The sequence below is a fragment of the Nomascus leucogenys genome, unplaced genomic scaffold (assembly GCF_006542625.1).
Source record: "Nomascus leucogenys isolate Asia unplaced genomic scaffold, Asia_NLE_v1 Super-Scaffold_249, whole genome shotgun sequence".
Lineage (NCBI taxonomy): Eukaryota > Metazoa > Chordata > Mammalia > Primates > Hylobatidae > Nomascus > Nomascus leucogenys.
In genome coordinates, this window is record NW_022095768.1 from 2199054 (window position 1) to 2741021 (window position 541968).

At 41.5% G+C, this 541968-nt stretch overlaps 4 protein-coding genes, 1 long non-coding RNA gene and 1 pseudogene across 10 annotated transcripts; 2 read left to right on the forward strand and 4 right to left on the reverse strand.

The window, feature by feature from the left end:
• Nucleotides 1-20802: 20802 nt before the first annotated feature.
• Nucleotides 20803-398088, forward strand: MYO1D (myosin ID). The gene is made up of 22 exons (XM_003279378.4): nucleotides 20803-21196; nucleotides 115585-115793; nucleotides 117793-117886; nucleotides 120347-120512; nucleotides 123548-123601; nucleotides 125159-125254; nucleotides 128604-128720; nucleotides 131315-131518; nucleotides 135735-135880; nucleotides 135958-136072; nucleotides 140683-140853; nucleotides 147291-147361; nucleotides 151003-151077; nucleotides 157559-157691; nucleotides 174853-175019; nucleotides 183845-184052; nucleotides 232816-233039; nucleotides 237502-237646; nucleotides 238176-238280; nucleotides 252833-252946; nucleotides 287045-287199; nucleotides 395809-398088. The coding sequence occupies exons 1-22, from the start codon at nucleotides 21102-21104 to the stop codon at nucleotides 395963-395965; spliced, it is 3021 nt and encodes a 1006-aa protein (XP_003279426.3). The 5' UTR covers nucleotides 20803-21101; the 3' UTR covers nucleotides 395966-398088.
• A 1354-nt stretch (nucleotides 398089-399442) lies between these two features.
• Nucleotides 399443-404092, reverse strand: CDK5R1 (cyclin dependent kinase 5 regulatory subunit 1). Of its 2 annotated transcripts, none has more exons than XM_030807935.1 (2): nucleotides 403527-404092; nucleotides 399443-403221 (listed from the first exon to the last, which is right to left on the reverse strand). In XM_030807935.1, the coding sequence occupies exon 2, from the start codon at nucleotides 403078-403080 to the stop codon at nucleotides 402157-402159; it is 924 nt and encodes a 307-aa protein (XP_030663795.1). In that variant the 5' UTR covers nucleotides 403081-403221; nucleotides 403527-404092; the 3' UTR covers nucleotides 399443-402156. The 2 variants fall into 2 exon arrangements, with proteins under 2 accessions (XP_030663795.1, XP_030663794.1); XM_030807934.1 differs by having other exon boundaries at nucleotides 399443-403225.
• Nucleotides 404093-407359: 3267 nt separating this feature from the next.
• Nucleotides 407360-447705, reverse strand: PSMD11 (proteasome 26S subunit, non-ATPase 11). The gene is made up of 14 exons (XM_003279377.4): nucleotides 447128-447705; nucleotides 444683-444784; nucleotides 436767-436891; nucleotides 426941-427012; nucleotides 426480-426537; nucleotides 421565-421759; nucleotides 416737-416881; nucleotides 415867-415927; nucleotides 413080-413142; nucleotides 411283-411408; nucleotides 410774-410809; nucleotides 410464-410515; nucleotides 410030-410172; nucleotides 407360-409908 (listed from the first exon to the last, which is right to left on the reverse strand). Exons 1-13 carry the CDS (start codon nucleotides 447216-447218, stop codon nucleotides 410030-410032), a joined length of 1269 nt encoding a protein of 422 aa, XP_003279425.1. The 5' UTR covers nucleotides 447219-447705; the 3' UTR covers nucleotides 407360-409908.
• An 8574-nt stretch (nucleotides 447706-456279) lies between these two features.
• LOC100600130 lies at nucleotides 456280-457202 on the forward strand (annotated as a pseudogene).
• A 10362-nt stretch (nucleotides 457203-467564) lies between these two features.
• On the reverse strand, nucleotides 467565-475569 carry LOC115833551. Its single transcript, XR_004028944.1, has 3 exons — nucleotides 474509-475569; nucleotides 472197-472224; nucleotides 467565-467588 (listed from the first exon to the last, which is right to left on the reverse strand). It is a non-coding gene; the product is annotated as an uncharacterized LOC115833551 (long non-coding RNA).
• Nucleotides 475570-503410: 27841 nt separating this feature from the next.
• ZNF207 (zinc finger protein 207) lies at nucleotides 503411-535201 on the reverse strand. 5 transcript variants are annotated; one of them, XR_004028945.1, is made up of 15 exons: nucleotides 534990-535185; nucleotides 533373-533499; nucleotides 526690-526828; nucleotides 524521-524688; nucleotides 524318-524393; nucleotides 523771-523818; nucleotides 522312-522382; nucleotides 519734-519891; nucleotides 518481-518573; nucleotides 517251-517493; nucleotides 515801-515960; nucleotides 515472-515655; nucleotides 515172-515254; nucleotides 511800-511854; nucleotides 503411-507343 (listed from the first exon to the last, which is right to left on the reverse strand). XR_004028945.1 is itself a non-coding variant. In XM_030807939.1 (13 exons), the coding sequence occupies exons 1-12, from the start codon at nucleotides 535028-535030 to the stop codon at nucleotides 515495-515497; spliced, it is 1485 nt and encodes a 494-aa protein (XP_030663799.1). In that variant the 5' UTR covers nucleotides 535031-535185; the 3' UTR covers nucleotides 511800-511854; nucleotides 515472-515494. The 5 variants fall into 5 exon arrangements, 4 of the variants coding, with proteins under 4 accessions (XP_030663799.1, XP_030663798.1, XP_030663797.1 ...); XM_030807939.1 differs by lacking the exons at nucleotides 503411-507343; nucleotides 515172-515254; XM_030807938.1 differs by lacking the exons at nucleotides 503411-507343; nucleotides 511800-511854 and having other exon boundaries at nucleotides 514805-515254.
• Between the last annotated feature and the right edge of the window lie 6767 nt (nucleotides 535202-541968).

Below are 541968 nucleotides of genomic sequence, written 5' to 3' on the forward strand. Positions count from 1 at the left end.
TTTTGAACCCTCTCACAAGTCTTAGACCTCTGGAGAGAGAAACTGAGACATGTAAGAGGGTGAAACAACTTAGTGGTGATACATTGTGGAGTCTGGCCACAAGCAGCACACATCAACCCACCACGCAGAAAACCCGAGGCCACAGCTCAGTTCCCCCTGTTCAGAAAAAAAGTGAGACATAATCTAAGAATGAGGAGAAAACAAGGAGAATGACCCCCTTTCGAACACTCCGTAGGTTTTATGACACCTCTACTTGCCAGAGTTTATGTAAAATGGAATATGGTCTTTGTACACACTTAATTAGAGAAAAAGAGCCCTAAGGTTGACCTGCAAACTATGTTGTTCCTAAATTCTTTTTTGCTATTTTTCTTTTCTGCCTGCTTTAAATCTGCTGTTATTTTTCTCTTCAGATAAAAACCACTGTTTAGATCCAACATGTTCATTTTGCAAGCTGGTGAATTTATATTTATCTCATGGCTAAAGTTCTGAAGTAAAAACTATAGGGGGTGTGTGTGTGTGTATTTAAAAGGACTTTATAATTTCTATAATTTTATGTTCAAATGACAGTTAAATCCATTTTAATTTCCCTCTAACACAGACTTTTTCTCTCCATAACTTACGATGTAAATTTTGCTATTAGATTTTTACCCGAGTTGTTACCTTTAATATACAAGTTTAAGACTATTTAACTGACAAGTGCCTAAGATAATAAAACAGGTTGTCAAGAATTTGAAAGTCTAAGATAGGAAAAAAAAATTTTTTTATGAATTGATAGGAAGTACTTCTATTGGCATGCCTAATACATCTATGTATTTATGTGTTGTATATATAATATATATATAATATTTCACTACTGAAAATCTATAAAAGAACTCTAATTGGCTTAAGAAAATAAAACACTTGAATCAAATACTTTATCAGGAAAAAAGAAAAGACCAATCAAATGCTCTTTCAAGTTTATATAACAAGTAAAATCTTTAATAAATTACCTTTAACATTATTCGTAAAGTAATATTAGAAATGTCTTAATAATTGCCAGCATACATTGTTGTTTGCATTTATTAATTAAACAATTTCATTCTATCCCTGCCAAATACTATAAAGTTGTCAAAATTTGGTATAGGGGTTACAAAACTATAAACACAGACCAAAAACAGAATGATCTTTGCTTGTGTATTTTTTTTTTTTTTTTTTTGAGATGGAGTCTCGCTCTGTCACCCAGGCTAGAGTGCAGTGGCGAAATCTCGGCTCACTGCAAGCTCCGTCTTCCAGGTTCATGCCATTCTCTTGCCTCAGCCTCTTGAGTAGCTGGGACTACAGGTGCTCACCACCACGCCTGGCTAATTTTTTGAATTTTTAGTAAAGACGGGGTTTCATCCTTGTTATCAAGGATGGTCTCGATCTCCTGACCTTGTGATCCACCTGCCTTGGCTTCCCAAAGTGCTGGGATTACAGGCGTGAGCCACTGTGCCCGGCCAACTTGTGTAATCTTTAATAAGATATTGATATTCATTTAATGAAAAACTACATCTTAAATTTAGTAAGATTACCATAACTCCTAATTTTGTGACTTTAGATGGTCTAGTCTACAGGCAGTAAGGTTTGTTTGGGGAAGGGATTGTTATCGTCTTTGTTTCAGAGCTAAACTATAAATTCCTCCCAAAGTTAGTCCAGCCTACACCCCAAAACGAACAAGGACAACTTGGAGGTTAAAACTGAGATCACTGTCTCAGTTATAATTTTACAGTGATGGTTCCATAACTTTAAATGATGACTATCACAGTTTTCAGAAATAATCTAGGTAAATGACTTCTGTCTAATTTAAAATGTATTTAAAGGTTATGTATAAAACAAGATAAAAGGAACCAAGAAATAAGAAAGATGTGAAGAAAGCTATAAAAGTAAAGAGGTTTTTTTTTGGTAAGAAAGAGTAAAGAGAAATAATTTTATATGAGAAAGAGTCTTGTACGGTAGATGTAGTCCTAAAGTAAAATGACTGATTGTTCAAGAAAGAGGGATTTTCAGGACAAGCCAGAAAATCCAAACATGTCATGAGCAGTCTGTGTAAGTCACAATAAGAAAATTTGTTTTTTAAAAAAGTTTTATATGATCACATTGTCAATTAAAGAGAAAGTATAATGATCTTTCTAGAAATTGGGCTTGATGTTAAAAAAACACTTCTATGCTAAATAATTGGTTAGAACAATGAAATTTTCTTAAGGGATTGACTTACTCTTAATAAATTATAAGAGATTTTAACTTTTTTTAGCCCAAAGTTCAACTTTCATTGCATCTCGCCATTTTCAGTTTTCTTTCTCCTTTTAAAGGGCACAAAACAGTAATGCTCTCCTTCAACTCATTTTCAGCTCATACTTTTAAATACAAGTACTTTTAAAGTACTTGTGACATTGAGTTATAGGACTTTGACTCCTGGGACCAAAAAGGATACCAAGTCCTGCTAAATTTTAAACACTGACAACAATTAAAGCCTCATCTTCAGGCCCAATAGAAGATGCCAATTAAAATAAACTACATTCCTGAGTCACAGGGCCAGAAATTAAAATTATTCAACTCCTCAAGGCCCAGGGACTATCACAGAAGAGGTGAATATGTGAGATTGTAAGGGCCAATTTTGAGAGATAAAATAAGTTCAGTTTCCCTATAAATTAATAATTAATGTCAAAGACACACTGATACAAGACCAATGCATAAGCCCCTATGTCAGATTAACAAGGTTTTTTTTGAAACATTAACTGACTCCTTAATAAAAGTTATGAAAAGTTTATGGAAATTATATCTTATGGTCAAGATTAAAAAAAATTTTTTTTGAGACAGAGTCTCACTCTATCACCCAGGCTGGAGTGCAGTGGCATGATAATGGCTCACTGCAACCTCCACCTCCTGGTTCAAGCAATTCTCCTGCCTCAGCCTCCCGAGTAACTGAGATTATAGGCACATGCCACCATGCCCAGCTAATTTTTGTATTTTTAGTAGAGACAGGGTTTCACCATGTTGGCCAGGCTGGTCTCAAACTCCTGACCTCAGGTGATCCACCCGCCTCAGTCTCCCAAAGTGCTGGGATTACAGGCTTGAGTCACCATGCCCGGCCGAGATTAAAATTTTATAGATTGCTTATAAAATTTTTAAAAACAAGGGCTAGGTGTGTGGCTCACACCTGTAATCCCAGCACTTTGGGAGGCCGAAGCAGGCGGATCATGATGTCAGGAGATCGAGACCATCCTGGCTAACATGGTGAAACCCCATCTCTACTAAAAATACAAAAAATTAGCCAGGTGTGGTGGCAGGCGCCTGTAGTCCCAGCTACTCAGGAGGCTGAGGCAGGAGAATGGCATGAACTCCGGACACAGAGCTTGCAGTGAGCCGAGATCACACCACTGCATTCCATCCTGGGCGACAGAGCAAGACTCCCGTCTCAAAAAAAAAAAAAATTTTAGTTGGCTTCATACTGTTTATTAGGACTTACTGTTTGGAAAATTAAGTGTCCTCTCTCAAAGAATGAAAGTTTTTGCCTTTTTTTGAAATCCTTGAGTTATCACTTTGGTCAAATGAATGACTTGTTTTACAATGACCTGTGTTTTTAACCTTTGATATTTTACAAAATTTCCAAAATCAAATTATAAATTGTGTCTTTTTCTGACCTAATTAATCCTTTAAGATATTAGGTTCCCTAAAGTCAAAATTTAATCCTTTAAGATACTGGGTTTCCCAAAAGTCCTAGTTTGACTTATTTGATATACAAATTATACAGGAAACAAGTCAAATATAAAATGATATTTGACTTTATTTGGGCTGTATTTATATAAATATGTTATTGGTATGTGTTCCAAAATTATGGGAAATTCCTATAATTCTGATATGACTTAGTATACATTATCAGTAATTATAATTGTTATGTTAAATTATTATGTGCCACAGAAGTAACAAATTTCCTTGTCAATTGTATGTCAACTATGACTGACCTAAAACTTTGTCATCCACAGACAATTGTTGTTTGCTTTGATCCTCTTTAGAAGGTGGCTTTATAAACAACTATAAAGCTCTAACAGATACTCTTGAATACAAATTTCTGATAACTTTGGAGACTGTGACATCAGAATAGAAGAAAAATGTTTAAGACTCATGGAAAACGGAAATGTTTATAAATATCAAACAGAATTAACCACATGGAGTGACCTAATAGAAGACTGAAATAATCTTTTCGACTTTTGACTTAAAACTTTATTGCTGATCCTTTGTTTTGTTTTTTCCATAGTCAAGGAAACTTTTCTTTTGAGCTATTGACAACTTTCAACAATTTAGTATATGCCTATGAAACAAACTTTAAAACATATTTGTTTCTCTCTATCTGATTTCTCCAGAATTTGCAAACTATTTATCAGTATTCTTAACTTTTGAAAATACAGTTATTTACATAAGTACAGTAAGAATCTATTTTCATTTATAACAGGACACGACTAGAGAAACTGGTTATTTTACCAAGACTTTGACACCATTGACTGGAATGATGTGCTTTCTTTTAAAGAATCACACTTGACTTATGGAGCCAATAAAAGCCCCTTAGGAAAACTGGCCTCATACCTTGTTGACACAGTCCCTGTATAGGTCTTCAGCCAGGCTGACTTATGGTAAGTAAAGAATGTCACTTTCTGACAGGCCCAGGAGCCCCAAGTTTATCTTGGAACCTCAAGAGAAGAAGAATTCACTCAACTCATAGGTATTTGATGGTACAAATCTATGGCTGGGCTTGGCTTTTAAAAACTCTTATCTAAGTTTCTTTCTATGGAACAAAGTTCCATCAAAGCCAATTTAAAAGCCTATGTTAAAAAATTTTTCTTACTACACTATATACAAATAATCAGGCCAAGTATAATAAAACAAATCAGTCCTACCATGATTTGCCTTTAATAAAAATGGGAAACTAGAGAGAGATAAATTATATTTCAAAAACTATGATACACCTGTTATTAGATTCTAGTCTTGCCTAATGTTGTTCGATTTGTATTATTTTCTACAGTTTAGGCCAAATTCTAATTTTTCTTGGCTACAAGTCTTCAAAATAATGTTTTTAATTTTTTCTTCCCCTCCATCTTTCCCAATTTAGAGTCACTGAAAACTAAGCTGTGCTTTCATAAAGCCCTACGAACTGAAACTAGACAACTTAAACTTCAGAAGAAAATAGTAGCAACCTATTTACATACAGAAGCCACTTTCATACCTGCCTACTAAAGTATGGACTTCAGAGTGATATGGCCTATACCAGTTTTCCAATATTGTTCTTTTGTTTTTGTTTTTCTCCCTTCCTCCCCCTACTTTCTCTTCATAGGACATGAGACTTCACAACTTACTAAAAATGAACTTTCCTAATAACTCAAGACCTACCCATCTAAAAATAAACCATCCTAGCCATGAGAGATCAGACAAAACCTGAGAGCAGATTAATTTTCTCCTAAAATGTTTTCTCCAAAAGATTTTAAAAAAGAAAAGGAGGGATGTGAAATGAAAATGTATCTTGGGACCCCCAAAACCACTAAAGGGAAAAGCCAAACTGAGAACTGCTTAGGACAAACCTGATTCTATTCAAAGTCACCCCTCTAATCACTGAGATATATACATACCTGATTGCCTCATTTGGAGAGGCTAATCAGAAACTCAATAGAATACAACCATTTGTCTCCTATCTACCTATGACCTGGAAGCCCCCTCCCCACTTTGAGTTGTCCCGCCTTCGCCTCAAGTTGTCTCACCTTTCCAGACTGAACCAGTATATATCTTACACATATTGATTGATGTCTCATGTCTCCCTAAAATATATAAAACCACACTGTGCCCCTACCACCTTGGACACATGTCATCAGAACTTCCTGAGACTGTGTCACAGACACACATCCTCAACCTTGACAAAATAAACTTTGTAAGTTAACTGAGACCTATCTCAGATTTTTGGGGTCCACAGTACCTGTCAGCAGTTTCTTGGGATGAGAAAGAAGAGAGGGAGGGGAATTTGGAGCTGGTGAGAAAGATAACCGTTGTTGGATAACACAGACTAATTCCAGTCACTTCAACTTTTGTGACTTGGTTTTTCCTAACAGAAGTGGAGTTAACGTCCAACACCGTCTGAAGATGGAAAACAGTTCAGAATGTGCTTTCCCACTTTATATTTCACATTAAGTAAGCATTTTACTTTAACATTTCTCAATCTTCAGCCTCTCTTTCTTCCTATTACTTCTCTGTGGTCTTCAGCCAGGCTGGAAAACTTGGTCTTCCTCGGATGTGTCCCTGTGTTTTCCAGCCTCCACCCCACTGTTCATCTGTCACTTCTACCTACCATGCTGACACTCGGCTGCACTCTTCAGATCCTATCCGTCCTGTAAGGCTCCTCCCCAAGTGCCAGCTCCCTTATCTGTGTTCCACACATACTTACTAAGTTCCTCCTCCCGCTGAGGACGTTGGCACTCTCTGCTGTCAGGCCCTGTATCACACGTTGCTACATGTCATTAGTGTCCTTGTTTAATGTTAGAGAGACAGCCAGAGTAGTAAAAATAAGCTGTTCTGAGAATCATTTACCCAACACTCTAATCCTAGCTCCGCTTGGACATGAGACATATTGAGCAAGTCATATTTTCACACTGCTCTCAGCTTCTTGTTGCTGTGTGTGTGTGTGTGTGTGTGTGTGTGTGTGTGATAGAGAGAGAGAGGAGAGGGAGGGAAGAAGGGGGAGATAGGGGATGAGAGGGAGAGGGAGGAGAGAGGGAGACTTGAGGTGAGATTCAAAAAGTTTTTCCTGGTTCTAATAATTGAGAAATACTTCCTCCTCAACACTCTCTCCCACCGCAGGATTGTGAGTCCCTTTACAATAAAAGCTGCATCATTTTCATCTGAGTTCCCACAGCAGACAAGGCTTTGCACTTAGACCACTTAGACACTCAATACATTTATCCAACCAGTATCTTGTTTTATCCTTACGGTGCCCTGAGACAGTGACTCCAGCCACAGACCCAAGCCTTGGGAGGTACAAGGTGGCCTGCCAGGCCCACACAGTTAAGAACAAGCCAAAGAAAGACTAATTAGAGGGGAATGTCCAGGGAATGCACGAAGGACTATTTAATGCAAGTACTCCCATAGAGGGTCCTACCAGCCCTACAGGCTCTAGAGCAGGGGTTCTGCACTGGGGGTAATCTTGCCCTCCAGGGGACATTCAGCAATGCCTGAACATTTTTGGTTGTCACAGCTGGGAGGGAGGGTGCAACCGGCATCTAGCAGATAGAGGCCACAGAGGCTGCTTAACATCCTACAATGCACAGAACCCCACAATAAAGAGTTAAGCAGCCCCAACATGTCAACGGGGCTATGGTTGAGAAGCTCTGTTCTATATATCCTCACTACATATCATGCACCTTCTCTCCTCTCCCATCTTCCCTTAATCTCATTTTCTCCTTCTTTTCCCAAGATAAGCAACAGATTCTAGATGATATTACCGGAATATGGGAGCTGTGGTATGACACACGTGAACGCTCAAACTTACTTCCTTGTCATGAAGGCGTAAAATTCAGTCAAGATTTCATAAAACCTCCTTACATCTTTTGAATCTCCCCAGCTTTTGAGGGGGAAGATTTTCCTAATTGTTTTCTACCAATTTTTTATGCCACGGGGTGAAGTTGGGTGGGCAGGAAGAAGGAACAAGGGTGCCTACCCCTCCTAAGTAATATTAGAAATACAGAGCATTATTTGACGAAAACCGATCTATGCCACTCTTCAAAGTTACAGAACAGACTAGGTGGCAAATATCCGCTGTACAAGAAAAGGAGAGGGCGTTTAAGAATCAGTTTAGGCCAGGCGCAGTGGCTCATGTCTATAATTCCAACACTTTGGGAGGCCAACATAGGAGGATTGCTTGAGCCCAGGAGTTCAAGACCAGCCTGGGAAACGTAGTGAGACCCTATCTAAAAAAAATAAAAACCCACTAAAACAAACAAACAAATTAGCTAGGCATGGTGGCGTGGGCTTATAGTCTCATCTACTTGGGAGGTTGAGATGGTAGAATCATTTGAGCCCAGGAGTTGGAGGCTGCAGTGAGCTATGACTGCAACAATGCACTCTAGTCTGGGTGACAGAGCAAGACCCCATCTCAAAAAAAAGAAAAAATAATCAGTTTACAGATTTACAGATTGCCTGTCAACAGATAGGAGAGCGAGAGAGACATTCATTAAGAACTCAGGTATTCAGAGTTGCTGCCAACAGAAAGAAAACAAAGCGAGAGAAGACAGCCGCCATTAGCAGATCCAATTTAGAAAAGCTGTTGGCACTTAACTTTTCAGGAACACAATGTGTGAAGGACTCCTGTATCACAGTAAGTTGAAGTCAAGATGATACCCAGGGCCGCTAACATGATACCTCTCTTGGCCATTCTAAGCTGCTACAAAGAGTGCACCAACTCACTTGCTTTAGGATTTTCTCCATGTAACTAAAATAGGCTTCCTTCCTCCTCTTCTTTCTCCACCTCCTCTTCTTCTCAGTGGCTGAGTTGGCCCACTCATACTTCTTTTTGACTGGGAAATAAAGCTCAGTCTTGTTCTTAGGGAATCTTAGGTCATTTAAGCAAATGAAATATATGTTGAAAGCTCAATCCTTAGGCCACTAGCTCAGAGCACTGGCTATAGGCAAGTGTGTGCTCCAGAAAGGTTTTATAGGGAGGGCTTGAAGTATGCTTTCCTAATTAAATTAGTGATCACACCTGCAGAAGATGAAGGCTCTCAGAATCCTTAATAGATAACAGGTGTAGGCCGGCACAGTGGCTCACACCTGTAATCCCAGCACTTTGGGAGGCCGAGGTGGGAGGATCACTTGACCCCAGGAGTTCGAGACCAGCCTGGGCAACATGGTGAAACCCTGTCTCTACAAAAAAAGAAAAAAATTGTCGGGCATGGTGGTACATGCCTGTGGTCCCAGCTACTTGGGAGGCTGAGGTGGGAGGATCACCTGAGCCCAGGAGATGGAGGCTGCAGTGAGCCGTGATCATGCCACTACACTCCTGCACTCCATTCCGGGTGACAGAGTAAGACTCTGTTTCAAAAAAAAAAAAAAAGATTAGGTGTAGACCCTAAACGAGAGAGGCTACTTTGATGCAATGGCCACAGTCGTTTCAGAAGTTATTCTTTTATTGTACCTAACTCAAGGTGTTTTTATTACATGATTCTTAGCCACTAGGATTTATATTCAAAAGACTGGGACTGAAACCTGGAAGACAGATTTTGCTAAAGCATGCCAGGTGAATCTAATGACCAACCAGATATGGAATTTATTGATCTATGAAAGCTTCCTGAAACAACTACACAAGATTTGGGTTGGAGTGGAGGAGGCATCTATTCACAGACATTGCACTTATGCCTTGTATTTGTATTTGCATCAGGAGAAAAATGCATCCTCTGAAAGGCAAGCACATACCTGGTTATGCAACAGCAGTTAGGAACTCGGGTGACAGTGTGAACAAGAATGCCAGGAAGTCACTGTATCTACAAGACTCAACTTTGAGAAATTGTAGATAGGCCATGAACTTCCTGCAATTAGTATATCAGCTCAGCTAAAAGGAAGTGACCAGCCTGACACGAACGAACAGATAAGAGGACACCAGAGAACCGGGGTGTCAAAGGAGAGAAGAACCAGATCAGAACGGACACTCTTTCCCCTACCACTGGTTATAAGTTGCATCAAGCCTTGGTGAAAAGGACTGGCAGATAATAATAGCGCTGTCAACTTAGGAGCCCTAACTATGTCCCAGACGCCACACTAACATTCCTTATCCCAGTTAATTATCAGAGCAGTGCTGTGAGGTAAGATATTAGCATTACTCCACTTAACAGAGAAGGACACTGAGGTTCAGAGGGCTTAAGTGACTTGCACAGGGTCATATACAGCGTCTGAGTGGCAGAGCCAGCCTTGGAGCCTTTGCTTTCTAACTCGCATTCTATCTCCTTCCAAAACTGAACACCAGAGCCCTACAATGTTTGTAGTTACGCATGTGCTCTACATAATTGCTACATGTATCAATTCATTGCTGGAGAATTTCAAATGTAACTTACCTACAGTGTAGATTGAATTCTTCTGAATTATTTCTTTGATACTCTGCAAAGTCCTGAATTTAAAACCCTGAAAAAACATCTGAATAGTACCTGAGTTAACAACAACGACAACAAAAACTAAACAGAATACCTCTATGTACTGGAAAGGAACAAGTATGAAAGGAAAAGGTAGTTGCTTGTTGCCTGGTTGTCAAAACCATGCCCCCACCCCACCCCCGACTCTTACTCTCAAGTCACCAGTCTCATCTTTTAACTCTCTATTTTAAAATGCCATATATGGCTGGGTGTGGTGGCTCATGCCTGTAATCCCAACACTTTGGGAGGCCAAGGCGGGTGGATCACTTGAGGTCAGGAGTTCAATATCAGCCTGGCCAACATGGTGAAACCCTGCTGTCTCTACTAAAAATACAAAAATTCGTCTGGTGTGGTGGCGGACACCTGTAATCCCAGCTACTCGGGAGGCTGAGGCAGGAGAATTGCTTGAACCTGGGAGGTGGAGGTTGCAGTGAGCCAGGATCACACCACTGCACTCCAGCCTGGGCAACAGAGTGAGACTCTCTCAAAACAAAATAAATAAAATAAAATAAAATAAAATAAAATGCCATATATACACAGAGCATGTATGATAGAGTGAATCAGAAGGTTTTTCGTTTTGTTTTGTTTTTGTTGTTTTTTGTTTGTTTTTGTTGTTTTTTCTCATTATTTTAAACAAATTCAAGTCACACTTTAACACAGAGTGAATCAGAAGTTTTAATGCAAATAAGTAAATAAAAATCGGCAGGTAACAATCAAGGCTCCATGGGATGGCACTCTTCACACGGAACGGGGAAATGGGAAGAGTTGTGCAAGGAGGGACGTAAACCAGGGCTTTCTGTCAGGAGGAGGTTGGAGAGCATTCGGGGAATGGGAAGAAGAATGTGATGTTGCAGTGAGGGTGTAGCACAGAGGGCATTCACTCATTCAAATATATTCAGGAAGGGCCAGGTGCCGTGGCTTATGCCTCTAATCCCAGCATTTTGGGAGGCCAAGGCAGGAGGATTGGTTGAGCCCAACAGTTTGAGACCAGCCTGAGCAACATAGGAGATCCTGTCTCTACAAAAAATTTAAAAAAATAAATAAATAAGCCAAGCATGGTGGCATGTGCCTGTAGTCCTATATAGTCCTAGCTACTCAGGAGGCTAAGGTAGGAGAGTTGTTTGAGCCCAGGAGTTTGAGGCTGCAGTGAGCTGTGATCGCACCACTGCACTCCAGTCTGACAGAGCCAGACTCTGTCTCTTATTTTAAACACACACACACACACACACACACACGCAGAGGAAGTTTTGATCCCTTACTAAGTGCAGGGCCCAGGGCTATACATGTAAATGGTAATAAATCAACAGGAATCATAAAACTCACATAGAGGAAAATCACAGGGTGATCAGAGGCTCACAGGCATCAATTAGAAATCTCAGTCTGCTAAAAAGGACATGCTACAACTTATCTGCTTCTAATAATTCCCTATTCTGAAGATAAAAGAAGCAATTGCACTAATAGCAATGCTAGCTTGTATTTACTGAGTGCTTACTGCCCGCCTTAAATTACATGAAGCACTTTATAGATGTCACCTCACTTCACACTTGGGGGTGGGTTTTTCTCATCTTTATTAAAGGTGAGGAAACTGAGGCTTACGCAGATGAGCTAATTTGTTCAAGGTCATACAGACCTAGGACTTGAACTCCAGTGTATGATACCAAAATTCCCCTCAATATTTCTCCAAGTTTGGTTGGCCCCCTGCCCATCTGCAGCAGAATCTCCTGGGCTGCTTATTAAAGTTCAGATCTCTAAGCCTCTGGTGCAGGTACCTAAAGTTTGGGTACCACTGTGCCACCACTGCCTCCTGAGTATGGGGAGGATGCTACTCTCAACAGAATCCTATTCAGTTCAGGAGAGCTAGTTAGAGACTTGGAAAGGGTGAAAACACTAAGAGAAAGTGACATTGTGAGGAGATAAGCAAAGTCAGACTGAGACATTGGGACGCTGGACCTCAAAAAGATCCGTGAAATAAGAGTTGGAACTTTATGGACAGAAACTCTAAAGACAGGTCAACTTGAGAAAACTAGGAGGCTCCTTCCTACCTGGCCCTGACCTTGGCCCCCCAACTCGATTACAATTCACTTCAAGCTGGTCCTACCTTGGTGGCATATCAGCTCCAAAGGACAAATCAAGCTCATAAATAGGGATAATGAGGAACAAGAAGATGGGACAGTTGGGAGCTGGTTGGCATACCGGGCATGCAGAGAGTCTGGGCAGTGGTTCAGGACTAAGAGTGAGTGAGCTGTTTGTTTGTTTGTTTTGTTTTGAGATAGTCTCTCGCTCTGTCGCCCAGGCTGGAGTGCAGTGGTGCAATCTTGGCTCACTGCAACCTCTGCCTCCCGGGTTCAAGTGATTCTCCTGCCTCAGCCTCCTGAGTAGCTGGGATTACAGGCATGCACCACCATGCCCGGCTAATTTTTGTATTTTTAGCAGAGACGGGGGTCTCACCATGTTGGTCAGGCGGGTCTCGAACTCCTGACCTCGTGATCCATCCACCTCCGCCTCCCAAAGTGCTGGGATTACAGATGAATGAGCTGTTTTTATGTAGATATATCTTCTCAGCATGAGGAAGGCCTAATGAGGCAAATGTCCCAGGTAGGCGCAGACATTGTGGCATATTACAGAGGGGATTCAGGCATTGGATGAGATATTGGGTTACATGACCTCTGGGATCTCCTAGATTGAAACTTTTCTCCTGTGTAATTTCTTCAGGGTTCAGGTTGTCAGATTTGGATATAAGCATGGCTCACATTATTTATACCTCTAGATATTCTGAAGGATTAATCCAGTTGGTTGGAAAAAGTCAGAGGGTCATGCTGTGCATTTTATTTCAGGATCTTAACCCTAGGAGATGGATACTGCTGTAGCTTACCAGTTGAGAAACTGAGAAACTCTGGGTAAAAGGCAGGAGGAAAGCAGTTTGGGGGAGCAGATTATCTATCAAATACGATGTTGCACTCTTTCTGGAATGTCAATTCTGCAGATACTGACCCAATATGAATGCTAGATGAAACTAGTACTAACTAGTACTAGGTATTAGATATTGTACTAGTAGTTGTATCTAGTACTAGTTATTATTATTAGATATTGTACTAGTAGTTGTATCTAGTACTAGTTATTATTATCATATCTTGTACTAGTTACTAGATATTGTTGGGTTTGGAAGAAAACCATTCCAATTCATTTCTTCCCTCCACCTGACAAAGTAGCAAAGTACTTGGAATTGGAACGGTTTTCTTCCAATCCCAACAATATCTCCTCTTTAATCTCTACTCTAAGCTTTTAGGAGAAAAAGGGGACAGAGAAAAGGAAGACATCATCCCAATATTTACAAATGGGAAAGGAACAGAAGTTCTGGAGGTACCCAGAGAAGATCTAGGGTGTTGCTCTCCCTCACTTCTCCTTATCTTACCTCCTGAACTTCGTCTCACCAAGTGCAATCTCTCTCTCTCTCTTTTTAAATTTTTTTATTTTATTTATTTTTTGTTGTCGAGACAGAGTGTCACTCTGTCACCCAGGGTGGAGTGCAGTGGCCCAATCTTGGCTCACCCAGGAACCTCCGCCTCCTGGGTTCAAGCAATTCTCCTGCCCCAGCCTCCCGGCGCAATCTCTTAATTGAATGTCCATGCTGGATAGTGGAAACTACCCATTACACGGCCCAAACCACATATTTTGAGTTCTGGTCTCAGCTCTACCACTGCCTCACTTTGATCTAGTTAGTCAGCCACTCTTCCTGGGACTCGGTTTGTCCGTCTGTAAAGGAGGATGTTTGATACGACCAAACATATCCTCCTTTACAGATATCATCGTACTTAAACATGACGTTCAAGTAACAACATTCTATTCCTTAGAATCTTGCTACCTAAAGTGTGGTCTCAGAACCAGCAGCATCACTTGGGAGCTTATTAGAAAAGCAGAATTTCAGGACCCAGACCTACTAAATCAAATTCTGCATTTTGACAAGATCTCTAAGTGATTTTTCTTTTTCTTTTTTTTTTTTTTTGAGACGGAGTCTTGCTCTGTCACCAGGCTGGAATGGAGTGGCACGATCTCGGCTCGCTGCAACCTCTGCCTCCAGGGTTCAAGCGATTCTCTTGCCTCAGCCTCCCAAGTAGCTGGGACTACAGGCACCCGCCACCATGCCCAGCTAATTTTTGTATTTTTAGTAGAGACGGAGTTTCACCACGTTGGCCAGGATGGTCTCAATCTCTTGACCTTGTGATCCGCCCGCCTCGGCCTCCCAAAGTGCTGGGATTACAGGCGTGAGCCACGGCACCCAGCCCCCTAAGTGATTCTTCTGCACTTTAAAGCTTGAGACATCCTGCCTTAAGACACCATCAATCCATGAATAGATTGTGATATGTCTTTTTGTTTTCCCTCTCATGGATTCCTATCACACTCTCAAACTTTCTAGCTCTAGGACTGCTTTAAATGGCAGAATAGCTTGAGATTTAGTGATTATCTGGTTTGGGGCTTAAGGAAAGACCATATGGCCCTTAAAATGGAACAATACATCTACACACATCCATTTACTAATTAACTTGCTAATTAATTCACCTACTACACTCAAGAAATACCTGTTGGGTACCAGGCACAGCTTGAGGGGTTGTAGATATAAGGATGAGTTAGGCACAGCCCCTGTCCTAGAGAGTTTAGGGATACGCCTGAACAGCCAACTCCAACCCAGCGTGATAAACACTTCTGTAATTCCTAAAGAAGATGCATTCCTTTTAAATGTTTATAGTCAGAAACTACGTCATGGCAAGCAGGAATAATTCTGGAGGCAGTTCCAGGTTGTCCGCCTCCACCCTCTGATTCTATCTTTCCTGTGGCCTTACATCTGTGGCTTGTCTGCCCACACAGGGGGATGAGTTATTGGGACAGTCCCTGTCTGGTGACTCACAGGATACTGACAGTGATGGCTTGCTATAATTCTTCTCCATTCCATAATAATCAGGAATTGTGGTGTGATCTTTCCCTTAGCTCAGAAGTCCTTAACTTGGGGCCCGTAGAAGAGAGGTTACTTCCAGGGGTGGAGCTGAATTGGCGGCCTGTGTGCAAACTGTTCTGTGTATGTGCTTAATATATTTGTCTCAAGAGAAAAAGTCCAGGAGTTAATTTTGTTTGGTTTTGTTTTGAGACAGAGCCTTGCTCTGTTGCCCAGGCTGGAGTGCAGTGGCACGATTTCAGCTCACTGCAACCTCCGCCTCCCGGGTTCAAGCAATTCTCCTGCCTCAGCCTCCCAAGTAACTGGGACTACAGGTGTGTGCCACCATGCCCAGCTAATTTTTGTATTTTTAGTAGAAACGGGGTTTCACTATGTTGGCCAGGCTGCTGTTGAACTCCTGACCTCATGATCCATCTGCCTCAGCCTCCCAAAGTGCTGGGATTACAGGCATGAGCCACTGTGCCTGGCCGGAAGTCCACACGTTTTTATTAAAGGATGATGAAACCTAAAATTGAGAAGCAGTGCCTTGCTACTCTCCTCTTGCTGCTGACACCCTTGTAGTACCAGCTCCTTCCTTCTCTTCCTCCTCTATCTCCTCCCCTCTTCAGCTGACATCTCCCAACTCCCTCTGTGCTTAGCTTGATTAGTTAAAAGGAGCTCTGTCTGTGGTATCACAGTCACTCCTGTCCCCAACTCAACACCATCACAGGTAAGCACAGCTGGACCACAAGAACAATCGAGAAAAGAAGTCTCTAGAACTCAAAGCCAAGTCATTAGCAATTGGCTTGCTAGTCTTCTGTCTTTCAGAGTTAGAGGTGAGATGAACTTTAAAAATCACTTTTTGGACTTTCAGGATGGTTTAGGCTAGTGATCCCTGCCATGAAAACTCCCTTTCCTTTGTCCTGTCAGATGTCTAGAGTGTCAGGTTGGGGGTTAGGGGAGAGAGGGGACTCTACAGGTGGGTAAAAGTCATTAATGACATCAGAGAGGCAACTGTCAGGTCTCTTTATACTTAAAGAATTTTTAGGCTTCAGAAACCATAAAAAGTACATATGTTACTTCTGATGTATCATTCTTAGTTCAAATCCAGGCTCATGCAGTAAAGAGGAGGAGGTATGTTTTGGATATTTTCTGAGGCAGAGTTCCAAATCATTTCTATATGGCTGTAAGTACATAATGAAGTTATTTTGCAACATATGTTTGCCTTTCTACTTCTGCTCTGTTATAATTTGGGATTATAATATAAATGTATAAAATGCCCTTTGAATATGCTGTGTGACTATTGTTGTTGTTGTTGTTGTTGTTTTCCTAGCCGTCCTATTTCTGTCTTGCCAGACTCATGCTGAAAGAGTTGTCTTCCGTGGATGCAAAGCCCCTGGTAAAGGCAGGGAGGGCAGGGCAGCCCAGAAACATTCTGGGAAAGTTGAATGGGAATAAACATTTGTGGTGGAAAAATCAGGGTTGATTTTCGTGGATCATCAAGGGTAGACCCTCTGCAGTGGCTGGTAACTACAGAAGGGTTTTTGGAATAGCAGCTTTTGTTCAGTGTGAACACACAGTGTGCAGGCCTGGCCCCAGGGGAGAAATAAACACAGCCCTGAGATCTGCTTCCGGGGCAGGAGTTGAGACTGAGGTTAATGTTGTACAATGACTAATTTGCAATGCAGAAAACTACCAAGGGGGGTGGATTTACAGTCTCACATTTTATGACCCATAGGTTCACAGACCATTCCATATTCATTTATCAAGCAACAGTTTATTAAGCACTTCATCTCTTAGCACTATGCTAGGAGGTGCCAGAATTACATTTACATCAAAAACCAGAAAAGACAGCTTCCAGCCCTCATGGCCCTTACAAACGAGTGAGAGAGATAGACAGTAGGCTCAAGGGCATTTAGTGCTGTAATGGGGGCAGCACTTCCAGGATGCTGTAGGAGGCACAGAGGAGGAACAGCCAATTCTGACTTAGGAGATTATGGAAGCCTTCTTGGAGGAAGTGATGTTGAGACTGAGAGCGGAGGGACGAGTGGAAGTTAGCTAGGTCAGAGGAGTGAGGGGTGGGGTGGCAGGGAGAACTTCAGGCAGAGAACGGGATGCACCTTCTCAGGGGCATATGGATATATTTGACATCTAATTATTTTTGTTTTTAGAATTACCTGTTCAGTGTTTATAATCTCCTAGCACATCTATGCCAAACAGAGCTAAGAGGTACCCTGGACCAGGGTTTTCAAAAATATCTGCTGGTTCTTCAGTTCTGGAAGGTTTGCAAAATTCTGATGTGACTTTGATTTCTAAGTGTTATTTAATATTTTTAAATTAAAAATTTTTATTTAGCACAGTTTTAGATTGCTATTTAATTTTTAAGTTTAAATTTCAGGCCGAGTGTGGTGGCTCACACCTGTAATCCCAGCACTTTGGGAGGCTGAGGTGGGCAGATCACGAGGTCAGGAGCTTGAGACCAGCCTGACCAACATGGTGAAACTCCGTTTCTACTAAAAATACAAAAATTAGCCGGGCATGGTGGCGTGCACCTGTAGTCCCAGCTACTCGGGAGGCTGAGGCAGGAGACTCGCTTGAACCTGGGAGGCGGAGGTTGCAGTGAGCTGAGATCGCGTCACTGCACTCCAGCCTGGGCGACAGAGCAAGACTCCGTCTCAAAATAAATGAATAAATTTCAAACTAATTTCAAAGTTACAGAAAAGTTGTGAGGATAGTACAAAAGAAAATCCCCTCAAAAGTCCTTTATATTTTTAACAATTTTACCACTTGTTAGTATTTTGCATCATTTGCTTTAATCATTTATATGTCTGCCAATATATATCCATGCCCTCCTTCCACATCCTCATCTCCTTATTATTATTTTTATTATTCTTGCCAAACAGTTCGAGACATCATTTTACTCCTAAATACTTTAGCAGATACCTGCTGGAAACAAGGACATTATCTTGCAGAATCCCAGTAAAATGATCAAGTTCAGAAAAACTAGCATTGATACTATCCTACTATCTAACATCGCGTCTATATTTGAATTTCACCAATTATCCCAATAATGTCCTTTACATTTTTCTGGTTGGAGATCCAGTCCAGAATCACATATTGCCTTTAATAGTGATGTGCCTCAGCCTCTTTGTCTTTCACACCATTGATATTTTTGAAGAATACAGGTCAACTGTTTTGTAGGATGCCCCTTAATGTGAGTTTGTTTGATGCTTCTTCATGATTAGATTCCATTTATGTACTTTTAGCAGGTAAATGATCCATGTCTTTTTCAGGAGACCATATCAGGAGGCTCATGGTGTCTGTGTGTCTCATGATTGGGGATATAAACTTTTATTTGTTTTATTTTTTGTATATTTTAAACTGTAACAAAAACATGCATCTCCAAATATGTTTCTATTCAAATTTTATCACAAAGAACATTCATAATGAGATAGTCTGCCCTAGGTTACCTTGACTGAATGCAGACCTGAGTATTCAGTCTCTCCTGCCGGCTGTGCATATACCTGAACTTTGCTCAAGTGTGTCATTGATTAATAAGGTTGTAACTGCACATTGGTCTAGAAATGCTGAATGTAAAGTTGTATGGGTAACAAATTACTGCTTAGTTATACAAACAAGAATTTGCTTGACACAGTACAATGAAAACAACATACAAAAGGAAACTGGAATCCTGAGGCTAATAGTGAGCCCCATTGAACAGATTTGGGTTCATCACGAGAGTATCAATGCCTAATTTTATACTAATGTGGACTTATACAAGAAATTAATAAAATACCCTTTGCATATGTTGTATATGTGTTTTATATGTTGGGTTCCTATATAAGATGTTGATTAAAATGAGGATCTCTTACTTTGGCCATTTGGAAACCACATTGTATCCCACCATAGCTCCTAACCACTGTACAATTTCTCCAACTCTCTCATCATCTGCAAGCCTTGATGTTTCTTTTCCTGGTACCTGGGATTTTGCCCTAATTTTTAACACCCACAGGGCTCAGGGAACACACATATATAATTTACCAAAAGCTTTTGGGGTGTGGTCCCTGGATGCTCCAAAGTGCACACAGTTTGAGATTTCTTTCTTTCCTTTTTGAAGTTCAGTTCTGCTTATGTTAAAACATGCCAATACAAACATTAGGAATACAGCCATACCCTATGCAATAACCTACTTAGCCACTGACCAACACCTCCACAAAGGACTCAACCATAGGACAGTCCTAACTTATTCCAGAGCTTTTATTCTACAAATGAGGACACTGATGTCGAGACAGGTGGATCTCCTCCTTCTGAAGGACAGCTGCTAACGGTAGTCAGATGCAGCCCAGCTCTGCTGGTGCCTGGGGTTGGGGTGGTTTTCTGATGGCAGAGGCAGTCCCTCAGGAGGTGACAAAGCCACTTCCACTTCCCTTTCTCTTAGCAAGTGTGGGTGGCTGGCAGCTGAAGCAGGCCTTTGGCAAGGTCCTTCAGTCTGGTTTACTCATCTCAAACTCAGCCAGAGTTGAAGCCCAGCCAGATCCTTGGAGGCCTCTAGATTTCCTAGTAGATTTTGTAATAGAAGATGTCCTAACAGAAACACAGGACTGAATAAATGTAGATACCTTAGAAAGTCATTTATTTAAAAAAAATAGCTGGGCATGGTGTCATACACCTGTAGTCCCAGCTGCTCAAGAGGCTGAGGCTGGAGGATTGCTTGAGCCCAGAGTTTGAGGTTGCAGTGAGCTGTGATTGCACCATTGCACTCCAGCCTGGGTGACAGAGGGATAATTTGCCTCTAGAAAGAGAGAAAAAAAAAAAAAGAAAGAAAGAAAGTCATTTGTAGTATATTTTCTTTGGGAAAATATATTCTGAGTTCAAAAAGAATTTTCCAAGCTCAACCAATGTATCAATAAATTGGAGACTACTTACAACTCACTTCATTCCATTGAATCAGTATGGATTTCATATTTATATATGCAAGGTAATACAATAGTTATTTGGTGGATGCAAAAAGAATGGTCCCATGCTCAAGACATCTGCAATAATCCTGGAGAGATGATACAAAGATGTATTAAAAACTTAATAATCATATAAGGTAATGTCTGATGACATGCTCGGATGAGTGGAAGAGAAAATGGGCCACTGGAGAATGGAGGTAGTCGGACATGGTTGAACGCTGCGGCTCCTAAATCAAATGACCTGGGTGAAACCGCAGCTGCTCCACTTCCTAGTCGTATGGCAAGTTTCTTAAAAGTTCTCTAAGGCGCTGAGAACAGCTCTGCCCCCAAAATGTTAGCCATTATTATTACCTCTCAGTCTGTGCTTGAACCACCACTTCGAGAATGGGCAGGGTGTGAGTAGAGAGGCGGGAGTGGGTTTTGGAGCAGGGTGACAGAATCATAATGAATTGTCCTCGCGAAAAGCTCCACGAACTACTTCTCTAACTTTTTTGGCAGCTACCAAGTGTGGGCGGCAGGCGGCCATCCTCTTGGCCGCCTGAGATCCCAGCGCCTGTCCCCAGGGGGCGCTGCCACCCAGCTGCCGCCGCCCGGCCCAGCGCGCGTCCCCGCCGCCCACCCGCGCGTGCGCGCCGCCCAGGTGAAGAGGCGGCGGCCAGGGCCGCGGCTGGGGCGGGTTCCTCAGTGGGCCGGGAGGGGCGGAGCCGGGAGGCCCGGGCGGGGCGGAGCCGGGGCGAGCCCCAGGCTGGAGGCGGGACCAGCCGCCGCCGTCTCCGTCTCGGTGTCCCGGCCCCTACAGCGCTCGGCAGCCGCGGCGGGAGGAGCGGAAACTGTCGGGTGCGTCCCGTTCGGAGTCGCGCCGGCCGAGAAGGCGCCGAGGAGCAGCGGGGCGGCCTCCATCCGGCCCGGACCCGCCGAGCGGCGTGCGCGCCCCCTCCCCGTAGCCTCGCGGCGCGGCCTCGCCCCCGCCCCTCCCGAGCTCATCGCGGGACCCCAGAGCGGCCCCGGCGGCCCGAGCGCGCCCACCTGAGCCCCCGCGCCGGCGCCATGGCGGAGCAGGAGAGCCTGGAATTCGGCAAGGCAGACTTCGTGCTGATGGACACCGTCTCCATGCCCGAGTTCATGGCCAACCTCAGGCTCAGGTGAGGGCGGAGCGGCCGCGCGCAGGGGCGCGAGGCTGCGCTTTCCCGAGAGGGGGCGCCTCGGGGCGCGGCCGGATCCGGGGTGTCGGGGGCGCCCAAGCTCTAGGGATGGAGGCGCGGCCGGCCTGTGGTGTCCGGGGGTCTGCCGAGCTCCGCGGCTGCGCTTTCCCGAGGGCGGACGCCCCTGGGGTGCGGCCGCTTTGGGGTGCGGGGGGCGTGTCGAGCTCAAGGGCCGCGCTTCCCTGAGAGGGGAGCCCTGGGCGCTGTCCGGGGTTTAGGTGCAGGGGGTGTGCCGCGCTGGAGGGCGCGCTTCTCCGCGCCAGGTGAGGGATGTGGGCGGGCCGGTGACCTCATGGAAATTGAAGGGAAATAACTTGAACGAGAGTTGCGGTGGCCCCGAAGGCCATAGGAGGACTGGAGGGTTATTTTGGAGAGAGGCTGGCGTCTCATCCCGGCTTTACACTTGCTTCTTTTCTTTTTTTCTTCGCCCTTTTTTTTTTTGTTGTTGTTGTTGTTTTTCCTCCTGGCGTAGTTCCATGCTGTCATTCAGGATGCTATGGAGTGATCCCTGAGCTGTCTGTTCCGGGACACTGGCTATTTTTTTAGTTACTCTCTAAACGTAATTAGACACGTTTCCAGACTTCGAAGAGACTGCTGTACTTGCCAGTGCCAAGATAAACTGTCTGAATTTGACAAGACGTTCATGGTTTTGGTTTTTTTTCAAGGAGTTAGTGGATGGAGCCCTTGTGTTATTGACATCCTTGAGAACGTAGTCACAACTCAGCGCCCCAAAATGGGCTTCCAAGATGTGGATTTGTTTTAGAAAGCCCTTTACATGCGATTATTTCTCCCTTGATAGAGTAATATGTAAACAGTTTTAAAGTAGTTTGACTTAAACGTTACAGTAAGTGGAGTTTCAAAATAGCTGAGTTTTGGTGTGCATGTGTGTTTCCCTGCAAGCTTTGGCTCCATTTTTTCTAAGGTTTATAGCTAAACATCATTCCTTAAACTTATAAAGTGAAAGTCATAATCTAGGCTTCGGTGCTTAACCCTAGTTTCAGTATTAACTACCTCTGTCAATCCAATTGACAGGGGTCAATCAGATTTATTACATACCAGCATAATGATAGGATGTTACATTTCTGATCAAGGTTTGGATGCACAACTTTTATAGAAATCACCCCAAATATTAATCAAAATGATATACCTCTACATCAGCTATAACCAATACCCATTATCATAGTCATAGTGATTAAGAGTCAGGTTGTTGAGATTCAAATTCTAGTTCTACTACATTCTTGCTGTGATCTTTGAGCAAGTTACTTAACCTCTGTGCCTCAGTTTTCTTGTCTGTAGGATTGGGGTTGTCCTGAGGGTTAAATGAATTATTAATAATATGTGTATACACACTTCAAAGATTAGTGCCTGGCAAATCCGTATTAGTAAAACTGTTTTAGGTTTTCCCAAGGCACATAAAATAGATAAAGGGGTAAGTTAATAGGAATTTCATAGATTAAGGTTGTTTTAAATTATTTAAGAGATTCTACTCCCCTGTCCCCCAGGAAATAAGTTGTGTGCTTTGAGAAATGCCTTTATAATTTTGTCACTCTCAGCTTATAATCATTTCAGTTTTTCAGACATTGGTACATTTATTATGTACATACTGTATACAAGACCCTGTAGTAATAGTTGAATATGAAGCCTTTCATTTTAACCTCCGTCTTTCACCTCCAGCAAATACATGACCTTAGCCAGAGCTTTTGCAGAATTTTCAGAATTTGAAATTGAAGGCATAGAGTCTAACAGGGCTACATTAGTTAGTAGGACTACTCCTCTGTAATAGAATTAAAACTCTTGTGGTTTTTAAAAAGTAAATTGAGGGAAGGCACTTAGAATTTCTGCTTTTTTTTTTTTTTAAAGCATTAAGTCTCTTTAAGTGTGAAGCTTGAATTTCAAGATAGATTCCTAAGGTGAGCCTAACAACTCCTATGTGTGCAGAAGAGAATGCTGCAATTTATTTATATTTATATTTATATTTATATTTTTTAGAGATGGAGTCTTGCTATGTTGACCAGACTGTTCTTGAATTCCTGGCCTCAAGCAGTCCTCCCATCTTGGCCTCCCAAAGCACTAGGATTATAGGCATGAGCCACCACCTCCAGCCGAATGCTGCAATTTAATTCTACTGTGTGCAAGGTACTCTAGGAGATAAGCTAGGAGTATCCAAAGAACTACAAGATGTGCTGCTTACCTCTCAAAGAGGTGACATCTCGATGAAGACATGGAGAAAGGTGGAATTTTGTATTGATTTAAAGAATAGTTCAAGAAAACAACATCAGGAGGCTGAGACAGAAGGATTGCTTGAGCCCAGGAGTTCAAAGCTGCCGTGAGCTATGATCACACCACTGTACTCCAGCCTGTATAATAGAGCACGACCCTGTCTCTTAGAAGAAGAAGAAGAAGGAAAACAGAGAGAGAGACACACACACACTCAGAGAGAGAGAGATAAAGAGGAAGGAAGGAAGGGAAGGAAGGAGAGAAAAGAAAAGATAAAAGAAAAAAGAAAGAAAGGAAAAGAAAGAGAAGATAAAAGCCTTATAAAGCTTAGGTGATTATTTGTCAAGTAATTATAGAAATTGTTCTGGAAGTTCAGAAGAGAGAGAGATACCTTAGGTTGACTACAAAACACCTTATAGAGGAAGAGAGGAGTTGAGCTGAGTTCCAAAGGATGGGTAGGATTTGTAAAGGTGGACTCGTGGCTGGAGAGCATTCTAGGTGGATTAAGCAGCGTGAGCGGGGGTTGGCGGCATGAAAGCTGACTCTGGGTGACAGTGAATAAGCTCAGTTGTTTTGAAGGGAAGGGGTTGGTGTTGTGCAGATGTGGGAGGAATCACCAGCTCTCCACATGGCCATTGGCTAAGGCCTAGGTTTTTATACCCAATCTCCACATCATTCAAAATCCTAGGTGTACAGATGTATATGTATTTGTACGTATCTCATATGTGTGTCCTTCATTACTCTGAGAATTGGCTGTGGTTCTCATTGTACAGATCAGTGATTGTTCATGACTTACTTATAAATTAAAATAGTTGGTTCCCTGTAGCCATAAACACAGTACCAGCAAAGGGTAGCACCCTTACCCTCCTCTCAAACTATAAATTCTGACCTAGACAAAGCAGTCCTCTCTTTCCTTTCACTTTGCAGAGGGTGACCAGAAACCCACCACTGCATAATCCAGGTGCTATTCTGTGATGTTGAAGTGTTTTTGTCTCCTGGAATATTGGTGGTTGGGCACATATTTCTGGTTGTATATAGCTGAAATTGAGCGTGTTTGGTCCATTGGTGGATATGGATGTGTGAGTGAAATTCCCCTGTGTGCTTGTACCTCATGCCCTCCCAAGCTGCAGTTCCTGCTCTTACTCCCCAGTCTGGAATGTCCTGTCCTCCCTTCCCACCTGGCTTTTCTGCAAGGCCTGCTTCCTTCCTTTAAGGCGTGTAGTAGTCGAGCACTCAAGGCTGCAGGTGCTTCATGGGTCTGTGTTTTCTCAACAGCAGCACCTAGCATAATGCTGGGTACAGAGTACATTCCTTCGTGACAACATTTTTTTGTAGAGAGGGAAAAATGCTTCAGTTACTTTAAAAAAAAAAAAAAAAGCTTATGTGGCATTGTCCTTTTAGAATTATCTTCTTGTTTTGCTATTAATCTGGCCTTCTTTTTCCCTCTTGGAGCTAAAGCTTGATTTTTAGACAACTGCCACAATTGACAGAACTTTCTCCTACCATTTTTACTTTTAAAAATTGACCTAGATGTGTGTCTGGATGGGGCAAAAGTAAAAGAGTGATGTGGATTAGTGCGAGTTAGGATATCTGAGAAGGAGCTTCAACTTATATTTCTTGCTTTATAACAAAACCTGCAGCCGGGTGCGGTGGCTCACGCCTGTAATCCCAGCACTTTGGGAGGCCGAGGTGGGCAGATCACAAGGTCCGGAGATCGAGACCATCCTGGCTAACATGGTGAAACCCCATCTCTACTAAAAATACAAAAAAATTAGCCGGGCATGGTAGCGGGTGCCTGTAGTCCCAGCTACTCGGGAGGCTGAGGCAGGAGAATGGCGTGAACCCAGGAGGCGGAGCTTGCGGTGAGCCGAGATCGCGCCATTACACTCCAGCCTGGGTGAGAGCGAGACTCCGTCTCAAAAAAAAAAAAAAAAAAAAAAAAAAAAAAAAAAGATTGACCTAGATCTGTGTCTGGATGGGGCAAAAGTAAAAGAGTGATGTGGATTAGTGCGAGTTCGGATATCTGAGAAGGAGCTTCAACTTATATTTCTTGCATTATAACAAAACCTGCAGCCGGGCGCGGTGGCTCACGCCTGTAATCCCAGCACTTTGGGAGGCCGAGGTGGGCGGATCACGAGGTCAGGAGATCGAGACCATCCTGGCTAACATCGTGAAACTCTGTCTCTACTAAAGATACAAAAAAATTAGCCAGGCATGGTGGCGGGCGCCTGTGGTCCCAGCTACTCAGGAGGCTGAGGCAGGAGAATGGTGTGAACCCAGGAGGCGGAGCTGGCAGTGAGTCGAGATTGCGCCACTGCACTCCAGCCTGGGCGACTGAGCAAGACTGCATCTCAAAATAAATAAATAAATAAATAAGTAAACAAAACCTGCTTGTATTATAGCAAAACCCTGAATATCTGAGAAGGAGCTTCAATTTATATTCCTTGCTTTATAACAAAACCTGCTTGTATTGTGAGGGCTCCTTCTTTCCCTCCCAGAAGTCTCTTGTTGGGGGATATTTCTTTTGCCTTTTTGGTGGAGGTGGAGGTGGTGGTGGTAAGTTCCTCATTCCAATTTCCAAGCATCTCTGCTCAGGAGTAAAACCCCTGTATGAGTCCTGCCTGCTTCCATGGTCAGGAGCAGTTCCTGCCGGCAACCCTAATGACCACTTGAAGCCCTAACCACAGCATCCCTGGCCTACCATGTTCTGCTTTCTCTGTAGCCACTTCCTTTTTGGATGTGGAGCTCATTGGTTCCTTTTCTCCTTGCTTGGGCCATTCCTATACATGAGTTCTTCCAGCATTAACATCAGCTTTGCACCCTCCCTGTAAGAGTCCTGCCAGGGCAAGCTGCTTGCATCTGCTCCTCGGTGTGCTCCTTACTCCGCACACTCCTCACTCTCAGTTAGCCATGTGCGTGAAAGGAAGAATGCAGGCTACTGCTCAGGAGTGGACTTGAGCCACGGTTGGTGTCCTTGAAGAAATGCTTTCCATTTTATAAGACAATGAAATATACGTTAGGCTTCTGGAGGTCCAGTTTCTTAACTTTATTTGTTACTGGTTCCTGTTTTGAGAATAAAGCATCTATTCAGTCTTATATCTTGGCTTCTCAGAAATTTAATTTTTCACCCTCTCTTTTCTTATTGGGTTTTGTCTTCCGTAAAAGCAATCATCTGAAGCACTGTGCGTGCCAAAGCTCCATGCAACTCCTCTTTTTTAATCTAACACAGCGTGTCTTTTGTACCTTTGCTTAGACCTGGGATTTTCAGCCTTGCCACTATTGACATTTTAGACATTTTAGACTTTGTTGTAGGGGCTGTCCTGTGTGTTGTAGGATGTTTAGAAGCATCTCTGGCCTCTACTCACTAGATTTCAACAACTCCACTCCTCTTTCATTTATGACAACCAAAAATGTCTCTAGACATTGCCACAAGTCCCTGGGGGGGTTGTGTGTGGGTGGGTGTGTTCGTGCTCACACACATGCAATATTATCTCTAGCTGAGAGCCACTGGCCCTTGCTGTTTTCACCCCCTGGAATGTCCTCCTTTCCTTATCTCTGCCCTCATTCCCTGCCTGCCATACTCTTACTCATCCTTCAAGACCAGATGTGAGAAATCTTTCCCAATCCCCCAAAACAGGTCAATGTCACATTCTCATGTGCTCTCAGGATACATGGACATGTATTCGTAACAGAGAATTTATCATATTCTTAGGTTGCTTCCTCACCAACCTATGGAATCCTCAAAGGCCGATAGCCTGTTCAGAGGTAGATCCAGGTTTTCTGGTGCTTTGAACCTCATAATGCTTGGGGACAGCCACCTTTAAGAAAAAGAATGTAAATCATGAATGCAGAATTAGATGCGAGGCTTTGGAAGGGGAAGGTGCAAGTGAGTGGCTGTGAAGCAAATCCACCTTTAATCCTTTTGCATTTTCTATGATGCTACAGAATTTGCCCTCCCCCGTGTTTAATACATCTTAAAATGAATTAACTGAGTACTGAAATGTTGGCTGATTGTTCTTCAACCAATGGAATTATTTCTTTTTTTTTTTAGCATACAATCTTCTCAAAATATTGTACTTCAATAGAACTTAACTGTGTGTTGGGGCAGTGAGTTATAGATTAGAAGAAAGGCATGAAACAGACACACACATACTGACCACACCACCCCTGTATTCTTTCTCTGTGGCCGTTTGGTCATTTGGAAAATTTGGTGGGACAAAGGGTTTCTCTTGCTTGCCAGGGGAAAAAAACCCATAGATACCCTGGGTGGTCTTCAAGTAAATGTAAACCTGCCATTGGTTCAGGGCTCTGGTTAGAAATAGCTCTAGTTAGATTTATAGGAGAGGTGAATGGCACACTAAATCTTTTTGGCTTCCATGTGAAATTCTTTGGCAACCTCTTTTGAAGGCCTTTGGAAAAGGACAGTTTGCTCTCTGCCTGTTTTGTACATTGGCTTCATATTGGGACAAAAATGGGAATTTGGGTTTTGGAGCTGCCATTTGGAGTGAATCACCCTGCCGCCTGGTTTCCTTTCCTACTCCGTGACAGATTTCCGAGACTATTTTTATTCAGGGTCATTTCTTGACCCTGGAGACTTCTGCTGAATTTAGTTCCCAAATAGAGCCAGATGTGGGTGGAATCAAGCACTTAGAAGTTGCTACTGGTTCATTTCATTGCAGGTTCTGATGGGATCTACTTTTCTTTTTTCTTTTTTTTTAGACAAGGTCTCACTCTGTCACCCAGGCTGGAGTGCAGTGGCGCAATCATGATTCACTGCAGCCTTGACTTCCCCAGCTCAGGCAACCCTCCTACTTCAGCCTCCTGAGTAGCTGGGACTACAGGCGCACACCACCAAGCCCGGCTAATCTTTTTTTTTTTTTTTTTGGGGGGGGAACTACTTTTACATTAAAAAGATACACTTTGGCTTTTTGCTTAACTTTGAGACAAAAATGTTGAATCTGATATAGCTAGAAATGTGTTTATTTAGTGATCTCCGTGTTAGCTCTATGTGGAGAGCTGTTCGTTGACATTCTCACCTAAGTCTGAGTCAGCTAAGCAAAATGGACACTAGCTCTAGGAGTGGCCTCATTTAATGATAATTCTCTAGTACCCATTTGTGGTGCCGCCACTGGAACTGGTTTGGGTCATTGTATTTGGGTCATTGCCCAGCCACTGCCAAATCGGAGAACTTTACTGTCAGCAGTGGCTCCAGCTCCACTGGATAGATTACCTGTTCATGAGCCTCACCGATATTGCCTATAAAAATGCCAACTATATTCATAAATGGGGTCAGAGGGTAACAGCATTTTAAAAATGCATTGTATGTCTCTCCTTTATCATTTATTAGATGCCTTGATTTAGATGGCAGTTTTATTTCCTGTAGGAAACAGGCTTCTTTCAGTTCAACTACAATGTAATTACTGGCTAGATCTCTTTTTTTTGAGACAGGGCCTCGCTCTGTTGCCCAGGTTGGAGTGCAGTGGTGCGATCTTGGCTCACTGCAACCTCTGCCTCCCAGGTTCAAGTGATTCCTATGCCTCAGTCTCCCTAGTGGCTGGGATTACAGGCGCATACCACCACTCCCAGCTAATTTTTTTTTTTTTTTTGTATTTTTAGTAGAGATGGGGTTTTGCTATGTTGGTCAGGCTGGTCTCAAACTCCTGAGCTCAAGTGATCCGCCTGCCTTGGCCTCCCAAAGTTCTGAGATTACAGGCATGAGCCACTGAACCTGGCCAAGATCTCTTGAATAGAACAATGTTTTCCAAACTTTAGTTTTGAGCATTTATGGGAAAAAGAGAAGCAAAAGCATGCTTCCAATAGGGAATCATGGAAAGAGCACAGGCTCTGAGACTTAAGTGACCAAGTTCAAATCTCAGCTTCAGTTTTACTCCTCTTAACACAGGCTTCCCTAAGCCTCATTTCCTTATATGTAAAATGATCGCCTTTTAGGGTTATTGAGATGAAATCACATGTTCAGCAAGTGCCTGGCATATAATTCTCACTCAACTAATGCTAACTCTCCCTGAATCCTTCCCAAATGGCCTCACCTCCCTACCCTGACCCCATAACTGCTAGAGAGCTAGATATTTTCATCTCTTCCTTGTCATTTCTTCCTCCCTCACTAAGACAAATTTGTTTGTTTTGATTTTGTTTGGGGGGCAAGGATGAAAGTTTGCAATGGCGCAAACTAGGGAATTCAGATTACCTAGCAGAGAGTACAAGAACACTGGAAATAGAGAAATCTGGACCTTAATCTTGTCTTTGTTCATTTACTACCACCTGTGTGACTTTGGACAAGTGACTTAGCTTCTTTGAGCCTCAGTTTTTTCATCTATAAAGATGATGTATTCTTGTGAAAATATAGCACATTTAAAATATGTGTCAAATACCTATGGTGGTGGCTGAAGCATAGTAGATACTCAGTGGGTGCCCCTGTGTCTCTGCTCCATTCCCTGGTCAAGCCCTGTGGACCAAAAATGCCCTTGCTATTCCCAATTCACTCTGTAACTATCACCTTATGCATTCTCATAATCACATTCCCTCCAGGTCTCACTATTTAATTTCTGGAAATTGTTTTAAACTCTTTGGAAAATGAAATCTATTCATATTTAAGAGATTTCTAAATTATTTTATTCTGCATGTCACTGTTCTCAGCCTCCGTGAGGGTTCGTAACATTTAGGCACTATTGCCAGGTAATAGACTTTAAGTCTAGAGTTGTTGTTTTTTTTTTAATCTATAACCAATTTCCTCATTATCTATAGACCCTATCTGTGTTTCATATAATCTCCTGGTATTAAAGCTAGCAACTACTTGAATTCTTTTTTTTTTTTGAGACGGAGTCTTGCTCTGTCACCCAGGCTGGAGTGCAGTGGCATGATCTCGGCTCACTGCAACCTCCATCTCCTGGGTTCAAGCAATTCTCCTACCTCAGCCTCCCGAGTAGCTGGGATTACAGGCGCCCGCCACCATGCCCAGCTGATTTTTGCATTCTTAGTAGAGACAGGGTTTCACCATGTTGGCCAGGCTGGTCTCGAACTCCTGACCTCAGGTGATCTGCCCACTTTGTCCTCCTAAAGTGCTGGGATTACAGGCGTGAGTCACTGTGCCCAGCCAACTACTTGAATTCTTACAGTGTGCTTAGTGCTGGGTTGGGTACTTTGGTGGGGGTTACTTTTAATAAAGTTACTCTTTGAGGGATAGCTTAATTGGGAGTAAGAGATACCTTAATAAATGGATCAATATAAAGTGAGATATGATTGAGCTCAAATGAATAGCACAGACAATTCTGTTTTGTTTTTTTTTTTTTGAGACAGAGTCTCACACTGTCACCTGGGCTGGAATGCAGTGGTGCGATCTCAGCTGACTGCAGCCTCCGCCTCCTGGGTTCAAGCAATTCTCCTGCCTCAGCCTCCCGAGTAGCTGGGATTACAGGCACCCGCCACCACACCCAGCTCATTTTTGTATTTTTAGTAGAGATGGGGTTTCACCATGTTGGCCAGGCTGGTCTCAGGCTCCTGACCTCATGATTCACCCGCCTCGGCCTCCCAAGACAATCCATTCTTTTAAGGGCTTCCTACAGAGAAGGAATCAATATATCATATTTTTAGAAAAGAGAACCGATGACAATATAATTAAGAGCTGTCTATATGTATATACTATATTATGAGGGAATTCAGAAAAAGAAAAAATGGCATTGGGAGTAGGTAAAAAATGCCCTATGGAAGAGGTGGAATGTCAGCAGACCCTTGTTGAAGTAGAGATAGTCTTTCACTTGGAAACAGCCCTTCCTCCTCCTGCCCTATGGCCTGAGCCATCCTGGCCTTCTTTTCTTCTCTCTCCTCTCACTTTAAGCATGCGTGGGCTGGCTGTGCTGCTAGCCAGCTTCCATTGCTCAAAAATATTTCCCCCCACATTGTCTGCACTTCTTTCATTCTTGTCTTATGCTGCCCCAAATTCTCCCAACTAGAGATTGAGTTAGGTTGATAAGAATCCTCTTAGAAAGTCAAATACTTCTAGTGCAGCACAAGCACATTAGTGTAAATCTGCTCAGTCTGGTTAATTTCTTTCTCATGCCTCAGTGGCATCAGTTAGAATGAGGAATAGAGAATTTCATTTTTGAGAAATAACTTTACAGCACGTTATTGTTCAGGAATACGGCAGACCTGGGATAGAGAATTGAACCCTTGTGGGAAGGGATGGGCATCATGTAGTATAAGGTTAGTTCATTCTTGGGGAGGCAGATCCTGATGACAGAGAGGGGAGGGTACCTGACGAAAACTTTGCTCAATTAAAAATTGTGTCTCTGGTTTATCTTTGGGTCTAGAAGAGGAAGAGGATTTTTTTTCTTCTTTTATTTTATGCTCAGTTACAGAACTTCCAAGACACAGCACCCAGTGTGTGTGGTGAATACTGTGGCCCTAACATTTGGGTTAAAGGGACATTACTGAGGAGCCAGGTGCAATAACCCATGCCTGTGGTCCCAGCTATTGGGGAGGCTGAGGCAGGAGGATTGCTCAAGCCCACGGGTTTGACACTATGGTCATGCCTGTGAATAGCCACTGCACTCCAGCCTGGGCAGTATAGTGATACCGTGTCTGTAAAAAAATAAAAAATAAGAAGAGAGACACTAGTGAGCCAGACTATGACTCTAATCGTGGCTTTCACATTCTTATTGAAATAGAATGGTCTGGTTTTGGAAAGTAGATCATTTTTTAAGAGAAGGGTTCCAGTAAGTGACTTCAGTTGATGGAGAAGGGAATCAAGAACATCTGCTAGTTCCTCTTGATATTTTGTCACCTTCCAGGCTCCTCATTGTCCTAGCCTCATTCCTGAAGATATCCCAGTTTGTATTCCAAGCACAGCTGCCCACATGGGACTAGTTACAATTATCCCAGAATGGGATTGCCTTTATTTTCCCACATTTCTGCTCCTTGATACACAATATAGAAATGGATTTCACTTTAATGAGATTAAAGCATTAACTTGAGTAAAGCTATTCTGCTTTAATAAAAAGATTGTTTACTCCTGAACATAGGTTTTTCAGAAAGAGCCACAGGCCAGTTCAGAGTTCTGAAAGAACCTCCTGAAATAGATGGATAAACACACCGAGGAACAAACACAGCTTTCCTTTTATTCCTCCTCTCCTCATATCTCTCACAGTTATATTGTTAAGTCTTGGGAAAAAACCCATTACCACTTACTGTATATTCACAAGGTTCACATATGCAGTAGAAGCAAATGAATTTGTCAAAAAAAAAATGGCTTAATCTAAAACAATGAAGCAAACAAATTTTGCCTCTGACCACAAAGTCGGCTTTGAGTAACTTGTACAATAGAGGATCATCTGTAGCGACGCTGGGTGATTCCAAATGGTTCTATCTCAGACTGTTGCTTTGTGTCCAATATAAAGTCAAGATAAATTTTATAGTCAATTAAAAGTCAAACCCCATGAAAAAAAACCCAACAACGTATTTATTTTGGATAAACCCCATCATTGATCATATATCAGCTTTGGGTTTTACAGATATTTAGGTCATTTTAAGTTTATTATAAGGATAGTCCTTGATAATGAGATTGAGTTAACCTGATTCTGCCATCTTATCCCGTGTTCCCTCTGATTAAGACGAAAACCTACAAACAATTCAAAAATGTCTAGAATAGTTTAAATGTCAGTGAGTACAACTTTTTTTTTTTATTGCATTCAACCTTTCCTATCAGTTTATATTTATGTCCTATCTCTACACTCAAAGTTCTAAGGGCAAGACAAAGTCTTATCTCCCAAGGCTTATTTCCAGGCATTAAGGACAAAATATTTTCACCTCTATCACGGAATAAACAAATAAATGCATAGTACTTCTGCATCTTTGATTCTTGGCTGAACTATGCATTTACTATATTTTATGTATGCTTTTTACTGTATTCTATTTTATGTATTTATATAATCTGATTTTTCTGTAATAACTCCAGTTTTTCGTAATGCAGGAAAAATGAAATTACCATTGCTCTTGGAAAAACCACTAAAATAGATTTTGGGCCTTTGTGAAATGGTAGACATTTCTCTCCTTTTTTTTTTTCATTTGTAGAACTCAGACATGTGAAGCTTGACACCATACAACAAAGCAGGAAACATTAGTGGCGCTGTAATCTTGAGCAGTCTCATGTTGTTGCTTGCCTTAGCCAGTTAACTACATTTTACCATACTACCAAACTTCTCACAGCATTGTGATGCCTTTATATAGCTTTGTGTCATTCGTTGAGTGTTTCTAAGGGACGTGCCTTTACACAGCAAATCTAGGGACTAAGCTTGTTTAGATTGGTGCTTTTAAAAAAATCTGTAATCTGTGGTGTTCTGGGTCATGGAGGTGCCTGAGGAGCAGTCTTGGATTACAGGTAGAGGTGGAGTAGGGCTTCAGGCCCTGGCACTCTAGTGCTTTTAACAGAGCAGCTCTGCTCCTGCATAGTGGGGTTCCAAGGAATATGTCATTTGGGAAAAAATGCTATCACATTGGAAAAACAGCTTGCAAACAACTGTTTTAGATGATTTTTTTTCCAGAAGGCTTTTATCCTTGCAAATACCAAAAAAAAAAAAAAAGAAAAGAAAAAGAAAAGAAAAGGAAGAAATGTTTGTAACCAAAATTATTTTAAAAGTGGCAGTATGGTATAAAATAATGAGCAAAGGAAATATTTCAGTTATTCAAAGTTCAACATGGCTATGGCTACTTTCTACGGTACAACTTAAAAAATCTACTTCAGCTCTCTGAGCCTTTAATGGCCCGGTCTTAAAATGAGACTGATTCCTACACTACAATGTTATTACATCAAATAAGATAATAGCTGGGTTGTTTATTGTTCTTTACACATAGAGGGCACTCAGATGTTCGTGCCTTTTCATTTTTGCTTCCTTAAGCAGAATATAAAGAATGTGATTTAATTCTTTTTCTTAATGACTTAGATCATCATGACTATAGTTATAAAAAGTTGTTTTCATGTCCTTCGTATTTGTCATATTTGTAATGTTTTGTTCCACACTAAGTTGATCTAAATTAACTTTTAAAAATATATGGTTCAGTTTCTATCGTTGCTTTCTGTGTGCCTCCCCGTGAATTCCCTTTCCCCTCTTAATTTACAAAAGTAATCCTCTCTGGGTTTTCGCTGTCAGCCGAGCTCATTAGAAGGGTGTATTAAAAAGGAGTTAATATGTTCTAATGAAGACTGGGGGGTTATCTTGGGTGTATCAGTCACAGGGCAAGAGTTTTAAGATGTCTGTTTTTTATCTTCTCTGCTGAGAGGTATTTTTTATTGCTTTGCTGTGTTTGGCTGGAAAGGCAAGTAGGTCAAGCTGAGTTCTAAGTAGGTAAGGTGCTACTCTAAAACATATTACTGCCCTTGGTATTTGAATTATTTGTGTGGTTGAACAAACCAAACATGATGAGTGGATTTTTCCACACTGTGTGCAATTTATGACTGCTTGTTGACTTGTGGTAGGCAGCTGCTATTGGCAGAATCTGTTACCGTTTGCATCTCTACCTCTCAGTTTCCTATTTTATCTGAAACTCTTACTGAAAAGAAACCTCTTCTTCAACTTCTTGATTTACCCTAGGCTGGGGTTCCCAAATCCAGCTTTGTGTCATGATCACCCAACTTTTAAAATACGCAGATTCCCCGGACTCTGTCTTCTGGAGATGGTGATTTATTAAGCCTCTTTAGTGCCCAGGTGAGTCTCATATGTAGCCAGGCTCGGAGCCACTGTCCTAGGCTAACGTTTTTCACTCCACAGTTGTGTTCTGTTAAAACTGAATGGGCTATGACTGTAATGTGAGCTGACTGACATATTAACAAATGTATTACAACTTATCCAGATAGTCAGTGTTCTTAGTTCTGTTTTGGTTATTAAATCAATTTAATCGTTTGATAATCACACTTTATTATTTATCCTTACAAGTTTTCCATTTTTTCACCCGACGGTTATGGTTGCCCAGTTTTAGCTACTATGTGTGGATTTTTCTGTCCTCAGATTATCCATACAAAACTATGTAATCACACCCTCCTTGTAAATACCTTGATTTATTTCCTTTACAGTCTTTTCTAGACATATAAAAAATGTACATATTCAAAAATTTGGAATCTTCCTGCTTATAAAACATACAGTTTTGTAAACTGTTTTCTCACATAACATAGTATCTTAAATGCTTTTCCATGCCATTAAGATGCCTTTGAAAGTATGATGGCAACCATATTGTCTTTATTCTTTTCTGGATATGCAGGAGCAACCCAGACAGACATGGTTCTTGTTCTCATAGAGCTGATAAACCAGCAAGGGGAACATACGAAACCAGTAAACAAACAAAAGGATAACTACAAATAGTAGTAAGTGCTATGAAGAGAAAGAGCAGAGTTCCCCCGTAGGGGAAATAGAAGTGATGTGTCCAAGTATGTGGGTGTGTCACAGGGAAGACACTTTATGGGGAAGATAGCTTTAAGCAAGATCAGAAGGATGCGGAATATGTGCGTGTTGGGGGAAAGGTGGGGAGCGGGGGAACAATCGATAGGGAAGAGAGAGAAGACAGAGACATAACTTTTATTGATTATTTATTTATTGAGACAAGGTCTGGCTCTATTGCCCAGGCTGGAGTGCAGTGGCACAATCTCAGCTCACTGCAACCTCCACCTCCCGGGCTCAAGCTATTCTCCTATCTCAGCCTCCTGAGTAGCTGGGACTACAGGCGTGTACCACCATGCCCAGCTAATTTTTATATTTTTTGTAGAGACAGGGTTTTGCCATGTTGCCCAGGCTGGTCTCAAACTTGTGAGCTCAAGTGATCCACACCTGCCTTGGCCTCCCAGTGTTGGAATTATAGGTGTGAACCATGGCACCTGGCCGAGACATATTTTTAGATAGACTCTTTCAGTTTCTGAAACTGAAAGGTATCCAGTGAGGCTAGAGTCTTTGGGCAGAGTGGGGCAGGCAAAGTAGGGGCAGGTGAAGATGGAGCACTCATCAGGGACCACACTTTGTGGAAGGGGCTTGGGACATAAAATCCCAAGATTCAAAATTTAAGTACGTTGGGGAGCAATTGAAGGGCTTTACATCAGGGTGACAGCACATTTTTAACTATCTGGGTTTACTTTCATTTAGCTCCTATAATCTCTCTGGTCTGGGAGATGGCTGAATGTTTGTTTTTTGTCACATTCGTGAATTGGGTGCAGATTTGGCAATTGCTTTCTACACATTTCCTCTACTAAGAATAAACACAGGCCAGGTGCGGTGGCTCACGCCTGTAATCCCAGCACTTTGGGAGGCTGAGGTGGGTGGATCACGAGGTCAGGAGATCGAGACCATCCTGGCTAACATGGTGAAACCCCGTCTCTACTAAAAATACAAAAAATTAGCCGGGTGTGGTGGTGGGCGCCTGTAGTCCCAGCTACTCGGGAAGCTGAAGCAGGAGAATGGCGTGAACCTGGGAGGTGGAGCTTGTAGTGAGCCGAGATTGCACCACTGCACTCCAGCCTGGGAACAGAGCGAGACTCTGTCTCATAAAAAAAAAAAAAAAAAAAAAAAAAAAAAGAATAAACATCAATACAGGCCAGACGTGATCTCTATAGTATAACAGTTGTTTCTTGGAGTAGGTAGCCCTAGGGCAGCGTTTTGTTGATTTGAAATAAGTGAATCTTGATAATGACTAATGGGCTAACACTGATTTGGGGGGATTTACTTTTCTTCATTTTATGCTTCAAGCCAGAGAGAAATTCTGAGCCATGAATTCTCTGATGAAATCTCTTGAGTCATAGAATTTTAATGCCAGAAGGGAATCTTGAGGTTCCTCACCGTTGTATAGATGCATGAAGTTAGAAACACAGAAAGTCAGGACTTTTTACTAGTCTAGTGGCACATTTACTATGGGGGCAAAAATCTGTCTCCTAGCTTTGTGTTTATTATTCTGTTTTTGCCCTATTCCTAGCTCTGTTGCTTTGCAATCAAGTAGCAACTCTTCAGTTTCCTTTATTATTCTCACTTAAAAGACCTGAACAAGTTGAAACAATGGAAAAGCTAACAGTGTAAATAATAAGTAAACCTCCAGTTCTCTATCGAAGGGCAGCAATTTAACAATACAAATACAAGATAACATTGTTGTAGGTGTGAGAAAGATGTAGGTCTTAGTAGTCTATGTTATGTGTCACCATTGACTTGGGCTATGTCAGAGGAAATACAGGGACTTGGAAGTTCCCTAGCTTATCACACCTCTCCTGGAGGGGTGTGTGGTTGCTAGCCTCACTCTGTATCAGTCGGAATGCTATTGGGGGCAGCTAAAAAGAAAACCGGACCAAACTGGCTTAAACAGAAAAACATGTTATCTCACACAACAAGAAGGCTAATGATAAGAGAGGCTCTGGCCAGTCCCTAAGGACTCTGCCTCCACTTGTCTGTGATTCCCTTGGTCGTGCCCTTCTGGTTGTGCCGGTTTCATCCTCAGCTGGTGGAAGGTTGTTGCAACAGTTCTGTGCATCTCACCCAGGCACAGTAATGTCCTGAAGAAGGAGAGTGAGCTATCTGCTTGTGTTGTGCTCCTTGCTTAGGAAGCCCCCCAGAAGACTTCCTTACATGTCTCATTAGTTAGCATTTGGTCACATGCCCATTATTAAACCTGCCACTGGTAAGAGGAATGTGGTTATCATGATTGAATAGTGAGGTACTGATGATAGATTTCACATTTCCTGCAGCATATGGCTATATGGAAGGGAGTGGATACCTAAACAAAGTCAGGCTTTTTTAGGAAAGAAGGAATTTTAGGGGCAGAATAGGATATTGGATAAGCAACCAAAAGTGGCACCTCTACACAGTTTTACAAGCTATATAGACAGAATAGGATTTATTCAGAAAAGAATGCTCAATATGATGAGGGTACTTGAAACCATGTCATTTAAGGAATGACTGAAGGAACAAGACAGGACATGAACACCAGCCTCAAATACTTGCGTATGAATTGATCATGTTTATTCTGGGAGACCCCAAAAGACAGAATTCATGCCAGTGGGTAAAAGTGAAGAGATGTAGATATATCATTCTGCTCGTTTTCTTCCTCTTCTTCTCTTCCTCCTGAAGAATTTGGTCCTAAAGCCATTGGGTTGGGGCACAGCAAAGTAGGCATCCATCCCAGGGGAAGGGGAGCCACAGGGGCCCAGATTAGAGTTTGGAGCCAAGTTGAGTAAAGAGGGGGCCAATGCATGAGGACCTGAGTATGGAGAAAGAGCATCCGTGCTGGCCTGGTCTTGGTGACAGCAGTGGGAGATAAGTGATAAACGGGGAGATTGACAAACAAGTAAATGTGTTGAGGATAATGGAGTCAGGTTTCTCATGGTCATAAAAGAGAGCTCCAAATATGGAAAGGGGAAAAGTACAATCAACCCTTTGTAGTTAGATTGGAATCAGAAGTTTTCAATATATAGCTAGACAGAGGAGTAAATATAGATGTGAATGTGTATGCACCTATATCCATACATTATGTATTCCCCATCTCTGTCCATTGTGAGGACCTGGGAGCAGTGATACCTTAATATAATAGCAATGGTCACACCTAGTACCATCCTCCACTGAAAGAAATCAGGGCTCTGTGGAGAAATGGGTAATTCCAGGGTTGTGGCAGAGTAAATATTAATACAAGGTGAGCCGGGGGCATCTTGTGTTTTCAGAAAGCAAGGAAATCCTCAAAGAATGATGAAAAATGTAAAACAGATTCAGAAAGCAGCTTAAGTGAGTACCCACTAGCTAAATCTGGGTCAGTTTAATCATCAAAATGAAATCGGAAACCATGAGTCCATACTTACATAAACTAATAAATAACTTTTGAAGTTTGATGAGGAATGAGATATTTACTTTGTATCTCCCTACAAAATGTTCAATTAATTAATATCAAAGAAAAAAAGATTATTGTTACAGTGGAGAAGCCTGACAGATGCTACCTTAATGAAGTGAGACTCCGTCTCAAAAAAAAAAAAACAAAAACAAACAAACAGAAAAAAATGAAGTGATCAAAATGAACAATGTCAGAAATGGGACAAAGCAGAATCGTGTACCACGTGATCAGGAGCAATGAGAAAAACACAGCATTACTTCCTCTGTGACATTCCCGCTAAAGATGAATAACTGGCATCTAATCAGAGGAAACACCCAGCAAGTTCAAATTGAAGGCCAGTCTTTAAAATAACTAGCCTGTAACCTTAAAAAATGTTAAATTCCAAGAAAGACTGAGGAAGTATTCTAGAAGCAACGAGAATAACAAGACATAACAACTAAAGGTGAAGCATGATGCTGAACGGTGTCCTTTTGCTATGAGGGACATTTATTGGGGCATTTGGTAGAATTTGAATGGGGTTCAATAATTAAATCTTAGCAGTATATCATATGTTAATCTCCTGATATTGATAGTTGTATTTTGGAACTGCTACTTAGACATCAAATGGTTCCCAAAGAAGGTAATGAGCTTCTGGTCATGTGAACTTATTGAAACTGGAGTTAAAGGTTCACTCATTAGATTCTTGTAAAGAGATGTTGTGCATCTGGAATATTGGTCTATGTGGCCTCTAAAGTCATACATTCTAGGATTCCAGTTGTCTAAATGCATATTTTAAAGTAACAGTTGAAAATATTAAATGATGTTATGCTCTCAGTTATTACAAATTAACAACACATTACCAATCAACAGGTATTACTTAAAGCTTTTTGCTAGAAACTGTATACTGAGGACTACATAGAATTCATTCCAAGAATAATGATGTAATTGGAGATAAATGGAATGAAAAGATATGTAACGCCTAAAAGTAGCATATAATAAATGCCTGATGATTAGTAGCAATATTCTACAGTTCACATGTGGAGGAAATTTCTGAGGAGTCTGAGCTTTGGTGGTTAAGGAAGGCCTTTATTGATTAAGGGATTGGGCTGAACGCTGGAGCCCAATCTGAGGAGGATGTGAGCCCAATCTGAGGAGATGTGAAGCGCTGGAATCTGGAGCAGCAGACATGAAGAGGATGAAGGCTCCTGTGCTTTTTGCGGAAATTGTCCATATCTCTCCCTCATACAACAGAAGTCTTAGTGTTCCCCGGCAGTGTGGTCTCACTGACCATAGTATAGCTGCTGTGTGGTCTATACCATTTCAAAAAGAAAAAAAAAATCATCCGAGAATAGTATCTGCATGCACATTCTGATTGATGGCAACTAAGGTACATTTTGTTTAAAGCTGCAAAATTCGATACTGTCATTATAATGCTGTCGTTCTGAAATGCCTTCCTTAAAAATGAGAGTAAAAGAAGAACAAGGGAATAAGAATGAATATATACTCTCAGCCAATGAAAGGTAGTCCTACAGACTATCATAGCATGGATCCATGAGTTAGTGCTTCAGACAACCTCATCCAAAGAGCTCTGTGCTGTGCGTTCCAGAGATGAGTATGTTTCACAGCATGTATTGTTTACTCTGTTGTGACCTCTTCTCCATTTATTTTGGGTTCTACAGACCTATTTTGATCTGTAATAGTTGCCAAAGATTTTTTTAAGTGAATGAATGATATTAGGCATGCAAGAAATAATACTAGACCTGCAGCTTCTGCAGTATAGAAATAAAGGGGGAAAGTACTATGTTAGATGTTAAAATGCAGTAGGAGTAGGAGTCGAAACCTAAGAAAATACACAAGTGTCCATCAACAGTGGGATGGAAAAATAAATTGTATTCATACAATAGAATGCTAGATGACAACAAAAGTGAATGAATTACAGCTACATACATCAGCATGAATTAATCTCACAATCATAACATTGAGCAAAAGAAGCCAGACAGAAAACAATACCTACTCTATGCTTTCATTTATATAGAATTAAAAAACAAGCAACACTAATCTATGGTGTAAGAAGTCAGGATAATGGTTATTTTTGGAGAAGAGAGAGGGGGCAGTAATTAGGAGGAGACTAAAGGAAGGTATCTGGGGGTGCCGGGAACAATTTTCTTCGCACAGGCAGTGGTTACATATACTAAAGATGTGTACTGTCTTATGTATAAATGTTATACTTGAATAAAAGTGTGTTTTTAAAAAAAGGCCACAAGGAGTCCTCAAGGAAATCATGGAGGAAACAGTAAAAAATCAGCAAGCAATTAAGGGTTTGTAGCAATCCTTTGACGTTACACATGGCATCATAAACCTCATTGCAGCCAGTGGGGATAAACCAACAATTTTATTGCTAGTTGAAGGTGTGTCATGACTTCTGTGGATTTGCAGAGACTGCAAGAGTAACTGCCAAATATGGGATGTGTGCGTGAGTGTGTGAGTGAAGCTACACTCACACATGTACACATACACATTTGTATATCATATGTTGGCATCTTCATAGGGACCACAGTACAGCTACTCAATAAAACGTGCAGATTCAGCCAGTGCCCTCATTCCAGGAAACTCTACTTCCAGCTCTCTACTTTCAATTCATGCATTCTGTAGCTATAGTTACGGACTTTATTGTGCCTATTCAACCTTTACCCTGTGTTTATTACTTCTCAAATCACTTTCTAATTTTATTTTGAGTCTCAGATGCCTTTCAAGAATTGCACATTTATGGGACGTTTTTACTTCCATAAATGTTTTTACTGTGTTAACCTGGCCCAGTTGGTCTGTGTACAGGGAGTACAAACTAATTCTGATGTTAGCTTGTCAAATAAAATTAAATCTGTCACCACTGCATAAAGTGTATAATGTATCCCAAAGTGAAGCAAGAATTATTTTTTGATTATTTGTTGTTTGCCATTGGCTTCGCCAATGATTTCTCCCTTTAGCCCAGGAAAAAACTGAAGTTGATTCCTTTAGATGTGCAAGCTTTTCACATTCAGGTTTATTTCAGGTGGAACTTTGCTTTTCTTGGAGGAAGGTGACTCATTCGTGAGGAATTCTGAATGGCTAAGTAAGGAAGAGATCTGTTTTTCAGAGTTTCATAAATTTTTACTAGTCTACTCTGCCAGGATCCATTTTTATTCCTTCATGTAAGCTCTTATGAGTTAGATCTTAATGATGATTCTGATTAATAAGCTAAAATTCCCAAGGGTTACCTATTGCCTATGCTTGCAATTAATGTAAAAGAAACTTTCCATGCAGTGAAAAGGAGATTTTATTTTTCTTCAGTTTGGACTGATTCAAGTATGCTGAAGTTGTTGATATTGCTAGTAAAAAGAGTATTTGAATTTTCATTCTATTTTTAGGAGACTAAGATAATTTTTGCCTATATTTGAAATCAGTAGCTATGAAAGGTGACTTTCAAGTGTATGCCTGAGAAAGAGGAAATAAGAGGTTGGGGGAAGATTCTAATAATTAAGTTTAAAATGTGCATACTTTAAATATCACTGCGAGACAGTTGTTTGAACTTGAAGCAGACACCATGCTTCATAATGTTGAATTTACTATTTGTTTCAATAATTTATTGACAAATTTTTTGGGTAAATTTGCCATCTTGCATATATTGATTCTAGAGCATTGGTTCAGAAGTGTGGAAAAAAAGATCCATAATTTGTTAATCCATCATGTACTTTTTGTTTGTGAGCCAAACCATTCATTTAAGCAATTAGCAGTTAATTATCCGTCAACTGTATGCTAGGTTTTAGAGATACAAAAATGAATAGAATCCTTTCCTTGCCCCTGTGTAATCCAGGCCTATAGGGAAAGACAGACATGGATGTAATTACAGCAGTGTAATCCATGCTGTGATGGAGATATGGATGGCATGCCCCAGGAACTCAGAGGAGGATGCATCCACCTATTTCTGGGAGGTAAAGGGAAGCTCCAAAGGAGATGTTTGAACTAAAGGATGAGCAGGAAGTTGGCAAGTTGGCCATAGAATAAGAATAAATTCATCAAATCCTATGCTAAAGATTTTTTATTTTATTATGTGGTAATGGGGAGCCATTGAAGGATTTTAATTAGGGAAATGACTTGATCAGATTTACATTTTAGAAGACTGTGGTGTTAATGAAGGAGATATATAATCACATGACTGAAGCTGGAAGTAGAGAGAAGATTTAGGAAATTGTTGAAAGAGTCCAAGTGAGACTAGTGAGAAAGTGGGAAGAGAGACACGGAGGCATGGTTTTCATATCTGTTGAGAAGGTAGAATTGATTGGCTTTGGTATTTGATTTCGATGGTGCTGTTTACAAAGAGTAGAGATGCAAGAGGAAAGAAAATTTGGAGTGTGGGTTAGAAGGTAAGATAACAGGCTGAGGCTATTGTTCTTGCGAGTCATCACACAGAATTGTCTAGTAGCCAGATGGAAGTACTGTACTGTACAGTTTTGAAGCATAGTAGAGTGGTGTGTAGTCAGGACATAGGTGTTAGAGTCATGTGTATGTGGTGACATTTGACGCTTTTGAAGTATATGAGATTACCTTATTAGAGAATGTATACAGTGAGAAGTGAAGGTAAATACTATCTTTCACGAAAAGGTCTTTTGGACCTCTGATTTGTTTCTCAAAATTGTTTCTTTTTTTTTTTTTTTTTTTTTTTTTTTGAGACGGAGGCTCGCTCTGTCGCCCAGGCTGGAGTGCAGTGGTGCAATCTCGGCTCACTGCAAGCTCCGCCTCCCGGGTTCACGCCATTCTCCTGCCTCAGCCTCTCCGAGTAGCTGGGACTACAGGCGCCCACCTCCACGCCTGGCCAATTTTTTGTATTTTTAGTAGAGACAGGGGTTTCACCATGTTAGCCAGGATGGTCTCGATCTCCTGACCTCGTGATCCACCCGCCTTGGCCTCCCAAAGTGCTGGGATTACAAGCGTGAGCCACTGCACCCGGCCTGTTTCTTTTTTTATCTAAATTTATAAATACATGATTCTTATAGAAAAATTGAAAAATATAGAAATATATAAAGACAATAAGATAATAATATTCACCCATAATTCAATTCTCATTCCCCAAGAAAGTCACTGTTAGGAAAAAACTATGCATGTATTTGCCACATAGTTGAGATGACACTCTACAGACAATTTTGCCCCCGATTTACCATTAATTCAAGCATAATATCGTATTAGTATTATAAGTAACATTGCATTTAATGTATCTGTATGAGAATTATTTCTCTAAGATCACAATTGTCTTGGTATGGATTCCTAGAAGTAGAATAACTTGGCTACAAGACATAAACAAATGTAAAACTTTACATTTTGGCCAGGCACAGTGGTCACGCCTGTAATCCCAGCACTTTGGGAGGCCGAGGTGGGTGGATCACCTGAGGTCAGGAGTTCGAGACCAGCCTGGTCAACATGGTGAATCCCTGTCTCTACCAAAATATACAAAAACTAGCCGGGTGTGGTAGCATGTGCCCATCGTCCCAGCTACTGGGGAGACTGAGGTGAGAGAATCGCTGGAACCTGGGAGGCAGAGGTTGCAGTGAGCCGAAATCACACCAGCCTGGGTGACAGAGTGAGACCCCGTCTCAAAAAACAACAAAAAAATTTACATTTCATCAAGTGTTTTTCAAAATGGTCATATCAATTTCTACTTCCACTGGCAGACAGTTCTAACATTTGAAGGTTTTAGGGGAAGAAGAGTCAATAAAAGAAATAAACTAGAAAGTAGTGGTACGAGAGAAACTAACAGAGGAGAGCATTTCTAGAAGAAAACAACAGCAGTAGTAAATGCTGTAGATCAGGGGTCCCAATCCCCAGGCCGCTGACCCAGTTGGGAACCGGGCTGGGCTGCACATCAGGAGGTGAGCAGCAAGCCAGCAAGCATTACAGCCTGAGTTCCGCCTCCTGTCAGATCAGCAGCATTAGATTTTCAGACGAGCGCAAACCCTATTGCGAACTGTGCGTGTGCACACTCCTTATGAGTGCACACTCCTTATGAGACTCTAATGCCTGATGATCCGAGGTGGAAAAGTTTCACCCCGAAACCACCCCCCTGGGTCCATGGAAAAATTGTCTTCCACAGAACCTGTCCCTGGTGCCCAAAAGGTTGGGGACCGCTGCTGTAGAGAGATCACAGAAGCAAAGAATGGAGGAGCCCATTGAGTTTGGTGATGGGAAGCCTTGGTAGAATGGTAGGGAGTTAGCCAGGTTGCATTGAGCTGAGGAGTAGATGAGGTGGATATGGACTATTCAGTAGAAGGGCAGCAGAACTGGTGAAAAATATTGTGGTGTTTGTTTTTAAAGGTGAAGAGTCTTAGGCACATTTGTGGGAATTGGAGTTGATCATTGATGGAACAAGATGCTTGATGAAGTGAGAGAGGATGGGTTCCAGAGCTCTGGGGCTCCCTCTTTTTCAGGCTCAGGAAAAAAGGTGGTTAGGATTAGGGTGGATGTAGGTAAAGTGGCAGGAAGTCAGAGTTGCTTCTGTCTATTGGATTTTATTTTGCTTTGTGAAATAGAAGGCAAGATGCTGGCTGAGAGTGGGGAGAATGGTAGAAACATCGACTTCAGGTGAGAGTGAATAGGTTTACCTTCTGATTTGGGAGCTGTTGAAGGACAAGTACAAGGATCACGAGACTATGCCAAAGGTCCTCCTGATGTTGAACTCCATGGATTTATAGAGTTTCCAATTGGTCAGCCTGAGTTTTTGTTGTTATTGTTGTTGTTTGTCATAGTACTTGGCAGCCTAGGTGCAAGGAAGAAATGAAGTAAACAGTTGGTCATCTGAAAAAAAAAAAGTTTTCCTAAGTATTCTTAACTAACTTAAATTTAAAGTAGGTACAGGGAGGTTTATTCTCTCATAAATGAGAAAAAAGAGACAGAGATTGACTCCCATGCTAAGTTGGTGATCAAGCCCAATCCAAGCCTTGATAAGACTCCATTCCCCTCAAATTCACCAATGCTTATAGTTAAATTTTAGAAAACTTGGTATGTCCTTATATGGTGTATCTCAAACAAAAAACGGTACATAAGAGTGAGTTAGGGAGAAGAAAAAAAATCAGGCAGCATTACTCTACTGTGTTATTCCTGTGCAAAATTACTTCATATTACAAAGTGGAGTAGTGTTTAATCAGAGGAATTGTAGAGAAACAATGAAAGAGAGGCAAATAGAGCACTTACAAAAGTCACTTAGTTTTTGTACTGCTCGTTTTTTCCTGAAGAATACTTTTAAAAAATTAATATCAAATACAATTTTATTTCAAAATAAAGTGGCTGCATTCTTTGATAGGATTATTGTACCCATGGTGAAAGTGTAGTGCAATAGTTCAGGTATGAGTGTGTGATGTGTTGGAGGATGGGCAATTGTCCATTTAAATATCAGTGGATAATTATTATTTTAAAAACTTCACATAGTTTGATTCTCTCTCAAAATATTGTAAAGAAATAACTCCTTTATAAAACTTACCATCATTGTTTTCTCTTACATGGTCTTGAGTGACATCAGTTTTAAAGGATGTAAAGAGCCATCTCAAGAACAGTAGCTATTAAACTGGTTTGAAAGTTGCTTGACAATAATGGAAAAAAAAAGTTATTTCCCAAAGGATTGCAGTAAGACTGATGATTTTTATGCCAGTGGAAGGCTAGTTTTTACCACAAAAATTTCCCTGTAACCTTTCATGATTGAAAACATATTACTTGCTATTCAAAAACACAGGCAAATTAGTGAGGAGAGTTTCTAAAAGAAGCTCAACGGTTAGACATATAATTTGTGGATGACATGTCATGATAGTGAAGTGTATTTCCTTCTGTGTTTTGTTTTAAACTGTAGAAGGGACACAAAAGTCCACAATTTGGGCTTCAAACATATTTTTACAGCTGTAAGATGAAAACACTTAATTTTTAAGGGATTTTGTGTTGCAGTTTTACATGTCTTACTACGTGTTTATTCCTAACAATTTATTTCTTCTTATACTTTATAATATATGTTTATGTAACTTTGCATGGGTACATAAGAATGTTAGGGAGCTTGGCATTGTCTATGAAATGGTCATCTAGGAGCCTCTTTATTACAATGTGGCTTATTCTCTTAAAGCATATACTTTAAGGAACAAATATGAGACATGGGACTACTGCACTGAATGAGCCCAGCTACCTACTATGGCAAGAAGGGCGTGGGATGGGGAACTGTGGTTAGGTAGCAATGGCACCAGTAATTCGAGCTGGAAGTCATCAGGAACTGATACCCCACAGAAACAAGAGTGTTTCCACTTTAAGGAGTGAATCCGTTTAAAATCCAGTGTAAGCAACAGAGAGCTAAGGACAGAATATGGCAACTCCTCAAGCCCACTAATGGCCTCTGTAACATCCAAAACATTTAGTCTTCTTGATCATCCTGAGACTTGACTACCACAGAACTACTTGTTTTCATAAGGAACTGTAAAGAATTAATGTTTTGGTAATGTTTTACTTTGACATGATTTAAAATTTCAGAAAAGTTACAGGAACTCCCATGTACCTTTCACCCAGATTCATCAATTGTTTGACATTTGCTTTATCACTCACTTACCAATATTTGAGAGTAAGTTGCAGACATCCTGCCCCTTTCCCCTAATTCTTCGATGTGAATTTCCTAAGAACGAGGAGGGTCTCCTACATAACCACAACATAGTTATGAAAAGCAGGAAATTTTGCATGGGGTAGATAATAATCTTGTACCAAAGTCCATATTTAGATTTTACAATTGCCCTAATCATATGTTTTATAGCATTTTTCCTGGTCCAGGAGTCATATTTTATCTTTAATCTCATTTAATCTAAAATAAATTAACTAACTAGAGTGGAGAGAGGCCCATTTTTCATAGTACACACTGCACACTTTCATTCATGTGTATTCATTTTGTCATCTTCTCTGAAACAGAATGACAGAAGCTCATATATAGCAGGTACCCTGTAGGAAATACTCGTACTTTATGGCTTCTCAGTTAGTGCCTTTTTCAGCAGTGAATTAATTTTTGTATAAACAATCATTGGTTCTTATTCTACTGTATAGGTACTGTTGTGTGCTGAGGACAATATTAAGCTTTCTTTGGTTTGAGCCATGTTTTTAACATGTATTAACAATAACTATTCTGGCTAGACACGGTGGCACATGACTGTAATCTTAGCACTTTGGGAGGCTGAGGCAGGTGGATTGCTTGTGCCCAACAGTTGGAGATCAGCCTGGGCAAAATGGCAAAACCCTGTCTCCACTAAAAACACAAAAATTAGCCAGGCATGGTGGGGCACGCCTGTAATCCCAGCTACTTGGGAGGCTGAGGCACAAGAATCACTTGAACCCAGGAGGCGGAGGTTGCAGTGAGCTGAGATTGCGCCACTGCACTCCAGCCTGGTGACAGAATGAGACTGAGTCTCAAAATAATAGTAATAACTATTCTATCCCATTGGGACATTTTTGTGAGTCCCTGATGAGACAGTTCCAAAGTTCCAAGATATGTCCCGCAGTTTGTCTTTAGCTGAGAAAAAATGGCAAGTGGCCACCATCTTTCTGCTTAGGGCCAGTGATTTAGTTTCTTTTCTCTGGGCTGTAATTATTCTTTGAAGTATGTGAACAAAGCAGCATATATATGCTTGTGATTCCAGAATCACTCGTAACCTTCACCATGTTTGTTCCATTGAAAATTGCATTATAGTTTTTGGTACTGATGTTCCATTCTATAAAAGTTTGGCATCGTTGACATTCTGCATCTAACTCATTCATGCCACGTATGAAGAATTCCCAAATTAGGATTTTTCTTAAAACTCATGGGCTACATGGAATTAAATTACTAAATTCAGGTATAGTTTTTAAATGGTTGTTTTGTTTAATGTTATGATTCTATAAATTCTATAAAGAGGAGAATCGTGCTATCATCTAATCTCCGCATTCTGTCTTATTTACTTGTTTGTTTGAAACAGGGTCTCATTCTGTCCCCCAGGCTGGAGTTCAGTGGTGTGATCATAGCTTACTGCAGCCTCAGTCTCCTGGGCTCAAGCAATCCTCTTACCTCAGCCTCCTGAGTAGCTTGAACTTTAGGCACGGACCACTACACCTGGCTAATTTTTAAATTTTTTATTTAAAAAAATTTAGCTGGGCAGCTATGTTGCCCAGGCTGGTCTCAAAGTCCTGGCCTCAAGCAGTCTTCCTGTCTTGGCCTCCCAAAGTGCTGGGATTACAGGCATCAGCTATCACTCCTGTGCCTGACCTATCTTGATTGTTTAAATTTTTATAAATGTTTGGCTACAAAAGGATTAATGTTCTCCACAAATTCTACCTAGATAATGTGCTTTGTTAATATTTGTATTATCAGTCTGCTTCCCTTTTTATTTAATTATTGTTGTAATTTACTTTTGCAGGAATGTATTTCTATTTCAGATGGTAGATTTCAAAACACAAAGCATAAAATTAGATTTTTTTAACCTCAGAATGTACCTAGATACTCACCTGTACACATATTAGTAAAGCTAATAGAAATACTACACATATTAGTAAAACAGAGTGACGTGCTTGGCCCATATTGTGGAATCTGTTATGCTGATGAGATATAACTATTAATAGTCATGTGTGTGATCACATGATACACATGCACTTTTTGGTTAATGCCTGAGATAATGTTGAAGTAGGTATTCTGTTGTTTGGACCTTCAGAGGCTAAGACCAAAGCCTCAAAAGGTGTTACTCTATCAGCTAACTTTTTGTCTTGTGTGACGAAGCCCAAATTGCATTGCAGGCCTGAACTCTGTGGGACAAAGCCCATTTTGGGTAGGAGTAGATACCAAAATAAAATCTTAGTCCTATTAGAAGGAAGAAGAGAGTGAATAAGTGCTATGTAGGCGACCCTCAGAGTTCACTCTGTCATCCTTCAGGCTTTCCTTGTGCCTTCTCCCACTACTCACCACTCTCTGGCTACCCTAGCCATCTTTGTATTATGAATTCAGCTGTTCTTTTTTTCCTCTACAGTATTTCAGAAGCTCATACCATGTGGAGTAAGATGCTCAAATAATATTTTCCTTTCCTTTAAGAGGGCAAAGCAAGGGTCTAGAAAGCCACCACATGAGTGGAAAATGTCCTTGGAGTGGGAATCACATCAATTCTGTGATGATGGAAATATTCTGTACCATACTATCCAAAGCAGTAGCCACGAGCCACCTGTGGCAATTGAGCCCTTAAAGTGTGGCCAGTGCAACTGAGGAACTGAATTTTTAATTTTATTTCCCTTTAATTTAAGTTTAATAGCCACATGTGGCTTGTGGCTACTGTATTGGACTATGCAGGACAACGCTGTCACTCCCCAATTCAAGAACCTGGATACATCCCTCTACCTCTTCTAACTGAGAGTGCTTGTTTTATAAGGGAGAATTATACTTCCCTGCCTTCTTCATAGACTTGAGAACCAAATATGATTGTAGTTGTAAAACCTCTTTGGAAATCATCAGTTGAAAATGTAAAATGACATTATCAATATTATGGCACTCTATCTTTTTTTCGTAGCAAAGCTGAAACCAACCACTTTTTGTTGATGATCTCAGTCCTATTACTTCTCCTGTTCTACTGCTGATTCTTTAGGCAGGGGTAAACCTAGAGGCTATTGAGTGAATAGGGAGAGGAAGCATAATTAAAGTCAGTATTGTTGAACCTTTTTAGTTCTTAAAAAGGTTTACTAGTGAAAATTGAAGATGAAGTTTTTAAGCGAAAACTTCATTTATAAAAGTAGTATGTGTTCTTAATTTTTTTAAAAAGGGAGTCGAAATAGAAAGTTACAAAGAGGAAGGCAAAAATCACACAAAAATCTCACAACCCAGAATAGCCATCGACAATGTTTTGGTGTAGCCTTCTAGATTTTTTTTTTGGTATGTGTGTAACTTTTTAGAAACATGAATATGTTGCCTTAAGCTGCATTTTTCATTTAAAAAGTGTATTGTTGACATTTTACGTGTCAATAGATATACGTCTACTTTAAAATATCTGTACATTTCTAATTATGAATATAATACAAAGTTATACAAAATTCCTAACTGAAGTGTTTCATAAACACAAAATTTATAAAGAGAAAATCTCCCAGAAGTCATACCCCATTTGACATTATTATTTGGTACATGCACATCAATATTACTTTAAAATTTATTTTTATAAAACTATATTACATTATACATTGGTTTTTAGAGATAGGGTCTTGCCCTGTCATCCGGGCTGGAGTGCAGTGACGTGATCATAGCTCACTGCAGCCTCAAGTTCCTGGGCTCAACCAGTCCTCCTGCCTTAGTAACTCTGTAGTAACTGGGACTACAGGCATGTGCCACCATGCTCAGCTAATTTTTAAAAAATGTTTTATAGAGACATAGTCTTGCTATGTTCTCCAGGCTGGTCTGAACTCCTGGCCTCAAGTGATCCTCCTGTCTCAGCCTCTCAAAGTGCTGGGATTACAGTTATGAGCCACATATTATATATATATACACACATACTATATATATTATATATACACATATAATATATGCATATTATATATACTACATACTATATATAATATATGCATATTATATATACTACATACTATATATAATATATGCATATTATATATACTACATACTATATATAATATATGCATATTATATATACTACATACTATATATAATATATGCATATTATATATACTACATACTATATATAATATATGCATATTATATATACTACATACTATATATAATATATGCATATTATATATACTATATACTATAATATATGCATATTATATAATATATACATATATACTATATGCATATTATATATAATATATACTATATAATATATGCATATTATATATAATATATACTATATAATATATGCATATTATATATAATATATACATATATAATATATACACATATATAATATGTACATATATAATATATACACATATATAATATGTACATATATAATATATACACATATATAATATGTACATATTTAATATATACACATATATAATATGTACATATTATATATTATATATACACATACATACATATTATATATTATATACACATATATAATATATACATATTAAGAACAGCCTAATACTGTTCTAAATTTGCTTTTGTCACTTATCAGTATATGTTTTATACATGTATTTATTTTTTATGTTACTTGTGTCGCATATAATAGAATATTTAATTTACTGGTGAGCTGATACTAGTTTTTTGTTAAGGTTATCATTGTGCTGATAAATATCCTTGTGTGTGTATGTATGTGTGTGTGTGTATATATATATATATGGGTGTGTATATATGTGTGTGTGTGTGTATGTGTATATATAAAATATATTTATCTTTTTTCTTAATATAGATTCCTAGAAGTAAAAGAAGTCAAGAAGTCAAATGTATGCAAATTAACCATTTTTATATTTATTGCTAGATCGCCATATAGAAAAGTGGTGTTATTTCAACAGAGAATAAGAGTTCTCCAGAATGGGTATTGCCACATTCATTTAGAGAGGAAAAAAGCTTTACCATTATTAATAGATTTTCTTCATGTTAGTCCTAGATTGGAATGTGGCTGAATGAGTTTGTGTATATGTCCTTTCGAAATTACAGATCCTACACCTTGCCTGTAGGATCTTGATGAAACCCACTGCCTTTCCTTCCATTCTGTTTCAACTGGATCTGTAAACCATTCTTGCCTCCTTTATTTCCATCTCTTCTATTCTCCTTAAGATAGGAGGAAATAAAGCTTGGTGACTTTGGATTTTCTTAGCATACCAGATAGAAAACATGATGATTTAGTGACTAATAAACATAAGGCTAGTAGTCAGTATTATGCTTTCCATTTGATTCATTTGACATTCCATTACTAATTTGGCAGGTTATTGTGCAGCTTTGAATACATTTTGTATAAGCACACTTCTCTATTTTCTCCTTAGTCATCAGAGTTTGTTCTTTATGGATACTCAGTGTGGTATGTAAGCTTTAGAATAAAAAGATGGTTGTCTACATGTTTGGCTGGCTGTGTACTTTAAGTCAAGAGTCTTTCTTAGGCTCCAACTACACACACACATATTTTGGCTTAAAACTTGAATTTAAGAGGAATTCCTGTCCTTAAAGAGAAATAGAAATAGACTGGGCATGGTGGCTCACGCCTGTAATCCCAGCACTTTGGGAGGCCGAGGCGGGAGGATCACTTGAGGTCAGGAGTTCGAGACCAGCCTGACCGATATGATGAAACCCCCTCTCTACTAAAAATACAAAAATTAGCCAGCCCATGGTGGTGGGTGCCTGTAGTCCCAGCTACTTGGGAGGCTGAGACAGGAGAATTGCTTGAACCCGGGTGGCAGAGGTTGCAGTGTGCTGAGATTGTGCCACTGCACTCCAGCCTGGGCTACAGAGTGAGACTCCATCTCAAAAAAAAAAAAAAAAAAAGAAATAGAAATAAAACAAATGACAGTATAACTATGTTGAATATGAAAAACTTGTGTATTGAAAGAAATAGTGATTTGGGTTAGGTAGAATCTTGGAGACTTTCCTAGAAGAAATTGGATACTTAACTGGATGCTGAAGTTGGTGAGATTTTAAAGTCTGAGCACATAGAATATGGAAGCACATTCTGAATGAGAGTGAGGAGAAGGTATGTAAGACACCTTGAGTGAAAGTTTGGGTGCCAGCAACATCTTGGAAATGGCACACAGCTTTGTCTGGTTGGGGTAGATCACCTTTGCTGAGAAAGAATGCAGGCAGTTTATAGGAACAGATGGGGACTGGGGGAGAGAAAGAGAGAGAAAGAGAGCCCCTTAAAGTGTATAAAGTATCTAAATATAAAGACTTTGAGGAATAACTGCATATTTCTAATCAAGAAAAATATCAGAAACCCCATTAATCCAGTGTGCAGCCAACTTCTAAGAGTCCTAAGTGACCCCTGTCCACCAGGGCCCTGCTGGGATTAACTGTTTCGGAAACCTTGCAGTAACTTAACGCTTCCCATCCCCTGTGTTCTTGGTTATCTCCCAGAATGCCATTCTATTTTATTATTCTCATACTGCTGCTTCTTCCTTCAGACCCACAACTCTCAGTCCAAGCTCCATTGTATCTCTGTCTTCCCAGCCTTAAACTGCCTTGTTCCGCTGACCTTCAGGGACCCTCACCTGGCAAAACCCCAGTCCTGGAACTATCAAATGGTTCATCTTAATTTGTCCATACAGATCCAATATTGGGGCTGCCGAGACTTGCTGGAGAAAATACTACTACTGCACAGATGGGTATAAATAAATGTAAAATTGCTAACCTCACTCAGATCTTCAAATTTATGGACATTACTTCTGTGTTTCCCTAGACTGCTCTCTCTCTCTTATTTTGTGTAATGTCTCTTTCTTAGTCTTTTCACTAATCTTTTATTACTAGCCTACTCCCTGTCTCCTGTATCACCTTCCTGCTTCCCAGAGAAATACCCTGCAGACCTGAACTCCCACTTCCTCTGGCACGTCTAAAGACCACGTCTTTATCCATTCTTTCTTCCTTCCTTCCTGTTGCAATAGGAGATGGGGGCTTATCCTCCTCTATTAGGCTAATCCTGCCTACCCTATCATGAGTCCTATCTTTTTTCACCCTCACAGGGACATTGATCTCTGAAATTATCTCTTTACTCTTTTGAATCTTCATCCTTGTCCTGTCTCCCAGATGCTTGCCTTCAGCATCCAAACTTTGTAGTAGACACCTATTATTTTATCTGAATAGTGCCCTTTTCTCCAATCCAGCCAGATGGTAACTCTGGGAGCTACAATTTAAATGCAGATGTTTCTTGACTTACAAAGGGGTTGTGTCTTTATTTTTATTTATTTATTTATTTATTTTTTGAGACAGGGTCTCACTCTGTCACCCAAACTGGAGTGCAGTGGCACAACCATAGCTCACTGCAGTCTTGACCTCCCCAGGCTCAGGTGATTCTCTCACCTCAGCTTCCTGAGTAGCTGGGACTACAGCATGCAACCGTGCCTGGCTAATTTTTTCTATTTTTTGTGGAGGTGGGATTTTTGCCATGTTGCCCAGGCTGGTCTTGAACTCCTGGGCTCAAGTCATCTGTCTGCCTAGGTCTCCCGAAGCTCTGGGATTATAGCTGTGAACCACTGTGCCTGGCCTGCAATGGGGTTACAGCCTGATAAACCCATCGTAAGTTGAAACTATTATAAGTCAAAAAGGCATTTAATACACCTAACCTACCAAACATCATAGCTCAGCCTAGCCTACCTTGAACATGCTTAGAACATTTGCATTAGCCTACAGTTGGTCAAAATCATCTAACACAAAGCCTATTTTACACTAAAGTGTTAAATATCTCCTGTAATTTATCGAATACCATTCTGAAAATGAATAACAGGATGGTTTTATGGGTACTTGAAGTATGGTCTTTACTGAATGTGTATCACTTTTGCACCATTGTGAAGTCAAAAAAATCAAACCATCATTAAGTTAGGGACCATCTGCACAAGATATTCCTACGTTTTGGTCACTGTTGATTTGTCCAAGGATGGGCATCTGACTCAAGCTGGACCAATCACAGTTCTTCCCCAGGACTTTATATTTGAAATGAAGTCATCTTTCTCTCTGTTTTGGTGGCTGAAACTCAGAATGTGTATGTTTTGGAATTATTGGGAGTCAAGTTCTGAGGATTGAAGAGTAGAAAAGAGTAGAGAAGAATGAGGGGAAAAAAAGACGAGAGAGTAAGAGAGGGAGAGAATAAGAATGAATTATAGCCAAAAGGCAAAAACATTTCCTTAGTTCTTTACAAGCAGTGATTCCTAACCTTTTTTATGTCATGACACACATAGCAGCAAATGGTAATATAAATACTGCCCATTGAAGGAGATGGACAAGGCTGTGCTTATGGCTGGCGGACACACCTGTAATCTGAACACAGGTTAAAAAGCTGTACTCTGCAGTGTTCTGAGAGGTCATACTTGTAAATCACTCCCACGCTGGGAAAAGCTCTGTTCCAAAATCTGGTTCTAGTTATCTTGGTCCTAACCCTTTGGTCCTATGAGATACCTTTGCAACCTTCCTTTATATGCCACTTCCTCCAAGCTGCTTCCTGAACTCCCCAGATCCTCTCCAGTGTGCTCCAGTAACACCCTGGGCCTTTTGTTGTAATTATCTAATTATTTATCTGTATAATCTGTTGTATATAAACGCCGAGAGGATAAGAACTACATCTCTCTTTTCATCTTTATAGCCCTAGTGCCTCCAGTGGGGTAAACATCTCCTGAATGAAGGAATTATGCTCTGCCCACATAAAAAGATGAATAAGAAAATTGTAATTGAAACAAGATCTTTTGTGTAAATATTCTTTCTTTCTAAAAGGAGACAGCTTTGAATGGCAGCCCTGGAAAGGAAAGTGAATGAGAACTATGTCTTTTTGGCATTATCTATCTAGTAGTTTTGTCACACCGTCAGATCTTCAATTTCTTAAATTTTGCCTTGAACTAAATATCTCACTATTCACGTTGCAAAATAAGACTCAACCCATTTTCTGAATAACAAATCCCCTGTGGAAAAAATGCATTAAAAATCCTGAGAGTAAATACAGGCCTAAAAATATGAGCAGTATCTCTGTTTTGTCCACTCACAGAATTATGTGTCCTGTCTTGTTTGTACTGAAGAGGTTGAGGAGGATTAATTTCTTCCTATAGGGTGAGCTTCCTTCCCCATGCTTCCCTTCATCCTCTGCCTTTCTCTGGAATTGCTCCTTACCTTCAACTTGCTGTCCATATTCCAGCTCACAGTGTTTCCAGGTTCACAGCCTCACTGCACTATGGTGTGAGAGAATCCAAACTCAAACTGATTAAAGCCACACGCAATTACTCCTCACTTAGTCTGGCCCAATTTAAAAGCACTTAAATTCTCTGCCAGGGTCTTTCCCACTCCTTTGGTTCTTAGGCCCTGCCACTATAGGTTACAATTATTTTGATAAGGCTCCAGCTTGTTCTGAATTCAGGTTGAAGTTTTTTCTTTATTCACTTCTTGGCTCTTGGAAAAATAAGGTTCTTTCTTCCTTAGGACCAAGGTATACCTCTGCTTAACACCGAATTAACAAATTGTCCATATAGTTCTCTCCAACAGCTTAGTCTACCTTCTTGGCTTAGACTTAGTCCTTTTTGCTTTTGCTTTCCTTTAGTTCTTGACATTTCCTGTACTTTGAGACAAACAATTATGGTGTTCCTACTCTGCTTGTTTTTCTTGTTTTTCGTTTTGCTAACAACTTATGTTATTCTTGCAAAAATATATGATGGAAGGAAACATGGCTGAACAGCAATTGTTTAAAAACCTTAGGGAAAATTATATGTAATCAAGTTGTAAGTCTTCATTTATTAAGCATTTAGTGTACTTCCAAATAAAATCACAATTGGATTGGAGTTGAGTGTATAGGAGGGAAATTGACTAAACAATTTCAAAGTTTATGTGGAAACTAAATATGTGAAAGTAGCATAGAAAAGTTTGAAGAAGAAGAAGAGTATTGAGTCAGTTGTTAATATTCCTCATAGTCCCTTAAGTGGGCTCCTTGACTGTACTCCTGACTTCCTCTAGTAAATTATTTTTATTTTCTTATAGATAAAGTGATCTTTCTAAAATGCCTATCTGAACGCTTTGCCCCCTGATGAAGCCCTTCAGTGACTTACCTTGCTCTCAAGATAAAGTGCAAACTCATTTTTAAGATCTTTAATATCCTGTGTGATCTCGCCCTTAATACTTCTCCAGCCTGAGCTCTTGCCTATACTTTTCCCATCTGTCTGTTTACTTGTCTCCATCTTCTCACTAGCCTGCAAGCACCGTAAAAATAGTGACTAGATATGTCTTGTTCCCTATTTTATCCCTACAATCTAACATGATGCAGGTGCTTAGTGAATATTGGTCAAATGAAATAATTATAAGGCTACAAGAATGGAACAATATGATGATGTTGTAGGACTAGACAGACCAAATCCATGGAACTGAAAAGACAGTCCAGAAGCAGACTATTTCGTGTCTAAAAATTTAACAAATGATAAGATATGCATCATAAATCCGAAGAGGAAAAGATTATTTGATAAATGGTATTGCGAGAGCTGGTTATTAATTTGGAAAAAGATAAGAGTTAGAGATGAGACCAGTATGTTAATAGTATCCCCAAAAAGGTTGCTAAGGCATTAAAGAGTTAATTTTTTTAATTTTAAGAATATAGTTTGATGTGAATATTTATAGGGAAATACTTATATTTATGGGGAATATTGTAGGGAAAAGATGTTTCTAAGCTTGGGTGTGATCACAGATCCGACTACATAAAAATTTGAAAAGCACAAAGAACATTACATCTTGGGAAATGATCGCAGTAAAAATAAAAATAAAAATGTTATAAAGTACTATATGAAAAGAAAAGCACAATACTTTAGTGAATGAGAAGAACTCTAAAAAGCGCTTGATAAATGCATACACAAAATGAAGACCGTTTATGAAAATGAGAATATAAATGACTAAACAAAAAATTTCGATTTTACTGGTAATCACTGAGCTAAACATTAAAACAATGAAATACAAATTTTTTGTCCTATCAGACTGATAAAGAGTAGGGGAAAAGCCAGAGTTGGTGAGGACATGGCGAGTTGGTATTATGATGCATTATTGGGCACCAATATCAACTGATAGAATTTTTCTGAACCAGTTTGGCTCTGTCTGTATCAATACCAAATGGTCATATACATTAATTCAGTAATTCAACTTCTGTGAGTATAGATGAAGGAAACAGTTTAGATACAAATAAAGCTTTAAATTTTGGTTATCAGTGTTTAATTAAAGCAAAAATTAGAAATAGTCTATTTGTGCCCACCTAGGGATGCAAAAAGAAAGAAAGAAAATAATCTAAATGTCCAGCAGTAAGAGAATCATTAAACGGTGGTTAGATCTAATTGAATAATGCATAGCCATTAACAATGAACATGAGCCACAGTCTGGGAAAAGATTTTTATTGTATGAGTCCTATATAATATAAGATTTGACAAAGGATTCATAGCTAGAACATTTAAAGAACTACCAAAAGAAAAAAAAAAAAGACAAACAGCCCAATTAAAAAAAAAAAAAAAAAAAAAAAGCAGGCACTTTGAAAAGAAGATAACCAAATGATCAATAAACATTTAAAAAGTCCACAACATCATTGCACATCAAGAAAATGGGAGCTAAAACTACAATGAGATAATATTACACGCTCATCAGAATGGCTAAAATTTTAAAAACTGACAAAAATCAAATATTGGTGAGGATTCAGAATGAACCACTTTAAAAAAAGGAGAAAAATATTGGTGAGGATATGAAGCAACTGGAACTCTTATACGTTGCTGGGAAACATGTAAATTACTTCAGCCACTTTGGAAAACTGGCAGTATCTCCTCAGGCTAACTCTATACCTATCCTATGACCTAGCGATTTAACTCCTAGGTATATACTCAGGAGAAGAGTTCATGTCTACCAAGAGACTTTAAAAAGTGTAAAAAGAGTAGCTTCATTCAAACTAAACCAAAACTGAAAATAATCCAAATGTTCATAAACAGGAGAATGGCTTAACTGTGGTATAATGTAATGTGATTAATATAATTATATGATGTCATTATGTAACTATAATAGTTAATATAATTAAATTGTGTTATATTCCTATATAGAATACTGTATGGTGATAATGAAATAACAAATTAGTGACGCACACAACAACACGAATGATTCTCACTAACACTATGTTGAACAAAGGAAGATAGACCAAAGAGTACATACTAAATGATTCCACTGATTTGATGGCAGAGTAGGCAAATTGATTGGTGACTGATCATCATAGAAGGCAGAATAGTGGTTATTACCCCTGGGTGGGAGAATTAACTGGGAATGAGCAGAAGAGAACCCTGTGGTGTGATGGAAATATTCTATATATTGATTTCTAAGGGGGTTAGGACTATCCATGTGTCCAAATTCAGCAAACTATGCCCTTTATGTGCTCTTTAACATTCGTTACTGATAAACTGAGGGAAAAGTAACACATGGCCTTGAGCAAGTCACTTAATTTTCCTAAGCTTCAGTATGCTCTTCTCTAAATCACAAATACACTTGCGGGATTGTTGTTAGAATAGCATATGGTTAATGGGTAAAAATGACAGTTACTGTCAGCTACAAATACTTAAAAATATTATATGTTGCAATATGTATAAATTGTGAATATATCATATGGTTGGAGGAGTGTAAAACAAAACCCCCTTTGCATTAAAATACTAATTTACCAAAATATATGAAGTGGTTTAGATGTCTTTGGTTAATGAGATTTGTTTTTCTTCCTATTTTTAGCTTACAAAAATATGAATGAGCATTATACTCATAATGAAAGTAAATAAATCTTATTTAAAACATTTAAAAGTAATTTTCAGTCCATAGTGAGCACAATATGAACCAACAGTTAGTGTAAACCCCCAAATCTTAATTCTCTTTTAGGTTAGATTACTTGAAGGGTTGTGACTACAGCAAAAGAAATAATATTCACTCGGTTTTAGGTGCCACCATTCTAAAGGGATATAAATAATCTAGGATGAGTTCAGAAGAAGCATGACCAGGTGTTAAAGAGATGTGAGCTTGTGATGTGTGACAAAAGCTGAAAGACCTACTCATGCTTGTCTGGGAGAAGAAAGACCCAGAAGGACTTGATGTCTGCTTTCAAATTAGAAGGCATCCATGTGAACAAGAGTAGGTTATGTTCTCTGTGATCTCAAGCAGAACCAGTAACAGCAGGTAGAAGCTATGCCAGGGAATCCATTTCAGGGCCGTGTAAGAAACCTCTTTGTGACAATGCTATTCATTCATTTATTCAAGTTATTTATTGAGTGCATTTCTGTTGTAGGCCCTCTACTAAGCATAGAGTATCCGAAAATAACTAAGTCATGGTCCTTTCAGTAGTGACCAAGGAAGCTATGCAAATGATAACAGATCATGTTTTTCAGTGCTGTGACAGAAGTATAACAAATGTTATAGGAGCTTAGAGGAGGGAAATGTGCTCTTGTATAGGGAATAGGAGAGAGCTTCACAGAAGGGGTAACATTTTAGTTGAGTATTGAATAATGGATTAATGGGTATTTGCCAAGCAGCCAGGCAGGGTATGGTATCTGGCAAAACAAACAAACACAAAATCAAAAAGAAAAACCCCAAAAGAAAGCAAAACCAAAAACCAGAGCTGTGTTTGTACCTGTCAAGGTATGTTTGGGACCAGACTGTGCAAGACCTTGTATATATCCTTTTGTAGGCCATGGGAAGCTCTTGAAGAAATGTGGTTTGTTTGTTTTTGGTTTTGAGGCAGAGTCTCGCCCTGTCACCAGGCTGGAATGCAGTGGCGTGATCTCAGCTCACTGCAACCTCCGCCTCCTGGGTTCAGCGGATTCTCCTGCCCCAGTCTCCCGAGTAGCTGGGACTACAGGGGCACACCACCATGCCTGGCCAATTTTTGTAGTTTTAGTAAAGACGGAGTTTCACCGTGTTGGCCAGGATGGTCTTGATCTCTTGACCTTGTGATCTGCCCGCCTCGGCCTTCCAAAGTGCTGGGATTAAAGGTGTGAGCCACCGCGCCAGGCCAAGAAATGTTTAAGAAAGGGAATAGTGTTTGTTTTGGGGCAGGTAACTCCAGCTAAGGTTGTAAGACAGATTGGAGTAGGAGAGCCTGTGGCGAGATCCTAGTTTGGGGAATGCTGCAGTTCTCAAGTGGCAGATGATGTAGGAGGAGGAATTGAATGATAGTGGAGTTGGAGAGTTGGACTGCATTTGGAACGTTCCTCAGGTAGACTCAAGAGGTCTTGATGACAAATTGGGTAATTGTTTTGGAAGGTGAGGGAGAAGAAAGAATTGAGGATAATTCACATGTTGTTAGCTTGGAGAACTGGGGGCCAGGTGACCTTGGCCTTACGCACAGGCACCGTTTGGTGCTGGTTATGGGGCAGGGGAGTGGACATCTTCACTTTGACTGCAAGCTCCATGAGGACAGGTATCATACCTACTTGTTCATTTCTGTTTTTCCAGTGACTGGAATAATGAATGAATGAGCAATTTGTTATCCCTCCCAAAGCGTTCTACTAATTTGATGACAATTCTGGGACTTCTGTCTGTTGTACTTAATTAATATTGATCAGGCTAAACATATTATCAGGTATTATTAAATTTTGGAGAAGTTCATTTATTCAACAAACATCTGTTGGGCGCCTACAATATGCTGAGCACCATCCTTGTCTTGACAGGTAAAATAGTAAGCAAAAAAGACAAAAATGCATGCCTTCATGGAGTTTTAATTCTAGTGAGGGGGAAACAGACTAAAAATAATGATAAAGAAGCAAAGTATATAGTGCATTAGATGGTGATAAATGCTGTGGAGAAAAAGCACAATGTGTTGGGAGGTGTAGTAGGGGGTCTTATCTAGAACAGCCAGAGAAGGCCTCACTGAGAAGGTGGCATTTGAAGAAAGACTTAAAGGAAGGTGAACCATGCAGACAGCTGGGAGGAGAGACTTCCAGGCAGAGGGAGCAGCAGATGCAGAGACCTGTTGATGGGAGCTTGCCTAGTGTGTTCAGAGGAGCAAGGCATTGGCCAGTAAGGCTGGAGTGAAGTGTGTGTGAAGAGGAGAGCAGAAGGAGATCCAGTCAGAGCTGTGGGCGGATCAGGGTCAGGAAGGCCACTAAGGCCAGGAAGCCTGATCGAAAGACTTGACATTTTTCCTGGGGTGCCCTTGGAGCTGGGGTGCTATTGGAGAATTTGAGCAGAGGAATGGCATGATGTGACTTACATGTTAACAGAATTACTCTGGCTGCTGTTTTAAGAATAAATTGAAAGAGAACGTAGGGGCAGAGGAAGGGAAACCACTGGGCTAAGAAGCTATACAGTAATTCAGGTGGGAGAGGTGATGGTGACTTGGACCCGGATGATGGCAGCAGAGGTGGTGAGAAGTAGTCAGACTCTAGATATGCTTTGAAGAGAGATGGATTCTCGGTATACTTTGAAGACGGGTGGCTTCTGTATGTACTTTGAAGATAAACAGATTCTAGATGTGCTTTGAAGATAGATGGATTCTGGACATGCTTTACTGACAGATGAGACATGGGGTATAGCGAGCAGGAGGAGCAGGTGTGGGACACTATCAGGGGCTCAGTGTTAACAAGCTACATTTGAAGTGGCCACTAGACATCCAAGTAGAAATGCAAAGTAGGCAAGTGGATGTACAATTCTGAGATTTGGGATAGAAGTCCAAGCTGGAAATATAAATTAATTCTGAGGGAACTTGTTACTGTGAGCATAGTTTATGATTTGAGCACCCGAGACTTGGGGGAGTACCATATACAACACTACTTTAAAATAATGTAAAAGTCCCTTGGGAGAAATTTCAGATCGTTTTGTAGGCATAAAAACATTTTATAGATCAGATAAATTAAGCTGCCAACTTGTACCAAAGTTAAAAGTTCTTAGTTCTTTGTGTTTTAAAGAACAGTAGATTCTTAAATCATATATAACTTCTATTCTTTACGTTTACTTTTCATTTAAAAATGAAGCATGCCTTTTTCTCACGTCAATAAAATTGGTGAAATTCGCCATTTTAATGCAGCTACTTTTACTCAGAACACCTAATTTTTTCTTAGCTTGCTCTTCTCATTCATGTGTATTCACAGACTGCAAGTTAATTTTAACAGATGCAAAATACATAATTAAGAGCCGGGCCCGGTGGCTCACGCCTGTAATCCCAGCACTTTGGGAGGCCGAGGCGGGCGGATCACAAGGTCAGGAGATCGAGACCATCCTGGCTAACACAGTGAAACCCTGTGTCTACTAAAAATACAAAAATTAGCCGGGCGTGGTGGCGGGCGCCTGTAGTCCCAGCTACTCGGGAGGCTGAGGCAGGAGAATGGCATGAACCCGGGAGGTGGAGCTTGCAGTGAGCTGAGATTGTGCCACTGCACTTCAGCCTGGGTGACACAGTGAGACTCCATCTCAAAAAAAATACAAAAAAAAAAAAAGAAGAAAGAAAAAAATTAGCCAGGTATGGTGGTGCGTGCTTGTAGTTCCAGCAGTGGAGTCAAGGAAGCTGAGGTGGGAGAGTTACCTGAGCCCAGGGAGGTTGAGGCTGCAGTGAGCCGTGATTGTGCCATTGCCTGGGCAGCAGAGCAAGACCCTGTCTCAAAGAAAAAAAAAAAAGAAAAAAGAAAACCCCCATATTATACATGACAATGTATCACTTCTTGGCCTTTTGGCTAAGATCTAGTATATACATGACACTGCAGAATCCTAGTGAGATGATTACCAAAATTACACAGCTGAGCTGAGATGAGGACCCAAGTGTGTTGGACTCCAAGGTTAGTTTCCTCTGCATTGCCTCACCTAGAAAAGTTAGGAGATGGTAAAAGATGCCTTGCCCTTATGTGTAATGACAACAGCATCCCTGGTTACCTGATCAGGCCATTCAAATTCCAGCAAATGAAAGCAGCATATCGCTGAGAAACTTACCTAAATATTTGTTTAAGAATAATACGTAAACCTAAGTACAAACAGCCCAGCATTTAAGTATGTAGAAAACTAGTCTAATTCTCTGGGGCACAAATTGAGTTATTAAATGCAGTACAGTGTTTTTGCAGCACACAATTCTGGTTATTACTTTGTATTGCATCAACAATTAATTACATTGCTGTTTACCTTGTTTATTTAGATTTGAGCACATGTTACTTTGTAAGTGATCCTAAGCCATCATTCTAAAAACAAATTAGTGGAAGCCCTATGCTCACATTCCTCTTTAAACAGATATTTTAATTGGATTACCAAGGATCTCATTATCTGAAAGCACTTAATGCTCCATCAGCTTGGGGTTTCCTAAGCAATGTTCACAAATTAGTGAGAACAAAAGTGAAATAAATTCATCTGTGAGGACTTACCTGAGTGCTATTAGTAATGGGTACTTTTCATAGGTTTCTTGCAGTAAAAACTCAGTGTGATCTAACACAGCAAAAAATAACAAAAAGCTGTTTCTTTCTCCTCCAAGCGAATATCATGTGCTTCAAAAAATGTTATTCTCTTTCTCAGCAGAATTTTGGAAGCCTTTTCTGATTAGATTAGCACTCTATTAAATTGCTGCTTAGTATTGTGTTGGCTTCTACTTTCTTAAGTCTGACAATATTCTGTTGATCACAAGTCAGTAATATATTTATGAAAACTTAATCTATCCCTGCTTTTTGCACTTATGTCAGTATTTTTTTTTATTCGAGAAAGAGTCTTGCACTGTCCCCTAGGCTGGAGTGCAGTGGCATGATCTCAGCTTGCTGCAACCTCCGCCTCCTGGGTTCAAGCGATTCTCCTTCCTTAGCCTCCCAAGTAGCTGGGACTATAGGTGCGTGCCACCACGCTCAGCTAATTTTTTGTATTTTAAATAGAGACGGGGTTTCACTGTTACACAGGATGGTCTCCCTCTCCTGACTTCGTGATCTGCCCGCCTTGATCTCCCAAAGTGCTGGGATTACAGGCATGAGCCACCGCGCGTGTCAGTATTTTTTAAAAACCCTTTTTGGGTAGAAAAATCAGAAAATGAGTATTAGGAAAAATTTTAAAAACCCAATTATTCCATGTAGTGATAACCATTCTTAATATTTTGTGTTTATCTGCCCAGAGTTTTTTCTGCTTATGTAGGTTAGATAAATGCCTATATGATTTTAAAAAATAAAAATGGGTTCATACCACTAAGCAGTACAACACTGTATCCTTTCATTTACTGTGTTTTTAACATCTTATATCACTAGATAACGTCTCTGCCGCATTCATTTTTATTAGCTTCATGTTCTGCCGTATTTCACAGCCTTCTTTCTGTCTACCCTGCTTGCAGTCATCCCACTTTAATCTAGGGACAGTAGCTCCTAGGGGTACTATGCTGTTACATATTTTTAGTATTTTCTTATATCCAATGATAATTGTGTGATAAATGCTATTTAAAGCATCGTGGCTGGTCTGAAGGTAGCGAATTATCTCAGGTGATTGTTCAGTCACTTGCAGATAAAACTCCTTGTTCTACTGTTTACCCCCTTCTCACTAGTGCACTTGACTATTCAAAAAGGAGCATCCCACATATTTTCATCAGATGGAGAATTTTATTCTAATGCTGAGTATCTTGATTTAGATGTTATCACTTTCTGTGTTTACCTCTGTTATCCAGAGCACAGATAAAGAGAATAAAGTAAAATTTATTTAATGGAAACTAAAATATATATTGTAATCAGTTAACTTTATTCATAAGAAGACTGTCTCATGCCTTTTCTGGGAGCTGTTTTGCTCTCTAGCTTCAGACAGGACTCTAGGGCTAAGCTTCAGTTACCTGGAATATTTGATGATATGTGAATTAAAATAAATTATTCATAGAAGAGATATCTGTTTATTTGATTAGCGGTGAGTGGGTTGGAGAGACCGATTTATGATAGGTCTCATGCTAGGCACTTTTCCTTTCTGCTTCACAAAAATCCCACAAGGCATGTACTCTAGTTTCTGTATCTCTCTCATTTTCTTATTAGTTTAAAAAACAACATGAAGCCGGGCTTGGTGGCCCACACCTGTAATCCCAGCACTTTGGGAGGCCGAGGCGGGCAGATACTTGAGGCCAGGAGTTTGAGATCAGCCTGGCCAACATGGCAAAACCCTGTATCTACTAGAATACAAAAAAATTAGCTGCGCTTGGTGGCACACTTCTGTAGTCCCACCTACTTGGGAGGCTGAGGCATGAGAATCGCTTGAACCCAGGCGGTGGAGGTTGCAGCAAGCTGAGATTGCGCCACTGTGCTCCAGCCTGGGTGACAGAGCAAGACTCTGTCTCCAAAAACAAAAACAGAAAAGAAAAGAACAGTATGAGACTCAATTTCCCTCCCCTAGAAAGTAATTGAACTGGGGTATAACCTCAGGTCTGGCTGCAAAGCCAGAGGTATGTGTATAAATTCAAAGTGCATAAAATAACTTTTAGCCACATCATTTTATCCATCCACTTGAAAATGACTGTGTCTGATGTTCTGATAAATATCTGTCTTAAAAGGTGGGGAGGTAAATGCAAGCACCCTGAGAAGACCTTACTCAAAAATGTCCTTAATCTAAGTATCTAGTTCCCCTGTTCTAATACTTTCTCAGCTCCTCCCTGTTAGATGACTCTTTTTTTGCTACTATTTCAAGATTTCATCTTGAAAGCAAATGTTTTGTAGTTTACTTTGGCACACACCATAGCATATTTTCTTTCTAGCATTTCCATTTTTGTTCCTAACTTATTTTCTCCTGTCTGTGTGGAATTGAGGCGGTGTAGCTCAGTGATTAAGTCCTGAGCATTGGAGTCAGACCCAAGGTCTGCCTTCTGACTGTCACTTACTAATAGTGTGGCTTTAAGCAGGTTTACTTGACTTGTATGCGTGTGCCTCCGTTTCCATAGCAGAAATATAGTAGTATGGCACCAACAGAACTGATAGAACAGAATACAACACCATAGAGTGGCTCTGAAGTTTAAATGAGAAAAATGCATATCTAGCACCACCTTGCCTCTTAGCACGAAGCAGGCATTCAAAATGGGTTAGCTATTCTACCCCTTTTACCTCTTTAAATAATATGAAATAATTGATTTTGCCCACTGGCTTACATAGCATTTTCCCTCCCTCCCTCTCTGCATGTAGTAGCTTACAGAGAACATTTGGAACCTGGCATACTTGCCCAGAGCCTGCTCATTCTCTGCTTGACTCATTCACATACACACCTGTTTCCTGTCTTCTTTCTTTGTTTTTTTTGTTTTTTTTTTTTTTGAGACGAAGTCTCGCTCTGTCATCCAGGCTGGAGTTCAGTGGCATGATCTCCGCTCACTGCAAGCTCTGCCTCCGGGGTTCACGCCATTCTCCTGCCTCAGCCTCCCGAGTAGCTGGGACTACAGGTGCCCACCACCATGCCCGGCTAATTTTTTGTATTTTTAGTAGAGACGGGGTTTCACTGTGTTAGCCAGGGTGGTCTCGGTCTCCTGACCTGGTGATCCGCCCGACTTGGCTTCCCAAAGTGCTGGGATTACAGGCGTGAGCCACCGTGCCCAGCCTCCTGTCTTTTTTCTGATAGCACAGGAGAAAACAAACAGAATCCAATTTACTTACACAGAACAATGACCTCTTACCCAGGACCTTTATGGAAAATAATGCCTGCCATTAGTATCCCTGACTTTCACGTCAGCTTCTTTCACTCATCCTTAACTTGAAGTGTTTTCATTGTGCTTTCAGCCTCTCCCATGCTCAGGGTTTTGGTCTTTGCCCAGTATTTAGCGGTTTGTGATCATGTGCTTTTGCCGTTGGTGTGGTTCTGATTTGGTAAGAGTTATTTCTTAATGCTTTGTAATGTTATCCCTATTTCTTTAGTGAAAACTGTAGTTTATAAGTAATGATAAGCATCATATTTTACTTGTAAATCAGATTTCTGAAAATATTTTTCTGCTTAAGTGAGAGCTGGATTTTTTTTCAAGGTTACTTTTTCCTCATTGCTTTGGCATAAAAGACAATTCCTTGTGTACATAGTCACTGACCATCTGTTTTGTGGGCTGTAGATTCTAGAGTTTGCCTTTAAACTTAATGATGTCTTTTCTTCTACTCTTTCCTTTTTGGGGGGTGTTCATGTCAGTTGAATCGATTGGAGGTTTTAAAAATAGAGAAATAAATACAGACTTATTTTTTACAAAATGCTTATTAATTTTTTTATTGTAGTAAAATATATGTAACATAAAATTTACCATTTTAGCCACTTTTAAGTATACAGTTCAGTATTTCTGTAGCATTAAGTACATTCACATTGTTGTTCAGCTGTCACCACTACCCATTTCCAGAACTTTGTCATCTCAAACTGAAACTCTACCCATTGGACAATAACCCGCATTCCTCCCTCTTCACAACCCTGGTAACCACCATTATACTTTCTGCCTCTATGAATTTTTTCATTCCAGGTACTTCATGTAGATGGAATCATACAATATTTGTCCCTTTGTGACCGACTTAGTCACAACTTATTATATGACTTATTATAATGTTCTCAAGGTTTATCCATGTTATATAGCATGTGTCAGAATGTCTTTCCTTGTTAATCCTGAATAATATTCCATTGTGTGTTCATACCACATTTTGTTTCTCCGTTCATCCATCAGTGGACATCTGGGGTATTTCCACTTTTTGGCTATTATGAATAATGCTGCCATGAACATTAGTGTGCAAATAAATTTCAGGCTTCTGCTTTCAATTCTTTTGGGTGCATACCCAGGAATGGAATGCTAGATCATATGGTAAATCTATTTTTAATATTTTGAGGAACTACCATACTGTCTTTCACATTTGGTGGCACCATTTTTCCTAATATACATTCCCATGTTTTACATTTTACATTCCCATGTTTCCTAATACACTCATATAGCATTTTTTAAAAGTTTAAAATATATATATGTATACGTTTTCAACTATGATTGTATCAGAATTTAGCTGGAAATTATGAAACAGTATGATAAATGCATTACCAAATATTGCACTTCTGAAATATTTTCTCAAGATATTTTTATGTCCATTAAATTAGTTTGCTATTAGTACTAGTTTGTCTTCTATTCAAATAGAAATTTTCTCCTATCACAAGAGTGTGGAAGATCCAGTGTCCACGGTCTTCTATATCAGGGCAGGATTTTTGGTGTGTGGTGTCACCTGTATAAATTACATTGTGCTCAGTTTTATTAAATGTCAAGTTTTATTAGATTTCAGATTTTAGTAACATAGAAATTACTGAAGAGATGCACATTTTTCTACAGATAAATTTTCAAGCCGTGATTTACTCATTTGCAACTAAATATTTAAGCTCCTTTTCTTTTAAAGGTAGTAAGCTGGCTACTGTAAGAAAAGCATCTCTATGTATCTTTTCCACATAGGCCTTAAAAGCATTCATTCATTCATATCAACAAACTTTCGTTGACTTCCTATATGCCAGGCTCTGCTAAATGGGTGGGGATGGAGATGTTGATTGCAGGTAGGTGAACAGGCAAGTCTTTATCAGACTTGTATGGTTAAGTTATGTGAAGATGGAAGTACAGAATGCTTTGAGAGTAGATGGGATGGGGCAAGCTAACCAATAGTTGGAGAGGAAGGGAGAATGTATCATCAAGATCTCTAAAATACCTCAAAATTCTTCAGGAAATGTATTCTCCCTAGAATAGTTAACCCCCAGAATAAAGTAGTAATACACTTTTTTTTTTTTTTTTAAGATGGAGTTTCACTCTATCACCCAGGCTGGAATGCAGTGGCACCATCATAGCTCACTGCAAGCTCAAAATCCTGGGCTGAGGCAGTCTTGCCTCAGCCTCCCAGTAACTGGGACTACAAGCGTGTGCCGCAGCACCTAGCTAATTTTTATCTTATTTTTAAAATTTTTGGTAGAGATGAGATCTTGCTATATTGCCTGGGCTGGTCTTGAACTCCTGGCTCAAGCAGTCTTCCCGCCTGGGTCTTCCAGAGTGCTGGGATTAGAGGCATGAGCTACCACACCTGGCTATGGTAAACATTTTTATAGCCTTTTAATATCATATATCACTTGTGAAATGAGTATTCTGTTAAGGAAGCAGCATTCTACTTCTGTCATGCCCATCAATTAAAACTATCAGTAGTTTTAAAACTCTGTGCATATGAGCATGTGACCTTGCTTAAAGAAAAATTGGGCCGGGTGCAGTGGTGCACACCTGTAATCCCAGCAGTTTGGGAGGCAAAGGTGGATGGATTGCCTGAGCCCAAGAATTTGAGATCAGCCTGGGCAACGTGGTGAAACCCTGCCTTTACAAAAAATACAAAAATTAGCCAGGCGTGGTGGCACACACCTGTAGTCCCGGCTATTCAGGAGACTGAGGTGGGAGAATCATTTGATCCTGGGAGGTTAAGGCTGCAGTGAGCTGTGATCACACCACTGTACTCCAGCCTAGACAATGGAGCAAAACACTGTGTCAAAAAAATAAAATAAAATAAAGAAAAAAGAAAAAGAAAAGAAAAATCATCCTGAAATAAGAAATACCCTGTGTTTATAAAGTAATGTATTATGGAAATTTTTGTTGTAATAGTACTTAATTTCAGTTTGAAAATGTTCTACACCCAAACAAGCTCAACAACTATTTCTAATATCACATTTTCAAAAGGCCACAGTTGAGATAACAAAGATATGCTGCTATTCTTTAATATTTTCGTTACTTTTAATTTAGCTTACTTTTTTATCCTTATTTTTTAATTACTAAAGAAAAACATGCAAGTAACAGTCAAACAATCAGAAGTAAATGAAGTAAAACATGAAATTTCCTCTCTTTCCTCTCCTCCACCAATTCTACTCCACAAAAGTAAACACTGCAGTTTAGTGTGTCTCCTTCCAGAACATGCAAGCATTTGGACAACCAACTAGTATAAGAGGAAGGAGGGAGGAAGAGCGGGAGAAGGCAAGGGAGAGAAATTGTGCATACACATACATACATTCAAATTAAATAATAAAGAGAGTATGCCATAATAATGTTCTGTATATGACTTGTTTTCTATTTACTAGAAATGGAAAGTTAGACCAGAGCACCAGCTCCAAAGAAAGAGGTCCTGGGTCAATTCTGAGCCAACACTTGCTACCTGGGGGACCTCAGATAGTAATGCAGTCTTCTTCAATCCTAATTTTGTCATCTGTCAAATAGGGGTAATTATTTGCTCCTTAACAGGGTTGTGAGGATTAAGTGAGATACTATGTGTAAAGTATTTGGGGGAAGTGCCTGGCACAGAACCCTAAACTCTGGACAAACAGTAAGCTGTTAGTTTTACGGGTACTGTAACTAGGATAGCTGACCCATTATGCTATGCTTTGCTGTGTGAAAGGACAAATGTCTCTTTATTTTTCTTTACTTTGCAAAAATTGAGCTTTAAAGCCAACTTTTCAAGTTCCTAAATGAAAGTTTATTAGTCTATTGAGTGCAGTTGCTTTGAATTTATAAGTTCAATTTTGGGAGAATTAGTACCAGCTTTCAGGGTTGTTTTGTTCCAAATGGATCTCTTGTGTTCAGCATATAATTGATTCTACTTTGTGATCATTCTGAGAGTCTTGCTTTTAATGGTTTTATATGACAATTTATTGACATGACAGATATGGTTGGTCTCAGTTCTGTCTTACTTTATGTAAATTTTCTGCCTTTAGTACTTCTTTTTTTTTTTTTGAGACGGAGTCTTCCTCTGTCACCCAGGCTGGAATGCAGTGGCCTGATCTCGGCTCACCACAAGCTCCACCTCCCGGGTTCACGTCATTCTCCTGCCTCAGCCTCCTGAGTAGCCAGGACTACAGGTGCCTGCCACCACGCCTGGCTAATTTTTTGTATCTTTAGTAGAGACAGGGTTTCACCATGTTAGCCAGGATGGTCTCGATCCCCTGACCTCTTGATCCACCTGCCTCGGCCTCCCAAAGTGCTGGGATTACAGGCATGAGCCACTGCATCCGGCCTAGTACTTCTTAAATAGTTTTTGCATGATGTTCAGTGTTTTTGTTGCCTGGCTTTGTGTTTTCCTTTTGATAATTTGAACATCTAAAATTAGGTTTTCTCCTAGTAGTTACTTTTATAACTATAACTTTACATTCCCTCTCTCCCTTTGATCACTCAATTTTTACTTATATTACTATTATTAGTTTTCCTAGGTGTATTTTGCCAAATTGGGGATATATATGACCAACCTGTGGGCTTACCAAAAACCAGTGGCTTGATTTGCAAAGTTTAACTCAGTTTTAAACACTGTGCGTGTTGTCTAGATTGAAATTCAGACTTAGCCACTTGCTAGTTGTGTAGCCTTAAGCAAGTTACCCAAAGTTCACTATGCCTCAGTTTCCTTCTCTGTAAAATATTTTTTATATATATGTATATAAAATGAATGCTGCAGAGGTTAGTAGTTGGGCTGATCTTGTAGCTGCATAGTGTCATCAGTGCCCTGACCCTGGGTGCCCACTCAGGCTATCCTTGGCTTGTGACTTTTGTGCTCATGCTTGTCTTATGGTCATATCATAGTTACTCCACCTCCAACCTCTCATCAGCATTCTAGACAGGAAGAAAGAAAAAGAGGAAAAGGGGTGCCTATACTGAGGAAGCAAAACTTTACTAGAAACCCTCAGCTTACATCTCATTGACCAGAACTGCGTCACATGATCACCCCTTCCTGAATGTGGGAAATAAAACAAGAATATTTACCATGATAATTTTACCAGACCAAGTTAAAGTCATGGTTAAAACCACTAATTTTATTTATTTATTTTATTATACTTTAAATTTTAGGGTACGTGTGCACAATGTGCAGGTTTGTTACATATGTATACATGTGCCATGTTGGTGTGCTGCACCCATTAACTCGTCATTTACATTAGGTATATCTCCTAATACTATCCCTCCCTCCTCCCCCCACCCCACAGCAGGCCCCAGTGTGTGATGTTCCCCTTCCTGTGTCCAAGTATTCTCATTGTTCAAGTCCCACCTATGAGTGAGAACATATGGTATTTGGTTTTCTGTCCTTGCGATAGTTTGCTGAGAATGATGGTTTCCAGCTTCATCCATGTCCCTACAAAGGACATGAACTCATCATTTTTTATGGCTGCATAGTATTCCATGGTGTATATGTGCCACATTTTCTTAATCCAGTCTATCATTGTTGGACATTTGGGTTGGTTCCAAGTCTTTGCTATTGTGAATAGTGCCACAATAAACATACGTGTGCATGTGTCTTTATAGCAGCATGATTTATAATCCTTTGGGTATATACCCAGTAATGGGATGGCTGGGTCAAATGGTATTTCTAGTTCTAGATCCCTGAGGAATCACCACACTGACTTCCACAATGGTTGAACTTGTTTACAGTCCCACCAACAGTGTAAAAGTGTTCCTATTTCTCCACATCCTCTCCAGCACCTGTTGTTTCCTAAAAACCACTAATTTTAAAATGCTGCCTGTGGTTGGCAGAATTATGCCCCACTATCACCCCCAAAGGATGTCCACAGCCTAATCCCTGCATTCATATTTTGTCTCTTTCTTTCACTTTTTGAACAAAAATCCTATACTTATAAGTAAAGGGAGTTTTTCCCTGAAAAAACTTTTCCCCCCAATCCCTAGTATGGACGAGTTTGAATTTGGTAGTTTGAATTTAGATCTGTCCATGGAAATATAGATCTGTCCAGTTCAAATATAGGACTAGATCTCCCTGGATCCATAGAGAAGTTCCAGTCAAAGGTGTGTGTGTGTGTGTGTGTGTGTGTGTGTGTGTGTGTGTGTGATTTAGTTTTACTTATCTTCAGCTGACAAAGGTTGGCAGTCGTAGGGCACTTGGCCATCTCTTATTTCTCTACAACAAGGATTACTTCATCCTTATTTGTAATTCCTAAAAATAAATTTTATGTACATATGTTTTCATTCCTTTAGTTTGTTGATATAAGAATATTCCCACAAGTTAAACAATGAAAGTGATAGTTATACTAGACATATGAATGACTAATTATTCCTGTCCACCATCTACATCATTTTCCCCCCAGCTTAATGGAGGTTTTATTGACGAACAAAAATTATATATACTTGCAGCCAGTCATAAAAAAGAATGAGATCATGTCCCTTGCAGGGACATGGATGGAGCTGGAGGCCATTATCCTTAGCAGACTAACACAGAAACAGAAAACCAAATACTGCATGCACTTACTTATAAGTGGGAGCTAAATGATGAGAACACATGGACACATAGAGGGGAACACACACTGAGTCCTATCAGAAGGTGGAAGGTGAGAGGAGGGAGAGGATCAGGAAAAATAACTAATGAGTACAAGGCTTAATACCTGGGTGATGAAATAATCTGTACAACATACCTCCAACACACAAGTTTACCTGTGTAACAAACCTGCACATGTACCCCCTTAACTTAAAATAAAAGTTAAAGAAAAAAAAAAACAAGTAGGAAGAATGAACAGAAAAAATATATATACTTAAAGTATACAATGTGATGTTTTGATATAGGTATACATTGTGTAATTATTACCACAGTCAAGCTAATTAACGTAGTCATCACCTTATATAGTTACTCTTTTGTGTGTATATGGTGAGAATATTATTCTATAACTGAAAGTTTCTACCTTTGACCAGTATCTCTCCATGTCCGCCATCCCTTGACCATATGTGACCTGGTCATAATCACAGGAAGTTATGACCTCATAACAACCATTCTTTCTTTTTCCATGAGTTCAACTTTTTAGATACCATATTATAAGTGAAATCATGTAGTATTTGTCTTTCCGTGTCTGGCTTATTTCACTTAGCATAATATCCTCCAGATTCATTCATCATTCATGTCACAAATCGCAGGATTTGCTTTTTAAAACTGAATAGTATTCCATTTTATGTGTATGTGTGTAGATCACATTTTCTTTATCCATCCATTTGTTAACTAACACTTTGATTCTTTCCGTATCTTGAGACTAATGTGAATATGCTGCAGTGACCATGGGAGTGAAGATCTGTCTTCAAGATAGTGATTTTCTTTCCTTTGAGCATATACCCAGAAGTGGGATTGCTGGGTCATATGGTAGCTCTATTTTTAATTTTTTGAGGAACCTACATACTGTTTTCCATAATGGCTGTACCAGTTTTTATTCCCACCAACAATGTGCAAGAGTTCCCATTTCTGTGCATCCTTGTGCTCACTTTTTTAAAGAGAAACTACCCTTCTGTGGCCTTACTGAACAGTGACCATGTTTTGAACCACCTGATTCCTGTCTCCCATCTCTCCCTTCTGCCACATCTGGAATGGGACGTAATCCAATGACCAACCTGTGGGCTTACCAACAACCTGTGGCTTGATTTGCAAAGTTTAACTCAGTCAGTTTTAAGCACTATGCATGTTGTCTAGATTGAAATTTGGACTTAGCCACTTGCTAGTTGTGTAACCTTAAGCAAGTTACCCAAAGTTCACTATGCCTCAGTTTCCTTCTCTGTAAAATATTAGATCTTATATAATGTAGTTTTGAGAATTAAAAATAGTTAAGTCCTTAGAACAATATCTGGCTCATACTCAAAGCTTCATAAATGGTAGCCATTATTATTATTCTGATAGGAGTTTGGAATTAAGAAACTGAGTAACTAAAAGAGTTGCTAGTAGAAACTAAAGGTAGAGTGTCATGAGATAGAACAGTGGTTTTTATTCCTTTTTGGGGTCATTGCTTTCCTGAAGCATCTGATGAAAGTATGGACATTCCCTGCAGAAAAATTCCTAAGTATACATAAACAATAAAATCAAGGTTGGAAGCACCTGATGCAGAGAATGATGCAGGGAGGCCACAGCAAGTCAAAGCCATGTGCAAGTCAGCTGTGAGAAGGAGCAGAAACTGCCACCAAAGCAGAGGGAACGGTTGAGTAAACGGAGGGGAATGGACTGAATGAAAAGGCAGAAACAGAAGCTAGGAGATAGCCCTTCAGTTCCAGTCCGGTGATTTCTACCCCAGAATTCCTGTGAGATCTCTGTTTATCTCCTCACAGCCAATTTCCCTGCTTATAACCAAGCTAGCATAGCCTCCCTTCTTGCAATCACACTATCCAGACCAAAAAAAAAAAAAAAAGATGAAACCAACTTTTACATGATGAAGCATTGTTGCTGTGTCATTTCAGATTTCTTTCAGCCAACATTATGATGTTTTCCTGTGGTGTGATTATATCAACAGCAAATGCTTTCAGAGTAAAGTGAATAACCAGCTGTAGTTACTTTTCAGCGGCTGCCAACTTCCTTTTTTGTAGATAGAACACTTTCCAGGCATATCCTAGTTTTTAACATTCCACTTTAAGGAAAACGCAAGGAAGAGGTAACATCAACCTATCTCTCTAGTAGAATTCTCTTTTATTTCTATTCCTTTTTTAAAGTTTTTAAGCTGAAAATGAGGCAGAACTTCATAAGATTTTGTAGGTGAAAAGGATTTTAAGGAATTTTCCAGGCCCATTACATCCAAAGAAAACTAGACCCCGGTATCCTATTGCATACTTAGTCTCATTTAGTCCTCACAATAACCTTATGTGTTATAATACCCTTCCTTACAGATGAGGAAACAGGCTTAGAGAGATCTGACCCCTTGCCCAAGATTGCTATAGCAAGTGGTAGAACCAGGATTTGAACTCAGGGTTTTCTGACTACAAAGCATATGCTGCAATGCTTCACTGGACTCTAAAACTTAGGCTAGAGAAGAATGAGGCTTTCACTTTATTTCCCCCATTGGTCTGTCTCTCAGCAGCTGTTCTAGAAAAGAAGGCAGGAACTTGCAAGCCCCATTTTTTTGATCCTTGAGCTGAATCGGTCTTGAACGTGTCCATCGAGCATCTGCCTCCATTGCAGTGTCATCTCAAGTGGTGTGGTACCTTCCCACTGGGCTGGAGCTACTGTTGGATACTTAGCCAACCTTCCTTCCATAATGAGGCCTTTACATGGTACCACAGTTCAGCAGTGCTGGGAAGAATGGTCAGAGACTGCAGGGGCAGCAGCGATCCACAGTTTGAACAGAAGCATCACTAAGACTTGTTTACAGAGTATTTGCAGGATAGGGGTGTGGTTAAGAGCACTGGCTCTAGAAGTAGACTGCTTAGGTGAATCCCAACTCTTCCATTCAATACTTGTAGGGCAAGAACCTACTACCTCTTAAAGTCTCCATTTCTTTATCTGTAATGTAAGATATTTCTTTAAAAGTGTGTGCCATACAGGATTGTTGTGAAGATTAAATGTGATAATGCATGTAAACCACTTAGTGCAGTGCCTGGCATGGTAATGCTCGGGAAGTGTTGGCTATTACTATACTACTTGAAAACAGTTTAGAGAAAAAGCAAAGAAGGAGGAACATCAACCTCTCTACTGGATCCTTTTATTTTGGTTAATTTTGAGTTTTTGAAGTGAAAACAAGTCATAAATGTATAGGCTTTTATAGCTGGGAAGGATTACTTTCCTTGAAAATGGTAACTCCTGTGTTTAGCTGACAAAACCAGTTTTTAAACTGCAGTCATTTTATGAGTGTAAAATATTACCTTCAAAAGGCATAGAATGTATATGCATTTTATTACTGTAATTAAGAGAGGTACAAATATGTTCTCGTTCCAAGTTGTTTTGTTGCTAAACCATTAAATAATCTGGTTATTTTTTTCCTCTTTCTCAGCAGCATAAAGAAGCTTCAGTCTTCAGTCTTCATATCTTTTTAGAAATGCATAAAATTTGTAAATTTCTAATGTATTCTTGTAACATTACTGTTAGCCAGGCATGGTGGCTCATGCCTATAATCCTAACACTTTGAGAGGCTGAGGTGGGAGAATCACTTGAGGCCAGGAGTTCAAGACCAACCTGGGCAACATATGACCCTGTATCTACAAAAAAATTAAAAAATCACTGTGAAGTAGTTAGCAGATAACTACTATTTTTATTTTATTTATAGCAATACATCTAGTACCTCATTAAATAGAAATTTGAGGTACAAGTAGTTACTTGTGTAAGTTACATAATTATTCCTCACCAAAAAGTTTTTATTCTGTGGCATCTCTTATCACTTGTCATCTTTTTCTTTAGTTAAAAATGCTAATTTTTTTATTATTTAAAAAAATTCAAAAAGGGACTGTATTATATTAGAAGAAAGACTAAATCCTGTGTTTGGGATGAAAATGGATTAAGGTTTTGATATTGAATTTTAAACTCATGCTACATCCAGGAATTTTTCATAATATCTGCAATTGAGGTGAGTGCATCCATTTATTAGATTTAGACCACTTAATATAAAAACAATGAAGTAACTCAGGATTTACTAATTGTAAATACATAGTATAAATATTTTTAGAGAAAAATTCTATGCAAATGTTTTTTCCCTTGCCTAGAATTTGAAGATATTGTTAAAACATTGCAATCTGTTGCAAACTTGACTGGTTAGAATCAAACAGAATTATTTAAAATTCAGTTTTAATAGTACTACAGCAATCAGGTGGAGAGAAACCAAAATAATTATTAAAATGATTTCAAAGTTTAAGATGAAAAGTAATTAACATTGGACTAAGTTTCCAACCTTTCCCTTGGTCCAGGACATTAACCTTCTCTCTTTAGCTGTCTAACCCTTATGTATCCCTCTGGGCCCTGCATTTGTCTCAGTGAAGCCTTTCCTAACCTGGTCAGGTCTCATGTTTAATACAATGTTAGCACGGTGCCCTCTTCCTATATCTCTCATTTGTCCAGATTGTAATAATATGGTTGTTGATAATTTTTTAAAACTGTGTTCCTCACTTGACTCTAAGTTTGATCAGGGCAGGAACCAAATGTGCCCTTTTCACTCCCAGACGCTTAACGTAGTGTTAAACATCACACTAGACCCACAGACATTCTCAATAAATATTTATTGACTGATAGATGAATGGATTCCTTGTTTAGAATGTTGTAGCTGAGAGATGTTGAGAAGAATCAACTGGCTACTTCCCACTGGTTTTCAGATCAGTTAGTTGCTACTAGGTTACCATGGATAAAGGATTTGTTTATCAGCCCAGAAATTTAATTTTATCATCTTGATTATCAGTTATTGATACTAGTAAACAAACTTACTAGAAACTAATTTGTATGAGAGAATACAACCCCGAAATTTACATAGGAAATGTACCTAAAAACTGGGGCTTGTCTCACTGTGGCTTTGATTTGCATTTCTCTGATGGCCAGTGATGATGAGCATTTCTTCATGTGTTTTTTGGCTGCATAAATGTCTTCTTTTGAGAAGTGTCTGTTCATGTCCTTTGCCCACTTTTTGATGGGGTTGTTTGTATTTTTCTTGTAAATTTGTTTGAGTTCATTGTAGATTCTGGATATTAGCCCTTTGTCAGATGAGTAGGTTGCAAAAATTTTCTCCCATTCTGTAGGTTGCCTGTTCACTCTGATGGTAGTTTCTTTTGCTGTGCAGAAGCTCTTTAGTTTAATTAGATCCCATTTGTCAATTTTGGCTTTTGTTGCCATTGCTTTTGGTGATCTCACACCAGTTAGAATGGCCATCATTAAAAAATCAGGAAACAACAGGTGCTGGAGAGGATGTGGAGAAATAGGAACACTTTTACACTGTTGGTGGGACTGTAAACTAGTTCAACCATTGTGGAAGTCAGTGTGGTGATTCCTCAGGAATCTAGAACTAGAAATACCATTTGACCCAGCCATCCCATTACTGGGTATATACCCAAAGGACTATAAATCATGCTGCTATAAAGACATATGCACACGTATGTTTATTGTGGCACTATTCACAATAGCAAAGAGTTGGAACCAACCCAAATGTCCAACAACGATAGACTGGATTAAGAAAATGTGGCACATATGCACCATGGAATACTATGCAGCCATAAAAGATGATGAGTTCATGTCCTTTGTAGGGACATGGATGAAACTGGAAAACATCATTCTCAGTAAACTATCGCAAGGACAAAAAAACCAAACACTGCATGTTCTCACTCATAGGTGGGAATTGAACAATGGGAACTCATGGACACAGGAAGGGGAACATCACACTCCGGGGACTGTTGTGGGGTTGGGGGAGGGGGGAGGGACAGCATTAGGAGATATACCTAATGCTAAATGAGGAGTTAATGGGTGCAGGAAATCAACATGGCACATGGATACATATGTAACAAACCTGCACATTGTGCACATGTACCCTAAAACCTAAAGTATAATAAAAAAATAAAAAAAAAAGAAACTGGGGCTTGTAGTCTATACAGGTGTGGCAGAGAGGGTAATCACTTACCTTGTCTTTCTCAACATTTCCTACCTAGCTTGCAGTTAGGTGGGGATCATAGGACTAACCTGTGGTATTGGCCAATGAACTCTGCACAGAGCGATGTGTCACTTTGAGGCCAAGGGAATTCAGAGCCAGCATGCTTTCTTGTTTGTTTCTCCTTTGCCAAAGCCTGTGCTCTTTAGGCCTCCTGTTCTCATTGGCAAATCTACAAGAGGTAAGAGGGCTGCCAGACCAGGATTGGACTTAAGCATAATAAAAACTATGCTTTTAAAAAAATTATGAGAATAAGAGCAAACATGAAAATTTAAAATATTTAAGTCATTATCATTGATATTTTTCCATACTTTAGAAATAGTACTCACAATTCTTGAGCCACAAGTTTGGAATGGTTTCTTCTACCCCAGTATTTTTTGTGTCTTCCTGGTAAATAAGGAAAATCCAGGTTGAAATGGGCAACTTCTATAAGTCAAGAGCCAGAAAATCTTTTTTCCTACAGTTTATGTATTTTAGCAGTAGTTTATGTAGCAAAATGGATCTCTTATGAGATAATTTTTTCATTAAGTATTTTTTCAACAGAATTGTATTTGAGCCTTGAGTGCCTATTTTCTTCAAGATACTGTTAAGCTCTGCAAAGGTGAGTAAGTCATATATCTTGTCTTCAGGATTTACCATCCTTAACAGACTGCTAATTATTCACCAGAATGTGTTTCCTGTTCTTTGGGGGCACATCCTCCCTTGCAGTTACGTGTCATGTGACAGAGTACTCACTAGTGGAATTTTTGAGGTCTAGACACTTCTAGGTCTAACTCATAAAAGCCTCCCGCAAGTGATTCTCTATTCTCTGCCCCTTTTGCTGTCTGGCTGTTGATGCGCAAGGTAACTTGAAGTCATGTGTTGAAGATGGAAGCGTTTTTGTCAGACATGTCACTGAACAGTTGCATGGAGCAAAGGCCCACTCCCTCCCCACAGAAACGTTTGTATTGGACTAATATATGGTTAATAAATCAACTTCTTGTGTAAAGCCACTGAAAGTTTGGAGTTTATCTGTAATAGCAATTAGCATTACTCTAGGCAACTTTTAATAGATAATACAGCAATTCCAGTGTGAATATTTAAATTTTCAACAATGATTAATTTATGTCTTATTTGTAATGCATCCTGCTTAGAAGAGACATGTTTTCATTTAAAATAGTCTGCTAATTCTTTGTCTTGCTTTCATTACTCCAAATTACATGTCTCTTAACAGCCAACAAATGGCTACTCTGATTAAGGAGGCCTTTCATTATCCTCCTTCCTCTCACACCGTTTTATAAGGTCATTTATATGGTTTCTGTGCTTACAAATTCATTGTGCGTTTACTCTTATTTATAAATGCAGTAGGAAAAAGAAGGGATAAATTTAGAATGTTAACACAAAAGTGTTTTGTTTTTGTTTTTGTTTTCTTGAGACGGAGTCTTGCTCTGTCGCCAGGCTGGAGTGCAGTGGTGCAATCTCAGCTCACTGCAACCTCCGCTTCCCGGGTTCAAGTGATTCTCCTGCCTCAGCCTTTCAAGTAGCTGGGACTACAGGTGCACGCCACCACACCCAGCTATTTTTTGTAATTTTAGTGGAGACAGGGTTTTACCATGTTGGCCAGGATGGTCTTGATCTCTTGACCTCATGATCCGCCCACCTCGGCCTCCCAGAGTGCTGGGATTACAGGCGTGAGCCACTGCGCCCGGCGAGAAGTGTTTTTTATATGGCTGACCTGAACTCTGGCAGGTCACTTTTCTAAAAAGTGTTGCTGCCTCGAGAAAGTTACCAACATGTGAAAGCTAGTTTGTATTAAACCTTCCACCTAATGCCCATGGCAGAAATCTAGTTATTCTTGATTCATGTCTGTCCTCACCATCTCCACTCCCATCTGGTCAATCACCAGATGAGGTCAATTGAGTCTCCTAAATATCTTTGAGTGTGACTGCCACCATGCTGTAGCATGGGTTTCTATCAAACGTCCCATGGATGCAGCTGTCTCTTAACTGGCCTCCATAGCTCCAGTCTTAAGACTTCCATGCTGTAGTCAAAACTTCTTACCATGACTCGGAAGGCCCTTGTATCATCAACAATTAATTCTCCTCTCTTCTATTTTTCCTTTCCTTTACCGTAACTGTCTTTTCTGTGCCTTGTGCTCCAGGCTTACTGAACTTCTCTCCATCCTTTAAACATGCTTTTTTCTTTCTGAAGCCTCTCAGCCTCTGTTCCTGCTGAGGTCTCCATGTGGCACACTACTCTTTCCCACTCCTCCTCCTCCACCCCATCGCCTCAATAATTTCTACCCATTCTTTAGTTTTCAACTTAGATGTTACTTCTGGGATCGCCTTCTCAGTAACTGCCTTTCATTTGTACTGTAATATATCTCCCTGCATTTCCTCTAATAGCTCCTTTGTGACATTTTCCTTTTACTTGTCTGCATCCCCTACTGGGCTGTCTGGAGGAACACAGGCCATAGTTATGTTGATCACCATTGTGTCTAAGCCCTTGGCATATTGCTTAGCACAAAAAATATTTGTTAGATGAATGAGTAATAGGTTGTGTAAGAACCTAGTCTTTTTTCAGACTTGTCTGTAGAGTGATATTTGAGGATATAATAAAGAAGAGACTGAAGTCAGTGCCAGAATATCTTTTCACATATTGGGAAATCATCAGTGAAGACCGTTTACAGGAGAAATGATTGAATGCTGGATAGTTGTTGAAGATTGAACTAACAAGATTTGCCAATGGATTGGATGATGGGTGTGGATGACTCCATGTGTATAAGTTATATTTGCTAGGCAAAATTGTTCATGAAAAGTTAATGTCGCCATTATGGTTAAGGTGGTTGTGAGAATTAAATGGTATATTATACATACAAAGTCTCTACCTAGCCTAGTGCTTGACATTTTGTAGGTACTCAATAAATATGATTTTCCTATTTGTAAGTGACTTAGTACTTTGTTAAGGCAGGAAAGCTGAATGTGTTATAACATGCTGCTGTTTCTGAGCAAAACTGTGCAGCAGGTGAAGCTGGTGCCCAGTGTCTGCTGGAACTTCTGCAGTCCTCTCCATTGTCCTACCCAGAACCCCACAGGCTATATCTCAAGGTCAGTACTCCTCCCCTTGACCTGGTACTCTACTTGTCTCTCCAGTTCCCTCACTTGGAAGGCTTATTACTCTCGTGTTTCATTCTGACTTCCTCTAACTTAAGCGTAGGTAACACAACATAAAGAGTTAAGAGCATTTACTCTGCTGTCAGACTGCTGGGTTTGAACTGTGGCTCTATCACCCCTGACCTTTGTAACCTTTTGCAAGTTACTAGACCTCTCTTGTCCTCATTTTTTACCATATGTAAAATAGGAAGAGAAACTCTTAGAACTGTGAGAATAAATGAGATAATTCTTGTAGTACATTTGAAATTGTGCCTAGCACATAAAAAACACTGAATAATTGTTTGCCATTTTGAGTCATAATCATACCTGATGACTTCAGCCACTTCTGTGTAGCCCTCAATATCCCTTCTTTACCAATTCTTGAATCTCTGCACTCCTGTCTTCTCATCCATCCTTTGATCTTGTTTCCATTTGGAAAAGTAAACTCAAACTCAGAATTCAAAACTAAACTTATCAACTTGCCTATTAAGGCAAGCTTGTCTCTTTTTGTAGCGGAATGTGTTGGCTACAAGTAGTAATAGAAAAACCCAAATAAAAGTGACTTAAACTACAAGGAAAGTTATTTATCTCCCATAACAAGAAGTGTAGCAGTAGAACGGGTCCTGGGTTGGATAATTCAGTTATCAGTTATGTTTTCAAGGACCCAGGTGCCTTCCATTTCCTCAGCATTTTGACTTGTACTTTTAGACTGGCTCTCCTCATCTCAAGATGAAAACTCAGGCAATATGTGCATATGACAGCTTTCAAAAAGGATTGCCCCACACCTTTACTCAGATCCAAGAAAAGCTTCCTAATCTCATCAATGACAAGAGGACTGGAATTCCCAGCTTTACCTTAGACTAACCAAGATCCATTCTCTTGGAGCTGGGGACAGCATTCCATTTCTGGAGCACATGGCTGGGTGAGGGATGAACACCTGAACAGCATCAGAGCCCTCCTGGCAAAAAAAAAAAAAAGAGAGAGTTGGGAGATAAATGTGGGTAGATGGCATACAGTATCTACTACAAGGTTTGAAATATTTCATGATTAGAAGTAAAATATCTAAAAATAAAGAATTAGTAGTCACATTGAAGTTAGGGAAGCTAGGTAGTAAGTACTGTAGAAAATCAAGTCAGACCAAGGATTGGGGCTGGAGTAGGGGGGATGGATTTGGGAGATGCAGCATGCATCCTCATTGACTGCACATAGGGAGGGGAAGAAAGGCCTCAATTGATTTCCAGTTTCTTTTTGGCTAAGTGGATAGCCATTCATGGAGATGAGGAAGACAATAGGATAAGTAGGTTGGACTGGTAGAGGTTTACTTGAGTTGTGTTGTAAATGCATCGAGTCTGGGATGCTTAGTGAGACATCCTAGTTGAAATATCCTATAGGCAGTTGGAAGAAATGTCTGAACTGGAAATGTAGATGCTCTTTTGAGAGCAGAAACTGCTCCTTCCTCTTTTCTTCATTATTGATGGTATCCTCCAGTCTTCTTCAAGTTTTCCTTATCCTTTGGTGCCTCTCAGGCTGATAGCCTTCTCCCTCTCTTCTTAAGGAATACACGCACTTTTGGTGAAGCTGTTGCTACAATTGCTGTCTGTCTGCCAAGGTTTCAGTGTAATGCCATAAGGCAAATAACCTAAACCCATTAAAATTAATTCAGAATTTAAAAGGCCAAATAATTTAATCTACTTTTTAAAAGACTCATAAATATTACATTACCAAAAAAAAGGCAACTCCTCAAACAGAATACTTTTATCCTAAGCCCAGGAAATTGTGATAAGTGGACAGAGTTATTTAAAGGCATATTAAAAGTTAGACTTCTCACGCCTGTAATCCCAGCACTGTGGGAGGCCGAGGCAGGCAGATCACTTGAGGTCAGGAGTTCGAAACTAGCCTGGCCAACATGGCGAAACCCTGTCTCTACTAAAAATACAAAAATTAACCAGGCGTGGTGGTGGGTGCCTGTAATCCCAGCTACTCAGGAGGCTGAGGCTGGAGAATCACCTGAACCCAGGAGGCGGAGATTGTGGTGAGCCAGGATCATGCCATTGCACTCCAGCCTGGGCAATAGAGCAAGACTCTGTCTCAAAAAAAAAAAAAAAAAAAAAAAGTTAAAGACTTAACCTTATGGTTCCCCAAAAGTATAAACATGAGAAACAGAGATCAGGAATTTTCAATCATGTGCTGTTTAAACCTAAATTGCCAGGGAAAATCCTCCAGCACATTCTGACACAGGACACCCAACCATCTGTACCTTTTCTGAGTCTGTGAACTCTAAACTTAAGGGTCACCCTTAGAACTCTTTGTATCTGCCCTTCTGTTTCTCTTGCCACCTACTCTCCCCTCCCTTTCTCAGCCTCCCTGTCTGCTGTCTGGGTGCTCTTCTCTGCAGCTTCCTCACCCTTCATATATAGTCCCTTGTCACATTGATTCCTAACTCTGGCTACCCACTACTTCCTCCCCTTCACCACTTCTCCCCAGTGTTCACATACACCTTTCAGCCACATCATTCTGGCTGCTTGCTGCTCATGCTTCTCAAGGTCACCTGCACGCCACTGCTTTTGCTTTGTCCTGGCCTTTTCCCTTCACCCTTTACTTAGCCCTTTCCCACTGCCTTTAGGTATAGAGGAAGCATTAATTAGTTTTTGCCTGTCTTTAGAGAAGCAGATCATTGATCATTGTGAATTTGTACTGCAAATACTATATAGATTATTAGCTCACCTGACAATTATAGTTGGACCCCTTCTAATAAGATGATGCAAAAGGCCTGTCCAAGTATTAGCAGTTGCTATTATTGCTGAGCACAGAAACACTGCATGAGTGCCCCTTATTTTAAAAACAGCCCAATGGCTGGGCGCAGTGGTTTTCACCTATAATCCCAGCACTTTGGGAGGCCAAGACAGGCAGATTACTTGAGGCCAAGAGTTTGAGACCAACTTGGCCAACATGGTAAAACCCTGTCTCTACCAAAAATACAAAAATCAGCCAGGCATAGTGGCACATGCCTGTAATCCCAGCTATTTGGGAAGCTGAGGCGTGAGAATCATGTGAACCCAGCAAGTGGAGGTTGCAGTGAGCCAAGAACACGCCACTGCCCTCCAGCCTGGGCAACAGAGCAAGACTCTGTCTCAGAAAAAGAAAAAAAGAAAAAAAAAAAAAAAAGCCTAGGCCGGGTACAGTGGCTCATGTCTGTAATTCGAACACTTTGGAAGGCCAAGTGGGGAAGATTGCTTGAGGCCAGGAGTGCAAGACCTGCCTGGGCAACATAACAAGACCCCCATGCCTACAAAATAAAAAACAAAATAATCTAGTTGGGTGTGGTGACACACGCTTGTAGTCTTAGCAACTCAGGAGGCTGAGGTGGGGTGATTGCTTGAGCTCAGGAATTTGAGGCTGCAGTGAGCTGTGATTGCACAACTGCACTCCGGGATGGGTGACATTTTTTTTTTTTTAATCAAAAATAAAAATGAATAAAAACAGCCCTAGGAGGGTGTGGGAGAGCAGGCATTTTCTTTGAGATACAATTTAGAAATATCTCTCAAATCTACCCCAAATATACATACGCATGTGCATGTGTGTATTTATATGTACATATACATGCACATACGTACATATACATATGGCTAAACATAAAGGCATAAAATTTGCATACAAAATTTCTCAGTGTCTTAGTCTTTCAGGCTGCTCTAACAAAATATCATAAAGTAGGTAGCTTATAAATGGCAGAAATTTATTTCTCACAGTTCTGGAGGCCAGGAAGTCCAATATTAGGGTGCTGACATAGTTGAGTTTTTGTGAGTGACCTCTGCTGGGTTGCAGACTGCCACCGTTTCATTGTATTATTACATGGTAGAAAAAGAGTGTGTTAGCTCTGTGGCCTCTTCCTGTAAGGGCACTAATCTCATTCATGAGGGCTCTACCCTGATGACCTGGTTACCCCCAAAGGCCCCCTCTCCAAATACCATCACATTAGGAGTTAGATTTCAGTGTATGAATTTTGGCGTGGCAGGGAGTGGGACACAAATATTCCATTCACAGTGCTCAGAATACATTAGAAATCGATAGCATTGGTTATAGTTGGATAAAAGCACTGGAAGTTCTGGGATAAGGTGTGAGGGAAACCTTTTTACTTCATTCCTTTTATATCTTTTGATATTTACTTAAATATTTCTTTCAAATTTATTTATTTATTTATTTATTTATTTATTTATTTATTTTAAAGAGACAGGCTCTCATCCAGGCTAGAGTGCAGTGGTATGATCATATCTCACTGCAGCCTCAAACTCCAGGGCTCAAGCAATCCTCCTGCCTCAGCCCCCTGAGTAACTAGGACCACAGGCATGCACCACCATGCCTGGGTAATTTTTAAGTTTTTCTGCGGAGACAAAGTTTTACTATGTTGCCCAGGCTGATCTTGAACTCCTGACCTCAAACAATCCTCCCACCTTGGCCTTCCAAAACATCAAATTTAGTATTCTATGACCCATCAGTTCTCACTTGAAGAAATTTTCCCCCACAGAAATGCTTGTTTGGGTTAGGAAAATTGTGGCTAAGGTGATGTTAATGATAACATTGTTTATAGTAACAATAGCAACCTAAAAGTACATCAGTAGGGGCTGACGTCTCAATTATAACATATCTATGCTGTTATTTAGGAAAATGAGGTATGCAAATATGGTAATGTGAAAGGGTTGCTGATTAAGATAGGATAGGTTATGCTACAATTACAAACAACCCCAAAGTCTCAGTGGCTTTAATGTAAGAAAGGCTTATTTCTCACTCACATAAACTTTTCTGTGAATCCAGGGGACTCTCCAGGCAATCACTGAGCATGCAAGCTGCTTTGATCTTGTGGCTCTGCCATCTCAAACACAGAGGTTCCTCAGTCACCAAAGCATGTGCACACCAGCTTTTCTGTGCTTTGGCCCAGAAGTGTGTGTGTATCCCACAGCCTGTCGGGCAGAGCTAATAGCATGGCCTTGCCTAACGCCTGCGGAAGTGCGGGAGAACAGATGAGATGTTTGGGATATAAGCCTGCTTTACTATTTACTGCTAATGTTACCTTTAGTATTTAAGACATCCTAATTGAGAAAAACATGTAGATCAGGTTATATGATATATATCACATACAGACAAGATATATTAATATAATATGACACATAAGATATAGTGTATATTTTACATATTATATATAATTTTGTTTTAAATATGTATATACATAGGGTATAGGAACATAAAGTTTTATGGAAGAATATATGTTAACAATAGGAACCTCTAGAGAGTGGAACTAAGGTTACCCTGTTTAAATATTTTTACTGTAATTTTTTATATTTTCAACCCAATAATAAAGTGTTTAAACTGCTTTAAACACTATAGTCTTTACCTTTTATTCATACATATTAAAATAGTAGGATTATTGTGTATTAATTTTTTGAGTTTTTTCCAATCTGGTTTAAATTGACTTTGTGAAATCCTCCATGAAAATAAATTCGAGTTTGAGAAATCTGAGTTGTGCAACTGTTATTTCACCTTAAATGAAATTAACTTATAGCCTATTTATGTGTGTATATAATATGTATAGACCAAAGAGAATTGCCAAATTCGCCTACACTTTTATTTATACGTCCTATGTTATTTAGTTAAGGCTTACGTGTTGCCAGTTTTATAAAATAGGAAATGCCATTCACTATTTACTCTGCACCACTCCTTTCCTGAATACGCTGGAACTAAAGGGCAGGCAACGAAATAAGTAATTCATTCATGGTGAACAAGCAAGGAACAGACTAGCAGCGCCTTGGAAAGCCAAACACCCTTGGAGCTATAAAAACATAGTAACAGATGATATAATCCTTACTGGGAAGATTTATTATTAATTTCTTTAGACATTCAAAATGTGGAGGTTTGGCCATTCATGGTGGCTCACACCTGTAATACCTGCACTTTGGGAGGCTGAGGCAGGAGGATTGTTTCAGCTCAGGAGCTCAAGGCCAGTCTGGGTAACATAGTGAGACCTTGTCTCTAGTGAAAAATTTTTAAAAATTTAAAAGATTAGCTGGGCATGATGGCATGCACTTGTAGTCCCCAGCTACTTAGGAGGCTGAGGTGAGAGAATCACTTGAGCCCGGGAAGTTGAGGCTGAAGATTCACTTTTCACAGATTAATGACTATTTCTGCAAAGCTAAACATTCTAATTTACAAATGGGATACATATTAAATATACATTTAAAAAATACATTTAAACTCTAATTGAAAAACAACATAACACCTTAGGTATGGTGCGATAAGGTTACTTTTTTTTGTTTTTGTTTGTTTGTTTTGGACACAGAGTCTCACTCTGTCACCCAGACTGGAGTGCAGCGGTGCAATCTTGGCTCACTGCAACCTCCGCCTGCTGGGTTCGAGTGATTCTCCTGCCTCAGCCTCCCGAGCAGCTGGAACCACAGGCGCATGCCACCACTTCTGGCTAACTTTTTTGTATTTTTAGTAGAGACGGGATTTCACCATGCTAGACAGGATGGTCTCAATCTCCTGACCTTGTGATCCGCCCACCTCGGCCTCCCAAAGTACTGGGATTACAGGCATGAGCCACCGCACCTGGCCATAAGGTTACTTTTATAATCATGAACTTTTACCTCTCATCAAACCCCAGAAGGCAGTTTATTCGTTGAAGTTGCAGATAACCTGAAAATAAAGATGGTGGAAAGCCCTAAAGATGTGGCTTGAGGTCCTATGTCTGTCAGGGAGTAACTCTAGGAAGGAACACATCATCTTTGAAAAAGCTCTTCCAGAAATCAGATCCAAGAGCAGTGCTTCTTTGAACCAGCCCAACCTGAAAGAGCTTCCTTGACCAGGGTTAGACTGTCCTGTAAATGTCAGCTTTTAAAGCTATCATTTTTTTTTCAAAGAATTATTTTGGCCTTGAAGTAATGTTTGTTTTATATATAAATGCTGTCTAATTTTGATGGTTTGATTGCTTCATTAGTCATCTCTGCAAATAACACACTTCTCCATTGGTTTTGGCTTCAAAACCAAACTCAACATGTGAGGAAATCACATCTCTGAGTAGCAGCTAGTACAATCTCTTTTGGTCTTCATTTCTCTGAACCTGTTTCCTTCACCGTAATTTGGTTTGCAATGACTGTACACTCAGAAAATACATGTATTTTGGAGACAAAGGAGTCCGTAAAGCTTATTTTGCAAAGGATTAGGCGTGAAACCAAATTAGGATTAAAAATAAATAATGTACTTTTTATTTCCGTAATGTTTCAGTTTGTTTGGGCTGCTATAACAAAATATCTTAAACTCAGCAACTTATAAGCAACAGAAATGTATTGCTCACAGTTCTGGAATTTGGAAAGTCAAAGATCAAGGTATTGATAGCAGATTTGGTGTCTGTTGGGATCCATTCGTCATAGCTGGTACCTTTTTGCTGTGTCCTTACATGACAGAAGGGGGAAGCAAGCTCCCTAAGCCATTTTTATAAGAGCACTAATTCTATTCATGGGGGTAGAACCCTCATGATCTAATCACCTCCCAAAGGCCCTACCTCTTAATACAATGCAAATAATATTTTGAGTTAAGAGTTTATATAATACCCTTAAATATGACACTTTGTAACATGGTCAGACTGTATGTGACTAATCCAGCTTGTATCACACAGGACCTCATCGTGCAACCTCACCATGTGAGTTTGATAGCATCCAGACTGCTCTATACTTTGTTGAATAAAATGAGTCCACTAATCTTGCTCTTGGCTGCCACTGTAATGTCAAATTGTCATAAAAGTTACTAAACTCTTTATTTCCTTACTTATCACAGACCAAGCAACAGACAGTTTGCAGACTGGAACCCTTGAAATAACACTGTTCTAGGAACTATTAGAGAATATAAACAAATGTAGAAACATTTAAAATACTAGATAGCAGTGAAACGTTTAATTGCTTAAAAGGGTAATAGACGAGATGCCCCAGTGCAACATCCAATTAATTGGCAAATAAATTGCAGAGACCGTAATTGTCCTGAAAGTCCAGTGGAGGGAGAAAGATCACTCCAGGCTAGAGGTGTCAAGAAAAGCCTTATGGAGATGGTGGGTCTTCAAATAGTTCTTAAAGGACAATATTTAAAAATAGAAATTGCATCAGTTTTATTAATAATTTTAGTATATTCCTTTAGTATATTTTATTAATAATTTTAGTATATTCCAAAGTAAACCCTAGTCATACTAGTTAGTGTTAATCATACTATTAGAGCCCTCTATGTGTCCTGCATCTGTGGATTCAACCAACTGCTAATAGAAAATATTTGGAAATCTACATCTGTACTGAACATGTACAGACTTTTTTGGGTCATCATTCCCCCAAAATATAGTATAACAACTGTTTACATCGCATTTGCATAGTATTGGGCATTATAAGTATCTGGAGATGATTTAAAGTATACAGGAGGATGTGCATAGGTTGTATGCAAATACTATGCCATTTTATGTCAGGAACTTGAGCATCCAAGAATTCTGCTATCCACGGGGGTCCTGGAACCAACCCTCCACTGGTGTCAAGGGATGACTGCATATAAATACTAGTATTACTAGATAAATCTTCCATTCAGCCTTTGAATGCAAAGGGAATTTCCTTGCTTGTGTTCTTTTTTAAAACAATTTAAAAAATTTAAAAACAAAAGTCTTTGTTCCCTTGAATCATTACAAATTTCCTGGTAATTACTGTGTTTGGATTAGATTCTTTATAAGTGGGACTACTCTGTAAGATTCCTTTAAAAGCTCTGCTTAGCAGATGTTTTGTAATATGGAATCAATCCTTGCCAGCAAGAGTGTAGTTTCTATTGCATCACTTCCTTTGCAAGAGAATTGACTGCAGGATCCTTGGGGTTAGGGTCATTTTTTTTCATTGTTTTTGCAAAGTGTGTATTGCCTATTTATGGTGTCAGAACTTTCAGATTAGGCATGACCAGAAATTAACTGGGAATGATTATTACACCTGTCAGCTGGTAGTGCGATGTATATAAGCTATAGATGATTTTTTTCCCGAACCAATTTCATAATTTGTAAACATTAGTTTGGTTTTAAAATAGGATAACATCCTTTCAAAATACATATTTCCAGCTTCTCTTGAAAAATTGGAAGTTCTGGGCCGGGCGCGGTGGCTTACACCTGTAATCCCAGCACTTTGGGAGGACGAGGTGGGCAGATCACGAGGTCAGGAGATCGAGACCATCCTGGCTAACACGGTGAAACCCCATCTCTACTAAAAATACAAAAAATTATCCAGGCATGGTGGCGGGCGCCTGTAGTCCCAGCTACTTGGGAGACTGAGGCAGGAGAATGGCGTGAACCTGGGAGGCGGAGCTTGCAGTGAGCCGAGATCGCGCCACTGCACTCTAGCCTGGGCGAAAGAGTAAGACTCTGTCTCAAAAAAAAAAATGAAAGAAAGAAAAATTGGAAATTCTGGCACAACTTGGTTCACATTTCAGAATGGGAACCGTCTGCTGGAGTTAATAGCTGCTTACTTTATACAGGGCTCATGTTCTCACAGCCCTCACCATGACCTGTTTGACTTACTTCTTTTCTGTTCCGCTTATCTTTGCCTGTCTAACTTCCATAGACAGTTTGGCTACTGGTCTAGTGTGTAATAGTGCGATTTGGCCACCAAATCTAAAACCAAGACAAAATGAAACCTCCAGCTTTTTCAGACCAGCAGGTACCTTTCCTAACTTGACGAAGCATCATTTGAAGAACAAAATCGTGTATCATTCTGTGTTTAAAATAAGTTGGTTGATCACAGAAATAGATTATTATAATCTGTATAAACAAGTGAAATAGATCTGTATGTATATATATGTTATAGGTCTACATACACACATACATGTATATGAGAATAAGACAAATTTGAAAACATTAACAATTGGGCATTCATCTGAATGAAATTTAGGAGTTTTTAATGGTCTTCTTACAACTTTTAAGTTTGAAATTGTTTCAATATGAAAATTATTTTTAAAAGTCAAACTAACTCTTAACCACAGATTTTTAACAGTGAAAAATATTTTTCTTCCCTAAGTGATTAATCTTTGTCAGATTAGTCAGATTAGTCAGGATTTGAGAAAGGGAAAATTTAAGACCAACTTAATTGATACCATGTTTTACAAGTTATTTACCAGAAAAAAAATTTTTTCTTTAGCTGATATTAAAAATAAAACTTAGAAAAAATGTTTTTTAATGCATTAGCAATTGAAACAATTTGTCTCTGCATCCAAACTGTTAGTACCTTGACATAATAAAGTACTCAAAGCATAAATAAATGTGTTGCTTCTCTGTGTCCAAAGAGGAAGCTTATTAGCAAAATATATACATATGTGGTGATGCGTAGGCATCTACATATTAGGTACTTTAAACAAATGATCATACTGTCAGAAGAGCACAGATTTGAGCTGTTTGTTCATTTGTGGTGATGAATTTGTGCCAGTTCATTCCCATTGGTCTGATCTCCCTTGTAATCAATGGTATATGTCTCCTAGAAGGCTGGTCAGGGTAAAAGCTGTAGACCACATAGCCAAGACTGAGAACAGATAGTCAACAACTGAATTGATTCTCCTTATTTTCCACAATAAACTATCCCAGATTTGGATAGTGGAGGTCCCTTTCAGCTGGCTGCAGTATCCTTTGGACATGTCTGTCATTCTATGAGAACTTCCTTATTTTGTGGCTCATAAAGATAGTCCAGGTTCATCTTGTATTTTCTGTGTCCCCATTATGGATTCGGCCTTTTCCTTTAGTATAGCATTTAGAAATCAAGAACTGGGTGGTAGATATGATTGTTGCCATTGGTGTGTCATTGCTCTTACACTTTCTAAGCAAACAGAGCTAGGAAGGGGGTTGGGGAATGCACATACACACATACGTATGTCTACATCTATTTCTTTGTCTATTTATTGATAGGTACCATATTGATATTTACCATTTCAATCTAACACCATGGGGTTTATTTTAACCTTCCCTCTTTCATATTTGTAATTTCTTTCTGTGGTAGGAAGAAACCTGGGCTCCCATTATCCTCAACATATGTACTTATTTTCTCAGTCTTCCTGTATGTCACCAATTTCCACTCCCCCTGCCATGCAGGCCACTTCCTAGACCCCTCCCCTGCTGGACAACCCAGCTGCACCAGTGGAATCCTTACCCTGGCCCCACCACCAGCCCAGTGATCCAGCCGAATCCTCAGCCCTGTCCCTGCCAAATATACTGGCCACGCTGGCCAAACCCTTGACTTTTTAAACTTAGACGAATTATAAGCAAAATCTTGAGACAAAGTATTTCCTGGAATTTTAAAATAAGAATATTAGTAGTTTTAGTTATTCAATCACACATTATTTAGTTTCAAATCTTATTCACAGAAGATGTGAGACTTGTTTAAGATTTGCAAATAATAATATTTATAAATAAGCTTAGTTTTTCTTTCACTTTTTTGAAATGTCATATTAATAGACACTTAGAGAAACTGTTTACTGCTTAAATGAGCAAGATTGAACTAGGGGACAGCCACTTTCCTTTTTTCCTTGTTTTAATTTACAAATAATCATATTTATGGGGTACAGTGCGATGTTTGATACATGTATACATTGTGGACTGGTCGAATCAGAGTAATTAGCATATCTGTCACCCCAAATATTTATCATTTCTTCGTGACAAGGACAGTTAAAAATCGTCTCTTTTAGATTAGCTGGTGTTGTGGCACACACCTGTAGTCCTAGCTACTCAGGAGGCTGAGGTGGGAGGATTGCTCAAGCCCAGGAGTTTGAAGCTATAGTGAGCTATGATTATGCCACTGCACTCCAGCCTGGGCAACAGAGTGGGACCCTGTCTCTGGAAAAACAAAAACAAAAACACAAAAGACAAAAACAAATAGCTCCTTTAGCTATTTTGAAATATACAATGCATTGTTATTAACTATAGTCACCCTGCTGTGACTTTTTCCTCCTCTCTAACTGAAACTTTGTACATGTTGACCAGCATTTCCCAGTTCCCCATCCAATCCTCCCCGGTCTCTAGCCTCTGGTAGCCACCATCTACTCTCTACTTCTATTAAGTTCGACTTTTTTAGAATCCACATGTAAGTGTGGTCATGTGGTATTTGTCTCTCTCTGCCTGGCTTATTCTACTTAGCATAATGTCCTCTAGGTTCATCTATGTTATCAAAAATGACAGAATTTCCTATTTTTTAAAATAAAAGCTAAATAGTATTATGATATATATATATATATATATATCGCATTTTAAAAATCTATTCCTCTGTTGATGGAAACTTACATTGTTTCTATATCTTGGCTATTGTGAATAATGGTGCAGTGATTGAGAGTGCAGACTTATCTTTGACATAGTGATTTTAATTCCTTTGGTGGGTATGTATATATCCAGTAGTGGGATTGCTGGATCATAAGGTAATTCTGTTTTCAGTTTTTTGAAGAACTCTGTACTGTCTTCCAAAATGGCTGTATAATTTATAATACCACCTACAGTGTACAAGGGTTCCCTTTTCTCCACATCGTCTCTAACACTTCTTATCTCATTTTTTTGATAATAGCCAGTCTAACAGGTATGAGGTGATATCTCATTATGGTTTTAATTTGCATTTCTCTTATTATTAGAGATGAGCAGTTTTTCCTATGTGTTGATCACTTGTATGTCTTCTTTTGAGAAATATCAAGTCCTTTGCCCGTTTTTAAATAAAGTTTGTTTTCTTATTATTGAGTAGTTCCAGTTTCTTGTATATTATGGATATTAGGCCCTTTCCAAAGAACAATTTGTAGGTATGTTCTCCCGGTCTGTAGGTTGTCTCTTTACTCCGTTAATTGTTTCCTTTGTGATGCAGAAGCTTTTTAGTTTGATGCAATCCCATTTGTCTGGTTTTGCTCTTTTTTTTTTTTTTTTTTTTGGTTTTGCTCTTTGCTTTTAAGGTTATATCCAAGAAATCACTGCCCAGACCAGTGTCATTGAGCTTTTCCCATGTTTTCTTCTAGTAGCTTTATAGGCTCAGGTCTTATGTTTAAGCCTTTAATCCATTTTTAATTGATTCTTCTTTAAGAGGGGAGATAAAGTTATATTTTCATTCTTGTGTATATGGAGATCCAGTTTTCCTAACCCCATTTATTGAAGAGATTGAGGACAGCTATTTTTTTAGAACAATTAAAGATTTTCTTAATGGCTTATGAAGCTCAGAATGCAGTCATGGTTGGGATGATACTTAAAAAATATTATATTATTTGTCTTAAATTGGCAACCAATCTACCTACACAAATTTCTTTCTCAGTTAGATCTAGCAATAAAAGAGATTTAAGTTCTGCTAGAGGGACTAAAAAAATAGGGAAAATTATTTGTTTTTTCCATTTCCTGATGTATTTGATCTGTTTTTAGTTTTTGACTCTTTTCTTTGCCACTGCATTTTTATTCTCTTAGTTCACTTCCTGATGTCTGGTATTCCTGAGTATAGAAAATACTTGGTTATTTTCACAAGTGGAAAAGGACTGACTGGCTAAAGTAAAGTAGTAGATTATCCAAATCATGTTTGTCTTTAGCATGTGTTGATTTGTGTATCTGAATGTGGACCCATTTAATGCTTAGAAATTTTAATAATGAATTTCTTAGTGGTTTCAGTTCCCTCTTACCTTACTAAAAACCTTTTTGAGCCCCAGAGCAGTATACTAGAAATAAGTATAAATAAAAAGAAATTTGGTTCACAGTGTCTTAGGAAACTTGATTACAATCTAGGAAGAAAGCTGTAAAATGCCATATCTCAACCATCATTTAAAGATGAAGACTCTTTGCAGAGTGGCAATAGCTGATGTCTTTCACCAGGTCTTCTTTACACCCTTCCAAATTCAGCTCCCTTTCCCTTACCACAATCACTCTATCCCAAAATGAACAGACATTATTGACGGCCCCAGTGAGCAGCTTTTGATATTTCACTTGGGGATGCCATCTCACATTCTTAGCTTCCATTCAGGGGCTGTTGGCATCAAAAGAGTTACAGTATTACCAGATTAGCATCGTAGAAGTTCCGTGTGCCTCTAGACACTCCCAACGTTAAAGCAGTGATTGAGCCTCCTTAACTGTGGACAGGGGAAGGGAAGTAACCACTTACTCTACCTTAGACACAAGGAAGATTATTCTTTAAAAAAGGGTAAACTTAAGCTAAAAGAAAATGCCAGATATAGGAAGTATAAGGATAGTGCAGAATATAGGAAGTATTAAAAGCTTTCCACGAGGAAATGCAGCCTTACAGATGTTACAGACTTCTGACAAGGAAAGCCAAGGAGAGCCAGCAGACAAGGTGTCTGGCCCTTCATTCATTCAATAAACACTTTGGCTGATTTTAAAATACTTTGCTCAGTTCCTTGTTGGCTATTAATTCACCCCAACAAAAGCAATAGTCAAACAATAACTTTAGGAGCGTCTGGGAAACTTTCCGGTTTTTCTACTCATGCAATCCATTCTGTAGTAGAAGTAGATCTCCTTCCCAGGTCAGTGAAAGCTGTGCTTTGTAATTCGGCTTTCTCCAAGTAGAGATGATGGTTAAACGATTGGCATAAACGTATTTCTTTCTTATCTATAACTGGGCACATGATGTCAACAAAAGAGGGCTTTAGAAGATTTTCTATTAATATTTAGTAAACGTGTAATTAGCAACATAACATGGAAAAGATCTAAAATAATTCTAGGCACAGAGTTGATGCATAATAAATATTAGATTAGAGTGAATCTGTTTATTGAATTTAAGCAAATTTTGTGACAGTAAACTGAAATGAAAGTAATCCATGCGCTTGACGTTAACCACCTGTGAAAGTCTTCAGTGCCTCTTGTCACGACTACAATAGCTCCTCCTTATCTGCGAGGGATACACTCCAAGACGTCTAGTGGACGCCTGAGACCACCTATGCTGAACACTATATATACTGTTTTTTCCTATATTTACACAGATGTGATGATGTTTAATTTATAATTTAGGCACAGTAAGAGATTAACAGCAATAACAAAATAGAACAATTATAACAATAAACTGTAATGAAAGTTATATGAATGTGATCTTTCTCTCGAAATATCTGCATGTTTTTGGGCCATGGTTGACCGAAGATAACTGAAACCATGAAAAGCGAAACTTTGGATAAGGGGGACTACTGTGCCTCCCAGCCTGTGCCCAAAAGCTGCCTATCTGGGTACCTGAGGATTTTTAATAACACCTGGGAAAACCTTTCTTTAAATACATCAGAGTCTTCACATGTTATGAAAAGAGGGATAAGGAACTACATTTTTAAAAAAGTGATGCAGTGGGCCAGGCACGGTGGCTCACACCTGTAATCCCAACACTTTGGAAGGCTGAAGCCAGCAGATTGCTTGAGCTTAGGAGTTTGAGAACAGCTTGGGCAACATGGCAAAAACCCCATCTCTACAAGAAATACAAAAATTAGCTGGATGTGGTGGCCCATGCCTGTAGTCCCAGCTACTCAGGAAGCTGAGGTGGGAGGATCACTTGAGCTTGTGAAGTGGAGGTTATAGTGAGCTGCGATCATGCCACTGCTCTGCAGTCCAGACAACACCGTGAGACCTGTCTCAAAAAAAAAAGTATGTTTAATACTGTAATTCAGATGGGTTTTAATATTATTTAAAATGCATAATTGTTATCAATTCATATAATTGTGAATTCCTACTAAAGAGTTTTCTGCATCAGGTCCAGGTATCCTTCATTTTCCTGAGCAGTGTTGATTTATAAATAAGCTAACTCCCCAGTTAAGGTAAAATGCAGCTAACTACTTCCCTAGGCATGCCAAGTAGTCAAATGTTACCATAATGGGAAATCATTTCTAAATGGAATGGATGAAAAGGAATAAATATATAAATATTGAGCCCCATGTTGGAGAAATTATGTTTATTGTTGGTTGAAAGAGAAAATCAGTGTCATATTATTATTAATAGGTAATTTTCATTCTTACGTTTTGGTTTAAATCTTCATGCCTGTCATTATTGGACACTCAGCACTGTTAAGGTTCTTGTATCGGTTCAAACCCCGAGAGCGCGCTAACAGACAACATCCGAGGTGGTGTGAAGCAACATGCTGTTTTAATGAGCGCCTGGGTGCAGGCGGGCTGAGGCCTAAAATGGCCTCAGCACCAAGTGAGGATGGGGCAAAGGTTTTATAGTCTCCTGTAAACAGGAAGTGTCGTAGTCTGACGTAACTGCTATGTTGTACCCCGATGGCCTCTTTCTCAATCTTTAGGAGTACATGTCTTCAGGCGGGCTCTCTTCCTGCTTCTGCTATCTTGCTGGCGCAAGCTGCTGCCCCAAGTTGCACCTTGGGACTGGGCCTGAGAAGGGAGGAGTTATTCATCTCCTTAAGCTTTCAGGCCCCAGGGAGAAACTTACAAGCACTTCATAGCTAAATAATGCTATGGTGATTTATTCATGTGCTGACATTGTATAGCTTCTTTATTGTATTTTTTAAAAAACTGAATTGCATGAGACCTTAGTAGTTAACGTTTTATGGGAGGAAGGTATTGTGTTTGTTTATATTATACCATGAAGTTTGAATCACTGAGGAACTTGATATGATGAATTCAGTTAGTTAAAAAAAAAAAAAAATTTAAATAGAACCCAGATATCTCCTATCTCTTTAAAATATTTTTTCACTTTTAAATGGGGCAATGAAGTATGTGTTCTCCTTGCCGTGTTTGCTGGCCGTAATGGTGTGGATATCTGCTTGCCATCTCCACTGCTGATGATCTGTGTTTGCCATCCTCGGTGTTGTTCCCTTTGTGTTCAGGGGATCAGGTTTAATTCTATGAGAGAAAGAAGTGTGAGAAACATCTTCACTGGGATCTCTCTCAGGTGTCTCAAACAGATTGCATAGCCTGTCTGAATCACGGTTGCCTCCTGTCCCTATTCTCATTAATGGAGCATCACGGTCTGCTCAGTAGCTCATGTGAGATACTTACCCTGACACATCCTTCTTTCTTGCCTCTCATACCCAGTAAGTTACTGTCTCCAACAGATTATATCTCTACTTGTAAAGCCTGTCTACTTCTCTGTCTCTCCACTGTTCCATCGCAACCAGAGACCCCGCCCTTCCTTCCTGGGACCAACATAGTAGCCTCCTAACTGGTCCATTAGCAGGCACTCAATTCCTTACACCCTGCAGCCAAAGGGAAGCTTTCAAAAAAGCAAATGTGATCAATACTTAAAGCTCCACCCTTGGATAAAGTCCACAAGCCCTAAGGCCTTGCATGCTCTGGCCCTCCTCTCACACCTCTCTCCCTATGCTCTCTCTGCTGTGATATAGTCACATGCCCTGCTCTGGATTCCTCAAACACTGTTGCTTCCCTCCACCAGTACAGTGCATTCTATTGGCTCTCCCTGGACCTCCATTTAGTGTCTGTCCTTGTCATTGCCTGCATTAGGGTGGAGATGAGTCTGCTGTTTATTCTTCTGCTTGTGGCTCCCAGCACAATGTTTGGAACATAAGTGCTAATAACTAATGATTGATTGAATAAACAAATGAATACAAATATGATTAAATACATCAATAACATTTAAAATTAGGCATGCCTTAATAAACAAAAGAATTGTGTTTTGAAAAAGCAAGCATCACCTAAAAATGTATATATCAAAAACAGTTGTTTTCCATTGCAGAGGAAAGGTAAGATAATTCAACTAGGCATCTCCTGACCACATCTGGTTAACTACCATTTGTGCAGCTCAAATGAAGAAATACTGCACCAGAAGAAGAAAACCAAGAGATGAAGTCACAACGTCAGTCATTTAATCCACCACCAGTGGTCCTAACTAGTTCTTATGTCCTGTGGTAAGCCTAAACAATTTTACTGAAGGCGTTTGGCCTTAGGGGTCCCCATGAACTGCTAGAAGAATGCTTTATAAACATGATGCCAACCTGGATCACCATTTGCTATGCAAGCAGAAGTAACCCTCACTGTGATGTTAAACAGAAACATAGCACTGATGCCGCATGCTGAACAATGGGACTCAAGTAGAGGAAAGATATTTCCTGCCATTCTTATGACTTCTGCTGTTGCTCATGATAAAAACAGGACTTGGTATTATTGTGCTGTTACGATGTACTAATTAGTGTGCCAAGCACTTTATGCAGAGCATCTCACTTCTTGTAACAAACCTCTGAGGGAAAGGTACTATATCAGTTGAAGAAAGTGAGGCACAGGGAGGTTAAACAGCTTCCACATGATCATAGAGCTAGTCAGTGCTAAACTGCAGCCAGATCCCAGAGTCCACTTTCTTAATACACCCTTTCCTCTGCTATCGATGGGCCTGGGAATACCCATATGCTGCACTGGTGGGCTGTGGTGGTGCGTCTTAAGTGCTGTCTTCCGAGTTGTTAATTCTAGGCTTCAGTGTATTAACAAAAGATCAAAATAAAGCATCCTTTTCCAAATCATTTTAAGAGAGTATAAACCAAGAAGTGGTTAGAACTGTCTACATGGAGATTATATAATTGCATAAATAATTCAAATGTCAAGCAATACAATTTTTAGGAAGTCTTCTTTGAAGCCTCCCACTCCTAAAGCTGGTTTAGGTATCCTTCTCTAAGCTTCCATGACATTCTATCTTTGTTACTGCCTTAAACCTTTTCTGGAACAGAGAGGGAGAAAGTGAGAGACAGAGGAGAATGAGAACAAGAAGGGAATAAGTTTAAAAAAAAAAAAAAACCTAGTTTTTAAACCCTCTATCATTGTACTTACTGCATGGCATTGTCTGTTTATATAAGCCTTTGAGTACAATAATACTATGTCTTATTCTTCTAGTAACTAGTAAGTGTCCATGTGCCAGGTACCATGACAAGAGCTTGAGTGCTGCACTGGTGGGCTGTGGTGGTGCTTCTTAAGTGCCCTCTTCCAAGTTGTCAATTCTAGGCTTTAGTATGTTAACAAAAGGTCAAAACAAAGCATCCTTTTCCAAATCATTTTAAGACAGCTTGAGTGCTCTTGACATAGTACCTGGCACATGGATATTTACTACTCAGATGTTTATAAATGCACACAATCAGTAACTAGCAGAGCCAGGGTTCAAACCCAGGGCTCCAGTGCTGTATGACTCTAAAGCTCATAATTGGAGGCCAAGGTAGGGGGACCATTTGTGGCCAGGAGCTCCAGACCAGCCTGGACAGTATAGAGAGAACCTGTCTCTACAGAAAAATAAAAAAATTGGCCAGGCATGGTGGCGTACACCTGTAGTCCCAGCTATTGGGGAGGCTGAGGCAGAAGAACCACTTGAGCCCAGGAGTTTGAAGTTACAGCGAGCTATGGCCATACCACTGCACTCTAGCCTAAGTGACAGAACGAGACCCTGTCTCTAGAAAAATAAAAACAAAAATAAAATAAAGCTCCTACTCTTTTCAACATATGGTCCCTGTCCATCTCAGGAACACACAGTCTAACAAGGGGATAAAACTAATTGACTCCATCACATGGAAACCATGATTTTTGCCAAGAGAAGCAGAAATAAGATGCTTTCACCCTTAGGAGAGATTCTCATCTAAGAACTGGCAAGGTGGGCTGAACCTTATTGAAAGTAACCTAATGAACATTGCATAAGCTAGGCGCATTTGTGAAGAAAGGGGTCAAAGTTTTGTGTATTTTGAAAATAAAACTCTGTCCTTTCTAAATAGTCCAGTATCGTTGGTTAAAAAACCCACACCCATGAAACAGAAACTCACACATTATAAGCAGAAGTTTAAATTGGCTCAGTCTCTTTGGAGACTAATTTGGCCATATAATTCATAAATTTAAGTTGCTTATATCCTTTGAACTAATAATTTGAATTCTAGATGTGCATTCTACAGATATACATACACATATGCACAAAGAAATAGCTACCATTATATTTATACTTGCATTGTTCATAGTAACAAACCTAAATGTCCAATAGGGACTGATTAAATATATTATTGTATAATCAATCACCCATGAAATGGAATACTACGCAGCCATAAAAAACTCGGCTTTTCTCTATCTACTTACATGAGACTTTTGCCAAGATAAACATTTTAATTAGAGAAAAAAAAATTGCCATTCATTCAAAAACAACAACAACTAAACTGTTTCTAAATGAATTCACAGGAAACCAGCAGCAGTGGTTGCCTCTGAGGAGGGAAGCTATAGGAAAGATGAGAAACACTTTTTACTGTGTATTCATTTACATCTTTTGAGTCTTTTACTAAGAGTCTATCTTGCCTAGTCTAAATTAATTAATTAACTATATAAAGAGGATTAGAAGTTGGATTTTTATTATCAATTTCTAATTTTGATATAATTTCAAATTTACAAAAAGGTAGATGATACTACAAGAAACCCCCTTTTGTTCTTTACCAGTTGTTTACATTTTGCTGTATTTGCTTCTTAATTTCTCTTTGTATATTTTTATATATGTATGTAGTTGTTTTTTGTAACCATTGGAGAATAAATTGGAGACATCAGGCCCCTATCATTAAATAATTCAGGGTGTGTTTCTTAAGAACAAAGATCTTCTCTTACATAACCACAGTACAATGATCAAAATCAGAAAGTGTAATTTTGACACAATTCTGGTTTCTGATTCATAGCTGATGTTCAGATTTTATCAGTTGTCCCAACAATATCCTTTTTTTTTTTTTTTTTGAGACGGAGTCTCACTGTGCTGCCCAGACTGGAATGCAGTGGTGTGATCTTGGCTCACTGCAACCTCTGCCTCCTCGGTTCAAGCGATTCTTCTGCCTCAGCCTCCTGAGTAGCTGTGATTACAGGCACGTGCCACCATGCCCAGTTAATTTTTGTATTTTTGGTAGAGATGGAGTTTCACCATGTTGGCCAGGCTGGTCTCAAACTCCTGACCTCAGGTGATCCACCCACCTCAGTCTCCCAAAGTGCTGGGATTACAGGTGTGAGCCACCATGCCCAGCTCATTGCTGACATGATTTTAATGCTCTTGTGGTCCCAGATGGGTGCAGTGAAAGTCCATTCAATCTAGCCCCTGTGTCCTTTTGACATGTACCTTTCCTACTTTTCTGGCTCAACAAGATAGTCCAAGCTCATTTTGTACTTTCCCTGTTCCAGTGATAGAATCCGCTTTTCTTCAAGGAGCCCTGAGTCCTTTTAGTTAAGAAAAATGGTATTTCCAAGCCTTTATCTGGTGTTACTGTTTCTCTAAGTGGACAGAGTTAGGAAACGTGTGTGTGTGCATACCTATCTCTTCCTCTCTCCCTCTTCTCTTTGCCCTGCATGTACTATGAGTTTGTACCGATTCTTCCAATTCCAGTTGAGCCCCATATATTTTGTAACCTTCTTCTCCAGCAATGAAAAATCTGTCTCAGAAGTTGAGTTGGAGTACATACCATTTAATTTTATTTTTCCAGAATAAAAGTTGCTATTTGTATCTAGATTATGTGAAGCTGTCCACATAAAGAGAAGATCGTTCTGAAGATAAAACATGAACAAGATAGATATGTCCTCTATTCCTTTGCAGACAGACAATAAACAAGTAAACAAAAAACTGCTTGTGACCGGTATTACAAAGGAAACATACAGGTGTGGAATGATGGGGGATAGAGAAATTTTGATGGATAAGGAACTTATGTGAAATTTAGGAAACAAACAGGTGTGGAATGATGGGGATAGGGGAATTTAGATGAATAAAGGCCAGTGCACACAGTAATCAGAGGTAGATGGCATGAGATGAACCAATATCTGCGTGTCAGATTGGCTTGAGATTAAAGTTTCACATTGAAAAGATTTAAGGCTAGGAATGCAGAGTAGGATAAGATTTATATTTTAAGATCATACTTGCTACTGTATGGAGAACGGATGGAGAGTGGTTTGAGCAGATGATACCTGTGACAGTGAAGATACCTGAGGTTGCATATTTTTGCTAACACCATTCACTATCAAAACTCTTGCTCTATATAGGTGAAGAAGCATATCTTATTGTTGATTTGATTTACATTTCTTTATTTGTAAGGAAGAATGAGACATTTTTATTGAATTTATTTTAGTATAACTAGTTTTATTCCTACGGTTATTGTAACAAATTACCACAAACCAGGGGGGCTTAAAATAAAGAAGTGTATTGTCTCACAGTTCAGAAAACTAGAAGTCCAAATTCAAGGTGTCAGCAGAGCCATACCCCCCAAACCGTCAAGGGAGATACCCTTCCTGGCCTCTTCCTAGCTGCTGGCAGTGATCGTCAATCCTTGGCTTGGCTTGACTTGTGGCTGCATTCTTCTTCTAGTCTCTGCCTCTGTCATTGCACAGTGTTCTCCCTGTCTCTCCCTTCATGGGGCATTTTTCTCTTTTTATTGGTTTAAGGTCCACCCTAATGACCTCCTCCTAACTTGATTTCACCTGCAAAAACCCTATTTCCAGATAAGGTTACATCCACAGATACTGGGGGTTAGGATTTCAACGTATCTTTTGGGAGAATACAGTTCAACTTATGACACTAATGATCTGTGTTTTTTATTTTTCCAAGTGATTAGCCCATTTCCTAACACTGTTTATTGATGTTTATTATTGGTATATTTATTTACTGTTTTGAAATGTCACCATTATCAGATACCTCACGTCTGTCACAAACTCACAGCCAACATCATACTGAATGGGGAAAAGTTGAAAGCATTCCCAATGAGGACTAGAACAAAACAAGGATGCCCACGTTCACCACTTCTATTCAACATAGTACTAGAAGTCCTGGCCAAAGCAATCAGACAAGAGAAAGAAAGAAAGAGCATCCAAATTGGAAAAGAGGAAGTTGAAATGTCGCTGTTCACCAGTGATCTGATCATATACCTAGAAAACCCCTAAGACCCATCAAAAAAGCTCCTAGATCTGATAAACAAATTCAGTAAAGTCTCAGGATACAAAATCAGTGTACACAAATCAGTAGCACTGCTATATACCGACAGTGGCCAAGTTGAGAATCAAATCAAGAACTCAGTCCCTTTCAAAACAGCTGAAAAAACAAACAAAAATCTTAGGAATATACTCAACTAATGAGGTGAAAGATTACAAGGAAAACTACAAAGCACTCGTGAAAGAAATATTAGATGGCACAAACAAATGGAAACATATCCTATGCTTATGAATGGGTAGAATCAGTATTGTGAAAATGACCATACTGCCCAAAGCAATCTATAGATTTAATGCAATTCCTATCAAAATACCATTATCATTTTTCACAAAACTTGAAAAAACAATCCTAAAATTCATATGAAACCAAAAAAGAGTCTGCATCGCCAAAGCAAGATTAAGCAAAAAAACCAAATCTGAAGGCATCACATTACCTGACTTCAAATTGTACTATAAGGCTATAGTTACCAAAACAGCATGGTACTGGTATAAAAATAGGCATGTAGACCAGTGGAACAGAACAGATAACCCAGAAATAAAAAGTACAGCCAACTGATTTTCGACAACTGGGGAAAAGGCACCCTATTCAGTAAATGGTGCTGGGAAAACTGGCAAGCCACATATAGAAGAATGAAACTGGGTCCTTATACAAAAATCAACTCAAGATGGATCAAAGACTTAAATCTAAGACCTGAAAGCATAAAAATTATAGAAGATAACATAGAAAAACTCTTCTAGACATTGGCTTGGGCAAAGAATTCATACTAAGACCCCAAAAGCAAATGCAACAAAAATAAATAGACGGGACCTACTTAAACTAAAAAGCTTCTGCACAGCAAAAGAAATAATCAGCAGAGTAAAAAATCAAAAAATAACAGATATTGGCATCAATGTGGTGAAAAAGGGAACACTTTTACACTGCTAGTGAGAATGTAAACTCACCAGTACAACCACAGGGTGGAGAACTACCATTTGATTCAGTAATCCCACTACCGGGTATCTACCCAAAGGAAAAGAGGTCATTAAATGAAACACACACACACACACACACACGTTTATAGCAGTACAGTCTGCAATTGCAAAAATATGAAACCAACCTAAACGCCCATGAACCAATGAGTGGATAAAGAAAATGTGGTATAGATACACCATGGAATACTACTCGGCCATAAAAAGGAACAAAATAATGTCTTTTGTAGCAACTTGAATGGAGCTGGAGGCCATTATTCTAAGTGAAGTAACTCAGGAATGGAAAGCCAAATATCATATGTTCTCATTTGTAAGTGGGAGCTAAGCTATGAGGATGCAAAGGCACAAGAATGATATAATGGACTTTGGGAACTTGAGGGGAAAGGGAGGGAGGTGGGCGAGGAATAAAAGACGACATACCAAGCCTGGCGCCGTGGCTTACGCCTGTAGTTCCAGCACTTTGGGAGGCTGAGGCAGGCAGATCACGAGGTCAAGATATTGAGACCATTCTGGCCAACATAATGAAACCCCGTCTCTACTAAAAATACAAAAATTAGCCAGGCGTGGTGGTAGGCGCCTGTAGTCCCAGCTACTTGGGAGGTTGAGGCAGGAGAATCGCTTGAACCTGGGAGGTGGAGGTTGCAGTGAGCCGAGATCGTGCCACTGCACTCCAGCCTGGGCGACAAAGTAAGACTCTGTCTCAAAAAAAAAAAAAAAAAAGACTGCATACCTGGTACAGTGTACACTGCTGCTTGGGTGACAAGTGTACCAAAATCTTGGAAATCACCCCTAAAGAACTTACCCGTGTAAACAAAACCCACCTGTTCCACAAAAACTGAGGTAAAAAAAAATTTAAGATTTTACATATAAATGAGATAATACAAAAAATTATTTTGCTTACTTTTCTCCACCTTTTCTTCCTGTCCCCTTCTATTTTCAGGGGTGTCCATTCTCTTCATGTCTTTTAATATGACCTTTATTGCTGTGGATTTTTTTTTCTCTCTTCTGGTTTTTTTCTTGAGCTCTTCTAGCTTTTTATCTCTTGAAAAAATGATTTTAAACACAATTTCTCCTTTTAAGTGATGCCTTTTTTGATATCTTATTTTAGAGAGCTACATTTTTTTGTATTCTTTGCTTTTATACAGAATGTTCTTTCATAATTTTTCTACTTTGTGATTTTTTTTGGGAGGGGGTATTCTTGGTCTGCCTTTTGCCTGTCAGATGTTTTACCTACATTTTTTTTTCTTTTCTTCTAACATCTTATCATGTGCCCCATTCTGGTTCACTTCTAATGACCGTCTTTTTTCTTTTTTGACAGAGTTTTGCTCTTTCACCCAGGCTGGAGTGAAGTGGTGCGATCTCAGCTCACTGCAACCTCTACCCTCTGGGTTCAAGAGATTCTCCTGCCTTACCCTCCCAAGTAGTTGGGATTACAGGCATGCGCCACCACGCCCAGCTAATTTTTGTATTTTTAGTAGAGACGGCGTTTCGCCATGTTGGCCAGGCTGGTCTCAAACTCCTGACCTCAGGTGATCCACTCACCTCAGCCTCCCAAAACGCTAGGATTACAGGTGTGAGCCACCGCGCCCGGCCTAATGATTGTCATCTTTGAGTAGGTATGGTTCATTCTGGGTTGAAAGATAAAATGCACTGAGTTTGGTGGTCTGCTGCTCATTCCCTGTCTCACCAACTGTCTGCCCTGAAATGGCAAGAAGCTTGCCTAACTAGAAAGCAAGTTCCCTATGTGTGTCTGAGACTTCTGGCAGGTGATTTAGCATTATTACCTCTTTTCATTTATCAAGATCATCTGCTGCAGAGCCACTGCACTTTTTCTCTTTTGCCTCACCACTATGACAGCCTGTTTTTTTAAAAAAAGGAATTTCTAGTTATTTCTTCATTTAACCCCACCTTACATATACTTAGAAGTGTCAGATGGGACTTATTTTGTTCCAAAGCCACCTGCATGCTGAGACCCTAACATTCTTAGCGAAAGATTTTTGGTTTGGCTACTCAGGAACTGCAACCTACTTCTGGAGAACTCTACTCCAGTGCCGGAGATTTGGAGAGCCCTATATTCAGTCTTAGCAACCTGCCTCAACTAGGTCTAGTTTTCATAGCTTTTCACAATCTTTCTTCATAGATTGTGGTTCAGAGTTGTGGCTAGTTTTTTGTTTTATCGTAGGTGATGTCTTTTTCTGTTTTTGTTATTCTTGTTGATTTTCAGAGGGTAGAAAGGGGGCCAAGATATCATTACTTTATCCTCCTTAAATGGAAGACCCTTGAATGGTATTTGAAGTGATACTATACTCAACCCTAGAGAACTGGAATATTTAAAGATCAGCAGAAAAAAAGGAGCCAGCAAAGGAGACTTAGAAGGAAAACCAGAGAAGTAGAAGGAAAATGAAGAGAACGTGGCTCAAAGAAGCCAATAGAAGAGTGTGTTGAGGAAATGGGAGTCAGTGTCAAACACTGAGAAATTAAGTAAGATGAGCATAGAAAACCAACCAGTGAATTTAGCAATTTGGGGAGTTTGGTCAAGATTTATTGAAGTGCAGGAGTGGAACCTAAATTAGAGTTGTCTAAGGAGATAATGAAAGGCCAAAAAAAATGGCATGGGTAGATGGACACCTCTCCTGAGAAATAGGAATGTTCATGGTAACTTAAGATTCCATTTAAATTCAAAAAGGAAGGAAGGCATGCCAAATCAGTGTGATTAAGCAACACCTATTCAGAAAGTGTATGTTCCTCGTCAAGTAAATGAATAATACTTAACGAATAAGATTTTATTAATACCATACCTAGTAGACCATTCACAGAGAATTTTCTTCCTGATTATAATTGGTTCCATATATTTCAAGAAGTCAGCCAAGGATAACACTGAATTCTGTTAGTGGGTGAATCTAACTTAGACGCTTCAGGAGTACATTTGAGATATAGTCATCTGAAATAAATTCCTTTTTCTCTTCTGCCTAACTCAAAGTTAAATATATTTTTGTCCCTTATGTTCAGTAAGTTTTAAGATTCTGTCCAGTTTCCCCGTGAAACAACTCCAATTTTTCTTTCCTCATTTCTTCTACCATTCCCCTCACTGAGCACCTTATTGATGTCTTTAACTAGAAAAGTCTTCACTGATTCCTTGTCTCCAGTCACATCAAATGTAAACTCCCTCAGATGTAAACTCCCTAAGCCTGGTTTTCATATCATATCAAATCCGACCCCCATGTACATTTCCAACTGTTCCCTGGCATTCCTTAACACAGGCTTCTACTCTGACTGGGCCAGCCACCTGCCGGTTCTCCCACCCCTCCCCACAGCGTCTTCCTTTTCTGTGGGGTTGTGCATGTAGTCTGCCCGTGACTGATCTGAAGGAGCCCCTCTCATCTTAACTTCCTACTATAGATGGTCCTATATATAAGGGATGTGCATATTTACAAGGCTACTTTAAAAAAAAGGTTTCAGAATTCTTGTACAGTGAGCTATTGTTTGCCAACGGCATTATTATACCTTTATATTTTCTCCATTACTACTCACTAATTCAGAACTTTTTAGAACCTCTTTGTTTCACTTAGAAGCCAGTGAAAATATATGTCCCTTTTAATAAATATTTTTAAACTTACTAGTTTAAAAAATCAATTGCTATTAATTTATGTTATCCATTTAGGAAGTTCTAAAAAGGAAAAAAAAAAAAAAGGTAACAGAGCAAAGACCGTAAAACTGATGTTGGAGGTAGAGTATTAAGAGTGACTCCATAGAGGAACTAGTGCTAAGACTTTTGGAGAAGGAGAAGGAATCTGGCAAGTACATGGGGAAGAAGGAACCAGGAAAAGGTATGTGAGGCAGAATGAACTAAATGGGCAAAACCATGAAGGCATGGCGTTCTTGGGAACTGTAAATAGCTCATTAATGAGAACAAGAGTAACAGAGACAGAGAGAAGTGGTAAGGGAGGTTTTGGTGGGTGGAAGTGTTGTTGGTAGACGGAAGGCAAGAGAAACCTGGAGGCCAGACCCTGTATGCTCTTACTCTTAGTGTTCCTCATTGAAAGTGGTTTATTGGGGTAATCTTTGTCACTACAGTACATGCTTTTATTACCTTACCTATCATACTGTATTGTTGTTATTTATGTACAATGCTTTCCTGTTCTCTACTCCTTTTTTATTCCCAGGGTTTGACCCAGTATCTGGCACAAAGTAGATCCTGAATAATTATAAAAGTTTGTCATAAAAGGTTTGCACACAGAAGTCATAGGAACACCTTCCTTGGTCTCTTGTAAGAGATGATAACATCCTATTTGTCATCTAGGATAATTAGTAGTTCTTCCTGGAGGCAAACAGAGTAAGCGACTATATTACTTTAGTGCTTACTTCATACCCTACGGCTTTCTAATGCAAACTGAAATTTGAGTTGCTGTTAAGGTGTATATTGGCACCATCTAGTGGTGATTTTAAGACCCAACCAAATTGAAAGTTTTGTATTTGATAACCAAACTTAGAATTTCAAGTAAAGTGAGCTTCTAACGTTTTGTGAATTGCTGAAGCATTGTATTTAATATCATATTCTGTTAATATTTACCACTATCTTTGAGTTAATAGTTATGCATTCAATTATTTTCTTAAGACATGAGATCTTGCTGTGTTGTCCAGGCTGGACCCAAATTCCTGGGCTCAAGTGATCCTTCTGCCTCAGCGTCTCAAATAGCTGGGTCTGCAGCATGTGCCACTATGCCCAGCCATTTAATTATTTTATACATGGTGCCTATAGGTTAATAGAAAATATTTTATTTGTAATAAAATATTATTTTAGAGCATAATGGTCTATTAGTGGCTCTAAAAATTATCCAGTGAGAAAGAAGGTACATCATTGGACAAACATGGAATCTTACAATATTCTAATCTCATACATTATTTGCTGTGTCTCTTAGTTGCAGAGTTCCAGGCTCATGAGACATTCTTCTGCTGCTTTTCTTCATTTTTTTTTTGTTTGGACAGTGCTTATTCAAAACTAAAGAATCGTGCCCTTTTGATTCTTTTCCTTGGAGATACTTGAGCATGTACTGCAAATTTGCAGGTTAAGCCAGAAAAACTTGCGTAGTGAATCTTAGCTTCTTATTTTCGCGAGTCTTTAAACAGTTGTTATATAGATATTTTGCTTGTGACTTGTAGTTGACTGACAGCTGAGTCAGAGAATTGGATCTTTTTTTTTTTTAAGGCGGAGTCTCACTCTGCTGCCCAGGCTGCAGTGCAGTGGTGTGATCTTGCCTCACTGCAAACTCCGCCTCCCAGGTTCAACCGATCCTCCTGCCTCAGCCTCCCAAGTAGCTGGGATTATAAGCGTGCACCACCACACCCAGCTAATTTTGTATTTTTGGTAGAGATGGAGTTTCACCATGTTGCCCAGGCTGGTCTCAAACTCCTGGCCTCAAGTAATCCACCTGCCTTGGCCTCCCAGAGTGCTGGGATTATAGGCAAGAGCCACAGCGTCTGGCCAGAGAATTGGATTATGATAATTGAATTCATTCATTCCTCATGTGTAAGGATTGTTGTGATTTCAGTAGCAATGTTTATAAAACAAAAACATTATTTAAAAATCTCCCTTATGCATAACATAATCAGAAGCATACGATTAATGATCTTTTTAAAAAAGTACTTATTCAATGTCTGAGGGTAGAGGGGTATAATTATGACCATTTTACAGATGAAGAAGCTGAAACACATGGAGGTTAAGTAGCTTTCACAAAGTATCACTGCTATTGAGTTTGCAATGTGAGCATTCAAACCCAGATGTAAAGGACTTGAAATCAGTGCCTTTAGCTACCATGTCAACTTCCTGACAATTGAGAGGATACATAGAAAACCCATAGTAGAAAAATGCAGCGAAAACCTTGAAGTAGTTAATAACTCTTAAAATACTCTAAATACTTGATAAAAATCGTGGTTTGAATTTATTGTTGAAATTATCAACATCTGTTTGTTTCCATTCCTAATTATAGCCAACAGCCTTCATTCCAGCTTAAAGGAAATTTAAGGTTGTTGCTTTTTGGTCCCAAATGCTTACTTATTTCTCCTGCTGCACCGGCCATGAAGCAAGCGTGCTTAGAGACATGCTGTCTGTGAACCAGCATTTTGCCTGTCAGGGCACGCCCTTCGTTTGGTTCTTGGATGTGAGAGAGATGTCTACCAGTATCTCTCAGCTGGTAGAGCATGTTGGTGGTAACCACTTGTTATGTGGAAACATCCAAGCTCTGGGTCACATACGTTTCTATGTGTGGATTACTGTGTAAAAACAGTGGACATATATGGGTTTTCTAAATTTTATATTTAAAAATTTTCTTAAATGAACACATAAAGTTGCACAATTGCAGTCATAGCATACCTACTCAAGCTTTGTATTCTTTTTTTTTTTTTTGTCCTGTGGCCTCTTCTCACCTGCCCATGTGGCCTTCCTCTTTATTTCTCTCCTTCCACATCACCCTACTGTGTGTATAAAATGATGCATAAAATATAACATGTATTTGTTCCTATTTTTTCACGCTTATGTACTCATTTATAAAATATATCTATGTACAGATACAAATACATATGATTAGATTTTTAACCCTATTTTATGGGGAAAAGGTAGAATCATATTATATATACTTTAAAAATACACATGCCTTTCAACCAGCTGTCCCATTCCTGAGAATCTATACCACAGAAGTAAAAGCACCAATCTATAAGATTATGTATCAAGAGTGTTTTCTGCAGTATTGTTCATAGAAGCAGGAAGGAACAGGAATCGTTGAATATATAATGATATATCTACACCATGGAACTTTAGGCAGTCATAAAAAAATAAATTTGATTTAGAGCAGCAGTGTCTCCTCCGCCATTCTCTCTGTTATGGATTTTACTGTTTATATTCATTTACTAACATTTTAGTAAGGTTCAAGAGGGAGAAAAAAATGTATATGACAGTCCTCTTTATAATCGAAAATCTGACTAAGTGGATTTCAAGATCTGTTTTAACTTCTATTTCTTTTCCTCCTAGAGCTCTGAGATTGTCTTCAACTCTTTTTAGCTTTTTCATCTTCTTACCCTTCTGTATTTTGGAAACAGGAAATCCCCAGCCTCCAACAAGTTAAATTCTTCCTTCTTGCCTGGCTTTTAACCCCTACTGGTCTTTTCTACCAATGGCATCTGAAGGGGCACAGCCTCAAACATTCTCTACAAGTTAACTCAGAGCCACTGAAATGTCAGTTCAGAAATTATTCCTAGAATATTTGGACTTCCTTGGAAATAAGAGACTCATAGGACAGATACATCATTTCTCTATAACCACAGCTGCGTCTTCCTTTTCTTTTGCTTCTGTACAGATTTGAAAAAGGGCGCATCTATACATTCATTGGAGAAGTCGTCGTTTCTGTGAACCCTTACAAGTTGTTGAACATCTATGGAAGAGACACAATTGAGCAGTATAAAGGCCGTGAGCTGTATGAGAGACCGCCTCACCTTTTTGCTATTGCGGATGCTGCTTACAAGGCTATGAAGAGGCGATCAAAAGACACTTGTATTGTGATATCAGGTAATTGGAGGGGGTCCCCTGTATTTCCAGAGTCACAATGTGTTTAATTTGTCTGATACTCAAGAATCCAAACAATTGATTAAATCTTTTTTTAAAGGTAGAAGCCTGAGCAATTCTATAGGAGACAGAAAAGTGATGAACGTTAAATAGCAAATTATTTATATCATTTTTGATCATCCTCTAATCTTGGTTCATTTATGAATACATATTACACTTGGATGACTTCTGGCCAATTTGTTAGATTGAGTTGACGTGGAAAATGTTTCCATCTCAAACACATAAAAGTCTGGATAAAATGTAACAAAATTATTTTAAATAACAAAATGAAACCAAGAAAATGAAATATTGAGGTGGGAAAAGGAGGAATCAACTCAAAATCAGACTGGTGCTTGGGAGCTAGTGTTGAGGGACCTACAGAGGCGTGGGGGCCAAAAATAAGCTTTCAGAGCTGAGGGGCTGAGTATTGAAGCCCAACGAGGAGGGAGATAGGCGCGAGATAGGGTGCAGACCTCACATGTTTGAGGACTGGAGCCAAACTGCCTACGTTAAGGGGAGCCCTTCAAGGACCCTTATGTAGTGAAATGGGGACAGGAAAAATATCTGTCCACTGACCCAGGATGGCCTCTCCCAAACTGTGGGAATTTCTTCAGGTGCTAATAATACCTCACATTTGCACTGGTGGTTTTATGCTTTTAGAAACACTTTTATAATCATTATTCCATTTTGGTGAGCAAAACAACTCTCTGGTATGTAGAACAGTTATTTTTCTACTTTATAGATAAGAATATTAAAGGTCAGAGGAGTTAAGTAACTTAGTGTTGGAGTTAGAAAATTATATCCTAGACTACGTTTTATTTAAAACAAATCACGAAAACAATATTACTGGGTTTTAAAGGGGAGAATAAAAACAATTATATGAGTGTGTAGAGTAAAAGCAAAACGTTTCTTCGCCTTGAGTGCCTTATTCTTCCCAAAATTCCAACAGTAACAGCTGTTAACAGTTTAGTGTTTATCCTTTTATACGTTTTCTCTGCATGTGCAAACACATATAGTCATAATTGCATATGTAATTATGTTATAAATATATAATTATATATAGAGAATTATGTCTGTTGTGTAACTAATTTTTCCATTTAATAATATATAGTAAATATCTTTTCATTGGTGTTTCTATAGAGCTAGTGCATTCTTTTTAATAATTGTGTAGTGTTCCATTTAAATAATTGAATCATAATTTATCCAGTTATCTACTGATGGGTATATAATTTCCAGATTTTAGCCATGACTTACAGTACAGTCTATAGAAATGTTTTAAAACCTTTGAACATTATTATTATTTGGTTATATTAGTATTTTTTAGTATTTCCTTAGGAGAAATTTCTACCAGTGGAATTTTTGAGTCAGAAGGCATAAGCATTTAACATTTTTGGTAGATACTCCAAAATTGGTTCCTCTTTCCCCATCCCCCAGCCATTATCCCAATTGTCATGCTTTTTCTATGATACCTTGTGTCTGGAGCTTGCTGTTTTGTTTTTTCACTAAAATTACTCTAACCTTATTTTTTGAACGAATTATTTTGTCCCCTTTAAGATTAAAAGAAATTCTCTTATAGAAAATAAGATTATATGAATTTAGTTGTAACCACTGTTTGACTCACTACCTTATTTCATTTCTGCTAGACTTATGAGTCCCTGCCAAGTACTAAAACTTTAGTCTTAGTTTACCACATCGGTACCTTTTTCCTAAGTAAATCTTTATTTGTAGTCTACTCATTTAGTTTTATAATAGTTTTATTTTCTTCATCATATTCAGGTCTGTTAGAACCACTAACCATATCAAGGCAGGACGACATAACTCAAAAAAGCAAAAAAATGAAACAGTGCAACATGTGAGATTTTAAATGCATCACCAGTATCAGATTTTTAAATTATTCTATTAAAAATTAGCTTACTCTTGGTTTAAATTATTATGTTAAGCCCTGAACAATTTTTCCCCCCAGGGGAAAGTGGAGCTGGTAAAACGGAAGCCAGTAAGTACATTATGCAGTATATTGCGGCCATCACCAACCCCAGTCAGAGGGCAGAGGTTGAAAGGTAAGGGCACTCTAATAATGGGGAGGAATTCTTAGCACTCCGTTTTCTCTATAGACTTGGCTAGACCTAAACTCTACGGGTTGAGCATTTTGGGGGTCTAAACCTATGGGCTGAGCATTTTTTGATGATTAAGCTACTTTGATTCTCTTAAGTGCGTATTGCCTCTGTACTTTTATTTATTTCACTGTGTCTATTTCTAGATTTGTTTTTAATAGAAAAATACTACTATGGTAAGCTTTAACTAATTATGAGACCAAAAGAATCATTACCCTGAAATAGTTGAAAGTGTTCCCATCCTGGTTTATTACTGTTGACTTAAATGTGGTCAGCAGAGCTGTTATAATTTACGCTGGTGGGTTTTATTGTTCAAACCCTCACAGGTTCCTTGCTCTTTTCACCACATCAGCGTTTTTAAAAAACTCTGTTCTGAGAGAAGTGGGACTCTGGAAGGCAGACCTATGCCTTCCCATCATCATCATTACAACATTCAGAACCCACTGACAGTGGAATTTCTGAACAAGATTCATTTTCTTTTTCTCTCTTTTTTTTTTTTTTTTTTTTTGAGATGGAGTCTTGCTCTGTGGCCCAGGCTGGAGTGCAGTGGCGTGATCTCAGCTCACTGCAAGCTCCACCTCCCGGGTTCACGCCATTCTCCTGCCTCAGCTTCCCGAGTAGCTGGGACTACAGGCGCCGGCCACTGTGCCTGGCTGATTTTTTTGTATTTTTAGTAGAGATGGGGGTTTCACTGTGGTCTCGATCTCCTGACTCGTGACGCGCCCACCTCAGTCTCCCAAAGTGCTAGGATTACAGGCATGAGCCACCGCGCCTGGCCAAACAAGATTCATTTTCTAAAAGGATTTCATGCCATACTGTGCTGTTGCTCATGGGAAGATGAGTAATAAAGCTGATCTCTACTGTCTGGGGCCCAGCATTTAGGGGAGCAGCTGGCACATAGTATTTGCTTAACAAATACTTAAGGGATGAATGGATGATAGCTATAAAGCAACAAGACTCAACTTTCTTATGTGGCACAGCCTTTTTGAAGAGAGAAACTGTTTTCCTAATTGGTTACTTCAAAGCTCAGTACTAATTTAGTAAAGAGTCCCACCTCATCTACACATCACAATCTTCAGTTTTATAAATAGGAAGAAAGGATATTGGGTTGATGTAAAAGAAGAGAACTTACACTTCACCACCCTGCGTGGCCTTTCTTCTTTTCATCATATTGGGCTGCATTGCTGGGCCAGGAGAGGCATTTTTCTTAATTGTAACATATCCCTGCTTCTTACTCTGACTTTACAATCTAGTTTGACAAGGACAGGGATATGTGTAAGGTTTCTTAATTTCCTTAGGAGCTCAGGAGAGCAACTAGATGAGAAATAAATTAATTTCACACCTACAATAGTAGAGTAAGGCGTATATAAATTTACTAGTCTTTCACAAACATATCTTATCACAAGCAGTTTCCCCACACACACATATTTTTAAAATATGCTTTCATTTATGAGGCGATAAGGTTGAACTCTCCAGTATTAGCAGGAGTAACAGTAGATCTGCTACATCAAGTTATTTCAGAGGCCAAAGTTATTTCTGCAGGTATGCCTATATAAGAGGAATTTTATCAGTGGAATGTAAACAAGGATATAGCATGAAGTTTAAAATGTATCCATTGGGAGGGACTGCTGTATAGAAAGTTAGCATTCGTCGAATAAAGAATGCATTAAATGACTGGTACAAAGGAGAAATTCCATACAGCTTCAAACAAAATAATGAGCAATTTCTGAACTAGTGAAGGTTAAATTTATGATGTATAACTAAGTACAATAAAATGTCACAATTCCAGGTTTTATAAGCAAGTGCCTTAAAAATTGTATCATTTTCTGTATCACCTATTCTTTCCCTTTTCAGAACACATCTTTTTAAAAAATTTTCTTTAGATAAAATATGTACATTTATAAAAGGAAAAACAAAAATTACAGAATTAAGTTGAAGATGTAAAAGTTCCCTGAAATCCTACCTCGCCCATTCCATCAGTCTCCTGTCTAGATAACCATAGTAAGGTGTGCTGATCCCTCCAGATTTTTAAGCATTTGCTGACACATGTGCATGCACACGCACATGTGTACACATACATACACACACAAGGATCCTGCAATGCATGTTATTTGACAACTTGATTTTATATTCATTAATATATGCTGGACATTTCCATATGAGTACATACTGATGTACCTCATTCTTTTTAGCACCTGTATAGTATTTCATTATATTAGGAAACAAAAATTTATTTTTATCCCTGTTGGTGGACATTTAAGTTGTTTGGTTTTTTTTGATATTGCAAACAATGCTGGAGTTAGCATCTTGGTATAAATATTTGTATGTGTTTTAGCAAAATCCGGTTTTTAAAAAATTCTAGTCTCTGTAAGTTTTTATAATGACTTTCATTTATCTGTGTTAAAGAGTGAAGAATATGTTGCTTAAGTCCAACTGTGTTTTGGAAGCTTTTGGAAATGCCAAAACCAACCGTAATGACAACTCAAGCAGGTTTGGAAAATACATGGATATCAACTTTGACTTCAAGGGTGACCCTATTGGTGGGCATATCAATAACTACTTACTAGAAAAGGTAAAATATGCATAATTTCTGAGGGTAATGTTTTAAGTGCTGAATGTTTAAACAAATTATATTTATAGAATTTCTTTTATTGACTCAAAATAGCTTTAAATCCTATTCTCCCTTCTTCATTAGCTTTTGATGATAAGATATTCTCTTTTTGTCTTCTCTTCTTAGCACTTACACTGTCAAGTTGGAAAAAGTTGTGGACTTTGTAGATAGATTTAGCTATGCGTGTGAATGGGTGGGGGCACAGGTATGAGTGTGTGCCAGCTTCTGGGTAAGGTTTAACCGAAAATCAATCTAAGACTAATTAGTTCTAGTCTTTTTATACATCACCATCTTCTATACATTTTAATTTTAATTAATTTGATATCTCATTTTCTTCTACTTTCTATTTGTTCATTGCTTTATAGTAACGTATATGTATTTTGTGATCTTACATCCTAATTATGAAGCAAACTGTATTTGATCAGTAAAATCTTAAAATAGGCCCAATTTCTAGAGGATTCCAATTAGAATTTTCTTCTTGGGACCACCAGAGAGGTTGTGTCTGGTTTGGTTTTGTGTTTTTTGAGACAGGGTCTCACTCTGTCATCCAGGCTGGAGTGCAGTAGCATGAACATGGCTCACTGCAGCCTCAACCTCCTGGGCTCAAGCAATCCTCCCACCTCAGCCTCTTGAGTAGCTGGGACCACAGGCATGGCCCACCATACCCAGCAATTTTTTTTTTATTTTGTGGAGATGGAGTCTCCCTGTGTTGCCCAGGCTGGTCTCAAACTCTCAGGCTCAAGCATCCCTCCTGCCTCAGTCTCCCAAAGTGCTGGGATTACAGGCATAAGCTGCTGCACCCAGCTGGTTGTGTCTTAACTAATCTTGATTATCAATGGACATGACCGCAAGAGAATACATAGAGTTCATTGTTACAGTTAAGCTTGTGCTTTATAAAATTAAGTCTCCACTTTGAATTCACACAGATCTAAGCTGACAGGTTTTCTCAGCTAAGGGTTTCCTATCCCAATTAGGCCATAGCATCCTTTATGGCCGTATAATGAAGTATAATCTTTATTTTTGTTTGTTATATTGAAGTCGGACCGTTAAGGAAGTAAATGTATTATCAGAGTCAGTTGAAAAAGGACAGGAAATGCCAGGTATTATTATCAGTCCTTTTTCCAGAATGTTTCATCAATTCACTTTATGTGTAATACATATTCAATCTAAAGGATCCTTTTGAATGAACTCATATTTTGAACCCTCTCCTAACAGCAGCATTTTTGGAACCATCTAAGGCAGAGGTCCCTATGGATTGATCTTGCTCAACTGACTTTTATTACGGGATATAAGGCATTGCTCTTTGAAATGCCAGCAGACCCTGGGGAAAGGAATGTTGAGAATATTCCTCCCTAAGCATTCCTTCCTATTCTCCCCACTTCTAATTCTTACCCCACCTCCAACTACCAAATTCCATCTTTAGGCTCCAGGTTAAAAAAATCAAAATAGCTTCATTCTTCAGAAAGTTTTAGGGACCTCTGTTTTAAGCAATAAAAAGAATTATCAAAGAATTGCAGGGGAAACCCCATAGAGAAGACTCATTCTTAGATGAGTATACAATCCATGGGGTCTTTAGGATATTTAACTGATTTAGGAGAGGTCGGATAAAGAAAAAGGAGCATTAACCTTGACTATGCCTTTAGCTCCAGCCACCTCTTTAAGAGGAAACTGTTGGGCAGGTGGGGGAAGGCTAGTCATGGAACGAAACTGTAAGCCAGATCGGGTGTAAGGAGGGGAAGTGATAAAAGGATTGTAGGGTGGGAGAGCAGAGGCTGAGGAAGAATTGGGACCTGGCTCAGCCTGGCAAGGCACAGCCTGGGGAGGAGGGGAGAGGTCAGATGGGTCTGTAGAAAAGGAGGATTCAGAGGACTCAGAGCTTGGGGTGGAGACCGAAGGAACAGACAGGAGAGAAAGAAGAAAGATTTGGGACAAGTCGCATTGGGAGCAGAGACTAGAGAGGGACCGATGTGTAAAAGAACGCCTGGACGTCTGGCATCTCAGATCATTTGCCCATTGTATGACAATAATTATCTAGATCTTGTAGGATGGAGAAATTTAAAGTGCTGTTTTCTGGCTATTTGGAACAATTGTTGAGTTTGTATTGGGGTCAAGTGGTATTGCAAAAGAAAATAAGGTGTTTAGGTTTCAGGTCAGGTGTGAGTTGAAGAGGTTTTAAGTTCTTGAGAACACAGGCTAAGGGAGAAGAAGGAGGAATGGAGGGTGGAAGGTTGACCATAGTGGAGGAGGCAAGCCCAGAGAAAAGAGAGGGTAGAGACATGGGCTGGGGTCAGGGGGTGGGGTAGGGGTGGGGGTGTGGGGGGTGGGGGTAGGGGGTGGGGTGGGGGGGTTGGTACTTGCCACCAAGGTGAAGGATCAAGGCAGGTGTCCCCACAGTGATCAGACACCAATGGAGTGTGGGTGAATAATCAGGCAGGCATCCCCGCAGTGATTAAACACCAAGGGAAGACTGTCTTCCCGAGTCCGTGACCGGCGCTGGAGTTTTGGGTTCACAGATAAAACGCGTCTCCTCTGTCTCTACCAGAAAAGGAAAGGAACTGAAATTAAGGGAAGGGGGAGATTGAAGGGTGGTGCTGAAATTGAAAGGAGAAAGAGGTTGAGGGATAGTGAGAGAGGTTGGAGAAAAGAGTAAAAAGAGGTCGCTTACCCAATTTAAAATTGGTGAGATATTCCTTGGGCTGGTTGGTCTGAGGACTTGAGGTCGTAAGTCAATCTTTCTCACAGAGCAAAGAGCAGGAGGACAGGGGATTGATCTCCCAAGGGAGCTCCCCTGATCCAAGTCACGGCACCAAATGTCATTAGTTAAGGCAAGAATCTGCCATTTGCACTTCTTTTGTGATTCTTCAGTTGCTTCAGGCCATCTGGATGTATACGTGCAGGCTTGGGCTCAGAGGCCTGACAGTTCCCTAAGAAAGTGGCTCCTGTTTTATTTTAGGGGCACATTTTCAGGTTAACCATTTTAATGTGTTTTTTCTTAGTCTCGAGTGATTGTGCAACAGCCAGGAGAAAGAAGCTTTCATTCTTTCTATCAGGTTGGTAATCCGTTATACAGGTAGTTGATCATTTGCCCAGTTGTGCAGGAAATGAGTATTTGTGTCTTGGGCTTTCCCCTGTCCTATGCATACCTCATCTCCATTGGCCCTGTAACATGTCACGCACGCACGCACCACATGCCCTGCCCTACGTGCTTAAGAGATTGGATGAACATGACTGTTCCACCCGGCTGGCAGGAGCTTAGCCAACCAGATGACTGCCTTGGGTGAGCATCCCCCATATTTTCTTGCAGTATAGATAACACTTTAATGACTGTGAAAGCTTTTGAAACGGTACATTCTAAATGTTAAATTTTGTTTTATTTTGAATTGAAGCTGTTGTTTCCATATTTGGGAGTTCCAGAGATCAGAATACAAATTCAGTTTGTTTCACTCATACACACTAAAAGCAGTATGATTACCTTTAAAAAACAATCCGAATTTATAACTTCTAGGGAGAATTGCCTCTTTAATCCATCAAGAAAAATTTAGAAAAAAATTTGAGTATTTCTTTTCAAGAGTGCTTTTAGATTCTAAAGCAAAATCTTTTAAATAGCCTTCCTGTTGGCAAGTCTTTACACTTAGAGAACAAGTATGATATATTATTGTAATTTTTTAAAGCCCAAATTAATATAAATCAAGGCTAACAGAAAGTAACTGAACGGTGACAATACAATTGAATGCAATTCAGTCGAATTCAGTTTCTTCTAGGTAACTGCTTTAATAGACACTACTCATTTGTATATATAACTTCTGGTATATTAAGTTTAAAAATCAATTTTTAAAATCTGATAATTAGACTTTTTAAGTAAACAAAAGCATACAGTTTAATTTAGAGAATTTAAACATAATACCTTCCAAAAACATGCTCTATATAAAAGCACTGTCAATATTGTCTTTATGGTTCTTTTGGCAATTTGCCGTGTTTTAAATAAGCTATTTTTCTACCAAATATAAAAGAGTTCTGTTTGTTTCAATAACCTGTAACTTTTTCCTAGTGTTCTTCCCACTTGGGTGAAAGTATTAAAATTTATCTTTATCCAACACTATGATCATGGTTCCCCAGCTGTCCTCCTTTCTGAGAGGTACAGATTGATGAGGAAAAGCTGTTTGTTTCCAGTGTGATTCAGCATATGACTGTCTGCTGATGTTTCTTACTTCCGTAGCAATATTGGATTTTTCTAAATTCTGAGACAGAACTATATCCTGTCTATAATGAGGCTGCTAAGCAAGCAACCACCACAGAGCATAGGATACTGTTTTACAAATGATGGCATTCAAAGCAAGAAACTTTTATGCCAGTTATATTGTAAATGAAATGAGACGTTTTCAGAGTAATTTTCTTTGTGACTGCATAACATTCTCTGTAACTGATGACAATGAAACCATTTACCTTGAATGTTTAAAAAAACAAACAAACAAAACTTCTTCAAAGCTAGAAACAGGAAGACATAAGTGAATTAAGCCTAGAAAATGAATAAAAGCTAGATTACCACTAAGCTCATGTTTGGTTCAATGTATGTCTGGCCAACTTATTTCTAATTAAATATTTTTCAGCTACTCCAAGGAGGTTCAGAACAAACACTACGCTCTCTACATCTCCAGAAATCCCTTTCATCCTATAACTATATTCATGTGGGAGCTCAATTAAAGGTGAGAATTTCCTCTTTGAGATTGCTCCGATATAAAATCAATCAAAGAATTAGAAGAGACATTCAATAATTATCTGGTCAAGCCTGCTGCCTTTAGGCAAATAAACATCTCTTTTATCCTGTTCTATTTTTTAAATTCTCAAGGACAGAGATTCAGCACATTTTTGAATCAACAACTTTGCTTAAAATCAATTATGATATTTTATCACCATCTGACAGGAAAGAAGTTTTTTCCTATGTTCAATGTTTAATTTTTAATCCTATCCCTATTCCCTTTATTTTGACACTATAAAAATATTGATAGGACTAGGAAGCCTACCTCCTAAGAAGATTCCGTATGATTTGGCCAAAGGCAAGTTAGTAAGACAAAATTAAAATGCACTTTGATTCTCCATTCACTGTTTGTTCAAATATTGATTTTGATGTACCCTAGAAATAATTTTGTGACCTTTGAGGCATTTCTATTCAGCTTTCAAGTTTTTCCATTTTTTCTCTTTTCTTGCATGCAAGCACTTGCATACACTTATATGCAGGCATATTTTTGCTCTTTTATTTCTAGTTCATTTTCTGCTAGTAATTTTACAACTAATTCTAATAATAGTTTGTTGATAATAGTTACAGTTATCCTATTTCATAGGAGGGAAGGTATGTAAATGCATATAATAAGATATGGTAGGATATAGATCACAGTATTAATTATTTATTCTGGATGGGTGAGATTATGGATATTTGTGTTCTGTTTTTCCTTATTTTAAAAAATTCTATATTAAAAACTTATTGCTTTCATAGTTGGGGGAGAAATAAAAGAAACTGTAAAGGAAAAAGATCTAAGATATGGGAAGTATTTCTTTAAAAAATTTTATTGATCAAAATAAGCTAATTATACCTGTATTATTGGTTTAGCTGTATTTTTATTGCTGTGCATAGCAATTAATGATATTTTGGTTTTTGCAATCAATTTTCCATTATTTGACTTTTAGGTTACAACAGCTTTACTTTTACAGTCATCTGAGAGCAGGAATGTTTGGCTGAAAATGAATTAAAAACAAAAAACAGTAGAGGGCAACACTTTGAGAACTAGCCAGAGGCACTTAAAGAATTGTAAAGTCAACACCTGGAAAGCCAGTGACTGGGAATGTTTGTTTTCAGTCAAATTGTCTTATCGACTAAGTTACTTTTGACCAAGTCATGTAGAGTCCCCACAGAAAGCAAGTATTAAATTAATAGCCTTTTTTCTAGGTTAAATTTAGCTTAGATTCCCTTTTTATCAAAAATTTCCATGTCTACTTTCCCCACCTTTTTTTTTGTTTGTTTCCTAAGAAAAAGAAGTAATAAATGATCATAGTCAAAACCTAAACTATGAACCAAAAGGAAACAAAAATACACTAAATCTTACCATACAGAAATGATTATTGATAATGGTTTGCATCTATATTTATAAATGGAATCATACAATAAATCCTAATTAAATAAACCTGTTTTTATTGTAATCTTTCTATGCAAACAAATAGAAATTAATATAATAATTTTTATAACTATTAAGTATTGCACTGTCTGTATCTTAACCAGTCCTAAAATGCAGAAGTCATATACAGTTAAGATATTTTGGGTTGCAAGTAAGAGAAGACCCAATTAAAAGTCTCCAAAAACAATAAGAAACTTAATTATCTAGCATAACAAGAAACTCTGAGATGGGACAATTCCAGAATTAGTTAATTCATTGCCTTAACAATGTTGTCAGGGACCCAGGTGATTTTTGTTTGTTTCCCCAACTTACAACTCTGCCACACTCATGGATAGCTCTGTCCTCTTAGGCTGGTTTTCCTTGTAGTCCCAAAATGTCATCAGAAGTTCCAGGAGTCACCTGCAAAGGAGATGTTCATCGCATATGTCCTTTATAAGCTAGGGAAACCTCCCCAGAACCCTCCTCCACTCATCCCCCATAAACACTTTCCCTCGTGTTGTATTGATCAGAATGGCATCCCATGCCTGTGGCTAACCAGTCATTTAGTAAGGGAAATAAGATCACTCTGATGAGTTTAGACCAGTGAAGATTTACCTCTTGAGGCTAGGTAGATGCCAGTCACAAAGGGCATGCACATTTAGAGAGGAGTAAACAAGTCAGGGTTCGATTGGCAAGAAAGAAATGAGGGTAGAGGATGGCTGTTAGGTAAGCAGTCAACAGTTCCCCACAGTAGGACATTTAGATTTTATCCAGTTACTTTCCAATTTCAACATGGTTGCAGTTTATAATAATAGTAATATCTGATACTGCTGAGTGGTTTTTTTTGTGTGCTGGTACTAGGGAGGTGCTTTATATAAATTTTCATTCAATTCTGACAACCACCCTGTAAGATGTATGTTATTATGCCCATTTTATTTGTGAGGAAATTGAGGTTCAATGAGGTTAAGTATCTTGCCCAAGGTAAAAACAAGAAACAAAAACCTAGGAGGAGGAGGGGCTGGCCTGGTTGTCTCTTGGACACTGGAGGAACTTGTACTCACCAGGCAGAGAGGTCCCCTTCCAGGGCCCTTCCTCAACAAGTGAGCATCAGGCCAGGTCCTCAAACAAGAGGAGAAACTTACTGAGGAAAGGATTGGTCAAGCCTCTGTGGCTGCTGCTGTAGTAAAACTAATATAAGCAGTTACTATTGCTTTATTGTGAATTTCCGTTTACGCACTTGTATTTCCAATGTGATGGCCACAGCTCTAAAAGGGCAGGCGATTCATCTTTTAGCTGCCTGTACCAGTTAGTAGAGCTGACTTGCGAAATGCGTATCAAGTGAGTGAAAGAATGAAGTTATAGTCCCAGACTATTTAATAGCTTACTAAATGACTGAGGCTGGCTGTTTTGCTTTTGAGGGCCCGCCTTGCCTCACCTGGAAAATAAACCGCCTGATTATACGAGAGTGAAGTGTTGTTGCCAGCCTAAATAAGACAATTGGGGAACAAAGAGCCACAAACAACAGTAGCCAAGCATGTATCTTGGAGGCTCCCACATTCAGCACTTGGATTTGTGATCTCACATCCATGCTGTTGCCTTCACTGATCATGGAGTGGGGATCAGCTTGTCTGAGCCAGCTCAGGACTTGCTCCCTCACTGAAGGTTCCAGAAAAGGGCACAGTGCTTATTTTAGGTAATGGCTTTCACACACAAGTGGGCTTTGTACGTGCTGAATAATGTTGCAGCTCCTGAAATCATTTTTATTTTCTGTGGAGACTCACCATCCCCTCAACTGATTTACTACGAAGGCAAAACCTTGGTATAACTTAAAGTTAGTTTTATAATTGTTGAATTTTAATGCTCATATGAAATGTCTGTAACTTAAGTTTTTCATTTTCATCCCCAGTCTTCTATCAATGATGCTGCCGAATTCAAAGTTGTTGCCGATGCCATGAAAGTCATTGGCTTCAAACCTGAGGAGATCCAAACAGTGTATAAGATTTTGGCTGCTATTCTGCACTTGGTGAGTAGGGACACCTCTCAGAATGTATTGTCTTCTGCTGAAAACAGGATGCTTTCTCAGAAGATTTTGTTTTTTCCCTGTAGATTTAAAAAGTATTCAGAGAAAATTTTGTACATATTTTGAAGAAATTACTATGTCTATGGTTCTTGCCATCATTTTATAATATTATGAGGGATTTTCCAAGCTGCTATAGGGTTGGAGACTACGACTTCAGTTGATTGTCTTACTGGTATTGTCAAACTTTGAACTGGTTAATTTTAAGGATAAAAGAACTCAGCAGTGATGTGACTACTAGTGGTATAAATTTCTAGTGGCATTTGAAACATAGAATCGTAGGTTATCAGAACTGGATTTTTGATCATCTCATTTTACAGGTTGGGAAATAGCCCTGATGGGTGGCATGACTGCCTCAAAGGCACAGCCAGCTCATCCCAGAGCCAACACCATAGACCACTTTGGTAGACCCATGGGCCACTTGTTTCCCACTATACCACACCAAACTTGGAAGTGAAGAACTGTGTGTCAGATTTCTTTCATTAACATTTATATAATTAGAGATATTTAAAATACTCTGAACATACAATCTTACAATAAGAATGACAACATGGATTCAAATCTGGAATAAAAATTACTTTTCACTTAATATAGCAAGGTTTAACTCTAAATGAATCAGAAATGTGCAGGATCTTTATGAATAATATCATATAGCAATATAAACAATAAATGTTCCTGACTAGGAAGACTTTAGTATTATAAATTGTCTCATCTGTTTGAATTAGTTTTTAAATACAGTGCAGCAGTCCTTTTCAGAATCCAAACAAGAATTTTATTTTTTGTTGTTTTTTGTTGTTGTTGTTTTTGTTTGTTTGTTTGTTTGTTTTTTTGAGACGGAGTCTCGCTCTGTCGCCCAGGCTGGAGTGCAGTGGCGTGATCTAGGCTCACTGCAAGCTCCACCTCCCGAGTTCATACCATTCTCCTGCCTCAACCTCCTGAGTAGCTGGGACTACAGGCGCCTGCCACCACGCCTGGCTAACTTTTTGTATTTTTTAGTAGAGACGGGGTTTCACCATAACCAAGACAGTCTTGATCTCCTGACCTCATGATCTGCCCATCTCAGCCTCCCAAAGTGCTGGGATTACAGGCGTGAGCCACCGCGCCAGGCCTTTATTTTGTTTTTAACTTGACCTATTGATTCTAGAATTTACCTGGAAAAAGATCAAATAAAGTATATTAAAGAAGTGTTGTATAGGGTAGGGGAAGGGAGGAGAGGGAATATGACTAGTTCTACCAAACTTAAAATGATAGTAAAAGCTATAGTACTTTATAACTTTGCACAAATTCAGCACCAGATCAACAGATTAATCAACTGATTGGTTAATGTGCTGGACATTTGGTAGATGGTTAATAAGAATGTATTGCTTATTGAATGAGTGGAATATAAATAGACTCAAACACTTGAGGAGATTTAACATATTAAAAAGGTGACATTTCAGCTGGGTGGGGTTGCTCACACCTGTAATCCCAGCACTTTGGAAAGTTTGAGGTGGACAGATTGCTTGAGCCCAGGAGTTCCAAGACCAGCCTGGGCAACATGGCAAAACCCCACATATACAAAAAATACAAAAATTAGCCAGGCATGGTGGCACGCGTCTGTAGTCCCAGCTATTTAGAGGGGCTGGGGGCAGAAGGATCGCTTAAGCCTGGGGCATTAGAGGCTGCAGTGAGCCGTAGTGCACCACTGCATTCCAGCCTGGGTGACAGACCCTGTCTCAAAAAAAAGGTGACATTTCAAATCAGAAAAAGCTAGACTGTTCAATAAATCCCATTAGAGCAACTAACCATGTGAAAAATAAAGTTAGATTCTTACTTGATACCATATACCAAAATAAATTGTGAATGGATTAAAAAGTTTAAGGAAAAAGGCCAGGCGCGGTGGCTCACGCCTGTAATCCCAGTGCTTTGGGAGGCCGAGGTGGGTGGATCACGAGGTCAGGAGGTCGAGACCATCCTAGCTAACATGGTAAAACCCTGTCTCTACTAAAAATACAAAAAATTAGCTGGGCGTGGTGGCAGGCACCTGTAGTCCCAGCTGTTCAGGGGGCTGAGGCAGGAGAATGGCATGAACCCAGGAGGCAGAGCTTGCAGTGAGCCAAGATCGCACCGCTTGCACTCCAGCCTGGGCGACAGAGCGAGACTCTGTCTCAAAAATAAATAAATAAAATAAAATAAAAAGTTTAAGGAAAACAAAAACTATAAAAGCATTAGAAGAAAACATCAAATGCTCATAAACCCTTTGGAGTAGGAATGGTCTAAGTATGACACCAAAAAGAGACCCTAAGGCAAAAGATTCATAGATTTGATTACATAAAAATATAAAACTTTTATCTATCAAAAACATACACTGAAAGCAAAAAGATAGATGAGTGTCTGGAGAAAGGGAAAAAGTAGATGAAACACTGTTTTTATATGTCGAGATGTATAATGTATTAGGAAAATAGGTACAAACAAGGTCACCTGAATTATATTTTATATTGGCAAATATATCCTTGACATAATGTTTCATAATGTGTTTTTTTTTTTCACTTTTGATACAGGGAAATTTAAAATTTGTAGTAGATGGTGACACGCCTCTTATTGAGAATGGCAAAGTAGTATCTGTCATAGCAGAATTGCTCTCTACTAAGACAGATATGGTTGAGAAAGCCCTTCTTTACCGGACCGTGGCCACAGGCCGTGACATCATTGACAAGCAGCACACAGAACAAGAGGCCAGCTACGGCAGAGATGCCTTTGCCAAGGTGAGAGTGTAACTGACCCTATGTCACCTGGTGTTGATCGCAGTTGCAAATTGAGTGAAATCCTGTGAGCATGTATTCAGACATTCTTGAAAGAGGGTTAAGGCTTTTAGAAACCATAATAATACTTTTTGGCCATTGAAGCCTCAGTAAAACTCCCAGATGTAAGCATCACTGCCAGAAGAGGTTCTGAGAAGAGTGGAAGCTGACTGGGGGTGGCGCTCATGAGGGACTTATGTGCTGCTTCTCTCACTCAATAATGTTTCGCCAGAGTCAACTGACTGAGCTCTGATCCATTTTTTTTGTTTTATTCATTTTTAATTGACAATAATTGTGTATGTTTATGGGTACAATGGGATATTTCAGGACATGTACACATTATGGAATGATCGGATCAGGCTAATCAGCATACCTCTTACCTCACCTACTTACCGTTTATTTGTGGTGAGAACATTTAAAATCCACTCTTAGCAATTTGAAACAATATTATTAGTATTATTATTAACAGTCACCACGCTTTGCAGTGGATCACCAGAAATTATTCTTCCTGTCTAACTGAAACTTTACCCTTTGACTAATGTCTCACACTTTCTCCATCCACCCCGCTCCTCTAGCCTCTGGTAATCACCATTCTATTCTCTGCTTCTGTGAGTTTGACTTTTTCAGATTGCATATAGGTGAGATCACACAATATTTGTCTTTTTGTGCCTGGCTTATTTCACTTAGCATAATGTCATCCAGGTCTGTGTACTAAGCCTGCAGTGATAGTACCACAATTTATTTAACCGTCTTCCTCTTAAGTCACCCACTTCACTTCCCTTTTTTGCAACTGCAAACAATGCTGCACGTCTTTATACATCTATGCTTACACACTAGTGCTTTTGTTTCAGTTGGATGGATTCCCAGGAGTGAGCTTGCCAGGTCAAAGGGTATACTTATTTTATTTTTATTTTTTGAGACAGAGTCTTGCTCTGTCATCCAGGCTGGAGTGCAGTGGCACAATCTTGGCTCAGTGCAACCTCCATATCCCAGGTTCAAGTGATTCTCCTGTCTCAGCCTCCCAAGTAGCTGGGATTACAGGAGTGTGCCACCACACCCAGCTAATTTTTGTATTTTTAGTAGAGACAAGATTTCACCATGTTGACCAGGCTGGTCTTGGACTCCTGACCTCAAGCAATCTACCTGCCTTGGCTTCCCAAAGTGCTGGGATTACAGGCGTGAGCCACCACACCTGCCATATATTTATTTTAAACTTTAAATTTACTGATTTTATGGCTGCATGGTAATATTTTATTGTTACTTTTCTTTCATTACTAGTATATTTGAGCATCTTATATTTTTGTAGAGTATTTAAACATATTCTAAGAATTGCCTGGGTGTATCTTTCGTGCATTTTTCTTTGGAGCTCTTATCTTTTTATTGTCAATTTCTAAGTGTCCTTAGCATATCATAAACTTTAACCCTTTGTTATCTGTGTGGCAAGCGTTGTATTTTCTCACGTCTAACTTTTGTTGTTGTTGTTTTGCTGGTTGATTAGTTTACTGTCTATTTCATTTTTTACTCTTGTAAGTCTTAGGCTTGGTTTTTAGTCTTGGGGGAATTTGAATTTTTCCTAAGTGCAATGGAGAGCAATAGGGAGGACTTTAAGGAAGGGCAATGACATCAAGTTTTGCCTTTTTTTTTTTGAGACGGAGTCTTGCTCTGTCGCCCAAGCTGGAGGGCAGTGGCACGATCTCAGCTCACTGCAAGCTCCGCCTTCCGGGTTCACGCCATTCTCCTGCCTCAGCCTCCCGAGTAGCTGGGACTACAGGTGACCACCACCACGCCCAGCTAATCTTTTACATTTTTAGTGGAGGCAGGGTTTCACCATGTTAGCCAGGATGGTCTCCATCTACTGACCTTGTGATCCGCCCGCCTCGGCCTCCCAAAGTGCTGGGATTAGGCGTGAGCCACCGTGCCTGGCCTTTTTTTTTTGAGACAGTGTCTCTCTCTGTCACCCAGGCTGGAGTGCAATGGTGTGATCTCAGCTCACTGCAACCTCCACCTCCCAGGTTCAAGCAATTCTCCTGCCTCAGCCTCCTGAGTAGCTAGGATTACAGGCACCCGCCACCATGCCCGGCTAATTTTTGTATTTTTAGTAGAGATGGGGTCTCATCATGTTGGCCAGGCTGGTCTCAAACTCCTGACCTGAGGTGATCTACCCACCTCAGCCTCCCAGAGTGTTGGGATTACAGGCGTGAGCCACTGCACCTGGCAAGTTTGCATTTTTAAAATGATCACTCTGGCCTTAGTATGGAGAATGTTATGGGGGCTAGAGTAAGAATGGAAGCAAAGAGGTCAATTAAGGGGATATTTTGTTAATCCAGGAAAGAGATGAGGACAGCTTGGACCGGAAAGGTGGAAGTACAAATGGGGAGAGGAGGATGATTTGAAATGGACTGTGTTGAGAAACTAAAATCCATAGGACCTATTACGTGGAGAATGAGAGAAGCAAGGATAATACTTTAACATGGTCTGGCTCCAGCCCACCTCTGCCACCTCATTTTATACCATACCCAGCCCCCCTTCCTTCAGCCCAGCACATTTGTCTTCTCTCAGTCCTCACAGATTATCCTGATCCCTCTCTCCTTCCAGTCACAGGGCCTGTGCACATCTGTTCCCTCTGCTTGGACTGCTCTTCTCTCCTCTCTTGCCTGGCTACCTCTCACTCATCCTTCTGGTCTCAGGTCAAGTATCACTTTCCCAGAGAGGCCTTCCCTAACCTTCCTGAGCACTGCATAGATTAAATTCCCCTAAGACCCCATGTACCTCTCCTTTAGTGTGGATGTGTATCTGCGAGGTGGGGGGCAAGTGAGAGAGACAGAGAGAATAATTTTTTCCTTCACTCTATTCCCTAAGTTTCTTGGAGATTGAGACCATGTTTGTGTTTGCCTAGATCTGTATCTCTAAAAAACTATATATAATAAATATTCGGCAAATATTTGTTGAATAAATCAGTGAATTTCTAAGTGGTGCTATTTATTTGTGGCTAAAAGTAGGATAGGAACAGTTGTTGGAAGAGGAAAGATCAAGAGTCCTTTGAGTTTGAGATGGCTGTGAGCCACTGAAGAGTCAGTGTCAGGTAGACAGGCAAGCTTGTGAGTCGGGAGCTCAGAGACTGTTCTCTGAGTCTGGATTTGGATAATACTTTTGGGAGTCATATTATATTTGTATTATTTAATCCTGGGTGAGATGATTTAGAAGGTGCTAGAGAGTAAAGAGAAGAGGACCAGGAAGAGCTCCAACTCTTAGAAGTCAAGTAGAGGAGGGGACTCTACCAAAGGTCACCAAAAAGGAACGTCCAGTGAACAAAGAGTAAAATTCAGAAAGGCTGTTATCCAAAATCCAGAGAGAAGAGTGTTCCAAGAAGGCAATGAAAACCTAGGTTGAGTGATGCTAAGCAACAGAGCAAGATGTCCATATGAGGTACAAGAAGTATCTATGTAGAGGTGCTGGGAGTCTTTGATGAGCCATTTCAATGGAGTAATAGGATGTAAGTGGAGACTGGAGTGGATTGAAGAGTAAAGGGGAGGTAATGGGTATGGGTGAAGAGAGTGGGTAGCTGGCAGGAGACGTTAAGGAAGGTTTTCTAACGATGTGACATTGAAGAGCACATGTGTATCGGGATGTGAATGTGTGTTAGCATGTGGCACCTTTGTCCATGTGTGGCTTAGTGTGTGTGTTCTTGTGCATTGGATGTGTGTTTGATTCTCAGGGAATTTCAACCCTTGATCTTTGGCTCAGATCTTCATTTAGCATTAGAAATCAATATTTATATTTTTAGAATTCATATAGCTTTAGTGGATCATAGATATTAACTCACTAGCTCTCAACTCTTTGTAGTTGATGAAATTAATAATAAAGCAATGAACTGGCTTATTCAAGGGATCAGGCAAACTATTGATACAGCCGGGCAGGGAAACATGCCTGGAGAGTGTTGTTGGAATTGGTGTAATGACCAGTAATAATCTTTTAAAAATACAAGCTATTTAGTTTTGTATACATCATGTAGTTTGGGTTTTTTTAAATGGACAGTCTACATTTTCAGTTGCTCTGCTGAGGCCAGTAATGGCTATGCTAAACAGTGAGAAGGTGGACAGGAATTTAAAACTGATAACAAATCCAAACAGAGGACTCATTCTCAAATGGGCAAGCATTTATGATGCTATTTTCCTCGCAGGCAATATATGAGCGCCTTTTTTGTTGGATCGTTACTCGCATCAATGATATTATTGAGGTCAAGAACTATGACACCACAATCCATGGGAAAAACACTGTTATTGGTGTCTTGGATATCTATGGCTTTGAAATCTTTGACAACAACAGGTAAACTGGAAAAGATACTTAAAACCTTGTTGCCTATTTTCTATTTGTTGAAACTTAATTTATTCCTTTTCTTGTAGTTTTGAACAATTCTGCATCAATTACTGCAATGAGAAACTGCAGCAGCTATTTATTCAGCTGGTTCTGAAGCAAGAACAAGAGGAATACCAGCGGGAAGGGATCCCCTGGAAACACGTGAGTGGGCTTTTATGGAAAATGCCTTTGTGTGTTTCTCATATTATTGATAATGTCAAATTTTATTTTAGGTATTTCTTTATCTTTTGGGGGTATTGGAAACATCTGAACCTTAGCTTTCCTTTTTGGGATATGTAAATACAATTAATTTCATCATTTTTAGGTGGGATTGCTATAATTTGATAGACTGCCTTGTTGGTGCCCAGAACATCCTGAGTTAGAACCAGTAAACCTGTTTTTACTTTATGTCTGATACCATGTGGACTTACTGGTTTATATCTGTCTGTTAGGTTTAACATACTTTATTAAGTTACACCTTAAATTGGCTGAACTTTGCTTCAGAATCTAATTTCTTCTTCCCCTTTTCCTCCTTTTTCTCCTCTTCTACTTTGTAGACTATATGGTATTTTATTGTCTTCAGTTAATGTTGTTTATATTCTCTGAAACCTACACATTAAAATACTTGTTTTACTTTGCATTTTCTCGTGTATTACACTTCAATTATCACCTCTACTCTCATCAATCTTTGGGAACTTTTGTATTTGTCAGGGGCAAACTAATCTGGTAAGATATAGCTGGAAAGTATAATGGGTGCACAGCTAAAAGGCATGACTTGTTTGGTTTTTATATTTCCTATGATAAGACCTTCTGCTTATGATAGAAATGAGACATAGTAGGTTTTCTTGTAAGTTTGTATTTTTAAGCAATTTTGAGAATAAACTTGAAAAATACAAAAACTTTTAAGTTTCCGTAGTTTGAGTTTATAAGATTGTTCATCCTCTTGCCAGAGAATAGAAATAAAGCCAATATTTGTTTTTTGTTATACAATATAATAGCAGCAAAAAATATTTGAAATACTATATTTAAATGACTTTTATCTTCCTTCCTACCTTTCTATTTTCTGTTTCCTCTCATTCTGAAATAAAGAGACAATGATATAACAAATAGCTTTCCTGCCTCAAAATTATATCTGCCTTCCATCATGTGTTAAACGTTAGAATACCATAAAAAAGTTGCTCAAGTATATTGGCATAAATTTTACCTATTTGCAAATAAACCAAAGGGTTACTTTATGTAAGAATTATCTATAGTTTGACTTAAATAATGAACTCTCCTAATACAATTAAAATTTAATTCAATTCAATTAAGTGTATATGAAGCTTTCTAAGAATGAAACTGTTGTATAATTCACAGTATAACTGAAGCTTGGATTTTTAATACTAAATTTAATCATAAAACTTGTTATTCAAATGTGATTTCAAGGTACTAGTCAAAAATATCCTTTAACAATCAGAATATCAAATTTCACAGGCATAATTGACAACAGGGTAAGTAATGCAGTAGACTATTCCAAACATCTCAAAAAGAATCAAGAATCCCAAAATGCAAAAAATTTTAGCTAAATAAGCCAAGAAATATTTGTCCTAGAGGGAGCAGAAGGCTAACCCCAAGGTAACAGTTACTTACTACATGCCAGATCCCCCCACAATTAGAATCTCTATTCTGGGTAAAACCCCAAACTTCTAAACGTAGCGATTCTTTTTAAAAGATTTTTTATTATGGAAAATTTTAAATGCACATGAAGAAGAGAGACTGTAGTACAGTAAACCCTATAGACCCATCACCTAGCTTTAACACTTACCAGTGGATTGCCAGTCTTATGCCATCTGTTCTATACCCACCTACTCCCAGATTATTTTGAAGCAAATTTCAGATATCACATTATTTCATCTATTCAGTTGGATATCTATTCAGTAAATATTTCCATGTATTTCTCTAAGAGAGTTTTACAAAAACCATAATCACAATGCCATGATCATACCTAAAACATTAACAAAAATTCCTTAATATCATAAAATATCCAGTCAGTATACATGTTTCATATTTCCTCAGTTGTCTTCTGGTTGTTGTTTTGCAGTTTAAATTTGGATCCAGATAAGTTTCTTACATTGTGATTGATTGATAGGTCTCTTGCATATCTATAGATTTTCTCCTTCATCTTTCTTTTTTTCCTTGAATGATCTCTCTTTGCAATCTTGTGTTGAGAGAATAAGTCATTTGTTGTGGAGTTTCCCACAGTCTGGATTTTGCTAATTGCATTCCTCAGGTGCCATTTAATATATGTTTCTCTGTTTCTTGTATGTCCTGTGTATTGGTTGTTAGATCTAGAGTCTTGACTGGATTCAGGGTCAGTTTTTTTCCACAGTCCATTTCATAGGCTGTGTGTGAACTTCCACCAGGAGGTTCATAATATCTGGTTATCTCTCTGGTATATTCACTTTTAAAAGCTTTTGATGCTATAGTTTGCAAATCATTTTAACTATTGAGAACTTGACACTCAAGCACAAAGCTGTTTTATCTGGAGTGGGTATGAGAGGCCAGAGCCCCATGTCCCTAAGCTACCCTATCACAACTCCTATGGCTCCTGGTATCCCTTAGGAAACCTTACGGGAATGCCAAGTTGCTGGGAGAACTTAGTTTGAAAACTACTGGTTTAAGCAATGTTTGAAGCAGTATTAAACTTACAAACCAAAAGTTACTAGCAGAGACCAATAGCTTTTAGTAATATAATTGGAATTTTAGGGAAGGTAATTCTTTAGTCCCTGGGACAAAAGACTTGGTCTTTAATTTCATAGTCCCAAAGTCTAAGATGTCAACCATTAATATAGAGCTCCTGCTTTTTGAGTATTTTTAGGATTTTTTTCCAAAGATGGAAATAACTTTTCTCCCTAATTGGAAATGTAATAAATGCCCATAATAAAAGTAAATATTTAGACCTACACTGCTTCACCTCAGTACTACTGAAATTTTATGCCAGATAATTCTTTGTTGTGGAGGCTGTTCTATGCATTGTAGGATGTTTAGCAGCATCCCTGGCCTCTACCCACCAAATGACAGTAGCACCCCTGCCCCATTTTGACTAGAAATGTCTCCTTATATTGCCAAATGTCCCCTGGTGGGCAATATTCCCCCTAACTGAGAAACTTTCATTTAGACAAATCAGAAAAGTATAAAAAACAAAGTAAAAACTACCCAGTTTACAGGTTGCAGTCCATAAGATACAGAAGAGAACATGCAAGACTAGAAGTGGAGCTAAAAGTCATGTACAGATAACTGGCATAAAACCTTGGATTTTAAAGCATGAAATGGGAATACATGAGTCACTTGAATGGTCTATTATGAGTATATAGACCTTACAGAAGGTAATGGAGACAGCAATCAGTTTAGGTAACTCCTGCGTAAGGTGGGACATAGCAACACACAAGATTAAACTATGTGATCATAAGCTGCCCCTCTTTGAGACGTGCAGCTTGCCTGAGTTGGGCCTTTGTGTGCATTCTGTGTGTGGTGATAGGTGCATTGCAGGCTGTCAGAATAAACAGGTGTGACAGAGGATTGTTGGACAAACCTTGTACATGTATAGTTGCTGAAAAGCCAGAAGTTATTTATAACTTCATTCAACTTGTGGAAGTAAAGGAAAAGCTTTTTCTTATCTTTTGTAGATATTTATTTCTCAGAATTAAATTCTTTATATTATGCCTAGAAAAATGTCAAAATTCTACTGAATTTTTTCAAATTTTTCAAAATTCTTTTGAAGCTTTTTAACTTTGGGGAAACCGAAAGAAATGCTCTTCTGGAATTCAGTCATTCAGGGTCATGTAACTAAAAATGCAAGTTCTTTTTTTTTTTTTTTTTCCATTTTAAGTGGAGTTTATTTAACACTAAGAGATAAAGGGTTGTTAACAAACACAATGACAAATGGGCATCTGATTGGGATGAGGCATTATCCTGTACACATAATGTTGGTATTTTTGTGTACCCTCAGTGCACAGCATTTACACACAGAGCCACTGCTGCACAGCACAAGAGTATCTGAAGAGGCTGAATCAGAATAAGGCTGTTTAACAGACTGAAATTTTTTAGTATATATATTCTGTATGAAAACAGAACTTTTGAACTGGCAGGTAGAAGGCAACTCTGTCAAACACTACAGTTAAAGCCCCCACTTTAGTGCACAGTTCCACCCCTTCCATCTGCATGCATGACACATTAACAGTATTTAAAGGTAAACGAGGCACTTTGTGGCAACCACAGCCATCTTTATGAACATATTGCACAAAATTTCTAGAACTAAACATTTAACTTGCACCCTACTTTTATAAAAATGCAAGTTTTGTGTAGTACCTTAACTTTATTATGAAGTAGTATATCAGATAATACTTTAAGGTTATTTGTTGGCCCTTTGTGGAAGGTGGACCTTATGGTTAATGGCAGGCAGATTGGTATGAAGGAGTAGGGTTGGGTGTGGGATCTGGAGGCAGGATTAAAATGAGTTTGTAATGGGAGAAATGGTGTCTACCTTATTATCTTTGCCTTGGGCTATACTAATCTCAGACAATGTATTTCATGATAGAAAGTTAACAAACAAATTTAAAAATAAACCTCTGTTAGAATGTGTACTCTTTTTAGTGTAAGACCTCTTTAATGTTATTCACACATTTGACACCAAAGTAGTTTCACCTGAACTCCTGATACAACGGGGGGCATCAGGGTTTAACTTGGCCTGGTCACTGTTCTCTTCAGAATTGCCTTCTTGCTGTGTCCTACAGATTGACTACTTCAACAATCAGATCATTGTTGACCTCGTGGAGCAACAGCACAAAGGGATCATTGCAATCCTTGATGATGCTTGCATGAATGTCGGCAAAGTCACCGATGAAATGTTTCTTGAAGCACTTAACAGTAAATTGGGCAAACACGGCCATTTTTCCAGCCGAAAGGTAATGTGTTTAATGACACCTTCTTCTCCCTTTTATCTGTGAGATTCTCCTTATTGTTTGATGGAGTTAAATGACTTTATATGTTGGGTTAAAAGAATGTCCCCTTTAATAAGAAAGAAAAGTCACAAACATTCATTAAATGATTAAATTCTGCCTCTCTGGTTTATAGTATGAAAAAATTGATAAAATCATGTTAATCCAGGAGAGGGAGCTCCAGACTATACAATTTGGTAGAAATAGGGAAAATGAGCATGATTCTTTAGAAAGCATGATGTCATTTATAACCAATAGATGTAGAGTCCTTGCTCATGTGCTAAAATTTTACTCCTGCATCTGATAATTCTGGCATGGAAAATAGCTTTTGTCCTTGACTTTTTACTGTAATCCTCAGTAACAAAATGTGTTGTGTACTCTGCCGTACTTCTTCAGATCATATGACTTTCTTGAAAACAGAGAGATTCTAGTTGTAATTCTAGTTATTACAGAGAAACTTATTCATTAAATAAATGGGTATCCTTTTAACTCTCCATTTTTCACGATCTAAAAATGTGATAAACAGATCACATATCTGTAGTAATTGGTGGTAATTGTGATTATCAGACCTTTGTGCCGATATGGACATATCATTTGCATGGAATATTCTATTTGCATGGAATATGTTTGCTATTAGTATTTGTTCAAGAAATTTGTGTTAGAAGAGGAACACGTCATCATCGCCCCTGAGACTTCCCCACACATAGTCTTGTCTAGTAACCATATACTAAAGGGAAAAGAGGCCCCTGCTCCTTCACATCCATAGAAAAAGGGGGCAAACATTTCTTCCTCTCCAGAGTTCCACATAAATCTCTGACACTGCCATGTTTTAGTGTGAATAAAGTCTATTTTCTAACTTATCTCCTTTGAAATTATGTAATCAGAACAGGGAAATTCCACAATTAACTAGCTGAAGCCCAAATCGTCAAGAAATAGATTACTAGCTGACATTTATTTTAGGCCAGTTTTTTCTAAAATATTCTCCTTGGTCTGTTACTGAGGATTGATTGTAACCCTACTACAAGTTGGCTTTCAGATACTACAGTCTGCCCTTTCATGTTAGGGTTTTGGGTTAGAGGTACTGCTTCAGTCATTCCCCATTTACACCACAAATACCTAATAAGTGCTTCTCATCTTCCAGGTGCAATCCTAGGTGCTGGGGACAGAGTACTGAGCAAAGTTAGAAGTCACCTAAATAATTTAGAGTGATGCTTTTAAAGATGGCATGATTACGTGGGCAAATGTCCTATCTTTGAGGGAAAGTTTATAAATGCCCTTTATAATCATAGTTCAGGTTTTGGAGACTCACTTAGCACTGTGCCTACCAGATGGTAGACATTCAATCAGTGTTTGTAAAGTTGAATTGAATTGTTCCCAATCATATCAAATAAATCTTATTTAAATTTTCATTTAAATTAGCTATGAGTCTCACATAAGAAATCAAATCCACCTCATTTTGATATCTTCTACCTTGGCCATTTATATACCTGAATTAAATGTGTCAACCAAATATTTTGAAATATAATATCATTCCTTTTTTTTTTTTTCTTTTGAGATGGAGTCTCTGTTGCCGAGGCTAGAGTGCATGGCGCAATCTTGGCTCGCTGCAACCTCCACCTCCTGAGTTCAAGCGATTCTCCTGCCTCAGCCTCCCACATAGCTGGGATTACAGGCACCCACCATCATGCCCAGCTAATTGTTGTGTTTTTGTGTAGACGGGGTTTCACCATGTTGGCCAGGCTGGTCTTGAACTCCTGACCGCAGGTCATCTGCCCTCCTGGGTCTCCCCAAGTGCTGGGATTATAGGCATGAGCCACCACGCCCAGCCATGTCATTTGTAAGAGTAACTATGCATACTACATCAGTATTTGCTACTGATTTGACACGAAATGCTAAATAGTAATTTATCTGTGGAGAGGATTTTCTTTTTCTTTTTCAAATTTGTGGGAGCCCAGGTTTCCCAACTTTCAGACCAAGTAGCTCTTTCTTTTGGTATCCCTGAGACAAGTGCTGAGGTAGTGATTATTTATTTGTTTCTTTATTTATTTATATTATTTTAGATCTGGGGGGTACATGTTCAGGTTTGTTACATGGAGATATTGCATAATGGTAAGCTTTGGGCCTCTAGCTTACCTGTCACCCAGATAGTGAACACTGTACCCAATATGTAATTTTTCAACCCTCACCCCCCTGCTTTTGGAGTCCCCAGTGTCTTATTTCCGTCTTTGTGTTCGTGCATACGCATTGTTTAGCTACCACTTACAAGCGAAAACGTACATTATTTCACCTAGTATAATGGCCTCCAGCTCCACCCCTGTTGCTGCAAAGGACATGGTTTCATTCTTTTTTATGGCTGCATAGTATTCCATTATATATATATGTATATCACATTTTCTTTCTATCCAATCATTTGTTGATAGACACTTAGATTGATTGATTCCATGACTTTGCTATTGTGAATAATGTTGTGGTAAACATACGAGTACAAGTATCTTTTCCTTATACCTAGTAGTGGAATTGCTAGGTCAAATGGTAGTTCTAAAAAGAAATGTTCACATTCTTTGAGAAATCTCCATACTGTTTCCCATAGAAGTTGTATTAATTTACATTCCCACCAACAGTGTATAAGCATTTCCTTTTCTCCACATCCATGCCATCTGTTTTTGACATTTTTAGTAATAGCCATTCTGACTGGTATAAGACGAAATCTTATTGTGGTTTTAATTTTTATTTCTCTGATGATTAGTGATGTTGAACATTTTTTCAAATGTTTGTTGGCTGTTTGTATTTTTTCTTTTGAAAAATACCTGTTCATGTTCTTTGCCTACTTTTTAATGGGGTTATGTGATTTTTTTGTTATTTAGTTATTTGAGTTCCTTGTAGATTCTGAATATTAGTCCTTTGTTGGAGGCATAATTTACAGATATTTTCTCTGATTATGTAGGTTGTTTGTTTACTCTGTTGGTTATTTCTTTTGCTGGGCAGAACCTTTTTAGTTTAATTAAGTCTCATCTGTTTTTGTCACATTTGTTTTTGAGGTCTTGGTCATAAATTCTTTGCCTAGGCCAATGTCCAGAAGAGTTTTTCCTAGGTTTTCTTCTAGGATTTTTATAGCTTCAGGTTTTATATTTAAGCCTTTAATTCATCTTAAGTTAGTTTTTGTGTGTGGTGAGAGACCGGGGTCCAATTTCATTCTTCTGTATATGGCTAGCTATTTTTCCCAGTACCACTTAGTGAATAGGGTATCCTTTCTCCATTGTTTATTTTTGTCAACTTTGTCAAAGATCAGTTGATTGTAGGTATACAGCTTTATTTCTGGGCTCTCTGTTGTGTCCCATTGATCTATATGTCTATTTTTGTACCAGTACCATGCCGTCTTGGTTACAATAGCCTTGTAGTATAATTTTGAAGACAGGGTAACATGATGCCTCTGGTTTTGTTCTTTTTGCTTAGAATTGCTTTGGCTATTTGGGCTGTTTTTTGGTTCTATACAAACTTTAGGATTGTTTTTCTAATTCTGTGAAAAATGGCATTGGTAATTTGATAGGAATTGCATTGATGTTGTAGGTTGCTTTGGTCAGTATGGGCATTTTAATGACATTGATTCTTCCAATCCATGAGCATTGTATGTTTTTCCATTTTTTTGTGTCATCTATGACTTCTTTCATCAGTGTTTTGTAGTTCTCCTTGTAGAGATCTTTCATTTCCCTATTTAAATATATTCCTGGGGTTTTCTTTTGTGGGAGTGTTTGTGGATATTGTAAATGGGATTGAGTTCTTGATTTGGTTCTCAGCTTCAGTGTTATTGGTCGTGTATAGAAATGCTTATTTATTTTTTTACATTGATTTTATATCCTGAAACTTTACTGAAGTTGTTTATCAAGTCTAGGAGTCTTTTGGAAGAGTCTTTAGGGTTTTCTAGATATTAGATCTTGTTATCAGTGAACAGGAATTATTTGACTTCTGTTTTCCAGTTTGAATACCTTTTATTTCTTTGAGATAGAGATTTTTAAAATGTGTTCCTCTTTGGGATTTTTACCTAATGAATAAAAGAAATGATCAAACTATCAAAATATTTTAATCACTGTGAACTGTTTATTACATATGCTATTCTGTGTGTTGAGCTGGATATCATCATTTGCTACGGGTTACTGATTAGCTAGACTTATTGGCATGTTAAATTAGAGGTTTCTGTCTTGTAACAGTTATTTCATTTAGGGACTACGTTGTTTCTTCCTCATTAAAGTTACCATAGAGAGACAGGCAAATAATCCAATAAAGCATACAATTATTATTTAAATTATTAATATAAAAAGTTAAATGATAAATACATAACTGCTACAACCAAAAAAAAAAAGAAGAATCTAAAACCTCCTGTGTTCAGATCAGTTGCGACTTTGCAGTATCCAAATGTAAGAATGTTCCATTAGTGTAGACATCTCTTGGGTCCTTTTCCTTAAGGGGTTTTATAAATAAAACGGTTTGTAAAAGGGGTTAATAAGAGAGACAGCAGGAAAGGGGAATTAAGTATTTTTGGAGACCTCTCTGTATGGTAGATGCTTTGCTCTCAATAGTTCACTTAATCCTCAGAACAACTCTCTGCGATAGGTGATTATTAAAGAAGTCAGAGTGAGTAGATGGTAGAGGCGATTTGAACCTTGGAGGTCTGACTCTAATTTCCTGTAATTATTCACTTGTCAAATTAATAGAATGCACCTTTCAGGTTGAGATTATTTGTTATCTAACATTAGAACCTAAGTAGTTTTTGTATATTTCCCTAGGAAAATTTACTTATTTATTTATTTTTTTGAGACAGAGTCTCGCTCTTTTCACCCAGGCTGGAGTGCAGTTGCATGATCTCGGCTCACTGCAAGCTCTGCCTCCCGGGTTCATGCTATTCTCCCGCCTCAGCCTCCCGAGTAGCTGGGACTACAGGCGCCTGCCACCACACCCGGCTAATTTTTTTGTATTTTTTTTAATAGAGACGGGGTTTCACTGTGTTAGCCAGGATGGTCTCACTCTCCTGACCTCGGAATCGGCCTGCCTCAGCTTCCCAAAGTGCTGGGATTACAGACATGAGCCACCGTGCCCGGCCTCCCCAGGAAAACTTTGGTGGACTCTCTTAGATGTCTGCTTAAGAAACTATAAGATTCCAAGTGATTCTTAACAGGGCAGACAAAGAAGTCTAGGTGCTACTATAACAAGGAAGATTGTAGAAATTCATAGAGACCTCCACAGCCATATAAAAACTGCCTTCCCATAAACTATTCCTCTTCAGGGAGAAAGAGCTGCAGAAGCTTTATCTTCTGTGAAATGATAGTCCTGAACTGGAGTCTCAGCTTAGCAGACAGATGAGCCAGGCCTCCATGTACATAAGAGAGCACAGATGTTACATTCGATTCCAGGAGTCCTTCCCAGGGGTACCACTTACTAGCTATGTGATCTTGGGCCAATTGCTTAACCTCTTTGAGCTTCAGTTTCCATGTGTGTAAAAGAGAGATTGTTATACCTTATATGTCAGCATTGAGGACTGAATAAGATGTATATACCTAACAACTAGTAAGCCTTCAGTATGGTCCTCCTTAAGTGGACCTTGGAGGAGAACGAAACTCTATCAGTCAGGGTAGGCTGGACTGCGTGAAGATAGTAGGTAAATTTTGTTTGTTTTGGTTTGGTTTTTGAGACAGGGTCTCGCTGTATGGCCCAGGCTGGAGTGCAGTGGCCCAATCTTGGCTCACTGCAGTCTCTGCCTTCCACGCTCAGGTGATTCTCCCATCTCAGCCTCCTGACTAGCTGGGACTACAGATGCATGCCACCATGCCTGACTAATTTTTGTGTTTTTAATAGAGACAGGGTTTCACCATGTTGCCCAGGCTGGTCTTGAACTACTGGGCTCAAGCAATCTGCCTGCCTCCGCCTCCCAAAGTGCTGGGATTACAGGCCTGAGCCACCATGCCTAGCCTGTAGCCAAGATTAAAGTGTCCTAAGATAGTAGAAGTCTATGTCTCTCTCAGGGACCCAGACTTCCTCTATCTTCTGACTATTCCATGCCTTAGGGACTACCCTCTGCATCCAACTAGTGGGAGGAGAGAAGAAAGCACAGAGGGGGATCATTCACTTTTCACCAGTTTGGGCCTAGAACAGCCACACTTTACCTCCATTGTCCAGAACTTGGTTACTTGGCCATATCCATCTGTGAGAGTGGTCAGGAAATGTAGTCTAGCTATGTGGATTTCTAGTGAAAGTTTAGTCTTTATAGTACATAAGCCATATTTTTAAATCAAGCCCCACACAATGTGATGTCATAATTTATGATATTATCATCATTTCATATTAAGCTGGAATATATTTTTAGGAAAGCAAAAATGTCCGTTTTCAAAATAATATCCTTCTTGATTTCTTAGCTCTGTGCCTCAGACAAAATTCTGGAGTTTGATCGAGATTTTCGAATTCGACATTATGCAGGCGATGTAGTGTGAGTATCTTACCTTGGTACCTACCACGATTTGCATATGCCGCCTCACTTTAGAAAATACAACCAGGAAAAATGTAAACTGGTTTTATATTCATTTGCATGTTTTGGTCATGTGATATGTCAATATAGTTTAATTTATTCAACTTACAAATGGCATAGCTTCATTCATTCCTTGCTTTTCACCCATTTATTGAGCACACACTACGTGCCCATGTACAGTTCCTGGCATAGTTGATATTCAGTAAGAATCAGCTGGTGGGTCAATAAATCATGGAAGTATATTAAGAACTGGGATAGAAAGATGGATAAGATGGTCCTTGCCCTAAAGAAACCAACAGTTTATTGAAGAGTATAGGCATGTACATCTATCAAAGATCACTATAATGAAGAATGGAAACAGTTAAACTAGAGAAGCACAAGGCATTATAGGAGCAGTGAGTAGGAATAATTAACCCACTGAGAGGGGCATAGAGAGGTCTTGCTGGAGGAAGTGGTATCCAAATTGAGTCCTAAAAGTAAAAGAGGGTTAGTCAGGGGAATGAATTAGGAAGAGGGGAGAGAAAAGAGAAAGCTTTCCAAGTAGAAGAAACAGTAGTCATAAAAAGGCCCCTAGGTGAGAATTACTCCTGTATATGAAGATCTACAAATAGTTGGGTAACTACATAAGCCAAAACCATTTTTGCTACATTATTTTCCAAATATTATTTTAAAAAGTAAAACTCTTACTAGCCATATTTTTATTAACAATACAATAAAGTAGAAATTGATCAGAAAGTATAACTAAAAATTATAACTACCTTAGTACATTAGGTTCCAAGGGCTGCTGTAACATATTAACCACAATCGGTGGCTTAAATCAACAGAAACTTATTCTTTCACAGTTCTGGAATTCAGAAGTTCAAAATCAAGATGTCAGCAGGGCCACACTCCTCTAGAGGTTCCTGTAGAGAGGAATCTGTTCTTCTTACCACCTTCTAGTAGCACTGGACATTCCTTGGCTTGTGGCTGCATCACTCCAGTCACATTGCCCTCCTCTTTGTGTGTCTGTGTTAACTGTCCCTCTGTCTCTATCTTTTTCTTTTTCTTTTTTTTGAGATGGAGTCTCGCTCTGTCACCCAGGCTGGAGTGCAGTGGTGCGATCTCAGCTCACTGCAATCTCCGCCTCCCCGGCCCAAGCAAGTCTCCTGTCTCAGCCTCCTGAGTAGCTGGGATTACAGGCACATACCACCACGCTTGGCTAATTTTTGTATTTTTTAGTAGAGATGGGGTTTCACCATGTTGGCCAGGCTGGTTTCGAACTCCTGACCTCAATTGATCTGCCTGCCTCGGCCTCCCAAAGTGCTAGGATTACAGGCGTGAGCCACCGAGCCTGGCCACTCTGCCTGTATCTTAAAGTGACATTTAATATGGCATGTAGGGCCCATCTGAATAATGTAGGATGAGCTTCTCTCAAGATCATTAATCACATATTTTATGATATAAGGTAACATTCCCAGGTTCCAGGGTATTTCATGTGAAACTTTAGTTGGGGCTGCATTTCTTAGCCTAGTATATTTATTATGCCTTTACTGTCCACTGAACACTGCTCCTCATCTTATTGTTTAAAGAACTCTTTTTCTTAGTTTTTACATTAGGAATTCTTTACATGTAATCCATTGCAGGAAGAGATTAAACAAAAAAAGGTAAATGATCTTCTCTATAAATGCTGAAAAGATGTTTGAAGAAATTTTAGTAGCTGCTCCTGATTTAAATTAAAATTCTAGGACCATAAAATAATATGGCTCAAAATTATCACACCATCTGTCAAACTAACCATTAGTGATGGAATGGCACCATTTCCCACTTTTTCTGGTCCTGTTCCCAGGTTCCATAATACTGAAGAGGGAAGATCCAGTACCATACAAATATCTCCCACTAAAAATCCAAGCCTCACCTACAGGGTACTTTCATACAACTCAGAATGACACAAATGCAGAGCTGGATAGAGGCCTTAGAGATGACCTAGACCAGCCACTTCGTTTTACAGATGAAGAAACATGCAGAATGAGTAAAGTTCTTACTCAATGTCACATAGCAAATTTACAGAAGAACTGAGACAATAACTAGGTTTCTAGACTCCTAGTCTAGAACTTCAACTAACCCTTTTGAGGGATATTCAATGCCTCAGATTTCCTCTTCACTTCTTAAACTCTTCAATCCTTTTCTGGATTTTTACTGAGTATCTTCTATGTGCTCAATACTTCATAAGGTATGGTCTCTGCCCACAAAGAGCTTGCCACATAAGGTACATACATACATACATATATGTATGGTTGTATGTGTTCTTATTTATATACATGTAAACACACATATATACACGTAAACACATTTATATACATGTATACAAAAACAGTGGTCTAAAATAATTGCCATGTGAGTGATAGCAATTACTCATTTGGAATTTAGAGTAAGGAAATACTTCCAGGTTTGTGCAATAAACCCAGGAAGGCTGATGCTGATCTTTGAATGCTAGGAATTATTTTTATAGGAAGAAGTGGAAAGGGTGCTACAGAGTATTCAGGAAATAGCAACTAGGTCCGTCTGATTGGAGTGTATCCTTTTTTGTAGCACAGAGAAGTAGAACTATCTGGAAGAGTAGCTTGAGATCGAATCACAAAGGTTCAGTCAAAAGTGACTTGAAAGTATTAAGAAGACCTAGGTCGGGGCAGGCAAGGAAATAATTTTGGGTATGGTAACCTTAAAGTACCCATGGGCAGCACAGCCTGAAGGATTTTCTTGCAGGATTAAATATGTAAGGCAAGAAATCCAGGTTAGAGATCTGGGAATTGCCTATACTGATTTGATTGTCAAGGGAGAAAACAGGCACGAGAGCAGAACTGTAAGGTATAGCTGTGTCTAAAGTTCCTGTTTGCTTAATCTCCTAGCCTCTGTCTTAATCACCCAGAGTCCTCAATTACTTTTATAAACCCAAAACTGAATTCACTCCTCCTAGAGTCCATGCCAGTCACTGGAGTAGTACAGTTCTATTCCCACTCTTCTCACCAACTGCAATCTTAGCTGGGCTTTCAAGACCTTTCTCATCTCCCTTCCTCCAAACCATCTATACTGGCCTCCTCATTCTCTCTACAGAGCACCATGCATGTGCCTGCTTTCATCACTCCATTTGATCTGTTTCCCTGTGTGATCTGCCTGCCATTTTCTCCTCTGCTTATCCAATTCTTACCATCCTTTGCAGTTCTTCTTGGATTCTTTTATCCTACCCTCAACACTGAGTGAACCTTAGGCAAGTCACTTGACCTCCCTACGGATGAGACTGTTAGTTCCTGTATGTTGCTGTTTTGCTTTTATCTTAGGAATGCTGGATGATAATACAGCTATCTTTTAAAAAGTCATCTTCTTGAGGTAAGCAATAAACCAGTAGGAAATTATCATCTTAATCATAATAATAGTACTGATGAAAGTTCCCTTCTATTTAGTAGGTAAATTTGGTATCCTTTAATACAGAACAAGGTGAACAGTATCAGCTTTTAGATTATCGATTGCATAATTAATGGTGGAAAGGCTTGTTGCCTCCTAGAAAAGCTTAAATGTGGCTCTTGCTTGGTAAATAATACTTGTTTTCTGTGATTTTTCCCCGTTAGCTATTCTGTCATTGGTTTTATTGACAAAAATAAAGATACTTTATTTCAAGATTTCAAGCGCCTTATGTATAACAGGTAAGATTGAAATTTTATTAATTAACTCTAGATTAAGCTCATGGACATATGTAATATATGCACATGGTTATATTTATATGCAATTTTAAGAGTTTCTGGCACATTTTCTTGTTCTTCTTTATCAGACTTAATTAATAGCATCTAACTTTATGATAAAATCTATAGATTTTGGGCAGGGACCTGCTAATAATATGATTTGCTTTGATTTCCCTTGGGTTGCCTCAGTTTCTGTGCTCACTGCTGCCAGCCTTCCAGCATCCCCTACCAGTATACTCAGCAGTCCTCAGGCCAGGCCAGTGTGATAAAGAAGTGTCTGGTGACATCTGGCCCAGCTAGAAGTTTTGCATACTCAGATTCCCATTGTAGTGTCTTCACCCCCAAATAAGAGACCGCTCTGATATCAGAGTGGCATCTACTGTCAGTGAGCACTGATAGTGACTGAGCAGACAGAATCTTCTCACAAACCAACAAAATGTGGAAAAGTTATGGCAAAATACAAATGATAACAAGTTTAAATCCAGTATGGATACTTTAAAAAGAAGGTCCATGAAGAAGAAAGAGGATTCCTGGTCATCTTCTTATGGGTTAAAGAACCGTATTCACTCATTTATTGAGTCTGCTTAGTCAGTTGCTCAGTAGATTATCAAAAATGTATTCAGTACCTTTGAGGCACACATTCTTCTATGTTCTGGGATACAGCTGTGCAAAAATGTAGGCAAAATCCATGGCCTCATGGAGATTATAGTCTAGTGAAGGTGACAGTTAATAAACAAGGAAACAACTTTCAGTTTGTGACAAGTGCTGTGCAGAAAAATGAAGTAGGTAACAGATTGAAGGGTACAGATGAGGAGGGGCTGCGAAGGAATTATAGATAGGGTAGTCCGAAAAGGCCTCTTATAGAGGTGACATTTCAGCAGAGACCTGAATTAAGCGAAGGAGGGAGCCATGCTGGAGGAAGAGCATTCCAGGCAGAGAGAAAAGCTAGTACCAAAGCTACAAGGTGGGAATGAGCCTGAGTGTATTGACAGCAAGGCCATTGTGGCTGAAAACAGAGAGAGGGATGGAAAGAGTGACTTTAGAAAGGTAGGTAGAACCTGGATCATAAAGAGCCTGAGTCCACGTAAGAAGAAAGTATGAAGGGAAGCGTTGGAATTTATGATGTGATGTGATGTGATTTATGTTTTAAAGATATCACTGCTGCTACTACTATGTAAAATGCACACAGTAAGGGACAAGCATGGAAATAGACAGTAAAGGAGGTGATTTTAATAATACAGCCTGAGGCTGGGCACAGTGGCTCACACCTGTAATCCCAGCACTTTGGGAGCCTGAGGTGGGCGGATCACGAGGTCAGGAGATTGAAACCATCCTGGCTAACATGGTGAAACCCCGTCTCTACTAAAAATACGAAAAAATTAGCCGGGTGTGGCAGTGAGTGCCTGTAGTCCCAGCTACTCAGGAGGCTGAGGCAGGAGAATGGCATGAACCTGGAGGAGGAGCTTGCAGTGAGCCGAGATCGCGCCACTGCACTCCAGCCTGGGCGACAGAGCAAGACTCTGTCACAAAATAATAATAATAACAATAATAGTAATAATAATGCAGGCTGAGGCCTGGGTGGTGGTGACAGAGATAATGAAAAGGGGTCAGATTGGGTGATATTTTGAAAGTAGAGTTGACAAGATTTGCTGGTAGAGGCAATGTGTGGTGTGAGGAAGACAGAAATCAAAGGTGATACCTGAGCCTGATAGGAGAAGACAAGAGGAAATGCTAATTGGTTCAGGGAAATTAAGAGTTTTGTTTTGGATATGTTATGTCTGAAGTGCATTTTGGATACCCAATTAAAAGTACCAAATCAGCAATTGCAAATATGCATCTGAATCTCAGGGGAAAGGTGGAGCTAGAGATACAAATTCACAGTCATCAGTGTATTGATTGTATTTAAAGCCATAGACTAGATGAGAGTATCTAGGGAGTGAGCGTAGATTTAAAAAAGAGAAGAGGTTAAAAAGACTAATTCCTGAGACACTGTAACATGTAGAGTCAAACAAGGAAAGAGGAACTAGCAAAGAAAACTGAGAGCATGCCAGTGAGGAAGGAGGTAAACAAGGAATCTGGTGTCACAGAGGCCAAGCCAAGAAAAAATGTTTAAAGAAGAAAAAAAACGATACACTACATCAAATCTTGTCAAAAGCAGGAGTGATGAGAGGACCAAGATTGACCATTGGATTTGCTAATGCCAAGGTCAGTGGGACACTTGACAACACTGGTTTCCATGTAGCAATGAAGACAAATATCTCATTGATGTGAGCTCAAGGGAATACAGGAAATGAAAATATAGAGACATTGTGTTTAAACTGTTCTTTCAAGAATTGCTATCAAATGATTCATCTGTGTGGATGTTGAAGCCACCAAGATTAATGATGGCACTATCATCAGTAGAAAGTTACAGAGACAGGAATGTGAGAGAGGATCCTTGGAAGAACTGGGCATGGGGAAAAGGGACTTTTAGAAGGGAATTTCAATGCTTAATTTATCAGGTAAGGTACATTCATTTTGAGGGACAAATGACGGAGTCTAGCATTTCTCTGTGCAGAAAATGTTAAAAGCTCAACTTGGAAAAAATAGCCTTATTTGGCCAGTAGTACCATCAGGGTGTGTTACCAGTCTCTGTACCAAGAGGCTGCACGAGGTGGTGTTTGTTAACTTTGTGAATGTACCATGGCCCAGAGGTTCAGCTACTGAGAACAGCTTCACCTTTCAGTGGTGAACTACTATAGCCCAGGCTCTCCAGGCCAGTGTAGAAACAAAACAGCATGTGGATTTATTTCTAGTGGAAAATCTAACAGTAACATGGAATGGAATACATTTTCCTGAAGTATCCATGGGGGATTAATTCCATCCGGTACCCTCCTCCACTGAAGATACCAAAATCCATACATGTTCAAGTCCCTCATATAAAATGGTGTAGTATTTACATATAATCTACACGCATCCTCCGAGATACTTTAAATCATGTCTAGATTACTTACAAAACCTAATGAAATGTAAGTGCTATATAAATAGTTGTTGTATTGTTTAGAGAATAATGACCCCTCAAAAAAGTCTGTACATGTTTAGTACAGGCACAACCATCTTTTAAAAAAAAATTTTCTATCCATGGTATGTTGAATGTGGAAGCCATGGGTATGGAGGGCCATCTGTAATTGTGTTCATATAACAGGCTGTTTTTCCCTATTGGAAAACCTGCTTGGGAAGTCAAATAGCAGTGAGAACTCTGATTCATTATTACCCATGGAATCCAGAATGCTTAGTTGCCTGATAAGCACAGAATCAGAACAAAGGAACTTAGATAAACCCAACAAATAAAGGCATCAGGCTAAGATGAATCCATTTCACAATAGGAATAGTTTTGCCAAAGGGGTGAAACATTGAACATCTATTAAATGCAGCAAATATTCCATAATAGGAAAGGCCTTGCCGGTGAGATGGGAAGTCTTGACTTTTTTTTTTTTTTTGGATAAAACCATCCTCCTAGATGGTATTGGAATGAGCCACCTTCATCTCTGGACACTATTTGATGCTTCCATGGCTAACAACCTTCCAAAATTTGAATCCATTTTGTCTTTGTATATGTTAATATAATGATTTTTTTTTTTTTTTTTTAGAAGTGGTATCCCAGTTGCCCAGCCTGGAGCACAGTGGTGTGATCATAGCTCACTGTAACCCTGAACTCCTGGGCTCAAGTGATTCTCCCAACTCTGCCTCCCCAGTAACTAGGGGTACAGGCATGCACCACTACACCCAGCAATATAATTATTTTTAAGCAATGTTCCTTGGATTCTAGTTCTGTAGACCTTGATAATATACACACATGTATGCATGCATGTATGTGTGTATCTGTGTCTGTGTGTGTCTGTGTAAATGGAGGGAGGAAGGGAGCAAGCATTTTGCATTCCAAGTGTACAAACTTTTACTCTTTACTGCTGTCTTGTTAGCCAGATGAGATCTGCCTTACCTATTACACATACTGGGTCTCTGGAGGAGCTTCCCTTTTAAGATAAAGGTTCTGGTATTTAAAATATTTTGAAAACTATTTTGTTAATGTTACATTCAGGCTGGGCATGGTGGCTGACACCTGTAATCCCAGCACTTTGGGAGGCTGAGGTGGGAGAATCGCTTGAGCCTAGGAGTTTGAAACCAGCCTGGACAACATAGGGAGACCATTCTACAAAAAATTAAAAAGTTAGCCAGGCATGGTGGCACATGCCTATAGTCCCAGCTACTCGGGAGACTGAAGTGGGAGGATCACTTGAGCCTGGAAGGTCAAGGCTGCAGTGAGCTATCATCTCGCCACTGCACTCCAGCCTAGGTGACAGAGTGAGACCCTGTCTCAGAAAAACAAAAATATTACAGTCATGACTTGGCCTGAAAGTTATTTCTCTTTAAAATGACTCCCTACAACTGTTTGGATTCATTTTGTATCTCTTCTGCTATTTAACATATTATCTTATTTCCTTCATTTCCACCCTTTACAGTGTAGTACAGGAATAGTCTCCAAATATGGCCAACAGTGAGTAAGGTAGACAAAGAATTGGAGTAGAAACTGCATAGACCAAACACCAGTGACTAAAAGACACAGTCTTTTGACATGTGTCAGAATTTTCAAAGTACACAAAGTACAACTTTCGACTTTCTGAAAATTCTATTCAGTAAGTGTTAGAATGGCTTTCAGACACCATGTGCACTGTAAGTTGAGAACGTTGCCTTAAATTATTTCTGTGCTAAAGATAAGAATGAAAAAGTTAAGGAAAAACAATATACATCTATGTAGTCATTTTGATATAAGTGTACAAACAGAAAATTATGGAATAGGACTAGAAAGTAATGAAACTGGGTTCATAAGCCACAGGTTATTGCAGCGTTTTGTAGCCACTTTGACAGTAGTTGGTGATGGTGAGGGCTGGGAGTGTTGCTCTGTGTTCACAGACCCAGTCAATCCACACATTACCATTTATCTTCTTCGCTCTGTGCTCATCTGCTCTTTCATCTTGCAGCTATTATTTTGAGCACCTACATACAGAAATATTCTGAGTGCTTTGTGGATCCAACTCAATTTTTAAAATTTTATATGAGGGAAAGAAAGTGGGTATAATGTTAGCAGTAGTAAGAGCAATTAGCAATGAATGCTAGTGTTAATTATTTTCTCTTCTCAACCCCCAATTTTTCTTTTATTGTGCTTTTAGTTCTAGGGTACATGTGCACAATGTGCAGGTTTGTTACATATGTATACATGCGCCATGTTGGTGTGCTGCACCCATTAACTCGTCATTTACATTAGGTATATCTCCTAATGATATTCCTCCCACTCCCCCACCCCATGACAGGCCCCAGTGTGTGATGTTCCCCTTCCTGTGTCCAAGTGTTCTCATTGTTCAATTCCTGAGTGAGAACATGCGGTGATTGGTTTTTTGTCCTTGCGATAGTTTGCTAAGAATGATGGTTTCTAGCTTCATCCATGTCCCTACAAAGGACATGAACTCATCCTTTTTTATGGCTGCATAGTATTCCATGGTGTATATGTGGCACATTTTCTTAATCCAGTCTATCATTGATGGACATTTGGGTTGCTCAACCCCCAATTTTTTAAGAAAAGTTTTTTTCTGATAAAAGTTTCTAGGAAGCAAGCAACATTTTGAGTTCCAACGACTTTAACATCAAAAGCATCCAAAATGAAACCAGAAAAAAATGACAGTTGAGATCACTACACGTTTTTAAAAATATCTCCACAGAGCAAAATTATGAATATACAATTTTAACCTGAAAATTGGCCTGAAGTGCATTTTTAGAATTGGATTGCAACAGTCCTAATGTCACATCAATAAAATATTGTAACTGCCAATGCTACCTACAAATTTGTTCACAATTTGAACTGCAGTAAAGGGACTTACTAGGGACAATGTAAAAACGGTTATTTTATATTCCTACCTGTGTTTTTTTTAAAGAGCAGGCTTTCTGTAGTGTTACCTGTTCTATTAATATATAAATTATTTGCTTTAATTCAAAGATGTTGCCACTTTTATGTTTTCTGCTGTGACACTGAGGATCATTTTTCTACTAGTGGTTTGTCCTCATTTTCTAACCATCACAAAAATGAATTTGTTTTATATATGTATTGTAAGAGCCATAATGACCATTTGAGGGTCCTAGGTAGGTATAACAAAGATGTCACTTTAAAGAAGTTTAAATAATTTTTTAAATATGCTATTTAATGTTTGGAAAAACATCTCAATTTGCATTGCAGTATCAGTCATTATTCTTGGAGCATAATTTTCTGGATGGAATCATCTTTCCAATTAGGCCTTGTGAGTTGAGTCTGTAGTCCAATTATGATTCTCAGGATACATTTCAGCAGAATTGCTTATCAGTTTTTATCCGGCTTATTTGAATGTGACATTTGAATTGTTTTTTCTGTGCTTCTCAGTTCAAATCCTGTGCTCAAGAATATGTGGCCTGAAGGCAAACTGAGCATTACAGAGGTGACCAAGCGACCTCTGACTGCTGCCACCTTGTTTAAGAATTCTATGATTGCTCTAGTAGACAACCTTGCATCAAAGGTAATTATTTTCTTTTCTAAATATCCATTTTAACTCATAGATTTCCTCTTGATGTGTTTTAAAGAATGTATATGTGATTTGCTTTTTAGGTAATCATATGTAGATTGAAGAATATGTATAAAGTGAATGTTATAATAGAATTTTTATTCCTGCATTTTTAAAAACCTCACCTCAGTGGAACAATTGTTTGTGTCCTAGATTAGTATCTGTCTTAAATTTGAGCTTTTTATTCTACTGTCATGGTCAAGGGAAAAATCTTGGATTTAAAAAATAGATAAGGCATAGCATGCCCAGCAAAAGGAACTTTAGCCCTGTGCTGAAAACAGGACCTGGCCAAAATAAATAAGTAAAATCTTGAATTAAGTTGTAAAATGTACCATTTATATATTGTGTTTGAGTACAAAGTGGCCAGAGAGTTTTAAGAGGAAATTTAGGATGCAAGTATTGTCCTTAGGCTGTTTTAAATAATTGAAATATAAAGATGTATTGGCCTGGGCGTTGTGGCATATGCCTGTAATCCCAGCACTTTGGGAGGCCAAGGTGGGAGGATCACTTGAGACCAGCCTGGGCAATATAGCGAGACCTCCTTTCTACAAAAAGTTAAAAAATTAGCCAGGCATGGCGGCATGAACCCGCAGTCCCAGCTACTCAGGAAGCTGAGGTGGGAGGATCACTCAAGACCAGCCTGGGCAATATAATGAGACCTCCTCTACAAAAGGTTACAAAATTAGCTAGGCATGGTGGCACATGCCTGTGGTCCCAGCTACTCTGGAGGCTAAGGTGAGGATCGCTTGAGCCTGGGAGGCAGGGGTTGCAGTGAGCCAAGATCACACCACTGCACTCCGGTCTGGGTGACAGAGCAGGACATAGTCTCAAAAAAAAAAAAAAAAAAAAAATATATATATATATATATATATTATTGACAATTATTTGTGTTTTTTATTGTTTCTTTGAGGACTAATACTATTTGATAACTTTTGTCTGCTTTTTCCCTTAAAGAACGTATTTCTACCCTTAACTGCTGCTGTTGGCAAGTTTGATAAATTAGGCAGCATTCTGAGCCATGTTATTTTAAGTTTCTTCATTTTTATCTTTCTCTTATGGTGCTTCTCCTATGTAGTTTCTTCTTCGTTATCTTTTTTTTTTAAATCAACTTCCTCTCTAAGAATTTAAATCTATACTGTTTCTGGTTACTTCACTATAGATAAATTAGGCAAATGCCACAGGAACACATCTGTTCAGTAGCTTTCTATCTCCTTTTGTCAGGATTCTTTGGCCTCAAGTGACCGCATATAAGCACAGTTTGTTGGCTTATATAAGCAAACCTCCAGAAAGGTAGGGGTAAGGACACTGGCACTGAAGGCTAGAATGCCACTAGGACTCTTCACTCTTGTATCTCAGCTTTTCTTTGCATGTCAACTGCAGCCTGCTTCATCCAGCAAGGAGAAAAGTGAATCTGGAAGGAAGGCACAAGACACAAGAAACAGTTGAACACTGAATTTCATGAAAGACTTTTAAATATTCAGTTAACTACAGTTAGTCAATTAACCAGAAAAAGAATTGTTTTGTTTTCTAAACTTGGTAATGTGCCTTGTAAAGAAATAAAAATTCTAGAACCTTCTATAATTTCTGTATCAGGAATTGCATTCAACTTCTAATAAAACAGATCCCTGAATTAGTAGCTTAAATAAGAGAGACATTTATTACTCTCTCCTATAAATGAAGTATAGAAGAAGGCATCCCAGGACTGGTATGGCAGCTCCAAAGTTATTAGAGACCCAAGTTCTTTCTGTCCTTTTGCTCTACCATCCTAGTGCTTGGCACCCAACCTCTTGGTCCATGATGGCAGCTGGAACTTCCTCCTTTTTAAAGAGACTTCCTGGAAGTTTGACACAACACTTTAGCTACATCCCATTTGCTATATAGAGTTGTCAGGGAAGCTGGGAAGGGCATTTTCATTCTGGTCGGCAGTGCACTGAGCTAGCAATAAGAATTCTGTTTTAAAGTAAGAAAAAGATACTGGACATAAGGTAGGGAACTAGCCTAGCAATCTCTGCTACAGCTTCCCAATCCATGTGTGTGTGGAGGTCAGGGGAGAAGGGAGGGAGCAGAGATAAGCAGAAGAATATAGACAACTCATCAGTACAATAGAAGGCAAGAAGGTGAAGCCAGACTGAGGGGTTCTAGAGGACAGCAGAAAAAAAAAAAGAGTTGCATTTAGAACAAAATAATTTGATAGAAATAAATCTAAATAATTGGTATTCATCATAATGTGAATAGACTAAGCAGACTAGATAGGTAGAAAATCCAGCTATATGCTCCTTAGAGGAGACACACATAAATAACACTATGCAGAAAGCTCAAAAACAAAGACGTAGAAAGATATCAAGCCACCTCTTACCAAAAATGGTTAAAAGCAACATTCATGTGAAAGAACATAGAATTTAAGAAAGCAAGTATTAATACAGATAAACTAGCGATAACAAAATTATCCAAGACAAGCCATGTTGAACTAACATGGTACCTAACAACATACCCATGCTTCTTGTGAATTCTATAAAGAAAAAAAACCTGCAAAATTTTAAAGGAAAAATTGACAAGTCCACCATCATAGTGGGAGATTTTAAACCAGTGCTATCAGAAAGATAAATGATAGATGAAGCAGACAAAAATGTTAGTGAAAATGCAGAAGCTTTGAAAACCAAATTTAAACTTCATCTAATAGATCAAAGGAACCCCGTACCCAGAGAATAGGAAATACATATTTCTTTAAAGTATACATTGAGGCCAGACATGGCGGCTTAGACCTGTAATCCCAGCACTTTGGGAGGCCAAGGTGGGAGGATCACTTGAGGTCAAGAGTTCAAGACCAGCCTATCCAACATAGTAAAACCCTGTCTCTAATAAAAATGCAAAAATTAGCTGGGCATGGTGGCCTGTTGTCCCAGCTACTCGGGCGGCTGAGGCAGGAGAATCACTTGAACCCAAGAGGTGGAGATAGCAGTGAGCAAGATGGTGCCAATGCATTCCAGCCTGGGCAACAGAGCGAGACTCCATCTCAAAAACATAATAAAATAAAGTATACATGGAACATTTACAAGAATTGACCACATAATAGACAACAAAGGAAACCATTTTGGGTTCGTGTGTGTGTGTGTGTGTGTGATTGTGTGTTTTCAGATGGAATCTTGCTTTATTGCCCAGGCTGGAGTGCCATGGTGCAATCTCAGCTCACTGCAACCTCTCTGCCTCCTGGGTTCAAGCAATTCTCACACTTCAGCCTCCTGAGTAGCTGGGATTACAGGTGTGTGCCACCACACCCGGCTAAATTTTTTTTTTTGTATTTTTAGTAGAGATGGAGTTTCACCATGTTGACCAGGTTGGTCTTGAACTCCTGATCTCAGGTCATCCACGCACCTTGGCCTCCCAAAGCACTGGGATTACAGGTGTGAGCCACCATGCTCAGCCATCTCAACTATTTTGAAGAAGTGCATATACAGATATATTTTTCATCTTCAAAGCAAGTCAAATAAAAATCAGCATTAAAAAATTTTAATATATTTCAGAACTTGGAAAAGTACTCTCCTAAACAGCTTATAGTTTGAAGAAGGTGGAAATTGGAAATTACAAAATGTTAGGAAGTGCATGACAAAAAACTTGTCAGAATTTATGGAATACTGCTAAAGTGATTCGTTTGTTATGCCTTTGTAAAATAACAAGAAAGACTGAAAAGTTAATGAGCTAAGTGCAACTTAAGAAGCCAGAAAAGGAACTCCAAAGAAAACCTGAAGAAAGAAGTAAGAAAATATTTTTTTAAATAGTAAAACTTTAAAGTAATGGAACAAAAAAGTAATCAATAAGACCTCTAATAAAGCTGATAAATTAAAAAATTATGAACAAAAAAAGGGCTATTACTATGCAGACATTATGGAGATTTTTTTAAAGCATCAGAATATTATGGATAACTATATGCCAATGAATTTGAAAATGTAGATGATTTTCTAGAAAAAAAAGTTATCAAAATTAATTCAAGAAGAAAGGGGCAACCTGAATATATCAATAACCTTAAAGGATCCGAATAACTGATGATAAATCCACCTTTTCCCAACTTTGCCAAGGACATCAGATCTAGATGGTTTTACAAATCAGTTTTATAAAGCCTTTGAGGAGCCATTAATCCCTATCATATGGAAACTGTTTTGGAGGATGGGAAGAAGAGAGGCAACTCATTTAATGAGATTAATAGTACCTTAATACAAGCTTAATATGAGAAAATAAAATTAGAGACCAATTTATTTAACTTAGAAACATAGATGTAAAGACCTCAAAAAGAATAATGCATTTTCTGGCAACATGGTGAATGAGGTGCCCACTGAAGCCAACTGAAAACAACTAAAATGTTAGATAAAATATAAAAATCAACATCTTGAATGCAGCCATGAACTAACGAAAAGTAAGGAATATGCAAGCCAGGAGCTGAGTGAATACAGAAGTTAACTGAGTGAAGGAAAATACCCCTAAAGCTGCCCCTCACCCTGTGGGGATTTGTTGAAGTGGGTAACTTTGAATTTAGTTATTCAAGGCTGGGTCCTTGAAGTGAAGCCCAGGGCCTGCCCAAAGTAGGGTATCTAATAAGGAATTCTGTGCACACACACACACACACAATGGTGAGTCTTTAAAGGGCTACATGTAGAGTGAACTAGAAGTAATTCCCCATTATCAATAAGGAAAACCGCCTGTCTTGGTCCTTGGCACTCAGCCATGGGTGGAGGGGGCGTGAATCTCTCTTGGGAATTTATAATCATAAGAGAGCTTTTAGGTGGTTTGCAACCCAAACTCATACTAGCTGGGTAGCTTGAAAAAGCCTCAAACTGACAATTTGATTAAAGGTGGTCCAGGTCTTATAATTGCCCCAGGCATCTGAAAAAAGCAAGTAAAACTGTTTTCCTTAGGAAACTATCTTCATACTGTCACAGGATCCTTGGGGTGTCGCTTTTCTCACCAGAAACCTTTGTTCCTGGTGGTGCCTTAGCCTGAGTTTTGCTCAAGCCTGCCAGGCTTGTTCCACCTGCTTAGCCTGCTCAGCTTAGCTGCACTCAGCTTGCCCTACCAGCCTGGATTCCACACCTGCCAAGGGTCAGCCAGGCACAGAATGGCAAGGGGAATGTGAGTGAGCGAACATAAGGTCCAGCCACTGCACACAGGCAAGCACACAGGCTGCAGCAGGGCAGGCAGCTCCAGGTGCCGGCACAGACACTGGTTCCCTGTGATGCTGTGGCTGGACCAGGCATACTGCAAGCAGCTTCCATGGCTGGCACTGGGGAATGCAGTGGTGCCCAGAAGCTTGGAAATACCAGGAACTGCAGAGCCCCAAAGAGAGTATTTCAGCTCTGGCTTGGGGAGCTCCTAGGTCTGGGCTCCCTGAAGGGCCACAGCTCTTCTCCTTCTCTCTTCACTCCTTCTCGTCACCCACAACGTGGCAAGCAGAGGGCATGTTTCAGCCCTGTTTGTGTTACAGCTCTTTTAGCCCTGCCATTCAGTGGATTCTGAGTTGTTGTCCTGTGTCCAGGAAGAATGAGGTATGCATACAAATAGAGGGTGAGCAAGGTGAAGAGGTGCTTTATTGGGTGACAGAACAGCTCAGAGGAGACTTTCAGTGGGTAGCTCCTCTCTGCAGTCAGGTCCTCCCATTGTCTACTCATCTCTCAGCATAGAGGAGACCAGCAGTATGTAGCTAGCTCCTCTCTGCAGGCAGGTCATCCCATCATCTGCTCAGCTCTCAGCAGAGAGGAGACCCATGGTGGGTGGCTCCTCTCCACAGGCAGGTCATCCCATTGTCTGCCTGAGTCTGGCTGAGTCTGGGGGTTTTATGGGCTTCAGAGGAGGGGAAGTGTGTGCTGATTGGTCCATGGGCAGGCGTGGAAAAAGCACTATAAGTTCTCACTCTGGACCATGGAACTGGCAGCCTGGCTCAAAGGTGGGATTTCACCAGGGACCCACCCCTTTCTGCCCAGGCGCCTGTCTGCCTCCTGCCACCATTAACCTGCCATCCACTACGTCCACAGAGCCCAGACTGTTCATGCCAAGGGGTGCCTCCAGGCCCACACCAAGCTGCCCTCAGCACCCCCTTGGCCTTCCGCCGTGCTCTTTGGCATCCAAAGTCTGAAAGGGGCCAAGGTAGCAGGGGGCTGGCATGTCAGGACTGCCCCAAGTGTGCGCATACCCAGCTGGGTTGCAACAGTGCCCAGGCTCAGCCTCAACTTTGCTCTGAAATCCGAGTGGGCGCCGAGACCAGGGAGAGGCCAGACATTGGGAGCAGCACATCCAAGCCAACAGAGGCAGGGGAGCTTCCCATGTCCCCAGGAGTGCAGAGGTACCCAGGTCTACAGCCATGGCTAGGTGGTTATGGCTTCACCCAGGAGGATGGGGCTCCTGCCTGCTCCCAGCCCCCAAGAGCACAGGGATGCCTGGGTCCTGCACCGTAGCTGGGCGGCCACAGCTGCGCCCAGGGAGCGCGAGGATCCCACCCTGCCAACTTGGAAGGGGGCGGGGCTTCCACCTGTTCCTGGCTACCGTCAGCTCCACGGAGCACACAACCCCGGATGCACCTTCCCCACTGCAGCCAGCATCATGGCAGCAGCTGCTCCAGATGGGCCACCAATACCAGACCTTAAAGAATTTCCACAAAACTCTAAGGAAAATTAGCTCACAGTAAAGAATCACTACAAGATACTATAGGTAAAAGGCAAACTAAACAACAAACAGCAGGTTCAGACTCATGAAAACTTCTGATCCAGAAATGATCAGAAAGAGAATATGAGAATGCTTAATATATATCAAGAAATGAAAGGCCTGAAAATCAGAGAGAGCAAGCAACTAGACAATTGATAGAAATAAAAACTAAGTAATTAAAATTGAAAATTCAATGGATAGGTTTAACATCAGTTTACGTAAAGCTGAGGGGAAAGTAGTGAAATGAAAATAAGAACTGAAGGATTATCCAGAATTCCACTTAGACCAAGAAATGGGACATATAAAAGAAACATTAAGACACATGGGGGCCGGGCACGGTGGCTCACGCCTGTAATCCCAGCACTTTGGGAGGCCGAGGTGGGCAGATCACAAGGTCAGGAGATGGAGACCATTCTGGCTAACACGGTGAAACCCTGTCTCTACTAAAAATAAAAAAAAATTAGCCGGGCGTGGTGGCATGCACATGTAATCCCAGCTACTCAGGAGTCCGAGGAAGGAGAATCGCTTGAACCCGGGAGGCAGAGGTTGCAGTGAGCCAAAATTGTGCCACTGCACTCCTGCCTGGGCAACAGAGCAAGACTCTGTATCTGGAAAAAAAAAAAGACACATGAAGAGAAAATAAAGTGGTCCAACATGTATCTTATCAGAGTTATAGAAGAGAAAATGGATAGAACAATATTTGAAGAAATATTCCTGAGAATTTCAAGAATATTGAAGGACTTAACAGAATCAGGAAGCTCAATGAATCTGAAGTTGGAAAAATTAAAAGAAATCTGCATATAGACAACTAGTAAAATCCTAGAACATTAAAGACAAAGAAAATATCTTAAAAGCAGCCAGAGAAAAGACAGATTAGATTCAAAAGTATGACAATTAGGCTGAGAGAAAATAAACGTAAACCAAAATTCTCTACCCAGGGAATACACTTTTTCCAGAACAAAGGCACAATAAAGAATCTTTCTGAAAACCAAAAACCAAAAACAGGGAGTTTATCAACCTCACTTAAGGAGATTCTAAAAGATACATTCATCAGACAGTAGGAAGAGTATACTAAATGAAACTCCGAAATGCAAAAAGAAAAGAAGAGCAAAGAATTGGTAAATACGTAGATGCATGTAAATAAACTCTGTAAAATAATATTTTGTGGAATGGAAAATACAGATTAGAGTTATCACAGTAACAATTGCATATCAATTAGAAGAGCAGGTAATTGTAATTCCAGTGTTTAAGGTCCTTAGTTCAGAAAAAAATAATAAAAATATTGTTTAACGTTCAACTCTGGTGAGTTAAAAATACATGTGAAAATTTTCTAACATAATCATTGAAAATAGTAGAAAATAGAGGTTATAAATTCCAAACTAGTAGAGAAGGAAAAAAATAAAAATAAAAACAATCCTCCCTGCCCCCAAAACAAAAATATAAAAAAGAAGAAACAAAAGAACATAGGAAAGCTGGATATTTGGTAGAAACAAATATAAATATATTAGTAATTACATTGAATGTAAATGGATAAAAGCCAATTCAGATTGAAGAAAAAGAATCCAGATATATGCTATTTGTTAGTGACACCCATAAGGAAATAGAACAACTGAAAGTTTACATCAGTTCGACAGTCTGGGATCACCTTTATTCCATTTCAGGGCCTGTAGTAGCTCAGTGTTGGGCTGTTGTCCATTCACCTTTATCTCCCAGGTTTAGTTATTCAGGATTGCAGACCAAACTACGGTCCCTCATCCAAGACCCCAGGTTATAACTTTGGTACCCAAGTCCCATGAGAGCCAGAAGCTATGCTCAGCCTTATGACTGCCTTTTCCATGTCAACAGTAGCTTCTAAGACAAAAACAACTGTGAGGTGTAGGCTCACTCATCTTGATTTTAGTTTTCTGATTTTGGCCAGGTCTTTCCTCACTATCTTATTAGCTCTGTGATGCACTTACCAAAACCTTTTCCCCATATTTTGTCTAGCCCCTTTTTTTTTAGTAACTTCGCCAGGAAGATTGATAAGTATTACCTAGTCCTCCATTACCAGAAGTAGACGTCCCTGGCTCCTCACTTTCACAGAGTCCATAGTGTCTTCAGTTCATGATTTGTGTCCCCACCCAGATTATAAATCTTTTGAATCTAGAGAATGGGTTCTGTTGATTTTATGTATTAATACCTAATAAGGTACTAAAACAGATTGTCAGTAAATTATTAAATGAATTTGAATTTGCTATGACTATTTGACAGTGTTCAAAGCAAGTTAAATAGAGGTATATTTAGATAGTGTAGTCTAGCTAATCTATATACTGATTGGTATACTTTCACAAATGATTTTTTTTCCCATAAAATATATAGGGAGAGACAGGTGAAAAAGTTCAAGAGAATAAGATCACTATTAACTTTTGCAATTTAACCTTTATAAGACACTCTGAATTTGCCAAATTTAGGATTTCTTAGGCTGCGTCAGTCTGGATATTTATAAATGAGAGAGGAGGTGGCATTTATAAATTGAGACAGAATGCTGATTAAATATAGAGAAAGTATTCCCACTAGATTCCTTATCCAAAGACTTTTATATTACTAAACAGGATGAAAGGGCTTCCCCCCATTTCTTAGTTGGTTGTTAGTGTCTCATCCAATATTGCCACTTCCTATGCATAATCACTCAGTACTGGTAATATTCCATTCAACTGTTTTCTGGTTAGTAAAGTTATATTAATACTCTTCATATGATGCCTTATAAGATTGCCTTGCCTACATGATTTTATACATTATTCAGTCCAAAATATTTTCCAAATCACATTGTAATTTCCTTTTTGACCTAAGGTTTAGTTGTTTAGAAGTATTTTTCTTAATTTTCAGCATATAGGATTTTCTCATTATCTTTTTGCTCTTGATTTCTAGCTTAGTCTTATTTCATCAGAAGACATACTCTGTGTGATTTCAATTTTTAGAAATTTGCTAAATTGCTTTATGTATATGTTTTGTTGGTCTTTAAAAAAATAATTTGCAGCCGGGCACGCTGGCTCACGCCTGTAATCCCAGCACTTTGGGAGTCCAGGGTGGGCGGATCACAAGGTCAGGAGTTCAAGACCAGCCTGGCCAACATAGTGAAACCCTGTCTCTACTAAAAGTACAAAAAAATTAGCCAGGCGTGGTGTGCACCTGTAATCCCAGCTATTCGGGAGGCTGAGGCAGGAGAATCACGTGAACCTCAGAGTCCAAGGTTGCAGTGAGCCGAGATCGCACCATTGCACTCCAGCCTGGGTGACGGTGTGAGACTGTCTCAAAAAAAAAAAAAAAAATTGCATTCAATATTCTATACAAGTCCATTAGGTCAAGTTTGCTAATAATATTGTTCAACTTTTCTATTTTCTTCCTGACTTCTTTGTTTTGTCAACATTGAAAGGTGTTTTAAACTCTACCTTGATTCCGAATTTATCTACTTGTCCTCATTGTACCTTTGATTTTTTGTGTAAATATTTAGAGAATTTGTTAGGTTCATTCAAATTAGAACTGTTATATCTTCCTGGTGTTTGAGTCATTTATCATTATGAAACATCTCTATTTCCATATTGCTTTTTACCTTGAAATGTGCTTTGCATGAATAATATAGCTAAGCCAGCTTTTCTTTTGGCTAGAGTTTGCATGGTATATCTTTTTCATCCTTTTACTTTCAATCTTTCTACATCCTTATGTTTCAAGTGTGTCTCTCATAAGTAGCATATAGTTAGCTTTGATTTTTTTAATCCAGTCTGACAATTTTTGTCTTTTGAATAAATCATTTAGTTCATTTACTTTTAATACAGTATGTGTTGCATTTAAATCAGGCATCTTGTTAATGCTTCTGTTTGACTCTTCTGTATTTATTTTCTTTTTTTCTGTATTTCTTTTAGATTGATTATAGTGGGAAAAAGGTAAACAAAACTTTATTCCTTCCGCTTGACAGCTTAACCTCAGTTAAATTTCTAGCTCTGTTCCTCTGGCAACCTAGTAAGACATATATCACTTAACAACATTACTTATGGTCAAAATTATCCTGTCAGTAAATTGCATCTGTCTTGGGAGAATGATGTCTGGTGGGGATGATATACTTTGGGTTTGCCTGAGCTCAGTGACCCTTGTATTAGGTCTGTCCTTTGCTGGACCCTGGAAGCTATGTCTTCTGAGCTGTTCTAAGAGATATTTGGTCCTGTGGGGCATGAGGCTTTTAAGCCAAGATCACCTCGCACACATGCCCAATGTGGATCTCATCTCCTTACACCTAAGCTGTCACTTGACTGCTGTGTGGACTGCTCCAAGGACACTGACGCTACCTGCTAGCAAACCGTGTTCTTGGCCTTTTGAAGAGATTGGTGCCAAATGTGGCCTATGAGTATTCTGAGTCAAAATGTTTAGTTAGACCTAAGAACATTCTCTTTCCCCTCCCCTGGTGTTACAAGTATTTTTTATCATTTTATTTATTCTCTTTATTATTTTGGAAGATTTACTTAAATACTGTTACAGTGGTTACTTGACTTACTGCAGTATCATTCTTGAATATAAAAATCTAATATTATTTATTACTTTTGCCTCCTTCCTAGAAAATGCAAGGCCAATTTAACTCCATTTACCTTCCTCCTAACTTGTGTGCTATTTTGGTCATGTATTTTAATTATATACCAAAATAACATGCATGTATTTTAATTATATACCAAAATATATTTGGTCATGTACTTTAATTATATACCAAAATAACATGCATATACATTTTTAAAACCAGTAAGACATTATTATATCTATTTAGATATAAATATATTTATTATATTAGATAGATGTTTTATCTATATTATCTATATCTATATTACCTATAGCTATTTATACCTATATTATCTATATTATCTAATATTTATATCTATTATAGATATTAAATGATATAGATATATCTACTTAGATATAAATAGATATATTTATATCTAAATAGATTTATATTTAGATATAAATAGATATATTTATATCTAAATAGATTTATATTTAGATATAAATAGATATATCTATTTAGATTGTAATTTACATCTATTATATCTATTTATTCACTTGTTTATCTTTTTTTCCTCTTCCTGTTTTTTTTAAAATATATTTTGGTTTTATTTTGCCAAGTTACTCATGAAAAGCATGACTTTTTTTCTTTTCTTTTTTTTTTTTTTTTTTTTTTTTTGAGACAGGGTCTCACTCTGTCGCCCAGACTGGAGTGCATTGGCATGTTTTCAGCTCACTGCAACCTCCACCTCCTGGGTTCAAGCAATTCTCATGCCTCAGCCTCCCAAGTAGCTGGGACTACAGGTGCATGCCACCACACCCGGTTAATTTTTGTATTTTTTGGTAGAGATGGGGTTTCACCGTGTTGGCCAGGCTGGTCTGAAACCCCTGACCTCAACTTATCTGCCCACCTTGGCCTCCCAAAGTGCTGGGATTACAGGCGTGAGCCACTGCACACAGCCCCTATATTGTTTACCTTCCATCTGGGATCATTTTCTTCTGCCTTAACCTTACTCTATTATATTTGAAATCTGAGGGTGACAAATGTTGTTTTTGTTTACCAAAAAAATATTTCTATACTGTTTTCATTCTTGAAGAATATTTTTACTCAGTGTAAAATTCTACGTTAGCAGTGTCTTTTGGCACTTCAAAGATAATGTTCCTTTGTCTTCTGGATTTCATAGTTTCTTATGAGAAGTTAGCTCTCAGTCTGTCTCTTTGTTGCTCCTTAAGGTAATCTTTTTTTTTCCCCTCTGGCTGCTTTGATTTTCAGAAGTTTCACTATGATGTGCTTAGGTGTAGATTTTTTTTTAAATATGCTTGTAGTTTGTAGAATCTCTTCAATTTGTAGCTCCACTTTTTTTTTTTATCAGTTTTAGCAAGTTCTTTTCAAATATTTCTTCTGTCCCTTCTGTCTCCTCTCCTTTAGAACTGCATCTCACTGTATCTTCTATACCTCTTAGCCTCCCATCTTTGTTTTCCATCTTTTTGTCTATCCATGCTTCATTCCAGAAAATTTCTTCTCACCTAACTTCTAGTACATTCATTTTTTTTTCTTCACCTATTTCTTTTTTTTTTTTTCTTTAAGATGGAGTCTCGCTCTGTTGCCCAGGCTGGAGTGCAGTGATGCTATCTCAGCTCACTGCAACTTCTGCCTCCCAGTTTCAAGACATTCTCTTGCCTCAGCCTCCTGAGTAAACTGGGATTATAGGAGCGTACCACCATGCCCAGCTAATTTTCTGTATTTTTAGTAGAGACGGGGTTTCACCATGTTGGCCAGGCTGGTCTCAAACTCCTGACCTTAAGTGATCCACCTGCCTTGGCCTCCCAAAGGGCTGGGATTACAGGCATGAGCCACCACGCCTGGCCTTCTTCACCTACTTCTAATCTACTCTTCTACTGATCCACTGAGTTCTTAATTTCCTTTATTATATTTCTCAGTTCTAGGTTTCCATTTGACTTGGTTCTTTTTCATAGTTTCTGGTTCTATACAAAATTCTCATTATTGTCTTTTGTCACCTTGAACATGGTAAGCATAGTTATTTTAATATCTCTATCTGATAACCTCAGTGTCTGGATACCTGCAGGTTTGTTTATTTTTTTATTTTGTTTTGCTGTTTCTAATTCCAGTTTACTTGGCTACTTATATGTCTGGTTGCTTTTTATTTTGTTCCAAATATTATATTTGCAAAATTATCTGCAGAAATAATTGGAGGCCCAAGTTTATGTGATTTTTCTTCAGGGAAGAGTTAATTTTGCTTCTTTTAGTTACCTAAGAACAATAGTATTCCAAATCAGCTATTCCAATTTCAAGGACTTAGGTGATTCAAAGCTGAATTATGGTCTCTGTAAAGGACTGCCTCCTTCTAATTCATCCTTATTCCTGTTGGTGGGATCCTAACCCAAAGTGAGAGGGGTTTACCTGTGTTCCCTCCTTTTCAAGCCTTACTCGCTAATCTTTGTCCCACTAGGCCCATGAAGCTGCCAGAATCACTACTCAGATCCCGTCTACCTTCTCTGGAATTGGCAAATTTCCCCAGGAAAAAAAGGCAGCCTCAAACCTGGGTTCTCCTCCACGGTTTTCTTCCTCTCCTGGATTCTGACCCAGTAAATTCTCCACTGTCTTGTTAGATCTCCCATGTCTTCAGGCAAACGTTTTGTTTATTTTGTTTACCTATTCTAGTTAACCCTCAGCATGGGTGTCAGTTTAAATTACCTAGTCTGTCATTACTCAAAGAAAGCCCTAGTATCTTCATTTCATAAATTAGCTAATTAGTTCCAGAGAGAATTTACAGCCAAGACTCAAGTGTTCTGATTTTGTACAATGCTTATTCTGTTACACTAGTACCAAACATGCAGATAAATCTGGTAGCATTTTGGCATTTACTGTGCTCAGTGCCACTTTTCTTGGTTTATTCACCAAGAAGTAAAGACACTCTATTCCAGCAAACTAGTAGAAAATCCTTAAGTAAACAGTGCCTCCTCCCAACTTCCCCATCCTATTAAGATTTTTAAAAAACTTACTATAAGCCATTGTTTAAAGTGAGCTACAGTTGTTCCCCCAATATAAATGCTCCACTTGAAAATCATTACAGATTTAGTGAACGTTTGATCACCCATCACTATTTTTAAAGTAGGATTCTGCTTGTGCTTTATAATAAAATATACCAAAATTTAATATCTAATGAAAGGGTTGATATTCCAGAATAGGGAAGAAGTGTAAGTTATCTATCAATCCATAACAAATCACTGTAAAATATAGTGCTTAAAATAATGGTTCTTTGTCATGATTCAGGGGTTGACTGGGCAATTCTGCTGGGCTTACCAAGCAGCTGCAGTCAGCTGGGGCTAGATAGGCTAAGATGAGCTCACTCAAATGGCGTGCCTGGATGACTGGGCATCTTTTCTTCAGGTAGTCTTTAATCTTGGGCTTCTTCACATGGTAGAAGTGGTCCAAGAGGGCAGACCCTCTCGAGGATGGGCTTCCAGAAGTAACCCAGTGTTGCTTCTGCTGCATTCTACTGGTTAAAGCATGTCACAGGCCAAGCCAGATTCGAGAAGTGGTGTAGAGACTCCAGCTCTTACTGGGAGGTGGTGCAAGATATTGAGGTCATGTTTTTCTTTCTGCTACAGATGACAAGATGAAAAAGGGCAGGTGTACTAGGCAGAATAATGGCCTCTGCATTGCAACAGCAACTCTCTGACATCAGCTAAGTGTCCTACAATTCAATTCAGTTCTTACACTAACTACCCAGAGTCAGCATTAATCTAAAAAATTAAAGGACAGGGTCCCTAACAAGACCCTGCTTTACTTCAGACACCAGCTGCAAGTGAGGTCCACAGAACACCTGCCCTTATATATGACTTGGGTATAAATTTGAGGATTCCCATGACCCCCCTCTTCAGGTTTGATAATTCACTAGAATGATTCACAGAACTCGGGTCCAAGCACAGGAGCTTCTGTCCCCCTGGAATCAGAGTGCACCACCCTCTGAGTACATCCATGTGTTCACCAACCAAGAAGCTCTTCTGAGGCTCAGCGTCCTGAGGTTTTGTTTTTTTGTTTTATCAGCGTTTCATCACAAAGGCATGATTGACTAAATCTTTGGTCACATGATTAAGCTTAATCTTTAGTCCCCCTAACCTACCCAGAGGTCAGGCAGCTGTAAGTTCCAGCACATGACGGAGTTTTTTGGTGACCAGCTCCCATCCTGAAGCTACCTAGACGCCCAGCTATGAGTCACCTCATTATCATAACTAAGACGCTCCTGTCACTGAAGAAATTTCGTAGGTTTTTGAAGCTCTGTGCCAGAAACCAGGAACAAAGGCTAGATAGATAATATTTTTTATTCTTACTATTACTATACCATAGTCATCCCAGATGTCCACATCCTAATCCCCAGAACCTATGAACATGATATGTGCTGTGGCAAGGTGGAGTTAAGGTTGCAGATGGAGATAAGGCTACTAATAAATGGGCCTGAAAATAAGGGCTTATCCTCCATTATCCAAGTGAGCCCAGTGCTGTCACGAGTCCTTCAGTGGGAAGGAGGGAAGCAGAAAAGTCAGAGCGAAGAGGTGACATCATAAAAGACTCAACTGACCATTGCTGGCTTTGAAGATGGAAGGGGGCCACCAGCCAAGGAATGTGGGCAGCCTCCAGAAGCTGGAAAATATAAGAAAATGGGTTTTCTTCTGGATCTCCCAAAAACACCAACCCTGCTGACACACTGACTTTTGGCTCAGTTAAACCTATTTCAGACTTCTGACCTCCAGAAATGTGAGATAATAAAACTGTGTTGTTTTAATATACTAGATTTATGATAATCTGCTATAGCAGCAATAGGAAACTAATACAGCAGGTCCTAGAAAAAGGCAAAAAATGGCATTACCTTTCACCATGTAGGACAGCATGATAAATGTACTATCAGAGTTTCTTTTTTTAGGTGTTGGAAACTGTTATTCTGTTCAAAATGCAAGTAAATTTACATCCTTCAAATCTCTCCTACTTCTTAAATTATTTACTACCCCTTTCCACTTCTAGCCCTCAGCGGAGCTCAAAACTGCCTCATTTAACTACAGAGTATTCTGTATCTTAATCAAAGTGCATCTGTGTGTGTCTGATAGATAACAGATTCAGAGAAGAAAAATTCTTTACATTTGTAGGATACATTTGACCTCATTGATTCATCCAGTGATAATTTATTCATTATCTTCAGTGTACCAGGATTTATGCCAAGCATGGTTTTATATTTAAAAGGGGTTATGATCTAATATGTGGTATAAAACTTAATTGGCACAGAGGGAAGGATTGCTAGCTGAGCTCCTTCATAGAATCAGTGATGCCTATAGGTGGTTTTGGAACTTCTCTACTTACCCATGAAGTTTAATCTCTTTTCCAAAAGTACAAACTAATGCAATAATATTGATAATGATGGCTGATACTTAAGGAGCACTTACTATATACCAGAGCTGTCCGTCCCTATCATTCCTTAACATAATATTAACATTAACAAAGAATGTCCTTTTACATTCTCCGTCCATTTTCATCGTTAGCTGCTGCCTTTTTCTGTTGAATTACTCCTTCAGCTGCTTTAACCTTGTTTTCATAAACACACAGAAACTCGATCTTTACGTCTCTGTTATTTACTTCCTAGTTTTATCCCTTTTCTACTATTCCCAATAAAGCCTAAAACATAATTAAACGAAAATTTAGCTGAATGCACGAGAACTTCTAACCTGGAATTGAAGGAGAAAGGAAGAATAACTACTTTATTCACAAGTGTATGCCTGAGAAATTAGAGGCACTGAGCTTAACTTGACACAATTAACACTAATTACATGTTAGTGTCCCTAGCTGGGAAATTTTCTCCAGTGAAACTTACCATTTGCTGATTTGTTTCTTTAGGAACCATATTACGTTCGTTGCATCAAACCCAATGACAAGAAATCTCCACAGATATTTGATGATGAACGCTGCCGGCACCAAGTAGAATATCTTGGACTACTGGAAAATGTGAGAGTGCGTCGGGCAGGATTTGCCTTCCGCCAGACATACGAGAAGTTTCTGCACAGGTGAGAATAGACTCATCAGAGAGGCCTAGTTCACTGAGAATAAGGGAGTCCTCCCCGTACAGTAGTGCATCAGCACATATTAGGCAATCTATAAGTATTTGTTGGGTGAACAAAAGAGCTGAGGAAATTACAAATATGAAAGACTTTCCCAGTTTCAACATGAGTCCCTGAATTCATGGTTTATGGACCATGAAAAAGTTTCAGCCTTTTGGGAGGAAATACTGGCATCATAGCATAGCAGAAAGAGCACTGATCTGAAGTCACATTGTGGGTGGAATTCTGATTATGCCACTTACTTGCTGCTTGATCATGGGCCAGAAATTTAACTTCTATGACCCTGTTTTTGCATCTGTAAAATAAGTAAAATAACATTTTACTTATGTTATGAGAAAGGACTGTTACGAGAAATTAACCTAAGTAAAAAGCCTAGATTCCTGGTACATCGTAGCTATTTAATTAATGCTGCCTATCATTACTGGTGTTAGTAATTACCATAATAATAAAATATTAAGGAGTTAAGCATGGAGGACCTGAAATCAGTCTGCCTGGTTTGATTCCTGGCTCTGTCATTTTTCAGTTGTGTGACTTTGGGCAAATTACATACCCTTTTCATGCCCGTTTCGTCATGTGTAAAATGGGGATAATAATAATAACTACCTTGAAGCATTGCGAGAGGGTTAAATAAGATAATATATACAAAGCACTTGGAATAGTAGTACCTCCGTATAGTAATCACTCAATAAGTGTAATATATTGTTGCTATTGTTAATTTATTGTTGATGATGTTGCTTAATGATACCATGTCATATAAAAAAAAGATAGTGATAATTGATAACTTGGAATCACAAGAATGCTTTAAATTCCATCTGTTTTAAAACATTTATTGAACATTTTCTATAATCTCAACTATAGATTTCCCCCAAAATGAATAAATTTACATAAAATATAAATAAGAAAAATGCAGAAAATTAAAATACTTTAGATTAGTTGGTCAAAAAAGAGCCTCTAAGGAGCTGACAATGACAGGAAGCAGCCAGCCATACAAAGATCAGAGCAAAGAGAAGGTGGGGCAGAGGGAAGAGCCAGGGAAAAGGCTCTATTGCGGTAGTAAGTGAGGCATTTCAGATGCCAAATGTAGTCCATTGTGGTTGGAGGACACTGACAGGACAGTGGTGTGAGATGAGATCAGAGAGACGGACAAGAGCCAAATCATGTTGAACTTTGTAATCAGACTAAACTATTTAGATTTTCGCTAGGCGTGATTTAAAAAACAAAGAAAGAAACAAAACCATTGGTGGATTTTAAGCATGGAATTACACAACCTTATGGATGTCTTAAAGGAATCACTGTGGCTGCTGTGTGAATAGAAGGCAAGGAGATGTTGGCCGGGCGCAGTGGCTCACATCTGTAATCCCAGCACTTTGGGAGGCTGAGGTGGGCAGATCATGAGGTCAGGAGATCTAGACCATCCTGGCTAACAAGGTGAAACCCCGTCTCTACTAAAAATACAAAAAATTAGCCGGGCGTGGTGGTGGGCACCTGTAGTCCCAGCTACTCGAGGAGGTGGAGGCAGGAAAATGGCCTGAACCTGGGAGGCGGAGCTTGCAGTGAGCGGAGATCATGCCACTGCACTCCAGCCCGGGCGACAGAGCAAGACTCCGTCTCAAAAAAAAAAAAAAAAAAAAAAAATGGCAAGGAGATGTTTAAGGATGCTATTGCAGGAGTCCAGGAGACAGGGCTTGATGATAGTGCCTTCAGTAAGGGACTATTATAGATATGAGAGCAGTGGACAGATTTGGGATATGTTTGAGGGATAAAGTTGACAAGACAAGACTCTCTCATGGATTAGATATGATGAAACAGGAATAAAGAGGAATGAAGGATGAAAATTATATTTTGGCTTGAGCATCTAGGTAAGCGCAGTGCCATTTGCTGAGATAAAATTGGGTAAAATAATTTTGAGGAACAGGACGTGGAACAGGAGTAAAGATGGAATCAAGATTATTCTCTTGACTGTGTTAACTTTGAAACATCTCCATGTTAACTTTGAAATGCCTACTAAATATCTAGGCAGAAATATTAAGCCATTAGACTTTTATACCTGGAGTTCTGGAAAGAAGTTTAGGCTGCAAATAAGAGATTTTGGAGTCACTGGTAACATAGATTACATAGAAAGTCTCGGGACTGGATAGTGAAGAGGAGGAGGTCCATGACAATGTTTAGATTTGTGGTCTGGCATGAAAGAACCAGCAAAGATAAGAGAAGCAGCAACCAATAAGGTAGAAGAAAAACCAGAAGAGGATTATGTCACAGAAGCCAAGAGAAGATGGCTTTTTTTTTTTCTGTTTTTGACAGGATCTTGCTCTGTCACCCAGGCTGGAGTACAGTGGCACCATCTCAGCTCACTGCAGCTCCACCTTCTGGGTTCAAGCGATTCTCCTGCCCCAGCCTCCCAAGTAGCTGGGATTACAGGGGTGCATCACCACACCCAGCTAATTTTTTTTTCATTTTTAATAGAGACAGAGTTTCACCATGTTGGCCAGGCTGGTCTCAACCTCCTGACCTCAGGTGATCCACCCGCCTCAGCCTCCCAAAGTGCTGGGATTATAGGCATGAGCCACCACGCCCAGCCAGAAGATGGCATTTTGAGAAAAGTGTAGCAACTTTCTGCTGCCCTTTATATGAAGTTCAAGTGCAGGCAAAACTAATTTATGGTGATAGAAATCAGAATAGTGGTCAGCTATTTGTATGGCAGACTGGAAAGCAGAATGGGGGAACTCTCTGAGATGATATATCTTGATTGGGGTGTCGGTTTCATGAGTATACACATTTGTCAGAACTTACTGAATTACATACTTAAGTGTGTATATTTTAGTATATGTAAATTTGATCACAATTTTTAAAATGTTTTTTAAAAACTAAACTTTTTTAAAAAGTAAATTAGTGGGCCAGAGGATCAAGCTGAAGTCTTGTTCCAGATCTCATCACAAAGAAAAAAAGATGCGAAGTATTAAAGAAAGGTCTAGCCACATGTGAGGTTGATCCAGGAGCAGCAAAACCCATGTAACAGAAGGACTAGAGGAAAGAACACCAAGAATAGGGGAGAGGCACTATTCGAACAGCGGCCAGGGATTTGCATGAACTGAAAAAAGACGAATCTTCGGATTAAAAGGATACACTGATTGTCAAGCATAAGAATTTTTTAAAAACTTAAAAATACATTTGTTCACTTTTAGAATGTTAAAGAAAAATACTTATAGCTCCCAAGAAAAAAAGACAAACTGCCTATGGGGAGTGAGAATCACGCTGACATCTGGTTCCTCATGAACGTTTGATCAAGTAGACGAAGGAGCAAAATGCCTTCACAGTGCAAAGAAAGGCTTTCATGCCTAGAATTGTATTCTGTGTCAAAATACCATTCAAGAGTGTGAGTAAAATAAACAGCATTTTCTGGCATACCTAGTCTGAGAAAGTTTATTATTCATAGACCCTCTGAAAAATCTTCTAGGGGATGTACTTCAGCAAAAAGAAAGATGAATGCAGAAAGGAAATATGTGGCAGGATATATGCAAAAAAGCAACATTGAGCAAAGAAATCTGTAAAACTTTTTGTTAAATCTAAACAAGTACTGATTGTAAGGGTGAGGAAGAAGTCTTTAGTAATAATCTGGAACAAAAATTAAAATGGGAGTGAGAAGTAGAGATAAAGATTTTGTCCTATTTATGGAAAGGATGTTATAGACCATGATTAACTAGACAGGAAAGGAGTTATGTGTTGAAATTTTCAAGTGAGTTATAATAGTTGTGAATATTTTGAAATGTTTACTGGATGTACTAGATACTGTTTTAAACATTTCACATGTAGTAAGTCACTGCAACTGACAACCACTTGAGGAGTATACATTATTCCCCTTTTATGTGGCTCATCCAGTGATGATGAGAGAAAAGATAATATTTTCTACAGTGAATTTTTGCTTTTAGATTCTGCAGTTTTTTGCAAGTAGTTTAGGTTTGAACCTGAATTTTTGCTTGTGACTTTTCTTCATTTTCATTTATTTTACTGAGAAAAGAGAGAAGGATTTAAAACATGCTGATAACCTTAAAAGCTACTAAAGTCCTTTAGGGAGGTAAAACTCATTGTCAGAAAGCAGATGAGTTCAACTTTTTAATTAGCAAGTTCAGATTGCTGGTTTGCCAGAGAACCAGGGTCATGCACTTTGCCGGCATGAAGGAAGGCAGAGTGCCTCTCGCCTGCCAAGGGAGCTGAGCAGTGGGGCTGTGGGATAGCAATCCAGTTTCTGCAGCGTGCCTGAAACAAACACACCAGCACTACCCATATGATGACCCAGATGTAGACCCCTACTATAGTTTGGTGTAACGAATTTGAGAGGTTTCTGATTTCACTTTTTTTCATGTGACATTGTTTGGTGTTACCTCTGTTTTTATATTAAAACTTTTTCGTTTGGCTTTGATCTCTGCCCCCATCTAGCAAGTGAGTAGGCTTTAAATGATTTCCTTTCATTCATTCTGCAAATATCTATTGCCTCATAGTATGGCAGGCAACATGATGGGCACATGGTATATAGTGGGGAACAAAACAAAGTCCCTGCCTTCATAATAGCCGCAGACTAGGGAGGGAGACTGACATTAAGCAGATAAACCCACAAATCAGTATGATTACAAGTTGTGATAAATCATGTGAGAAAAGAATAAATAAAACTAGTTGCTTTAGAGAGAATATTGGGGGTAGGGGGTTTGTTGATATACAAAGATCAAGAAAAGACTAAAGGATGAGAAGGAGCCAGACTTTCAAGGACTAGATAAAATACATTCCAGGCAGTGGGAACAGCATGTGCAAAGACTCTGAAGCAGGAAGGAGGCAACCGCATTACAGAACCCCAAAGAAGTCAATATGATTGATGGATAGTGAGGAAGGAAAGCAGCCAAAGACAAAAATGATTTCAAGCTTTTTAGAGAACTACTCTGACTGATGTATGCAGAATGGATTGGAAAGGAAATGGAAAACAATTTAGGAGTCTGTTGTAAACTAGAAGGTGGCTTGCCTTTGAATTGAAGCAATAAAGATGAGGAGAACTGTTAAATTTTAAATATATTTTGGAGGTAGAGTCAATAGAACTTGATGATGGATTAGAAATCATGATAGAGCAGGGAAAGAATAAAAATATTCTCAGGATCCTGGCTTTAGTAACTGGGTAGATTGAGGTAGGAAAGACTGAAGGAGTAATTAAGATGCCTTCAAGACCTGTATAGACATTGGATATATAAATCTGAAGCTCATAACTGAGGGCTAGACTAGGGATAACACACAAATTGAAAATATATGTTTATATTTTATATACTTATAAAATGTATGTATTTTTGTTCTTATATTTGGAATGTTTTATTAAAAGTAAGTGGACTAGATGAGGTAATGTGGGGAGAGAATACATAGAGAGAAATCCAGATCTTAGCCTTGGGACACGCCTGCATTTGGGGGTATAGTAGTAGCCAGAGTAGCCAGAAAATCAGATTGACAAGATATATCCAGAGAGGCAGAAGGAGAGCATGCTGTCATGGAATCTAAGAAAAGAGATATGTCAAGAAGAAGGAAGTAATTAACTGTAATTAGGGAGTAATTAACAGATGCTGCCTATATATCTACTATCTTAACAAGAAATATGAAAAGCCCTATGAATGATTTATATTCCTTTGGGTATATACCCAGTAAGGGGATTGCTGGGTCAAATGGTATTTCCGGTTCGAAATCTTTCAGGAATCGCCACACTGTCTTCCACAATGGTTGAACTAACTTACATTGCCACCAATAGTATAAAAGTGTTCCTATTTCTCTGCAACCTTGCCAGCGTTTGTTGTTTCTTGACTTTTTACTAATTGCCATTCTGACTGGCATGAGATGGTATCTCATTGTGGTTTTGATTTGCATTTCTCTAATGATCAGTGATGTTGAGCTATTTTTCATATGTTGGCTGCATGTATGTCCTTTTTTGAGAAGTGTCTGTTTATATCCTTTGCCCACTTTTTAATGGGGTTGTTTGATTTTTTTTTCTTGTACATTTGCTTAATTTCCTTTTAGATTCTAGATATTAGTCCTTTGTCACATGGATAGATTGCAAAACTTTTCTCCCATTCTGTAAGTTGTCTGTTCGCTCTGATGATAATTTCATTTGTTGTACAGAAGCTCTTTAGTTTAATTGTCATTTTTGCTTTTTTTGCAATTGCATTTGGTGATTTCATCATGAAGTCTTTGCCCATGCCTATATCCTGAATGGTATTGCCTAGATTTTCTTCTAGGGTTTTTATAGTTTTGGGTTTTACATTTAAGTCTTTAATCCACCTTGAGTTAGTTTTTGTGTAAGGTGTAAGGAAGGGATCCAATTTCAATTTTCTGCATATGGCTAGCCAGTTCTCCCAGCATCATTTATTAAATAGGGAATCCTTTCCCCATTGCTTGTTTTTGTGGATACATGCACAGGTATGTTCATTGCAGCACTATTCACAATAGCAAAGACATGGAATCAACCCAAATGCCCATCAATGATAGACTAGATAAAGAAAATGTGGTACATACACACCATGGAATACTATGCAGCCATAAAAAGTAAAGAGGTAATGCCCTTTGCAGGGACATGGGTGGAGCTGGAAGCCACTATCCTCAGCAAACTAACACAGGAACAGAAAACCAAACCGCCCATGTTCTCACTTATAAGTGGGAGCTGAACAATGAGAACATGTGGACATATGGGGGTGAATAACACACACTGGGGCCTGTTGGGGTGGGGGTGGGAGAGTGGAGATCATCAGGAAGAATAGCTAATGGATGCTGGGCTTAATACCTAGGTAATGGGCTGATTTGTATAGCAAACCACCATGGCACACATTTGCCTGTGTAACAAACCTGCACATCCTACACATGTACCTCAGAACTTAAAAAATAAAATAATTATTAAAAAAAAAAGAAAAGACCTATGAGAAAACTTTAAAGATTCATGTAAGGCACAAAGCAGACTAGATCAAGTGGGAAAACATCTCTTGTTCTTGGATAGGACAACTCAACACCATATAAAAATTAATGGATTCGCTGAGTGCAGTGGCTCTTGCCTATAATCCCAACATTTTGAGAGGCCAAGGTGGGCAGATCACTTGAGGTCAGGAATTCAAGACCAGCCTGGCCAACATGGTAAAACCCCATCTCTACTGTTAACACAAAAATTAGCTGGGCATGGTAGTTGCCTGTAATCCCAACTACTCAGGAGGCTGAGGCAGGAGAATGGCATGGACCGGGAGGCGGGGGTTGCAGTGAGCTGAGATCGCACCACTGCACTCATAGATAGAGCGAGACTCTGTGTCAAAATGATAATAGTAATAATAATGTATTTAATGTTCCAACTCAATAAAACTATCAAGGGTGCTTTGGGTCTTTAAAAACTGTTTATTCACTGAATTCTGGTTTTTTTGCCTGGAACTATAAAACTTGATTCTGAAGTTCATGTGGAAAAATATGTGTGCCAGAATAACTAGAAAGACCTTTAGAAAAGAATTAGGAAAAACATTAAAATATACTTGTATCCTCTATAATTAAAACCATGTGGTAGTTATGCACAGATGGACAGACACAGCAATGAAACAGACCAGAAAGTCCAGAAATAAACTGAAGCACATACGATAAAGGCAGCATGTTAATCACAGAGGGGAAAGATGGACTTTTTAATAGTGTTGTAACAGCTAGACAGCCATTTGTTAAAAGATAAAATTAGATCCATACCTCACACCATATACCAAAAACCCTCTAAATGATCAGAAATCTAAATGTGAAAAATGAAAACATACAAGTACTAGAAGAAAACATAAATGCATTACTCTGTAACCCAAGTGAAGAAAGCCTTTCATACAATGACTAAAAATTTAGATGTAATATAAGAAAAAAAACTAAATTTGACTACATGTGTTAAACAACTTTGCATGGTGGAAAAAGCTCTGTGATAGACAGCCTTCTAAGATGCCCTCCATCTCCTGGTAGCCATGCCCTGTGTAATCCCCCTTCCTGTGAGTGTAGGCTAGACCTAGTGATTTGCTTCTGACAAAGTAGAATATGGCAAAAGTGATAGGATGTCACTTTGAGATTAGACCACAAAAGACTGTGACTCTGTGACTTCTGTCTTGTTCACACTCATGCTCATGAAGCAAGCTGCTGTGTGGTGGGTTGCCTTATGAGAGGCCCACATGGCAAGGAGCTGTTGACTGCTCGTATGTAGAAATGCAATTAATTTTTGTGTGTTGCTCTTATGTGCAGCAACACTGCTTAATTTTCTTTTAGTTATAATAGCTTTTTTATCTAGAGATCTGCTTGATTTCCTTTGAGGAAAGTTACATTATACATAAGTAGTATCCATTTTGTTTTTCCCTCAGTCATTTACCAATTATGTCTTGGTCTCAATATGTCAACTAGACCTCCGGAGCAATGCCGAGCAGGACCCATGACAGAGCCACCCTTCTCTTGCATCTGTTTGTAAAAAGAATGTTTCTAAGGTTACCCCTTTATGAACAATATTTGCCGTAGGATTTTGACAAATAGACTTTATGAGCTTGAGGAAGTCCCTTCTATACCTAGTTTAGTAAGAGTTGTTATCTTAAAGTGTTTTATTTTACTGAAGCCTTTTTTTGCATACCTTATGAGGCTAATGAAATTCTATTGATAGTTTGCTAAGATTTGGTTTTCTATGAGGTGTCTTGCATTTTATTGAATAGTTTTCTATTGAGATGACCATATGGTTTTCTCCCTTAACCCTGTTTCTTTTTTTCATCCAGGTATAAGATGATCTCTGAATTCACCTGGCCCAACCATGACCTTCCTTCAGACAAAGAGGCTGTCAAGAAACTGATTGAACGGTGTGGTTTTCAGGATGATGTAGCTTATGGGAAGACCAAAATTTTCATTCGAACACCCCGAACATTGTTTACCTTGGAAGAACTCCGTGCCCAGATGCTCATAAGGATTGTCCTCTTTCTACAAAAGGTAATTTTATATTTTATATATAAGGATAAGATTTTGCTTTTAAGTTCTTAAAAATTTGTTGCATATTTTCTTTAATTCAAGAAATATTACTGGAAGGTGTGTTGTTTTGTGTCTATGCATATCTTAAAATGTTTTCTGTTGCCTTCACACATGGAAAACTTACTTGGTTACCCAAGTTCAAAATTATTTTTGCCCAAGTTCAAAATTATTTTATCTTCAAAACTCTGAAGATAGTTTGTTTTTAAAGTTGGAGAGATGTCTGAACCAGTCTTTCTGTCCTTTACTGTTAACTGTGATTTTTCCTTCAGCTTAAATGCGTAAAGGACTTTTTTTTTTTTTTCCCCGAGACGGAGTCTCACTCTGTCGCCTAGGCTGGAGTGCAGTGGCGCAATCTTGGCTTACTGCCACCTCCACCTCCAGGGTTCAAGTGATTCTCCTGCCTCAGCCTCCCGAGTAGCTGGGATTACAGGCACACACCACCACACCTGGCTAATTTTTGTATTTTTAGTAGAGATGGGGTTTCACCATGTTGGTCAGGCTGGTCTCGAGCTCATGACCTCGTGATCTGCCCACCTCAGCCTCCCAAAGCGCTGGGATTACAGGCGTGAGCTACCACGCCCGGCTGCGTAAAGGACTTTTAAATCTTGTAAGTAAAAAATGTTGCCAACATGTTTGAAATTGCCTCCTTCACCTATCATTACCCACTCACCACCACTTGACCTCAGTGCTGACTCAATGCTCGTTAGTTGATGGTGCTGTACCTGTCATCATTGATCTGTGCAAGGCCCCCTCTCATTTCATTCACTTATTCATGTATTTCTTTTTATCCCCCATACCCTTTCCCATATCTTCCATATGAACTGAAATAATGCAAAAAATTGTAGAGCTATATGAAAAATCATGTACCTCTGTGAGGATGTCCTTGGGATATATACCTAGGAGAAAAGTTGCTGGGTCATAGGGCATGTGTATACCTAATTGATATAAATAGTGCCAGGTTGTCTTGCATGAGCCAGTTTGCACCGCCAGCAGCTGTATATGAGGGTTACTGTGTGCCATATCCCTACCAGTATCTTCCAGCTACCTAAATTTTGTCAGATTAATAGATAGAATGATATCTCATTGTTGTTTTACTTTGTCTTTCTCTGATTACCTTTGAGTTTGATTATCTCATTAAATACTTCTTTGCTTGCTGTGTTTTCCTGTAAACTGTCTATTCATATTCTTTGTCTGTTTTTCTACTCGAGCTGGTACTTTCTTTTTTTTTTTTATTTTTTTATTTTTTTTATTTTTTTTTATTTTTTTTTATTTTATTTTATTTTATTTTTTTATTATACTTTAGGTTTTAGGGTACATGTGCACAATGTGCAGGTTTGTTACATATGTATCCATGTGCCATGTTGATTTCCTGCACCCATTAACTCGTCATTTAGCATTAGGTATATCTCCTAATGCTGTCCCTCCCCCCTCCCCCCACCCCACAATAGTCCCTGGAATGTGATGTTCCCCTTCCTGTGTCCATGAGTTCTCATTGTTCAGTTCTCACCTATGAGTGAGAACATGCGGTGTTTGGTTTTTTGTCCTTGCGATAGTTTACTGAGAATGATGTTTTCCAGTTTCATCCATGTCCCTACAAAGGACATGAACTCATCATTTTTTATGGCTGCATAGTATTCCATGGTGTATATGTGCCACATTTTCTTAATCCAGTCTATCGTTGTTGGACATTTGGGTTGGTTCCAACTCTTTGCTATTGTGAATAGTGCCGCAATAAACATACGTGTGCATGTGTCTTTATAGCAGCATGATTTATAGTCCTTTGGGTATATACCCAGTAATGGGATGGCTGGGTCAAATGGTATTTCTAGTTCTAGATCCCTGAGGAATCGCCACACTGACTTCCACAATGGTTGAACTAGTTTACAGTCCCACCAACAGTGTAAAAGTGTTCCTATTTCTCCACATCCTCTCCAGCACCTGTTGTTTCCTGTTTTTTTAATGATGGCCATTCTAACTGGTGTGAGATGGTATCTCACTGTGGTTTTGATTTGCATTTCTCTGATGGCCAGTGATGATGAGCATTTCTTCATGTGTTTTTTGGCTGCATAAATGTCTTCTTTTGAGAAGTGTCTGTTCATGTCCTTTGCCCACCTTTTGATAGGGTTGTTTGTTTTTTTCTTGTAAATTTGTTTGAGTTCATTGTAGATTCTGGATATTAGCCCTTTGTCAGATGAGTAGGTTGCAAAAATTTTCTCCCATTCTGTAGGTTGCCTGTTCACTCTGATGGTAGTTTCTTTTGCTGTGCAGAAGCTCTTTAGTTTAATTAGATCCCATTTGTCAATTTTGGCTTTTGTTGCCATTGCTTTTGGTGTTTTAGACATGAAGTCCTTGCCCACGCCTATGTCCTGAATGGTATTGCCTAGGTTTTCTTGTAGGATTTTAATGGTTTTAGGTCTAACATTTAAGTCTTTAATCCATCTTGAATTAATTTTTGTATAAGGTGTAAGGAAGGGATCCAGTTTCGGCTTTCTACATATGGCTAGCCAGTTTTCCCAGCACCATTTATTAAATAGGGAATCCTTTCCCCATTTCTTGTTTTTGTCAGGTTTGTCAAAGATCAGATAGTTGTAGATATGCGGCATCATTTCTGAGGGCTCTGTTCTGTTCCATTGATCTATATCTCTGTTGTGGTACCAGTACCATGCTGTTTTGGTTACTGTAGCCTTGTAGTTTCTTGTTGGTTAGCAGAAATGCCTTCAATATTCCAAACATTAACCTCTTATTTACTTTAGTCGTTATGTGTTCTCCTATTCTGTAAGCGTTCTAATGAACTTTATCCATAAGATGCTTTGTGGACTGAATTCTTAATTTTGACATAATCAAATTCTTCAATATTTTGCCTTACAGTTAGTGATTTGGAATTTTCTTTCAGAAGGCTTTTCATGTCTTTCAGTCACAAAGATATTCTGCATTTTCTTCTATGAACTGTATGGTTTTACCTTTCACATTTAGGTCTTTAATTCATTTATAATCCACCTTCATACATGGTTTTACATAGGAAACTAGTTTTATTTTTCTCCATATGGTGAGAAAGTTTTCTCAATATCATCTACTAAGCAATGTGTCCTTTTCCCATTGATTTGCGGTGCCACTTTTATTATATATTAAGTTCCTGTGTGTAGATAGGGAATAGTTTTATTCACACTTACACACACACACACATCTTGTCTCTGTGTGCTCTATTCTGTTCCATTTTTCTATTTGCCTATTTTTGCACTAATGCAACATAGCTTTTATTATATATATTAGTGTATTCGAGGGTTAGTTTATCCTTTCTACTTCTTTATTAAGGTTGATTAACCTATACATAGACCTTTATTCTGCAGTATACATTTTAATGTGCATAAGTTTATTAAATTCAATAATTTTTATTAGGATTGAACTGAATATAGATTAATTTGAAATGATTAACATTTCTACAATATTAAATCATCTTATTAAGAGTGTAATATAGGTTTACTTAAATCATCTTTATTGAACTTTAGACTTAGGCGCTATGAATTCATGGTTAATTCCTAGGTACTTTATTATTTTTGTTGCTGGTGTGAATTTTTTTATTATATTTCCTACATGGCAGTGTTAGTACAGAGAAATAATATTGACTTATGTTGCTTTATCTAAATCTAGAACGAAACTTTCTTGATTTATATTTGTTGATTCTGTTGGCTTTCCTAGGTAAATAATTATATCATGTATAAATAATGAGTTTTTTCTTCCAGTTGCCAAGATGTTTCTAAGTGTTGGTTTCTTTTTATTTATTTTGCCTAGAACTCAGGAAAACATTTGGACTAGAATACTAAATTCTGTTTCATCCCAAAACATTTTCCTTCTATTAATTGTTTTTTTTAATGTTGCTTTCATTCAGTTCTATTTCTCAAGAATGCTTGTGAATTTTTCTGTTGGATCTCTGTTTTCTGCCATAGTAAATTATTTTCAAGTATCTGTTCTTCTCTGTCTTCCAGTCCTGGAGTCCTTACCCTTGGATCTTAAGTACTTACCTGTAGGCTTGTTTTAGGGGTTTTTTGGTAGATTCCCCCGCCTGCAGATCTGTTACTATGCCTTTTTTTCTTTCTACCTATTCAAGAGATTGATTCAAGCTCTGAGTTAGACTCTGAACCAGGGTGACCATACCTCTCAGTTTGCTTAGGACAGTCCTGGTTTATGGCAATTGCCTGTTGTGACTATTAATAGTACCCCTTTTACTCTCAAAGTGTTCCAGTATGGATAAACTACATAATCACTCTACCCTGGAACTCACTTTCTGTCTACATGGCGCCTGGTAGATTCCTCTTTTTAAATCTACGGCGATAGTTTGTTTACTTCCTTCACAATTGTCAGTGTCCCACAGACTTCAGTCTGTGGCAGCTCTGCTAGCCAAAGATGGGCCCAGCTCATACATAAAAAGATAAAATTCCAGGTGTGCTACTAGGGCTGCAGCCACTAGGCTTCTTCCTTTCCTATTCTCTCTGACAGCACTGTGCTTCTAGAAATGCACGGTGCCATTACCAGTCCCTAACTCTGCTTTTTTTCTGGTAAGAAATTAGTCTCTGTCTAGGAAAGAGATTCTAAAAGAGAAGGGACAGTGGCTTCAAAAATTATCACATATGCAGTGAAGGGAAAGCTGTCCAGTCTCCTCTGTGAGACAGATCTCACATTTCTTCACCATAAGGCAGTGGAGTAGGGAATATAAGGGTCTCCTTCCCTATGCTCAAGAAGACCATTCCAGGGTATCTTATGTGTGACCTACTGATTATGTTTTTTTAGATCAACTCCACAGGCCATAAAATTAGAGGAATTTTCTCTGGGCTTTTCAGAATGGGTCATCAGTCACCTAAACATGTGATGTGTGTTTTTACTTTTTCTGTATCCTTATAGAAATTTAATGGGAAGTTAGGAGAGACAGTATCAGGAACTGTTATTTTAAACAAGAATCTCCAACAATTGATTTTTATTTCCTTTTAAAATAAAAAATAGCTGTACTGATAATATAAATAAATTATGCTCATTGTAAGAACAAATTTAAAACGCACAAAAAATATAACGGAAAATGTGAAAAAGTCACCTAAAACCCCACCATCCAGAAGTAACATCATTAACGTTGTGGTGGCCATCCTTTTTGATATCTTTCTGTGCATGTAGACAAACATATCTAATATAATATAAACAATATCATAGTTCATATGAGTGTATTTCTATGATCAACTTTCTCTTTTTCTGCAATAATTTGTACTATCTTTTTCCCCACGTTTGTCCTCTCTACCCACATTTCTTCTCACCCCCTATGTCGAGAGTCCTCAAGACTATCCTGTTTTGATGATTCACTGGAAGGATTCACAGGACTCAGCATAGTGTTGTACTGATGAGTAGAATTTATTACAGCGAGAGGATCAAAGCAAAATCAGCAAAGGGAAAATGCACAAGGAGTGAGATCCAGAGGAAACCAGGAGCAGGCTTCCAAGAGTCTTCTCCCAGTAGAGTGGCACCAGATGCACTCAATTCCTCCAGCAATGAGCTGTGTCAATACATGCCAAGTGTTGTCTACCGGGGGAGCTCCTTAGAGACTCGGTACTCAAAGTTTTTACCAGGAACTGGTCATTTAGGCACCTTCTGCCTATCATATACCAAAATTCCAGATTCTCAGAAGGGAAATCAGATATTCAGCACAATCTACATTATTTGTGTAAACATAGTTTAAACACGGTAAACCAATCTTATTACTTAGGAAAAGTTTTGTATCAACGTAGGGAGCTGTTGACCAGCAAGTTGCCAGACACCAGCCAAGGACCAACAGACAGACCACTGTAAGCATAGTAGTCTCAGGCCTGCTATGTAAACTCTTTTGTGGGGACCCCCATAGTCTTCCCTAAACTTTAATAGACATCTTTATACTTGTAGCCTTCCATACTGGTGCCTTCGTTTCTGTGCACTGAATTCCCAGGAGTGAGATTGTTAAGTTGAAGAGTATATATGGTTTTAATCTTAAGAAATCATATTTCAACCCACAATGCAAGTGAACTCTTCTCTAAATTTTTGACCACAGTGGCTTTTACCAGGCTTTTTAATTTTTTCATTTCTGAGCAATAAGAAATGATACCTTGTTTCTACATTTTTTAATTTCCATGACTACCCTTGAGTGTGTGCTTATTGGCTTTTTGGATTGCCTCTCTTGTTACTTATTCATATTCTTGGCCCATTTTTGTATTGGGTTGTTCATCCTTTTCCTATGAATTTGTGGGAGCTATCTGTATATAATATGCATTAATATTATGTATTACAGTTATTTTTGTTAGAGTTGTCATTTGACTCTGTTAATCGTAAACTCTTCCATGTGAAAATTTTCACTCTCAATATAATGAAATTTGTCTTATTTTTCTTCATAGCATCTGGGTTTCTTCAAAAAAAATTTATAGATCTGGGGGGCCGGGTGCGGTGGTTCACGCCTGTAATCCCAGCACTTTGGGAGGCCAAGGCAGGTGGATCACAAGGTCAGGAGATCAGGACCACCCTGGCTAACATGGTGAAACACTGTCTCTACTAAAAATACAAAAAATTAGCCAGGTATGGTGGTGTGCACCTGTAGTCCCAGCTACTCAGGAGGCTGAGACAGGAGAATGGCATGAACCGGGAGGCGGAGCTTGCAGTGAGCTGAGATCATGCCACTGCACTCCAGCCTGGGCGACAGAGTGAGACTCCATCTTAAAAAAAAAAAAAAAAAAAAAAAAAAGTATAGATCTGGAATTTATTTTTGTACATGATTTTGTTCCAGGTGAATAACTAGCTGTTTTAATTTTGTTTATTTAAACAGTTCTCTTTTTTCCACTAAATTGAAATTCCACCTTTGTTCAGTGTTAATCTTCCATACATTCATGAATGTATTTCAGGGCTCACCATTTTATTCTACAGTCAATTCCTATGGCAGTACCATGCTGTTTTTGTTATAGTACAGCATAATAGATTTTAATATCTGAGAACCTGGCTTTAAGTGTATTTTCATACCTTTTCTGTGCCATAATAGAGATTTAGGCCAGGTGCGGTGGCTCATGCCTATAATCCCAGCACTTTGGGAGGCTGAGGCAGGCAGATCACTTGAGGCCAGGAGATCAAAACCAGCCTGGCCAACTATGGCAAAACCCCATCTCTATTAAAAATACAAAAATTAACCTGGTGTGGTAGCGTGCACCTATAATCCCAGCTACTCAGGAGCCTGAAGAACGAGAATTGCTGGAATCTGGAGGCAGAAGTTGCAGTGACCTGAGATTGTGCCACTGCACTCCAGCCTGGATGACAGAGTGAGACTCCGTCTCAAAAAAAATTAGAGATTTATTGGGAAGTTGTAGAAGGGACAGTCAAGAATGTTGACTGTATTAGTCTGTTCTCGTGCTGCTAATAAAGACATACCCAAGACTGGGTAATTTATAAAGGAAAGAGGTTTAATCGACTCACAGTTCCACATGACTTGGGAGGCCTCACAATCATGGCAGAAGGTGAAAGGCGTGTCTTAACATGGTGGCCAGCAAAGAGAGAGATGAGAGCCAAGTGAAACAGATTTTCTCCTATAAAACCATCAGATCTCATGAGACTTATTCACTACCATGAGAACAGTATGGGGGAAACTGCCCCCATAACTCAATTACCTCCCACTGGGTCCCTCCCACAACATGTGGGAAGTATGGGAGCTACAATTCAAGATGAGATTTGGGTGGGGACACAGCCAAACCATATCATTAACTAAAACCAGAACCTCCAAAATTTATCGTTCTTGGAGAGATACAAACTGTGTTACTTTCCGATGCATAAAAAAATGTATAATCTTCCACTATCATCATCTAAACCATTAACTACTCAGTATCAAGAATTACAGATAATCGGCCGGGTGTGGTGGCTCATGCCTGTAATCCCAGCACTTTGGGAGGCCAAGGTGGGGGGATCACAAGGTCAGGAGTTCTAGACCATCCTGGCTAACACGGTGAAACCCCGCCTCTACTAAAAAAAAGTACAAAAAATTAGCCGGGCGTGGTGGTGGACACCTGTAGTCCCAGCTACTCGGGAGGCTGAGACAGGAGAATGGCGTGAACCTGGGAGGCGGAGCTTGCAGTGAGCTGAGATCGCGCCACTGCACTCCAGCCTGGGCTACAGAGTGAGACTCCATCTCAAAAAAAAAAAAAAAAAAAAAGAATTACAGATAATCTGTTTAGTGCATATTGTTCCTCTTAGTATACAGTCAGCCCTCTGTATACACAGGTTTCGCATCCTGTGAATATTGTATTTTCTATCTGCATTGGGGTGAAAAAAAAAATCTGTGTATGAGTGGACCCACACAGTTCAAACCTGTGCTGTTTAAGGGTCAACTGTACTCAGTCGTGTACTTGATATTGTAAGGAATTTGTGAAATGAGTAGAAAGATCTCTTTTTTTAAAGAAATAACCATCTAGATTGCAAAGACTGTTTTATTGATTTTATAGTGGATAAGTTATAGCAATACAAGTTCATGTCGAAAAATGAAAAAATATAATTTTATATTATTTAAAATATGTTATTTTATATTCAACGCAAATTTAAATTGTTATATCACTGTTGTGTAATACTTTTTTGTTATATCTTTACTTTCTACACATTTATTGCATATTTGTAATAGCTGACTTAGTCCTTCATAGGATTCCTCAATCTGCATTTCCTCAGTCTACTATTACCGGGCATTTAGTCATTTCCAATTCTTCACTCTCACAGGTCTCATTGCGGTGCACATCCCCGTTTACCTAGAGCAGTGCTTGACAAATACTAACAATTCAGTGAATATTAGCTGCTGTTATTACTACTAGTGCTGCCACTACTACCATTGACTATTTCTAAATATCCTTGATTATTTTCTTGTAATAAATTCTCAGACACGAAATTGTTGTTTTAAAAGATGTACACTGTTAAGGTTTTCTATACCCATTTTCAAATGGCCCCTAGAAGGATTGTACCAATTTATGCTCCCACCAACTAATGTGAGAAGGAGTTTGTCTCACTGATGCACTGGTTATTTTCATTTTTTAAAACACTCTTTGTGAATGACTCAAAACCTGAATGTTTTGTCTGAATATTGAAAAATGTCTTATAAAAAGCCCCAGTTATACTATACCCATTAAAAGAAATGAATCAATGTAGCCAGTGAGATTTTTATAAAGGTCATTCTTCTCTACCTTTCATAATGCACATTTGATTCACTTACCCACATACCCTCTACAATTGAGTTTGTGTGTGTGTTCCTTATATCACATTTGAATGAGAAATCACTAAGATGGTATTTCTAGAAGGCACTGAAGAAACTATGTAAGTTTTCAAAATTACAGCTTTAAGAAAGGAGATGCTAAGAAATCAGTAAAGTATGTTTTCATTTCAGCAGCAAACACGCGGATGGAGCTGAGTTGAAGTATACAGTGATTTAGCGTATTATGAGATAAATCTGTCCACACCGATTTTGTTATTTTAGCTTTTTTTCTTCTTCAACCTGGGCCTTTCTGGTTTGGGATTGATCATTCATCTTCTATGTGTCATATTCATTAATTCCCAGAAAATAGGACACTTACTTGTTGCATGGCTGGGGAAATCCTGAAAGAAGATTGTAGTTTTAACTTTTTTGGTAGATATATAGTTTATATTTATGTTCTCATTCTAGGGAATCATAGGGCAAGATCAAAATTGTCAATAGCCAGGCATGGTAGCATGCACCTGTAATCTCACCTACCCAGGAGGCTAAGGCAGGAGGATCACTTTAGCCCAGGAGTTCAATACCATCCTTGGCAACATAGCAAGACCCTATCTTAAAAAAAAAAAAAAAAGCAAAAGGGATCAAAATTTATATATAAAGTTATGTTAAGAGTGGATTCTCAAAGGGAGATAGAAAAGAATTGAGAAAGTTTGTCTTTTGTATCCATTAACAACAAATTTGGACAGGTAGATAAATTGAAAGAATAGATTTCTTGACCCACCTGTAACACAAATAGGTGCCTTTGTGAATTGTTTTTATTTGGGGGATTTGGCCTTTTTAAAAGGGCATCTATAATTAATTATAGACAGAGATCTTAATTGCTCACTCTGTCACATAGTTGAACCATTTCAGACTGCATAGCTTTGATTGTAGCTCTAGGAATAGAACCAGCTCTTCCAGTGTAGTTAAGGGGGCAAGGCCTTTCCTCTGTCACTTACTGAAGGCTACTAAACATATAAATTATTTCTCAAAATGGTAATATCTTAAGACTCTAATCATTTTCCTCTGAGCAATTTGTAGGCAACTTAGCATCACAGTTACAGCTTATGAATTCTACAGCAGCAAGAACTGTCAACTCTTTGGAAATTTAAATTATGCTACCCCTTACCTGCTCCATGTTCCATGCTATGAGTTTTCCAGTTTTTATTTCAGGCCTAACTGTGGCTCGCAGCTTGTAGCATCCATGATACAGTGAACTCTGGGGTCCACAGTGAAGCTTGAATTTGAAGTCAGTTGGCAGTCTTCCATTGTAGTTGTGTGAAACTACAGACATGTCTTTATAGGAAATAATAGAAATACTTGCTGTAAATATTCAGATGCATTCAGTCCCCAGAATGTATTTTTGCTTATCTGGTAGATTCCTAGAGGATGATAGTAATTTGATTATTAAATCATTGCAAAATTGATGCAATTCCAAAAGCAGAATAGCATTGGGGGGCAAGGAAGGACAAAGGAATGAGTGGAGAAGAAAGTCTGCAGAAAGACATGAAAGAGAAAAAGATATGAAAAAGATAAAGCCAAGAACAGGGGAAAAAAGCCTCAAACTAATGAAATAAAATATTCAAGATATAGGCTGAAATTATATGATTGTTTCTAATTTTATGTGGAATTCAAGGTGGCATTATAGGGTAGTTAGGGATCTTTTCTTAATTCAAAATAATAAACATTTGACATTCCCCTAGCAAACTAATATTATGAAAATATTATTCAAAAATAAGGCTATGTGATTTTATCGATAAATCAGTGCATGCATAATGTATATACAAATAACAGCCACACCATGTACATATATGCACACAAGTATAATAGTGGGAAAGGAAATAACAGAAAAATGTAAAACTCAGCATCATTTTTGTGCTGGTTCATGCGAAAGTTTTTTTCTGTTCTTATATCAGGATTAGCTGTACTTCTCCTGGGCCACTGTCCTCGAACTGGCAGTCATGTTATGGGGAGGAGCCAGGCTGCTGTGTAGCCTCCTTGTGAGCTTTCCTTAAGCAATGATGTTAGCCTTGAAATATTCCTGCACTTAATGGAAACGTTTCTAGTGGTTTCTACTTTTGATTGATACTGGTTGACATAGATACATTTGAACATGCAGACATGCTAAGGTAGTCATCTATTCCAGTTGTGTTAAGAGTACTGTACTTTGGCAGGGCATGGGGGTTCACCCCTGTAATCCTAGCACTTTGGGAAGCCAAAGCTGGACTATTACTTGAGGCCAGGAGTTTGAGACAAGCCTGGGCAACATAGCGAAACCTCATCTCTACAAAAATAAAAATAAAATATTAACTGAGCATAGTGGAGCACACCTGTAGTCCCAGCTACTCAGAAGCCTGAGGCGGGAAGATCACTTGAGCCCAGGAGTTCCAGGCTATGGTAAGACATGATCGCGCCACCGAACTTCAGCTTAGGTGACAGAGTGCGACCCTGTCTCTAAAAAAAAATGAAATAAATTTTAAAAAGAGTACCTTAAAAATCAAGAATATATGAATTATATCAAATTACTTTTCAACAGATATCAAGATGCTCATGTCATTTTTTTCTCTTGAATTATCAATACAGAGAATTCTAACCAATTTGATAGCAATATGATGTTTGCCTAACAAGATAAAATGGACACTTTTCCTTTTTTGTCTGTATTTTGGAACAGTCTAAATAGCCTTGGAGTTAATCTGTTGAGGTTAAACTCCCTTGTGAAGCCATCTGGAAGAGGGTATTTGTTGGAGCGTAACTCTTCAACAGCTTACTCTAGTTCTTTGTGATAATTGATCTGTTTTTATTTTGTGGGACTAATTTTGGTAATTTATATTTTCCTAGAAAATCATTCAGATTCTCTAATTTAATTGAACAGAATTGAACAAAGTAGTCTCTTATATTTTCTTCTCATTTCCCTTGAATCTGTAGTCATTCCCTCTTATCATTTCTTATTTTGTGAATTTAATTTATGCTTATTATCTTTTTTCTTTATCAACTTTAGTTGATGTATTGTATTATTTTTTCCTCAGAAAATCACCTCTGATTTATTTATTCTACTATTTTATTTTTCTTTACTTTTTTTTTTTTTTTTTTTTTTGAGATGGAGTCTCACTCTGTCATCTAAGCTGGAGTGCAATGGCGTGATCTCAGCTCACTGCAACCTCCACCTCCTGGGTTCAAGCGATTCTTCTGCTTCAGCCTCCCAAGTAGCTGGGATTACAGGTGCACACCACCATACCTGGCTAACTTTTGTATTTTTAGTAGAGACAGGGTTTCACCATGTTGGCCAGGCTAGTCTCAAACTCCTGACCTCAAGTGATCCACCCGCTTTGGCCTCCCAAAGTGCTGGGATTACAGATGTGAGCCACTGTGCCCAGCCCATTTGCTGATTTCTAATTTGTTAATTTTTCTCTTTATCTTCATCAATTCCTCCCCTTTTTGGAATATAAAGAGCAGAGGCAATCAGTTTATCTTTCTCCAACTTCTGGAATTGAACACTTCGTTCAGTTTTTTCTTTCACATTTATTAGTAATGAACTGTGAAATTTGTTGTGGATCTGCTTCTGCTGTATCTGTAGCAGGGGTCCCCAACCCTTGTGCCACGGACTGGTACTGGTCTGTGGCCTGTTAGGAACTGGGCCCCACAGCAGGAGATAAGCAGAGGGCAAGCAAGCTCTGCGTCCTGTCAGATCAGCAGCGGCGTTCGATTCTCACAGGAGCAGGAACCCTGTTGTGTGTGAAATGCCCATGCAAGGAATCTAGGTTGTACACTCCTTGTGAGAATCTGATGCCTGATGATCTGGTGGAACAGTTTCATCCCGAAACCATCCCCTACCACCTCCCAGTCCATAGAAAAACTGTCTTCCATGAAACTGGTCCTTAGTGCCAAAAAGTTGGAGACTGCTCATCTGTAGGACCTGATATATTATTATTTAATTATTTTTTATGTTTACGTTTTCTCTTTCCCTGAAAGTTGTTTAAAAAATTTTTTTTAATCATTTCCAGGTGATACATGTTTTGTGTGTATGTTTTCTTTCATTTTCTAATTTTGTTCTTAATTTTTTAGTTTCACTGCTTTATGATCACAGAATGTTATGTGTTCCATTTCTACTTTCTGGAATTTATTGAGGTTTACTTTAGGGCCTGGTGTACAATGATTTTTTGCGAGTATAATGTGAAATAAGGTATATGTTCTTTTTTAATATTTTTATTATGGAAAATTGCAAATATTCACAAAAATAGGAAGAACAGTTTAATGAATCTCCGTGTTTCCATCACCCAGATTCAACAATTAACAATATTTTGTCATTCTCATTTTATCTAATTCCCACCTCATGCTTTTATGTATGTTTGTTTTGGTTTGGTTGAAGTTTTTAAAGAACATCCCAGATATCTTTTGTCACCCTTAAATACCAATCTACAGATAAGGACTTTATAGATAAGGACTTCATACTGTTATCATACCATATAAAATTAATAATTCCTAGTTTCTGTTCATTCTTCCCAGTTGACTGGAAACTATCTTTCACAGATGGTTAGGGATAGGCGTAGCCACCCCCAGAGCTGAGACAGCATTGAGAAAGGAGCACACTCATCTTTATCAAAGGGCAGCGTCAACACCTAAGGCAGTGAGTGGTTCCTGGCAGTCTGACAGTTATCTCTGTCATTTGGGAGTTTTGTTCCCATATATTTCAGAAACTTGATATGTAATATTAATTATGATTTCCAGTGCCATATCATTTCATCTTTAAAAATTGAATGTTTTAAAGGTGGCTTAGGGGCCGGGCATGGTGGCTTATGCCTGTAATCCCAGTGCTTATTTGGAAGGTGAGGCAGGCGGATCATGAGGTCAGGAGTTCGAGACCAGCCTGGCCAACACGGTGAAACCCCGTCTCTACTAAAAATACAAAAATTAGCCGGGCGTGATGACACACACACACCTGTAATCCCAGCTATTCAGGAGGCTGAGGCAGGAGAATTGCTTGAACCCCGGAGGCGGAGGTTGCAATGAGCCAAGATGGTACCACTGCACTCCAACCTGGGCAACAGAGCAAGACTCGTCTTGAAAAACAATTAAAATTAAAATAAAATAAATGTGGCTTATGTATGGCAAGGACTGGCATGGTTAGTTTGTCTTAATTAACAATTTGATATTATTTATATGTTCTTACATTTATTTGTTAAATTTGCATTTTGCATTTTTTAGTATTGGATTATATTATGGCTTTAGTTCCCTTATCAAAAGAAAGATCTTGTGAAGGATTAAAAGTGGCTCATTAAATCATAAACCTATAATGAAAATAGTAAATTCTGAAACTGAGAATAATATAACTGTTAATTATAAGTAGACTCAAAGGTTAATATAGTGTAATCATTTTCAGTGAGTATAATAATTTTGTAAACCAGCCAAAAGAAAAAGTGTGAATAGAATCATTATCTGAAAATTGGATTTTATTGGTTTTGTGATTCATTTGCCTAATGTTTTATTTGTTAGGAAACTGTCAGGTAGAGACATTAAGCGATGGGGGCTTTCATATGATTTCTAAACAAAGCACTCTGGCTTCTTTGTAAAGCCAATCAAGTGTTTTATTTCTAAGATTAAAAGCAAAATAATTATTTTTCATATAAAATTGATTACTTTTGTCCTTAAACAAAAAAGAAAGGAAGGAGGGAAGGGAAGAGGGAGGGGGAGGGGGAGGGGGGAAGGGAGGGAGGGAGGGAAAAGAAAAGAGAAAAGAAAGAAAACACAAAACCTACTGATACGGTAGCTAGTATTTCCTGAGTGATAGGCACTATTCTGGATACTTTACTATTCTGGTTATTTAACTAAGTCATTACAAGAACCTTGTGAATGAGTGTTCATTATTACTTCCATTTAATAGATAAGGGAGCGAAAGCCACTGAGTGGTTAAGGACCTTGACAGAGGTCAAGCACAGTAAACACCAGAGCTGGGATTTGAACCTAAGAGGCCTGCTTCCCACACACACTCTTTTGACTGCTGTACACTTTAGTACCATAGTGACATCATTCAAGAAACAGCTATGACTCACACTATTGAAAAGTTTGAAAAACTAGTCACAAAGGTGATGTGTTCAGAGGATGTCCTCAAAGGTGATGTGCATCACGCTCACAAAGAAAGCAGAATGCAATTTGCAAAATCGCTTTATTAAATAGCCTTGGTAAACTGGTATTATCTTCTGAGTTATTCACTGTCAAGTATGTGGACTAAGATACAGTAATACAATTGGAAAAAAAACCCTGATGTTGAAGTATGAATCAGCTCTTGACATATGTATAGTAACAAAAAGCGATCGATGACTTTTTTTTTTTTTTTTTACTGAAAATACATGCTCCAGGAGAGGAGATTTTTGTTTGTTTTGGAAAAAGTGACTTTTGAGCTATGGGTAGGTTGGGAAAGGTGCATTTACAAAGCGACCAAGAAAGCATCAGCTGAAACATGAAGCTGGGGTATGCTACTGTGCAATGAAAGAGGTTGCCCCCAATGCTAGTCGATTCATTGCTTTATTGATGGGGAATATTTATGGTCAAAAATATGCTGCTTGATCTTGACTGAGTGTTGAAAGAAACAAAAGCGTACCTTTGATTGAATGGTGGCCATTGACTCCGTGTTTTTCCAGTATGCTGTGAGAAGAAATGGGTAGCATTTACAACACTGTGACATGTGGCTATGGAGGAAAAGGTGCTCACATGCATTTTAAAATGAGTAATAAATGTGGATTTGTTCATTCATTACTGAATGGAAACATGAAAATGAACAAGACAAAGCTCCATCCAGAAGCTGACAACCCAGCCAGGGGAGAGATGTGTGCACCCAAACCAGTGAAATGGAGTAATTATGAGGCCCTAGGGTAGGCAGTGACTGCCAGGTGGGCTCAGAGAAGAGGCACCTACCTGAGCTGGGGAGAGGACACTTTCTGGAAGAAGTTTGCCAAAATCTTAATTAACTCTGTTAGATTCACATCTTACTTGAAAACGCATTAACAGGGAGGACAGATCTTAATCTGTATTTCATAAACCATTTATACAGATTGAGTTAATTAGAGCTGGAACTTGACATTATAGTGGGTTAACTGTCACTAAAGCTAGTGGGTAAAATGGACTTCCTTTGACAAATGTAGAAAGCAAAGTTTTTACAAAAATGTTCAAACAAATATTGTTTTCTGTAACAAACATAGACTAGTCTTGGTCTTTGGAATTACTAAAACAGCCTTTCCATATTACAGGAAGGTGCTTGCCCTGCATAGCAAACAGCCAAATGGGTAACTAGCAAGCAAACACACGTGGCAGCAGTGCCACATAGAAGGACAGAATTAGAATAACTTGAATTTTATAAAAGGTATATAAATATTTACTAACCCTTTCCTTATTTATCTAACAAGATGTAAAGAGCTAGCTCAGGACTTGTCTTCTCAAAGCACCTGGATCAACAAACTCCCATTCTGTCAAGGTTCCTCATTACTAACTACTGGTTGAGCTTGGCAGCCTCTAATTTGGTTATACTTTTTTTTGTCATAGTGTATAATGTTCCGTTTCCACATTATACTGTGCATAGTCTTCTGCAACTTGTTTTTTTTTCCACTCAGAATAATGTTTTTAAAATTTTTCATAAGTGTACTAATGGCTTATTTACTTTTGCTTATGTTATTTTACTATTTAAAAGTCACAGTTTATTTAATTTCCTAATAATAGTCAGTTTTTCAATTTTTTTGTCATTCCATGAAATGCCACAGTGAACATTTTTGTACATATTCTCTTGTCTGCAAGTGAATAGGTCTCCGTGGGGCTGCTGTTCTCAAATTTTGAGAATTCCAAAGAGCTTACCTTAGAAAACTCTACAAAATGCAACAATATGCAAGCACACATTCCATTAGCTATCAGAGTGATGGTGTCATCACGTGTGATACAGTCTCTGGAAAATTCTATCATAGGCTGAGAGGGTGATAATTTAAAAGGCAAATAACCTGCTGGTATTCTTAGAAAATTCGTTTTTATCTTGAAGATCCCCTAAAAGCAAAGGGTCTCAGCAGTGCTCAGGGTTCCCCGACCACACTTTGAGAACTGCTACTCTTGGGTATATACCCCAGATTGCAAATGCTAGGTTGTAGAGTCTGCACATTTTTAGGTTCACTAAAGTTTGCCCAGTTGCTTTCCAAAATAATTGTACCAGTTTATGCTCACCAAGAAATGTATGAAAGCTTTTATTCTTCTACATCCTTATCAACAATTCACATTGGCAGATTTTTTAATTTTGGCCAATTAAATTTTGATCCCTGTATATGACCGTTACTTTCTTACAAGCTCAGCTGTGCATAGGGGTGTTTGTTACATGGTTGTAGCAGTAGGGATATCAAGTTATCTATTCTTCTACCTTCTTGCCCTACTCAGTGGAAATCCTACTGGAAGTTTAAGAGAGAAGTGGTGTGGTCAGTTTGTGAGTGTTAAATAGATCTGTGTCAAGGAAACATTAGAAGTCAATAAGACAAGGAAGGATGGCCAATTAAGAGCCTATTGCTGTAATCTAAGGCAGGGGTCCCCAATCCCCAGGTGGCAGACTGGTACTGGACTGTGGCCTATTAGGAACCAGGCCGCACAGCAGCAGGTGGGCGGCAAGTGAGCGAACATTACCACCTGAGCTCCGCCTCCTGTAAGATCAGTGGCTCATTGGATTCTCATAGGAACATGAAGCCTACGGTGAACTGCACATGCAAGGGATCTAGGCTGTGCGCTCTTTATGAGAATCTAACTAGTGCCTGATGATCTGAGGTAGAACAGTTTCATCCTGAAACCACCCCCACCCCCACCACCCCGGTGCATGGAAAAACTTTCTTCCACAAAACTGGTCCCTGATGCCAAAAAGGTTCAAGACCACTGATCTGGAGGAAAGCTGATGAGAACTTAAATTGCAGCAGTGGTAGTTAAGATGCAGAAAAATGTGAGAAATATTTAGGAGACCATGAAATAATTAGCAGACTATGATAGTTATTGGACAGGAGATTGATGAAAGGCAGGAATCAATGATTCCCAGGTTTCCACCATAGAGTCCTGGATAGCTGGTATCATTGACAACTGAGATAGAGGTAGAAGGTAGAGAAGCAGGGGCATATCTGGAAGATGGTAATAGTGTGGGGCATGATGTGTGCGAGGTGCCTATGAGACATTCAAGTAGAGGTGACCAGCAAGCAGTTGGATATATGAGTCAGAGAAACAAAGGAAGTAGCAAATTTTAAATAAGAAGAAACAGTCAACAGCATCAGACATAGTAGATACGTCCAACAGCATAACGGCTGAAAAGTGCCCACCTAGTCTGGCAAGTAGTAGGCCATTGGTTTATTAATAACCAGCACGTTAGAGTTGGTCAGGATGAGCTAAGAGTGTAGAAGAAAAACCAGGTGCCAGATTCCTCCGGCGAGGAAATAAAAGTGTTTCGAACATTTGTTGGTGAATCATGGAAATGAAAATAGGTATAGGAAAAAGGTGTCCGTAATGAAGAAACTAAGAAGTGTTAATTTTCCATAAGACATTTAGTAAATGTTGAAACATTGAAGACTTACCCCTACATATGTTACTAAGCAGCGCTGTTAGAACAGCATTACTATGTACAAGTCACTGCACTTACTATGGTGAAAAAAAATTCGGTTGATTTATAATATAAGCCTATAACTGGTCCATTTAGGATTTAACATATTGGCAAATGTAAAGCCCTTTTAGAACAATAAAAATGCTTCAGCAAAAATTTAACATTGAAGCAACAGTACATTCCTGACCCCACCCGGCCCCACTCTCCTTTTTTCTCTCCCCACCTACTTGGTGAATAAAACGATAAAAGCATATTTGGAAAATAATGGTGACATGTCAAAAATAATTTGTTTCTTATTTGTCTCCTCTCAGACACTGCCAATAAGAAACCATTGCCACCCCATCCCCAGCCCACTCTGCTGTAAGTCGGAAGCAGATGATTTGCTCTCCTGAAAGAGCAGCAAATCTGTTGCCTGGGTGATATCTCATTACTAAGGCAACCAATTTGGTGCATCAGTGTGAATCTCAATTTTAAAATATAATTATGCCAAGAGATGTACATATGCTTGAGGTTTACTTAAAAGAAATCTGTTCGCCTTTGCAAGGAAAACATTTCCTATGTTAGGTGAAAAAAGAGGGGAACTACCGCCTTTATTCTTTGCTAGCTAAAATACACCTTTCAATTGAGCCCCCACTATGTTTAGTAAAACAGCTTGCATTGGTTTCTGTCTCACCACTTTTTTTTTTAACTTGAGGTGTTCCCTTTCCAAGACACTTCTCTCTTGAGACTTGTCACTCATAACCCAACAGCTGTTGTCTCCATGGCAACACTTTCTGGCCCCTATAGGTGGTGGTAGGAAAAAAAGGAAGGAAAAAAAACGGCTAAATTTTCATTTCACTTTTCTTTTTTAATTGCTACAAGCTCAAGAGATTTGACTCTTTGTAAGGAATTAATTAATGAAGGGGAAGTGATTTCGTGAATAGATGCTTACATTAAATTACAAAACTTCTGAACAATTTAATGAGAATTGCTATCCCAACCTCAAAGGTCTTATAGATAAGATGTATACAATCAAGCCTGTCTGGAGGAAGAGACTGTATTATAGAGGTAGCTGAAGGTGCACACAGCCAAGCCAAGTAAAATCCCACTGAATTACCGCTGAGCAATTATTTTTTTCTTCCTTGCCAACAATAAAACATTTGTTTAAAAATAAAAAGCATATTTTGGTGGAGGGAGTATTTAATTATCAACCTTATTAAAGAATGCCTATTAAATCATGAAATCCTTGCAACTCATTAAGTTTCCTGTTTGCTGTAGATGCCAGGAAGCTCAGGGCTCAGATTTATACGTAAGTCCAGGAACCATCCTCAGTTTGGGAGTTTGAGTGGAACTGACTCCCTTTCCTTCCTACAACCCTGCCCCTGTTGCCTGGCTGTCCTTTTATTCTTTGGTAATTTAGTTGTCTGTATACCTTTTTTTGTAAGTTCCCTGTAATCCTTTTAAAAATAATTAGGTAACAAATATTAAAGGCAATGATGAAAACACTTTATTGTAATAGCCATTCACTGCTTAGTCACCATGCTGACATTTAATGTAAAATATCACCCTAAAAGAGATTTTTTGAACAGACTTTTATGAAAAGAAACAGCTTTTCTAAAGTACGTAATTTTGCCACATATTTCACTGAGCTAAGAAACTTTATGGGTGACAAAATACATCCTGTTTACCAAGTTAGGTACATAATGGCATATATGTGGCTTAAGTGTGAAGCCTACAGTATTGAGGTTTTTTTTTTTTTTTTTTTTTTTTTTTTTTTGAGGCAGAGCGCTCTGTCACCCAGGCTGGAGTGCGGTGGTGCGATCTCGACTCACTGCAACCTCTGCCTCCTGGGTTCAAGCCATTCTCCTGTCTCAGCCTCCAGAGTAGCTGGAACAACAGGTGCCCGACACCTCGCCAGGCTAATTTTTGTATTTTTAGTAGAGACGAGGTTTGCCCATGTTGGCCAGGCTGGTCTCAAACTCCTGACCTCAGGTGATCCACCCATCTCAGCCTCCCAAAGTACTAGGATTACAGGCATGAGCCACTAAGCCTGGCCCTATTGAGGTTTATTTTATTCTCTTCTTGCTATAGCAAATGTTTATAACTACTACCGAGAGATCTAAGTGTATCAAAAATTGCTCATATTCTTTGTCATGACACATTTAAACACATCCTGGTTGGACTATCAAGTTTTGCTAACCTAAAACAGAAAGTTTATGAAATATTCAACATATTCTGGAAAATGTGTATATTTAGAGCATTCAGTTTCTATTAATGAGGAGCTGTATAGCAGTCTTAAGCTATATTTTTAAAAATTTCAGCAACTGCAGATTACGAATACCTTTAATATACAAAAGGTCCCTCCTAAGAAATGAGATAAATACCTCACTAGAAAACTGAACAAAAATATGGACACTCAGACCACAGAAGAAGAAAAATGGCCAGCGACCATATTTTCACCTATCAAATACTCGGGATTTTTCAAAATATCATACACAGTGTTGCTGAGGATATACACTACTGGTATAAGAGTAAATTGGTGAGAACTTTCTGGAGGGGTAGTTTGGCAATGTGTTTCCAAAAAATCTAAAAATTATATTTGTCTCTAATCCAGCAATTACACCTCTAGAAATTAATACTAAGGAAAATCTTAAGAATATATGTAAAACTTTAGTTATAAGAAATTTTTTTGTGGCCAGGCATGGTGGCTCACACTTGTAATCCCAGACTTTGGGAGACCAACGTGGGCGGATCACCTGAGGTCAGGAGTTTGGGACCAGCCTGGTCAACATAGTGAAACCCTGTCTCAACTAAAATACAAAAATTAACTGGGCATAGTGGCAGGCACCTGTAATCCCAGCAACTCAGGAGGCTGAGGCAGGAGAATCGCTTGAACCCAGGAGGCAGAGATTGCAGTGAGCCAAGATCAAGCCACTGCGCTCCAGCCTGGGTGACAGAGTAAGACTCTATCTCAAAAAAAAAAAAAAAAAAAAGAATTTTCTTTGCAACATTTCTCATGACAGTGGAAAATAATGAAGAATCTTAAATGTTAAGAAGTTAGTGGAGATGAAGAGCGATTGGCTATGGTTACAAACTTACAGTAAGATAGAAGAAATAAGTTCTTTTTTTTTTTTTTTTTGAGACAGTGTCTTGCTCTGTCACCCAGGCTGGAGTACAGTGGTGTCATCCTAATAGGTTGCAGCCTTGAACTCCTGGGCTCAAGCAATCCTCCTGTGTTGGCTTCCCTGGTAGCTGGGTCTACAGCCAGGTGCCACAACATCTGGCTGAATTTTTTTTTAAGAGATGAGTTCTGACTATCTTGCCCAGGCTGTTGTTGAACTCCTGGGCTCTAGTGATGCTCCCACCTCAGCCTCCCAAAGTGCTGAGGTTACAAGCATGAGGAGAAATAAATACTAAAGTTTGAGAGCCCACTAGAGCGACTATACTTAGCAATAATATAATGTATATGTCAAAGTCACTAGAAAAGAGGACTTTAAAGGATATTGTGTTAGTCTGTTCTTGAGTTGCTATAAAAAGATACCTGAGGCTGGGTAATTTATAAGGAAAAGAGGTTTAATTGGCTGATGGTTCTGCAGGCTGTATAGGAAGCATGGTGCAGCCATCTGCTCCTGGTGAGGCCATAAAAGAGCTTCCAATCATTGGAGAAGGCAGAGGGGTAGCAGGCATCACATGGCAAGAGCAGGAGCAAGAGAGGGAGACATCTGATGAACTAACAGGGCAAGAGTTCACTCATCACAAAGGAGATGGCACGAAGCCATTCATGAGGGATCTGCTCCATGATCCAGTCCCTCCTACCAGGCCACACCTCCAACATTGGGGATTACATTTCAACCTGAGATTCGAAGGAGATAGACATCCAAACCATGTCAGATGCCCACACATAAAAATGATAAACACTCAGTCAGGCACCATGGCTCACGCCTGTAATCCCAGTACTTTAGGAGGCCGGGTCGGGCAAATTGCCTGAGCTCAGGAGTTCACAACCAGCCTGGGCAACACAGTGAAACCGCGTCTGTACTAAAATACAAAAAATTAGCTGGTGTGGCGGCGTGTGCCTGTAGTCCCAGCTACTTGGGAGGCAGAGGCAGGAGAATTGCTTGAACCCGGGAGGTGCAGTGAGCCAAGATTGCGCCACTGCACTCCAGCCTGGGTGACAGAGCAAGACTCCATCTCAAAAAAAAAAAAAAAAAAAAAACACTCAAGGGAACAGATACCCCAAATACCCCAACTTGATTTTTACACATTCTATGTATGTAACAGACACTCACACATAACCTATATATAAGTAAAAACTATATCAGGAAAACAGTTATATAAATTACGATGTATCTATACAATAGAAAACTATGGGCCAGGTGCGGTAGCTTATGCCTGTAGTCCCAACACTTTGGGAGACTGTGGCGGGTGGATAACCTGAGGTCAGGAGTTCAAGGCCAGCCTGACCAACATGGTGAAACCCCATCTCTACTAAAAATACAAAAATTAAAAATTATCTGGGTGTGGTGGTGGGCACATGTAGTCCCAGCTACTCGGGAGGCTGAGGCTGGAGAATCGCTTGAACCCAGGAGGCAGAGGTTGCAGTGAACTGAGATCGCACCACTGCTATCCAGCCTGGGCAACAGAGCGAGACTCCATCTCAAAAAAAAAAAAAAAAAAAAAAGACAGGAAAACTATGCAGCCATTAATAATGATGATATTTTAACAAAATGAAGAGTGTTCTTCATAAATGTTAAGTGAAAATATATGTTACAAAACAGGATATTCAATGCGATTCCTCTTTAACCACACTGTTAATTCTGGAAATATCTACACATACACCCATTATATTTACTGAAGAGGACATGATGAGTCATACTTTTGGTAGCTAGGCGGGCATTATTCATAACTAAGGAAAATTAGGACTATTTTTATTCAGTAGTTTTTGTTAAAGTCTTAATGTTGTCAAACATCGCTGTCTATTCAAACTTAGTACTATAATGAGAGTCAGTATTTTTAAGAAATTCAATTTCAAAACAAGATGTTTACTACTCGGCTGTCCTGAGTTGGTTGTATTGTATTTGTGTGGATAAGAAACCAAACACTCATAGAAAATATGTTGGTGACAAGTATCCTTGGGGAACTCAAAATATAATCAAGCATTTATAATTTAAATGCAGGTTTACAAACAAAGTACTGTATTCATGAGTTTATTGTACTTTAAGTGGATTATAAATAGAAACAACATATAACTATGATCACATTATTTCAGCCTAAAACTTTAAGTAACAGTTTTTGTTATAAGGTAATACATGTTCATTGTGAAAGATTTTTAATTTAAAGAAGAGAATAATATTACCCATCATCTCACCACCAAAAGAAAATCACTGTTAACATTTTGGAATATATCATTCCAGTCTTTGTTCTACTCTCTTACATGCACGCACACACAGACACGTACACACATACACACACATACTTCAAAAATCAAAGAGACTATATGCACTGTAAATGAGTATTACCATTTGAAAATCAGCAGAACCGTGGTGATGGTTGTGGTACTCTGCCCCTAAACCACTTCTGTGTGATCTTCCAGGCTTCCTCCCTTGACTTGGATCTGCACAGCATCACAATCTTAGGTTTTATGGTGTTGTGTCTCCATTCAAAAACCCTTCAATCACCCACAGAATTAAGACTAGACTTTCCCAGAGTCTGGCTCCAACCAACCACATCTCCTGTGATACCATAGCATGACATTGTTTGTTTGTTTTTACTGAACCCTCAGACATCTCTGCTTTTTCACCTGTATGTATACTTTTACGCATACTGTTTGCCTTGCTTACGGTGTTCTTCAAATTCGATTCTGCCTCCTCACAAAAGTCTGCCCAACCAGACCACTGTAAATAAAGTCATCTTTACATCTTCGCCAGAACCCATTTGTCAGTTGTATGTGGCTGTATGTGACAGTGAGTCAAAGGGAAGCAGGAACAATGTGCCTGCTGTTAGTTTGATTGTAGAATTTAGGTTCGTGTAAGGTTTTAGGTCATTCTCACTTCATTTGTCTGTAAAACAATAGGGATGGATATGGGCACATCTATTATGATCAAGTGTGAAGTGTGTTGCAGGTAATTTTTTACTAAGGTTTTGAAGATTGTGAATCATTTTATAAGTAGGAGTTGATTCAGGGTTATTCCTATGGAATTTATACGTGCTTTCTTGAGTGGGCAAGGAAGGCACATCTCAGGGATTGCCCAGCTCCCGGAAAGGTGTTATGCATGTGAATGTTCCTCCCAAGCTATGCTATGGAAAAGGTAGGGCAGAGAGGCCGGGCACGGTGGCTCACGCTTGTAATCCCAGCACTTTGGGAGGCCGAGGTGGGCGGATCATGAGGTCAGGAGATCGAGACCATGGTGAAACCCCATCTCTACTAAAAATACAAAAAATTAGCGACTACAGGCGCAGCTACTCGGAGAGGCTGAGGCAGGAGAATGGCGTGAACCCGGGAGGCGGAGCTTGCAGTGAGCCGAGATTGCGCCACTGCACTCCAGCCTGGGTGACAGAGCGAGACTCCGTCTCAAAAAAAAAAAAGAAAGAAAAGGGTGGGGCAGAGAACCTCTCAAATAGATGACTTATAAGGAGTCTTTAGCTCAGAAATTCCCGGTGGATTCTGTATTTTTTGTAGTCTTTAACCAGTGTTTAAATCTTAGATCATTTATTAATTTTGCAGATGTGTCTGATCTCTTCAGCTAGATTATAAATTATGGAGGGCAGCAGAATCCTGGTACTTGATTATGTTCCACAGAGGACTCCCAGCATCATGCCCTGTACCCAGTAGCCTTAGGTAACGTTTTGTCAATAATGTACTTGTCATGATTCAATACTAGGTAGTAATTTGCGTCTGGATTTATAAGATTTCTTATTAGCTATGTTATGTATGAAAGCAAAGATATTTTTGAATATATAAGAGCTATTTATGTGCGCTTAAATGAGATACTTTAGTAATACCAAGCAAATGGAGTAATCAGTAGGCCCTAGAGTTATTCCCAGCTGGGCCAGGCACAGTGGCTCATGCCTGTAATCCCAGCACTTTTGGAGACTGAAGCAGGAGGATCGCTTGAGCCCAGGAATTCAAGACCAGCCTGGGCAACATGGTGAGATCCTGTCTCTACAAAAAATTGTAAAATCAGCCAGGCGAGGCCAGGCGCAGTGGCTCACGCCTATAATCCCAGCACTTTGGGAGGCCAAGGTGGGTGGATCATGAGGTCAGGAAATCAAGACCATCCTGGCTAACACGGTGAAACCCTGTCTCCACTAAAAAATACAAAAAAATTAGCCGGGCGTGGTGGCAGGTGCCTGCAGTCCCAGCTACTTGGGAGGCTGAGGCTGGAGAATGGCATGAACCTGGGAGGTGGAGCTTGCAGTGAGCTGAGATTGCACCACTGCACTCCATCCTGGGTGACAGAGCGAGACTGTGTCTCAAAAAAAAAAAAAAAAAAAAAAAATTAGCCAGGCATGTTGGCCCTTGCCTGTGGTACTAGCTACTCGGGGGCTGGGGGACAGGTGGGGGGGAAGAGGGAAATAAAATAGTACCCACCTTATAGTATAGTTATATTAAATAAGTTAATACATTTGACAGAATTTGAACACTTTGTAAGTACCTGTGTATTTACTGTTTTTTTGTTTGTTTTTTGGTTTGTGTGTGTGTGTGTGTGTGTGTGTGTTTTGAGACAGGATCTTGCTCTTATCACCCAGGCTGGAGTGCTGTGTGTGTGTGTGTGTGGTGTGTGTGTGTTTTGAGACAGGATCTCACCCTTATCACCCAGCAGGCTGGAGTGCAGTGGCACAATTATGACACTGCAGCCTCAACTTCCAGGGCTCAAGCAATCCCTCCCACTTTGAAACAGGGTCTCACTCTTATCACCCAGGCTGGAGTGCAGTGGTGTGATTATGGCTCACTGCAGCCTCAGCCTCTGGGGATCAGGTGATCCCTCCTGCCTCAGCCTCTCAAGTAGTTGGGACTACAGGTGTGTACCACCACCTCAGCTAATGTTTTTATTTTTTGTACAGACAGGGTCTCACTTTGTTGCCCAGGCTGATCTCGAACTCCTAGACTCAAATGATCCTCCTGTCTCAGCCTCCCAAAGTCCTGGGATTACAGGCATGAGCCACTGAATGGTTTGGGTTTTCATCAGTTAACTATTGTCACAGTTACATCACAGACCACCTGCGTTAGTGTCCTAGGGCTGCTGCAAAAAAAGTGTCACAAACTTGGCAGCTTAAAACACAGAAATTTATTCTTTCACAGTTCTGGAGGAAGGTTTGAAATCAGTTTCACTGGGCCAAAATCAGAATGTCAGCAGGACCACATTTCTTCCAAAGGTTACAGGGGAAAATCTATTCCTTGCTTCTCCCAGCTTCTGGTAGCTGCCAGCATCACATGGCTTGTGGCTGCCTCCATGGTCACAGTGCTTTCTCATCTGTTGTCATATTTTCCACTGCCTCTGTTTTACAGGGATATATATGATTGCATTTAAGGTCCAAACAGATAATCTGCCTATCTCAAAATCCTTAACTTAATCGTATATGCAAAGTTTTGTGTGTGTGTGTGTTTGTTGTTTTTTGTGTGTTTTTCCCCCTTCCACAGATCTGTAGATGATGATAACTTAAAGCTGGTAACATTCACAGAGATTTGCAGTTGGCTATTTTGGCTATTTTTTAAGGACCATTGTTCAGCCTACCACATCACTCTAAAACTTAGTGGATATAACAGTCAGAATTTATTTCTTGCTCATGCATCTAGGGTTTGGTCAACTTTGGCTCAGTTTATCCAATTTATATCCCATTGGCCAAAGCAGGTCACATCAATGGGATAACCCATGGAGGTCAAGAAGGCAGAAGTGAATATTTGCTGAACTATAATGTAACCGAGCATGGGGTTCCCTGTAGATGACAATAACTTAAAGCTAACTTACCAACATACTTATTTGGGTGAAGAAGAAAATCCAGAATTAAAAGCAAAGTTATTTAGTAATAGGACAGTTTTCTATAGTTCTTATTTGATGGTTAAATCAAGGAGCTCTGTCTATTGTGGGCCTAGTCTGGCTAAATACATACATTCCTGAATCCAATAATCATAGAAAACCTGTTCTAGGATTTTTTATTTAGGGGATAAACCTCTACAGACATGGAAACTCCGGGACTCCTTTAGGCTACCTGCCATTATATAATCAGTGGATTCCATGGAGTTGTGAAAAAGAAGCAAGGGTTTTCTGCCCCTTTGGAAGGACAGAATATCTGCTAGATAGCCTCTCAAGATGAGAAGTGAACCTGGAGATTGCTCACCAGCTGCTTTCTTGAAGCCAAAGCTATATTAATCACAGTATTTTTCTCATGTCGTCTTTGGCCTATGAGCTTGGGTATCTAGCTCATCTAAATAATCTGACCAAGAGTTCGTTCCTTACGCATTACTTGGAGTTAATTTGAGAACCAGTATACAATACTTGAGTTTGATAGAATTTCCCAGTCTAGTTTTTTTCCTTCCCTCTTATTCCAATAATAGAGGAATCATATCATTCTCACAGGCCCAGTGAAAAAATGAACAACACACAGTGTTGATTGCTTTCTGGGTCTTGTTGACTTTAAGAGAGAGAATAAGGACGTGTACATTTTCCCTGGTCACTTGATAAAATGCAGTGACAGTGAGGTATTGACTTTTTTTCCAAAAAAAGATGAAGAGAAATTTTCCATGAAAAAATCCTGTAACTAGAATGAATAGGGAAGCAGGAACTTAATTTAGAATATCCACATTTTCATACTCTAACAGAACCAGCTTACTTAAGATGAAGAGTTTATATTTTCAGTGAAATTTTTATGTAAAAGGAAAATTCATTGAAAATCAGACATTTTCATGCATCAAGTTGTTCATTGGCAAATTGGCAGCAGTTTTTCAAGTTGATGCTTATTCATGCTAGTCTGCTCTAGAACCATCAACCGTCAACAGTGAGTTTGAAATTCTCTTCAGACTTGAGAAAATACATGACAGCTGCCATGTATTTTCTTCCTTGAATGTTTCATAGTTTGCTTGGCTCATCCTCACAGTTGTGTAATAGGATGGGCTGTTTCTTTTTAGTGCTCTTATACCCTGAGGTTACTGAGCCCTTGGATGTAACACTTCCACAGGGCCTTTTTACAGATCAGCAAGTCTTTAAACTTCAAATAAAGATATTTAGTCTATTCAAGCCAGTAATCATTCCTTCAGCAAATGTGTTTATTGCTAGGTACTCTTTGGAAATGCAGGAATAAATAAAATGAAAATAGTCCTTGACCTCATGGATTACACATTCTAGTCAGACAAAACATGAGTGAACACATAATTACAAATTGTGTAACAGTCATGAAGGAAAGAAAATGCTGAGTGGAGCAAGCATTCAGAGGACAAGGGAAATGTATTTTTGAGAGGATGGTCAGGGAAGACCTCTCTGAGGAGGTGCTATTAAGCTGGGACCTATAGAATATGAAGGATTTGACCCTAGGAAAAGTTCAAAGAGGGAGAATTCAAGCCAGGAAATACATAAATAAGGAGGCTGTGAGAAAGAGCTTGAACATTTGAAAGACCTTTTAAGCAGTTTCACCATAGTGTCTGTCTTCTGTCACTTTTTGATGCTATTGCACATCCATTTCTTCAAGGTTCAGTGCAGCAGGGTTTATGTCTATGCTGGAGTTTAGGTTTTGGTTTTCTGGAAGGACACCTGGAGGGCGGCTATAGAGGAGTTCCATGAAATATTGATCATAAGCCAGTTGAGATGAATGAAAAAAGACAAAAAAGAAGGGCAGATTTTGATGATCCTAAAATATTTCCATGGTTCACATACAGAAATAACTGTTTATAGACAGCCTAATGCTTGTGTTCATTTGAAAAGCAGTCTGATTTGTTTTCTGAAATCAAGACATGCATTTCTGACTTTGAGTGAAACCACTCATTTATTATGACATATATTAAAAACTATACTATATACCCTTTTCATCATACTTTATGCCTTTTGCAATCAAGTAATTTATTTATATGTCTGTGTGCATATAAATATATATATATATATTTATCTATCTATATATCCCCTGATGACTTCCCAGTGACTTTTTACACCTCTATTTCAGAAGAGATATATAAAGATTTCAAATATTAACCCTTCTTAATGCCTGACCAGGTGCTGACCTAGATTCACACCACTCACATGGAACATTTCTCCTACCATCTTCATCATCTGTAGCCAAAAACTTGTTTGTATTTCAAAGAATCCAGAGCTTTAGTGGGCATTTCACACATTTTTAATTATGGATAATCTACTGGAATAGGCAGAATCTGCTGCCATTCATGGAGTGATTATAAAATAAAGGCTCTCTGCTCATTAGGATTCAATTCCCCTAATGTTTTAACAAAAACATAAATTAATTGTATGGGCATGTAATTGATTTTAAAGTAGGGAAGGCCTTTCTAACTATAGCAGCCGTAAAAGAATTCACAAAGGCAAAGTTTGCTAGATATTCCTGCATAAAAATTTAAAACTTCTGGCTGGGCACGGTGGCTCACACCTGTAATCCCAGCACTTTGGGAGGCCGAGGCGGGCAGTTCACGAGGTCAGGAGATCAAGACCATCCTGGCTAACACAGTAAAACCCCATCTCTACTAAAAATACAAAAAATTAGCCGGGCGTGGTGGTGGGCGCCTGTAGTCCCAGTGACTCGGGAGGCTGAGGCAGGAGAATGGCATGAACCTGGGAGGTGGAGCTTGCAGTGAGCCAAGATCGCGCCACTGCACTCCAGTCTGGGCGACAGAGCGAGACTCCGTCTCAAAAAAAAAAAAAAAATTCTGTTTTTCAAAAAACATCATTGTATCACAATATGTTTAGTTGCAAATACAGAAAATGCAATTCCAACTGGCATAGAGAGTAACATTTATTTCACAGAACATGAAACCTCTCTATTCAGCCTTCTCTTGGGTCGTCTTCCTTCTAAGTCTGGCTCCCCCTTGTGGTTGTGAGGTGGCGGCTAACAATTTCAGCCGCCACAGGTTCTAGGTTCAGGGAGAGTCGCCTCTAGACGTCCTTGGACATTCTCTCAGACAGGAGAGAATGTTTTTCTCTGAAACACCTAGCAAAATTCCTCCTGTTTCATTGACCTGAACCAGTAACCATGGCCAGGAAATGATAAAAGGCAAAATGCTAAGAAATCTTTGTAAATGTAATAAAAAGTTTATTTTCATACACAAAAAGCCCTTACAGATCATTATGTAAAGTAATGAACATGTTATGGACAAAAAAAAAAATAGAGAAACAATTCACAAAAAAATCTAAATAGCTAATGAATTTTTAAAAGTTGAATAACCCTAATTAAAGCAGTTTAATCAGAGCTACATTATCCCATCAATTTATTTAATTCTTTTAAACTATTTATATGGTAGATTTTGGAAATGAGGGCTTTAATGTGTGGCAGCTGAAAATACAAAGGGATCACAACAGCAATTCTGTTTTGAGAACTTTGCCATGAATCATTCATGTGCTTGAATTTATGTACAAGGATACTACTAAAATGTTTACTGTATTTATAACTGCAAAAAAAAGAGAAACCATCAGAAATATCTCACAATAGGAGATTGGTTAACTGAATTTCATATTTGAGTACTGCAAGGATGCTTAGAATCACATCATAGGAGGATATTTGATCACATGGGAAAATATTTCTGATATATCAAGTAAAACGCATTGCAAGGCATTCTGTGATTCTGTACAGTTTTGTATAAAAATGTACACAGGCATAAAAGAAAAATGAGCACATTTGACTACGTAAAACTTTTTTAAAAACAACCTCTGTATGGCAGTATACCATAAACAGTATCAAGAGATCATCAATATACTGAAAACAATCAAAATACCAATGACAAAAGGATGGTTCACTTAATTTATGAAGAACTCATACAAATTAATAAAATAGAAACCCAAAGAAAATGGATAAAAGATAGAAATACACAGTTCACCAAAAGAATTACAAATTACTAAGAAGATATAAATTTATTTTTAAAATAACAGATTCAACAGTAATAGATGTTGATTGAAAAATTAATCATATTCCTGTTGACATTTATTTAAAATGTGTTCTGACTTGATATTATATAACTAAGAAACCTCAATTTTCAAATACAGTGTTATAAAACATTAAGGAAAAAATAGATGAGGTAATACAAGCACAAGATTATGTTTCTGGTAGGTATGATACTTTATCAGTGATAGATAGTTACAGTTATATGTACAAGTTGAACGTAACATGATTAATTAATTATGAAGACCATATAAAACTTCAACATCACAGGAGCATATCCAGCATTCTACTTTATCTAGGCTTTTCTCTATAACAGTGACATTTATTTCTGTGTCACATTATTCCAACATGAGCTACTCATTACTGTGATCATTTCTGATACCCACTTATGATAAACCATGCACCCAAATAACACAGTTGTATTCCCTTAGCAATATATTTTTTCTCTTTGTAATTGAGTTATGACCAGTAACAGTCTTCATAGTTAATTGTGTTATGTTCAACTTGCATTATGTAAACTTGTACTGTTGAATAAGTATGTCCTTAATAAATGTACATTGTCTTATCCTGTCATTCCCCCTTCTATCAATTACAGTCTAAGAAAGGAAAATGAAAAAGAAGGAGTATGTTTGATGTTTACCCTAAGTAAATGGGAGCCTTTTCCAGATTATTCCCTTCCCCACAACATTCTAAAATCCCCTTGGAGGAAGCATCTTCGCCCAGTATCTCTGCTATAGTGAGCACTGGAAACTGATGTATTTTGGGACGCAGGGCTGCATTGAAGAGCACTGGCCAATGCCTACAACAAGAGCCGGGCTCCTAGCAAAAACCGGAAACATGGATTGTGTTTCTCTGTAGACGCAGAGTTCATAGGGCTGAAAAATGACTGTTTCCCAAAACCAAGCATTTGCCAGCAAGAAAATATTATACATGACTTAAAGAAGCTTATGTCAAATATATTTTCTGCTTTTTATGGTGAATTATTAGTAAGAGAAACATATAGCAGCACAGCACAAACAAATGTCAAGAATAGGTACTTAAAAAAAAAAAAACCTATTCTTAATGTATGTCAAGTGTCTAGGACAAGGCATGGCACATACCAGTGAAACGTTGTGTTCTCTCCCTTCTCTTGGGGTAATACCAGTCATCAGATGAAAATCAAATATAGTGTTTATCAGTTCCATGTGCACTTTGGATCAGAAAAAAACTTTGAAATAACATTTTAAAATGTTTACTCATTATCAGTAGCTGTTATGATAGAATGCTGGTATATGCTCTTATGAATCATCCAGTGTTGCATCCTCAGTATACAGGTGAAGAACCCAAAGCCTATAGAGTTTGAATTGCCTGATTCCCCAGTAGTTGGTGGGAAATGCTTGCCTCTTCCTCCAAAGTAGGGCTGTTTCCACTCCACCCCCACACAGTGCCAGTCAAGGAGCTGTCCATCAGAGAGCTCCTTAGTGAGGCATTGAAACAGCCTCACTCTGGAGCTCAGGAATTCAAGCTTCATACATGGAGGTTGGCGTTGTTGTGGCATTTGATCAGATCTTACTTTTAAGGAATTAGTCATAGTTGTTTCCCAGTTATCTCATAGGCATATTTGCTTCTTCCTAGAATATCATAGATGTTTCCCATTCTAATCATTGCAGTAATATACATCAAGAAAAACTGGAAGGGAAAATAATCCAAACACCAGTATTTTGTAAAGATACAAAAATATTTTCAATTTAATACATTGACACAAAACTGATACTTGGATGGAAATCCAGTTACCCCAAAACAATTAAGAACTATTGATGAGCATTTAATGTGTCATTGGGCCTATATGCAAAAGATGATTTGGAAACTGGAAACAATTATCCAGTTTTGCTAAGAGATAGGGTCTCACTATATCACCCAGGCTAGTGACTCTTGGCCTCAAGCAATCTTCCCACCTCAGCCTCTCAAGTAGCTGGGAACACAGGCACAAGCCTCCATGCCCAGCTCTTCAAATTTTAAGTATTACATTTTTCCAAAGCCTTGTTCATCATTAATACTTTTTAGTTATCCTTTGTTTATGAGCACAAAGTTGACTTAGCTCAGCTATCAATTCCCATTTTATTTTATTGCCAAAATTTTAAATCATATGTTTTCTTCCTTCAAAACTGTTACCCCAAACTGTGATTTCATTCTCTTATTAAAAAATGTAGCATGTTGGCGGGGCACAGTGGCTCATGCCTGTAATCCTAGCACTTTGGGAGGCCAAGGCGGGCGGATTCCCTGAGCTCAAGAGTTCAGGACCAGCCTGGACAACATGGTGAAACCCCGTTTCTACTAAAATACAAAAAATTAGCCAGATGTGGTAGCACGTGCTTGTAATCCCAATTACTCAGAAGGCTGAGGCACAAGAATCACTTGAACCTGGATGTGGAGGTTGCAATGAGCCAAGATACTGCACTCCAGCCTGGGCGACAGAGCAAGTCTCTGTCTCAAAAAAAAAAAAAAAAAAAAGTAGCATGTTTGTGTAATTCCTTACAATGGTCAACCAGAAGTTAATGAAGAAAGCCTTGACTAACCAATAAAGAGATTTTTTTTTTCTTTAAAGTATGGTTGCAGCTAAAAGTTTTGCAATATGTATATAGTTTGGCAACAAACCATGCTCTCTGCCTTTTACTAAGTGCAACAGCTGCAGTGTACAAAACCCACTTCCTCTCAGTGGCCACATCTCTGCCCTTTATTATTATTGGAATACTATAAACCTACTCCTATTAATAATCAGCACAGTGAAAACTGTGTTGATGCCATTAGAGATCACACTCAGTTCAGCACTGTATGATTGGCTATAATGCAAGCACTTTGGGATGCTGAGGCAGGTGGATCACCTGAGGTCAGGAGTTGGAGACCTGCCTGGCCAACATGGCAAAACCCCATTTCTACTAAAATTAGCTGGATGTGGTGGTGCATGCCTATAATCCCAGCTACTCAAGAGGCTGAGGCAGGAGAATCTCTTGAACCCAGGAGGTGGAGGTGGCAGTGAGCTGAGATCACACCACTGCACTCCAGCCGGGGTGACAGAGCAAGACTCCATCTCAAAAAAACAAACAAACGAAAAAAAGCCTTTATGATTGGGAATTATCTACATATATATGAAGAATGTAGTAGTGTAGTAAGTTGGATTATGTTTGAAACCAAGCTTCCTGTTAATTATTACAGCAAGTCCAAGTCTCTCAGAGGGAAAATTAAATAATAGGCATTATTGCTTTATATACCATTAGACTGCTTTAAGTGTGATACATTTAGGAGATGGCATGATCAATTCTTGGAGCCAGACAGAGCTAAGATACAGCTTTATCATTTACTGTGTTATCCAAAGTATATCACTCTCTTTGAACCTTAACTTCCTCCTTTGTAAAATGCTAAAAACATCTGCCTATTGGGACTATTGGAATAGCATGTGTCCCCTAGCACAGAGCCCAACACATGACTGGCACTCACTCCCTTCCCTGCCTCCAATCTGCCAAATACCACACCATGTTTGTTCTGTAATTTTTGTTTCCTTATGCAGGGCCAGGACTCAAATGTAAAATTTAAGGTGGTACCAAAAATGTGGTCAGGATAGATAATATGTTCATGCAATATTTTTAAAAATCCAAAATTAATGGAACAAATCTGTGGTGAACAAAAGATCAAAATTTTAAATAAAGACGGGATCCATATTACTGAACTTTTTCCTTTTGTCTCAGGCTCCAATATGGCCTGACATGGCACAGCCTTTATATATAACTCAGTGTAGGTTAACGTATGAATTAACTTAGCATCCTTTAAACATGTTTCCAGTTTTTTAAATTAGCATAGACTAATTTACATACTCATAAAATTGCCATCATTTTCAATTTTTATATATACTCACCAATATTCAGAAAGCACAAGTACAACAAACTCCTTAGAAGAAAATTTAAATTTTTAAAAAAGGTGTAATGATCACTCTTGCTTATGTAAAATTGTTAAAAATACATTGTGCGGTTGTTCTTCACTATCCCTTAAAGATACCTGTTGTTTTATTTTGAAATAATTTTAGATTTACAGAAAAGTTACAAGAATAATATAAAGAATTCTTATGCCTTTCACCCCAGTGCCCAAATGTTAAAATTTTAACTATATTTGTTTTATCGTATTGACACAGGATTTTTCTTGGCCCCTTTGCTGGACTTGCGGCCCGGGCACCCCATCTACTTGGCCCACTGCATTCAGGCCCTGGCAGGAGGGAGCATGTGGGCAAGCGAGTATGGGATCTGGCCGGCCACTCCAAGCACCAACATAGAAGCAAGCTCCATGCAGGGCCCATGACCAAACCAGGCATATTACCCCCAGGGGAATGCAGTGATGCCCAGGCAGGGGTATGACCCCAGAGCCCCAAAGGGAGTGTTACAGTATGCTTATTAGCTCTTCTGGTTCTGCCACCTGCAGTCCAACAAACAGTGATGTGTTAGCAGTTCTGTCAGGCTTTTGTCCCACTCTGGCCTGCAGCTCCGGGACAGGCGTGGCCCTGGGCCAGCTCAGGACCACCGCTGCTTCTCTTGTGTGGGGTGGCTGCTCTCCATTGACACAGCCAGAGGGTCAGTGTTACAGCCTTCTGAATATCTGCATTCAGTGGGTCCTGAGCTCTTGTCCTGCGTCCAAGAAGAATGAGGTCATGCTGACAATTGAAGGGTGGTAAAGGCGGAAAATTTTGTTGAGCAACAAAACAGCTCTCAGCAGAGAGGGGACAGGAGGGTCAGATTGTCTCTCCAGTGTGGCTGAGTCTGGGGCTTTTATAGGCACAGGATAAGGGAGTGCATGCTAATTGGTTTGTGTCTATGCAAAAATGGTTAAAACAAAGGCACCAGTCGAAAGTGGACACAGTGTAAAAACAGGGAAGGGTATATGTAAAATAGGTGAAAGGTGGGGATCAATCAAAGGAAAGCACACCAAATGGGAAGACAGGTTCTCAATCTCATCCATGGATGTGACTTGTAGCTTGGCCTTCAGGCTTTAAACTGTTTTTGGCTTGAAGGTGGGGTCGCACCAGGGACCCACCTATGTCTGCCTAGGATTTCTCTGTCTCCTGCCTCTATCAATGCTTGTTCTTTGGTTCTCTCTCTCTCAATCTGTATATGTGTATATCTGTGTGTATAGATCTATTTGTGTGTATATATACAATTGGTTTTGGAACTATTTGAGAGTAATTTGCAGATGTAATACCCTTTACCCCTAAATATTTCATGTATATTTTCTTTTTTTTGAGACAAAGTCTCGCTCTGTCGCCCAGGCTGGAGTGCAGTGGCGCGATCTCGGCTCACTGCAAGCTCCGCCTCCCAGGTTCATGCCACTCTTCTGCCTCAGCCTCCGGAGTAGCTGGGACTACAGGTGCCCACCACCGCACCCGGTTAATTTTTTGTATTTTTAGTAGAGACGGGGTTTCACCGTGGTCTCGATCTCCTGATCTTGTGATCCACCCACCTTGGCCTCCCAAAGTGCTGGGATTACAGGCATGAGCCACCGCGCCCGGCCTTCATGTATATTTTCTAAAAACAAGAGCATTCTCTTCTGTAACTATAGTATAATTATCAAAATCAGAAAATTCACATTGATACAATGCTATTTTCTATGAGTTTACTCGGTTTAGGAAAATGTCTTTCAGCCGGGCACAGTGGCTCACACCTGTAATCACAGCACTTTGGGAGGCCAATGAGGGCAGATGGCTTGAGGTCAGGAATTCGAAACCAGCCTGGCTTACATGGCAAAACCCCATCTCTACTAAAAAAAGACAAAACTTAGCCAGGCATGGTGGTGCACACCTGTAATCTCAGGCTACTCAGGAGGCTGAGACAAGAGAATCGCTAAAACCAGGAAATGGAGATTGCAGTGAGCCAAGATCACACTACCGCAACTCTAGCCTGGGTGATAGAGTGAGACTCCATCTGAAAAAAAAGAAAAAGAAAATGTCTTTCCTGACAAATGTGTATGCCTCTTATTAGCTAAATAAAATGTGTATAAAATACCCCATTTCCTTTCTGCTTTGACTTTTAATTAAAGTAAGCTTTATACACAATAGCTTTTCATAGTCTAGGTTTTCTGGTATAATTACTCTTTATCTTATTTGAATAATTCTTTTATTTTGTTTGATTTCATTGCTTCCCAAAAGGATAGAACCTGGTTCTTTGGAAATTGCAGAGCAGGAAAACACTTCTTCTACCTGCTTAGATTCAGTGCCTGGAGCCTGCAAATTTAACTCACAAAAGACAGATTAACTGAAGAAAAGGCATACAATTTTTACTGATGTAAGGATTTTATATGCACAGGAACTTCACAGAAAAGAAGTGAAAAACCTAAAGAAGTGGTAGACTCAGGGTCTTAAATACCATTTTAAAGAAAGGCAATAAAATGTGACTAGACATGAGATAGGGGATCTGGGATTCTAGGGCCAATAAATTGTGAGAAAGTGACTAGGAACCGCATGAAAGGAAGTAATGGAAGATAAAGGCTATTTTAGTAAGATCTATTTATGTAGACTCATCTTGATGTGGACTTTTCCTCTCTGGTGATGAGAGTGTTCTTGTCTTCCTAGTACAAGGAGAGGGCACTTTTCTCATGGGAAATATATCCTTTTCAGGCAGATAGGGGAAGGGCAGAGAGCTTTTCCTGCATCTACTATTTCTTAGTTGTCTTTAGCTCAAAATAATCCTTATGCCAAAGTGGCATAATTTTGGGTGGCATATCCTGATCCCCTTCAACATTAGTACTCTGTGTACAAAGAAATCTGTAGTCAATTATGGTTTTTTTCAATTCTGTTAAAGTAGATTTATATAGAAATTCCCAGAGCTTCGGCCCGGCGCAGTGGCTCACACCTGTAATCCCAGCACTTTGGGAGGCCAAAGTGGGTGGGTCATGAGGTCAGGAGATCGAGACCATCCTGGCTAACACGGTAAAACTGCATCTCTACTAAAAAATACAAGAAATTAGCCAGGCGTGGTGGTGGGCACCTGTAGTCCCAGCTACTCAGGAGGCTGAGGCAGGAGAATGGCATGAACCTGGGAGGCGGAGCTTGCAGTGAGCCGAGATCACGCCACTGCACTCCAGCCTGGGCGACAGAGTGAGACTCCATCTCAAAAAAAAAAAAAAAGAAAAGAAAAAGAAATTCTCAGAGCTTCTAATACGCTAATGTACACCATGAATCTCCATAAAGGGAATTGCAGTATGCAGCTTTTCCAAACTTATTGAAATTGGAACCCTTTTTTCAGGGAGCATTCCAAAAGCCCTGTGTTCCAGAATGTATTTTTAGAACTCTGTGGAATCAATGTTAGGGTATACCTTTGGCTGGATCTTTCAAATATCAGCTATTTTGGCAATCTAGAGAACTAGTCAAAATTGAGAGTATTTGCAAACCACTAAAGCAAATGTATACTGTGTTATTATTTTGATGGAGTACTGTGTGTTTTGAATGCTAGGCATTTGTCACACAAGGTCAAAGCCTGACCTGTACTCTTTACCAGGTGGTAAGCCACCTCGCTATCAGACAGAGGTAGACTTGGGGATGGTAGAGGCTGTAGGAGTCTCCTGAAAAAGCTGAAACATTGCCAGACACCACTTTGGATCTGCTCAGATGCTCAAACACTTGACCCAAACTCTGTAATTCTACATCAAAATGCAGTTTAAAGATAGTCTTGAGAGATTTTGAAGATGAATTACCAAGTTTTTCCCTCCTCTTTTAAGAAAACAAAACCAAACAAAAGAAAGCAGTCACTTTCCTACAACTCCACAGAGTGTTCACAAGATTGAATCCTGGAAAATCTGTCAGAATTACTTAACCTATTATCTGGAGTAATTTTATTTTCATTTGTCTACAAAATAATTGCAACTTGGGTTTCAATAGTGTTGATGTTGGGCTGTTCTTCTGATAGTAATTGACCAAAAGGTTCAATTACTTCTTGAAGTTACAGTTATAAGAAGGCTGTCAGATGATGTCATCATCATAGTGAAGAAATCATTAATAGGCATCAATTGTTGCACTAAAGAATTGCAAGGTTAATGAATCTGGACAAGGCCATATATATAAAATGGGCATGTCCTAAACGAAGGTTCATGGGTCAATTAACTCGGCAAGTTAGTCTTCCAGACCAAGGTAAGACAGCTCAGGGGTGGTCACTTCTAAATTATGTTCCACCAAGCACATACCAATACCACCATCTGCAATAGTTAAGTTCATCAGGGCAGCTTGTAATGATCAGACTCATGTACTTTTTGTGTGTGTGTGGCTCTTCATTTTAATGATTTTTACATTTGTTTATTGACTAAAGATTTGTTTATTGACTAAAGATTTTGTGTCTTAGATTTCTCCTATGTCTTCCAAAATATTATTAATTTATCTGTAAAACGAAGGAATTTTGTTTCAGGAATTATGCTAATAGCCTATAAATTATATTCACTGGATTATATTTTCTTCTTGTTACATATTAACCTGCTATTCTGGTAAAAACATGAGCACCAGCATTTTAAAAATAGCACATCAAGGCCGGGCACGGTGGCTCACGCTTGTAATCCCAGCACTTTGGGAGGCCAAGGCGGGCGGATCACGAGGTCAGGAGATCGAGACCATCCTGGCTAACGTGGTGAAACCCCATCTCTACTAAAAATACAAAAAAGTAGCCGGGCGCGGTGGTGGGCACCTGTAGTCCCAGCTACTCAGAGAGGCTGAGGCAGGAGAATGGCGTGAACCCGGGAGGCGGAGCTTGCAGTGAGCCGAGATTGCGCCACTGCACTCCAGCCTGGGCGACAGAGCGAGACTCCGTCTCAAAAAAAAAAATAAAAAATAAAAATAGCACATCAAGTCTTTATTTATTTTGTCCCTTATAGAAATGGAAGAGGAATAATTCAGAAAGATTTTTCTGTCTCTGAGTCTTCCTTTAAAATAGCTCTTAGAAAGAGCCACACCCTTCATCAGTCAATCATGAAATATCCCAAATTGAATGAGACTGTCATATTCTAAATTTGATGGAATGTGTCCATACCAAATTTTGTATATTTATAATTTGCTCAGAGTTCATTCAACCAGAGTTCATTATTTACATAAATAAACCCTCCTCTACCACAACTTTTTAACAACCGTAAGGTGTCAGAACTCTGCCCAAATAACCATATGGGTTATGTAGACTCATCTCAATGTGGACTCTCGAAGTTCCCCATTATGTAGACTCATCTCGATGTGGACATCTCGAAGATCCCCATATGGGGAACTTAAAGACAGAAATGGAGGAAAGATGCTTCTAAAAATTGTCCTTAGGCATGGAGGACCTGAGAAGCTGGGAGCTGAAATGTTGAATGATTCTGTTTGTGGAAACCAAGAGAATGTCTAATTCAGAGCACTAGGGAGCTGTGAAGCAGTGATTTATATTGACAACAAGACAGAAAGAGCCCCCAATGCCCATAATGACCAGTATTTTGAAAAACAAAACAAAACAAAACATGGGGAACTAGGAGAAAAAAGGAAAGCTGACCTGTGTTTGATTCTGAGACGAAACGGAAGATACATAATTGTCCTACTTCTTAATAGGGTGTAACCTAGAATCCCACTTTTTTTTTGCAAAGTTTAATGACTGTTAGATGTTGCTTTGAAACATCTGACCGCTGAAGAAGTATGCACCAGAAGAAAAAATGGTAGAATTAAGATGGCATTATGAAACATCTGGTTAAACATGAAAGTTGTGTTTATATCCACTCTCTTAACATCTCGAAAAGAGCAGAAAAGGAATAAAAATTGGATACACCTACGAAGACAAATAGTACCATAGTGGAAACAACAGAAGACAAGAGATGTCAGCATAAGTTTAGAAGTAAGTAAATGAGTGGTTACTCCCAGGCAAGTGCCTGCAGAGAACAAGGCAAACAGTTTGCCTTGTTCTGACGGTAGGGCTGTAGAAAGATTCTAGACTGGGAAGGACTGGGTGCCTCTGTAGGTAGGGATGAGGGGTGGCCCTGACAGAGGAGGTTGGTTAAAATCTATGTAAAGAGGAATTAGATACTAGGTCTCTCCCCAGACCTCACAAAGCTAAGGGACTACCTCAGCCTCATTCTGATAGATGGCAAGAAGTTTCCTGTCTGAATAAATTGAACAGGATTTAGAGAAGTTCTGAACTTAGGGACACCGGGCTTAGTGGAGGAGAGGGGTCAGGTACCATACTGAGACCAAGGATATTAAATGAAAGTATAGACACTGAGGAGTAAGATTCCCCCCACCACCCACCCCAGACCCCTTCACTCTGAGGATTCTGGCAGGAAAGAGAAAACACTTCATGATCCTGACATTCTGGGGTTCCCCACAGATGCCAACTCCCAACCTAATCACCCTGTCGTGAAGTTCCCCATCCATGAAGCACTTATACAGAGCTTCCAAGGGCTGTTCACCTTTCAGTGAGAGTGGAGGGCCAACAATCCCTATACATTTGAGGAAGGCCTTGGGCAAGGCCAAGACTAAGACAAATAAGAAAACTGGAGATTTAGAGGTAACAGGTGCAATACAAGGAACAGTGCAAAAAATAAAACCATAAGTTATATACTCAGAGGTGGGATGAGATGTGGCATTCATAAAGTAAGAGCAACATGCTTTTAAAAGAAATATTACAAGAGCAAGGATGAGCTCTTGAAGATGGAAAACGTGACAGCTAAAGTGAAAGATTCAATATCAGGCTTGGAAGATGAAGTAGAATACATTCATTCATTCAAAAAATATTATTAACTAGGTCCTTGGCATTGTTCCAGACGATGGAAATACATCAGTGAGCAAAACAGACAAAGATCCCCAGCCTAGTAGCCCTTAAATTCTAGTGGGAGAGAGCATAAACAGCACCATAATATGTAAGTTACATGGTATGTTGGAAGGGATTGAGTGCTGGGGGAAAAAGAAAAAGCAGAGCATGGTAAGGAGAATTAAGAGTGCTGGGCGGGCCGGGGGGTGGGGAGGTGGAGACAGGTTGAACTTTTAAATAAGAAGGGCAGGGCTGGCCTCCCTTGAGAAGGTGACAACTGAGCAAAGATGCAGAGAGTGAGGAAGTCAGCCATCTGATGGCGGGGAGCAGATTATTCCAGGCAGAGGGAGCAACTAGCACAAAAGCCCTGAGACAAGAGGGTGCCTGGCATGTGTAGGGTCCAGCAGGGAGGCCAGTGTGGCGGGGGCGAGCAGGGGAGAGGACAGCGGGAGATGAGGTGGGGAAGAGACAGTACCAGACCACATAGGGCCATGAACGCTGTGAGAAGGACTTTGGCTTTTCTGCTCAGGGAAATAGCCACTGCAGAGTTTGAGCAGAGAAGTGACATGATCTGACTTTGGTCTTAAAAGGATCACTCTGGCTGCTGTGTTGAGAATTGGCACCTCAGTTGCAAGGATGTGTGCAGCGCCATGCCAGCATTCTCTGTTTATACCTGAGTTGTTCCCTGTCAGCAGGCCTCTCTTGTTTGCCGCTGTCCTCTTTTCTGAGAAATGGTCCCTCGCTTGCTCCTCTGGCAGTATGCTCTCTACCCGATATCCTCTGCCGACTTCACCTTGCAGGTCCCAGCATGTGTCCTTCAGCTCCTGCTCCTCTGGCCTCATATCCTAAAGCACATAACGTCTGGCTTGTTCTACTTTTGTGTTGATATTGTTTGAAGCAGGGCCCCTTTTGGCTCCCTTGTTGTTCGTTGAACCTCTCAGGCATATGCAAATAAGTATTAAGCACTTGTTTTTTAATATAACATTTAATTTTCTGCTTTCTGGGGCTTTGTCATAAGGCACAGTCCTTTACAAACGTAAGCTTTGTATGACTCTCAACAAACTCAACAGTTTAAGCTGCTTTAAACAAAGAGAGAAAACAGGAAAATCTGTCTTATACCTTAAATTCCAAACCTGCAGACCCCTGGCGGGAAAACCAACCAACAACCCTCCTGCCACACATACACACAAACTTTTATGGAAACGTATCTATTTAAACCAAATGTGCTTAGATTATAAGGGAAAATGCATGAATCATTTTTCCTGTAAAATCATTTTCCTCTGTAGTTTTCAATGCTTGTCCTTTGTTGTTAAAAAATAGAGCCTAAGGAACTTCTCATAAAGTTGGCGATATAACTGCAGGTTCACCAAATTTCCTTCCCACAGAATTGTGTAAGATTAACAAATATCAAATGTAAAAATAACAAAGAACCTGCCATCAGCCCTGAAACCAAGAAAAGATTCCAACTCCATACCATCAACTTTGAGAAGTGTCATCCAAAAAACGAAAACTTGGGCCACATTGAAAGAAGATGCTTTTAAAAAATCGATATATTCTTCAAAGAGAAGAATGGAGCATGGAGAAGTACAAGGAGGAAATTCTGAAAAGCCGTACTACTTCTGAAGGTGCTACATTCAGTATAAAGGTGTACCAGAGGGAGGGCTTAGAATACCCCACACCTTCATCGGGGACCCTTTCTTTCATCAAGAAGACTTCTTTCACAAGCAAGAAGAGTAGGCAAAGTTTGCCATCTTTCCTGCCTCTGATATATCAATAAGTGGGTGTAAAATGAGGAAAGCATCTGCAAGCAGTGATTATTACAGCCGAACCAAGGAAAAGCTCCACTAGACATGAAAAAGGAACACTTGGCCCCATAACAAGCCAAAAGCCTACAATACAACCCAGATTTGGTGAAGCAAACCTCTGATGCATTTATTTCATAGAATGAAATAAAGACCCCAATGGCAGTTACTTAAAGCCCCTGCACGCTCTCCTCTCCCCTTAGGCAACTGAATGACTGGATAAGGTGTATAAACCATGGACACCAGTCCATATTATAGGTGGAAGAATAAAACAGTATCAAATCAGGCACTGTTTGGGGGCAAATGGCAGACTGAGAAAGAATGGCTTATATTTACTAAACAGTTTTCAGGTCACACTGACAAGTGATGGAGGCAAAAAATCTGCACATACAAAAAAAGAAGGTAGCACAATCGCCAGGCGCGGTGGCTCACGCCTGTAATCCCAGCACTTTGGGAGGCCAAGGCGAGTGGATCACGAGGTCAGGAGATCGAGACCATCCTGGCTAACACAGTGAAACCCCATCTCTACTAAAAATACAAAAAGTTAGCCAGGCGTGGTGGCAGGCGCCTGTGGTCCCAGCTACTCGGGAGGCTGAGGCAGGAGAATGGCGTGAACCCAGGAGGCAGAGCTTGCAGTGAGCCAAGATCACGCCACTGCACTCTCGCCTGGGTGACAGAGCAAGACTCTGTCTCAAAAAAAAAAAAAAAAAAAAAAAGAAAGTAGCACGACCCACTAAAGGTAAATAAAGAATAGACTTTCAAATAGTCGTAACAGCCTATGCTTATTGAGCACTGACTACTCACGAGGCACTATTTTAAGTGTTGTGTATGTATTAACTCCATTAATCCTCATAACACTACAAGGTAAGCACCATTATTATCGCCATTTTACAGCTAAGAAAACAAAGGCACAGAAGGAAGCTTGCCCAAGTTTACACAGCTCTTTTTTTTTCTTTTGAGACAGAGTCTCGCTCTGTCGCCCAGGCTGCAATGCAATGGTGCAATCTCAGCTCACTGCAACCTCCCCTTCCCAGGTTCAGGCGATTCTCCTGCCTCAGCCTCCCGAGTAACTGGGATTACAGATGCACACCACCACACCTGGCTAATTTTTTGTATTTTTAGTAGAGACAGGGTTTCACCATGTTGGCCAAGCTGATCTGGAACTCCTGACCTTGTGATCCGCCCACCTCGGCCTCCCAAAGTGCTGAGATTACAGGCGTGAGCCACCATGCCCCGCCTGCGCAGCTCTTAAGAGTAGGACCAGGATTTGAAAACACGCAGTCTGAGTCCAGAGCTTGTTCTCAGCTACTCTGCTTTTATAACTCAAGAAACAGACATTTTAGGCAACTGCTTTTTACTTTCAAGGAAATTTAAGAGAATAGAAATGTATTGGCCGTACACCTTTTCTTGAAAGCTACTGGGCGTGGGGCGGTGGGGGAGAACTCGGATCCATTGTGGGAGAGTAGTTTAAAAAGCTCCAGGATAGGGAACTGCTCAGTGGATACAGGTAATATCAAAGAAGAAGATTCAGTTAATGTGCTCGATGAGTAAAAAAATTACTGCTAATCATTTGATGGGTCTGTAAGAGCATTTGGCAAAAATTGGCAGTAAGTTTATAGTAAATAAAGCAAAATTTAAAAACAAGGCAGTTACTAATGATAGGTAAAAACAAATACACACAATAAAGAAAGAACATTCATACTTCTTAGCACAGCAATGAACCAAATATATGTGTAATATATAATACAATGCAATATAACATATACGTATCATATGTAAGTTATTCAATATACAATAGAGTTAATATAGGTAATGTAAACATACTTTAACTATCATTGGGAAGATAGACGAGAAGAAAGAATGATGGTGGGAGAGCTAAATCTCCATCTTGCGTGATTTGGATAGTGTCTAAAAGGATCAACCAAGAAATCATAATATATGTGGTTTGGGGGGGTATTTTTTTTTGGGGGGGGAGGGGACAGAGTCTCACTTCCGTTGCCCAGGCTGGAGTACAGTGGTGCAATCTTGGCTCACTATAGTCTCAACTTCCTGAACTCAGGCAATCCTCCCACCTAAGCCTCCTGAGTAGCTAGGACTACAGGTGCACACCACCACACCTGGCTAATTTTTCTGTATTTTTAGTGGAGACAGGGTTTCGCCATGTTGCCCAGGCTGGTTTCTAACTCCTAGGCTCAAGTGATCCTCTCACCTCAACCTCCTAAAGGGCTAGGATTACAGGCATGAACCACCACACCTAGCCATATTATTTATAAATATGACAGTAAATATGGAAGAAGCATCTAAAATAGTTTGTGTTGATTGAGACTGGAGGTAGGGAGGTGGGTTTAGAAGGGTGAAGAGAAGGGCTACTGTGGTTTTTTTATATGCATTTTTGTGCTATTTGATTTTTTCAACTATTAAAAACCTAAATAAGCCAACACAGATGAAATTATAAAGGTTGTTAAAAAAAGACCCCCTTTATAAAGTAGGTTTCTTGTAAAAGAAATAAATTACTGCTTAAAAAGTACTTACTTATAAAATGTTTTTTTCAATTTGCTAAAGAATCTAACCAAAAACATTCTAATAGGAAGCTCTATAAAACACTTCTTGAAAATTAAAGATTGATACTCTTTATAGATGTGGCTCCAAGGAGTCTTAAATTCCTCCCAACAACAAAAAAAAGCAACAAACAGTAGGAAGCTTAAAAGTGTGTTTTGTCTAAGAAATTAAATCACATACTTTCACCCTGTAATTGTATTTTTTTGGTTTTTCGAGATACTAAAGAAGGGAGCTTTATTTTTGCACTTGGGTGGAGGCGTAACAAAGCCATCTGTACAGTGGATTTGGCTACAAGGAAGGGAGCCATTTTGACTAAAAAGGGCTGCTGTACTGACGCCACATGAGATGACGAGTTAGTTTTTATTGCCTCATTGTCTTTAAACATTCTATTTATATGTGAACTCTAGATTACCATAACAAATTGCCCATGTGTCATGTTTCCCTTAAATATTATGGTTTTTCTTGACCCATTGGTGTCCCTTGATGATCTTCTTGCACGTAGTGTGCAAACAAATCTGTATTGTGCAGCAGGGCTGAAAAGGGAGAGCACTGCAAGCACATGGTGTACTTTAGGAGTCCGCATGAGGACAAACCTAAAACAACTGAGTCAAATGAGGCATTGCACAAGTTTTGCTTAGAGGAACTGGTGGGCACAGATGGGGATTTTTAAGAAGAAATAAAAGAAACCTGAGGGAGTCTGCAGAACCCATACTGTGAGCTTTGAACTAGAGGTTGAAAATCTTGGCTCTGAAAGGCCAGGGACTAGGGAGGGAAATAATACAATCAACCTAAGTAGCAGTAATAAATATACTGGGGCATGATGGCTATGTGTACAAGGAGTTCATCGAAGAAAGCAACTAGGGTTGTTTGGCATCTTAGAGACTGGTAGCAGAAAGGGAAAGAAAGGGGTTTACAATAAGTGGTGGTGGAGAGGATATACAGGGGAAGAGCCAGTGATTAATTGAAGATTGCACCAAATTTGTTTTTGCTTGAGAAGTTGAGAAATACGGGCACCTGACAAAGGATCCTGAAAAAAAATAAGTATCTCTGACTCTGCCATGCTTGAAGTTGGCATTGAGGCGTTTATATAGTGTCACTGATTTGTGAGCACTGAAAAACTTTTAACAAAGATTCACATGATATTAGTACGTAATCTGATTTACCCCTTTCCCCATGAATCCTTGAGAGTTTACGTAGTGCCACGGGAGAGGAGGTGCACAGGCTGTGTGTAAATCAGTTTGTGAATCCAAAGTGGCGTTACACCAGTGGCCAGCATGTATAATCTATGTAAAGTTAGGTTTCACAAGGAAACTATAGATGTTTATGGCATGATGTTCTGACTCATCTCACTTCCCTTCAGCATTCCTAAAATATTTATCCAAAGATATTTGCATTTTGGCTTTCTTCTTTTCATGACAGTAAAGTTAAAACAGGACTCAACTTCAGGCTCAGCACACGCTTCAGTGTAGAATGAGCAGCTCGACAGCTGAAACAAAATGACTGACGTGACTCCCCACGCCATCTGTTGGTGGCAGGTGGAACTGACATGCTTTGGCTCTGGCTGATTTTGTGCGCACTTGCAAGTTGCCTGGTTGAGTTTGTTAAGTAGAGGAGCTGCTATAATATCAGAGCCACCCACAACTTAGCCAGTCAACAATGTTTTCCTTTCTCCTTCTCTGTTGTGAAGGTGTGGCGGGGCACCCTGGCCCGCATGCGGTACAAAAGAACCAAGGCAGCTCTGACCATAATCAGGTACTACCGGCGCTACAAAGTGAAGTCGTACATCCACGAGGTGGCCGGACGCTTCCATGGCGTCAAGACCATGCGAGACTACGGGAAGCACGTGAAGTGGCCAAGCCCTCCTAAAGTTCTTCGCCGTTTTGAGGAGGCCCTGCAGGCGATTTTCAATAGGTAAGAACGCGTTGCTGTGTGCTGCATCCATTTATGGTGGCACAGTTAATACTATGCAAAGTCACAAGTCTGAGACCCTGATATTGACGCAGCTATTTGCTGTTATGACATTTACCTTTACCTTATGTTTTCAGTTTTGTAGATTTGGCTTTCAAAGAGCGTCTGCTTACCCCTCAAAATAAAGGAACTGCCAATTTGTTTTTCCTGTAGCAGCTGACAGCAATGTGCCACAACCCCTGGACACAAGCCATAGTTAAGATAAGCTACTAGCATGCTGTTTCTACTTACTTTTATTAGCTAAAAATAAAACCACCACACATAACTCAAACTAGAAAATCCACTAATCCTTTCAAAGCAGTGGTTCTCAATTCTGCTGCACCTTAGAATAACGAGGAGTTTAGGAAATATGCCAGCACCCAGGTCCTATCACCAGAGAGTCCTGTTTAATGGCGCTGGAGTGGTGGGGCCCAGGCAGAGGTCCTTTTTTAAAGTTTCCCACGTGATTTCAAAGTGCAGCCAAAGTGGAAAATAACTGTTTTTAGAGCGAGCTGTCTTTTAAATAAATAAAAACCCAAGTAAAATTTGGTACCTTTCCAACTGGTCTTTATTTTTTTATAACCTGCCCTGGATCTGAGTGTGTAGTTATTCCAAGTCCTTTCTCCTCGCTTTTTGAGCTTGTTTATTGCCAGTATACACCAGATGTATTTAGTTCTGTCTTAGATACAGCCATCTAGTCACATAAACTAAGCTACTTCTTTTCAAATATAGTCATTTTATCATGATACTCCATAAAGAACACTTTGAACTAATTGATATGCTGAATGTACAAGAACTAATGTATATTCTGTGCTAAATCAGATTTTATCTTCTTTAGATTTTGCTCTAAATATAATTGATGGTATCAAAAGATAAAGAAAAGTGCATGGAAGAAAACTCTTTAATATATATTTCATATGCTTTTTTAAAAAAATAGTTGCTCATAAGAAGAAAAAATACAGAATTATTGAAAACAAAAGTACTTCAACCTTCAGTTCTCAGATATAGTACTATAAATAATTAGTTTTCAGTCTTGGCAGGCTTTTTACATAGTCACATATGATTTGGGCAATTTTTTCCTCTTTTTTACACAGGCAAGATTATATGTATGGCTATATGACTTTACTTAAAAATAAGTCTTGAACATCTGTCCATGCCAATAAAGATCTGTGTAAGATTTTTAAGAGCTGCAGGAGATTGTTACTGATTTTGATTAGATTGCACTACAGCCTATACAGTCTTCTTTGTAGATGTTGAGGTTTTACTTGTGGTCTAGAATTGATTGATTTGTACAGAATTCAATGTACTCATTCAGCAAATACTTACTGAATGTCTGCTGTGTTGCAGGCACTGACCTAGGTTTCAGGGATATGGTGACAAACCAGAAAGATGTGAAAGACAGTCCCAGCCTTCCCAGGCCTTATAATCAATGGCATTTGAAAATAACAGGTCTGCTACATTTGTTCTTTATACGCACACATGCGTGCACACTCGCACGCGCACACACACTGAATCTTGCCAGTTGTGTCCATCTAGTCCAGGCGTCTGCAAACTTTTTCTGACAGAGGCAGATATTAAGTATTTTAGGCTTTGTAGGCTACAGATGGTCTCTGTCACATGTTCTTCTTTGTTTTGGTTTTGGTAAACATGTAAAAATGTAAAAACTATTCTTAGCTTGTGGGCAGTACCAAGACAGACCATTGGCCGGATTTGGCACAGGCTATAGTTTGCCAACCCCTGATCTAGTCACTATCAGGAATTTTTTGATCTGTGGAATACAGAGATAGATGTATTAAAGAATTCTACTGTGATTGTAGCATTCTTGTGTTTGTTTTTCTAAAATCTCAATGTGCATCTAATCATGTTTAAGTTCACTCCTGTTCTTCACAGTAATTCTTTTTAATTGAGCCTTCTCCATACCTAGCTTTGTCCCCTTTTCATGTCATTGAGGCTGGTGATTTTTATGGCTGCAGCTGTTGTTGGCTACACGTATTTATAGACAGCAGTTTGCTTGATTAGGATGAGAAGCATGGGTGGCTTTCTCCATGGTCGTGTAGGTCAGGTCCTGAATCCCCCAGTGTGCTTCTGTGGCCTTTGGAGTCAGTCAGGGACAGACCTTGTCCTGAGCCACTGTGGGCAGTGAAGACAGGACAGGCTGACCAGGTTTGTAGACTGGAAACAGACCAGTAGACAGAGCAAAGATGTCTCTCCACCAGTCATGAAATTTGGAGATCAAGGGCTGATTCGAGAAGTTGCTTAGGAAGCCACTGAGTATTGTAAGACCCACCTGTCACAGTGTCCTTGACTTTGACCACCAACTGCTCTAAGCCTGTCACTCTTCTAGTCTCTTCTGGAATGATCTTAGGACAATCTGTCTTGTTGGAGCGTTGGTTGTCCATAGGAAGTAAAGGATTCCGCTATTCTATTGAGCCATGACTTCTTCATGGTTGTTGCTTTGGCAGCCTAGTATCTCTGACCAACATGCGGCCTGCCTCACTGCAGCCAGCCATTCCATGTGCAGGGAACAGGCACAGCTCTCACCTTAAAATCCTTCATCTCCTGCCCTTGCTACCAGTCCCTGCCACTTCAGGCTTCAGGATTCTCATCTATGCCTGAGGGATTTTCTCCTTCCACTGAGTAGAGTGCTCTGCCCTGAGCGAGCCGCTTCCCCATCAGCTGGATCCCATCTGCTTCGTGTCTTCCAGAAAGTCATTACACTTTCTACTTTATTGACATCATTCCCATTTTCTGGTGTTGTTATAAATGTTTCCTTATTTTTATATTTATTTGGTTATTTCAGTGGGAATTTTCCATTTTAGTTAAATCTCATTCTATGGAAACAAGTTTGAGAACAACCAGCCTTGATTATTCGTCTGATTAAAAGGAAGTTCTCTGTTTGCTTCCAACCTCCCTACTTCAAGCTCCTGTGGCAGAAAAGAGGATATAACCATCGTGCAGGGCTAGGATGCTGCCAAGAGCATAAGAGAACTTGTACCTGTTTTTTCCCAATCAGGAACAGGTTATTTTTGGTTTAAGCTTTCAGTTGCTTAGCCAAAAAATCTTGGAGTCGTCCTTAAATCCTCTCTGGCCCCCACATCTAATCCATTGTCAAATTCTATTTGTTCTTCCTTCAGAAATATGCAGAACCAACACTTACCTCCACCTCCACCTCCACCTCCCTGATCCAAGCCACCTTGCTCTAGCATGTGTGTTACGGAAATAGCCATCTAACAGGTCTTCCTGTTCCCAGCCTATAGCAACCACAATGATCCTTTTAAAGCATGAGTCAGGTCATGTCCCATCTTTGTTCCAAACCTTCCAATGGCTTCTCGTCTCATTCAGAGGAAAGGCCAAAGTCCTGATCATGGTCTCATGGCTTTGTGGATTCTGACCCTGACTCTCCCAGCTCCTTACGCTGCTCCTCTGATGCACCAAGCAAGCTCACATCCCGGAGCCTTTACACTTGCTGTGTTCTCTTCTCTTCCTGGAACACTCTGGCGTAGGTCTCCGTATGACCAGCTCCCTCACGTCCTGTAGGTCTCTGCTCATCTATCCTTATCAATGGTGCCTGCCCAGACCACCCTATATAAACCACACCCACTCTGCATTCCTTCCCTCTTCCACTCTCCCGGTCCTCCTTGCCTTACCTTCACCATCCTACATACTATATGTCTACTCATATATTTGCTATCTGTTACTTCTCTCCAGAATACAAGCACCTAGCAGAAAGGACCTTTGTTTTGCTTATTACTGTGCCCCCACTGCCTAGAACAGCACTGGGAGTTTAGCAGGCACCTAGAAAACCTTCGTTGAATGAATGAATGATGAATCCAATTTTCTATGCCCTAAATATAAATATTATGAGAGCCCATGTATCACTAAGTTCTAGTTGCTTTCAAAACACACAAACAACAAAGCAAGTTTTAGAAAAGATCTGTCTACATAAAATGATATGTATTTTAGCAACTTCTGTGTGTATTTTGGAGGCATTTTACTTTTTTTTGGCATGCCAGTGCTTTGATTTCATTCTACTTAATGACAGCTTCAGTTATTTTTGAGAATGCCTGGAACCCAGGCGCGGCAGCTCATGCCTGTAATCTCAGCACTTTGGGAGGCCGAGGCAGGCAGATCACTTGAGCTCAGGAGTTCAGGACCAGCCTGGCCAACATGGTGAAACCCCATCCCTTATAAAAATACAAAAATTAACCAGGCATGGTGGCGCGCACCTGTAATCCCAGCTACTCAGGAGGCTGAGGCAGGAGAATCACTTGAACCCAGGAGGCAGAGGTTGCAGTGAGCTGAGATCATGCCATGCCTTCCAGCCTGGGAGATGGAGGAAGACTCAAAAAAAAGAAAAAAAAGAGAGAGAGAGAATGCATGGGATTGCATTTCTAAAGTCTAATACATGTTGTCTATTTACTTGTAGATGGAGAGCATCCCAGCTCATCAAGAGCATTCCAGCCTCAGACCTGCCCCAGGTCAGGGCAAAGGTTGCAGCCATGGAAATGTTGAAGGGTCAAAGGGCTGACCTTGGGCTCCAGAGGGCCTGGGAGGGCAACTATCTTGCTTCAGTAAGTCCAAGGGAACAAAGTGAAATCTACTTCTACTTCCTTTACAAAAAAAGAGAAGAACATTTCTCCAAAGAATTTGCAGAAAGGATAAAACACTTTTAGAAGCTAAATAATTTCTACGAGATACTAAAACATTTTATTGCTTTTAAATGGACAGTATTTGATGTTTCTCCCATGTTTAAAAGGGTTCTCTGTGTTGTATCCATATGTATTAAATACACTCTATAACCTGGCCTTTGACCATTTAAACCTTCCCTTACATCATTCAGTGACGATTTTTTAATTACTACCTTTATATTAATTATTCCCAGAGCTACACTTTATCCTCTCTCCCATTCCCTATTTTAAAATTTTTATAGGATCTTTGATGTTACAACAACCATTTAGTAGCTTACCATCTGGGGTGAGGAGATAAAGAGTGCATGTGTGAAACTATATAAGTGTAGTTATAAAGCAGTACACTGAAAGATTGCCTTTCCTTCTAAAATGCTAAGCATACTCATTTTGTCTTGTTACCTTTTTCTTTCAGAAGCCAGATACACCTCAGACCTCAGGCACTTTTGTCCCTGTTGCTAATGAATTGAAACGGAAGGACAAATACATGAATGTCCTCTTTTCCTGTCACGTCCGTAAGGTAAGGCAAGCTTAAACCAGATCATCTTGGAAAGGAAAGACTGATTCAGATGAAACTCACTTAAGTAAGCCTGTAATAAAACATAACAGTAGGTACATAACTAGCTTCATCATCAGTTCACTAGACCTGTCTGTGCTGAGGCATTGTAGGAATGGCTGAGGTGACTACAACTTTACAGTTAGGCTATAAAGCCTTCCTAAGGGAAGTGATAACTTTTTTTTTTTTTTTTTTTTTTTTTTGAGATGGAGTTTTACTCATGTTGTCCAGGCTGGAAAGCAGTGGCGCAATCTCGGCTCACTGCAACCTCTGCTTCCCAGGTTCAGGTGATTCTTCTGTCTCAGCCTCCCAAGTAACTGGGATTATAGGCATGCACCACCATGTCTGGCTAACTTTATATATTTAGTAGAGACAGGGTTTCACCATGTTGGTCAGGCTGGTCTCGAACTCCTGATCTCAGGTGATTCACCTGCCTCAGCCTCCCAAAGTGCTGGGATTCCAGGACTGAGTCTCCATGCCCAGCCAATTTCTTTTTAAAACTAGAAAAAAAAAAAAAAAAAAAAAAACTAGATTGGGGGGACCTCTTTAAAGTCAGGGATTTGTATTTCACTGCATGTGTATCTTTCATAGCAGCTGTATATCTGCTTTATATTTAATGGTTATTTAGTACTTTTTATACCTACATTATTTCTTTTTTTTTTTTTTTGAGACAGAGTCTCATTCTGTCGCCCAGGCTGGAGTGCAGTGGTGCAATCTCAGCTCACTGCAAGCTCCGCCTCCCGGGTTCATGCCATTCTCCTGCCTCAGCCTCCCAAGTAGCTGGGACTACAGGCGCCCACCACCATGCCCGGCTAATTTTTTGTATTCTTTAGTAGAGACGGAGTTTCACCGTGTTAGCCAGGATGGTCTCAATCTCCTGACCTCGTGATCCACCCGCCTCGGCCTCCCAGAGTGCTGGGATTACAGGCGTGAACCACCGCGCCCAGCCTATACCTACATTATTTCTATAAAACAGGGTTTGGGAGAGGAAGAACTGAGTTTTAAAAAGAGGAGTAGGGCATATTGAGATTTGGAAGGTGAGGGAAAAGTTACCAGCTATGAATGTATTTGCTTGTCTGATGCAGGATACTTGGGCTACTATTTACCTGGAGATGATAGCAGTTGGGCAAATGGAAGTTGGGAAGTGGAAGGCAAAGGACATAGCTAGTCTTAAAATAAAAACCTTAAAATATTTGTTTAGAAGAACACAGAAGAATTGAAATTATCATTAAAAGAGTATTTTGTAGAATTATCCAAATACATTTTAAAATATTAATGAAATTGTAATTTTTTAAAAATATTGACTAGGTTGATCCAAGAAGAGATAGTAACATAAATATGGCAATAGACAAAGGAGGAATTAAGAAAATTATCAAAGAATTACCTCATAATAAAGGCCCAAGTTTAGGTGATTTTGCACATGCTTCATTTCAGATCTTTTAAAAATAATAATTACAGTATTATTCAGATCAAAATAATGAAATATGATTTTTCAACTATAAATTTGGCAGTCTTTAAAGTGTTGATAATAACCAATGTTTATAAGGATGTAAGAAGACATTTTTGGTAGGAGTATAAGATATAGTCATTTAGAGTGGACAATTTGGCAGTATCTATCAAAATTTAAAATTCTCATACCACTTAATCTAAGAATTCCACAACCCATATTCACCCTACAAATATATCTGCACAAATACCCAGAGAGAGAGAGATGTACAGGTTTATACGTTGTAACAGCCAGAAAAACTGGAAAAAATGTGAATATGTATCAATAGGTAATTAATCAATTGTGTATGTACACAGTAATATACACTGATATTAAATTAGCAGGAGGCCAGACGCAGTGGCTCATGCCTGTAATCACAGCACTTTGGGGGCCCGAGGCGGGTGGATCACAAGGTCAAGTAATCAAGACCATCCTGACCAACATGGTGAAACCCCATCTCTACTAAAAATACAAAAAAATTAGCTGGGTCTGGTGGTACGCGCCTGTAGTCCCAGCTCCTCAGGATCCTGAGGCAGGAGAATTGCTTGAACCCGGGAATCAGAGGTTGCAGTGAGCCAAGATTGTGCCGCTGCACTCCAGCTGGGCAACAGAACAAGACTCCATCTCAAAAAAAAAAAATGAGTGGGTAAAAGATATCTATGTGGGGAGAAAAGGACAAAATGTGTGAAATAGTGGTTTTCAAGACAGTGGACATCAAGCAAGGAAAGACAATGTTCCCTGAAATATGAAGAAAAAAATGAGGTGATGAGCCCTGCAATTTGCCAGTTTTCTGTCTTGAGAGACTTTCCAGTCCCAGGCATGAGCTGGGGGGAAGCCCAGGCAGAGCCCAGTAGACAAAGACAGAGCTTTTCAATAGTGAGAGAGAGACTAAGGCAGCTAGAATTTGCAAAGCAGAGTATCAGAGAGGAGAGAGTTGCACAGAGAGAAAACTCTGAAGATCTGTAGAGGGTTCACTTTGACTGTTCGTCTGAGTACTGATCAGTACATACATATGTGCATATGAGGAAATAACTCAAGGCTGGGAAACAGCAACCCAAAAGGATTATAGGCGACAATGCCCAGTACTGACACAGGGTTGCAAGTAGTGCCTGTTCACACCAGCCAGACTGGAAAACCTCATGATTTATGAGGCACTGAATAGAGTACTGACAAGAGATTGCCTCACTAGGGGGTTATAACTAGCCCTTGACCAAACACTGTTCTGATCCTACCTAATAAATCTTGAAAGCACAACCAGAGATAATCACACTGTTTCCAAGTAACCTAACCAGAACAAAGCTCAAAAATGTTTATAGGAATACAAAAATATCCAGCTCACAGAAGGTAAAATTCACAACATATGACATCCACTCAAAAGTTTCCAAGCATACAGAACAAGAGACTACAACTCATAAGGAGAAAAAAAATTAATCATTCAAACTGACCCAGAACTGATATAGATTATAGAATTAACAGATAAGGTCATTAAAATAATTATTATGATTGTATTCCATATCTTCAAAAAGCTAGAGGAAAGATTTAACATGTTAAACACGTGGAAGATTTTTTTAATGACCTGCATGAAGTTATAAAGATGAAAAATACAATTTCTGGGAGGAAAAAACATACTCAATGGGATTAACAGCAGATTAGTCTTTGCAGAAGAAAAACTAGTGAATTTGAAGATATAGCAATAAAAACTACCCAGAATTAAACACAGAGAGAAAAATAAAAGGCTAAAACAAAGCATCAGGAAGCTGTTAGATAACTTCCTGTGGCCCAATATAGGTGCAGTTGAAGTCTCTGACGGAGAGGAGAGAAGGAGAGAAATAAATAATATTTTTTAAAATAATGGCTGATATTTCCCCAAAATTTGATGAAATGTTAAATGCACAGATCTAAGAACCTCAACAAACACTAAGCACAAGAAACATGAAGTAAACTATACTATGGTAAATTGTAATTAAATTGCTCAATACCAGTAATAAAGAGAAAAAAGACACAGAGGAACAAAGAAAGGATGCATCCAATTTCTTGTCAGAAGCAATGCAAGTAAGGAGACAGTGGAGCAACATCTTTAAAGTACTGGTGAAAAAAACAACAACAACTTAGAATTCTATACCCAGCAAATATATCTTTCAAAAACCAAAGTGAAATAAAGACTTTTTCAGACATATCTGAAGATAAACACTACAGGAAATGTTAAAGGAAGTCATCCAGACAGAAGGAAAATTATACCACATGAAAATGTGGACATGCACCAAAGAATGAAGAGCAAGTGAAGTGGTAGCTACATAGACAAATACATGTCTTTTCTTACTTAAATGTCTTTAAAAGATAATTGACTATATACCAATGTTTATGGCAGCATTATTCACAATAACCAACAGGTGAAAGCAATTGAAATGTCCATCGATGGATGAATGAATAAAGAAAATGTGATATAGGCCAGGCATGGTGGCTCATGCCCATAATCCCAACACTTTGGGAGGCTGAGGCAGGTGGATCACTTGAGGCCAGGAGTTCAAGACCAGCCTGGCCAACATGGTGAAACCCTGTCTCTACTAAAAATACAAAAATTAGCCAGATGTGGTGACACAGGCCTGCAATCCCAGCTGCTCGGGAGGCTGAAGCACAAGAATCGCTTGAACCCGGGGGGTGGAGGTTGCAGTGAGCTGAGATCGCATTACTGCACTCCAGCCTGGGCAACAGAGTGAGACTTTGTCTCAAAAAAAACAAAAACAAAAAGAAAGAAAGAAAATGTGGTTTAGCCATACAGTGGATAAAAAGCCATAAATACATGCTACAACCAAGGTGAACCTTGATATTATACTAAGAAAAATAGCCAGATACACATGGATAAATATTGTATGAGCCCAGTTATATACAGTACCTAGAATGATCTGATTCATAGAGACAGAAAATAGAATGGTAGTTCTAGGGGTTGGGGAAAGAGAGGACTGGGGAGTTATTGTTTAATGGGTATAGAGCTTCAGTTTGGAATGATGAAAGTTCTGGAGATAGATAGTGGTGGTGGCTGCACAACAATGTGAATGTGCTTAATGCCAATGAAGCATTGACCTATACACTTAAAAATGATCCAAATCGAAAATTTTGTTATGTGTATTTTACCGAATTTTTTAAATGAAAAAACACAATTGGCTACTTAAACAGAAACAGTGAAAAAGTAGCGTAGAGTTTATAATATATGTAGAAGTAAAATTTATGATAACAATAGCACAAAGATGGGGGAAATGGAAATATACTATTGTATGGTTTTTATACCATAAAGTGATATAATATCAGTAGACTGTGATGTTATAAATGTATTCCGTAAATCCTAGAAAAACCACTAAAATGGCAATACAAAAAGTTATAACTAATAAGCCAACAAAGGAGAGAAATGAAATTATAAAAAAAAAAAATCTCAATGCAAAAGAAAGCAGAGAAATGTGGAAAAGGGAACGAAGAACAAATGGGACAAATAGAAAACAAATTGAAAATGATAACTTTAAGCCTAACTGTGTTGATAATCACATTAAATGTCAATGGTCTAAACACACCGCAATTAAAAGGTAAAGATTATGGCTTCTTAGCATGTGGATGTGTGCACCAACCCCAAAGCTCTCCAAACCCCATGATTTTGAGTTTATGAAGGTTTTATTACACAGGCCTAGTTGATGAAATCATTGGCTATGAGTAATTAACTTAATCTCCAGCCCCTCTCCCTTCTGTGAAGGTTAAGGGGTGGGGCTGAAAGTTCCAACCCTCTAATCATGCCTTGGTCTTTCTGGCAGCCAGCCCCAATCCTGAAACTATCTAGGAGCTCCTAGTCACCAGTTATCTGATTAGCAGATAGAAATTCTTATGTTGGGAATCTGGGACTAAGACTAAATAAATATCATAACAAAAGGTGATTCTATAACCCCTATAACTCATAAAATCACAAGAGCTTTGGGAGCTTTGTGTCAGGAACCAGGATGATGAGCAAATATATGTATTTCTTATTATATCACAATCAGTGTTTGAACATTATAAGGAAGAAGAAAGAGGTCAACTCAACGTGATAGAGGCTTGTTTGTTTGTTTTGTTTTGGTTTTTGTTTTGTTTTTTTGAGGCAGTCTTACTCTGTCACCCAGGCTGGGGTGCTATGGCGCAATTTTGGCTCACTGCAACCTCTGCCTCCTGGGTTCAAGCGATTCTCCTGCCTCAGCCTCCCCAGTAGCTGGAATTACAGGTGCACATCACCATGCCTGGCTAATTTTTGTATTTTTAGTACAGACGGGGTTTCGCCATGTTGGCCAGGCTGGTCTCAAACTCCTGACCTCAAGTGATCTGCCCGCCTAGGCCTCCCAAACTGCTGGGATTACAGGCATGAGCCACCGTGCCCAGTCATCAATGTGATAGGGGCTTTTTAACAAAATAGAGAGCAGCTAGTTACAGTTAGAATGAAATAAATGTCATCAAGGAAAGACTGCTGGCAGTATCTTGGGGTGGGTTACCACACTCCAGAGTTTAGTTCTGAACTCTGAGATTTAGAAACTCTATTTTATAAGTATACCTAGAGTCGATCAGACTATCAAGAAAAGACTTTTGCTAACCGGATTCACACACCCACACACACAAAAAAAATGTATAAGCTATAATGTCAGTTTGTAAATATAACAAAAGAATGTACCATGTCAGTGAGTCCTCATATTCACTATCTAGTACACTTTAGTATCAAGCAGCTGGGAAATCAAATTAATAATCAGAGCAGTTGATCAAAGACAGTTGGATGGTTTTAAGAATTAGGTCATTTACTACAGAAATGCCTGATGTCTCTATCTTTCCAGCAATGACAATTTTATGTCTGACAGAGAACATGTCTTTACCTGGGTCCTGCTGAATTAAAAACTGAAGCATTCTTATTCATGTCCCTGTATTTCCAAGTTCAAAGCAAAATACTCTTTGTTCACCCTGTAGCTAAAATACGACTTTAGAAACTGTTCAATCCCAAGGCTACGCCAGCGTAAACTTGATAGGATTTCAGTAAAGCCCTCTTCTTTATGCTTAGATTCTCTCTGAAACAGCCACTTTCCATTAACCACATTATAAAATGTCCTTTAAGGTGAAAGACTTCTGCAAATAGCTACTCTCAACCATAATGTGTTTTCTCCTTATCTGCCTCTCCAGATAAACTTTTATCTATGGCCCCCTGTGGTACTGACTAAACCTATAGACAGATCACTTGTAGTGTTTAGGGAAAAACAGATGCTAGGGATTTTTTCTTTGGCTGAAGATTTTAGTTTTGGATAATAGAAGAAACAAGATGAGGGTTTATCTAATACAGAGTCTATAATCTAGTTTTTCTATTACTATATGAATTTAAGTGGAAGAAAAGAGTGCTTTTTTGCCATAATTATAAGTCTGGAATTTACATCTATATGTAGAATTTTTTCCTTTGCCATTTTGATATAGCTAAATTATGCAATCTAAGGCTTTTACTTTGTTACCTGATGTCCTTCCCACTCAACTCATATTCTGAGGATAATTTAAGCTGCTGAAACAGAAGGTAAAGATTTGTGATATGTTCTCTTTAGAAATTACATTTTTTGCATATAAAAACGTAATATTTTCAAACTGTTTTCATACAATTGCTACTTTGAGGTTTTTGTTTGTTGTTTTTAGATTAACTCGGGAACATATAAAAGGACACGGGACCTACTTGTTTTGACTCTGGAATGACCTTATGAAATTATGTAACAAGTTTTTTTAATCATATTCTTTTGCCCTACACTCATATGTTTTTCAGTATGATTCCACAAAAGATGACGTGCATGACTTTTACTTATTATTGTTTCCTTTTTTTTATATTTATATATTTTTACAGAGAGGGTCTTCTTCTGTTGCCCAGGCTGTGATTGCAGCCTCAAACTCCTGGGCTCAAGCAATGCTCGTGCCTTAGCCTCCCAAGTAGCTGGGATTAGCTATTATTTGGTGCCTATTTTAGATATTCTCTATGAACTCTAAGATTCATACAAATGATAGTAAGTGTTCTTCAACATGAGTTTTACAGAACCAGTGTTCTGTTGAATATTAGTAGGTGCTGAAAAAGGGTTTCACAGTTAAAAGTATTTTGGAAATACTGGGTTAAACATGCTCTTTAAATGTGGAATTCTCAGAGCCTTTAATATATTCATGGGATCCTGACTGTTAGAAGGAAAACTAACACACAGAAAGGACATCCACACCAAAACTCCATCTGTATGTCACCATCATCAAAGACCAAAGGTAGATAAAACCACAAAGATGGGGAAAAAACAGAGCAGAAAAACTGAAAATTCTAAAAATCAGAGCACCTCTCCTCTTCCAAAGGAACGCAGCTCCTCACCAGCAATGGAACAAAGCTGGATGGAGAATGACTTTGATGAGCTGAGAGAAGAAGGCTTCAGACTATCAAACTTCTCCGAGCTAAAGGAGGAAGTTCAAACCCATCACAAAGAAGTTAAAAACCTTGAAAAAAGATTAGACGAATGGCTAACTAGAATAACCAATGCAGAGAAGTCCTTAAAGGACCTGATGGAGCTGAAAACCATGGCACGAGAAATACTTGACGAATGCACTAGTTTCAGTAGCCGATTCGATCAACTGGAAGAAAGGGTATCAGTGATTGAAGATCAAATGAATGAAATGAAGTGAGAAGAGAATTTTAGAGAAAAAAGAATAAAAAGAAACGAACAAAGCCTCCAAGAAATATAGGACTATGTGAAAAGACCAAATCTCCATCTGACTGGTGTACCTGAAAGTGACGGGGAGAATGGAACCAAGTTGGAAAACACTCTGCAGGATATTATCCAGGAGAACTTCCCCAACCTAACAACGCAGGCCAACATTCAAATTCAGGAAATACAGAGAACGCCACACAGATACTCCTCGAGAAGAGCAACTCCAAGACACATAATTGTCAGATTCACCAAAGTTGAAATGAAGGAAAAAATGTTAAGAGCACCCAGAGAGAAAGGTCGGGTTACCCACAAAGGGAAGCCCATCAGACTAACAGCAGATCTCTTGGCAGAAACTCTACAAGCCAGAAGAGAGTGGGGGGCAATATTCAACATTCTTAAAGGAAAGAATTTTCAACCCAGAATTTCATATCCAGCCAAACTAAGCTTCATAAGTGAAGGAGAAATAAAATCCTTTACAGACAAGCAAATGCTGAGAGATTTTGTCACCACCAGGCCTGCCCTACAAGAGCTCCTGAAGGAAGCACTAAACATGGAAAGGAACAACTGGTACCAGCCACTGCAAAAACATGCCAAATTGTAAAGACCATCGATGCTAGGAAGAAACTGCATCAACTAATGAGCAAAATAACCAGCTAACATCATAATGAGAGGATCAGATTCACACATAACAATATTAACCTTAAATGTAAATGGGCTAAAGGGTCCAATTAAAAGACACAGACTGGCAAATTGGATAAAGAGTCAAGACCCATCAGTGTGCTGTATTCAGGAAACCCATCTCATGTGCAGAGACAGAGGCTCAAAATACAGGGATGGAGGAAGATCTACCAAGCAAATGGAAAACAAAAAAAGGCAGGGGCTGCAATCCTAGTCTCTGATAAAACAGACTTTAAATCAACAAAGATCAAAAGAGACAAAGAAGGCCATTACATAATGGTAAAGGGATCAATTCAACAAGAAGAGCTAATTGTCCTAAATATATATGCACCCAATACAGGAGCACCCAGATTCATAAAGCAAGTCCTTAGAGACCTACAAAGAGACTTAGACTCCCACACAATAATAATGGGAGACTTTAACACCCCACTGTCAACATTGGACAGATCAACGAGACAGAAAGTTAGCAAGGATATCCAGGAACTGAACTCACCTCTGCACCAAGTGGACCTAATAGATATCTACAGAACTCTCCACCCCAAATCAACAGAATATACATTCTTCTCAGCACCACACCACACTTATTCCAAAATTGACCACATAGTTGGAAGTAAAGCACTCCTCAACAAATGTAAAAGAACAGAAATTATAACAAACTGTCTCTCAGACCTGTGCAATCAAACTAGAACGCAGGATTAAGAAACTCACTCAAAACTGCTCAACTACATGGAAACTGAACAACCTGCTCCTGAATGACTACTGGGTACATAACGAAATGAAGGCAGAGATAAAGATGTTCTTTGAAACCAACGAGAACAAAGACACAACATACCAGAATCTCTGGGACACATTCAAAGCAGTGTGTAGAGGGAAATTTATAGCACTAAATGCCCACAAGAGAAAGCAGGAAAGATCTAAAATTGACACCCTAACATCACAATTAAAAGAACTAGAGAAGCAAGAGCAAACACATTCAAAAGCTAGCAGAAGGCAAGAAATAACTAAGATGAGAGCAGAACTGAAGGAGATAGAGACACAAAAAATCCTTCAAAAAATCAATGAATCCAGGAGCTGGTTTTTTGAAAAGATCAACAAAATTGGCAGACCACTAGCAAGACTAATAAAGAAGAAAAGAGAGAAGAATCAAATAGACGCAGTAAAAAGTGATAAAGGGGATATCACCACCGATCCCACAGAAATACAAACTACCATCAGAGAATACTATAAGCACTTCTACGCAAATAAACTAGAAAATCTAGAAGAAACAGATAAATTCCTGGACACATACACCGTCCCAAGACTAAACCAGGAAGAAGTTGAATCTCTGAATAGACCAATAACAGGCTCTGAAATTGAGGCAATAATTAATAGCTTACCAACCAAAAAAAGTCCAAGACCAGACGATTCACTGCCGAATTCTACCAGAGGTAGAAGGAGGAGCTGGCACCATTCCTTCTGAAACTATTCCAATCAATAGAAAAAGAGGGAATCCTCCCTAACCCATTTTATGAGGCCAGCATCATCCTGATACCAAAGCCTGGCAAAGACACAACAAAAAAAGAGAATTTTAGACCAATATACCTGATGAACATCGATGCAAAAATCCTCAATAAAATACTGGCAAACTGAATCCAGCAGCACATCAAAAAGCTTATCCACCATGATCAAGTGGGCTTCATCCCTGGGATGCCAGGCTGGCTCAACATATGCAAATCAATAAACATAATCCAGCATATAAACAGAACCAAAGACAAAAACCACATGATTATCTCAATAGATGCAGAAAAGGCCTTTGACAAAATTCAGCAGCCCTTCAGGCTAAAAACTCTCAATAAATTAGGTATTGATGGGACGTATCTCAAAATAATAAGAGCTATTTATGACAAACCCACAGCCAATATCATACTGAATGGGCAAAAACTGGAAGCATTCCCTTTGAAAACTGGCACAAGACAGGGATGCCCTCTCTCACCACTCCTATTCAACAGTGTTGGAAGTTCTGGCCAGGGCAATCAGGCAGGAGAAAGAAATAAAGGGTATTCATTTAGGAAAAGAGGAAGTCAAATTGTCCCTGTTTGCAGATGACATGATTGTATATCTAGAAAACCCCATTGTCTCAGCCCAAAATCTCCTAAGCTGATAAGCAACTTCAGCAAAGTCTCAGGATACAAAATCAGTGTTCAAAAATCTCAGGCATTCTTATACACCAATAACAGACAGACAGAGAGCCAAATCATGAGTGAACTTCCATTCACAATTGCTTCAAAGACAATAAAATATCTAGGAATCCAACTTACAAGGGATGTGAAGGACCTCTTCAAGGAGAACAAACCACTGCTCAATGAAATAAAAGAGGATACAAACAAATGGAAGAACATTCCATGCTCATGGATAGGCAGAATCAATATCATGAAAATGGCCATACTGCCCAAGGTAATTTATAGATTCAGTGCCATCCCCATCAAGCTACCAATGACTTTCTTCACAGAATTGGAAAAAACTACTTTAAAGTTCATATGGAACCAAAAAAGAGCCCCCATTGCCAAGTCAATCCTAAGCCAGAAGAACAAAGCTGGAGGCATCATGCTACCTGACTTCAAACTATACTACAAGGCTACAGTAACCAAAACAGCATGGTACTGGTACCAAAACAGAGATATAGACCAATGGAACAGAACAGAGCCCTCAGAAATAATACCACACATCTACAACTATCTGATCTTTGACAAACCTGACAAAAACAAGAAATGGGGAAAGGATTCCCTATTCAACAAATGGTGCTAGGAAAACTGGCTAGCCATACGTAGAAAGCTGAAACTGGATCCCTTCCTTACACCTTATACAAAAATTAATTCAAGATGGATTAAAGACTTAAATGTTAGACCTAAAACCATTAAAATCCTACAAGAAAACCTAGGCAATACCATTCAGGACATAGGCGTGGGCAAGGACTTCATGTCTAAAACACCAAAAGCAATGGCAACAAAAGCCAAAATTGACAAATGGGATCTAATTAAACTAAAGAGCTTCTGCACAGCAGAAGGAACTACCATCAGAGTAAACAGGCAACCTACAGAATGGGAGAAAATTTTTGCAATCTACTCATCTGACAAAGGGCTAATATCCAGAATCTACAAAGAACTCAAACAAATTTACAAGAAAAAAACAACCCCATCAACAAGTGGGAGAAAGATATGAACAGACATTTCTCAAAAGAATACATTTATGCAGCCAACACACCCATGAAAAAATGCTCATCATCACTGGCCATCAGAAAAATGCAAATCAAAACCACAATGAGATGCCATCTCACACAAGTTAGAATAGCGATCATTAAAAAGTCAGGAAACAACAGGTGTTGGAGAGGATGTGGAGAAATAGGAACACTTTTACACTGTTGGTTGGACTGTAAACTAGTTCAACCATTGGTGGAAGACAGTGTGGCGATTCCTCAGGGATCTAGAACTAGAAATACCATTTGACCCAGCCATCCCATTACTGGGTATATGCTCAAAGGATTATAAATCATGGTGCTATAAAGACACATGCACACGTATGTTTACTGTGGCACTACTCACAATAGCAAAGACTTGGAACCAACCCAAATGTCCAACAATGGATTAAGAAAATGTGGCACATATACACCATGGAATACTATGCAGCCATAAAAAAGGATGAGTTCATGTCCTTTGTAGGGACATGGATGAAGCTGGAAACCATCATTCTTAGCAAACTATCGCAAGGACAAAAAAGCAAACACCACGTGTTCTCACTCATAGGTGGGAATTGAACAGTGAGAACACTTGGACACAGGAAGGGGAACATCACACACCAGGCCTGTTGTGGGGTGGGAGGAGGGGGGAGGGATAGCATTAGGAGATACACCTAATGTAGAGTTAATGGGTGCAGCACACCAACATGGCACATGTATACATATGTAACAAACCTGCACGTTGTGCACATGTACCCTAGAACTTAAAGTATAATTTTAAAAATCTATATATAAAAATAAATAAAATAAATAAAAAAAGAAAAAATATATATTCATGGGATATGAATATCCCTAGTGGAGGCTGTGTTTTGCAGTGTTTCTGAAACCAACTTGTCCATGGAACCCTTACTTTCACAAAACCTCACATAAGGCTAGAACTGAACAGCTTAGAAAAATGCTGCTATAGAAGCTCTTCACTCACTCTCTTTCAAGTTTTCTGACAAGTGCCAATCCTCTGTTATAGCAAAAGCTGTTGCTATGTAAAGTTATTTACTAAGGGTAATAATTACTCCACCATATAGATTCTATTTTACTCTTAATTATAGACACCATTTTTGTCAAGTTGAAGATTGAAAAAATGTGCTTTGATTATAAAGGAAATACTTAGAGAACTGACTGATTTCTAAAACTATGGGGCAAATGGGAGAAGATTGAATAAAATTCAGACTAAAATTTAAATTTTAGTTTGCTATATCCTCCCTATAGCAATATATCCTGCTATGTTCCATCCTGGCAATCTTAATTTCGTTAGCTAAATAGCCTACCAAAGCTAACCATGTTTTCGAATTGGTCTCTAACTTCTTTGTTTGCATCTTGGAAATAAGAATTTGAAGGAGAGGATGGAGGATATAGATCACAACTATGCCTTCTTTTCTAGTTGAGGAGGGCTTTTTAAGTTTTCTGTTTGTTGGTTTGGTTTGCATTCTTTTTCCTTCTAGTTACTGAAAAACATGACATCATAGTGGTTCAAAAATGTTTAGTGCTAGGTACGTTGATTAGTATCCAAGTCTAGCTGGACGTGGTGGCTCATGCTGGAAGTCCCAACAACTTAGGAGGCAGGAGGATCACTTGAGCCCAGGAGTTTGAGGCTGCACTGAGTCACTGCTTGAGCCACTACACACTATCTTGGGTGACAGAGTGAGACCCTCATCTTTTTAAAATACGTATGTGTTTATTACCCAAGTCTAAGTAGCTAACTACTTACTTATAAAATATCCTGTGGTTAATTCTGCTCTTAGGAAAAGATTTACTCAAACATGTGAATCTTCTCGGACCTTCTATCTAATAAAGTAGCATTCTACACACACACACACACACACACACACACACACACACACACACACACACTATTTCTCCCAATCTCATTACCTAGTTTATTTTCTTTATATCATTATATGAAATTATTTTTACTTATTAGTTTCCTATTTGTCTCATCCCTGTATACTAGTCTCAGATTCTTCTTATAACCAAGGGCTTCATATTATTTCTTTGTGTAGTTGGGTTATTTGCCTTTTAGTTATTGAGTTGTATTAGTTCTTTACATAGTCCAGATACAAGTCCTTTTTCAGATACGTGATTTTCAAAGTTTTTCTCCCATTCTCCGGGTTTGCCTTTTTACTTACTTGATGGTGTCTGGGTTACATATGTTTAGTTCTTTAATTCTTCTGTGGTTTTCTTGTTTTCCATGTTCAATTGTAAAATTTCAATGGCCAAATTCCACAAATCTGGAAACAGCTACTCTTTTAAATCTTTATTGCATCCAGTAGAGTGGCCATACGTGGTTCACATCTATTAAAGAATTTGTCTTCACAATCAGCCAACTTGATTTCATTATTGATGAGATACTATGGTTTATTGGTTTGTTCTCTTACAGGTAAATCGATTTAGTAAGGTGGAAGACAGAGCAATTTTTGTCACTGACCGTCACTTATATAAAATGGATCCCACTAAACAGTACAAGGTGATGAAGACTATCCCTCTATACAATGTAAGTCCTCTGTGCTTCTCTCTGGATAAAGATTCTTAACCTGGTGCTCATGGACCACGAATGGGTCAATAGACTGAGTTCCAGAATCTTTGGAGTTTTAGGATGCCCATGAATTCCTGAAATTTTATGTGTCATATGTTTTGTAGAAATGTACAGTTTTCTAAAATGATCCAAAGTTTCCAAGAGAAAAATGCAGACATTTTTTAAAGTATAAGGACTACTGATTCTTTGTGATCTTTCTCTATTCCTGATCCACTGTTTAAATGCACTGGCATATAATGCATTTTCTTATTTATTTTCATAAGGTTTGTTTTTATATGGAAGTGGTAGAAAATCGGTAGGGGATTACTTAAAATATTACTTTTTCTCTTTTAAATGTAAAATTTATGCTGCTTCCAGAATTCTTTTCACCATATATTTTACGCATATTGTTGATTGTGCGATCTTTGGTGTAAATCCACTTTATTGTTCACTATAACCATATGGTTTTCTAATTCCGTTATCATTTTTTATTTGAAATATGAAATTTCGTGGGTATCTCCTTGAATCGCAATATGAGTTTGTTTGTTTGTTTGTAATTTGTCCTTCTTAATAGAGTCTGCTTTACAAGTGACTGTTTGTTCTGATTCTTTGGAAAGATCCTACCGGAATATTGGATCTTTTCACATGTCAGGTGATTTTCCTCTGTTAGTTCTTAAAGAAGGAAGACTGTGTTTGTCTAATACTGGGAACTATGAGGAGTATTACTTAGAGATTATTTTAAATCGTTTTGGTTGCTGCAAGAGGGAATAGGAAACATATTGTTTTACAGTTTTATTTTGCTAAGTCAGGGGTCCTTTTAGTTGTAACGCACAAGGAAGACAAACTATTCCTGGCCTTGCTGAATGCTTTAGAATGATTTAGACTATGGGGTGGAGATCCGTCTTCACTATACACCCCTCACCCAACCCCCTCACACACATACCTTTTTTCCTTTCAATAGAAAGGCCAATAGATTGCAACTAAGGCTAAAATGATATGACACTCCTTATTTTATTTTATTTATTTTTTAGACAGTTTGACTCTGTCCCCCAGGCTGGAGTGCAGTGGCACGATCTCAGGTCACCACAACCTCCACCTCCTAGGTTCAAGTGATTCTTGTGCCTCTGCCTCCTGAGTAGCTGGGATTACAGGTACACGCCACCATGCCCAGGTATTTTGTATTTTTAGTAGAGATGGGGTTTCGCCAAGTTGACCAGGCTGGTCTGAAACTCCTGGCCTCAAGTGATCCACCCTCTGTGGTCTCCCAAAGTGCTGGGATTACAGGCGTGAGTCACCACACCCAGCCCTAAAACACTCTTGATTATATATAGTCTTCTTATATATAGACTTATAATCTTCTATTGCAGTTACAGTTTAAGCCTAATAACCCTCCAATCTTGAAGTAGGAGATGTAGTAGGTAGATGAGGCAGAAAATCATATTTTGTCAAAGTCTAAAGAAGTGTGAAACCAAAAAAATTAATTGTGGTATGTGTTTTGTTCCTTTTCCTTGCTTTCTATTAAGGGGAGATTCATCAGGCACATGATATAAATTCAATAAATAGTTAAACAGCTCTTTGAACCGAAGTTGTTTTCCCTTATTCATGTCGACTGGTTTGTATTTATAGTCACTGTTTCCCTTTATCTTCATCATTATCATTGCTAATTGTTATTAATGATATCATGACATCATAAAAACTAACAATGTTTAACTACAGTAGTAAAGGTAAAACGTCAATGGGATGGATACACCCCATTGCAGATGCTGTCAGCACCCTGCCCATACCATCTCGTATTCCCATACCGTATTTGTGCATACCAGCCTAATTTCCAGCAGCCGACATCTTTGTCAAAAAGCTGCCCTCAGGCTGCCAAACCCACTTTGCCCTTACTCACAGAGGGCTAGAAGTGCCCAGGCACTCATTGTGTGATAAGTGTGGGATATAAATACTCCATCTCCATCACTCATTGGCCAAGACAATTCCAGGCTGTCTCACACCATTTCCTAGAGCTTCCCTGCAGGAGTAAACTTGCCCACAGTGGTGGCTGCCTTCTCTCCCCACTTCCTTGCCAGTGTCCCTGAACCTCCCAAATCAACTCTGTATACTCATCAGCCTTTGTCTCAGGGTCTGCTTCTAGGTGGAACTAACTTCAGAAGGGCAGCCACCTTTTCAGAGGGAGCAAGTTTGATGTGATAGGGAACTTCCAACTAGACCTATCATTGTTTTTAAGTCTGAAGCAAATATGTCAGAATATTAAGTATGGATGATAGGGACATGAGTGTTTGTTATATTATTATTTATACTTTTCTGTATGACTGAAATATTTTGAAATTAAAAACAGTTTAAGATAAAGAACCTTTTTAAAACATGATGATGCTAATAATACTGTGGGAGAAGCTGGGAGGGGATGAAGGAAAGTGATTTCAATTTTAACCATATTGAGTTTGAGGTTTTGGTGAAACAAGTATACTTTCCATAGATAGTTGGAAGTCTGATCGTATAGAGTGGGAAAGAATTAAGAGTGGACCCATGTATAGTTGGAGGCTGAAATTATGAGTCAAGAGAGAGAAAGGGGGTGGATTATTCAAAAACATCCACAGTTAAATGGTGGGAAAAAGAGAATCACTGAAGGAAATGGAATAAAAAGGAAATATCTTTATGGACCTCCATTTTCTCATCTCTCTTTTAATGGACTAAATGAGCTCTAATTTCCCTTCAGTTCTATACTTTTAAAATTATTCTACGAAAGAAAAAAACTATGGGAACATCGTGTTTCAAAATCAAATTGGAAAGTTTTCAGAAATAAGAGTAGTCAATAAAAACATACAGGGCATAGCTAAGGGCATCCACACTTCTCTCATTCTCCACCTTTCATTTCTTCTTCTATAGAGGCTCTTTTCCTGTTTTAGTTAGTCCTTTCTTGCTCCAAGGACAGACTGTAAGCACATTCTGTCTTAAGTAATGTTTCTTTTTTTCTCCCCCGAGACAGAGTCTTGCTCTGTCACCCAGACTGGAGTGCAGTGGCGCCATCTCGGCTCACTGCAACCTCCGCCTCCCAGGTTCAAGCAATTCTCCTGCCTCAGCCTCCCAAGTAGCTGAGATTACAGGCACCTGCCACCGTGCCCAGCTAAATTTTTTTGTATTTTTAGTAGAGATGGGGTTTCACCAGGCTGGTCTTGAGCTCCTCACCTCATGATCTGCCCACCTTGGCCTCTCAAAGCGCTGGGATTACAGGCATGAGCCACCACGCCCGGCCCCATTTTTTATTTTAGTAAAGGTACACAGGGTAGTAAGGGAATCAAATCCCATGGAAACCCAGGAAATGCTACCATTCAGGTTTTAAGGCAGCTTTAAGGGACCATGCTATTGTTTAGCCTCCTCCACAACCTGAGTTTTGCATAGCCTATGTTTCTGCCATTCTTTCTCTTTTTCTCTTTGTCTGTGTTCTTACTCACAGTTACTTCTTTCTTGCTGGACAGCATGGGTCAGCTTTAGGCTAAGGTCTGGGTCAGCCAACTCAGCAAACCATTAGGGTTTCATCTTGCAGTAATATATTGAACACAGTGTCTCAGAAGAGGCCTCGCCATAGCAACCAGTGCTGGGTGATCCAGATCGGTACTTTTGTTCATGCCGAATGCTTGCAAATCTATGCATAGTCTTTCCTTACTTTTTCTGGTATGGCATGGATAATTCCTACTATTCATTTTGGGGTATAACTGATCTCCTCCCTCCACTGTTTATGACTGTCATCCTTAGGCCCAAGCCACATTTGGACCTTGGTCACAGATCACGCTGAATATTGGGGCAGGTCATTGGGTTTTCCCAGCAGAAAGGAGCAGCAGAAGAGAAGTGCTTCAAATAGGCCAGGTTGGCCAGGCATCCTAGGTCCTTGGATTCTTCCCAGCTACTCCTACTCCAATTGCCAGCACCCCAGTCTTTGTCAAACAGGACCTAAAATTGTGCTCGTGAATCTCCAGGATGGGTGAAAACTCAGCTGATGTTGCAATTTGGTAGTTTGTCTAATCATTCCTGAACGTAGTCTTCATGAGTGCTTTCAGCAGAAAGTGGTTCTTCTGTTTCCTCAACTGCCTCCAGCCACGCGCTATGTGACCAATATTTGTTGTTTTCCTAATGCACTATAAAAAACACCCATCCAATTCCACTATCCTTACATCTCCTAATGCATTGAACTTCTATAAACCAGCAACTAACTTTAATGGGCACACCAGCCATCTCCCATGGGTCACCAGTGATAGGTTAAGTAACATCTTCCTCCCTACAGACCATGAACTGCTGGCTTTCCACACTGGGTGGAGCAATCCTCCTTTGCCCCTCCTTGTTGAGATGCTGCAGCCAGTTGCACACCCCCTCTTGAGGTTGCTTTTTGCAGCATCCTGGTGCTCATTTCTTCCTGCTAGGTTTTGAGTTGTAATGAACAGAGACTTAAGGGACCTCAAGTAGGCAGGAGGTGGGAGATTTTAAATTGCATCTGGGTCAGAGAGAATGACAGTCTAGAAATTACCTTCTTTGGGGTTTTAGGCAGTTATACATCAGATCATCTGATCACACCCTCAATAACTAAACCATTCAATTCAGATAATTACTAAGTGTTCATTATGTGCCAGCCACATACGCATTAGGGACACAGAGGTGTCAAAACAGGCAAAATCTCTGCAAGTCTTGGAATTTACATTCCAATGGGGAAAAGTGTATGTATGTATATGTATATACATACGCACATGATATAGTCCATAGAAGGTGATAAGGGAAAAAATAAAATCAGGAAAGAAGATAGAACGTGTGAGGGGTGTTGTAATTTTAAATAGGGTGACCAGGCCTCACTGAGAAATTGACATTTAAGCAAAGACTTGAAGGAGTTAAAGAATGAACCATATGTGTACTTGGTGGAAAGTATTCTAGACAGAAGGAACAGCAAAGACACAGAGACATGAGCAGGGAGGAAGGAGCCTTCTGGGATGGGGGTGGGGGCTGGAAATGTGTAATAGCTTGATCTGGTGGGGGTTTCACAGATGTATACATTTGTAAGAACTCATCAAGCTGTTTACTTGAGATTCGTGCACTCTAGGGCATGCATGTTATACCCTAATAAAAATGGGAGGAGAAAGAGAAGAAAAAGAAGAAGAAATCAAGCTATCTATGAAGGGGGTAAGAGGAGGATGTAAGTAAAGAGGAAAGTGAAGCAAATTAGGTAAATGATCACTCAAGCCTGGGGGAGATTTCAGCATACTTAAAGAGAGGGGTGTGTGAAACACTAGAGTGAAGAGCTCTTCATTGTACCTACAGGTATATACCCCTTTGTGTTCCTAATATTGATTATATGTACTTTTTCTCATTTCTTCCAAGATCAGTTTTGCTGTAGGTGTGTCTCTCTTACTGATTTTGTTATCTTTTCATTTACCTCTGCTCTTATTTTTCCTCTTCATGCTTTAGGTTGTTCTTTTTCTAGGCTTTTTAGTTGGGGGCTTAACTGTTTAATTTTCTTAAGACTAAATTTAAAAACAATGGTAAACTAGTTCAACCATCGTTTTTAAATTTAGTCTTAAAAATTCATGGAATTTGTAAATTTGTATTTAAGAATGGCTTGAGCTGAACTTCACCTTTGTTGTTCAGTTGTAATTATTTTGTGATTTCCATTGTGAGTTCCTCTTTAAGCCATGAGTAGTTTGGTAGTATGTTTTTAAATTACTACATAGACAGTAATTTGTGGTACATGTGCTTTTGTGTTCTGTGTGGGGGAGATCATTTTTCCCCATTGCTCTTCAGTGCCATATTTGTCATAAACCAAGTGTCCATACATCTCTTCCGGATTCTCTGCTCTGTTCTATTGGTCTGTTAGATATCCTTGTGCCAGTTACTGTTTTGATTACTGTTGGACAAAGGTATTATGAACCCAAAAGTTACAATAAATTCCCAGATACCCTCCTTTCAGTCTTACCTCCTCCCAACATAACACTCTCATTTGCCTCAACCATATGAAGGGAAAAAGAGCCGGGGATGATGGTAAAAGGAATTCTGTCAGAAAGGATAGCTTCCTATTTGCCTATTTATATATGTATATATAGTATTTAAGTTAAGTTTACATGTTTTCTTTGTCACAAAGTCAAATGTCTTTAGGAGTCAGATGGGTACATACATGAATGCAGGATATACCTCATGACGCGGCAGCCGCCACTCCGCTCCAGAAGGTTTGGGCCATGCCTGAATCCAATGGGCCAAAGCTTTGGATTTGCCTAGAAAAATCAGAAGTCTGCATTTTATGTAAAATCTCCTAATTGTTAAGTATTATGAACTAACTTTAAAATGCCTTGCAAGCCAAATAAAAAAACATGTCTATAGGCCATATTCAGCCCCAGGTTTCCAGTCTGCTAGTCTTATTAAAAGAGGTCTTGTCATTTATTATTTGAAGTGAGCTATAACCAGACTCCTTGGCCTCCTCCATGCCAAACTTTAAAAACTCAAAATCTATGTTATGTGTTATTCTAGACTTTATGAAGCAGAGATAGACACTAACCATTTCTCACTCACTTATAAGGAGCTATAATTGGGTGCAAGCTTTAGGAGAATATATTTTCTACTTCAGTTAGCAAGGAAGGAAGGAAGGGAATAAAGGAAATCTCTGATAAGCAAATCTTTCCTAACTTGAGAGCATTCTGTTCCCTCATAGTTCACTGCTAATTCTATCCCTCTGGCTTTTTATTATGAAAAATTTCAAACTAACAGAGAATTTGAAAGAATAGTACAGGGAACACCCATGTTCCCCACCCCTATATTCACTAAGGGCTTATTTTTTGCCATATGTGTTTTATTTCTCTTTCTGTCTTGTGACACTTCACCTTTGAAATACACGTATGCATCTCCGAAGAATAAGGACATTCTCCTTCATAATCACAATACCATTTTCATATCTAAAAAATTAATATTTCCATAATATCATCTAATATTCAGTACATATTTAAATTTCCCCAGTTGTTCAGACTACCTTTTTTTTTTTTTTTTTAAAGACAGGTTCTCGCTCTGTTGCCCAGGCTGGAGTGCAGTTGCGCGATCATAACTCACTGCAGCCTTAAACTCCTGGGATCAAGCAATCCTGTCTCCTCAGCCTTCCAAGTAGCTAGGACTGCAGATGCACGCCACTACTCTTGGCTAAACTTTGTAAATTTTTTTTGTAGAGAGAGGGTCTCACGTTGCCCAAGCTGGTCTGGAACTCCTGGCCTCAGCCAATCCTCCTGCCCCAGCCTCAAATCCTAAAGTGCTGGAATTACAGGCATGAGCCACACCACACCTGGCCAAAGACTGCCTTTTAAAACTGTTTTTTTAATAACAGAATTCTGTGTAGGTTCACATTTACATATCTAGAAGTAAAATTATTCCATCATATGGCATTTGGTAGTTACATCTCTGGTCTGTTTTAGTCCACACTGCACCTCCACTCACATATACCCCTGCCTGTTTTTTTCCCATCATACTGACTTTTTAAAATAGCTTTCTTGAGGTATAATTCACTGTTACGGACTGAATTGTGTTCCCTCAAAATTTATATATCAGAGTCCAAACCCCCAGTACCTCAGAATGTGACTGTATTTGGAGATAGGGTCTTTAAAGTAGTAATTAAGTTAAAGTGGGATCATAAGAGTGGGCCCTAATTCAATATGACTGGTGTCCGCATGAGAGGAGATTAGAACATAGGTACAGAGGGAAGGCCATGTGAAGACAGAGAGAAGACAGCCATCTACAAGGCAAGGAGAGAAGCCATCAGAAGAACAACTCTACTGGCCGGGCGCGGTGGCTCATGCCTGTAATCCCAGCACTTTGGGAGGCCGAGGCGGGCGGATCACAAGGTCAGGAGATTGAGACCATACTGGCTAACAAGGTGAAACCCCATCTCTACTAAAAATACAAAAAAAATTAGCCAGGTGTGGTGGCGGGTGCCTATAGTCCCAGCTAATCGGGAGGCTGAGGCAGGAGGATGGTGTGAACCTGGGAGGCGGAGCTTGCAGTGAGCCGAGATCACACCACCGCACTCCAGCCTGGGCAACAAAGCAAGACTCCATCTCAAAAAAAAAAAAAAAAAAAAAAAAAAAGGAAGAACAACTCTACCAACATCTTAATTTTAAACTTCCAGCCTCCAGAACTTCAAGGAAATAAATTTCTGTTGTTTAAGCCACCTAGTCTGATACTTTATCATGGCAGCCCTAGCAAAGTAATATATTTACATACCATAAAATTTTCCCATTGTAAGGTATAGTTATTTTTAGTAATGTATGCAGTTGTGCAATCATCACATAATCCCATGTTAGAACATTACTAGGCTGGACGTCTGTAATCCCAGCACTTTGGGAGGCCAAGATGGGAAGATTGCTTGAGCCCAGGAGTTTGAGACCAGCCTGGGCAAAATAGTGAGACACTGTCTCTACAAAAGAAAAAAGAAAAAGAAAGAAAGAAACAGATCTGAGTACTAGATGTGCTTGTTGCTACTGGGGATTGGTTTCTTTTAGGTCCTCTCAGCTGGCACAGGACAGAAATATATGTGTATAATCTGTGTATATACACATCTTTATAAATATTTTTATATGTGACCATCTTTATATGAAGTTAAACATGAGTTTATACTAGTGTCTCTCACTCTGGTCCATGACCACATGAGTCATTCTAGCCTTCCCCCATTGCTTATCTTTAAATTCCCTGTCCAAAAGTGAGAAAGCTGGCTTGCACCATCCACTGTCCATTTACCTAATTGTTCATTTCCAGTATCCATGCATAGTAGTATCAGAATTGTTAACCTGTACTCCTGTGAGGCACGACTTTATCAAATAGAGTACAGTGCTACATGTACTTCCTTTTCCCTTTAGTCTTACACACTCCACTCATTTCCAAAGTTACCTAGGTCAGCACCTTTTCCTCCCGTCCTTTTCAGTGAGATTGTTTCATACCTTTTTTTTTTTTCCTTGAGATGAAATCTCGCTTTGTCACCCAGGCTGGAGTGTAGTGGCGCAATTTTGGCTCACTGCAACCTCCACCTCCCGGGTTCAAGCAATTCTCTGCCTCAGCCTCCCGAGTAGCTGGAATTACAGGCACCTGCCACCACGCCCGGCTAATTTTTTTGTATTTTTAGTAGAGATGAGGTTTCACCATCTTGGCCAGGCTGGTCTGAAACTCCTGACCACATGGTCCACCTGCCTTGGCCTCCCAAAGTGCTGGGATTACAGGCATGAGTCACCGTGCCCGGCCCATACCTTTTAATATAGGTAGATTCTCTTGTCACATTTTGCATTCCTTCCTGAAACCCCCCAACCTCCTAATTTTTTTTAAGTTGCCCACATTAAGGTTCACTTTTGATGCTGTTGAGTTCTGTAGGTTTTGGCAAAATGTATAGTGTCATGTATCCACCATTACAGTATCACAGAACAGTTTCACTGCTCTAAAGAAACTGTGTGCGTAACCTGTTCATTCCTTTCACTCTTTCCCCTGAACCTATGAGAACCACTAATCATTTTACTGTCTCTACACTTGTGCCTTTTCTAGAATGTCATATAATTAGAATCATACAGAATGTAGCCTTTTCAGATTGGCTTCTTTCACTTAGCAGTAGGCCTTTAAGGTTCCACCATGTCTTTCCATGGCTTGTTGGCACATTTTTTTTTTTTAGTCAAGAAATAGTTCATTATACGGAGGTGCCATAATTTGTTTCTCCATTCACCTATTGATTGCTTCCACTTTTTGGCAACTATGAAAAAAGGTACTATAAAGATTTGCAAGCAGGTTTTTTGTATGGACACAAGTTTTTAAATCTATTGAGTAAATAGGAGTGCTATTGCTCAATCCTGTGATAAGACTAAATTTAGCTTTGTAAGAACTGCCAGTGTTTTCCAAAGTGGCTTTATCATTTTCCATTTCCACCAGGAATGAATGAGCTTCTGTCACTTCCCATCCTCACCGGTATTTGATAGTGTCTTTTTTTTTTATTTTAGCCATTCTAATAGGTATGTAATTGTATCATGTATTTTTCTATTATCCCAAAATATATAACTCAGTATACACTAGATTATCAATTAATCTTTATGAGAACCATCTCTTCACTTTTTGTCATTAGTTGGTTTGTTTTCAGGAGACAAAGCCTGATCTTTATGTAAGCCTAAGCAAACATAATTAAGAGCTGAATTTGGCACTTTTTTCCCCTCTTCCATTAGCAAGAATTATTCAATTTACCATTTAATGATGGTTCTAGTCACACACACAGGAAAGATAAAAACAGGAAATCATGACAGGTTTTTGAGACTCTTTTCAGCAAACACTGTTCTCACAAATGGCATGGTCATATAATTGTAAACAACATGAAACATTAAGTTATGGGTGACCCCTTTCTATGTATAAATATTGTACACTAAGGTTAGGGTTTCAGCCAACTGGAATCTGCATTATTGTCAAATTGGCGTCATCCCCTTTGAGTCACTAGGCTATATTTGTATGTAATATTGAATTAAAGCATTAGTTGTAAAATTGTTAAGAAAGGTTAAAATTTTTACAGGGACAGTAGGGTCAGAATTTGAATGTTTTGTGAGCTGGGGAACTTGTGGTTGCTGAGGCTTGATGTGGAAAACAGAAGCAAGAAATAGCCTACATAATTAGCAATGTTGTGTCCAAAACTTTGATCACAGTCTCTGAAAATCATACGAGAGATCACTATAAATTGGTGGGAAAGACTGCTCCCCATGGCTGAAGCATGTTGCTTGAATACATGCACTTCTGCCACTAGAGTTCATGTGGACATTAGTCCTCCCAAACCAGCATCCGTGGAGCAGGTTGCCAAGATTGAGTTTAATTTGCGTAAACAAAAAATCTGTTCGCCAGTTTTGAGTGAGATCACATTAACCGAAACATATAACCTTACCTCAGCTAGAATCCTTCTTACCCTTCTCTTGTTGTTGAGTCATGTTAGTTTTGCCTGATGTGTTTGGTCTGAAGAATGTTTGAATCTGCCCATTAATGTTGTTTTGATATAGTCCCTTTTTATCAGTATGGGCTTGATGGCTAAGGAAGCAGCCAATTAATTGCACAAATACCTCCTTTAGTTCTGTGGAGAATACAAAGCAAGCAGGGGAGAGAAAAGAGACAATTATCTGAACCGATGTGACTGTTTTGTAAAGGTAAATGGACTGTAATTATGCCAGACTTCATGCTTTGTTGCTCTATTTGACGTGACTTGCTAGAAAGATATCATTTCGTTTGGAAGATGGATTGTCCTTGTAATGTGTACAGGGTGAACCCTGCTGAAATCCATCCGCCCGCCGGTCTGCACCCCATCACCATTTCTAAAGCAACCTACCCTCATGGCAGTGTCCCAAAGGAAGGGGTTTCCATGGTAACCTCAGTGGATACAGTCAGCTGACGTCTGGCACCGCCTGTGCTGGTGTGCACTAGCCTACTCACTCCCTTGGCCCTCCTTCAATCCTTTAAACTATATTTATTAGTTCTCTTTAATGGAAAGTATATAATCCCTTAATGTCAGACCCTGAGTGGCACTCAGCTTTATTAATTTATTTAGGTAATAAATTTACCTTCCTAATTAATTCTCAGTAGTCCTGGGAGCTGTATTATTTTGAACATCTTACACAATGTTTATAGTTCTGTGTGTTATAACAAAGAGAGTCACTTAGCAAAATTAGATATTTGGAAACCTCTCTTCTTAGAAAAAAAGCAATGTCTATATTATAGAGAAATTTAGAAAAATACAGATGAAATTTTTTTCTTATTCTGATGGCTTTGGCAATGAAACATTCTTTCCCCTGCCTCTTATAATTTCTTTTTAGCACTCAATGACTTTATTATTGGATTTGAGTGAGCCACGTGGTTTTAAAATACTTCTAAGAAATGTGACGACTAAGCCACATTCTCTCTCTTTTTTTGTTAATAAGAGAGAAAGAAGTCAGAATTTCAGAGCTCTGCCATTGATGGTTTTCCTGACATGTGTTCAGAAGCAAACGCCTTTTGTTACACTGGTTAGAGACAGCTGCTTATGCCAAACGCTACTAAGCAAACTGCTTTTTTTTTTAAATGTGTTTTTCCTTACATGTGCAAAAATCTGACCAATAAGCAAACCAATTTATAATACCAAAAGTCACTGCTTTTGGGCACAGACTCCATTTTCATCGGTACTGTACTTGGAAATTCCATTTCATATGTAAAAGATGTCTCAAAGCAACGTCTGAAAGCACCAAACACTAGGGCCAATTTATGACTCCTTTAAAAAGCTATGTTGTTAAAGAAACACAATGCCTTTTAAGAACTAAAGTGTAAGCAAATTAGTACAGTACCACCTTAATTTATCCAGAGGTCAGATTGCTAGAGGCAAGATGGCTTTAAAACAAAGCCATACACGGAGATGTATATATTTTTTACATCTCTACATTTGCAGAAATAGATGTCACTAAGCTGCGGCAATAATAGGCTTCCTTTAGACAGCTGTCTTTATCAGAGCTCTCTTTTATTCAGTAGACATTTTGGAGCACCTCCCATGTGCTGTGCATTTGGCAGGCACTGGTGGTGCGAGCATACATCACGTAGCCTCTGCCTACAAGCCTTGTGGACCCGTGGGAGAGGCAGGGAAGCCACCAGCCCATTGGCACAGTGCATAGGTTGCTCACTGTGGCAGCCCCGTAGGTGCACAGCACAGTAATACCTTGCTCTGAAGAGAAAACTGGTGCTCAGAAAGGTGAAGCCATCTTCCCAGGTCACAAAGCTCACCAAGAATGGAGCTGGGCTTCATCATTTGTGTGTGTGACCTAGCCCCTAATCCCGAGTGTGTTTGACCTAAGCCAGTTCCAACAGCCACCTGCTACCTGCCACTCCCTTTGACAGATAACACATGAAACTAAAATCCTGGTTGGGGCCCAGAGCAGTGGCTCACACCTGTAATCCCAGCACTTTGGGAAGCTGAGGCAGGCAGATCACCTGAACTCAGGAGTTCGAGACCAGCCTGGGCAACATAGTGAAACCCCATCTCTACAAAAAATGCAAAAATTAGCCAGTAGTCCCAGCTACTCAGGAGGCTGAGGAAGGACAATTGCTTGAGCCCAGGAGGCGGAGGTTGCAGTGAGCCAAGATCGCACCATTGCATTCCAGCCTGGGCAACAAGAGCAAGACTCTGTCTCAAAGAAGAAAAAAAAAAAGAAAGATACAAAAAAAGAGAACAAGAAAAAGAAAATGTCTTCATTTCTTTTAGAGGGGAACAAAACAGCACCTTTAAAGAGAGCTGCCACGTTATACTTTTATTTGTATAGTTTGTTTCTCTCAGTTGCAATCCTGCTTCCTCAAAGAAGAAAAGGTACTACAGTCTCAAGAAGGCCAGAAAAAATATAGTGGTTTTACTGTTAACCTGCTATTTAGAAGATCTGATTTTTATTTTAGATAGTTTTCACTTTTAAAGCCCAATAAAAAATGTTAGTATGTTAATAGTCTTAACTCAGGGGTTCTCAACTTTAGCTGCACATTAGAATGGCCTGGAGAGTTCTTAAAATTACTGATACCCAGGTCATACTCCAGATCAGTGAAATCAAATCTCTGCTGGTAGACCTAGGCATCAGCATGTGTTAAAGCTCCCCAGGCTGGCCGGGCGCAATGGTTAACACCTATAATCCCAGCACTTTGGGAAGCCAAAGTGAGAGGACCGCTTGAGCCCAGGAATTCAATACCAGCCTGGGCCACATAGCAAGACCCTGTCTCTAAAAAAAAAAAAAAAAAAAAGGAAAAATAAAATAAAGCTTCCTAGGTGACTGCACTATGCAGCCAGAGATGAGAACCACTTATCTAACTATTCTGTTCCCCAAATTTTTTCACTTTTGTTGTTTTGGCTCCTTCTTGGAAACATCTGTTAAAAGTTGGACTTGCTCCCAAATTCAATTCTGCCATTAGAGTTTTTTATCACTTATGTATATGTGTGTGAGACAGAGACAGAGAGACACAGAGTGCTGAGGTCTGAATGTGTTCCCCCAAAATTCATATGTCAAAATCCTAACCCCCAAGGTGATGGAACTCGGAGATGGGACCTTTGGGAGGTTTCTACCCTCATAATGGGATTATCGACCTTATACAAGAGGCCCCAGAGAGACCCTCGCCCTTTTGCCATGTGAGGACACTACAAGAAGTTGGCAGTCTGCAACCTGGACAAGGGCCACCAGCACCCTCATCCCGGACTTCTAGCTTCCAGAACTGTGAGGAGTAAATCTCTGTTGTTTATAAGCCACCAGTTTATGGTATTTTGTCATAGCCACCTAAATGGACTAAGACAGAGTTGAAGAGAGTGTGTGTTTTCTAGAAAGCCTCATGATCCCATATCTGTATCAAAAGTTAAATTTTCTTTAAGTCACTGACCATGGTTTAATGTTTGAGGACAATCTCATCAAAAGATTTTCCTTAAACAAGAGTAGTATAAGATAAAGAAATCACCTTATATTTGATGATTTTCATTCCTTATAGTGGACATCTGCATATATTGTCTCACTTGGCAGCAACCCCCCACCCCACCACTACCACACACACATCACTGGGAGGTGACCTATACTGGTCCTGGACTGTAGCCATTAAATAAATGAGTTTGTTCCTTTGTTATTGGCTAAGGTCCAGAACAAACTTTCTTTACACAGAATTGTTACAATGAAGTTCTGCACTACAGGGGGAATCTGATTTTTTTAATATAATAAACATTAAAAGGATTTCATTTCATTGGAATCATATCTAAGCATAGACTTCTTTACAGTGTGCCATGGTTAGAGATATATCTAGTGGGAACAAGTAAAGTTGACAGGCTCAGGGTCCTCTCTCCTGAGTTAGCTGAACTACTACTTTGACTCCTGTTGAGGGAGCAGCCATTCTGCTTCTTGGGAGCCACCTCTGATGTCCTACCTTACCATCCCCTCTAATAGCCTTTCACAAAGCTTGTTGAGTTGTAAAAATGTCTTATATTGCATTTAAAGATCCTTACACCATAAATGGTAAAGGACAAAAGAAAAATCACACCCCAGTGGGGTCTGGCAACACAGGTGTTAGGATATTTGGAAGCAGATGGGTGGTTGTTGAATTCATGCCCCATTTTAACAGTAGCACCCATCTCAGTTGAATGTTGAGGCCCAAAATGAGGTATATGAAATAATGCGTGGAAAGTCCTCAGCATCGTTCTTATCACATAGTCAAATGCTCTATAATTAGAAACTGCTCTTTGCCCCCTTGCAAACTGGCAATCCTGTGCCTGTAGAAATCAGAGTTGGATGAAGTCAGCTTTCAGTGCCCTCACTGTCTAATCTTTGCTCTCGGTTTTCATTCCCCTGGAGTGTTCTCCCAGATAACTGAATGGCTTCCTCACTTCATTCAGGCCTCTGCCCAAATATAACTTTAAAAGGTGTGTTCAGAATGATACCCTCAACTCCGTCTTATCCCTCTGTATGCCTTTATACGCTTTATTCTTCTTCATAGGCCACATCACCACCTGTCACATTATTAGAGTTCTTTTCAGTCTGGCTCCCCCATACCCCCATTAGAACATAGACTCCATGGGAGAAGGGTCGGGGACTCTCTTGTTCCCAGAACACTGCCTGCCATACAGTAGGTGTTCAATAAACGAGTGTTGATGGTTGAGCTGGAGAGGTCAAGACTGGTGACAAGAAAAGCAGTTAAGATGCTGCTTAAGAGATTACAAGGACCTGAACTCAAGCAAGGACCATAAAGAGGGGGAGATGGGTTCAAGACCTGTTTATGTGCGAGAACAACAGGCCTTGGTGCTGGTGACTCACCAAGATGGGAAATACAGGAAAAAAAGCAGGGATGTGGTAGCAGAGTGTGAGAAAGATCAGTCTCAAATGGGCTTCATTTGAGGCAAGGCCCAATACACAGTCAAAGAGCAACCTAGGATGGAGACTGTCTTAGCATGGGGTGCTGTTAACAAGAAACCACAGACCAAGTGGCTTAAACAACAGGAATTTATTTCCCAGTCTGGAGGCTGGAAGTCCAAGGTCAGGGTGCCAGCATGTTTGAGCTCTGGTGAGGGCTTTCCTTTCAGTTCACAGAGGACTGGCTGCCTTCTCATTGTATCCTCACATGGGGAAGAGAGGAGGAAGCAGGTTCTGGCCTGTCTTTTCTGATAGACACACTAATCCCAGCATGAGGGCTCCACCCTCATGACCTAATTACCTCCCATAGGCCCCACCTCCAAATACCATCACACTGGGGATTAGGGTTTCAACATATGGGAGGTCACAGACATTCTCAGTCCTTAGCAGAGACATGGATTTGGAAGCCGTGGACAAGAGCGTGGGGAGGGGGATGAGGAGAGAAAGGAGAAAGTACCTGCAAGGTAACCAGTACGAATAAAGCTTTTAAGGCTGTGATTAAGGATTGGCTTTGATAAGGAACACATAGGAACCATCAGTCTTCTAAGCAAGGAGAACGTTTTTAATCCATCCATAGCTTTTACTGTCTTCCACACATTCAATACATTCTATCATCTACCACCTACCTGGTAGGTAGGAGGGAAATAAGGACGAGAAGATGCAGTTTCTGTTTGTCGTTTAGTGGGAGAGGCAAATGCAAACAAAAATAATCACAGTGCAGCTTGTTAAATGCAAAAGCAAAGGTGAGCATGAAGTTCTAGGAGAGGGTGCAGAAGATGGCAGAAATGGCTTTTCAGGACAAGAAAACGTTTGAGGAGGCTCTGCGTACAGGTTGAGCATCCCTAATCCAAAATCCAAAATGCTCCAAATTCCAAAACTTTTTGAGCACCAATATGACGCTACAAGTGGAAAATTCCACATCTGACCACATGTGACAGGTTGCAGTGAAAACACAGGCACACAGCACAGTTTATTCAATGTCCCCAAGGGAAAAATAAAATTACCTTCAGGTTATGTATATAAGATTTATAGGAAACATAAATGAATGTCATTTTAGACTTGGGTTCCATCCCCAAGATATCTCGTTATATATATGCAACTCTTCCAAAATCTGAATAAAATGCAAACTCTAAAACATTTCTGGTTCTAAGCACTTTGGGTAAGGTATACTCAACGTGTATATGCAAATACTTGTGCATGTTTGCACTGGGCTCTTGTAGCTTTTTTCAAATTCTTAAAAGGAGTGTGTGCTCCACTGCTATTAACAATGCAGAGCAACCACTTTCAAGTGGCGTGATGAGGTTTGTGTTCTTAGGAAGCTAATTCTGACAGCGTTACAAATATATACCGAAGTGACAAGAGGCTGGTGAAATAAATATCATTTCAGTGGTTCTTGGAATAATCTCAACAGATAAACTGACACCAGAAATGGAGAGAAGAGACAAGATGTAAGAGGTTTCTGAGTTATTCTTAATTAAGGTTAACATTTTTTGGAATATTTTCTATGAGCCAGGCACTAGTTTAATTTTCTACCTGTATTACTTTAGATAATTTTTTCATCCTCCCTGTGAGGATGAAACCCCACTTGAAGGTGAAGAAACTGAGGCACGGAGCATTGATAGGGCTTATCTGAAGACATAAAGTCAGTAGGAGGTAGTGCCAAAATTGGAGCCCAGACAGTGTGGCTCCAGAGCCTGTGCTGCCTCCCAGCTGAGAATGGATGAGTTGGCGAAGTTGAGGCATTCTCTTTTGGGCTTGGGAGGTGGTATGGCTGGTGGTACTTTATTGAAATACGGCCCTGAGTAAGAAGAGTAGTAAGGGTAAGCTGATGAGTGTCATTTTGTCCAGGTCAAATATGTGGTCCCCCTGGGCTCTCCAGGAGACTCCTGTTTGTGCTTTCTCCAGACAGGCAGAAATGCCCATCTGAAGCTCCAGAGAAAGGTCTAAGTGTGGCATGCACGTTTGAGAATTATCAGCATTTTAAAGAGAGGGAAACTTGTGGTCTCTTCTCTCCAAATGTGGTTGCCATTGCCCAGCCTGTGATGTTTGCCTCCTGGCTCCTCCCCTACATCAGAAACCCCTGAAGGAGAAACTACATTTCTGATTTGTTTGGGGCATTATCTAGAATGAGAAGTTGGGCCTTCCAGTTCTAAACAAAATGGAAAAGATGCATTTCTCCCTACCTGTCTCACTAAATACAGCTAAAAACCCTAGACATTATATCATAAAACAAATTTAAGAAGATTCTGAATGCTGGAGAGAGGAAAGTGGCCCAGCTAGGGACCTCAGGACTCTGGAGGAACTCGGCAGGGAGGGGTTCCCTGGCTTTTCTTTTTGCCTCCTTTCTATCCCAGACTGGCTGCTGGAGAAGCCCGCCATCCAGAAACACCAGCAGGCACAGAAAAGAGCCTGCTCTCTCTTGCCGAAAGTACAGGAAAGGGGTAGCCTAGCAAAACAGAATCCTTTTTGACAATAAGCACCCTTCTCCAGAAAAGCACCAGGGGGAAAATATACAGGTACCTCCAGCTCTCATCAGCAAAGGCCTAGTGAAAAGCCTAACCCTCCACCCTCGCCTGGCAGTAAAGAGGTACCCCTCTCCTGACCCTTCCCTGCTGGGCTGGTGTCAAGGAGGCTCAGTGGGGAGCCAGCCTAGGGGTAATGAGGTACCCAACCCCTCTCAGTATGTCAGTGGAAGCCGAGGGACATGCCTAGGTTTCCACCCCCTCCTGGAGGCTATGAGGCGCCTGTCATACTCCCCACAAGAGTGGTGTCAATGGAAGCCATGTTGAGGGGCCTGGACTTCCACTCCCATCCAGCAGTAAAGCTGGATGTCCTCCCCTTCTGCTCCTGGCCCACTTTTAGTGGAAGCCTGCTAAAAGAGAAGATTTAAGTAAGATCCAGAGTCTCCTAATACAATATCCAGAATGACCAGGATACAATAAAAAATCACTCATCATATCTAAAATAGTTGTTAGTGTACACCAACTCAGAATAGGATAAGGAAAATAAGCCTAAAATGATGAGTGAATACTCTTTTTTTATTTTGCATTGAGAGGGTCAAAAAAATTCAATTAAAGACTAATAAGGAAAGCAGCTTAATTAAGTTGATATTTTAAGAGAGAGGAAAAAATAAATTTAAAATAGATAATATAGAGCTTGCTTCAATTAGTAAAACAATTAGCTTTGTAAAATAATAATTTGACTATCTAGGACCCAATTATTTAGTAGTTTTACCTAAATCAATGGTTACGTTTGATTTGAATCACTTGGGGAGCTTTTACAAACAGCAGATGCCCAGCACAAACCAGACCAAATGTATCACAGTCTTCCCTGTGATTCTCATACACAGCCATGGTTGACAGCCATTGGCCCAAAAGAACCATAATCAGAAGGAAAATGGGAGGATGTTTATACCTCCCAAATAGATGAGACAGAGTCAAAATAGATGGGACAGAGTTTGTGTGGTAAACTTTGTATGTTCTTTCCAAAGGAGCGCCTTCTTGGCCATTTGTCTTGCTTTATGTACCCTTGTGATGAATTTGACTATCTCATTCCCAAGCCCAAAACAATAAATCTGAAGCAGTAATTAAAAGGAAGTCAGTCTCTTACAGGCAGGCATATTGATGATTGTAATATATGAAAACTGAAAGTATAAGAAGACTCAGAGATTTAGTTCAGTTCCACTACATGGCTTGGTAGTAAAAACTTGTTGAAGTGACTTCTTGAGCTGTGTCCTCAGAGCAGTCTATTTGGAATTTAAATTGAATTTTTCGTGAAACTACTGAACTCCAAATTACAAGACAAGCCCAGGAACTCAAACTGCCAGATATTCAGGCAAGTATCTGGCATGTCTTAGATTTTAACAAAAAGAAGACAAGGTTCTTGCAACAAAAGGAAAAATTCACCAAGCATTTAAATTAACGGAGGAGTTGCGAAGCACAGCACAGTGACTCACACCTGCAATCCCTTCACTTTGGGAGGCCGAGGCAGGTGAACCACTTGAAGTCTGGAGTTCGAGACCAGCCTGGCCAACATGGTGAAACCTTGTGTCTACTAAAAATACAAAAATTAGCCAGGCGTGGTGGCAGTCGCCTGTAATCCCAGCTACTCGGGAGGCTGAGGCAGGAGAATCACTTAAACCCGGGAGGCGGAGGTTGCAGTGAGCCAAGATCATGCCATCGCACTCCAGCCTGGGCAACAGAGCAAGATTTTATCTCAAAAAAAAAAAAAAGAATTAATTAATTAACAGAGGTGGCTATGGGAGGCCCAGCTTCCTGTGTGTCACTCTCTAGAGGAATTTGTATTTAATTTTGTTAAGTACAAAATCCATTGTGATGAGGACATTATGTGGGTTGTAAATCTTCTTGATGGTGCCCTTGATCCCTGTCAGGATGTGGAATATTGGGAAGAAATTGAAGTTGGATATGGAGATGTTTTATTTATTCAGTGCAGTGAGGTGAATTGGTGTTGGAAACTTATTGAAGAATTTTGCTGAGTGGCTTTCATCAAGCTGTTAAAATCAAGGGTTGAAAGCCCTTGTCAATCAATGATATAAACTTAGCCCTTTTAATCAGTTGATTACAATTATTTTCCTTGACCTGAATAATGTTGATCAATAGTACTAGGATCACAACAGGCACTTGAGAATAAAGTCGATTATACTGGTTTCAAGACAGTTTTTCATTACTGCTCAAGGCTCATGTTTTGTAGAAATAGGTTTTGTTTTACCATTGAAACAGCACGAGGTTCACACATACTGGTATGATGTTTGGATCATGTGATCCAGGCGTGCAGTCACAGAGAGCCTAGTAGCCCTGAAGATGCATCTGTTTTAAAGCATACTTACTAATTAACATTCACCATAACAACTTTGAATCCCTGAGAAAGGAAAAGAATTTTATTCTGTTTCATGAAGTGGGAAAATATTTATAAATATGGTATTTTTACTATTTATCCGATGCGTTAAAATAATAACAAAAAATTTTTGAAAGTGACTATCTGTTTGTAAAGGAATTAATTCTGAGTTATCCCAAACTGTGTATTCTTTCTATGATGCATTTACAAAATTAAGGTTGCTCTCTGTTATGGTCATATGTTCTTAGGTCAGTGATTCAGAATAGGCGGGCCGGGAGCAGTGGCTCACGCCTGTAATCCCAGCACTTTGGGAGGCCAAAGCGGGTGGATCACCTGAGGCCAAGAGTTCGAGACCAGGCCGGGCGCAGTGGCTCAAGCCTGTAATCCCAGCACTTTGGGAGGCCGAGGCGGGCGGATCACGAGGTCAGGAGATCGAGACCACGGTGAAACCCCGTCTCTACTAAAAATACAAAAAAAAATTAGCCGGGCATGGTGGTGGGCGCTTGTAGTCCCAGCTACTCGGAGAGGCTGAGGCAGGAGAATGGCGTGAACCCGGGAGGCGGAGCTTGCAGTGAGCCGAGATCGCGCCACTGCACTCCAGCCTGGGGGACAGAGCGAGACTCCGTCTCAAAAAAAAAAAAAAAAAAAAAAGAGTTCGAGACCAGCCTGGCCAACATGGTGAAACCCCATATCTACTAAAAATATAAAAATTACCCGGGCATGGTGGTGGGCGCCTGTAATCTCAGCTGCCCAGGAGGCTGAGGCAGGAGGATTGCTGGAACCTGGGAGGCAGAGGTTGCAGTGAGCCGAGATGGTGTCATTGCACTCCAGCCCAGGCCAACAACAGACAACAGCGAAACTCCGTCTCAAAAAAAAAAAAAAAAAGCAAAGCAGGTGGCTTCTCTCTGCTCTGCAGTATCTGAGGTCTTAGCTGGGAAGACTTAAAGACTAGGGGTGACTTAAGGGCTGGGGCTGGAATCATTTGAAGGCATGTTCGCTGAGGTGACTGACATCTCGGTGGGTGGACTCGGAGACTGAGACCGCTGACTGGAGAGCCTTATGAGGCCTTTTGGAGATGCTTGGCTTCCTCACAACATGGTGGCCTCAAGGTAGTCAGACTTCTTTATTTTTTTTATTAACTTTTTTTGAAGACAGTCTGCTCTATTGCCCAGGCTAGAGTACAGTGGCGTGATCTCAGCTCATTGCAACCTCCGCCTCCTGGGTTCAACAATTCTCATGCTCAGCCTCCAGAATACCTGGAACTATGGGCATGCACCACCATGTCCAGCTAATTTTTGTATTTTTAATAGAAACGGCCATGTTGGTCAGCCCGGTCTTGAACACCTGGCCTCAGGTGATCCACCCAACGTGCTGGGATTACAGGCAGGAGCCACCATGACTGGCTGGTAGTTGGACTTCTTATGAGCTGACTTAGTGCTCAAAACATGAGTGTCCCATTAAACAAGGCAGAAGCTGCATTGCCTTTTATGAGCAGGCCTCAGAAGTCACACAGCCCCAATTCTGTTGCATTTTGTTGGTCAAAAGCCAGTCATATGGTAAGCCTAGATTCAAGGGGTGGGGATATAGACCCCTATCTTTCTATGGGAGGAGTGGCAAAAATTTCGCAAACTTGTTTTAAATCCTCCACTTTCTACCCACTGGTTAAAAATTATTTTTGTTACTCTTACTTAAAATGCGCTTACCGGCCAGCCACTGTGGTTACACCTGTAATCCCAACACTTAAGGAGGCCAAAGGCAGGAGGACCACTTGAGGTCTGGAGTTCAAGACCAGTCTGGGCAACACAGCAAGACCTCATTTCTACCAAAAAGAAAAAAGTTTTTAATTAGTTAGATGTGGTGGTACAAGCCTATAGTCCCAGCTACTTGGGAGGCTGAGGCGGAGGATTGCTTGAGCCCAGGAGCTCAAGGTTTGAGCCGTCATTGCACCACTGCACTCCAGCCTGGGCAACGAAGTGAGACCCTGACTCAAAAAAATGAAGTAAAATAAAATGGAATGTGTTTACCCACTCCCAAGATGTCCCAAAAGTCTCATCTCCTTATAATACCAGGTTTAAGGTCAAGGGCCAGGATCTCATCTAATTCAATCCAGGCGCAGTTCTTAAGTAGAATTCCTGCAATCTGAAGACCAGCTAAAAGGAAAAGTTATCTGCCCCGCATATGCAATGATGATCTCGGGATGGGATACCTACCACAGACATTTCTGTTCAGAGAGGAGGGGAATGAGGGGCACAAAACACTCACTGGCCGTCTGTGTTTGCAGCTAAGTAGCTTTCTTAGCTGCTTCCTGTCCACAGGTCCAGAGCCTCTTTGCATTTTGCCGTGTCTATGTTGCTTTCAGTCCTGTCCTTTGAAATTTTGGTGGATTAACTGTGTATCAATTTATAATCACTCCATTAGACAAAATCATGCCCACAAATCTCTGATAAACTCTCCCATAGCTTGGGCTCCTCGTGAGCTATTGTGGGACAAGAACCTTAAGATTCCGGAGCCCTGTTGTTTAACGGATAGAATTTGTAAGGCATGCCCTAAAGATCTTTAGAGCCTCGTTTAGTCTGTCTGGAAGATACTGTGGATGCCTTAGATCTTTCTAAGGTTTTGACAAAGGATTTTACAATCCCACTCTGGGTTTGATCCATTGCCCTGAAACCATTTCTGAATTTGAGAATCATTTGCCATCTGGAGAAGCTGGGAATAAGAAACAGTTTTATTTTCAAGCCCAGCAATTGCAGGCTTCTTTATATTTCCTCTAAATTTTACATGAGAGCAGAACCATTCTTTATTAAGGTCCTCTCTCTCCTCTCACATTTTTTTCATAGACAGCAAGAAGAAGCCAGATGGCACTTTCAGTATTCTGTCTAGAAATCTCCTTATCTAGATCATCATATTTGTTACGTACATTTTCTATTTTCTGCCTTCCCATAGGCAACAGTGTTGTCAAATTTTCTCCTACTTAACAACAAAGGCCCGCTTTCCTCTGGCTCGAAGTAATCTTTTCCCTGTTTTCCTCAGGCCCTCACTGACCCCCTCTTGAAGGCCTGCCATGATTCCTCCAGCAGTGTCTCAGGACCTTTCCAGCTTCCACCTACTTCCCAAAGCCAGTGCCAACTATCTGGGATTATGTTATAGGAGCACCCCACTCCTGTTCCAAATTTTTATTCCAATCACTGTTGCTGTGTAACAATCCACCCCAGACTCAGTGGAATGAAACGACCGCTACTTTATTATGTTCTTGGATTCTGTTGGTAAAGAATTTGAAAGAGGCACTGTGAGGCCAGCATGCCTCTGCTCCACAATGTCTAGGGCCTCCATTAGGAAGATTCGAAGGTGGGGGTTACCTGGTGAGAGTTGAAATCACTGGAGCCCTCATACACTCACTTGTCTGGCCCCGGCTGGCAGAGCTCAAACCAGGACTGATGACCAGAGCACCTGCACACGACCCCTCTGAGAGGTTTGGCTGCCTCACGGCATGGCACCTCAAGACCATCAGCCTGCTTGCATGAGGGCTCTGGGCTCAAGCAATGTGTTGCTTTCAAGAGATACTTGCTTATAAAGGGATAAACTCTCAGTTATGCCACAGCTTCCATTATTTCCATGATGAGCCCACACAGCTGAGCTTCCTGAGTTATAGCTAGTTGAGGAGTAAGGAGGGAACAAGATGTGGGGGACTGGGAAGGGAGAACGAGGGAGATTAGGAGAGACAGATGAACAGAACAGAGAAAGGTGAAAAGGAAGTCACCAGGTGTCCTGCAAAAAGCCAGAGCAAACTGTCTCCCAAGTTTCTGAATGGAAAACAGAATGAACAGAATGTTCTCCATCAAAGAGCAGCCAAATCAATTTGTTAATTGAGATCAAAAGAGCATAAGCATTATCTCTGCAGTCTAATCAAAGAACGGAAGTTGAATAGTACATCCAAAAACCCAAGTGTCTATATCAAAATGCAAGCAAACACCTGCAGAAATTAAGTGACCGCTAAATTTCATGAAAGTTCTTTGTGTGCCAGGCATAGCTTTGGACGGGGTATGGGGGGCAGGGTCATGGAAGGGCAGGGAGGTGGGGGGAATACCAAGAATGTAGTCCCTTAGAGGTGTATGTAGAGAACAGTAACCAAAGAAGAGGAGAGATTCTCCAGGACAGAAGATTGTAGAGCAGCTGCTACTGGGAGGAAGTTTGGAACAAAGATGCTCCAGAGTAAAAAAAAAATAAAAGTTAAAACTGATTATTATAGTGATGAAATAGCGATAAATACATTTGAGTATTTACCATCTTACTATAAAATGAAGTATTGTTTTATATACCATGATATACTGTAAAATAAAAACAATACAAATACAAAACTTCATACTTGGCTCAAAAAAGTGAAAGCCACCAAGCCTGATCCCAAGGAGATCATTCTGGTTGGACAAGCACACAGATAACACATAAATGTGAACTATTAATAAACTGAGTTATATTGAGGTTTTTTTTTTTTTGAGATGGAATCTTGCTCTGTTGCCCGGGCTGGAGTACTGGAGTGCAGTGGCGCTACTTCGGCTCACTGCAACCTCTGCCTTCCTGGTTCATGTGATTCTCCTGCCTCAGCCTCCCGAGTAGCTGGGATTACAGGAACGCACCACCACGCCCAGCTAATTTTTGTATTTTTAGTAGAAACAGAGTTTCACCATGTTGGCCAGGATGATCTTGATCTCCTGACCTCGTGATCTGCCCGCCTCAGCCTCCAAAAGTGCTGGGATTACACGCGTGAGCCACTGCACCTGGCCTATATTGAGGTATTTCTTACTAGTGAACCACCCTTACCCTTGTGAATATACTCTCATGGTCATGGTGTTTATCTTGTTGAATCCAGTTTGTTAATTATTTTGGATTTTGCATCTGTATTTGTACGTTACATTGATTTCTAGGTGTGTTTGTGTTTTTGTGTGTGAGAGAGAGAGATTCAGCAGGTTTTGCTAGCAGGATAAATAAAATGAGTCAGTATGATTTTTCTCTTTTTCCATATTGTAGAGCATTTAAGTATGATAGAAATTACGTGGGCCTATAACATAACCTGTGCCTAGTAAGAACTAGGGGAGTGTTTTTCTGATAATATATTAAAAAAAACTTTTTGTTAGTTATAAATAGAAATTAATTGTTTTATCTTTCTTTAAGTCAATTTTACTAATTTATATTTTCCTATAAAATCATGCATTTCAGGCCTGGTGCAGTGGCTTACACCTGTAATCCCAGCAGTTTGGGAGGCCAAGGCGGGAGGATCGCTTGGGCTCAGGAATTCATGACAGCCTGGGCAACATGACAAAACCCTGTCTCTACTAAAAATACAAAAACTAGCCGGGCATGGTGATGTGCTTCTCTGATCCCAGCTTCATGGGAGGCTGGGGTGGGAAGATTGCTTGAGCCTGGGAGGTAGAGGCTGCAGTGAGCCAAGATCGTGACACTGCACTCCAGCCTGGGCAAGACAGCTAGACCACACCTTTAAAGAAAAATATGCATTTCATTAATATGGAATTACGATTACAAAAGTTTTTTCTCTTGTAATGTCTTCTTTTTTTCTTTTTTGAGACGGATCTCACTCTGTCACCCAGGCTGGAGTGCAGTGGCATGATCAGCTCACTGTAACCTCAAACTCCTGGGCTCAAGCAGTCCTTCTGCCTCAGCCTCCTGAGTAGCTGGGACTACAGGCACACACCACTACATCCAGCTAATTTTTTTTTTAGCCGGGGTTTTGCTATGTTGCCTAGGCTGGTCATGAACTCCCAGCCTCAAGTGATCCTCCTGTCTCAGCCTCCCAAAGTGCTGGGATTAGAGGCTTGAGCAACTGCTCCTGGCCTCTTATAATTTCGAAAGTCAACACACCCTTTCTTAAATCCCTTTCTCATTCCTAGTGTTAAATATTTGTGGTTTTGCCTGTTTTTTCCTTGGTGAGACTCTGCCAAGGGTTTGGTCTGTTTGAAGAACCAGCTCTTTAATTTATTATGTATATTGTTCTCATTCATAAACTTCTGCTTTTATCTTAATTTTATAAACAGGGTATATTTTTGTTTTTTACTTAAATCTATAAACCCTCGTCCTCCAATAAAGAAGTTGTATCCTGTTCACATTTCTTACAGCAACTGGCAAAAAAACTTTTCTTAAATTCAATCATGCTATTTAAATGCTTTCTATTTTTTATGCTCCCACACTATTTCATTCTTTTTTCTGTTGCTGCATTGGTCAAGTTTTATTTATTCTCTTTTTACTAATAGTTAGAACCTTACACATCCTTTTTCATCTTAATGATTACTGTTAAATATTTGAGCTGATCTTTCCTAATTGATATCAAGAATAAAATGGATTTACTTGTCTCCTCCTGTGAATTGTGACAAAATTAATGTGAGTTTTTTTTTTGTTTTTAAGATGGAGTCTGGCTTCAGTGCCCAGGCTGGAGTGCAATGGCACGATCTCGGCTCGCTGCAGCCTCTGCCTCCCAGATTCAAGCAATTCTCCTGCCCCAGCCTCCTGATTAGCTGGGACTATAGGCGGCCTCCACCACGACCAGCTAATTTTTGTATTTTTAGTAGAGACGGGGTTTCACCATGCTGGCCAGGCCAGTCTCAAACTCCTGACCTCAAGTGATCCTCCCGTCCTGGCCTTCCAAAGTGTTGGGGTTACAGGCGTGAGCCACCACACTCAGCCAAGTTTTCTTTTTTAAAAAAGGATATAAACCTGAATTTTATTTTCCTATATAGATAACTTATTTTTGTATGCCTAGATACTTGAAGATTTTTTCCTTTATTCTACAGGTCTAAAACTTCTCTGGTCTACACATCCAGAAGATCCTCTAAGTTTGGCTGGTACCTGTGATTCCTTTCTATCTAAAGACTGGGACGTTTTCTTCCATTATTCTTTAATTTTCTGCAGTATCTATTCAGTTACTGCTTCCATTGTGTATGTAATTTATCATATTTGTCTTTTCGAATTATTTCTCTTTCTAATATTGGTCTGTTTTGCACTGATTTCGTAAATGAGAATATGGATTAGAGATTTTCTTGTATAGTGAGCTCGCTCTCTTGCGCTCATTCCATTGCAGAGGAGGAGAGGACATCTGCTCTGACTTCTCAGGCCGGCCGCCTCTTCCAGAACTGCTCAGCTCTTTACCTATCTGGTTGTGTTCACTGTTTGGTCCTTCTTAGTAAGGAGAGGCTGGGAGAATTGAAATGGGTTGCAATCAGAGACTCTGTTTGCCCTGTTCAAATCTTCAAGGCCAAAGAAGGGGAAGGCTTAGATTTATCATAGCATAGAAATCTCATAGATTAGGAGAAATAAGGAAGCAATGGGGGCAGGGGGAGCCTTGGTAAGGAGTTTCCCTTTTGTTCAGAGAAACGCATCTATGTGTTATGGCTGCCCAAGTGCAATGAGGTAGTGACCCCTTCCCCAGCTGAGATGTTTCACAAAATACCTTCCATTTGCATGGTGTTGTAAGGCTTTAAAATTATATTTTCAGTGATAAAGTTTTGCTGATACATTTTCCCTTAGAGTGTAAGACCCTCGAAGACAGAGGGTTTTTTTGCTTATTTACTTTTTGTACTCCAGAGTTGCTACTATTTGATCCTTACCACAACCCTGCAAGGTAGACAAGGCACCTGATGTTATCCTTATTTTGCAGAAAAGGAGACAGATGCCCCAATAAATTAAATGAGTCACTCAAGATCACATGGCTGAATTGGGATTAACACCCACGTCATCCTTAGTACACTAATCCCCACTTACCATCCTTTCTTCCAGGACTAAAAGGGACATTCTGGGTGCTGTTTGTCCTGCCTTGGTGACAGTAGGGACTTAATCTTTCATTATTTGTGTAGCAGAGCAACTTAAGTGCCGTTTTCCCTCATTTCTTCCACGACTCTGACACACCACTAGGCCTGGGCGTACACATGAAGAATTCCCATCCACAGCAGATAAAGCCACCCAGACAGCAAGGGAGAGGGAAGGGGTGGGAGAGAAGCCCACCTGCTGAGAGGGGGTGGTGGCCGAGAGCAGTGTCATTGGCTCCTGTCCTCTGGTCCAGGCAACACCTAGGAAGGGATCCTCTATCCCTGTGGTTTCAGCATTCTTTGCCGAATCTGTCTCTTTTTCCCTGAACCCCTGCAGCTAATGCTCCTGGGATATGCTGGCAGAGTTACTGCTGTTACCATTCTCATTTCATTAGGCTTTAATCAAGCTCTCCTGTGAAGTGCTACATCAATTCAATTTTGAATTTCACATATAAAATAATCAAATGAGAGTGAAGCATGATAGACATAAAATGTTTTTTTAAAATGAAAATGATATTTTTAATTTAATCATATAAAAATCATCTGGATCCGGTACATCTAAGTGGCAGAGAGTTTGCTATATTCTCTTACCAGTGGCCTCAGAAAGCCCATGATGCACATTGGTTGGTGAATGATTTCCAATTTCTTTAATATTTTCCCTTCTCTCCATTAAGCCCTGACCCTGGCATTCTTTAAAATCAACCCAAGAACTCACCTCCTATGAAAATGTATTCATGGGAATACTTATTTATAGAATATATAAGTATTCTGTGTTCATTTATACATGATACTTGAAAAACCTGGTGTGATGGAAAGAACATGAGTCCCCATCAGTCTGCAGGTCTGAGTTCTAGTTCCCAGGCCTGCAGACAGGCTGAACTCCTTCAGTCTCAATTTCTATCTGTAAAACATAGGCATGGAACTAAGTGGCATTCCAAATCTGTAAACTGTTAAGGTGTTTTTCTTCAGTTATTTAATACTTACCTCTTCCTCTGATCCAACTGGATTGTGAATCCCCCAAGAACAGGGATCACATTCTCAGCATCTTCCGCATGTCTGTCTCTTGCCACAGGCTGTGTGGCACTGCGCCATCCCCCAGTGGCTGCCTTGTTCATGCTGCCTGCCCACCTGGCTGATAGCACCTGTGGTAGCCAGGAGGTGGCACTTCGGTATTTTATGCAATAGAAGAACAGACCACAGAATGAGGAAATCACTCTGACTTCTGCTTTATTGACCAAAGTAGAATATCTAGAGATCAAAACAGCCAGGGTGTGCTATTTTTTAAATTTATAGGCAATGAATGTAATTTACTTGCGTGGGTGGTGGTGTACAGGTCTCGAGTCTTAGTATAGGCATAAATTTGTGTAACCACTGCCACAGTCAGGATACAGAGTAGTTCCATACCCTAAAAAACTCCCTTGTATCGGACTCCTCATAACCCCAAACCCTGGCAGCTACTGATCTGTTGTCCATCCTTATCCTTTTATCTTCTAGAGAATATCATATAAATGGAGTCACACAGGCTGTAACCTTTCGAGACTGGCTGCTTTCATTCAACCATAATGCCTGTGAGATTTATCCACGCTGTTGCATGTCAGTAATTTGTATCATTAGTTTGTTCATTGCTGAGTAGCAGTCCATTATTTAGATGTACCACAGTTTGTTTATCCGTGCACACACTGCTGGATATTTGGGTCATTTCCAGCTTTTGTCGATTATTAATAGAGCTGCTGTAAACATTCATGTATAAATTTTCATGTGAAGCTAAGTTTTTATTTCTCTAGGATACGTGCCTAGGAGTGAGATTGCTGGCTCATGTGGTAATTTTCCGTTTAATTTTTTGAGTTAACAACCACTGTTTCCACAGTGGCTGTAACATTTTACGTTGTACATTTTACATTTTCACCAATAATGCATGTGAGTCCCACTTGTTCTGTGTCCTCACCAGCATTTAGTATTATCACTCTTTTGTTGTTGTAGGATGTTTTGTTATTTTAGCCATTCCGATGGGTTTGCAGTGGTTCCCATTGCAGTTTTAGTTTGCATTTCCCTAATGGCTACTGATGTTGAGCACCCTTTCATGTGCTTATTCACCCCTATGCCTTCTTTGGTGAAGTGATTTCAAATCTTTTATCCATCTTTTTTAATTGAGTTGTTTACTATCTTAAGTTTTAAGAGCTCTTTATAGATTCTAAATACAAGTCCTTTATCAGATATATTTTTGCAAATATTTTCTACCAGTCTGTGGCTAGTCTTTTCACTCTCCCACCAGTGTCTTCCTTAGAGCAAAAGTTTTAAATTTGATCAAGTTCAATTTATCAACTTTTTTGCTTTATGGATTGTGCTTTTGGTATCATTTCTAAGAAATCTTTGCCAACCCAAGGTCACAAAGATTTTCTTCTATGTTTTCTCCTAAAAGTTTTCTAGTTTTACATTTTGCATTTCGATCTTATAGTGCACTCCGAGTTATTTACGAGATGTGAGATTTAGGTAGACTTTTATTTCCATTTGCATGGGGATGTCCAAATATTCCAAGTTATCCAGATGCCCACATTATCCTTTCTTCATTGAACTGTCTTTGCACCCTGGTGAAAAAATTATTGGCCATATTCATGTGAGTCTGTTTCTGATTTATGTTTTTTTTTCCTTTCTAAATTATTGTCTTGATTAACGTAGCTTTATACTAAGTATTAAAATCAGCCTCTATGAGCCCTCCAACTTTATTCTTCATTTACAAAACTGTTATGGCTATTCTAGTTCTTTTGCTTTTCCATACACATTTTAGAATCTGCTTGTTGATACCTACAAAAAATCTTGCTGGGATTTTGGTTGGGATTTCATTAACTCTATAGATTAATATGGGAAAAATTGGTATCTTAAGAATTTGTGTTTTCTAGTCCATGAGGATATTATTTCCCTTCATTTATTTAGGTTTTCTTTTATTCCTTTCATCAGCCTTTTAATTTAACTTGTTCAATATTTTGTAGTTTTCAACATGTAGGTCCTACAGATAGATGTTTTGTTGGATTTATATCTAAGTATTTTTGTTTTTGGAGTTGTTATAGATGGTTTTGTTTTTAAATTTTTGTTTCAAATTTTTCATTGCTAATATAGAAATATTTTTGTATGTCAGCCTTGTATCCTTTGACCTTACTAAATGCACTTATTAGTTCTGGGAGCTATTTTGTGGATCCTTGGCATTTTCTATGTAGGCGATCATGTAATCTGAAAACAGAGACGTGTTTCTTCCTTTTCAATCTGTATGCTTTTTGATTTTTTTTTTTCTTTGAGATGGAGTCTCACTCTGTCTCCCAGGCTGAAGTGCAGTGACACGATCTCAACTCACTGCAACCTCCGCCTCCCGGGTTCACACGATTCTCCTGCCTCAGCCTCCTGAGTAGCTGGGATTACAGGCGCCCGCCACCACACCTGGCTAATTTTTGTATTTTTAGTAGATACAGGGTTTCACCATATTGGTCAGGCTGGTCTCGAACCCCTGACCTCAAGTGATCCACCCACCTCAGCCTCCCAAAGTGCTGGGATTACAGGCGTGAGCCACCACACCCAGCCGCTTTTTAATTTCTTTAACCTGCCTTGCTGCACTGGCTAGGGCTTCCAGTATAATGTTGCATAGCTGCAGTGACAGTAGAAATCCTTGCATTGCTCCCGATCTTTTTTTTTTTTTTTTTTTTTGAGACGGAGTCTCGCTCTGTCGCCCAGGCTGGAGTGCAGTGGCGTGATCTTGGCTCACTGCAAGCTCCGCCTCCCGGGTTCACGCCATTCTCCTGCCTCAGCCTCTCCGAGTAGCTGGGACTACAGGCGCCCACCACCACGCCCAGCTAATTTTTTTGTATTTTTAGTAGAGACGGGGTTTCACCGTGGTCTCGATCTCCTGACCTCGTGATCCACCTGCCTCGGCCTCCCAAAGTGCTGGGATTACAAGTGTGAGCCACCGCTCCCGGCCGCATTGCTCCCGATCTTAAGGGAAAACATTCAGTCCTTCTCCACCAAGTATGATGTTAGCTGTGGCATGTTGTATATGTCATTTTATCAGGTTAAGTTCCCTTATAATCCTGGTTTGCTGAGAAATTTTTATCATGGATAGATGTTGAATTTTGTCAAGTACTTTTTCTGTGTCACTTGATGCAATCCGTGGATTTTCTTTTTTATCCTGTCATTTTATTCTGTCATTACCTTGATTAATTTTTGAATACTGAACTAGCCTTGCATTTCTTAGATAAACTCCACTTGGTCATGTTGTATTGTCATTTTTATGTATTGTTGGATTTAATTTGCTAATATTTTCTTGACATCCATTTTTACATCCATGTTGATGAAGGATATCAGTTTGTAGTTTTCTTGTACTGTTGTGTTTATTTTTGATACCAGAATAATGCCAGCTTCAAAATGAGTTAGGAAGTATTCCCTTCTCTCCTATTTTCTAGAAGAAATATGGTGAATTGGTGTTATTTCTTCTTTAAATGTTTGGTGGAATTCACTAGTGAAATCATCTGGGACTAGAATTTTCTTTTTCAAAATGTTTTTAAATATAAATCTAATTTCTTCAGCAGATATAGAATTACTCAAGTTATTTCTTCTTGGAGAGTTTTAGTATTTTGTGGCTCTTAAATAATTATTTGTTGTTGTTTTTGAGATGGAGTCTCGCTCTGTCGCCAGGCTGGAGTGGAGTACAGCGGCATGATCTCAGCTCACGGCAACCTCTGCCTCCTGGTTCAAACAATTCTCCTGCCTCAGCCTCCTGAGTAGCTGGGACTATAGGCACACGCCTCCATGCCCGGCTAATGTTGTTTTTTTTGTTTTGTTTTGTTTTTTTGTATTTTAGTAGAGATGGGGTTTCACCATGTTGCCAAGGCTGGCCTCGAACTCCTGAGCTCAGGCAATCCGCCTGCCTTGGCCTCCCAGAGTGCTAGGATTACAGGTGTGAGCCACTGCACCCTGCTGGAATTATTTGGTTTTAACTAAGTTGTTGAATAAGTTTTTGTACAGAATTGGTCCAAATATTTTAATATTATCCTTTTAATGTCTGTGTGGTCTATACAGATGGCCCCTTTTCCATTCCTGATATTGATAATAAGTTCTTCCTTCTTTTTTTGTTTTGGGCTAGAGGTTTATCGGTTTTATTGATCTTCTGAAAGAACCATCTCTTTCATTAATTTTTCTTTATTGTTTTTCTATTTCAAATTTTATTCATTTCTGCTCTTTATTATTTCCTTCCATCTGCTTGTTCCGTGAAACTGATAAAGATTAAAGTCAGGAGGGTCACTGAGCAAAACCCTTAGAAAATGTATGACGTGTTTTGTTGTTTTTAGGGATGGTGTCTCGTTATGTTGCCCAGGCTGGATTCAAACTCCAGGGCTCAAATAATCCTCCTGTTTCAGCCTCCCAAGTAGCTGGGACTACAGGCACATGCCACCATGCCCAGCTCCAAAATGTATTTTTTAATTTATTCTTTTGAGAATGATCCAAATAGTTTTCCATGCATTTTCTCTTTGCAGTTGACTGGTCTTAGTGTCTCCAATGGAAAGGACCAACTTGTAGTGTTCCATACAAAAGACAACAAAGACCTCATTGTCTGCCTCTTCAGCAAACAGCCAACCCATGAGAGTCGAATTGGAGAACTTGTTGGGGTGCTGGTGAATCATTTCAAGAGGTAAAGTTTGATTTTTGTAACTAAGACACGTTTTAAATCTATGAAATCTTTAATCATAATTATCACTGAGCTTGTTTTGTGCCAATTTTAATGTATGGAGCTATTTTTCTCCATAAGGACAACTTAAATCATCTGTTTCACAGAAGGTGAAATTAGCATCCCAGCTTACTTTCGGGATTAGGAATGACCCTCTACTTTTCCAGCCTCCAGCTGAACCGACAATCAGAGATTTCTCTAATGGTGATTTTTATTCCACTGTCGATCCAAATGTAATTAAATCCAAAAGATAGACAAATTATATTCTTCTCATCATAGCTTCTCATTTACCCCAAGTAAAATCAGTTTGTGTGTCCACTGTGACCATAAGCAAATTAGAAGGCAAATTTGGGATGGCATGCAAGTCCATGAAGACTGCAAGAATTCCTGAGAGAGGCAGTGAACCACTGCAAAAACGTGGGGTCATGATGGAACATGGCATAATCTGAGAACTTCATAGTAAGCCCTGATGATACCTGGGGCAGGGAGGTGAACAATGATACAATAAGTATAAACAGAGAGCAAGTCCTGAGGGTGATGGGGACCAGTGAATAGATAATTTTAAGCAGGGGGGTGATTTTGTCTGGTTATTCATTGGCGTTCTTTCAGAGATTGGATTTCTCTTCCCATAAGGGGTCATGGAATATTTGGCTGGGTGTGTCTGTCCAAAGTCAAGTGCTCTCTTTGTGGCATGCTGCCTTCACCTCCCCAGCCCCACCTGATGCTGGGAGAAGACCACTCATCAAAATCAGTGACTGAGAAATGATACAAGTGTAGTTCCTTTTTCTTCCTAAAAGACATTTCCTGAGTTCCTAAAATTAATCAAGTATTCCTTATTAGTATGATTTTGTTTGTTTGTTTGTTTGTTTCAGTTTAGACGTGGCTTCTCTTTCTCGCAACAAACACATATTTGGAATCAGATGTCCACATACCTAATTCTATTGTGTTCATTTTGGCTGATAAATGTATAGAGCATAATTTTAGAAGTGGGCTGCACAGACCATTTATTTTGTGTTATTACACCTTGCATTCTAGATCAAAGTAGATCTTTAAATATTTTCTATCATTAAATGCTTTTAGATGCTATAAGTAAAGTAATACTTAATGGTCATTTGTGGGGAAAAAATAAGAAAGTAATTACCAAAAATAATAATAAACGCATAAGCTTTTGAAAATTCCTTTCCATCTGCCAAATAAATGTAAAGCTAAGAAAAATTTAAAAAGTTTAGAATGTAGCCAGGCGCAGTGGCTCACGCCTGTAATCCCAGCACTTTGGGAGGCCGAGGCGGGCGGATCACGAGGTCAGCAGATCGAGACCATCCTGGCTAACATGGTGAAACCCCATCTCTACTAAAAATACAAAAAATTAGCTGGGCTTGGTGGCGGGCACCTGTAGTCCCAGCTACTCGGGAGGCTGAGGCAGGAGAATGGCGTGAACCCGGGAGGCGGAGCTTGCCGTGAGCCGAGATCGCGCCACTACACTCCAGCCTGGGCGACAGAAGGAGACTCCATCTCAAAAAAAAAAAAAAAAAAGTTTAGAATGTAAGGAAAAGACATAAAGAAGGCATCTCTGCAATAAATGTCTATAACTCAAATAAGCAAGCTTATTTTCATGCTAATATTTATAGCAAAGTATAGAAAATTAAAGGAATTTTAATTTGTTACTCTTAATTTGGATACCAGTACTAATGAATGCAAGAGTTTTTGCCTGGGAAATTGAAGTATTTTATCTCTATCTGGGTGCTTATTTAGCAGATTCTGATCTATTAAGTGCCTTCTACAAGTGACAGAAATAGTGAATCTGGACGTAGATTTCATCAGTTGCTTTCTTTTCCTAGCTAGCATATGCATGCTGAGGTACATTTCTAGGCATATGCCCTCTATCTTTAATGTATGTAAGGATTTTTAATTTCTTTAAAATTTATAAATGTAAAGAGAAGACTATCAAGATGCTAGGATTTTTTTGGTGGATTTTTTTTTTTTAATTCTTGGTATTTCTATCTTATGAATTAAGAGTGAAGTGGAAATGAGATAAAATCTTTCCTCCCAGACCCCAGAAAAGTCAGGCTTGAAATTTTGACTTAGAGTTTTAGTCATCAACTTACTATTGACTTTTTGGGAAAAGGTTAATTTGATTTTTCCTAGCAATTTTCCTTTATTGTCAACTATCATATCATTGCCATGACATTGAAATTCACGTTGTATTTTATAAGCATAATGTTGTGGCTCATAATCTTATTTGTCCCTGAGTTAATTATGGAAATCCAAAGGTTTGAGAGGGAATTAGCTTCAGACCATTTCTTTATCTTCCAGATAATTTCCCTAAAGTACATTCTGAGATGTATTCTTGTCAGCAGTTGGGAGGAAAGGGCCCAAAACTTCCCAAGGATGAGGAAAGAACCAGCTAAGAGGACCAGAGGGAACAGTGCCCAGCCTCACAAAGAGCCAGGAGTAGTTTCTGATCTAACAAGGCAGACTAAAGAACTTCGTCATTCACAGGGTAATTGGGTAGAGTACTCAGAAGGGTTTTGCCTCAGTAGGGGGGAATAATTGGCCCTAGAATAAATGCTGCTCTGGTACCGCCTAATAAATCTTAAAAGCAAGACCCAAAAGGATCAAACTGCTTCCAAGTAACTTAGCTACGTCCTGAAACAAAGCTCATGTATATTTATAAAAATACAAAAATATCCATACCCAACAGGTAAAATTCACAATGTCTGACATCCAGTCAAAGATTATGGGCATGCAAATAGGAAAATACAGTCCATTATGAGGGGGAGAATCATCCCTTTGAAACCAACCCAGAACAGACAGAGATACTAGAATTAGCAGATACAGACATTGTAAGTCATTATAACTAGATTTCAGATGTTTATAAGTTAACTAGAGATATGGAAGATGTAAGAAAAAGACCCAAATCGAACTTCTAGATGAAAAATACACTGATGTTTGAAATATTCCGTGATTTAAAAAGAAAACAAAACAAGACAAAGCCTGTCCTCAAATAAATTTTTCCTCATCACCATGAGCTGAAGCCAGAACTTTCCTGGCATTTCCTTTCACATGAATCTTGAAATAAAAACCAACTAAGTATAAATTAGTCTCTCTTTCACCTCCTGCAGTCTTTATTCAATCCGGACTCATTATTTCTGCCTCTCCAAGTACACACCCATATATTTCATGTTTGCTAAAACATTTGAAGACAATCTTTAATAAAGTACAGGCATACCTCGTCTTACTGTTCTTTGCATTATTACACTTCACAGATATCGTGGTTTTTATAAATTGAAGGTTTGTGGCAACCCTGCATTGAACAAGTCTATTAGTGCCGTTTTTCCAACAGCATATGCTCACTTTGTGTCTCTGGACACTGGAAGAAGATGCCATCTAGAACTTTCATAGCCAGAGAGGAGGTCAATGCCTAGCTTCAAAGGACAGGCTGACTCTTTTGTTAGGAGCTAACAAGTTGCCACAGCAATTTTGATAATTCTCATAATATTTCAAAACTTCATATTGTTATTATCTGCTATGGTGGTCTTTGATCAGTGATCTTTGTTATTACTGTAATCATTTCAGGGCACCACAAACTGTACCCGTGTGGGTACAGACTTAACTGATCAATATTGTGTGCGTTCTGACTGCTCCACTGACCATCTATTCCCTCGTCTCTCTTCCTCTCCTCAGGCTCCCCTATTCCCTGAGATACAACAAGATTGAAATTAGGTCAGTTAATAACCCTACAATGGCTTTTAAATGTTCAAGTGAATGGTAGAGTTGCACATCTCTCAGTTTATTTTAAAAACTAGAAATGAGCCAGTATCATGGCTCATTCCTGCGACCCCAGCACTTTGGGAGGTTAAAGCAGGAGGATTGCTTGAGGCCAGGAGTTCCAGACCAAGGTCTGAGCAACACAGTGAGACTCCATCTCTACAAAAAAATTTAAAAATTAGTCAAGCATGGTGGCACACACCTGTAATCTGTAGTCCCAGCTACTTAAATAGGCTGAATTCAAGGCTGCAGTGAGCCATGATTGTGCCACTGCACTCCAACCTGGGCGACAGAACAAGACCCTGTCTCAAAAAAAGAAAAAAAGGGAAAAGAAAAAGCTAGAAATGATTAAGCTTAGTGACGAAGGCAGGTTGAAAGCTGAGATAGGCCAAAAGCTGGGCCTCTTAAATTAAACAGCCCAGTTGTGAATGCAAAGGAAAAGTGCTACTGCAGTGAACACATGAATAATAACAAAGTGAAACAGTCTTATTGCTGATACGGAGAAAGTTTGAGTGGTCTGCATAAAAGAGCAAACCAGCCACAACATTCCCTTAAACCAAAGCCTAATGCAGGGCAAGGCCCTAAACTGTCTTAAATTCTTTGAAGGCTGAGAGAGATGAGGAAGCTGCAGACAAAAAGTGGAAGCTAACAGAGGTTGGTTCATGAGAATTAAGAAAAGAAGACATTTCCATAACATAAAAGTGCAAGGTGAAGCAGCAAGTGATGATGGAGAAGCTGTGGCAAGGTATTCAGAAGATCTAGCTAAGATAATTGATTAAGGTGGCTACACGAAACAACAGATTTTTCAATGCAGACAAAATAGCCTTACACTGGAAGAAGATGCCATCTAGGACTTCCATAGCTAGGGAGGAGAAGGTCAACGTCTAGCTTCAGAGGACAGGCTGACTCTTTTGTTAGGAGCTAATGCAGCTAGTGTGTTTAAGTTGAAGCCAGTGCTCACTGACTGTTCCAAAAATCCCAGGGCCCTTAAAATTACACAAAATCTACTCTGCCTGTGCTCTATAAATGAAACACAAGGCCTGGATGACAGCACATCTGTTTATAGCACAGTTTGCTGAATATTTTAAGCCCACTGTTGAGACCTGCTGCTCAGAAAAAAAAAGATTCCTTTCAAAACATTACTACTCTTTGACAATACATCTAGTTATCCAAGAGCACTGACGGAAATGTACAAGGCTTGATTAATGTTGTTCCCATGCCTACAAACACAGCATCTATTGTACAGCCCGTGGATAAAGGAGTAATTTCAACTTTCAAGCCTAATTATTTAAGAAACACATTTCATGGCTGGGCATGGTGGCTCACGCCTATAATCCCAACACTTTTGGAGGCCAAGGTGGGCTGATCACCTGAGGTCAGGAGTTTGAGACCAGCCTGGCCAACATGGTGAAACCCCATCTCTACTAAAAATACAAAAATTAGCCGGGCATGGTGGCATGCACCTGTAATCCCAGCTACTTGGGATGCTGAGATAGGAGAATTGCTTGAACCTGGGAGGCAGAGGTTGCAGTGAGTCAAGATCACACCAGTGCACTCCAGCCTGGGCAACAGAGTGAGACTCTGTCTCAAAAAAAACAAAATGAAAGAAAAACATTTCATACGGCCACAGCTGCCATAAATAGTGATTCCTCTGATGGATCTGGGCAAAGTAAACTGAAAACCTTCTGGAAAGGATTCACCATTCTAGATGCCACTAAGAACATTTGTGATTCATGGAAGGAGGTCAAAATATTAATACTAACAGAAGTTTGGAAAACATCGATTCCACCTCTCATGGATGACTTTGAGGGGTTCAGGACTTCATTGGAGGAAGTTATTGCAGATGCGGTAGAAATAGCAAGAGAACTAGAATTAGAAGTGGAGCCTGAAGATGTGACTGAATTGCTGCAGTCTCATGATAAAACTTGAATAGATGAGGAGTAGCTTCTTATGGAAGAGCAGAGAAAGTGGTTTCTTAAGATGGAATCTACACCTGATGAAGATGCTGTTAACGTTGTTGAAATGATGACAAAGCATCTAAAATATTATATGAACTTAGTTGATAAAGCAGTGACAGGGTTTGAGAGGATTGACTCCAATTTTGAAAGACATCCTATTATGGGTAAAATGCTCTCAAACAGCACTGCATGCTATAGAGAAATCTTTCATGAAAGCAAGAGTCAATGAATGTGGCAAACTTCATGGTTATCTTATTTAAAGAAATTGCCACAGCCACCCCGGCCATCAGCAACCACCACCCTGATCAGTAAGCAGCCGTCAACATCAAGACAAGACCCTCCAACAGCAAAAAGATTACTACTCACTGGAGACTCAGATGATCATTAGTATTTTTAGCATTTTTTGTTCTTCTTTAATATCTGCTTAATTAAAGGAGCACTCTCATTGGATTTAACTGAACATTCAACCGGCTTCTCTGTTATAGTTTGCTTATGTTCTTTTTAAATCACACTTTCATTATTGTTTTTAATTAAAGTATGTACAGTATTTAGACATGATGCTATTGCACACTTAATAGACTGGTATAATGTAAACATAACTTTCATATGCACTGGAAAACGAAAAAAAATTGTGTGACTTGCTTTATTGTGATATTCACTTTATTGCAGTGGTCTGCACCCAAACCCAAAATATCTCCAGGTTATGCCTGTACATTCCAAAAGGTGACATTAAGAATATATAACAACCAGTATGGCTCAAGCGCAGACCAGTCAGAACAGACACCATCCAGAAACACCTGATACCAGCAAGTCCAGGCTGTATTCCACAAATCAAAAACTCCACCATGGGGTGGGAAGACCCAAAGTCAAATATATTTGGGATATGCTAATGAAGTCAAACGGGTTTCTTTTTTTTTCTTTTTTGAAACAGAGTCTTGCTGTGTCACCCAGGCTGGAGTGCAGTGGTGCAATCTCGGCTCACTGCAACCTCCGCTTCATGTATTCAAGCAATTCTCGTGCCTCAGGCTCCTGAGTAGCTGGAATTGCAGGCGTGTGTCACCATGCCCAGCTAATTTTTGTGTTTTTAGTAGAAATGGGATTTGGCCATGCTGGCCAGGCTGGTTTCGAACTCCTGGCCTCAAGCAGTCCACCCACCCTGGCCCCACAAAGTGCTGGGATTACAAGCGTGAGCCACTGTGCCTGGCCCTAACAGGTTTCTTTACTGCAGTACCTCTCCCAGTCATTAATATGCTTTTGTTCATTGTAAATGCTACCAATATAAGAACAAGAGAATTCTATCTATATTGATATAAAACCATTTCCAAATAAGAGGAAGAAAGGGCAAGGTACAGAATGGTGTGTATACCATACCACCATTTGTGTAAAGAAGTTGATATCAGATTTCTTTTTTTTTTGAGACAGTCTCGCTCTGTCGCCCAGGCTGGAGTGCAGTGGCGCAATCTTGGCTCACTGCAACCTCCACCTTCCCAGGTTCAAGCAGTCCTCCTGCCTCAGCCTCCTGAGTAGCTGGGATTACAGGCACCCACCACCATGCCTGGCTAATTTTTGTAGTTTTAGTAGAGATGGGGTTTCACCATTTTGGCCAGGCTGATCTTGAATTCCTGACCTCAGGTGATCCACCCGCCTCAGCTTCCCAAAGTGCTGGGATTACAGGTGCCCGGCAAGAAGTTGAACCAGAAGATATCCATATCTATCACTGGATAACTATATTATAGGTAGATATATCTCTGTTTATATAGATAGATATATAGATATCTCCTATGACTTTTTTTTTTACAAAAATAGTGATATGCTACACATACCATCTGTACCTTGCCTTTTTCTCCTACTAAACAACGTATAGATATAGGTACAGATAGATATGTATACACACATATGATTATGTATAATACAGGCTATATCTGGGAAGATATTCAGGAAATGGATAACAGTGTTTGTCTCTAGAGAGGGAACTGAGACACCTCAGTACAGGGAGAAAGAGGTAGGAGGGAGATTTATTTGTTTTTCATGGTTAAACCTTCTGCGACCAATATATGTGTTACTGATCTAAAATTTTTTCATTTTAATAATAAGTGGCAGTTAGTTTTTAAGCATATCGTAGGTGGCTCTGAATTCATTATTATTTTCCTTTCCTGCTTAGAAAAGTAGAAAAGAACAGAAGAACTGTCCAAGTGAACAATCTCTCATAGCATTTCAATATCTTGAAACAATCCCAAATGTAGCCTCTTGGAATATTATCTTTCTGTATGGTCTTGTTGTATATATTACATGAGCCTAAGGTGAGGTTTCTTTTTCTGTGGTTGTAGTGCCAGTGGTTTACAGAGGTTTTGAGTGTGGCTGACTTTTGGTTTGCGTTTCATTCTCAGCAGCAGCTACCTGCTGGTAGTGAGTTTTTCTGCCCACTACTAAACAGATGGTCTCACATTGGCTGCCCTAACTATGAAGTCACCAGAAACTCTGCAGTATTAAGCTGTCAAAGGACCCATCTGCCCTAAGCAGCTGTCCAGGCATTTGCCTGTCTGGATGCTGGAAACCTCAGTATAACTCCAATTGCAGGCATTAAAATTTCTTATTTTTCATGTTCTCTTTCTGTGGATGCAAGCCAGAAATCAATGCCATCTGCTTCTTGTTCTTCTTTAATATCTGCTTAATTAAAGGAGCACTGTTACTGGATTTAACTGAACATTCGACCAGCTTCTCAGTTGTAGTTTGTGTATGTTCTTTTTAACTCACACTTAGAGCCATGGGGAGACCCATACCGATAAGCAGGCCAGCAGTTGGTGGCTGCACATTGCTGTCACAGCCAAGGCAGTACAGGTGAGGAGCCAGGGGAGGTGAGGCCTCATGACAAGAGGTGGAGGAGGCAGAGGATGGGGCCACCTCCCAAAGGTCTCAGCACCTGGCCCTCCCCGTCCAGCGCAGCTGCTGCTCACGCCTTCTGCTGCACCTGCAGTGAGGCTCCTCTGCCCCGACCCTGAATACCCGTTTCCATGGCCCTTGATCTGCGTTCCCAGACTGCTCTCTTTGAATGCCTGGCCACTCATTTTAATAGTTTATATTCCATAAGCAAACTAAAGGTACGCCATGTCTATTGCCAGCTGTGGAGGACTGGTTGATTAAATTTTGGTCCATCAAATTTAGGGTATTTGAGCTATTTAAAATAATTACTGAAGGCACCTGATTTATGGGGGACAGAAAAGTGAGTGGCCACAATTCACTCTCCTCTGCCTTCCAACAGAGATACACGTGAAAACACAGGAAGCAAGGCCACCATTCTGTAGTGCTGGAAACTAGAAATATGACTCAATCCTGGACCTGCCGAGAGGGGCGCCCTTCACCCCTGCTCATGTATCGTCTCACCAGGTCTTCCCTGACTCTCCTATGGAGAATAGCAATTCACCCTGTCACACCACTCCCTGTCCCCAAACCCCCCTAATCTTTCCCCATGGCTGTCAACTCTACCTGACATGCTGTATCTTTACTTGTGTATTGTATATATTCCAACTGGAATACAAGCTTTATGTAAGCAGAGACTTTATTTATATTGTTCCCTGCAGTTTCCCTAGTGCCCAAAACAGTGCCTGGCACACAGAAGGTTCCCTGTAAATAACTGTTGAATACTCATTGTTAAACAGAGAATTGCTGACTGATAGGCCCCACTCGCGGTAGGGCGCTTCTAGCCCTTCCTACTGATAGGTGCACCTTGCCCACCAGAAGATAGTAACTCAATCCTTCTCCTGTATGAAAGAAAGGAAAAATTCTTCTAATAGTTTCCTTCCCTTTATGAATACCTCTTTTCCTTTTTTTAAGTTATTTTTCTAACTGACACAATGATTATACATATTTATGGGATACAGTGATATTTTGATACCTGTATAACAAGGTATAATGATCAGATCAAGGTAATTAGCATATCTATCACCTCAGACATTTATCATTTCTTTTCGTTAGGAACATTGAAAATCCTCTCTTCTAGCTATTTGAAAATATGCAATAAATTGTTAATTGTGACCGATTACAGGTAGGATTACAGATATAGGGTTCTATATTCACCCTGCAGTGCTAGAGAACACTAGCACTCATTCCTCCTCTCTAGCTGTAATTTTATATCCGTTAACCGACTTCTGGCTATCCCTGCTACTTGCCAGCCCTCATACCACCATATGAATGTCTCTTTTCTTGACCGATTCCAGGATTACAGCGCTAAGCAATCTAATATGTTTGGGACAGAAGGGAGGAGGCATTTCAAGATATTAAATCAGCAACTAAAAGGGCTGTGGGCTGGAAGAGCCATGAGTATGTTGAATGCTGGGGGCTGCAGCTTTCCATTCACTTTTCTTTAACAACTACAGAACTAGAAATAATTTCAGACTCTCCTTGTCAGTGAGCTGACAAGGAAGCAGGATGTAGGAATTCCTACTCAGATCAGCAGTTTCACAATAAGTAGAAGACTTTGAAACCACAACAAGAGTCTGTGCACACAAGCCAGCTCTCCAGCTTAAAAACTGATAAATGATTTTGGCTACAAACAGGTGGGCTGTAAGAAAGAGCCCCAAAAAATCCATATGCCCTTTATGTAAGAACACCAGAACTGAATAGCTGTCTCCTTAGTTGGAAGGCCTATAAAGGAAGATATTAACAGTAAGAGAGATATAGATATTATAAGACTTAAAAGAAAAAGCCTATTTCTGAAAAGGCCAATAATATAAAATTTATATTACAGAAACCATCTGCTTATACTCTGAATAAAATTCAAGAAAGCATAGATTCTACATAAACAGGCCCAAGATTACATGGCAAACTGAGATGAAAAGGATACTGGCTGAGAAACAAACAAAAGCGTTCAATTATTTGAATGAAGTAAGGAAAGATATTTTAAAATGTAAATCAACATTAAAATCTGAAAATGGCACAGTTGATATTGCAGAAAATAGAATTGATGTGAAAGGAAAGTTTGAAGTCTCTCAGTGTGCAGAATTTACTGTTATAATGGGCAACGTGTTATCTTTCTTAGCAATATACAAAATAAGGGTACATCTTACAGAGAAGGCATCTTATATTCAATAAAATATGGTAATTTAAAACATACAAAAAGAAAGTATGTCTGTACTGAATGCACTTTTTCTGAAGCTCCAGAGAGGCTACTTTGTTATCATGATGACCTTTTTTAATTTCAAGGGTTAACTAAATATATGTAATTCTCCAGCTTAAAAGCTGAGAAATGATTTTGGCTACAAACAAGTGGGCTATAAGAAGGAGCCCTGAAGAGTCCATATGCCCCTTTATGTAAGAACACCAGGACTGAATAGATGTCTCCTTTTGATATATATAACTGGTTTGGTTTGGTTTTGTTTTGGTTTGGTTTTTTGAGACAGAGTCTCACAGTGTCACCCGGACTGGAGTGCAATGGCACGATCTCGGCTCACTGCAACCTCTGCCTGCCAAGTTCACACAGTTTTCCTGCCTCAGCCTCCCAGGTAGCTGGGATTACAGGCATGCTCCACCACGCCCAACTAATTTTTTGTGCTTTTAATAGAGACGGGGTTTCACTATGTTGGCCAGACTGGTCTTGAACTCCTGACCTCATGATCCACCTGCCTCAACTTCTCAAAGTGCTGGGATTACAGGCATGAGCCCCAATGCCCAGCCAATATATATAACTCTCCTTTATATATAACTATGTATATAGTTAATCCTTGAAATTATAAAGTATGTATTAAACACACAGACCTGGGAGTGGAATGAGATTCTCTTACAAAGGAACAAAAATTAGGATTCCCTCCATCTTCTGTACTGCAGCAGTAAATGCCAGAATCCTGTGGAGCAACATCTTTAGTCTTGTAAGGAGAAAAGGTTAGAGAGCAACAATTATATGCCCAGCCAAGTTGTCATTTGTGTTTAGCAGACAAACGAGCCTCAGAAAGCATGCTACTGGGGCTCTCTGGAGGAGGAACAGCTGTGATCCAGGAGTCAAATGCTGTCACAATCTCCATCTCTCGTCTTCACATCTCTTACCAGCTTCACTCTCCTGTAGTGGTGGCTTCCACATGGCTGGAAATGTCTCCAAATAACTCTGTATCTCCTTTTCCAGCCTTGCCACCAGTGGGAAATTAAGAGAATGTTCTCTGGGCTATTGTCCTAAAACCCCAGGGAAATGTTCCCGCTGACTCAATAACTGGCCAGAGTAATGATTGTCATGGCATGGGTAAGATGCCTACCCCAGTGACAGTCACTTTGGCCAGAGAAGTGATGTCTTTCAAGACCATGGAAGTCTCCAGTAAAACCTGAGGAAGAGCATGTTTTGGAATAGAGTGAAGCAGAGTGGGGTGGGAGTGACTGGGAACGAAGTGTATGGGGTCAGCATTTCCCGAAAGAAGCGGAAGTGATAGGTACTGGGCAAGAAAAACAAATGGTATCACATTGTTTTTAATTGCGAAAACTTAGAAACCATATAAAAGTTCATCAAAACAAACATGGTTAAATACGTGATGGTATTTCCATACAATTAAGAAGCATGCAGCCATGAAAAAGACTATGACAGTCTTCTTTATCAGGGCTCCTTAGTGTGGGCTCCATCTGCATTAGAATCACCTGAAGGTGTTTTTTCAAAAGGCAGCTCCCGGGCCAATCCCAGGCCCTCTAAATCAGACCCTCCAGGAACCTACATGCTTAGTAAGCTATCCAGGTGATCCCTATGCTCAAGCTTGATGGCCACTGGTTTCATGAACTGACATAGAAAATGACCAGAATGAGCACATCATGTTTTCATATGGCCAATTTGCTGATGCCATTGCGATGAAAGTAGGTTTGTTTTTTTAATGAAATCACCAAAGATTCATGTTTTTGAAATTGCTGACAAGTGCAAAAGAAACATCCCCTACTGCCCCAGTGAAGAAAGGTGGGGTGGAAAGAGGGCTGAGGCTCAGAGAAAAGGGGTAAAGAAGGAATGGAGAGTAGAAATGAGTGGAGGATTACAGAGAAATCACACAGAACCAGGATCCTGTTTACCACATCTGCTTGTCCTAGAAAGAGCCGCCTGTCATTCTAAGCAATGGTTTTTAATTACCCTAAGAAGTTCTCAGTGAGGGCCCACCTGCCCACTTCCAGATAGGAAACCCCACCTGCAAAGAGCAGGCTTCCACATAATGAACTTAACCTATTTATATACATTCAGCCCCACCTGCTATACACAAAAGAGTACAGAGAGAAATCTTAAAAGGTTTTCGGTGTGACTAAGCTGGGGCAAAAATCAAACAGTGTTAAAGTGTAACAGCTGTTGTGTACTGTGAGCAATCTACTGACTTTCCATCTCTCCCTGTGCACGGTGCCCATCTGCACTGAGAAGTGGCTGCCCTTGGGCAGAGCTCACCAAGAGGATGTGCGGGGGCAGAGTCATCCTCAGCTTTACCTGCTTTGATGACGGGAGATTTTCTGGGGATTTTTGTGCAGATCAAAGATTCTTATTTGCTTTGTGACGTGTTCGTCATTGCCTTTTATGTTGAAAGAGTGAATCCAAAAATACTGGAAAACTGATCTTTTCAGCATTTCCGCAGGTAGCTATTGTACCTTTACAGTAATCATATTACTTTTTAAAGGCCATAGCTCTGAACTTTACAATGTATGTTAAAACAGAGATCTTCCTGTGAGGTATTCATGAATTCATCAAATGATTAGTGAATTATACCATGCTATCTGTTGGAATTTTTTTCTAAATTGAATGTCAGATATAACTCTTTAACTTAATGCAATTTTTAAAAAGCTCCCTTAATGTGTTTATTTCAGGTCTTAGCAGCTATATTGGAATCAGGAGTTTATATAAGCATAATATACTCGGTGAAGTGTTTTATCTGCCACAAACACTGTTCTATTTTTATACCATCATTCAGCATGCATTCACTAAGCACGCATCACAGGTCAGGCTACGAGTGGTAGGAGGGATACCAAGAAGAACCTTGCGGTCCTTTCCAGTCCTTTCCCTTCAAACAGCTCTTAATCCCATGAAAAGACAGCATGTACGTTATACTGCCCGGTATGTACTGTAATAAAACCATGGACAAAGGCCATGGAAATGGGATAAACCAGCCCCCTTTGTCTACCAGAGTCAGGAGATCCCTAGCAGAGCAAATGATCACCCAGTTGGGTCTTCAAGTCTAGTTGGAGGTTATGAGCTGGGGGATGAGGTGAGATGCTCCCCACAGAAGGGAGGAGAATATGCAAAAACTTGGTGGAGCTGGTACATTTGGAGAATTGAGTGATTGCAGGGGACCAAAGGGGCTGTAGCAAGAACTGAGACTGGAAAAATAAGTAGAAGCTTATAAAAGCCTATGCTAATGAATTTGAACTTTATCATATAAGCAATGGGGAGAAGTAAGTATAAAAATATAAAACCGCCCAACAAGACAAAGCCTGATGACACAGATATCACCTAGCCCGGACATGCTCAAGAATGCAAAATAATTGTTCACTTAAGGGAAGTGGGAACTTGAGGAACACTAGTTGATATGTAATAAATCGGTGGGCCCCACATGCCAAAAAGAGTTAATTGAACAGAGAAAGAGCTAGCAAGATAGAAGTTACAAAGGCAGGTGTTAAACCTCAGTAATAAAACCAGAAATCAAAAATCCTCATGGAATAAAAACTTTAACAAAATTCTTTAGCTTTTGTAGCTTCCCTGAAATTGTTATTTTGCCACCCCTTTAGTAATTAGCAGTAAAAATCCCTAGAATGAGAAAGACCTAGATTTTTACCTTCAGAAACAGCAAGGAAGCAAGAAGTTAAAGAAGCTTCCTCCTGTCCTACAGACGTTCGTGGGTAGAGAAGATTCTCAAGGGACAGTGTGAATGATGGAAATGTTAAATTGGGGAGGAGGCGGAGCTTGGGTGCGGAGGCATTTATTGTTTGGTCTGTCCAGTAACCCCTTCTTCTGGGACCTTCCTCTCCCCCGTCACACTTCTGCATGGTCCGACGAGAGGCACCACATCCTTACATCGCCGTACTCCCTGGAAAGAGCTGAGTATAGGGCACAGGTAGTATCTGACCCAACCTGGACCACTTTCCCCATCCCTCAAGATTTTTGGGCTTTGGATCAGAGAAGACTTATAATTCATTGTCTCTCCTATGCATGAAGGCAAAACATTGGGGAGCTGTGGCTCAACACGTTTCCAAAGGTGAGAAGTTGGGTTCAGTAAGAGAGAACAGCATAGAGCATAGCGAACCCACGGGGAGCAGCAGGACTCAAGGTGAAGCAGGACCTGAAACATCCAAGCCCCAGGTCTGCCTCCCCACGCGGCCAGCCACCTTGTGGCCATCAGACTGTATGCCCTTTGTTGATTTTGTGTGACCTAAAGCAGGCCAATTTGTCAAAAACCAGTTCACAGATATGCACGTGGTTGATACTGTTGTACTGTACACTTGGAAATTGTTGGGAGGGTGAATTTTATTCTCTTGCAGGGGCAGTGGGGTGCCACAAGTTTTGTTTTTGTTTTTGTGGGGTTTTTTTTGGTTTTATTTTGTTGGTTTGTTTGTTTGTTTTTTGAGGCAAAATTTTGCTCTGTCACCCAGACTGGAGTGCAGTGGTGCAATCTTGGCTCACTGCACCCTCCACCTCCTGAGTTCAAGCCATTCTCCTGCCTCAGCCTCCCAAGTAGCTGGGACTACAGGTGTCCACCTCCACGCCCAGGCTAATTTTTAGTAGAGATGGGGTTTCACCATGTTGGCCAGGCTGGTCTTAAACTCCTGGCCTCAAGAGATCCACCTGCCTCAGCCTCCCAAAGTTCTGAGATTACAGGCTGAGCCACCATGCCCAGCCTTTGCCACAGTTTTTTAATGGATTTTAAAAATTAGTTCACCAGAAGTCAGTTTGCCCAATACCAGTTCATGGAACTTATAAAAATTTATGAAGTTACCAAAAACTAGTCTTGAAAAAAATCCTTGAATATGTCCCTTCTAACAGCTTTTTAATACATGTTCAGGGTGAAAAAAACTAAGGCTCTTGGGTTGGTTTAGTCTTTTTATTAAGTGGAGCAGAAAAAATGGACTTCACTCAAATGTACAGGTATGCTGTTTGGAGTTTATTTTGAACGATCAGAGAAGGACATCCCTCTGTTAGATGCTTCCAAAGAACTAGCAAGCATGTGTGTCTTTTATCAGGCATCATGCCCTTAAAGGGGCTCCTCCCAGGTAGCAGTGCCAGATACTAGGGTTTGACTGTCAGAAACAAGCAACCTACATTTCAGGTGATGCAGATCCACATTTTTCCTAGAAGGTAGCTCTACACACTGTCCAACCAGCAACTGTCAAAATCCACAGATTTTAGCATTTCCTATGGGGACTTTAGCTTATCCTAAATTCTAAAATCCTCTTTGTTATTTTCCATTTGATACTTAGCTTTCTTCGATCAAATTTGCCAGATGACTAATTCATCTAATTTACCAAATGTATAGATTTACCAAAAATGTGTTTCTTTTGACTCTTTATAAAGTATACAATTCAGCTAGGTGAGATGGCAATTAATAGCTTTTGAGGATTTCTACAAAGTTCTAATTGATTGATTTTCATTTTGTTTTCATAACAACAGTTTAAGGAATGGTCCGTTTGTTTCTGACCCTGCTGCTGCAGCTGGAAGTAGCTGAAACAGAGGAGAGAAGGGAAGAAAGGAGAGTCTGTGCCCAGTGCATCTGGGCCGCCGATCCCACAGGGAAGGGAGGCTGAAGAGCAGAGGGAGGGGAAGACTAGGGGGCCAAGAAGGGGTAGGCTGAAGGGTGGGAGAGAGGCTGAAGGCCCAAGAACCCCAGGTATTCACAGCCCCCATTGACCCTGTTAGTTCGTCCAACAAAAATTGGATAAACAAAACGCAGCCTTGTTAAATATGCAAATTTGGTAAATATGGCAAACTAGTCATTCAGCAGATGACTTTTGGTGAATGCACTATTTGGCAAGTGACTTTTTTTTTTTTTTTGAAACAATGTTTCACTCTTGTCACCCAGGCTGGAGTGCAGTGGCGTGATCTTGGCTTACTGCAACCTCCACCTCCTGGGTTCAAGCAATTCTTCTGCCTCAGCCTCCTGAGTAGCTGGGATTACAGGTGCCCACCACCACACCTGGCTAATTTTTGTATTTTTAGTAGAGACAGGGTTTCACCATGTTGGCCAAGCTGGTCTCAAACCCCTGACCTCAAGTGTTCCGCTCACCTCAGCTTCCCAAACTGCCGGGATTACAGGCGTGAGCTGCAGCCCCTGGCCTGGCAAGTTACTTTTTACTCAATGAATTGTCCTAGTTCTTAACAACTTTTCCTTTTGCTTAAGTCATTATGAATTGAGTTTATGTAACTTGCATCCAACAGAGTCCTAACCTAATGAGTCCTGGAAAAACTAGTAACAAAAATGAGAGAGGGGCACTGCTTGTTGTTACAAGGGTAGGAAAGACATCACCGTTTAGAGAAAATGGTATCATGTTAAAGAAACTTGTTTTCATCATACCCATCAAGAAATAAGTTTTTGAAACTAAGAACAAGCATCAGAGGGAATTTAAAGCCCAACTGGGAAAAGAGGACTGCTGGATGCTTTATTAATTCACACTCCAGGCCAGATGACTCACATCCTGAGACACTGGAAAGCATCTTGATATGAACCCCCATTGACTCTGAGAAATCTTTGAGCAGTCATGGAGAGTGGAAAAGGGCCAAGAGACTGAAGGCAGGTAAAGGTTTTCCTTGTTGTGCAAATGTGAACACAGATGCAAAAATTATATATAATTATTGTTGAACCTGACATAAATTTTCAGCAAAATTCTAAAATTGTCATAGTTTATACATACTTAGAGAAAAAAAGCCACCAAAGAAAGCATAAGTTCAGTGAGAAGAAATTGGGAAAACCAACACAATTTTTCTTAATGACTTGAATGAAGACATACTTACAAATTTGCAAATAAGAAAAACCCAGGAAGGATAACTTATATTTTGATGACAAGTTAGGATTCAAAGTATCTTGACAGACTAGAATAATGAGAAGAAACCACACAACTATATAAATGTATAATTCTGCCTTTGGGTTCAAAATGTCATTTGCACACATAGGGAATAGGAAAGCCTCTGGGCCCATTCTGTCCCCAAGATGCTAGAATCTGTGATTCTTTCAGTCATAGGCAACACTAGAGTGGAGATAAGAAACCACCAGAGAAGAGAGGAAGAGATCATTCTTTCAGATTAATTTTTCCCCCTGAATTTTAAGAGGATGAGGGATATAGTATTTTCTGGAGCTTAGAACACGGACAAAGGCTCAGAAAACGAATTCTTATGGTTTGCTCAGGTCTTTCTCCATGGCATGCATTCCTTACTAGACCCTCTGCAAATCCCAGACTTCTCTGTTTAATGGGGAAAGGTTTGTTCTATTGAATTCAAAGACCATCCTCTAACCTTTCTTAAAAAGGTAATTACAATTGCTTCCTTTAGCTTCTCTTTGACGCGTAGAGAAATTATTCCAAGCCTCCTTTTCTTCAATATTTGAAACCAAAAGAAGTAGCTGACATGATATTTATGGTCAAAAAAAATGTTTTTTGCACTTAGTGTTTTCTATTTTTGGTCTTTAGCTGTCTCAAAAAAAATATGGAATGTCGAATTTCCTATAATTGTTATGTATTAATTGTATAACCAGAAAACATTATTTAAACATTAATACGAGACTATTTTATTTTAGACTGCCCTTCCTTTTTTTTTTTTTTTTTTTTCCCATTTTGAGACGGATTCTTGCTCTGTGGCCTAAACTGGAGTGCAGTGGTGCAATCTCAGCTCACTGCAACCTCCGCCTCCCACGTTCAAAAGATTCCCTTGCCTCAGCCTCCTGAGTAGCTGGGATTACAGGCGCCCGCTACCACACCTGGCTAATGTTTGTATTTTTAGTAGAGACGAGGTTTCACCATGTTGACCAGACTGGTCTCGAACTTCTGACCTCAGGTGATCCTCCCACCTCGGCCTCTCAAAGTGCTCGGATTACAGGCGTGAGCCACCGCGCCCGGCCAGACTGCCCTTTCTTACAGAAACAAAGCAACTAGTAGCCAGTAAATTCACATAAAATTTTCATAGTGGAAAAAATCAGCTCAATCCATGCAACAATCGCTGGTAAGACAGAATCATTACTAAATGAAGCAAAGAGTTATATCTGTTCTTAGGAAGAAGGATACCAGGCCTAGAATATCATTTACAGAATGAAAAGAATCTGAGGGTATGAGAAGAAAAGAAATTTAGATATAAAATAGAAAAGGAAAGCAGCCTTACAGAACCAGATGATTCAGAGAACTCCTTGTCAGAAAAAAGAAAAAAAAATGAGAGAACAATTTGTTAAAGAATATTATATTTCTTGCTAACCAAGACAAATGAAAACAACCCAAGCCCAGCCTAGCTAAATTATGCCATCAGAATTAGTAACTTTCCACATCTGAGGCTTCTTTGATGCATGGAAATCCATGGCCTTCTCTGCTTGGCATATGCTTTGAATTAACAGACCTATTAGGAATGAGTATTTGACAGGAAACAATGTGGCTTCTAGTCCTAACTCCGCCACCAGCTAGCTATAGGCCTTTGAGCAAAATCAACGTTTTTTTGTCCCATAGTTTATCAAAAGACAGCTCCAAATTTGTTCATTCCTTTAAAATATATATTTCTTTTTACAAGATGAAAAAGTTCTGGGCCAGGTGCTATGACTCATCCCTGTAATTCCAGCACTTTGGTAGGCTGAGGCAGGAGAATCAGGAGTTTGAGACCAGGCTGAGCAACATGGCAAGACTCTGTCTCTTCAAAAAAATTTAAAAATTAACAGGGCATGGTGGCATGCACCTGTAGTACCAGCTACTCCAACTCCAAAGGCTGAGGCAGGCAGGAGGATCACTTGAGGCCAGGAGGTCAAGGCTGCAGTGAGCTATTCCAGCCTGGATGACAGTGTGAGACCCTGGCTCGAAAAAAAAAAAAAGTTCTGAAGATCTATTTCCCAACAGTGGCAGTATATTATCAAGGGAAACAAATGTATAATGTATAATAAGTTTGTAGAAGTATAAAGAAAGTGGTTTAAAGCACAGAGATAAAAATACATCTTTAGATAGAAGTGAGATTTGGGGAAAATATCATAAAAAGTAGATAGTATTTGTTCTGGATATGAGAACGAAGATGGTCCCTAAAAAGTAGGACACGGCTGGACATGGTGGCTCACGCCTGTAATCCCAGCACTTTGGGAAGCTGAGGCCGGAGGATCACTTGAGCCCAGGAGTTCGAGGGCAGCCCAGAACTGCCACAGATGTTAGAAATCACCAGTAACGACATTAAAATAATTATTATAACTGCGTTTTAACAAAAATTAAAGGTGTGCAAGATATTTACAAAGACCCAAATAAGCAGGGCACGTGGCATATGCCTGTAATCCAAACACTTTGGGAGGCTGGGGCGGGCAGATCACTTGAGCCCAGCAGGTCAAGGCTGCAGTGAGCCTGGATTGTGCCACTGCACTCCAGCCTGGGTGACAGATCAAGACCTTGACTCAAAAAAAAAAGAAAGAACAAACAAAGAAAAAGACTCCAATCAAACTTCTAGAAATGAAAACTATGATGTCTGATATTAAACTACAGTGGCTGGGAGTAACAGCACATTAGATATTACAGAACTAAAATTTGGTGAATTTAAAGACATAGCAATAGAAACTATCCAAAATGAAGCACAAAGAAAAGATAAATTTTCAAAAAATGAATAAATCATGAGGGGACTGTGGGACAGTTTGAAGTGGCCTATATATAAAGCAGTAGTAAGCAAAGTCCCTGAAGGAAGGAGGAGGACAGAAAAAATACTTGAAGAAATAATGGCTGAAATTTTTCCAAATTTGATGAAAACTATATAAACCCTTAGATCCAAGAAGTTCAATGAACCCTAGGCACAAAAAAAGTCATGAAGAAAACTACACTAAGGCATATCACAATCAAATTGCTCAAAGCCAGTGATAAACATTGCCGGAGGAGAAAGACACATTATATACAGAGGAATAAGGATAAGATGACAGCAGATTTCTTGTTGGAAACAATGCAAGCAAGAGAGCAGTAGAGAAACATCTTTAAAGTACTGAAGGAAAACCCCCTCTACCTACAATTTCATACCAAGCAAAAATAGCTTTCCAAAACAAAGGTGAATTAAAAGACTTTTCAGACACAAGAAAGATAAAACAGTTTATTCCCAGAAGACTCACAGTACAAGAGATGTTAAAGTCCTTCAGAAAGAATAAAAATATACCACATGGAAATATAGATCTCCAAAAATGACAGAAGAGCACTAGAAATAATAGCTACACAAGCAAATTTGTAAGATTTTTTCCTTGTTGTTTAAATCTTTTTAAAAAACAATTATCTGTTTTTAAAATAATAGTAAAAGTAACGTGGGTCAATTCATGAAGAGAACATAGCAAACCTAAATATATATGGCCCTAAAAGAATTCAAAATGTATAAAGCAAAAACAAACAACAAGAGAAAATGCACAAATCTACAATTATATTTGGAAATTTCAATTCTTCTATCTCCATAATTGATAGAACAAGTCAATAGAAAATCAGTAAGCATATAGAAAATGTGAACACTATCAACTGAGTTGAACTGAGTTGAACTAGTTACCATTTATAAAACATTCTGCCTAACAGCATCAGAATACACATTCTTTTCAAGTGCATACTTGCCAGAATAGACCATATTCTGGGTCATGTCACAGTTACAGTAAATATTATGTAAAAGCATTAAAAATCTCTGCCATAATGGAACATAATTAGAAAGCAACAGCAAAAAGATCCCTGGAAAAATTCCTAAATAATTGGGAGCCAAATAACACACTCCAAAGTAACTTATAGGTCAAAGGAGAAATTAAGAGACATTAGTATTTTGAACTTCATGAATATGAAAACAATAACATTTCAAAATTCATGTAATGCTGCTGAAGCAATACTTATATGGAAATATACAGGACAATAAAATGCTTTTCTTTTAAAATGCATAGATTTTAAAAGTCTCAAATCGATGCCCTCAGCTTTTATGTCAAGAAACTAGAAAAAGCCAGGCATGGTGGCTCATGCCTGTAATCCCAGCAATCTGGGAGGCCGAGGCAGGTGGATTGCTTGAGTCCAGGAGTTCGAGACCAGCCTGGGCAACGTGGTGAAACCCTATCTCTACTAAAAAATTACAAAAAAATCAGCCAGCCATGGTGCCTCACGCCTGTAATCCCAGCACTTTGGGAGGAGGCCAAGGCAGGCGGATCACCTGTCCAAGACAGGTCAGGGGTTCAAGACCAGCCTGGCCAACATGGTGAAACCCCATCTCTACTAAAAATACAAAAATTAGCCAGGTGTGGTGGTGCACACCTGTAGTCCCAGCTACTCATGAGGCTGAGGCAAGAGAATCGCTTGAACCTGGGAGCAGAGGTTGCGGTGAGCCAAGATCGCTCCACTACACTTCAGCCTGGGTGACAGAGCAAGATTCCATCTCAAAACACACACACACATACACACACACACACACACACACACACACACACACACACACACACAAATTAGCCAGGTATGGTGGTGTGCACCTGTATTCTCAGCTAGTTAGGAGGCTGAGGTGGGAGAAACACCTGAGCCCAGGAGGTTGAGGCTGCAGTGAGCCAAGATCAAGCCACTGCACTCTAGCCAGGGTTGCCAGAGTGAGGCCCTGTCGGAGAAAAAAAAATGGGGGGGGATGGAAGGGGAGAGAAAGAGAGAGAGGAAGGAAGAGAGAGAGAAAAGGAAAAGGGAAGGGAGGGAGGAAGGAAGGAAGGAACTAGAAAAATAAGAGCAAATTAAACCAAAGAAAGCAGAAAAAAGGTCAGAACAGAAACCAATGAAATGGAAATCAGAAAAACAATAGCAAACCTCAATAGTACCAAAATAAAATTGATACACATCTAGTAGGACTGATGAGGAAAAGCAGAAGACACACATTCCCAATATCAACATGAAAAATGTGACATCAATACAAATTCTATCAATATTAACTGTGTAACAAAAGAATGTTATACAACTTTATGCCAGTAAATTTGACGGCTTAGATTAAATAGACTCCTTGAAAGACACAAACTACCAAAACTCACACAAGAAGAAATAGATAACCTGAATAGCTCTATGTATATTAAAGAAATTTAATTCATAGTTAAAACCCTTCCACAAGGGAAACTCCAGATCTAGATGCCTTTACTGGGGAGTTCTACTATAGATTTAAGAAATAACACCAGTTCTACACAAATTCTTCCAGAAAATTGAAAAGGAGATAATGCTTTCCAGCTCATTCCGAGGCCAGCCTTCCCCTCATACCAAACCAGACAAAGATAATACAGGAAAAGAAAACTACGGACCAATGTCCATTAAGAGCATAGATGTAGGAATTATAAGCAATATTTAGTGCATCCAATTCAGCATTTTATAAAATAACGAATCAAATCCAACAATATATAAAAAGGATAATACATTGTAACCAAGTGGGATTTATCCCAGGCATGCAAGGTTGGTTTAACATCCAATAATCAATATATGAAATTCACCAGATAGTCCGGGTGTGGTGGCTCACACCTGTAATCCCAGCACTTTGGGAGGCCGAGGCGGGCAGATCACAAGGTCAGGAGTTCAAGACCAGCCTGGCCAATATGATGAAACCCCGTCTCTACTAAAAATACAAAAAATTAGCTAGGCCTAGTGGCGGGCGCCTGTAGTCCCAGCTACTTGGGAGGCTGAGGCAGAAGAATTGCTTGAACCCTGGAGGCAGAGGTTGCAGTGAGCTGAGATGGCACCACTGCACTCCAGCCTGGGTGACAGAGTGAGACTCCGACTCAAAACAAAAAGAAATTCACCAGATAAACAAACTGAAAAAAAAAAAAATAATCTCAGTGGTTGCAGAAAAAGCATTTAAAATCCAGCATCCATTTCTGGTAAAAAAAAAAAAAAAAGTCCTCTTAGCAGACTAAGAATAGAAGTGGACTTCTACAACCTGGTAAAGTACATCTATGAAAAAATCTAAAGCGAATATCATATTTAATGGTGAAAGACTGAATGTTTTCCTCTTAAGATAGGATTTGACTCTATTGCATAATTTTTGGATAACTGGTTTGTCCATTTTGGATAATTGTATTAATTGAATAATTTGTATTGTCATTTTATATTATCATGGTGGGAACAGTTTGGCAGTGTTTTAAGCTAAACATATCCCTGCCACATATTCCAGCCACTGCAGTCCTAGATATTTATCTAGGAGAAATAAACACATTTATCCATGTAAAGACATACACAAATGTTCATATAAAATTATTTATAATAGCCAAAAACTGGGAATAACCCAAATGTCCATTAGCATTGGAAGATGAATAAACAAACTGTGTTATATCCATAAGTGAACTACTACTTGGTAATAAAAAGAATAAGCTATTGATACACACTACAACTACAACATGGATGAATTTCAAAATAATTTTGCTTGGTGGAAGAACCCAACCTGAAAAGTGTATCCATTTATATACGACTCTAGAAAAAACAAACTATAGGAGCAGGAAGTAGAGCAGTCGTTGTCAGGGGATGGAGAGTGGATAGGGAGGGGCAGGAAGTAGGAATTACAAAGCAGCACAAGAAACCTTTGGGGAGTAATGGATAGTTTGAGTGCAGTGATGGTTTCACAGGTATAATACATATTTCAAAACCTGTCAAATTGTATACCTTAAATATGTGGAGTTTATTGTATGTCAGTGATGCCTTAATAAAGCATGCCTTAATAAAAGTGACTAGAATCTGGAGTATAGGGAGGGATGTTCAGGTGAGACAGGGCCATGAATTTTGTATAGAAGAAAACAGCACGAACAAATACATAAAGGAACTATTTGAAAATACATTGGGCTGGACGTGGTTGCTCATGCCTGTAGTCCCAGCACTTTGGGAGACCATGGCAGGAGGATCACTTGAGTCCAGCAGTTTGAGATCAGCCTGAGCAACATGGTGAGACCCTGTCTCTACAAAAAAATTTAAAAATTACCTGGGTATAGCGGCACACACCTGTAATCCCAGCTACTCGGGAGGCTGAGGCAGGGAAGGATTGCTTCAGCCCAGGAGGCTGAGGCTGTAGTGAGCTGTGATCATGCCACCGCACTCTCGCCTGGGTGACAGAGCAAGACCCTATCTCAAAAAAAGAAAAAGGGAAAAGAAAGGAAAAAATAAAAAACATTGCCACTGTTCTGAAAACAGTGAGTAGTCCAGAGTGGCAAGATCAGAGATTGTGTTGAGAAGAGTGGCAAGAACTACCAGAAAGGTATGTAGATATGACCAGATTGTCAAGGAACTAGAAGGAAATGTAAATGGGTCTGAAGTTATGCCAAAGCAGGAGGAAGTCACCAAGGAAACATGTAGAGTGAAAAGAGGGGCCAGGATAGACCCCTAGGCAATTCCTACATGGAATAAATGGGAGGTCAAAAGGTAGGAGGAGACTTAGGGGAAGTACTCTCCCAGAAAGAAGACAACAAGGTCAAATGCCTCCGCATTAAAGGAGACCTAGCCCTAGAGCAGTCCCTTTGATTTGGTGACCTTTGAAAGCACCTTTTATAAAGGCATTGAGGGTAAAAGCCAAATTGCATGCTAAAATTAATAAAAAGATTAAATGGAAGTATAGTCTGATCTTTAGAATATTATCTCTTTCTATTACAAATTCTGTTTCAAACTCAAAAGCTTAATTTTTCATACTGTACAAGTTTAGGAAACCCAGTTCCGAGGATCTGTTCTGTAGGTGAGAACCTGAAAATCTAATTGTGGGTATGTCCTAAACTCGGCCAGCTAATGCTGATTCCCAGATGAGCAGGGTTCTGGAGTTATTATTCTATCAGGTGAAAGTAGTAACCTTGTAAATGTGGGTGTTTGATCCTGAGAAGATGGTGCATAGTTTCCTAACCCTATACACATAGGGAATCTGATATGCCATGCCCCTTGGGGCCCCCTACCTATGTGACCCTCTATGATTTGATGGCAATTTATTGGACCTCTGATGGACTGAATAAAAGAACTTAGGACCATTAACAAAGGGAAATATTTTTACCACATAACTTATTTTATGTATATGAGGTTTCAAAGCAATATTCTGCTACTCTCTTATATGCAGGTTGTGCCAGCCATCTCTTACGTTTTATAAACCTGGGCATTCTAGTAGCTACCTCTAAGGTCTCTTTGAAATATGTTTCTGAGGCCGGGCGCGGTGGCTCATGCCTGTAATCCCAGCATTTCGGGAGGCCGAGATGGGCGGATCACGAGGTCAGGAGATCGAGACCATCCTGGCTAACACAGTGAAACCCTGTCTGTACTAAAAATACAAAAAATTAGCCGGGCGTGGTGGCGGGTGCCTGTAGTCCCAGCTACTCAGGAGGCTGAGGCAGGAGAATGTCATGAACCCAGGAGGCGGAGCTTGCAGTGAGCCGAGATCGTGTCACTGCACTCCAGCCTGGGTGACAGAGCAAGACTCCGTCTCAAAAGGAAAAAAAAAGTATATTTCTGAATCTTGAAAGTTCTGTCTGTTGGATTCTTATTTATGCTCTATTTTCAACTCTTACTAATGAAAGCTAAATCACATTCTTTTTTTTGTGACTAGACTGTGAGTCCTTGGTAAATAAACTCAGTACTGCTGTTAGTTAAATGATAGCCATCTGTTCAGAAGAGCAGAACTCAAACCTAAAAGCATCCTTTCTGCAAAAGGAAAGGTATAAAAATAAACATCTCAGCACCTGACAAATGTTGATTAGTCATTAGACACTATATATTATCTCTGTTCTAAATCACTTATCCTGGCTGGTGTGGTGGCTCACACCTATAGTCCCAGCACTTTGGGAGGCCGAGGTGGGAGGATCACTTGAGCCCAGGAGTTCATGACCAGCCCTGGCAATGTAGCAAGACCCAGTCTCTACAAAAAATACAAAATAAAAAATTAGGCTGGGCATGGTACCTCACGCTTTTTTTTTTTTTTTTTTTTTTTTTTTTTTTTTTTTTTTTTCCTGAGACTGAGTCTCACTCTGTCGCCCAGGCTGGAGTGCAATGGCGCGATGTCGGCTCACTGCAACCTCCACCTCCCAGGTTCAAGTGATTCTCCTGTCTCACCCTCCTGAGTAGCTGGCATTACAGGCGCCCACCGCCACACCAGGCTAATTTTTTTGTATTGTAGTAGAGACAGGGTTTCATCCTGTTGCCCAGGCTGGTCTCAAACTCCTGAGCTCAGGCAGTCCACCCGCCTCGCCCTCCGAAAGTGCTAGGATTACAGGCGTGAGCCACCGTGCCCAGCCTACCTCATGCTTTTAATCCAAGCACTTTGGGAGGCCAAAGCAGGAAGATCGTTTGAGCCCAGGGGTTCAAGAGCAGCCTGGGCAACAAAGCGAGACCTCGTCTCTATTTGAAAAAAAAGATAAATAAAAATTTAAAAATAAAAAATTAGCTGGGCATGGTGGCATGTGCTTGTAGTCCTGGCTACTTGAGAGCCTGAGGTGAGAGGATCGCTTAAGCCTGGGAAGGTCAAGGCTGCCGTGAGCTATGATCATGCCACTGCACTTCAGCCTGGGTGACAGAGCAAGACTTTGTCTCATTCATTCATTCACTCATTCATAAATAAATGACCCTTCTTAAAAAGAGGCAGTAGTAAATCAAAGCTGATATTAGATGAACAAAATATGAATGTTACCACAGAAACACATTTCTTAGGCACGTGGACTACCATCATATGATTTAGTCCAATTAAGGTTATTTTGATATCCTGAATAGTATGTGATACATTATTGATATGTATCACAGAATTCTCTGTAGAGTTTTGTACTGCTTTAAAAACCTTTTCACTGTCCTTTTATAACAGATTACAGTTAGATAGTCACAATTGTCCTCAGAAATTGTCCTTGGTAGTTGACTCTAATGCAGATTCCTAAATATGCTGTCCTTTGTTGCTTCTATCTTAGATAGAGATAAAAGGTCAGGAGACCCAGTTTCCTTTAAATATAAAACCTTGTAGTTTACAAACTTGCCATCAGTCATAGTGCTTAGAACCTAAATAGCAAGTGGGGCAGAGTAGCAAGCTTGCAATTCTCCAAAGTTCTTTGGGATAGTAGATATTTTGACATGCTTCCTTTTTCTTCTCCTGACTCACCCCTGATCTACCTAAGAGTGAACTAATTTTACTCTGATTTTGTTCTTGAAGTCTACTAATGGATTCCCTTTAATAGGTAAAAGGAGTCAAATATACAGCTTTTAGTGGTTTTGAGGTTCCTGTGGTTTTGCATCTTCACTGTTGTCACATCTCTTAGATGAGGGCATTGATTGACACACACCAAAACAAAAAGATTCTCCCTCGACAACAAGCATGCTAGGAACCTACCTTTTAAAAGCCCGTGTTTTCTTTTCTGTTGCCATGGAATGCTGTCCCCTGCAGGTTGATTGCCACTACAGGTAGTTGAGCAAAGAGTCATCTTGGTAATTCTGGAGTCTGTATGATGAATGTATTTCTGACCCATCAATCTAGCAGTCATCTCTCTGACGGGCAGCATCCAGGCAAACTCCAAAGAGAAGAAGCAGGAGCCATTAAAACATAATGGAGTGAAAACAAAGTTAGGAGAAACACACCCCAGAGGGAATGGGGGGTGAAGTCCATGGGATTCGCTGCATAAAATGGAAACAGGAGCAGATAGAGAACTCACTATGCATCTGATAGGACTAAGATAATAAGGTGGGTATCCATAAGTCACCCCAGAAAATCTCTTTCCTTGTACTATATAATCACACCATGTGGAAAATTTTATTTAACCAAGCAAAATTTATGGTGGATGTAATGAACTTTCAATAAAGCCTCACTGATTTCAATTTTACTCTTTCAAGATTTTCATCAGTAAATTAAAGGATACAAAAGAAATCAAATGTAAGGCTTTGTAGCCTGAGGCTGCTGCCTAATGATTTTTTAATGGATTGAGCTATATACAGACAAGGTAAATCAAAGGTCTTCGGATTGGAGCTACAGAAAGTAGGAAGAACGTTTGGCTGGGCCAAAAGGAGCCTTATTTAAATACCTGCTAATTATTTGAGTTTTACTCTAGAATGTTTTTATCATGCTTAGTATTATGTGAAACAGTACATAAATTTGGGATTCTTTCATCAAAATTAGTGCTTTAGGTTTGATTTCTGTATATCAACATTCCATTGCTTTTATTAATAACAATAATACTTCCGATACTTCCTATCAGCTCCCACGATTATGTCAATAACTTTACATAAACTGTCTTATTTATCCTTCAAAGTCACTGTATTACAAGGTAGACATATTTATCCTCATTTTACAAATGAAGAACCTGGAGTTCAGAGCATATAAATGATTTGTCCAGGGTCATGCAGCTAGCAAATGGCGAGCACAGACAGATTCAAACCCGGTTATTTCTGACTTCAAAGCTCATGATCCCTGCAAACCACTGTTTTAGATGCTAGGACTAGGGAACCTACACAGCTCGCCAGGGATGTGCTTCTTGACTTTCAGAGGGCTTCAGCTGCACCTCGTGTGCCTTTACTTTTATTTTCTCAATCTGTATAGTGAGCCCACATTCAGAAGTCGCAGGCTGTCTTTCTAGGTAAGTTAGGTGCCAAAGATACAGCAATAAGCAAGATACTATTTCTTACCACACTGAATTTTCAAATGAATAATTGAAAGCAAGTACAATGGTGATGAGCAGCGTGAAGGAGAACTAAATGCTGTGAATAAGAAGTTTACTAAGAAAATGATTAGGAAAAGAAGACTTGCAGAAAGACAATTAGCCTGATTTGGAGAAGAATTTGTGGAGACGCTATTTATATTTGAAAGAAAGAAAACTGAATTTCTTTACTCAACATACTATAATTCAAACTAACCCACTTAATCTAAATTAGCTAGCTTTACAAAATTTGATCTTGGGTGCATCAATCTGGATAGTCTTTGCTAGTAGTGATACAACTGTGCACATGTATGTGAATTCTCTTCACTTATACTAGATGCTAAAAGACAAGCTTCTGTAAAGTACGGAGAGATAAGTATTGTCTACCTGTAACTCTATTCCCAGCCAAAGTATCAGTCAGGTATAAAGTTAAAAATAAACAAGGGATAAAATATGGTCAGAGTCCGGGCACAGTGGCTCACACTTGTAATCCCAGCACTTTAGGAGACTGAGGTGGAAGGCTCGCTTGAGGCCAGGAGTTCAAGACCAGCCTGGGGAATATAAGGAGGCCCTATCTCTACAAAATAAAAAATAAATAAATTAGCCAAAAGTGGTGGCACATGCCTGTCGTCCCATCTACTCAGGAGGCTGAGGTGGGAGGATTGCTTGAGCCCAGGAGTTCGAGGCTGCAGTGTGCAGTGATCACACCACTGCACTCCAGCCTGGGTAACAGACCAAAACCTTCCCTCAAAGAAAAACAACAGCACAGTCAGAGCCTTTCACACACACCCTTTGCTATGAAGTTTCCTGAGGATATATTCCAGCAAAGTAAGGTAATAAAACAGGAAAGAAGAAGACATGAGAGTCAAAGGTAGCAGATCCAAATCAAGAGAGAAATAGAGTGGCAGCTGTGGCACAGACTGACAGAGCAAGAAGACACAGGGCTCTGATGATTGGTACCTGTGAAATGCGGGGATTCAAGGGATTTTATTCAATTCTAGACCATGGAAGAGAAAAAGCAATTGTAAGTTCCAAGAAAGAAAATAGAACATATTTGGGGACATTACTTAAATAGTGAATAATAATTATAGGTTTGCAGGAATAAAACATTCTTTGATTTCCAACTTTTAGAATTAATCTTAACCAAAGTATAGAAGCCTTAATTAAGGCTACAGAACACCGAGTTGATAATAGTATTTTTTCAGTGCCTTGTATGTGCCATGCATTGAAGGTGACTGGGATACAGGCAGTGAACAAAACATTTCTTAAAGGGCTCATATTCTAGAAAGGGGTATGAACGCTAAGCAAGTACAAATATTGAGCTCAGGAGTTCGAGACCAGCCTGACTAACATGGTGAAACCCCATCTCTACTAAATACAAAAAATTAGCTGGGCATGGTGGTGCATGCCTGTACTCCCAGCTACTCGGGAGGCTGAGGCAGGAGAATTGCTTGAACCTGGGGGGCGGAAGAAGATAATGTCTGGAGTGCTGTGAAGAAGCTGAAATTGGGTAACCTGAAAGAGCATAGCTAGGGAGAAGAGGTTGCTTTTGCTAACATGGGAAGCCTGTCAGAGAGGACCCTTCAGTTAGGATTTGAATGACGAGAAGAAGGAGAAGATCTGAGATGTTACCAAGCAGAAAAGTAAAGGCCCTAAAATGGAAATTAGCTTGTGACCGTGGAATGATAAGTGCCTGTGTTGCTGGAGCAGAGTGAATGAAGGGAAGAGTATAGGAGATGGAAGTTAGAGATCACCCAGGCCAGATCATTGAAGGCCTCGTGGATAATGATAAGGGGATTTTAGTAAGAGATTTTTTAGCAAAGGGAGTGACGTGGTCTGACTTGTATTTCTGAAAAATCACTCTGGCCATTTTGTGGAGGGTGGATTATAGCGAGACCAGAGGGTGGCTGGTCCTAAAATTAGAAGACAGTGGCTTGTACTAACATTTTAGCCATGGAGATGGTGAAATATATTTGGAGGTAGAAATGACAGGACTTATGTGGGCGAAAGGGAAAGAGAGGATTTGTTTGTGGCTGGAGCATCTGGGTAGATGGGGTAGCACTGGCTGAGAGTGGGGTACTTGGGAAAGGAGCATCTTTGGGAGGTAAAATCCAGAGATCAGTGTTGGAGATGTCACAAAGGAAGCAGCCTCAGCCTCTGGTATAGAAGTATAGCTGGTGGGAGGTGGGCGAGGGGGAGTAGAAGTGCTGGAAGGAAGGTGGAGATACTGGCATCAGCACCTTAGAAAATGGGAAATACAGAGAGAGTTTCTTGTTGATGGAACAAAAATAAAGGATACATATATTGTTTAATGTGGTCAAGGAGTAATACAACTATTGAAGAAATTACAGATGAGGAGAGCAGGGGTTATTAGTGATGTGAACCTAGATCTGTTGTAAAAGGAAGTCAGTGGATATATATCAAGTTGATAACTTCAGATAAATTGAAGTTGATAAATTCAGAAAGGTAATATCAGCCTGTTATTTAGTGTTTGGAGTTCAACATAAAAAGAGCTAAAAGTAGAAGCAATTTAAAGCAAGCACAAAAGAACCAGCAGTGGGTTAAGGGACTGTTGCTTTTCATTTTTTTCAGTCCTCTGCGTGGGTTACTTTGCTAGAGTAAAAGGGTAATATTCTTAATTGCCTCAACAAAATCAGATTTTCTGGATGTGGAATGGAAATGATTTTTGATTTCCCCAAATTAATTGAACAGGGGAGAGAGAGTTTGAAAGTCTTATTTCTTCAATATACCACCAAGAAGTTTTCATTTTAAAATATGCTAGAAAGTGGCAGTGGATATGCTACCAAGTGTCAAAAGAAATGGCTACTTCCTTTCTTGACTTACAGAAGTTTCCACCCTTTTAATTTAAACCCAATTCTGGGTCCTCTGCTACCTTCTGGAGAACAAGGAATTATCAACCCGACCCCACCAGAATTTACAGTTTTTCTAGGCCATATGGCAAATTTAGTGGAATTGCAAGTTCCAGGAAAGGAGGAAAGGCTTGATACAGGGAAGAGCCCAGGGGAGCAGAGGAAAGGCAGCAGCAGGAACAGATGCTCGGAAACGTCCAGTGGAGGGAGGGCCAGAGGCGGGGTTGCCAGGGTTAAAAACCAGACGAGTGTGGTCAGTTTTTGACCACTTACCAACCAGTGAGGTTTTCTTTACCCATTCGTTTGCCTGCCTCCACACCCCACTCCCCGACACCTCCTCTTCCCTCCTGGCCACCCTGCATCCTCTCAGCCCAGCAAGCCCCACACATACTTCCCACTGATTCACCTACTCTAGCACCAGTGGTAGAAACACCCTTTAAGGTCTCTCTTCCAAGGGCCATTCTGTGCATGTGTATTTACTTTTCCCTCCACCCGCCCATCTTGTGACTTCTGAGTCCCCTTTTGCCCAGCACTCTCCCTCCAGCACCCTTTCCTCATGGGAGCCAGCCCTTTCTGTAGCCTCAAGTGGAACTAATCTGTCACTTCTTTCTCTTACCTTCTATTCCTGACAACAACAGACACCTGTGCTTGGTGACTTAGATTCATATCTATAGCATTAATAGACACCTTTAGGATATGCATATTAGAAACAGGAAGGTTGTGTTAAGTTTCCTGTCTTAGAACCCAGAACTTGGCATTGTAGAATCCATCTGTGCAGATCAATCATATCAAACTGGGATGTCACTGAGTTTTTAGAGGTTTGTGAACTTTACAAGAGTCGCTTTGAAAGGAGCTTTGAAAGCCTGAAGAATGTTTGTTAGAAGAGCCTTAAAAAGTGTAATAACCGGCCAGGCGCAGTGGCTCACGCCTGTAATCCCAGCACTTTGGGAGGCCCAGGTAGGTGGATCACGAGGTCAGGAGATCGAGACCATCCTGGCTAACATGGTGAAACCCCGTCTCTACTAAAAATACAAAAAAATTAGCCCAGTGTGGTGGCGGGCGCCTGTAGTCCCAGCTACTCAGAGAGGCTGAGGCAGGAGAATGGCGTGAACCCAGGAGGTGGAGCTTGCGGTGAGTCGAGATCGCGCCACTGCACTCCAGCCTGGGTGACAGAGCAAGACTCCGTCTCAAAAAACAAAAATTTTTTTTAATGTGGTAACCTTGGCTTACCATGCATGAGGGTTGATAGGAGACTATCCTGTACCCATTCTACAACCAAGGAAGTCTGATTAAATGTAAGGACAAGTTTTTGACTGTCAGAGACTGATTACGTGATAACTCCTTGAGAGCCCTCTGGTTCTGGGTTCCACCGTCTCTTACAGGCAATTGGTGAGGGTGAGGCATCATGAGACTCTGAGGCTGGAAGGAACTTAGAGATTCCAGCCAATTCAGCACAGTGGTCAGACTTAAACAGAAGTCATCCCTAACTGCTCAGTTACCACTCTGTTTGTGAAGACCAGCAGAGGAATATATCCCACAGTTCCCTTGGTGATTTATTTAATGATCTTAAACATCCTGCTCAGGAAACTTGGTCCTATTTCTAACCAAAACTGCACCTGCTGTGGTTTCTTCCAGTTCTCAGAGACTGTGGGAAGCAGCTGTCACCATCTAGTGACTCGCCCTGTGATACCTTCACACACTCATCCTCTGACCTTTTGTCTCTCCTTTATTCCCGGATCTTATCTTCTGGCTCTTTAATATATTCAGGTTATACGTGCTAAAGATCAGCAACAGTTCAAAAGCTCTCGGAGCAGGATGACTACTGTGTTGCGTTTACTTTCTCACTCTGTAAAGCAACTGGAAATTCAGATTTAACTAGAGAGGAGAGTTACCAATCATTGCTCATCTCTCCAAGACTAATGCTTTGGGAGAGAAAAGGCATTACGGAGGCAGGGAATTCACACTCCTGGGTGTGTCCCATTGCTCATCCAGTGGGAGGTGATGGTTCCCAGTCTCAGTCTGGGGCATTTCCTTTCACTTCCCCTGGGTGTTCACCATTGCGAGGAACAGGTTAGATGGGGAAGAGCTGCACAAGAATTTCACACAGTGTCTTTTCTGTGGCAGATACTATTACAGAATTGGTCATGCAGGTCTGAGAGCACCACATGCAAGTTAAAGTACAAGAGGCCTGTGCACCCTTGGGCCCAGTGCACCTGCAAACACTTCCTCGATTAGTCGGCGCTTAGCTGACTTAGTGTCTTGGCCTAGAGCAATACTATCCCCAATTAACAATGGAAGTGAAATATGCCCATTGCTGTCTTCACCCAGAGAAAATAGATTGCTCATATATTACTTCTTCCACACACTCACATGGAAATCAGCTGAAGTTTCTATGACGCCGGGACAGTCAGCAGCTCTGCCGTAAAACATTTTAGTCATAAACATTTATTTATAACACAGATCTCAGTGTATTTAAAAGGCATCAGATTATCCAGTCATGGGATTTATTATCAACTGACAGTTTCTGAACACGAACGATGTACAAAACACTCCTCTACATATTGGGGGTAGCCACAAGGATGACTTAAACCCCCCAACCTCAAGGAGTTCCCAGTCTAGAGAGGTCAATACACATAAAAACAAATGATGGCTGTGTCCAGTCAAGGTGCATAGGAGCATAGAGGCTGGACCTGTGATTCCAGAGAGTAGGTGCAACTGCTCTTCGAGCTGCCCTGGAGGTGAGCACTCACTCTTCCAGAAGAGAAGCTGGAAGGGCTGAGGTCTGGGACAGAGAGCACGGAAAGGGCAGATCCCTCTCAGAGGCTGATCTGGGTGGGGAAGAGTCAGAAAATGTGGGTTCAGTTCAGATTGCCAAGGACCTTCTATTCCATGTGAGGTGACCACAGATCCCAGTTTGCCTAGGTTTATGCTTGTTGCTCCAACATAATCATCAATAGAGCTGCGTCCTTTAACTCTCAAGAGTGTCCCAGATAGATGATAAGTCCCACAAACACCTGACTTATACAGCTGTGCAAAGGGGGTTGATAGGTTATATCAGTCAAATGAATGAATCAGATATATATCCTGGAAAGATAACTCCAGCAGCCATGAGAAAAACAGTTTGCAAAGGGATGAGACTAGAGATGGAATCTCTCCATACAGAGAGAAGTAGAATGAGACATACTTGCCTTGAAAACGAACCATATTCTAAACACAGACTTGCCTAAATGTTGGTTATAAGATTGTCTCTGTTTCCACAATTTTTTGAACTGTGTCAAGCTGCATAGATGTTCTGAATGTCTTTTAGGTTCTCAGTAATTTTCAGAAATAATGCTAGCTGCCTGACACCAGCCTTTTTTTTTTTTTTTTTTTTTTTTTGTAATATTGCAGAAAGATAAAGAGGATTCTGATAAATACTTGGGGGAAAAAATCTCAAGACTCTTTTGGGTAAAAGGATTTAATGTTGCAGAGGAGCTCTGATCACCCAGGTTTGGTGCAGAAGTTTGCGTGACCTTTTTCTAGGAAGCTGCGGCTCACCATTATTGCAGCATACCTTTTGCATTGTTTGCTAGTCGTGCAAACAGGTTTCACCAAGCCACCCACACTTCCCAGCCATCTTTTCCGAAACTACTGAATGCACCTCTGAGATGGATTGGGGTGTAGTCTCCAAGACACAAAGCTGAGTTAATACAGTGGCCTCGTTAGCACCACCGAACTACCCAGACACAGCCTCAATGATGCAAGGCACTTTCGGTAAGATGCTTCCTGTAGGTGTCCTTCTGTGCACATATGCTCCCTTCTTCCAGGGCTGCTTGGACTTGATGACTAAGAATGATGAAAGGATGAGACCCCACAGTGGCCAAGTCATCCTGAAGGGGCTGGCCATGGCTGAAGCCCAGTTCTTAGCATGTTCATGCTTGAGAAGCAACACAGCACAGGGCAGAGAAAGAGTACAAGGTTTGGAGTGAGATTGGTCTGTGTTTAAGTCCATCCCTGCTACTTACTAGACAAGAGACATCAGATGTTAGTTAACCTTTGTGTACCTTATTTCCTTCCCAGGATTGGGACGACAATGCCTGCTGTACCTGGTGGTTGGGTTTGTGTTAACCTAGCCAAACCCCCAGCACAGGTGTGGCACATGTAGGTGCTTAGCTGACGGTGGCTAATTTTATTACTGTTGTCATCATGATTATTACAGAATAGGTTCTGTTTAAATACATTCATTTGCTGAGTCAACATCTATTTCTTGAGCACATGTCACCTGCTGAGCAGTGTTCTCTGCCCTAGGGATATAGCCATGAACAGGATAAACAAGGTTCCTGTCCTCAGGGTGCTTGGACAAATGCTCTAATTCAGCTCTTCTTTTTTCATTTCCTGCTCAATTTATTGACTTCTGCCACCCCTCATTTGTTGCCCTTTCCTAGCATCCTCTACCCTCAGCCAGAAACCCCTGTTTTCTCAGTAGCTTTGTCCTGTTAATATCCCAGAGGCCGGCAGCTGCATCATCTGCTCCTTTTTAATTTCCTCCATTCTGTGAACATGGATGGAGCACGTGCTTTGGAATCAACCGTCCTGTCCTCAGTCCCAGCTCTGCCGCTCCCCACCTCGGATGCAGAGGCTCCCATTCCTCTTCTGAGTTGTTGGAAAGATCACACAGATGTGTCTCAGAGGCTTGGTACAGTGCCTGCCTGATTTGGTTAAAAAGAAGCTTAAAAGAGACCAAAGAGGGAAGCTTTTACAAGTTGCATTTTAAAGCTTTGGAAGTTTGTGTTTGAGGCTTCAAACAGATAACTAATTAAGTTCTTAGAAGTACTCCCTGTGATTAGGACAATAACCATAACTACTGTCATGTCACTACTATTAATTGATTCTATTTGGTTCCAATTACACGGGTCAAAAAATGTTTTCCCAACTGTGGTTGGACTCAGTTGACTTTCAAATCATATCACTCCCCTCCTTCAGTGGCTACTCAAGATCAGGTCTGAGGTCATTCCCACCGCCTACAGGATGTGGCCCCACCTCCTCACACTGCATTTTCCTGCACTTACCTGCAGGCTCACCTGCAGGCCACACCAGCTTTCCTTGACTTCCTCAAGGAAAGCCCCTCACTGTCTACCTCAGAGACAGCTCCGGTGCCGTGCCCTGTGCCAGGAATTCTGTTCCTAACCCCTTCTCCAAGCCCCCACACATCTTCCAGGTTTCAGCTTAATGCTACTTTCCCAAAGAAGCCTTTTCCTGACCCTCTCCTCAAACAAGTCTAAGAGTCCTCGTGTTAGTGTCATCTAATAGCACGCTGGTTTTCTCCTTCGTAACACCACAGTTGTACTTAGTTTTTGAATACTTTTTTGTATTTAACATCTGTCACTTTCAGGGGGTTATAAGGAGTACATGAGGGGAGGACTGTGTCTGCCTACCAGTCTAGAAGCTCGGGAACTATGTGTTGAATGAATATATAGGAAGATGTAGATGGATTTCTTATCACTGCATATATTCAATCTTAGCTAGAAACACACTGTGAAGGCTGGGCGCGGTGGCTCACATCTGTAATCCCAGCACTTTGGGAGGCCGAGGTGGGTGGATCACCTGAGGTCAGGAGTTCAAAACCAGCCTGGCCAACATGGCGAAACCCTGTGTCTACGAAAAATACACAAAAAAATTAGCCACACCTGGTGGCACGCACCTGTAGTCCCAGCTACTTGGGAGGCTGAGGCAGGAGAATCACTTGAACCTGGGAGGGGTTGCAGTGCGGCAAGATCTCGCCACTGCACTCCAGCCTGAGCCACAGATGGAGACTCTGTCTCAAAAAAAAAGCACACACTCTGAAACAGGTATGTGGAATTGACCTTCAGATCTGGACTTCCTGTTCAGATGCCAGTGGTAACAAAGTCATTACTTGATAATGTTTACTGATGGCCGTGACCTAGCTTAGTTCAGTCCTAAGTAGATGGGCATTCACAGCAGCCACACTGTCACCGGCCATATGAAGACTGGCCATTCTTGAGAGCAGAGGTGACAAAGCAGATGATCAAGGGCTAAGGGCTGAACAGATTCCAGAATCTGAGCAGCCACTCTCACCAGGTCATATCTCCAGCGTCCAGAGGTGAGGTTTTAGGGGGATGGAGGTGGGAGCTGCATCATAAAAGTGAGTGGTGCCAGGGTGCCTTTCGTTGCTGCAAGGAAGAACCCTATCTTTAAGGAGCAGTTTTTGCACATGAAGGTATTTTCTTCAAGCTGGGTGTGGTGGCTCACGCCCTATAATCCCAGCACTTTGGGAGGCCGAGGCAGGCGGATCACCTGAGGTCAGAAGTTCGAGACCAGTCTGGCCAACATGGTGAAACCCTGTCTGTACTAAAAATACAAAAATTAGCTGGGTGTGGTGGTGAACACCTGTAGTCCCAGCTACTCCGGAAGCTGAGGCAAGAGAATCGCTTGAACCTGGGAGGCAGAGGTTGCAGTGAGCTGAGATTACACCACTACCCTCCAGCCTGGGTGACAAAGCAAGACTCAGTCTCCAAAAAAAAAGTATTTTCTTTTTCTTTATAATGAAATTATGTCTAGTTGTATGCATTATGAAGCAGGAAGAGTTATCATCAAGGGTGATGGACTGTTTTACGTAATTGTGAGATGAGGGGTATGCTGTTTCTAGAATTAACACAGATTGACCTCTGTAACAGTGACCACAAAATGCAGACAGGCCTGATGGGGATTTGTTCCTATACTCTCCCCTGTAAACGCCACATGGCTTGGAGCCTCAGTTGACACCTTAGAGTCAGGGTTAAAGGTGCAGCTATGTGGAAGGGCTTCCAGCTCTTTGTTATGTCTTGTGCTCACTGCTGCTTTGCCACTTACTTTGTAGTTGTCTGTCTACTTAGTCCATCTCCCCCATTAAACCACAAGTTCATTGAGAACAGGGACCATGTCATAAATATATTTGACTCATCCCTAGCACCTAGCACAGGAAACACTAAGTAAATACTGAAAGAGGGAAGGAAGGAAAGCAGGTAGGTCAGTAGGCTCTGGTTGAGGGAAGGGAGGGTGTGGGATTCACCCTGGGCTGTACACTGTGCTCCAGCACTGACTGTAAAGCCACTTCATAATTGCTAAGTAGAGGGTGTCGGCTTAGAAAGGAAAGGGACCACGTGCTGACCAAGATTTTCCCAGGTGACACTGTGAAGGAAGCTGATGTCAGCTTCACATCCAGACTTGTGTGAGTAATTAGAAACTTCAGAGGGAGGGTAAAGAAAATCTGCCTGCTGGTTGACAGCCCCCTTCTCGGCCCATATGGACCACCTCAAGAAGGGGAAGAAGCAGAAGGCATGAGGATCCATTCCCAGGTTAGCCTGGGCTCTGCTTACTGCCCCTAGGCAGGGCTCCAGCACCTGCAGGCCAGGGACTCCACAGGGGTCTTTGGAAGCCACTATTGCAAAGCAGAAATACTTCCGTACATTATCTGCTAATTGTCAATGGGCAGGTCGGAGGCAGCAAACTGGCTTCTGGACCCCTACAGATAAAGTTCAGCAAAGAGATTTTAATCAATTGTTGATGGATCTCACTGTCTCCTGCTACTTGCATATTCCCTTGCAGCCTTTAAGCCCAGCAAGAATTGTAGTAAACCAAGATCAGTATCATACTGAATCAAAAGGGGTTGAAGAAACTAAATACACTAAGTCAAATGTTTTAGGAGCTTATCTTAAACTATTATGTAGCAGTTTGAGGTGTGATTGAATGCCACATGTGCAGCGAAGGGACAGGGTGAGGAATGAGGAAGCCACACGACTGTTCAGCTCCTCCTCATGAAGTAGAACTCGGTGTACTGTTGATGGCTCCATTTGAAATGAAGTTGAACTTCTGTTTTTCCAAATGTTTGTTAACTATTTGTATGTCTTTTTATTGTCCGTTTTCATTGCAATTACAGTTCTCCCACTGACGTTAAGATGCAGGTGCTGAGGCACACACAGATCAGTCTCATCCTCCATCAATGCATTTATATATTTAGAAATCACCATAATTGCAGGCTGGGTGCGGTGGCTCACGCCTATAATCCCAGCACTTTGGGAGGCTGAGGCGGGTGAATCACTTGAGGTCAGGAGTTCGAGACCAGCCTGGCCAACATGGTTTGAAACCACATCTCTACTAAAAATGCAAAAAAAAAATTAGCTGGGCACAGTGGTGCGTGTCTGTAATCCCAGCTACTCAGGAGGCTGAGGCAAGAGAATCACTGGAACCCGGGAGGCGGAGGTTGCCGTGAGCCAAGATTGTGCCACTGCACTCCAGCCTGGGCAACAGAGCAAGACTCTGTCTCAAAAAAGAAGAAAAAAAGAGCTGTAATTGCAAAGAAAACGGAAAATAAGAACATATACAAATAGTTAACAAACATTTAGAAAAACAGAAGCTCAACTTCATTAATAATCAAAGATAACAAAATAATGAGATACTGTTTTTCCTTCAAGTCAGTATAATTTATTTTGATAATAGTCTACATTCACGAGAATGCAGTAAGATTCTGCATTGATATATTGCTGCTGAGAGGTAATTGATATAAATCTAGAAAAACATTTGAAAGTATGCTCTGTCTTTCAAATGCCCCTCCCTTTAAAAAGACAAAGGAAATACCATAAAATGTTAATCATAATTATTTCTAGGGTTATGTTGTACATTTAGAATTAAAGGGAAAAAATAACATTACTAATATTTTAATGCTCACATCATTTTCCCTAACAATCTGCTTTTAAGAAATATCCTGCCCAGGCGTGGTGGCTCACGCCTGTAATCCCAGCACTTTGGGAGGTGAGGCAGGAGGATCACTTGAGGCCAGCCTGGACAACATAGCAGGACCTCATCTCTACTAAAAATTTCAAAATTAGCTGGGCCTGGTGGCATGCACCTATAGTCCTAGCTACTCATGAGGCTGAGGTGAAAGAATCACTTGAGCCCAGGAGGTCAAGGCTGCAGTGAGCCATGATCACACCATTGCATTCCAGCCTGAGCAACAGAGCAAGACCCTATCTCAAAAAAATTAAAAATTTAAAAGGAAAGAAATATCCTAAGAAAATAATCAGAAATATGGGCACAATTTTATATGTGAAGATCCATAGATAAGTTATTTATAAGTAGTGAAAAACTGGAAACAGTCTAAATGATTAAATATCTAAATAATGATATGAAATTATAAAATGATGAATTTTTTTGCAGCTTACCTTTACAAACTTTTTGATGTCAAAGGAAAGTGCTTATGATAAAATAAGTTTTTTTATGTGTGTAATACTATATTCTGATTGTGGTCACAATTTCAAAAAAAAAATGTTCATTGAAAGAACGAGTGTACCAGCCTGGGCAACATGGCAATACCCATTTCTACAAAAAATACGAAAACTTACTTAGCCTAGTGTGGTGGCATGCACCTATAGTGCCATCTCCTCGGGTGGCTGAGATGGGAGGATGGCTTAAACCCAGGAGGCCAAGACTGCAGTGAGCTGTGATTGTGCCACTGTACTCCAGCCTGGGTGACACAGCAAGACCCCGTCTCCAGAAAAAAAAGAAAAGAGAGAAGAAAATATGCCAAAATGGTTTATGCTGGGTGCTTTTGATTTTACTGCTTTGAACTTTTCTGTGTTTTCCAGCTTTACTTCAATGAGGACATATTGCTTGATAATCACAGAAAATTTTTAACTCTTTATAGCAAAAGTTAATTACTAAAAGGATATGTAAAATATAATATTTCTAGTTAATATGTCAAAATATTAACAGTGGTTCTTTCTCTAGATGATGAGATGGTATTATGGATAAAATTTGATTTCTTTATAGCTTTTTGTCACTTTCCAAATTTTCTTTTTCTTTTTTGAGACAGAGCCTCACTCTGTCTCCAGGCTGGGGTGCAGTGGCGTGATCTCGGCTCACTGCAGCCTCCTCCTCCCGGGTTCAAGCGATTCTCCTGCCTCAGCCTCCCAAGTAGCTGGGACTACAGGTGCACACCACCATGCCCAGCTAATTTTTTGTATTTTTAGTAGAGACAGGGTTTCACCATGTTGGCCAGGATGTTCTTGATCTCCTGACCGCATGATCCGCCTGCCTTGGCCTCTCAAAGTACTGGGATTACAGGCATGAGCCACCACACCCAGCCACTTTTCAAATTTCCTGCAATAAACATGTATGAATTTTAGAATTAAAAAAAAAGGAGAGAGTTGGAAAAAAAATTGAAGCAAAAAAGAACTTATAAATGTAGAATTTGTAATGGGACTGAGTTAGTGATGGATGTTATAAATGCCGGTTTACTCTTACACATTTTCAAAAACACACCTCTCTTTGAAAGATTCACCAGCTAGGCTGGGCATGGTGGCTCACACCTGTAATGCCAGACTTTGGGAGGTTGAGGTGGGTGGATCACCTGAGGTCAGGAGTTCGAGACTAGCCTGGCCAACATGGTGAAACCCTGCCTCTACTAAAAATACAAAAATTAGCCAGGCGTGGTGGCGAGTGCCTGTAATCCTAGCTACTCAGGAGGTTGAGGCAGGAGAATCACTTGAACCCAGGAGGCAGAGGTAGCAGTGAATCGAGATCACACCATTGCACTCCAGCCTGGGCAGCAAGAGCAAGATGTCTCTCAAAAAAAAAAAAAAAAAAAGCCATGCATGGTGGCTCATGCCTATAATCCCAGCATTTTGGGAGGCCAAGGCGGGCAGATCATGAGATCGGAAGTTTGAAACCAGCCTGAACAACATGATGAAACCCCGTCTCTACCAAAAATACAAAAATTAACTGGGCATGATGGCACACGCCTGTAATCCCAGCTACTCAGGAGGCTGAGGCAGGAGAATCACTTGAACCGGAGAGGTGGAGGTTGCAGTGAGTTGAGATTATGCAACTGCACTCCAGCCTGGGCAACAGAGCAAGACTCCATCTCAAAAAAAAAAAAAAGATTCACCGGCTAATCTTGAGTCAGAATTTTTAACTTTAAGTATAAAAGTTATATATATATATATTTTTTTTTTTGGTTGTCTCCGGGTATTACTTTTTTTTTACTTAAATATCTCCATAACATACATTTCTTTCTTGCAGTAACTTTTGTGGACTACTACTGTCTCTTTTGGCTTCGTCTCAGTAGTACTTACACTCTAGAAACTGTGTCTCTGATGACCTGCCATAGTCATATGAATCAATTACCATATTTATGCAAAAAGAAGAGACTAGCTTACTCTTCAGAATAGTTTAGTATTTTAACATCAGGCATATACAGCTTGTCACAAACACTGTTTCCTTTTTTTTTTTTTGGTATGGAGTCTCATTCTGTCGCCCAGGCTGGAGTGCAGTGGTGCAATCTTGGCTCACTGCAACCTCCGCCTCCCAGGTTCAAGCAGTTCTCCTGCCTCATCCTCCTGAGTAGCTGGGATTACAGGCAAGTGCCACCACACCCGGCTAATTTTGTGTTTTTAGTAGAGATGGGGGTTTCACCATGTTGGTCAGGCTGGTCTTGAACTCCTGACCTCGTGATCTGCCTGCCTTGGCCTCCCAAAGTGCTGGGATTACAGGCGTGAGCCACCACGCCTGGCGCACTTTTTATGCAGTTGGATGAGAGTTTCTATGGGATAACTACTGTGTCACTGCATTATAATACCATAGCATTGACAAATATAGACAGTGACACTGAAGAGTCAAGAAATACTTCATTTAAAGGTCTGTGGCTGGGAATGGATATAATTGATTTAAATTACAAAAAATTAATGATAGATATCAATAAAAAGGGAAGTTAAAGATAGTAAAACGTATTAGGATGGAAATGATGAAATGTGATAAAAAGATAATGGTAACAAAGTGCTAAAAGTGTTCAATTTAGGCAAATTAAATTTAACAGAGTTTAACTGAGCAAAGAATGATTCACAAATCAGGCAGCCTCCGGAACCAGAATAGATTGAGAACGACTCTGGGCTGCCACATGGTCAGATAACGTTTATGGACAGAAAGAGAAAGTGAGTATAGAAAACAGAAGTAACCTACAGAAGCAGCTGGATTGGCTACAGCCGAGCATGTGCCTTATTTGAACTTGGCTTGAACAGCTGAACACCTGTGATTGGCTGAAACTCAGCTGAAACTCAAGTGATTGAGTGAGACTCAGCTCCGAGTTTCAAGAGTAGATTATGGTCTGCTCACACATCCACTTAGGTTACAGGTCATTATGTGTGGAGAAACCTTTAGTCCAAACTTAAAATATGTAAGGAGGCAACATTAAGCTAAACTTAATTTAAGAAAAGTATATGAGAAAAATAAATTGCGCTTCAGAAAACAGTTGAGATCCCTGTTGTATATGGATTACAAACCCTTTTTTATACAAGCTTTTCTTTACAACAAGCAAAGTTCAGGAAATTCAAGATCCAATTCAGTAATTTAGAAGCCCTTGAAAGACAATTTGGTTCATACTGCACACACACAAGCACACATTCTGAGATACTTGGTAAACACATGCAGATAATAATAAAAATAGTTAACATTTGTCTAGTCCTTAGTCTGTGCTAGGCTATATTGAAAGTACCATGCGTATGTTAGCTCATATAAGCCTCACGATAACTAGAAGGTGGGTCCTATTAGTACTGCCATTTATAGCTGGAGAAACTGAGGCATGGAAGGGTTTAGTAGCTTTCTCAGGACCACAGCTAATTATTATAGTAATGGACCAGAGCTCAGACAGTCTGGCTCCAGCATCTGTATACCCCAGTGTCTTGTCCCAAGACTATACTGCCTGTCAGATGCAGGGTACTGGTATTATTCAAAGCAGAAAAAGTAAAATATTTAGAACGGAAGCACATTTTAAAATAGAAAATGATTGGGGCAGAAGAGACGGACCTTGTTAATGACCTCCATATCCTCTCATCTCCCTGGGAATTCATTCTATAGCAAAACCAGGGAGAACTGTAGAGGAAGCCTGGTTCTCTTCAAAAGAAAGAACATTTCTGGGCTCTTATTGTCAGCGGTTGTGTTATGACAATGCACCCTTGCATGGAGAGTGGTTTGTTTGCTGTTTTCAAACCACAGGTGTAAGCATGTGATGATAGCAGTGCATTACTGATTTTCTGTTTATCCTGCAGTGAAAAAGCACAATGTAATGTGCTTCCATAATGTGTGAAGTAAAACACTTTTAATCAAACTTCAAAGAACACTTCACTTCTGAGAGCAAAGCCTTGTTTCCTTGCTGCTCCGTCTTCTATTCAGCGTTAACTGTCTGCTGCCCATCTCCAGCCTGGCCGTGCTCAGAAGTAAATTGTTTCCACTGGGCCTAGGCACTCAAGGGTTGGAACTTACTCTTGAGATCAAGGAGGGCCCTGCCTCTCAGAGTGTTTCTTTTTATCATCCCATGGCTTCCCACACAGACAAACTGTTTTAAACTAGACCTGAGGTTGACAAACTTTGATCCACAATAGAATCTGGCCCACCACCAAGATGACTTTGCATTTTTATATGTTTAAGGGGAAAAAAACTCGAGAGGTTTAATATTTTGTAACACCTGAAAATTATGTAAAATTCAATTGTGTCTATAAATAACATTTTATGGGAACACAGCCATGCCCATTCATTTACGTCCACAGTTTCAATGAATGTGGACATGGCTGTGGAGTGTGGACATAAATGAATGAGCATGGCTGTGTTCCCATAAAATGTTATTTATAGACACAATTTGAATTTTATATAATTTTCAGGTGTCACAAAACATTATATAATTATGTCCAAATTACATAGTTACAGTGCAGACTGTATGACCTGCAAAGCTGAAATATTTACTATCTGTCCTCTTATAGAAAGACTTTGCTGAGCAAAACCCTTCTCTGCAAAAAATACAAAAATTAGGCATGATGGCGTGCTCCTGTAGTCCCAGCTACTGGATGGGGGTGAGGGTGGGTAACGGGAGGATCCCTTGACCCTGGGAGGTCGAGACTGAAGTGACCCAAGATCCTGCCACTGCACTCTGGCCTGAGTGCAGAGTGCACTCAGAGTGCTCTGACAGACAAGACCTTGTCTCAAAAAAAGAAGAAAAAGGAAAAAAAGACAGTTTGCCAACTCCTGAACTAGAGCACCAGAGCATCTCAAGCCCCACCCAGTTTGGCCACCTTTACTAAAGATGAACTAGGCTGGACACAGTGGCTCACACCTGTAATCCCAGCACTTTGGGAGGCCAAGGCAGGCGGATCACGAAGTCAGGAGTTTGAGGCCAACATGGTGAAACCCCATCTCTACTAAAAATAAAACAATTAGCTGGCGTGGTAGCAGGCGCCTGTAATCCCAGCTACTCAGGAGGCTGAGGCAGGAGAATAGCTTGATACCGGAAGGCGGAGGTTGCAGTGAGCCGAGATCATGCCACTGAACTCCAGCCTGGGCAACAAGAGTGAAACTCCATCTCAAAAAACAAAACAAAAAAAAAAATGGATAAACTAAGCCTGCCGAGTGAAAGGCACACATCATTTCACTGAATGATAACTGCAGGGTGTCCCACAAGCTGCTCGCCATTCTCTACATTCATCATAGTTTAAACTGCCTTAATTGGGGTGATTTCCCTGCATTATTTGTCTGTAAAATATGTGAGATCTCTTCCTAGAGGTCTCACCAAGCCACATTGTAAAGGAAACCAACATCATCAAGTTTCAGGTTCCACAAAGAGCCTGTAAATTCCTTAGGTTAGGGAGTTTAGCACAAATCATTTTCTCACAGACCCAAAACACTATAATAGTCCTATTTTGTCTTCATTTAATTCCCATGGTCTTAATGTTAAATGTGATGTTCATTTTTTTAATGTGAAGCTCAAGAATAAGTTGCTAACTGACTAGTTGCTAAAATCCAGTTTTATATGTAGTTAAACATTTTGGCTGAGTGCAGTGGCTCATGCCTATAATACAGGCACTTTGGGAGGCTGAGGTGGGAGGATCTCTTGAGCCCAGGAGTTCAAGACCAGCCTGAGCCACATAGCAAGATCCCATCTTAAAAAAAAAAAAAAAAATTTGTGGCCACAAACCCTGTGTCTGCACGGTTTACAGTGGGCTTGTGTGAGCTGAAGCTGGCCTGTAGGCAGTGTTTCATCATCTGTGTGACCTGTAGCAACTGTTCAATTCTAGAATGGCTTCCTCCACCCACTTCGAGCCCTCAGGAGCCCCACTCACCCATTCGTTCAGAGCACCCACTTGTTGAGCACCTGCAATGGGCCAGGCCTTGGCTGCTATATCCAGTCTGTGTCAGAGCACCTACAGTCCATGGCAGGCAACAGCTGTAAAGAAACAACTGCATTAAGTTAGAAAAATATAGGTAAGAGAAGGTTGGTAGAGATGAGTGCTGGGAGTCCCATGGGGGCACATAGAAAGGCTTTGTAGAGCAGTTGGTCTTCCCATTGTTTGCCCATTCCGTAAATAACTACGTGCACCTACCACATGCAAGGCCCTGGGTTAGACACATCACGGTCCCTGTTCTCAACCTTACATTCCAGTGGGGCAAACACACAAAACTCAAGTAAACAAATGAGTAAAAATAATTCGATATGGTAATAAGTGCTAAGGAGAAATAAGCAGGGTTCTGAGGCAGAAAACGAGGTTCCCTCTTTTGATAGAGTGGTGGGAGAAGGCCAAATGAAGAGGTGACACTTCAGCCCAGGCTCGGAAGATGAACAGGAACTGTGAAGACCAACCTGGTCAGGAAGAATAGTTGGTGCAAAGGCCCTGAGGCAGAAAAGAACTTAGTATGCTTGAGAAATTAAAAGCTGCCCAGGAGTTGGAGGAACAGACCATTAGCCACGGCTTTGCACGTGGTGTGAGGAGGGGTGGGCTATCGTGGGCAAGGGTCTGGAACGGCATGGGTATTGGTGGATGTGCCACGGATACAGGATTCTAGCTGGGACGAGCAGGAAAAGCAGGCTGGAAAGCCAAGGAGGAGGCAGATTGTGATAGGCCTAGCATACTAGGTCAAGAGATTTTGGTTTTATGCAACAGACAACAGGCAACCAAAGGAGAGGAGGATTTTGAATTTCCACTTAAAAATATTTTTTCTGACAACAAAAAGTAACTCTATTTGTAGAAATTTTAGAAAATATACACAAGTACATTAAAAAAAACTGGAAGCATACATTCAAACCATTGTTCACATTTTTATATCTTCCTTCATATAGATCTGTGTATAGTTTTACAAATATGAGATTTTTCTGTACATTCTGTCTTACAACTGTGATTTCACTTAACAATATAGAGCAAACATGCTGAAAATGTTTTCCTGTGTCACTGTTTTTTCCAGCACAGGTTTTAATACCTGTGTGGTATTTCATGCTAACCACACAGGTATTAAAAGCTGTGCTGGAAAGGAACAGTGACACAGGAATTTGTGCTAAATTCCTACATTTATTTAACCAAGCCCTGCGATTGAGCACCTAGAATGTTTCTAATTTTCAGCCTTATAAACAGTGCTGTGATGATTATCCTTAAAATGATGTATTTATTCATATCCGTAATTGTTTCCTTAGGAATTCCTAGAGACAGAGTTGCAGGGTCAAAAAGTGTATATTTTTTAAGGCTTTTCGTACATTTTTCTAGATTCGCTTCCTAAAAGCTTATACCATGTTATGCTCCTACCAGCCAAGTGTGAGCATACTTCACTTACCAAGCTACTCACTCTGCACTAGATTTAATTGGCCTGTTTGAAAAGGAAAAAACTTCGTATATCCATTGTTTCAGTCTGCATTTCTTAAATGAAATTGAACATTTTCTGCCATGGGTCTACCTGTGATTTGTACGTGTTTCATGGATTATTCATATCATTTGCTGATTTTTTTCTTTTGGTGTGTTTATGATTTGGTTACTAATTTTTAGGAGCTTTTTATATATTAAGACCCTTAACACTACTTGCAGACACTTTCCCAGTCTGTCTTTCTGCCTTCTTTTTTTCAACAAAAGTTTTGCATTTGTATGTGGTCAATTCTGTCTTTTCCTTTAGCCTCTACGTGAATGCTTTTCCCTACCGAAAGATCAGGTAAATATTCACTTATATATATCCTTCCCATTCTTCAGTAGTTTTACAAATTTTAATAATTTTTATATTATAAATTTTGATAATTTGTCATCTTTAATCAGATTTCTGTATTTAAAAGATAACTGAAGAAGTGTGGAGAAGGTTCTAGAGGGGAAGGAACTGGTATCAGGGAGACCAATTAACTAGGTGTTGCAGTTGCCCAAGAGGGATCTGGCCATGGCAGTGATTCCAACCCTTTCCTGTCCCCACACAGTGTAATTGTACAGAGTACACCCATCAGGAGTAGCTCTCACTATGTGCAGTGATTCTCAACCTCAGGTGGGGGCAGGGGCAGGGGCAGGGGCAGGAGCAGGGACAGGAGCAGGGGCAAGGGCAGGGACTCTCAGCTCAGTGAGAATCCCAGTGGAGTTTTAAAGGAAAGAACATATTGAACAGAGGCTCAGGAGGGCAGGCAACTGAATGGCTGTAGGTGATGAGCAGAGTAACTGGTGACTCAGGTATTTTATTTAGGTGAGTGGGTAGATCATGGTTCCATTAGCCTAGACCATAACAACTATGGGAGGCAGAGGCAGAGCCCTAGAAAGGAAGGGAAGAGCATGGAAGATGACATAGACATGTTAGGACTTACTCATTTTAAAAGGATATAGTTCAGTTCAGGTGGAAATACCTAGGCAGTGAGAACTGGGAGCCTGGAGCCCAGGAGTCTGTACTAGGGAGTGTGGATTGGGAAGCCAGCTTAAAGGAAGTTGAAGTGGTGGGAGTGAATGAAACAAGCCATGTGTGGAGAAGAAGAAGAAAAACATGGCCAATAAGGAACTCTCAGGAACATAAAATTCCAAAGGTGGGAAAGGGGTGTTGAGGAGGAGAAATAAGCAAAAAGGACTAAGAAGAACTTGTCGAAGAAGTAGGAGAACCAGAATGACAGCAGTGCCGAGAGAAAAAGAGTTTCAAGGAAAGGGAATGGTCTTCAGCTTTGGAACTTTCTAGCAAGATACCTAGGCCCTTCATTGTGCCATCAAAACCCACGTCCTTTTTCGGCTGCTAGAAAAGAAGCTGATTCTTTCTGCTAGACTCTTTCCTATTCTATGTCAGGTCCATTCGCAGCCCTGGTAATTGCACACACTGCTTCCTCCACCCACAACACTCTCCCCTGCTCTTCCTGGTGAGCCACTCCTCTTTCAGGAACCACCTCAAATACCACCTCGTCTGTAAAGGCAGTCCTATTCAGCCTTCTGCAAAATTCACTCAACACTGTTGTGAGTTTCTCAGAGCTCCCTTGGCACTATAGTTCATCTCTCTAGCTAGCATGCCACCTTGTGTGGGAGTTGTCTACTTCTCAGTGCTTTTCAGGCTCCTCTAAGGAGTTCCCCCAGCGACAGGGAAGAGTTAACTCAACATTCACTAGGGACATATCCCAAAACAGCCTATGACATGCTGCTGCTTTTTTTTTTTTTTTTTTTTTTTTTTTTTTGTCTTAGAGAATGGGGTCTCACTATATTGCCCATACTGGCCCTGAACTCCTGGACTCAAGCAGTCCTCCTGCCTCAGCCTCCCAGAGTGCTGGGATTACAGGCATGAGTCACTGCACCCAGGCTGGCATGCTTCTTTAAAGGCCTGTGTTTTGGTAATGGTTGATGCTGTTTTTCATGCTGTCATTCTAAATGTTGGTTTTAATTTACTTGGATGTCAAGTGTTTCCAGTTATTTACATGGAGTAAAGCTTATTCACCAGCAAGTTTCTCCATCTTTGTTACGTGGTTTCGCTTACTATAGCACCCTGATGCACATCCAAGGGAAATCGTGAAGAAGCTTCAGTTTCCACATCTGTATCTTCCACTGGAGCAAGAGCATTTCCACTGCAGTGACTGTTGTTAAACATCCTATCTCTAGTACCCAGCACAGTACCTAGGACATAGTAAGCATTGGTGTATACATTTACAGAAGCAAAGGACAGAAGGAGGACGGTAAGAGGTGAAAGAGTGGATGGATGGATAAAAGGAAGGAGGGCAAAAAAGGGGAGGTGAACAGATGAACAGATGGATGGGAGGAAGACAAGGAGGGGAGGGATGGATGAATGGATGGATGGGTGGATGGATGGATTACAAAAGTTAAAGAGTGAGCAGTGAAGGCCAGGCTGTGGCTCATGCCTGTAAGGCTCATGCCTGTAATACCAGCACTGTGGGAGGCCCAGGTGGGCCAATTATTTGAACCCAGGAGTTCAAGACCAGCCTGGGCAATGTAGTAAGACCCCCATCTCTACAAAAAATACAAAAATTAGCCAGGTGTGGTGGTGCATGCCTCTAGTCCCAGCTACTCAGGAGGCTGAGGTGGGAGGGTTGCTTGAGCCCAGGAGGCTGAGGCTACAGTGAGCCATGATTACACCAAGGCACCTCTGCCTAGGCAACAAAGCAAGACCCTGTCCAAACAAAACAGAACAAAAAACAGTGCATAAGTAAAGCTTGACTGCAAAGTATGATGAGGAAGAAGACATTAGCTATGGATAGTTTATTTTAACTTCAAGGCATTTGGTAGCAGTGGAGGGATAAGGAAGAACAGACTTTTTGATGGACTTTTTGGTCTTTTGTTTGATGGAGGAGATTTGAACATGCTTCTAGGCTAAGGACAAAGCAGATAGCCACTGGAAGAGAGACTGAAAATATTTATTCAATCAAGAAATATTTATTGAGTACCAACAATGTGCCAGGCTCTGTACAGGAAGTGAGCAAGATATAGACAGCGTTCCTGTGCCATGGAGCTTTCATTCCAGCAGAAAATAGAGAGGATAATGGGTCATCATCCACGAAAAGATGGAACCTCGTGCTGATTGGTGTGTTCTCGGAAGAGCAAAATGTTTTAATGTTAGTCCAGGTCAAACATAATTATGAAGGTGAGACTGCCGAAGGGAAAAGCCACATACATTCCAAAGCCACCTGGATGCGTGTGTGTGTGTGTGGGGGGGGGGGGGGGGGGCGGTGGGGTGGAGGGTGGGGGGACATAGAGAAAGAGCAAAAGTAAAGCTGGACATGTCCAATGTGTATATACCAAAAACATTTTTCTCTCCTGTGATTCAGACAAGGTGGTGCTTTCAGGATATACAAGTGAAACCAAGGCAGAAAAAGACATGGCCAAATCTTGTCTAGCCAGTTAGCCTAAGCTTTTCTGGTCTTTTGTAAGTGACTCATTTCCCTTTTGTGTGGTTTTCTTAATATATTCTGCATAAGGCTGGCTGTTACATCCAAACAGAAGCAAAATATGTGATCTGAGCATGCACTGCCTCTTGATCTAATCCACTTCTCAGTTACCTTTATGTTCATTCTCTTTGAGTCCTATAGTTTGGGACAATTCTACAGGCTCCTCACCCCTAGAAGTCATTTATTATCAGCTACCAGCCACTCAATGTTTAGTTATAGTGAATAAAATACTTTCAGTGTCAGAAACTATAGATCTCATCTCTAACTCTAGATTAATTCTGTTTCACTGATAATATTAAGAAATGGCTGTAAATTGGATGAAAATATTCTGAAATTATTTCACTTTTATCATTTCTTTTTTTTTTTTTTGACACTCTGTTGCCTAGGGCTGGAAGGCAGTGGTGCAATCAAAGCTCCCTGTAACCTCAACCTTCCAGGCTCAAGTGATCCTCCCACCTCAGCCACCCAAGTAGCTGGAACCTAGCTAATTTTTAAATTTTTTGTAAAGACAGGGTCTCACTACATTGCCCAGGCTGGTCTCCAACTCCTGGGCTCAAGCTGTCCTCCCTCCTCAGCCTCCAAAAGTGCTGGGATTTCAGGCGTGAGCCACAGTGCCTGGCCCACTTTTATTCCTCCTATTTCTATTATTATAGGCTATCCCCAAATACTTTTTAGAAGTAGGCAGAATATATTCGCAAGTACCTTTTTAATTACCTAGAAAACAAATCTACAAAGAATGAAGACATGGGACTCAGTTTGTGATTTCCTTATTTTTAATGTGTGGTATTATAGAGGCCTTACTAATCCTCTGTGATTAGCTGTGGAAAATTTTGCTTTAATCTTTGCAACAGCTTAGTTCATGAGACAGTGAACACCAAAAAAAAAAAATTGCAACTCTGTAGTATTGAAAAAATTTTATATGGCATATTTCTTGTAACAAATCATAGCTCACTCCATCTCTACTAAAAATACAAAAATTAGCCGGGCATGGTGGTGCACGCCTATAATCCCAGCTACTTGGAAGGCTGAGGCACAAGAATCACTTGAACCAGCGAGGCAGAGGTTGCAGTGAGCTGAGATTACACCGCTGTACTCCAGCCTGGGCAACAGAGTGAGACTCCATCTCAAAAAAAAAAAAAATTATAGCTCAAAGCTTGAAAATCATTTTGTTTTCATGGGATTCATTGTAAAGGAGATTTGACCTAACATATTATTAATATTGATCTTTTCATTACATTAAGTATTCACTATCATAGAACACTAAATTAGGCACATTCCATAGAACTTTATACTTTTTGTGATGGATAATACTGAGTGTCAACTTCATTGGATTGAAAGATGCAAAGTATTGATCCTGGGTGTGTCTGTGAGGATACAAAAGGCTTTCACACTGCATTTTACTCCTATTTCACAATACTTCTATAAGATAGTTAATGCAATTAATGTGTCCTTCATGTGACAGATGAGGAAAATGAGGCTCTGGGATTGAAGGGACTTGACAAAAGTCATTCAGGTCATTGGTATCTGCATAGACCACACACCTTGCCACCAAGTAGTTCCCAGACTAAAGCAGAGGCAAATGACCATTTATGAGCGTAACCCTCCTAGCATGGCATCCAACTCGTGGCAGATCTCTCCAAACGTTAGCTATGTACATTTAAACTTATAATTCCCACAAACAGAAGTGACCTTAACACTACGGAAAACAGAGCTTCATAAATTAGAAAGTCAGTGCCATGCCCCTCCTATGACCTCGCTAACATTTTCAGAAGGTGGCCCAGGGATTCCTGCTCACTGCTTATCTTTAACGTTTATATTTGTAACAAAAGATTAAGAGGGAGGGTGCAGTGGCTCACACCTGTAATGCCAGCACTTTGGGAGACTGAGCTGGGTGGATCACTTGAGCCCAGGAGTTTAAGACCAGTCTGGGCAACATAGTGAGACCTTGTCTCTACAAAAATAATGAACAAAATTAGCTGGGTGTGGTGGTGTGTGCCTGTAGTCCTAGCTGCTCTGGAGGCTGAGGTGGGAGGCTCGCTTGAGCCCAAGAGACAGAGATTGCAGTGAGCTGAGATGGCGCCACTGCACTCCGGCCTGGACAACAGAACGAGACCCTGTGTCAAACAAACAAACAAAAAGGATTATGCATTTTGTGTAATATATATTTTTTCAGTGTAAATGTATGTGTATATAGATATATATAAATAATTAAAAGTCGGCCAGGCCCAGTGGCTCACGCCTGTAATCCCAACACTTTGGGAGGCTGAGGCAGGTGGATCATTTGAGGTCAGGAGTTCAAGACAAGCTTGGCCAACATGGTGAGACCCCATCTCTACTAAAAATACAAAAATTAGCTAGGCGCGGTGGTGCACATCTGTAATCCCAGCTACTTGGGAGGCTGAGGTAGGAGTATTGCTTGAACCTAGGAGGCAGAGGTTGCAGTGAGCCAAGATCATGCCACTGTACTCCAGCCTAGCAACACAGTGAGACTCCACTCAAAAAAAAAAAAAAGACCAAAAAATAATTTTAAAAGAATTTAAAGTGGTACTAAATAAGAAGTCAGATCTCCCCTCATTGGTGTCCCATGCAACACAATGACTTCCCACTGGCACTGGAAAACAGGATTTTTCACCACCTTGCCAAATGCTCATAGAGCCAGTGACCTGCTGAGGTCTTCTTGAGAAGCTCAGACAGATTTTAACCTAGCTCTAACTCCTTCTTATTAGGCCCCTTCTCATTTTCCCTCCTCTGCCTTCCATACCTAGAGAATCCTAGAGGACAAACTTTTTTTTTTTTTCTTGAGACAGGCCTCGCTCTGTCACCCAGGCTGGAGTGCAGTGGCGCGATCTTGGCTCATTGCAACCTCCTTCTCCTGGGATCAAGCCATTCTCCCACCTCGGCCTCCCAGTAGCTGGGACTATATACGTGCACCACCATGCCCAGTGAATTTTTTGTATTTTTTTGTAGAGACAAAAAATATAAAAGACCAGCCCTGTTGCCCAGGCTGGTCTCAAACTTCTGGGCTCAAGCAGTCTGCCCACTTCAGCCACCCAAAGTGCTGGAATTACAGGCATGCCACCATGCCCTGCCTAGAGGACAAACTTTTGGCCAGAACCAAATTTCTTCAGCAGGTGATAAACCCAGAAATAAAGGGCTTAGGGTTCTGTAGCAACTGCAATGGTGAGTGCTCCCTCTTCATGTTAAGAACAAACTAAGGAAATTAAGAACTGGGCTGTCCAAAATGGACCACTCTCCGTAGTGAATTTTTTTTTTTTTTTTAAGACAGGGTCTTGCTCCATTACCTAGGCTGGAGTGCAGTGCCACAATCTCAGCTCACTGCAACCTCTGCCTCCCAGGTTCAAGCGATTCTCCCACCTCAGCTTCCCAAGTAGCTGAGACTACAGGCATGCACCACCACGCCCAGCTAATTTTTGTAGGTTTTTTTAGTAGATTCAGGGTTTTGCCATGTTGGCCAGGCTGGTCTCGATCTCCTGGCCTCAAGTGATCCGCCTGCCTTGGCCTCCCAAAGTGCTAGGATTATAGGAGTGACCCACTGCGCTGAGCCACTATAGTGAATTCTCTCTCACTGGAAATACTCAGGCTGAGATCAGACAATCACTTGGGATGCTGCAGAAGCGGTTGGTTGGTTGGACAAGATAATTATGAACAACCTTTCCTAATCTGAGCTTCTGTGATTCTGTGGCAGCAGAAGTCACCTTTATGCCTATGGACACATGAAGTGTGACATGTTAATAACTATGCGTATGGAAAAGCATGGCATTTATTTAATTTACCTAACTTAGAGCCTCACATTCCTTAGCTGTAAAACTGGGATAAAAATACCTGTCCCATGGGGTTTTTATGCAGATTAATTTAAATCATGAAACATAATGTAAATTGCCTGCCACTGTGTCTGTCATGTACTCATTAAGTGCTGGTTATCTTTGAATATTCACAGTATACCATGTGCTGTAACATATATGAAAAAAGACTGATTGCTGCTTTGAGTTAGATGAGTTCTTGGGCCGGCACAATGGCTCACACCTGTAATCCCAAAACGTTGGGAGGTAGAGGTGGGAGGATTTGCTTGAAGCCAGGAATTTGAGACTAGCCTGGGAAACATAGTAAGACGCTGTCTTTACAAAAAAAAAAAATTTTTTAATTAGCTGGGCACGGTGATGTAGTTCCAGCTACTCAGAAGGCTGAGGAAGGAGGATCACTGGAGCTCAGGAGTTTGAGGCTGTAGTGGGCTGTGATTGTGCCACTGTACACTCCAGCCTGGTGACAAAGCAAGACCCTGTCTCTAAAAAAAAAAAAAAAAAAAAAAAGTTCTTATTTTTGTGACTTGGCCAGCCTTCAATAACGGAGCTCAGTGATAGCCTAGATAACCCAAACAAAATAAAGCAAACATCACTTTGAGTTGCACCTCTGAATTTGCTTTTGGGCATTACTGATTTGCAATACTTCCTTTGCATTTTATAGGCTGTAAACTAATTGAATTTGAGATTCCTTTCTTGGAGTCTCAACTAAAAGGCAGGAGAACTCATATTTTCATATTTGGGAGCACAGGGATTTGGGGAAACAGTAGGTTCTTTTTAAATGAATATCCCTGGCAGCCATGCCCCCCAAAAATCCTTTGTCTGCTTCTCTAGGAAAGGTGCTGGAAAGGAGCCAGCACACAGGAATTAAAAAGACAACCGGCACAGAACAGAAATGTGTGCTAAAAATACTAAAACCAACAAGGATTCATCATCTGAAAGCAAAATAGGTTTTCTGTGTGCCCCTGCTTCTGGACTTGCTCACAGTCGTGATGGCTCTGTGTTATTTGGGGGTGACAGTAATTATGGAGCTGGAGTGCTCCTCGGCAAAGACAGACAGAGCTCCTCGCAGGGGGATGGTTTCCATGGCAATAGCATCAGCATCTGAATGACTTCCTGTCACAACAAGTTGGTGATTTAACGAGTTCATTACTGAATTCCAAAGGAAAACCAGAGAGTGGATGAGCTACTGTTCAGCCCTCAAAGTGGCTAAATCCATAGTGAGGGAGCCATTTCTACCGGGTGCAGCATCAGAACTATTAACAGCTCAGGGCCATTACAAAGGCAGCCTGGGTGCTCCAGGGCGGGTGTGTGCAGGGAAGGCGACCCAGACTGTGAATCTGCAGCCACGTGGTCTGGGAAGGCCTCAGTGGCTGTTATTCCAGGAGTGTGAAAGAATCATGTGAGTCTCCACTAGAAGCTTTCCCTGGTTCAAACCCGATAAAATTCGTATCACAGGAATTTAGCTCAGGGCTTCAGATGCATACTCCCAAGTACTCCAAGTCCTTTAGAAAAGACACTGAGAAAAAGAAACAGACCTTAAATTCTTATTGTGTACACAGAAAAGGGAGAAAGCATTTCATCCTACTTTCTGTTCTTCAGTATTGTAGAGATTGACACTTATGTGGAACCCAAAAAAAAAAATCACCTGGATACTTCAGAAATTGGAGATGTCATTCATGTGGCAAATTGCATATAAAATTTAAGCTGAGAGGTTGTGTATCACAATAAGAATGTATAATAACTGACCTTTCATGCTTTACTGTCTTCGCTAATTAAAGTCTACCATATGGCTGGTAGAACAATGTAGCCTTAGTCTGATCAATTAACGAGGGACCAGTTAGGGACAGAAGTAAGACAGCGGTCATGATTCTCTGTGAGTGTCTTCCTAATAAGAGGTGGAATGGTATTCCACTCCTCTCATGTTCCTTTCCCCATTAGTTCAATAAATATTTGATCCCTCAAAGGGTTTACAATCTAATAATGGGGACTGACTACATTCAGAAGGAAGCCTAAAACAGGAGAATAATATGCCACTGTTTACTGATGTTTCCTGGGTGCTGCCACTGAGCCACATGCTTTACATATGTTTTCTCACTTACCCTGTATAACCCCATGAGATTAGCATTGCTCCCATTTTTTATATGAGGAAACTGAGCCCTGGAGAGGCTGTGTAAGCCAGAGGTGCCCACAGCTAGGAAGTGCAGAGTTAGGATTCCAACTCGAGTCTGACTCCTTGGTTTGTGCCTTGCCCACTCTGCCCAAAGAGAGATGCAGACTCGGGGCCATGGGCATCCAGGGGGAGAGGCCAGAGAGGGGCAAGATGGAACAAAGATGGACCTTGGAAGGGGAAGAGATGCCTCCCCCCTTGCTCCCCACACTAAGCAGGGACTCCATATCAATACACAAGGCAGGTGGACAAAGTCTGTGCCCAGATATAGGGAACAGAGAAAACTTGGAGAAAGAGAAGTCACAGAGAACTAAAAATATGCATGTTATCAAATATTTTACCAGATCAACTAATAAAATGGGGAATTTGACTAATTTGGCCATATATATATTATGCTTAGAATAGCGTACATAGTAAAAGTTGTAAGTATGAGTGTGTATGTATGTGTGTATGCATGAACAAGTATTGATCATTTTCTCTTTTAATAAAAATAAGGAAAGCAATTGCCTGACTGATGTGATACTTGCAAAGAACATGTAATTGCATCTTATTTTTCTATATGCAAGTATACCTACTTTCCAAAACATCTAGCATATTTTCCCAGGATCCCTGAGAGGTGTTGTTCTATCCTTGTCTTTCTAACATTGGGGACGAGAGAAGATTGCTAGTATTCTCTAAGAGTACCTTCCTAAGATGTGGTCAGTAACAGAACTTTTACCACCCCAATCCTACTCATTTTTGGAGATTCCTTTAAAATATACCACTATTTCATTAAGCCATGTGTACAATTTGGACAGTAGAATTTTTATTTCTTTTTTTTTTTTTTTTTTTGAGACGCCCGTTGCCCAGGCTGGAGTGCAGTGGTGCGATCTCGGCTCGTTGCAAGCTCTGCCTTCCGGGTTCACGCCGTTCTACTGCCTCAGACTCTCAAGTAGCTGGGACTACAGGTGCCCGCCACCATCCCTGGCTAACTTTTTTGTATTTTTAGTAGAGACGGGGTTTCACCATGTTAGCCAGGATGGTCTCCATCTCCTGACCTCGTGATCTGCCCGCCTCGGCCTCTCAAAGTGCTGGGATTACAGGCGTGAGCCACTGCGCCTGGCCAACAGTAGAATTTTTAAAAGAAAAGCCAGTGTCATATAAAACTAAGCAAGCTTTAGGCTGGGCACAGTGGCTCATGCCTGTAATCCCAGCACTTTGGGAGGCCAAGGCAGGAAGATCGCTTGAACCTAGGAGTTCAAGACCAGCCTGGGCAACATAGTGAGGCAGTGTCTCTACAAATTTTTTTTTTTTAATTATCTGGGTATGGTAGTGCACACCTGTGGTCTCAGCTACTTGGGAGGCTGAGGCGGGAGGATCACCTGAGCGCTGGAGGTCAAGGCTGCAGTGAGCAGTGGTCATGCCACTGCACTCCAGCATGGGCAACAGAGTGAGACCCTGTCTCAAAAAAAAAAGCAAGATTTGGCCAGGCACAATGGCTCACACCTGTAGTCCCAGCACTTTGGGAGGCCAAGGCGGGTGGATCACTTGAGGTCAGGAGGTCAAGACCAGCCTGGCCAACATAGTGAAACCCCGTCTCTACTAAAAATACAAAAATTAGCCAGGTGTGGTGGCACACGCCTATAGTCCCAGCTACTAGGGAGGCTGAGGCAGGAGAATTGCTTGAGCCTGGGAGGCGGAGGTTGCAGTGAGCAGAGACTGCACCATTGCAATCCAGCCTGGGCGACAGAGCGAGACTCTTATCTCAAAAAAAAGCAAGATTTAAGTATTGCTTTAATATGCATGGGATTATCTAGCCAGGATTTAACATGCCACCTCTTCGGGCTACAAGATCTGTGCTATGCACACTCCACAGGTGCCACTCGCCTGGACTGTGACATGAAGGGCACCCTGGAGTAGTACAGCATGGCGGCCCTCACATTTTATTTATTTATTTTTATTTTTATTTTTTATTTTATTTATTTATTTATTTTTGAGACAGAGTCTTGCTGTTGCCCAGGCTGGAGTGCAGTGGCATGATCTCAGCTCACTGCAAGCTCCGCCTCTTGGGTTCACACCATTCTCCTGCCTCAGCCTCCCGAGTAGTTGGGACTACAGGCGCCCGCCACCATGCCCGGCTAATTTTTTGTATTTTTAGTAGAGATGGGGTTTCACCGTGTTAGCCAGGATGGTCTCGATCTCCTAACCTCGTGATCTGCCCGCCTTGGCCTCCCATGGTGCTGGGATGACAGGCGTGAGCTACCACACCCGTCTGGCCGTCACATTTTAAATGACTCACCAAATAATCAGATACGTAATTTATTTTTTTTTATTTATTTTTTTTTTTGAGATAGAGTCTCGCTCTGTCGCCCAGGCTGGAGTGCAGTGGCATGATCTTCGCTCACTGCAAGCTCCGCCTCCCAGGTTCATGCCATTCTCCTGCCTCAGCCTCCCAAGTAGCTGGGACTACAGGTGCCCGCCACCACGCCTGGCTAATTTTTTGTGTTTTTAGTAGAGACGGGGTTTCACCATGTTAGCCAGGATGGTCTCAATCTCCTGACCTCGTGATCCACCTGCCTCGGCCTCCCAAAGTGCCGGGATTACAGGCTTGAGCCACCGTGCCTGGCCCAGATACGTAATTTATAATCATTGAATCCCAGGGTCGGAGTGGAGCTAATGATCATGAAATGCAGCTTCCTCTGTAGGCTGTGCTCCCCAAAGTGTCCCACCCTTGCTTGGATACCTCTGGGGTTAGGGAACTCACTACTTCTAAGGGTTGGAGGGCAGATTCCCACAGGCTTCACTGGACTTCTTGCTGGACTGTGCTTATACAGGAAATATTTAGAAACTAGTCATTCATATATTGATCAGGAAATATTTAGATATTCCTGAAACATCATTGATACAGGAAATATTTAGCAACTAGTCATTCCTTCTTGTCCCCTAACTGTTGGCTTTTTTTTTTTTTTTTTAGAATTACCTCCTACAGGGTTTGCAAATGCAGTTTTTACATGCTGCTGGGTGTGAACAGCACACTGCTTTTGCTCTTTGGACGTCCCTTCTCATTAATACACATGTTTGGACATGAGGATCAATGAAGTGTTAATAAACTGACCAAACCACAGCTGAAATAGGACTTCACCCGTGTCACAAGACAGCCAGTGGGCCTCCCCTCCCTGTTGCACCGCGGAGGCAGAAGCAAGGCAGGCCTGCACACATATGCATTTAAGATAAGGCACAATAGCAGTGTGCCAGGCTCCTCAGCCCCAGAGAACAGAGAGGTTCTTCAGTCTGGATAGAGAAGTGGAAAATGCTTTCTTTTCTTTTTTTGTTATAACTGCTGGTGCCATGATAATCCTCTTTCCGCCCGCTGGTTATTTGGCACTTCCATTTCTTACTCTTTTTCACTATGCAAGTCACTGAATGTAAAAGGTGAATAAGACATGAGGCACACAGACAAATGGCGCTGAGAAGGGTAAGTGCTGTCATAGATGTGTGTTCTGGGAGCCGGGGGTTCCTAGAGGGAGCTGCAAACCTGGTGGGGAGGGAAGGACAGTCTCAGAGCCCTTGGGGGAGCTTCCTGGAAAGGGCTACAGCTGAGGAAACACAGAGGAGGAAGAAGAGAGGAATTAGCCAGGTGAAGTTAGGGGAGGAAAAGAGAGTATTACAGTAAAAGCAGGATGTGCTGAAGCTGTTTCAGGAAAGGCAAAGAGTTAAGTATATCTGCCTAAGGGGGTGGGGCACGGAAGCACCCTGGAGGAGAGTTACAGGGATGAAAAGGGGGCAGAGATAGGCAGGGGCCTAGTCCTAGGAAGCTTCAAATGCCAGGTGAATAATAGGAATGCACACATCGAGTACCTACTGCATGCCAGGTCCTGTGCAAAAGTTTTACATGAATTTTTGCTTTAATCCACCTGCACATTCTCTTGGAGCTGGGACTGGACCACTCTCTGATTCTAGATACTTTCTAGCTAACTATCTAAAGAGCTTTATTGTAATATAAATTCACATACCATACAATTCACTCTCTTAAAGTATGCAATTCAAAGGTTTCTAGTATATTCAGAGTTGTGCAACTATCACCATAATCAATTTAGAAATAATTATCATAAATGGAAACCCTTTGGCAGTCACCCCCATTCTCTGAAAGTCCCCACCCAACTCTAGGCAATCACTAATCTACTTTCTGCCCCTGTAGCTTTGCCCACACTGGAGATTTCATATCAACAGGATTATATAATATGTGGTCCTTTGTGACTGGCTTCTTCCACTTGGCATAACGTTTTCAAGGTTCATCCATGTTGTAGCATGTTATCAGGACTTCATTCCCTTTTATTGCCAAATAATATTCCACTGTATAGATAGACCACATTGTAGTCACCTGTTTGTCAATGGATAAACATTTCAGTTGTTTCCACTTTTGGGCTATTATGAATAATGCTGCTTTGAACTTGTGGATATAAGTTTTTGTATGGACATGATTTCATTTTTCTTGAGTTAAATTTTTGAGTCATATAGTAAACCATATCTTTAACTTTTTGAGGAACTGCCAAACCATTTTCCAAAGCAGGTGACCACTATATTTCTACCAGCAGCATATGAAGCTTCTAATTTCTCCATTCCTTGCCAACACTTAGCACTTACTGTCTTTTTTTTTTTTTTTTTTTTTTTTGAGACGAAGTCACTCTGTCACCCAGCTGGAGTGCAGTGGCACAATCTTGGCTCACTACAACCTCTGCCTTACAGGTTCAAGCAATTCTCCTGCCTCAGCCTCCCGAGTAGCTGGGATTACAGGCCCACGCCACCATGCCTAGTTAATTTTTATATATTTAGTAGAGACGGGGTTTCACCATGTTGGCCAGGCTGGTCTCGAACTCCTAACCGCAAGTAATCCGCCCACCTCAGCCTCCCAAAGTGCTGGGATTACAGGAGTGAGCCACCGTGCGTGTCCATTATCTGTCTTTTTGATTATAGTCATCCTAATCGATACGAAAAGGTATCTCAGTGTAGTTTTGATTTGCATTTCCCTGATGACTAAAGTTGTAGGGCATGTTTTCATGTTCTTATTGGCTATTTGTATATTTGTATATTTTCTTTTAAAAATATCTATTTTAGATCCTTTGTCTACTTTTCAATTGGGCTGTCTTTTTATTATTGAGTTCTAAGAGTTCGTTATGTAGTCTAGATACAAGTTCCTTATCAGATATATGATTTGCAAAGTTTTTTTCTATTCTATGGGTTTTCTTTTTCACTTACCTTTTTTTTTTTTCTTTTTGAGACAGTCTCTCTCTGTCACCCAGGCTGGAGTGCAGTGGCGCGATCTTGGCTCACTGCAGCCTCTGCCTCCCAAGTTCAAGCAGTTCTCCTGCCTCAGCCTCCCGAGTAGTTGGGATTACTACACCTGGCTAATTTGTACTTTTAGTAGAGACGGGGTTTTGTCATGTTGGCAGATTGGTTTTGAACTACTGACCTCAGATGATCCGCCTGCCTCAGCCTCCCAAAGTGCTGGGATTACAGGCATGAGCCACCGCGCCTGGCCTCTTTTCTTTTTCTTGGTGGTATCCTTTGAAGCACAAAAGTTTTTTATCTTGACGAAATTCAGTTTTTCTATTTTTTCTTTTGTTGCTTGTGCTTTTGGTTTAGAGACCATATTTTTAACCAATACATTATTTGAACTTGATTCTGTGAGTTATGGAAAGTGACTGAAGGACTTAAAGTTGTAGAATGACCTAAAACTTGTAATTTTTAAAAAATCAAACTAATGCTTATACATGTGTTTAGGGCTAATGATGATTCCCAAAGAGATGTTCATGTTCTAATCCCTAGAACCTGTGAATATTATCTGATTTGGAAAAAGGCTCTTTGCAGATTTAGTTAAGAATCTCGAAATTAGATTATCCTGGATTATTCAGGTGGGCCCTACGTAGCACTAATAAATCCTTATAAAAGAAAGGTAGAGGGAGATGTAACACTCACAGAGAAGGCAGTGGGAAGACAGAGACAGAGACTACAATGATGAAGCCACAAGTCAAGGAGTGCTGGCAGCCACCCGAAGCTGGAAGAGGCAGAGAACCCTAGAGGCTCTGGAGGGAACACGGCCCTGCTCTCACTTCGATTTCAGACTTCTGGACTCCAGAACTGTAAAAAAGTAATTTCCTGTTGTTTTAAGCCGCTAAGTTTATGGTAATTTTTTACAGCAGCCATAAGAAACTAATACAATATGGTTTTTTAAAAAATCAAAGTGAAAGGGTTTTAAATGAAAAGATAAACAACATGTTGCTTTGTGTGTGTGTGTGTGTGTGTGTGGTGTGTGTGTGTGTGTGTGTGTGTGTAGAGACAGGGTCTTCCTATGTCACCCAGGCTGGTCTTCAACATCTGGGCTCAAACAATCCTCCTGCCTTGGCCTCCCAAAGTGCTGGGATTACAGGCATGAGCCACAGAGCCAAGCCTTTAAAAAAAAAATCATATTTGAACATCATCTATTTAATTTATTTATTTATTTATTTATTTTAAGTTCCAGGATACATGCGCAGGATGTGCAGGTTTGTTACATAGGTAAACATATGCCATGGTGGTTTGCTGCACCTATCAACCTATCACCTAGGTATTAAGCCCAGCATGCATTAGCTATTTATCCTGACTCTCTCTCTCTCTCCCCACCCCCACCCACAAGTGGCCTCTTGTGTGTGATGTTCCCCTCCCTGTGTCCGTGTGTTCTCATTGTTCGGCTCTCACTTATGAGTGAGAACATGTGGTGTTTGGTTTTCTGTTCCTGTGTTAGTTTGCTGAGGATTATGGCTTCCAGCTCCATCCATGTTCCTGCAAAGGACATGATCTCATTCGTTTTTATGGCTGCATAGTATTCTACCATGGTGTGTATGTATCACATTTTCTTTATCTGGTCTATCATTGATGGTCATTTGGGTTGATTCCATGTCTTTGCTATTGTGAATAGTGCTGCAGTGAACATACATGTGGACATCATCTATTGACCTTTGACTATAAAAGATGGTAGTTTAGGGCAGGCATGGTGGCTCATGCCTATAATCCCAATGCTTTTGGAGACGGAGACCAAGCCTCAAGGATCACTTGAGTCCAGGAGTTCAAGACCAGCTTGGACAACACAGCAAGACCCCATCTCTACAAAATAATAATAATAATAATTATCCAGGTGCAATGTTGCATACCTATAGTCCCAGCTACTCAGGAAGCTAAGGCAGGAGGATCACTTGAGCCCAGGAACTGAAGGTTACAGTGAGCTATGATCATGCATGCCACTGCATTCCAGCCTGAGCAACAGAGCTAGACCCTGTCTCTAAAAACAAAAAAAAAGATGATTTATTTTACTTAGATGCCTTTGGCTACTCCCTCCCAATTTTTACTAGTTTTTCCATTATCTTTAGCTTACTGTCAGTTACTATTGCAACTCAAAATACTGTAATCATCAAATCTAAGATGCCATCCACTATAAGATGCAAGATTATTTTCTATTCCACTAAGGAAAAACAGCACTGCCAATTATACTTCTACAGTATCATGAAGAGTAAGGAGCTTCCCGGTTCAAAGACATTACAGGTTGAAAAAAATGCGGCCTTAGAAACAGTGAAATACAAAAATATACAAGAATTTTTTTTTCATGCTCCATCAACTTCAGACCCCCCTTGACTCACCATGTCAAATGAAGATGTAAGTGGCCCAGATTTTTTCCTTACTGCTCCCTGTCCCTCTCTGAACTTTTGACACCTGTAGCTTTACTTGTACATTGTTAATATTAATATTTATATTGTTTTCCACTTTGGTGATTGATTCTAAAGCCAAAACCCGATAACTGACATTTATATTACTATGATTTTGTAAGCATTGTTTCCTTCAGAGCCAGGTAGTGTACTAGGATGACATTTCCTTCTCATGGATTCATTTCTGTCTCTATGGACCACTATGCTAATGGACAACCCTCAGTTCAAACTGGTCATTTCATAATTGGAGTATTTAAATGTTGTTTGTCAAGTCTCAGGCTAATTATAAAAAGCAATTAGACCCTAAAAACTAAACATTTATAATACTGGCATGTGTAGCCCCTGCTCTTTGACATCACTCTATCTGTAGACCTTCTCTTTAATTCCTTATCATCTAAACCTAGAGTCAGCAAACTTTTTTCTGTAAAGAGCCAGATAATAAATATCTTAGGCTTTGCAGATCATGTGGTCCCTGTAACAAGTATTCAGCTCTTCCATTGTGTCACAAAAGCAGCCGTGGACAATATGGAAATGAATGGACATGGCTGTGTTCAAGAAAAACTTTATTTACAAAAACAGGCAACCAGATTTGGCCCTGGGTCTTAGTTTGCCAACCCCTGATCTAGAAGAATAAATCGTGGCCCTCATATCTTGGGACACTATGAATATTTCAATTTGGAAAGTTTTGAATACTCTAAATTGAAATGACTCTAACATGGGCCACACGGGACTGAAAAAAACACTTGAAAATCTAAAATTCTTTAGATGTCATTAATATAGGTCATCTTCCGGCCCTAGGAGGAAACAAGTCTGCTGAAGTTGCACTCTTAGATGTTTCTCCATTCCTTGGGCAAATCAAGTAAGACAGAACAGAGAAACGTCTTTCATCCAACCACACATTTTCTGGGTCAAAGGTGGCCTTTCAACTCCAAAAATAGAACTCTTCCCAACCTCCACTTCCTGCTGACAAGAAGTGTGAACCCTTGGATTTCTAACTGTAAAAGGATGCAATTCATGGAACTTTTTTTCCTAACCACCGAAATGAAATCCTGGGTAATAAAGCTTAAAAGGAATCAGTAACAATTGTTGGAATGTTGCCAATGTTTAAGGGTATCAAATGGAAAATTCTACAGACGTGACCCAGATCAGATTCTAAGAAATAATTTCAAACTTTAAAACGAAAAATACAATGTATAATATTTTCTTATTCATACTATCATTAATTTCCCAGCTTAAATCTAATTCTGGAAAACTAATCAATTGGCATTGTCTTTAGAATTATCCACTTGAAAACTTAGGAATTTAAGCCAGCACATAAGATCTATCACTCATATAAGCCAAACAGCCATATTTATGATTCATTTTAATATCTAAATCAGTAAGAACCCACTCATTCGGCCATGATAATAAAAGTTAGTTTCGGGTTTAAAATGACCTGATATAATAGAATCTTCTTTTTGTTTTCCCTCTTCAAGATATGACTTGTGATTTAATATAGGTTTCCTTTTTTTTTTTTTTTTTTTTTTTTTTTGAGACGGAGTCTCGCTCTGTCACCCAGGCTGGAGTGCAGTGGTGCAATCTCGGCTCACTGCAAGCTCCACCTCCCGGGTTCACGCCATTCTCCTGCCTCAGCCTCTCCGAGAAGCTGGGACTACAGGCGCCCGCCACCACGCCCAGCTAATTTTTTTTTTTTTTGTATTTTTAGTAGAGACGGGGTGTCACCGTGGTCTCGATCTCCTGACCTCGTGATCCGCCCACCTCGGCCTCCCAAAGTGCTGGGATTACAAGCGTGAGCCACCACGCCCGGCCATAGGTTTCCTTTTTTAGACCTAGAAAATAATAGAGTCTGTATCCTGGGGCCGGGCGCGGTGGCTCATGCCTGCAATCCCAGCACTTTGGGAGGCCGAGGCGGGTGGATCACTTGAGGTCAGGAGTTCGAGACCAGCCTGGCCAACATGGTGAAACCCTGTCTCTACTAAAAATACAAAGATTAGCCAGGTGTGGTGGTGTGCACCTGTAATCCCAGCTACTCCGGGAGGCTGAGGCGGGAGAATTGCTTGAACCCAGGAGGCGGAGGCTGCAGTGAGCCGAGATCATATCACTGCACTCCAGCCTGGGCAACAGAGCAAGACTCCATCTCAAAAAGAAAAACAAAAAACAAAAAAAGAGTCTGTATCCTGGGAGACCCATAACTCTTCTCTGTCTGCACTCTCCCAGTCTGCAACTATGCTCTGCCTCTCATGGCTTTGAGTACAAACACTCTCTGCAGGAATAGAGTTAAGCTTAAAAAAGAAATTTGCCCTTCTTCCTCAAGTTGCTACAGTCTTATTTCCGCAGGGAAAACACCCTGAGATCCTCAAAGATATTATCTAAATGCTATTGAGTTTTGTATAAATACTATATAAGTACAATTTTTGTTTTGTTTTGTTTTGTTTTGTTTTTGAGATGGAGTCTTGCTCTGTCCCCCAGGCTGGAGTGCAGTGGCACAATCTCGGCTCACTGCAAGCTCTGCCTCCTGGGTTCAAGCGATTCTCCTGCCTCAGCCTCCTGAGTAGCTGGGATTGCAGGTGCCCACCATCATGCCCAGCTAATTTTTTTTTTTTGTATTTTTAGTAGAGATGGGGTTTCACCATGTTGGCCAGGCTGGTCTTGAACTCCTGACCTTGTGATCCATCCACCTTGGCCTCCCAAAGTGCTGGGATTACAGGCGTGAGCCACCACGCCTGGCCATAAGTGCAATGTATTGTTTCTCTCTTCAAATGTATTGAATCTCTCTTCGAAGAGATTGAAACCTGTGTTTCAAAAAGTGTGTTTTTAATTATTATTACATGTTTTACTTTGCAAGTGCTATGTACTAGGTCATAAAGTGAAAATTTAATCTGCAGTTATACTTTAGTGAGCAAAAGATGCTGCATTTTCAGTTTTATGCTTTAAAATATTTTCACATAAGCTACAAGTTTGGCCTCATTTTCCCAAAGTATGCCATTCACTTCTAACGGTTTACAGATTAAACTTCTAATTTAATTAAGACTGAAAAAGAACCTCTAATGGAAATAACATATATGCTTGATTTGGTGGGAAACTGTCCTTAAATTTAATATTCTCAGGTCCACACCAGATGTCTTGTATTACTTTGCAAGGACTGACTTCTCACAACTGGCCACTAGATACATCTGTATGGACTTAACTGAATGATTTTCATTTTTCTAAAGAACAAAATGTTTGTGTGTTAACTTTCCATTCTCTATACGTAGTTGGGCACACAGATTGACTAAAATGGCACCTCTTGTTCCCTGTTGACTGAAGCACAGCAGCTGGGGGTTTTTAAGATTTATTTAACCATACTTTGCTCACTCAATTCCATTCCTTCTTGTGGCCTTCCAGCTGGTCTCATATCTACGGGGTGTAAAGAGAATAAGGGGGGGATTTCTTCAGTAATGGAAGCACACATCCCAAAAACAAAGAATTAATGTTAGCCCCAGCATTTGTCAGAGAAGCATCAGCAGAAGCTTCCGCCGCACTCTTCAGCTGTTTTTTGTACTTCACCCCTTGCAACAGGTTATTATAGGACTCACTGATAAGCCTCTAGATCTCATACCCATTAAGGATTTAAACTTTCCAAATAAAACATTCCTCCTTGAGAAACAGAATCTTTGCTGTGTGTCTATATGTGCCCTCATTACCTTGTTTAGGGGTGTTCTTCTTTTAAAATATATTTTTCCAGTTGGGCACAGCGGCTCATACCTGTAAACCCAACATTTTATTTAGCTAAGATGGGAGAATCGCTTGAGGCCAGGACTTCAAGACCAGCCTGGGCAACATAGCAAGACCTTATCTCTATAAAAATAAAAAATTAAAAAATTAGGTGGGTGTGGTGGCACATGCCTGTAGTTCCAGATACTCAGTAGGATGAGGCAGGAGAATCGCTTGAGCCCAGGAATTCAATGCTGCAGTGAGCTATGATCACACCACGGCACTCCAGCCTAGGTGACAGAGAGAGACCCCATCTCTAAATTAATTAATTTTTAAAAAGTAATAAAAGTAATTATTGCATATGGATGGGGAAATGTTGGAAAACTTTAAAAAATTACTTCATAAAGAAAAAATTTAAGTCAGCTATAATTTTGCCATGCAGATTTTACTATTACTATCCTGTTTAAGTAGCTATGAAGTCATGATAGAAAGCAGGTTTCACAAGTTGATTTTCTCATTTAATATACTACAAGTAATTTCCTATTAACAGAAAGCTTTATGCAGTCATTTCAAAATTTTTGTTTATTGGGCATTTTGATAACTTCCCATTTTTAATTTTAATTTATGCTATGATGAACATCCTTATAATAAATATTTGTAACACTTCAGATTTTTTTAGGGTAACTTCAAATAGGGTACGGGCAAAGAAGAAAGTGGGTGTTATCCAATGGAAGAGCAAGTATGAAAGCCAGGAGGGAGCAGAGAGCCCAGCACATGGTGGAACTGAAAACAGTGGAGTAGAGCTGGAGCCTAGAGAGCTGAGAGGGAGCAGGAGGCCTGGGAGCTGGAGAGGTCCGCGGATCACAGAGATACCCAGAGGAGCTTGGTCTTTTTCCTGAGAGAACTGAGGAGCTAAAAGAGAGTTTCAAGCAGGAAATCAGACTTGTGGCTTAGAGACATGTGCTTTAGTAAGATCATTCTGGTTGCAGCTTGAAGAGTGGGTGGCAGGCAGCAGCTGTTAAAATGCTTCAGGTGAGGTCTGATGAGTCTGAGTAGTGAAGTGGTAGTAAGGGAGGAAAGAAGAGAAGGTGGGTTTGAAACAGGTTTTGGAGGTAAAATCTTCAGGATTTGGTGAGGGATTGCTGTGGAGTGGGAGGGAGGTGACGTCATGGAGGGTCCTCAGGCTTCTGGCTTGGGTGATGGGTGGCCATGAACCCAGCTCTCTCTTATCCAAGTGCAAATATCTAAGAGGCAGCTGAATATAAGGTTTGGAATTAAAATGGGCTAGAGGTATAGATTTGGGAGTTATCAGCATATGGAATTACCTGAGTATCAATTTACAAAATAAAGTTTCATTTTGCCGTAGATCTAAAAAATATATAGAGAATTACCTGAAGTCCTGCGAATGAAAGAAGAGGGTAGAGGAGACAAAAGGAATGGTAAAAGAGTAGGAAGACCAGAACACGCTGTGCCTTGAAAGCCATGTGAGACAGTGTTATAAAGCGATCACAATCTTATTCAATAGTTGGCAGAAAACCAACTATTGACAGAATTAAATGATTTGAAAAACCCAGGGAAGTAAGATGGGATGATCAAGTCTGGCTTCTTGAAGAGGACCTGCTGTCATTCATTTTGTAACCACCAAACAGAATAACCTTAGTGTAGATAAAGCCAAATAGAGTTGTTTTGCACCAAACAAGGGGAGTGGAGGGCCTCAGCCCTGCTGTGGTAAAATGGGCGTATTAGCCTCGTGCACTCTTTTTTTTTTTTTTTTTGAGACGGAGTCTCACTCTGTCACCCAGGCTGGAGTGCAGTGGCAATCTCGGCTTACTCCAAGCTCCGCCTCCCGAGTTCACGCCATTCTCCTGCCTCAGCCTCCCGAGTAGCTGGGACTACAGGCGCCCACCACCACGCCTGGCTAATTTTTTGTATTTTTAGTAGAGACAGGGTTTCACCGTGTTAGCCAGGATGGTCTCGATCTCCTGACCTCGTGATCCACCCACCTCAGCCTCCCAAAGTGCTGGGATTACAGGCGTGAGCCACTGCGTCTGGCCCCTTCTTCTACTTTTAATATTCCCCCCACTAAGGGCACCTCTTTTAAGGCCATGGGTCACCACGAGACGTTGACACTACACTGTTTATTCTGCTACAAAGAATATTTTAATTTCTGAATTGGTGTCATTGAGTGAGCCTGCTTGAGGCGGCAGATATAAACTTGTGTAGAAGTTCAAAAGAAAGCAGATCATTTCTGGTTGAAAGGTAAAAGAAAGGTGCAAATCAGAAAACAATTCACAGAGGGGGCTGTTTTTATCCTTCCTTGGTCTGCTACTTGTTTTAAAGAACTGCTTTCTCACCACTTAAATTGGAAATTGTCAGTTGAATTCTCAGCAGCCACATTGGAGCCAGGGATGGCACAGTGCAGGACCTTGAGGATGTCCTTATCCTGTAGCACAAAGGATTAGCTGCCACTTCCCAACATATCGGCTACTTGGTCATGGTGGTTTGCAGCCAGATGATGATATAGCCATTGAGAGTGAGTGCCATTGTATGATTCCTGATACTAGTGTTGAGACATGAAATTTTCCTGCTCTGTAAGCAAACAATATTGAACATAAAAAGTGACACATAATACTCTAGAAGCTTAAATGTTGTCCCAATCACTTTTCTCTACATTTCAGCATGATTGCCTGTATATATTTTGAATGCACTTCCCCATGCTGATCATGCTTTCAGGTGTTAGAATAATCTAGCCAAACCTTCACTGAATGCTTCTCCACTATCCACCATTATGCATGCACATGGCCATTTTTGTTTGATGCACCCAGAAGGTTAATGCCTTGAGCCAGGTTTAGAAAATTGGGGATTAATGTCTAAATGCGGAGCGGATGCCATTTCTTCAGGAAAAGCAATGACCTTTATAGAATCTTTTTCCAACAACATTCTTATTTGCCTTCCATCAAGTTTTATTTGGTATTGCAGAGTAAGCTTACTATATAAATCAGAACTCTTTCTGATGAAGTGACCAATTTAAACCCAAAATTGAATGTCCTGGAAGGAACTCAGAGAGTTGCAGGACCCTGGGGACTTTAAGCACTAGAACCAAGGACGTGATCACCATCAAGATCCTTCTCTTCTCCTCCCAACCCAGATCTCTTTCTCCACTCCCCTCAGTCTCTGTGTGCCGGCCTCATTTTGTCCGACAGTAGGCTTCTGCACAGGGGAAACCTTGGCCACAGGCGCTCCAGACTTCCATTATGTCAGCTTAGCATCCTGAAAGAGAAAGCCTTTCTGACTTCAAAATATATGAATCCCAATGAAAGTCTCTGATTGGCCCAATTTGGTTCTCATGCCCTGTACCCAGGCCAAGGCACGGAGGAGAGGGAGCAGGTCCTGGCATTGGTAGATCACATGCCCATCCTCAAGGCTGGGGAGTGTTGGCCTATGCTGGGCAGCACCACCGAGGGTTGCAGTGAGGGAGGATCAGTTCTCCAAAGGAAGTGAGGACAGAGAACTAAAAGAAGGGAGCAGACAAAAACCAATGTCAATTATACTCAATGGTGAGATGCTCTTTTATTTAAAAAAAAATTATTTTTAGCAACAGGGTCTCACTCTGTTGCCCAGGCTGGGGTGCAGTGGCATGATCATAGCTCACTGCAACCTCAAACTCCTCGGCTCAAAAGATCCTCCCGCCTCAGCCTCCCAAGTAACTGGGACTACAGGCATGCACCCCCACACCTGGCTGATTTTTGCATTTCATATAGTGATGGGGTTTCACCATGTAGCCCAGGCTGATCTCAAACTCCTGGACTCAAGTGATCCTCCCACCTCGGCCTCCCAAAGTGCAGGGATTACAGGCATGAGCTACTGCGCTAAGCCTTTCTTTTGTCTTGAATGATATCTTTCATTCTTGGGCCAGAGTGTCCTGATGCACCACAATGAAATTATTATATTCTTGGAATTAGGCTAGCACTTAGTCTGTATTTTTTTCTCTTCTCATCATGTAATTTTAAAATATTTCCTTATGTTCTACATTACAACATTTGTTGAGATGCAATTATTATAGTTTTAAAAGGGCCTTCACATACATTATCTCATTTACTTCTCAAAATCTTCTAAGCCATTTTTAAATGTATTAAGCCTATTTTATAGATGGACAAAAAGGCTTAGAGAGGTTCTGTGATTTTCCCCAAGACCACAGATAGAGTGTAATGGAGCAGCTTGATGAACACAGATCTGGCTCCCTTGCCTGTTCTTGGTGTCACGTGCCTTAGATAACTGTCACCTATGTTTTTTAATTTATATTTGTCTCATTGTCCCTGGAGAACTGAGACTCTGCCATCTACTTTTACCACAGAGCTCCATGAAACCTCCTCTAGTGCTGTATACCTTGTGAATGTTGAATAGGTGATGCAGACTGGTAATGAACCAAGGAGTTTAAAATGCTATTGTTAAGTGGAAATACAGCTGGGAGCCTTTGAGGTTGTGGAGCCCAGGTACAGTGGGAAGACTGCCTGGCTCCCCATGTTTGTTTACGCGTTGGGAGTCAGTACGGGGCCTCCCCCACGGTGAGGAGCGCTGTCCCTCGAGAGCCTCTTGGAAGGCAAGCCAGGATCGTGGAGAGGAGTGTTCATGTCTCATCCGGGAAATCTCTCACCACCTGTGCCCCTTCCTGGTCTTCTCTCAGACAGCCCATAGAAACACATTAGCATCCTGGGCCTGATGCCATTCCTTAAGCAAAAGGCACCTGCCCACCCGCATATGTCCATGTGAGTCTCACCCACCTGAAAGCAGCACCCCCTGAGCCCATCCTGGCCACATCCACAAAGCACACCCAGCAGCTCATTGCCCCTGCATTAGACACACACACACACACACACACACACACACACACACACACACACACACACACACGATTATAGAGTTTACCCCTGTGGAAAGTGTTTTCAGATGGAACAGAAAAGGGTCTAGCATATCTTAACTCTGTATTCTTCTTAAGGGAGCAACTTACAACTGCAAAACAGGTCCTGCCCTCCCCACTCGCCCCTTTTCTGGTGGGTTTCTTCCCTCCTCTCTGTCCAGGCAGCTCACGTCTCTGGAGGGACACCTCACCTGCTTCCTGCTGTAGCCTCTGCTATGTTCTGTGATGCCTTCTGAGACCCTGCCAGACTACCTGGGGCAGCTTGTCTCATGAGTCTCCTGCCCAATTCACAGCTCCCTGTTCAAGTACAAGCTAGTTAAGAACAGACACAGATTCAGATCCAAGTGAGGGGTGGGTTGGGGTGTGTGTGTGCATGGGCACGTGCAGAATTTTGATACTGCTCCTGCACATTGCACGTAGTTATGTGCAACACTTGTTCTTCTCACTTAGGAGTCCCACCATCTAATGCCTACAGGAAGTAAATCAGAAGTCTCATCCGAAGACACCATCTACCGATCTATGTCAGTTTCCTATTGCCGCTGTAACAAATTACCACAGATTTGGTGGCTTTAAACCACAGACATGTTTTTTTCTCACAGTTATTAAGGCCAGCAGTCCACATTCATTTCACTGGGCCAGAACGAGGGCATTGGGCAGGGCCTGTTCCCTCTGGAGGCTCTCAGGGAGAATCCACTCCTCCGCCCCTCCAGCCTCTGGGAGCTGCCGGCACTCCTTGGTTTGTGACTGCTTCACCCTGATCTGTGCCTCTGGGGTCACACTGCCTCCTCCTCCTCCTGTCTGTGTCAAATCTCCCTCTGCCACTCTTTTAAAAGAACACTTGTGATTGCATCTAGGGTCCACCTGGATAATCCAGGATAATCTTCCCATCTCAGCAGCCTTACATAATCCCATCTGCAGGCCTTTTTGCCACGTAAGGTAACATTCACAGGTTCCAGGGATTCGGATGTGGATATTTGGGGGTGGGAGGGCATATTCAGCATCACACACTACCCTTCCCAGTAATTCCCCTGACACACATACACACACACACACACACACACATATACACACCCCTAAGTTCTACTCAAAGGCTGGCTCTGCTTCTCTCAACTTCCCAGTTCTGAGGAGCCAGCTTCCCAGCTCTGCCATGCACTTCCTACCCATCTCACCCTCTCTCACCCTCTCCCACCCGCAAAGCAGTAATTCCTCAGTGCCTTGCTACCAGCTCTCCAAAGGGCAGAGGAGGCTAGACATCACCTCTGATCAAGATACTGGATACCTTCTTCCCCAAAACCACTGGCCCAGTGGGGCAGGAGAGGGCAAGCCTTAAGTGGGGTAGAACCCAAATGGGCCAATTTTACCACCATAAGAATCAAGTCAGCCGGCGCAGTGGCTCACACCTGTAATCCCAACACTTTGGGAGGTTGAATTGGGTGCATCACAAGGTCAGGAGTTCGAGATCAGCCTGGCCAACGTGGTGAAACCCTGTCTGTAAGAAAAATACAGAAATGACCCAGGCCTGGTGGCGGGCACCTGTAATTCCAGCTGCTCGGAAGGCTGAGGCAGGAGAATTGCTTGAACCCGAGAGGCAGAGATTGCAGTGAGCCAAGATTGCGCCACTGCACTCTAGCCTGGGCGACAGAGCAAGACTCTGTCTCAAAAAAAAAAAAAAAAAGTTGTTTTGCTTTTATGTAGCTTTTATTGTTTTGTTTTATTTTGATACAGTCTCTCTCTGTTGCCCAGGCTGGAATGCAGTAGCACAGTCACAGCTCACTACAGACTTATCTCCTGGGCTTAAGCAATCCTCCCACCTCAGCCTCCTGAGTAGCTGGGACCACAGGCACATACCACCATGCCCAGCTATTTTTGTTTATTTTATTTTTAGTATAGATGGGGTCTCACTATGTTGCCCAGGCTGGTCTCAAACTCCTGGGCTCAAGCGATCCTCCCATCTCAGCCTTCCAAAGTGCTAGGATTATAGGTGTGAGCCACCAAACCTACTTTTATGTAGCTTTGACAAGTGCAGGAAATGTCTTGCCTCTGCCCCTCTGTCAGGATGTCTCTAGAATTTAAAGTTAGTGAGAACAGAAAGCACATCCTTGGCTTACAGTCCACAGGGCCTGGCAGTGCCTCAACAGGCTGGACATTCCTTGGACAGCCACATGGACTCCTTACTGTGGTTAGCCACCGTCAACCAGTCGTCTCGCCAGCATACCGGGTGGGTTTGGCAGTGCCAGGCACAGCTTCACATGCCTTCATTGTTCTTCTGAAGTCCCCTCTCTGGATGGTGACCTTGTTCATGTGGCCTTTTAAAGCAGAAAGTTGGATCCCAGGCCAAATCCTGCCTTGCAGTTCCGAGAGACATGTGCTGTCCCCCTTCACTGGTGGTGGCGGGCCGGGGAAAGACCCCCACTGTGGTCTTATGAAAAGTGGTTGTAGAGAAGCCAAGCAGCACTGTATGGAATGGCTGATAATTGCTGCTCTTGGTGTTAGTTCCTATCTGCTTAGGCAGAAGGTTGGGACTTGGGAGGAGGAATGTTAGTGGAGATTTTATGTAACTGTAAACTTCCTCTCTACTGTAAGAAGGATTCTCTTGAAAGAAAATGAAAAACAGTTCCAGATGGTCCATGGAAGATGTTTCATGGTTTCATGGCTGGAAACCTATTCTACCTCCTTCTCAAGAATAACTATGCCAGGCCGGGCACGGTAGCTCACGCCTCTAGTCCCAGCACTTTGGGAAGCTGAAGCAGGAGAACTGCTGGAGCTCAGGAGGTCGAGGCTGCAGTGAGCCATGATTGTGCACCTGCACCTCAGCCTGGGCAACACAGCAAGATTCTGTCTCAAAAAATAATAACTATACCTTGAAAAATAGGGGTCCATACTTACCAGCCCACAAAAAAAAAGAAGGCTTTATGAAGAGGAAGTACCAAGATCTAGATAAAGAGTCTCTAGCTCCTTTCAGTTATCCGGCTAAGATGTTCACTTTGTATTTAGGTGTTAATCTTAGGCACAGACCCCATCTAGGAGTCTGTAGTGCCACATTTTCATACAGATATGCACACTTGAAGATTTTTTCAAACTCATAACTGACAAAGGACTTTATTTGAATAGATATTTGATACATTAAAATAGAAGACTTAGAGGCTATTTGAAGGGCAAATAATTTGATGTAATCTAAGAAATATATTGGAGGGAAAGGAAGAGAGGGAGTTCTGGTTGAGTTCAGAACAATATAGAGCTGATATTTACAGAGGAGCTATTATGTGCTGAGCCAGAAGTGGGGATAAAACAGTGAACAGAACCCAGACCCTGCCCAGGGTTTACAATCTGGTGGGGGAACCGGATGAGTAGACGGATTACAATGCAATGTGTTAAGTACATTAATAGGGGATATGCGTCAAAGGGGCAGTTAACCCTTTCTTGGAAGATCAGAAAGGCTCCTAAAAGTGATGCCAATATTGAGGAAAAAATGATAAATAGAAGTTGATCTGGAAAAGAGACCAAGAGTCTTCCAGGCAGGGAATAGCATGTGCAAAAGCCTAAAAGCAAAACCATCGTGGCAAACAGGTGTATGAGGGTGAACTAGGAGACAAATAGCTGAATGACCTAGAGAGAAGGGCAGGTAGGTGGGAAGTTGGGAGGTCCAGTTTCTCCTCAGGCTGAGTGACCCTGCCTCTCCTCCATGTTAGCTGTTGTCACTGAAGGTAGCTCCAGGGAGCCCAGCAAGCTGCCCAGTTCTCTCTACTTTCTTCTGTGGCATCTGAGACTCCAGAATGGGCTCCAGTTAGAAACTGCAGGGAGGGCCGCTGCAGTGTCTCTCGGCCCCAGAACTGATATTTCTGGGGCAGAGAGAGTTGGGTGCTGAAAGGTGAAATAAATGTTCCTTTCTAGCAGGGTTCTGGAACTGTCCCCAGCGAGGAGCAGGTTATCAGATGCACAGCTCTGATGTCACACCTTATTCCCCAAGAAAAAAAAAGTTCTTGGTTACCTGGAAAAAAAAAAAAAAAAACCCCAGGGAATTTTAGAAATCACTTGACAAGAAATGTCAAGACATACTGACTAGAAATCAAACCACAGCAGCTGCTTCCCACAGCTGCATGCCATGTGGCGACCTCGTTTGAACAGTTAGTGAGGCTTAAAATAGCCAGGAATGTAAAACTCTTCAGGATCAGGTCTCTCAGTGAGATAGCCACAGAAATCCACGTGGGGAAGGAGAGAGGGGAGGTTTGTCTTGAAACCGTTGGACCAGTGGTCAGAGGAATAAATCATACCAAGAGCCTGCGGTTCCCCACTCCTATGAATGATTGAAGCTAATGGTGCCCATTTGACAGATGGTGAGAAAAGCATGTTGGCCCCTGAATGCTTGCAGATTGAGAATTCCTAATCTCAGCTATAATCTAAATACAGTTGAGTTCCTAAGGAAAGCAAAAGTAACAAGATGTAGGCTAGATGTGGCGGCTCATGCCTATAATCCTAGAACTTTGGGAGGCCAGTGCAGGAGGACTGCTTGAGCCCAGGAGTTTAAGACCAGCCTGGGCAACATAGCGAGACCTTATCTCTACTAAAAATTAAAAGAATTAGTCAAGGCCAGGCGCAGTGGTTCAGGACTGTAATCCCAGCACTTTGGGAGGCCAAGGTGGGTGGATCACAAGGTCAGGAGTTCAAGACCAGCCTGACCAACATGGTGAAACCCCATCTCTACTAAAAATACAAAAATCAGCCAGGCATGGTGGCACGCGCCTGTAATCCCAGCTACTCAGGAGGCTGAGGCAGGAGAATCGCTTGAACCCGGGAGGCGGAGGTTGCAGTGAGCCGAGATCATGCCACTGCATTCCAGCCTGGGCGAAAGAGTGAGACTCTGTCTCAAAAAAAAAAAAAAAGAATTAATCAGGCATGATGGCACCCACCTGTGTGGTCCCAGCTACTCTGAAAGCCGACACAGGAGGATTGCTTGAGCCCAGAAGTTTGAGGCTGCGGTGAGCTATGATGGTGCCACTGCACTCCAGCCTGGGTGACAGAGCGTGACCCTGTCCAAAGAAAAAAAAAAAGTAATGAAATGTAAGTTCATTTTTTCCATCCTACGCCCCAGCCTGTTAGCGCGGGGAGTGTTTTAGTTGTGAAACTAAGACTGAGACTTTCTCACCAATAGAGGGAAGAGTGAGTTGACGTCGGAAGGAAGCATGCTCCACCGAAGACAAAAGCAAAATGATGCTTTTTTTATTGTGGGAAATTCAAAGCGATGCATATATTCATTCAGCCCCAGAGAAAACAGATATGCTTTCCCAAACATAGAAAAGCACCAACAACTTTTTTATTCCATTCTTCTTGTAAGAAAAACTCGTTGACCCTGGTTGTAGAGTAGCTCTGTGGCAATCATAATAGCAGCAGCACATGCTGATACTGCACTGCGCTGAGAGAACTCTTTGCCATGGATCATTATCTTTTGATCTTCACAAAATCTGCATGAAAATAATACTACCGTCATCCCCATTTCATGGTTGAGGAAACTGAGGCTTGGAGAGGTTAAGAAGTTTGCCCCACGGCTTACTGGTTGTTGGGAGAAGATGGGATTTGCCCCGACCACTCTCACTCCAGGGTTGGCACTCTTTTGGTTTTTTTTTTTTTTTTTTTTTTGAGACAGGGTCTTTTTCTGTTGCCCAGCCTGGAGTGCAGTGGTACAATCACGGTTCACTGCAGCCTCGACTTCCCAGGCTCAGGGACTCAGCCTCCTAAGCAGCTGGGACTATAAGTACGCACCACCGTGCCTGGGTAATTTTTTGTAGAGATGGGGTTTCTCCATGTTGCCCAGGCGAGGCCTGGCACTCGATTGTAAAGCTCCTCGGGCACTGTTTTGTCGTGAGAGTGAATGGAATGATTTTTGTAGTCTTCTAAGTCTCCTGTGGAGAGCTTTTCTGTTTCTCATTTGCATCATGCTCTTTCGCTATTGGTGACATTTCGCACTTGTGCCCTTTCCTTTTCTCTCATGGACTCGATGAATGAACACTGAATCGGAAATGTGAAGCCCAAGGTGAGAGTTTCACTTCCACCCCTAAGTGATCTTGACAATTCACAACCTCTTTGGGCCTGGTTTCTTGTCTGTAAAAGGAAGTTGTTGGGTCAGAGCCAAAGCCCACCCCTGTGCTAATACCTTTCTTCTCTTTCCCCTCCCCCACCTGCCTTCCCATCTCTTTTCCCTTCCTTCTCTTCCTGTCCACTGGCAAGCCCTGAGTCCCACCTGATCCTCTTTCCTCCCATGTGGTACGCAGGCAAAGGCAGTGGCGTTAGTTGCACTGCTGTCTAAGAGGCATGGGGGGCCAGGCGCGGTGGCTCACGCCTGTAATCCCAGCACTTTGGGAGGCCAAGGTGGGCAGATCACGAGGTCAGGAGATCGAGACCATCCTGGCTAACACAGTGAAACCCCGTCTCTACTAAAAATACAAAAAATTAGCCGGGTGTGGTGGCGGGCGCCTGTAGTCCCAGCTACTTGGGAGGCTGAGGCAGGAGAATGGCGTGAACCCGGGAGGCGGAGCTTGCAGTGAGCCGAGATCACACCACTGCACTCCAGCCTGGACAATAGAGACTCTGTCTAAAAAAAAAAAAGAGAGAGACATGGGGGACACTAAGACTGAGGAGCCTGACAGCCACATGATGCTCCTAATGGAGCCCACAGGCAGCACTGGCCCTCCTCAGTGGGTAATGAGCAAAAGCTGGCTGTGTGGCTCCTCTACCCCACTCGTTTTTCCGTGTTCTCCGTGTCATTAGGGTCCTCATACTGCCCCTTAGTTCACCCTCCTGCTTTGTGCCAGGCCATCCTAGCCTCCTCCAGTCCCTCCCCAGGTTAGCATCACCTCTCAGTGCTCTGTGCCCCATCCCCTGGGAACTCTGCTGTCTATTTAGGAAACAGTGCATCATGTCTTCCTAATATGTTCACCATGCATCCCTTCCAGCCACTATAATGCTTTAACTCATTGTAAGTCAACAGCTAGAACTTAAGGCCTTCAAGAAACTAGAGTAATTTGGGACAAAATTCTTTCATTCTGACCACCAGTGGGGGACCCATTTTTGGTGAAAAGGCTTTCATTATAACCCTGAACTCTGTGGTTTCAACTCAGCATTGGGCCACAGCATCAGGCCTTTAGTGGTGAGATGGAAGCAGGGATAGCGAATGATGTCATAATCCATGAAGAGAATTTATTTCATACCTCTATCATTTTTGGTTAATGTTTTGCTTAATTAATTTTAATTATTTGCTCCTAGAGGATATGTAAATTTTATTTGACTTGAATATTTGGAATATTTCAGAGAAACTGAGTTTTTTTTTTCTTTTTTTTTTTTTTTTTTTTTGAGACAGAGTCTCACTCTGTCGCCCAGGCTGGAGTGCAATGGCATGATCTCAGCCCACTGCAACTTCTGCCCGCCGGGTTCAAGCAATTCTCCTGCCTCAGCCTCCTGAGTAGCTGGGATTACAGGCGCCTGCCACCGCGCCTGGCTAATTTTTGTATTTTTGGTAGAGACAGGGTTTCACCATCTTGGCCAGGCTGGTCTTGAACTTCTGACTTCATGATCCCCCACCTCAGCCTCCCAAAGTGCAGGGATTACAGGCGTGAGCCACCGCACCTGGCCTAATTTTTTTATTTTTAGTAGAGAAGAGGTTTCACCATGTTAGTCAGGCTGGTCTTGAACTCCTGACTTCGTGATCTGCCCGCCTTGGCCTCCCAAAGTGCTGAGATTATGGGCATGAGCCACCGCACCCAGCCCTGAGATTTATTTATTTAATCTAGGTTGGCTGGCTAGGGTTCTGTGAACCAAGAAGTACTCACCACCCACATCTCAGCAAATTAATGTTTTCCCCAAACATTTTAAATTATTGATCATGAATTTCACTAGCATCTATATTTAAATATTCCTTGACGCTATGGCTACTAAACATAGGAGCAATTTGTATGAGGAATTGAAAATTCCTCCTTAACCTCCTCACAGTTCTTTTCGGTTTGTTCCTGATTATGCGGGAATTTACAGGCCTTCATCACATGAAGTCCACCTCTACAGAAAGACTGCTTTACTCTTCACTATCATAGCACTCATGAGTGCTATGAAAGACAATATGCATTTTTTGAGCCTTCTCTTCCCTATTTTAGGTGTGTTTCTAAGGAGTAGGTTGGTTGTCATGGTTCAGGATGGAAGAATACTGGAGTAGGCAGCGGAGGGAGGCAGGCCATCTGGCCCTGAGGGAGGGGTCTTTAGGAAATCAGTAGACAGCCTGCTGGCCAGAAGGTTTTAGATGTGTTCTTGCTTAAAGCTGAACTCAAGGTCAGATCTTTTCTCAAGGCCCAGTTCTAGACTTCTAACCTTCCAAACTGAGGTCTGATCTTTTGGGTAAGCCCATGGAAAGATCGTGTGTTGTCTCCAGGTTTTGCTGAACAAAGGGGTGTGATTTCCCCCCCCCCATGTTCTCAGCAGCTCAGTCCTACCATTCCCTGATTGATTTCCACCCCCTGCCATTCCCAATACCACCTGCAAAGAAGATGAACTTTGTCAGTCACCTTTGAATATGGTGCAGTTTGAATTCTGGAATGCAGGAATAACAGCAGTTCACGCGTATTATTTTTATTCATCATTTTTCTGTCAGTGGCTGTGGCAAGGCCCTGGGATACCACAGTGGCTTCTAGGATAACCAAAGAACACATATGACTCTTAGGATGGACATAGCATCTGTCTAGATAAACAGAAGAGTGGTTAGGAAATGGCACTCCAGTCAGACCCATGACCTGTATCCGGGGAGCCCCACAGCAGCGCGAGCAGAGCAGTCGGAAGGCAGCTCCCTGCCAGCCCACACCAACCTGTCACACGCCTATTATTCATCGACATGCCTCTCTATTATCTCACAAAGCATGGTGCTCCAGACCCAGGAGAGATGTGTCATAAAGGGGGGACTTTGCCTGATGGATAAAAAGACATATGTTCCTGCCCCCGTTTTGCTATTCGCTGAGTTTTCAAAACCTCCCCGACCACACCCCTTGGCTCTTCGTGTGACTTCATAGCAAGGCATTCGTGCTAACAGGATGTTTCTGGGCCCCGTCGCTATTGCATTCCGGAGGCTGACCTCGGGAAGTCTTCTGTGTGGACTTTGTGCATCACCCTCGGCTAGTGTGCGGCAGGTCCCATATGGGGCTCAGCAGTTACAGGGATGGTTTAGACCGGTTTCCACCCTCACAGAGTACAGTCTCATGAGCCTTTCCCTGTTCGTGCTGAAATACAGTTTAAGAGACGATACCATGAGTTTGGGCTTTGAATACAAAAAAGAAAAAGGTGCACGGATTGATTTTCTTTTTCTGGAGCAGGAATCTGAGCAGGAAAAGTGTCACGTGAAGCAAACTGCTGCAGTATGGCTCCTGTGGGCCTGAGTCTTCAGGGTTTCCACTAATCCTATTTCACATGGCTGCGGGGGTAGCCCTTTCTCCTCCCTTCTTAACTATTTCTGGCTAAGACATCGCCCTGGTTTAAAAAAAAAAAAAAAAAAAAAAAAAAAAAAAAAAAAGCCTGCTGTTTACCCACATCTCCATTTCTTAATGTTTTTGTCTTATATTGATCCTGTACCCTTAGCTGACCCAAGTCCCTATCTCCTTCCCTTTCAGCAACCCAGTGAGCTCATCAATATGCCAGCAGATGATCTAAGCCCCAAATCATCACCTTCTCGGGAAAGACAGACAAACAAAAACAGCCGGAAGGAGGGCGGGCGGGCAGGGAGGGGCTGTCGGCGGCGAGGCGGAGAAGCGCGGCCGGCCGGGGCTGCGGGGGGCTGCAAGGGGGGCGTGCGCGCTGGCGTTCGGGCCCGGGCAGCGGCTTAGTTTCAGCCGCGGGCGCTGGGGCCGGCGTTGCCTTGGCGACCGCGTCGCGCTCCGAGCCGCAGCCTCCGCCCCCGCTGCCGCAGCCCACCCGGCGGGCGCAGATTCCCTTTGTCTCCTCCGCCTCCCCTCCTCCCTGCTTCCCTGCGTCCTCCCCCTCCCGCTTTCCTTTGTCGCCCCGTATTCCCCGGCAGCCGCCCTTCCTGCGCTCCGCTCCCGCTGCAGGTGCCCGGGCCCGCGAGAACAGGCCTCGCCGCCACCCCCACCCGGCCTGCCCAGTGCCTGGCATGAAACCAGTGTTTCAAAAAGCGGTGCCGGGCTGAAGCGCCGCACAGGAACTTGCTTCCCTCACCTGGGCGGCCTCGCTGGCCTGTAGCCGGCCTGTACCGCGCAAAGCAGAGCTAGGAGACGCGACAGCAGCCCCCTTTAAGGACCCAAGAGATTCCCCACGGACCTCTTCCCCTTCCTTCCGTTTGAGAAGGAGCGGTGTCACTTGGTGAGAGGGAGGAGACGGGAGGAAAAGGAGGTGAGACTCGGTGTCCGGTGCCCTCTTGGCCTGGCTTGCTAGGCCTTCCCTGCAGCGAGGCGGGGCGCACATCCCCTACCCGGGCCGCAGAGAACCTGTCGGCCGCCGAGTTCTGCAGCTCGATGGCATTGCGAGGCCGAAAGCAGAGTTTCCAGGGCCTCTGAGAGTTGAGGTCGTGATTCGGGGGGAGCGGATTCTGTGAGCAAAATGTGCTGCTGTTAGCATTCACGCTCACCTAGTGATGAAGAGTGCTGGGGATTTGGCCACAGTAATGGCCCTAACCCAGAACCCTCTTTGTCCTGGAGCAACATAGCAGCTCTAGTGGCAGTGGCGTCAAACATCAGATTGGCTCATATTCCAGCCGACACCCTCTTAGTGTGTGCCAGTCTTAGTGTTGACTGATACACCTTAAGTGGGACAGTGGTTGCTCATGAGGAGGGAAACGGAGGCCAGGTGATAGGGGTGGAAGGAAACACGCTTTCCCTCTAAATGTTTTTGGGACCATGAATATCATACCATGTGCATTTCTTATTCACTCTTTAAAATCAAATGTTTTTAATATCACTTCTTCAAGAAAGTGTTCACTGACTCCCCCGAGAGTAAATTAGATAGATTAGGTTTCCCGCCACGATTCCTTTGCAGTCTGTACTTTTACCGTGAGAGCTCTTCGCAGAATTATGAATAAACAGTAATGAGTGTGTAATTCATGTTTACAAGAGTCTTCCACACCAGGCTCTGAGCTCCATGAGGGCAGGAGCAAGACTTGGCTTATGCACCACCGTTCCACAAGGGCTGACACACAGGCTTTAGTCAATGTTTGTTGAAGAAAGAAATGAGAAGGGGACAAGAAAGAGGGCGATGGCGGAGTGGTGGACCAGGTGCTGTCCAGAGGGTGATGACAGAGTGACAGGCCAGGTGCTGTCCAGAGGGAGAGCCGGGGTGGCAGGAGGGGTGCCCCATCTCCACATCCTCCTCTGAGCTCTGTGACCCTCGGGGGCTCAGCTGCTCCTTCACAGGCACTTCTAGAATGTTGTTCCAAATCATTCTTGTAATTCTTCTTTCTAGTATATGTTTAAGAATTGTCATAATAAAAAGTGTGATAAATCAATTAAATTGTATGTAAGGGGAATCCTATCATGGGCTAGGCCAGTTCCCAGGCAACTAATTGGAGCATTTATCTGAAGCAAAGCGGGGCCAGCTCGTCTTCCGGTCGTTCCCAGGGAGGGTGATGCTTGAACGGTTTACAGCGGTGGTGCACAGGAAAATCACTCAGGGAGCTTTAGCAACGCGACATTCAGGGGCCCACAGGCAGACCAATTGAAGCAGAGTCTCTGGGGTTGGAGCCTGACCACTACTAGGGCCAGTATTTTTCATAAGCTTAATGTGCAATCAAGGTTGAGCATCTTTGCTCTATGGGCTCCCAGAGACAGACAAGAGGAAGTGGAGACACACTCACCAAACCCAAAGATTCCATTTCAGCTGTAAAGCTGACGCTGATACACTTGAGGCTAGACAAAGAGGCTGTTTGCTTCAGCCCACTTCACACTGTTTCAGTACTGCTCATATGACTTCTCTTTGCCTTAAAATGCCTCCGGATCCCATCCTATGACAGTCATTTAAAACAAATGTGTAACTGCCTAATCAGGGCACAAACCATTTTTCAGACTTGCCTGGGCAGCAGTGACCTAAATATTACTCAGGGTGTCTATCAGCTCCAGAGGAAGAATGTATTTGGTTTGATTGTTTTCATGCTAATAAAGTTGGGTCAGTAATTCAAGGTCCCCATTGGGATAGCTGAATCCTTGGATGCTATGAATTAGTTCTTTAGACAGAAAGCAGTGGTGTCGAGTTTTTATTGAATTGTTCACCTTCCAATGGAATCACTGTGCACCCACGCTAATTTGTTGTGCCATTGTTAATGGATATAAGATAAAAGGAGCAGGAACTGGAGAGGATGGTGGAAGTGGCCCAGTCCATTTACACCAGCCAGGTATATGGAGTAAATCTTGGGAAAATGTGTCCATTTAATCCGCTTACAAGCCAAATGGTGTAGCAAGTAGCAGCAGATCCGTTCTGCCCTCTCTCTCCCAGGTAACCCTGCAGGCAGTAAATAAGGCCTGTATTAGAAGCCATTAAAGCTGTAAACACACACAGCAGGGAAATCTGCCTAAACTGCCCACTGAGGTATCAGATGCAATTGGCCTTCTACTAGAAGTGTGTCTGCACTCAAGGGCAAGCCAAATTTGGCAAGAAGCCATGTGGAGACACTTCACATTTAAATCTTCTACGAGACTGGGGGCAGGGAAACAAAGGTTCCTCTGGGGCTCTCAAATCCAATCGGTGATTCCAGAGAAAATGGGGACTCTTCGTGGCAGGCAGGAAAAGGGGAAATGTGGCCTGAGAGAACCCACACTTTCCCAGCCAGCAGGCTTCAGCCTGGATCAAAACAACCCATTTCTGGGAACTTAAAATAAAAAATAAGAGAGCAGTCAAATGGACTTGAGACCCCCACAGGGCCTTTGATGTGTCTACCAGCAGCAGCATGGTGAGTGGTTGCTGTGATGTGGGATCCCAGAGCAAGAGGCACTGGACCATGGCCACTGGTTCATCTCTCATTATAGGCCAGAAATAGATGCCCCATCCCAGGAAAAGGGAAATAAGCCTGCATGGAATGTTTCATCTGCTGGAATATTGTTCTGCTCTGCCTGACAAGATTACTGAGTTCTCAGTTCTGTAGCAGTGGCATTGAGTAAGAGTCTGAAAATTGATGCATTATGTACTCGCTTAAAATAGCAAATGCAGAATAGAAAAAGCAGAGCTGCTAGGAAGTGTGCAGAACATATTGATAGAAAGGCCTGCTTTGCCTCTGTCATTACCAGCATGAAAGTGTGTATCGGAGCAGGGGGTAGACTTTCCATCAGAAGCAATTGAGCAGTGGAGGCTCTTTTACCGCAATGAGACAAGGGTACATTTTTTTAGCTGACATAAGTGAGTGTAAATCTTTCTGTTCTCAAACAGGTGGTAGAAAGTGGGCAATTTGTTTCTTTTCATCTCGGTGTTCTGGGCTTGGTTTATGAGATAGCTGCCTCTGTTTTAACTTCTTTGAATTCCCCTCAGAACAAAAATCCCCCACCACCTGCTACTTAATCAAATATTCTTCACTGTGGATTATAGTTGCCTGGATGGGAGCAAGGTTCAGTGACAGTGTGATGGAAAATATACAAAAAGAACTATGTCGTCAGCCCCAAGAAGAAAGCATTATCGTTTGTCCTTAAAAATGGGATTTAAGGCTGGGCACAGTGGCTCACACCTGTAACACCAACACTTTGAGAGGCTGAGGCAAGAGGATTGCTTGAGCCTGGGAGTTTAAGACAAGCCTGGGCGACAAAGCGAGACCCTGTCTCTACAAAAAATCAAAAAATTAGCCAGGCATGGAGGCACATACTTGTGGTCCCAGCTATGTAGGAGGCTAAGGCAGGAAGATGACTTCACCAGGAGGTGAAGACTGCAGTAGGCCATGGCTGGGGGACTGGGCAAGGCTCTATCTCAAAGAAAAGACAGGAGGAGGGAATTTAAAAATACTGAATTACAAGTTAAAAAGTCCTTCTGGAATCGACAAGCCTTTTTGCCCTGGAAGGTGGCATAGTTGCTTCTTAGGGGAATATCCGTGGTCGGGGCAGAGGCCTTGAGAAGCTGGGCAAAGGTCCTTTCAGCCCTGGTATCATTCGTCTAACCAGCATTCCACTCTAACATTCAAGCACTTACTCCATTAACAAACATTAATGGGGCACTTACTCGATGCCAGGCATGGCACTAGCCACTGTGCATATATTTTCTCCTTTAACTCTCTAGAAAAAAGAACATTATCACTGTTCATTATCCCAGTTAAGGAAACTGAGTTTAAAAGGATTAAGTAATTGCCCAGAGCCAGACAGCTAGATTTGAACCCTAAACTATTGATTCCAAACCTTGTATTCTTCCCACTATGCCTCCATTGTCTCCTCTTTTGATTAAGCAACATTCCTAGAAATACAGGGAACCTGGAAGGCCCCTGTCCCCATCTCTTTCCTGCTGCTGCTGCCAGCTGGAATGTCTGACTCCCGGATGTGTTATAACTAAACTTCTAAAAGACCGATTAGTATCTGAGAAAAATCCCCTTTTTCAAGCTCAGCAAGCAATGTGATGTGCTAACAGCCCCTCATCGTGACTCAAACTAACTATAATTTACCCATTGTTGTTGAACATTGACTAGTTTCCAAATTTTTGTAGGTCACCACGATTTTGGAGAGTGTGACCTGCTATTTGCAAAGCAAGGATTAGACCTTCCCTCTTTTCCCCTTTATAATTTGCACTATTGCTTCTAAGAATAGTGTTTTTTAAAGTTTGGACATTTTCAGATAAAGATTGCTGGAAATAATATTGTGAAATTGAATAAAAAGAGAGAAATCTTGGGCATCCGCGGTGGCTTACACCTGTAATCCCAGCACTTTGGGAAGCCAGTGTAGAAGGATGGCTTGAGCCCAGGAGTTCAAGACCAGCCAGGGCAACATAGGAAAACCCTGTCTCTACAATTTTTTTTTTTTTTTTGAGACAAAGTCTTGCTCTGTCACCCAGGCTGGAGTGCAGTGGCACAATCTCAGCTCACTGCAACCTCTACCTGCGGGTTTAAGCAGTTCTGTCTCAGCCTCCCGAGTAGCTAGGATTACAGGTATGTGCCACTACGCCTGGCTAATTTTTGTATTTTTAGTAGACGGGGTTTCACCATCTTGGCCAGGCTGGTCTTGAACTCCTGACCTCGTGATCTACCCACCTCGACCTCCCAAAGTGCTGGGATTACAGACATGAGCCACCGTGCCAGGCCAAAAATTTTTTTTAAATTAGCATGGTGGTGTATGCCTGTAGTCCCAGAAGGCTGCAGTGAGCCATGCTCACACCCTGTACTCCAGCCTGGGCAACAGGGCAAGATTCTGTCTACAAAAAAAAAAAAAAAAAAAAGAAAGAAAGAAAGAAATCTTAAGGAGTTTAGGGTGGGTGAGAATGACAGCCAGGTTGCTGAGACACAGCTGTGCGGGCAGGCTTACCATTTCAACACTAAATTTTCAAATTCTAGACTTTATTTGCTGTCACTTAATATAGCACAGCATCACGGTAATATTGTAAGTGCTGATTTTATAATAGAATTTTCTTACAAAAATAGGTTTTGTGAAACAATCTTGATATGATAAACTGTTTTGACATATGATCTACCTTGCTGGATTACATCTATTCCTTTAAGGGAGAGAGAGCACTGAGCCCTGTGTACTCCTGGGTCTACGTGGTGTGTAGTGAAACCCTTTGCATCCTTTTCCAGAGGAAGTCAAACTCAACATTGTCCAAAACCAAACTCATTCTCTCTTTCCACCTCCTTCTCCATCACATGAGCTCAAAACCTGGAGACATGGTAGAGTCTCCCTCTTATCACCCACATTCAGCCAGTCGCCACGTTCTCACTCCTAAGCATCTCACCAGTGGGACCCCGTTCTTGCCCTCTCATGATCACAGCTCTTTCTGCCTTGACTTACAGTTTCCTAATTGGTCATCCTACCTCAAATTGCCCCCATCAATCAACAGTCTATCTGCCATACCTCCTAGTTTATCTCTATCAATTTCATGTATTGGCTCTTTATTAAGCACCTACTGCATGCCACACCCTCTTTTAGGTACAGGGGATACAGACAAGGTCCCCCCTCCCATGGAGCTTACCTTTGGGCAGGGGCTAGAAGCTATAGGAGACGGACAACGAGCTGAGTATCAAACAAGTCAATTTCAGTTAGTGGTAAGCACACTGCAGAAAACAAAGTATTATCTATTTTCTCTCTTCAAGAATCCTTGGCTGGGTGTGGCCAGGCTTCAAGGTGCCTGAAACGTAGCCCCCACTCATCTTGAACTCATTGTCAAGTCCTCCTCATCCTCCAAAGGGCAGCTCATCACCTTCTTGTCTGTAGGGTCTTAGAGACCACGGTGGCTGGAGAAGCCCAGTTAGGCTTCAGGGAGAAAGGACAGGTAGAACTTGAGGGACATTATTAAAGGAAGGAGAGACACTGGCTGAGCAGGTGAGTCACCTTCAGCCCTGGTACACCAGGCTGTCTCCCTCAGCACCCTGTTCAGTGGCTCTGTCTTCATCCCTGTCTGTGGGGAGTACCACGAGGGTGAGAAATCCTGACATGCTGTGGACCCAGTGCTGAGAGCCTAGTTTATTCCAGTGATGCATCTGCATAGCAAAGCCACGCAAAGCCAGGACACAGCCTAAGAGGCCACACCCTTGCAGGGAGCAGGCAGAAGTCCTGGGCACCTCCCTCCACCCTGGGCCTGCTTAGTGCCCTCTAGACCTTCTGTGATGCTAACTCTATTGCACCTGATAATAGTAGCTCAGGAAGCCTCCTTCCCCAGGCTCTGAGCTTTTTGAGAACTGAGGCCTTTTTATTATTTATCTTGCATCCCAGAAGATGCAGGTGTTTTATGATGGCTCTTTTTTTTTTTTTTTTGAGATAGAGTTTCACTCTTGTCACCCAGGCTGGAGGGGCAGTGGCGCGATCTCTGCTCACTGCAACCTCTGCCTCCTGGGTTCAAGTGATTCTCCTGCCTCAGCCTCCCAAGTAGCTGGGATTACAGGCATGCACCACCACACCTGGCTAATTTTGTATTTTTAGTAGAGATGGGGTTTCACCATGTTGGTCCGTCTGGTCTCGAACACCTGACCTCAGGTGATCCACTCACCTCGGCCTCCCAAAGTGCTGAGATTACAGACATGAGCTGCCACACCCAGCCAGCTCTCTTTTTAATACATATGTCCCCAGTGTGTCTGTGTGTAGGTGCTAAGTGCTTTCAATGTTCGATTCTCAGGTGGCAGGGACTGGGATCCTGTTAACTCCTCTATCCAGTGACCCACAGCTACACACAAATACAAATTTAAGTGCTTCTTGATAATGGTGAGCTGAATAAGCAAATATATAATGGCGTTCCTGACAAACCACTAAAAATTGTCTGTTCAGAGGAAGGTGTGGGTGCTGGTGCATGTTCAGTCCAGTCTTATTTAGCACCTTCATTAATGATGGGAATAGAAAATAAACATTGGTGTTCACAGACAGTGCTAACTTTGGAAATGCTGTTAATGGAAGTGTCAAGAGAGGAGAACAGAAATATAAGCAGGAAATAGCAAAGATATCCAAAAAAAAAAAAATAGCTCAATAGAGCAAAGGCGAAAACCTCTTTCAAATATGTAAAATAAAGCCCTACAGACATTAGAGCAAGAGCATCAAGAGATGAGAAGTTAGCCGGGGGACCTGGACACGGTTGCTCTGGCCTGTAATCTCAGCACTTTGGGAGGCTAAACCAGCCTGGGCAAGACCAGGCTGGGCAACCTAGTGAGACCCCATCTCTACAGGAAATTTAAAAAATTAGCCAGGCATGGTAGCACACACCTGTAGTCCCAGCATCTCAGGTGGCTGAAGTGGAAGGATTGCTTGAGCTCAGGCGTTTGAGGCTGCAGGGAACTATGATCACGCCACTGCACTCCAGCCTGAGCAACAGAGCAGCAAGACCCTGTTTCCAAAAAAAAACACAGTGACCGAGAGAAGTTTAAGGAGAGTAGGGGAGGTAGAAGAAGGAAGAGACATGAAGAGGAAGGGGAGGAAAGGACAGATGTCCTCTGATTGTTGATGTGGGAGGGTCTCAAGGCTCCAGGGCCCACTTCCCTCTTGAGGGTCAGATGCTGGCCCAGGCGTCCCACTGAGGTGGCCCCAGCCCTCTGCTCACAACTACTGTCTCATTTGTTTTGTGATGGGGCTTTGGTTTGGTTTGGTGGTATTCTGTGTCTTTTTTTTTTTTTATTCTTCCCTCATATTTGAGGGAGCTGTGGGTATAATTTTGTTCTTTAACTCTGGTTTTGAAAGGTTTCATTATGCCTGGCATAAAGTATTAATTTGGGCATTTTGGCAGGGTCAGAGGAATGCAGCCTTTAAAGAGTACAGATTCCAAATAGACAAAGCAAAATGGAGCTTCCTCAGCACCTCCAACTCTGATGTTGGTGGAGGGGAAGCAAAAGAGAGAACCGACGCAGGGGTCGCCAGGCCTCTCCCGGGAGCTCCATCAGGCCACCTCCAGTGCACGGAGGCCCTGCCTGGCCCACCTTGCCAGGGGAAGCCTGCTGAGACACAAAGCATAGGAAGCTTTTGGTTGACAAAAACAGAAACCAGGAGTCTCCATGGAGTACTCCTCAGGGACTGCAGCTGGAAAGTCAAGACAAAGATGTGCGCTGGAGAATAGTAAAAAATGCATACAAATTCTCCGAGCACCAGGAGAGTGCCTCTTTCTTTAGCAGCCTGGAATCATCTATGCCTGGAAACATCAATGTCTTCTGGCCAGACAAAGGCCAAGGAGTGAAAGGCGCTATGCCCAGCAAGAAAAGCATACAAGTGGTGAAAGTGCCTGTGCAGGGGGTCAGGGTCTGGGTCAGAATGTCCAAACCTCAGCATCATTACAGCAGGTTCAGAGTGCCTTTTCCTCTGACTCAGAAGCACCTGGTATTCAAGAATTCCATGCTGCGCAGGCTATGCTCCACACAAGAGCTAAAACAGCATTTTAGTGTGGAAACTAAATGGAATGGAGGTGCAAATGCCAGGAGACAGTTGCCCTGGGCCAGGTCCCAGCCTCACCACTTTCCAGCTGCAAGAAGTTGCTTGAGCTTTCTACACTTCTGCACCCTCATCTATAAAGTGAGCAGAATGACAGTGCCCCATAATGACAGCTTTGATAAGGATTAAATGAAATTACGTATGTAAAATGTTTACTACAGTGCCTAGTAAATTCTTAATAAATAAATGGATGACAGTGAATTTCAACCTTCTCCCCCCAATCTAAGACCCCTTTACAACTCTGCAGGCATGCTGCTGAGGAGCTCCAGGCCCAGATATTTCACTAGAAATATCTGCCCACACACTTTGGGAGGCCGAGGCAGGCGGATCATGAGGTCAGGAGATCGAGACCATCCTGGCCAACATGGTGAAACCCCGTCTCTACTAAAAATACAAAAATTAGCTGAGTGTGGTGGCACATGCCTCCAGCTACTCAGGAGGCTGAGGCAGGGGAATTGCTTGAACCCGGGAGGTGGAGGTTGCAGTGAGCCGGAATCGATCACACCACTGCACTCCAGCCTGGTGACAGAGCAAGACTCTGTCTCAAAAAAAAAAAAAAAGAAATATCTGCCCACATTTCTGAAGCTATTACTGAGAAATCTGCATGGAGCCAGTGCAGTGTCTGCTCGTCTCCATTAAACCTCAGGACATAAAAATGACAACATGTTCATTGATACAATTCCCGGAGCTTCTCTAACCTTGCATATGTGCTTCCAAAGCCCATCAGTCCAAATGTTTTCCATCCTACCAAATGTTTTTATTTCACTGAGAACTTCATTAGCAGTGGGGAGGCAGCAGCTAATACAGGGATGTTTGGGTTTACAAAGCAAAGTAATGACTCACTTTGCAAGAGGGTTCTTCACTTCCCAAAGGCACCCCTTGAACAGTGAGTGTCCCTAATGCCTCTTCATATGTTTTCATCACACTTGACACATAAACAACCCCTTACACAGAGCAGGATACCAGGCCGGGATATGTACCCCACCTGACCCTTTGTGTTCAACCCCAGCCCACTGATGGCTCCTCCTCACTTGCGTCACTTCTTAACAACCCTGCTGTGAAGATGTGAGGCCAGCTTCATGTCTCCCAGTTGAAGACATGTCTTGTGTTGACATTAGCCCCAGCTGCTTTCTTAATCATGTCATTTTGTAAAAATTCATTCTTTCTATAGACATTTATGGAACTCCTGTTTTGTATCAGACACTGCACAAGGAGCTGTTGATAGGGACATGAAAGTGCTCAGCTAATCACTATGCTCAGAAGCACACAGCAAACAGGGACCACGGCTAATGATGTGCTATTTTAGGGGCAGGATGCATAAGGTTAAGACTTGGACTGTGGCAGGTTCCAATCCTGCCTCTACTCTATCACTTGGGCAGGCAGGTCCTTAGGCTCTTTGGGCCTTCTCATTTCCTCTTCCGAAAAGGAAATTCACCTCGTGCTGTAGTAAGTCCATGAATTGATATCTGTAAGGCACTTAGTAAGCACTGTATACTGTTTTGACTATTTGTCTTAGTCTGCTCAGGCTGCCATCACAAGATACCGTAGACTGGCCAGGGGAGGTGGCTCACACCTGTAATCCTAGTACTTTGGGAGGCCAAGGCAGGTGCACCACTGGAGGTCATGAGTTCAAGAGCAGCCTGGCCAACATACCGAAATCCCGTCTCTAGTAAAAATACAAAAATTAGCTGGGCATGGTGGTGTGCGCCTGTTAATTCCAGCTACTCAGGAGGCTGAGGCAGGAGAATCACTTGAACCCAGGAGGCAGAGGATGCAGTGAGCCAAGATCGCACCATTGCCCTCTAGCCTGGGCGACAGAGCAAGACTCTGTCTCAAAAAAAAAAAAAAAAAAAAAGTCCAGCATGGTTGGGTTCTGGTGAGGGCTCTCTTCAAGGGTTGCAGACTGCCACCTTCTTTCTGAGTCCTCACATGGTGGGGAGAGAGAAAGCAAGCACCCTGGTTTCTCTTCTTTCTGTCAGATCAAGGCCCTGCTCCTATGACCTCGTTTAACCTTAATGACCTCTGTAAAGCCCAGATCTCACAATACTGTGGTGTCGAAGGCTAGGGCTTCCATATAAGGAATTAGAGCGGACACAATTCAGTCCATAGTACTATTGTTATATTACTATTTTATTCTCCTTTTATTTGATTTCTAATTTTACTGCACCGTAGACACAGAAGATGGTTTCTATGTGATGCTAATTCATAGGTTGTTATTGAACTTTCTTCTGTGGTCTAGTATGTGTTCTGTGTGTACTTTAGAAGAATATGTGTTCTCTAATTGTTGAATGTAATGAATGCACACACATACACCCAAGTTTTTTGTTTTGGGGGAGTTTTTTTGAGATAGGGTCTCGCCCTGTCACCCAGATCGTTGTGCAGTGGCACAATCACAGCTCACTGCAGCTTCAACCCCCCAGGCTCAAACAATCTTCCCGCCTCAGCCTCCCGAATAGCTGGGACTGTAGGCGTCTGCCACCACACCTGGCTAGTTTCTTTTTATTTTTGTAAAGACAGTGTCTCACCCTGTTACCCAAGTGGGTCTTGAACTTGTGGGCTCAAGCAGTCCGTATCTGCCTCAGCCTCCCAAATTGCTGGGATTATAGGAATGAACTACCACACCCAGCCTATTTTTACTTTTACTATGATTGTGGACGTGTTATTTTATCTTTGTAAATCATATATATGAGAGCATCTTCTTGCTAAACTATTCCTTAATAAATAAACAAAACAATTATCTAATGAGCTTTTTTTTTTTTTTTCCTGAGACAGAGTCTCACTCTGTTGCTCGGCCTGGAGTGCAGTGGCACAATCATAACCCATTACAGCCTCAAACTCCTGGGCTCAAGTGACCCTCCCACCTCATCCTCCCAAAGTGCTGGGATTACAGGCATGAGCCACCGCACCTGGTCTCTAATGAGCTTTTTCTCCAGCAATGCTTTTCACCAGCTTTCTTTTGATTAGTATTTGATTAATATATCATATTCCCTACCTAAACTGTCATCATGATTTAAATGGCATCTGTTACAAGTAGCATATAACTGCATTTTTAAATTAAATCTGAGAAATCCCTTTTACCCAGAGGTTTGCACATCTAGGTTTACTGTGCTCATTTATATATTTAAATGTATTTATTCCAATATTAGTTCGTGCCTTCTTGTTCCCGTGTTTCTTCTTTGCTACTTTTGCTCCCCTTTCCTGCCTTCTATCTGATGGATCAGATTTGTTTTATACCCTCCCTTCTACTGCTCTGAGAGTTGTACATCACAGTCTACTGTATCTGTTTCCCATTATTATTATTTTTTTGCATCTGTGCTTGCCTGAAGGGAGCCTCAAGTTCATCAGTCTCCCTACCCTCCTCCCAAATGAGACATGGACCTTTGAATGCTTTCCTGGGACCACCACCCCACCTTTCATGTTGCTGTTATCCAGGATTTTAGTTCAACAGTGTTTTAACCCCCCGAAATGAGTCATTTTTATTGTTTCGTGTAGCGAATGTGTATTTGGGTTTGCTTATATGGTGACCTGTTTATTTGCTCCTCATTGTGCCTCATGCTCTGCTCTTTCCTTCTAGATTCAGTCTCTTTCCTAATGAGGTGTCCCGCAGCAATTCTTTACAAGACAGCCAAGATAGGTCAGCTCTCAGAGCGCTTGTTGTCTGAAAAAGTCTTTTCTTATTTAATTTTTTTTTTCTTAGAGATGGGGTCTCACTGTGTTACCCACACTGGTCTCAAACTTCTGGCTTGAAGCAGTCCTCCCACCTTGGCCTCCCAAAGTGCTAGGATTACAGGCGTGAGCGACCTCGTCCAGCCTGTCTGAGAAAGACTTTGTTTTGCCCCTGCTCTCAGATGACAGTTTGGGGATAGAATTCTAGGTGGACCGTTTTTTTCCTTCAGCCCTTTGAAGAGTCTGTATTTTCATTATCTCCCTGCATTAGATGTTCTTTTGCAAGTAATGTGTCTTTTCTCTCTGGGTATTCTTAAGGTTTTCTCTTTGCCTTTGGTGAGCTGCAGTGGATTTGCTTTTCAAGAGGTCAAGAGAAAGGAAAGCGTGAGGTTTCTGTGTTTTACTGAAAATTTGTTTGTTGATTTGTTTTCCCACCCAGAGGTTCCTTGCCACTTTGCCAGGCTGGAAGGCAGACTTCTTCTGGTGTCCTGTTCACAGACAGGGCAGCCTGTGGAAGGCCCTGCCACATGCAGGGCCTCGGTCCTCGTTCCCTTGCATGTGTACCCGGGTGTGACTCCTGTTCAGGCTGGCACTTCCCAGAGCTGAGCCCCAGCCTGACCTTCCTCCCATACTGGCTTCACACTCCCTCCTTTCTTCTGATACCTGGAGGTTTTCCTTTCTTTCCTGTCACCTCCACTTGGATTTTAAATCCTCTGTCGGTGGAATTGTATTCGGCACAGGAAGATGCTTGCAAGGGCCAGGCTCATCAGCCCTGTCCCTGCTGCTGGAAGCAGCACAGCAGAACCTCATGCTCGGGCTGAGATGGAGCAGAGGCCTGCAGACGAGCACCCAGCTCAGCTGGGGTTGGCGCCAGTGGTGGAGGGTCCTCGAAAGCTCTGGGGATGATGGCAGAACTATTGGCAGGGGAGCTGCAGGGTCTTTTTGAGCCCTTAAAAGATCTCTCTGATGACTGTGTGGAGGACATCACACAGTCTGCCCCTGTGCTGGGGCAGACCCAAGGCAGAGAAGCCAGTCAGGGCTATGGCAGTAACCAGGAAGGAGAGAAAAGGGTCTGGGCTGAGGCCTCGGCAGGGGACACAGACAAAAAGCGCAATCAGTAGAACTCAGAGACTGTCGGCAGTGGAGAAGGAGCAGGAGCGGGGCTGCCTGCCAGCAATCTGGCCTCAGTGACGGAGAAGACGACACCTCTCACTGCACAGGCTTGATGGGAGGAGGGAAGCACTCTGAGGGAGGGGGCCAAGAGGATGATCTCAGCATTGGCCGTGTGAAGACTCAGCTGTCTGCAGAGCATTCCGGGGATTTGTCTAGGAAGTGGCTGAAAAGACACGCATGGACCTCATGCTAAGAGAGGGGACACTGACTGGGTCATTGTCATTGAAACTACAGGAATGAGTGATGCCACTGTGAAATAATGTATAAAATGAAAGGAGCTGAAGATGAAGCAATATTTAAGGAGTGAGAAAACAAAGCCAAAACAGCTCCTGCAGGAGTCCCATTTATTCTTGCGGTATCAGTCTGTGTGTCACCTCCTCTGGGAAGCCCACCCCAGCCACCCAGGGTCAGTGACCCTCCTCCATGCAGCAGGTGCTTCCTACAGAGCACTAGCATCCACGAGCTTGGGCCCGGGTCATCCTCACCGCATTTGTCCTTCTCTGGACAGTGCCCCTTCCACCCTGGGCACTCCATGAGTCACTGCAAAGAGAACGTGGGCAGGGAAGGGAGGAATGGGTGTTGGCAGCATGAGGAGAGTGCCATGGGGGAGGGGCAGCCCAGGCTGGGAGGGTGGTGGCAGTCCTGTTGGGGACACAAGCAGGTTGAGTGTGGATCATGCTCCCGGGCCTGGGAGCCAGGTCAGTTCAGTGCTGTGGAGAGGCAGACAGCAGGCTTGGGTGAGGTCTCAGGGCATGCTGGCTGCTGACAACACCCAGATGTGACCCAGTTGGTTCATGACAAGAGAAAGGTTTTATTTTCCAAATACAAATGGTTTTGCCCCATTCCTCACCAGCTGCAGACCCAGAAAGGACTCAGTATGCCAGGAAGCACGACGCCACCACTCCTGGACTTGCCTGGTTGCTGAAATCATAGCCTCACCTTATAGGTGACTGTGGTAAAAGTGTCCATTCGACCCTGACAAAAACAGAAGCAGCATTTCCTAAAGCAAGATTTTGAAAGAGATTCCCTGTGTGGTTTGACATCAGCAGGGGAATTTACTTCTTGAAGGAACTGAAACGCAGAGTAAACAGCTGCAGTCATGAGCTCCTGATGCCCCAGTCAGTAGCTGTTGTCCTCAGTGTGAGCCAGAGAGCATGCATTTATGTCCTAGTGACATCCAGATGGAGGATGGCCTGTCTCTGTGACTCTAGAGTTTCTCATGAAGCACTTAATGCACTTACTATCGCTTTGAAAAGCACCTGTCTGTGCTTGGTGCAAGGCTGTGTTCCTCCTACCACATCCTGTTACCAAACATGAGAGAACATTGCATTAGCCTCACAATATTCTCAGGCACTCCTTGCTGCACCCAGAAAAATATTCTCACCAAGTTACTGCACTGCACCCCACTTCCACTGCATTTTCCCTTGAAGTGCATTCGTTAGAACCTGGATCACCCCCACACTCATAGGGAATGCCATTGAGAGGAAAAGCGACTCACTGATTTCCTCAAGTCCTGCCTGGCTTCTGTAGGGGCAGGGCAGGCCGGCGAATGAGAGTCTCCTAATCCCAGCTAAGCCAGGGCTGCCTGCAACCTCCCGGGACCCGCTTTCCTGGTTGGCTTTGACCTAAAACCCTGCACTGCCCAGCTGACCAGGGGCCTGGATGGGAGGGGATGTTTTCTGGGCTGATTCACCTTCTGGACAGGAGTGGCCCGTCCCACTTTGTGCAGGGCCTGCAAAGGCACAGGTAGTGCAGGGAACGTTTGTTCATCCCATAGATCAAGTCTTGCATTTACTCACGGGTTTCTCTAAGAGCAGAAGACAAGACTCTAAATGAAGAATGAAGGAAAGCAATTTGATAAAGGCCATTTGCCTGCATTGATGGCTTGGAACAGATGAAACGAGATGAAAGTCCCCGAATTCCACAGTTTGCTGAGCCATTAAATCCTGTAACAGAAGATGGGGAGGGAAAAAAATATCCCTCCCCGATGCAGCCAGCCTCCCTCGGCAGCTGTCCTTTGGCTTGGCGCACCCTCAGAGGGAGACGCCCTGCCTCCATCTGTGTGATGTTTCCTTTTCTTCAAAAAATAAGGAAAGAATTCTGGCTCTAGTTGGGTTTCCAGAGTGTGGCGAAGTTCAAACAAGAAAGAAGTCACTGACCCCAGGCGTCTACTCCGTCTCCTGCCCAGGCCTTGCTCCGCTCTGTTTCCAGGATCAGCACAAGAAATCTCTTATTAGTCTTAAAATTATTTTGGCTAAACTTGAGATGAGGAGAGAAAATATGGTTTGAAGGCAAATTCTAATTTTTCATTTAGGTCAATCCACATTTTTTAAAAATTGTGGTAAAATACACATAACATAAAATATATCATTAGTCACATTTAGTACATTCACGACGTTGTACAACCATCACCTCTACCTAGTTCCGGAATATTTTCATCACCCCAAAAGGAGACCCCGTGCCCTCTAAGCAGTCCCTCCACACCCCCACTCCCTGCAGCCCTTGGCAACCACTAACTGGTTTCTGTCTCCGTGGCTTTGCCTCCTCTGGCTATTTCATATAAATGTAGTTATACAATATGTAGCCTGTTGTCTGCCACCTTTCACTTAGCATCGTGTTTCAAGGTTCAAGGTTCATCTTGTTGTAACATGTGCTAATACTTTATTCCGTTTTATTGCTGAATAATATTTCATTGAATGGATGTACCACATTTTGTTTATTCATTCATCCACTGATGCACATTTGGGTTTATGTGGGAAAAATCTCTATCAAACTGTGTTTCCTCTGCTCCCACACCACCACCACAGTCATCGACACAGAAGAAGACTTCTGTGACCAAAGGTATGGAGGTTTTCACCACACACCTACCCGTGGTCACCAGCTGGGTGTCCTCCAATTCAATTCCGACATCATCTACCTGGAGACGGTGTCAGATCCCACAGGTTGAGGGCTCAGACCAGCCCCCACACCACCCCCAGACACCAGTTGCAAGTCAAGGTCTCTGGAACTTCTGACCAACCAGCTTTCAGTTGGAGTTCCCAGGACCTCCTCTTTGGGTTCAATTAATTTGCTTACAGAACTCAGGGAAACACTTCCTTACATTTACCAATTTATTAAGAAGGATATTCTAAAGGATGCAGATAAACAGCAGATAAAGAGATAGACGGGGCAAGGTGTGGAAGGGTCCCAAGAAGCAGAGGCTCGTCTGTCCTCGCGGACTGGGATGACTCCCGGTACGTGGTGGATTCTTCTTCGCCTTCCCATCAGCCTCCATGTGTCCAGCTCTCCAGAAGCTCCAAACCCATCCTTCTTGAGTTTTTTACGGAGACTCCATTGGCTGTCCATGATTGAAGCATGGACAACTGTGTTGAAATGAGATTGGCCAAAAAGGGACTGATCTAAACCCACCAAGGCCTGTCCATTCAGATCCTTCCTGGCCTCTCTGTGCAGCATTCCTTCCTCCAAGGTGTGGGGCAGGACCCCCTCGGGAATGAGGTTGTTAGGGCTCACAATCAGATTAGAGAACTGATTTGGGCAGGAGAAGGTCAGCGAGAGAGATTTTGTTTCCTGAGGCCTGCTTCTGAGGCCTAAAGCACCCCAGCGTTGTAACAAAAGACTAATAATGGTTATGGGAGTTACAAGCTAGGAACTGTGGATGACACCTCATCACCATCATCATCATCATCACCACATCACAGGGCTGTTGCTACCTTTTGTAAACATTCATGTATAAGCTTTTGTCTGTTCTCAGCTCTTTTGGGTATATGCCCAGGAGTGGAATCGCTGGGTGATATGGCAGTTCAATGTTTAACTTTCTGAGGAGCCGCCAACCTCAATCCACATTTTCTTTTCTTTTTTTTTTTTTGAGATGGAGTCTCCCTCTGTCACCCAGACTGGAGTGCAGTGACACGATCTTGACTCACTGCAAGCTCCATCTCCTGGGTTCATGCCATTCTCCTGCCTCAGCCTCCCGAGTAGCTGGGATTACAGGCGCCTGCCACCGCGCCCACCTAATTTTTTTGTGTATTTTTAGTAGAGATGGGGTTTCACCGTGTTAGCCAGGATGGTCTCGATCTCCTGACCTCATGATCCACCTGCCCCGGCCTCCCAAAGTGCTGGGATTACAGGCATGAGCCACCGCGCCCGGCCCCTCAATCCACATTTTCTGACTTTGTTATCTGCTGATGGTAGTGTGTAGATGGTGTCAGCTGGGCAGTGCTCAGCTGAACTCCAGAGCAGAAGGCTGGTTCTTCTTGCCCTCGTTGTTCGGTGGTGAACTCAACACATGTAGTCACTCAACCCCCTCTTCTGCCCAAAGGTCACAGCAGCACCATGCAAACAGGCTGGGAGTCAGGCAGGCCAGGGCTGCCCGGGGCTGTGCCAAGGAAAAAAGTAGTAACCCAGACAACTGTCACTTAAGGTGGCAAAACAGAGTATCTCTCTGCTAAGGAGGAGACCTCCTTCCCAGGTCTGGTTCACAGGTATCTGGCCACTTGCCATTTAGAAGGAACTTCATGGACTGGGTGAGTCTCCATCCCAGGAGGATCTTGACCAGTTGTGCCCATTGTCTTCCTTATTCATGAGGCTGCGGTGAGTGTGCGAAGTTGAAGTGAGCAGATGAAGTTGTGTTACTGGGAGAGAGCCATTTACACAGCAGATGTACTGAGGCCTGCAGCCTTACGCGGCCCCAGCACGTCCAGAACCTGTGGCCCGGCCAGTGTTGCCCATCAGCACCTGGGAGCATCCCCTGTGTGCAGGGCAGCACCACGTATGCAGCTGTGTAAGACGCCTCCCCTCCCCGCCAGGACCTTGCGTTCTGAAAGTGGAGACCAGTACATGTGGTGTGAATCCTCCATTAAACATGTAGGGTTGTTTATTTTTTTATTTTTCAAAGATGGGGTCTTGCTCTGTCACTCAGGCTGGAGTGTGGTGGCTCAATCTCTGCTCACTGCAGCCTCTGCTTCCCAGGCTCCAGCGATTCTTCCACCTCAGTCTCCCAAGTAGCTAGGACTACAGGCCCATGCCACCACACCCAGCTACTTTTTAAATTTTTTTTTGTAGAGACAGTATTTCACCATGTTGCCCAGGCTGATCTTGAACCTCTGAGCTCAAGCAATCTGCTGGCTTCTGCCTCCCGAAGTGCTGGGATTACAGGTGTAAGCCACCATACTTGGCTTTTTATTTTTATTTATTTATTTATTTTTATTTTTTTATTTTTGGAGACAGAGTCTTGCTCTGTCACCCAGGCTGGAGTGCAGTGGCATGATCTTGGCTCACTGCAACCTCAGCCTCCCAGGTTCAAGCGATTCTCCTGCCTCAGCCTCCTGAGTAGCTGGGATTACAGGCGTGCAACATCACACCGAGCTAATTTTTGTATTTTTAGTAGAGACTGGTTTTCACCATGTTGGCCAGGCTGGTCTCAATCTCCTGACCTCATGATCCACCTGCCTCTGCCTCCCAGATTGCTGGGATTACAGGCGTGAGCAACTGCACCCGGCCGCCTTTTTAATTTTATTTTTAGAGACAGGGTCTCACTATGTTGCCCAGGCTGGTCTGGAACTGGGCTCAAGTGATCCTCCCACCTCAGCCTCCAGAGTAGCTGGGACTACAGGTGTGCACCACCGTGCTTGACACTTGTAGGATGTTTTTTGTTGCGTTTTGTTTTGTTTTGTTGCGTTTTGTCTTGTTTTGTTTGAGAGGGAGTCTCACTCTGTTGCCCAGGCTGGAGTGCAGTGGCACTGCAATCTCCGACTCTCTGGTTCAAGCGATTCTCCTGCCTCAGCCTCCCTAGTAGCTGGAACTACAGGCACCCGCCACCACACCTGGCTAATTTTTGTGTTTTCAATAGAGACGGGGTTTCACTGTGTTGGTCAGGCTGGTCTCAAACTCCTGACCTCATGATCTACCCCCCTCAGCCTCCCAAAGTGCTGGGATTACAGGTGTGAGCCATGCGCCCGGCCTGCTTGTAGGATTTAAACACAGAATCAGAATCCAAGCCCCTCTCCACAGGATGTAAAACATTTAGGAAGAGAATATTCAAAACAGAAACATTCATATGGTTTTGTGAGCTATGCTAAAATGTGTAAAGAACATAATCTGATTCAATAATAATAGCTCTCTTGAACCATCTCTTTTGGAGGTTCTTGACACTTAACTGAGAAAGCAGTGAAAATCCTTCTGTGAAGCAAGAAATTGGCACATGTTTTACACACAGTGCTTCACATCTTTCAAAGTGCCTCATGTGCGTCACTCCTCAGACCGTAAATTCCACGAGGGCAGGCGGCTTCCCAGGCTCTCAGGAAGACCCCGTGTCTGGCTCCCAGCCCGGGTGTCAGGTTTCCAGTGCCGACACAGTGCCTGGGGTGGAGTCAGTCCTTGTGGAGCACCTGGAGGGTAGATGGTTTGATGGTTGTAAAAGCCAGACAGAGGTTTAAGTGACTTGAACAAGGTCATGAAGCCAGGAAGTTTGGCAAGGCCAGGACAGAATCCAGACTCTCCCACCTGTAGGCCTGGCTCTTGTATTAAGACCTCAAAGGGATCAGGAGAGATCTCAGGTGGGCTTAGAAAACAAAGTCCTGGGAGGGGCAGTGTGGGGACCGCCACTAAATACCACCTTTTCTTTCCTAAAGTGTCACTGATTCTTGTTCAGCTGGGGGACGTTCTGGGGAAGTGGGAATTAGATGTTCGCCTCAGGATCAATATCCGTGGTCCAGGAGAGGGACAGGTCCCAAGAGGGGACGGAGACAGGCCCCGCCACCCTCAGCACTCAGGCGAGTCTCTGCACTGCCTCCTGTCTCCTGTGGCGCTGGGGCTCCTCCACCCAAAGAGAAGAGCTGGCAGGAACACTCCCTCCGCCAAGCCCCATGGGCTGGGCCCGTGGTGTGGAATGCTGGAAAGCCAGAATTGCCAACGGGAAGGAGAGGACCAACTGGCCGTCCCGGGACAGTACCCACCACCAGGGAGGGGACTGAGCAGCTGTGGGGCTGGCACAGCAGAAGTAGGACAGGGAGAGGGAAAGGGGCCCACAGCTCATCCACATCCACAACCTGGAAGGATCCAGTGTCCAACTTCTGCCTTCCTTCTTGCTATTCAAGAACCTTCATTTCAGCAGAGTGGTGGCCTCGGGTGGGGGGAGGAGCTGGCCCGACAGTGGGAGCTCTGTTGACTCGTCCATGAGCGGCTGGGACCTTCCAGAGCGTGGTCTGCTCTTCCCTCTGCTGGGCACTCCCTGAGGACGGGCCTCCCCCAGGCAGCAAGTACTCCACGGGACCTACTGACAGGGACAACAGAGGGCAGGAGGAAAGGGTCAGCAATCTGGAGCAGTGGTTCTCTGCTGCAGGTGTCATCCCACAACTCCCTGAGAATGGTATCCTGGCTGCCGACTTACTTATTTATTTAGAGACAAGGTCTCACTCTGTTGCCCAGGCTGGAGTGCAGTGGCATCATCACAGCTCATCACAGCTTTGAATTCCTGGGCTCGGGCGATCCTCCTGCCTCAGCCTCCCAGGGAACTAGGATCACAAGCACAGGCCACCACACCCGGCTCGTTGGTTTGTTTTTTGTTTCTTGTAGAGAGGAGAGATGGGCTCCTGGGCTATAGGCTATGTTGCCCAGGCTGGTCTTGAACTCCTGGCCTCAATCGATCCTCCCTCCTCTGCCTCCCAGAGTATTGGGATTACAAGCATAAGCCACTGCACCTGTGCCATTTTATAGCAGTCATTTGCTGCTCCCCATTTTCCCACCAGCCCGAACCCCTGCATCAAGGCTGTAGAGCAGATCCTGGAGATATGCAGAGCCCAGAGGAGGCAGGGAGGGTGGAGGCAGGGGCCACCCTGCTGAGCGGGAGTCAGGAGAGCCCTGCACGGAGGAGCACGCCCCGATTGTCTGAATGCGAGAGGGTGAGGGTGAACTAATGGTTCCCATTTTCTGTCTCTTAGTCTTTTTGAGCTCACATGGAGTGCGGCCTGTTTAGAGCCCATTCCCTCAGACCCAGTCACCAGGTGATTCTGGAACCCACTGTGTACATGCAGTTCCTCAGGGAAGGGTGAGGGCAGAGCCTGGACTCCCTGCACAGGGAAGGGCACAGGCCCTCCAGGAGGGCGAGCAGGGGGAGGCCGCTGCCAGGGTCAGGAGGGAGGCTCCCAGAGGACAAGCGTCCAGTGAGAGGGACCCAACGCCATACCAGGTTGACAGAGGAGAGGCAGGGAGGCCACCCCAGCTCAGGGACCAGCCTGGTCCTGGAGGCATCTGGTCCAGCACGAGGGCTGCAGGGGCCCCACCTGGACCCCGCCGCCAAGGGCTGCACATGAGCCCTGCAGAGCAGCCCTGGTGCCCACAAGAGTGGAAGAGGGCCTGAGTCACGGCCTCTGCTGGGCTCTATTTTTATGTCCAAGTCTGGTTAAAAATAGCTGTCTAAGCCAAGGCTTTAGCTGCAGCTGACAAGACATTAAGTATTAGATACGTAATGCCGACATGTGACAACCGGGGTCTCTTCCCGTGTCCGTGAGAAAGCAGGGGGGAGACAGCCATGAGGAGAGCCCCTGAGCAGCCCGCACTTACCTCTGAAACTTTGGGGCCTGCTGTGGGGCGTGCCCACCAGGTGTCCTCAGAAAGCGTGTGCTGGGCCGGGTGTTCTAGTGACACCCATGACTCTGGGCACGCTGACCCCGTGGAGCCACTGCACATCAGAGCCCTTTGAGCTGCCTCGGCCTCTGAGCAGTTGCGCCTCCCGGGCAGCCCGTGCTTAGAAAGTGCCTCACGTGCTCACGGCCTGGTGAAGGCGACTCCAGGCTGGGCAGAAGCTCAGCGCGTGCTGGCCTTGGCCCTGGCCTTCCCCTGGCTGTGTGGACACGACAGCTCGGCATTCACTGCCCAGCACTAAGTCCAGCAGAGCGTTCAAAGCGGGACCAACCTGCCCACGCCCCAGACGCCATCCCGAGAGCAGTGAAAAATTCCCAGGGCTTTCGGCGTACGGAGCAGAGCCAGCCAGTCCTGACTGGAGGCGTCCTCCTTTCTCCTCTACCCTCCCGGCTCAGAGCCGACAAGGCACAAGCTGAGGTACAGCGTGGGATTGTGCTGTCTGTGTGAGCAAACATCCGGGTGCCAGCCTATTGCGACAAGTGTCTCTGCTTTTAAAACCAGCAACAGCTTATTAGCATGTTCAGCGCCGTGTGAGGAGCTGGAGGAAGGGCTCGGGCTCTGGCTCTGTCCAGCAGGAAGAGCACAGCTTCCGCCTCTGCACCCGACCTGGAGCCCGGCCGCCCGGCTGAAGCCGCCTTCATGTGCTCCCAGGCCAGCGGGGCTTCCTGCTGCACAGGGTTCCCTGCAGCCCCCAGTGGGGCGCCGGCTGCACTGTTCTGCGGCCACCAGGGTGGCAACCAGCCAAGCGGCCCAGCTCCAGATGAGAGCAGCCTCTGGCTTGGGGAAACCCGAGTCAGGCCCACTTCCACCAGTGGGGCTGTGACAGGCAGGGACCAGCCAGGAGCAGGAGACACCTTTCTCTCTCACCGGGGCGTGTGGCACAGGTCTCCCGCAGGATGGATTAGTGTCAGAGTCAGAACCCCAGCCCTGGTACACCAAAGGCCCCGGGGGCTTGGTCCTCAGCCCCAGCCAGAGACCTGGTGGCGTCTGTTCAACCACATGGCCCTCCACTGTCCGGTCCCATGCGCTGGTATGGGAGACAAGGGCCCTGCCATGGTGCCGAGGCTCTGGTTGGAGGCCCAGCCAGTGCCACAATCGCGTTGCCTCGGCCTCTCTGGGGCCCTTCAGGCATCCTCCGGGCACTTGTGGAGGAAGCAGGCCGCGCTGGAGCCAGTGGTGGCCGGGGAGGTGCCCTGTTCTCATGCCGCCTGCTAACTGCCCGTCTGGTGTTTTTGGTTCCTGCAGTGAGAAGCGCCACCTTCAAGTGAACGTCACCAACCCAGTACAGTGCAGCCTGCACGGGAAGAAGTGCACCGTCTCCGTGGAGACGCGGCTCAACCAGCCCCAGCCCGACTTCACCAAGAACCGCTCCGGCTTCATCCTCAGCGTGCCTGGGAACTGACGCCCCGCGGAGGCCTGGCCCGGAGCCCGGCCACACTCCGAGTCCTGGGTCCCAGTCCAGCTGCTGCCCCCCAACCCATGCCCGCTAGAAACCTGCTGCGAGGGCCCCTCCCGGAGGAGCCCCGCCCCTGTGAGGTTTCCTTCCTGGCTTTCTGCCTTTGGTATCATCTTCCTCTGTCCTGACTGTCCACGGTCCCTGTTCAGTAAACCAAAGACATTGGTGCCCCGCCCAGACCCCTGGGCTGACCATCCAGACCAATCTCACCCCAGAGGCAACTGGATGGTGCCTTTAGTTGGTGCGGATGCCCCTTGGCCAGGTCAAGTCAGAGCACCCGGGCAGGTGTCCTCCCTGCTGCTGACCCTGCAGAGGGAAGGGGTGGGGATGCAGGACCCCCGCTCTCCGGGAGCCCCATAGCCACCTCTCTTGCCCAGGGTGAGCCAGCCCTGGGGACCCAGCTCAGGGAGGCTGTGCTCAGAGTTCGGCAGACCCACCCCAACCCAACTCGCAGCCGCCAGCCAAAGCCACCGGGTGAGCAGAGTCATCCACAGGGCCAGCCCCTCAGCCAGGAGCCAGTGGCAGGAGCGGAACAGCCCATCCAGCAGAGTGAGTCCATCCTTCCCAGGTTCTCCCCTGGGAGACTCCCTTTGCCACCAAGGCCCCCACCAGGGCCTCTGACCACCACTCTGGAGAGGACAGCGTGGCATGCTCCAAGGATCATCTTACTTAACTCGCAGCCTGTGGCCGTGGTCCTCTTATAGATACTTTCACCATTTGCAGGGTTGCTAATCAGATACCTGCTGTCACCACACTTGGGTCAGGAACCCTAATGAGAACGGGGAGCTGCCAGGGTGAGGGCAGCCCTCAGGGTCGGCCGCTTTCCCTCTGGACCACCTCCTGCTGCATTTCCTACTCAGAGAAACAGCAAGGGCGGGGTCAAGGTGTGGGATGATGGGAAGCGGGGCAGCAGCACAATGTGGGGTCCTGGCACTGCAGGCCAGGCCAGGACGCCCGCCCCGCCCCCTACACGGCCCCTTAGGGCCTGCGCCCGTGAACCTGGTGCCAGGGAGCACTGCCAGCTTGCCAGTTTCTGCCCAGCAAAAGCACGTATGCTTCAGGGGCCTTCTGAGACCACCCTCCCCGCTGAGCCCCAGCTGCTGAGAAGGCCTTAAGGGAAGTAGAGGCTCAGAGCAAATGCCCCATGTGGTGAGAGGATGAGGGGAGCCCACGCCTCAGGTGGAGTGGGCAGGGGTGCAAGAGAGGGACGTACTAAAGCTTCTTCCCGTCCTGCCACAGACACTGCCCCACCACCATGCTCCCGCCTTCCCACCCTGACCCAGCAGAACGCACCAAGTGCCTGTGTGTAGCCTCCTGTGCCTCACCCAGGGCCTGACCCCAGAGTGGTCCCAACAACCCGGTCTCATGCCCACTCCCCATCCCTGCTTCCCAAAAATTGCACTGTGTGCAGTTTGCAACAAAGAATCCCGCTGGCATCCTGTCCTTGGGAACCCTTTCTCATTCTCCAAGCCTGGTCAGCTGCCTGCATAGGCAGAGGTGCCCTCAGCCCAGGTTAGCAACACTCATAGTTTTGCCAATTACCAGTAGACACTAGTGGAACCATCTAACTGGAACTTCCTCTCTCCTCCCACTTGTTTCCTCAAACTTGTTGCTTTACACTAGACACATGCAAATGTATGTTTTAAACACACCAAAACAGATCATGCCAAATGAGTTGCCTGTCAAAGGCTGGAGGGCAGCAGGAGGTCCTGGGTTTGGGTTCCTTCCTCCCAGCCTTTGGATGGTGCCTTGGGCCCCTTAGCCCCAGCGCCGGGGCCTCCCAGCTGAGGCCACAGGACAAGCACTTTTTTATGATGTACTAAAAGAAGCCACAGTATGTGGCAACTGCAAAAGAATCAGGAATTTAGGGTATGATCTCTGTCACGCGTCCCGGGCGCTGAGGGGAAAGGAAGCGGGCACAGTGATTGTAGACAATGAGGGGGTTCTCTTGATGTAATGAAATGCAATTTTATGGTTTGGTGCGAAAACTCTTATTTTCCAGTAAATTAACTTTATTTCTAAAGCATATTTTGATTTGCCATTAAGAGCAATAAAGCATTAAATCTTATTTTTAAAGGTGTTCTGCTTATATCTGTCACTGAAAACTTTTTGTGAAATTTTCGCTTATATAAAGTCAACCATTATCTGAGAGGATAGAAGGGAGAATTAAGCACAAATAATGTAAAATGGAGGATGATTTCTTTTGAACAAAAAGTGAGCAAGAAGCAAGCTGTGGACAGGAGGTGTGAGGAGGGAAGGAGGCCGTGGGGTTGAGTCCCAGCACTTTCTCCTACCATCTTGAGGCCTGTGCGCTGGCAGCTGGAAGCGCACTGCTTAGTGCCAGGGAACATGTTTACTGCAACAGAAGCACGTATGTAGAAAGGAAAGGCTCAGAGACCTACAGCAGCAGACTGGGGACAGGCCAGGCCAGCGGAGTGAAAGGGGCTGGGAGGAAGTGCGGGGGCGGCGGGGAGAGTGAGAGGGAGCAGCAGCTCCTGCTGGGGAAGGGAGCAAGAACCTGGGGAGGGAGCAACAGGGCACGGCCAGCACCCGAGGGTCCTGCAGCCAGGGTGCTTCCGGTCACTGGTCATTGGCAGAAAAGAACACGCAGCGGTGGCTTTTGTAACTCAGACGAAGGGAGTTGCTTTGCGGAAAGGAAGTGGCCTTGATCACAAGGCTGACAGCTCCCAAGCTACAACTTGAGGACAAGAAAGACTTTCCTAGTACTCAGGGGCAGTTTCAGACCGCAGGGTGCAGGGCCCGGGGAGAGCCACGTCCAGCGTCCCCATAACCCTCTTCCTGAGGCTGACGCCGGTGGCACGTGCAGGCCTCAGGCTGGCAGTCAGGACAGGCACAGATAGAGCTGGTAGGAACCCCACCCTTGCCGCAATTATGGGCTGGAGTGGCTGCTTCCCTGGGAGCCACAGGGCTGGATTTCTCCCTCCTGAAACCCGCGTGGAGCTAAACCCGCAGGGTTGGCCCATGTGAAAGCCAGCCCACCCCTGCTGGCCTGGGAGACCCCGGGGGAAGGGAGCACAGAGCAGAGCCAAGCCCAAGAATACGCGGGAGCAGCAGCTTCAGAGCCACACCTCGACACAGGGAGTCTAGGGCCCAGAGCCCCTGCAGGACCCACCCAGCCAGACCTCACCAGGCCATGCTTGGGCCTAACCCTCCTTGGCCGGAGGTTCCAGTCACCCAGCTCTGCCACGGGAGCCTTTGGGAAACAGCTGCCGCCACCTCGGCCGACACTAAACCAAAGCTGACTTAACCTGTGCTTCCTTCTTAATCACCTTAGTGTGTTAAGCCGTGATCACCCCCAACTCTGTCCTCCCCTCCCCCATAACACAAATCCAATTATGTTCTGAGTGCATGAATCATTTATTAAAGGGGGCCCCAGCCTGCCCACAAAAAGAGGTCTCTGTAATGGATGGTCAGTGCATTTTATTGAATCAGCACAGTACAAAAATAAATAAAAATAAGGGAAGGGGAATTAAATTACAGCCAAACTGAGCTTCATGACTTTGTCAGATTATAAACCACACATACTCACAAACACACTACACATACATACAAAATGAGACAAATATAAATTAATATTAACAATACCCACAGTTTGGTCAAAGAATAGCTACAGAAGAAATTGCACTAAAAAACCAACATACATCACACGTGTGTAATTAGCAGTTTCAAATATACAGCTATGAATAATTGAGTGAAAAAAATGGCACATTTTCTTTTCATTGCAAGTTTAACTGTTGGAACAAAACTAAGTTCTAATAACTGCATGGAAAGAATATATCAACCCTCCAGGTTTACAAGAAAAAGAGAAAAACCAAATCCTGAACTATTATTCCTGTGGCTTGTTCTGTGCATGGGTGTAATTTTCACAGCCATCTGTTCTAAGATTATTTTTCTTAAGACACAAAATGCTCCTGGTTTGCATGCACAATATCACTGTAAAAGCAACAATTAAAGAATAAAGGTTTTTTTGTAGGTTTTTTTTTTTTATTGTTGATCTAAAAGTAGTCTTCATAGCAGCATGGCAAATGGGTTCTTTGCTTGCACACTCAAGTATACCAGTTGTTCCTTTACACAATACTGATGACCAGTGCAAGGGAAGAGAACACGACAGGCTTCACACTGAGGGAACTAGAGAGTTCTTCCCTTAGTCCCCACCACCTTCCGAAATGTCCACCTCCTCCAAAGAATAAAAAAATAAATACGGAGAAAGAGAAGGAAACAGACACGCAACTGGAATCCTGTGGATGCAATGTAACCGCACAGTTCGCAGCCAGGTTCCGCCAGCTGAAGGTGATACACACATGCGCCCTCCTCCTGAGACTTGGCACTGACCCTCCCTCTTCCACGCCACCAGGGGCCTCCCACCTCCGGTCGCACGCGGCAGCAGGATCTGAAGACAGGCTGTGTGGAAACCCAGCAGAGAGGAGGTGCTGTGTGAAGTCTGTGCCAGCAGCCGCAGGCTCCTTCCACCGCTGCATGGATTATCTGACGGTCCCAGGAACGGCTCTGCTGGGCCTCAGGTGCAGCAAGGCAGATTCTCTCTGGCCGGGCAGGCTCTCTTCCCCACCTCTGGGAATGCCTCCAGCCACCAGGTTCTGCCTCAGGACTCTTAAATTGGGACTTCAATTTCACAGCTTTCTTTTTGTGTAAATTTCAGTAGTGCATGTGCTGAAATCGGTAGCCACCTCGAACTTAATCCTATGTAAAGTGACCCTCTGCCTCCCCACCCCAGGTCCCCATTCCAGCACTCCCCAGGGTACTGGGCCTGGAAGACAGAATCCTCTGTAGCGTCTTCACATTGGTCTTTGTTCTCCACAGCCGAGTGATGGGCCATGGAGGAAGGCTTGCTCCCTCTCCCAAGTCCCAAGCCACCAATATGGAAGAATTAGAAAGAAAATCAATAAAGTACACATTTGTGTTTTTACAGCGAGTAGGGTAAAGGTGGAAACCAAAACCAGCAGCTGCAAATGATCAGTTGTAGAAATCAGCAGCTTCCAGAGCAATCAGGAGTCTCACTCCCCGTCTTGTAATTGTCTCCAAGATCCGGCTGTCTCACTGGTCCTTGCTGCGCAAGGCTTCCTCTTTAGAAGAAACTCAACTGTTTAGAAACAGCTTTAAATTAACAGAGGTGGGGGTGGGGTCACCACATCGCCTTCCCCCCAGCTCTGCAGGACAAATGTCATGTGCACCAGCAAGAGGCCTTAGCCCTTAGGTGGGCACTGGCTTGGTCTCAAGGTATGGCATCCCTCACCTTGCCCAGAAGGCAGGCGTTGCTAATGGGCACCTGCAGCTGTCCTGGCATTTGCCACAGGGTGACTGCACTGCATTATTCAAAAGAAAAACTCACCCAGGAAAGTTGCCCCCAGCTTCGCCCCACCTCTTTAGCTGGGACCCAAAATGAGAGAAATTAATGAGTCAAACCAGCTCATTGGCCAGTACCACCAACTTGGCTGGGAGCAGCAGACAAGGGGGTAGGGGGGCGAGTTCCATTTCTCCACTAAAGGAAAGCCCTTCTTCCTAAAAAAAGAAAACAGCAAATCAGGGCGGTGTGTGGTCAAACGACCAGACACAATCTTTCCACTAGACCCGCTCAGCTTCACCTCGCCTAGACTGAAGATGTCCCGGGGTGGCGGGGATCTTGCCTCACGACCCCACTGGCAGCTCAGTTAGGGTGGCTGGCTCCAGGAGCCTCTGGGAGAGTGAATAACTCCACACAGGAGCCAGAAAAGGGCCTCCAACCAGAAACCCCAATTCCTCCCTGGGCCAGGCAGCCAGAGGCCCCTCTCTAGCTCCATACAGGGTGCAGCCGGCAGCCTTGCCTACCCTGGACCCAGCAAGGGCACAGGCGGCAGGGGCAGGTCAGTCCTTTGAGTCCCCCAAAGTGGGAGGTCAGTGGCCTGGGTGGCTCTGAATACATCTTCCGGGTTTTGCGCAAGGCTCTTGAGTTCAAAAGTGCCCAGAGTTCTTGGCAGGGCTGAAAAAAACCCCAGGGAGAGACTGTGGGAAAGGTGAGGCCCTTGGTGGCTTTGCTAGACACATACTGTACACAAAACTGATTTAATAATAAATTTTTAAAAATGCATTGAATTCTTGAGCCATGACGCAGGCTACAGTGCTCACCGATCCAGGCCTAGGAGGAGCCGCTTCTTGTCCTCCTGGCCGCTCTCGTTCTTCAGGTCGGAGAAGACCTGTGTGAAGTAGTGTGGGTCGGCATTTATCTGCAGCATCTTTGAGCTCATGAGGTTGATGACAGAGAGGCAACGGTCCCAAAAGGCCTCCTTGCAGCTCTCCACCAGGAAGGGCTTGAGCGGGTAGGAGATCTCGTTGCCCATGTAGGAGTAGGAGAGGTACAGGCATGTCAGCAGGACGGCCTGGAGCTCGTGATCCGAGCCCACCTCGGAGGAGATAACATCCCTGCAGAGCATGTAGAGGAAGACCACGTTGGCCGGCGTGATGAAGCCCTGGTCCTGCCAGCCCTGCAGAAGCAGCGAGCGGTCCACGCTGCGCAGCCAGAGCACGGGGTCCGTGGGGGACAGGTGCTTCAGGCGGTAGCACCGGCGGCAGAGAAACTCACCCAGGCAGCGAAGCAGCTCACTGGTGGATGCCTGGACGATGACCCGTTTGGGCGTCCCTGCGGAGGTGACGGCAGGGTGAGGGGCTTTCTTGACCGAGGAGGAGCCCCCGGTCTGGGAGCCCGAGAGCTGGCTGGCCGGGGGTGCAGGCGGCTGGGCCGGTGGGGGCTGGGCGAATGTGGACAGGTTGGCGCACGACAGCGACTTCTTCAGGTTCTCATTGTTGAGGTGCGTGATGTTGTTCTGGTAGCTGCTGTTGGGCTGCACCTTCTTTGAGTTCTTCTTCTTGGCCGACACGGCCACGATTCTCTTCCAAGGCAGCACGGAGATGATGGAGTGGCGCTTCAGGTTCTTGTCCTTGGCGTTCTTGCTGTTCTGTACGGCCGTATAGTGGCCCACGGTGGCCGCGCCATCCTCAAACAGCGTGGCCTTCCGGTAGCTGGGAGACAGGGACAGCACCGTGCCCATGGTGCTGCTGCGCGCCGGGCGGGGGCTCGCGCCCCTGCGCGCCCAGCCTGCCGGCCGGAGAGATAAAACCACTCACCGAGCCTGCGGCGGCCCCGGGAAGGAGGCGGGGACGCTCCCAGGAAGCGTGCTGCCCCCTTGGATCTGCCTGGAAAACAAGATGGTTCTTAGCGCCAGGCTGGGCTCCGCGCCGCGCCCCTCCGCCCCGCGCCTCGGCGGACCCCGCCGCCCCAGTCCCGGGCCCTACCCGTGCCCCCGCGACGCAGCCTCGCCGCCTCCACTGCAGCACCCCCGCCCGCCGCCGCTGCGGTCCCCAGGCGCAGCCGGGAGGGGCCCGGGCGCCGACGGAGGCGGCCGAGGACCCCCGCCTCGACACCCCGCACGGGCGCGACCCCGGTCCCCGGTCCCTGCTCCCCAGGGCCAAGGACGGCCGCCCAGCGCAGCCTTACCCGGCAGGCGGCAGCTCCTGCGCTCCGCGCCCTCCGCAATGCGCGCCGCGGCTCCGCCGCCGCGGTCCCGGCGCTCGGCGGCGCTCGGGGGCGCTCGGCGGGGATCGGCTGGGCTCGCGCTCGGCGGCGGCGGCTAGGGAGCTTCTGTCCAAGGTTCTGCAGGCACCGCGGCCCCGCCCCCCGCTCGGCCGCCCGCACTTTCGCCGTCGCCGCCGCCGCCGCCGCCGCCGCGCTCCCGCTCCCGCTCCGGGCGCGCGCCTCAGTGCCCTCCCTCGCGGGGCGCGCGCGCCGTCCACGCTCCGGCCTGGTCTCGCCGGGGAGTCGCGGCCGTTGTGTCCTCAGCTCGAGCCGCGCACGGTGCGGGTAGGACGCGGCAACGAGCGGAAGGCACCTCTACGCGCCGGGCCCCATCTAGGAGCCGGACTCCGCGGCGGCGGCGGGACACGCGGCGTCGGCCCGCCCCGCCCCTCGGGGCCGCCCTTCCCGCACAGCTCGCCGCCCGCTCCGCGCCGCCGCCCAACAGCAGCCCGGCCGCCTGAGAGTCCCGGGCGCCCGCGCAACCCAACTCTGCCGACGCGGGGCGGGCGCCGAGCAGGGCGGAGCCGAGGGCCGAACCCCGCCTGCGTCCCGCCCAGACACGTGCTGCCTTTGTTCCCGCCGCGGCGCCCGCAGCTGCCGGCCGCGGGGGCACTCTCGGCCAAGTCCCTACCCTGGCAGCGCGCGGCCCGCCCTCTCCAAGGCTGCCGCCCGGGCCTGGTGAGGAGCCCTCCGCCGGGGCCAGGGTCCGGAGCTCCCTCCTGCCACCTGACATCCCCGTCCCTGTGGAAAGCAGCCAGGGAGCGCGGGGAAGAAGGCCCTGGGCAGGGAGAGGCGACGCCTTTATTGAGGCATCCCGAGTGCCACGCGCACCTCGAGTGGACAGTCCAATCGGTTCTGGCCACCCATCCGGGGCCTCCATTCCCTCATCCTGGGTAGATGCCCGCGGCGAAGTGGGCCTCAGAAATCCAAGCCAGAGAAGCGTGGCCCGTAGCCAAGCCTGAGCCCGTCACAAATATGACCTCTAAATTCCCACTCGCCCTCTTATTTGTCACATTAAAGCTGAAGTAACTGCCCCTCCAGCCAGCTTTCTGACCGTCTTAAACGTTTTCAATTCTAAGTATGTATAATTTGAGAATTTGATGCTAGAGAAATTGAGTAAAATTCTGTTTCTGAAAGCTGTTCCTTTCAGATGTGAATCCAGATCCTTCACAAAGGCCGTTGTTCATTTACTATTTTACCTTGTTTCTGGAGATTGAGTCAAAACTGACCACAAACCTGGGGAACAGGAAACTTAAGCCCTGTCTTAATCCAGATTATCTCTGGACCTAAAGATGAGGGAGTGGCTCTCCAGAGGAGAGGATGACACCCAATTACCTGACCACTCCAGCCGATTAGGCTTCCACCCCGCGCCAGCCCTGTCAACTGTCCTAGGGGGAAAAGAAAGGCAATCTGGCATCATTCAAAATGGTGCAATCAAGGCAGAAAGTGCTGGATTTTGTTTATGTGCCACTCAGAGATTTCTGTCAATGGGAATTCCAGGCTTTAGGAACCTTGGGGAGCAGACATACGGTGGAAAATGCATTGCTCTGTACCCGGAGAGCTACTTTGTCCACAGCCCTTCAGAACATCCACAGCAGCTGTTATGGGAACTCAGAAGAGGAAGGCAGGCCCCCAGCTCAGTGCGCCCCTCCCTGTGAATGTTCCTCAGTGTACAAGCCTACCTGCTCTTCAAATGGAGCTGTCCTCAACCCTCCTGCATCTAACAGTAAGAAGCCAGAAGAGGCCGGACGCAGTGGCTCACGCCTGTAATCTCAGCATTTTGGGAGGCCGAGGCGGGCGGATCACCAGAGGTCAGGAGTTCGAGACCAGCCTGGCCAACATGGTGAAACCAAGTCTCTACTAAAAATTCAAAAAAAATTAGCCAGGCGTGGTGGCGGGCACCTGTAATCCCAGCTACTCAGGAGACTGAGGCAGGAGAATTCGCTTGAACCTGGGAGACGGAGGTTGCAGTGGGCCAAGATCGCGCCATTGCACTCCAGCCTGGGCACCAAGAGCGAAACTCCAGCTCAAAAAAAAAAAAAAGCCAGAAGAAGAAATGATCTCCTTCGAGACCCTGACCAAGTGTCCCTGTTCCTTCTCAAAGGAAAGCCGAACCCCAGCCTCTTTTCCTCAGCCCCTACTTGGAGCCTCTAGCTCCTGAGTTGGCTCTGTGCCCCCCTTCAGATTCTAGTGTTGAGCCAAGGTTAAATGTTTTCCACTTCCCAAAATATGTCCAAATTTTGAAGCCTATAATCCACCCCAGCCAGGCATGATGGCCACACCGTGTCCAGCAGTTTCAGAGGCCAAGGCGGGTGGATCACCTGAGGTCAGGAGTTTTGAGACCAGCCTGGCCAACATGGCGAAACCCGTCTCTACTAAAAAAAAATTAGCTGGGCTTGGTGGCGGGTGCCTATAATCCTAGCTACTCGGGAGGCTGAGGCAGGAGAATCGCTTGAACCTGGGAGGCAGAGGTTGCAGTAAGCTGAGATTGTGCCACTGCATTCCAGCCTGGGTGACAGAGTGAGACTTCGGCTAAAAAAAAGAAAAATCCACCCCCTAGAAAAACGTGGGCCCACTCTGTTACCTTTAACTCTCAATCTCAGTTCTAGCTATTCCAATTCACGCGGAAGCGGACCAAGCTCACCCCAGTACCCTGCTTCCCACACCGGAGCAGCATGCCTCTGCATGGGCCTTTTCAAGCCAGGCCACACCCTGTGTCCTCTCACCTTTGTCCAGCCAACCTTTCCCTAGCACCTTCAAACAGAGCTGTCGGCAGAACACCAGCCTCCTCACACTTGTCCAAAGCAAAGTCACAGTTGCAGCACAGCAGGAATGGGATGGCACTGGCAGCCCACTTGCTGCTGTGACTGAGGGAAGGGTTCTCCAGGAGCTCCTATCCACCCAGGCCATGCCTGTTATACTGGTTTTCAGACACCACACAGCTCTTCTTTTCACTCAACCCACCACCACCTCCCCACCCCCAGTTCCTATCACTGCTCCAACTGGAAGCAAGGAAGAAAGAGCAGTCAACTGCCAGAAACGGCAGAATCAAGGACCCAGAAGGCAGACCCAGTTGAATGAGGCAGGGCTGTTTTCTTCCTAGCTGCCTTCATCATAGAACTGCAGGGAAGATTTCCAAATCCCACCCCCATCAATCAGCCCACTTAGCCTATTGCCTATCTCTAGCTGCCTGAAGGGCCAGCCTGCTTGTTAGCTTCCCTGCTGGGCTGGGCTGCCCGTGGACTGCTGGAGAGTCCACTCTTCCTGCATGCCCCACTTCCCATAGCATCCCAAGGGAGGGAGGCCAAGGCAGGGGTCAGCTACAGCCTCCAGGAAGGGTTCCAAATAGAGCAGGCCTGAGCCCTTACTCCTGAGGACGTCGGCTTTGTTCTTTCAGGGATCACAGAGCAGCATCTAGTGGCCCTTCTGGGCAGCACAGATTACATAACTAGCACACACCAGGGGACCAGAGCCTCTGCTCCCAACTCCAGTAGAGTCTCATTAACACACAAGAAAGTCCTGGCACCATGAAGGCTGGAGCCCAGAAGGGAGGTGAGGGAGCCGGGCCCAGGCCAGCCCACTGGCCAACTGACCTTCCCAGCTGTGCCTGGACTCAGGTCATGAGAGGCCTGGGAGAGGAGGCAGTGGCACAACTGCTGGTCCTGGAGGTCTAGAGCTGCGCTGTCCAGATAGAAGCCACATAGGTAACTTTATATTTTCTAGCAGCCACATTACACAAGGAAAAGGGAAACAGGTGAATTTTAATAATATATTTTATTTAACCCAATACCCAAAATATTTCAACACATGTATAAAAAAGTTATTGACATATTTTACACTCCTTTTCTTTTGTTATCATACTAAGCCTTCGAAGTCTGGTTTGTGTTTACACTTGCAGTGTATCACAGCTCGAACCAGCCACATTGCAAGGGCCTGACAGCTGCACGTGGCTAGCGGCTACATACTGGACAGCACGGGTCTAGAGGGCATCATCTGACCAAGACCCGCAAAGGGAACCGAGAAAAGGGCTACTGCCTGAGCTCCTCAGGACTGCCCTAAGTTTGAGAAACCGTCTCCCCTCTGCTCCAAAACTAGATCTCTTCGGAGTACTTTTTAAAGTCCTTTATAGAAGCAAAACTCTTTCTGCAAGAGATACAGAGACACAATACTAAAACGGACAATGGCTGAACTGCTCAGACTGAAAAGGATTTAGCAGGTCCCCCAGTGGTCCCAGAGCCCCTCCCAGGGTGTGAGGCAATATGAAAATCGCTGCCTTTGAAGATTCCAAAAGGAAACGAAATCACAACTGAATGTCAGGACTCTCCAGACACCTGCACATCTGTGACTTATTAAGCTTCACATCACAATCACCTGCCAAGGAAGCAGCATCCTCACTGAGTAGAAGAGAAAGTAGGCTCAGAGGATCTACCACCCAAACTTACATGTGCTCACTGGACCATGCTGCCCTGGAAAAAGACACCTGAACTCACTTCCGACTTCAGAACTCACACACCAACTTTCTTGCCCCCAAAGCCCTCCAAATTTGGACCCCAAATTTACCTTAAGGACTCCCATTACACAAATGAGATAACAGCTTTGGCCAGATGAGAGCTAGACTAGTGTGGGGCTACACAGAGCTGTCTGGGCTTGCTTGGAAGCCCTCCAGCACTCAAGAAAAGACACCTTTTGAAAAAAAAAAATATTTTTATTGGAACTCATCTGAACATCAGATATACCTGGTGTTGGTTAGCAAGAACCGTTTGTACATTTGATACTGATGGTGCCAAAACCAAAACAGTGACTGGACATGATGGGGAGAGATGTTGAGAACAAAAACCTGATTTTGGAGAGGAAAATAAAAGCCAGTCAATTCAGTGAGGATGCAAAACCTGGTACAACAAAATCCTTTTACAAAATATAAATTTATTATGAAAACCTGGAAGAATAATCCAAGAAAGGTAAAGAAAGAGAAAAGGAGGCCAGCAGAAGAAGGCAGGAAGGAGAGGAAAAGAGAAAAAGACAAAGAGGAGATGAAAGAAGAAAATACAGCACAACAGAAGTGCAGAAGCTCACCTACCCAAATGGCTTTAAAGCCTCACTTTAATGTGTCAGAAAACAAAGCATGCTGACACACAGTGCTCTACTGCCCATCCACTTGAGTTCTAAGAGGTAAATTAAGAAGCTCCCTGGGAAGGGGACATGAGGTTGCTCAAAAACCCAACAAAGAAAATTAAAAAAAAAAAAAAAAGAGAGAGAGACCACACCCCACAGTCTCATTTCCGATGTTCATTGTTTAAAAAAGGAATAAATCCATCTGAAAGCAGGAGAGGAGGAGTGGGAGAGGGAGAGAAGCTCATGGATTTCACAGACAGCCTGACTCCCCTGGAGGAGAGAGGAGGAAGGCAGAGAGACATGATGGTCTCCTGGTTGAGAGGGGAAAGAGAAGGGAGAGAGAGGAAAGAAGAGAGGAGAGGAATGCAGGAGGGGAGAAGAGGGGCAATTAAAACACTGATGACTAATCTAGTTTACTGTGTTAAAAAAAAAAAAAGCCACATGCACAGCAGGCCCCTTGGGGGCTAAGGGCCCACACTGCTCCCCGTGTGGCCGTGGTAGACACTAGCTCCTGGCCTCATCCCCATTCCTTCACAGGTCAGAGCGGAGCTATGCAGGCGCTGCTGCTGCTGCTGCTGTTGTTGCTGCAGTGGTGGTGGTGGTGGTGGTGGCGACGGCAGGACCTTCGGCTACTCTGCTGGAGCCAATGTGGGGAGGGAAGGGCGTACAGGCCATATGGCAGGGGAAAGAACACCAAAATGCCTCATTTCAAATAAAAAAGAAAACAGCAGTCTATACACAGTTGTTTGTTTTGGTTCAGTACAAACAGAATAAAAAGTCATTGCTTTTGATGGTTAGCAAACACCCAATTCTGAGGAGGAGGAGAGGTGACACCCAGCAGGTGGATTAGGACCCCCAGTGGTTGGCGGGGTGCCTGGCTTTGCGGCCCTCTCCCAGGAGGCAGAGAGCACAGCTTTAGGTAGTGTAAGCCTTTTTCCTTTTATTTAGAATAATCTTTTTTTTTTCTTTTTCTTTTTTTTTTAAGCAATTTCCCCACTCCCAAGTTGGGCCAGTAAAGATTACATGAAAACTGGTACACCTATTGGCTGGAATACAGATGCACCAAATGAGGATTTAAAAACTTTCCGAGCGAAAAGTAGAACAAAAAGAAAAAAGAATCTCCTAGCATTTTCCCCCAAGGTTTCACTCTCCCGCCACACACACTCTCCAAAGGACCGCTACAGATCCAACTCTGCAAGAGAAGACAGAGCAGTGTCAATCAGGAAGCCATGAGGACACCAGGAGGAGGTTTTCAGTCTCGACACGCAGAAGACAGAGCTGCCCAGCCCTGGGGTCCTGAAGCCAGCACTCACCTATGTCAGTTTCTTGGCTTTGTTGTAGAGGGAATCCACTACTTTACTCATGTTCTGAATTGTTTCCAGAGCAGCTTCATAAGTTTTATCTACTGGGGGTTCATCGAAAATAATCAGGACACCCTCCCCCTGGTCCAAAATCCCTGCAAGAAACACAAGGGCAACACAGGTAAAAGATGAGGTTAGACACAAAAGCGTTTGTGAAGCAGCCCACTCCCTAGTTGACTCACTGTCTCCAGAAAAGAAGGGAAATAGAATTCATCTCCCTATTCCATGTACACATGCTTATTACACATTCTCATCACAGGGAAGAGGCGCCAGGACCCCAGGGTGAACCATCGGGGGAAACAAATAGAACATCTTCTTTGAAAATAAATTTCTTCAACCATCTCATCACCACCACCAGCCCCCTTGCCTGTGTGACTGTTACTCACCATGAAATTTCTTGTCAAGAATCATCTGTGATAATTTCCTTTCCACGTCGGCCTAAAATCAAAGCACATGATTAAAGGGACCAGTATCCACTAGTCAGAGATCACCCTGACACAAAAGCTTTGTTGGAGGGTCTTAGGCCAAATGGACTGAAAACAAAATAGCAACAATGCAACTCCTACTCTAGCCCACACTGCCCACTCCCCACTGAGAGGCTGGGGAGCTTTCCAATGAGGCCAATCAGGTGCATGTGCCACCCCTCCTCACCACCCCTTCCCATTCCTCCCTGCAGATGGCCTTAAGACTCCTTACCTTGGAGAGTTTGATGAGACTAGATATGTGTTCAATCTAAAAGGAAAGGCAGAGAGACACCAACACTGAAAGTTTTACTTTTGCCTCCAATAAGAGAAGGGAGGGAACGGGGGAGAACTGCTGTATTTCTCAAAATTCCAATGTAAGACCCTCCTTGGCCGTGCTTAAGTCTCTTGTGCTCTGCCCATCTGCCTGCCCTTCACTGCTACACACAATAAACAGACTCTTATCCCACACACCCAATACAGAAAACAGGTACAACACATGCAGTGACTAAAAGCGAGGAGGAAACTGCTCAGAACACGTGCAGGGGCAACCCACATGCCTCTACCCACAGCATCTCTCTCCTCGATTTTTGTTCATTTTATCAACAGAGGCCCAAGCTCTTGGTGGCCTCTTGCCCACCAGGCACACCCCTAGAAATGAGTTCCCATTCTGGACAGGTGTGGAAGCGAGGTGGCTACAGTGAGAATGCCTGGCCAGAAATGGAGTCCCCAGAGGGTTCTCACCTGTACTCTAGAAAAAGGCTCAATGACTCGGATCAGATTCTGTTCCAGTAAGTTATCATACAACTTGGCCAAGTGTGTGCTGATGATTGGGTCATCCCGGAGCTCTGCCCGGTAATCTGTCAGAGCCTGCCAAAGGAACCAGTCGCAGAGATTGGCACAGAGAATCACTTTAAAGTCATGCTACTCCTGCTTCCTAGGTAGTCTGCTGGCCCTTATAAAACTACATGGTTGAATGAAGTTAGGGGAGATTTGGGGAGATGCATGATACAAAGCAGAAAAGGAATGTCAAGAACTGAAAGGGAAGTTTGGCTTGGTGGCATGCACCTGGAGTCCCAGTTACTCGGGAGGCTGATGTGGGAGGACTGCTGGAGCCCAAGAGTTCAAGTCCGGCCTAGGCAACACAGAGAGCCTCCATCTCTAAAAATAAATTTTTAAAAATGCTATTTTATGGTAGTCTCTAAGAGAAAAAAAAATACAAAATAGAACAACAAGGTGGAGTCACCCTAGGGACCATCTTTCTGTCTGCAGGCTTCAGGTCAACAGCTCAAACCATGTAAGCCTCAAGAGCAACTCAGCTCATGAACCAAATTAGCTACACAAGCATTTCTCCAGCATGTATTCTACAGAATAAATAGGGTCTCCATGGCGGGGGGGGAGAGAATATTGAGGTTAAAGAATAGGAAATGCTGAATTCCACAACTAGCTCTTGGGAGTTTTATGAGGACCATCAGGATAACATGGCTCTGCAATTATTAAGCAAAATTAGGTGTTTTAATTATTATTGGCCCTAGTATTTTGTTTAGCCCTAGTATTTCCCAAATATCTAATCACAGAATCCTTTTTCCAAGGAACTATTTGGAATAAAAGTGTCCCATCAAACATCTCAGACATTGGGATAAAATGATCTGGACCGAGTATTTGTGTGTGTGATTTACTGGACCATCAGTAATGGTCTCAACATCCCAGCCTCATGTCAGCTGTGCTACAAGGTATTAAGGGAAGCAGGCAAATCATGCCAAGTAAGAGGCAACAGGAATTGGCAAGAGCCCTCCAGGAAGATGGTGAATCTTAGGGACAGTCAAAGCCACATGGTCTAGTCTCCATCCACACTAAGTTTTTCTTTCTGGATCTAGGTTTTGTTTTTATTAAGTTGGTCATTATACTCAGAATAAGAGGAGAGAGGTTCAGAAAAGAATATATAATTCTCACCCTAATGCCCAGACAGGCTTTTTTCCCTTTTCAAAACTCCCAAACAATGAGCAAAAGGCACCAGGGTTAAAGAAAGCCTAGATCATCACCCTGAGGACGTTTCTTTGGGTCCAAGTACACACATCAAGACTTCCCTTCTGTCCACAGAGGAGAAGCAGACCTGGCATTTCTGGAGATGAAGGAATGCCTACAACTGTGTCATATGGAACAAGCACTAGGCCTAGAGTCAAACTCTGACCCTATGCTGTGTGACTTTGAGTGTCCTCCTGAATCCCAGTTCCCTTAACCATAAAATGCAGATAATAAATAGGTGTGTTGTGAAAAATCAGAGTGAAAAAAGGACAGAAAGAACTTTTGAAATAGAAAGGTAATATGTGTAAATAATATATATTTTATATCAACTCAGTAAGTTTCATTGTACAAAAGTGCTTAACTATTTCCTGGTTTTAATACTGTCCGAGGTGAAGGATACATGGAATCACTTGCAACTTCTTTTGAAATTATAATTATTTTTAAAAGTGTGTTTTGAAGTATTTAAACATCCCTCTCTTCCACTCACATTCCATACCAACCCAATATCATGCTCACCTTTTCAAAATCTGCCAGTGATCTGTTCTTGCTAGCCTGAGCCACGCATTTTAATGCTTCTGTCTGAGAATAAAGAGACAAATCATGAAAGTGATTTATTCTGCACACTAACATTTACCCAAGTCTCATAAGCAGTATGCTGTGTCCACACAACTTCTGCTATAAGGAAGAACCCACCCCACCATCGTTCTTCTTCAGACGCCTGGGAAGAAGAGCCCCAAGTACTGAATACCACTATATGCCAACCTGTTTCCCTTTGAAACCTGAAATGACTTAAGAATACTAGGAAACAGAAATTTTCCAAACAGACCGACCCTAATACAGCATTCTCTAGAGATGACAAGCTAAAAGAAAAAATGACAAGAGAACTGTGATTTCTTCCCCCTTCCTCCAAGGCTCATTATCGCCACATCCACCCAAACTCCTTCTTGCCCTTAGACCCTATTATATCTGTGCTTTATCAAGATTCATTCTGCTAGGTTTTTATTATATCTGCTAGGTTTTTATTATATCTGTGCTTTATCAACATTCATTCTGCAAGGCACTGAACAAGGTCTGCCTCACTAAGGCTGAGGCATCAAGGCCAGTCACGGTGGCTCACACCTGTAATCCCACCACTTTGGGAGGCCAAGGTGGGCGGATCACTTGAGGTCAGGAGTTTGAGACCAGCCTGGCCAACATGGTGAAACCCCCTTCTCTACTTAGCCGGGCGTAGTGGTGGACGCCTGTAATCCCAGCTACTTGGGAGGCTGAGGCAGGACAATCGCTAGAACCCAGGAGGCAGAGGTTGCAGTGAGCCAAGATCACGCCACTGCACTGCAGCTGGGTGACAGAAAAACAATCCGTCCCAAAAAAAAAAAAGGTTGCAGCATTAACATATTACACCAAATGTTAAGACCCCACAGAGTGATGAAGGTATAATCAATAGTTGAGAACAACTTCTAACATGGTTAGAAAAGGCACCTGACCAAGCTATCAAGTCTCCACTCAGCAAAAAATCTGCAACACTCATCTTTCTGGGAGATTTGCCTATCTCCTGCTTAAAAGCTAACATCAAGGCACAAGAGACTAAGAGAAGCTGCTCTTTTATCAGCCTACATATTTATATAAGAACAGTGTGTCTTATACAGTAGACTAAATGGTACAAGGCTAATCATTAGTGTTTGTCTCCAAACAGAAAAAAGTGTCAAAATGAGAAAAGCCTGGAACTTAGAGCCAATGACCCTAATTCAAAGTCTAGTTCCACCATTGATTAGCTACCTGACCTTGTCCTGAATACTTGATGTCCCTGAGCCTGTCTCCTCAACTCTAGTTATAGTGAGAGTAGTGCATCTTTCTTCTTATTATTATTTTTTAAGACAGAGTCTCACTCTGTCACCCAGGTTAGAGTACAGTGGCGCTATCTTGGCTTACTGCAACTTCCACTCCCAGTTTGAAGTGATTCTCCTGCCTCAGCCTCCTGAGTAGCCGGGATTACAGCCACCAGTGCACTACCATGTTCGGCTAATTTTTGTATTTTTAATAGAGCTGGGATTTGGCCACATTGGCCAGGCTGCTCTCAAACTGCTGACCTCAAGTGATCCGCCCGCCTCAGCCTCCCAAAGTGCTGGGATTACAGGAATGAGCCACCATGTCCAGCCCCTAATTGGCTTTTTAGCAGCAAAAGTTTCAGGTCAGCTCCTGGTTTTGACCTCAAGAGTACTGGTTATTACTACACTGGAAGATGCATGGCTGGATGCAGTGGCTCACACCTACAATCCCAGCACTTTTGGAGGTTGAGGTGGGCAGATCACTTGAGGTCAGGAGTTTGGGACAGCTTGGCCAAGATGGCAAAACCCTGTTTCTACTACAAAAAATTAGCCGGGCATAGTGTCAGATGCCTGTAATCCCAGCTACTCGGGAGGCTGAGACAGGAGAATCACTTCAAACTGGGAGGAGGAGGTTGCAGTGAGCCAAGATACGCCACTGCACTCCAGCCTGGATGAAAGAATGAGACTCCAACTCAAAAAAAAAAAAAAAAAGCCAATTAGGGCCACTTGCAGAGAGGGAAGAAATCATCTATGTGGCCACTCCTCCAGAGATACAGTGAGATTATATAGACAGCCAATCAGTCTGTGTTTAGAGACAACTGCAGCTGAAATCCAGAAAGATTACACTTACTTTACTAGTGATAAGCAAAATACAAAGAGGAGAGAGTCTAGACATCATCTTTGCATAGGTCCTGTCTGCTCTCAGAAGTCACACTCATACCTACTTGGGCATTAAGGTAACAAAAAAAAAGGGCCTCTTTTTGCACCACACCCAAAATTCAAAGCATGAGTAGAAAGGTACTGATCTGAGAAGCACAAAAGTAAATCTCAAAACCTAGTTTCTGCACCAAGCAATCAGACCTCTCTGAAGCACATATGCACCAGACCTTACCAGGCTCCTAACCTGGAGAATTTAAGATTTCATACCCTGCACATGTTAAATTCACAAGTCAGACGCGTGGTAGATAAATCTTCTGGTCAAAGCGAAATGCAAACTAACTCACTGCAAATGCTACAGTTCAGTTCCCTAAGTCCCTCAAACAACATGATGTCCATAAGAGCACCAAATGCTGACTTTCCAGGCCAAGAATTTAACAGTCTAGGAAACACACTGAATGGGCTTAAGGGAAGGAAGTGAGTGGAGGAAAAGGAAGAGAGTAGTATGAAGACCTGAAGAGTGCTGGTCTCATCAAACGTCGTGACTCTGAAAACATGCTGGTCTCAGAGTGAGCAGAACTGCAGTCAACGGAGTCCCTACCTGCCTCCCTGCATACCGAAGTGCAAGCTTCCCGCTCACCAAAGCCTGGACATCTTCTGGGCTAGAAAAAAAGACATACTTGGTCAATTGCTACAGATGTTATGCTTCTAAAGGTAGGTTTGGGCAAATTTCTTTTTAACAGAATTCCATTGTAATAAAGACTCTGCCCGCACAGATAATCAGCCCAACCCCTAAACCCATATGCCCATCACATTGCAAAAGCTAGGTTTTCTCCACTCTGGGCCACAGCTCAGCCTGAAGAGCAGAAAAACTCCAGTGTTAGAAAGCTGAACTGAACCTACCAAAAGCAATAGACCCAACAAGCAGAACTATAAGTTTAAGTCAAATCCCAGTGTAACAGGTATTATTAAAACATAGCCCTTATGTAATCCAAAGAGAGTTCTTAGTCAACACTTCATTTATTCCCAAAAGAACTGAATAATTCTGTAGACTTCTTTATAAGTAGGTCTGTCATACTTTTGTTGTCCACTTTTTCAAACCTCTCCTTAACCCTTCCTTCCTCATTCTGGGTGGCTCAGTTGGCTGTTACTGGCTGATCTGTAAGCTATTTCCTGACCCTCTGTCCTGTGCTCTGCACTATGAGGACAGAATATTTAAAGGATGAGGAGAATTCTCCAAGAGGAGCTGGGAAGGGGATTTCTAAAATGTCTCCCTGATTCTGAAAGACTAGCAAGCGAAAGTTTTCTGGACCACTTTTGATCCTCCTGCTCTACCTTAGCCAGCACTAGAGGCCGCAGCTGCTGCTATTTCTGTAACTGGCCAAACTCCCTGCTCAGGCCATCTCTGCCATGGCAAACAGATTTGTTGAAGGATCTGAGTTCTTGTAGTCCAGAGTTAAGGTGCACCTACGTGTTGAGCATGATTTTGCACAGCAACATGTACTTCAGAGATGTGATGGCCTTGGGGCTGTCGATGGAGTCATAACCCTCAAATGCCTCATAGAAGTACGAGTACGCAGTTTTCCAGTCCTTCTCTTCTGCTGCATGAATAATACCTGGGCATTGAAAAGAAAGGAATAAGAACATATAAAATAATAGAGCCATAAAAGATCAGAGCTGAGAGGCACCTTAGACATCTACCCAACTGGGCACGGTGGCTCACATCTGTAATCCCACACTTTGGGAGGCTGAGATGTGAGGATCACATGAGCCCAGGAGTTCGAGATGGGCCTGAGTAACACAGTAAGACCCCATCTCTTAAAAAAAAAGGCTGGGCACAGTTTCAGCTCACGCCTATAATCTTAGCACTTTGGGAGGCTGAGGTGGGCAGATCACCTCAGGTCAGGAGCTCAAGATGAGACTGACCAACATGGAGAAATCCCATCACTACTAAAATTACAAAAAAAATTAGCCGGGTGTGGTAGCGCGTGCCTGTAATCCCTGCTACTCGGGAAGCTGAGGAAGGAGAATCACTTGAACCCAGGAGGCGGAGGTTGCGGTGAGCCGAGATTGCACCAAGCCGAGATTGCGCCACTGCACTCCAGCCTGGGCAACAATGGCAAACTTCCGTCTCCAAAAACAAACAAACAAAAAAAGCCAGGTGCAGGGGTTCACTCCTGTAATCTCAGCACTTTTGAGAGGCTGAGGCAGGAGGATAGCTTGAGCCCAAGAGTTTGAGCCTAAGTAAGAGTTAGACCTTGTCTCTTTATTTATTTCTTTTTTTGAGCCGAGTCTCGCTCTGTCACCGAGGCTGGAGTGCAGTGGCGCAATCTCAGCTCACGGCAACCTCCGCCTCCTGGGTTCAAGCAATTCTCCTGCCTCAGCCCCCCCAAGTAGCTGGGATTACAGGCACCCACCGCCACGCCCGGCTAATTTTTTGTATTTTTAGTAGAGACAGGTTTCACCCTATGTTCACCTGGCTAGTCTTGAACTCCTGACCTCAAGTGATCCACCCGCCTCGGCTTCCCAAAGTGCTAGGATTACAGGTGTGAGCCACCACACCCGGCCAACCTTGTCTCTTAAAAAAAAGAAAGAAAAACGCCGGGCGTGGTGGCTCATGCCTGTAATCCCAGCACTTTGGGAGGCAGAAGCAGGAGGATCACCTGAGGTCAGGATTTCAAGACCAGCCTGGCCAACATGGTAAAAACCTGTCTCTACTAAAAATACAAAACCAGCCAGGCATGGTGGTGGGCGCCTGTAATCCCAGCTACTCGGGAGGCTGAGGCAGAAGAATCTCTTGAACCCAGGAGGTGGAGGTTGCAGTGAGCCGAGATCATGCTACAACACTCCAACTTGGGCGACAGAGTGAGACTCCGTCTTAAAAAAAAAAAAGAGGCCAGGCACAGTGGCTCACGTCTGTAAACTCTCACATCTATAATCCCAGCACTTTGGGAGGCCAAGGCAGCCAGATCACTTGAGGGTCAGGAGATTGAGATCAGCTCGGCCAACAAGGCAAAACCTCATCTCTACTAAAAATACAAAAATTAGCCGGGCTTGGTGGTACATGCCTGTAATCCCAGCTACTCAGGTGGCTGAGGCAGGAGAATTACTTGAATCTGGGAGGTGGAGGTTGCAGTGAGCCGAGATCACGTCACTGCACTCCAGCCTAGGCAACAGAGCGAGACACTGTCTAAAAAAAAAAAAAATAAAATAAAAAAAAAAACAAAACTCTACCTCAACTCCATCAACCTACTGATGAGGTCAGGAAAGGATAAAGAACCTGCTCTGCCAGGCACAGTGGCTCACATCTGTAATCTCAACATTTTGGGAGGCCAAGGCAGGTGGATCACCTGAACCTAGGAGCTCAAGACCAGCCTAGGCAACATGGTGAAACCCCATCTCTAAAAAAAATTAGCCAGGCGTGGTGGCACATGCCTGTAGCCCCAGCTACTTACTTGTGAGACTGAGGTAGGAGGATCACCTGAGCCTGGGAGGCTGATGATAGTGATGGGAGCTGTGATAGCAAAAATGCACTGCAGCATGGGTGAAAAAGTGAGACCGTCTCAAAAAAAAAAAACAAACAAACAAAACAAAACAAAAAACCTGCCTAAAGTGACCATAGTCAGCAATGTGAGAGCTGAGATTAGAAGATGAGAATCCACATCTCTGACCTCCCAGCTCAATGTCATATTGCCAATATAAGTTCCCAAAGGAGTTAGAGACCCAACTTAAAAGGGACCTGAAAAATACATACTGTACCATCTTTCTTCCATGCTTCTCACCACCATTCCAGTCCTGCTATCTTTTGGAGCCACAGGAAAAGGCCATGTTTACCCTCCATGACATCACATTCACAGGTCAGGGAGTTGACCTAAACATCTCTAGACTGCCTGAATGACCTGCTTTAATAATATTCACTACTTTAAGATAGCTTTTCTAAGCCTGATAGTTTTATATTTATGCAACTGTCATGGGGCAGGGGAGAGAGAATCCAACATCTTATATTTTCGTTTCAAATATTTATCATTTATGGATGTGCTTTTGCCTAAATGCACTCAGTGTACAGCTCTCACATAATGCCAAATCCATGAACTTAATTATACATGGCTAAGCAGTATTTCTTCAGACTGATATACCATAGTTGACCTAACCAATCCTCTATTGCTTAGAAGTTGAGTTGCTCCCAATGAACTTAACTTTGATTGAACCTGCTACTACTGCCAACCTATGCTATCACTTGGGATAACATAAAAATTAGTTCTTTCCAAGCTTGGGAGGCATCTAAACCCTAAAATTCTCTATTTGTGTATATTAGCTCTAACTCTGCCCCAGCCCTTTAAGAAGTTACAGACCTCAGCCCCATCCATTTGTTTACCACAACTGCTTCCCAACATCTTTCACATCGAAGATACATGTAGAAAGTATTTAGCACACTAGAGTCAAAGGATGATGCTGCTGATACATGATCCAAAGAACTCAATACCAGCAGGAACCTTCTGACTTCACCATTTATTGAGTGATGCGTCCTTTCAGCCTACCCAAAAAACCTCCCACTTTGGGTTTGTGGGAATCAGATCCTTTTTCTACTACTGTTAAGTATAGAGGCCTCATGGAATATCTGCTCTTCTCTGTAGCTAAGGAAAGCCCCTTCAACAAACCAACAAACCATTAATGCTGCTAAACTAAATGAGACACATCTGCATTTTTCCACATCTCCCAGTAAAGAGAGAGAATAGGCCAGACCCAAAAATATGTATGGTTAAAAAACAAATAAATAAAATAAGGCCCAAGAACTGGTATACTGCTTTGCCAAACACATTAGTTAATAGGGGCCATATCAGCACTCTGAGTATCATGGCTGGCACATGAGGTTTAGTGTTAAAAACAAAACAGGCCAGGCACAGTGGCTCACGCCTATAATCCTAGCACTTTGGGAGGCAGAGGTGGGCAGCCAGCCTGGCCAACATGGTGAAACCCCATCTCTACTAAAATACAAAACTTAGCTGGGCATGATGGCAGGTGCCTGTAATCCCAGCTACTCGGGAGGCTGAGATAGGAAAATCACTTGAACCCAGGAGACAGTGGATGCAGTGAGCCAAGATTGCGCCACTGCACTCCAGCCTGGGTGGCTGAACAAGACCCTATCTCAAAAAAAAACAAAAAAAAAACAAAAAAAAAAACAGAAACAAAGGCGAGGCATGGTGGCTCATGCCTATAATCCCAGCACTTTGAGAGGCCAAGGTGGGAAAATTGCTTGAGCCCAGGAGTTTAAGACCAGTCTGGGCAACATGGCAAAACCCTATCTCTACAAAAAGTTAGCTTGGTGTGGTGTCGCACTCCTGTAGTCCCAGCTACTCAGATGACTGAGGTGGGAGGATCACTTGAGCCTGGGAAGTTGAGGCTGTGGTGAGCTGTGATTGCACCACTGTGCTCCAACCTGGGCAACAGAGCGAGACCCTGTCTCAAAAAAAAAAAAAAGGTAAAAACAAAACAAAAAACTAGACTGTCACTCATTCAACACAAACATTAATGAGGCTCTATCATGTGCTAATTTATTACCATTTTACAGATGAGCTAAACATAAATTAAGTAACTTGCCCAAAGTCACATACTAGAAAGCAGCAGAACAAAATGTCAACCTAGGAAAGCCTGATCCTAGATCACTACCATCCCTTACAGACAAGTCGAGTAGGCATTATCTTTTACAGATGAGAGGTAACACAAGCACTTAAACTAGTCTTCTGCCTCCAATTCCAACATTCCTTCAATAATGACGCCTCCAGTAAAAAAAACTGCTGAATACAAAAGAAAGTATTCCACCTGCCAATCCACAGCTTCCTAGCCTCACATTCACACACTCCATCGGAAAACTACATACCACACTCAGCTGAAATTGGGTTATCATTCCTCAGCCCTGATTTGAGGCCCTTTGGAAAAGTCAACTTTATAAAGATCTCCAAGAGTCAACAGACTTGGGGTAGGCCAGTCCCAAAGGAAAATGCTACTATTCTGAGTAAGTGGCTAAGAGTTAAGGGAGTCTTCTACGTGCGACCTCTCTTAAGTTTGGTTCTAATAGTCAGACTGCCTGGTCAAGCACAGATAGGTATGTTCTTAATACATTTTAGGCAGTTAACAGGAGGGGAGCAGCTAGTTAGAAAGGTAGCTTTCTAACTGGTGCTCTGAAGAAGCTAGAGCCAAATCAGCCAATTTTATTCTCCAGCCCCAACCCCCATTCCTTCCACCTATAAAATAAGATGAGCTTTAAGAAAACACATCCCAGGAATAGCTACGTCTGTTACCCGACTGCATGTCCAAGGTGGCCTGCAATTTAGGGGGGCAGTAGATGGCATTTGCTGTGGTTCGAGCAGAGGTTAAGGCAGCTCGGGCTTTCGGCAGGTTGCTCAGGGCATGGTATGTTTTGCTTTCTAAAAGCTGTACTTCCACCAAAAGAGCTTTGTCGTCCATCTTTTTCAACTCCCGCAGCAGCTGAGAACCTGAAAAAGGAAAAGACATATTCTCCTTTACTAGCCATCAGCTTAATACCTAATAACAGCTCACTCTCCCACCCTCATAACACTCAGGATTTAAAAAAAAAAAAAAAATTCCTGAACTCAAAAAAGGTTACCTCTAGACACCATTCAATAATTAAATTTTCCACTAATGTGCTATTTTCCAAGAAAAAAACACATCTCTTTTGAAGTTTTCTGCTTCCTAAGGACAATATTAGAGCCAAGAGTCCTATGAGCTTACTCCTAAGATTTAAATACAGTGGGAATCTCTACCTATAAAATGCTAAATCTAGTTATCCAGTTCAGAAAGACACAATCTCGCTCTCTTCTTGTCTAGCAATCACAAGGCTATATAAGAAACACTGGGGCACTAGGTTGATGAAGGAAGTAAAGAGTTCTGGATATACCAATGTTCTCCAAATACACCTTCTTCCCTGACTCCCCCATCTCAAACTAGAATATCAAATTCAAACAGACTTACACCATATACATAAATTGACTCAAAATGGATCAAAAACCTAAATTTAAGAGTGAAACCTATAAAACTTCTAGAAGAAAACAGAAATAAATCCTGTGGCTTTGGATTTGGCAATGGTTTATTAGATGTAACACCAAAAGCATAAGCAACAACAAAAAACAGGTTAACAGAACTTCATCAAAATTAAAATGTACTTCAAAGGACATCATCAGAGGAAAAAAACCACCACAGAACAAAGGAAAAAAAATTGCAAATCATGTATCTGGTAAAGGTCTTGTATACAGAATAAAAAATAAACCTAAATGCCCATCAACGGCACACTGAATAAAGAAAATGTGGTACATATACACCATAGAATACTATGCAGCCATAAAAAAGAATGAGATCATGTCCTCTGCAGGAACATGAATGGAGCTGGAGGCTATTATCCTTAGCAAACTAAAATAGGAAGAGAAAACCAAATACTGCATGTTCTCACTTGTAAGTGGGAGCTAAATGATGAAAACACCTGAACACAGAGGGGAACACCACACACTAAGGCCTATCGGAGGGTGGGAGGAGGAAGAGGATCAAGAAAAATAACTAATGGGTACTAGGCTTAACACCTGGGCACCAAAAAATCTGAACAACAAACTGCATGACACAAGTTTACCTATGTAACAAACCTGCACATGTACCCCGACATTAAAATAAACTTAAAAAAAAAGAAAAGAACTTCAGAATAAAAAATAAAAACAAGAGCTGGGTGTGGGCACACGCCTATAGTCCTAGCTACTCAGGAGACTGAGGCAGGAGGATTGCTGGAGCCCAGGATTTCCAGGCTGCAGTGAGCTATGATTGCACCACTGTACTCCATCCAGGCTGGGTGACAGAGTGAGACCCTGTTTCTAAAAAATAAAAACACAAATAAATCAATTAAAAAATAAGCAAAGGATGTGGAATATTTATCCGAAGACATACATATAAAGGATGCAGGGCGCAGTGGCTCAAGCCTGTAATCCCAGCACTTTGGGAGGCCAAGGCAGGTGTATCACCTGAGGTTAGGAGTTCGACATCAGCCTGGCTAACATGGTGAAACCCGTCTCTACTAAAAATATAAAAATTAGCTGGACATGGTGGTGCACGCCTATAATCTCAGCTACTCGGGAGGCTGAGGCAGGAGAATCGCTTGAACCCGGGAGGTGGAGGTTGCAGTGAGCCGAGATCGTGCCACTGCACTCCAGCCTGGGAGACAGAGCAAGATTGTCTCAAGAAAAAAAAAAAAAAAAGGCCGGGGGTGGTGGCTCATGCCTGTAATCCTAGAACTTTGGGAGGCCAAGGCGGGCAGATCACTAGGTCAAGAGTTCGAGACCAGGCTGGCCAACACGGTGAAAACCCGTCTCTACTAAGAATACAAAAATTAGCCAGGCATGGTGGTGCGTGCCCATAATCCCAGGTACTTGGGAGGCTGAGGCAGGAGAATTGCGTGAACCCAGGAGGTGGAGGTTGCAGTGAGCCAAGATCACGCCACTGCATTCCAGCCTGGGTGACAAAGAAAGACTGTCTCGAAAAAAAAAAAAAAAAACAAGACATACGAAGGAGCAAAAAGCACATGAAAATATGCTCAGTATTGGCCGGGCACGGTGGCTCACGCTTGTAATCCCAGCACTTTGGGAGGCCAAGGTGGGCAGATCACGAGGTCAGGAGATCGAGACCACGGTGAAACCCTGTCTCTACTAAAAATACAAAAAAATTAGCCGGGCGTGGTGGCGGGCGCCTGTAGTCCCAGCTACTCGGGAGGCTGAGACAGGAGAATGGCGTGAACCCGGGAGGCGGAGCTTGCAGTGAGCCGAGATCGCGCCACTGCACTCCAGCCTGGGCAACAGAGCGAGACTCCGTCTCAAAAAAAAGAAAAAGAAAATATGCTCAGTATCATCAGTCATTAGGGAGATGCAAAACAAAAACATAATGAAATACTATTTAGGATGGCTAAAATTAAAAAATAACAAGTGTTCATAAGGATATGGAAAAACTGGAACCCTCATACAACATTAAAGAGAATGTAAAATGGTGCAGCCACTTTGGAAAACAGCTTACTTAGCAGCTCCTTAAACAGCTAATCAGTTACCATATGACACAGTAATTCCACTTCTAGGTATATACCCAGAAGAACATGTCCACATAAAACCTGTTCATAGCAGTATTCTTAAGAGCTAAAATGTGGAAACAACACAAGTGTCCATCAACTGATGAATGGATAAACACATGTGATATATCCTTATAATGGACTATTATTCAGCAATAAAAATGAAGTACTGACACATGCTACAACATAAACCCTGAAAACATAATGCTACGTGAAAGAAGACAATCACAGAGAAACAAATATTGTATCATTTCATTTTTAAGAAATACCCAGACAAATCTACAAAGATACAAATAGCTTAGTAATTGCCCAGGGCTGCTAATGGATAGGAAGTTTCTTTCTGGGGTGATAAAAATGTTCTGAGGCCAGGCACGGTGGCTCACACCTATAATCCCAGTACTTTGGGAGGCCAAGGCAGGCAGATCATTTGAGGTCAGGAGTTCGAGACCAGCCTGACCAACATGGTGAAACCCCATCTCTACTAAAAGATACAAAAATTAGCCAGACATGGTGACAGGTGCCTGTAATCTCTGCTATTCGGGAGGCTGAGGCAGGAGAATCGCTTGAACACAGGAGGCGGAGGTTGCAGTGAGCCAATATCGCACCACTGCACTCCAGCCTGGACGACAGAGCGAGACTCCATCTCAAAGAAAAAAAAAGTTCTGATATTTTTTTCTTTTTTTGGAGACAGAGTCTCACTCTGTTGCCCAGGCTGGAGTACAGTGGCATAATCTTGGCTCACTGCAACCTCCGCCTCCCGGGTTCAAATGATTCTTCTGCCTCAGCCTCACAAGTAGCTAAGATTACAGGTGCACACCGCCACGTCCTGCAAATTTTTTGTATTTTTAGTAGAGACAGGGTTTCACCATGTTGCCCAGGCTGGTCTCGAACTCCTGAGCTCAGGCAATCGGCCTGCCTTGGCCTCCCAAAGTGCTAAGATTACAGGCATGAGCCACCAGGCCAGCCGAAAACGTTCTGAAATTAAGTAGTGGTGATGGTTGTACAACTTAGTGAATATACTAAAAACCACTGAATTATATATTTTAAAAGTGAATTTTATGGTAAGTGAACCATATCTTATTAAAGTTATTTTTTAAATGCTACTATTTGAACCATATGAAATTGCCACTTTTGCAGTCCACAAATTGAATATTGGAAACTCTTCAACCTACTAGATCATAAAAGCCATGTTCTTTTGTTTGGAAAAAATAGTCCAGATCTACCCACTCATAAAAAGCAAGCAGTGGCCGGACACGGTGGCTCATGCCTGTAATCCTAGCACTTTGGGAGGCCAAGGCAGGCAGATCACTTGAGGTCAGTAGTTTGAGACCAGCATGGCCAACATAGCAAAACCCCATCTCTACTAAAAATGCAAAAATTAGCCAGGCACATGCCTGTAGTCCCAGCTACTCAGGAGGCTAAAGCAGGAGAATCGCTTGAACCTGAGAGGCAGAGGTTGCAGCGAGCTGAGGTCACGCTGCTGCACTCCAGCCTGGGCAACAGAGTGAGACTCTGTCTCAAAAAAAAAAAAAAAATAATAATAATAATAATAATAGATGATAGATAGATAGATAGATAAAAATAAAAAAAAAAAAGCAGGGAAGATTTCAAGGTGTTTAAAGGCCACACAGGAAAAAGGCTTCAGTTAGCCACTCCAGCTTCCAAATATATTTGTACCCAATTAATTTCTTGATTTTTAAAATAGATTTTAAGTATACAAGCAGATATAGTAAATAGGACAGCAAGCCAAACATTTGCATTTAAAAACCTAAATCTGAAATTTAACAGAGTACTATATGCAAAATATAGATACACATTTTTTTAAATTTCAGTTATTAAAATGGAATTGATTTTACTGCTCTAAATTCAAGCAAACTTAGAACTACCCATTTGTCCTCTAAATTTGACAGATTAACTCTAGCTAGTTTTTTAAACTTTCAAATGACATTTTCCCATGACAAATGCAGAACTATAAGCTACCTTAAATCCTTCTTAGAAGTGGGTAGAATATAAATTATTAACAGGTAATTAGTAAGAGTAGCCAGGTGGTTTAGAATACACTCATTTAGCTAGCTGAGATGACTTATTACCAGCTTACTTACCCAAATGCAATGCTTCCTGGTACCTCTTGGTATCAAAGTACAAAGACACCAGTCTTGCCTAGGAAAGAGAAAAGGCATTGACTGAAGGGGGAAAAAAAAAAAGCCACAGAAATAAATCAAAGATTGACAGTCACAGAACTGTTACTGTTAAATATGCAATTTCTGATGATAGCATCAAATTCAGCATAAGAGATGATCTAGCCAATGTATTGTCTCCTATTATAGCCAGCAAATGACTGTTAACTTTACCATGTTGTTGCTTATTACTCTGAGCCAAGTAGCAAATCTGTCTCAAAACTTCAATCAGAGCAATTTTCATAAGTGGGGCTACTATGAATAATTTTTCGGTATCTAGGTAATTACAAAGTTGCTGAAGATACTTTTGATAAGGATGGTACTGCTTACATTCACCCTCTGTCTCATGCTTAGAGACCTGAAATGAGTACTAATGTAAAACCTACCTCCAAAGCTTGGCGTAAGAAAGTTCTTTTCTCTGACTTGGCCCATTCGATGCACTCTAAACACAGCTCGACCTGCAATAAGGAGAGACAGTACATGCAACATTATGCCCTCAAATTCTTCCCACAAACCATGCTTTGGAGAACAGCTTAAATTCCCTCCTTACATATTATCCATGTTGCTCTATTTAGTGTCTGATCCACAGTATCTCAATGTGTAATAGTTATATCATAATGGAGCATCAACTTGGCTTTTTACACATAAAATACCTTTGTGCTTAGATTATGTTTTTTAGAAAAAGAGCTCTATCTTCAAGACTCCTACCTACCGTGCAGAGACCAAGAACTTCCAAACAACATGTATAGCCCTGGAATGTAGGTTTCTATGACAGATTAGGAATTTTTAAAGCACAGATTCTCCCTGGTTAGAAATAGTAATGGTAATGTATAATACACAGGTAATAAAGGGGAGAAATTCTCATCCTAAGCACTAATGCCTCATTCCTAGCAGTTGCTTTTAAGACTCAAAAGGTCCAACTGGCCTTTTCCCTTTCAGATTCTAAGCAGTGCAACTAATCAATTCATCATCACTCTTAAAGCAAACAGGTACAGTAACTTAGCTTGTATTAAAGGGGATAAAAGCTGGTCTGAAGGTAGTGAGTAATCTCGATTGTTCACAGTCAGTTACAGATTGAGCTCCTGATCTATTCTTTCCCTGCTTCTCACTACTGCACTTTGACTAGTCTTTAAAAAAATTTTTTTAATAAAAAAAAAGAGAAATTAGAATTAGCCTAACAAGTAAAAGCGCTTTTAAGCTTTATTTAAAGGCATCTGAACCCCTACTCCTATCTGCCACCTAAGTAGTAAGGTAAGGTGCAAAGTAACTGACTTAAAGCAGCACTCAATGCTAGACAGTCTAGCACACCATCAGGTATCCCTGACATGCTAGCTTTGACAAAGTAAATATTAAGTACTGCAGATCTTCTATCACTTTGGTTACTGCAAGTTTTATATTAAGGTTGCTAACTAGAGCATAAGAGCAAAAGAAATGAGAAACTGAGCTCTCCAGAGAACTAATTGCTAATACAACAGGTTTTTATATAAATCCAACATTCTCCTAAGAAATGCTGGCCAGGCGCAGTGGCTCATGCCTGTAATCCCAGCAATTTGGGAGGCCAAGGCAGGTGGATCACCTGTGGTCGGGAGTTCAAGACCAGCCTGACCAACATGGAGAAATCCTATCTCTACTAAAAATAGAAAAAATTAGCCAGGCATGGTGGCTCATGCTTGTAATCCCAGCTACTCGGGAGGCTGAGGTAGGAGAATCCCTTGAACCTGGGAGGTGGAGGTTGCAGTGAGCTGAGATCGCACCATTGCACTCCAGCCTGGGCAACAAGAGTGAAACTCCGTCTCAAAAAAAAAAAAAAAAAAAAGAAAAGAAAAGAAATGCTATAAGAAGGAAAAACTACAAGGACATAATCCAAATTGACAGGATCTTCTACTTTTAGATCCTAAATTCTAGCTCTGTAAATAAATTAACAGATAACATTACACGGTATTCAGAGGATTCACCAGGAAGAGAACCAACAAAACCTTTACAGCTCCTCACTGGAGCCCCCTGGTGGCTACCTAATCTCCAACTCTAAACTCAACTGACCTCATAAAAATTCTCTAAAAATAAGACAGAACCAAAAACTAAAATAAAAGCAAGCTTTATCACAATTGCAGAGTTTTGAGTTATATTCTGAAAAGCTAAATTCAAAGTAAGATTTCTAATATAAATGGAACTGAAAATATTTCTCTGAATAGTCTTAGCAAAGGAAATATAAGTGTTTGGTTCTATATGACTTGAAAGGGTAAGAAATGCCCCCCCCCGCCGCCCGTTTTACCCAGGGAGTTTTTCCAAAGGACACAAAAATGAATACCTGGGACTTAGAAATATTCCTCTGTAAGTTATCTCTTCTACCAAAAAAAAGAATGCCTTGGCTGTTGATTCATTAGTCTAGAATAGAGCTTGGTCACTTAAAGTATATCTCTAATTAAGAAACAATGAATTACACTCCTGCAATTCACCTGCCTCCATTTCCCTGATAGTCCAGATACTAAGTGATTCACCTAAGGTGAACTGACGGGTAACATTAGAGGATTTGCCAGTAAGAGAACCAGCAAAACCTTTGTAACTCCTCACTGGAGCCCCCTGGTGGCTACCTAATCTCCAACTCTAAACTCAACTGACCTCATAAAAATTCTCTAAAAATAAGACAGAACGAAAAACTAAAATAAAAGCAAGCTATATCACAATTGTATGAGATGAATTCACCTAAGGACTACTAATCGGTTAATATCTGGACTATCACATATATCTGCTGCTGGCACCAGAACTTGTGCCTAACTCCAGCACTCTATCTATCTTAACCCAGCCTTAAGTTAAGGTCATCACAGATGTTTCTCCTACAACAAGGATTTTTTTTTCTTACACGAACTGGATATCTTTTTTCTTTTTTTCTTTTCTTTTTTTCTTTCTTTTTTTTTTTTGAGACGGAGTCTCGCTTTTGATGCCCAGGCTGGGGTGCAATGGAGCAATCTCAGGTCACTGCAACCTCCACCTCTTGGGTTCAAGCACTTCTCCTGCCTCAGCCTCCTGAGTAGCTGGGATTGCAGGCGCCTGCCACTATGCTCAGCTAACTTTTGTATTTTTAGTACAGAGGTTTCCTAAGACGTGCTATTGTGGGTCGGGCGCGGTGGCTCATGCCTGTAATCCCAGCACTTTGGGAGGCCAAAGCGGGAGGATCACGAGGTCAGGGGTTCGAGACCAGTCTGGCCAACATAGTGAAACCCCATCTCTACTAAAAATACAAAAAATTAGCTGGGTGTGCTGGTGTGCAACTGTAATCCCAGCTACTCGGGAGGCTGAGACAGGAGAATCACCGGAACCTGGGAGGCAGAAGTTGCAGTGAGCCGAGATCATGCCATTGCACTCCAGCCCGGGCGACAGTGCAACACTCCGTCTCAAAAAAAAAAAAAAAAAAAAAGAGAAAGTGCTATTGTGTTTCAGTTGGGTAGACTATACCAGAAAAGTTGCCCATAGGCTACTCCCCAGAGATCCCTGGAAGGAAAGTTGAGTTCACTATTTGGCAAGAGTCTGGTTCAGTCTTCCTTCCCTCCTCTTCACCTTACTTTTCCACTCCCCAGCCCTTGCCAACCAACCCATCCTCACTCTCTCACTCCCCGACTCACATGCCCTCACTTTCTAGGCTCCAAACCTTGCATTTAAATGAACAGATCATAACCTGAATCATACCAACTTTGGGAATAGCAAGCTGAAGATGGTTCTATAGATATATGTCTTTTTTTTTTTTTGAGACAGTGTCTCACCCAGGCTGGAGTGCAGTGGCACGATCTCTGCTCACTGCAAGCTCCACCTCCCGGGTTCACGCCATTCTCCTGCCTCAGCCTCCCCAGTAGCTGGGACTACAGGCGCCCGCCACCACGCCCAGCTAATTTTTTGTATTTTTAGTAGAGACGAGGTTTCACCGTGTTAGCCAAGATAGTCTCGATCTCCTGACCTCACAATCCACCCACTCGGCCTCCCAAAGTGCTGGGACCACAGGCGTGAGCCACCGCGCCCAGCCAGATATATCTGTCTTATAGTTAGTCCTCAAATAGAAAAAAGCAAGGGAAATCCCCTCTCTTATACTCTCAGTACCAAACTCCTTAACACAAAACTCTAGCTGTCTTTTTTTTTTTTTTTTTTGAGATGGAGTCTCGCTCTGTCACCCAGGCTGGAGTGCAGTGGCGCGATCTCGGCTCACTGCAAGCTCCACCTCCTGGGTTCACGCCATTCTCCTGCCTCAGCCTCCCGAGTAGCTGGGACTACAGGCGCCCGCCACCACGTCCAGCTAATTTTTTTGTATTTTTAGTAGAGACAGGGTTTCACCGTGGTCTCGATCTCCTGACCTCGTGATCCACCCGCCTCGGCCTCCCAAAGTGCTGGGATTACAAGCGTGAGCCACCAAGCCCGGCCTAGCTGTCTTAACAGTATTCGAAAACGTCTTATTTAAACCAGGCACAGTGACTCACATCCGTAATCCAGGCACTTTGGCAGGCTGAGGCAAGCAGATCACTTGAGGCCAGGAGTTTGAGACCAGCCTGGGCAACACAGCAAGACCCTATCTCTACAAAAAATTGTTTTAATTAACCAGGTGTAGTGGTGTACATCTGCCGTCCCAGCAACTTGGGAGGCTGAGGCAAGAGGACTGCTTGAGCCCAGGTGTTCAAGGTTACAGTGAACTACAATCGCACCCCGCACCCCAATGTGGGCCACAGACCAAGACCCCCATTTCAAATAAATAAAATAAATAAAACTTCCCATTTTGCCTCAGGCCTCAATACTACCATGATAGCCATCCACCTATGACTTGCTTGTCTATTCTTTCCCAACATCCAATCAAAAAATTTTATAAGAACTAAGAACAAGGCCGGGTGTGGTGGCTCACACCTATAATCCTGGCACTTTGGGAGGCCAAGACAGGCGGATCACCTGAGGTCAGAAGTTCAAGACCACCCTGGCCAACATGGCAAAAGCCCATCTCTACTAAAAATATAAAAATAAGCTAGGTGTGGTGGCGTGCACCTGTAATCCCAGCTACTCAGGAGGCTAAGGCAGGAGGATCACTTGAACCCGGGAGACAGAAGTTGTAGTGAACCAAGATCACACCACTGCACTCCAGCCTGGGAGACAGAGCTAGACTCTATTTCAAAAAGAAAAAAGAACTAAAAAAAAAATTATATCCTATTTCCCCAAGTCAGAGACCTTGAGTTACCTAAACGAATGTAGTAACTTTCTACATGCTTACATTTCAATTCAATAAACTCAGATCTTAATTCAACAAAGTATTTCCTGGCTGGGCATGGTGTCTCACATCTGTAATCCCAGCACTTTGGGAGGCCGAGTCCAGAGGATCACTTGAGCCCAGAAGTTTGAGACCAGCCTGAGCAACAACATAGCAAAATCCCGTCTCTACTAAAAATACAAACAAACAAAAAAAATTAGCCAGGCGTCATGGTGTGTACCTGTAGTCCCAGTTATTTGGGAGGCTGAGGTGGGAGAATCACCTGAGCCCAGGAAGTTGAGGCTGCAGTCAGCTGTGAGCATACCACTGCACATCTACCATAGGGAAGGCACAGGCACAGTCCATACATTCCTTCAACAAATAGGTATGCAGCTTCTTCAAGCCAAAGTACTCTAAGTGCTAGGGATACAACACTTAAGAGTATATAAGTAAAAAATATATATATATATATATATATATATTTTGAGACAGAGTCTCACTCTTCTTACTCTTGCCCAGGTTGGAGTGCAGTGGCACGATCTCGGCTCACTGGAACCTCTACCTCCTGGATTCAAGCGATTCTTGTGCCTCAGCCACCTGAGTACCTGGGATGACAGGGATGCACCACCACACCTGGCTAATTTTGTAAAAAATAAATATTTTTAAAAAGGAAACAAAGACAGGGTGATCAAGGAAAGTCTCTGAGGAGGTAAGATGTGAGCAAAGACTTGAAACAGTGTAAAGGAAAAAAAACCCTATTAAGATCAAGCTGACAGCAATCCATATGTATATAAATGTCCCAACCCCAGACAGTTTGAAGCACAAGGCAATAAGGCCAGTAATTACAGCTGTAAAGAAAGTAAAAGGAGACTAGTATAGTGGATGTGGTCAGAGGTAGCCATGGTTAAGGAATCTGAACTATACTGGGAATGAGGAAGCCTCTGTGGTACTGCAAGGCACACAGTGCTTCACCTGAGTGAGACTGTATTACAGTAAAGGAGGTAAGGCAAGTGTAAAGCAACTGTCATACAAGGCAGAATACTCAGAAATAGAGCACGTACAAAATACAATGTGAGTCACTGAAAGAGTTAAAACCACATTAAAGTCAGGAAGGAAAGAGTTCAGAGGAGGTAGAACTTGAGATAAGACTATGATAGAGAAAGGTACAGCACGAGGGTCATACAGGCTTGTTCAGCAAACAGCCAGGGATCCAACATGGCTGACATGTTTGATATGCTTAGTAGAGTCCTGGGAGATTAGATTACTGCAGTAGGTTGCAGTAGGTTGTATTATAGAAAACCATTAATTATCTAATTCTGCAGGCAATGGAAAGCCACTGAAGGTTTGAGTTGTGGGAGAAGACGAAGAGGAATAAAATTATCAGAGGGCTATTTGGTAAGGTATCTCTGACAACGATGGAATAAGGCTTTTGCAGTAGTCCAAGTAAAAAATAATTAAGAACCAAACTAGATGGTAGTTGTAAAGAGTGAACACGGCTGGGCGCAGTAGCTCACGCCTATAATCCCAGTACTTTGGGAGGCCGAGGCCGGTGGATCACAAGGTCAGGAGTTTGAGACCAGCCTAGCCAACATGGTGAAACTCCGTCTCTACTAAAAATACAAAAATTAGCCAGGTGCGGTGGCAGGTACCTGTAATCCCAGCTACTCGGGAGGCTGAGGCAGGAGAATTGTTTGAACCCAGAAGGCGGAGGTTACAGTGAGCCAAGATCACAACACTGCACTCCAGCCTGGGTGACAGAGCAAGACTCCATCTTGGAAAAAAAAAAAGAGAGAGAGAGGGAGAGAGAACAAATACAAAAGAGGTGGAGAAGCAGACAATGAAGAAAGCTGAATTGACAAAATTTAACAAATGGCTGGATGTTGAGGTTGCCCATATTGAGTTTGAGGTGCAGGTGAGACAGTCTGGATGATTCACAATTTGCTCCAAAACAAGCAAATAACCTATAATCCACAAAAATTACCAAAAGAAGTCCTACTTAGTGGAATAAGACTCTGGTTCATGATAAAAGCAAAGCTGCTAACCATCAAAAAAATCAGCCTTAGCCAGGCATAGTGCTGCACGCCTGTAATCCCAGGACTTGGAAGGGCAAGGCAGGCAGATCATTTGAGCCTAGGAGTTCAAGACCAGCCTGGGCAACATGACAAAACCTCATCTCTACAAAAATACAAAAATTAGCTGAGTGTGGTGGTGCATGCCTGTAGTTCCAGCTACTCAGGAGGCTGAGGCAAGAGGATCACTTGACTCCAGGAGGTTGAGGCTACAGTGAGCCAAGATTGTGCCACTGCACTCCAGCCTGGGCAGCAGAGCAAGGCTTGGTCTCAAAAAACGAAAACAAAAACAGCCTTTACTAAAAACTAAAATGACACTGATGATAAAATGATACAATGCCTAAAAGTGTTTCCTTTCACCCTAAGGAAAGGAAGAAAGGTCTTTAGTTTATATAAATGTAATGTGCAATGAACAATGACAACATATAACCACAGTTAAGGGAGAGCCTAACCAGTCAGGGAGCCATATGACAAAGCCCAGGAAATCCTACTAGCGAACTATAGCAGAGCACTAAAATATGACTTGAATGGATTTCCACAAAGGAATAGGAGAAATGATCATTAAACAAATGCAGGTCAGGCGCAGTGGCTCATGCCTGTAATCCCAGCACTTTGGGAAGCCGAGGAGGGTGGATCACCTAAGGTCACGAGTTCAAGACCAGCCTGACCAACATGGTGAAACCCCCATCTCTACTAAAAATATAAAATGAGGGCTGGGCACGGTGGCTCACACCTGTAATCCCAGCATTTTGGGAGGCCGAGGTGGGCGGATCACGAGGTCAGGAGATCAAGACCATACTAACACTGTGAAACCCTGTCTCTACTAAAAAATTACAAAAAATTAGCCAAACATGGTGGCGGGTGCCTGTAGTCCCAGCTACTGGGGAGGCTGAGGCAAGAGAATGGCGTGAATCCAGGAGGCAGAGCTTGCAGTGAGCTGAGTTCGTGCCACTGCACTCCAGCCTGGGCGACAGAGCAAGACTCCGTCTCAAAAAAAAAAAAAAAAAATTAGCCAGGCATGGTGATGCATGCTTGTAGTCCCAGCTACTCAGAAGGCTGAGACAGGAGAATCCCTTGAACCTGGGAGGCGGAGGTTGCAGTGAGCCAAGATCACGCCATTGCACTCCAGCCTGGGCAACAAGAGTGAAACTCCGTCACCGATAAAAAAACAAATGCTGTTCTATCTGCTGAGTGAGCTCTAGGTTATGGGGACGGATAATTTCAGAAACTTCGGTGTGCAAAAAGGAGCAGCTTCCATAATTAACTTTTCTGCCCAAAAATTTCCAAGTAACATTTATCAGTCAGTTTCAAATTAACATTTACCAATCAGTCTATTTTAAGGTACTCTATTTCAAACAAAGGATGGTACCACTTTCATGAGTTTTTTTTTTTTTTTTTTTTTTTTTTGAGACAGAGTCTCACTCTGTTGCACAGTCTAGAGTGCAGTGGCACGATCTCGGCTCACTGCAAGCTCCGCCTCCTGGGTTCACGCCATTCTCCTGCCTCAATCCCCCAAGTAGCTGGGACTACAGGCGCCCGCCACCACACCTGGCTAATTTTTTTGTATTTTTAGTAGAAACGAGGTTTCACCATGTTAGCCAGGATGGTCTCGATCTCCTGACCTCATGACCCGCCTGCCTCGGCCTCCCAAAGTGCTGGGATTACAGGCGTGAGCCACCGCGCCCGGCCTCATGAGTTTTTTAAAGTATAATTTAAAAAAAAAGTTAGACAAGACTAATACCCTAAATAACTTTTAATTTTTTCATTAAAATAACTGACACTTTAATTCAAAATAGCCATCTTTTTATATACTATCATCAGTTTTGCCAGAGATATAAATCTGAAGACTACTCTACAAATGAATTTTCTACAAATAAAGTTAGTATATAGTGTTTAAATCAGGATTCAAAGAATCATTAAAGCCAGATTTTACAAAAGGTATGATTCTAAAGTAGGATCCATGTGTCCTAGGTTTCTGAAATTCCCATTTATTCAATATGCTACTATGGCCTTTCATACCTTTCATGCCCACAGAGGCTACAGCAAACAATCAGACATATAACCAACTAATAGCAATTCTGCTCTTACATTATCTGACATTTTATATTTGTTTATTGCCTGCCTTCCCCATTAAAAAATAATCCTCATGACAACAGTGACTGTGTTTTTACAGCTGTATCCCCAATACCTAAAACAGTGCCTAACACGTAGCAGGCACTCAGTGAGTACTGATCAATGTATCCATAAGAAAAACAACAACTATATTCTTCCTACAAACAGATTCAAGCAATGACAATATACCCTGCTTGAATCTGCCACTTTTTACAGAATGATGTTTAATTTTGGTATGTGTCTCTTCCTGAATTGCAGTAAATACAGTTATCTTTGAGAAGGTTGGAAAAGATTCAGTGATGACAGAGAAGCACTCTTTAATAGAGCTCAGGGTCTAGTCTGAACTTGTGGGACACGTACAGGAACACCAGAGTCACTTCTGCACAATGAGACACAAACGGATGGATGCTCACCCCTCAATAAAGGCATATATGCAGTACAAAACATGCTAAGAAGGAATACCACAAGACTTAATTAGTGCTCAGAAGGAGCTTTGTGACACAAGATGAAAGGTACCACAGACACAGAAAACATTACAAAGGTGTGGCAATACAATACCTCAAAGACAAGAATCAGTTTGTGACCCTGATGTAATGAGGATTCCAGGGACCACTGACAATCTCCACTTACAAAGCAAAGCATGGAACAGACCCAAAGTATCAAATGCCCTGTAACAAAGAGAAACTGACATGATAAGTCCTGCGCTGTCCTCCCAGCTTTCCCTTCCACATTAGTACTAAAGTGCAGGCAGGCATTTCTTTCATGGAAACAAACTTTTCTCCATATTGTCTACTTTCTGTCATTAATATCACTTACCTCCTGTCCTGTAGCTGCTTCCATATCAAGAAACAGATCAAGAAGAGATCGGACCAGGCGAGCTGCTTTAGCCTTGCTGATGGAATTCAAGAAGGGCCGTACATACTTCAGGAGTCCTCCAAGCTCTGTATGAAAGGCAATTCAAAAAGAGAAGTAAACATCAACATTTGAGACAAAATACCCACTTAAGAAACTGACCCAACGTCATAAAAATCAGTACTTACATCACTAGAATCAGTCTAAGTGAAACTTACTAGGAGTTTAAAGCATTCCTAGCACATAGCAGAATAGCAAAAACAAGTTAACATCATATACCGAATTTGCATTCTGTTCCCTACTCAGCCACTGGATTACTATGAAGTTCCAGGAAAAGCTCATGTCTCTGCTTCATTTATCCATCTTAATGAAAGATAAACAGCCAAGTATTCATAATCTCAAAAAGCAGTTTTCTAGAACATGAAATATGCTGTGCCCCTGCCACCTTCACAAAATTACTTCCTCACAACCAATAAATATGATCAGGTTATAGAAGTAATTTTTTTCTAATTCCCAAGTCTGCTTCAGCTGTTCCCCTTAGACAGAGATTTTCTACTCCAGATTCCTTTTTCCTGTCTTTCTGCAGTGCTCCCCAGTTTAGCCTTTCTGCATTATCACTTCCCTGGCACTCTTCTGCATAAACTTTTCACATAGAAGAGTGTTTTGCCCTTAAAGTGCTGCTATATCTCTTTTAAATTCCTCATTAATCTTCAAAACCTAAGTCTTAAACTATGACCAAAAAAGGGATCCATCATAGAGCTTTTCTCCCACTATATAAAAGAGGGCAGTATATGAACTCTAAAGAAACATCTTTCGAAACAATAAACTAGAGATATGCTTGTCAAATAGTAAAAATTAGAGAATGTTTCAACTAAACAACTAAGGAGGTATTTTTGGAATGTAGGTTAAAATTACTTTAGTGCCACTGCCTCTTTAATATTCTCCAATTGCAGACTCACCCTCCTGAGAACTCTAATTCAGGGCAAGCAAACTTCACCCTCCAGAGAATGCTAACTCAAGGCCCTGAAATCCTCATCTGCCTGAATAGTCAGAGAATGCATGGGACTGTGTTCGGTACTCAAGAACTTGATATAGAGTAGAAAAGTTCATCTTTTCCCTTCACTCCCCAGTAATGACCTTTGATTCCCCATGTTTAAAACTTTTTGCCATTCTGCCACCTCATTCACCTCTGCACAAGACTACAGTATATACTCCTGCTTTCAAGAGGCACTAATGCCATAATCCCATCTGAAATGTCTTGCCATCTTCTCAGCCTATATAAATCTTATATATCCTTTTAGGTCCATCTGAAGTCCTATTGAGTTTTCCATGTAACTCCAGTCTACAGTGATTCTCCCCCTCAAATTCATTTTGAATTTATTTCAATTATATTATGTAATGATAGCTTTTTAAAAGTAGTCTGAAGCAATGTCCCTTCTCCCACAGAATTTCCTCCTGTGCCTGAACAATTCTGAATGATTTCTAGTCACAGAAATGTTCACAAAGCAGCCTATTCCAATGTTGGCCAAAACAAATTATTCCTTTTTGAAACACGAAACACAAATCTATACCTTCTTTCACATGGCTTTAAATACTTAAAGATAATTCTCATTTACATTTCTCTAATTTTACCTTTATCCAAGCTTAACATCTTTGGCTATTTCAACTGTTCCTCCAAAGTCCTTGTCTCTAGGTAACTTAGTTGCTCTCCTCTGAACAAACTCTACTTTGTAAAGGTACTACTTGTGGTATTTTGTGGTACCCAGAAATGAAAACAATTGCTCCAGGTAGGGTCTGACAGTAGACCAGGAGGCAATTTAATTCTCTTGATCTGGCCATGATATGTAACACAAGATACCATGTTTTGCTTTTTCTAACACCTCTCTCTGTTCAGACTGAGCCCATTAAAGTCCTTTTTAATAGACTACTGTCGAAACAGGTAATTCCCCCCAACTTCCTCTGTTTTGAAAAATACTTTAAGTATATAACTTAATCCTTATCACAACTGAATTTAATCTTCCTGACTTTGGCAATAACTGTGAATTTTAATTCTGTCTTCTAACTGTACTGAGTCATCTACAAAAATAAGCATCCCTTCTGAAATGGCTTTAACCATGATTCCAGATGCTGACCAGAAAAACAAGTACAGATCCTCATGACACAGTGCCTGAAGACTTCCCTTCAGGTTGACAAATGATCCATTTATTAACATGTTTTGGATACAGTTATTCAGCCCATTGTAAATTCATAACCTATACCTGTGATATTAATATTACGGCAAATGTTCAACTACCCTGCTTACATCAGATATGTAGTCTATATCATTCCTCTAATCCAGAGGCTGGCAAACTTTTTCTGTGAAGAGCCAGATAGTAAATTTTTTTGGCTTTGCAGGTTATTTGGTCTTAGTAGCAGATCCTGAACTCAGCCAGTCACACACAATGCGGAAACAAATGGGCGTGGCTTTGTTACAATAAAACTTTATTTAAAAAAACAGGTGGCATGCAGACCCCTGAAAATCTATGGGTCTGATAAAGCTAATCAAAAAGAGAACTAGGCTGGGTGCAGTGGTTCACACCTATAATCCTAGCACTTTGGAAGGCCAAGACGGGCAGATTGCTTGAGCCCAGGAGTTTAAGACCAGCCTGGGCAACATGGCGAAACCCCCTCTCTACAAAAATTGGCCAGGCATGGTGGTGAAGGCCTATAGTCCCAGTTACTTGGGGGGCTGAGGCAAGAGCACTGCTTGAGTCCAGGAGGTCGAGGCTGCAGTGAGCCAAGATTGTGCCACTGCACTCCAGCTTAGGTGACAAAGTGAGACTCTGCCTCAAAAAAACAAAACAAAACAAAACAAAACAAACAGAGAGAACTAAGGTGAATCTGAATAATCTGTTCACAATAATTCCACTGTTTTTTAAGAGATTACTATCTCCTTATCAAATAATCTGTCCCAGAACTCTACCACTGATGACCATGTATAGTGTCTACTCTTTCTTTTTAATTTCTTTATTTCAATGTGCAGCACACAGTGAATACATCTATTCTTTGCATTACCCTCTTGAAAGGCAGGATAACATTTGCCTCAGTTTCCTTATACCTCTCCATGATTTTTCTCAGAATAACATATGGCTCTATAGTTATATCTGCTAGAACTATTTTTTTGATAATAAAAGAAACTGTTAGAGCCTAGAGACCTGAACTTATTTACAGAGACTATCTGCTCTGTCTTCTCTCACCTACGATTAATTATCTCTTTCTGCTGTTATTTCTATCTTTTGCAGTTTGAAAATCATTTTCCTTCCTAGAAAAGGCAGAAGTGAAACATGAGCTAAGCAGTCTGCTTTTCTCTCTAACACCTGCTAGCATTACAATATTTTCTCTAAGCACTGAGTGTTATTCTTCTTACCCCAAGAGAGAAGCAAATGATCTCTTAGTTGCCCCCCTGCATTTCTTTTTTTTTTTTTTTTTTTTTTTTTTTTTTTTTTTTAGAAAGAGCCTCACTCAGTCACCCAGGCTGTAGTACAATGGCACAATCATGGCTCACTGCAGCCTTGACTTCCCAGGCTCAAGTGATCCTCCTGCCTGTTTCCCAAGTACCTGGGACACAGGCACGCACCACCACACCCAGTCAATTTTTTGTAGATATGGGGTCTCCTTCTGTTACCCATGCTGCTTTTTAAAAAAAAATTTTTAACAGAGATAGGGTCTTCGCTATGTGGTCCAAACTGGTCCACATAACTCCTGGCTTCAAGCAATCCTCCCACCTCAGCTTCCCAAAGTCCTGGGATTACAGGCGTGAGCCACTGTGCCCAGCTGCCATTTTTCAGACTCAGTTCATCCTCTGTTTTAGTCTACTACTGTTTTATATTCGTTCTTGTTTGTATTTCCTATTTCTTTCCATTTTCATACATACTGAGTTAATTTTTTTTTAAGTCCCATAAAATCATACTGACTTCCTATTTTTTTTTTTTTTTTTTTTTTTTTTTTTTTTTTTTTTTTTTTTGAGACAGAGTCTCGCTCTGTCCCCCAGGCTAGAGTGCAGTGGAGCGATCTCGGCTCACTGCAAGCTCCGCCTCCCGGGTTCACGCCATTCTCCTGCCTCAGCCTCTCCGAGTAGCTGGGACTACAGGCGCCCGCCACCACACCCAGCTAATTTTTTTGTATTTTTAGTAGAGACGGGGTTTCACCGTGGTCTCGATCTCCTGACCTCATGATCCGCCCACCTCGGCCTCCCAAAGTGCTGGGATTACAAGCATGAGCCACCGCGCCCGGCCTTCCTCCTATTCTTACTGGGATTATTTGCAATTATATGACCAGATTTTCCTTGTCAGAACCTCACATTACTTGGCTGGGCGCGGTGGCTCACACCCAGAATCCCAGCACTTTGGGAGGCCGAGGCGGGTGGATCACCTGAGGTCAGGAGTCCAAGACCAGCCTGGCCAACATGGTGAAACTTCGTCTCTACTAAAAGAAAAAAAAAAAAATTAGCCTAGCATGGTGGCTCATGCCTGTAGTCCCAGCTACTTGGGGAGGCTGAGGCACGAGAATCGCTTGAACCCAGGAGGCAGAAGTTGCAGTGAGCCAAGATCACACCACTGCACTCCAGCCTGGGCAACAGAGTGAGACTCGGTCTCAAAAAAAAGGCCGGGCACAGTGGCTCATGCCTATAATCACAACACTTTGGAAGGCCGAGGTGGGTGGATCATTTGAGGTCAGGAGCCTGAGATCAGCCTGGACAACATGATGAAACTCCGCCTCTACTAAAAATACAAAAATTAACCGGAGGTGGTGGTGGGCACCTGTAGTTCCAGCTACTTGGGAGCCTGAGGCAGGACCTCACAGAACTCAACAGATTCCTTTTAAAAGTTTTAGGCTATGAAATCCTGAGCCTAGGCATCATGTCTGATGATGCTCAACACTACTAACACTACTTGCAATCACAATTACACATCAGACATTGTTTTATTTGGTAATCCCCAAGTGATTTTTGTTGGCCAGAGATCCTATCTTAAATTTTTGAGTAGAATACTTAGCACAATGCTATGCATTTATTAAATGCATAAAAAACAAAACTGAACATTAATGGAACAGACATATTTTCTGTTCTCAGGGAGCAAACAATACAACCTATCTATCATTAATAGCAAAGACAGCTAAATATATGTAGGCCTCAACACTTCCTTAGCGTTCCCATTGTGTATACCTATACTCATCAAACTTTCTTAGAAAACAATAAATAACATGGAAATGTTTTTGAAAGTTCTTATAATTCATCTATTAAATTCCAATAGGTTTAGCAGTACACTTCTAAACTTCTCAGGTCACAAGGCAGGAAGGGCAAGAAATAAGGGGAGAATACATATAAAATAGGAATTTCAAGCAAAACAGTAACATTTTTGGATGAAAATTAACTGAAGTGTTGACTATATACCACACACTGTTCTTAATTCATGCCACTGGAGGAAAGTAGAAATTTGGATATTTCAACAACAAAAAAATCTTTTTTTGAGACAGGGTCTTGCTCTGTCACCCAGGCTAGAGCATAGCAGTGTGACCACAGCTCACTAGAGCCTCAACCTCCTTGGCTCAAGCAATCCTCCCACCTCAGCCTCCAGAGTAGCTGGGACTACAGACACATAACACCACACCCAGCTAATTTTTCTATTTTTTGTAGAGACGGGGTCTCGCTATGTTGCCAGAGCTGGTCTCAAATTCCTGGGCTCAAGGGATCCTCCTACCTCAGCCTACCAAAGTGCTGGGATTACAGGCATGAGCCACCACGCCTGGCTAACAACAAAAAAACTTTTAACATCACTTCAGTTGGCTTTATAATTCAGAAAAATTACCTTATTATATTTTGCATGGAGTAATTATCAAAACTGTTTTGGAACCCCCTAAGCTCAAATTAACTGACAGACAAGTGGAATCCTTATGTATGTTAAATAGGAGGGAAGTCAGCCTAAGATGAAAAGACACCACCCACCAATGATAATTCATTTAAGTAGACAGTTATAGGAAAGCAGTAACCATGATGTCATGTGGCTATACGGGCTCTGAAGTAAGACTACATGAGTTCAAATCCTAGGTCTACCAGTTATTAGTTGAATGAGCTTTGGTAAGTTATTTAACTTTTCTGTGCTCAGTATCCTCATGTGTAAAATGGTTACAGTACCTACTTCAAGTTGTTTCGAGGATTCAATTAAGTTAAACCATGTATGTGTTTAAAAGAGTAACCACTTGGCCAGGCACGGTGGCTCACACCTGTAATCCCATCATTTTGGGAGGCCGAGGCAGGTAGATCACCTGAGGTCAGGAGTTCAAGACTAGCCTGACCAACATGGTGAAACCTCGCCTCTACTAAGAAAAAAAATACAAAATTAGCCAGGCATACTGGCGCATGCTGGCAATCCCAGCTACTCGGGAGGCTGAGGTAAGAGAATCCCTTGAACCTGGGAGGCGGAGGTTGCAGTGAGCCGAGATCGCACCATTTGCACTCCAGCCTGGGTAACAAGAGCAAAACTCTGTCTCAAAAAAAAAAAAAAAAAATTTAAAAAAAAAAAAAAGAGTTCATAGCACTCAAAAACCATTATGGATGGTTCTTTTTATAGCTACTTAATGATGTTTTAAGTAAGATATAAGTCCCATGTAAACACATCCTCACAATTTCATACATCTTTATTCAGCTCTATAGACTGAGCCTAATAATTAATAAGTTAGTTACCTTTAATTGAAAAAAATCACTGGCAGGGCACAATGGCTCACGCCTGGAATCCCAGCACTTTGGGAGGCCGAGGTGGGTGGATCATGAGGTCAGGAGTTCAAGACCAGCCCGATCAACACGGTGAAACCCCATCTCTATTAAAAATACAAAAATTAGCCAGGCTTGGTGGCGCGTGCCTGTAATTCCAGCTATTCCGGAGGCTGAGGCAGGAGAATCGCTTGAACCCAGGAGGCGGAGGTTGCAGTGAGCCAAGATCGCGCCACTGCACTCCAGCCCGGGTGACCGGGTGACACAGCGAGACCCCATCTCAAAAAAAAAAGAAAAGAAAAAAGAAAAAAATCTTAAGTTCTCAAGTTCAAGAAGTTGTGCTAACTAACCCCCATCATTCTCTTGACCAACAACATAATTTTAGGGAAAATAATTCATGAGGTCACTTACCAGATCTTAATCCAATCTAATAAAATGAGCTCTAAATTCACTTTAAACTTGACAAAAATCACCCATTTAAGTTTAAACAGACTTCTCTCTAAATACTACTACCACTTTACTGGTAAAAGGTCCTTCCTGATCAAAAGGACTCCCTTCTCATTCCAAGGACACACCCATCATCAGAATATTATGTCAAATCTAATCAGTCAATGGTTCAATTACAACTAGAATGTTTGAGCAATGATGTGCACAAAGTCCTAGGTACGAATGGAGAAGCCTTCGGAAGGCTCCATTTAATGTCTTAATCATTCTCATTCTGAATCTATCAGAAAAAAATGACGGTGAGTCACTCGGATACAAAATCCTTTGTCATTTTTAAATCAGGCGCTTAAAGTTGTTATCTATCTTAAATACATCAGAGTTGCTCAGTGAAATTATTGAAAACTGTTGCTGCCTCTATATAAGGGAATACAGTGAGAATTCAAAAACCAGAAACAAATCAGAAATCACTATATCCCAACAAAAATAAGATTGCCTCTCATTTGCAAAACTAAACTACCATGAAAGAAGTGAGTTTAAAGGCCACTTAATTGCCTGCTAAAAAACTGAAGCTCAACAAGTTGCCAAGAAAATAAAGCTGAATTCAGTTTGCAGATCAGTCCCATGATTCTTCAACAAAAGACAGGAATTTCACTGAGCATTTCAGGTACAATCCATGTGTAGCAATTACCTGCAGCTTGTCCAGTCTTTGCCAGGAGAGATCCCAGTTCCAGGATGCTCTGCTCTTTGACTTGAACTGCCTCTTCATCGTTTTCCTGAATGTCACGCTTCACTGGGAGAGGAAAATGCAAACCCTCTTAAAATTCTGACCAAAAAATGAAGACTGAGGGAAATTTCACCCTCATAAGATCCATTACAAACTCAAACATATTTACCAAAAGACAAATTCTAGAGTTTAAAAAAAAATAACTCTAAGCCAGAAAAAAAAAAAGATCATATATACATAGAATATACTCCATGTAAATCACAAAAAAAAAGGATTCTTCTCTTTGATTTTAAATGTGCCTTTCCATTCTACCCAGCAGAATTTTGCTTACTTACATTAAGTTTCTGTTGTGGTCACTTGGTTAAAGCAAAATTAAAACAAAACAAATCCTTCATACTCATGGTGCCAAGATCTGTGCCAGTCACTATTTTATGTGAAGATATTAAACATGCCTGTGCGTTTATGCCACAAGCTAAAATCAATTGACCAAGTTACTGATGCCTATAAGTCAAAAGCCTTTCAATAAACTTTAGGTCTGTGCAAAGCCTCAGCTGATGGGTGTGTTAGGGATAAGCAGGTCTATAAAGCCATTCAAGAAAAACAACTCTATCAAAGCCCCAGATCCTGCACAGCTACACTTAGGAGAGACTGCTGCTTTTTAATGCATTGAGGTCTGTTAAAATAACTTTGTGCTATCTGTCCTATTTTCAACAGTTAATAACTATTTTAACATTCAAACATGGAATAGCCTCTCCAAGTTTGTAGTGATCATCACTAGTTACTACTACTCTTACAAAGCATCATGACTTGACAAAAACCAAGATTTTGATACTCCATGATGGAGTCCAGAAAAAGTAAGGCCGTCAACCATCATGACTCAAGCTTGCTCTAACAGTGAAGCTTTCAGGGAACTCTCCCCTAGAATAGTGGGCCAACAGGAAATACTCTAATTGTAATATTTAACGTAATTTCTACTTTATGAAAGACAAAATATTAGGTACTAGGCACCGACAATTAAAATTCATGTTCCTCACATTAGTTCTAAATAATAGTGTGTACTCAAAATAAAATATCCATGTAACGGTGATTGAGATGACTCTGGTTTCGTAGAAGTAACTGACCTAAGATCAGAACTTTTAAAATGAAACACCTTTTACCAATATCATTCAAAGATACATCTTGATGCCCACTTCCTCTCCTTCTCTAGTATCCCCAATGATAAAGTATCAAGATCTTGTCAATGTCCTTTCTCTGTGCAGGTCTGGAATACCAAAATTCAACACACTAAGTCAAACGCCAACATCTTGCAAGTCCCACATACAGGTGCATTCTCATACTACTTGTTGAGCCAATTCAAATCTTCCCAAATTACACTAAAAAGATTCCATTACATGTGCAGTGAAGAGCTGGTCCAAGCCCTAATTGAATCCTTTATGAGTGAACATTAAAGTCTTCCTCTGTCATTATAAATTTCTGTTCACACTTGAATCCCAACAGAAAGCTGCCGGAAGCGACTGGCTGGGGTTCCCATTTCAGTTTTCCTGTTGTGTGCAGGTGTAAGACCATCGTATTAGTGTTAAGAAATTTTAATTTTTCCGGCAACATGCAGCCGACCCGTTCCAAAGAATTCCCTGAACTCCGCGGCTGACAACTAACTCCCTTAACTCACTTCCAACCCCTACAGGGAGTCTGGAAAGATTAGTCACCTCCTCTAGCCAGGCAGTCCCGCTCCAACACCTCACTCTTACACCCTACACAGGGCAGATGAGCGTCTCGGCCACCTCCACAAACCAAATGCCAATCTGAGGTGTGTGTCACCCCTGAATTTCCCACATTCTGAAAGAGACCCTCCTCTTAGTGGAGCTTTCTGCCGTGGGCTGAGGAGTAGCAGCTCCCAGCGTCCCGTGGAAGGAAACTCCCAGAGAAGAGCAAGCGCTCGCGCTCCCACCCGGAGCAGGCTGTGCTGATTACAACGGCGGGAAATGCCTGTCCTGAGCTGGTTTCGCCAAGGCCTTTCAATTTCAAGTAGAGACTCTAGGACCAGTCCGTGACAAGCACGCCGGCCGGCACTGCTCCAGGTCCCAGACCAGCTCCTGCGGGCCAGAGCCGGGGACACGGCTAGGGAGGGGTGGGGGCCCGGCTCGGCCCACTCTCCCACCCTACGCTGAGCCCCCCGTGAGTCAGCAGCAGGCGAGGGGACCCGGGGATTGCCTCAAGCCGTCCCACAAGAGTGAGACCTGGGGGGCTCTGGGGAGCTCCGAGCGGCCTGCGCCCCCGGCCCGGCCCCCCTCACACACACAGTGAGTCAGCAGCACCAGAGCCGGCTGGCCCGGCCCCTCTCCGCTACCGCCGACCGACATAAGCCGAGCTGGGCCGGCAGGGCCGGGGAGGCGGCGCGGCGACCTTTACCGATGGAGTGGAGGATGTCGATGGAGGCCTCCCGGTCGGTGCTGAGTAGAGACTGGGCTCTCTGGAACTCCACCACCGCCGCCGCCGCCATCTTACTGCTCTCACACCGTCCCCGGCCGCGGCCGCCGACGCCGGAAACACACACCCGGAAAGCCCGCCCTCGCGTCCCTCCGCCTGTAGCTCCCGCGGCTCCGTTCCCAGAGCACTCCGGGAGTTGTAGTCTCTCCGCGAGTTGTAGTCTCTCCGCCTGGCGCGGGCTGAGGGGTGGGGAGAGCGGGACCGCCTCGCAGGTGGGCTGCAAGCTCCCCAGCGCCTCCTGGCGGGCGGCCGGCGAGGAAAAGAGGCGGTGCCCTGCAGTGGGAGCTCAAGATCTGTCCCCGCCCACCCTAAAAGAGGCTTCTTGATTCCGGCCCCGCTCGCGCACCCCTGAGAGGGGTTCCTGAGTACCGGGCTAGGTATTGAGTCAAAGCTGTGTGGCTTTCTTTGCGGCTTCCACGATTTAACCATTCATTCAGGACGATAAGTGACCTTATAAAGTGCTCGCTATGTGGCAGACAAAGAATAGCACCATTCGAATGCGTTCCAGTGTCTGACGCCTCTGCGCCGCACACACGCTTTCCAGGCTTGACTCCCGCAGAACGCTGGCCGGCAGGTGGGCAAACCTGCCAGGACCGGTGAAAACTGTCCTCACTCGCCCATTTAACCTTGGGACAGTGCTGGACGTGATGAAGTGAAACATCACCTTTGCTCTATTCACGCCACAAATACCTCTTGGGAATCCACAGAAGCCTCACCCAGCTCCCCAGCTCAAAAAAAAAAAAAAAAAAAAAAAAGGAAGGAAGGAAGGAAGGGATGGAGGGAATGGAGGGAGGGACGGACGTAGGGAGGGAAGGAAAAAATTGAATTATTCTTCCCAATATCTTCAGCCCCTTCAACTAAAGTCACAGATATCAGTGAAGACGTCGTGTGGGCGGAAAAATGACATTCTATGAGACCACTTAGGGTTAAACTTAAGAAAGGTGCTAAAAGGATACAAAGACAATTCAGTATTAAGGAAGACCTTTCTCTAGGTGATGACGATCCAAAAATGGAATGTGCTGTCCTATAAAAGGACGCATAAAGGGGACTAACATTGCACACCCTCCTCTGTAAGTGGATTAGGCCATTTATATTCCTCTATCTCCTTTTATTCTCCCAACAATGTTCTGTAAAGAAGATATTTACTCCCCTTTAATACGTGAGGAAACAGAGGGTTTGAGTTATTTGGTGAAGTTCAAATCGTGATTGGGCGAGCTGAGAGCTGCCGGTTAGGGAATGCCTTCCTAATTCCTGGGTGTGCTCACGTGAAAAGTAGATGACATCTCATCAGGTTGTCGTAAACAGGATTCATGACTTTGATGGAGAGTTGGATTAAATGGCTTCTAGCAAGGCACAGTGGCTCACGCCTGTAATCCCAGCACTTTGGGAGGGCGAGGTGGGCAGATCGCTTGAGCCCAGGAGTTCAAGATCAGCCTGGGCAACATAGACCCCGACTCTACTAAAAATACGAAAATTATCCGGGTGTGGTAGTGCACCCCTGTAGTCTCAGCTACTTGGGAGGCTGAGGTGGGAGGCTTTAGAAGAAATCATAGGAGAGGATAGAGTGCTGGCCTCACTACAAAGAGGGGGTACTATAAAACAGTGGACCCCAACATTTTTGGCACCAGGGACCAGTTTTGTGGAAGACAATTTTTCCACGGATGTGAGGAGGGGGGATGGTTTCGAGATGAAACTGTTCCACCTCAGATCATCAGGCATTAGATTCTCATAAGGAGCAGGCAACCTAAATCCCTGGCATGCTCAGTTCACAATAGGGTTTGCCACCTATGAGAATATAATGCTGCAGCTGATCTGACAGGGGGCAGAGCTCAGGCAGTAATGCTGGCTCCCCAACCGCTCACCTCCTGCTGTGTGGCCTGGTTCCTAACAGGCCACTGACCAGTAATGGTCCTTGGCCCAGGGTTGGGGACCTCCACTGTAAAAGACTAGGAGTGCTGCCAGATCTTTCTCCCAAGCTAGTGAGTCTTGCTGACTGTGGAAACTCATGAGCCCATCCCTGTGTGATCATCATGGTGAAAGTTTTGAGATGAACTAGACATGTCTCTTGAGGAGTTTGGCATGTGTGCACATTCATGAAGATGGGCACTCACTTCTAGCCTACAGAATTCTGAATTAGGGAAGCTGGCTGGCACACTGTACAATAGGAGAGGGAGAAAAGGCAACAATAGGGTAGCTTCCACTCCCTGTGTTTGACATGGCAAGGTTCTTATGAGCCAAGAGGATGCTGAAAAGGTAGATCATCCGGGACCTTCTTAAAGGAACCTATTCAGTAGGGCCGTATGCTAGGGTAAGGAGACCCAGAAATAAGATGCCGGAAGTGTGGACTTCAGGAGGCAGTCACTGATGGGAGTCTTGAGATCCACAGGTAGATCCTCCAAAGAACACAAGAACACATAAATGCTCCCAACAAGAAAGAACCAGCACCTGGGTCTCTGCCTCTGACGTCATCAGTCATGTAAGAGAAGAGACCTTGACCTCTTTTAATTCCTCCTACTTCTCTGCTTTCACCAAAACCTCCTCCACCCTAGAGGAGACCCAGAAACAGCAGAGTGAGAGGGTGGAGAATGAAAAGAGTGAAACTGCAGACCAAACACAAATTTTCCACTGCCTGAGACTTAGAGACAGGGGAAAAGCTTTAAGTTAGATATGAAATTAAAGTTTTGCTTTAGGCTAGACTGGACTTTCAATCATTACAAATGGCATAAAAGAGATTTAGGGGCCAGGTGCGGTGGCCTGAATGCCTGTAATCTCAGCACTTTGGGAGGCTGAGGCGGGCAGATCACGATGTCAGGTGTTTGAGACCAGCCTGGCCAACACGGCAAAACCCCGTCTCTACTAAAAGCACAAAAAAAGTAGCCAGGCATGGTGGTGTGTGCCTGTAATCCCAGCTACTCAGGAGGCTGAGGCAGGAGAATTGCTTGAACCCAGGAGGCGGAGGTTGCAGTGAGCCGAGATCACGCCACTGCACTCCAGCCTGGGTGACAGAGTGAGACTCTGTCTCAAAAAAAAAAAGAGAGAGAGAGAGAGATTTATGAGATTTTCCCACGGCACCTCCAGGGGAACGGAAGGAAAATCCAATATTTGCCTTCAACTAGGCTAGCCACTTAGTAGCTGATGACTTTAACATGTTTCTTAATTTCTCTGATCTTTGGTTTTCTCATCTACGAAACAGGGATAATAAAATGTAGCTCACCACCTGTAATTCCAGCACTTTGGGAGGCCATCTTCATTACCTAATACTGAGACTCTGTATTATAGGGATCACAAACTACTATGTAGTAGTCACCTGTCATTGATTGCATTGATAGGTTAACAATGTCCCTAAATGTAAGTATTACTAAAATGAAAGTCATTCTCAGAAATGTGACATTCTCAATGTCACACTTGCCCTCTTACCATGCCATTCTTCCCCACTTTGAGATTCTTTGTACCTCCTCTGTATATCTCTAATGCTCTGGCCTTGTGAGAGTCTGGTTAGCATCCTCCTTACTGTGGTCCACGAAGTGTTGCATAATCTGGCACCTGCCTACTTCTCCAACTTCAACTCTTATCACTTTGCCCCTTACACACTTTGCTCAGCTGACTCCGTTTTCTTTTCTTTTTTTTTTTTTTTTGTCTCAAACATGCCACGTTCCTTCTCACTTCAAAGCCTTTATATTTTCCCCTCAAAGGTTTCAGCTCAAAGGTCATTTCCACAAAGTGGCCTTCTGTGCAATCCCATCATAAGTAATCTCTTATGCCTTCAATCTAGTAACCATCACATCACTCTATTTCCTTCCTAGCATTTAACACAGTCTGTGATTTTATTACGTCAATTTTTAAATTTTTTTAATGTAAATTTTATTTTTACATTTTTTTTTAATTTTAAGTTTTTTAGAGACAGGCCGGGCACAGTGGCTTACACCTGTAATCCCGGCATTTTGGGAGGCCGAGGTGGGTGGATCACCTGAGGTCAGGAGTTCAAGACCTGCCTGGCCAACATGGCGAAAACCTGTCTCTACTAAAAATACAAAAATTAGCTGGACATGGTAGCAGGCGCTTGTAATCCCAGCTACTCGGGAGGCTGAGGCGGGAGAATCACTTGAACCCAGGAGGTGGGGGTTACAGTAAGCCAAGATCAGACCACTGCGCTCCAGCCAGGGCAACAGAGCAAGACTTCGTCTCAAAAAAAAAAAAAGGATTTTAGAGACAGAGTCATGCTCTGTTGCCTAGGCTGGAGAGCAGTGGCATGATCATAGCTCACTGTAGCCTTAAACTCCTGGGCTCAAGTGATCCTCCTGCCTCAGCCTCCTGAGTAGCTGGGACTATAGGGATGCACTACAATGCCTGGTTGATTTTTTTTTTTTTTTGAGGTGGAGTCTTGCTCTCTTGCCCAGGCTAGAGTGCAGTGGCTCAATCTCTGCTCACTGCAACCTCCGCCTCCTGGGTTCATGCCATTCTCCTGCCTCAGCCTCCTGAGTAGCTGGGACTGTAGGCGCCCGCCACCACACCCAGCTGATTTTTTGTATTTTTAGTAGAGAGAGGGTTTCACCGTGTTAGGCAGGATGGTCTCGATCTGCTGACCTCGTGATCCGCCTGCCTCGGCCTCCCAAAGTGCTGGGATTACAGGCGTCAGCCACTGTGCCTGGCCCGGCTGATTTCTTTTTTTGAGAGACAAGTTCTTGCTATGTTGCCCAGGCTGGTCTCAAACTCCTGGCCTCAAGGGATTCCCCCCACCTTGACCTCCCAAAGTGCTGGGATGACAGGCATGAGCCACTATGCCCAGCCTATTTCACTTTCAGCCAATTTCATCTCCCTCCAAAAGGCTGCAGGACTACATGCTATGGAAAATGAGCACAGAATTTGAAGTCAGACAAACATGGAGCTCAATATTATCTCTGCTACCAACTAATAGTCAAATTACTTAAACTATCTGATACAAAGTTTGATCATCAGTAAAACTATTTTAAAAATCAAGTTTACTTAATGGTTGTACAATAATGTGACTGTATGGAATGCACAGAACTTTTTTTTTTTTTGTTTTGTTTTGTTTTGTTTTGTTTTTTGAGATGGAGTCTCACATTGTCACCCAGGCTGGAGTGCAGTGGTGTGATCTCGGCTCACTGTAACCTCTGCCTCCTGGGTTCAAGAGATTCTTGTGCCTCGGCCTTCTGAGTAGCTGGGACTACAGGCACTCGCCACCGTGCTCTGCTAATTTTTGCGTTTTTAGTAGAGAGAGGGTTTCACCATGTTGGCCAGGCTAGTCATGAACTTCTGACCTCAAGTGATCTGCCTGTCTTGGCCTCCCAAAGTGCTGGGATTACATGGGTGAGCCACCGCGCCAGGCCAGAACTGTATAATTTTAAATGGTTAAAATGATAAATTTGATGTTATTCATATTTCACCACAATTTTAAAATTTTACTTCACAGATTTGTTGAAATTTATTTTTTTTAAAAGACAGGATCTTGCTATGTTGCCAAGGCAACCCCTGGATTCAAGCCATCCTCCTGCCTTAGTCTCCCAACTAGCCGGAATTACAGGTACACACCACTGTGCCCAGCTTTGAAGTTTAAATTTTTAAAGACAGTAGAACACTTCAGTGCTATGACTGACACATATATAAGTATTCAATCAGTGGCAGTTATTAAAATTGCAATTAAGTTGCCGATTAAATTAGCCGATTAGCACCCACTACTCCCCTTCCTCAGGGAGTCCAGTTGGAGGGCTAAATGAATCTTTAATAGATAATTTTCACAGTAATAGAGTGGTGATCAATTGTCAGTTCTATTTTCCTTTTTTTTTTTTTTTTTTTTTTTTTTTTGGAGACGGAGTTCGTTCTTGCCTCGGCTGGAGTGCAATGGCATGATCTCGGCTCACCTCAACCTCCGCCTCCCAGGTTCAAGCAATTCTCCTGCTTCAGCCTCCCGAGTAGCTGGGATCACAGGCGCCCACCATCACACCTGGCTGATTTTGTATTTTTAATAGAGACGGGGTTTCTCCATGTTGGTCAGACTGGTCTTAAACTCCCAACCTCAGGTGATCTACCCACCTCGGCCTCCCAAAGTGCTGGGATTACAGGCATCAGCCACTGCCCGCAGCCCAACAGATAATTTTCATAGTAATACAGTGGTGATCAATTGTCAGTTGTAGTTCCCATCTTAAGCTTCCTCACCCTCAGTCTCATCTCCCTCCCCTCCCTGTCATGCTTCTTTCTGTCCTCATGCCACCCCCAAACATGCTACACAGCCCTAATCTTCCCTATGCTACTCTATATTCCAAAACAATTTTTTTCTATATAGTTCTTGATTGTTCACTGTTCTAAACATTTTGTATCCCAAAGTTGAGCAAATAGAGGAATACTATGATGTACTATCCTGCCAATACAAGCATATATGCTCCTCCTTCTCCTCTCTCTCCTACCCTATTGTTACCGGAAAAAGGAGTCTTGGTCCAGACCCCAAGAGAAGGTTCTTGGCTCTCGCACCGGGAAGAATTCAAGGAGAATCGGAGTGCAGTGAGAAGAAATAGTTTATTGAAAGCTACTTCACTATAGAATAGAGTGTCCTCAGAAAGCAAGTGGAGGAATACATAGTCTAAGTTTTTCTTCTATAGGGATCTTTGTCTATACAAATACTAAACTAAGCTGTGCCTACATGCAGATGGGCAGACAGCATGACCAAATTTATTATGGTATTGATTTAAAGAAACCTATCCTTGACATTCTACTGTGTAAGTACATCAAAGCATAACTATCTTTAAAAAAAGCATAATTATCTTGAAAGCAAATCTTGTTATGGGTATTGGGACATCTGGGCTTTTCTGTTTTTGTAGAAGTCTGTCCTTGCAGGTAATCTTTAGGTTGTTTCCTCAACTATAAACATCTTATGACCATGGGTCATGCTAGTTTTTTTTTTTTCAGAGTCTCACTCTTGTTGCCCAGGCTGGAGTGCAATGGCGCAATCTCGGCTCACTGCAACCTCTGCCTTCCGGGTTCAAGTGATTCTCCTGCTTCAGCCTCCCAGTAGCTGGGATTACAGGCGTGCACCACCACACACAGCTAATTTTTTTTTTTGAAACGGAGTTTCGCTCCTGTTGCCCAGGCTGGAGTGCAGTGGTGCGATCTTGGCTCACTGCAACCTCTGCCTCCAAGGTTCAAGCGATTCTCCTGCCTCAGCCTCCCGAGTAGCTGGGATTAAAGGTGCCCACCACCACACTGGGCCTAATTTTTGTATTTTTAGTAAAGACAGGGTTTCGCCATGTTGGCCAGGCTGGTCTTTAACTCCTGACCTCAGGTGATCTGCCTAGACAGCCTCCCAACGTGCTGGGATTACAGGAGTGAGCCACTGCGTGTGGTGTGTCTTGCTGGTTTTAAGATGGAGTTGATTGGCCGTCTGTAATCCCAATACTTTGGGAGGCTGAGGCGGGCGGATCACCTGAGGTCAGGAGTTCAAGACCAACTTGGCCAGCATGGTGAAACCCCATCTCTACTAAAAGTAGAAAAATTAGCCAGGCGTGGTGGCAGGCACCTGTAATCCCAGCTACCCAGGAGGCTGAGGCAGGAGAATCGCTTGAACCCAGGAGGCAGAGGTTGCAGTGAGCTGAGATTGTGCCACTGCACTCCAGCCTGGGCAACAAGAGGGAGATTCCATCTCAAAAAAAAAAGACGGAGTTGATTTTAAAATGGCCTTATTCTGGCTCTCCTAGGCTCCTGCTTCCCTAACACTATGACAAGGAGTTAAGGCTTGCAGTTCTACACTAGTGCTGACTCCATAACTACGCATTCATTACCATTTGAGCTCTGGAGAGGGGGAGAAATAGTAAAAAAAAAAAAAAAAAAAAGGAAAATATACATTGTGTTTTTATCTCTTTTGGGGAACCCTTCTCTCACATACTGCCACATCTCCCCAGACCTCCAGACACCTTATCGTATTTGAATTGTATTACTGTTCTCTTTTAGTGAAAGTCTGTTAATGATAACCTTGTCTTTGACTTTATTTTACTCTCACTCTTTATTGATAGTTCAAGTAGGTATAAAATTCCTACATTGTAACTTTTCAGTCAACATTTTAAAGGTGACTGTCTTCAGTCTAACTGAAGTTCCTTTGTAGGTAATCTATCTTTTCCCTGTAGTTAATTTTAACAAATTTTTTGTTTTCAGCTTTTATCAGCTTCACTACAAAATATTTACATCCTGATCAGGATGCACCAGCTTTCCTGAATCTCAGGATTCCTGCCTCCCAGTAATCCTGGAAAATTATCTGCCATTATCTCTTCAAATATTGCCTTCTCTGTCTCCCTTTTCTCTTGGAAATCTTATTACATGTAAGTTAGATCTTCATCGTCTAGTATAGTAGTCACTAGCCACATATGGCTGTTGAGCCCTAGCTAGTCCAAACTGAGCTGCGTGTGGTATAAGTGCAAAATACACACTGGGTTTCAAAGACAGTAGGAAAAAAAGAATATAAAATATTTATTCATGATTTTATATTACATGATGAAATAATATTTTGGATTAATTTCTTGTGTTTCTTTTTACTTTCTGTTAGGTTGGCACTAGAAAATTTTAAATTATGTATGTATGTATCTCATATTATATTTCTATTGGACTGTGTAAAACTATCTGCATCTCTTTTCCATATCTTTTATGTTTTCTAGCTCCTTGTCTCTCCATACTACCGTACAAGGAATTTTCTTAATCTCATTTAATAGTTGCTGGATTATATCATCAACTCTTTCTAATCTGCTACTTAATCCATCCACTAAACTTGTTTTGTTTTGTTTTCCAGACAGAGTCTCACTCTGTTGCCCAGGCTGGAGTGCAGTGGTGCAATCTCAGCTCACTGCAACCTCTGCCTCCTGGGTTCAAGCGATTCTCTGGCCTCAGTCCCCTGAGCAGCTGGTACTACAGGCGCATGCCACCACGCCTATTTTGTTGTTGTTATTGTTGTTGGGGTTTTGTTTTTTTTTTTTGTATTCGTAGTAGAGACGGGGTTTCACCATGTTGGCCAGGCTGGTTTCGAACTCCTGACCTCAAGTGATCCACCCGCCTTGGCCTCCCAAAGTGCTGGGATTACAAGCATGAGCCATCGCGCCCAGCCCATTCACTCAACTTTAATGTTAACCAACTTAAAACATATTTTTTGGTCCTCCTGCTTGCACTATGACAGCCAACGTGGAGCCGCAGGGGCGGCCGCCGAGAGTCAAAGTCTGAGTTGTGGTGACCAGCTGCAAGCATCCGCGTTCTGTCCTCCTGGGGAAGAGGAAAGGGTCGTTTGGAACCGGCAGTTTTCAGCTCTCTGGGGGTCATTTGGAGTTCAGTGAGAGCTGGGAAGAATGTGCTCAAAGGGAAACCTGGGAAGAAGCTCTTCACCTGAAAAATGTTCGCTTTGCCTCAGTTGTGAATTCTTTCATTGAGAAGGAGAATTACCATTATGTTACTGTATTAATGAAAGGAGAAGTGGACGTGACTCATGATTCAGAACCAAAGAATGTAGAGCCTGAAAAAAAATGAAAGTTGGGAGTGGGTTCCCTGGGAACAATTTCCTCCTTCTGGGCCCTGTGTTCTTCAAAAGAACAAGACTATGTTCCATTTAAAGAAGATCTGAACCATCTGGTAGGATACAAAGGAAATCATTTCTAGGTGGCCAAGAAGATTTCTTGGTTTTCTTTAAAAGACAAAAATAAGGTCGGGTTAGGGAATTATAAATATCTACATTTCGGTGCAACTCCATTTTATCTAAAAAAGTTCTTGTGATCACCAGTTTATTTGCAGTCTCTTAATGTACCCACCACCCTTTCAGCTAGTACTTGATAACATTTTTCTGAAATATGTATAATTGAATTGTATTTCAGACACAGGATATATGATAAATACTGATATTATGGGTAATCTGCTTTCCATATTTATCTATGATATTTACTGTGCAGTTTGTCATTACTAGCTTCCATGGAATAGGATGCAGTCGAATTTGCCTTAGTGTTCTGTTCAAATAGAAATCAGAATTCAAATATTGTAGTTTAGATTCAAACACAGTATGCCTGTTACAAAATTTACCAAGTTTGTTGATTTATTAATTTAAATTATTTTTAAAATTATTAATTTATTTTTAAAAAGTGGGTTGGGGGTAATATATTGTGACAGCCTTTGCAACTTACAGGGAATAGGACAGGCCATTAGGGTGTATTTCCCAGGTTTCCAATTGAGAACCTAAACCCAGAGAAGTGAGACAAAACGTCTAATGTCTGTATCCTACTATTGACAGGCTGTGTGATGTTGGATTTCTCATTTACTCTCTCTGAGGTCCAGGGTCCTTATTTGTAAAATGATGACATTCGTCTAGAGCAGTGGTTCTCAAAGTATGGTCTGGGGGTCTTCAAGAGCCTTTGAAGAGTATTCTATTCTAGGTCAAAGCTATTTTTAGAACACTAAGACATAATTTATCTTTTGCACTCTCATTTTCTCATGAGTGTCCAGAGGAATTTTTGAGAAGCTATCTGGTGTGATATAACAGGCTGAATAAAGAAGTAGATATGAGAATCTAGCTTTCATCTACCATTAGACATTAAAGAGACTTGCAAAAATGTAAAGCATGGCCAGGCGCAGTGGCTCATGCCTGTAATCCCAGCACTTTGGGAGGCCAAGGCAGGCGAATCATGAGATCAGGAGATCAAGACCATCCTGGCTAACATGGTGAAATCCCATCTCTACTAAAAATACAAAAAATTAGCCGGGCGTGGTGGTGGGCACCTGTGGTCCCAGCTACTCGGGAGGCTGAGGCAGAAGAATGGCATGAACACGGGAGGCGGAGGTTGCAGTGAGACGAGATCGCGCCACTGCACTCCAGCCTGGGCAACAGAGCAAGACTGTCTCAAAAAAGTAAAGCAGTGGGACTCTTCTCACTAATGAATTTTTCTTGTTGTTTAGAAAAATAGTTATTTTTTGTGAGTCTTAATATGTGAAAAATAGCTATTTTTCAAAAAAATTACTTATGTTAACACATATTGGGCTTTTGTTACTCGTAAATAATTAATAATTTTTTTTTTGAGACGGAGTTTCGCTCTTGTTGCCCAGACAGGAGTGCAATGGGGTGATCTCGGCTCACCGCAACCTCTGCCTCCCGGGTTCAAGCGATTCTCCTGCCTCAGTCTCCCGAGTAGCTGAGATTACAGGCATGAGCCACCATGCCCAGCTAATTTTGTATTTTTAGTAGAGATAGGGTTTCTCCAGGTTGGTCAGGCTGGTCTCGAATTCCCAACCTCAGGTGATCTGCCTGCCTCGGCCTCCCACAGTGCTGGGATTACAGGCGTGAGCCACCGTGCCCAGAGAAAATAATGAAAATTTTAAGAAAAAAATAAATAAAACCTATTTTTTTATTTCTACAAGATTGGTTTGGTCCTTCTCTAAAGCTGACTTTTTTCAAAGTATCATATTATTTTCTTATGCTTTGCATTCCTTCTTTTGCGTTTTTCATTCTTTAAAACAAAGTCTCTAATCTGTATCTGATCATTATTGCTGTTCGTGGGAGCCTCATCCTGCAGTTTGTTGTGTCTGCTGACTCTCCCTCCTGCAGGATTGTTTTCTCCTGTGTTTGTAATTATGGATTATGAGCTCATCTTCAACTGGGTTTTATCTTTGTTATTCCTAGGAGATCTGGGTTGAGTTCACTTCTGCAATCACATCTCAATATTATGTGTTCATGACTACATTGATGTTAGTTTACAGAGTTTGGGGAATTTCTCCACTACAAAGATAATATGATTTAATCCCTGATATAGTTTGAATGTGTGTCTCTGCCCAAATCTCATGTTGAATTGTAATTCCCAGTATTGGAGGTGGCGCCTGGAGGGAGATGACTGGATCATGGGGGTTGATTTCTTATGAATGGTTTAGTACCATCCCTTGGTGCTGTCCTCATGATAGCAAGTGACTTCTCTCAAGACCTGGCTGTTTAAAAGTGTGGCACCTTGGCTGGGCATGGTAGCTCACACCTGTAATCACAGCACTTTGGGAGGCCAAGGTGGGCAAATCACTTGAGGCCAAGAGTTCGAGATCAGCCTGGCCAACATGGTGAAACCCCATCTCTAGTAAAAATACAAAAATTGGCCAGGCATGGTGGTGGGCGCATATAATCCTAGCTACTCGAGAGGCTGAGCAATCTGAAAAATATTAAATAAAAAATATATAAAAACAATAGGCTGGGCGCAGTGGCTCACACCTGTAATCCCAGCACTTTGGGAGGCCAAGGTGGGCAGATCACGAGGTCAAGAGATCGAGACCATCCTGGCCAACATAGTGAAACCCCGTCTTCTACTAAAAATACAAAAATTAGCTGGGTGTGGTGGCGCACGCCAGTAGTCCCAGCTACTCATGAGGCTGAGGCAGGAGAATCACTTGAACCCAGGAGGCAGAGGTTGCAGGGAGCCAAGATCGCACCACTGTACTCCAGCCTGGCGACAGAGAGAGACTCCATCTCAAAAAAAAAAAAAAAAAAAAAAAAAAAAAAAAAAAATATATATATATATATATATATATATATAAAATAAAAGTGTGGCACCTTGCTCTCTCTTGCTCCTGCTTTCACCATGTGATGTGCCTGCTCCCACTTTGCCTTCTGCCATGATTAGAAGCTTCCTGAAGCTTCCCCAAAAGCAGATGCCACATGGCTTCCTGTGCAGCTGCAGAACCATGAGCCAATTAAACCTCATTTCTGATAAATTATTCAGTCTCGGGTATTTCTTTTTCTTTTACTTTTTTGAGACAGAGTCTCACTCTGTCGCCCGTGCTGGAGTGCAGTAGTGCAATCTTGGCTCACTGCAACCTCTGCCTCCTGGGCTCAAGCAATTCTTGTCCCTCAGCCTCCCAAGTAGCTGGGATTACAGGCATGAGCCACCATACCCGGCTAATTATTTTGTAGTTTTAGTAGAGATGGGGTTTTGCCATGTTGGCCAGGCTGGTCTCAAACTCCTGACCTCAAGTGATCCACCTGCCTTGGCCTTCCAAAGTGCTGGGATTATAGGTGTGAGCCACTACACCAGGCCTCTGGTATTTCTTTGTAGCAACACAAAAACAGCCTAATACAATTCCCAAATGAGAAAGCCATAAAGTTACAATTTACCAGAGCAGATTTTTATTTATTTTTCTACCCAGGCTGAAACAAATATGTTTCCTTGTTGGCTGCCTGTGTCAGGGGATACAGGGGAGGATAGCTTTTTTTTTTTTTCCTGGCTACCTCTTTCATTGAAGGGACAGCCCTTTGAGCATCCTGGCTTTAGATAGGTATCTTAGTTTCAATTTCCATGTTGACCAAGCTAAAGCCCTTGTCTCTTTCCCTATATGTGGTTTAAAATCCAAGCCCCAAGACTATCAGAAGATAAATTCCATCTGTATTAGTCTGTTATCACACTGCTACAATGAACTACCTAAGACTGGGTAATTTATAAGGAAAAGAGATTTAGGCTGGGCACAGGAGCTCATGCCTGTAATCCCAGCACTTTGGGAGGCCGAGGTGGGTGGATCACCTGAGGTCAGGTGTTCAAGACCAGCCTGGCCAACATGGCAACACCCTGTCTCTACGAAAAATACAAAAATTAGCCGGGCATGGTGGTGGGTGCCTGTAATCCCTGCTACTCAGTTGGCTGAGGCACAAGAATCACTTGAACCTGGGAGGCAGAGGTTGCAGTAAGTTGAGATCGCACCACTGAACACCAGCCTGGGTGACAGAGTGAGACTCCTCTCGGGGGAAAAAGAAAAAAAAAGATAAGAGGTTTAATCAGCTCATGGTTCTGTAGGCTGTACAGGTTTCTGCTTCTGGAGAGGCCTCAGAAAACTTACAATCAGAGTGGAAGGCAAAGGGCAAGCAAGCACATCTTCACATGACTGGCAGAAGAGAGGGGGGTGGGGGAGGTGCTACACACTTTTAAACAAGCAGCACTAAGGGGATGGTGCTAAACCATTAGAAACTGCCCCAATGATCAAATCACCTCCCACCAGGCCCCTCCTTCAACACTGAGGATTATAATTAGACATGAGATTAGGGCAAGGACACAGAGCCAAACCATATCATTCTGCCCCTGGCCCCTCACAAATCTCATGTCCTTCTCACATTTCAAAACACAATCATGCCTTCCTAACAGTCCCTCAAAGTCTTAACTCATTCTAGCATTAACTCAAAAGTCCAAGTCCAAAGTCTCATCTGAGACAAGGCAAGACTTCCCTTCCACCTATGAGCCTGTAAAGTCAAAAACAAGTAATCAAGTTAGTTGCTTTCAAGATACAATGCGGATATAGGCCTTGGGTAAATACACCCATTCTAAGAGAAAGAATTCAGCCAAAACAAAGGGGCTATATGCCCCATGCAAGTCCAAAACCCAGCAGGGCAGTCATTAAATCTTAAAGCTCCAAAATAATCTCCTTTGACTCTATGTGTCACATCCAGTCCACACTGATGCAAGGGGTGGGCTCCCAAGGCTTTAGACAGTTGTATCTCTGTAACCTTGCAGGGTACAGCCCCTGCAGGTGTTTTCATGGGCTGGTGTTCAGTGCCTGTGGCTTTTCCAGGTGCACAGTGCAAGCCATTTATGGATCTACCATTCTGGGGTCTGGAAGGTGGTGGCCCTCTTCTCACAGCTCCACTACGCAGTGCCCCAGTGGGGACTCTTGTGTGGGGACTCTAACCCCATATTTCACCTCTGCATTGCCCTAGTAGAGGTTCTCCATGAGGGCTCCACCCCTGCAGCAGACTTCTGCATGGACATCCAGGTGTTTCCATCTGAAATCTAGGTGGAAGCTCCCAAGCCTCAATTCTTGCCCTCTGCCCACATGCAGGCTTAATACCACATGGAAGCCACTAAGGCTTTTAGCTTGCATCCTCGGAAACAATGGCTGAGCTGTACCTCGGCCCCTTTTAGCCATGGCTGGAGCTGAGTGATCACGATGCAGGGTGCCATGTTTCAAGGCTTCACACAGCAGCGGGGCCCTGGGCCTGCCCCACAGAACCATCCCCGCACCCCAGGCCTCCAGGCCTGTGATGGAAGGGGCTGCCACGAAGGTCTCTAAAGTGCCTTGGAGGCATTTTCCCCATTGTCTTGGCTATTAACATTTGGCTCCTCTTCACTTATTCAAATTCCTGCAACCTGCTTGAATTCTTCCCCAGAAAATGGGTTTTTCTTTTCTACCACATAGCTGGGCTGCAAATTTTCCAAAATTTGTGTTCTGCTTCTCTTTTAAATATAAATTCCAGTTTCAGATAATCTCTTTGCACATGCATATAAGCATACACTGTTAGAAGCACCCACTGTTAAATGCTTTACTACTTAGAAATTTCTTCCACCAGATACCCTAAATCATTTCTCTCAAGTTCAAAGTTCAACAGATCCCTAGAGCAGGGGCACAATGCCACCAGTCTCTTTGCTAAAGCATAGCAAGAGTGACCTTCACTCCAGTTTCCAGTAAGTTCCTCATCTCCATCTGAGACCACCTTGGGCTGGACTTCATTGTCCATATCACTATCAGCATTTTGGTCACAACCATTCAATAAGTCTCTAGGAAGTTCCAAACTTTCCCTCATCTTCCTGTCTTCTGAGCTCTCCAAACTGTTCCAACCTCTGCCCATTACCCAATCCCAAAGTCACTTCCACATTTTCAGGTATGTTTATAGCAATGCCCCACTTCTCTGGTACCAATTTTCTGTATTAGTCCATTCTCACACTGCTATAAAGAACTACCTGAGACTGGGTAATTTATACAGAAAAGAGATTTAATCGGTTCATGGTTCTGTGGGCTGTACAAGCTTTTGCTTCTGGGGAGGCCTCAGGAAACTTGCAATCATAGCAGAAAGCTAAGGGGAAGCAAGCACATATTCACATGACCAGCAACAGAGAGGTGAGTGCGAGAGGTGCTACATGCATTTAAACAAGCAGCCCTAGAGGGATGGTGCTAAACCATTAGAAGCTGCCCCATGATCCAATCACCTCCCATCAGGCCCCTCCTCCAACACTTGGGATTACAATTAGACCTGAGATTTGGACAGGGACACAAAGCCAAACCGTATCACCATCCCTCCTCCAACCAGAGCTGCTGAAAGATACACTTATGCTTACTACTCTGATCTTATACTTTTTTTCTTTGCTTTTTAACTATGATTCCTTTCTTTTTTCTTTTCTTTTCCTTTTTTTTTTTTTTTTTTTTTTGAGACAGAGTCTTGCTCTGTTGCCCAGGCTGGAGTGCAGTGGCATGATCTCGGCTCACTGCAACCTCTGCCTGCTGGGTTCAAGCGACTCTCCTGCCTCAGCCTCCCAAGTAGTTGGGATTACAGTCATATGCCAACACCCCCGGCTAATTTTTGTATTCTTAGTAGAGACGGGGTTTCACCATGTTGGCCAGGCTGGTCTCAAACTCTTGACCTCATGATCCACCCGCCTCGGCCTCCCAAAATGCTGGGATTACAGGCATGAGCCACTGTGCCCAGTCTTTTTAAGACAGGGACTCACTGTGTGTTGCCCAGACTGGTCTTGAACTACTCCTGTCCTCAAGTGATCCTTCCAGCTTGGCCTCCCGAAGCTCTGGGATTACAGGTGTGAGCCATCATGCCCAACCTATCATTCTTTTGTTTTTAAAGTCACTATGTTGCCCAGGCTGGTCTTGAACTCCTGGGCTTGAGAGATCCTCCTGCCTGGTATCAGCCAATCTTTCTTTCTTTTCTTTCTTTCTTCCTTCCTTCCTTTTTTTTTTTTTTTTTTTGAGACAAGGTCTCACTCTGTCACCTAGGCTGCAGTGCAGTCTCATGATCTTGGTTCACTCCAACCTCTACCTCTCAAGTTCAAGCAATTCTCCCACCTCAGCCTCCCAAGTATCTGGGAGTACAGGCACAGGCCACCACACCTGGCTAATTTTTGTATTTTTAGTACAGATGGGGTTTCACCATGTTGGCCATGCTGGTCTTGAACTCCTGAGGGTAATCCACCCAACTCAGCCTCCCAAAGTGCTGGAGTTACAAGCGTGAGCCACCATGCCCAGCCTATCATTCTTAATATTCATTCATTTATCAGACATTTATTGAGCCCCTACTATTTTCCAGGTACTAATCTAGGTACTGGGAATACAGAAACAACGCGAAGTCCTTGGCCCCTATATTCTACTCAGTTAGAAAGACAATTATGGGCCAGGCGTGGTGGCTCACGCTTGTAATCCCAGCACTTTGTGAGGCCAAGGAGGGCAGATCACCTGAGGTCAGGAGTTGGAGACCAGTCTGGCCAACATGGCAAAACCTTGTCTCTACTAAAAATACCAAAATTAGCCGGGCATGGTGGCTCGCACCTGTAATCCTAGCACTTTGGGAGGCTGAGGCAGGAGGATTGCTTGAGGTCAGCAGTTCAAGACAAATCTAGCCAACACAGTGAGAACCCATCTCTAAAATAAAGAAAAAAAATTGATTTTAAAATATTATTTTTCATCTTTAACTTTAAAATGTTGTATTTTATTCATGTTTTATAATATATAAACACATGGAATATTACTTATAATTGAATTTATATAAATTAAATATGGTACATTAATATTATTTATGAATAAACAGATATACATATAATGGGGGGTATATACCCCCCCGTTTTTATTGATGGAGTTCACAATTGTAAAAACTTGAAACCAATTCCTTTAAAACAGCCACCACTCAGGCACCTGTAACCCAGCTACTCAGGAGGCTGAGACAGGAGAATCGCTTGAACCTGGGAGGCAGAGGTTGCAGTGAGTCAAGATCACGCCATTGCACACCAGCCTGGGCAACAGAGAGATACTCTGTCTCAAAAAGTATATATAAATAAAAATAAAAAATTAAAAAATAGCCACCACTTCCACAACATTCCTAGTACTAGATTTTTCCTCCTCTTAACCCCACCAACATCCTCTATCTCTGAGTATTTGTTGTGGTTTCTTAATTTTATTTATTTTTTATTTTATTTTTATTTATTTATTTATTTTTTTGGAGATAGAGTCTTGCTCCATTGCTCAGGCTGGAGTGCAGTGGTGCAATCTCAGCTCACTGCAACCTCTGTCTCCCGGGTTCAAGCGATTCTCCTGCCTCAGCCTCCTGAGTAGCTGGGACTACAGGCGCACAATTTTTTTTTTTTTTTAGATGAAGTCTCACTCTGTCACCCAGGCTGGAATGCAAGTGGCATGATCTCAGCTCACTGCATCCTCTGCCTCCCGGGTTCAAGGGATTCTCCTGCCTCAGCCTCACGAGTAGCTGGGACTATAGGCATGTGCCACTACGCCTGGCTAATTTTCGTATTTTCTTTGTAGAGATGGGTTTTCGCCATGTTGGCCAGGTGGTTTTGAACTCCTGACCTCAGGTTATCTGCCCGCCCTGGCCTCCCAAAGTTCTGGAATTACAGGCATGAGCCATCGTGCCGGGCCTTCTAAGTATTTAACATAATCAGCGATCATATTCACCGTAAGATACAAATGGGGTTATTTCTCACCAGCAGGGATATAATAATAAAAGAGGAGCTTGCTGCCTCCAAATGAAATGATATAAATATATCTTTGATATAAATGATATAAATATATCCTAATATTTTTAAGTTGTGGATCTTTCGTTCATCTTTGTTACCAGCTCTTAGGGCAAGCCTTGACACCTATTAGCATCTGTTGAGTAGGTAGGTAGATAGTACAAGTTTAGAACATCTGCCTTTTCTTATCTAATTTACCAGAGAACTGAATAGAAAGAAGTAAATATTATGGATGTTTTGTTAGAGGTGTGTAAATATTCAGATAGGAAGTATCACAATTAGAGCTTGCCCATAAAACTCTATAGAACTAGCCCAATTCTAGTTGGAGTAGGGATAGTCTTAGGATAATTTCTCACTTTTCTACCTACTTTTATCACCTTTATTTATTTATTTATTTTTTGAGATGGAGTTTTGCTCTTGTTGCCCAGGCTGGAGTGCAGTGGCGTGATCTTTGTTCACTGCAACCTCTACCTCCCAGGTTCAAGTGATTCTCCTGCCTCAGCCTCCTGAGTAGCTGGGATTACAGGCATGTACCACCACGCTCAGCTAATTTTTGTATTTTTAGTAGAGACAGGTTTTCATCATGTTGGCCAGGCTGGTCTCGAACTCCTGATCTCGTGATCTGCCCACCTCGGCCTCCCAAACCAAAGTGCTGGGATTACAGGAATAAGCCACTGCATCCAGCCTATCACCTTTTTTACTTCTTCTTCTTCTTTTTTTTTTTTTTTTAGATGTGGATCTCACTATGTTGCCCAGGCTGGTCTCAAACTCCTAGCCTCAAGTGATTCTCCTGCCTCAGCCTCCCAAAGTGCTGGATTACAGGCATGAGCCACTGTGTCCAGCTACTTTTCCTACTTCATGACTAAATTTTGGTAATATACACCTTCCTAAAATATTTATTTCATTATGAGTTTCAGAATTATTAGCACAAGATTCTCTTGGGGCTGGGCATGGTGGCTCACACCTGAAATCCCAGCACTTTAGGAGGCCTAAGTGGGAGCATCTCTTGAGCCCAGGAGTTCAAGACCAGCCTGGGCAACATAGCAAAACCTTATTTATTTTTTATTTTATTTTATTTTACATTTTATTTTATGACAGAGTCTCACTCGTCACCCAGGCTGTAGTGCAGTGGCATGATCTCGGCTCACTGCAATCCCCACCTCCCAAGCTCAAGTGATTCTCTTGTCTCAGCCTCCTGAGTAGGTGGGACTACAGGCGTGTGCCATCACACCCAGCTAATTTTGTATTTTTAGTAGAGACAGGGTTTTACCATGTTGGCCAGGCTAGTCTCAAACTCTCAACCTCGGGTGATCCACCCACCTCGGCCTCCCAAAGTGCTGGGATTACAGGCATGAGCCGCCACACCCAGCCAGACCTCATCTCTATAAAAAGAAATTTAATAATAATAAAAAAATTAAATTAAAAAGATTATCTTGAATGTTTTAAACCTCCACGAGATCTGATCACATTCATTTGTCTCATTCCTAATGCAATATATTTAATGCTTCTTTGTATTTAATTTGCTTCTTTATATTTATCTTAATAGAGATTTTTCTATTTCAATGCCATTTTAAAAGACAAATTCTTAGATTTGTCATTAATTTGATTGTTTTCTGGGTTTTATTCACTAATTTCTGCTTTAATCTTTACTCTTTTTTTTTTTTTTCAGTCCTGGTCTGTCACACAGGCTGGAATGCAGTGTGTGGTGGTGCGTTCTTGGCTCACTGCAACTTCCAACTCCCAGGCTCAAGAGATCCTCCCACCTCAGCCTCCCAAGTAGCTATGACTGCAGGTATGCACCATCACACTCAGCTAATTTTTTTGATTTATTTTTTGTTACAGAGGCTGTTTCTCCCAGTGTTGCCCACGCTGGCCTCAAAGTCCTGAGCTCAAGCAATCCTCTCACCTCAGCCTCCCAAAGTGGTAGCATGAGCCACCACACCCAGCTGATCTTTACTTATCTTTTTTTTTTTTTTTTCCGGGTTCACGCCATTATCCTGCCTCAGCCTTCTGAGTAGCTTGGACTACAGGCACCCGCCACCACGCCTGGCTAATTTTTTGTATTTTTTAATAGAGACGGGGTTTCACCATGTTAGCCAGGATGGTCTCGATCTCCTGACCTCGTGATCCACCTGCCTCAGCCTCCCAAAGTGCTGGGATTACAGGCGTGAGCCACCGCGCCCGGCCTTTACTTCTTTTTCTTTATTTTCCTTTCATTTATTTTGTCATTCGTTTTTTAGTTTCTCAAAAATGCTTAGTCCATTTAATTTTATTCTTTCTTAATCATTAAAGCTTCTGACTTTTTTGCACATCAGATAAGCAAAGATTAAAAAGAATGATCTGGCTGAGTGCGGTGGCTCAAGCCTGTAATCCCAACACTTCAGGAGGCCGAGGCAGGTGGATCACCTGAGGTCAGGAGTTCGAAACCAGCCTGACCAATATGGTGAAACCCCATCTCTATTAAAAATACAAAAATTAGCCGGGCATGGTGGCATGCGCCTGTAGTCCCAGCTACTCAGGAGGCTGAGACAGGAGAATTGCTTGAACCCAGGTGGTGGAGGTTTTAGTGAGCCGAGATCGTGCCACTGCACTCCAGCCTGGGCAACAGAGCAAGACTCTGTCTCAGAAAAGAATGATCTGCCTAGATACAGTAGGTCTTCTAGAGTGAATGCTGGCCCTAAGAGTGGGAACCTCTCTCATCTTGGAATTTCAGAGGACCTCACCTCCCAGACTGCTCCTTCTCTGTGCATTCTGTGCCTAACACTTGACATATACCACCCTTGTAGAAAGAAACCTGAGCCAGCTTACCCATCCTGGAGTGAGCCTATACTAGAGAAACAGATTATCTACAAGACAGTATAGATGGTCCATACTACATGCCTATATTCTTAAATAGGAATGGACAGCCAAGAACTCCCAGAAATTTGAAGAAATAGCAAAGCAAACAGAGCAGAACCAAAGTAAACAAACAGAATTTAATGGAAAGGAACTATTTTGAAATTCAAAATTTCAGAAAGTATACTCAGAAAGTTTTTAGGAATATATTTAATCAGTTTAACAAAATATAGTCTGCTATAGAAAAGGAACAGAGAACAAGAAAGAGATCTTGGAAATAAAAAGTATGGTTGCTGAAAAATATCTGTAAATATAATAAAAATTAAACTATTGTTTTCAGTGGCTGGGTACAGTGGCTCATGCCTGCAGTCTCAGCACTTTAGGAGGCCAAGGCAAGCAGATTGCTTGAGCCCGGGAGTCCTAGACCAGCCTAGGCAACATGGCGAAAACCTGTCTCTACAAAAAATGCAAAAATTAGCCGGGAATGGTGGCTTGAGCCTGTAGTCCCAGCTACTCAGGAGAGTGAGGTGGGAGGATCACTTGAGCCCACGAGGTCAAGGCTGCAGTGAGCCGTGACCGTGCCACTACACTACAGCCTCTGTACAGGATCTACAGAGTGAAACCCTGTCTCAAAAAAATAAATAAATAAAAATAAATAAAACTCTGTTTTCAGCTTAGAATTTGATCCTCTACCAGTCAGGCATGAGGGAAAATAAAGACCTTTCCAAACCTGCAATAACCAACCTCATTCTGGAAGATAGCATAACTCAAGAAATGAAAGGAAATTACCACAAGTGATTTGTTTTATACAACAATCTAATAATAGAATGAACTGTCGTTCTTTCTTTTTTTTTTTTTTTGAGATGGAGTCTCCCTCTGTCACCCAGGCTGGAGTGCAGTGGCATGATCTCAGCTCACTGCAACCTCCGCCTCCAGGATTCAAGTTATTCTCCTGCCTCAGCCTCCCAAGTAGCTGGGATTACAGGTGCCCACTGCCACACCCAGCTAATTTTTGTATTTTTAGTAGAGATGGAGTTTCACCAGGTTTGCCAGGCTGGTCTCGAACTCCTGACCTCAGGTGATCCACCCACCTCGGCCTCCCAAAGTGCTGGGATTATAGGCGTGAGCTACCGCGCCTGGCCATGAATTCTCTTTTTAAAAAAGGCCCGGCCGGCCGCGGTGGCTCACGCTTGTAATCCCAGCACTTTGGGAGGCCGAGGCGGGTGGATCACGAGGTCAGGAGATCGAGACCACGGTGAAACCCCGTCTCTACTAAAAATACAAAAAATTAGCCGGGCGCGGTGGCGGGCGCCTGTAGTCCCAGCTACTCGGAGAGGCTGAGGCAGGAGAATGGCGTGAACCTGGGAGGCGGAGCTTGCAGTGAGCCGAGATTGCGCCACTGCACTCCAGCCTGGGCGACAGAGCGAGACTCCGTCTCAAAAAAAAAAAAAAAAAAAAAAAAAAAGGCCCAAAGACAATATGATAAGACAACTTGAGATGAAGAGGAAGATTGAAGAGACAAGGAAACAGACAGGATCGAAACGGCATCATTAAAAAAGGAATAAATGAGACATCTTAAGGAAACACATGAACATATCACAAAGGTTAAAGATAAAGATGATGAGGGCTGGGCACGGTGGCTCATGCCTGTAATCCCAGCACTTTGGGAGGCCGAGGAGGGCGGATCACGAGGTCAGGAGATTGAGGTCATCCTGGCTAATATGGTGAAACCCCGTCTCTACTAAAAATACAATAAATTAGCCGGGCATGGTGGCATGTGCCTGTAGTCCCAGCTACTCGGGAGGCTGAGGCAGGAGAATCGCTTGAACCCAGGAGGTGGAGGTTGCAGTGAGCCGAGATCGCACCACTGCACTCCAGCCTGGTAACAGAGCAAGACTCCATCTCAAAAAAAAGAAAAAGATGAAAAGATTATGAAAGCTGAGAAAGAAGATGACGAAAACTTACGCTCCATGTGTTTTTCAGTAAGACTGGAAGATGTGTAGAGTATGCTATAAGAAAAGATGCCTAGCTAGTTTTCCAGGCCTAAGTGCTCCTTATTTCTCCCTGGTATTGTCAGCCACTTGAGGCACTGCTCTACCTCTGAGACACTGCTCCTGTCTGGAGATAGTGGTTGCAGATGCATGACTTACAGATGGGAGGCCAGGGCGGGTACAGGGAGAATGGGTCTGCACTGTACCAGCTCCCATAATGAGTCTTCATCCTGCTTCCAGTTTTCACTACCGGCAATGTGAGAATAGAGCTCCCACTTCTTGAGGTAGTACTATGAGTTGAATTCCCACATATACACCGGACTGCCATTACCCTCTTCGATTCACTCCCATCTAATTTTAGCAGAGAATTTCTCGTAAGAGAATTCGTCTTGTTTTCAAATGCTTCTATGAATACATTAAATACTTTCTTCCTGTCATTCTAGAGTTTGGGGAAAAGGAGGAAAACTGCAAATGTACTCAGATCACCACCAATAAAATACTATTTTTGTTAAAAATTATCATGTAAGCTTTCCAATTTGGGCCTGGCAGAATGGTTCCTGAAAAGGATGGCAAAAAAGAACGGGCCATTCTGCATCTACCAGGTGGTGACCCGAGAATACACCATCAGTATTCACAGGTGCCTCCATGGAGTGGGCTTCAAAAAGCAAGCCCTGGGGCTGGACGCGGTGGCTCACGCCCGTAATCTCAGCACTTTGGGAGACCTAGGTGGGCAGATCACGAGGTCAGGAGTTGGAGACCAGCCTGGCCAACATAGTGAAACTCCATCTCTAAAAAAAATTTAAAAAATTTTAGCTAGGCACAGTGGTGTGCACCAGTAGTCCCAGCTACTTGGGAGGCTGAGGCAGGAGAATCACTCGAACCCGGGAAGTGGAGGTTGCAGTGAGCCGAGATCACACTACTGCACTCCAGCCTGGGCAACAGAGTGAGACTCCGTCTCCAAAAAAAAAAAAAAAAAAAGCAAAGCAAGCTCCTCAGGAGGCACTTAGAGATCCAGAAATTCACCATGAAGGAGATGGGGACTCCAGATGTGCACATTGATACCAAGTTCAACATAGCTGTCTGGGCCAAAAGATAAGGACTATCCCATAGTGTATCCCTGTGTGGTCATCTAGAAAACATAATAAGGATGAAGATTCACCAAACAAGCTCTCTATACTTTGGTTACCTATGTATCTGTTACTACCTTCAAAAATCTACTGACAGTCAGTGTGGATGAGAGCTAACAGCTGATCTTCAAATACATCAAATACCTATTAAACTGTCCCTAAAATGTATCATGTATGATTTCCTTTATATATTTTATTGTTCATTCATCTCTCCATCCGTCTTCCTATCTGTATATACACATAGAGGGAGAGATGTTTGGAATGTTTTCTTTTTTTAAATTGATACATCATGTTGTACATATTTTTGGGGTACATGTGATATTTTGACACCTGTATACAATGTATAATGATCAAATCAGGGTAATTGGAATATCCATTACCACAAACATTGTGCTGGAAACATTACAATTCTTTTCTAGCTATTCTGAAATATACAATAAATTTTTATTTTGTTTTTTTAGAGACAGGGTCTTGCTCTGTCACCCAGGCTAGAGTGCAGTGGCACAATACAGTTATAGCTCGCTGTAACCTCAAACTCCTGGGCCCAAGTGATCCTCCTGCCTCAGCCTCCCTACAGGTGTGCACCAGCACACGCAGCTAATTAAAAAAATTGTTTTTTTGTAGAGACAGGGTCTTGCTATGTTGCCTGGGCTATACAATAAATTATTGTTAACTATAATTTCCCTACTGTACTTTTTTTTTTTTAAGACAGAGTCTTTCTCTGTCGCCCAAGTTGGAGTGCAGTGGCGCAGTCTTGGCTAACTGCAACCTCTGCCTCCTGGGTTCAAGTGATTCTCCTACCTCAGCCTCCTGAGTAGCTGGGATTACAGGCAAGTGACACCATGCCCGGCTAATTTTTATATTTTTAGTAGAGACGGGGTTTCACCACGTTGGCCAGGCTGGTCTCAAACTCCTGAACTCAGGTGATCCACCTGCCTCAGCCTCCCAAAGTGCTGGGATTACAGGTGTGAACCACCGTGCCCAGGCTTTTACTTTTTTTTTTTTTTTTTTTTTGAGACGGACTTTCGCTCTTATCGCCCAGGCTGAAGTGCAGTGGTGCAATCTCGGCTCACTGCAACCTCTGCCTCCCAAGTTCAAGTGATTCTCCTGCCTCAACCTCCCCAGTAGCTGGGATTACAGGTGCCTACTACCACGCCCGGATAATTTTTTTTTTTTGTATTTTTAGTGGAGATAGGGTTTCACCACGTTGGCCAGGCTGGTCTTAAACTCCTGACCTTGTGATCCATCCACCTCGACCTCTCATAGTGCTGGGATTATAGGCATGAGCCACTGTGCCTGGTCTGTACTATTCTTAACTTAATATTAAAATAGTCAGCCGGGCGCGGTGGCTCATGCTTGTAATCCCAGCACTTTGGGAGGCCGAGGCGGGCGGATCACGAGGTCAGGAGATCGAGACCACGGTGAAACCCCGTCTCTACTAAAAATACAAAAAAAAATTAGCCGGGCGTGGTGGCGGGCGCCTGTTGTCCCAGCTACTCGGAGAGGCTCAGGCAGGAGAATGGCGTGAACCCGGGAGGCGGAGCTTGCAGTGAGCCGAGATTGCGCCACTGCACTCCAGCCTGGGCGACAGAGCGAGACTCCGTCTCAAAAAAAATAAATAAATAAAATAAAATAAAATAGTTATTTTGGCCAGGCACAGTGGCTTATGCCTGTAATCCTTGCACTTTGGGAGGCTGAGGTGGGAGGATCCCTTGAACTCAGAAGTTCAAGACCAACTTGGGCAACATAGTGAGATTGCATCTCTATTATTAAAATAAAAGTTGGCTGGGCACAGTGGCTCATGCCTGTAATCCTAGCACTTACGGAGGCTGAGGCGGGCAGATCACTTGAAGTCAGAAGTTCGAGACCAGCCTGGCCAACATGGTGAAACCCTGTCTCTACTAAAAATTAGACGGGCGTGGTGGCACATACCTGGATGTGTAATCCCATCTACTTGGGAGGCTGAGGCAGGAGAATCACTTGAAGCCGGGAGGCAGAGGTTGCAGTGAGCCGAGAATGCGCCACTGCACTCCAACCTGGGCGACAGAGTGAGACTCAGTATCAAAAAAAAAATAAAAATAATAAAAAACAAAAATAAAATGGTTATTTTGGGGTTATTTGCTTTCTCTTTTTTATTTTTATTTACATAATTTCAGAGATGGGGTCTCACTATGTTGCCCAAGGTTGGTCTCAAACTCCTGGGCTCAAGTGACCTTCCTGCTTTGGCCTCCCAAAGTGCTGGGATTACAGGTATGAGCCACTGCGCCTCACCGCAAGAGAGAGCAATCTCTCCTTGATTCTTTTTTTTTTCCAGAGACAATTTTTTTTCCTGAGCTTTTTAATACCTGGATTCATCTCAAGAGTATTTCACTGTCTCTTTTTGAAGAGTTTTCTCAGTCAAATATTAACCTACCTTTATCTGATGGTTTGGTGCAAGCTAGTAAATTTCAGGGACCTCTTCTCTGCCTTGCTTTCTGAGGCCCTGATGAACATTTCTTTAAGACATGTCAACAAATAATAACTAGCATATCGTTAGATCTGTGATGTCTGGGCAGGATCTTGTACATTTCAGGGTAGGCCTCTCAAACCCACATTTATTTTTTTATTTTATTTTATTTTTTTTTTTGAGACGGAGTCTCGCTCTGTCGCCCAGGCTGGAGTGCAGTGGCGCAATCTCGGCTCACTGCAAGCTCCGCCTCCCGGGTTCACGCCATTCTCCTGCCTCAGCCTCTCCGAGTAGCTGGGACTACAGGCGCCCGCCACCAGGCCCGGCTAATTTTTTGTATTTTTAGTAGAGACGGGGTTTCACCGTGGTCTCGATCTCCTGACCTCGTGATCCACCCGCCTCGGCCTCCCAAAGTGCTGGGATTACAAGCGTGAGTCACCGCGCCCGGCTTAACATTATCTTTGCCACAGTAACACAGCCTATATAACAGGTGCCTGTTCTCAGATAACATCAGGATTTGCATCCAGTTCTGATTTCCACCCCAGGCTCGCTTGGCATCAGTCCATATTACATCTTACGTAGATGGATTCTGACACTATGTACAAAGTCTTGATAGTGCTGCATGATTACTACGCAAAGCAGTCTGCATCAAGTCAGGTAAATGACAAGCTACATTGTAAGGATTTTTCTCTTCTCATTTGGTTAACTCAACAATACAGATATCTGCCCAAATTTTAAATGAGAATTTTCTATTAAAATACATTTTCTCAATAGAAACTGTTTCTGGTGTAAATAGTGGCAGGATTTCCATTATAAACGTATAAGGTAAATGTTATTACAATCTGAGTGACTGGCAGCTTTTCCTACTGTCCCATAGATTCTCCTGGTTCATCATTTTCATGAGGCAGATTAACAGACAGAGATCTTGCGTATGACTCGTTGTATACCTGGGTTTTGGATTTCATCTGGTATCTGTAAATTTCTCTTTCCAAACCACCTCCTTAGAATTCTTATCAAAGAGTACAGAACAAAAATTCTATACCATTAGATTATGACCTGCATATTAGCAGGTTATAAAAGGTACTTTACAGATATAATTTCATTTAATCCTCCCAACAACCCTATGAAAATAAACATTATATGACAAAAAGACACATTGTTGGAAAGGAAACATTATATGACAAAAAGACACATTGTTGGAAAGGTCAGAGCTAGTACTCAAATCCAGATATTTCCAACCTGAGAACTCATTTTCTTCACACTATACCATGATTTAAGAGACAAATACATTCATGTAACAACACAAACTGTAACATAACATTTTATAAGTATAAATAAAATGCTACTCCAAACAACGGTTCCTTTTGTCTAAAGAGAAAATGGTTCTTGGCTAGGCGTGGTGGCTCATCCCTGTAATCCTGGCACTTTGGGAGGCCGAGGTGGGCGGATCACCTGAGGTCAGGAGTTCAAGACCAGCCTGGCCAACATGGTGAGACCCCGTCTCTACTAAAAAATATAAAAATTAGCCAGGCATGGTGGCACGCGCCTGTAATCCTAGCTACTCAGGAGGCTGAGGCAGAGAATTGCTTAAACCCGGAAGGCGGAGGTTGGGAGAGCCGACATCGCACCACTGCACTCCAGCCTGGGCGACAGTGAGACTCTGTCAGAAAAAAAAAAAAAAGAAAAAAAAGAGAGAAATGGGTTCTTATTAGCTAGTAGAAAAACTGAGAAGACTTCAGGGGAAATGGCAACTGAAAGAGGCCTTTAAGGATGAATAAAATGTCAACAGGTCCTGAAAATACAGCTATCAAATAAATTTCCTATGGAGATGCATAGGAATTATCCCCTAGGCTTTTATACTCCTCCTGAAAATTGCTCAGTACTTTGGAACCCTGCTTGTTTTCCAAATTCTCTGTATCCCATCTGCAAGTGCTCCCTGACCTCTACCCCAAACCAAATTTACCTTTACAAATTTTTTTCAGGACATCTAAGGCTATATTTGTTTAAAAACAGACACTTAGCTCTGAAACATAAGGTTTTCCTTTTTTTTTTTTTCTTTTTTTTTTTTTTTCAAGAGATGGGGGTCTCACTATGTTGCCTGGGCCAGTCTCAAACTCCTTGACTCTATGGATCCTCCCACCTTGGCCTCCCAAAGTTCTGGGACTACAGGCATGAGCCACTGTGCCCAGCCAAGGCTTTTCAACAACACTTTGTATCCTACTCATCCTATGCATTCTGATGCTTTTGCATCTACCTAATACTGCCTAATCTTAGTTTATCTTTTATAAGATTTCTTTCACAACCCTTACAAATATAGCCTGGTCTCTATTCTTCCTGAATAACAACTTCTAGTCTAAAAACAAAAAGCAATAGAAACAAGGATGCATTTATTTAACTTTAATACAACATCGACTAAATAAAGAAATTTAACAATACTAGAAGATAGAATGCAATAATGCTTATATTTCCTTTGGTGATCAAATGTTAATACATAATTTTAATACCTTATACAGTAATGTTTCTATTGAAATGTTTGATTTTTTTTTTTTTTTTTTTTTGAGATATGGTCTCACTCTGTCACCCAGGCTAGAGTGCAGTGGTGCAATCTGGGCTCACTGCAAGCCTTTGCCTCCCAGGCTCAAGTGATCCTCCCACTTCAGCCTCCTGAGTAGCTGGGACTATAAGTGTGCGCCACCACACCCAGCTAATTTTTGTATTTTTTACAGGGATGGGGTTTTGTCCAGGCTGGTCTCAAACTCCTGAGCTCAAGCGATCCGCCTGCCTTGGCCTCCCAAAGTGCTGGGATTGCAGGCATGAGCCACCGCGCCCACCCATGAGATACCTTTCATTCAAGCTTGACAGCAGCACCTGCAGGGAGAAAAGAAAATTGAACTTCTCTACCTGCTTCAGCCTCCCAAAGTGCTGAGATTACAGGCACGAACCACCACACCTGGACTATTTCTGTATTAACAATGGAAACTTAATATTAGAAGAGAATGCATCTTTAATGAGTTACATACCTTTGAGTAGCAAATGAGCTAATAATCGCCCTCCATGTTTATATTATTGATAATAGAATAATTATATTTATTGTATGCTAGGCACTATGCTAATGTCTTATTTTATTTTCACAAGACCCTATAAAGTAATATCAGTTTGTGGGCTTTTTTCTGAGACAGGGTCTCGCTCTGTTGCCCAGGCCATGTGCAGTGGCGAAATCAAGGCTCACTGCAGCCACAACCTCCCAGGCTCAAGCAATTCTCCCACCTCAGCCTCCCAAGTAGCTGGGACCACAAGCACACACCACCATGCTTGACTTATTTTTTACTTTTTTTAGAGATGGGGTCTAGCTATGTTGCCCAGGCCAATCTTGAACTTCTGGGCTGAAGGGATCCTCCTGCCTTGGCCTCCCAAAGTGCTGGGATTACAGGCGTGAGCCACTGCACCTGGCTAATATTAGTTTCTTTTCACAAATAAAGAAACTGAAATTCAGAGAGGCCAAGTTACTCGCCCAGTGTTATTTTGCTAGAGACAGCACAAATCACTCCGCCAACAAAATTTCTGTTCTTTCAATTCCTGGCCACTTTCACCAGGAGCAGTGGTATGCACCTATAGTTCTAGCTACTCAGAGGCCAAGGCAGGAAGACTGCTTGAGCGCAGGAGTTCGAGTCCTGCCAGGGCAACATAGCAAGATTCCAGCTTTTAGAAGAAGAAGAAGAAAAGAATGCCATTCTCATCCCCAAATCCTGCACAAAAAGGAAGTCAAATTACCCAGCCACTGTGAGATTTTCCAAAACTTACCAATTATCTTACAATGTCCCCACACGTCATGGTTAGTCACTGATAAAATCAGCATCTGAATTCCACAAAAGCAACCAGAGAAAATCACTAGGCCATGTAAACACATGCCTCCTTCCAGGTATTGTTATGGAACGTATATGTTATTCAAAGGCCAATCCTGGTGAAAAATCTTGTCTTGGCTTTGTAAGGTGACAGCAGAACCTCTGGATCACCCTGGAGCCTAGCTTTCCCTGATTTGATAGTAGAGTTACTCCAAATCATTCCATTATCACATTGAGTAGAAGTCTTCTGTTAGAATCAATTATCAGAATAAAGGGATCCCATTCCAAAAGAAAATCAACCTGTAGCAAAGAAGTTTTTCTTATAGTGTTCACAGGGTCAAGTTCATATGAGTAAGAAATTCTTTTTTTTTGTTTTTTGCGACGGAGTCTTGCTCTGTCACCAGGCTGGAGTACAGTGGCGTGATCTCAGCTCACTGCAAGTTCCACCTCCCGGGTTCAAGTGAGTCCCCTGCCTCAGCCTCCCAAGTAGCTGGTGTTACAGGCACACGCCACCATGCCCGGCTAATTTTTTGTATTTTAGAAGAGACAGGGTTTCACCATGTTGGCCAAGATGGTCTCAATCTCCTGACCTTGTGATCCGCCTGCCTTGGCCTCCCAAAGCGCTGGGATTACAGGTGTGAGCCACCACACCCAGCCTGAAGTAAAATTCTACACAGCCTACAAAAGAATCTGCAGTAAATGTGGATATTTTTCTTTGGTATACAGAATTGTATCCATGTAATTAATACAAATGCACTTTTTTTTTTTTTTTAGATGGAGTCTCACTCCGTTGCCCAGGCTGGAGTGCAGTGGTGCAATCTCGACTCACTGCAACCTCTGCCTCCTGGGTTCAAGCGATTCTCCTGCCTCAGCTTCCCGAGTAGCTGGGACTACAGGTGTGCACCACCATGCCCGGCTTATTTTTTGTATTTCTAGTAGAAACAGGGTTTCACCATGTTGGCCAGGCTTGTCTCAAACTCCTGACCTCAGGTGATCTGTCTGCCTCAACCTCCCAAAGTGCTGGGATTGCAGGCATGAGCTACCACGCCCAGCCACAAATGCACTATTTATTCATCACTGAGGCTTAACTTACAAAAGCAAGCTTTTCTGAGTACATAAGAGACATATCCTAAAGCAATGGTTTCCTTATTTCTCAAATTTTAAAAATATAATTCCACTTAATTATGTCATTGATATCCTGATCACTTCAACATCCCTGTGAAGCTAATAATGATAATAATCACAGATTTTCTGTTCTTCATCTCAAGGGCTTCTATTTTTGTTGATGCTTGATTTGTTTCACGCACTTCAAGCAGTGCCTCCCTCTAGACTTGCCATGTTTTATTCTTCTTCATCTTTTTCAGATCTAAAAATAACACAAAAATCCTACAAAGCATTATCTAAAATATTTCTAATAAACAAAATTGCATTTTGTATGCAAAGGACTAAATTATGCACTTAATCATTCCTTCCACAAATACATTATCAAAGAGTGTAGCTTAGGTCAAATGTTCTAACAGATCATCCAGATTTTTCAGAGGAAAGACAGTGTAACTGTAGAAAATGTAATATAGTTTTCAAAAGTATATCATCAGGGTGTGGTGGCTCACGCCTGTAATCCCAGCACATTGGGAGGCCAAGGAGGATGGATCACCTGAGGTCAGGAGTTCAAGACCAGCCTGGCCAACATGGTGAGACCCCCGTCTCTACTAAAAATACAAAAATTTAGCCAGGTGTGGTGGTGCGTGTCTGTAGTCCCAGCTACTCAGAAGGCTGAGGCGGGAAAATCACTTGAACCCGGGAAGCGGAGGTTGCAGTGAGCTGAAATCACAGCACTCCAACCTGGGTGACAGAACAAGATGTTGTCTCAAAAAAAAAGTATATCATCAGATGTTCGGGCGCAGTGGCTCATGCCTGTAATCCCAGCACTTTGGGAGGCCAAAGCAGCAGATCACTTGAGGTAGGGAGTTTGAGATCAGCCTGGCCAACATGGTGAAACTTGTCGCTACTAAAAATACAAAAATTAGCCAGGCATGGTAGTGCGCGTCTATAGTCCCAGCTACTTGGGAGGCTGAGGCAGGAGAACCGCTTGAGCCCAGGAGGCAGAGACTGCAGTGAGCTGAGATCGTGCCACTGCACTGCAGCCTGGGCAACAGAGCTAGACTGCGTAAAAAAAAAAAAAAAAAAAGTGTATTATCAGCTATGTAAATTGTGAAAGATAGTTTCAAAGTGGTGTAAAACACACAATTCTTCCTTGAAACAAAAAATTTAACAAAGCCTAGGAAAGCCATCACAACCTACTATTACCACATCCTAATCATATGTGTCTCCCTCCTTAATTATTGTTTCCAAACTTAAACTCCTGGTTGTGCGTATATCCCAGTGTTATCTGTCTATCTTAACTTGGAGTCAAGTTCTTTGTCTTATTGCTGGTTTCCCAAGATCTAGTACAAAACTTGGCACAAAACCTGCTCAATAAATGATCACTGAATTGAAATAAACCTCCTTTACATACCTTGGAGGCACAAATAACATAAGGTATGCAAAAGTACTTTGGAAAACTATCAAGCACCATACGAGAGCTGTTTATTACCAGAATGCCACCAGAGAACAGCATCTCACTATTGGCTGTCCTTTGTAAATTCTATTACTGGCATATATAAATCATTGGATCATTAATGCCCATGTCACATACGGCCGAATTTTACTCTAATAATTTTATTCTTCACCTGTCATTTCTAAACAACCTCTCCCAAACAAAAGATGTCCCCAATTTAAAATACTATTTCAATCATGAGATACAAATAACTAAATCTAAAGCAACATAACTGCATAATAGATAGCTCCAAAAATCATGGACTTCTTTCCCATGGAATAAAAGCTTTCCTACACTGCAGCCAATCTGACACCACACTTAATACTGAGTACATTCCTGTTACAGGCTTGCTGAATTTTACGCAAACACAAACCCCATACTCAAACTGTACAAGATAAAATTTGCTTAAGGGTATGTGTAGACAAATGAAACAAATTAGTCAGCTCTCTGTCCTGCCCTTTCTCAGAACTCAACTTCCCTGGTCTTTGCAGTTCTGAGTCACCCTAATCTTCAGGTTCAACCCTTCCCACAACTACCACTTCCAGAGTTAATCCTGACTCCCAAGCAACTCATTGTTCCACCCATCAGTCTACTGAGCAAACATTCATTGACTACTGTCTGTGTCAGGCACTACACTAGGCTTGAGAACATCTACGGCTTTATGGTTAATTGTGGTCTCTATAAGGGTAAGTCTCACATTCTTCTTCTTCTTCTTTTTTTTTTTTTTTTTTTTGAGACGGAGTCTCACTCTGTCACTCAGGCTGGAGTGCAGTGGCGCAATCTCGGCTCACTGCAAGCTCCACCTCCCGGGTTCCCGCCATTCTCCTGCCTCAGCCTCTCCGAGTAGCTGGGACTACAGGCGCCCGCCACCACACCGGGCTAATTTTTTTGTATTTTTTAGTAGAGACAGGGTTTCACCGTGGTCTCGATCTCCTGACCTCGTGATCCGCCCGCCTCGGCCTCCCAAAGTGCTGGGATTACAAGTGTGAGCCACCGCACCCGGCCTCTTCTTCTTCTTTAACGTTGTCTTAACCATTCCAGGCTCTTGCCTTTTCATATAAATTTTGGGTTAAGCTTTTCAAGTTCTAAGGAAAGTCATTATGTATACCATTTAATTTATAATTTGGAGAGAATTTTTTTCTTTTTTAAAATTTATAGTCTTTATTATTGAAATATTGCATTTCCAAATCACAGTGGTTTCTACTGACAAAGTGCCTACAATTCATTTCTTTATTAATTACAAACATTTCAGAGTAATTACACGGCACTTTATCTTGTGCCAGCCAAACCTCACAACAACGCTAGGAGGTAAGCTGTCACACTACCGTTTGTTTTTCCCTCTAAAGGAGAAGGCAGAGAAAGAAAGTCTTTTGCAGAGTTATACAAATATTTGGCAAAATTCAGAACAAATCTGAGAGGGCTATTGATATGAAGCTCTTTTCATTATAGACATTCATTCTATCCAAGAATGAGAGAAAAAAGGGAATGTAAGATTTATGCATTACTTCAATTGGAGAAACGAGATAGGAGAGTGGCTAACACAAAAATCCCTAAATATTGTTTTAGAAAGTATGAAAAGTGGGCCGGGCATGGTGGCTCACGCCTATAACCCCAGTACTTTCGGAGTCGAAGTGGGCAGATCACCTGAAGTCAGGAGCTCCAGACCAGCCTGGCCAACATGGTGAAACCCCGTCTCAACTAAAAATACAAAAAAATTAGCCGGGCATGGTGGCACATGCCTGTAATCCCAGCTACTCGAGAGGCTAGGGCAGAAGAATTGCTTGAAACTGGAAGGTGGAAGTTGCAGTGAGCCAAGATCGAGCCACCACACTTCATCCTGGGCAATAAGAATAAAACTCTGTCTCAAAAAAATAAAAAAAGAAGTATGTAAAGTGGCATTTTTATCCCACTTTGTACACTGCTTATATCTTACCTATGCAGCTCATCCAATATCTCATTGCATCTGACAATTATTTTTGACTACCTTTTAAAAAGATGGAAATGAACCAATTTCATAATTCATTTACTTATAAATACATCTTTATACAAAGGGGAAGGGCCTAAAAGACTATTACAGAACCAATTTTTTTAAAAATTGAAAATTACACATTATCACCAGATAGCATTTTCCCAGATAGGACTTTGAGTAGGCCAGGCGCAGTGGCTCACACCTGTAATCCAGGCACTTTGGGAGGCTGAGATGGGAGGATTGTTTGAGCCCAGGAATGTGAGACCAGCCTGGGCAACATGGTGAGACCCCATCTCTACAAAAAAATTTAAAACTTAGGCATGGTGGCACACGCCTGTAGTCCCAGCTACTGGGGAGGCTGAGGCAGGAGGATTACTTGAGTTCAGGAGTTTGAGGCTGCAGTGAGCTATGATGGGATGGCAACACTGCATTCTAGCCTGGATGACAGAGCAAGATCCTGTCTCTATGTTAAGTAAGTAAGTAAATAAATAAATAAATATTGGCTGGGCGCGGTGACTCACGCCTGTAATCCCAACACTTTGGGAGGGCAAGGTGGGTGGATCATGAGATCAGGAGTTCGAGGCCAGCCTGGCCAACGTAGTCTCTACTAAACACACAAAAATTAGCTGGGCACGGGGGTGCGTGCCTGTAGTCCCAGCTACTCAGGAGGGTGAGGCAGGAGAATCGCTTGAACCCGGGAGGCAGAGGTTGTAGTGAGCTGAGATCACGCCACTGCACTCCAGCCTGGGCAAAAGATTGAGACATCATCCCAAAAAATAAATAGGCCTGGCGCGGTGGCTCACGCCTATAATTCCAGCACTTTGGGAGGCCGAGGCCAGTGGATTACCTGAGGTCAGGAGTTCAAGACCAGCCTAGTCAACATGGTGAAACCCCATCGTACTAAAAATACAAAAAATTAGCTGGGTGTTGTGGCGGGTGCCTGTAATACCAGCTGCTCGGGAGGCTGAGGCAGGAGAATCACTTGAACCCAGGAGGCAGAGGGTGCCGTGAGCCAAGATCACGCCATTGCACTCCAGCCTGAGCAACAAGAGTGAAACTCTATCTCAAAATAAAATAAAATAAAATAAAAATAAATACTTCTACTTTGTTTATAACTAAGATTGCAATAAAAGATGTATAAGGGCTGGGCATAGTGGCTCACGCCTGTAATCCCAGCACTTTGGGAGGCTAAGGTGGGTGAATCACCTGAGGTCAGGAGTTCAAGACCAGTCTGGCCAACATAGTGAAACCCTGTCTCTATAAAAATACAAAAATTAACCAGGCGTGGTAGTGCACACCTGTAGTCCCAGCTACTTGGGAGGCTGATGCAGGAGAATTGCTTGAATCCAGGAGATGGAAATTGCAGTGAGCTGAGATCACACCACTGCACTCCAGCCTGGGTGACAGAGCAAGACTCCCAAAAGGAAAAAAAAAAAGTACACTTTGGGAGGCCGAGGCAGGCACATCACGAGGTCAGGAGATCGAGACCATCCTGGCTAACACAGTGAAACCCCGTCTCTACCAAAAATACAAAAAATTAGCCGGGCGGCAGGAGAATCGCTTGAACCCGGGAGGCGGAGGTTGCGGTGAGCCGAGATCACACCACTGCGCTCCAGCCTGGGCGACAGAGTGAGACTCCATCTCAAAAATAAATAGACAGACAGACAGACAGACAGATAGGCCGGGCTCAGTGGCTCACTCCTGTAATCCCAGCACTTTGGGAGGCTGAGGTGGGTGGATCACCTGAGGTCACGAGTTGGAGACCGGCCTGGCCAATAGAGTGAAACCCTGTCTCTACTAAAAATACAAAAATTAACCAGGTGTGGTGGTGGACGCCTGTAGTCCCAGCTACTTGGGAGGCTGAGGCAGGAGAACTGTTTGAACCCAGGAGGTGGAGGTTGCAGTGAGCTGAGATCGCACCACTGTACTCCAGCCTGGGCGACAGAGCAAGACTCCAAAAAAACAAACAAACAAACAAAGTACAAGGTCAGGAATGGTGGTTCATGTGTGTAATCCCAGCAATTTGGGAGGGTGAGGAAGGAGGATCACTTGAGTCTAGGAGTTCGAGGCTGCAATGAGCTGTGACTATACCACTGCACTCCAGCCTGGGTGACAGAATGAGAGTCTGTCTCTGAAAAAAAAGAAAGTCCATGCTAGGCTGAAGGAACCAGAGGTGCAAAGGCCCTCAGGGCAGAACTCTGTATTTTTGCCACAGGAGAATTTTGAGCAAAAAAGTGTAAATATTTTCAAAGAATTAAATTCTTGAACTGGGTGCAGTTGTTCATGCCTGTAATCCCAACACTTTGAGAAGCCAAGGCAAGAGGATCACTTGAGTCCAATTCAAGACCAGCCTGGGTAGCAAAGTGAGACCTTGTCTGTACAAAAAATTATACAAAAATTCAATAATTAGCCAGGTGATAATTGTTAGTGGGTGGTATGTGCCTGTAGTCCCAGCTCCTGGAGAGGCTGAGGTAGTGGGAGGATAGCTTGAGCCCAGGAGGTTGAGACTGCAGTAAGCAAAGGCCTTGCCACTGAATTCCAGCCTGGGTGATAGAGCAAGACTCTGCCCCTAAAATAAAAAAGAAAGAAATTACTGCATTCCAGAATAAATCCTCCTTGTCTATTGTATATTATTTTATTTTTATTATTTATTTTGGGACAGAGTTTCACTCTTCTTGCCCAGGCTGAAGTGCAATGGCGCGATCTCGGCTCACTGCAACCTCACCTCCTGGGTTCAAGCGATTGTCCTGCTTCAGCCTCCCGAGTAGCGGGATTATGCCCAGCCAATTTTTTGTATTTTTAGTAGAGACAGGGTTTTGTCATGTTGGCCAGGCTGGTATCGAACTCCAGACCTCAGATGATCCATCTGCCTTGGCCTCCCAAAGTGCTGGGATTACAGGTGTGAGTCACTGCATCCAGCCTCATATATTATTTTAGCACACTGCCAAATTTGTAAGAATTTTGCTTCTCTTCCTTTTTTTTTTTATACTCATGAGATTTTTTATACTCATGAGATTTCTGATTTCCTTCTTGAACTTCTTTTCCCCATTGTTGTATTAAAACGAGACAAGGTCTCTGTCATCCAGGCTGGAATGTACTGGCACAATCACAGCTCACTGCAGCTTCAATCTCCTGGGCTCAAGCAATCCTCCCATCTCGGCCTCCCAAGCAGCTGGGACTTTAGGTGTGCACCAGCACATCTGGTTAATTTTTTATATTTTTTGTAGAGACAGGGTCTCACTATGTGTTGCCCAGGTCCTCCCACCTCAGCTGGGATTATAGGCATGAGCCATCACACCCAAGATGTTATCCCTTTTTCTGAGTCTCTTCCTTCCTTCTATTGAATTGATTTCTATATTCCCTTTTTTAGCTGTGCTAATTTGAAAACTATAGATGTGTCTGGGTTTTTTAGTAGTTACTCTTGATTTTAAAGCGACACACTTAACTTTATGTCTACTCTAAATGTCTGCAGCTATGTCTCTCTTCCTGGGGAATGTGAAGAGAGGACCATTGGACAGGTCCTCTCTCGCTATTACTATTTAGGGCAGCACTTCTCAGAGTATGTTCCCCATACCCTTTTCAAGGGTCTGAAAGGTTAAAGCTATTTTTATAATAATACTACAAATTGTTCTCAATTGATTGACATTTGCATTAATGGTACAAAACTGATGATGGGTAAAAGAGCTGGTGTCTTAGTATGAATCTAGGCAGTGTTATCAAACTGTCCCATTAGTCACTGTATTCTTCATCATGCACTCACAGAAAAAGCCAGTTTCACTTAAGATTGCCCCAGATGAGAAAATAAACATTGTTAATTTTATAAATCCTTGACCCATGAATACACATTTTTTAAAAGTTGTGATAACATGGGAAGCATGCATAAAACACTTCCACACACAGAAATACAAGAGTTGTCTCATGGAAAGACATTGCAATTCTTTGAGTTGGGCTGAACCAGCTACTTTTCTCAGGGAGCACCATTTTTATTTGCAAGAATAACTGATAGACAACCACGGATCTACAGATGTGGGTATGTGGCAGACATTTTCTCAAAAATGAAGTAACCCTGTCACTTCAAGAAAAACAACTCAGTATTTGTTGTAACAGAAAACATTTAAGCTTTCAAGTGAAAAAGCTATTAAAATAATCCCTTTCCCAACTACTTGTCTGTGTGAGGTTGGATTTTCTTCGGGTACTTCAACCCAGAAAATACTGCGACATACTGAACACAGAAGCATATATGAGAATCCAGCTGACTTCTATTAAGACAAACATTAAAGAGATCTGCAAAAATGTACAAATAACGCCACTCGTTACATTTTTGTCTTGGTTTAAATTTTTATTTCGGGAAAAACAAAAACAAAAATAAACTTTTATTTTGGGGCCAGCCACAGTGGTTCACACCTGTAATCTCAGCACTTTAGGAGGCCAAGTCAGATAGATCATTTGAGGTCAGGAGTTCAAGACCAGCTTGGCCAACATGGTGAGACCCCGTCTCTACTAAAAATACAAAAATGTGGTGGTGCACGCCTGTAATCCCAGCTACTTGAGAGGATGAGGTAGGATAATCACTTGAACCCAGGAGGCAGAGGTTGCAGTGAGCCAATATCGTGGCACTGCATGCCAGCCTGGGTGACAGAGTGAGACCCTGTCTCCAAAAAAAAAAAAAAAAAAAAAATCATTTCAGGCCAGGCATAGTGGCTCACACCTCTAAACCCAGCACTTTGAGAAGCCAAAGCAGAAGGATCGCTTGAGGCCAAGAGTTTGAGACCAGCCTGGGCAACATGGCAAAACCTCATTTCTACCAAAAAGAAAAAAATAAAACAAAATTAGCTGGGTGTGGTGGAGCATGCCTATAGTCCAGTTACTCAGGAGGCTGAGGCGGGAGGATCACTCAAGCCCCAGAGGTTGAGGCTGCAGTGAGCCATGATCATGCCATTGCAGAGTGAGACCATCTCAAAAAAAAAAAATTATTTTGGCCTTCCATCACAAAAAAGGGTTTAGAGTCAATAAATAATTTAAACTTACTGACCTGTTAAATTAATTCCTATGGTCACATTACTTTAAGTCAACCACTGCTCCCACTATAGAAACTACCTTTTTGCTTCTTGATGCCCACACTTTCCTTCTGGATTAACTTTTCTTCTTGCAGAGGCATATCCTTTAGTAATTTTTTTTTTTTTTTTGAGACAGGGTCTCACTGTGTCACACAGGCTGGAATGCAGTGGTGCAATCTTGGCTCACTGCAGCTTCAACCACCAGGCTTAGGTGATCCTTCCACCTCAGCCTTCTGGATAGCTGGGACTACAGGCAAGCACCACAATATCCCGCTAATTTTTTGTAGAGATAGGGTTTTGTCATGTTGCCCAGGCTGGTCTTGAACTCCTGGGCACAAGCAATCCACCCGCCTCGACCTCCCAAAGTGCTGGGATTACAGGTGTGAGCCACCGTCCCGGTCCGAATTCTAGAAAATGTTCAGTTATTATCTTCTCAAATGTGATCTGTCATTCCTTTCTTAGCATTAAGTTTTTCAGTATCTTTGAATGAAAAGTTAAGGTTTTGTCTTACTTTTTTTTTTTTTTTTGAGATGGAGTCTTGCTCTGTCGCCCAGGTTGGAGTGCAGTGGCGCGATCTCGGCTCACTGCAAACTCCGCCTCCTGGGTTCATACCATTCTCCTGCCTCAGCCTCCCAAGTAGGTGGGACTACAGGCGCCTGCCACCACGCCCGGCTAAATTTTTGTATTTTTAGTAGAGATGGGGTTTCACCGTGTTAGCCAGGATGGTCTCGATCTCCTGACCTTGTGATCCACCCACCTCGAGCCTCCCAAAGTGCTGGGATTACAGGCGTGAGCCAGCATTCCCGGCCGCCTTCTTACTTTTTAAATCTCTCCCTTTTCTTTCTCTTACTCTACTTTATCTAGAAGATGTGCAGTTGGCTCCACCTGTTCCTCCAGAGCCTTCAATCAAGATCTAGGACTTCATAGTGTTTCGAACCTTCTGTGCTGATACACTAATATTACAGATTCAGTCACTTCAGCAGACAGACTACTTTGCTGTTTTTGGTCAAAAAGTCATGTTTTTCTCCCTCACCCTCACTAGGCCCACTTTCTTACAAAGCAATAGTCCCAGACAGACAGTCAAACCTTTTATCAGCCTGCTTTCACAGACTAGCACCCATCCTGGGCCTCGGCTTTGAGGAATACTCCCAGCTCCAGGCATCTCTGCCATGGAGTTCTCCTAAGGATCTGTTTTACAGAAAGAAGTCAAAGTCCCAGCAAACACTGATTCTCCACTAAGAGCTGGAGTCTCACTGTGAGCCTCACTTGCCACTAGAGCTTTCTCCTTTTTTTTTTTTTTGAGATTGAGTCTCACCCTGTCACCCAGGCTCTAGTGCAGTGGCACAATCTCAGCTCACTGCAACCTCCGCCTCCTGGGTTCAAGTGATTCTCTTGCCTCAGCCTCCCGAGTAGCTGGGATTACAGGTATGTGCCACCACGCCCAGCTAATTTTTAGTAAAGACGGGGTTTCGCCATGTTGGCCAGGCTGGTCTCAAACTCTTGACCTCAGGTGATCCACCTGCCTCAGCCTCCCAAAGTGCTAGGATTACAGGTGTGAGCCAACGTGCCTGGCCTCTCTTCTATTTTTAGTCATATGTTTTTCCTTTTTAAACATTTATTTATTGCTACATGTTTGAGGCAGAGGAATTGTGTTGAAGTTGAGCTCACCTTAACAGCTCAATCAGAAGTCATATATCCTTTCCACATTTTATAAAAATAGGAATATATTTTATAATTTAATACGTTTTTATTTTAAATTTGTTTTACTCCCTTTACTATATATGTATTATAACAGGGGCAAATAAATAGCAGAGTTGTGGAAGCAAGGAAGAGCCAAATTCTGATAGAGGAAATGAATTTCACAGAAGCTCTTGCCACATACAAAAAATAAAAGAAAAATAAAAGACTTCACATCATTTCAATCACTTGCTTGCCAGCATCCTAAAATTTTCTGTGGATTCACTGGAATGGGCAGATCACCTGAGGTCAGCAGTTCGAGACCAGCCTGGCGAAACCCTGTCTCTACTAAAAATATAAAAATTAGCTGGGCGTGATGGTGGGCGCTTGTAATCTCAGCTACTCAGGAGGCTGAGGCAGGAGAATCGCTTGAACCCAGGAGGCGGAGGTTGTGCTGAGTCAAGATTGCACCACTGCACTCCAGCCTTGGCGATAGAGCAAGACTCTGTCTCGAAAAAAAAATAAATAAATTTTAAAAAATGATTAAGATGGTAAATTTTGTTATATGTATTTTACATAAACATAAGAAAAATATACCTGAAGATATCATCCAGGCAACCAACTTTCTTCTTTAATAAGAAAAAAACACTTTTGATTTGGAATTTGTGAGGTGAAAGGACTAACAGTTAATATTTAGACTTGCAAAGAAAAATAAGCATAGTAATAGTGATTGTGGCTACAAAGCAGAATGTAAATATGTTACAATTCATGAATAAAACCACAATAAACTTTCATACAACATTCACATAATATTATTTAATATTACTACAAAAAAGTAACCATGAATAAAATAAAAAGACACCTTACCATTTAACTCACCAGAAAATAGGGGGAATACGAAAGATGCATAGAGAAATGTGTGCAAGAACTTGTGTCAGTGGCTGGGTATGGTGGCTCACGCCTGTAATCCCAGCACTTTGGGAGGCTGAGGCGGACAGATCATGAGGTAAGGAGTTGGAAACTAGCCTGGCTAACATGGTGAAACCCCATCTCTATTAAGAATACAAAAATTAGCTGAGCGTGGCTGCGCACCTCTAATCCCAGCTACTCAGGAGGATTGCTTGAACCTGAGAGATGGAGGTTGCAGTGAGCTCAGATCACACCGTTGCAACTCTAGCCTGGGCAACAGAGCAAGAATCCCATTTCGGGAAAAAAAAAAAAAAAAGAACTTGCATCAAAATGTTTACATGGTGGCTGGGCACAGTGGCTCACACCTGTAATCCCACCACTTTGGGAGGTCAAGGCAGGCAGATCATGAAGTCAAGAGATTGAGACCATCCTGGCCAACACAGTGAATGCCCGACTCTACTAAAAATACAAAACATTAGCCAGGCGTGGTGGTACACACCTGTAGTCCCAGCTACTTGGGAGGCTGAGGCAGAGGAATCGCTTGAACCTGGGAGGCGGAGGTTGTGGTGAGCCGAGATTGCACCATTGAACTCCAGCCTGCGCGACAAGAGCAAAACTCCATCTCAAAAAACAAACAAAAAATGTTAACATGGTTATCTCTGGATGGTTGGATTAAGGGTGAGTTCTTTTTTTTTTTTTTTTGACTGAGTTTTCGCTCTTGTTTCCCAGGCTGGAGTGCAATGGCGTGATCTCGGCTCACTGCAACCTCTGCCTCCCAGGTTCAAGCGATTCTCCTGCCTCAGCTTCCCGAGTAGCTGGGATTACAGCACGCACCACCACACCTGGCTAACTTTGTGTTAGAGATGGGATTTCTCCATGTTGGTCAGGCTGGTCTCCAACTCCCGACCTCAGGTGACCTGCCTGCCCCAGCCTCGCAAACTGCTGGAATTACAGGCGTGAGCCACCGCGCCTGGCCTGGTTTCTTTTATATACATTTTTTTCCCTCTGAGATGGGATCTTGCTATGTTGCCCAGACTGGTCTTGACTCCTGGGCTTAAGTGATCCTCCCACCTCTGCCTCCCAAGTAACTGGGATTACAGGCATGCTCCAGTGTGCCTGCCTTGCTTTCTTCTTATTCTTTAATTTTGACCAGTTTGTTCCCCACCTCTTGACCTTTAGAATTCCTGCTCCTACTGCCTAAGACACTCGTCCTGTGCCTTCTTCACATGGCTGGCTCCTTTCGATCACTTAGATATAGCTCACACAAAATTCAATTCCTCAGAAAGGCCTTCCTCGTTCATCTAACCTAAAGGAGTCCCAACTCCACCAACCACTATTATTTTACTCTGTTTTTTTGTCTTCATGGCACTTTATCAGTATCTGAAATTAAAAGTTATCTTCTTTGTTTAATGTTAATCTCCAAAACTAGAATGGAAGCTCTATGAGAGGAAGGGCTTGTCTGTTTTGTTTACCTAATGTATTTCCCTAGGACCCTGAAACATATTATAGCCCATAATATTGGTTGAAAATGAATATATTTGTGCTAATTTTGTAATCAGAACAACAAAAAATAACTTTTTTTTTTTTTTTTTGAGACAGGGTCTGGCTGTTTTGCCCAAACTGGAGTGCAGTGGTACAATCTTGGCTCACTGCAACCTTGACCTTCTGGGCTGAAGCCATCCTCCCACCTCAGCCTCCCCCATAGCTGGGACCACTGGCATGAACCACCATGCTAAGCTAATTTTTTTGTATTTTTTAATAAAGATGGGTTTTCACCATGTTGCCCAGGCTGGTCTTGAACTCCTGAGCTCAAATGATGCACCCACCTGAGTCTCCCAAAGTGCTGAGATAACAGGAGTGAGCCAACACACCCAGCCCAAATTCTTTTTTTAATTTTATCAATCTAAGTCTAAATCTAAACCAAATTATTTTCAGTAGAGAATAAAGAATAAAAGCAGAAAGACTGAGTTTAAAAAAAAAAAACAAAGATTAAACCATAAGATACATTTTATGTACATTTCACTGGCAAAAAAATGTAAAATGTGAGAAACCTAAATGTTGGAGAAGATATGGATCAATGAGAACTCTATACATTGCTGGTGGAGTAAACTTGATTCAACTACTTTGGAAAATAATTTGACATTTTCTTATGTTTATTATTTACATATTATCCAGCAATTTCACTCCTAGAAAAACCCTTTCACATATGCATCAGGAGACACAGATAATAATAATTTTTACAGCAGCACTTTTCATAAAGCAAAAGACTGCACATCCAAACATGCATCAAAAACAGAGTGGATACATTCTGGTACATCAGACAATGAAATACTATACAGTGGAAATGAAGGCACTGCAGCCACAAAAAATAACATGAATGAATCTTAGTATAATTTTGTATTATTCCATTTTTTTTTTCAGACAGATTATCGCTCTGTCCCCCATGCTAGAGTGCAGTGGTACGATCTTGGATCACTGCAACCTCTGCCTCCAGGTTCAAGCAATTCTCCTGCCTCAGCCTCCAGAGTACCTGGGATTACAGGCACCCGCCCCCACACCTGGCTAATTTTTGCATTTTTAGTAGAGACAACATGGGGTTTCACCACTTTGGCCAGGCTGGTCTTGAACTCCTGATCTCAGGTAATCCTTCGGCCTCAGCCTCCCAAAGTGCTGGGATTACAGGCGTGAGCCACCTCGCCCAGAGCAGTTTTTTTTTTCTTTTTTTTTTTTTTTTTGAGACAGAGTCTCATGCCAGGCGAGGTGGCTCATGCCTGTAATCCCAGCACTTTTGAGAGGCTGACAGGGCAGATCATGGGGTCAGGAGATCCAGACCATCCTGGCCAACATGGTGAAACCCGGTCTTTACTAAAAATATCAAAAAAAAAATTAGCCAGGCATGGTGGGGCACGCCTGTAATCCCAGCTACTTGGGAGGCTGAGGCAGGAGAATCGCTTGAACCAGGGAGTCGGAGGTTGCAATGAACCAAGATTGCGCCACTGCACTCCAGCCTGGCGACAGACTGAGACTCCATAACAAAACAAAACAAAAACAGACAGTCTCACTCTGTTCACCCAGGCTGGAGTGCAGCGGCGTGATCTCAGCTCACTGCAACCTCCGCCTCCTGGGTTCAAGCAATTCTTGTGCCTCAGCCTCCCGAGTAGCTGGGATTACAGGTGTGCACGAACACGCCCAGCTAATTTTTTTTTTTTTTTTTTTGTATTTTTAGTAGAGGTGGGGTTTCGCCATGCTGGTCTTGAACTCCTGACCTAAGGTGATCCACCCACCTCGGCCTCCCAAAGTGCTGGGATTACAGGTGTTCCAGTGAGTAAACTGGAACAATTAAACTTAAATGAACACAATCTTCAACACAATTTAAACTTTTGAAGTTATGAGTATCACTTTTTTTCTTTCACATATTTAGATGTAGTCTGTCAGCAATAAAATTAAGGCAAATATATCAGCTGGGTTCACTTAAATTTTTAAAATTGTACCTGGTACCCTTTACTAATCTTCATTAACATCAAGAAAACATAAAAAGTACACTAGTTGTGCTGGAGAGAAGGAAATTACAAGGAAGACACTGGGTTAAATCTAACAACTTATTAGTAAATGAGTTGAAGATGTAAAGTATAATATATAGGCAAATAAGAGTTTTCAGGAAGACAGTACATTCTTGAGAAAATCCTAATGCATGAAAATTTAAGAAAAAGTTCTAAGATGAAATGGGATTAATACTTGTCTTTGGGCCAGGCATGGTGGCTCACGCCTGTAATCCCAACACTTTGGAAGGCTGAGGCAGGCAGATCACAAGGTCAGGAGATTGAGACCATCCTGGCTAACACAATGAAACCCCATCTCTACTAAAAATACAAAAAATTAGCCGGGCGTGGTGGCAGGTGCCTGTAGTCCCAGCTATTCGGGAGGCTGAGGCGGGAGAATGGTGTGAACCCGGGACGCAGAGCTTGCAGTGAGCCGAGATCGCGCCACTGCACTCCAGCCTGGGCGACAGAGCAAGACTCCGTCTCAAAATAAATACATACATACATACATACATACATACATACATACATACATACATACTAATTGTCTTCGGCTGGGCACAGTGGCTCATGCCTGTAATCCCAGCACTTTGGGAGGCTGAGGCAGATGGATCACGAGGCCAGGAGTTCAACACAAGCCTGGCCAACATAGTGAAACCCCATCTCTACTAAAAATACAAACATTTGCTGGGCACGGTGGCACACGCTTGCAGTTACTCAGGAGGCTGAGGCAGGAGAATCACTTGAACCAGGGAGGTGGAGGTTGCAGTGAGCCAAGATCATGCCACTGCACTCCAACTTGGGCAACAGAGTGAGACTTCATCTCAAAAAAAATTTTAAAAAAAGAAACCATTGTCTTTGATGATTAAAATATTTTAGAAATCTGAATTACAAATCCCCAGTAGAAAGATTAAAAATGTCACTTAAGTAAAAAGAAATAAAAATTGATTCATGTACACGAGTAAAAAAAAAATAAAAATTAGGCCAGGCACGGTGGCTCATGCCTGTAATCCCAGCACTTCGGGAGGCTGAGGCGGGTGAATCACAATGTCAGGAGTTCAAGACCAGCCTGGCCAAGATGGTGAAACCCCGTCTCTACTAAAAATACAAAAAAGTAGCCAGGCGTGGTGGTGGGCACCTGTAATCCCAGCTACTCGAGAGGCTGAGGCAGAGAATTGCTTGAACCCGGGAGGCGGAGGTTGCAGTGAGTCGAGATTGCACCACTGCACTCCAGCCTGGGCAACAGAATGAGACTCCGTCTCAAAAAAAAATAAAAATTAAAATTAAAAGTAAAATGTCCCATCACCTTAGGATGCCTCTGTCCTCCACCTTTTTTCTCTTTTTTTTTCCTATTTTGGCTGTCTCATTCTGTCGCCCAGGCTGAAGTTCAGTGGTGTGATCTCAGCTCACTACAGCCTCGACTTCCCAGGCTTAAGTGATCCTCTCATCTCAGCCTCCCAAGAAGCTGGAACTACAGATGCACGCCATCGTGCCCAGCTAATTTTTGTATTTTTTTGTAGAGATGGAGTTTCGCCATGTTGCCCAGGCTGGTTTCAAACTCCTGAGCTCAAGCCATCCACCTGCCTGGGCCTCCCAATCTCCTCAACTTCTAAAAGTAAACAAGACCAAAGAGTAAGAAACATATATAGCTAAGTTTACAAATAAGGAGAGAAAAAAAAAGTCCTATTGGTAAATAAACAGTAGCCTAAAATGTTGCATTTACAAAGAACTAAGCATTTTGCTGTTTTTGATTACACGTTTTTGTTTGAAACAGCGTCTTACTCTGTTGCCCAGGCTCAGGTACAGTGGTGTGAACACAGCTCATTGTAGCCTCCATCTCCTTGGGGTTAAGATGATCCTCCAACCTCAGCCTCTCAAGTACCTGGGACTACAGTTGCGCACCACCATGGCTTGCTAATTTTTAATTTTTTTTTTTTTTTTTTTAGAGATGGGGTTTTGCCACGTTGGCCAGGCTGGTCTCACTGGGTTCAAGCAGTCTGCCTGCCTCGGCCTCCCAAAGTGCTGGGATCACAGACATGAGCCACCGTGGCCAGGGTTACATGTTCTACTTTGCCATATCCTACAGGTATTACAAGCAAATCTTCTCCCTACAAAATGAGATTAGACTGATTAGACTAGATCTTTAAGGCAACTTCTGGTTCTAATTTCGTATGGTTTTACAAAGACAGTAATTTTAAGTAGGTTTTAAAAATTCAACTCTTAGGGCCAGGTGCATGGTTCACACCTGTAATCCCAGCACTCTGGGAGGCTGAGAGAGGATTGCTTGAGTCCAGGAGGTTGAGGCTGCGGTGAGCTGTGATCACACCACTGCACTCCAGCCTGGGTGACAGAGCAAGACCCTGTCTAAAAAAATTTCAGTCTTCAAACCAGATGCAATCATTCTGATCCTAATATAAAACTTTTAACCCGTAAACCAAAATACAAGCTAAAAGTGTCTCCCTCTCTTGAGGGGGAGTTGGGAAGAACCAATTCAGGTATCTTGGGTTTCCAGGACTAGGGTTTTTCCACTACTAGGGTAGGGAACAGGGATGTTTCTTACCAGTGCCTCATTCTAGAGGGAACATAACAAAGTGAGCCAGAGAAAGTCTTGTGCAAAGAGGCATTGCAAAACCAGCAATCTGGATAAAGATAGAAATAAACTTCCTGTAATCCCAGATGCCCAGGAAGCCGAAGCAGGAGAATCGCTTGAACCCGGGAGGTGGAGGTTACAGTGAGCCAAGATCATGCCACTGCACTCCATCCTGGGGGACAGAGGGAGACTCCATCTCAAAAAGCAAACAAAACAAAACTGAGGCTGCCTAGATGAGGTCAATAAAAAAGTGTCTGTACAGTAGTTCTCCCTTATCTCAGATTTGGCTTTCCATGGTTTCAGTTACCCATGGTCAGCTGTGGTCTGAAAATAGATGAGTACAGTATCATATTTTGAGAGGAGGAGAGACCACATTCACATAACTTTTATTACAGTATGTTGTTATAACTGTTCTATTATTTATTAGCTGTTGGTATTGGTCTATCTTATAAAGTACATTGTATTAGGCCGGGCACAGTGGTTCATGCCTGTAATCCCAGCACTTTGAGAGGCCGAGGCAGGCGGATCACGAGGTCAAGAGATCAAGACCATCCTGGCCAACATGGTGAAACCCCGTCTCAACTAAAAATACAAAAATTAGCCAGGCGTGGTGGCGCGTGCCTGTGATCCCAGCTACGTGGGAGACTGAGGCAGGAGAACCGCTTGAACCTGGGAGACGGAGATTGCAGTGAGCTGAGATCGCGTGACTGCACTCCAGCCTGGAGACAGAGCAAGACAACGTCTCCAAAAAAAAAAAAAAAAGTATAGCCAGGCACGGTGGCTCACGCTTGTAATCCCAGCACTTTGGGAGGCCGAGGCGGGCGGATCACGAGGTCAGGAGATCGAGACCACGGTGAAACCCCGTCTCTACTAAAAAATACAAAAAATTAGCCGGGCGTGGTGGCGGGCGCCTGTAGTCCCAGCTACTCGGAGAGGCTGAGGCAGGAGAACGGCATGAACCCGGGAGGCGGAGCTTGCAGTGAGCCAAGACTGCGCCACTGCACTCCAGCCTGGGCGACAGAGCGAGACTCCGTCTCAAAAAAAAAAAAAAAAAAAAAAAAATTAGCCAGGCATGGTTGTGTGTGCCTGTAATTTCAGCTTCTCAGGCGGCTGACGTGGATCATCTGAGCCGGGAAGTCAAGGCTACAGTGAGCTGTGAATAGGCCACTGCACACCGGCCTGGGTCTGGATGATGGGTGTGAGACCCTGTCTCACTTAAGAAAAAAAAAAAATTTAGGTAATTTAGAGATGATTTAAAGTATATGGGAGGATGTGCATAGGTAATATCCACATACTACGTCGTTTTCATATCAAGGACTTGAGAATCTGCAGATTTTAGTATCAAAGGGAAGTCCTGGAACCAGTCTTTGGATAACAAGGGACAAATCTAGTTCTTCCTGGGGACTGTAGCTGGGAGCAGAAAACAATTTCTTTTGTTTAATCCACATTAGATTTTTACTTATATTTATTTTGAGATAACAGTCTCACTCTGTCACCCAGGCTAGAGTGCAGTGGAGCGATCTGGGCTCAAAGAGATTCTCCCACCTTAGCCTCCGCAGTAGCTGGGACCACAGGTATGCACCACTATGCCTGGCTAATTTTTGTATTTTCTAGTAAAGATGGGGTTTCACCATGTTGGTCAGGCTGGTCTTGGACTCCTGACCTCAAGTCATCCGCCTGCCTCAGCCTCCCAAAGTGCTGGGATTACAGGAATGAGCCACCACACCTGGCCTTAGATTTTTAAAAGTAACACGCAACACTTTAAACATAAAGAAAATGTACTTTTAAGAAAAGGAACAGTATGGACTTTGTACAAATTTCCAGAAAGCAGGTAAAATATTATATACTCTTGGTAATTATGAACTACTGGAGTTAAATATTTTACCTTTTTGTCTCACCACTATTTACTGAGAAACTGAGGACTAAAGTATGCTTTGCCAACACCCTGCCAGCTATCAGACATAGCTTTCTTTGAGGATGGCATCACAGAGATAAACCTACTCAATGTAACAAACACTTACTGCCCACTAGGTGCCAAGCACTACGAATCAGAGGTAAAATAACCTCTTTCAAACCCCACAGTAATAAACTTAGTCACCTATTATGACTATATCCAAGATAGGTCCCTCCCCGTCCAAAAATGTTCATTGATTGTTCTGAAATTTTACTTTTGTGATCTCAGTCTGTTGGGATACTGCATTTCCCAAAAGCCTATCTAGGAACTGAAATATTGATGCCGAACACTAATTTATTTATTTATTTACACCTACAACCTGCAGCTCAATCACAATAGCCAATTACTGGATCAACTGCACCAGTCTATTCAGTGGCTTGTTTCCCAACATCATACTCCATCATCTACCTCTTGTCCATCATCAAACCTACCTCTCTGGGATTATCTGGCTTTCCTCCTGTTGATACAAATTTCCGCAAACATCAGCTTTCATAAAAAAAATCCCACACTGGTGATCTACAAGAAAAACTGTCCTGCAGGTGTGATTAGCACAGTGTTTAAATTCTCTTTAAATAACTAAGAGATCTAACTTCTCTAGAAAAAAACTGAAAGCTGGCCACTGTGGCCAAGCAATGCACCCAGCATGAGCCTCATTTGTAAGGGTCACGAGTTCCCCACTCCCCAACTGGCTTGTTTCACCCAGTTCTATAATCTATCTGGTTCTTGCAGGTGTTTCAGTTTGCAATCACTGGTCTAGCCTACCTCTATTCCAAACTAAAGCTATTCTTTCACCATAAATAAAACGAGAAACTTTTATTCTAGCAGACATGCCACAGGAAAAGTTGCTTTTCAAAAATCCTTATCTTAAACAAATACAGATTTCATTGTTTTGTTGGAACAGTTCTGCCCGAGAGACCTTTGCTATTGTCAGGGATTATTCTTTAGCCAATCACAAGTACCTGTTCTAAAGATCCTGCTCAAAAGGGCAGTATGACTGAGTCAGGTTTAAATTGCACAATATTCAAATAAAGGCACATCCCTCTAAACCTCTAGTCTGTTTTGATGAAATAAATTAACCCTGCTGGGTGTGGTGGCTCACGCCCGTAATCCCAGCACTCTGGGAGGCCGAGGCAAGACCAGCCTGACCAACATGGTGAAACCCCGTCTCTACTAAAAAATTACAAAAATTAGCCCAGCATGGTAGGGTGCACCTATAATCCCAGCTACTCGGGAGGCTGGGGCAGGAGAATCGCTTGAACCCAGGATGCGGAGGTTGCAGTGAGCCGAGATTGCGCCACTGCACTCTAGCCTGGGCAACAGGGCGAGACTCCGTCTCAAAAACAAACAAACAATACAAAAATTAGCCAGATGTGATGGAGAGCGCCTGTAATCCCAGCTACTGAAGAGACGGAGGCAGGAGAATCGCTTTAACCTGAGAGGTGGAGGTTGTGGTGAGCCGAGATTGCGCCACTGCACTCTAGCCTGGGTGACAGAGCAAGACTCCATCTCAAAAAAAAAAAAAAAAAAAAAAAATTTAACCCATTACTAGCAACTCAATTTAACCCAGCAATTAAGTGCCTCTTTTTAAGTGTTGTGCAATGTGCCAAGTTTTAGGAATGCAACGAACAAGACACAGTCCTGCCTCCGAGGTTGCAGTCCAATATAAACACACAAATTGATGGTAAGTACATAATGCAATGAAAGCATGTATGAAGGTCATCACAGAGGATCAGGGATTTGTAAGAGGGAATTAACTCTAAACTAGTATTTGGCATGTGAGGAAGTGGAAGTTACACAAGTCAAAGTACTAAGGGGCAGAGAGGGTGTTGAGAGTTTAAGGAGAATGGCAAGAAATTATTTTGGAAAGATAAGCAGGAGTCAGATTATGAAGGGTCTTTGAGCCAAGACTTTTCAGAAGTAAACCCTGAGCCTCATTCTTGACTCCTATTTTATCCAAATTTTATCCTAGGAAAAAGGAGTCATTAAAAGAATGAGAAACAGGCCGGGTGCGGTGGCTCATGCCTGTAATCCCAGCACTTTGGTAGGCCAAGGCGGGCGGATAAAAAGGTCAGGAAATCGAGACCCTCCTGGCTAACACGGTGAAACCCCGTCTCTACTAAAAATACAAAAAATTAGCCAGGCATGGTGGCACACACTTGTTAGTCCCAGCTACTCAAGAGCCTGAGGCAGGAGAATCGTTTGGACTCGGGAGGCGGAGGTGCAGTGAGCCAAAACTGCGCCACTGCACTCCAGCCTGGGCAACAGAGGGAGACTCCGTCTCCCCACTGCCAAAAAAAAAAAAAAACAGGATAGGAAGCTGAAGAAACACAAAAAGGAACAAGGAGACCACTACAATGGCAAAAGTTGGATTCCAGAGCATAGTGAGAGAGCTGTAAATGGATGCCTAGTACAGTGTGATAAAAAAGGATGCAAATACAGATTTTATAGATATGGTAGGTATCTACAAGTTCAAGGCCTTGGCTTTTACCATCTTCATGAATCAGAAAGCCATCAGACAAATGTGTTTATGGCACCAACGGATGAGGAAAAGCAGCGATGTGGAATAGCCAGGGGAATAAGTGAAAAGGGTAACTATCAATTGCTTTACAGCATCATGATCCTAGCAAATATTGAGACATACGGTTATACATTGCTCACTTCCATTGTACATGGTTATAATACATCCACAATGTATGAATATACATTGGTAGAGACTCAGAACCAGCTTTCAGGAAAGTTCCATGAAGAATTCAGAAAGACGGGTGTTCCGTTACTACAAAATACAAGTTATGTGGTGATAACAAAGGTTTCTGGGCAGGGGAACAATGTCCTATAATTGTGGGGAGTAGTAAAAAAATTAAGAAAGTTTGTAAAGTGACCAAGAAAAACAATGGCCTCAGGTATATAAGGCTTCCAAAACACTTTAAACTGGCCTTACTGAACGTAAGATGGTTCTAGTCTCAACTCACCAAGTCAATAGCTGTTAGGCCCAGTTACGGTTTCTAAATTTTATTATTCCCTGTCACCCAGATGGTAGTGATATGGAAATATCCTGTGGTGCCGGCAAATAGTGGCAGGCTCCAGTGATACTCCGGGTGCTTCTCAAGACACATTGGGTCCAAAACCACAGCCACTGCTCTAGTCAATGTGTTTTTGTTTTTTGAGATGGAGTCCCACTCCTTGTCCAGGCTGGAGTGCAGTGGCATGACCTTGGGTCACTGCAACCTCTGCCTTCCGGGTTCAAGCGATTCTCCTGCCTCAGCCTCCCGAGTAGCTGGGATTACAGGTACCTGCCACCACGCCCGGCTAACTTTTGTATTTTCAGTAGAGACAGTTTCACCATGTTGGCCAGGCTGCTCCTGAACTCCTGACCTCATTACCTGCCCACCTAGCCTCTTAAAGTGCTGGGATTACAGGTGTGAGCCATCACACCCAGGCAGTTGTTGTTTTTGTGCCAAGAATCCCAAGACACCCCAACTCCTAGAGAAAATGTATATGCCTAATGTGGTATTCAAGGAACTTTACACTTTAGACTCCAATGACCTCATTCTTTACAACTTCCCTTCATAAGCCTCATATTGTTGGGTTTTCTCATCTTTCTTCTAACACTTTTTTTCCCAATTTGCCCAAATCCTAACAATTCAAGACCTACTTCAAATGCCACTATCCTGAGATCACACAGATGGAATTTGCTTTCTCCAAATTTTACGTCCTTTGAGGGCATTTTCACTTTGTTACTGCTGTATCCTTCTTAGACTCTTGAAGAAACTTATTTGCCTCTCAATGTCTTACTCGATCTCCAACAAACATTTCCTAAGTAAGTCTTACAGATTAAGTGCAGCCTAAACAGCGTCCAAAAAAATAAATAAAAAAACCCCAACCCAACCCACTGTATTCCCAATGTCTCCTTTTTGAGCTGGGGGTCTCACTGTTGCCCAGGCACCAGTGAGTGCAGTGGCACCATCATGGTTCACTGCAGCCTTGAACTCATGGCCTGAAGCAATCCTCCCAACTCAGCCTCAGTTGCTGAGTTTACAGGCATAAGCCACTGTACCCAGCATCAGTATTTTGCTTTTTGTCTTTTCCTGTGTTTCACACATTCAAGGTTAGCATCTTCTAACTTCTCCCATGACTATCCAGTAAGTCATTACTCAGTTACTCTTGAGATGTTTGGGGCCAGGTTCTTCTTGCCTTCTAACTGATCCTCATACTGCCCACCAACCCACCCTGCCCCACTGCCAACCAACTTAGGATAATCTGTTAATCATAAACCATGTATTACTCACCAGCTCCAAGTTCTTCAAAAGACTTCCATTAGAATGACATTCAAACCATGGTCCATTGTGTGACTTGGCCTATCTCTCTCTCCCATCTCCACTCACCCTACATGCACACACCCCCATCCATCCCACCCACCATTCAGAACTCATTTTTTGTTCAAGATGTTATGCTTTCCCATCTTATGGTTTCTGCACACCTACTACCCAAAACAGTTACCCAATGAGACTTTGTGCAAAGACTGGCTTCTTAAATCCTCAGTTCCAAAGTCTCTACTCAGATGCACTTCCTCTCTACTATGTGCAAAGGATAATATCAAAGCACACTGTGGGCATTCATATATATGTGCTAAATGAAATTTTTTGATTTGCAATAACTGTCTGCTCCCACCATTTCCTGTCATCTAACAAGGTTAGCACAAATGTATAGTGTGTTAGTTCTTTCAAGTAAACATACAGAAAATACCAAGCACTTACAAAGTGCCAGGCCAAACTCTTTTACATATATTAACTTGTTTCTCACAAACCTATGAAACTTATGACTACCATTTGAGAAGTAACTTGTTCCAGGTCATATAACAAATAATAGAAAAGCAAGGATTTGGTTGCAAGCTCTAGTTTTATGCTCACTCTAAATCACTGTTTCTTCTGGCTCATCTACCTATCCAACCTCAACACACTATCACATACAAAATATGCACACTAAGCGTGCTCTTTTACCCCTTACTTTTCCTGTAGATATTCTGTATTTAATAAAGATAATTCTTCCTTACAGTTCCCAGGATACAACAAAAACTGCTCAGGACAACTGATGCATATCATAATACCTTCTTAATACATAACTGTTCTGGATACAAATTTAAAAAATGGGCTCAGACAAGTATCACAAATAATAAATGAAAGACTTTATTCATCTTTGTAGATAACAAGCACTCAAAGGTTAATGAGTGAAGGAGATAACCATCTCCTCCCAAGAGGCTCTTAATAACGCAGAAGCAAAAATCTTTCCACTTTTAGATGAAAACAAACTAAAAAATAACTTCAGGCTTCAGATATGGAAATAAAGCACCATTTTTCAAATGGTAGACTTGGCTTAAAGTAAGTAAATAGCCCCAGACCATCTGAAAAAGAAAAACATTTCAATGTCCCTTGAGTTCTAATTACATGGCTACATGTTAAGGAACATCTCTCTCTCTCTGAACCTACTAGTAAATAAAAAATTATACAGATATATATACAAATGTAGTCTTCCATTTTTCATTTGCACAAGCTTCCAACTATTTAACCAGGTGACAAATCAAAGTGACAAGATGCACTAATATTCGTGAGAACTTTAAATTTTAAAAGCTAGTATTTAATTACCCTTAGTGAGCTCGTTTACTTACATTAAAAATTATGCGATCAGTCATGATTTTTCTTTAGACCATTTAATAATACACATGGACTAACATTTATCATGCGTTGTTCAGGACCTCCTTACAATCATATCCCTTGTATGACTTACTCTTCACATAATCCCTTGCCAGTAAAAGTGAAGCCTAAAGATTGACCTGACAGACAGGTCCCTTTACTAACCTTTGCGATCTTGTACCACTTCATAAAATAATGCTTACTCTAAACCACTACAGACTAGTTTGGAAATAAACGGGCCTTTTCCTCAGAAATAATCAATCTTTCCTGGTGTAACAATTGAACACTTCACTTTAACCTTAATTTATTATCACTTTATTATTAATACAACATCCCAGGGAATAGACTCCCAAATCTTATCACCTGTTTTTTTTTTTTTTTGAGACGGAGTCTCACTCTGTCACCCAGGCTGGAGTGCAATGGCGCCATCTTGGCTCACTGCAACCTCCTCCTCCTCCTCCCAGGTTCAAGCGATTTTCCTGCCTCAGCCTCCCCAGTAGCTGGGGTTACAGGCACGTCCCACCACACCCGGCTGATTTTTGTATTTTTAGTAGAGACGGGGTTTCACTATGTTGGCCAGGCTGGTCTTAAACTCCTGACCTCAGGTGATCCACCTGCTTCAGCCGGGCCCAGCCCCTTTTCTCTCAATTTAAAAACTGCTTTAAAAACTGCACATCAAGTATTGGGTTAGTATCACTTTACTATTATTAACTGATTCCTCTAATATTCCAGAAACAGCACAAGATTTTTTCCATTTTTGATAGCTGCCTATTGTCAGTTTTAACTGGAGCTGAAAAACAGAAGACTTAAGTAAACTGAAAGCCATCATCGAGTTTTAAAAAGGGACATTGAAATAATTCTTCTTGAAGGTATTTTCTTTAACAGCCACTTATTTCTACCCTGCAAAAAGCTTGAAATATAAAATTAGTATTTAAAGCACCATACAAAATAAAAAAACCAGACAAAGGAGTAAGGTATGTTCCAATTTAATCTTTATGCACACAAATTTGTAAAAAATGTTAAATACACATACATTAAGTCGCAAAACAGATGAAATAATTATTGCTCACTTTTAAACATTATCTTATACTATGGAAATTTGGCTACTTACTCTCATCACTATTACATGCACTTAAATACTTACCAAATTTTCACTGTTTATTCCTGCTAGGAAAGGACACAGTTCCTTAGAAATTTACTTCACTTTAAATCTTAAAGACACAAATTGAGGGTCCATACTTTGTTTAGTGCTTATCTAGGAGAATGCATTGCCACATCACATACTCAGGTATTGATTTTCAGATTTTAGAAAACTATCACTGTTCATACTAAAAAGCATCAGAGTTGACTGTTTATTATTGGTTCACAAAGATCACAGGATGTAAAAACATTCTTAGCATATGCTGGTTTTAATCTAGGATGTAGTTAAAAACTAGAGGGAAAAAATAATCCATGTGTTACATATAGCGAGGCTAAATAAAGCAGGGCATAAATCAGAAATATACTCAGAAGCTAATTTTCACTGGTGTACGTGGTCTCGGAAACCAGTATTTCTAACTCCAATTTTTCATGCAGGGTTAGAGTGGCTTAAATACTACTTTTGAAATTTTAAGTCTCTCAAAGAAACCCTGTAAATAACTGGTCTGCATGAAGAATTTTGGTAAACCCTTCTTCCACTCTAACTCCAGCTTACTGCTCATGAATCACTGCAATAACAGCTTCAACAAGAACAGAATGAAGTTCTGGTATCTTAATTTTACACCTATGCAGTGTCTCCAAAGCACTAAGAAAAATCTTTTGGCTGCCAACTAAAAAGAAAATGTTTAAGAACTTTCTTAAATACTAGTTTTAAACATTTATTCCATCTCACCAAAATGAAATAATTTATGTGTTAAAAGTTTTTGTATTTATAGTCTGTTAAGTGAAGGTCAGAAAAAAGTGAACTAGCAAATTAAAAGGGAAATGCCAGGTGGTAAAATAATTTTCTAATATTCTTGATTCAAGTAATATCCAAAGATGTAGAAATTCAGAGTGCTCACCTCTTTAATCAAAGTGTCCTATTTCAGTTAATTTTAGAAGGTAAAATTATAATATATAAAAGTATAAAATAGTACTCACCAGAAAGGCAGCTTTAAAGAGATGGTTTTAAGGAAAACCATTTCCACTGTATCTACACCATTTCATATACAGATTAAACTGTGAAAGGCAATGAAACTTAAGCCCTTGTGCAATTTTACACTAAAAAACAAGTGGTTATCTTGTAAGATATATTTTATTATTAGTTGATAAATCCATGTTTTAAAATTTAGCAATATGCACAATTTCCATATAATCTGTTTTCACAATGGCTAATCACCATCCAGCTCAAGAGGAATTCAAGATTACTAGTTTTATGGCTAGATCGTCTCAAATTAAACATCACACAAGGTGAAAAGGAAGAAGCCATACATCCTACTATCAGATGAGGATGGTTCAGGCTTGCGAAAATTAGAAATTAACTTGTATGCTTTATTCCTCCCTCCTCAGTGCTTTACGTTTGTTATCAACCTAAAAGCACAACATTTAGAGGTTAAAGGAAATCTTTAGAGGATTGTTCAAACAACAATGAACTCGGGTAGAATAAAAAAAAAATAAAAATGTTAAACACATCTTCTACGACCCATTATGTCCCCACTGCCCCTCAAAAGTGTTACATGAAGAATCTAGCTACATTTCTTGATGGGTAGTCAACTTTCAATATTAAAAAGGTATGTTATTCTTAGTTCACAGTAAAATGAACTCACTGGTACACCAACAGAATACGTTATAGTTTACAAAAAAAGAACAAAAAAAAGGAGTACTTGTATTTACAAGTGTTGCTAAAAGAACAAAAAAGCATTATAAAAACATATTCTAGCTTATGACTGTACACCATTTATCATTTCTAGATGTGAGGAAACTTGCCTTTTTTCTTAGGTTGATTCATACTGTAAAAAGTTAAAAGGTGAATGTGAGAACCACCATGAAATAGCTTAAGTAAAAGACCCTGGACCCAAAGCCCTGGACTCCATATCATCTATCAGCAAGGGCACAGCCAACTCCAACTGTCTTTTCCTTTTATGTACAATGTATCTACTTAGGTTGAACCACAAGGAGATAACAAAGGAGCAGTATTACACCTTTATTACAACTGGGGTTAGCAAACCTAGATCTACTTTGGCCCAAGTACTGAGTGTTTAAAAGTGTCCAATGGATCTATTATTAGTTATATTAACATTTAAGTAACCGCACAGCTTTCTTCCTTGTGTGAGTTACATGGATATGTTTGAAAAAAATAGGAACATCAGGTACTTACAGATTAAACTAACCTGTACTGGCAGGGCTGTGGGATTTTTCTTCTCTACCAGTAAGTAGCAAATGCTGAAATTCTGCTGCTAGTTAACAAAAACACAAATTGTATTAAACTGAGGAGTTCAATCCATAGTTTAAAAAGTCAATGTGCATTAAATTTCCTCAGAGCCTGTTATTAATACATTTAAAACTTTTCCCTATTTTTTTTTTTTTAAACAAAAGTTACCTTATATTGGCTATTTAGAATGAGCTAATTAACAATGAAAATCTCTTGGACACATCTCAATTTTACTATGTATTCCAGTATGTGAATTGTGATAGAAATTTTGATTACTCTACAAAGGGGATGGGCATATATCTTAAACATGTGGGGATTTCTAAATTTAAACGAATATGTAGACACACCCCTACAGACAAGCAATTTTAAAAAGTTTTTAATTCAACTTTCGTAAAAATTGATTTTGTCACATCAGAGATTCTCAATTTTAAAAACATGTATTGAGAAGCAAATTCTATTGTTTCTCTTTGAATAAGCAACCAGGTAAAAGGGGGCTTTGCTCAATAACTAGATGCTCTGTATTTTTTCTAACTCAGACTTACAGTAACGGTAGTAACTCTTCCCTTGCTCCACTTGGGTACTTAAGTAGCCTCATTTTATTAGTAAAGACTGGGATATGATGGTGCAAATTTTTTTTTTTTTGACCTCTGTGATTGCTAAACTATTTATGAATAAAATTTTAATAAGAAGCTACATTAAAATACTATGGTGAGACCTCAGTAACAAATGCAAATCATGAGCAAGAACGCTGTTACTTTTCAATACATTTAAGGTTCTTAAGTCAAAGAACACTACCCAGTGTTCTCTCCCAAATAATCACTATTGGTCCATGTGTAGTAAACTGGGAAAATATCATTCTTCATTTTTATCCAAGTTGGCCATCAATGAATTTCACTTAGTTCCTCAGACTTAACCAATGATGAAGGAACAGATTCAACCCTAATGCAAACCAACCAACCCAGACACTAACAATGTCAGAGGGCTTAGAAAATGTCAATAAAGGACTTCACCTTTTTACAAACACAGCATACATTACTGAAGCTGTGCCAGATTACTACCTTACAGACCGTTACATCATTTAGAATTAATGGGTGGGTTCCAAGTAATCAACCATTAAGACAGTTTACTCACATGTACCTCCTCTGAGGTTATTTTGATAGAAATTAAAACATAAACATAAACATTCTCATAACTGATTGTATGCCTCTTAAAGAACCTAACCATCAAAGTTTCCATCTAATTAGCCAGTTTGGATTTATAATAGTGTTCAATTTGCTTCAAATAGGAATAGTTCAAATTAGTTTCAGCTAAGACCTACCTCGTTTGGGCTACAAATCTCTGCCTCAATATGACCACTACTTCTGCTTAGTAAAATAAAGACATTTTCCCCTGAGAATACAAGAGACTAATTGAACAGATTAAAACAGAGATGATTCAGATTTCTCAAACTAATTTAGTTCCAAACTATTACTTTCCAGAGTTAAGAAAATGAAAATTTTTTCAAGACGAAAATATTATGCAAAAATGTATAGAGCCAAGAGTAAGAAAAATACAGTGCTTATTAAAAGCAATTATCTTACTGAAGATTTTTTTTAAATGTTACTTTAAAACTTAATCTATATTCTAACAAAAATGCCAGCTAAAAAAGTAAAGATAGATGTTTTAGGGCTTAAACACTTGGAAAAGGTGGATATATTTAAAGTTATTGGGAGGCTCAAACTGAAGTCCTACTTTCTCCATTTCCTACATATTGGTTTGAATTAGATCCATAATAGGGTGCCTAAGAGCTTAAGATACTAGTTTAGAAAATTCAGCACTAATCACAAAATTAATGAAAATCCATTATGTACATGACCATACATGAAGTGCTTATTTTGTCAAGAAACATCACACAGAAAAGTCAGATGATTTCTTTGCTATAAAAACAAAAGGTTATTATTTAAATGATTCAATGACAGAAATTAAAATACTGAGAAGGGGTTTTTAAAAACGAGTAAACTTTACTGTCATGAGACAGTTAGCATAAGTGGAACTGGGGGAATGTTTACTTATAAAAATCTGCCCTATAGCCAAATAGCCTTATAATTGAATCCCCTTTTAAAGGACTTTTCCATAAAAGTTACAATGAAGAGCAAACAAATTTCAATTTGGAATAACGCAGAAAGATTATTCAATATTAGGTCAATAACGACAACCTTTTAAAAAAGACATTCATGTCTGTATAAATTTTAGAGTATCTACTTCTAGGGTACATGTCTACTTTCATCAGCTTATTCAAACAAAATTTTAACTCAGTTAAAGTGGTGACTTCACCATTTTCTTTCATTTGCCAAGTTTTACCAGTGGATGTTACAGACATCTAAAAACTACATAATTCTCGAAATCTTATTTGTCTGAGTCACAGAATTACAAAAAAAAAAAAGGAACTATCTTAGTTCTCTATAGATATTACCTTCAACAGATTATGACATTACTAAATCCTTCCCACCCCCAGTACTCAAGCAGATAAGAGCCTGTATTTCCAGCACACTTTTATCAATTATCACCATTAGAATTAAGACAAGCAACTTAGAAAGATTTCAGCATATTGGGGGATGGTAGGTAATAAACAGATCTCCAATTAAGGACTCTTAAATGTTGATTACTGAGGTTATAAAATAGTCCAGTGGAATATTTTGTCATGGAAGCAACAAAATTCTTTAAATATTAAAATCCTATTAGTTATAGTGAAAAACATGTTATTTAACAAGTCAAAATTTGTAATTCATTTAATGCATATTTTTTCTTTATGCTTCCAAGAATGAAAACCATATACAAACAATTCCAGGTTTGCTAAATGCTATACTGTTTGTTCATTGTTACTGCTCAGAGTAAACTGCTATCTGGATAGAATCGTGGCTCAAACACAAGAAACAAAAGTAATTCAGGTTTGTTTTTGGCCTCTCTTCCAATTCCCTAATGATTCCCTATAACAAACACACACACACAACTTTTCTCACCAAATAAAAGCAAATTTTAGTTGGAAACAAATGTGGATACTTTTCACATGTGCATAAAACACTGTTCAGTGAGGCTGAAAATGAACCTCAAAATAATCACTCCAAAACCATAGTTTAACATACTTTACCACAGGATCAGGTATCAAATTTCAGTTTCGATACCTGAAAATTAGTAATCCATCCATGCTGAAAGGTCTGTAACACCCAAATTCTGCTGTTATATCAACTATATGGTCTATACCCCCATATACACAAGCACACACATCGACACCACCTTCCCACCTTTACAGGGCTCTACATTAACATTTGCTCTAATGTGGTGAGGCTTGAAAATATTTTAAAATTAAGCATTTCCAGATGATCTTTTAGCCTTAACATTCAATGCATAAGTCGGTGATTAAGAATGCAGATTTTGGCCAAGCGCGGTGGCCCACGCCTGTAATCCCAGCACTTTGGGAGGCCGAGGCGGGGGGATCACAAAGTCAGGAGATCGAGACCATCCTGGCTAACACGGTGAAACCCCGTCTCTACTAAAAATACAAAAAATTAGCTGGGCGTGGTGGCACGCACCTGTAGTCCCAGCTACTCAGGAGGCTGAAACAGGAGAATCGCTTGAATCCAGGAGGTGGAGGTTGTAGTGAGTTGAGATCGCGCTACTGCACTCCAGCCTGGGTGACAGAGCAAGACTCTGTCTCAAAAAAACAAACAAACAAACAAACAAAAAACAAAAAAGAATGCAGATTTTGGCCAGGCGCAGTGGCTCACACCTGTTACTCCAGCACTTTGGGAGGCTGAGATGGGTGGATCACCTGAGGTCAGGAGTTTGAGACCAGCCTTGCCAACACAGCAAAACCCCATCCCTACTGAAAAAACAGCCAGATGTGGTGGCGGGAGCCTACAATCCCAGCTACTCGGGAGGCTGAGGCAGGAGAATCGCTTGAACCCAGGAGGCAGAGGTTGCAGTGAGCCGAGATCGCACCACTGCACTCCATCCTGGGTGATAAGAATGAAACTCCGTCTCAAAAAAAAGAACGCAGATTTCAGTATCCAGTGGCATTTCCAATGATTAAACTTATCCTTGAGGTTAAATTTAATAGTTTATGGAGAAAATAAAACCAGTAAGATTTTCCTAGAAGTGAAAGTAGAAAATTTGAATGAAACATTTCTTGCCTCCAAATCAAAAACATCAAATTTTGTCAATTTACTGAAGTGCAATATAACACAAGCTTTACTGAAGCTGTTAATTATGTAACACAAAGCAAATTACATAAAATTGTGTATGAAATACTTATGTTTATTAACACCACAGTCAAACGTGAATATTAATATAGAGCCTTCTCTGCCAAAAGAGTATAAAAATCCTAAGTTTAATTAAATTTAGGGGCCTTCACCAAACTTGCTGCAAGTTTGGGGACATAAATATCCAACAGCCATAAAGCTGTGAAAGCCCCTATAAGGAATAAAATAAATCCCACTTGCCTCAGACTGAACAGGGCAACACTGAGACTCAGCCTCAGCCTGTCCTATGGCAGGGCTATAGGAAGAAGAAAATTTTAATTTTAGAAAAACAGTTCCCAATTAATTTAAAAGACATGCATTAAAATTTTTTTTAAAAAAATCCCATGATCAAGCAAGCAAAAGGAGCAGCTTTGTTTTTAACTACTGTCCACTACAATTCCATTCTTAGCCCGTACTTCTTTTTGTTGGGGAATCCCCCTCCCCAATTAATTAAGTTTAATTAAGGTGAGTCTAAGTTCAAAATGTAACTTAGTGGAATAGCAGGAATATTTTATTCATACCTAATGGCAAATGTGTGAGAGACTACTAAAATACTAAGTATTCAAATCAAGTAATTCCAGCAGCCACTCAAAAATTAATCCTCACCTGCTGTGGTCTTGTTACTGTTACACAGTATGAAAACTTATACAACAGAAACTAGTGCCAGACAAATGTTTTCTTGTTTTTCTAAAAGGGGTGGATGTAAGGTAGAGCCAAAGCTGCCAGCCCTACTAACCTTACAGCTTCCTTAATTATGACAATCACAATGCCTGCCTGAATTATCAAGTCCCAAAAGTTGTCTTCTGTGAGGGAAGCTGGCATCCACTTTGACTCAACTTCATCTGTTACTTAAGGAAGGTTGAGTCAGTTAATTATATGAATATAATTTGCTCCGCTCATAATTCAACCACACTATGGACCCCAGAAGCATTTAGATAAAAGGTATTTTCTAGAAGCTTAATTACGTTTGGATGCATGCAAAAATTACACTTCAAATATATTAAATGGCTACACCACCTCTGAGCCTATAGCTACAAACTCAGGAACTCATGAGCTTAAGTTTTATGTGCCAATGCCTAACACTTCCAATTAATTTTTAATTAGAATTCTATCCCATATTTAAAAGTTCCATTTTTGCCCATCAGACCTATACAGAGAGCAAAAAATCTTGCTATAAAGTATCAACCTTCTTTGCATAAAATGCAAATAAAGCTTCACATAATTTCTGAAACAGGTCTACTAACCCTATTGCAGTTTGTCAATAACCGTATACATGAAATTCTTGAGAATTTGGGAAAGCATCCCTTACTTAATTATTCTAAATTTAATCACACCATTTTTTTTTTTGAGACGGAGTCTCGATCTGTCGCCCAGGCTAGAGTGCAGTGGTGCGATCTCCGCTCACTGCAAGCTCCGCCTCCCGGGTTCACACCATTCTCCTGCCTCAGCCTCCAGAGCCTCCAGAGTAGCTGGGACAGGCGCCCGCCACTACGCCTGGCTAATTTTTTGCATTTTTAGTAGAGACGGGGTTTCACTGTGTTAGCCAGGATGGTCTTGATCTCCTGACCTCGTGATCCACCCGCCTGGGCCTCCCAAAGTGCTGGGATTACAGGCGTGAGCCACTACGCCCGGCCCATCACACCATTTTTATCTTCAAGATTTTCAACAGAGGTTTTCCTTCAGCAGTATATTAAGTGTGCTGCCAAATCAAAGCAGCATGTATTAATTTTGAAACCATTTAGGTAAGCAGAGGTTCAGAGGGGAAAGTGGTTTGGGACTTGGCTGCTGGCAGAAGGAAATACGTTATTGGCAAAATATGTTATGTTTTATTTTCAAACTATGAAAATTTTTGTACCACTATGGTACCATAAGCACAAGAGCCAAAATCATTGAAGCCAAATAATCAGATATTTTAATTTATTTTTTGACAGAGTCTCGCTCTGTTGCCCAGGCTGGAGTGAACATAGTTCACCGCAGCCTCGGAAGGAGGAAGATCCTCCTTCCTCAGCCTCTTGGGCAGCTGGGACCACAGACACACACTAACGCACCTGGCTAATTTTTAAATGTTTTGTACAGATGGGGTTTGGCAATGTTGGCCAGGCTGGTCTCAAACTCCTGGACTCAGGCAATCCTCCCATCTCAGCCTTCCAGAGGGCTGGGATTACAGGCGTGAGCCACTGCATCCAGCCAATGTGAGTTAAAATAGCATTCAGCTTTATAATACTTGCAATGTTTTGCTTAAAGGTATGACTTTTATCTGTCACATAAATACAAACTCTTTTGTGATGGCTAAATCACTTTTCAATATATTTTCCTTCAAAGTTAAAGCCCTTTTTCCGTACAACTTCAGAGTTCATGTCTTTTATCTATACCTTCACAGGAAAGTTATAAAGAAATGTTACCATTTTCTTAGAAGTCTTAACTTTATAATGAGAAAAACTCAACTTGAGTTCATTATATTAATACTTTGCATAGGTTATTTGATGCCTAAAAAATCATAAAACTACCCTGCAAAAGTAAAGATCAGAAAAACAAATCCCAAAAAGGTCAACAAGAAGCTATTATTTAGAGAGGTTGCAACACAAAACATTGAATAGCAGTCATCTCTACAGAAAAGCTCTCTGTAAGAACACAACATTCAAAATTTCCAAGGATAAAAAGTTGCACAGTAAGGCTACCTACGCTTAATAACAGAAGGTATTCAAATGAATAATGTAATCTTCCAGGAACATAATAAAATTAAAAATTGCCAATCCATCTGTTAACCATCCCAACAGAGACACATTTAGATTCTCAGCATTACACTTAGAATATATAACCCATTAACAGCACAAGAAGCTATTACTGCATGCACCTAAGCTTCTAGAAGTTTGTACCTGAAAAGCTTCTGAGGTCCATGCAGTACTGAGTCTCAAAAATAATCAAAAGGAAATGAATGGGTCTGGCACTAGGCTCTAAACATCTCAGCAGGAAGGAAAAGTGTTAACATTTACATTTTAAGTATCTATGACACGTGATGTGTACTGACACCATAGAGGGTGGAAGGGTGATTATAAAGATTTCATACCCATTATGTAATGACTCATGTATCTAAGTTTTTCTCTTAACTGAAACATTAACATACAACTCTATGCAAATTCAGTTTAAAACATGCAGCTAAGAAATAACCTACAACTCAAAGACAGAATCCAATGATATATCAAAACTGCATTGGTAACTATGAATTTTATTATGTGGACATCTACTGTGGCATGCATCTGTACAAACCTTTCAGGCAGTGGTCCACAGCTGGGTTATGAATAAAAAGGCATAAATTTTTCTCTCATTTTATTACAATGAAGTTTAACAGTACAGAAAAGTCACATGACCTTGGTGGGTCAGATTTCTTAAACCCTGCAACATGAGGAACTCTAAATACATTAAATATTGTTACACATTCAGACTTCCAATGTACAAGTACTTGGAAACAGTTACAGCCCTCACCAAGCTAGGTTGGGGACATGAAGTCCAACAGCATCTGAAATGCTGTGAAGGCAAACTTTACAAATAGCAATGTAAGCTTACAGAACTTGCCTTTACTAAGGTGGTATGTTCATGTAATTCCAGCGCCTTCACAATTTAACGAACCAAATTTACTATACTTCACTTCTAAAAACCTAGATGAAACATGAAAAAGAAGCCATACAGTATAAATTGCAACTTCAGGAAAAGTTCCTGCTTTATTATTCCAAATAATTTTTCCCATGTAAAATAAATGTCCAATAGTTCCTGGTATGTGGGAAGATAATGTTTGTTAAAGTCACAATGAAGCCTTATTGACGGAAGCTTGGCTATATAAACAGCACAAGTTGAGAAAAGGTTTAATCTCCAAACCTATTAGACTGGATGAAGTAAGATCAGTAACGGCCACCTTGCGACATTACAGGAGGTCTCATTCCCATCGGAGGTCGAGGAGGCCCACCCTGGTAAGGGGGCACCATTGGCGGTCCCTGCCCATACGGGGGCATAGCACCAGGAAGGTATCCTGGCATGCCTTGATGATGACCACCATACTGACCTAAAAAACCAAGAATTTCAAACACAAAAAAATAGATTGTTACGCATTGTACTTCTAAATGCAACATATACTGCAGATAAATTTAATATTTTATGCGTGAACTTAGAAAATCCACTGAATATGAAAAACATAAAAAGAGGAATACCATGAGGTGGCATTGGGGGTCTCATTCCTTGTTGCTGTGGGATGCCTGGCTGTGGTGGCATCATACCTCCAATTGGTCCAACTGGTGGATTACCGATGGGGGCCTGTCCTGGCCGAGGAAGATTACGTTGATACTTAGGTAACTGTGCCCTTCTCTCCTCCTGGGAATAAAAATAAGCGCAAGGCTAAATACTCGAATGCAGAGGCTCATCAAGCATAAAGGCATGCATCTAAAATCTTACAACGTTAAGAGTAATTTTCAAAAATTTACCCTTACATCCCAAACTATTTACTTTTGCCAGACAAACCAATCCAACTACTTAAACTCTAGATACCTTAAAACTTCACCTATTTGTAAACTTGAAGCATGGCTAACAACTTTCCAGGAATTACAAATTGCTTCAACAAGAAACTATCTAATGAAGTATTGTTATTAAAATGCTTTTTTTTTTTTTGAGACAGAGTTTCACTCATTGCCCAGGCTGGAGTGCAATGGCCTGGTCTCAGCTCACCACAACCTCCGCCTCCTGGGTTCAAGGGATTCTCCTGCCTCAGCCTCCGGAGTAGCTGGGATTACAGGCATGCACCACCACACCCGGCTAATTTTGTATTTTTAGTAGAGATGGGGTTTCTCCATGTTGGTGAGGCTGGTCTCAAACTCCCGACCCTCAGGTGATCCACCTGCCTCGGCCTTCCAAAGTGCTGGGATTACAGGTGTGAGCCACTGCGTGCCCGGCCAACATTCTATTTTTTCTTTTTTTTTTTTTTTTTTTTTTGAGATGGAGTCTCGCTCTGTTGCCCAGGCTGGAGTGCAGTGGTGCAATCTTGGCTCAACGCAACCTCCACCTCCCAGGTTCAACTGATTATCCCGCCTCAGTCTCCTGAGTAGCTGGGATTACAGGCGCCCGCCACTACACACCGCTAATTTTTGTATTGATGAGGTTTCACCATGTTGGCCAGGCTGGTCTTAAACTCCTGATCAAGTGATCTGCCTGTCTTGGCCTCCCAAAGTGCTGGAATTATAGGCCCGAGCCACCACGCCTGGCCATTATCAACATTCTAAACGTTAACTTCATATCAAAATTAATTCATTCATATGGGACTTAAGGGATCTGCAGATCTACTTCACACTTAACGTTTATTCAATTAACATATGCAAACTTATGTTTAACTAAAATGATTTTTAAGAGAGTTAAGAATCTGACTTACTGTCTTCTTTTAGAAACAGTCTGGAGGAAGGGGAGAGAAAGCATCTAAGACCGAAACATGCAATATCCGTCCACTTTAAGTATTTTATGATTTCTTAAGAATCAGAATGGCAAAAACCACTTAGTAAGCATTAAACCAGATCACAGACCAACTGAGTTCAAATTAACACTTATTTTAAAGGGACGAACTGCCATAATGGCTTTAAATCAAGTGCTGCTCATAGAAAACTAAAAGCAACTTACCAGGGATATATCCTCATCTGGATGGATCAACTTACTGGTTGCACTAGTTGTTGTAAGTGTAGCAGGCTTACTTGTTATTGAAGCCGCTGGTTTAGCTGCAGTACTATTTGTTGTACTAGTTGTTGAAGCTGTAGACTGTGTATAAGCAGGGAATGTAGGCTTTGGGGGTTCTGTAGTTGTTGCAGGGGTACTATTTAAGGGTTTGAAATCTGTACCAACAGGTCCTTGGACAGCTGCCTGAGCCTGTTAAAATACAATACTTCATCAACAAAACTTCAAAACCTTAAATTAGCTATATCTACAACAGTTTAACTTAAAACAAGGCATCAACATTAATAAAGGACCAAACTTTAAATGAAATTAAAACAAAGTTAACATGTGATAAACACTCCACAAAATTCGAGATAACCATAAAAATATCAAAAGATGCTGGGTTAAAGTCACACCCACAACACAGCAGTGGAAATAAGATTGTATATTTAACTTGTTAGATGTCTTCTACCTCCTCACCAAAAATTAAATTTACAATGCTTTGTATTTATTCCAGATTGCTGAAATACAGTATAATAGAATAGCATGTGTTCTATTTTTAATGTTCTATTAATAAGTTTAGTTATTAATCTATCAAACAGCTAAAAAAAAAAAAAAACTACAGAATATGAGTTTAAACTCCAGCTACTAAGTATAACATGAACAATGAGTGTAAATGGTGACACATTAAAAATACATCCTTTAGTAGTATTCTATAAAATCCCCTCCAAATTAACAATGGCTGGATAATTATCACGGACAAAATGGTTAATTTAGCAGGATCTTTTAAAGTAGCAAGTTATCAGTAACAAATGTGTTACTTTTCATAATAACACACACCTAAAACATGTAGACTAGGCCAACTTTAGAACAAAGCAGTATTAAATTTTCTTACATTAAATGTGATGCATTAAACAGCATAAATCAAAATAGCTTAATCATGCATCAGGCTAACCATTGGCCACTATAATGCATTTACTGCTTACATGCTTTTAACCCTTTAGAACCATAGGAGTTTGGGGTAGTTTTGTTCAGCATGAATTCAAATTTTTAAATACCATTTGACTTATATAGCATTCATTTTGCTTTAAAAAAGTAAACACAGTATATTTTTGGAAAAATATTCATTTTTTAAGTAGGGTCCAAAGGGTTAAGTTATAAAGCCATTTTAACAATTTTAAACTGCAACTTCCTGCGTACTTGTGCTGTGCTAGGAAACAGAGCTTTAGAAGATGCAGACAGACTTTCTGAATTGGATGAAGCTGTACTTGAGCTTGTGACAGGTGTCCCCATCTGTAGCATAAAAGAAAGGAAACAATGAAAAGTCTCCAAACAAATGGGTCAAAATAAGCCATGTGGTAGACTTTTTAGTAGATTGCATATTTGTAAATGCAAAATTTAATGCAATCAAATGTCACTTATTTTAAAAGGCAGGCAGTTAATGCATTTACAATAAACAAAATTAAAGTATGAGCCTCAAAATTTTAATTCTATACCAATAAAACCTAGTTAACTAGTTTCTTTTCTAAAACTACTGTTTTGCATTATTTCAAGAATGATACCTGAAACTGAGAATGATGTACAAATACTGACACTTCAATCCAATTCTGTATCAATGATTCTCTACAAAAGATTTTTGCCAAAAGTTTTACATCTCTCAATACATAAAATTCCCACCCACCATAAAAGCTAGGTTAATGTGCTTAACAAAAAGGCACTTAAAGAAAATGCTTTTAATTTAGCACCCACAAACAGAAAAAAAAAATTTAAAAAAATCTAAGGGATAATCTAAAAAAGAAAATGAATAAACATACATCCTGATCTAAATTCTGAATAAATTAAATCTGAATCTGCTTAATTCTCAATGAAACAAGGAAAAAAAGCAAAGGTGTTAACCATTATGTGCACACCATATAGAACAGAAGCATCTTTCACTTATGCTCTGGAAAAAAAGTTTTGAAAAAAGACCAGTAAGAAATACTAGCGTGCCTAGGTCAAAAGCCATTTACACCATTTTAGCACAAGTGCGGCATTGTAGCTCATCACTGTTCCATACTAGAGGCAGAGCCTGACAAATGATTTGCTACCGTCTTAAGAATGCTCATCTTTGGTGTCCTTCCATTCACAGTTTAGTCAGTAAAGGAAAACTTCTAAACACTCCAGATATTAAACTTTCACTAGCTTAAAAAAAAACAACAACAAAAAAACACTAAGAATAAATAGGGTTCACAACTATGAAAAAGTAACATACTAACTTTGGCTCCATTCAACCTTTTATGGGTAGAGGAAATCAGTGTGTAAACATGGAAGCGGATAAGCCACCTTTTAGTATATTTAATATTAAAAATATTGTAAACAAAAAAATTGACTTATGAAAATTTCAAAGACTTCTGTGAACAACTGTACTTTATCTTTAAATATAAGTGCACTCCTTTTCAGGATTTTCACCTTACCTGTCCAGCACTGGGGAAAAGAGGCTTAGTAACTGGAGGCTGTGGAGCAGGTACGGTTGCTGTTGGTGCAGGTGGTCTATTAAGAATACCTGGCGCTGAAACAGCCTGTGCTTGGGTCATTGGAGGAATTCCAGGACGTGGAACAGGTGGGGGCATACCTGCAGAGAAGAAATGTTTGGGGAAATTGAGTCACTGAAAAATTTAGTGTAGGAAAAAACGCTTCTATACTACAAAGTTATTAACAATTAACTGCTCAATGACTCGACTAAATCCAAGGAACTTAGGCATTTGCCCCATGCAACATTCTTACCTCAAATTTTCCCTTCCTTTGTACTGCTTCAGAATTTTACAAAGTGGAAGATAACACTAGACCCTGCTGCATGGGGAAAACATTTGGCAATTATGCTTACTGGTCCTACTGATTTAGCAAACTTCTTGCAATATATAAAAGAATTATTTCAATCATCTACAAGACAGATATTTAAATGCTCCCTGAATCCTAGTGCAAATTACAGTAAAAACTGATGAATCAAATATCATGAACAATAAAAACTTTTCCAAAGTTAAACATATCACTACTACATACTTTAAACTTCCTCAACATGACAAAACTTTTAATGACTTCACATTCTCAAATGAACATCAATTATTATTCTGTATTCTTTTAAATACCTAAATATGTGTCACAACATAATGTATATGGAACTGCCTGGCAATTATTCATAGTTTGTTGATGCTTTATTTTTCCTGTGTCCATTTACATCAACTATCATTTCAGTACTCTAAATATGCTATGGATTGCAAACACACCAACACAAAAAGCAGGCTAGGGCCAGGTGCGGTGGCTCACAACTATAATCCCAGCACTTTGGGAGGCTGAGGCAGATGGATCAGGAGGTCAGGAGTTCGAGACCAGCCTGACCAACACGGTGAAACCCCATCTCTATTAAAAATACAACAATTTGTCGGGTGTGGTGGCACACGCCTATAATCCCAGCTACTCAGGAGGCTGAGGCAGGGGAGAATCGCTTGAACCCAGGAGGCGGATGTTGTGGTGAGCTGAAATCGCACCACTGCTCTCCAGCCTGGGCGACAGACCAAGACTCCATCTCAAAAAAAAAAGAAAAAGAAAAAAAGAAAAAAAAATCTGATAGCCTCGTGTGGCACATCTTGCTGGCCAACCAAATCCCTTTCCTTGTGCTGTATTTCCTGCTTTATAGGCCAAATTCTATATACTTAACTTCCCAGGTTCCCTCACAGCATAATATGTAAGGAGCTAAAGAGCTTCTGGGAAAGTTATTTTGCTTCCAAATAGAAGAAAAAGGAGGCCAAGTGCTGAGGTTCACTCACACCTGTAATCCCAGCACTTCGGGAGGCTGCGGCTGCAGTGAGCTATGATCGTGCCACGGCACATCAGCACGGGTATCAGACCAACACCCTGTCTCCAAAAAAAAAAAAAAAAAAAGAAGAAGAAGAAGAAAAGAAAATGTAGAGTGCACTACAACCGACACCCCTTCTTGTCTGAGCCGTCTCATAACCAAATGACATTTCTGAGGAAAAAAAGCTAAGGTTAGCAAAGTCAAAAAAGCATGGGTTAATAAATATCATTGAGCCACTGAATCTACCACTTTTTTGTTGACTGAGACAATAAATGTCTACACCTTTTAATATAGTTTGTTGGGGACAGGCACAGTGGCTCAAGCCTGTAATCCCAGCACTTTGGGAGGCCAAGGCAGGCGGATAACCTGAGGTCAGGAGTTTGAGACCAGCTGGCCAACATGGCGAAACCCCGTCTCTACTAAAAATACAAAAATGAGCCAGGCGTGGTAGTGGGCGTCTGTACTCCCAGCTACTCGAGAGGCTGAGGCAGGAGAATCACTTGAACCCCAGAAGCAGAGGTTGCAGTGAGCCAAGATCATGCTCCAGCCTGGGTGACAGAGCGAGATTCCATCTCAAAAAAAAAAAAAAAGTTTGTTGGATTTCTCTATTACTTGTCTGAAACATTCCTAACAAATACAAGCGCTCTTAAGTACATGAGATTCAGCACACAGGCCGTGACTCACTTTGGCTGCTTTGAAACCTATCTTAAGTACATGAGATTCAGCACACAGGCCATGACTCACTTTGGCTGCTTTGAAACCTATCATCTATTTCAAACTTCAAGAAAGGGCCAGCCAGGCATGGTGGCTCACGCCTGTAATCCCAGCACTTTGGGAGGCCGAGGCGGGTGGATCACCTGAGGCCAGAAGTTCAAGACCAACCTGGTCAACATGGTGAAACCCCATCTCTGCTAAATACACAAAAATTAGCCAGGTGTGGTGGCAGGCACCTGTAATCCCAGCTACTCAGGAGGCTGAGGCAGAAGAATCGCTTGAACCTGCGAGGCAGAGGTTGCAGTGAGCCGAGATACCTACTAAAATACATTTTTTAAAAAAGGGTCCATATAACACTTCTCACATGAACTTGCAACTTACAAAAATTTTTAAATTTCATTATACCAACGCCCACAGATGTCTAAAAAAACTTAGAAATAAAGCCTGTACATCATATTAAAAGGAAATTGTCTAACATATCATACCTGGTGGCATTCCAGGCATCAGAGGTGGTATTCCTGGTCCAGGTGGCATCATTCCACCCATTGGCATCATTCTATTAGAAAGCAAATTTCAAGAAACAGTAAGTTAATGAACAGCATAAACCATTAAAAAATATTCTGGCTAAAGCCTGAAACAACACTAGATAGAAGACTTGAATCTGACCTCTAATACTGAAATGAATCAAAGCTAAAAGAACACACAACACACTGTAACAATCCTATCAAAATAAACTGTCTAAAACCCAGCAAACTCTTTGGTTTACCAGTAAAAGAAAAAAAAATGTTGACAAAACATTTAAAGTCACTGAGAACAAATATACTGTCAGTATGTACAAGAGGCCTCATCTAAAATATGTGTAATGGGAAAGCAAATTCACCACTTCTTCCATTTGGAAAATATCCACACAGAGTATTAAAGAAAAAGAAGAAATCTCTAGCTCAGAGTTGTGTTGGATTTTCAAAAGAAAAAGATTGAATGAATATACCCTGTGAAATTAGATTTTTTATTTGGCTAAGTGCAGCAGCTCACACCTATAATCCCAGAAGTTTTGAGAGGCCAAGCCTCAAGGACTGCTTGAACCCAGGAGTTCAAGACCAGGCTGGGCAAAAAGTGAGACCGTATCTTTTTAAAAAAGCAAAAATTTTAAACATTAGCTGGGTGCAGTAGTGTGCGCCTGTAGTCCCAGATGGGGGCTGAGGTGGGAGAATCACTTGAGCCCAGGAGGTCAAGGCTGCAGTAAGCTGTGACTGCACCACTGCACTGTAGTCTGGGCGACAGAATAAGAGACCCTGTGTCAAATACATACACACACACACATACTTTTTTTTTTTTTTAGAGAAAGGAAATACTACCACCAAAATTAAAGACACTCAAAAGTAAAACCAGATGGCCTATTTACAATAACTACCTAACACTAAACCATGACTTAAAAACACAACCCACTTATTTTTTTCCCCTAAAAGAGCTCACCTTCAAATATCAGTATCCAATTCACTTAAAAAATGACAAATTGGTCAATTTTCTTTAAAATTTTTTAAATTTTTGTGGGTAAATTCAGTTCTTGATTTAAAATTTTTATCAGAAGATTAACTTCTATTAATAGATTAGAAAATTCCATTACATCCTATAATAATAAAGCATGTAATTTCATAGAATATAGTCTTTCTTAAATACTAACCCTTATTATCAGGTCCCATTACTTTCAATAGTTTGGAGAAAATCACTGCACGTTTGAAGTATGTTTATATGGGTCTATTACTATTTCCTAAAAGATGTTTTATTTTCCTTCTTTAAGAGACCTGCGTTAATTAGCTTGCAAGTTTTAGTGAGGAAGGTTAGAAAATTTCTCAAGTCAAATGAATAGATACCATTAAACACACACATAAAAAAAATGACAGTATGATTATACCTCCTGAATTACATTATGAATGAGATGCTTACATGTTTTCACCGCAAAATGACTGGGTGTATTTTCTCTGATGATGCAATCTGTGAAAATGTATGACAAAATCAAAATCTAACTGTGATTTTCAAAATACAGTGGGAAAGTGTATTGTATACCTCTCACATCCAACAATATTTAAGTAAAAGTGATGGGCACAAGCACCTCATATTCATTTTAGTTTTGATGCTTTGACAAATAAATCATTTACAGTTTCTCTGCTTCTTGTCACAACTACAAAGTGTCACAGATAATTCTGAATCTCAGAAACGCAAATCTATAAATAACCAACTACTTTAATCACAGTAAATGCAATTGAAGTAGATGGTTGCTTACATATACCCTAAAACCCAAAAATCTATTACTCAGATGCAAATTTATATACCTTAAATTTATTGGTTGATCCCTTTATTAGACAAAATTTATAGAGCCCATAACTTCTAGAAGCAAAAAATGGAAAGTAACATTTCATTCATATAACATCCAAATTGAAAAAGATCAATTACTAGGCAAAAGCCTACAACACAATTAAAAGAATTTTCTTACCCAGGTGGCATGCCTGGCATAACTGGTGGCATTCCTGGCATCAGAGGAGGAACACCTGGCATTAATGGAGGTATGCCTACAAGCAAGAATTTCAATCAAAATAATAACAAATATTAAAGAGTTAGAGGAAAGAAAAGTAATACTTGGATACAATATCAATAATGTCCTAAAAATGTTAGATTTTAAGCAATCCGATGTGCTACCTGGAGGCATTCCTGGTGCTCCTGGTACTGGTGGCAGTCCCGGCTGTGCCATTGGGGGAATATAACCTTGTTGAGGTTGAACAGGCTGTGGCTGAAATGAAGTAGAGGCTGCGGAGTCGTCGTCGTCATATTCATCAGAATCATCTTGTTGCTTCTTTTTTTGACTTTCTGTTAAAAAAAAATCTTAATTATTTCCATAGAGTAAAAACTAAGTAAGTTTATTTACAACATTCAATATTTAAAAACACGTATATGGGTAAAATTAGTTCATGAGATTTTTCTTCCCCAAAAATTCAATTAATACTGCTCTATGTTCTTCAAATGTGTTTTCACCCTATATTAAACAAGGTTAACGTTCTTTCCCTGTCCTATAAAAGGTAAAATGATTATCCTAAATCAGTATTTTTTCTTTTACATTTTTAGTAGGGTCTTGCTCTGTAACGCAGGCTGGACAGCAGTAGCACGACTGCAGCTCACTGCACTCTCAAACTCCTGGGCTGAAGTGATCCTCCCGCCTCAGTCTCCCAAGTAGCTGGGACCGCAGACACATGCCACCACACTGGATCTTTTTTTTTTTTTTTTGTAAAGGTGAGGTCTTGAACTTTTGGCCTCAAGTGATCCTACGGCCTCAGCCACGTAAAGCACTGAAATTATAGGAGTCCTTCATTTTCATATGCCTTAACACTTGCTAATTCTATTTGGAATTCAATTATGAATAATAATGTAAGAAAATGGAATGATCCAAATGGTACTGCATATATACAAATCAAGCATGTCTTCAAAAACAGAGCTCAAATTTTAAATTCCGAATAAATCTATCATCTACCATTCAATTTTATCTACCTTATCTATCAAGTGATCAATCACTCGATTTATCTAGATAAGATCTCACTCTGTTGCCCAGACTGGAATGAAGAATTCACAGCTCACTGAAGCCTCAACCCCCTGGGCTCAAGAGATCCTCCTACCTCAGCTGAGACTATAGGCATGTGCCACCACGCCCAGGTAATTTTTGTATTTTTTTGTAAAGACAGGGTGTCTTTCTCTATTGCCTAGGTTGGTCTCCCAATTTCTGGGCTCAAGCAATCTTCCTGCACTGCCTGCCCATAGTGCTGGGACTACAGGTGTGAGCCACTGCAACTACCCTACCATTAAATTTATAATTGAAAATACTAACTCTGGGCTTAAGTGAGGCTGAAAAAAGAATATTACCACAAGGGGAGAGAGATGGTGGCTCACACCTGTAATCTCAGCACTTTGGGAGACCTCGGCGGGTAGACTGCTTGAGGTCAGGAGTTTGAGACCAGCCTGACCAACATGGTGAAACCCCGTTTCTACTAAAAAATATAAAAACTAGGCCAGGTGTGGTGCCTCACGTCTCCAATCCCAGCACTTTGGGAGGCCGAGGCGGGCAGATCACGAGGTCAGAAGTTCAAGACCAGCCTGACCAACATGGTGAAACCCCGTCTCTACTAAAAACACAAAAATTAGCCAGGTGTGGTGGCGCACACCTCTAATTCCAGCTACTCCGAAGGCTGAGGCAGGAGAATCGCTTGAACCTGCGAAGCGGAGGTTGTGGTGAGCCAAGATCGCACCACTGCACTCCAGCCTGGGCAACAGAGTGAGACTCCATCTCAAAACAAAAACAAAAACAAACAAAAATCAGCTGGGTGTGGTGGCACACACCTGTAGTCCCAGCTACTCAGGTGGCTGAGGCACAAGAATCACTTAAGGCTGGGCATGGTGGCTTGCGCCTGTAATCCCAGCATTTTGGGAGGCCGAAGTGGGCAAATCACAACTTAGGGTCTGGAGTTTGAGACCAGCCTGGCCAACATGGTAAAACCCTGTATCTAAAAACACAAAAACTAGCCAGGCGTGGTGGTGCATGCCTGTAGTGCCAGCTACTCAGGAGGCCAAGGCAAGAGAATCGCTTGAACCTGGGAGGCAGAGGTTGCAGTGCAGTGAGCCGAGATCATGCTACTGCACTCTAGCCTGGCAACAGAGCAAGACTCCACCTCAAAAAAAGAAAAAAACAAACCAACAATCACTTAAACCCCGGAGGCAGAAGATGCAGAGAGCCGAGATCACACCACTGTACTCCAGCCTCGGCTAGACAGAGTAAGCCTCTGTCTCAATAAAAATAAAAATAAAACTTATCCCAATATTTACCTTGTGTTTTCTGTTCAAGAAGTCGTCGTCTTTCATCCATGTCTTTTTCTGGAATACCTTCCATACCATATATTTCCAATTCTATGTCTGTTCTTCCAGGTATTGCATTTGGTACGGCATCTATTGTTTCTTTATGTACCTAACAACAACAATTTCCATTAGATAAAAGTCTTTTTTGAGAATAATTCCAAGCTAATCAAAGACTGCTTAGTATAAAGAATAAATGTTCTATAGGGAGGCCATGTAGAGCCAACTCCCAGTTTTGCCATTCACTAGTTCTGTGACATTAAGCATGTCAGTGGACTTCTAAGCCTCAGTTTATTTCACCTACAATAATAGCTAATTTCTAGAGTTGTTTTTAGGATTAAATATTGTATATAAAAAACACTTGACAAGATGTCTAACACACAGTAAGCATTCAATAAACATTCTTTTACCAAATAATCTTGATTACTTCAATAATTAGCAGTAACTAGTAGTCCTATCCATATCAGGGATGTTTCAAGCGTGAATTAAGTAAAGATTATGAAACAGCCTCATATTAAGAATTAGAAATAGGCTGGGTGCGGTGGCTCACGCTTGTAATCCCAGCACTTTGGGAGGCCGAGGCGGGCAGATCACAAGGTCAGGAGATCAAGACCACGGTGAAACCCCGTCTCTACTAAAAATACAAAAAAATTAGCCGGGCGTGGTGGCGGGCGCCTGTAGTCCCAACTACTCGGAGAGGCTGAGGCAGGAGAATGACGTGAACCCAGGAGGCGGAGCTTGCAGTGAGCTGAGATTGTGCCACTGCACTCCAGCCTGGGTGACAGAGCAAGACAAAAAAAAAAAAAAAAAGAATTAGAATATAGCCAAGCGAGGTGGCTCACATCTGTAATCCCAGCACTTGGAGGCCGAGACAGGTGGATCGCCTGAGGTCAGGTCAGGAGTTTGAGACCAGCCTGGCCAACATGGCAAAACCCTGTCCCAACTAAAAATACAAAAATTAGCTGGGTGTGGTGGGGGCTGCCTGTAATCCCAGCTACTGGGGAGGCTGAGGAGGGAGAATCACTTGAAGTGAGCAGAGGTCGCACCACTGCAATCCAGCCTGCGCGAGAGGCAGAGTCCCTCAAAAAAAAAAAAAAAAAAAAAAAAAAAAAAAAAAAAAAAAAAAAAAAAAAAATTCGCGGGGCGTGGTGGTGCACACCCGTAATCCCAGCCTGTCTGAGGCATGAGAATCACTTGAACCTGGGAGGCAGAGGTTGCAGTGAGCACTCCAGCCTGGGCCGATACCGCGAGACTGTCTCCAAAAAAAATAAATAAAAAAAAAATGAAAAGTCAGGTGCGGTGGCTCATGGCTATAATCCCAGCACTTTGGGAGGCTGAGGCAGGCGGCTCACGAGGTCAAGAGTTTGAGACCAGCCTGACCAACATGGTGAAATCTCATCTCTACTAAAAATACAAAAATTAGCTGGGCATGGTGGTACGTGCCTGTAATCCCAGCTACTCAGGAGGCCGAGGCAGAAGAATCGCTTGAACATGGGAGGCAGAGGTTACAGTGAGCTGAGACTGTGCCACGGCACTCTAGCCTGGGCAAGAGAGCGAGATTTTGTCTCAAAAAAAAAAAAATAATAATAATAATAATTAGAATAGCAAATTTTCTAAGTATAGATGTTGAGACAAGCCTCAGGTTACAAACTAGAAAAGTTACATTTACAAGCAGTATCACTTGTATCTAATGAGTTAGGTGAGGCATTTTATTTTACTTTTTTTTTTTTTTTTTTAAGACAGGGTCTCACTCTGCCACCCAGGCAGGAGTACAGTGGCATTATCTCAGTTCACTGGAACCTCTGCCTCCCAAGCTCAAGCCACCCTCCCACCTCAGCCTCCCAAGTAACTGGGACTACAGGTGTGCGCCACCATGCCTGGCTAATTTTTGTATTTTCTGTGGCGAGGGGGTTTTGTTATGTTCCCCAGGCTGGTCTCAAACTCCTGAACTCAAGGGATCCACCTGCCTCAGTGTCCTCAAGTGCTGGGTTACGGAGGTGAGCCACCATGCCCAGCCCTGAGGCACTTTAACATGTTTATTGCAACACACTGAAAATCTGGGATTTTTTTTCATTATGTTGTTTTGCTACATAAGTGCTTCTAATCTTCAGATCTGGATAACTTTTGCCAATAATGTAATATCCCTGCCAGTCTTGGTTTCTTCAGCAAGCCATTTTGCTGAAGTAGATGTCAAAGTATTTTGCCTAGACTATCAAGCCTTTCTGGAAATGCTAATGCATGCTCAAGTTTGAGAAACACTCATTTAGGCTAATGACTTAGATATATTTGCCCAAATACTCATTTTTTCTTTCCTCCTAAGACATTTTCATGTATGAACAGAAAAGTAACTACAAAAAGCTAAGTATTTTCTTCTTAGCAATGTATCTCACTTAAAGATTTGAAACTGCGGCATGCAAATCAAACTCAGAAATTATCTTAATATCTGATTGTTAAAAGCTGTTCCTTATGTTGCAATTAAAACATTTATGGATAAAGCAGCTTAACAAGTGACTTAATTGCCCTGTTTCCCAATATTTTGCTATTCTTTAATAAATGCAACAGGCATTCTATAAACAATGACATTCACATACACACTAATCTTCACTACATTTATGAGAAGGGCAACAATTAATTTAAAGGTGTACCTATTATGGTACAGCCAGAATTAGATTTCTTGGGACCTTGCCAAGCAAAGTCATAGGGTCTTGGTTGAAAAGACAGGAGCAAGCATTGATGAGGAACTGCAGGGAACCACCTAACTTACTAATAATGTCTTAGGGTTTATCATCTATAAAATTGGTATGATTTAACTGCCAGGCCTATCTCACAGGTTGCTGTGAAAATAGGACTAAATAAAGGCACTTAGACAATTAATAATGTTACTAAGTTTCTCAACTAACCTCCTTGCAGTTTCCAATCCACTTCTCTGCTCTTCATAAAGTGCAACTCCCTAAGAGTGCCTCCGCTTCCTCTCCCTTTGTCTCTTCAAAGCACCGTAATCACACTTCACCCTCACCACTCTTGGCAATCGCTCTTTGTCACATCACCAATGACCTTATTAACCCAGTCTCAGTCCTCTTACTGAACCAGCATTTGACTCAGTTAAATAACTCACTCCTTGAAACACATCATTGACTTCCAGGGCACTACTCTTGGTTTTTCTACCTTTCAATCTCCTTGGATGATTCCTTTTAATCTCCTGACCTTCAAATGTTGGAAGTGGCCCAGAGCAGAGAGCACCTAATTTCCATCCACGCTATAGTACTTAAAAAGGACATCTAGTAGCACAGCTTAAACTATCCACCCTTACATTATATGCTTCCAAATTTCTATCTCCTGTTTTAATTTCTATGAACTCCTGACTTGTACATCAAACTGCTTAGGTAACCTTTTCATCTGGATATTTAATAGACCTCAAACATACCTACACTCAAAATTAACAGAGGACTCCCTTATTCTCATTCTTAAGCCTATTATCCCTGTAGCTTTTCACATCTCGGTATATGCTCGGATAAAACATTTTTGAGACGGGGTTTCACTCTTGTAACCCAAGTTGGAGCCGAGTAGTGCTATCATGGCTCACTGCAGTTTTGTCCTCCCCAGCTCAAGTGATCCTCCTGCCTCAGCCTCCCAAGTAGCTGGGACACAGGCACATGCCGCCATGCCCAACTTTGCATTTTTTGTAGAGACAGGGTCTCATTACATTGCCCAGGCTAGTCTCGAACTATTAGGATCAAGTGATTAGTCCATCTTGGCCTGCCAAAGTGCTGATTACAGGCGTGAGCCACTGCACCTAGCCAGACCATCTTGAGATCAACATCTTGAGACCACCCTCAACTCCTCACTTTTTCTTATATCCCATATCTAACCTATCAAACTCTGGTCTCTGTCACCATCTCCTCTTGTCTGGAATATTCCAAGTCTTCTAAACTGGTCTCACTGTACTCTGCACTTTACTTTCAACCCTGCAGCCAGAAAAATCCTTTTAAAAAGTCTTACAGGCTGGGCACGGTGGCTCATGCCTGTAATCCCAGCACTTTGGGAGGCCAAGGAAGGTGGATGAGGAGGTCAGGAGTTCAAGACCAGCCTGGCCAAGATGGTGAAACCCCATTTCTACTAAAAATACAAAACAATTAGCCAGGCACAATGGCAGGCATCTGTAATCCCAGCTACTCGGGAGGCTGAGGCAGAATTGCTTGAACCCAGAGAGCAGAGGCTGCAGTGAGCCAAGATCGCGCCCACTGTACTCTAGCCTGGGCGAAAGAGACTCCGTCTCAAGAAAAAAAAAAAAAAAAAAGTCTAACAGAGGCCAGCTGCAGTGACTTATGCCTGTAATCCCAGCACTTTGGGAGGCCAAAGTGGACGGGATCACTTGAGGCCAGGAGTTCAAGACCAGCCTGGCCAACGTGGTGAAACCCATCACTACTAAAAATACAACTCAGGCAGGCACGGTGGTGCACACCTGTAATCCTAGCTACTCAGAAGGCTGATGCACGAGAATCACTTAAGCCCAGGAGGCGGAGGCTGCAGTGAGCACAAGACAAAAGTAAAACTCCCTTTCAAAAAAAAAAAGGTGACAGAGCATAGCATACATCTCTATTTAAACCCCCATTTCATTCAGAATTAAAGAAAATGGCTGGGCTCAGTGGCTCACAACTGTAATTCCAGCACTTTGGGAGGCCAAGTGGGAGAATCGATTGATCCCGGGAGTTGGGAGACCAGCCTGTGCAACACAGTGAGACCCTGTCTCTACAAAAATAAAACTTTAAAAATAGCCGGGTATGGTGGCACACAACTGTTGTCCCAGGTACTCAGGAGGCTAAGGTGGAAGGATCATTTGAGTAAGGGAGTTCAAAGTTGAGTTGCAGTGAGCTACGATCTGCACTCCAGCCTGGACAACAGAGTGAGACCCTGTCAATCAATCAAAATAAAATGTTCTTACCCACATAACCCAATATAATAGTTAGCTATGTGACAGAGAAACTGAGCATTTAGATATTTATATAATTTTAAATAGTCACATGTAACTAATGGCTGCAACAGTGAACAGCTGTGGGTCTAACATGTAGTAGGTTCTCTAACACTTTTTTTTTTTTTTTTTTTGAGACAGAGTCTCTGTCACCCAGGCTGGAGTGCAGTGGCACAAACTCAGCTCACTGCAACCTCTGCCTCCACGGTTCAAATGATTCTCTTGCCTCAGTCTCCCCAGTAGCCGGGATTACAGGCGCATGCCAACACACCCTGCTAATTTTTGTATCTTTAGTAGAAAAGGGGTTTCACCATGTTGGTCAGGCTGTCTTGAACTCCGGACCTTGTGATCCACCCACCTTGGCCTCCCAAAGTGCTGGGATTAGAGGCGTGAGCCACCACGCCCCACCAAAACCTAGAAATTATATATATATATATATATTTTTTTTTTTTTTTTTTTTTTTTGAGACGGAGTCTCGCTCTGTCACCCAGGCTGGAGTGCAGTGGCACAATCTCGGCTCACTGCAAGCTCCGCCTCCCGGGTTCACGCCATTCTCCTGCCTCAGCCTCTCCCAGTAGCTGGGACTACAGGCGCCAGCCACCACGTCGGGCTAATTTTTTGTATTTTTAGTAGAGATCACGATCTCCTGACCTCGTGATCCGCCCGCCTCGGCCTCCCAAAGTGCTGGGATTACAAGCGTGAGCCACCGCACCCGGCCCTAGAAATTATTAAATGAAATACAATTCTGGGCTGGCACAATGGCTCATGCCCATAATCCCAAGGCTTTGGGAGAACGAGGCAGGAAGATGGCTAGAACCCAGGAATATGAGGCTGCAGTGAGCCATAACCATGTCACTGCAATCCAGCCTGGGCCACAGAGCAAGGCCATCTCTTAAAAACAAAAGCAAAAAGTACAATGCTGCCATTCCAAAAGAAGTCCAATAAATAAAGTGCTGAAATTAGCCTAGCCCCAAGCTACAGATAATAACAAATCCTTCAATGGCAGTAAGTAATGACTGCTAACTAAGTATTAATTCTTATGGCCAGACCACCTACAAAATCTAAATCGCTGATCCTTGTTCTCTGCTCCAAGTACTCAGGAAATATTTTGTGATTTCGATCTGTTACCAATCTAACCTAGTAAGGTACTATCAAACTAAATACAAATACAAACCCTCTTTAAACAGAAAAAGCCAGTTTTGTTTATTGTCTTGATGGCTATCGAACAAATTTGTTTTTTTTTAAGGCTGACTGGCTATCTTTTGCAGCAAGTAAATGAACAACAACAAAAAAAACTACAGTTGTCAGAGAAATAAATGATTATTCTTTCCGCCAGGCGCGGTGGCTCATGCCTGTAATCCCAGCACTCTGGGAGGCCCAGGTGGGTGGATCACCTGAGGTCAGGAGTTCGAGACCAGCCTGGCCAACATGGTGAAATCCCAGTCTCTACTAAAAATACAAAAAATTAGCCGGGCATGGTGGCGGCCGCCTGTAGTCCCAGCTACTCGGGAGGCTGAGGCAGAAGAATAGCTTGAACCCGAGAGGCAGAGGTTGCACTGGGCCGAGATTGCACCATTGCACTCCAGCCTGGGCGACAAGACCGAAACTGAAAAAAATAAAAAAGATTATTCTTTCAAGTTGTTTCCAAATCACAAGCGGACAATAAATACAAAAGAAAAATCCTTACCTGCATGCAATGAATAGCTAAGCCAGGTCCTGTATACAATTTCTTGTGACATATATGGCATTTAAAATGCTTTGCTTTTTGGTGCTGAATAAGGATCTTCTCATCATCAAAATCTCTATTACAATACCTGATCAATACTGTTAAGGCACAAAAACAGCCTAATGATGACACTGCCTATAATAAAAACATGGATAACATTACAATATGGGAACAGCTAAAACCAAAATGGTACTGTATAGAAACTCTGCTTTTTATATTTATTACACAATTAGGGACTACACTTGCCATGTTATTTCAGTATTTTCAATTTCCTAGAAGCCCAGCTCTCTTCACCACCCCAAAAAACACATCTCAGTAATCAGCAATACACTTTGTCAAATTCCTATGTTTAACAGAGATGTCGGTGAAACTTTTGTTGTAAGTATTTCAACATTTATAAACGCACCCTGAGGACGGGAAAGAGTTAAGAAATCCCCAAGGTTCTGTCAAGACAATTACTTCACTAGATATGAAGACGATAGCAATAACTGGATTAGGAATTTAGCAATATTTAGAATCTAAGATTAACTATATGGTGAACAATAATCACATAATTTCGAATGAACAATCCATAAAGTTGTTTCCAATTCCGTATGAATTTATGTTGCCAAGCAATGTATTTAAATTCACGGATCAATAAAATCAATAAAACAGAATTCTTACTAAATCAATAAAACAGAATTCTTACCTCACTACTCAGATTTTCCTAAAATCACACTACAAAATTCGTAACCGTATTTAAGCTATTTTTAAAACTGTTACATAAATAAACGCAGTACTGCAACAAGCCGCCTTTACGTACAAAACAGTAAATAAAATCAATTTTAATGTAAAGAATATTAACGCTTCCGGAAAAAGCATTAAATAATACCACACTGTAGTAAGAGTTTTCCTTTCTAATAAGATAGGCACTTTTTAGTCCTACAAAGTTGGGTAACAGAAACTCCACCCTGTGAGAACGCTTCCTGAAGATTAAGGCGCCTCTGGGTGAGACACGGAAGCTAGTTCTCCTCCCGCCCCGAAAAGAAAAAAAAAAAAAAAAAAAAAAGGTTCGAAACCGGGGTTGACTAACTTGGTTCTTTACTAAACCGCCAATTCGAAAAAATAAACACAAAACACACATAAAGTAAATAAAAACAGATAAAGTGGGTGACAGACTGGGAAGCTGTCCCCAACCCTCCATGAAAGTAATAAGCCTATCGCACTCGAAGAAAAGTCCCTTTGTTGAATCGTCACCAAAACAACGGAATGTGGCTGAACAGTCCCTACGGGACACTGTCCATGGCGGAGGGGTCCAGGCCGCCTCCCAGAGTCCAAAATTCGCACCAAACAAGATCCTCCTGAGTCACAGAGTCACACGACCCACAACTGCAAGAGCCTATCGACCTCGGAACTCCGTCGACCTCGGAACCCCATTTTCCTAGAAGCCTTCCCAAGTCCAATCCCAGCCACCAGGCCACCCACGCAGACGCCTAAATACAAACGCTCCACGCCGTAAGCCAAATCCAGGCCTCCCAGTCCCAGGCCCCACCAACCGGCAACCTAACGCGACCTCGACTTCAAACCGACAAAGGATACCAGCACCACGGCTTCAGCTGCTTCTTCTTCTTGCGACCCATAACTGTGTTCTACCGGCACAGTAAAAGGGAGGAGAAAAGAAACAGGAGACACGAGGCGAAAAATCCCTCACTTCCCCGACCCAACGGCTACCACCACGTCCCACAGGAAGCAGACACAAAATGGCCGACGGCCTCGTTCCCTGCTCCGCCTCCCGTCAGGCACTGCGGTAGGAGGCGGAGCCAAGAAGGGGAGGGTCACATGACGCAGACCTCCGCCCTGAGTGGGTGGGACTAAGAGGCGCGAAGAGGTGGCAGCCATCTTGTCCGTTTGAGAGTCTTTCGCTTTCGCTGGCTGTGCTTGCGGAGCAGTTTGGGTTTCTTTTGAAAAGGAGCTGGAGCCCCTAGGTACGCGAAGGGGCATGCGGAGGGAAAACAGAAAACAAAGAAACGGAAAAGATTGCCAGTGCAGTTAGGGCCGATCACAAATAAAGATAGAGACAGCGCCCAATTTTAATTTTGTTTCAATTGAACAGTAAATGTTGATTATGTGCCTATTAAATGCTAAACCAAAGAAGTTAGTCTCTGCAACTCGCAGATTGGTGACAGACGAGTACACAACGCAGAGTCCTCAATGCGGCGTTGGGGGATATGCGAAGTGCTGTAGGACCTCAGAGAGCGGGAGTCCTAGGGCGGCCGTAGTGGTAGTGGTCGTTGGGTTGTCAAGAAAGGTTTTGTTTTTGTTTGTTTTGTTTTATTTTTCTGAGACCAAGTCTCGCTCTGTCGCCCAGGCTGGAGTGCAGCGGCACGATCGTTGCTCACTGCAACCTCCGTCTCCCGGGTTCAAGCGATTCTCCTGCCTCAGCCTCCTGAGTAGTTGGGACTGCAGGCCCGCGCCACCAAGCCCTGCTAATTTTTGTATTTTTAGTAGAATGGGGTTTCACCATGTTAGCGAGGCTGGTCTCGAACTCCTGGGCTCAAGTGATCCGCCCGCCTCCGCCTCTCAAAGTGCTGGATTGCAGGCTTGAGCCGCTGCGCCCGACACAAGAAAGGTTTCTTGAGGAGTCACCGGGAGCAAGCAAGGTAAAGGAAAGGGTATCTTAGTAAGGGAGCAAAGAGTTTAAGTCTTTGAGGTTGGGCGATTAGCACGTGAAAAACTAATCGTGGTAAGACTGGAGCTGATAGCCGGGCGCGGTGGCTCACGCCAGTAATCCCAACACTATGGGCCACGGCCGAGGCAGGCGGATCACTTGAGGTCAGGAGTTCGAGACCAGCCTGGCTGACATGGTGAAACCCTGTCTCTACTAAAAATACAAAAATTAGCCGGGCGTAGTGGCAGGCGCCTGTAACCTCAGCTACTCGGGAGAATGAGGCAGGAGAATCACTTGGACCTGGGAGGTAAAGGTTGCAGTGAGCCGAGATCTCGCCATTGCATTCCAGCCTGGGTGGCAGAGTGAGACTCTGTCTCAAAAAAAAAGACTGGAGCTGTCAGTGAAGGTGCTGGTCACAAGAGATAATCCTAGGGAGGCTAGCAAAGGCAGGTTCTGGCGAACCCTAGAAGCATTCTCAGAAGTTGGATTTCATGCCGAAGTCTCTGAGAAGGCACAGAGTGGTTCTAAGAGGGCAACCGGAGGATCATGCAAGTGAGAGGTGGTTAAAAGCCCAGTGCTTGGGTTCATGGTCCACCAGTGCCACTGCCTAGCTGCCTGATTTTGGGCAAGGCACTTAAACTTCATCTGGCTGCACTTAGAACAGAGCTTAGCATATAGTAATAGCTAGTAATGTAAATTATGTGTTACTATTAAAAGCAAAAAATAATAGCAGACATCCATGGAGCACCTACCGTGTGCCAAGCATTGTAGTAAGTTTTAACATTATTTGTCTCAGCCTCTGGGGTATGAGCCATTTTCGTCAACTTGTTAATAGAGATGAGATAAAAGAGACTTAAGAGAGCTGGAATAATTTGCCCAAAAACACAAAGCATGTGTGGAGCTGAATTAAATTTGAATTTTAAAGGATCGGTTTAGACTGGGCGCAGTGGCTCACACCCGTAATCCCAGCACTTTGGGAGGCTGAGGCGGGTGGATCACCTGAGATCAGGAGTTCAAAACCAGCCTCGTCAACATGGTGAAACCTGGTCTTTACTAAAAATACCAAAAAAAAAAAAATTAGCCAGGCGTGGTGGGGCACGCCTGTAATCCCAGCTACTCCGGAGGCTGAGGCAGGAGAATCTCTTGAACCCGGGAGGTGGAGGCTGCAGTGAGCCGAGATCACTCTGCTGCACTCCAGCCTGGGCGGCAGAGCAAGACTCTGTCTCAAAAAGAAAAAAAAAAAAAAAAAAAGAAGTTCAGGCTGGGTGCAGTTGCTCAAGCCTGTAATCGCTGTGCTTTGGGAGACCGAGGCAGGAGGGTGGCTTGAGGCCAGGAGTGTGAGACCAACCTGGGCACCATAGTGAGACCATCTCTATGAAAAAATAAATTAAAAAATGAAAAAGTTTAAAACCATATTGCAGTGTGCTGAATATCCCCCCCAACTGCTTGAAACATAATCACCAATGTGATAGCATTAAGTGGTAGGACCTTTACCAGGTGATTAAATCATGAGTAAACGGGGCGGGGGCGGGGGGGGAGATTAGTGATTTTATTAAAGTGCTGGAAGGAACTAAACTCTACTCTCTCTTGCCTTCAACCAAATGAGGATGCAGCAAGAATGCCCTCATCAGACACGGAGTATTAGTGCCTTGATCTTGGATTTCCAAATTTCCAGACTATAAGAAAATAAAATTCACTGGGTGTGGTGGTGGCTCACCCCTGTAATCCCAACACTTTGGGAGGCTGAGGTGGGTGGATCACCTGAGGTCAGGAGTTCGAGACCAGCGTGGCCAACATGATGAAACCCTGTCTCTACTAAAAAATACAAAAAAAATAGCTGGATATGGTGGCAGGTGCCTGTAATCCCAGCTACTCTGAAGGCTGAGGCAGGAGAATGACTTGAACCGAGGAGGCAGAGGTTGTAGTGAGCCGAGATCGCACCGTTGCACTCCAGCCTGTGCAATAAGAGCAAAACTCCATCTCGGGATAAAAAAAAGAAAGAAAATAAAATTCTGGCCAGGTGTGGTGGCTCATGCCTGTAATCCCAGCACTTTGGGAGGCCGAGGTGGGTTGATCACCTGAGATCAAGAGTTCGAGACCAGCCTTGCCAACATGGCAAAATCCTGTCTCTACTAAAAATACAAAAATTAGATGGGCATTGTGGTGGGTGCCTGTAATCCCAGCTACTCAGGAGGCTGAGGCAGGAGAACCCGGGCTGAGGCTTGAACCTGGCAGGTAGAGGTTGCAGTGAGCTGAGATTGTGCCACTGTACTCCAGCCTTGGCGTCAGAGTGAGACTCCATCCCCCCAAAAAAAAAAAGAAAGAAATACAATTCTGTTATTCATAAATTCTCCAGTCTGTGGTGTTTGTTGCAGCACCACAAACAGATTAAAACACTTTTACTATGAAAGCAATAAAATATTGCTGTTAGTTGGGAGGCTTAGGCAGGAGGATCACCTGAGGTGAAGAGATTGAGACCATCCTGGCCAACATGGTGAAACCCTGTCTCTGCTAAAAATACAAAAATTAGCTGGGCCTAGTGGTGTGTGCCTGTAGTTCCAGCTACTCAGGAAGCTGAGGCAGGAGAATCGCTTGAACCTGGGAGGCAGAGGTTGCAGTGAGCCGAGATCGTGCCACTGCACTCCAGCCTGACAACAGAGCGAGACTCCGTCTCAAAAAAAAAAAAAAAAAAAAAAAAAATTCCTGTTAGAAATTAAAGAAGGCCTGGTGCGCTAGCTCATTCCTGTAATCCCAGCACCTTGGAAGGCTGAGGTGGGAGAATCACTTGAAGCCCGAAGTTTAAGGTGAGCCTGGGCAACAAAGCAATATCCTGTCTCTACGAAAAAATTAAAAATTAGCAGGGCTTCGGTGGCCCAGGCTGGTAGTGTACAGTGGTGCAATCATAGGACACTGCAGCCTTGATCTCCTGGGCTCAATGGATCCTCTCACCTCAGCCCACGGAGTAGCAGGGACTACAGGGCCATGCCACCATGCCTTGCTAATTTTTGTATTTTTTGTAGAGATAAAGTCTTGCTTTGTTGTCCAGGCTGGTCTTGAACTCCTGGGCTCAAGTGATCCTCCTGCCTTAGCTTCTCAAAGTGTTAAGATTAACAAGCATGAGCCACCATGCCATGCCTCTCATTGTTCTAGTGGGTTTATAGCTAAGCAAGAGGAGGAGGCTAGAATGATCCATGCGGCCATGGATTAGAGCTGGAGACACCAGTATGAACTCGTGTTTATTTTAAAATAGATACATAGAGAAATATTTATGGATATGTGTATATACTAAAGTTAGTATAGATACATATATCAGCTGAGAGGGCCTAGAAGCAATAATGTCCCATATCAAGCATACTTGGCCCCCAGATCTTGGTTTGTAATACCATTCTCCAGTAAAAGCAACCTGAGGTCCTTGGAGAAATGGTTGATTTGGACCAGGCACAGTGGCTCATGCCTGTAATCCCAGCACTTTGGGAGGCTGAGGAGGGCGGATCACGAGGTCAGGAGTTCGAGACTAGCCTGATGAACATGGGGATTCTCCTGCCTCAGACCCCCGAGTGGCTGGGACTACAGGCGTGCGCCACCACGCCCGGCTAATTCTTATATTTTCAGTAGAAACAGGGTTTCACCATGTTGGCCAGGATGGTCTCAATCTCCTGACCTTGTGATCTGCCTGCCTCAGCCTTCCAAAGTGCTGGGATTACAGGTGTGTGCCACCGCGCCTGGCCAGGGGAATTCTTTTTGACCTTGAATTCAATGTCCGATCATATCAACCTAAAATTCTATTGCTTTTTTTTCCCCCTGAGACGGAGACTCACTCTGTTGCCCAGGCTGGAGAGCAGTGGCATGATCTTGGCTCACTGCAACCTCCGCCTCCCAGGTTCAAGTGATTCTCCTGCCTCAGCCTCCTGAGTAGCTGGGATCACAGGCATGCACCACCAGGCCTGGCTAATTGTTGTGTTTTTAATAGAGACGGGGTTTCACCATGTTGGCCAGGCTGGTCTCGAACTCCTGACCTTGTGATCCGCCTGCCTCAGCCTCCCAAAGTGCTGGGATTACAGGTGTGTGCCACCATGACTGGCCCCTAAAATTCTGTTTCTAAGGAATATCCAATCAAATGTGAAAATACAATAAAGACGTGAGGATATATTTTCAGACATGCAAGGGCTTAAAAATTATTTTATATATACCCTTTCTTGGATAACATTGGAGGCAGTACTTGAGCAAATCAAGATAATAAACCATAATCTAGAAAAAATGGGATTAACAGGGAAGAATGTGAAGAAATCCAGATAAGAATAGAAGAAGGCGTTGTTGGGGGGACTCTATTAGTTCCTTTCTTTCTTTTTTTCTTTTCTTTTTTTTTTTTTTGAGACAGAGTCTCACTCTGTCACCCAGGTTGGAGTGCAGTGGCACGATTTCGGCTCACTGCAACCTCTGCCTCCCAGGTTCAAGTGAGTCTTCTGCCTCAGCCTCCCGAGTAGCTGGGACTACAGGTGTGTGCCACCACGCCAGGCTAACTTTTGTATTTTCAGTAGTGACGGGATTTCACCATATTGGCCAGGCTGGCCTCAAACTCCTGACCTCGTGATCCACCCACCTCAGCCTCCCAAAGTGCTGGGATTACAGGTGTGAGCCACCGCGCCCGGCCGTATTTCTTTCTTTCTTTTTTTTTTTTTTTTTTTGAGACAGAGTCTGGCTCTATGGCCCAGGCTGGAGTGCACTCTGCCTCCCAGGTTCACACCATTCTCCTGCCTCAGCCTCCCGAGTAGCTGGGACTACAGGCGCCCAACACCTCACTGAGCTTATTTTTTGTATTTTTAGTACAGACGGGGTTTCACCATATTAGCCAGGATGGTCTCGATCTCCTGACCTTGTGATCCGCCCACCTCGGCCTCCCAAAGTGCTGGGATTACAGGCGTGAGCCACTGCACCCAGCCACCATATTAGTTTCTTATGGCTGCTATAACACGTACCACCTGGGCACGGTGGCTCACACCTGTAATCTCAGCACTTTGGGAGGATAGGGCAGAAGGATCACTTGAGCCCAGGAGTTCAAGACCAGCCTGAGCAACAAAGTGATACCCTGTCTCTATAAAAAATAAAAATACAGCTGTTTCCTGAGTGAGATTTGGTTTTTAGTCTGGGCAAATGAAGACCATTTTGGGGTTAAATGGGCTCTTTTTTCTCGATTCCTCGATATAGATCTGTGCTGGGGACTGGTCAGCTATTCAAGTACAATGCACCCAGTTTTGGTTCTGTGCCAGGATTAAACCCATGATATTTCACAATTTGTATATGAACCTCGATGAAGTGTTTCTAGGAGATGGTTGCCTTGTAACCTATGTTTTGCCAAATACCTACTATGAGTTTTTCTACCATCCTCATGACTGTGGTAACTCAACCTCTCCAGGAAGTTCTTCTGCTTAAAACTAAAATCAAGTATATCTCAAGAGACTACTGTCCAATCTGAAATGCCTCTGTCATGTGTTGCCCGCAATCAGAATCCTCTTTTAAATGTAGTTGAAATGAGAGATAAGGAAACTGACAATGTTACTGAATGGGAGATAGAGGTGAGGATACCCATTGCAAATGAAGACATGGCAGTAACTTCTGCAATACAATCTTTTAAGAATTTGACTGCTATACTCCCTTCTTCATCAAATGAGTACCTTTATTGCAAGAGAAGAAAACTGTGCTATCCACTTTGATATTGAGAGGCAATTTGGAATCTCTGCCGTGATTCCTTAGGACTGAGGATTTAATGTGCTGTTTTGTGAAAATCTGAGAAGCAGGAAGGGGATTTAATGATCTCAACTGTTGTCCATCTGAAAAACCTAACTTGTAATTTTAAATGAAATGGCAGATTGCCTTCCACTATTCCTTTTTAAAAATAGGAACTGCCCCTGC

What these genes read in the sequence shown, in the direction of transcription:
- MYO1D (XM_003279378.4), top strand. Translation starts at nt 21,102, where the DNA reads ATGGCGGAGCAGGAGAGCCTGGAATTCGGCAAGGCAGACTTCGTGCTG. An exon ending in ATGGCCAACCTCAGGCTCAG is followed by an intron (nt 21,197 to 115,584) that starts GTGAGGGCGGAG and finishes GCTTCTGTACAG; the next exon opens with ATTTGAAAAAGGGCGCATCT. An exon ending in TGGCTGCTATTCTGCACTTG is followed by an intron (nt 128,721 to 131,314) that starts GTGAGTAGGGAC and finishes CTTTTGATACAG; the next exon opens with GGAAATTTAAAATTTGTAGT.
- CDK5R1 (XM_030807935.1), bottom strand. Translation starts at nt 403,080, where the DNA reads ATGGGCACGGTGCTGTCCCTGTCTCCCAGCTACCGGAAGGCCACGCTG.
- PSMD11 (XM_003279377.4), bottom strand. Translation starts at nt 447,218, where the DNA reads ATGGCGGCGGCGGCGGTGGTGGAGTTCCAGAGAGCCCAGTCTCTACTC. An exon ending in CCAGGAAGCATTGCATTTGG is followed by an intron (nt 421,760 to 426,479) that starts GTAAGTAAGCTG and finishes TTCCTTTTTCAG; the next exon opens with GTTCTCAGCTGCTGCGGGAG. An exon ending in TTCGGTATGCAGGGAGGCAG is followed by an intron (nt 413,143 to 415,866) that starts GTAGGGACTCCG and finishes CTTTATTCTCAG; the next exon opens with ACAGAAGCATTAAAATGCGT.
- ZNF207 (XM_030807939.1), bottom strand. Translation starts at nt 535,030, where the DNA reads ATGGGTCGCAAGAAGAAGAAGCAGCTGAAGCCGTGGTGCTG. An exon ending in TTTTCCCCAGTGCTGGACAG is followed by an intron (nt 518,574 to 519,733) that starts GTAAGGTGAAAA and finishes TTTATGCTACAG; the next exon opens with ATGGGGACACCTGTCACAAG. An exon ending in ACCCCCAATGCCACCTCATG is followed by an intron (nt 515,656 to 515,800) that starts GTATTCCTCTTT and finishes TTGGTTTTTTAG; the next exon opens with GTCAGTATGGTGGTCATCAT.